Raw genomic sequence first — 576,716 nt, forward strand, 5'->3', positions numbered from 1 at the left:
TGCATACATTAATAGCTTCCAAAGAGCACAATTCTCCAGGTGTCTTGTATTCAATATTTTTTATATATGAAGTTGCCTCTCGAAGAAATTCTAGTAAATCATCCCAAGCGTACTCAGCACAGCTTAGGGTAAGGAACCATGTTGGAGTTCCTAAGTTCCATAGCATACACTTCAGTTCGCCATGACGACGGTACCAATATTCATTAGTCCCACACTGACATGCCATCAAATTAATCAGTTGAGATTCTAGATGATCATCTCTCTGGTGCACTTTATCCATAAAGTCTTTTGCAGGTACATTTTGCAGATGTATTCCAGTTTTTAGAATGTGATTGACTGCATATGAAAGTCCAGACAAGTCACTCTCAAACAACGATAAAGTATATAAGGGATACATTGTTGAAATCTTGGATCTTCTGCATATAATCTTGTTGTCCGATATTCAGAAGCAGGATCTGCACAGAACGTTCATCATATCGTCCTCCTTTTCCATTTGGGAACAACTGTAGAAAACAACAAGCTTCCAAGCTCTCTTCCAATACACTCATGGGAGTTTCTTTTGCTTTTTCATTTGGAACAAATCAATTGTGTTCCCCATCATTTCTTTTGAATGAAGTGGATGCACTCTGTAATGTTCATAGATTTCTTCACATCTTAACATATCTATTTTTTCAATTTGTCCACTTTACATTTCAATATCTTCGACTAAAACTATTTCTTCTTCTCCCATATAAACATTCTTATAGCATGTAGTTTTTTTTATCAAATACAATGTTGCCTTTTGCATGTTCCTAACGTCCACTAACTCCTGCCAGATTTTCTTATTCTTAGTCGGCACACCATTAACAAGAATAACTAGTGGTTCACTTTCTACACTCTCTACACCATTATTTTCAATATTTTTCTTTAAATCTAATGGTAAATACACAACTCTACCTTTTAATCCTCTTTGTAAATCTGAAGGAGGTAATTTACCTGTATTAGGCTCCATACGAACAATAGCCTGAAACGGGTGCACACATTGAATGAGAATAGACTCATAGGTGTTTAAATCTATCAGTTCTGGAGGAATTGCAACCAACTCCTGATTATTATGAACAGCTCTAGCGGGCATTTTATTCTCATCTAGTTTGTTATAACAATATTTACAAATACCCTGTTCAGAACCCAAATCAAAACAATTCTCTACCAACAAATAAGTTGCAAATTCTTTCCACTTCTCATTATTTTCTTTTCACTTTTTAAATACAGATCAACACTTCTAGTCTGATTTTCGTAGTGAGTTCGGCGACAACAAATACAAGAAAAATTTGGCCTTTCACCTGAAATCACCTTAAACTTTATAATTTCACTTTCAAAATTGTTTGTACAACTTTGTTCAACATTCTCTACAACATTTTCTTCTATTAATGTCTGAGTTTCTTCACTCTCTTCTTCAGGACCAAAGTAACAAAACTCAATATCATCAGAAACCTTTTTCACAACTGATACTGACCCATGCAAAAGAGCACTGTTCAACTCAATTAACTTTAGTGCTGGACTTTTTGCATAATACAATGTTCTCACTAACTTCTGCATTAGTATGATGTACTGCCAACATTCTGAAATGGTAAAAAACACTTTGACATACTTTCCTAAAAAGACAAGCCAGAGAAAGACCATGCAAACCAGAATGTTTTCTCACTCTGCAAGGGTCTGGTCCTTGCAACACCTTAATCTTTTGTTTAACACTTCTTTACAATATGCTTGTAAGAAATTGCGTAATTTATCAATAGATTCTTGTCGTACACTACAAATACTACTCCAATCCCAAGTGTACACTGGGGATTTAGGATGTCTGCCTACAACTTCATCAGCTATCACTTCTTCTACATTTCTAGGAACCATTTGCTCTTTCTCAATTGGACAACCATTTCTAACCTCATAAGCGCGACCACGGGTGTCGACTGCATGCAACAAATCATTGCTGTGTAAATACCTCTCTTCATTAAAAAAAGGCTCAGAACTTGAACTGTGTTTCCATTGCCCTAAGAAAATATCACAAAAATTACTTTTGTTAATTACTCTTTTCCACTTACTTTTGGCCTTCATTAAATGGATTGGTTTATCTAGTGATTGAATTCTCTTTAATACTAAAATTAATAGTTTCCTCTTTACTTCAAAAGCCTTTTCAACAATGGATTTGATATGTTTCTTTTTATAGAATGGAGTTCTCTTTCTACATTTCTTTATATGTTTCAATAAATTATGGACTACTCTGTTATATTGGTTTTCTCTTCTTTTACTAGAAGTTGTATCCTTTGTATGTACATTGCCTTTTTTCCTTTCTTATTCTTTACACTTTTTTTTGAGCTTGGAACATTTTTAGTCCTTTTTACATTTCCAGTTTTTTTTCTTCAAGCTAGTAATATTTTTAATGAAGTCCTTTGTGGTCTTACCAGAAATGTTTCTCTTTTTAGCCACATTATGTTGCTCTTCCAATACTTGTGGCTGAGTTTTTTCAAGTAAGTATCCTTTTTCTGATGTTTTCTTCTCCTTTCTTTCTGCAGCATGATTACTTTATTTTAATGATGATGAGCAGAATCTGCAAAAAATAAATATAAATAAATATTTATTAATAACTTTATATATTATACTTTTTTATTACTATACAAACACATTCCTTATAAATTCTGACTAAAAAATTTATTGTAGGCCTGAAGCACAACTGTGAAGGTGATAAGAGCACTACATACATAGTGCATAGCAGTTTGAAGCACTCTATAACACTAAAACCTGAAGTACTGTATGAGTACATGCAAATGTACTAAATTATCACAATATTATAAGGAAAAACACTGAGAGAATTCATAATTGGTACACTTTTACTTTAGTAAATAGATTACTATACGGTACAGAAACACTCACTATGGTTTTGCAACAGTACAGATTTAGAATTTAGAGTAGTGAGTGCAGTGTTGTTTGTCTACTGTAGGGGTTCTTGCTGGGGTAGTGTTTTAGGGTATTGCAGTAGTATTTGGGTAGTGTAGGAGGTCGTGCTGGGATAGATTTAAAGTTTAGGGAAGTGTAATACTGTTTGAGTGGTGTACGGGGTTATGCTGAGGTAGTGTTTTAGAATTTAGGGTGGTGCACTGGTAAATGATTAGTGTAGGTGGTCATACTGAGGGTAGAGTTAGGGTTACGGGTAGTGCAGTGGTCTTTGTGTAGTGTTGGTGGTCCTGCTGGAGTAGTGTTCTAGGATAGTGCAGTAGTGTTTTTGTAGTGTAGGAGGTCGTACTGAAGTACATTTAAGGTTTAGGTTAGTGCAATGGTGTTTAGGTAGTGTAGGGGGTATAGTGTTTTAGTGTTTAGGGTAGTACAGTCATGTTTATGTAGTGTAGGGGTCGTTCTAGGGGTAGATTTAAAGTTTAGAGTAGTGAAGTGTTGTTTGTGTTGTGTAGAAGGTCATGCTAGAGTAGATTTAATGTTTAGACTTCTGCAATGGTGCTTGAGTAGAGTAGGGCGTTGTGCTAGGGTAGTCTTTTAGGGTTTATGGTAGCTCAGTGGTGTTAGGGTATTGTAGGAGGTCGTGTTGGGGGTATTGTTTTAGGGTTTAAGGTACAACAGTGGTGTTTCAATAGTGTAGGGGTTAGTGCTGGGAGTCGTGTTTTAGAGTTTAGGGTAGTGCACAGGTATTTGGGTAGTGTAGGGGGTTGTGCTAGAGTAGTGTTTTAGGGTTTGGTGTAGTGCAGTGATATTTGTGTAGTGTAAACGGTCACGCTGAATGTAGTCTCACTGCAAGAGTACATGTGCTTATATGTCTGCAAACACATCAACCAACCAAATTATTCTTTCTCAATTTTCCCTAATGGACACTGACTCACAGTGTGATTCTCGACAAATAACAGTATTTCTTATAAATAGAGTATATAGATACTGACTGAGGAAATGTAGGCCTAAAACACAAGTGTGATGGTGAGTGCACTACTACTTGCATAGTGCATAACAGTTTCAAGAACTGCCTGCCATAAAACCAAGCTGATTGCAACAGTAGATGTACTTATATGTCTGCAAACACATCAAACAACCAAATCATTCTCTGTCAATTTTCCCAAATGAACATTGACTCACAGTGTGATTCTAGACAAATAACAATATTTCGTATAAATGGAGTAGTAGGGTAGTACAGTGATGTTTGGGTAGTTTAAGGGGTCGTGCTGGTGTAGGTTTAAGGTTTAGGGTAGTGCAATTATGTTTGGGTACTGTAGGAGGAGGTTGGGCTGGGATAGTGTTCTAAGGTAGTATAGTAGTGTTTGGGTAGTGTAAGAGGTCGTGCTGTGTTAGATTTAAGGTTTACGGTAGTGCAATGATGTTTGCGTAGTGTAGGAAATCGTGCTGGGTTACTGTTCTAGGGTAGTGCAGTGGTGTTTATATAGTGTACGGGGTCATGGTAGGGATAGTGTTTTAAGGTTTAAGGTAGTGCGGTAGTGTTTGTGTACTGTAGGGGGTCGTGCTGGGGTAGTGCTCTAGGAAAGTACAGTGGTGTTTCGGTAGTGTAGGAGGTCGTGCTGGGGTAGATTTAAGATTTACGGTAGTGCAATGGTGTTTGAGTAGTGTAGGTGGTCGTGCTGGAGGTACAATAAGGGTTTAGGGTAGTACAGTGGTGTTTGTGTAGTGTTGAGAATCATGTTAGGAGTAGTGTCACTGCAAGACTACATATACTTATATGTGTACAAACACATCAACCAACCAAAACATTCTCTATCTATTTTTGAAAATGGACACTGACTTACAGTGTGATTCTAGACAAATAAAGTTGGGCCCGATTCACAGAATAAACTTAATACTAAATCCTAAACTTACTACTATTTGGTATTCACAGAATGCATTTACTACTTCTGGCATTCACAGAATGAACTTACTACTTTCGGTATTCACAGAATGAACTTAATACTTTCGGTATTTACAGAATAGACTTACGACTACTAACTGTACGTCCACACCCGGGCCGTAATTTTCGCCACTAGGCAGGAATTTACAACTTTGCGGCAGGATTTACGATTCCAGCGTGCAATTTCTGGCATTGCTTCGTAATTTCCGATTTTGGCCCGCAATTTCCGGCATTGCGTCGTATTTTCCGATTCCGGACCGTAATTTCGGATTCCGGACCGGAAGATACGACTTTTGGCATTTGGTCATGTTAGCCAAGGGTAAATACCTGTCTAAGTGCCTACCATCCCCCACCATGGATCAGCTGACACACTACAGCCAATCCAAGCCAATAGCTCAATTTTGCCATGATGAATGTTGCCAGTACCTACCATCCCCACCACGCTCCAGCTGAAGTCAATCATCACTAATTGACCAGCACCACAAAACACATAAAAGCAGCACACATTGAAGGAACAGGTTTGGCCACAGAGAGTTTGTGTCCACAACGCTCACAGTGCAACAGAATATGGAAATGAGGAGAAAAAGGAACTTTACTGCAGAGGAGACCACCATGCTTGTGGAGTTCATAGTCAGGCACCACAGACGCCTATATCGACTCCCACCCTACAGCACCATTGGGACACAGAAGGCAGCACTATGGCAGCAGTTAGCCATTGCTGTCTCAGCATTGGAGAAGGAGAGGCGCACATTACAGGACATCCAAAAAAAGTGGCAGGTTGAAAGGCAAAGGGTGAAGGAGAAATACTCCAGGATCGAATTAAGCAGGATCCTCCCTGCTGCATACCCTGGACCCCGCATCCGTCTCATCCCACTGGAGGAGGATATCCTCACAACAATACACTCCAGGGGCTACCTGTCAGTGACGTCCGCTACGTGGTACCAGGTTAACGGAATGAGAAGAAAAAGTGCATGAAAAGATTGTCTGTGTTACACTGTCATTGTGATTATGAAACTTGTCCAAAGTGTATATAAAAATATAGTCAGTCAGAGACTCATGTGTCACCCTCTACGTAGCACCACAAGTCCCAGAATCCTTTGCATCAGAAAAGGCTAATCCCTCCCCCTTTTGAAAACATGGGCACATTACTGCTGCCGTACATACACAACCCTGCTAATTCAATAACTGTTCATATTGACTGAAAATGTGCAATGGTATATGGAAATGCTAAATAAAGTTTTAAAAAAAGTAGCAATTGACAAATATTAGCAGGGAAGCGCCAGTACCAATGTCCATGGACTGCCCATACCTAACGTGCTGAGCCACTCCTTACGTCTACTTCAAGCAGGCATAAGGTTGCGTCACAGCGGCCTCTGAAAAGTGACTTGTGAAATCTTGTAGATTTCACTGAATCACTTGTACGCACCATAGCCCAAAGGAATGTCCACCCTGCCTACATCAAAGCTGACGCAGGTTAAATGTTGCGCAGGGCCTTACAACGTGACGCTTCACCATAGATGCGTCACGTTGCGAATAATTCTAAATGTGTCATCTGTTGTACACCACCGCTGTGTCACAGAAGTGATGCAACAGCAGTGTAAATCTTATTCAAGGGGCTTGTAAACCTGCCACACATTCTCCAAGAAGTACATCACCCTGTGCCAGCCTAAATCACAAAGCAGAAGGTGAGAGTATCATCAGATCAAAATATGTCATACACATATTCTGATGTCCAGTTTCCACTCTGCCACACCATTACATCCCCAATACACCACTGCTCCTACCTGCCCCGTCTGCAGCAGTACTTCACAACACTGTTAGCATGCAGAAGATATGGGTAAATCCCTGAAAAGTTCCACAAGCACATTTCCCATTTGGTTACTTTTCTCTCTTCTCACCCATTGACACATCCAACCAGAGCACAGACAACTGCAGTAGCACAGGTCACCGCATCTACTGGGAGGAATCAGCAATGTACAGAGGAAGGCAACACAACCACACTAACTGGTAAGTCAAACTGGCCAGGAGATGCTCAAAATGCATACATTATCAGGAGACAACAGAGGGACAAATAGTGGCCACCTTTGTAAGTCAACCAGAGATGCAAAATTTGCTTCATTACAATTGGAGTTGTCAATGGACATTCACCTTTACCATATGACATTTGTGAACAGCGAAAGACAAATATAAAATGTCTTGGCTTATCATACCTTTGTAATTGTGGTACACAACATGTATTTCACCAACAGTCCCAGACCGGGGAAACCAATCCTGTAATCGAGTGCCATAACTATTTAAAAGGGTGTGCCCACTATATTGTAATAGTTTTCTGTAGACCTAATCAAGAAATCGTATTTGCACAGATATGGAAATGATTAACAAGCAGTAAGATACCAGTCTCAGTAGTATTGACAATGCATCCACTGTCCAACTTCAAATCTTTCTAATATACATTAAATTGCACAGTCCACACAGCTGGTCATGCGTACATTGGATGGATTATTTTCTGGGCATCAACAAAACACGATAGTGGACATTACCTCTTGATTCATAGGCATGTCATTGTGATATAGGTAGCATCAAGGTAGTGGGCCCAATCTAAGTTATATGTGGGATCACTCATTACATTATGTATGACACACTTCTGCAAACTGTGGTGCCCACAACTGCTTCTGCTCGTCGTCTGTGCCACACGTGGCAGCAGAAATGTAAAGTTGCAAAACACACTTATCATTGTAGGTACAATGTGGTCCTCCCAGAATCAAAGATGCATACTGACTTCTGCTACTAGGTTGGACGTGACATCTGTTCAGGGACCACACACTGCTACGGTGCTGGGCCAAGGTAAGCCAACCTGGCTGAATGCTCATTAATTGTGCCTTTCACCTCCACTATATGTGTTGTACAACACTGTTGTCCTGCATCACAATATGCTCACATATGGCATTTGAACACATGGCAGATCAGACCCTGGTGGCAAATGAGAGGCTGACACAAAATGTATGCCAAGTGTGTGCAGAATGGACATACAAGAGAACAATGTGTCATATGATCTGATCAAAACACAACAGTGCAATTCAATGATAGGATAACTCCCAAGCCAAATATACATGGGTAAATCAAAATGAAATTGGCTGAGGCACACACTGGTGCCAGTTGTGTACCTTTGAGATGGGTGTAGGGACTGCTAAGGTGACTATTCATGCCGTTACACCTGCAAAATGAATTGACTGAAAAGCAACACAATATTCCAGTGCAGGCGGGAAGCCTCAAAGCTTCTCACATCATCTGCAATGTGTGATCATAACCAAATGTTGTTTTCTGCTTGCCTCCCTTCTTTTGTGTTCACATGTAAACGTGAGTGTTTGACATATGAGGTTTAGATATCTGCTGCACAAGACACCATCTGTTGTCAGCTAAGTAGTACCATATTGTTGGAAATGGAGTATGGGAACAGAGGCCACTCAAAGGATGGACATTAGAAATCTGTGTCCTCTCATTCAAAAATGAGCTGTGTGACCTCATGGGTAGGGAAGCACAAATGAGCAACATCATGTCCCTGACTACTGCACATCTCATACATGAACTCCTTTCTGACTTGTTAAAAGACATCATTACACCCATGAAAAATGTTAGTCTCAATGGTAATGGTGAAATCAGTGTGATGCAGATAAGTCCGGGTCATTTAGCCCCTTCCTTGAAATATCAGTAACATTCTCATACAAGTTTGTCAGTTGATGTGTCATCTTATTGATGTCAGTGCTGCATGGATGTAACAGCTGGCAAATGCTGCTTGCGAGCAGGTAACCACATGTAAAGTCAATGAGGTAAACATGCTGCACATCGTCCTTGATTATCCACAAATGGTTAATGAGAATGACAAGTTGGCTCATAGCTACAATCTGTTGTACTAAAATATGGACATGTATGTCTCATCACAAGTGCTGACAGGATGAGACCACTGCAGTGGACACCAACCTGGGGGATGCATGACATCCTGGCTGCAGCAGTGAAACCCTTGCGCACCTGTCCTTCAGGTAATTTGGGTATGAGGTGTGTCACCAGCTTAGATTACTAAGCCATGACAGAGATCAAGATCCCCTTCTGCATGAAATCAACAGTTGTTGTTTACAAAGTGTAATACAAATGAGGAGTGTCACATTTGCCTGTCTGTCAATTGGTGATGCAGATCATTGAGAATGTTGTCTCTACCCTCTACAGCTATGTCTACAACATCTATGAGGAGACAGGTGCAGCAGGATACACCTTGGGGGAACGTGAAGGGACAGAGAGTTGTTGCTGGAGCTGGTGAGTTTGCTAGTTTTATGTACATCTCCGTGTGACACCTTAGTGCTATGATGTGAGCGGTCATTTGTGTTGGTACCCTAACCAGATCACATGATCCTCATCTGCTGATGCAAAGTACAGTTAATACAACCCCAGTGTTGCACCACATGTAATACCAGGTCAATCACTAATATGGTTGCAACCTCTGTGTTTCAGATGATGCTGAGGGAGAGGATGACAGACCGACAACCGTTGCTGGCCGGGAATCAGAGGGGAGAATCCCCTGATCCTCCAGGCAGTAATGTCGGCAGCAAGTCATGCTCAAGAGGAGGAGGAAGATCATGAGGACGTTGACTTTGAGGATGATGATGACAAAATATCCATCGACTCCGTGGATGACGATTCTGATGTCACGGCATCACATCCTCTGCCAAGCAACGTTTGTCTGCCTCCTCCCAAACAAACAATACCATGTCCTAAGCATAGATCAAACCAGCCATGGCTCCCACACATCCAATCACAGACATGTCTCCCTCACAGCCCTCAAGCCCTGGACCGACCTGGTGGTTCCCATACCCACTCTTCCCTACGCAGTAAATCCCAGCCATTCTCTCCACCATCTGTGGGAAGTACCAGCCCTGTTGTGGTGCAGGTATCCCCTGGGCACCCTTCTCCTGCCCACAGTCTTCCACCTGCCACCCCCCGTTGTTGGACTTGCTCATCTCATCCCTGGCAGACACCTGCAGAGGGGGCCTGCACCTGGCGATGGTAGCCAGTGGGAGCAGAACTTCTTCCAACAGCAGGCAGATGTGAGGCAGGACATTCGTGCCATAGGGGCTACCCTGTCAGACAGTCTGGGTCCCTGCAGGACATGGTCCAATTCCCTCAGGTGGTGGACAGGGTGAGCCAAGCTTTGGATAGGATGGATAGCACTTGGCAGGAAATGTCCAGGAATATGACAGACCTGATATCCATGCAAAGGGAAGAGAGTGCAAGACACAATGCCTTGGCCATGAAGATGATGGAGGGCATGGTGAGAGTGATCAAAGTCTCCCTTCACGGCCAATGCAGGGAGGGGAACAATCATATAGGCCTGCAGGACAGCACAACAACACACCTGTAACACCAACTGCACAGCACCACAGCAAAGGTGCACAAACACACCAGTACCCTGAACAGGCACCCCCTCCACCCCCACCACCTGCACAACCACCACCAGCCACTGTACAGTCACTCCCACCACCCCCACCACCTGCACAACCACCACCAACCCATGTACAGTCACTCCCACCACCCTCACTACCTGCACAACTACCACCAACCCCTGTACAGTCACTCCCACCACCCCCACCACCTGCACAACCACCATCAACCCCTGTACTGTCACTCCCACCACCCCCACCACTTGCACAACCACCACCAACCCCTGTACTGTCACTCCCACCACCTGCACAACCACCACCAACCTCTGTACAGTCACTCCCACCACCTGCACAACCAGCCCTTGTCCAGGCACAGACACCAAATGTGCAGACACCATCTGCACCTGCACCTGTTGACACCCGGTACAACACCCACATACACGTAGGCGACAAGCTCAACCTGACCCCGCACAGCATTCATCACCCCGAAAATTGCGGAGACGCAAACACGATCGCCAGTGACTTTCATGTGGTCAATTTGTCTTGGGGTCCTTAGGTGTATAGTGAAAATAAAGATCTACAAAAGTAATATCCTCTTGTGTATCATGTCCTGTCTAACGATGTAGGCATGTATGTGTATGAGACACAGTTACAACTGTAACCCATCATAGCAACATGCTATTATGTGCATAGCATATGACTTACAAAATATGTGTCCATATTTGGAAACAGACATTCAAAATGAAGTCAAACAAGTTAAACCAAGTAGAATTTCTCAAAGATATTTATGAAGGAACAAAAACAAACCGTCCGTTTGGAAGGGAGAAAGGAAAACAAATGATGATGCAGAAGGAGAAGGGAACTTGGATTGGGGTGGGTCAAAACAAATATAATATGTCAGGGACCGTCAGGGAAACCAGTCTGTTAACAAGAGGAAAAAGAAATCTTTGTCCAGAACAATGTATCAGTCCAAAAGTCAAGTGTCCTTCTGGTCATCCTCCAGGACCACAATGTCTAGATCCTCAGAGTCCGACGCAGGCACACGGCTGACTGGTGCAGAAACAGGCACTACATGGGTACGTGACACACGAGGAGTACGGGGGAAACAGGATGGGGCAACGGACAGGGGGACACATTGACGGTGGTATGGAAAGGGATTTGGGAGACAACAGACAACATGGCCTGTGGTCAGGGACAGGACTTTGGTGGCGACGTTGTCCAGAGATCGGAAGAGGTCCGCTCACATCGTGCGTATCTCGAGACACACTTGTAGCAAGATGCGTGCGGACATGTCTGGTTGACCCTCGACCATCCAACTCAAGTCCCCTGGCATAGCCACAGGAGGAACAACACTGGGAGGGGCCTGGGGGGGGACAGGAAGGATGTGGTGCCTCAGGTCCAGAGCTGATGTGTTCGGCTTGGCGGCTACGAGGAGGGGGACAAGTTTCAGAGGATGGAGCTGGAGCCTCTGATGGCATGGCAGGGGACACCTCTTTGGGAGCCACTGGTGAAGAGTGTGTGGGTGAGTGGCTCTCCACCACATCATGGTCCGAGGTGTCTGGTCCTCCCCACCTACAATGTCCACAGCCGCCACCCGGGAGGTAGCACCAGAGTCGTGTTCTTCCTCATCCCGGGTGGGCACAATCCCCTGGCCGGCTGATGTTGAGGTCCCCTCCTCCTCCTCTTCTTCCTCGCTGGTGAAAAGTGGGTGTAGCCACCGGCAAACTAATGTCCTCCTACTCCGGACTGGTTCCCGCAGTGCTTCTGTCTCACCAACCGTGCCTGCAGAAATGTAAGCGAAATCCTGATGTGGTGGTTGTTTCATGCAGGACGAGACACATACATAGATGAGCCAAGGTCAGATTTTGTTCTCCTCTGATCACACTCTACAGTTGTCAGGGGCTGATTTACGACTTCTGGCACATCTCTGCTAACTAGCAGAGATGTGCCAGAAGAGTTGCGATGCATCTGCCCACCCGTGCGCCACCCCTGATGCTCCGCATTTACAATGCGGCACACCGTGGCACTTGGGTGGGCAGCTGCGTGACGCATCCCCGGTGGAAAAGCGGTGCTTTGCTGGAGTGGTGTGGCAAGTACGACGCCGCTCCGGCAAGGCTCAGGGGTGCCCGATCTCTAACATGCTGCGTCAATCCTTACGCCTGCTTCAAGAAGGCGCAGGGTTTTGACGCAGCATGGCCCTAAAAGTGACTTGTGTGCCTGAGAGTGGTACTGTGACCTGAGAGGAACTTGGCAGCATGTCCAGCAACCCCAGATGATTTTTCTTTGCTCTCTAAAACTGCTGCTCTCTACTGATGATGGGTTCAACTCAGAAACACTTGTCTATAGATATACAGCAATGTCTGCACCAACTTTGGTGAAAAACTCCAGCTAATTTTGAAGTAAGGATGCAAAGGGGCGAACTGTGCTGGGACTGTGAGGCAGTGTGCTCCCAACCCCCATTCTGTTTATGAACTTGCATTACATGTATGTTCACTGTCATATACTGAATTGAGTTTAACATGTGTATTATTCTGGCTTACACAGCTGTATTGGCCAAACCTCAACCTTGGCATTCTTGTGATCTGTGTGTCCTGTCACTGATACATGTGCCAGTTCAAAAACCAGTCCACCAAAGGAGAACATGAAGAGTCCAGATTTAGTAGAATTTGGCCATTGATATGGAGTCTCGGCTATTTAACGTCTGGACAAGTGTCATCTGCTTTGTAGCATTGTAGGGGACAAGCCGAATGTGGGTCACACATCCACATAGGGTCTGGGCTACTGCTCTAGCTACTTTGTGAGACTAGCCTTTTGTCGTCCCCACACATCATAGGACAATCCAGTGCCACATATTGGCTTTGTTGACTTAAAAGGTAGTGCAGTACACTGGTGAACAGTGGTGGGTGGTTGTGACAGCTACCTGTACATGTAAAATGTCATAAAGGCCACTGCGGGTGAGATGTCTGTCAGTGGGCACATTTTGCAAATTTAGGAAAACATAAGAGTGATGCAAGAATCGCAAAGTTTGTCTTGACTCCGTGGCACATGATGATCTGTCTTAATTGGAACCCAAACTCTACAGGTGCAATGCAAATCACAGCGTCCAATACCCTATGGCCTGCCATGCGCACACTGGACAGTCTCTGTTCCATTGCTCATCCAATGCACACATCAGTTATGATTTCCTTGGTTCAATGGTAGTGGTGCTGGCAGAGCAGAATTCAATATGAATTCACAAGTGTGGCTCATTGACCCAGTTGTCCTGAAGAAACTACAACTCCCAAAATGCACTCTGGCTGTACAGTCCATATGCCACAGTGTGCCTTTTTAATCTTGGTGACTGCTGCATGGACACGGAATTATTGAATGGAGGCATGGGACACACAATGGTACAGCACTGTTTCACTCACATCATACTCCTAGACACATATTGCATATGATGTATGTACTAGGTCCCTGCTGCTCATGCACTTCCAGCTGAGCATGGAGGGTCGGCCAAGCTGCTCACAGGACCCTCCTGTACAGTGGGGAGAGGCAAGGACGATGCACATGGTGCTGGGAAGACAGGCCTGCCAGCTCCGTAGCCTTGTGACGGGCCCAGTGCTTTAGGTCCTCCCACCGCTTGTGGCATGCCCTAGCACTCCTGGTGTACACTCTCACTGTACTGCAGCGCTCGCCGATGTTGGCCCAGAGCTTGACCCGGGCTGCAGTGCTCAGCTGGTACTCAGGGTCCCCATATAGCTGAGGAAATTTCTCCAGCACCCCCTCCACCAAGATGTCCAATTCCCTGAGAAAGGTGGTGCTCTCTCCTCATACTCCTTAACCCATTTAAGGAAATAAGTTTGATGAGAGCAGCTGGATGCCTGAGGATCTGATCAGTGATAGAGGATGACTCAGAATTAACACAAAATGGCTGCCAACTACTTCCTGTGATGTATTTTCTGTCTCCCACTTCCTGTATAACATTGCCTGTATGAAATGATGTGTTCCAGTTTATTTTCGGATATTGCGGCCCGAAAATGTATTTTCCGGATCCGAAGCGTCGTTTACGCGCACGCGCATTACGCCGCAAAACCGGAACTTACGTATTAGGGCTGTAACCTCCAAAAATGACCCAGAACACATCATATCGTACAGGAGATGTTATACAGGAAGTGGGAGACGGGGAAATACATCACAGGAAGTAGTTGGCGCAGCCATTTTGTATTCATCTTGATCCATCCACAATCAGTAATCAAATCCATCACCATCCTGCTGTTCTGTTGTAGTAAAAACTGAAATGACAGTGCAGGTGAGAATCATGAATATGTAACAAAAGGGGGAACAGACCATTTCATGACATTTCTGAACAGACGGGGGGGGGGGCTGACACAACATTCAAACCCCAGTTTCATTTTCTCCTACTTTGCATTATGGGACATGTAGTCCATATTGAGTGCTCGTTTTCAGAGTTGTGTGATGTGTTACGTAACATTGGTGTGGAGCAGTGTGGATATATCACAGACACATGGGGGCAGATTTACAAGCCCCGTATGCCACATTTACGCCACAGTTTTGTGACGCAGTTGCAGCGCAAAGCCACCGCCATGCTGTGGGGTATTTTCAACATGACACATCTGGGAAATGTGTCACGTTGTAAAGCCCTGCGCCACAGTTGGGCGTTCCTGTGAAGGGGTGGGCGTTCCAGGACAGGAACGCCTCCTAAAAGTGGCTGAGTGAAATCTACAGGATTTCACTCAGTCACTTTAATGGCCATGCTGCGTCAATACTCTGTGCCTAGTTGAAGCAGGCTTAAGGATTGATTGAGCATGTTAGTCATAGGGTCACCGCAAGCCTTGCTGGAGCTGCGTGGCACTTGCGACGCAACTCCAGCAGTGCTTCACCTTTATGGCAGCAGATGCGTCACGCTTCTGTCTATTCTTGCCCCATGGCGCGCCGCATTGTAAATGCGGTGCATTCATGATGGCGCAAGGGGTGTCTGCCGTGATGCACAATAACTGGGGCATCCCTGCTGATATGCATGGATGCACCAGTTATTGTAAATCTGCCCCATGGTGCCTGATTCTCCCATGACATCATCACTCACATTCTGGGCCCATCATTTGTGGGGGAGTCAAATCTGTTGAGGTCATTGGCCTGAGTATGCAAGGGTTATGGCTTTTTGTGATTAGGTGACCCATCCTTATGAGGTCCAGGTATGTCTCTCAGGACATGTATTGTTTGTCATCAGCGTGAATAGTTGTTTTTAGGGATGTCTACTACACTGATCGCTAACATGGGCACATTACCTGAGGCACACTCCACCTTTTGACTACTGTTAGCGGCTGTGATTTACATGCAGTTAGTATGGCTTACAAAGTTGTCTCAGGGTGGAGCTGAAGCCAAGGTTGGATAATGACATTAACATTGCCAATGACCAGACAGAGACATGGATTACGGATGCGCTAGATAAGGTAGCACCATGGAGCACAAGAATCCCTAACATGCCAAGGACAACAGCACCCTGGTATAATGATGAGTTAAGGAAGGCTAGAAAAATCATGTTAGAAATCAGAACGCATCTGGAGAAAAAATGACTGCAATAAAGCCAAAGAAGACTATAAAAAAGAACTGAAAGCCTATCACTCACTGATCAAAAAAATCAGATGTGAATTCCATACAGATAAAATTAGACAAAGCTAATAACTCACATAAAGAAATGTTCGTAATTCTAAAATCTCTCAAAAACCAAGAAGTGAAGAAAGATGATATCCTAGCCACGAAAGAGATCTGCAATAAGATAGCAGAATTCTTCGCTGACAAAGTAACAAACATATATGAGACCTTCCCTACAGAGGCACGACTTGGCACCACTGCATCTGCTGTTAAAACTGTGAACTTTGCAAGAGTAATGCTGGATGTTTTTAGAATACAGAGAATATAGGAAAGTGAGGATTTAAAAGCCACAGTAAAAGGAATAAAATCCGGCTCTCCTAGAGAACCAGCACGACCTGACATAATGATGGTAGGGATGGACATAATCCTACCATACATCGCAGATCTTATTTCCCGCTCCTTCCTGACGGGTATAGTTCCTAAGAAATGGAAACAGTCCATTGTTCGACCTCTTAAGAAAAAACCTTCATTAGACTATACTAAACTAGGCAATCTGTGCCCTATCTCACTACTCCCATTCGTGGCTAAAGTCGTAGAAAAAACAACAAACAAACAGCTAGTAGACCATATCAACATGAACGACCTACATCACCCCTCGCAGTCAGACTTTAGAATGGCACAACCAACAGAATCAGCGCTACTAATGGCGTCAGAGGCACTCAGGAAACATGCTGACGTGGGACAAACAGCCGCACTGATCTTGCTGGATCTCAGTGCGGCATTTGACACCGTTTTGCACCCTCTGCTACTTCAGAGACTTGAGGCCTGTGGCATCAGGAACAATGCTCTGAAGTGGCTAACCTCATTCCTAGAAGAAAGAAGCTTCCAAGTTGCCCAACAGCGCATCTGTCTGACAGCTACCCTCTGCCTCAAGGGGTCCCACAGGGATTAATTCTGAGTCCCACCTTATTCAATCTTTATGAGGGACCACTAGCTGAATGCGTAGAGAAACATGAGGTGTCGATAGTGTCTTACGCAGACAACACGCAATTAATTGTAATGTTATCCCAAGACAAAGCTCAGGCAGCGACCCGCTTTCCCAAATGTTTAGAGGAAATTGCTGACTGGATGTCAAACCACTGCATCAAGCTAAACGGGAATAAGACGGAAGTACTGGTGGTGGGTAAGACAACTACCATCTGGTCATCTACTTGGTGGCCAGAAGTATTGGGCCAAGTCCCGCACCCTAAATCAGAGGTGAAAAATCTCGGAATCTGGTTAGATTCCAAAATGTCATTTGACAATCAGATCAGGAAGGTAGCCAGGAAATGCTATGGTGCTATGAAAACCCTTGATCTACTTCCATCTAAAGCCATAAAAACTATAGTACACGCAGTAATCACCTCACAATTAGACTATGGCAATGTACTGTACTGAGGCGCTTCAAAAAAAGGCCTTGCGAAACTGCAAAGTGTACAAAATGCTGCGGCACGCCTGGTCCTCAGCCTTCCAAGGAGAGCTAAGACTAAAAAAGCCCTGACTACCTTGCCCTGGCTGCCAGTAGAGAAGAGAGCCATGTTCAAGGCACTGTGCTATTGCCACCGCATCCTCTCAAACAAAAGCCCTTGATACCTGCAACCCCTGCTGACTATATATACCCGAGGACGAAATCTGAGATCCATGGACATGGCTTTAGTAAGCATTCCAAGAATTTTCAAAGCCCGCATGGGGGCTTGCTCTTTTAGTTATATAGCAGCGAAAATGTGGAACACCCTGCCAATCACCATAAGACCAGAACCCAGTGAAGGTTCATTCCGCAGACAGCTGAAGACATGGCTGTCATCAAAAACTGAGTATGGTACAACGTAAAATCCACGGAAAATTACAGTCACTCTCACCTAAATATGTCTCATGTGTAACCATTCACTCTACAAATGAATAAAATAAATAAATAAGTACATTTATTGACACAGTCGTGTCTCTCCCAATTTCATCATTGACAACAGACAGCAAACCACATGTTGTCCATGACACTACAGGTTGCTCATGTGAAAAACGTAGCAACGAGCTGAAAACCGTGGCAACGTGGAGACTTGCATGCCCTGACATCGGTCATGCGCAATGGCCCGGTTTCCCAGATTCAGAGCTTGCCGAGGTTCCAGAGGCATGTGTAAGCCATGTGTTAAAGCAATGTTGTGCAAAACACAACAGGCTAATATGATCTTGCACACTACTTCTGGGGAGTACAGCAGCACATCCCCTGTACGGTCGAGACATCTGAATCGCGACTTCAACAGACCAATAGTGCGCTCTATGATGGCTCGAGTACGTATGTGTGCCCTATTGTACCTACTCTGAGGTACAGTGAATAATAATAAGTAAATTTATTTGTTGATTAATTAAAATCATTACAAAAAAACGCATATCTAGCACAAGGTCTGAGTGAACATATACAGATACAATGCCTTAACATAAGTTGATCAACATTAGTTTAACAATGTTCCAGTACAGGACTAAAGTGAATTATGTTAGCAGCAAATATTAACTATTTATCAATAACAGTTAACAACAACTGAATAAAGTGCAATGTGCTCACGGCACCGAGACTAATGTGCATTGTGTTAGCAGCAAATATTAACAGTTTTTCGATGACAATTAGCAGCAAAAGGAAAGTGTAATTAATGACATTTTTTTAACCGATTGTCTGTAACAATTAGCAGCAAAATATAAAGTGCATTCGTTTTTCAGCGACAAAGTTAAAGTGCCTTATACTAGCAGCAAAACATTACAAATAACTGTATTAATTGAAAAATGAATTATAATATGCAATGCTCCTACCGGGAATAAAGTGCACATGTGCTGACCTCTAAGATCATAGAAGTTAATTGTACATAAAGTGCCATTCACAGTTATGAAATTACCTTTAAATTACAACATTACAAAGGGTAAACTACAACATAAGTTAAAATAGTTTTTGCAAACTAAAAAAATATTACATAGATTCAGAATGAATTAGAAATACAATAAAATAGCCCACCTACTCCCTAAAAACAATAAAAATCATTATATCATTACCGTAACGGATATATCATTTACTTGAAATGTCTACTCTACGTAATTTCTTTTCCACTATAAAAATGAACTGAACAAATTGGTCTATAATATGAATATTGACACCTCTTAAACAAAATATAATTGCCGTCCTACAATTTCTACCTCCCAATTCTTTGAAAATAGGCTTTAAAACAGTCTTCCGCTCCTGTAACATTTTTGGACATAGCGTTACAATGTGCTGTTAGGTTTCATCACACAGCCCACAAAGCCTACAAATATTCGATGACCATTTATTCTCCCATTTTGGGATTCCGTCTTTAGTTGGATATATGCCAAACCTTAGTAGCATGAATTTATTTTTGATCTGAGGTTTTAAATGAAAAAGCTACTAAGGTTGGACTAACAATTTATCAAAGGAGTTAGCTATGGACCAGAAGTGGTTTTTTTTTCCTCAGTTCATCTTTATCTGTTATTTCTGACAGCAGAGCAACAGTTTGGTTAATTGATTTTTTATAAACCGTTTTACTTCTCACTTCTGCTAAATTTGGGCATTCGAAATTGCATAGACACTCAGATAAATAATCCTGCCAACTACTCGAATATTCGCCCTTCAAAATCTCAAGCCAGCACACATTTGCTAACGTGCCCTCTTCAGCGCGAGATAGTGCCAATAAAGTTTTTAAATATGTTGATTGTCGGGCGAATACCTGTTTCCTTAGACCATATTCCAGTCTTAAATTGGCATGAGTAATCTGCCTGGGAATCCTGAACACTGATTTATACGTCCTTACTTCTATGTCATCAAGCAGTTTCGCATCCTTGCCTCGAAAGATTATTGAGCCGTAGTCCAAGGATGGATTTAACTTTGCTCTCATGACCTTCAGCAAGTGATCGTAATTGGGGCATAACAACTTATCCCTCAGTTTTCTAAAGGCAAAGACAAGTGAAGTACATTTACCCTCTAAATTATTAAAATGCTGCCTAAATGACAAACCATCATCAAATGTGATTCACAAATATTTATATTATTTTACACATTCTATAGCCAAACCTTTAATATTCCTTTCCTTTACTCCCGGTTTACCTTTTCCAATTGTCATTATTTTTGGGTTTTTTGTATTAATTGTTAAACCATTTTGTATAACATATATATTAAAGGAATTTATTCATCTTTTTCACCCTATAACAGTTTGGCTTAATAAAATGGTGTCGTCTGCGTACTGTAAACATTTAATCTCTTTACCTAACACAGAAGGGGAGTGCAAATTAACATCATTAAAATGGGCTGGGAGATCGGACGTAAATAAATTAAAAAGACAAGGAGCCAAAACGCATCCTTGTTTGAAGCCGACATTAGTTTCAAGGTGATGGGTGGTATGTCTACCGTCACCAATTTTGATCTGTACCCAAGTATCGGAGTATAATAATCTGATCATTTTTAAAAGTGTTTTTTATATACCCCAATTGATTAACTTCAACCAAAGAATGTTTCTGGGGACAGAATCAAAAGCGGCTTTTAAATCTATAGAACAGATGTACAATTTTTGTTTCCTAAATTTTGCTCTTTCGCCTAATAGTGTCAATAAAATCAAATTAGTGAGAGTTGAATCTCCCTTTCTAAAACCAGTTTGAAAACGTGGAATCAGTTCTTCTCTTAGTGCCCACGACTCCAGTTTGTCTAACAAACAACTTGCAAATATTTTCGCATCTACATCTGTAAGTGTTATTAAGCGATAATTTGCAGGATTGTCCTGGGGGCCGCTTTTATAAATTGGCTGAATAATGCTTCCCTGCCATGATTCCGGGATACAGCTGGATTTAAGAACATCATTAAAAAGGACCGTTAATAAGTCTGGCCAATTCGTTATTTTAGCTTTAAAAATGGCGTTGGGGATTCCATTGAGGCCAAGGCGCTCCGTTAGATCTGATCTTGATTAAGACTTTTTTAACTTTATCAACCAACCATGGCTCAATGTCAAGGGAGCAAGTGAATCACCGACACTACCCCCTTCTACTGACTCTGGTTGGCAATGATGTCGATGGCATTTACCATCATCGCACTGTGGGCACTGAGAAACTGTTTTCAAATTATTAAAAAAGTTTACCAAACTTAATTCATTAATGTTAGTACTATTACTTCTAAAATTGCAATTTTCAAGATTATTAATAATACCCCAGAACAGTTGCGAGTCCTTAGACTTGCATGCGTAATGTAGTTTAGACCAGGTCTCTTCATAATACGCTTGTTTCGCCCTCCAGATTTCGTTCTTATAGCCCTTTTTTAGTTCTCTAATTTTAAGAGACATCTGAAAATAAGATGTCCCTTTTGCTTTTCTATGCAATGATCTTATTGTTTTATTAAGAGTTCTTTTCAAGTACAGTAAGCGGTGGGAAAACCACCCTGGGTTCTTAGGGTTTAAGGTAATACCCCCAGAGGGTTCCTGATTAAAACATTTATCCAAAAGAGAATCACATAGGCAGGGCCAGAGAGCAACCATCGAATTCCCTTTGGTATTAGCTATTTGAGCATCAAGATTAGACGAGAAAGGAATTCCAAGATATCTTTCTCAGTTTTATCATTCCATATCAGCCTTTTAAGGTTAAAAGCGGTGGGGGCAATTCTAAGTATTCTGGATTCAGGCAAATGATCAAAAGGAGAATTATAAGCGACAACTTGGGGATTGTGATCACTCTTGATCCTTGGAAGTACCTCGTAACTTTGGACTAAATCAGAAAGTTTCTCTGAAAGTATTGTATAGTCAATTATAGAGGAGCTACCAGTTTTGTTAAATATTGGTATGTGATCTCCATCATACATAATCGTTAGATTATATTTTATAAACTCACAATTGAACCATTGAGATAGGAGTTCTGAATGAATTGCCCGCTTTTTGTACGAAACAAGATTTGTATTCAAATTCCCAGAAAAGATAATCCATGAATCCATATGATCAAAATATAGCACTTTCACCATTTCCCATAACTGAATAAGTTGCATTGATCTAACCTTTATTTCGAACTTAAATAAACGTTTATAAAAATTAGCGATTGTCTAGCAATTAATTTAACGCACTGTATCCATTTGTCCTGAAAGTCAATCTCGAAATGTTCAACATCAAGACTTAAAGAAACATATATAGAGAGACCACCACTTGGCCGACCAAAAGCGGCCTCCCGAGATGCCACATTCAAATATTCAAAATAGCCAATCAGTGGCTTGCTACACATATTCCAAGTTTCTTGCAAAATTAACATATCAAACGTTTTTTAAAAACCTACAACATTTACGTCCTCAATGAGTGATTTAAAATCATTTGTATTCCAAGAACACAGTTTAAAAGAATTTGGTGCTTTATCTAGAATGGGCAGGCATCAATCTATCTTAACTGGATTTACACTTGTTAATATTGACGGGAGCCAACTCCAATCCTCAACAGGATTGAAGGGTATCTTTAACTCCTCACAAGTTCGTGAACCTGGCTGACAGCTCCTGATTTTAATGCCACATAACACATTTAGCTCTGATGATGGGCCTGAGGCACCTTTCAACACTCTTACGTGCGCTGCATTAATTATTTTTAGGTCATCCTTATTTACAACCGGACTGCTCGATGACTTAGCGGGATTAACGGAGTTGGATATTGCAAACCTTGAAATCTCCATACCTTAATACCCCAATTTTCAAATTTGTTAGAGTTGGCCATTATTTTACTAACAATATCAACACTTAGCCAAGTCGTAATCGTTATCTCCCTACAAGTGTTACCACTATCATTCTTGAACTCCACAAAGTCCAGATCTTCCGATACTACATCCTTAAGATCTGGAATTGCATTTACTAGTTTCAAAATATTTCCACAAATCAAAATATCATAAGTGCCTCTCGTAGAATATTGGGGACAAAAAACTACTTTTCTCTTTTCAGCAAACACCTCGTAGGCTTCTATATCGTCCCTTGCTCTCGAATCAACTAATACCCTCTTCCCAGTGTTTGGGGACAAGACAGAAACCGTCAAAATATTTCGTTCAATCCGCTCAGGCGGCTTTTGGACCTGAATACAAGAACGTTCAGTCTGTTCATTCATATTACATTGGAGGTGAATGGGATTTACGCTTTTCTCGTTAAAAGGCTATTGGTCCCGCATACAGGGTCGAGCAGCCTGATCATTCCTATTACATTGGAGGGGAATGGGATTTACACTTTTCTTGTTAAAAGTATTTTGGTTTCCATGTTGGACTACCAATTCATCTCTAGACTGTGCTGGCCCTGCCGCCCCTAGGTTTACTTCAGGCTGGACATTAGGCCCTACTTTTAGTTGAATCGAGTTAACACTTTTCTGAATAGAGATATTTTGATTCCCATACTGAGAAACCGATTCATTACTGTACTGGACTTGCCCTGCCGTCCCCAAGTTTATTTGGGCCTGAATTGTAAGCCCCGCATTTAGTTTAGGCTCCTCCTTCATTACACTAGTAACATCTTGACTAGTTTGTTTATGCTTTAAGTCAACTTCAAAATCTTTCATTGATCTAAAGATAGGGAAGAGGGCCTTAGATTCAAGATTAGTGGTTATTTTGAGATTATTACTTACTATCTCACTACGGAGGTTTTTTCCTGTGATGTTTTATTATGGGTTTTCCTTAACTTTTTTCTCACCCGTTTTGATAAAACCTCACGGTCTGGGATAACTTATAATACCTTACTTGCTTGGGGGCAGATCTTATTTGTCTCAGATTTTTTCATAGCACTTGAGGTTTGAATAGGCTCAGAAAAGACACTGATGTTTTCATCAACTATCAATTGGGCCTTATTTTTTACACTTTTAATCGAAGCGTGGGAATGTTTTGGAAATTGAGAGTTATTAGCTTCATTTACCGGATGGTTTATCCTATCCAAAACTATACTATTTCTACGATCCACTGCATTTCCACAGACAGTAAAACTATCTTTATTTACCGATCCAACTATAACAGGACGGATTTTATTGATTTTTTACCCAATAATTTACAAGGAGCTTCACGGCCTTGATCATTCCCGCTTGACAATGGATTGCTTGGTTCTTCACAACCTTGGACTTTTCTGCCTGACAACAATTTTACTTTGTGTACCATAGAGCTGACAATTAAAGATAAATCAGAAATGTTGTCTATCAGTTGAGCACAAGTGCAAGTTATTAACTGACTCTCTTTGTCTGCTTGTACCTCAGAGATCAGTTTGGTTAATTGCAGAAGCTTTGCATCAATTCCTACTACATGTGTTGCTAGTGTGTTTAAAATGTCCACCTGGATGTCTAGCTTATCCGAATGGAAATTAAGGGCATTAGTGATTGAGTCCTGAGTACGTACTAGGCAATCCCATATACTACACTCAGGACTGATAACATTATTTTCCAAATCACCCGATCTGGCCTGAAAATTCCCATCAAATTTAGTTAGTAAAGATAAATCAACTATATTAGTGGATTTACATTGCTCATTTGAATTGGCATTGGGAGTTGTGCGCCTACTAGCCGCACCTGGAACCAATAATGATTTGTTAATAGTAAAACTGTTCTCCAGAATTATACTCGACTGGTCCAAGTTAAAAGAACGTGCTTCACCAGTTTTCATCGATTGTTCAATTGGGCTACTAATTCATCCAAAACAAGATTTGTTCTACCAAAACCCTTCTTATAATTTACCTCGTCAACAATAGGCTCTGACACAGTAGCCACATCACTCACATTATGGATCGAGCGGGAGGAGATATCAATTACTGATCAGGAGGCTTTTACGCTTTCAGCTGTTCTTTTACAGGGCTCTTCCTGTCTGGTAATCAGTGAATCATTCACCAGAATTAACTCTGTAGGATGTACCACAGTATTGTGTGAATGAATTTGTACTTGTGTCTGCAGCTGACCAGAAGGCACCAATAGACATTTAGACGGTAGTAGCCCTACTTCCTTTGCAGCCTTGTCTGACTTTAAACTCCTCTCCTGAGACCCAGCAACTTCGTACGAATTAACTATTTCTGGAGAGGTTTTAGACTCTATTATTGCACAGGGATGAGCACTTGTTATACCCCTCTCCGGAGAGCCAGCCACTTTGTATGAATCTACTATTTCTGAAGAGATTTTAGACTCTATTAATTCACATGGCTGAACACCTTTTACACCGGGTGGTGTTAATAATAAAGGGGGTATTCCACAATCACTGTCAGACTCAATATTTTTTGTTGTATTTCTTTTTTGTTTTTGGGTCTGATCATGATGATACTTAAAAAAGAAACTCTTAATAGATGGCTGAGCGTCGAGCTTTAAGCTCTTGTGGACCTGGCGGGGGGGTTATGGAGTTTATAGATGGAGCGTCCAATTCGGCTGACTCATTCAAGTGCTCCTTTGTTGAAACACTAACTCTACTTGCTCCACTGCCCCCTCATTTTTTTGATACTGCTTAGTTTGGGACCCCACATTGACCGACTCTTCAGACTTCTGACATTGTTTTAATTTTGCCAGAGCCCCACGCTGACGGCCCGATCTCATCATCTACCGTCTCCCTGCTGGAGATGCCGAAAATAGCAATAACAATTAACAGTTAACAACTACTAGGTAATAACAAAGCAAACCGAGTAAGGCTGACTTCCAATACTAAAGCCCGCACCTCACTCCTTTGGCTAAACTCAAGACTCAAAACTCAAACTTGCAGGGACCCCCTTTTGATTGACCCCCCTTTGTGAGTTGACAATCACCAACGACTGTTCAAATCCTTTCTTTTCTGCTGTAACCCCAGCTTGACACTGCTATCATCACTCAGGGGCAGGCACCGCACGACTCAACTTGCTCAGCTTACTTGAAGCTCAGGGTGCAGTCACACGGCCGTGTCTCCTCAGCAGCTTGTGGCTCGCCGCACCGATCTGCCACTCTATCTCTCCGGGGACTCCTCTGCGACTTGCTCCTAATATTACAACAAACCAAAAATGCCAACGCTCCTACTCAGTGGTGCAGCACAATGGCACAATGACTCCACAACCCAGCCGTGGCTCTCGCTTCTCTTACTCACTGTGAGACAGCGCAAACAGGTTGGGTTAGACCAAAGCGCCAAGTTGCCAATTCTTTACAGCCTTTACCGTGTCCTTTCCCTTTTGCGGCTTTTCCAAAACGCCAAGTCTAAGCCGCCTTTACCGCGTCCTTTTCCTTCTGTGGCTTTTCCTCGGCTTTCCACAGCTCTGTCCAGCTTTCTCTGCTCAGCTCAGCGGCCCACCAGCGTCGTGTAACTCACTCACGCTGCCTGCTCGGACTTACTCATGCTGCTGCCTTCCCAGGCCCTCAATGCGTCCTTTCAGTGGTCTCAGCGGTCTTCAGGAGTTTCCCGCGGCTGTCCGGTCCTCGACTAAACCGGCTACCGGCTTTCAACTTTTCCGCTTTTCCGCTATACCGCAACTCTCTCCCCTGATTTGGGGGCCTCGGTGCCCGGTGTTTTGACGTCTTTTTCGGAGATCCGCGTCTCTCGCGTCTCTTGCTGCACCACTTGCCCCGGAACCGGAACCGGAAACAAGATGTAGGAAGAGTAGCACAAGGTAGCTGAAGTACAGTGTTGGCACACCTGTAAGGGGTGAAGAGATGTGGGGAGAGTGCATACCCAGCGTCGCCTGAGGAAGGAAGAAAGGGCAGTTGTTAACATTTCCCTCTTTGACTTGCACAGAACATGATCTATACGTTCGTACATGCAGTGTCTGCTGGTCCATGATTCTTATTGTACATGGGTTAATATTGGGGAGCATTCAGACATTTCAATGACACATATCACTCATTTTTAGTGCTTGGTACTAACCCAGTAGCCACATGTTGCCAAATTCTCCAGCAGCCATACGCCGGACAAGAGGTGACATGCGGAATATGGAGCTGTCATGGATACTGCCTGGGAACACTGCATGCACATTGATGAACCTCCCACTGGCATCACAGACAGCTTGCACATTGATGGAATACCATCTGTGTCTGTTGCAGAAGATGTGTGCAATGTGGCGGGGTGGCTGAAGGGCCACATGGGTGCAATCAATTGCACCCAGCACATGTGGGAATTGAGCAAGGAGATAAAAATCTCTTGCTGCCCTTTGTCTCATGGCCAGTGTATGTGGCATTTGTATGTGGTTGGGGGCTCTAGCAGTGATGGATCTCAGTACCTGATGCAGGCACTGCGACTGGCTCGCCTGGGAAATGCCCATGTGGTCACTGGAGACCCTTTGGAAAGACCCAGTGGCAAAGAAGTGGAGAGCAGAAAGGATCTTAAGATATGCTGGTATTGCATGTGAGCAGCAGGTCACAGAGTCAAGTTCCTGCTCCCACTCACATACCATATCCAAGATGATTTCTGGAGGGAAACGGTACCTGGCCCTTACATCCTGGCTGGACATTCCAAATAGGTTGATCCTCTGTCTGAAGATCCTCTCTGTTCTCCTCCACCTCCTCAAGTAGTTTTGCCACATGGCAAGGGGCAGTGCTACAAACACATTCAGTGACATCCTGAAAGGGTTTGTTTGTGTCTGCTCTGCATTTATACATGCTGCAGGGGTGGGATTGGCTGCAGTGTGTCAGCTGATCCATGGTGGGGGATGGTAGGCACTTGGACAGGTGTTTACTCTTGGCTAACATGACCAACTGCGAAAATTCGTATCTGTCGGCCCGGAATCGGAAATTACAGCACAATGCCGTAAATTGCGGACCGGAATCGTAAATTCCACCGCAGAGCCGTAAATTCCGGCCCGGTGGCAGAAATTACAGCCTGGGTGCGGACGTAAAGTTAGTAGTCGTAAGTCTATTCTGTGAATACCGAAAGTAGTAAGTTCATTCTGTGAATACCGAAAGTAGTAAGTTCATTCTGTGAATGCCAGAAGTAGTAAGTGCATTCTGTGAATACCAAATAGTAGTAAGTTTAGGATATAGTCTTAAGTTCATTCTGTGAATCGGGCCCAATATTTGTTATAAATGGAGCAATAGGATAGTACAGTGGTGTTTGGGTAGTGTAGGAGGTCGTGCTGGGATACTGTTCTAAAGTAGTATAGTAGTGTTTGGGTAGTGTAAGAGGCTGTGCTGTGTTAGATTTAAGGTTTAGGGTAGTGCAATGGTGTTTGGGTAGTGTAGGGGGTCATGCTGGGGTAGTGTTCTAGGGTAATACAGTGGTGTTTATGTAGTGTACGGAGGCATGCTAGGGATGGTGTTTTAGGGTTTAAAGTATTGCAGTGGTGTATGTGTACTGTAGGGGAAAGTTCTGGGGTAGTTTCATAGGAAAGTACAGTGGTGTCTGAATAGTGTAGGAGGTCGTGCTGAGGTACATTTAAGGTTTAGAGTAGTACAATTGTGTTTTAGTGTTGTAGGTGGTCATGCTGGGGTAGTGTTTTAGGGTTTAGAGTAGTGCTGTGGTGAATGGGTAGTGTAGGTGGTTGTGCTGGAGGTAGATTAAGGGTTTAGTGTAGTGCAGTGGTGTTTGTGTAGTGTAGGAAATCATGCTGGGAGTAGTGTCACTGAAAGAGTACGTCTACTTAGTTTGTGTGCAAACACATCAACCAACCAAAACATTCTCTATCTGTTTGTGAAAATGGACACTGACTCACAGTGTGATTCTAGACAAATAACAATATTTGTTATAAATGGAGTAGTATGATAGTACAGTGGTGTTTGGGTAGTGTATGGGGTTATGTTATGGTATGTTATTTATTTCTGTATAGCGCTCGACTTGCCCGGGGGCATCTCGGCGCTGACTAGCAATACTCCTGCAGCTGAATGGGAGCAAATGAAACTAGAATAGGAAGGCTTTGAGCTGTTTCCTGAATGTGCTGTAGATGTCCATTTTGCGGAAGAAATCTGGTAGGTCGTTCCAGTACCTTGGAGATAGGTAGGAGAAGGATTTTCCTCCAGAGTGACACAGCCTTATGCGTGGAATTTGTAGGGGATCTTGCGCCTAAGGTTTCTATGAGGTACATATTTGTTGAGTCTCTTTTGGAGGTATTTGGGCCCTCTTCCTTTAAGTGCTGTATAAGTGAGAGCAGATCTTAAAGTATGATCTTTTTCTCACTGGTAGCCAGTGGAGTTCGCGTAGTAATGGAACTGATGCGGTGCCCGCTGGGCGATTCAATACCATTCTAGCTGCAGTGTTTTGAATCACCTGCAGTTTGTTCAGCAGGGTCTCTCCAACCCCTGCCAACAGAGCATTGCCATAATCCAGTTGGCTGATGACCATAGCCTGGACCAGGGTTTTTCGATGGGTTGTCAGCATAAAGGGGAGGATTTTGCGCAGTAGACACAGGCTATAGTAGCATGAGCTGGTTGTTGCGGTTGTTGCGGCAATGTCTTTCATAGATAAAGGCTGATCTAGTTTCAGCCCTAGGTTTTAACACATTGGGTTGGGACTGGGGCTGCAACTATTTGGGCAGGCCACCAGTCATCCGACCAACTAGCTGTGGCTTTGCTCATTAGCATTATCTTGGTCTTACCAGGGTTCAGCTGGAGACAATTCTGCGTCATCCAGTTGGAGATTACAAGCATACCTTTAGCAAACCGTGCTTTCTCAGCTACTGCATCCGTGCCGATCGGGAACATGAGCTGAGTATCATCTGCATAAGAGATGATCTCGAAGCCCTGTTGTTTTGCAATCCCTGCCAGAGGAGACATATAAATGTTAAACAAGGTAGGGCTTAGGCAGGAGACCTGAGGGACACCTCTGTCCAAGCTAATTGGGTTTGAAAGATGAGAACCGACCATGTTCTGCCGGACATGAAGTTTCGTAACCATTTTAGGGCTGTTCCCTGGATTCCACAAGAAGCTAGTCTCTCCGCTAGCATTTTATGTGAGATGGTGTCAAATGCTGCGGAGAGATCTAGTAGCAACAGTATTGTCAATCCACCTTTATCTGTTTCTAATATAAGCGAGTCAGTGACTGCTAGTATGGCGGTTTCTGTGCTAAAACCCTGTCGGAATCCTGATTGTGAGGGGTCTAAAATTTCGTTTTGCTCCAGGTATTGACTCAAGATTCTTATTAATCATGCTCTCCAACACCTTAGCCAGTAAAGGTAGGAGAGAGATTGGGCGGTAATTGCCAAGTTCTCGTGGATCTGCCGTGGGTTTCTTCAGGATAGGACGCACAAAAGCTTCCTTCCAAGTGCTAGGAATAACCCCCGATGAAATGGATGAATTGTACAGTTGGAGAATTGCTGGCGCACAACTGGTGGCTAGAATATCCATGATCTTAGGTGGACAGAGATCGGTTGGTGAACCCGATTTAACTGAGGCAAGTGCTTTTAAGACATCCTCTAGGGTAATTGGGTCAAAACAGTCCAAGGTGTGTCCTATCCTTTTATCCAGATCCCCATGCCTGCTCAGGCTATCCAGTGCATGGGCAATTTTCACTGGAAAGATCTCATATATTCTAATAATTTTTTCTTGGAAGAATGCAGCAAGCTGATCACAAAAGTCTTGAGTTTCTAAAGGGGATTGCCTGCAAGCATGAGGAGACACAAAATCCTTTACAATGTTAAAAAGGGGTTTGGGGGCATTGGCAACACCTTCAATTTGGTTGAGAATGAATTGGCGTCTAGCCATTTTTAAGTTGGAGTGGTAGATGGTCAAGGCTTGTTTGTATTGCATCCTATCAGATATTTCTTTACTGGTGCGCCAGACTCTCTCCAGTCTTTTGCATTTGGATTTTTCGGTCCTAAGTTCACTGGTGTACCAGGGGGCCGATGGGCGGTTTTGTAACTAGACCATCTTTTTATTAGGGATCACTACATCCAATGCCGTTTCGAACGCCTTGTTAAAGCCCTCCAATGTTAGCTCATTTTCCCTATCCTTTTTGCCCACTTCTGATTGGAAGACCTCCTCGAAGGCTTCGACTGAGAGATTGCGCAAAGATCTGTGCATGATACGCTTCTTGCCCGTATTTAATGTGGTGATCTTGGGACAGGGCAGTTTGATGGTAAAGCCAACCAGCGCATGATCAGACCATTTAAGAGGCTCTGGGGGGTTGCAGGTCAGATGGTCAATATTGGAGAAGATAAGGTCTAGCGTATGTCCCGCAGAGTGGGTAGGCCCTGTCACTCTTTGGGACAAACCCAACAGGTCAAGAGTGGACATGAGTTCATTCACCTCCAAGCTCATTGGATTCTCACCATGGAAGTTAAAATCCCCCAATAGGAGGAATTTGTTAGCAGCAAGCACATGCATAGCCATTAATTCTGTCAGTTTATCAACAAAATCTGTCTTCAAGCCCGGAGGTCCATATAATAGAGCACGATTCCAGCTATCTGTGGGTGAGGTTGTGATCTTAAAAATTCCTAAGTACATGCTATCATTTCTTAGTGTGGTAAACCAGTTTACAGAAAGATGATTCTTAAAGGCTTTTGCTATCCCACCACCGGCCTTTCCCTCCCTATCCAGATGTAGACAAGTATAAAGCAAAAGGATGCCTGGCCAGAGACCTCACATTACATAAAATGCATTTAAGGCCACAGACATTTTGCTCTCTTACGTTGTTTTTAATCTGCGGGCTGATAGGCCTCTGGAAACTTTGGAAGTGACAATGACTACAGGCCATTGGGCCCTCCAGTATTCCAGGAAATTTCTGCTGGCAAGTCCGGTGGTTTGGGGGTTTGTCTGACTCCCTCCTTCTGAGCCTCCGTAGGGCATTACCAGAGTATGAGATTTGAGGGGCAGAAGATGAGTTTCCCTTAAAACAGGCAGGGTTTGTGGCCTCTGGGCTCGGTCTGGCGCGGACGGGCGCAGACAGGCTTGCCTTTGGCGCGCCTCTGGCGCATGCGTTCCCGACATGTGCTTTTATACCCTCTGCGCTGCTCCACAACTAGCCCGCCACCCATCTCTACTCCTAAGATGGCAGCTCGCTCCACCGGCCACCTCTGGGGTAGTCAGGTGTCTCCACTGCCCAGCACCTCGATCGGCTGAGTCAGGTAAGTGGGGGGAATGAGGAAGCAACCTAGCGTTTCGTGCACAGTATTTAAAAAACAGAGTTAAAATTTACAATAGCAAAGCACCTTCAATATACACGCAGCACTTCTCCTGGCTTTACGCCTCAGGAGATGCTAGGCGTCATGCTGCGGTAGTCTTTTAGGGTTTAGGGTAGCGCAGTGGTGAATGGTAGTGTGGGTGGTCATGCTGGAGGTAGATTAAGGTTTTTGTGGAGTGCAGTGGTGTTTGTGTAGTGTAAGGAATCTTGCTGGGGGTAGTGTCACTGCAAGAGTACATGTACTTATATGTCTGCAAACACATCCACCAATCAAATCATTGTCTCTCAATTTTCCCAAATGGACACTGACTCACAGTGTGATTCTTGACAAATAACAATATTTATTATAAATGGAGTAGTAGGGTAGTACAGTGGTGTTTGGGTAGTGTAAGGGGTCGTGCTGGGGTAGGTTTAAGGTTTAGGGTAGTGCAATGGTGTTTGGGTAGTGTAGGAGGTCATGCTCTGATAGTGTTCTAAGGTAGTACATGGCTGTTTGGGTAGAGTAAGAGGTCATGCTGTGGTAGATTTAAGGTTTAGGGTAGTGCAATGGTGTTTGGGTAGTGTAGGGGGTTGTGCTGGGGTACTGTTCTAACATAGTGAAGTGGTGTTTATGTAGTGTATGAGGCCATGCTAGGGAATACTGTTTTATGGTTTAAGTTAGTGCAGTGGTGTTTGAGTAGTGTAGGGGGTCATGCTGGGGTAGTGTTGTAGGAATGTACAGTGGTGTTTGGGTAGTGTAGGGGGTCATCCTGGGGTAGTGTTATAGGGTTTAGGGTAGTGCAGTGGTGAATGGGTAGTGTGGGTGGTCATACTAGAGGTAGATTAAGGGTTTTGGGGAGTGCAGTGGTATTTATGTAGTGTGGGAAATCGTGCTGGGGTAGTGTCTCTGCAAGAGTACTTGTGCCTATACGTCTGCAAACACATCAACCAACCAAATCATTCTCTCTCAATTTTCCCAAATGGACACTGATTTACAGTGTGATTCTAGACAAATGACAATATTTCTTATAAATAGAGTAGTACGGTAGTACAGTGGTGTTTGGGTAGTGTAAGGGAGTGTTCTAGGGTAGATTTAATATTTAGGGTACTGCAATGGTGTTTGTGTAGTGTAGGGGGTTGTGCTGGGGTAGTGTTCTAGGATAGTGCAGTGGTGTTTATGTAGTGTAGGGGGTCATGCTAGGGATAGTGTTTTAGACTTTAAGGTACTGCAGTGCTGTTGGTGTAGTGTAGGGGGTTGTGCAGGGGTAGTGTTCTAGGAAAATACAGTGGTGTTTGGGTAGTGTAGGAGGTCGTGCTGGTTTAGATTTAAGGTTTAGGGTAGTTCAATGGTGTTTAGATAGTGTAGGGGGTCATGCTTGGGTAGCGTTCTAGGATTTAGGGTAGTGCAGTGGTGAATGGGTAGTGTAGGTAGTCGTGCTGGAGGTACATTAAGGGTTTAGGGTAATGCAGTAGTGTTTGTGTAGTGTAGGGAATTGTGCTGGGGGTAGTGTCACTGCAAGAGTATATGTACTTATTTCTCTGCAAACACATCAAGTATCCATTCCATATATTTCCTAACTGCATTTTACTATTAAAGCTAAACTCTTGGAAACACATAACCAATGACTATTTTCTAATTCTACTAAAATGTGAGAACACAATACGTTTATAATCAATTACATGTCAGGAAACACATGAAGTTACAAAATGCTTCTCTCAGAGTGATTCCTAAATGCACACAGGCTCACTGTGTGATTCTACACAAGCAACTCTATCCCTTGCATTTTACCAAAACACATTTACTAGTCTACAAGACTTTAGGTGACTACACATTGCACAAAATGTTCTACTACACATTAGTATAGAGTGCTTCTATCAGAATGATTCCTAAATGCACGCAAGACTCACTGTGTGATTCTAGACAAACAACACTATCCCCTGCATTTTACCAAATACATTTCATAGTCTAGAAAGAGTACTACATTTTAATGTAGAAAGTTGACTCATTTTGCAAATACATAAAAAATGACTGGTTTCTAATTCTACCAAAGCATGAGAATGCTGGGAGTAGTGTCACTGCAAGAGTACATCTACTTATATGTGTACAAACACATCAACCAACCAAAACATTCTCTTTCTATTTTTCCAAATGGACACTGACTCACAATGTGGTTTCTTGCTCTCTCTTCCAAATAGGAAAGCAGTTTGTAATGACAGGGTGGTAGCCGCAAGGTTCCCGCCCTGTCATTGCAAACGGCAGTGTCCCGGGGCACTGCAGGAGCCTACCCTGGGGGGTGGCAGTCCCCAGGACCATCAACGGCTCCAGGAGGGATGCCACACCCCCTCCCAAAACTTTCAAGAAGCCACATGGGGTGGCAGTCCCCGGGGCTGGGGGGCCATAGTGCCCCCCTCACTTAATCTTTTCAAGCCCCGGGGGTGGCGGTCCCCGGGGCTGCTTGGGGACCCCGTGAGCCCCCCGCATTTATTAATTTAGAGCCCCGGGGGTGGCATTCCCCTGGGCAGTGTGGGGGGATTGGAACTCCCCACACAATTTTTTTAAAATGCCCCCGGGTTTTGGGCCCCCGGGGGCTAATACCTTTAAAGCGCGGGAGCCCACGCTTCATTTTTTTTTCAGCAGCAGGATGCGTGGATCCTACGCGCATCCCTAGATTTAAAAAAAAACATTAATTTGTTTGGGCCTTTGGGGTCCTTGTGGGATCCCCTAAGCAGGCCTGGGGGGTCAGGGCATCTATACCCTGCACCCTTCACGTCTTGTGGCGTTTTTTGGGGGGTTTCTTGTGTCTCGGTTCTACCGAGGCACAAGATGGCTGCCAACACTTCCTGATTTTGACTGTTGACAGCCAATTAAAATACAGCTCGTGCACGGCAGGGTGCGTGTAGGCTGCCCTTAGGGTAAGCGGATAGGTACGCAGATCCACTGCGCCCATAGATATAGAAATGACTTTAACTGTCATTTTCTCAGGAACTACTGAACGGATTTACACCAAATAAGCAAAAGGCACACGTGTGAACCAAGAACTACATCTTTGCCAAATTTGGTGTAATTCCGTTCAGCAGTTCGGGCTATAGCTGTGGCTAAATGTCCTATGGGAAATTGCATGGGGAAAACGCATTTTGGAACCCCCCTTTTTTCTCATCTCCCGCTTCATGAATCACCGTGAAACTTTCAGGATAGGAGCGGACCGGAGGTGGCCAAAAGTTTGGAAAATTTTGTGCACATTAGTCAACCAGTGCCCAAGATATTCCAAATCGAATGTTGCGGATTTCTTATGGATAATAGGTCCTAACTATAACTACTGCACCCCATGCCAGCAGCTATTTATAGTTACGACCAAAGTTTCATAGGAAATGCGTTTTTGTTTTGCCAATAACATTGACGCTACTTGACGAATAGCCTCAACATTTTAAAAAAACTTCCCCTTTTTGGTTCAGCTACTGTGTTGAAAGTTTTGGAGTGATCCATCAGGTGGGGGCATGAGAAAAAAGGGGGTTTTCAAAACGTGTTTTCCCCATGTCAAGTCTAAGGGCATTTCTCATTTTTTGAACATGACTTCAACCCAAACTGCTGAATGGAATTATACCAAATTTGGCTGAAAGCATGTTGGTCTACAAAGTGTGCTTTTTGTGATTTGGTGTAAATCTGTTCAGCAGGTTTTGCCGTATCTATCTTTAAAAAATATAGCTATCCGGGGACGCGAGTCCTTACAGTGGACTCGCAAATCCTACTAAAATTTGATTGGCTGTCAACACTTCAACCTGAAAGTGTTGGCAGCCATCTTGGGACATGACTTGAAGCTGAGTCCCAGAAAAAAAGTTTTAAAAAAGAAAATGTGGGCAGAGTAGGAATATCCTGACCCCACAGATATCATTGGGGGATCCCTTAGGGACCCGCTGGGGGCAAAAAGCATATTTTTAAACATTTTTGCTGCAGATTCAACAATCTGTAGCAAAAATGTTTTAAAATGCAAGCTCAGGCTCCACGCTTGCTTTAAAATAACCCCTGGGTAGGCCAGGTCCTGGAGACATATGGTAATCCTAGGAGGGGAGCTAACGGGGACCTCCTCCTAAGGTTTATCAAAGCCCTGGGGACTGCTAACTCTCCAGGGCACTTTTATTATGAATGCGGGCTGGCCCACTAGACCCACCAGCAGCCTCAGGGACCATACCTCCCCAGGGCTATTTCAAATTATGTGGGGAACCTTGCGGACAGTTCATGTTCCGGGGACCGCCACCTCCCAAGGGCTCATTAAAATATTATGGGGGCCGTGCAGACCACTCTGCCCTAGGGGCTGCCACCTCCCCGGGGCTAATTTCAACAATAAGGAGGTCCTTGTGGACACCCCTCCCTGTGGACTCACACCTCCCCTGGACTACTTTCAATTAATCCTGGGGGAGTTGGCGGAGTTGCGCTACGTGAAAATCCGCGAAGTGGAAAAAATCTCAGCTTCACTACGCGGAGCTCCGCAAGCAGCGGAGTGCGATAGAAAAATGCCATTTGCAGTGATTTTCAGTGCTGGATGCTTATCAGTACTTTGCAATCATCGTGAACGGCACCATGCACAGCACAAGCGGGTGCTGCTTTCCTTTCTGCCACTCAAGTAGAGTTTTACTCGAGCAGCAGCTTTCGCAACGCGAACGGGCAGTTTCTAACCGCGAGAGGTCGTGAGTATATGCGACCACTCGCAACGAGAAACCTCACCCCCCCACATTGAGAAATCTCAGCGGCAGGTTTATTTTTCATGCTTGTGCTCGCCAACTTGATGTTGAAGATGGCGAACGAGAAAAAAATCTCGCCAGGAGGTGCATTTTCCTTTTCCGCGCTTGCCAAATTGACGTTGATGAATGTGAGCGAGGAAAAACCTCTGCATAGAGGGGCAGAGTTTTTCTGAACTCTGTGAGCTCCAGGTAACGCGGAGTGTGGAAAATTCTGCAAACACCGCAAGCGGAGCGAGTTCGCCGCCCAGGCTTACTTTCAATAATACCTGGGGGGCCTTGCAGACCCCTACCCTAGGGACTGCCACCTCCCCGGAGCGCACATTTCCTTAAGTAATGGAAGGGAGGCCATAGGCCCTCCTCACTGCCCCGGGGACCACCACCACGTTGGGACACATACTTTAATTTAAAAAATGTGGCATAGCCAATATGGCCTTCCCCACACCCCCGGGGCCTGCCACTTTCCTGGGGCACAAATCCAATAACTAAGGGGGTATGTAAGTAACTATGGGGGTCCGTTGTGGCCCCCTCATTCCCAGGAACCACCACCTCCCCGCCACCCTTTAGGGCTAGCTCTAGCAATGTCCCGGCCTACCCACTACAGGGACTTTGCAGTTTGTTATAGCATCCCGCCATGCCATAACAAACAAATGCCCCACTTTGAGCAAGCAGGAGTACTTTGCTTTTTACACACAGGAAGCGGTATGTCAGCAGTTCCCTGAGTGTAAAAAGCAATGCCTGCTCCTGCAGGAGGCAGTGAGCTGGCAGGGACCACGGGGGCCTTCAGGTTACCCTGCGGTCCCCAATGAAGAGGAATGTCCCTGGGGTTGGTTCTCCCCAGGGCTAAAAATGGCCCTAGCCTCCCTTGCATGAAAATTTAAAAAAAAGAAAAAGAAAAAGCCTTGGGAGGGGGACCTGGCTGCCCTCTCCCCTAGAAATAAAAATATATATAAAGGCTGGCCCCGGGCAATGGGGTAAAATTGAAGCCCCCCTTCCTTTATAATAAAAAAAAAAAAAGATCAGGCCCCGGGGTATGTGAAACCCGGTGCCGAAATCGGCCTGGGGGGCTAGCTGTGCAGTCCCACTTCCATTTTTTATTTAATAAATGAAAAACGGACCAGGCCCCAGGGAAAAAAAGGAAGCAAAAGCCTGCAACTCGTCGGAGATCATGCCCCTTTTTCCACTAATCTGCCAACACGCCCCCTGGCACGCTCCTGGTTGGGTTATGATGGCCCCTTCACTTCTAAGAGTCCTTAGTGGCCAACAAGGCCTTCTGTTACCTCCATTAAGCATCACACAGTGGGATCTCTAAGAGGTGTTCGGAGGCCATGCCCCTTTTCTCCCCCACTCGGCAAACGCGCCTCCCAGTGCACTGCTGGTGGGGGGATGAGGTCCCCTTGCCTCTTGAGGGCATCAGGACTAAAGTGGACTTCTTCCCCCAACAAATAATGCACCAGTAGGTCCGTTTGCAGAGTGGTGGAGAAAGAGGGCATGGCCTATGATGACCTTTCAGAAATCTACCTGTGTGGGTCTTACTGAAAGGAACAGGGAGGCGAGTTATTGGCCCCCAAGGGCACTCAAGAACAAGGAGGACTGCATCCTTTAACTAGTAGTGCACCAAGGGGCAAGTTTGCGGAGTGGTGGAGAAAGGGGGCGTGGCCACCAAAAACCTCTTAGCAAACCCACTGTGTGGGACTTGCTGGGATAACAGGAGGGGCAGTTGCCTCCCAAGGACCCTCAACAGCCAAGAGGACTTCCTCCCCCTACTAGTAGTGCACCAGGAGGTATATTTGAAGAGTGGTGGAGAAATCATGCGTGGCCTCCTATCAGGTCTGAGCAATCCTTTTGTGTGAGATTTACTGGAGGTAATAGGAGGGATATTTGGTCTCCAGGGACATCTAGAGGGAAGACTAAGTGGTCTTCGGAGGCTGCACTCCCTTTCTCCACTACTCTGCAAAAGCACCTCCTGGTGTGCATCTGGTTGGGATATTAAGTCCCCTTCGCTAGTGAGGGTCCTTAGGGGCCAACACCATCTCCTGTTACTTCCAGTAAGCCCCAAAAGAAGGGGATTGCTGAGAGGTGGGTGGAGGCTACGCCCCGTTGTCCACTACTCTGCAAATGCACCTTACAGTGCACTAATGGTGGGGGAATGAGGTCCCCTTGCCTCCTGAGGGCCTAAGGACTAATGGGGACCTCATCCATCAACTAGTAGTGCACCAGGAGGTATGTTTGAAGCATGGTGGAGCAAGGGGGCATGGCCACCAAAAATCTTTTCTCAAACCCACTCCATGGGATTTTCTAGAGGTAACAGGAGGGGTAATTGGCCCTCAAGGACCCACAATGCCAAGGAGACTTCATCCCCTTACTAGTAGTGTGGCAGGAGGTGCGTTAGCAGAGTGGTGGAGAAAGGGGGCGTGGCTTCCTATCAGGTCCCAGCAATCCTGCTGTATGGGACTTACTGGAGGCAATAGGAGGGGTAATTTGCCCCAAGGACATTCTTGGGCGCCAATGACCATTCATGTTATCTCCAATAAGTCCCACACAGAGGGATTGCTAAATGGTATCTGGACGCCATGCCCCCTTTCTACACCACTCTGCAAGTGTGGCTTGTGGTGCACTGCTGGTTGGGGGATGAAGACCACTTTACTCATGAGGGACCTAGGGTGCCAAGAAGCCCTCCTGGTACCGCCTGTATTTCCTACACAGTGGAATTCCTGAGAGTTGGTTGGAGGCCCAGCCCCCTTTCTCCACCACTCTGCAAACGCGCCTGATATTTAAAGACCATAGAAATGTACTGAAAAAAAGAAAGGCTACAGGGACTTATAGATAGGAATTAGCATTTAACAAATCTTAGAAATTCACTGAAAAAAAACAAGGATTACAGGGACTTTATAATTAGGAAATGGAATAAAAAACACCTTAGACATTCACTGAAAAAACCAAAGGTTACAGAGACGTTATAGTTAGGCTCAGGTTTCACTCATACAAAACCAGAGAAATTCAGCAATTATAGGTAGCTGAGCTAACTATAACCTGTGTCCCCGCAATGCACTGCTTATGACCTCACATATTACATCACTCAAGACATGGTAGTGTCATCACTGATGACATCTCAAATGACGTCATTTCTGACATCATCCATAGAATCTCTTACGCACCCAATCGGACCCCAATATAACCTTTCATACATCCACTCCAACTTCCACACTATCATTCTCAAACCTTTGCACACCCCTACCAGTATTTACACACCCACTCACTGATTCATAGGTCTACATATACATCCACTCAGTCACCCATACAGCCACTCATACACTAACTCACTCACTGATACAGCAACTGATAAATCCACGCATACCTCCATAAAGCCACTCACACACTGTCAGTCACCCATAGAGCTATGCACACACATACTCACTCACCCATAGGGTCAATCACAGATCCACTTACTCACCTACACAGTTATAAACACACCCACTCACTAATTCAAACAGATACTAACACATACTCACTCACCTATACAGTCACTGACACAAGCACACACTCACTCTTAGAGCCACTCTCGCAATCACTCACTCACACATACAGTCACTCATATACTCCAACACTCACTTATACTGCCTACCACATATGCAGTTAATCACCCATATAGCACTGACACATCCATTCACTCACCGACACAGCCATACACATACTCAGTCACCCATACATTCACTCACAGACCCACTCACTAACCCATATAGCCACTGACTCACCCACTCACTCATCCATTCAGGCAGTCACACACACCCTCACCCACCCACACAGAGACGCATACACTCATACAGATACTCAGACAACCAATCACCCATACAGTCATTCATGTACTCATTAACCAACCCAAAGAGCCACTTAAACATCAACTGACTGACTGATATAGACATTTGCTCAACCTAGTCAGTCACCCATACACTCACTTATACAGCCAGTCACACACCCACTGAATGATCCATACAGGCACTCATAGACCCACTGATTCAACAAGACACCTTGGTATATATATTTAGCACTCATAAACGTTTGATTAACACTCACAATCACTGGATGATGTCATGAGTGATGTTGTTTGAGATGTTAATAAATGTATATATATATATGTATATATCCAAACACCTCCGGTGCAGAGAAGTGAGAGGTCACTCTGGGAATTCCTTTTGGAAGCCTTTAATTTGACAATGGGCATAATGCATTTCGACATTCATAGCTTTCATCAGATGCCGCTGCAAACAGGACGCTGCTCCACCCACACCTTTCAGAGTCCTGCCTCGCTCCCATTGGTTAGAGAACTCTACCCCCTGATCACCTGTTTGCACGCCCTCTGTAGTTGAGATCTTGACTACAGTTCCCAGAGTTCACTATTTTTGGGTAGGTGGTGCGGGGGGTAGCAAAAAAATGTCAAGTCCTGATGGGCATATATATGTGTGTGTGGCTTAGGTGTGAAATGTTACTAATAATAAGTTTACACTTGCAAATTCAGTCTTAGATGTCGCTATCCTCTGAACTGAGAGAGATGACATATATATGTCTACTCTTAGGTGCAAATCTACACTTGGAAATAGTGAACATGGACATGTAGACCTACTCTTAGGTTTTGTAGGAAATATTCATGTGAGTAAATATGCACTTGTATATTTATCTTTGTGAATAGGCCCTGCAATATCTGGCAAACCCAATATTTTTGATACTTTGTAAGAAAGCAAAGCAGATATTGTTTGATGTCCTGATCAACTCTATCTCTGACTATCAGATATATATCTGCTGAATTTGTTATCTTATGCACCCTCATGTACCATGAATTAACACTTAATTGGTGTAACTGAGCATCATGCGGAGTTTATTAATTATGTTTCTGTTACTTATTTAGCAAACCACATTTAAATAATTTCCCTAGAACCTTGCCAGTTTTTCAACCAGGAACAGTTATTCGGATTTGAAAAAGAGAGGGAAAAATAAGAACAGCAAATCAGCAAACAAATGTGTAAATCATTTAACAGTAAAACAAACATGCCACACAGATGTTTTATATCACATACAGAGCTATTCAGTTCCTGACTCATCTATTAAATAATCATGAATTCAACGTTCTTCATCTGTATATAAAAGGAGTTCACTTAATGTTAATGTTAAGTATGTAAATGCACGTTTCTGGTTGACTCCCGGTGAGCGATTTAAGGAAATTATTTCAATGTGATTTGATAAATAAGCACCAGCAACACCATGAATAAAGTCTGCATGTTGCTGAGATATATGCATTAAGTAGTATTCCATGGTGAGTGAGGGTGCCTTATGTCTTGATAAATGTACACTCTCCTGAACAGTATCCTGGCCTGTCTTTTTGAAAAGACGCTCAATTTGAAGCGTTCAACTTTTCATTTTTCCAGGAAAGATGTCCAAAAATAGGAAGTAACAAGCAAACTGTGTCTGCCACAATGGTATCTTGAACCCCAATCAAACCAACAATGTCATTGAGAAAATCAGAATCCAATGCAGAAGGTAAAGAAGGCATGGGAGGAAATAGGCTGCCTGTAAATTCCAACGGGCCCGGTAACAGTTCTCACACACAGATTTATCAGTGAAAAACGCCAGGGTAGGACAGGCAGGAATGGGCATGGAAACACAAATTGCCACTTGTTCTTTTCCAAAAAGTTGTAATCCCCATATTTCACCACCCCTGCAATCACTATGACTCCCAGTAATGTTAATTTATTGATAGGGAAATAGTGGTATTTTAACGGTCCCCTCATAAGGAGAGCTAAAAAGGGGGAATTCCACTATAAAGGACACTGACATTCTGTACCATGGATTTGAACTAGTTGACAGAGGCATTAAGTGACTAATGGTTTTTGTATGATTTTTTCCAAGATTGTACATGTGGTTTCAATTCTTGCTACCATTTAGGGCAGAAGACCCCATATGTAAGCGAGTCCCTACCACATGAGCATCATGGGTGTCTCGCCATTCAAGGGTTATGACACTGCAGTAAAATCTTTTCCTAGAAGGAAAATGGAGGATTGGAAATTTGTACAGAGTAACCATTCTTTTTGGTGTCAAACTACTGATGATTGTGTCAGTCATGTCTGTTTGTTGAATGTTTGTTGTGCTTAATCTATTTTTTTCTTGAAAAACATATCATTATTATATACTCTAAGAACACAACATGGGTTGTGTGGTTTCTCATTGGCTCCGTTCATACAAGACAAAGCATCAGCTTTTCAATGAAGGGTAATTGGACGATAATCCACTGGGAAATCAAACCTGGAAAATTATAGCCGGCATGTGTTTCATGATGATTCGTTCATTACATTTCAAAAAAAGATTTTTGTTGAATTTATTAATGGACATTTTTAAATTTGCTCCTTCCAAATAATGTATCCGGTGAGAAAATGCATGTCAATAAGCCAGAAGTTAGTTCCCTGTCCATAAATAATGTCGTTCCGTTTTGGTAACTTCTGGTAGTAAAATGTGTCAGGATGCAAATTAAAAAAGTCTAGATAAGGGATAAAATGACTGCAGAGGCAATGATAGTTAAGTCAGGATCCAAGTGATGGGGGCTTATGTGAGTAGTTTTTTCAGTGGCGTCCAAATAAAATTAGGGGTAAACAATATTAATTTGCCAGTAACTGGCAATCTATTATGAATTTGCACAAACTTTGGCGATCTTTAGAAAGATCAGTTTTTATTGACCTGTCAATTTTTTTCTAGTTCTTCAAGGGGGAGACAAAGTTAAAGGACAGAATAATATTTTACTTGCTAATAACTTACTTTGATGTTTTTTTTTAATCTACAAAAAATATGCTTGACAGTGATTTACACCCATTACAGGTACTTTAGGTTTTATGCAAATTCAATAGCGGGAGGGGCACAGTTAAGGGGAGAATGTCAAAACACGTTTGATTTACCAGTAACTTTGGCATCATTTAATAGATCTGTGCATGTTTACCTTATGCTTAGTATTTTCAATTTCAGGCAGTTCAGATGCGGGCACATTTATAGGCCATCAAAAAGTGTTCATCTGCTAGTAAATTTGGCACAGCTTGATAAATCTGAACAACATTTGACACACATTTGGCATGTTTAGCTTTCTGTTGGTGTGTCAAGTTTTGTGAAAATCTGTTAAGAGAGGAGCAACGATAAATGAGAGGCAATAACGAGTGAGTGTGGTATGCTGTGTTGGTCCTGAGGCAGAAGCCGGGACATTGTTTTTAACTCTGCCGCTTGACTCAAAAAGCCTACTATTGTTTTTAACTCGTCCCAAAGACTAATTATTTGGAGATTACAGCTTTTCAAAAAATAGAATAATCAATTGCTTCTTACGATCAGTCCCGCTGAAGTAAGAGCGGATCCTGCCCCCCTCGAGAACCTGATTGATACCTGACTGAGACTCGGATCTCCCGCCGAACTAGCTTTCACGGACCCGCCATCTTGGGTGAGGAATACCCGATCATTGAACAGGGCTAGGCCCCTCCCACCCTCACGCCCTCGCCACCATAAAAACACCTGATTTCCCCACATTCTCACTGACAACGAGTGAGTGTGGTATGCTGTGTTGGTCCTGAGGCGGAAGCCGGGACATTGTTTTTAACTCTGCCGCTTGACTCAAAAAGCCTACTATTGTTTTTAACTCGTCCCAAAGACTAATTATTTGGAGATTACAGCTTTTCAGAAAATAGAATAACCAATTGTTACTTACGATCAGTCCCGCTGAAGTAAGAGCGGATCCTGCCCCCCTCGAGAACCTGATTGATACCTGACTGAGACTCGGATCTCCCGCCGAACTAGCTTTCACGGACCCGCCATCTTGGGTGAGGAATACCAGATCATTGAACAGGGCTAGGCCCCTCCCACCCTCACGCCCTCGCCACCATAAAAACACCTGATTTCCCCACATTCTCACTGACAACGAGTGAGTGTGGTATGCTGTGTTGGTCCTGAGGCGGAAGCCGGGACATTGTTTTTAACTCTGCCGCTTGACTCAAAAAGCCTACTATTGTTTTTAACTCGTCCCAAAGACTAATTATTTGGAGATTACAGCTTTTCAAAAAATAGAATAACCAATTGCTACTTACGATCAGTCCCGCTGAAGTAAGAGCGGATCCTGCCCCCCTCGAGAACCTGATTGATACCTGACTGAGACTCGGATCTCCCGCCAAACTAGCTTTCACGGACCCGCCATCTTGGGTGAGGAATACCAGATCATTGAACAGGGCTAGACCCCTCCCACCCTCACGCCCTCGCCACCATAAAAACACCTGATTTACCCACATTCTCACTGACAACAAGTGAGTGTGGTATGCTGTGTTGGTCCTGAGGCGGAAGCCGGGACATTGTTTTTAACTCTGCCGCTTGATTCAAAAAGCCTACTATTGTTTTTAACTCGTCCCAAAGACTAATTATTTGGAGATTACAGCTTTTCAAAAAATAGAATAACCAATTGCTACTTACGATCAGTCCCGCTGAAGTAAGAGTGGATCCTGCCCCCCTCGAGAACCTGATTGATACCTGACTGAGACTCGGATCTCCCGCCGAACTAGCTTTCACGGACCCGCCATCTTGGGTGAGGAATACCAGATCATTGAACAGGGCTAGGCCCCTCCCACCCTCACGCCCTCGCCACCATAAAAACACCTGATTTCCCCACATTCTCACTGACAACGAGTGAGTGTGGTATGCTGTGTTGGTCCTGAGGCGGAAGCCGGGACATTGTTTTTAACTCTGCCGCTTGACTCAAAAAGCCTACTATTGTTTTTAACTCGTCCCAAAGACTAATTATTTGGAGATTACAGCTTTTCAAAAAATAGAATAACCAATTGCTACTTACGATCAGTCCCGCTGAAGTAAGAGCGGATCCTGCCCCCCTCGAGAACCTGATTGATACCTGACTGAGACTCGGATCTCCCGCCGAACTAGCTTTCACGGACCCGCCATCTTGGGTGAGGAATACCAGATCATTGAACTGGGCTAGGCCCCTCCCACCCTCACGCCCTCGCCACCATAAAAACACCTGATTTCCCCACATTCTCACTGACAACGAGTGAGTGTGGAATGCTGTGTTGGTCCTGAGGCGGAAGCCGGGACATTGTTTTTAACTCTGCCGCTTGACTCAAAAAGCCTACTATTGTTTTTAACTCGTGCCAAAGACTAATTATTTGGAGATTACAGCTTTTCAAAAAATAGAATAACCAATTGCTACTTACGATCAGTCCCGCTGAAGTAAGAGCGGATCCTGCCCCCCTCGAGAACCTGATTGATACCTGACTGAGACTCGGATCTCCCGCCGAACTAGCTTTCACGGACCCGCCATCTTGGGTGAGGAATACCAGATCATTGAACAGGGCTAGGCCCCTCCCACCCTCACGCGCTCGCCACCATAAAAACACCTGATTTACCCACATTCTCACTGACAACAAGTGAGTGTGGTATGCTGTGTTGGTCCTGAGGCGGAAGCCGGGACATTGTTTTTAACTCTGCTGCTTGACTCAAAAAGCCTACTATTGTTTTTAACTCGTCCCAAAGACTAATTATTTGGAGATTACAGCTTTTCAAAAAATAGAATAACCAATTTCTACTTACGATCAGTCCCGCTGAAGTAAGAGTGGATCCTGCCCCCCTCGAGAACCTGATTGATACCAGACTGAGACTCGGATCTCCCGCCGAACTAGCTTTCACGGACCCGCCATCTTGGGTGAGGAATACCAGATCATTGAACAGGGCTAGGCCCCTCCCACCCTCACGCCCTCGCCACCATAAAAACACCTGATTTCCCCACATTTTCACTGACAACGAGTGAGTGTGGTATGCTGTGTTGGTCCTGAGGCGGAAGCCGGGACATTGTTTTTAACTCTGCCGCTTGACTCAAAAAGCCTACTATTGTTTTTAACTCGTCCCAAAGACTAATTATTTGGAGATTACAGCTTTTCAAAAAATAGAATAACCAATTGCTACTTACGATCAGTCCCGCTGAAGTAAGAGCGGATCCTGCCCCCCTCGAGAACCTGATTGATACCTGACTGAGACTCGGATCTCCCGCCGAACTAGCTTTCACGGACCCGCCATCTTGGGTGAGGAATACCAGATCATTGAACAGGGCTAGGCCCCTCCCACCCTCACGCCCTCGCCACCATAAAATGATCACCCTACCTAGGAGGCGCAGCGGACGGGCGTAGCGGCGGGGCGCCGAAGGCGCGCCAAAGGCAAGCCCGTCTGCGCCCGTCCGCGACCCACCGGGACCAGGGGCCACAACCGCTTGCCAAAATAAATCCTTCCAATACTCTTCCAGCACTCTGCATCACCTACGAGGCCCTATCCACAACCGATGCCTTGCGTCCTGGAATCCCACCTCTAAACTCTTCTGCTGCTCACAGTGTACGTACCAAAGTAACCCAAACACACCCCCCCCTCATACCTCATGTTCCTGCTGAACTGCAGGTCCCTCCCTAAACATGTTGCAGAAATTTCTCTGCTAATCTCTGATAAGAAACCAGATGCCTTTTTCCTCACGGAAACTTGGCTACAACCTGAATCTGACCCTGATGTCATTCAAGCTCTCCCCGCAGGATACCAAATACTTCGAGTCGACCGTCCTTCTGGGAAAGGCGGCGTCTTAGCCATCATTTACAAGAAGGGCTATACATGCCGCTCCTCTCCAACCACCCTATCCAGCTGTGAACACCTTACTTTCTCGCTGGACTTTTCCCCTACGTGCACTTTTTCAGGGACTCTTATCTATCGGCCACCAGGCACTCCGACTAATTTCATAAACCAACTTACACCGGAGGTAGCCAATCATGTTTGCTCTTCACCTAATTACACCTTATTAGGCGACCTGAATGTGCACCTAGACGACCCCCTAGATTCGGCTGCTGCCGAACTACGTAACAATCTGGAGGCTCTAGAACTCTCTCAGCGAGTGCAGCAAGCCACTCACGATAAGGTCACCTCCTGGACCCAATTTTTACTAACTGTACCCATCTCACAGTTAGTCCATCCATTCCCCTTCCTTGGACGGATCATTTTCTGATTCCATTTATCTGGGCGCCGCCCGGGCCACGTCCTAAACCTTTTACCGCCCCCCACAGGGACCGCAAATGGTCCCAACTCAACATCAACCTGTGGACAACCACTCTGGAAGCCTCTATCCCAGTAAATAACTCTGACCCAATTGTTGATAATGACAATTTCAATAACTGGATCACCGCCTAATTGGACCTCATTATCCCATTTAAAGATATTAAAACCAAACAGAGACCCAAAAACACCCCTTGGTACTCACAGGACCTGCGCACTCTTAAAAAAGAATGCAAAAGATTGGAACGGAAATGGCGCGTTGATTACTCACAAATCAGTAAATTTGACTCTCGGGCTGCCATAAAAAGCTATAAAAACGACATAAAAAAAGCTCAAGCCACCTTCTATGAAAACAAAATTAACGAAGCAGCATCAAAACCCAAGGAAATATATCAAATTGCAAAGAGCCTGCTCAAACTCCCCGATATACCACCAGATCCACTCACCGCTCAAACTCGCTGCAATGAACAGGCAAATTACTTCTTCACGAAAATTGCCACAATCTACTCATCCTTCCCCCTACCCCTTCATCCCAAAACAGAACAAAAGGACGCCAGTCCACCTCCACTTCTCACCCTAGAAAATTTTCCTCCGCTGGAGCTCACCAGCCTGGAAACCATATTACTCCAGGTAAAATCCGGATCTCCCAGTGACCCAGTCCCAGCTCAGTTTCTAAAAACAATCACCCCCACCATTCTGCCTACCATTCTGAACCTAATCAACAACTCACTTTCCTCAGGAGTCGTTCCCCCAAAATGGAAACAGGCAACAATCAAAGCCCTTCTGAAAAAATCAAATCTAGATCAGATGAATCCAGGAAATTACCGCCCAATCTCCCTGCTACCCTGGATATCCAAAATCGTGGAAAAGCATGTCAACCAATCCCTGACAGAATTACTGGAAACAAATAAACTACTGGACCCATCTCAAACTGGGTTCCGCCCCATGCACGGAACAGAAACCGCTTTGCTGGCTGTGACAGAAGGAGCAAGAATGATCATGGATCAGGGCGGCACGGCGGCCATTATTTTATTGGACCTCAGTGCCGCCTTTGACACTGTGAATCACGACATTCTACTACACAGAATCTCAGAATTAGGGATAACATCTACAGCAGCGGCTTATCTGCAATCATTTCTGTCAGAACGCTCCTTTCGAGTCTGCGAAGGCGATACCACCTCGCCCAATAAACCACTCAGTTGCGGGGTGCCTCAGGGTTCGTCCCTGAGCCCCACACTGTTTAATATTTACATGCACCCCCTCGCAGAAATAATCCGCCCTTTCGGCGTCCAAGTCGTGTCCTACGCGGATGACAGGCAACTAGTGGTCACCCTAAATCATCCCTCCTCATGTCCTAATGATCTCAGAGGCTGTATGGAAGCAGTAAGCACCTGGATGAGCCAGTCGTACTTAAAACTGAACGGCGACAAAACAGAGCTAATGGTATAGGGTAATTCCCCTCAAAAACCAATCGAGTCTCTGTGGCCACCAGATCTAGGCCCAGTACCACCAACCAGGAACACCATCAAGAGCCTAGGAATTTAGCTTGATAGCACTTTATCCTTCGGTCACCAGGCAAGCAAATTATCTGCCACCTGTATGGGCATTATAAGACTCATCCGAAAAATCCTACCGCTCCTCCCCTATAAGGCTAGACAGATCATGGTCCAGGGCCTAATCCTCTCCCGGTTGGATTTCGGAAACGCCCTTTACCTGGGCGCCCCTGAGTATACCTTGAAAAGACTCCAGGTAATTCAAAACTGCGCCGCCTGTACACTTCTGCACATTCCCCGGCGCCAATCAGTGAAAACTGAACTAAAAGTTCTCCATTGGCTGCCAGTAAAAGACAGGATCAACTTCAAAAGCATGTGCATTGCCCACCGCGCCTACTGGAGGAAAGGAGCAACCCTGAACCATACCCTGATTACCCCCTACTGCCCCAATAGACAGCTTAGGTCGACTCATACTTTTCAAGTAATCAGACCCAGGTTCAAAAGAGAAAGAAGTGGAGGAAGAATGTTCTCAACAAACGCGGCTAAGCTCTTGAACTCCCTCCCAATCTCTAGTCGCTCAGAACCCAACCTTCTGCACTTTCGGAAAAAACTAAAAACCTTTTTCTTCAACAGATAACATTGACCCGCCCACACACTTGTACTCGGCTAAGCGCTAGGATGCCTCCGGGTAGCTATCGCGCTATACAAAAACCATATCCAATCCAATCCAATCCAATAGAATTAGAATGTGTTTATTCGGGAAATTCTTTCCATAAAAACATACAATATAAAACTTTTCCTTCCTCATACAATTATCTTAGAAGCTAATCACTTGACATAAATTTTTAAAACAGTAACAAGAGACAGTACATCATTTTGTCATCTTAGATTGAAGGTAAATGGACTATTAAAAGGGTTCTATGACAAGCAATTATATATCATTACAATTATTTGGTCAAATTCAAATCTATAAAACTTCACAGACATTTAGTTAGCAGCTTTACACAACATGCCTCTTGGTCATTGCAAAGTGCCTGAAGCTAGATACACCATTTTCCATTTAAGGTACATTAATACACAGAGGCAATAATAGTTTAATTCCCCCAAAAATTATTTAGTTAGAAAAATCTGTATGACATGGCGCCATGTATATACATCCTCCCCAAAATACACAAAACAGGTTAATTTCCTCCAGGGGGACCGGTTGTCTCCGGTATTCGGTCACCAACGTAAAATTTGTCTGAGTATGTTGACTCTGTTTTACAACCTTTTGTACTCAATCTTCAGTCATATCTCAGAGATACGGGTGACCATTTACACAAACTTGAAGACATTGAATGGACATGGGAGCTTTCATTTGCAACTTTGGATGTCTGTTCCTTATATATGAGTATACCACTTGATCAGGGGTACAGGCTTTACGGGACACACTATCCCAGAGGGACGCCACCTCATTTGAACACACGGAAATGGTGTTAGACTTGACGCATATGGTGTCAGAAAACAATGTCTTCCTACATTGAGCAGCATGGTTCAGACAGGCTATGGGCGTAGCGATGGGTTGGAAATTTTCACCATCCTACGCCAACCTGTACATGGGCAGACATGCACTCAAACACCTGGGGTCCTATGGTCCTCCAGAACTAACGGGACACATAGTGTATTGGGGTCATTTTATAGACGATATTTTTATCATTTGGGCAGGTAATGATGTGGAATTTGCTGCTTTAATGGACTATCTTAACAACAATAGTTACAATCTCAAATTCACTGCTAATTGCAGCAAATTGGAGATTGAGTTCTTGGATGTGGAGTTATATTCTAAGGAAAATAAAATCATGTCTACATTATATTGAAAACCCACAGCATGCAATGCCATCTTACATGCCTCTAGTGCCCATCCCATCTAACAGATAAATGCAATCGCTCTAGGAGAATAAGAAGGAATTGTAGTGAGGATCCGATTTTTCTCCAGGAACTAGATATTTACAGGAAAGTTTCAAATGCAGGGGATATTCTCCTAGGGTTCTCAACCAATCTAAGAAAAGAATCATTAAAACATCATGGCAGGGGGGGCGTTCCTATCGCCTGAAGGAGATGGCGGCTGGTCCGTAGCTTGCCCAAGCTGATGGGGTCGGAGGCGGACTGAATGTGACACCTGCTGCGAATTTCGATGCGGAAACGGAAGAATATGTATTGGAACTAATGAGGTGCCGAGGGAATCCCTTCTCGTCCTGATAGAAGACTTGCAGGCACTTTTCTTTCAGTTTACTTGCAGGCTGTGACGCGGCTCCATTGCGGTAGCGGCCGCCATTTTACACGCTCCCGCTGAGGGAACCAATTCAATCTGTCGGCTGGGATGTTTAGCGCCTACGCAGGATGAAAACTACGAAATACTGTGAGGGCGGACTATCATTGTTAAATAAGACTTGCAGGTTCATTATTTGATTTCTTATTGCACTGTGGAGCGACTTTCTGACCAAATAGTCGTCATTTTGAGAGGCTCTGCCAGTACCTTCACTTCAGTGCGCTGGGTGCATTGTTTCATATACCCTGCTTCTCTCACACAACAATGTTTCCCTGTATTGCTTTTCTATCCTGCAGTATTTATGCCATGCCTGCTAACATATGAGGTAACTTTCCCTCTCTTTTTCCTGCATGTGGCATCCTACAACAACTGATGGCTACTCTACTGCTATGTTTTTGTTTACCTCTCTTCATGGAAAACAGCTGGTCTTATATAATTCATGTCAGCCATATTTAATCATCTTACTGTGAACTGTGACTCACCTTTATTGAAGGAGGTGTGTTTATAAAGATGTAGCTACTGATCCTTGGTACACCTGATCTTCTGCATTTCTTCGCTTATATATTTATTTAAATGTTATCAAATAGCCTAATATTGTGATATTGCAGATTGACAATGTATTACTACTGCCCTTCCAAATACAACTCAGATTTAATTTATGGGCCGATTAATTAAGGACCTTTCTCAACCTAAGTCTTCATCGTGTAGATTCTTCATTCGCACCAGTTCTCGTTACAGCTGTCTCTCCATGGAGTACTCAACAAACACTACCGCGTTATCCTCGGGAGTTACGAAAACGCTGAGTAAGCGGTTGAAGAAGGATCCTCCTTCTCCTCCCAAACAACCTACTTCAGTTACAATGGATTTGCTGCTAGAAGAAATTCGAGCCTTGTGTCCGTTTATTGAGAAAACCAATTCCAAGCTGCAACTCCTCTCTGATAGATGGTCAAATGAAGAAGAACGTGTTACTGAACTGGAACAAAATTTTGACTCTTTAAATTCTTCTACTTCCAAGGTGGATTCCTTATGCTCCCAGGTCTCAGCGCAGCATAAACAAATTGAAAATTTGGAAAACAGGAATAGAAGGGATAATCTTCACATCTATGGTTTGCCTGAAGGAACGGAGGGGACAGACCCAATTGTCTTCTTTAAATCCTTCATTCCGAAGATCCTCAAATTGCCGGAAGATTCTCTTCTCAATCTTCAGAGAGCTCATCGGTTAGGTCCAGTACCGCCCTTGATGTCTTCTTCTACAGTAAAAAACCGAGAGGAGTAATCTTATATGTTCTGGAGTACACTGACTTATTCAAAATTGCATCTGCGACTAGGGCAATGAATCGTATCACCTGGTCAGGAAACTCCTTATTTCTCTCTCAAGACTACGCCATATCAACTGCAGATCGACGCAAGGACTTCCTAGCACTGAGAACGCAGCTACGTTCAATAGGTGCACGATATGGTCTCTTCAATCCCTGCCTATTTAAAGTGACCATCGACAACAATACTAATACTTATGAAGATCCAGTAAAATTTAAAAGTTTCCTATACTCTTGTCACGCTGATTCTATAGATACTTCTTCACCACGCACAAAATAGACATTTTGGATTCTGAAGTACCTTTGCTCCTGTTGCATGTTTTCGATTTATGAATGGTTTGCTTATGTGCTGACAATTAGCAACAATGAAAGTTTTCATTATTATTTTTCAATTATATAATTAATCTCCTTTTTCTTCTTACAGGTTATGTCTCTGTGTCAAACTTTTCCTCATGTTCCATCGTCCGTCGGTTCTGTCTTCCTTCCCGCCTTCTCGCTTGGGTTCTGGACACGTCATTGTTCCTTGTGTCCCTGCACCCTCCCACCTTTCATATGTCTTGGATTACATGTAATTCCTTAGTCGTATTCAGTGTTTTATTTACTGTATTCTTTCTCTTTTCTCTCTGCTTTATTCTGAGAGCTTTCACCTCTTGTATATCCTGGATTATATGTAAGTCTTTTGTTTCAACTAATCTCTTTTTCTCTTGTACTATTTCTTTCTTTTTACATCTTTCTCTTATTCTAAATATCTTGCCTTCGTTTCTACTTACCCCTAAATTTTTCTCTACCTTTCACTACCCTTTTGCTCTTCCAATATTACCTAACCGCTGCACTTTCTTTTACTCCTTCTTCTCTTTTCCATCTCAGTTACCTCCCTTTACATACAGTTAGTTTGTTGTTGGATATGGTTCTGCTTATTTAAAGTCTTGCTTCATTTTGTATGTATCATATTGTTACAGTTTTATTCTATGCCTTCAAAAATTGTATCGTGGAACGTCAGAGGTTTACACTCACCTATTAAGCGACATAGAGTTTTGACTCATTTAGCTAAATTGGGAGCAGATATTGCATGTATACAGGATTCTCATTTGTCCGATGTAGAATTTGTAAAATTGAAAAGAGGTTGGGTAGGTGAAGTCCTCTTCTCCCCAGACAATGGTAAACGCAATGGTGTCTTTTTCGCAAATCCCTCTCGACTAAGGTGATATCACATTGTGCAGATCAAGTAGGTAGATGGATATTTGTTAGATTTAGAGTGGATAATGTTCCACTCTCTTTATGGAATATCTACGCACCCAGAGTAGGTGATCCCTCTTTTTGGAAATCCCTGGCCCTACAAATCACACAGTGCTACGACTATAACTTTATCCTTGCAGGAGACTGCAACGAAGTTTTCGATCCCTTCATTGATCGAAATTCATCAACCCCCTTCTTCCCTCATAAGTCCCACAAATTATTTACACAAACAATTAAACAACATAAGCTTACAGACGCCTGGAGACTTTGCCATCCCACATTGAGAGAGTACTCCTTTTACTCACCGGTACATCATACCCAATCATGATTAGATTATTTTTATATCTCACAATCTCTCCCAGTCACTAGTGACGGCAGATATTGGCTCCATTTTAATATTGGACCATGCTCCCATCACTAGCCACCTTGATGTTTTGCGCAAACTCAAACTATCCCATAAACGGCGCTTTAATAACACTTTGCTTTTAGATCCAATATTCACATCATCCTTTATCTCTTTCTTTAATGAATATTTTCGTTTTAATCAAGTACGTACCACACCTTTTCATGTGGTTTGGGACGCCTTTAAGGCCTCAGCCAGAGATTTTATTATTAGATTTGTCTAAAAAAACGTCAAAAGGCACAACAAGTCACTAACCCCTTGTTAACCAAAATTAAGACATTGGAACACTCCTATTACTCCTCCAAATTAAAAGATTGCTCATCTGACCTTATAATGGCCAAATGTAATCAGGTCATAACTAACAATGCCTCAAATTACTTGCTAAAGTCTATTGCAAAGTATTATGGTGATCAGAACAAAGCCAGGAAATTATTAGCTAATTATTTAAAGGTTAAAGAAAACAAACTCAATATAGAATCTATTTTTGGTCAAGATCATCAACTAAAATTCAAAGACGAAGACATCCTCAATGAATTTCTCCAATTCTATAAATCACTTTATACATCTGAAACTTTGTCCTCTGATCAATCCATCTCCCAATTTCTCTCCAAAATCCAGTGTAACTCCAATACACACTCAGACCTTTCGGCCTTAGAATCTGATTTATCGCAGAAAGAACTCCTTGCCGCCTTAAAAATTCTAAAAAAAGTTAAAGCCCCAGGCCCAGACGGATTCACTGTGGAATGTTTTACTCACTTTGCACGTTTACATATTCCTAAACTACATACCCTTATACTAGCCTTTTTGCAATCTAGTGAATTGTCTGGCTCTTTCTCAGATGCTCTTATCTGCCTTATACCTAAAGAGGGCAAAGACCCACAACACTGTAAAAACTATCGACCTATTTCTTTGGTCATTTTGGACTATAAAATATTTTCAAAAGCTTTTGTTTTACGTTTGGAATCTCAGATGCCTGATCTGCTAGGAACAGAACAATCCGGTTTTGTTAAGGGATGACTCATCACAGACAATACTCGCTTATTTTTTTTATTCTTTCTAAATCCTCATATATCTCCCACCCCTTGGCAGCCATAGCCTTGGATACAGAAAAAGCATTTGGCAGAGTTGAATGGCCTTATCTTTTTTGCACACTTCAATGGTTTGGCTTTGGCCCAAAGATTACTGCTTTATTATCTATTCTGTATTCCAAAACAAGAGCAGCTGTATCAGAAAATTGTGACATTTCTTCCTACTTTCATCTCGGTAAAGGCGCCAGACAGGGCTGTCCACTCTCCCCTTTTCTTTTTAATCTTGCCCTAGAGCCTTTTTTGTTAAGGATTCGTCAAAATAACAACATTCATGGTTTTACTTTTAAGGAGACCACTGTTAAAATGGCAGCTTATGCTGACGATGTCCTTTTATTTCTAAAACAACCTCAAGTCTCTCTTCACGCTTTTTTAGAAGAAGTTGATTCCTTTGCATTTGTCTCTGGATACAAATAAAATAAGGATAAGTGTGAGATTTTACCCCTCACCAAATATAATTTCAGTGCTGACTTTGCTATTTCAGGTTTCACATGAAGTCCCTAATACATTAAGTACTTAGGTTTGCATTTTACTCCATCTATATCAGGGGCGATATCTCGTTGTTTGGAAAATTGCATACAAAGACTATCATCTTTAACAATGAAATGGCATCCCCTTTATTTGTCTTGGTGGGGTCATTTAGACACCATAAAAATGATGCTCTCACCCGTAGTCTTATATACAATTTCTAATATTCCATTCTCCATTCCCTCAAAATATTTTGAGAAGCTTAATTGCATTTTATCTTCTTTTTTATGGGGAAACAAGAAATCACGTATGTCCATCTCAAAACTGATTCGTTCAAAGTCAGAGGGTGGGACAAACTTTCCTGACTTCCCCACTTATCACAAATCCTTCTTACTACACCAAGCGTCAAAGTGGCTTTCTAAACTCTCCAGTAGCTGTCCTCTTTGGACTACGCTTGAACAATCCTTTCTCTCGCCATTCTCATTTCAGGAGTATCTCTCCTTCACACGCAAACCGCAGTCTGTTTCTACCCCTATAATCAAACATTCTTCTAAGATAATCCCGCCTGCTTTTCTGACTTCCTTCCTTAACTTTCCTATATGGCATAACAAATATATTTTGATAAATAATAAACCTTTATTTTGGAAATCCTGCAGACAATGGGGCCTGATTTGGGTGCATCAACTATATGATCAAGACCAAATTATGTCTTTTGCACAGGCCAGCACTTTGTTTGCCCTACCTTCAGCCCTCAATTCTAAATACTCTCTTTTATTGAAAGCTATTCAAACTGCTCACACACAATATATACCGTCGCCAGCCAAGTTCTTCCATTGAACTTGTTCATGCGGATAAATTAAGGACCCTTATCATTAACGAATCTAAGGCATCCACTATATATACATTTTTACATACTTCATCTAGTCCGAGAGGCAAAACCAAGGTAGAAATATTGTGGGAAAGAGATTTAGTAAATTCCTGGACTGTAGAATTTTGTGATAGAATCGGGCTTAAACTTAGGAAATCCTCTAGGGCTGCAATTACCACACAGGCACTCTTCTTCATATACAATAGGCTCCTACTTTCTCCACTCACTCTCAGTGCGAGACACTCTCACCTTCCGGATACTTGTTGGTCTTGCTCGTCATCACGCGCTCACTTGTATCATATGCTTTTCACATGCAAACTTGTCCAGAACTTTTGGGAAAAGATGTGGTCTCAAATTCATTCTTTAACTCCATTCACTTTTCTTCAACTTTACACATCTTTTTAGGTAGTTTGTCCCCTATTTGGGAAAATTGCGATTCCAATGTCAAGATAAAAGACTTGCTTAGCAGTGGCCTTTCAACAAGTAACCAAGAACTGGAAAGACTTCGCCAAATTATCTTATCAAGCATGGTGGTATGCTGTCTGCTATAATCACAAACTGGACACGACATGTGTATATCGATTGCACATGGCATCAAAACACTTAGGGCCATATGTATCATCATACCGTTTAGTGATTCCTAAATAGAGAATTTTAAGGAATCGCTATTTAGTAATCGCAAAACGGTATGTATGTAGGAAATTGCTTCTTTTTAGCGATTCCTTATCATTCCTAAATTGCGATTAGCAAATAGCTAATCACAATTTTCCCATTCTATGGTCCAGGAGGCCCATAGGAATGAAGGGGATAATTGCGATTAGCTATTTGCTAATCGCAAATTGCGAATATTTTCAAGGGTGCAGGGGTGTCACAAGAACACCCTGCTGCACCCCTGAAAAAGACATGTGTGTGCATATGGCGCACATACATGCCCTAAGGGCATGTATGAGCGTCATATGGCACCCTTGGAATTTAAATAAATTGCTTTTTTAAAAGAATTCGTAACTTGTGGTAATCTGCGAATCCTTATTGGCATTTTTGCATAAATATTTCTTTGATACATTGCATTTAAGGAATCGCAAATTTTGCGATTCCTTAAGTGCAATCGCAAAATAAGGAATAGCAAAATGTGTGATTCCTTATTTTGCTGCGAAAATGTTTCATACATACCATATAGCTAGTTAGCATTCGCAATGCTAAGTCAGGGCAAGGGAGTTACACGCCAAGATAACCGCTGCTCACCCCCTTGGTAGCTTGGCACGAGCAGTAAGGCTTATCCCGTAGGCAATGTGTAAAGCGTTTGTGCAACACACACACACAGCAGCAACACACTAGGCACACCACAAAAAGGAACTCCACACAAGGTTGTATATTAAAATAGCCGTTGTATCACCATAAAACACATTAGAACATAATCACACGTATACACTGTGCCAACTGGCACTGGGCAGTATTTACAGGGGATTATTTACACAGGACAGGGCCACGTGGGCCACTGTCAGAAACAGTACTTAGTAGAAATCGATGTAGAACATAGGATAATTGTAGCACAAAATAACAATTGTAGAACACCACCAGTAACCACTGGTAAAAGGTAGGAACACACTACGCAAGACTAATCACCATAGGCATAGATCACGCAGTGAAACATAAACTGACTAGTATAAACCATACTAGGTAAAACAACCTCCTAATCATAAAACACTTTCAGAGGTATAGAACAGGCATAAAGGCATTGCACATTATGCATGAATCACATTAGGCAGTTATTAACATAAACACAAATCACCAATCACCTTGCACAAGAACCACAGAAGTTATTGCCCCCAGGCCAACTGGCCTTCCATGGGGCCCAAAGGCCCTTTGTCCCAAAAGTCAGGGCTGACTGCACACGTAGCCAAAAGAAGAGTGCACAAAAGTTTGGACCTAAACGTGGCAGCTGCCCACTAATTACTGGGCAGCAGTAGAATCCAAATGATGGGCACGGGCTCTCAATGCGCCCTCTAGAAGAACTGCGTAACGTTGCAGCTGCCCTCTATCACATGGGGCAGCTGGGGGAGTTAGGGTAACAAACAAGAACTGACACTACAGGGCTTCTGGGCCCCGCTCTGGGGCTCTCTACCAGTACACTTGCCCCCTTGGTGCAGCTGCCCTCTGCGAGTGGGGCAGCTGGAAGAAATGGGGCATGGGCACCTCGATGCCCTCACGTCAGATCCCACAGGCTCTAAAACAAATATGCCCCACTAGCACGAGAAGAACGGGCACAGGTAGGCGGGGGCCCCACTCTGGGGCCTCTTGAACATAAATGGCGCCCCAACAGTGTAGCAGCTTGCCCTTAAAGCAGTAAGTATTGGCAGGAGGGGGGCGAGCACTGGCAACGTGACTCAACACCCCCCCCCAACTCCTTTGCAACCGAGCCCCACTCACCGGGCTGTCTGGGGACGTCTCCGGTATGGGTGAGGGGCTCTCCCTCACGGCACGAGAGCCCCGCCAGCCACTGAGGCACTCCTCCGCTCCTTCGGGAACCGTCCAGTGCGGGGTGAGCTCCCGCCTGGACTCTCCTTCTTGGTCCCCTCTTGCAGAGTGAACCGGAGCGTGGGGAGGGCTCCCGTCAGCTTCCGGCTTCCTCTTGGCATGTAGACGGCGACCCAGCCACGATCAGGCCGCCATCGCCGACGCCCTCGAGGACGCTCCTCCGGTTGCTGGGCAACTCTCGGCGCGAGCACCAATCTCATCGCGGATCCTCTCTGATGTCAGCGGGGAACCAGTGCAGTGCCCCTGGGACTCCAAGGCCAGCAGCAGTGCTTCTTGCAAGGTTGGGGGAAATACGGTGTAGGCTCCCGTTTCAATACAAAATCCCTGGCGGGTTGGGCACCTGCCAGCGGTCTAAGACTGGCACAAAGTCCCTAGCGGGTTGGGCACCTACTAGGGATATTTAAAAGCGGCAAATATGCGGGGTGAGCACCCGCGCCGAAATCTGTTTTAAATATCCATAAAGCGGGGTGAGCACCCACTTGCAACAGTGAGCATGCAGCGGGGTGGGCACCCGCTGTGTGGATTCTCAGGCAGGAACCCAGCTCTACAAAGCACCACAGGAGCGCTCTTCCCAATGAAAATATAGTACTTTCCAGAAAGTAAAAATGAAGCGCTCCTCAGGGAAGAAAGACCAAGCATTTTCCAGAATGAGAAGCAAAAGTGCTCACCAGGCCACAACGATATAGCACTTCCTAGGCCCTGGAGTCACAAAGTCCATAGAAAGTCTTGTGGGATGAAGGGGGGGCAAAGGCTGGGCCCAGGGGACAGCTCACAGGGCCCTACAGCAGGGAGGCAGTCCCCAGTGGCGCTTCCTCGTGGCACCCAGCAGCAGGCCCCCCTCAAGTCAGGAACAAGAGTGAACCTTTTACATGGGGTCACAGCCCCTACTTATACACAAATGTCCTTTGCCTCAAGGGTGCAGGGCAGGGAGAAAACCAGATGCAACTGGTTCTGGAGCACTTTGTTGTGCTCAGCCCCTCTCCCTCTTCACAGGGCAGGCTAGGGACATCAGACACACCACAGGGGGTGGAGCCAGTATTGTGGAGGGAAGGCACAGCCCTATTCAGGTCCCAGGTGCAACTCCTCCCTCCCATCTACATGCAGATCTCCCTATTCACCACCGGGCAGACCCATCCTGACGCCTGGAGCCAGGCACGCCAGCCAGCCCTTGTCACTCACAAGCCAGACAGTCAATTCACATTCACTGCACACAGACATGCCAACTTCTAGAAGTGGCACTTCTCCACTAGACACATTCAATCTGTGCACACCGTTGCGCAGCATTTAATCTCACGAGTTCGCACATACCAAGCTCGCTCCTGCACTCCTCTCACATCAGGAACTACCATGGACACTCATCTCCCCCATGCATTCCTATGGGAGGGCAGGCCAATCTCACCACACGCACTCAGGCTGCGCATGCACTTTACACTGGAACACAGTGTTAAAGTGTGCCGAAGCCTAAAACAACTAACACCAGCTCACATTTAAATGCAAAAAGTTTAGGAGTGAACCTGCCAAAAGGGCCAGGTCCAACATATATCCATTGCACATTGCAACAAAACGCTTAGACTTGTGGTCACCTGCTATGCTTCTCATTGACACAAGTGCTAGACGCAATCTGTCTCCTATTCCTCAAAAACAAGAAGTAACTAAACCACCATGACTTCCTTTATTTTGACATTTTGTGGCTTAACTTGTACTCTACTTTGTAAAGTAAATTTTTGGATATCATATACGATATAGATTTTCCATATACTGTTGTTCTCCTACTTATGCATGATATGTTGGACTGTATTTAACTCAACCATTTTTGTTTATTAATTCCAAAATTGATATATTGTATGTAATTCTTGTATTTTCATTGTCATCATAACTTATGCATTAATGTATTCCTTTACCTCAATAAACTTACTTTTGAACTTAAAAAAAAACATCAAGGCAGACTTTACTAAGAAAGAAACACAGAACCATCTCAAAACAAGATGACAAATTAAGCTTTGACACAGGATACAACACCCAAAGTCATTCTATTTATAAGATCTTGTCTAAACACCGGCATCTTCTTAATTTAGACAAGTTATTAGATAAGTACATATCAAGAAGGCCTATGATAGTACATAGGAGAGGTAAAACACTTAGTGATATTCTCTGCTCAAGTTACTTACCTCCTAAATCTCCAATTGCTACATGTTTACCAGACAAACCAAAGGGTTTTTATAAGTGTGCTCATTGCAATATGTGTCTGTATGCTTGTAACAAAATGCAGGAATTTAGCTAGAACACCACTACTACTTATCAGATCCTAGATTTCATCAACTGTAACACTAAATTTGTTGAGTTCTACATAAGATGTCAATGTGGACTAATTTATGTTGGAAGCACTGTACGGCCCTTCAAAGAAAGGATACAGGAACATATGAGGGCTGTTCACAATAATGATGCGAGTTGCCCTTTGGCTGTACACTTTAACACCAATCATTTTAGGATGACTATGACAAGTATTAGTTTCCATGAAATCGCACAGGCACAATATGATCCAGGGGGAGGTGATAGGATTCTGGCACTTTGGAGAGCTGAGTTCCAATGGATTTTACGCTTCAGAGCTGTGGAAAGGGTGTTGAACATTGATAAAGAATTACATGTATTCCTCACTGACTGAATGATTTAGAAGTGTTTTCTTTCCCTTTTTCCTGATCATTTATGCTCCAGACTTTTGTCAAATAATTCTTTACTACTATGTCTTTAAGAGTAAGATAACATATTTTGCTATATGATGATTAGTGCAGCAATTACTGTATTTTAGCCCCCCTCCAATTGATATGCTCACATTCAATGTTGTGATTACTGCTGAACCTAAAAAACAAAAATATATGTTTAGCTTATTAGATGCTATATTTAAATGATACCAACATATTTATGTTTAATGACTTCCTGTAAACCCACATATGATGTCAGCAGTGGTACTTCTTGCAAGGTTGGGGGCAATATGGGGTAGGCTCCCATTTCAATACCAAATCCCTGGCGTGGTGGGCACCCGCTAGGGGTATAAGTGGCACAAAGTCCATGGCGGGGTGGGCACCCGCTAGGGATATTTAACAGCAGCAAATATGCGGGGTGGGCACCCGCACCAAAATCTGTTTTAAATATCCATAAAGTGGGGTGAGCACCCGCTCGCAACAGTGAGCATGCAGCAGAGTGGGGACCCGCTGTGTGGATTCTCAGGCAGGAATCCATCGCTACAAAGCACCACAGGGGTGCTCTTCCCAATGAAAATATAGTGCTCTCCAGAAAGTAAAAATGAAGCGCTCCTCAGGGAAGAAAGACCAAGCGTTTCCCAGAAGGAGAAGGAAAAGCACTCACCAGGCCACAGAGATATAGCGCTTCCCAGACGCTGGATTCACAAAGTACATAGAAAGTTTTGTGGGATGAATGGGGGCAAAGGCTGGGCCCAGGGGACAGCTCACAGGGCCCTCCAGCAGGGAGGCAGTCCCCAGTGGCGCTTCCTCATGGTGCCCAGCAGCAGGCCCCCTCAAGTCAGGAACAAGAGTGAACCTTTTACATGGGGTCACAGCCCCTTCTTATACACAAATTCCCTTTGTCTCAAGGGTGCAGGGCAGGGAGAAAACCAGATGCAACTGGTTCTGGAGCACTTTGTTGTGCTCAGCCCCTCTCCCTCTTCCCAGGGCAGGCTAGGGACATCAGACGCACCACAGGGGGTGGAGCCAGTATTGTGGAGGGAAGGCACAGCCCTATTCAGGTCCGAGGTGCAACTCCTCCCTCCCATCTACATGCAGATCTCCCTATTCACCACCGGGCAGACCCTTCCTGACTCCTGGAGCCAGGCACACCAGCCAGCCCTTGTCACTCACAAGCCAGACAGTCAATTCACATTCACTTCACACAGACATGCCAACTTCTAGAAGTGGGTCTTCTCCACTAGACACATTCAATCTGTGCACACCATCACGCAGCATTTAATCTCTCGAGTTCGCACATACCAAACTCGCCCCTGCACTCCTTCCACATCAGGAACTACCATGGGCACTCATCTCCCCCATGCATTCCTATGGGAGGGCAGGCCAATCTCACCACACGCACTCAGGCTGCGCACGCACTTTACACTGGAACACAGTGTTAAAGTGTGCAGAAGCCTAAAACAACTAACACCAGCTCACATTTAAATGCAAAAAGTTTAGGAGTGAACCTGCCAAAAGGGCCAAGTCCAACATATATCCATTGCACATTGCAACAAAACGCTTAGACTTGTGGTCACCTGCTATGCTTCTCATTGACACAAGTGCTAGACGCTCTCTGTCTCCTATTCCTCAACAACAAGAAGTAACTAAACCTCCATGACTTCCTTTATTTTGACATCATGTGGCTTAACTTATACTCTACTTTGTAATGTAAATTTTTGTATGTCATATACGATATAGATTTTCCATATACTGTTGTTCTCCTACTTATGCATGATATGTTGGACTGTATTTAACTCAACCTTTTTGTTTATTAATTCCAAAATTGATATATTGTATGTAATTCTTGTATTTTCATTGTCATCATATATTATGCATTAATGTATTCCTTTACCTCAATAAATTTACTTTTGAACTTAAAAAAAAACATCAAGGCAGACTTTACTAAGAAAGAAACACAGAACCAACTCAAAACAAGATAACAAATTAAGCCTTGACACAGGATACAACACCCAAAGTTATTCTATTTATAAGATCTTGTCTAAACACTAGCATCTTCTTAATTTAGACAAGTTATTAGATAAGTACATATCAAGAAGGCCTATGATAGTACATAGGAGAGGAAAAACGCTTAGAGATAGTCTCCGCTCAAGTTACTTACCTCCTAAATCTCCAATTGCTACATGGTTACCAGACAAACCAAAGGGTTTTTATAAGTGTGCCCATTGCAATATGTGTCTGTATGCTTGTAACAAAATGCAGGAATTTAGCTAGAACACCACTACTACTTATCAGATCCTAGATTTCATCAACTGTAACACTACATTTGTTGTGTACTGCATAAGATGTCAATGTGGACTAATTTATGTTGGAAGCACTGTACGGCCCTTGAAAGAAAGGATGCAGGAACATATGGGGGCTGTTCACAATATTGATGCGAGTTGCCCTTTGGCTGTACACTTTAACACCAATCATTTTAGGATGACTATGACAAGTATTAGTTTCCATGAAATCGCACAGGCACAATATGATCCAAGGGGAGGTGATAGGATTCTGGCACTTAGGAGTGCTGAGTTCCAATGGATTTTACGCCTCAGGGCTGTGGAAAGGGTGTTGAACATTGATAAAGAATTACATGTATTCCTCACTGACTGAATGATTTAGAAGTGTTTTCTTTCCCTTTTTCCTGATCATTTATGCTTCAGACTTTTGTCAAATAATTCTTTACTACTATGTCTTTAAGAGTAAAATAACATATTTTGCTCTATGATGATTAGTGCAGCAATTACTGTATTTTAGCCCCCCTCCAATTGATATGCTCACATTCATTGTTGTGATTATTGCTGAACCTAAAAAACAAAAATATATGTTTAGCTTATTAGATGCTATATTTAAATGGTACCAACATATTTATGTTTAATGACTTCCTGTAAACCCACATATGATGTCAAAGTTAGTGAATGTGAGTTACATGCTCATAAATTGGCTGGAATTGTGAACATTGTAATATACTTAGGGTCACAATAATTCATTTTTGTAAGAGACAAGTTGCCATGTGTTTACACTATGACATTATGCTTGTGAATATCAAGTCACGCTTGATCTTTCTTTCAAAACGCTAATCTTCTTAATATATGGTGACTAAACAGAAAATACCAGTGCACATCCTTTTTTAGTCACTATTATCCAATAGGCATCTAGCCACGTCAATCCAGTATATCAAGTGTTCATTTAGTCCACAATTGAAGCACACAATGTTCATTAATATTCAGTGTTCTTTTATTTATTCTTCTCTTGTCACAGCTGTGACAAGAGAAGAATAAATAAAAGAACACTGAATATTAATGAACATTGTGTGCTTCAATTGTGGACTAAATGAACACTTGATATATTGGATTGACGTGGCTAGATGCCTATTGGATAATAGTGACTAAAAAAGGATGTGCACTGGTAATTTCTGTTAAGTATATACGACACTCTGCCTTACCTTGAGTGGGTAGGGTATCGTAGATTGGTGCTAAAGGTGGATGAGCACTACATCAGGCTTGCACTCCAATAGAGTAATACAATTGATACTCATCAGATTGATAATAAGGGGGATATTTTATTCCATGATGTGCTGATCGTGTTAAGCAAATCCGCCATTTGTTTTTTGGAATATATGGTGACTAGTTTTTTGGCTTTTCTTACTCTTAAACTCTAATACCCATAAAGGGAGAATAGATTTGAAGTCGAAGCTTTTAGAATTGGATGATTCTTAACAATCTTTACATGAGAATACCGTAAAAACTCAAATTTAGACAATTTCATTTCTGTGCACCTTTACAAATATGGCCAACGTACAAGCGAGTGGGCAACTAGTGTAGTTCTCGTTATCATCTTTCAGCTATGGAGAGTACCCATAATGTTACATTAGGACATGGAGTTGGTATCCACATTGATGGAGCCTCTTTATAATAAGGAAAAAACAAGGGAGGTACCCTTAAAATCCAATTAGGCACATGGAAAGTACATGCAAAAAACAAAGCAAGTCCCTATTCAAAAACAGTTTTATAACTAAAATGCTATATAGTACTAGTTGTCAAAGAGAGGAAAAACCATATAGTTGTACAGTATCAGTGTGTCAATGCAACATAGAGTATACATTTAAAATACCATAGAAATATTCAAATTAATATTTTATTAGCAAGTATATATACAATCAAGATTAAAAAACATTTCATTAAAATACATAATCACAAGAAAACAGAGTTGTCGATGCTGCGTTTTGGTGAGTAGACAAATATACACCTTCTTCAGAACAGTTTTCTAAACAATAAAAACAATATGTTATTACCAAAAAAAATATATGTTGCTGACATTCATATACACTATTACCTAAAAACAATTTTTTGTTTTATAATTTGTTGACAATCAGTAGTCACTCAGTTACCACCGGAGTAACATACGCGGGATCACCGAGGGCTAGGTCTGTAATCTGTGGTCTAGCTGTTGTATCTACTGAGCGTATGTCGTTTTAGGATAGACTTATCTCTCGATTATTTTAAACATTGCTAGCTGTGTTTCTTTTCTCCTTAGGGGAATATCACAGCCTTTGTGCACTCAGCGCGCTTAGTGCCTAACTTCGTATTTCTGCGAATAATAAGAACTATTCTGGTACTTTTACTGAATTTAAGCTCATGTGAGTCTTTTTAATCAGGTCATGAGGAGCATTGATAACATATATAAATATTCGGAGTTGATGTGTTTTTGTGCCCCAATGGACTGCTGTGCTTCGATAGAATCTCATAACATATATTGTGTTTTGGGGATTATTTTGTCCAAGACTATTTAGTGGACACATGAAAAAAGAGTTTAGTGGCTTAATAACTACTTTTGCAATCTAACTTAGAAAGATTTCTGATGAGGCTACTATTAACATGCATATATAACCCACGCTGTGATTGTTTGAACCTATGTTGGGTTCAGAAGTATAATCATTAATTTGACTTTTTCAGCTTCTTTCATGATATTGCTACAAAAATAATATTATTTTTTTCTTGTTTTGAGGATTAAAGGTGTTTTCCAACTAAGTTTGTTGCCTAAACACAGACACGCCTTTCCCGCGTAAGGTTTGACAACTACTTTTATAACAGGTAACTCTTAAAGATACACGGCAATGAGGAACATATAATCTATGATTTCCTCTTTTCACAACGTAATTATTAATTTAAAACTTTCTTGCTTCCCTTATTACCATGTAAGCGGTTTAGTTATACAGATTGAATTTTGGGATCTGGACATCCTTTTCCCGGAACCCTCCAGGGACCAATCTTGTACTCATGTGGATCTTTTAAACGACCTCTTGAAATCCCGGTGCTTTTTAACATAAGGTGGTTACAACTGTTTGAATGAGGATTTGAAAAACTTTAGCTAAAAAGTCGTAGTGTGGATATTCATTATTTTTGGTTTTATATCTGTTTTTGTATCTCTTGAATTTTCTCATTATAATCTGATATGCTGTTCTTTACGTAGAATAGCGGGAGTGCTTAAGGACTCAAGGTAGACATTTCTATTTACTTTTGAAACGTTTTAATTATGGAATCTCTCGCAGAATGGGTTCATAAATTTCCCTGAACTTGCTATGCCAAATGGTGCTCCTTTTTTCACATTCACTTATTAGGTTTGTCACTATGAGGGATATTAAAGCATGTTGTTGGTCATATTGATTCTACTTGTTTCTTTTATATCTCATTTTTTTGGCTTTCCTTTCCTTGTGTACATAGGTGTTTTTCAGTCTCTTAATGCTTCACCTTTTTCTTCGTCTTTTTTCCTAAAGACTCTATTTTGCACAATGAAATTTTCTTATCCTTGGGGCAACCAAGGAGGCTTAATCTGTATTGGCTGTGACACTTATGCATATTTTGAAATGTTTAGCAGCCTTGAAGAAGTTACAATAAGTAACAACACACTTGTCGCCTGCCATCATCCTTTGACACCAAGGAAACATCAGGAACACGACCTCCAATTGTTCAATATTGTTTATGTTACCATGCTGGAATGACTTATATAAAACATTGAGACTGGATTTCTTATTGCTAAGTGGAGCGTTGACGTTGGATAATTAAAACTTTCTTGGAATTAACTACTAAGATTGATATTTTTTGTGAGCGGCTTTATGGATAATTTGAGGATTATTGCTTACTGGCTAAGACTAGAATAAGGACATTAAGAGTGCCACTGCACAGTGTTTTTCTGCATCATTTAATAGATCTGGGCATGTTTACCTTACATTTGGTATTTTCAATTTCAGGCAGTTTAGATGCGGGCACATTTATAGGCCATCAAAAAAGTAATCATTTGCTAGTAAATTTGGCACAGCTTGATAAATCTGAACAGAATTTGACACATATTTGGCATGTTTAGCTTTCTGTTGGTGTATCAAGTTTTGAGCAAATCTGTTAAGAGAGAAGCAAAGATAAATGGGAGGCAATAATAGAATTAGAATGTGTTTATTCAGGAAATTCTTTCCATAAAAACATATACAATATAAAACATTTCCTTCCTCATACAATTATCTTAGAAGCTAATCACTTAACATAGATTTTTAAAACAATAACAGGAGAAAGTAAATCATTTTGTCATCTTAGATTGAAGGTAAACAGACTATTTAAAGGGTTCTATGACAAACAATTATATATCATCCCAATTACTTGGTCAAATACAAATCTATAAAACTCCACAGACATTTTTGGCTCAAAAATCACAACACTGAGTTAGCCGCTTTACACAACATGCCTTTTGGTCATAGCAAAGTTCCTGAAGATAGATACACCATTTTCCATTTAAAGTACATTAATACACAGAGGTAATAATAGTTTCATTCCCCAAAAAATGATTTACAGTTAGAAAAATCTGCATAACATTTAGCAAACAGTAAGTACAGTACAAAAACATCAGGATTCATGTAGATCAACAACATATATTTTCCAATAATGCTGGATTATTACAGGACTGTACCTAAAATCAACATAATTCACTTGCTCTTGGTATGTTGAGTTACTTGCAGGTGCATATAGGGACCCTCCCTCCCTTAAAAGGGTGGTCATATAGAGATTGGTTTCCTAATAATTTGGGGTTAATTTTTGCATCTGCACAAATGTGTGGCAGGTATGTCTTTGGGACAAAGTTCAAACTGTGGTAATAAACTTACTTTACCGATAGTTCTGACAATATTTTGAATATACATGCAATTTGGCGGGTCGCTAGGAAGTAAAACCTGGTGCAGGGATGTCAAAGTTTATCCAAATCCGACAATGAGTCACACTCTGTTGTATACAACCACATACCTACCTTATTGGTTTAACACACAAACTATCCTGTATCAATACAGCCACCATAAATCTCCACATAATTACCATCACACAAATATGTCCTCCCACTTCACTCACCCACTATCAGAAGCCAACCTTTAAAAAAAGTTCTGAAGTTCACTCAACATAACACAGTCAAAAGCAGGAAGCAAATTATGGTGCATGAAATGCAATCACTTTTCCCTTTATTTCTGTGACAAAAACCTAAGAAATTAACTGAAAAAAACTATAACTCATCCCCTCGCCATGCATTGCTCACAATCTTACAGATGACATTATTGTTGACATTTCAAATGGCATCACTGATGACAACACATATGACATTACTGGAGGACCTTAAAAAAGAGTTTTGGGAGCCAGCTGGGCTTGCATCACTCATGAGCAGGTAGGGCTGTGGGTTCATCAGCTTCCCCATGCAGCCCCTAAATTTAACCTTAGCGCCAAGTTACGATGTCATTGGGACCGACACCGATGGCACCTTGGTGTCAGTCCCACTACATCTGCCCCTGCTGTCCACCTGCCAAGTTACGATGCAGCAGGTGGAGGCATTGGATGGAGGGACCATCTGCTGCTGTTCCGACAGGCTCCTTGAGCCCGCCAGATCATCAGAAATGCTCATGATCCCAATGATGGTGGAGTCAGCCTCGGCTCTGTCATCAGGATTTTGAAGTCATTTTCCAACAGCTTTCCATGTTGGCCTTTCTGACGTGGATAGGCTGTTGGAAAATTACTTTGGGGGTCCCTATCAGGGCCCCTTTCACCCCTGGCTCTCTATTATGGGGCCCCCCTAAGCATCCCTGCACTTGCGGTGCCTGTTACACGGTACAGCTTGTGCTGTGGGCCTTTTTTGCCCTCCGTGCAAGTTGCCATAGTAAAATGGATGTTTATGACCGCCATATGGGTGGTTGCATACAAATTCTGAGGTCAGAACCGCCAGACCTCTATGGTGTCAGTCGGACGCATAATGAGGCCAATAGTTGTTGGGTGCACCGGTGGAACTGGGGCACCCAAACAAAAAAATAGGTAAATACATAAAAAAAAATGAAACCAGGACGAAGTGAAATGAGAATATTAGCGGCTCATTTTCTATTTACTGCTCCTGCTAAGCAGTGTCCCAAAATGCTATATGAAGGTTTTTTATTTGGATTTGTTTTACCCATTGTGCTCCAACAATGTTCAGACAGAAGCACTTAGCTGGATCGATCCCCACACATCTTTTTTCTTATTGCTTCTGTATGCTTTTGCCCAGATGTGTTGGGGGAATTAGGGCAAACCCCTGGGTTTTGTAGAACAACAATGATGAGAGGCACCACCAACCATTTCTTTTTAATATTGTGGGCAGCTGCAGAGAGTGCAGCAGCCCCCTTAGGAAATAGTTTTGAAAAACTCACTGTAAGTCTCAGCTTACTATCTATTTGACAGTACTGCAAACTGGAGCTGAATGATCTTTATCAGGCTTGCAGGGATGCCTTGGGGTTGGTCCTTATGCTGCAATTTGTGGCATAAAGAGTGTTAAAGAAAGACTCTAACACATTTATGGTTGTGGAACATAAAAATGCTTTATTTAAATAGTTTTGTAACAATTATCATTCATTTCTATATGTGCGTTAATAATGAATGCTTTTGCTTATCGTTACTGACAAATTATTTTGGTGACTTTTTTACAAAGTCATTAGGTCTGCTTTCTATAGGCTGATGTGTCTACCCACGTATAAAGCCAGGCCTGTCTTTTGTATGTTGTTGATCAAGCACTTTGACAAAGCTAGTAGGTCTGCCTTTCTTAAAATGGCATCCTTGTGAATAACTCTGAAATTCACAGAAAAAAAAAGGTTAAGAGTATGGTAATATTATCTTAAATTACGAAACCTCAGAACTACACTAAAAAAACAAAGGTTAAAGTGATGTTATTGTAAAGTGAATATGTCAGTTAAACCATAATATCTCAAACTAAACAAAACACCGAAATTCACCAGTTATAGTTAACTGAAGTAGCTGTGGCCTTGGAGTTCCCACACTGCCCCTAACTTTATAAAATTTTAAAAATAGACGCAGCGGTGTGTGGAAAGATCTGGATGAATATCTGGCAAATGTATGTATTCACTCTTTGCAATGACTGTTTCACCCCTCTTTTCTTTGTGCCCAAGAAGGGTCATGAGAAATGTTCCTGCACAGATTACTGAACCTTGAATTGAATTACAGTGACGAATCACTAAGATTTTCAGAAAACTAATCTGAAAGGTGGGTACCAAAGGATTTGTGTAAGAGAAGGAGGTGGCTGCAAGCCATGTTTGAGTAATATGTTTGGACTATTTGAACATCAAGGTATGCCATTCGGTTTGTGCAATACACCAAAGCATTTTAATATTTCAGTAAAGGAATTCTTTGTGAGTACACTGATATTTTTGTAATTTTCTATATTGATGTCATCCTTATCTTTCCTGACAATGAACAAATTCACATCCATCATTTTCAATTGGTATTACAAAGATTGCGAGAGAACCAGTTGTATACCAAAGCAGGGAAGTGCTCTCTCGTTTGCATCACTGTGAAAACTTTGGGCACTATCAATTCACCAAACAGGATCCAAATAGACAACAATAAAGTTAAGTTTATTCTGGATTGGCCAGCTACTCAAAATGTGAGATGTATTCAGTGCTTTATAGGATTTGCTCATTTCTACCATTGATTTAGTCCTGCAGTCTCTGATGCAATCACTTGCACGCTGCTTAAGAAGGGGTTTCTGTTCCAGTGGTCTGATGAAGCAAATGGAGCGGTTCAAACCTTTAAGAAGTGTTTCATCACAGTACCCAAACTGTGCCATCCAGATATCCAATAACATGCTTTGTGAAAGATGCTTCAGATGTCACCCTTGGAACATTTTTGTCCAAATGTTGTCGAGAGACAGTTCAGCCACACCCTTCCACCTGAAGGCTAACACAAGCAGAAGTAAACTATACAATTTCACTGATCTTAGCTTTTAAATAAACCTTTGACAAATGCAGGCATTATCTTCTAGGAGCAACATCTCCAGTCCTGGTGTATATCGATGCTGGAAATCTGATCTTACTCAAATCTGCTAAAGTGTTAATGGCATTACAATTGAGCTGGTCTGTATTTTTCACCAAATATGATTTTGTCGTCAACTTTAAAAAGGGTTTCATATTGGAAATGTAGATGCATTATTCAGAAATCGAACTCCTGATTCAGCCATAAAGGGGAACGCTTTAGTGCCAATAATTCCAAGTACAAAAGTAATTGGAGCAGATTTTAAAGATCAAGATCCAAGCATCATAGAATTAATAAAGGAGAAATTGACTTTTGAATTAATAGTTCAATCGGTGGCAAAATATTAAAACAGAAGATTTGAGGATGGCTTATTGTGATACAAAGGGAGCATTTAAGTGCCTACTGTTCAGTTATTTAAAAAAATACTTTGTGAAACCCATGATTCCCCTTGCACTGGACAGATTAGTTTTTCACAGATAAGGGACACTCGAAATATAAATAGAGAAAAAAAATGAGGTGGAAACACTACCACCTCATTGCCTTGATTGTCAAATCCATTTTGTAGTCAGGAGCAACTATACCTTGCAGTGCATTGACAAAGCTAGAGACTGAGACTGAGTATCAATGCAGGAGCCGCTCATTTATTATCCACTGCTCCAGAGAAGGAGCACCCCATAATGCCCTGTAAGAGCATTTTCTTTCAATATGTTGGGGCCTCGTGGGGCCTCTAGAAGAGGCAGGTGCACCACCAACCATTTTCTTATTTTGTGGGGCGGGGAGAGCAGCATTAAAAAAAATTAAGTCCTGCGTCATTTAATCCATGACCCCATGACAGCTTACCATATTTTTTAAAGCACTCTTAGCTGGAGCTCTATGCTCTTCAGCTGGAGTACAGGGACCCTGCGTGGTAGGTTCTCTGGCTGCACTTTGTTGCCTGAAAAATGTTATAGTATACTCAAGGACATTTGATATTTTAAATAAACTTTTATTTAAACATGATTAAAACAAACACTTTTGTTAAACATTTAAATGTGGGATTTTATAAAAAAATACATTTGATTCCAATTTTTGATGACTTTTTAACAAAAGCAATAGGTCTGTTTTATATATGTTCATGTGCTGACCCCTTGATAAGGCCAATAGGCGGCAGACTATTTGACAAAGCCAATAGGTCTATCTTACTTACTTATAATGCAAACCTTCATATTGTTACATCACACGGTCATACAGTCAGCTTTGGAGGTCTTGTTGCATTGCAGCAAAGAAGGCCAGGCCCTGCATCCATCACCTGGCAGTGCGCAGCCAAAGCCCTTGTGTATCAGGAGTTTGTCGACTAGTGGAAGGTTGAGCAAAGGGCTTGGCTCAGGCCAGACCCTGAGCCCACTCCAGCCCACGCACGACCAAAACGGACAAAATATAACTTGCTCCCTCATTATGCATTGCTTTTGACCTCACATATTATATCACTCATGACATAATAAATAATATCATTGATGACATCACTTATGATATTTTGGTCATATCCCCTGGCCAGGTCCTGCATTCAATCCACATCAGGACTTTGCACTCAGTGCCTAGCCTTTGACAAGGCCCCACCCCCAACCAACTGCAATCATCAACCCTCCATTGCACATAATTTCCAGCCACACCTGGGGCAAGTTTGACAAAGGGCTTCGCTTGTGGTCTGAGTCTGCACCTATTTCTCTGCAAGTGGCCAACGCATCCTGTGCCTAGACTTTGGATATACACATTGGAGGGTGTCTGCAAGGGCTGGTATCATCCCAACCCTGCATCTAACATACAATATGTATTGAGGTGTACAATTGTCCTAAGCCCAGCCAATATGCCCAACCCTTTGCATGTGGCCAAAAACTGCTGCAAAGCCCTGAGCCCATCCCTCCATGGCCATCTAACACTCTGTTTCTTTAGCCTACAGTCCTTCACAGCAAAGGCTGAACAAAGATTCTATTGCTCAAAGATGTTCAGCGGCCAGCTCCGCAAAAGTGGCCTATCCAAATGCACTCATACTTTGGGTGAATACAATTAAAAAGACAATTATATTTATCAAAACTGCTTCACTGCTGGAATATCCACTTTCTTTTGCATCTTCCTAAAAGCTTTCTGATAAACTTAGAGTATAAATATTTGCCAGGTATAGTTATCTCAATTAACTATAATTTGTGCCCTAAAGTAACTCATGCCCTCACCCTGCAAATTGTTGACATCAATGTTGCCATTTCAGATTTCATTATGGATGTTATTAATGCAGTCATTGAACATATCCTGAGGGAGGTAATATGTGAGGGTACAAGTAGTGCATAACGAGTGAGCGAGATATGGTTACTTTAGGGCACTAGTAATAGTTACTTGAGATAAATATAACTGGTGAATTTTCAGTGGGGTTGTTAGTTCAAAACATTATACTTTAGCTGACAGTTTCACCTAAGTATAATGTCCCTTTAACTTTTAGTTTATTCTATGAATTTCTACATTTTTGTAATGTATAATAGGGTATTAATGCAAATTCTCACCACAATGTCAATTTAACCATTGCTTTTTTGTCAGTGAATTTTTATGTTTTTTTAACATAAAGTAAGATGTCCATTGCCGTGCATGGCGTGGAGTTAGACACCCAACCTCCCCACTGCCACAGCTGACCATGTCATGTAACAATATAAAGTGAGTCATTTTGAAAAAGGCAGACCTACTGGCTTCATCATAAGAACAGAACATCAAAATATGAAACACAAGTCTATTGCCTTTATCAAGAGGTCAACACATCAACATATATAAAGCTGACTTATTGCCGATGTAAATAAATGAACACAGAAGTTTAGCATTAACCATAATCCAATGTAAATGCACTGAAATGAATAATAACGTGTCACATAAATACATTTTGAATGAAGCATTTTCCTACAAAACAAGCATAAACATTGTGTTGAGTCTTTCTTTAACATTCTTCAAGCTACAAAATGCAGTCATATTACTAACCAAAAGGTCTAACCAAAGAGCACTCAGCTCCAGCTTGAAGTGCTTCACAAAATATGCCAAACACTCCTGGGGTTATGAGTTTAATGACCCAGGAGACTTACTGCAACTGAAAGAAAATATTAATGTGGGGGCTGCTGCACTTCCTGCAACCCCCACAACATTTTGTCTTTAAACTTGGTGATATCCTTGTCTCCTCCTGCAGCACCATAAGGATAAAAACATCTTTTAAAATATCCCTTGCAGGGCATTAAGGGGTACACCCCAGTCAGAACAATGAATGTGAAATGAATGGCAACTCCACTCATGTCACATTCCTGCTTTATAATATTATTTATTTGGGAAGGGACATTTAAAAGCCCTGGGTATCCCATCCCATGAGAATGATCCATTGTTTAGATGGGACGGGGGCTTTTAAAACATTGTGTGTCCCTGCTCTTCAAGTTTGTTGAAGACCATGTGACTCCATCCCCCATGGCAGATGTATTTTTGTTTTGGGTAGGGAGCATATGACTCCCTACCCCAAGCCTTTGGAATGCCCCAGAGGCCCCTTTCCCAGGGGCTAGTGTATTTTTTATTTGGGGAGGAGGACCTACGATCCTCTCCCTTAACCATAATATGGCCCTGGGGACCCCATCACCCATGCTCTGATGGCAGGAAAGTCCCAGGGATGCCTATCCCCAGTTTACTGAGTTGTTCCCTGCCCAGGAGTGCACAGAGAGGTAATGAAATCCAACTCCCTGCCCGCACTCTCTAAAGCAGGGAGCATATGTTTGTCCACCCAGCAGGAACAGACAGAGAAGCTGCGCCCACCAGATGGGAGCAAACAAATGTAGCTGGACCCAGTTGCACCTGGAATGGGTGCAGGCCGGGGAGTCAAGTACACCGGTGGGGCATAGGCGTTCTCCCCATGCCTCACACCCCCTAATTGCTGTGGGTGTCCCTGGTGGGACAGGGGCACCAATGGCAAATTTTGAATATTTTTAAGTCCTTGGTCAAGGGTCCCTGAGGCCATGTAATGGTTGGAGAGGGGGTAATCTCCCTCCCCCTAAAAACAATTATGCAGGAGATTGGGTCACTGGGGCCTTGTAATGGCTTGTGGAAGGGGACCACACACTCCCATTAAAATAGTAAAGAGGCAAAACTCTGACCCTAGTCCACCCAGGAGGAATGAAAATTGAACAGGATGAGTCTGTCCTTTCTTGTTTGACAGACTACAGATACATGGATCATTCTCAGATCCATGGTAGTGTAAAAAATAATGTTGGCCCTATCTTGCTGAGCCCTCTACCAAAAGGCCAAGTGGGTCAGGGAATCTCTATTCTAGCCCTCTATATTTTTTTAGTCATTTTTTCACAACAGAGGACTGTCTTTGTTCATATTGTGAAAGCTAATCAGATCCTATTTCTGAACAGTCGGTCAACAGATCCTCCACAGCTTGAATATACATAAATGTTTGACTTTGATTCAAAATAGGAGTAGAGAGGATGGACGCAGGGTCTGGTGGCCGGCCGGTCAAAGGCTGTTGTTGGCAGGAGTTGCGCATCTGCGGGGGGTTTGGCAACAGGGCCTGGCCTGGCTGTTGCCACTGGGTAGTTTATTTATTTATTTTCTTTTCTTATATAGCGCAGGATTCGACCCCCAAAGGGGTATCTCCGCGCTTGTGCTTTCCCAGAGGACCTAATATTGACCATGAGCTGTGGAAGAGTAAATATTACAGTTTATTATGGGGCCGAAAAGAGAAATGTTTTTAATGTCTTCCTGAAGGACTGGAGATTAGTGATTTGTTTCAGAGTATGGGGGAGTGAGTTTCATAAAATGGGGCCTTTATAGGAAAGAGCTCGGCCTCCCTGTCTGGCTTTTCTGATCCTTGGAACCTGTATCAATTGCTGGCTGCTAGAGCGCAAAGTGCGCCCGGGACTGTAGGGGTTGAATATTTCTTTCAGGTACTTGGGTCCTGTGCCAAACAGGCATTTATGTATTGTGCAACAGATTTTATATTTTACACGTTGCCTGACCGGCAACCAATGAAGTTTGTCCAGGAGAGGACGTGAGGCAGTCCTTGGTTGGGCATTGAGTACAAGTCTCGCTGCGGTATTCTGGATTACTTGCAGTCTCTGTAGTTGTTCCTCATTGGCCGAGATAAACAGGCTGTTACAGTAGTCCAGTCTACTAATTACCAGTGCCTGGACAAGTGTTTTTCTGTGGTTGTCAGGTAGGAATGGAAAGACACGTCGTAGCAGTCCGACGACATGAAAACAGGATCCTGCTACTTGGTTTGTATGTTCTTTAAGCAAAAGTGTCTTATCAAGCCGCACACCAAGATTTTTTACAGTCTGTTTGGGAGTTGGTACTGGTCCCAAGTCCGGGGGCCACCATTCTGGGGACCACAGAAGCGTGGCCTCCCCGAACAGCATGACATCCGTCTTGCCTACGTTGCACTGGAGGCAGTTTAAAGCCATCCAGTCTGATATAGCCCTCATTCCTTCCGCAAAGGATCTCTGTATTGCGGGCGTGAGAGTCTGAAAAGGGAATATGAGCTGAGTGTCATCAGCAAACGACATCGGGGTGAACCCATATGCTCTAGCAATGTCTGCCAAGGGGGCCACATACACATTGAAGAGTGTGGGGCTTAGGCATGAGCCCTGTGGCACTCCCTTGGTGAGCTCCCTTAGGATGGAATGATGAGAGCCCAATCTGACTCCTTGCGAGCGGCCCGAAAGAAAGCTCTCCAACCAGGACAGAGCTGCACCTCCTATACCCACCTCCTTCAAGTGACCGAGAAGTATTTCATGTGACACCGTGTCGAAGGCAGCGGATAAGTCCAACAGCACCAGAATCATAGAGCCTCCTCCATCTAGTGTCATCCTGATGTTATCGGTCACTGAGAGGAGGGCAGATTCGGTGCTGTGGTTAGGCCTGAAACCAGATTGAGAAAAGTCCAGGCCCTCCGCTGCCTCGATGTATTTAGACAGATGGGTGTTCACATGTCTCTCGGTCATTTTACTGAGGTAAGGTAGGAGGGAGATGGGTCGAAGGTTTGAGAGGTCCGTCCAGGGAAGTGCCGTATTCTTTCGGATTGGGTTCAACACCGCTTTTTTCCAGTCTGTGGGCACACGTCCTTCCGTGAGGGAATGGTTTATTATTCCTTGGATAGAGGGTCCAAGTAAGATACTCAGGGGGGCAACTATTTTGGCAGGCAGAAGATCATCTGGGGATCCTGATTTAATATGACTAAAAAGGGAGGATAAATCTGAATCACTGACTGCTGAAATAGTCATTAACGAGATGTCTCTCTGTGTTGGCGGAATAGAAGGAGTGAAGATAGTATCTATTTGCTTCTTTTGACCGGAAGCCTTCTTTATTTTTTCATAAATCAAATTGATTTTATTTTCAAAAAACAAAGAAATATCATCACACAAAATTTGTGAAAAATCATCTGGGCTTTCGCAAGCTACTGGTTTTACAAATGCCTGTAGTATTTTATATAATTCCTTAGAGGAATTACCCGCTTCTGGGAGTTGCTGAGTAAGGCTGTTCTTCCGTGCAAGTTTAATATTCTTGTAATAGTTAGATTGAGCCTCATGATATGATTTCTTGCTTTCTTCCGTTCGCATTTTTCTCCATTTCTTTTCTATCCTCCTACATCTCTGCTTCTCTATTCTAAGAGCTACAGTATACCAAGCTTCCTGCTTGGAGGCGGGGTATTGTTTGTGCAGCCTCAGAGGGGCTATTTTATCAATTGCTTCTATGAGCGAATTGTTAAAGTTGGATAAAACAAGTTCTACATCATCCTTTCCTATAGGAGTAGGCTGTATCCATACCCTCTGCAATTCCTCTATAGGCACTTTGTGCCACTGTTGGCGCCAAATGGGTGGGAGAGTGTTCTTTTGGGAGGGCTTGTCAATTCCTAATAAGGAAAATTCCACTATAAAGTGGTCAGACCAATTTATTTGGACTACAGGAAGGCACCGTACTCTAGAGCAGTTAGAGAAAACTAGATCTAAGGAATGTCCTCCTATATGTGTAGGCCCACTATTCTGTAGTTCTAGACCAAGAGTAGATAAATCAGTGATCAGGGATATAGTTTCTGGATGTGCTAAAATATCAGCATGAATGTTAAAATCACCAAGAAGAAGAAAATCTTCTTTCGCTTTAAAATATGGGGCTAAGAGCTCTAGGAGAGAAAGAGAGAAGTCCACACATGATCCTAGTGGACTAAATACGAGAGCTCCTTTCCAGAAAATTTGTGAGGCAGTATTAATTTTAAAAATCATTATTTCAAGTTTTGGGCGGCATTTTTGTTCCAGTATAGTAACCTTCAGGTGTGCTTTATACATAATGGTTATGATTAGATCTTCATTTATATAGGAAGAGTATTTTTTGGGGTTTGCTAATAACTTTGATGCTCTATGGTGAATCTTCACGAAACTTTCCCAAAACGTTTGTCAACTTCAGTTCCATCCTGGAAATCTTTGAGGTGATCCATCAGGGTGAGATAAATGGGGGGGGGGGAGTCCTAGACCAAATTTCCCCTTGCATTTTGCAAAGACATTTTTGAACTGCACTACCACAAAAACTGCAGAGCGGAATTACAGCAAATTTTGCACAAATCTAGACTTTGACCCAGAAAGCATGCTTTTTGTGATTTGGTGTAAATCACTGTTTTTTTGAGCTATTAAAGATAGAAAATATTTGTATATCTGGCGACTGATTTTGAGGGAGTCTCGTAAGAGTCCCTCAAACCCAAATTTAAAAAATAGCGTGTTCCGATTGGCCTAGGGAGCTTTTTTCTCCCTGGGCCTCCGCATTTTTCCAGGAGTAAGGCTCCCAGGGAGCAAGTGCTCTGATTGGCTGACTGCAACATGAGAAAACATGTTGAAGGTAGCCATTACAGAACTTGGGGACTTAGTCCCCCTGTACCGAGACTAATATATAAAAAGGATATAAGCGGACAGGGTAAAAGTGGCAATCTGTAGGTGCCCTGCGGGACTCACGCAAGAGTGCAGCATAAAATAAAGGGAAAATGCTGCCCAGTGTTATTTTTATGGCAAATGGACACCTAGAGGGGCGCAGGACACAGGGTCTTTATTTAAAAATATTTGGGGAGGGTAACGTGAGTGGGGCCCCTCATCTATGAGCCACTTTGGGGCACTATCCTATGGGGCCAAATAGACATCAAAGGGGATTGGGAATACAGACCCCGAGCCTCTATTGAGCCCTGGGAACCCCATCCCCCAGTCCGAATGTTAAATATAGGGGAGGGGCATGCCGCCCTCCTTCCTGAGACACTAATGGGCCCTATACCCAGGGCCTGAATATTAATAACAGAGGAGGGGGCTTGTGGCCCCCATCTCTGAGTCCAAAAATATTACATCCCCTGTGGCTGGCTCACTAACAGTGTACCGGGGAGCTCACCCTGGGGCAAAGTAGTTTCTCTGCCCACAGGATTGAGGAAAGCCAAGGCATGTCTGCTTTAACCTGGTAGGGGTATTAAAAATGCAGTTGGGAGCAGATATATGTTTGCATACCCGTTCTCTTGCAGGAAGGGAAATCCAGATTGCTCCACCTGACGAGAGCAATAACAAACAGCATCTCCTGTCAGGTCGGAGCAATGCTGGCTCCCATCCACCCAGGATGGGTCCATGCAGGGAGCCAGCAGGGCCCTGGGGCTGTGGGGCTGCCCCCAATGGAGTGTTTTATAGGTGTCCGGTGAGCACCAGGTCACACACCTGAGAACACAGTGAATGGGGTCACTGGGGCTGCAAAGGTTCAGGGAGGGAGTGGCGCTACTTCCAACCGAAAAAAAGAAGAAAAGACCCAAAGGATATAGTCCACAGGACCCAAAAATGGCTTGAGAAGGGGGTCATACCCCCTCCTCTTATTAAAAAATAGAGGCCCAGGGAATGGGACCATGGTGCCAGAGAGGCTGGTGGAGTGGGGGCACATGTCCCCCTCCCCTTAATTAAAACGAAAGGCCCTGGGGTTGGGGACCGTAAAGGCTCGGGGAGGAGGGCTGCGCACCCCAGTCTGCAAAAATGTTTTTTTTAACAGGGTGTCCTGGTGGTACCACATAGAATGTTTTTAATGTTGGGGGCTGCAGGAAGTGATGCAGACCCCAAGCAACATTAAAAGAACAGTAAGTTCTTTGATCATCAAAACCATTACCCCAGGAGAGCTTACCATGTTTTTTAAAGCACTTCTAGGTGAAGGACTTGTGTGGCAAGGAATTGGGTCCCCATTGGGTGTTCGCTGGACTTGGCTCTGTGCCAACTTCCCACCTTTGGCTATGCACGGCGCGGGATCGGCTTGATTTAGCTTTAGCTTTTAACATCCCAGGCATTTAATGCTAAAGCACGGGTGTTACCATTGTAACTAAAGTAAATAAATAGCAAAAAAGCACTTTTCCTATTTGTTTACTTTTGTTACGATAGCGGCACCCGAGTTTTAGCTTTAAACATCTTAAACTAAAGCCCAGGTGCCGCTACAAAATTCTGGGGCATATTATCAAGTAAGGGTGTTACATTATCGCCGCTTTTATCGGCAGGAAACTGCCGATAAAGCGGCGACAATGGGCTTGATAATATGCTCTATGAATTCCAATCGTAGCCCATGTTAGATGTCTTCACATGTGAAGACTGCTTTCCTGCAGTAGGAGCAGGAGAAATGCATTTATTTCTGTTTTGCATTTTGCCAAAGTGATAAAAGACCAACACCAGCCCAGAGAGACCACACACATAGTGGTGTGCCTGTGCAACAAGCACAAAATAAAGTAAAAGGAAAAAATGTGCAGTAACGTGGTTCAGCGTATAGCCATGTACACATTGCGGCCAGCCTGCCCCACTATTGTTTTAGACCAGCGTTGGAGTAAGACAGCTTGTGATTGAAGTGTAATGTTTATAAGCAGGAGCGGGTGGGTGTCATCAGCACCAACCACATACTGGACAGAAACATTTGCAAAGCGAGAGTTATCGCATTGCAAATGGATCGCGGCACTCACGCTTTTGTTTTACACATCATAAGTTAAAGCGTGGGTGCCCCCATTGGTTCAAAAGTGAAGAAATAGAGGGGCATATTATCAAGTAAGGGTGTTACATTATCGCCGCTTTTATCGGCAGGAAACTGCCGATAAAGCGGCGATAATGGGCTTCATAATATGCTCTATGAATTCCAATCGTAGCCCATGTTAGATGTCTTCACATGTACTGCACATTTTTTCTTTTCACTTTATTTTGTGCTTGCACAGGCACACCACTATGTGTGTGGTCTCTCCGGGCTGGTGTTGGTCTTTTATCACTTTGGCAAAATGCGAAACAGAAATAAATGCATTTCTCCTGCTCCTACTGCAGGAAAGCGCGGCGCATCAGCAACAGCTGTAAAGCATGCAGTCTATCTTCACAGTGCTTTACAATTTACACAAAGGTCCACCTAGTAGCACCGCAAATTCCCAGTCCAGGCTTTGGTTTTGAGCAGTAATCCTTGCAGGTTCCGTTGCCCAAGTGGATAATTTCAAGAACTGTCCATCTCCAAATCACAGAAGGCACTGATTTGTGCAGTGAAAGCAAAGGATTGAAATCATATCAAGTTACAGAATACGAACTAAAATTCAGTTACGTTATCATTAGTTATTAGAACTTGCAAGTATGAAACAACAAACGTGAATGCATTATTATTTTTTATTTTACCAAAGTTCATTTTTTGATTCATAATGCTTGATCTGTTGGAATGCTTTATGCAGACTAATCGCGCTTTACTTTGTGATTGAATTCATTACCAAATGTTTCATTGTTGTGGCCTTTAGCAGATGCCATACATAATTACACTGTAATTCCTTTACTTGTCCTAACGGTGGAGGGGACTACTACTTTTAATTTTTTGCATAGAAGTGGTAATTCCACTTTTAATAAATCCAGCACCACCTTAACTCAGTTCCTGCCACTTTTCTCGTTTTCTGGCAAAGGTTTGTGGCAAATTTCCTGTTGAGTCTATCTTTCTTTCGTTCTCTGCCCTTCCAGTGTCTTCCTTGTGTGTCTTCCTTGTATGTTTATCCCCTTTTATTTGCTTATTACCTCAGTTTTGTGCAAGACTGTAGATAACACGTACTCTTACAGACCCCTTTTTCTCAAAATTTGCCTGAAAGAAACATACACTTTTATTTCTATGTTTGCAAAATTGGGGATGTGTTAAATAGTTGTACCATGAGCTCCGGTATTTACGGTACGATGGTGCGTTGCACACATGGGAAGCTATCACAATAATCTTGAGTCTTCCCCAGTTTGGAGATGCAGGAACTCAGGATTTACCTGCACGATTTGCACCAAGTATTACAGGCAAAAATCATGGGTTGCAAAACAAAAACTTGTGGAGCACAATAGATGTAATCTGATTCAGACAAAATTTGGAGATTGCGTCCCAATAAGGATTTTAGCCGTGGTATGTAGGACCCCCAGTGATTGTTAGTCTATCCACACGAGTAGAATGAAACTCCTGACTGACACAAGATTCCAATCACTGTCCTGTAGGCTGCCATCAGTTTACCACAGAAGGAACCATTTTATTACCACCAATTAAAATTAAATGGGATACAGCTTGTGGAAATGATATATGCATGTGGATTTCAGATTTTAAAAAATCGGTGCAGGGGCTGGGAAGCATTTTTTTCTGTGCTGTAACTGATGGGTAAAGTAATTCCAAGCAGTAAAGAGAGGTTTCCACATTTTTTTAATTTTTTGTATTTTTTGTATTTTTAAATTGTATTGCAGTTCAGAGTGCACACTGCCTTTTGCCTACAACCCTGGGGCTGGCAGCGAACTTGTCAGATATCAATACACAGCTTGAAAGCCAATATTCAGTGGGGCATGCAACAATAAATTCACAGCATGTAGTCTACAGAACAGAAAAAAAAGTTAAACATCCCAACACAGTCCTTTATATCTCCAGGTCTCTCTCCTCCACTTGTCTTCCAATCTAAGAATCAGTTTGATAGGCACTAAGTGCTACTCCACCCGTCTCTACTTTTACTATTACTTGGCACATGAACATCACCACCCCATCCACCGGAACAGCTGGACATGTCTCACTTATACTCCACTCTGTTCGCGACTACCCACAGTGCCCCCCGCATGTTCTCCGTCTATCTTACAGCTGGTCATTCCCTCTGATAATCCGTCCCCCCAGATCTCAGCCAGGTCGACAATGGTTCCCAAATGTCCGATGGTCTAGATTTGCTCGTCATCAGTTCCCAATAAACTGATAGTTGGTCCCTACAATAGGTCACTGCCCCCAGCCATCCAGCCACCGTGGGTGGGCCCGGCTTCTTCCAATTAACAGCTATCTGCCTCTTCACCATCAGTAGCAGCATAGCCGTGAGTTTGCGGTGTTTGCTATGCACGTCCTGTACGTATCCTAATAATGCTACTAGAGGTGTGAGCTGCATTGTAATGTTGGTTATGTCCTCTATGTGTATAAAAACTGTCGCCCAATATCGTGCTATGGGTCCACAATCCCAGGCCAAATGAGTGAATGTTGCATTATGGTGCCCGCACTTCCAGCATCTTGAATCTGAAAGCACGCCCATGCGTGCCAGTTGTGGCGGTGTGCGATATAGCCTATGCAGGAAATTGAAATGTATCAGCCTAAGCCTATAGTTCGGCGATAGATGTTCGAGTTGTGTGCAACAGAAGTGCCACTGCTTTTCAGTGATGACCGTTCCCGTTTCTTCTTCCCATTCTATTTTGGACGTGGTGCACGTGACCGGGTATTCGCATTGTGTTATGCTATATATGTGCGTAATAAGCTTTCGTGGTGATGGATTTGATGAAATGTTTTCCAGAGCGGGTAGCGTGGGAGGTTCGTTCGGAAACTCTTTATATGTGGATCTGCATGCTGCTCTAATCTGATAATACAGCAGTGTGTCAGACGCTGTTGGTGTCTGTGTACCACACATGTGTGATAGTGATAGGAACTTGCCCTCAGGAAATAAGTCACTGCCTTTCACCAGGTTGTGCGAGTTTGCCCGCTGTCCAATTGCCTTGTCTAACAAGGTCCGTAGTAAGGGGATGGCTGTTAATGGCATAGACTGTGCATATAGCACGTCCTGCTTTGCTCTTTTCGCTATACCTCTCCAGGCCCAACACACTGCCTCCTCTGTGTCAATGTCCTGCTGCGGACGCTTGTAAGGTTGAAACACCGCTGTGCTCAGGGGAAGTGGTGCTATCTTGTCTATTTCTATCGCCACATGTGGCTGATATGGTGTAGGGTAATGCCAGAAGTGTACAAATTGCACCTGCACGCTATAGGCGTACAATTCAAAATCCGGGGCCCCCAACCCTCCTTGTGAGAAGGGCAGAGTGAGAGCGTTCCATGAGATGCGGGGCTGCTTTCCTGCCCGTACTAGCTCCAGCGCGCTAAAGCGCAGTCTCCTAAAAAAATGGGCATTTAGTGGCATATGAATATTTACGAAGAGGTACAGAAATGTGGGCAAAACCACCATCTTAGCAATGGCTATGCGTCCCGTCAGGGACAGTGGCAATGTTTTCCATCTCGGCAGCTTGCTTTCTAGCCAGTCTATTGCCCTACCATAGTTTGCAGTCCATATCTCCTGTTTCGTTCTACTGATATAGATACCCAAGTATTTCGTCTCCTCCGCCGCCCACTGAATTGGAAACTCCGACGTGAAGGGAGCCGTAGAGTCGGTTAAGGGCAATATTACCGATTTGGTCCAATTTATCTGTATTCCCGCCAACCCACCGTATCGTATGAGCTCTCTCATTAAGACATCCAGGGTGTCAGCAGGGTTTGTGAGGTATACAGTCATGTCATCTGCGTACATTGAGATTAGTATGCCCTGTGTTTTGAAGCCAATGCTCTTCTGCGTGTGGAACTGCCGAAGCTTTGCCGCCAGGGGTTCTATTGCTATGGCAAACAATAATGGCGACAGTGGGCACCCCTGTCGAGTGCCTCTAGAGATGTGAAATGGTTCAGATATCTGTCCATTTACCTTCACCCTGGCCTTCGGGTCTGCGTACAGTACCTGAATCTGCTGTATAAGCAAAGGACCAAGTCCCAATCTCACTAATACTGCGAAGAGGCATTTCCATTCGAGGGAATCAAAGGCTTTTGTGGCATCCAACAGAGCAGCCGCTGCCTTCATCTGGGGGTCCAGGTAATGGAGTACCCCAAAAAGTGTCCTCAGGTTGTGCGCAGTGGATCGTCCCGGTAGGAAACCAGATTGATCCGGCAAGGCTATCTGCGGCAACATGGGCTGCAACCTGTTAGCCAGGAGTTTGGCGTATATTTTAGCGTCTAGGTTGATAAGGGACAGCAGACGGTATGAGTCCGGCGAGGCCGGGTCTTTGTGCGGTTTTAGAATAGTTATGATAATGGACTCACGCATCTTCGGGGGAAGTATGCCGGTCTCCCACGCCTCCCGATACACCTGCAACAGCCGAGGGGCCAAGGTATCTGCATATTCTTTATAAAATGCGGCTGTGAGACCATCTGCCCCTGGTGCCTTGTCAGCTGGCATACTACTTGTGATGTCCTCAGCAGTAATTGGAAGCTCCATATATTTCCGAGCCCCGTCGTTGAACCAGGCCAGGCCTATATCATCGAAGTATGCAGCTATGTCTGTTCGTGACGGATTCGTTTGGGAACAGTACAGTTTTCATACCTAGACATCTCGCCCATTACTTCAGGTGACGTACGGGCCATCTGTCTGGTGCCAGTTCGTAGTTCCATTACGTAAGCTGAGCCTCTAGGTATACGCAACATGCCAGCTAGCGTTTTGCCTGGTCTGTCGCTTTCCCCATACCGGCGTGCCTGAGCGTGTCTATATAGATAAGACGTCTCTCTTTCAGCATCCTCCTGGAATTCCATCAGTTTAGATCTTATGGACGCCAGAGTACTTGACGACGGATCCTGCATTTGCGATCTTTCTAGTTCCCCTAGATCCCTCTCCAGTCTTGTAAGTGTATTGCAAATGTCTCTCAGGACACCCAAGTGTAGCGCTATGCAGTTGCCCCTCGTTACCACCTTAAAAGCTTCCAATAGTATTCCCGGGGAATCGACTGTGCCATCATTTAATTTGAAATATTAGGTGATTTTGCCGCGTAATTCCTCTCTGAACACCCAGTCTAGCAATGCCTTAGACGGGAATATCCAGGCAAATGGCTGGACATATGAAGGGGGCAGGTGCAAGCTAATCTGCGCTGGGGCGTGGTCAGAAAATGTGCGGGGATGGTGTGTGACGTCTGTTAGCCAAATGTGTAGGTCTTTTGAAACTAGCCAATAGTCTCAGCGCGACCATGCACTACGGTGGTGTGTGACGCATGTGCCTTCTCTTGTCGCTGGGTGTAGTGCTCTCCAAGAGTCTATCAGGTGGAGGTCCTCAAGAATGTTGTGTATCGCATCTGCTGCTTTTGTGTGAAGCGCTCGAGGGGGCCCCTGCGATCCATCATTAGTGACAGTACCACATTAAAATCGCTCCCCCATAGTATCGCCGTGTTCTAGTGTTCTCACCCTGTGCCATATGTCCCGTAAGAATTCCAGGCTGTCTGTGTTGGGGGCCATAAACGTTGATCAATGCTATCAGCGAGTGACAGAATTCTCCTATCAATATTAAGTATTGTCTCTCCCGATCTAAGATAGTGTCATGAGTGCGCCACTTCAGGCCCTTACACAGAAGGATTGCCACTCCCCTAGAGTAATTAGAATACCCAGCTTCCGCCACCACCTCCCAGCGATTGTTCCGTAAGATCCCTGCCGTAGCCTTTGTCAGGTGTGTTTCCTGTAAAAAACAGATATCTATGCCGTGCCTCGTAAGGTAGGAATGGATTAGCATCATTTTTCGGCTGTCCTTTGATGTTCCATGTGAGATACTTGATTGTGTTATTATTACTGGAGTGTGTCATTGCCAATCTTTCAACATCAGCATTTTCCATGCCAGCATTCAAACAGAGGTGTATCATAGCCATGCACCTGTGTGTTTGCAAAATACAGTACCTGCCCCACAGCTTGATAGATGATCGTGGATATAGGAGACCCATCATGCTAGTATAGTATTCTGCTCTACAAGCCAAAATATAAGGACTAAACCCCAAAACAGCTCTCCCCCTCCCACACCAACCCCCCAATCAGGTTGTGCAAATCCCTCCCCTCCCCCCTCCCCAACAACATCCAAATCAAACATAGTGTCCATCCTAAGGGAATCATCCCATCCTGCAAGTTCTAGAGCAATGGGCCCTGCTCAAAAGAAGCAAAGCACTCATCTTACCAATCTTCGGCCAGTCTAGCGATTTTCTGCATACACTGTAATCAGTCAATAGCCAAAACTTGCATCTCTATCCTCTGGAGGTCACTCAATGTCGCTCAGCCTATTTTCTGATTGCCCCTCCTCAGAAGTCTGCTGTTGTGTATACTCTTTCACCATTTGTTTTGCATGAGCAAGTGCGGCCTTAGCATCTGTCAAGAAAGTGGGCTTGCCAGGACCCTGCACACGCAGCTTGGCCGGGTTGATCAGTGCATATTTTGTCCCTATTTGTGGAAATATTTTCTTTGCGGGCAGGAATTCTCTCCGGGCCACCTGTACTTACAGGGTAAAGTCCGGAAACATTGCTATATCATTCCCACGGTACTGGATAGCTCCTTTCTCTCTGGCGAGATGCAATATCGAGTCACGGTCTCGGTAGTTTAACACTCGTGCCAAAACTGGCCTAGCCGGTGCGCCGGGTTTTGGCCTAGGTCCCAGGGATCTGTGCGCTCTTTCAATAAGGAATATCGGGGAGAGGCTCGGTCCGAATAAGTCCTTAATCATTGTTTCGATGTATTGCTCCATATTCTGTATGTCCGTCGATTCGGCAATATCCGTGATGCGTATGTTATTCCTTCTCGATCTCACCTCCAAATCCTCATTCTTCTGTTGGATTAGAGCCAGTACTTTGTCCATTCCTCTTAGTTTCTTTTCTATATCTGTTTGGCCTTCCTCTGTCTCCGCCACTCTGGTCTCCAATACACTGACGCGTCTCTCCTGTTTGTCCATTCGCTGCGCAATCCTGTCCATTCGTTCAGCCAGAGTGTCCATCTTGGCATCAATGCCCTGAAGACTGTTTTCAGCTCCCGCAACATTGAACGGATATCTTCTGCCGGCAGCTTGCATGAGCAACGTCCTCAGTGGGTTCCCGGTCTGCAGCATCCGTATCCGTGGTTTTATTGGATTTCTTCTCAAAGTTTATCCGTTGTTGCCTCGTGTCTGGCTTCCCCATGATTCCTGGGATCTGTCCTCTACACGAAAGACTTGCCTGCAGGTCACGCTATCCGCGCCGGTCGCCGCTCTCGGGGTGATTCCGCTTAAACTATGCGCAGTGGGAGCGTCTGCAGTTGACAAGCACACCTCCGCTGTCCAGCCGGATTCACAGCAGGCGTGGGGCACCAGCATCAGCTACCATTTGCCCTTCTGCGCCATTATCTGCAAGGCTGATAGGGCCTGGCACCCGCCGTGGCATGGCAGTTCTTACTGTAGCTTAGCTGTCGCCAGTCTGGGGGGCCTATGTTAAGCTGCGCGTCCTATATCCTCCACACGCCAGTGTGTCCACCTCCTCTGTACCTCGGCTCGCACATAGTGAGCTCCAGGCAGTCCCACAGTCCTGTACTTCACCACCCCTGCTTGTTGCAGCCACCGCTGGGCCCACGGCCTGGGGACAGGTTATGCCCACATTTATCAGCTCTGGGCATGGGTCACTGCCCAGCAGCGTGGTGAGGATGTGTCCCGGCCTTAGTGAATGTGGCACGATGTTCTCACTTCGTGATTGCCCCTATTTCTCCTGTGTCTCCCAGAAGCACGTTGGGCGCTATTGAGTGTGGTGGAAAAGCTTCAGTCGATATCCCTTTGTGTCCTGCTATTTGTATGTGCGGACGCGATCGCAGTGTCCCGCCGCGATCGCCTGCAGCTCCCAAAATGGTGGCCTATGTCATCAACGGGCTCCAGCCGACCGACGGCGCAGGAAGCGGCCCGACCGCCCCTCGTGCACAGAAAATGCAGCCGCTGTCCCGCAAGGTCCACAGAGGCCTCTGCTCCCTTTAGCTGGCTCCTCAGAGTCGTCCCGCGCCTTCGCCGCTAGTCCGCCACCACGGGCCTCTACAAGCAACCTGGGCCTCGGTTTCCCCTCCTCTGTTCTTAGCCTCCCTCGGGATCCGGTCAGCGGCCTCGATCGCCCCGTACCTCACCGCAAAGGGCAGCGTGCTGACTCCTCGGCACGATCAGTTTTCACCGCCCTCCAGCTGCTTTCGCCATCTCACTCCTCGGGCCTCCCGCTACGAAAGCCCCCGGCGTCAGCTTGTCGCACAGGCCGCAACTTCGGGCTGCTCTTCCTTCAGACAGGGCGCCTCACTGCCGAGCGATACAGGCGTCAAATGTCCGCTGATGCGGGCAGGGTCAGTTCCGGTCCTCTCCACCGTAGGTTTGCTCAACGTTGAGCGTGTGGGCTGCAGGTATTTTGCGGATTAATGGGCTCGGCCGGCAGAGCCACGTTAGTGAGCGCCCATTCTGCTGCCTGGTCAAGCCACGCCCCCAGGTTTCCACATTTTTGGATGTGGTATTTTCCCTTTTCTCTAAATAGAGAGATCGTTCTTAATGAAAGACAAGCACTTTCTGGTTTGGCACATTTTTCTACCCCATACCATGCTAAATGCAGGCCTCGTTGTACAAGTCTGGCAGTATAGCTCAGTTCTTTAATCATATACCTGTGTGCAATCTGTCGGTCACAGGATTGTATAGTCATAAAATATCAGAGAGTGTTAAATGTCCTGCTGCAGGACACAGCGTGTGAACTGCCTTTTGAATGTTTGTCTCCTAGTAAAATAGCACAGGCAGTTCCAGCATGTTTGCAGATGAACTAGTGTAGTTTGCTGATCGCAAGTTCTTTTCCTTTTGAGAGGTTCAGTAGGTTGTGTGCCTGCTGTAAACATATTCATGTAGCCAGAAAGGCATACGTTTGAATTCATGCAGGGCTAACACAAAACCTTGTTTTCTCCTGTCATCTTTTCCCCTCTAGCTCTTTCTCATCACCTACCTCTAAAAACCTTCTCTCTATAACTCTACCTTGCTGTAACTCTCTGTCACTCTTTTTCATTCTTTCTCTCTTCCCTCTACCTCTCACTTATGTATGGAAAAACTGTTTATCTATATACCATCTCTCTTTCGCTTTCGATATCTTTCACACCCATGCACTCTATCTCACATAAGTAAAACACATTTCCATTACAGCACCAATAGCTCTAACTCTCTAAGAAATGCGAGATCTTTTGCATTGCAAATTCTTGCTTTAACTTGTAGTCACATTTGCACAGTGGTGGAGAAAGGCGGTGGTTCGTAAGATCAGCTCTCAGGAATCCTGCTATGTTGGACTTACTGGAGGTAATTTGAGTGCTACTGGGCCCCTCAAAACCAATCAACATCTAAAAGGACTACATCCCCAACCAGCAGTGCGCCAGGAGGAGCAGTTGCAGAGTGGTGGAGAAAGGGGCCATCGCCTCCGAAGTCCTCTCCGCAAACATGCTCTGTGGCACTTACTGCAGGTAACAGGAGGACTTGTTGGCTCCCACAGACCCTTTGGAGCCAAGGGGACTTCATACTCCAACCGGCAGTGGGCCAGGAGACACGTTTGCAGAGTGGTGGAGAAATGGCACATGTCCCACGAACACCCCTCAGCAATCCCGCTTTCTGGGACTTACTGGAGGTAACAGAAGGGCTTGTTGGCCCCCAAGGACTCTCTGCAGTCAAGGAGACATCATCCCCTAATCAGCAGCGTGGCAAGAGGTGTGTTTGCAGAGTGGTGAAGAAAGAGGGCATGGCCTCTGAAGTCCTCTTAGCGATCCCACTGTTTGGAACTTACTGGATGTAACAGGAGGGCTTGTTGGCCCCAAGGACCCTCTACAGCCAAGATGACTTCATCCTCCATCCAACGGTGCACCAGGAGGCACGTTTGGAGAGTGGTGAAGAAAGGGGGTGGGTCTGCTGCGATCTGCTGGTCTCTTTAAAAATGTTAGTTATTTCAGGTCGGTTGACCCCATTCCTCGGGCCAGGTCTATTTTGAGTAGGTGAGGGGGGCCGATTGGCTCCCCTCTGGGCCCCATTCCCCGGTCACAGACTTTTTAATTTTGGGGGTTTGTTTAACTAAAAGGTAGGGGGGTCAACTGCTCCCCCTAAAGGGCTGATTTTGGCTCCGGGGACCCCATTCCTCGGGGGCCAGTTTATTATTTTATTCTTTAAAAAAATATTGGGTGGGCCCCTCTCCCAGGCCGATTTTGGAAACCTGGTACCCCATCCCCCTGGCTCAGCCTGTAGTGTGGGTACCCTGGTCCCACCCAGGGCACCCAATTTCTAGTGTTGTGGAAGACCGGGGGTAGCTTCAAGGCCCCAACAGACCCTGCTGGCTCCCCATCTCCTGCAGAAGCCATCATTGCTATGACACAGAAGGAGCTGCTGGCATGCTGCTCCCTCTCTGTCAAAGCAATTGTGTTCCACTTTGAGCAAGCGAGAGCATAGAGCTCTCGCTGGCTCAAATCGGAGCACAGTTGTGGCTGGCAGAACAGTAAAGCTCCCGCAAAGTCATAACAAACAGCTATGTCCTGGTGGTGGGCACCCCTGGGACATAGTAGCAGCTGACTATGGGGCGGTTGTCCCCAGGCCCATCCATGGCTCCAGGAGGAGGGCCATGTGGTCCTCCTCCAGTGCAGGACACAGCCCCAGGGAGGTGGTTGTCACCGGGACTCTGGAGGGGCCACACAGCTGCCCACTGTAAGTTTTTACATTTGCCCTGGGTAGGTGGTGGTCTCCAGGGCTGCAATGGTGCCCCACTGGTCCACCACATTCTTTTCTCTTGAGCCCCAGGGAGGTGGCGGTCTGCTGGGCTGAAGGGGAGCTTGTTCCCTTCACATTAATTTCATAATTAGCCCCGGGGAGGTGGGGGTCCCATTGGCTCTGGGCGGATAGTGCCCCCTCACTCCATTATTCTTACTTTGATGTCCGCAGTAGTTGCAGTCCTCAGTGCTGGGGGGGCATGTGGCCACCCCTCATTCATGTCATGTCTCGTCCCAGGGAAGAGGCATTCCCCAGGCCTGCAAGGGGTCCTAGAGGGCCCCCTCTAATTAATACAACATTTAACCTGGGACGGTGGCGTTCCCCAGGGCATGGGGGTTGCCATGGGCAACCTCCACATATATTGTAAAGAATTCCCCAGGAAGGTGGCAGTATCCCAGGGCTGCAGGGGAGGCCATACAGTTTTCCCCCACACTAATTCTACACATAGACCCTAGGAGATAGCGGTCTGCAGTGCTGCAGGAGGGCCTTATGGGCACCCGCATCATTTTATTGCTTGCCGTGAGGAGGTGGGCAGCCCCCTGCATAATCAATAAACACTGCCCCCGGGGGCTTCATAAAATAGATGCAGGAGACCTGTGTGGGATGCTTCTACCAGATCTGAGGGGGCAGGGTATACCTACCATGCCCCTTTTTCTTTATTTTCCTCTTTTTTGTGAGACTCACCTTCAAGCTGAGTCCCAAGATGGCTGCTAACACTTCCTGGTTGAACTGTTGGCAGACAATCAAATTTTAGTAGGATCCGCGAGTCCACTGCAAGGGCTCATGTCCCCAGAGATCTATATTTTTTAAACTAAATATCTCTGAAACTACTGAAACGATTTACACCAAATGAAAAAAAAACACACTTTGTGGACCAACATCTAGCTTTCTGCCAAATTTGGTGTAATTCCATTCAGTGTTTTGGGCTGTTTATTGGTGATTTTACAGCATCAAAACCAAAGCAATACAGCAATATAAAGCATTAGCACAGTCAGACACACATCCTCTATATGCAATAGGTCTACAGCCATACCTCTCAGTGACACATTGCAAAAAGATAAGACTAACATTGACTGACATCACAGGCACCTAAGTACTTTCCTATGTGGAGTGCAGCCGTGCACCGAGGCTATATTGTCGCCCCTTGATATGGAGGTCATGGTAGAGAAGTGGCAGTCCCGGCCAGGAAAGGAAAAAAGGGCGGTCCAGCTACGTACCAGGGTCACAGTCGCTAGGGGTAGTCGTCGATGGGGAATCAAGGTTAGTACGGTCAGATGTTGCTGGTACGAGCCTCTTTGTCATGTATAGGGACCAAATGTTTTTAGGTCTGTTGCACGGGGTAGCAGCTTGCTGTAATTTTCCATTTGAGTACAGCAGAACAGCATGTCTCTGGACCACTGTGTCAATGTGGGTGTTGGGCCACGCAGCCAACAGAGGGCAACACATCTCTTCGTTAGGAGAAAAGCCATGTCCACCAGGCACCTATGTGCCTTAGGGAGCAGTTTGGTGTAGCCCAGGATGGCTAAAAGTTGATCGGGGGATAACGCCATATCTGTTACGCGGTTAACTTCAGTGAAGACCTCTCTCCATAAGTTAGCAATCCCAGGGCAGGGCCACGCCACATGAAAGAAATTGGCGACTAGTGTTCCGCATCTTTGGCATTGTGGATTTTTGCGGAGGCCATATCGGTGTAGGCGTTCCGGCGTGTAGTACACCCTGTTTAGGAATTTGAAGTGGACTAGTCTATGGCGTCCATTAAATGATATTCGTTTAGTTCTCAAGCAGCAGTACCACCACTTATCATCCAACAGTTCTATCTGCAGGTCTTGCTGCCATGCCAAACGGGGTTTGGTGTAGTCGCCGTCCCTAGTGGCCAGTGCCGTGTGATAGAGACTAGACACCAGTTTGGCTGGTGACTGTGCCTTTATAACAATGGTCAGGGCCACGACCTCCGGGGGTTCCGCCAATTCGTCGCCAAGGAGTTCCCTGAGATCATGTCTCATTCTATGGAATTGGAATTGTGCTAGAGCCGAGTGTGTCTCCTCCCCTTCCGCGACGTCTCTCCAGGTGCGGGCAATGCCATCTGCAAAGAGGTCCCCCATAGTATGTATATTCAGTGTCCGCAGTGCCACAATAACTCCCCTGTCTCTGCATGGCGCCAACCAGTAGCACCAATCAATGGGAGCCGACGGGGAATATAGCAAATTCCCGGCTTAGGCGTCTAACATATAGTGCAACGCGTGAGTGACCGAGTTTAGAAAGTCTAATATGCCAGTGCGTCTGTCGCGTGCTGAGAACAGTAAGGCAGGAAGGGGTGTGGGGTCAGCAACAATGGTTTCGATCCTTATGTGTGGCACGTCAGAAGGACCATGTATCCAGTAGTATGCGTGGGAGCATTGGGCTGCCCTATAGTATAGATTTAGGTCGGGGCACCCAGGCCCCCATCGCGGACAGCACAGTCAGTATTTTCCAGGCCACACATGGCTGTTTGCCCGCCCATGCCAGGCAGACCAATAGCAATTGCAGACGTTGGAAAAATATTTAGGACAGTACCATAGGAATGTTTGTGAAAAGGAAGAGAAAGCGGGGTAAGACAATCATTTTCATAAGGGATACCCTGTCCATTAATGACAGCGGGAGGCAGATCCATCTGTCAAGATCATCTTTCAGTTTGGAGATGGCGACTCCATAATTGTCCCTCAGGACAACCTCCAAGTCGGTATGTAGTCAGATGCCCAGGTAGCGCACTGCGTTTGTAGTCCATTGCAGCGGGTATTCCGGTTCAAAGCGTACCGTGGTTGGCGTAAGGGGGAACATAGTGGACTTCCTCCAGTTAACATTTATCCCTGAGAGGGAGCCAAATAGGTCCACCTCGCGTAAACCGGTGAGAGCTTGGTTTCGGGGTCTCTATCATATAGAAGGGTGTCATCAGCATATGTAGACACGATTTGTCAATTGTTCGGAAACCGTATGTCCCTCTGCCCGTGATATCCACGTAGGATGCAGGCTAGCGGTTCTGTCGTCAGGGCATAAAGTATAGGGGTTAGGGGGCATCCCTGCCTCGTACCTCTGCGAATATATATGGGGACGGTGACCAAGGAACCGACCCGGATGCGGGCCGTAGGGTCGGAATAAAGTGTTGCAAGTAGTTGGAGGAAGACTGCCCCAACTCCCATCCGGCTCAGGACCTGTCTCATGAAAGGCCATTCGACAGAGTTAAAGGCCTTTTCCATGTCCAAAAAGATCGGGATAGCCGGGACCTCCGGGCGAGTGTGTTGCATAGCGGCAAATACAGTCCGCAGGTTGTAGGTCAGGTACTGGCTAGGTAAGAAGCCAGCCTGCTCTGGAGCCACCAGGGTGGTGACCAGTGGGCTGAGACGATTAGCTAGCAAGTTTGCGAAGATTTTCGTGTCAACATTCATAAGTAATAAAGGTCTGTACGAGGCGCAGTCATTTGGAGATTTCCCTGGTTTAAGTATGGTAACCAGGATCCCCTCTCGCATGGTCTGGGGCATCATTCCGGAGGTGCATATGTCCTTGAATAATGTGAGTAGGTGCGGGAACAAGAGGTCCTGGAACGCCTTATAAAAGGCAAAAGTGATGCCGTCACTCCCAGGTGCACTCCCCACCCTCATCTCAGAGAGTGCTAGTATAATCTGTCTGTGCTTGATCCGACGCATCAGAAATTGGCGGTGGAGGTTGGACAGCCATGGTAGTTCAATATGGGTCAGGTAGTCAAGGATGCGCTCTTCTGGACTGGATCCGCGTGAGAAATTGAGGTCTGCATAATATTCCCGGAACATCTCCGCCACCTGGGACTCCGAGAGCGGGGATCCCCCGGCGGAGGTTCGATGTCTGGTATCGTAGTTCTGTCCCTGAGTTGCTTAAGGATTTGCGCAAAAACCTTCCCGGATCGCTCTCCTTCGTCATATTATCTGGCGGTGGCATATTTCCTGAGGTGTTTTATTTCGGCATCTGCTTCCTCATGATACTCACGAAGTGTCTGCGCTAACTCACTAGTAAGGGCTGCATTCTGGTCCGTCTACCGAGGAGACTCTAGGTCCTTTAATTTGGGCTCCAAGAGCGGCAGTCTGCCACGTGTCGACTTAAGGACCCCAGCGTGTTTAGAGATAGTGATCCTCCTAACATATGCCTTAAAGGCTTCCCAGACAGTCTGGATGGAGTCTTCCAATCCCATGTTTGCTACGAAAAATGTCTCAATGGACATGGCTAATTCCTCTTTAACCCGTTCGCTGCTGCTGTCGGCCGTTGGACGTTGCGCCAGCTACCTCCCTGGTGCTGCGCACGTCCAACGGCCGCCGCAGCCGCACCCGTTTCTTCGAACGTTCAGCAGCAAACGGGTTAAAAACAGTGTCAAGGAGGGATTATGGTGGGAAACGCCATAAAAATGGGGGTATTTGCTTCTTAGGGGAAGAAAGTATTATTAACAATGGAGAATGGTCAGAGTAGGGAGGAAGATCATTTGCTTACCTAGGCCCATCCATCTGGAACACCCTCCCTATCCATATTCGAAAGGAGCAAAGTCTCACCAGGTTCCGGAAAGAGATAAAGACCTGGTTGTTTGACCAGTGTCTTTAAAATATCCACTGCTGTTTTATCATCATTGTGTCTGTGTGCTTAGGCGCCGGGAAACCCTTTTTGGGTAGCTGTTTGCGCCATATAAGTTCAAAAAATAAATAAATAAATAAAAGTAGGTGCGGGGAAGGATCTTATATGTGCAAACCTGTTGAAGTAGGTAACGGGAGGCAAACCAGTAATCTATTCTCGTGTCGATATTATGCTGTGCGGAGTAGTGCATGTAGCCGCCCTGGCGTGGGTATCTATGCCGCCAAACATCACCCATGTCTTACCTAAAAAGCGATGATTCCACTACCCTGGCTGAGGCCGAAGGTCGTCTGTCCAGTCCATCTGACCTATCTATGGTAGGTTGTCTGGTAAAGTTAAAATCCCCACCCCACAATGTATGATCTTGATGATCGTGGATATAGGAGACCCATCGTGCTAGTATAGTATTCTGCTCTACAAGCCAAAATATAAGGACTAAACCCCAAAACAGCTCTCCCCCTCCCACACCAACCCCCCAATCAGGTTGTGCAAATCCCTCCCCTCCCCCCTCCCCAACAACATCCAAATCAAACATAGTGTCCATCCTAAGGGAATCATCCCATCCTGCAAGTTCTAGAGCAATGGGCCCTGCTCAAAGGAAGCAAAGCACTCATCTTACCAATCTTCGGCCAGTCTAGCGATTTTCTGCATACACTGTAATCAGTCAATAGCCAAAACTTGCATCTCTATCCTCTGGAGGTCACTCAATGTCGCTCAGCCTATTTTCTGATTGCCCCTCCTCAGAAGTCTGCTGTTGTGTATACTCTTTCACCATTTGTTTTGCATGAGCAAGTGCGGCCTTAGCATCTGTCAAGAAAGTGGGCTTGCCAGGACCCTGCACGCGCAGCTTGGCCGGGTTGATCAGTGCATATTTTGTCCCTATTTGTGGAAATATTTTCTTTGTGGGCAGGAATTCTCTCCGGGCCACCTGTACTTACAGGGTAAAGTCCGGAAACATTGCTATATCATTCCCACGGTACTGGATAGCTCCTTTCTCTCTGGCGAGATGCAATATCGAGTCACGGTCTCGGTAGTTTAACACTCGTGCCAAAACTGGCCTAGCCGGTGCGCCGGGTTTTGGCCTAGGTCCCAGGGATCTGTGCGCTCTTTCAATAAGGAATATCGGGGAGAGGCTCGGTCCGAATAAGTCCTTAATCATTGTTTCGATGTATTGCTCCATATTCTGTATGTCCGTCGATTCGGCAATATCCGTGATGCGTATGTTATTCCTTCTCGATCTCACCTCCAAATCCTCATTCTTCTGTTGGATTAGAGCCAGTACTTTGTCCATTCCTCTTAGTTTCTTTTCTATATCTGTTTGGCCTTCCTCTGTCTCCGCCACTCTGGTCTCCAATACACTGACGCGTCTCTCCTGTTTGTCCATTCGCTGCGTAATCCTGTCCATTCGTTCAGCCAGAGTGTCCATCTTGGCATCAATGCCCTGAAGACTGTTTTCAGCTCCCGCAACATTGAACGGATATCTTCTGCCGGCAGCTCGCATGAGCAACGTCCTCAGTGGGTTCCCGGTCTGCAGCATCCGTATCCGTGGTTTTATTGGATTTCTTCTCAAAGTTTATCCGTGGTTGCCTCGTGTCTGGCTTCCCCATGATTCCTGGGATCTGTCCTCTACACGAAAGACTTGCCTGCAGGTCACGCTATCCGCGCCGGTCGCCGCTCTCGGGGTGATTCCGCTTAAACTATGCGCAGTGGGAGCGTCTGCAGTTGACAAGCACACCTCCGCTGTCCAGCCGGATTCACAGCAGGCGTGGGGCACCAGCATCAGCTACCATTTGCCCTTCTGCGCCATTATCTGCAAGGCTGATAGGGCCTGGCACCCGCCGTGGCATGGCAGTTCTTACTGTAGCTTAGCTGTCGCCAGTCTGGGGGGCCTATGTTAAGCCGCGCGTCCTATATCCTCCACACGCCAGTGTGTCCACCTCCTCTGTACCTCGGCTCGCACATAGTGAGCTCCAGGCAGTCCCACAGTCCTGTACTTCACTACCCCTGCTTGTTGCAGCCACCGCTGGGCCCACGGCCTGGGGACAGGTTATGCCCACATTTATCAGCTCTGGGCATGGGTCACTGCCCAGCAGCGTGGTGAGGATGTGTCCCGGCCTTAGTGAATGTGGCACGATGTTCTCACTTCGTGATTGCCCCTATTTCTCCTGTGTCTCCCAGAAACACGTTGGGCGCTATTGAGTGTGGTGGAAAAGCTTCAGTCAATATCCCTTTGTGTCCTGCTATTTGTATGTGCGGACGCGATCGCAGTGTCCCGCCGCGATCGCCTGCAGCTCCCAAAATGGTGGCCTATGTCATCAACGGGCTCCAGCCGACCGACGGCGCAGGAAGCGGCCCGACCGCCCCTCATGCACAGAAAATGCAGCCGCTGTCCCGCAAGGTCCACAGAGGCCTCTGCTCCCTTTAGCTGGCTCCTCAGAGTCGTCCCGCGCCTTTGCCGCTAGTCCGCCACCACGGGCCTCTACAAGCGACCTGGGCCTCGGTTTCCCCTCCTCTGTTCTTAGCCTCCCTCGGGATCCGGTCAGCGGCCTCGATCGCCCCGTACCTCACCGCAAAGGGCAGCGTGCTGACTCCTCGGCACGATCAGTTTTCACCGCCCTCCAGCTGCTTTCGCCATCTCACTCCTCGGGCCTCCCGCTACAAAAGCCCCCGGCGTCAGCTTGTCGCACAGGCCGCAACTTCGGGCTGCTCTTCCTTCAGACAGGGCGCCTCACTGCCGAGCGATACAGGCGTCAAATGTCCGCTGATGCGGGCAGGGTCAGTTCCGGTCCTCTCCACCGTAGGTTTGCTCAACGTTGAGCGTGTGGGCTGCAGGTATTTTGCGGATTAATGGGCTCGGCCGGCAGAGCCACGTTAGTGAGCGCCCATTCTGCTGCCTGGTCAAGCCACGCCCCCAGGTTTCCACATTTTTGGATGTGGTATTTTCCCGTTTCTCTAAATAGAGAGATCGTTCTTAATGAAAGACAAGCACTTTCTGGTTTGGCACATTTTTCTACCCCATACCATGCTAAATGCAGGCCTCGTTGTACAAGCCTGGCAGTATAGCTCAGTTCTTTAATCATATACCTGTGTGCAATCTGTCGGTCACAGGATTGTATAGTCATAAAATATCAGAGAGTGTTAAATGTCCTGCTGCAGGACACAGCGTGTGAACTGCCTTTTGAATGTTTGTCTCCTAGTAAAATAGCACAGGCAGTTCCAGCATGTTTGCAGATGAACTAGTGTAGTTTGCTGATCGCAAGTTCTTTTCCTTTTGAGAGGTTCAGTAGGTTGTGTGCCTGCTGTAAACATATTCATGTAGCCAGAAAGGCATACGTTTGAATTCATGCAGGGCTAACACAAAACCTTGTTTTCTCCTGTCATCTTTTCCCCTCTAGCTCTTTCTCATCACCTACCTCTAAAAACCTTCTCTCTATAACTCTACCTTGCTGTAACTCTCTGTCACTCTTTTTCATTCTTTCTCTCTTCCCTCTACCTCTCACTTATGTATGGAAAAACTGTTTATCTATATACCATCTCTCTTTCGCTTTCGATATCTTTCACACCCATGCACTCTATCTCACATAAGTAAAACACATTTCCATTACAGCACCAATAGCTCTAACTCTCTAAGAAATGCGAGATCTTTTGCATTGCAAATTCTTGCTTTAACTTGTAGTCACATTTGCACAGTGGTGGAGAAAGGCGGTGGTTCGTAAGATCAGCTCTCAGGAATCCTGCTATGTTGGACTTACTGGAGGTAATTTGAGTGCTACTGGGCCCCTCAAAACCAATCAACATCTAAAAGGACTACATCCCCAACCAGCAGTGCGCCAGGAGGAGCAGTTGCAGAGTGGTGGAGAAAGGGGCCATCGCCTCCGAAGTCCTCTCCGCAAACATGCTCTGTGGCACTTACTGCAGGTAACAGGAGGACTTGTTGGCTCCCACAGACCCTTTGGAGCCAAGGGGACTTCATACTCCAACCGGCAGTGGGCCAGGAGACACGTTTGCAGAGTGGTGGAGAAATGGCACATGTCCCACGAACACCCCTCAGCAATCCCGCTTTCTGGGACTTACTGGAGGTAACAGAAGGGCTTGTTGGCCCCCAAGGACTCTCTGCAGTCAAGGAGACATCATCCCCTAATCAGCAGCGTGGCAAGAGGTGTGTTTGCAGAGTGGTGAAGAAAGAGGGCATGGCCTCTGAAGTCCTCTTAGCGATCCCACTGTTTGGAACTTACTGGATGTAACAGGAGGGCTTGTTGGCCCCAAGGACCCTCTACAGCCAAGATGACTTCATCCTCCATCCAACGGTGCACCAGGAGGCACGTTTGGAGAGTGGTGAAGAAAGGGGGTGGGTCTGCTGCGATCTGCTGGTCTCTTTAAAAATGTTAGTTATTTCAGGTCGGTTGACCCCATTCCTCGGGCCAGGTCTATTTTGAGTAGGTGAGGGGGGCCGATTGGCTCCCCTCTGGGCCCCATTCCCCGGTCACAGACTTTTTAATTTTGGGGGTTTGTTTAACTAAAAGGTAGGGGGGTCAACTGCTCCCCCTAAAGGGCTGATTTTGGCTCCGGGGACCCCATTCCTCGGGGGCCAGTTTATTATTTTATTCTTTAAAAAAATATTGGGTGGGCCCCTCTCCCAGGCCGATTTTGGAAACCTGGTACCCCATCCCCCTGGCTCAGCCTGTAGTGTGGGTACCCTGGTCCCACCCAGGGCACCCAATTTCTAGTGTTGTGGAAGACCGGGGGTAGCTTCAAGGCCCCAACAGACCCTGCTGGCTCCCCATCTCCTGCAGAAGCCATCATTGCTATGACACAGAAGGAGCTGCTGGCATGCTGCTCCCTCTCTGTCAAAGCAATTGTGTTCCACTTTGAGCAAGCGAGAGCATAGAGCTCTCGCTGGCTCAAATCGGAGCACAGTTGTGGCTGGCAGAACAGTAAAGCTCCCGCAAAGTCATAACAAACAGCTATGTCCTGGTGGTGGGCACCCCTGGGACATAGTAGCAGCTGACTATGGGGCGGTTGTCCCCAGGCCCATCTATGGCTCCAGGAGGAGGGCCATGTGGTCCTCCTCCAGTGCAGGACACAGCCCCAGGGAGGTGGTTGTCACCGGGACTCTGGAGGGGCCACACAGCTGCCCACTGTAAGTTTTTACATTTGCCCTGGGTAGGTGGTGGTCTCCAGGGCTGCAATGGTGCCCCACTGGTCCACCACATTCTTTTCTCTTGAGCCCCAGGGAGGTGGCGGTCTGCTGGGCTGAAGGGGAGCTTGTTCCCTTCACATTAATTTCATAATTAGCCCCGGGGAGGTGGGGGTCCCATTGGCTCTGGGCGGATAGTGCCCCCTCACTCCATTATTCTTACTTTGATGTCCGCAGTAGTTGCAGTCCTCAGTGCTGGGGGGGCATGTGGCCACCCCTCATTCATGTCATGTCTCGTCCCAGGGAAGAGGCATTCCCCAGGCCTGCAAGGGGTCCTAGAGGGCCCCCTCTCATTAATACAACATTTAACCTGGGACGGTGGCGTTCCCCAGGGCATGGGGGTTGCCATGGGCAACCTCCACATATATTGTAAAGAATTCCCCAGGAAGGTGGCAGTATCCCAGGGCTGCAGGGGAGGCCATACAGTTTTCCCCCACACTAATTCTACACATAGACCCTAGGAGATAGCGGTCTGCAGTGCTGCAGGAGGGCCTTATGGGCACCCGCATCATTTTATTGCTTGCCGTGAGGAGGTGGGCAGCCCCCTGCATAATCAATAAACACTGCCCCCGGGGGCTTCATAAAATAGATGCAGGAGACCTGTGTGGGATGCTTCTACCAGATCTGAGGGGGCAGGGTATACCTACCATGCCCCTTTTTCTTTATTTTCCTCTTTTTTGTGAGACTCACCTTCAAGCTGAGTCCCAAGATGGCTGCTAACACTTCCTGGTTGAACTGTTGGCAGACAATCAAATTTTAGTAGGATCCGCGAGTCCACTGCAAGGGCTCATGTCCCCAGAGATCTATATTTTTTAAACTAAATATCTCTGAAACTACTGAAACGATTTACACCAAATGAAAAAAAAACACACTTTGTGGACCAACATCTAGCTTTCTGCCAAATTTGGTGTAATTCCATTCAGTGTTTTGGGCTGTTTATTGGTGATTTTACAGCATCAAAACCAAAGCAATACAGCAATATAAAGCATTAGCACAGTCAGACACACATCCTCTATATGCAATAGGTCTACAGCCATACCTCTCAGTGACACATTGCAAAAAGATAAGACTAACATTGACTGACATCACAGGCACCTAAGTACTTTCCTATGTGGAGTGCAGCCGTGCACCGAGGCTATATTGTCGCCCCTTGATATGGAGGTCATGGTAGAGAAGTGGCAGTCCCGGCCAGGAAAGGAAAAAAGGGCGGTCCAGCTACGTACCAGGGTCACAGTCGCTAGGGGTAGTCGTCGATGGGGAATCAAGGTTAGTACGGTCAGATGTTGCTGGTACGAGCCTCTTTGTCATGTATAGGGACCAAATGTTTTTAGGTCTGTTGCACGGGGTAGCAGCTTGCTGTAATTTTCCATTTGAGTACAGCAGAACAGCATGTCTCTGGACCACTGTGTCAATGTGGGTGTTGGGCCACGCAGCCAACAGAGGGCAACACATCTCTTCGTTAGGAGAAAAGCCATGTCCACCAGGCACCTATGTGCCTTAGGGAGCAGTTTGGTGTAGCCCAGGATGGCTAAAAGTTGATCGGGGGATAACGCCATATCTGTTACGCGGTTAACTTCAGTGAAGACCTCTCTCCATAAGTTAGCAATCCCAGGGCAGGGCCACGCCACATGAAAGAAATTGGCGACTAGTGTTCCGCATCTTTGGCATTGTGGATTTTTGCGGAGGCCATATCGGTGTAGGCGTTCCGGCGTGTAGTACACCCTGTTTAGGAATTTGAAGTGGACTAGTCTATGGCGTCCATTAAATGATATTCGTTTAGTTCTCAAGCAGCAGTACCACCACTTATCATCCAACAGTTCTATCTGCAGGTCTTGCTGCCATGCCAAACGGGGTTTGGTGTAGTCGCCGTCCCTAGTGGCCAGTGCCGTGTGATAGAGACTAGACACCAGTTTGGCTGGTGACTGTGCCTTTATAACAATGGTCAGGGCCACGACCTCCGGGGGTTCCGCCAATTCGTCGCCAAGGAGTTCCCTGAGATCATGTCTCATTCTATGGAATTGGAATTGTGCTAGAGCCGAGTGTGTCTCCTCCCCTTCCGCGACGTCTCTCCAGGTGCGGGCAATGCCATCTGCAAAGAGGTCCCCCATAGTATGTATATTCAGTGTCCGCAGTGCCACAATAACTCCCCTGTCTCTGCATGGCGCCAACCAGTAGCACCAATCAATGGGAGCCGACGGGGAATATAGCAAATTCCCGGCTTAGGCGTCTAACATATAGTGCAACGCGTGAGTGACCGAGTTTAGAAAGTCTAATATGCCAGTGCGTCTGTCGCGTGCTGAGAACAGTAAGGCAGGAAGGGGTGTGGGGTCAGCAACAATGGTTTCGATCCTTATGTGTGGCACGTCAGAAGGACCATGTATCCAGTAGTATGCGTGGGAGCATTGGGCTGCCCTATAGTATAGATTTAGGTCGGGGCACCCAGGCCCCCATCGCGGACAGCACAGTCAGTATTTTCCAGGCCACACATGGCTGTTTGCCCGCCCATGCCAGGCAGACCAATAGCAATTGCAGACGTTGGAAAAATATTTAGGACAGTACCATAGGAATGTTTGTGAAAAGGAAGAGAAAGCGGGGTAAGACAATCATTTTCATAAGGGATACCCTGTCCATTAATGACAGCGGGAGGCAGATCCATCTGTCAAGATCATCTTTCAGTTTGGAGATGGCGACTCCATAATTGTCCCTCAGGACAACCTCCAAGTCGGTATGTAGTCAGATGCCCAGGTAGCGCACTGCGTTTGTAGTCCATTGCAGCGGGTATTCCGGTTCAAAGCGTACCGTGGTTGGCGTAAGGGGGAACATAGTGGACTTCCTCCAGTTAACATTTATCCCTGAGAGGGAGCCAAATAGGTCCACCTCGCGTAAACCGGTGAGAGCTTGGTTTCGGGGTCTCTATCATATAGAAGGGTGTCATCAGCATATGTAGACACGATTTGTCAATTGTTCGGAAACCGTATGTCCCTCTGCCCGTGATATCCACGTAGGATGCAGGCTAGCGGTTCTGTCGTCAGGGCATAAAGTATAGGGGTTAGGGGGCATCCCTGCCTCGTACCTCTGCGAATATATATGGGGACGGTGACCAAGGAACCGACCCGGATGCGGGCCGTAGGGTCGGAATAAAGTGTTGCAAGTAGTTGGAGGAAGACTGCCCCAACTCCCATCCGGCTCAGGACCTGTCTCATGAAAGGCCATTCGACAGAGTTAAAGGCCTTTTCCATGTCCAAAAAGATCGGGATAGCCGGGACCTCCGGGCGAGTGTGTTGCATAGCGGCAAATACAGTCCGCAGGTTGTAGGTCAGGTACTGGCTAGGTAAGAAGCCAGCCTGCTCTGGAGCCACCAGGGTGGTGACCAGTGGGCTGAGACGATTAGCTAGCAAGTTTGCGAAGATTTTCGTGTCAACATTCATAAGTAATAAAGGTCTGTACGAGGCGCAGTCATTTGGAGATTTCCCTGGTTTAAGTATGGTAACCAGGATCCCCTCTCGCATGGTCTGGGGCATCATTCCGGAGGTGCATATGTCCTTGAATAATGTGAGTAGGTGCGGGAACAAGAGGTCCTGGAACGCCTTATAAAAGGCAAAAGTGATGCCGTCACTCCCAGGTGCACTCCCCACCCTCATCTCAGAGAGTGCTAGTATAATCTGTCTGTGCTTGATCCGACGCATCAGAAATTGGCGGTGGAGGTTGGACAGCCATGGTAGTTCAATATGGGTCAGGTAGTCAAGGATGCGCTCTTCTGGACTGGATCCGCGTGAGAAATTGAGGTCTGCATAATATTCCCGGAACATCTCCGCCACCTGGGACTCCGAGAGCGGGGATCCCCCGGCGGAGGTTCGATGTCTGGTATCGTAGTTCTGTCCCTGAGTTGCTTAAGGATTTGCGCAAAAACCTTCCCGGATCGCTCTCCTTCGTCATATTATCTGGCGGTGGCATATTTCCTGAGGTGTTTTATTTCGGCATCTGCTTCCTCATGATACTCACGAAGTGTCTGCGCTAACTCACTAGTAAGGGCTGCATTCTGGTCCGTCTACCGAGGAGACTCTAGGTCCTTTAATTTGCGCTCCAAGAGCGGCAGTCTGCCACGTGTCGACTTAAGGACCCCAGCGTGTTTAGAGATAGTGATCCTCCTAACATATGCCTTAAAGGCTTCCCAGACAGTCTGGATGGAGTCTTCCAATCCCATGTTTGCTACGAAAAATGTCTCAATGGACATGGCTAATTCCTCTTTAACCCGTTCGCTGCTGCTGTCGGCCGTTGGACGTTGCGCCAGCTACCTCCCTGGTGCTGCGCACGTCCAACGGCCGCCGCAGCCGCACCCGTTTCTTCGAACGTTCAGCAGCAAACGGGTTAAAAACAGTGTCAAGGAGGGATTATGGTGGGAAACGCCATAAAAATGGGGGTATTTGCTTCTTAGGGGAAGAAAGTATTATTAACAATGGAGAATGGTCAGAGTAGGGAGGAAGATCATTTGCTTACCTAGGCCCATCCATCTGGAACACCCTCCCTATCCATATTCGAAAGGAGCAAAGTCTCACCAGGTTCCGGAAAGAGATAAAGACCTGGTTGTTTGACCAGTGTCTTTAAAATATCCACTGCTGTTTTATCATCATTGTGTCTGTGTGCTTAGGCGCCGGGAAACCCTTTTTGGGTAGCTGTTTGCGCCATATAAGTTCAAAAAATAAATAAATAAATAAAAGTAGGTGCGGGGAAGGATCTTATATGTGCAAACCTGTTGAAGTAGGTAACGGGAGGCAAACCAGTAATCTATTCTCGTGTCGATATTATGCTGTGCGGAGTAGTGCATGTAGCCGCCCTGGCGTGGGTATCTATGCCGCCAAACATCACCCATGTCTTACCTAAAAAGCGATGATTCCACTACCCTGGCTGAGGCCGAAGGTCGTCTGTCCAGTCCATCTGACCTATCTATGGTAGGTTGTCTGGTAAAGTTAAAATCCCCACCCCACAATGTATGATCTTGATGATCGTGGATATAGGAGACCCATCGTGCTAGTATAGTATTCTGCTCTACAAGCCAAAATATAAGGACTAAACCCCAAAACAGCTCTCCCCCTCCCACACCAACCCCCCAATCAGGTTGTGCAAATCCCTCCCCTCCCCCCTCCCCAACAACATCCAAATCAAACATAGTGTCCATCCTAAGGGAATCATCCCATCCTGCAAGTTCTAGAGCAATGGGCCCTGCTCAAAGGAAGCAAAGCACTCATCTTACCAATCTTCGGCCAGTCTAGCGATTTTCTGCATACACTGTAATCAGTCAATAGCCAAAACTTGCATCTCTATCCTCTGGAGGTCACTCAATGTCGCTCAGCCTATTTTCTGATTGCCCCTCCTCAGAAGTCTGCTGTTGTGTATACTCTTTCACCATTTGTTTTGCATGAGCAAGTGCGGCCTTAGCATCTGTCAAGAAAGTGGGCTTGCCAGGACCCTGCACGCGCAGCTTGGCCGGGTTGATCAGTGCATATTTTGTCCCTATTTGTGGAAATATTTTCTTTGTGGGCAGGAATTCTCTCCGGGCCACCTGTACTTACAGGGTAAAGTCCGGAAACATTGCTATATCATTCCCACGGTACTGGATAGCTCCTTTCTCTCTGGCGAGATGCAATATCGAGTCACGGTCTCGGTAGTTTAACACTCGTGCCAAAACTGGCCTAGCCGGTGCGCCGGGTTTTGGCCTAGGTCCCAGGGATCTGTGCGCTCTTTCAATAAGGAATATCGGGGAGAGGCTCGGTCCGAATAAGTCCTTAATCATTGTTTCGATGTATTGCTCCATATTCTGTATGTCCGTCGATTCGGCAATATCCGTGATGCGTATGTTATTCCTTCTCGATCTCACCTCCAAATCCTCATTCTTCTGTTGGATTAGAGCCAGTACTTTGTCCATTCCTCTTAGTTTCTTTTCTATATCTGTTTGGCCTTCCTCTGTCTCCGCCACTCTGGTCTCCAATACACTGACGCGTCTCTCCTGTTTGTCCATTCGCTGCGTAATCCTGTCCATTCGTTCAGCCAGAGTGTCCATCTTGGCATCAATGCCCTGAAGACTGTTTTCAGCTCCCGCAACATTGAACGGATATCTTCTGCCGGCAGCTCGCATGAGCAACGTCCTCAGTGGGTTCCCGGTCTGCAGCATCCGTATCCGTGGTTTTATTGGATTTCTTCTCAAAGTTTATCCGTGGTTGCCTCGTGTCTGGCTTCCCCATGATTCCTGGGATCTGTCCTCTACACGAAAGACTTGCCTGCAGGTCACGCTATCCGCGCCGGTCGCCGCTCTCGGGGTGATTCCGCTTAAACTATGCGCAGTGGGAGCGTCTGCAGTTGACAAGCACACCTCCGCTGTCCAGCCGGATTCACAGCAGGCGTGGGGCACCAGCATCAGCTACCATTTGCCCTTCTGCGCCATTATCTGCAAGGCTGATAGGGCCTGGCACCCGCCGTGGCATGGCAGTTCTTACTGTAGCTTAGCTGTCGCCAGTCTGGGGGGCCTATGTTAAGCCGCGCGTCCTATATCCTCCACACGCCAGTGTGTCCACCTCCTCTGTACCTCGGCTCGCACATAGTGAGCTCCAGGCAGTCCCACAGTCCTGTACTTCACTACCCCTGCTTGTTGCAGCCACCGCTGGGCCCACGGCCTGGGGACAGGTTATGCCCACATTTATCAGCTCTGGGCATGGGTCACTGCCCAGCAGCGTGGTGAGGATGTGTCCCGGCCTTAGTGAATGTGGCACGATGTTCTCACTTCGTGATTGCCCCTATTTCTCCTGTGTCTCCCAGAAACACGTTGGGCGCTATTGAGTGTGGTGGAAAAGCTTCAGTCAATATCCCTTTGTGTCCTGCTATTTGTATGTGCGGACGCGATCGCAGTGTCCCGCCGCGATCGCCTGCAGCTCCCAAAATGGTGGCCTATGTCATCAACGGGCTCCAGCCGACCGACGGCGCAGGAAGCGGCCCGACCGCCCCTCATGCACAGAAAATGCAGCCGCTGTCCCGCAAGGTCCACAGAGTCCTCTGCTCCCTTTAGCTGGCTCCTCAGAGTCGTCCCGCGCCTTTGCCGCTAGTCCGCCACCACGGGCCTCTACAAGCGACCTGGGCCTCGGTTTCCCCTCCTCTGTTCTTAGCCTCCCTCGGGATCCGGTCAGCGGCCTCGATCGCCCCGTACCTCACCGCAAAGGGCAGCGTGCTGACTCCTCGGCACGATCAGTTTTCACCGCCCTCCAGCTGCTTTCGCCATCTCACTCCTCGGGCCTCCCGCTACAAAAGCCCCCGGCGTCAGCTTGTCGCACAGGCCGCAACTTCGGGCTGCTCTTCCTTCAGACAGGGCGCCTCACTGCCGAGCGATACAGGCGTCAAATGTCCGCTGATGCGGGCAGGGTCAGTTCCGGTCCTCTCCACCGTAGGTTTGCTCAACGTTGAGCGTGTGGGCTGCAGGTATTTTGCGGATTAATGGGCTCGGCCGGCAGAGCCACGTTAGTGAGCGCCCATTCTGCTGCCTGGTCAAGCCACGCCCCCAGGTTTCCACATTTTTGGATGTGGTATTTTCCCGTTTCTCTAAATAGAGAGATCGTTCTTAATGAAAGACAAGCACTTTCTGGTTTGGCACATTTTTCTACCCCATACCATGCTAAATGCAGGCCTCGTTGTACAAGCCTGGCAGTATAGCTCAGTTCTTTAATCATATACCTGTGTGCAATCTGTCGGTCACAGGATTGTATAGTCATAAAATATCAGAGAGTGTTAAATGTCCTGCTGCAGGACACAGCGTGTGAACTGCCTTTTGAATGTTTGTCTCCTAGTAAAATAGCACAGGCAGTTCCAGCATGTTTGCAGATGAACTAGTGTAGTTTGCTGATCGCAAGTTCTTTTCCTTTTGAGAGGTTCAGTAGGTTGTGTGCCTGCTGTAAAAATATTCATGTAGCCAGAAAGGCATACGTTTGAATTCATGCAGGGCTAACACAAAACCTTGTTTTCTCCTGTCATCTTTTCCTCTCTAGCTCTTTCTCATCACCTACCTCTAAAAACCTTCTCTCTATAACTCTACCTTGCTGTAACTCTCTGTCACTCTTTTTCATTCTTTCTCTCTTCCCTCTACCTCTCACTTATGTATGGAAAAACTGTTTATCTATATACCATCTCTCTTTCGCTTTCGATATCTTTCACACCCATGCACTCTATCTCACATAAGTAAAACACATTTCCATTACAGCACCAATAGCTCTAACTCTCTAAGAAATGCGAGATCTTTTGCATTGCAAATTCTTGCTTTAACTTGTAGTCACATTTGCACAGTGGTGGAGAAAGGCGGTGGTTCGTAAGATCAGCTCTCAGGAATCCTGCTATGTTGGACTTACTGGAGGTAATTTGAGTGCTACTGGGCCCCTCAAAACCAATCAATATCTAAAAGGACTACATCCCCAACCAGCAGTGCGCCAGGAGGAGCAGTTGCAGAGTGGTGGAGAAAGGGGCCATCGCCTCCGAAGTCCTCTCCGCAAACATGCTCTGTGGTACTTACTGCAGGTAACAGGAGGACTTGTTGGCTCCCACAGACCCTTTGGAGCCAAGGGGACTTCATACTCCAACCGGCAGTGGGCCAGGAGACACGTTTGCAGAGTGGTGGAGAAATGGCACATGTCCCACGAACACCCCTCAGCAATCCCGCTTTCTGGGACTTACTGGAGGTAACAGAAGGGCTTGTTGGCCCCCAAGGACTCTCTGCAGTCAAGGAGACATCATCCCCTAATCAGCAGCGTGGCAAGAGGTGTGTTTGCAGAGTGGTGAAGAAAGAGGGCATGGCCTCTGAAGTCCTCTTAGCGATCCCACTGTTTGGAACTTACTGGATGTAACAGGAGGGCTTGTTGGCCCCAAGGACCCTCTACAGCCAAGATGACTTCATCCTCCATCCAACGGTGCACCAGGAGGCACGTTTGGAGAGTGGTGAAGAAAGGGGGTGGGTCTGCTGCGATCTGCTGGTCTCTTTAAAAATGTTAGTTATTTCAGGTCGGTTGACCCCATTCCTCGGGCCAGGTCTATTTTGAGTAGGTGAGGGGGGCCGATTGGCTCCCCTCTGGGCCCCATTCCCCGGTCACAGACTTTCTAATTTTGGGGGTTTGTTTAACTAAAAGGTAGGGGGGTCAACTGCTCCCCCTGAAGGGCTGATTTTGGCTCCGGGGACCCCATTCCTCGGGGGCCAGTTTATTATTTTATTCTTAAAAAAAATATTGGGTGGGCCCCTCTCCCAGGCCGATTTTGGAAACCTGGTACCCCATCCCCCTGTTTCAGCCTGTAGTGTGGGTACCCTGGTCCCACCCAGGGCACCCAATTTCTAGTGTTGTGGAAGACCGGGGGTAGCTTCAAGGCCCCAACAGACCCTGCTGGCTCCCCATCTCCTGCAGAAGCCATCATTGCTATGACACAGAAGGAGCTGCTGGCATGCTGCTCCCTCTCTGTCAAAGCAATTGTGTTCCACTTTGAGGCTCAAATCGGAGCACAGTTGTGGCTGGCAGAACAGTAAAGCTCCCGCAAAGTCATAACAAACAGCTATGTCCTGGTGGTGGGCACCCCTGGGACATAGTAGCAGCTGACTATGGGGCGGTTGTCCCCAGGCTCATCTATGGCTCCAGGAGGAGGGCCATGTGGTCCTCCTCCAGTGCAGGACACAGCCCCAGGGAGGTGGTTGTCACCGGGACTCTGGAGGGGCCACACAGCTGCCCACTGTAAGTTTTTACATTTGCCCTGGGTAGGTGGTGGTCTCCAGGGCTGCAATGGTGCCCCACTGGTCCACCACATTCTTTTCTCTTGAGCCCCAGGGAGGTGGCGGTCTGCTGGGCTGAAGGGGAGCTTGTTCCCCTCACATTAATTTCATAATTAGCCCCGGGGAGGTGGGGGTCCCATTGGCTCTGGGCGGATAGTGCCCCCTCACTCCATTATTCTTACTTTGATGTCCGCAGTAGTTGCAGTCCTCAGTGCTGGGGGGGCATGTGGCCACCCCTCATTCATGTCATGTCTCGTCCCAGGGAAGAGGCATTCCCCAGGCCTGCAAGGGGTCCTAGAGGGCCCCCTCGCATTAATACAACATTTAACCTGGGACGGTGGCGTTCCCCAGGGCATGGGGGTTACCATGGGCAACCTCCACATATATTGTAAAGAATTCCCCAGGAAGGTGGCAGTATCCCAGGGCTGCAGGGGAGGCCATACAGTTTTCCCCCACACTAATTCTACACATAGACCCTAGGAGATAGCGGTCTGCAGTGCTGCAGGAGGGCCTTATGGGCACCCGCATCATTTTATTGCTTGCCGTGAGGAGGTGGGCAGCCCCCTGCATAATCAATAAACACTGCCCCCGGGGGCTTCATAAAATAGATGCAGGAGACCTGTGTGGGATGCTTCTACCAGATCTGAGGGGGCAGGGTATACCTACCATGCCCCTTTTTCTTTATTTTCCTCTTTTTTGTGAGACTCACCTTCAAGCTGAGTCCCAAGATGGCTGCTAACACTTCCTGGTTGAACTGTTGGCAGACAATCAAATTTTAGTAGGATCCGCGAGTCCACTGCAAGGGCTCATGTCCCCAGAGATCTATATTTTTTAAACTAAATATCTCTGAAACTACTGAAACGATTTACATCAAATGAAAAAAAACCACACTTTGTGGACCAACATCTAGCTTTCTGCCAAATTTGGTGTAATTCCATTCAGTGTTTTGGGCTGTTTATTGGTGATTTTACAGCATCAAAACCAAAGCAATACAGCAATATAAAGCATTAGCACGGTCAGACACACATCCTCTATATGCAATAGGTCTACAGCCATACCTCTCAGTGACACATTGCAAAAAGATAAGACTAACATTGACTGACATCACAGGCACCTAAGTACTTTCCTATGTGGAGTGCAGCCGTGCACCGAGGCTATATTGTCGCCCCTTGATATGGAGGTCATGGTAGAGAAGTGGCAGTCCCGGCCAGGAAAGGAAAAAAGGGCGGTCCAGCTACGTACCAGGGTCACAGTCGCTAGGGGTAGTCGTCGATGGGGAATCAAGGTTAGTACGGTCAGATGTTGCTGGTACGAGCCTCTTTGTCATGTATAGGGACCAAATGTTTTTAGGTCTGTTGCACGGGGTAGCAGCTTGCTGTAATTTTCCATTTGAGTACAGCAGAACAGCATGTCTCTGGACCACTGTGTCAATGTGGGTGTTGGGCCACGCAGCCAACAGAGGGCAACACATCTCTTCGTTAGGAGAAAAGCCATGTCCACCAGGCACCTATGTGCCTTAGGGAGCAGTTTGGTGTAGCCCAGGATGGCTAAAAGTTGATCGGGGGATAACGCCATATCTGTTACGCGGTTAACTTCAGTGAAGACCTCTCTCCATAAGTTAGCAATCCCAGGGCAGGGCCACGCCACATGAAAGAAATTGGCGACTAGTGTTCCGCATCTTTGGCATTGTGGATTTTTGCGGAGGCCATATCGGTGTAGGCGCTCCGGCGTGTAGTACACCCTGTTTAGGAATTTGAAGTGGACTAGTCTATGGCGTCCATTAAATGATATTCGTTTAGTTCTCAAGCAGCAGTACCACCACTTATCATCCAACAGTTCTATCTGCAGGTCTTGCTGCCATGCCAAACGGGGTTTGGTGTAGTCGCCGTCCCTAGTGGCCAGTGCCGTGTGATAGAGACTAGACACCAGTTTGGCTGGTGACTGTGCCTTTATAACAATGGTCAGGGCCACGACCTCCGGGGGATCCGCCAATTCGTCGCCAAGGAGTTCCCTGAGATCATGTCTCATTCTATGGAATTGGAATTGTGCTAGAGCCGAGTGTGTCTCCTCCCCTTCCGCGACGTCTCTCCAGGTGCGGGCAATGCCATCTGCAAAGAGGTCCCCCATAGTATGTATATTCAGTGTCCGCAGTGCCACAATAACTCCCCTGTCTCTGCATGGCGCCAACCAGTAGCACCAATCAAGGGGAGCCGACGGGGAATATAGCAAATTCCCGGCTTAGGCGTCTAACATATAGTGCAACGCGTGAGTGACCGAGTTTAGAAAGTCTAATATGCCAGTGCGTCTGTCGCGTGCTGAGAACAGTAAGGCAGGAAGGGGTGTGGGGTCAGCAACAATGGTTTCGATCCTTATGTGTGGCATGTCAGAAGGACCATGTATCCAGTAGTATGCGTGGGAGCATTGGGCTGCCCTATAGTATAGATTTAGGTCGGGGCACCCAGGCCCCCATCGCGGACAGCACAGTCAGTATTTTCCAGGCCACACATGGCTGTTTGCCCGCCCATGCCAGGCAGACCAATAGCAATTGCAGGCGTTGGAAAAATATTTAGGACAGTACCATAGGAATGTTTGTGAAAAGGAAGAGAAAGCGGGGTAAGACAATCATTTTCATAAGGGATACCCTGTCCATTAATGACAGCGGGAGGCAGATCCATCTGTCAAGATCATCTTTCAGTTTGGAGATGGCGACTCCATAATTGTCCCTCAGGACAACCTCCAAGTCGGTATGTAGTCAGATGCCCAGGTAGCGCACTGCGTTTGTAGTCCATTGCAGCGGGTATTCCGGTTCAAAGCGTACCGTGGTTGGCGTAAGGGGGAACATAGTGGACTTCCTCCAGTTAACATTTATCCCTGAGAGGGAGCCAAATAGGTCCACCTCGCGTAAACCGGTGAGAGCTTGGTTTCGGGGTCTCTATCATATAGAAGGGTGTCATCAGCATATATAGACACGATTTGTCAATTGTTCGGAAACCGTATGTCCCTCTGCCCGTGATATCCACGTAGGATGCAGGCTAGCGGTTCTGTCGTCAGGGCATAAAGTATAGGGGTTAGGGGGCATCCCTGCCACGTACCTCTGCGAATATATATGGGGACGGTGACCAAGGAACCGACCCGGATGCGGGCCGTAGGGTCGGAATAAAGTGTTGCAAGTAGTTGGAGGAAGACTGCCCCAACTCCCATCCGGCTCAGGACCTGTCTCATGAAAGGCCATTCGACAGAGTTAAAGGCCTTTTCCATGTCCAAAAAGATCGGGATAGCCGGGACCTCCGGGCGAGTGTGTTGCATAGCGGCAAATACAGTCCGCAGGTTGTAGGTCAGGTACTGGCTAGGTAAGAAGCCAGCCTGCTCTGGAGCCACCAGGGTGGTGACCAGTGGGCTGAGACGATTAGCTAGCAAGTTTGCGCAGATTTTCGTGTCAACATTCATAAGTAATAAAGGTCTGTACGAGGCGCAGTCATTTGGAGATTTCCCTGGTTTAAGTATGGTAACCAGGATCCCCTCTCGCATGGTCTGGGGCATCATTCCGGAGGTGCATATGTCCTTGAATAATGTGAGTAGGTGCGGGAACAAGAGGTCCTGGAACGCCTTATAAAAGGCAAAAGTGATGCCGTCACTCCCAGGTGCACTCCCCACCCTCATCTCAGAGAGTGCTAGTATAATCTGTCTGTGCTTGATCCGACGCATCAGAAATTGGCGGTGGAGGTTGGACAGCCATGGTAGTTCAATATGGGTCAGGTAGTCAAGGATGCGCTCTTCTGGACTGGATCCGCGTGAGAAATTGAGGTCTGCATAATATTCCCGGAACATCTCCGCCACCTGGGACTCCGAGAGCGGGGATCCCCCGGCGGAGGTTCGATGTCTGGTATCGTAGTTCTGTCCCTGAGTTGCTTAAGGATTTGCGCAAAAACCTTCCCGGATCGCTCTCCTTCGTCATATTATCTGGCGGTGGCATATTTCCTGAGGTGTTTTATTTCGGCATCTGCTTCCTCATGATACTCACGAAGTGTCTGCGCTAACTCACTAGTAAGGGCTGCATTCTGGTCCGTCTACCGAGGAGACTCTAGGTCCTTTAATTTGCGCTCCAAGAGCGGCAGTCTGCCACGTGTCGACTTAAGGACCCCAGCGTGTTTAGAGATAGTGATCCTCCTAACATATGCCTTAAAGGCTTCCCAGACAGTCTGGATGGAGTCTTCCAATCCCATGTTTGCTACGAAAAATGTCTCAATGGACATGGCTAATTCCTCTTTAACCCGTTCGCTGCTGCTGTCGGCCGTTGGACGTTGCGCCAGCTACCTCCCTGGTGCTGCGCACGTCCAACGGCCGCCGCAGCCGCACCCGTTTCTTCGAACGTTCAGCAGCAAACGGGTTAAAAACAGTGTCAAGGAGGGATTATGGTGGGAAACGCCATAAAAATGGGGGTATTCGCTTCTTAGGGGAAGAAAGTATTATTAACAATGGAGAATGGTCAGAGTAGGTGCGGGGAAGGATCTTATATGCGCAAACCTGTTGAAGTAGGTAACGGGAGGCAAACCAGTAATCTATTCTCGTGTCGATATTATGCTGTGCGGAGTAGTGCATGTAGCCGCCCTGGCGTGGGTATCTATGCCGCCAAACATCACCCATGTCTTACCTAAAAAGCGATGATTCCACTACCCTGGCTGAGGCCGAAGGTCGTCTGTCCAGTCCATCTGACCTATCTATGGTAGGTTGTCTGGTAAAGTTAAAATCCCCACCCCACAATGTATGATCTTGAGCATATGGTTGGGTGATCGTCATCAGGTTTGTATAAAAATCTGGATGGTCATAGTGAGGGCCATAGACATTTAGGAGGACAATTTCTAGTCCCTTACCGCAGCATTTGGAGAGAACATATCTACCCTCCCCGTCCGTTACTAAGGGTGTCAATGTTACCAATGTCTTCGGGTTCACCCATGTCATGACCCCCTAGCGTGTGAAGTAAAGCCGCAGTGTGAATATTACTCAATAGTCCTTTGGAATGCTAAATGGGAATGTCCGGGTGAAGGTGGGTCTCCTGTAGGAGGGCAATATCTACGTTATGTCTGTAGAGGTAGTTTAAGATTTTGCGGACTTTACGATGGTCATTGAGACGGCGCATGTTCAAGGTGAGTAATACCAGTGAGTCAAGAGTGCCCTCAGAGTCAGTCACTGGCGTGTCAGTCGCCAGAGTATATGATGATGAGGGATAACCAGAAGCAGCGTATCCGAACCATGCCATACCTAAGCTGTATAACAGAACATAATACAACAAAAAATAAATTCGAAAACATTTGGTTAGAGCAGTCGACCTCAAAGCTGGAGAACCGGGTTTGAGTCTCGGGAATGACGCTAAAACATCCTGTGATTCTGGGCAAATCACTTAATCTCCCCGTGCCTAACAAAAATGAATGTGTCCTTCTGTAACGAAACTGGTGCTCATGTGAAGCGCTCTGATACCTGATTTCTCGGGTCTAGTTTGCGCTATATAAAACTCTAAAAAACAAATGTGCCAGCCCCCCCACTCGTGGAAGAACAGATGCAGGATGAGGTAAGCTATGCGATCGTAATCTCACAGTATAGCAACATACAAATGCAAACAGCAATAGTGTGAACTGTGTGAACGAAGCAATTCCATAAGTCAAACCCCCCATCCCCACCCACCCATGCCTGCCCAACCCCCAACATGGCTGCGATCCCATCCCTCCCCCAAATAGAAACCCCCTTACCCGACCCCCAACAACAAAACACATGCCAGGTGTGGTTCACTCCGGGGTGGATGTAGCTCACAAAGTAAAGTTAGGTAGTGACCTAGAAAGGTCATACTCCCCAATCCGCTAATCGTTGACACATTCAGCTGCAAAGGAGTGTAGGCGAGCATAGTTCAGCAGGGCTCCCCATGACATGGGCGTGAAGGAAGCCTTACTATCAAGATCAGCTCAGAGATAACCCCTATCTAGAATAATATACCAAATCTAGCGATCACCATCCACATTCGCAACCCAGGTGGAGGCCAAGGTAACATGCACTATGAAAGGAGCCACTGGGTGATACCGTACAAATAAGGCGATAAACTCTCTCCCCCCGTAGCGCAAGTAGGACAATCAGTCAACAGTCGAAGAAGCATGAGGGACCAGGCATGATTGCACAACCGATCACTCCACGAACCCAGACCAACAGAAACAACCCCTCCTGACCCCCAACAACAATTAGGTAGACTCAGCAGCTAGAGTCTTCATGTAGCATTCAGTCCTGCTTGTCCATTGCACCTCCTGATGCTCCATCCAGAAGTTGTCACTCCGGGGGGGCCGATGGTCCTTCATCCAGTCTTTCAACACTTTTTGTAAGGCCTTATGGTCGGTGAAAATTAGCGAACACCCCTGTCGGTTGACCCTCAGCCTAGCAGGGTACAGCATAGCGTAATCAGCTCCAAGGTCGCGCAGTTGCCTTTTCATGGGAGCAAACAAGCATCTCGCCTCCTGCACCCTGGCTGTAAAGTCCGAGAACAGTGAGATTGTTGACCCTTCGAATCGTAGAGGCTGCTTCTCACGGGCTAGGCGGAGGGCCACATCTCGGTCTCTGTAGTTTAGTAATTTTGCTATTATCGGTCTGGGGGGTGCTCCCGGTTTTGGTCTCGGGCAAGAGAGCGGTGAGCTCTCTCCACAACAAACATTCCTGAAAAGGAGGTGTCGACCAGTAGGGTTTTTAAAAGCTTCTTGATGAAGAGCTCCATATTTCTAGTCAGAATTGACTCCGGCAGGCCCGTAATGCGTAGGTTACAGTGCATGGAGCGAGCCTCCAGGTCCTCCGTTTTGTCCTGCAAGATCTGGAGCATCTTACCCAACTGTTTGTGCTCAGTATCAAGGGCAGTTTGCGCCTCCTCTGTCTCCGTCAGCCTGAGCTCCGACATGTTTAACCGTTCCGCATGTTTGTCCAACCTTTCGGCCATGCGGTCCGTTCTGTATGTGAGCTCATCCATCTTGGTGTCCAGGGAAGTTATCCCACCCTGCAGATTCTTCTCCATGGCCAACAGTGGTTCACGCATGTCTTGGCGCGGGTCTTCCGTGACTTGTTCCTGTTCGCTAATTCCGTCCTCCGCGGCGGATTTGCCAGTCTTGGACCTCTTTGGGTCAAATGAGAGTTTTGATTGAGTTCTGTCTACTCGCCCCATCGCAACGTCGTGCATAGACCTCCTCACAGCTAGATGTCAGCTCACGCAGTGGGGTGGTGGCAAGGTGAACAGTCCAGAGCTATCTCCTAAAATGGTCGACCTCCACAGCCCTCACGTTGCCCACTCCATGGGTCAGGCCGGTACTGGCAGGTCTAGCAACAAATTCCTCCCTCCTGTACATATACTGCCTTGCGCTCCACAGGCGATCTCCCGGTCAGAAGCACAGCAAGGATATCAGCTGGGGGCACCAACCCCGCCACCCACAGCGTAGTGCTGCTGTCTCGCCGCACACTGCTAGGGTACACAGGGGGGGATCCTATTTGTCTATGGCCCCCAATCTCTCATACAGTTCTCAGCAGTCCGCCCTCGTGTGTCTCCTGGGGGGAGGGGGCAGAAAGTCGCTGTAGTATTCTGTATTGTGCCTTATTGGCACTGGTAGTTAGAACACTGTAACTTGGACATTCTGGGGTTGGCTGTGGAATGCTGACGGTTGGGCAGTTGGTTGCTGTTAATCGCCCATGTTTCTGTGTCGCTCTTGAGCGGAATAAACCTACTTCAAGCATCAAACATTTCTGCGCCTCTGATGACAATTACTACAGAATTATTGGCGACGATGCTCAAGAGCATACGAAGAACCCACCGACTCACCTCCAATTCCTCGGACCAGTGTTCATAGAGTCGCGCTGGTGAAGAAGGAAGTAATTCGGCCGGTGTGAGAAACTGCTGATGACGGACACTCTCAGATAAGTGCTCCGTTTCCTTAATTCAATTGCCGAATACGCTGCGTGTCTGCTTTCAAGCGGAAAAGGAACTTCAATCAAATCGTGATTGGCAAGTAAGATGACGCGCATGGTTGGCAGCGCAAGTAAGATGACGCGCATGGTTGGCAGTGCAGCGTCACGCAAATGACGTTGTAGCGGCCATTTTAAAGATTCATCTGCTTCGTTTCGAGTCGTGATTGGCAAAACAGCCTCACGCTACTACAAGTGCGCAACGTATATGATTAGCAAAGTATCCTTATGTCATTAACACAGCTGGAGACTTACAATGCAAGTAATTAACAAAACAACTACTCATCATTAATGAAATAAATGACAATTTGAAGGAATTCTTTTCAATTAACTGCTCAGTTGTTTGACACTCTATTTACAACACTATTAATAATTATCCTTACCTTTCTGCCGATGATTTACACGAGTTTATGAACATTCATAATACACTTTTGGCACTGTATTGATTTAGAAATTCATTTGTTGAATTATTATTATTCCAAATTGACACAGCGACAAAACAAGGCGAATTTAGACTCAATCCTTATTTAGGATCATCAATTTTATCATCTTTCACTTGAGTTGTACATCATGCAATCAGTTTCTCCTCCACCTCCTTTTCTGGAGACACCTGGGAATCCACCAATAGTCTGGAGGAAGTGGTTTGACGCCTTTGAAACATATTTGGGTGCAATTGGCGCATCAAGATTTCACGCAGAGAGGAAGAAGTGTCTTTTATTGCATTCATTGGGTTTCAACCTATGGTCAATCTGTTAGGGGAGTTGCTATACTTAAGGATAAACGGTTCAAAGCTGAGACAATACAATCATTCTGTGATAAAAATGGCAGATGGGCTATTGCTCAGGTACGTTTTGAGAATGCTATCTATGTCTTATGCGTGGTATATGGATGCAACATAGATGATCCTACTATATTTGATGAATTGAATATTAAGCTATTAGGCTGGACTGGAGAACTCATTATCATGGGTGATTTTAACTGCATTATGGATTATAGAATAGATACTACTAGATCTGGGGTATATCAAAGAATGCATAAGACAAGGGCTTCTATTAATGACATCTGTCGTATACATAATCTGAAAGATGCTTGGCGAAGCTTATATGCTAGTAAGCCAGGATATACTTATTACTCCGCGCCCCACAAATTATGCTCAAGGCTCGACATGGCATTTATAGGCGACAATCTACTGAATACAAGCTCTATGCTCTTATGCCCACGTATTTCCTCAGACCATAACGCTATAATTCTATCATTTAAAACAGCACATATTAGAACTACCCCCAGGCCCTACTCTTTCCCAAGACATTTAATATCGGATACAGAATATATAACAGAGCTAAAACTACACCTTACAGAATTCATAAGTATAAATCTGAACTCAGCATCACCAGCAATAGTATGGGATGCTTGTAAATCTAGCATCAGAGGCTACACCCAAGCTTACGTGATTAGACAAAACATAGCACTAAAAAAAAAGAATGACATTTTGATATCAAATATAAGCACACAGGAGGAACTACTGTCATCATCTCTTCAATCTAACTCGCCATTGAGTACAGAAATAGGACTTAAACTCACGTCACTGAAAAACGAAGTAAAATCTAAATTTATTAAAAAAAGTATAAATAGTCTACATAAATTTAAAATAAATCAATATGAAGGTGGGGATAAAATTGGGAAAATCCTGGCTTATAAAACTGCCGAAGATAGAGCAAATGCCACAATTACAAATATACGGGGGAGAGGGAATAAACTTTATAATAAACCCCAAGACATCTTAGATCAATTTGCTGACTACTATAAGAATTTATACACCCCGGAAACGATCCCCAGTATAGATGACATACAGAAATATATTGAAAAATACATCACAGACACTCAAAATATTATAGAGATAGACTCGCTATCTGACGAGATAACAATGGTGGAATTACATCAAGCTATTGCTTCATTGCCCTCAGGAAAAGCAGCAGGGGAAGACACTATACCACTAGAAATATATAAAGTATGTCTAAAAGAACTTGAGCAACTCTTGCTAAAAGTAATTCAATCTGTAGGCCCTGAAGGGAAAGCACCACAATCTTGGAATAGGGCTAAAATAATATTTTTTGCAAAGAAGGACAAACCGAAGGAAGAAAGAGGGTCCTGTCGCCCCATTTCTCTGATAAATACAGATGCGAAAATCTTTGCCAAAATCCTAGCTCTAAGACTGGCTCCTATCATGCCTATGATTATCCATCCGCAGCAACATGGCTTCATTACTGGGAGAGACACCACCATACATGTCAACACGGCCATTACAGCATTACAGATGTTGCAGAGACGGATGCCACCCCACTTGGCATGATCTTGCTAGATGCTGAAAAAGCTTTTGACCGAGTGGGGTGGGATTTTTTATGGTGCATACTGTCTAGATTAGGATTTGGTGGGGAATTTCTGAAATGTATTAAGGCACTGTATGACAAACCAACTGCTTTTACTAGCTATGGGGGGCTGGTATCTTCAGATTTCAGGATCTTACGAGGAACTCGACAGGGCTGTCCTCTTTCACCTTTATTATTTGCACTCTCTTTGGAACCTTTTTTGTTAGCCCTCCAATTTCAAACTCAGATAATACCCTTTAAATCAGGACATCAGGAATTAAAAATAACAGCATACGCTGACGACATAGCGGTCTACACGGAAGATGTTGTAGAGGCTCAAAAAGGAATCATTTTAGAAGCTGAAAAATACGGTAAGGTAGCTGGCTATAAACTAAACCTACAAAAAACGCAAATAATAGTCAATTATGCCCCACCTGTGATAGTGCCCGAGATATGCAAAGTAGCTACCTATCTGGGAATAAGAATAACAGCTAAAGTACAAGACATCAATAAAATAAACTATGATGAACTATTTAAATCCACTAGTGCTTTATTAAAAAAGTGGCATAGGCTACCTTTGAATATAATTGGCAGAATTAACTTGATAAAAATGAAGGTATTACCTAAATATGTATATCTATTTCGCTCTATACCTCTAGCACTAAACAACCAATTTTTTAAGAAACTGGATGGTATACTTAGCAGTTTTATATGGGGGTATAAAAAGGCAAGAAGATCACTAAATCTCATGAAGAACGATATACATGAGGGCGGGCTTAATTTCCCGGACTTTAAATTATACTTTTGGTCTGCCTTCATCGTATACGCTCTCTACTCAATGAAGGAAGGGCTTTATTTTTTCACTATTTTATGTTAAAATCTGACTCAAACTTATTTTTATATAGAACCAACGATCCTAACTACTTTAAAAGAGTTAAATTTAAGACAGCTAGAGATATAACAAAGATATGGGGCAATATTCTTTCTTTTTGTGATACTAATTTTTTTCACTCTGAGCTACCACTTTGGGGAAACCCGGGTCTTCCAAATATCTTTAATGATAACACAGTTCATGGATGGTCCAGATTAGGTATTATTACTCTAGGAGATTTATACAATACTCAGGGTTTCATGGATTTTAATACTCTTAAGCAACTATATAATCTATCTGAAAATATGAGATACAAATTTTTACAGATACATGACTATCTGATTAACAAAAAACAAATTCTAGAAGCTCCTGAGCGGGATATCTGGACCTGTTTACACTCATTCAAAAATAAATCTGTCATAAGTGAGACATATAGAACACTCACTGCTATTAAATCCAATGACTGCAGTAAGCTTGCTGATAAATGGAGTAGAATATTGGGAATAAATATAACCCCTAAACAGATAACAAGCTCCTTTATGAATATCAACAAACAGGTACGATCATCTAGCTTAAGACTTCAACAATTTAGAACAACATGCATGTTATATTATACCCCTGAAAGAATATCTAAGTGGTCTTCCAACAATACCTTTAGCGACCGCACTAAATGTCCCAAATGTTCTACTGAAGCAGCAGATCTGGTACATATGCTGTTCTCATGCCCAAATCTGAAAACTTTTTGGGGCGAAATTGAAAAAGTTTTGAACATGAAGCAGATTCAGATACCTGCGCTAACAGCTGCGTCTGTCTTATTAGATACTTACTCAGCCCCACTCCCACAAGCTGCTTTGATCACGATATTAATATCCTGTGCTAAACTAACTCTGGCTAGAGCTTGGGTCAGCCCAGAAACACCTAAGATCTGGGATTGGTGGGCATTAGTAACCGAAATACACTCAATGGAGCTCGCTTTAGCAAACATTAGGGGCATAAAGGCAATGAAAAAATATGAAAAAAACTGGGGAACTTTTATTGAACGCTGATGTTATCCTCATGAAAAGACTATGTTATCTGATAATCATTATGGTGCTCTGAGATTGTCAACACGATATTGCTCCTTTATATATATATTTGCCCTTATCTCTTCTTCTCTCGCTTGTCTATTCTTCTTCTTTTTTTTTTTTTTCTTCTTCTCCGACTACTGCACTGAGTTGATTTTGTATTCGCTCTATTTGATACCCACCATATATATGTACTGTGTTTTATGTACAACTATTACTTTTTTTGGATTTGCTGTTTACTGTTTGTTGTTCTCTCCGTCAGCCTGCTAACAATAAAAAAATTAAAAAAAAAAAAGATTTCACGCAGAGAGGAAGAAGTGTCTTTTATTGCATTCATTGGGTTTCGAAGGAAGAGAAATCTATAAACACCTGCCTCCACTAGTAAGAAACAACGAAGAAGATGTTGATGAGTATGTTGAAACAAGGATGAAACTGGAGTTGAGATTTGATGTAAAACCAAGTCTTGTTGTAATTAGACATAAATTTTTCAAGAGAGAACAACTGCCTGGTGAAGATGTTGAAACCTACGTATCCAATCTGAGACAGCTAAGTGCAGAATGCGAGTTTGAAGGTTTCAGAGAACAATTAATTAGAGATCAATACATTTGTAAATGCACTGACAAGTCAATCCAACAAAAACCACTTACGTTGGGAAACCCTACTCTTGAAGAGACGATCCGTACTGCCAAAAGCATTGAATTGTCAAAAAAAGAAGTTAAAGAGCTTGAGAAGAAAAGTGATGAGACAGTCTCCATAGTAAGGGCAAAGGAGAACAAAGAGAGCAGAACAGTTCCTGGTCAACAACGTTTCGAGAAGAACAATTTTCCTAATTCACAACGTTTCGAAAGGAACTCGTTTTCTAGAAGTGACATTTGTTATAGATGCGGGAATCTTTCACATAATAAGAATAATAAGTTCTGTCCTGCAAGAAGTTCTATTTGTCGCAATTGTGGGAAATATGGACATTTTGCTAAAATTTGTCAAAATCCCAGACAGGGAAATTTGAATTTTGTTAACAAGTCTCAGGGTCAGGGCAACGTTACTGGGGTAGGAAATGTTTCAGAGTTCTATGATAACACAAGTAAAGGTCCAGATCCTATTAACACCATCCAAGATGACCTTAGGGACATGGTTGTTGTAGTTCATGAGAGTCAAGATTTTATTAATGAATTTCCCAAAGTCGTCAAGGAAATGGTCGTAGTTGTACGTGAAGATGGGGTCATCACTGGGGACCCTTCCGATTGTGTGGACCCTTATGAAAATTTTGGTGTGGGTGACAAAGTAATTTCCTTATTAGTAGATTCATGTGCAAGGGTGACTATGATCACACAAGAGTTATTTGATGAGAGTTGGCCTGGAAGGAAACTTGAACCTCCTGATAGAGCCCCTGTGTCATATGAGGGACGCAGAATAACTTTACTTGGTTATTTTGAGGATATCATTCAATTCAGAAGTAGGAAATTTTTTGGAAAAGTCTATGTGGCAATTAAGGGACTGAATATTCTGGGTTGGTTTCATGGGTGTTTGTTTCGGTTAATTCTAAGACCAGGTGCAAAAGAACAGGTTGGAATAGCTGAAGATGACGACTGTTTAGAAAGCTTAGCAGTGGTTGAATCTGATGACTATATTGTGAGTTTAGCGAACAAGTTTCCCATTGTCTTTGGGAAAGGGCTTGGAATGATTAAGGACTTCAAACACGAAATTAGAGTGAAAGAGGGAGCCATTCCTATCAAGCATAAGGTCAGGGGTGTCCCTTTTAGTGTCAGGGATAGTCTAGAAGCAGAGTTGATTGATTTGTGTAAAAAGGGGATTATTGAACCAATCGAGTCATCCTTGTGGTTATCTCCTCTCGTTGTCGCCAGGAAAAGGAATGGTGATTTGCGCATCTGTGTCGACTTTCGCAGCCTTAACAAAAACATCTGGATTGACTCTCACCCTTTACCCAAAATCACTGACTTGTTGTCTCTTACCAGGGGTGCAAGGTGGTTCACCAAATTGGACTTAGCGTCCGCATACCATCAGGTGGTGTTGAGTGAATCCTCTAGACATTTGACTGCATTTGTTTCGCCTTTTGGCAGTTTTCAATACTGCAGAATGCCTTTCGGCCTTGCGTCGGCGGTGGCAGTTTTCCAAAGGCTAATGAGTCAAATATTTAAGGATACTCCTGGAGTAATTGTTTTCCAGGATGATGTTTTAATTTTTGGCCCAAACAAAGAGGATCATGATAATTCTTTGAGTCAAGTTTTAGATATTATGCAAAGTAAAGGTGTTGTTCTTAAGAGGGAAAAATGTGTTTTCCTAAAAGAAAAAATGGAATTTCTCGGACATGTAGTCTCGCACAATGGGGTAGAGCCACGTCCTGGGTTGGTAAAGGCTATTGTTGATGCTTCTCCTCCTGTGGAAAATCTGGTTTGAAATCCTTCATTGGATTATGCATCTAAAGTTCAACCACTTACTAACATGCTTAAGAAGAATGTGCCATTTGTGTGGAATGAGAACTGTGATGAGATCTTTCTATGGATTAAGTCTCAGTTAGTGAGTGACAGTATTCTTAAAGCTTTTGACCCTAATAAGGAATGTGTTGTAACTGTGGACGCAAGTGGTTTTGGGCTTGGGGCTGTGCTCACTCAAAAGAGTGGTCAAGTTGACAACACCATTGCATACGCTTCAAGAGTTTTGCGAGGTGCTGAGAAGAATTTCTCAGTCATTGAGAAAGAGCTTTTAGCTTGCTGGTGGGCAGTGAGGAAATTCAACTCTTTTCTCTGGGGTAGTCATTTTATAATACGTACAGATCATAGTCCTTTAGTCTCAATCTTATCTGGAGAAAAGATCAAGGAGCACACTCCTAGGATCGCTAGGTTGTCAACAAAGTTGCTTCAGTATGATTTCGATATTGTCTACTTGCCGGGAATGAAAAATGTCAGAGCTGACTACTTTTCACGTTTTCCTATTTCTAGTAATGATTCTGATTTTGAGAAGGAAGATGATCAAGAGGATTGCTTTGTTGCTGCTTTAGATCTAGAGGGAATGTGTGCTGTCAATGAGACTGAATGGAGAAGGGAGTTGTCAAAGGATGTAGTTCTTGCTCAAGTCATCGATTATTTGAAATCAGGTTGACCCAGGGAGAAGAATGTCTCAGGACAATTTCAGACGTTTGTTAAAGTTGCCGATGAGCTCACAGTGGAAGATGGTATTCTTCTGCGGTGTGGTAGACTGATTCCTCCTGAGAGTTTGAGGAAACGTCTTATAGATGGTGCGCATGAAGGTCATCTGGGGAAAACATTTACCAAACGTAGGTTGCGTGATGTGTTTTGGTGGCCTCAAATGGATGTGTGTGTTAACTCATTAATTGATGGTTGTGTCATTTGCAATTCTTCCGACAAGAGTCATAAAGTGAGAACACCTCCTTTGGAGACAATTCAATTCCCTGAAAGAGCGTGGGAAAGGATTGGTGTTGATTTGGTTGGTCCTTTTAACCTCTTACCTCCTTCCTCACGTTTTGCCATCGTTGCCATTGATTACTACTCCAAATGGCCGGAGGTCCGGTTTATCAGTGAACCTTCTTCGGCCAACATCATTCTTTTCCTGAAGGATATTTTCCTTAGGGAAGGGTTCCCTTCGTGTGTCATGACTGACAATGGTGTACAGTTTGTTAGCTCTGAATTCGAGTGTTTTCTCAGACAAGGTGGTGTCTCTCACAAGAAGAGCTCTTTCTATCATCCTCAAGCTAATGGCCTTGTCGAGAGAATGAACCGTGTGTTGAACAATTGTGTGCAATGGGCCATTGCTAGTAAATGTGTACTTGAGAATGCTGTTCGTTCTATGTTATGGTTCTATCGCACCACAGCACATTCATCCACTGGCGTTTCTCAGTTTGAACTTCTAAGAGGGAGAAAACCATCGACCAAGATTTGTCCAGGTTGGATGTCCAAATGGGTCAAGATGAATGTCATGGATGGCATTGATGGTTTTGTAAGGAACAATGTTACCAAAGCACTGTGGTAAATAAATAAATAATACCCTATTTTTGGATGAATGAATGAATAACAGATAGCTCAATAAATAAGAGTCAAGATTCGAGGTAGTAGGAGTTTCTGCAGGTTTATTACAGCATAAGGACAGGATCAGGACAACCTGCATAGGAACAGGATGACAGGGGAAAAGAGGCCCGGCAGCTGCCGGGGCTGGGTCTGGGATGAGCGCGCTAACATTCAATAACAAGACATTCATTTATATACATAACGCAAACACATAGCATTACATTGCAGTAGGCGTAGCAGTGGGTGGAGCAGAAGGCATGACGTGTAGCAGTCGCGAGAGATAACAGTAAAAAGAGGTGTAACTGGGAGTTTACTTAGACATGTGAAGTAAAACGTAACAGAATATGTCATGAATGGGCGGACACATAGGAGGGGGCTACCTAAGGAGCCGGGACCTCTAACCTAATGGTGCGCGAAAACTGGCAATGACGTGTTACTAGGAGAAGCTGGGGGCTACGAACTCTGTGCTAGGAACAGAGACTAGAGTCTGGAGGGTCGGAGCGACATGTACCTAAACCCTATCTGGTATCTAATGTTTAGGGAACATGTTGATATAAACTAGAAGTCATGAGGGGAGAGGCTAACTTGATTCTAAGACTGGACCATGCATTATTCTACATGAAATGCGTGATGAAGAATACTAAATGACCATTAAATACAGTATTTCTCTAACAGGGAGACGAGAAGGCTAGACAACGACGGAAACTATTGATGCAGTTCAGTAGCTTAGGAATGCAAAGGAGGAGGACTGAACTGATAGCTGGAACTATAACATACTTTTGGCAGACTTAGAGGCAGGGCCGGGCTGCACCGGGCAGTGTGAGGCAGGAAGTAAGTGAAAGGTCGAGGATACAGGTGGGGGCTGTATCGCTCCTCAGCGAGGCTTTCAGGAGACAGGAGCTGAATCCAGGGTCCGGGCCCTTTTGAGGCCTAGAAACGGGGACTTTATAATGGAATAACGTGCACACTGAGAAACGTGGCAACATTATTTTACATATGCCTGATATTCATAGTATTCACGAGGACTGGAAACTAACATATTAGAGGTGGACACAACTGTAATTGCGTCATTAATCAGAAATGGGGAATAACATATGCATATTGGTCATGCATTCATAACATATGATGGATGGGGCGTAGGGACACAGAACATGGCAAAATTTACTTTTCCACATTCCCTCCTTGTCACTACGTTTCCATCAGGAAACATCAATATTCATGATACCGTCTATCATTTCATACAGTACCATTTGCTCGTCTCGAATTGTCTTGGAACGGGATTTAGAACGGGGCTTGGGACTAGGAATACAAGAGGTAGCACACATGCTGCAAATCGCAGGGCCACATTGTATACAGAGGCAGCAGCTAAATATGATCGCTACTGCAATACCTAGAAAGGACAGAACTTTCCATCCCCATGCGGAAATTACTTTCCAGAACCAACCGGACCATGTCCAGGTGCCTGGATCTTGATGTAACAGATGGGCAATTTTATGGAGTCTGGTTATAGCTGAATAAACAGACGGCGCGTTATTTGGAATGAAAATGCAACAACTGGATCCGAGAATTCTACAGGCCCCGCCCCTATCGGCCAGTATGACGTCAAGGACGAGACGATTCTGTAAAACGACAATTCTCATAAATGATTGCTCTTCAGTTAAGTTACCTAGAGCGGAGGCAGTCTCATCTACTACTGCTTCAAGGGTTCTTGTTAACCTACGAATTAACTTACTATTTACAACTGTACCTAAATAAGGGAAAACACCTTTATCTATATCAATGAATTGCTCTGCGGCGGTTTCAGTATAATCGACAATCGGGAGATTTCTCTTGTGTCTAGTGTGTACTAAGAAAGAATTCCTATGATAATCAGGTGGGGCTAGAAAAACAGGTGGCAGTAGGAAAGCAATGTAACAGGTTCCCTCCCAATCGAGGGGCAGACGGACATATGCAGTTTGACCACAAACAAAATAAGAATGACGTGAAGCTTTAAAAATAGATTTCCTACTGTCACTATACTGGATAACAGTAGTACATTCACTATGACCTATATGTACAGAACCATAACTACGGACACATAATTCGCCTTTGACTGGTAGTACTGAAATAGCGGGTGAGTCTGGAGTAGTATCAGACTGAACATTCAGAACCATGAAATTCGACGAATAATTTCCTAAATTATATACTTCATTTTCTAGATCTAAACCTGTTCTATGGGGGAAACCTTGCTTATCTGGGAAACATGTACTGTTAAGAAAAGACATATCTGTTGAGGATGACGTTAGCGTGGACCATGCTCCACACGAACCATTGTGTGAAAAAGGATAAGGAAACAGTGGCAGAACTCCCTTCGATGTCTGGAAAGGGGGGAGTCGACCACACACCCAACAATTAGTGGCATTGCTGGTCTGGTGTGAATAATGTAACATACGGATGAATGTGTTATTACGCATGGCGAGGCGGTATGAATATTCGTGAGGAGGCAGATCACTAAACGTGTGCTCTACTGTAGCATGAGCAGACATATTTACATGAGGAACTGGAAAACACAGATAGAAAGCATAACTGGTGCAGGAAATCATTATGCTGATGAATAGTATGAAACTCAGAAAAACGATGCATTTGAGTGAACCTTGACTGACTCTCTCACTATGGGGGTCTATTTTATACATGTCAGAAACAGTCTAACCGTTTCACCTAGGGGAGGACTTATACAATCAAACTGGCTGACTTATTAGACCTGAGCTTTAACTTATACTCCTGTTGCGGAGTTTTCTCTACCAAGGGAGGGGTTGTAATAAAGTCTGGTGCGGGACAGTCCTTTAAAACAATGTTCTGGCAATCCTTCGAATCCGGGGAAATGTTCTTGGCAATGTCTTTGAAGTCTGGCTTTGGTCCTTTGAAAAGTTTTACATGAGAGAGGTGGACCCACCCCTTCCTGCCTTCTAACTTGACGGCAGTTCGGGTGGTCAAGAGGACCTGACGTGGCTCCTTCCAACGTGGTTCCAGCGGACTTGATCTGTCAAAATTGCGGACCATCACCAAGGATCCTGGAACGATCTCGTGCGGTGCCACCTCTGTATTGTCTGGAAATGCGGCGGCAACCTGTGAACGACATGAGTTGAGGGCAGACATCAAGGAAGCTAGGTAATCTGTCAGCATATTACATGAAACATCGGTAATACTTCGGGGTCTAGGAGTACCCCACATGTTAGGGGGGCGGCCGAATACGACCTCATACGGGGACAGACCTGATCTGGAATGTGCGACCATACGCATGTAAAATAGAGCGACTGGCAAAGCTACTAACCAGTCCACACCCTTGTCTTTACAGATTTTTGCTATACGGATTTTCAGAGTCTGATTATGTCTCTCGACTAGTCCAGCTGCTTCTGGATGGCGTACACAATGGAACTTCCACTGGTACCCTAACAACAGGGAAACGTGTTTCATGAGTTCGGATGAGAATGGCTGACCGTTATCAGAATATACGACTCTAGGGAGTCCGTATCTAGGGAAGAATTCACGAACCAGCTGCTTGGCAGTGGTCGCGGCTGTGTAATCTGGGACTGGATATGCTTCTGTCCACCTGGACAAAGCGCATACAACTACAAGGACATACTTGAAACCTCGACATCGCTCCATCTGAATATAATCCATCTGGAGGACCTCAAAAGGGTGGTCAGGGGGCTGGAAACCACCTTGTTCCACCGGGACACTTCTACCTGGATTAAACTGGCAACATATCATACAGGTACGGACTTTCTGCTTGGCTGCAGCTCGTAAATGCTTGTTGAACCAAATGTTCTGGATACTGTCTAACATAGCTTTTTCTCCTAAATGTGCTGGACTATGTGCGGTATTGATAATAACTTGAACCATGGAATCGGGGAGAAACCATGTGGCTCTACCCTTCGTTAACCATCCTTGATCTGTCTGGACCCCTCCTTGTACAGACCATTTCTTGATTTCATCGGGAGTAGCATGTAACTGAATATCTATGACATCTTGTGTAGGGTCCTTAACTGTCATGCATGTAATCAGATCTGGAGTATGTGTCATGTTTACTGGAATGTCTGGTGTCTGTGCTGTAAGCTTGGCTGTGCGGTCTGCTAGATCATTACCTTGGGAAATAATGTCAGTAACTTTCGTATGTGCTTTGCACTTCATGATAGCAATAGATGTCGGTAAATGTATGGCATCTAACAGAGCTTGAATAAGGAGACCATGCTGAATCTTGGTTCCATGAGAAGTCATAAAACCTCTCTCCTGCCAGAGCACTCCGAAGTCGTGTACAACTCCGAATGCGTAACGTGAATCTGTGTAAACATTAACCTTCAGGTTCTTGGCGTGTATACAGGCTTGTGTCAGAGCAACTAGCTCTGCTGCTTGAGCGGACAGGGTATCAATACGGTGTGTTTCAATAACTTCAGTGTCAGTAGTCACTGCATATGCGGCGACTAGTTCTCCTGTACTAGTTCTCATACATGAACCATCCACATAAAGTGTCAGGTCAGGATCTGGTAACGGAATGTCTGTCAGGTCTTGTCTTGGCTTTGTCGTAACGTTAACTACTTCCACACAGTCATGTGTGTCTGGATTTGAATTAACTGATGGTAACAGTGTAGCAGGATTCAGGACATTGCAGCGTCTAATTTCTATGTGTGGCTGGAACAGTGTCAATTCATAACCTGTTAAACGTGCAATTGTCAAGTGCTGAGTTTGTGTTCGGTTTAAAAGAACTTCTACTGAATGTGGAACTTGTACTGTCAGGGAATGTCCTAAAACTATGGAATCACTTTGTCTGATAGCTAGTGCTGTGGCTGCAACTGACTTGAGGCACGCAGGCAACGCCTGGGCGACTGGATCTAATGTGCTTGAAAAATAAGCACAGGGCTTGTATTGACCTGCTTGATCTTGTGTGAGAACAGATAATGCTGTACCTTCGCGTTCTGTAACGAAAAGTGTAAAAGGCTTACTGTAGTTCGGTGTAGCTAGAACTGGAGCTTGGCATAGGGCTTTCTTTAACTCGTTGAAACTAAGTGTATGTTCAGATGTCCAAGGGAGGACAGTCGATACGGCTGCCTCCTGTGTCGTTAACTGTATCAGTGGCTTGGCTAGAAATGCATACTGGGGAATCCATTGTCTACAATAAGAAGTAAGGCCGATAAAAGCACGTACCTCCTTCTGGGTTCTGGGCTGGAGAAGATTCGCTATTAACTGGATACGGTCGGGTGTCAACTGCCTACCCCTCTTGGACAGCAAGTGTCCTAAGTATACCACTTGCTGGACACAGAATTGAAGCTTTGAAGGTGACACCTTGTGCCCCATCTCGGCTAGAAAATACAGAACTGTAAGTGATGCTCGCTCGCAAGCACGTTCAGAACGGGCTGTGATCAATAGATCATCGACATACTGGAGCAGGGCAGTGTCAGTTGGCATGTGAATATTGTCTAGTTGTCTCTTGAGTGCTTGACTGTAAATACTAGGGCTTTCTGTGAAACCTTGAGGAGCGCGTGTAAACATATAGCTCCTTCCATTTAAACAAAATCCGAAAAGAAACTGGCTGTCTGGATGAATTGGGACACTAAAAAATGCATTCTTGAGGTCAATAACAGTGAAAAACATGGCTTCGGAATCAATGGCAGTTAACAGGGAAGAAATGTCTGGAACAACTGGATACTGAGGAATAATACATTTATTAAGCTCTCGTAAATCAATCACTAATCGATATACTGGGGTGCATTTGGATCAGTACGTTTCATGACTGGAATGATCGGAGAATTGCATACATTGGAGTCAGTTTCTACAACTACTCCTTGAGCCATGAGCTCGTCAATAATTTTGGATAAGGCTGCTACAGCCTCAGGTGGCAATCTGTACTGTCGGATTCGGGGTAACACTACACCTGGTTTGAGAGTCACACGATAGGGTGTGATTTGCATGTAACCTACATCAGTTGGACCTTGCGCCCATAAATGCTGCGGAACATTAGACAATCTGGAATCAAAATCTCGTAATACATAGTGACCCTTAAAGTCACGTAGGAACAGACGTATTCCCTCTGGGGAACAGCAAATAACTGCACCTAACTCTTTCAGTGTCTTAATACCTAACAGATTTTCTGGACATGCCTTAGTAAGTAACAGATCAGTAGTACGGGACAATGGACCTACTTCTAGAGTAACTGGCTGAGATATTTCATTAACTATGGGTTTTCCTGAAAATCCAAGGGAAACATTTCTTGAGCCTGAGAGCGGAGCCCCTGGAACTTCGGCGTGACTAATTGTGGTCCTACTTGCCCCTGTATCGATCAAAAACTTTCTGTCTTTCCCTAATACTTGACTGTGTACATAGGGACCTTCTTGGTCTACAGGTATCTCGATAAGAGGCAAGCCTACCTCCCTCTCTAGGCTGTTTCATGAATATGACTGGTACTCTGGATACTCAGACTGTGCATACTGGTACATCTGCGATGTAACGTGCTGTGTTGCAGCAATAGGCTGCGGTACTGTAACTGTCTGTTGTGCATTCTGTGACTGAGGAATCTGTGAAACTTGTTCTTGTCTCGGCGGACGTGGTCTTTCTTTAGTCTTACCAGTAGCTATGTTGTGTTTCAGAACTGCACACTCGTTTATAAAATGACCTGGCTGTTTACAATAATTGCAGTTCCCTTTAACGGGAGCTGCAGGATGACTGGCTTGAATCGGACCCCTCTTCTGACTGTCTTGAGGAATAGATTGTGCAACTAGCACTTTCATTTTCGTGTCTTTCATACGTTTTCTTTCGTGTTCTTGCTCTTCTCTAATTCTATTCTGGTGATACTGGAGCATCTGGAGCATCTGGGACGGAGTATTTGCTTGCCAGGTGCTTTCGACTTTCAAAACTCGGTTTTTAATTTGTGGACTTGAATTCTCGACTAATTTGGTAACGAAAAGATGAGGGTATGACTCACTACTTGTCTTGAGACCACTATTAATACTGAAACATTTCTCAAATCTAGAATAAAAATCACTAATGTCTTCATCTTGTTTCTGTTTACAGGCTGAGATGGCATCCCAGTCTTCTTTTCTAGTTGTCAATAATCTGGGTAAAACTTGAATCAATAATTCTGGTAATTCTTTACATTTATCTCCAAGACCGGTACCTGGTACTCGTGCCTTGTCTTCAGCTTCTAGAGCTGTCCAATCGATCTTTTTCTCTCCCACCTCCCATTCTTTTTCCTTTAACTTTTCATACACCCCTGCGGGTAGCAGAACCTTTAACATTTTAATGACATCTGGGTACGTGTATTCTCCCATACGGAGCATGTCTTTTAATTCTCTATGGAACCCTGCTGGATCTTTGTCATGACAGGGAATTAGCTTTTTCATTTCGAGGAGTTCCATCTTTGAAATCGGAGTGTATACAAACACTCGTTGCATTACGCCACCCGCCCCTTGGACTGGGTGGACTTCTCGTAGCGGATTCTGTCTGTCTATGTAGAATGGTTTACTTTCTGGGGGTGAGACGTGAACAAAATGCGGGTTCAGGAACGTTCTATACTTGTGACGCTGTTCTAGAATAACACTAATTAAATCGGTACCTAGACCTCTCCATCTGTACTGGAGTAACTCGTTCAGGATATCGTGTAACGGGCCTGGATCAGAGTGTTGACCCTCATACTGAGTAATGAGGTGCTGGATCATATACATACCCACCAGTCGTTGCTCGGCTGGGGGCAGTTTCAGAAACATTTGTGCCACTATTTCGTCTGGAAAAGTGGTAGAATCAGTAATCCATCGGACTGCTGATCGGGCTAATTCTTGTTCATGCATGGTGCTTAACTCGCTATAACCGACTCGTGATTTCAGAATGTGATCGGTAGCTTGAAATACTTGTTCTAGAGAACAAGGCTCCCGTTCTGGTGCTGGATGATGAAAAATAGACTTGGGTTCTAGACGTAAATGGCGATCTGGAAATCTGGATTTCCCTACATACGCTATTCTGGCGGGATTCTCGTCTTCCTCTTCAGGATCAGAGATACTTTCTTTCTCACTTACTTGTGCTGCTTTACGCTGTTCGTGTAACCTTACTATTTCTTTACGAATTTTCTTGTACATACTTTCCATGGCACTAATGGTCTTGTGCTTACCCTCGGCTATATTATCACTCCACCTTGTCAGGATTCTCATTTCGGCGGGATCTTTAGACGGGTAATCTTGTTCTCTTATTAGACAATTGATCAGGAACTTTAATATCATGAGCTGAATCTCGGCTTTCCTTTGAGACATGATCTCGCCAATACTTTCTGGATCATCCCCTGTACGGATGAAACGATATATTCTGTCTAGATCTTCTTTCATATTTGGTAAGGTGACTAGATACTCGGTCACCCTTCTTACGCGTACGGAATATAAAACCATATTATATTCGCCTGGAACTGGATCATAAACACATTCGGCAAGGGCTTGTCTGATTTCTGTAACAGACTTATTACTTTTAGGAGTACGCTGTGATGCTTGAGCATGTAATTCGAGTGCTGATAAACGTTTGTGTGGCGGCGGGGTTTGAGGAGGACCTCCTCCTGCGGCCCCTAGACTAGAATCGTCGACTGACATTCTTCGTGCTTGCAGGGTCGGTAATTGTAACGTGGGCTGAACTTGTATGGCAGGCTGACCCGGGGGTACCGTAACAGGTACTCCGGTGTCTGGAGGAACGGGAAGTGCCTGATTTACAGGGACTAGCGGAGCGCGAACAGGATTTGCATATTCTGGAACTGTGTCGTCCAAATAGGACGAAATAAAAATATCAGCTGCGGTCGGTTTGTGACGTAGCTTGGTCGGAACTAATGGTGGCGGGAAATTACTGGGTGCCTCTGGGGTCGCTTTTGGCGAGCCTTCGGCAAGGAGAGGATACATACCCTTAATAAGGGCATGCCTCTGTCTGTCTGACTGTTCGGCTTTAACTTGTTCACCTATCTCGATCAATTCTCTTTCTTGGGTTCGTTCTTGGGATTCTCTACTTAACTCTGACTTTCTGACTTCCTTTTCCGTTCTTCTATGCGCTTCCTTACGCCATAACTCGATGGCATCTTTCTGTGACTGTCTGGCTTTCTTTTTCCATAATGCTTCTTCTACTCGCATGATACATTCGGCATCCCATGTACCCGATACGGGCCATCTATACTTTTCTTCTAACTGTTTGGTATACTCTACCCATAAATCTAGATACAATATGGCGCTTATGCCATGTTTCTGATACATAAAGTGACCTGGACTGTCCCTAGGCGGAACAGGAACTGCTGCTTCCAGCAGACCTTTTCTAGTTTTTAACTGACGTAACTTGGAAAAGAGCGGCATTCTAAACTTGAATCGGAACACAATACAATACACGAAAAACAATAACAATTGGGGAAACAATTCAGGCATACCACGACATTGGAAATACGTTAAACAATATCATAAATAACAGTTCGAACAGAATACTACCTGGAAATACTGAAAACAGAACAGAATTCTCGAGAACGGAACAGACTAGAGTTACTGGATGCACTGCTATAACAGTACGGAACATACCGGTCCCATAAAGGAACACATCAAGACCCGTATCCACCTAGGTGAACACTTCGTTTGTGAGCTTGGGTACCACCAACCCACGGACCAGAGTCAATTTAGACTGACCCTGTCTAGACACTACCCCAGCAATGGTACTCACCGGGCAGCACGGAACGGAAAGCCTCGGACGGGACTGGACTACGACGACGAACTTCGGACTTCGGACTTCAGTTACGGGTGGACCTCCGGATACCTCGGACCTTGGACTCTCGGCTTGGGCTCTGGTCGGGACTCGCCGCGTTCCTCCACCGTCTCGTTCGGATGCTGGACCGCCTCCTCCGTCTCCTCCGTGGGCCTGAGGGATACTTGAAGCAGAAATATCTGCCAGGTGCACGGTATGGTTCCGTCACGACTGCAGAGGGTCAGGGGGTCGGCGTGGCTTCACCGACGCGTGGGGAAAGGGCAAGTCCCTGTTCGGGCGCCATTATGTGGTAAATAAATAAATAATACCCTATTTTTGGATGAATGAATGAATAACAGATAGCTCAATAAATAAGAGTCAAGATTCGAGGTAGTAGGAGTTTCTGCAGGTTTATTACAGCATAAGGACAGGATCAGGACAACCTGCATAGGAACAGGATGACAGGGGAAAAGAGGCCCGGCAGCTGCCGGGGCTGGGTCTGGGATGAGCGCGCTAACATTCAATAACAAGACATTCATTTATATACATAACGCAAACACATAGCATTACATTGCAGTAGGCGTAGCAGTGGGTGGAGCAGAAGGCATGACGTGTAGCAGTCGCGAGAGATAACAGTAAAAAGAGGTGTAACTGGGAGTTTACTTAGACATGTGAAGTAAAACGTAACAGAATATGTCATGAATGGGCGGACACATAGGAGGGGGCTACCTAAGGAGCCGGGACCTCTAACCTAATGGTGCGCGAAAACTGGCAATGACGTGTTACTAGGAGAAGCTGGGGGCTACGAACTCTGTGCTAGGAACAGAGACTAGAGTCTGGAGGGTCGGAGCGACATGTACCTAAACCCTATCTGGTATCTAATGTTTAGGGAACATGTTGATATAAACTAGAAGTCATGAGGGGAGAGGCTAACTTGATTCTAAGACTGGACCATGCATTATTCTACATGAAATGCGTGATGAAGAATACTAAATGACCATTAAATACAGTATTTCTCTAACAGGGAGACGAGAAGGCTAGACAACGACGGAAACTATTGATGCAGTTCAGTAGCTTAGGAATGCAAAGGAGGAGGACTGAACTGATAGCTGGAACTATAACATACTTTTGGCAGACTTAGAGGCAGGGCCGGGCTGCACCGGGCAGTGTGAGGCAGGAAGTAAGTGAAAGGTCGAGGATACAGGTGGGGGCTGTATCGCTCCTCAGCGAGGCTTTCAGGAGACAGGAGCTGAATCCAGGGTCCGGGCCCTTTTGAGGCCTAGAAACGGGGACTTTATAATGGAATAACGTGCACACTGAGAAACGTGGCAACATTATTTTACATATGCCTGATATTCATAGTATTCACGAGGACTGGAAACTAACATATTAGAGGTGGACACAACTGTAATTGCGTCATTAATCAGAAATGGGGAATAACATATGCATATTGGTCATGCATTCATAACATATGATGGATGGGGCGTAGGGACACAGAACATGGCAAAATTTACTTTTCCACAGCACAGTCAAGGCAAAAAGTTTACTTTGATGACAGGAAAAGGGTGATATCACATAGTATCTGTGCTGGTGATGTTGTTCGGATTAAGAATCCTGTCCATGTCACCAAGGGAAGGAGTAAATTCACTGAACCTTTAATTGTTGATAAGGTTTGCGGCAATGCTGTGCGGGTCAACAACAATCATTGGTGGAATGTTTGTAAAGTTGTTAAAGTCAAGGATGTTGTTTCTGAAAACCATGACTATCTGTCTAGTTCCTCTTCTGAAACCATTAACACTGATACCAATGGTTGTAATGATAAATTGTTGCCTGTACTTCGCAGGAGTTTGAGAGTGTCTAGGATTCCTGCCAGGTTCAGGTAGTTCATCTGTTTAAGTTCATTTTGCTATGACTGTGTCTATTGTTCTTTCCTTGCATTTTCTTTATCTTTCTTTCTCCTCTTCTTCTGTATTTCTTTTCTTTTCTCTCTCTTTATTTTCTTTTGTTTTGTAGAAATGAGGATAATGTAGTATTCTGTATTGTGCCTTATTGGCACTGGTAGTTAGAACACTGTAACTTGGACATTCTGGGGTTGGCTGTGGAATGCTGACGGTTGGGCAGTTGGTTGCTGTTAATCGCCCATGTTGCTGTGTCGCTCTTGAGCGGAATAAACCTACTTCAAGCATCAAACATTTCTGCGCCTCTGATGACAATTACTACAGTCGCACTACGCATTTTGCCGCATGACCCGATGCCGGCCGCTGCAGGGCGAGCCACGTTCTGCAGTCTACACCACGATGAGGTATGTCACAGGGCTTCCCCAGGAAGTCTCTGCACCCTCCGTGGTGTTTATCGCTCTGCAAGCAAAGCAGTGCTCCCACCGCTGGCAGTGCTGTAGTTGTTGTAGCTGGCAGCGTCAGCAGGGCTCCCCTTACGCAGCCGTGAGACAGGGCAGAGCTCAATCTTCAGCCATTGTAGACCGGGTCAGGCAATGACCCCTGAGACAGGGGAGACTCTGCCCACAAGCTCAGAGCAAGGTAAATACACAAGGTCCCACAAACAGTATCGGTGATTCCTCCCGGGGCTCACTCACCGACTCCACCGCTGACCACCTCTGTCGCCCCAGCATGTTCAGTCTCCACGCGGTTCACTGCATCAGGATCCCGGGTCTTCCCCCGCCGATCCGTCCCACGTTGTAGGTAACCAGTTGTGTATCAGCCAAAGCAGGAATGCTTGGTGACGCCAGGGCCGCTCTGACCCAATAATATTTCTCCAGGGAAAGGGAGCAATAGGTGCGCCCTCCGTCAGGGCTCCCCAATCCGGCAATGCCTCCGGAGCCCGGAGGGCACTCGGCCGCACACAGCTCCCATCAATGCCTAGGCGCCGGCCCACGTACTCCAGCAGGGCGGGTGGACTCTTCCAACAGCAATCAGCCACCCCCATCCAAGCCACCAGAGCGCAGGCAACAGGGAGCGTGCTCTACTCAGCGGCCTACGCCGAGGCACTCGCGGCAGCCCGTCACTGCCCCCTCAGCCAGATGGGGGAAAGGAGGCCTCCGGATAGAAGCAGGCTCTGCGTCGCACCCTCGAGTACAGTCGGCCCCAGATCGCTAGCAGGCCGTACCGTCGTCCCAGGAGCAGCTAGGGAGCCCGTTCTTCCTGTGGGGTGTTTCCCATAGTGACCTTGCACTCATCAACCCCTGCACAGCAGGGTAAAATTGTTTCAGCTGCAGGATATTATACGGATAGTGCTGTGGATGGTCGGAGCTCTCGGCTCAGGCAGCTATCTTGGTCATGAGCTAGCTCTCCCTGTTGTGGGCTATAGTTGTGTTCAGAAAATGAAAAATTCCCGTAGAGATGGGGAAAATATATTTTGGGGCCCCCCTTTTTTCTTGGCCCCCGCTTGACGGCTCAACACAGCTGCTGAACCAAAAACCGGTAATTTTCAGAACATTTTGTGAAGCTTCATCAAGCGGCACCAAAGTTCTTGGCAAAATAAAAAACTATTTTCCTATGGAAACTTTTGTCCTAAATATAACAACCTACTGGCAAATGCCATATATATATATGACCTACTGGCGGTCGCCAGTAGGTAGTTATAGTTAGGACCTAATTTCCACTGGAAAAGCGTTTTTTGATTTGCCAATATCTGTGGCGCTGTTTGACAAATTTTTGCAAAATTTTGAAAACTAATAGTTCACTCAGGTCAGCTCCTGTCTTCAAAGTTTGGGGGCGATTCATCAAGTGGGGGCTGAGAAAAAAGGGGGGTCCCAAAACATGCTTTCTCCATGTTCATTTCCATAGGAATTTTGAAACAGGCTACAGCTCAAACTGCTGAATGGAATTACACAAAATTTGGCAAAAAGGTAGGTCTTGGTTCAGAAAGCATGCTTTTCTTTTTTAAATGGTGTAAATCTATTCAGCAGTTGCTGTGAAATTAAAAAAATAAAAAATATCGATATCTGAGCACCGAGGAGGAGTTGTGAACGCTCCCGGCACGAGCTTCACTCTGACTGGCTGTCAACACTCCAAATCAGGAAGTGTTGGCAGCCATCTTGTGACTAGGTAAAACCAAGTCACTAGAAAAAAGGGTAAAAGGGTGAATAAAGGATAAAAAACAAGAAAATGGGGCATGGTAGAAACACCCTGACCCCCTAGGCCTGCTCAGTGGGTCCCACAGGGACCCCCAGACCCAGAAAAGCATTTTTATAAAAAAGAAATTGGCAGATTTTGCACTGGGGGCACAAATTATGTTAATGTGGGGGTCTGTCACAGCCCCCCGGCCCGAGGACCACCACCTCCCAGGAGCTATGCAAATGAAGGGCGCAGGGTAGCGCGCCCTCCTCCTGGAGCACCCCCCAGGGCCGGCTCCTGCAATGACCCGGGGCACCCAACCCAGGATATTGCTGTTTGCTATGGCAGGGCGGAGCCCTGTCTTAGCAAACTCTGGTCTCGCTTCAACGAAGCAAATCAGGATTGCTTTTGTGCAAGGTAAGCTGCATGTTAGCATTTAAAGCAATGCTGGCTCCCACAGGAGGTGGGGAGCCGGCCAGGACCGTGGGGACATTGGGGCTTCCCCACAGTCCACAACGCTAAGGGCCGACCATGCGGCCCCCCTCCCTTTACTAAAAAAACATAAAATGGCTGGACCCTGGGAGATGGGGTCCCTAGGGTGAAAATCGGCCTGGGGAGGGGGCTGCACGGCCCCTCCTCAAATAAAAATATTTTAAATAATGGCCAAGCCCCGGGGATGGGGTCCCCAGGGCCAATTGTGGCGCAGGGAAGAGGTGGCCACACGGCCCCCCTTCCCCGTAAATATTTAAAAAAGAAGAGGCCATGCCCTGGGAGATGGGGTCCCCAGGGACAAAAGTGGCCCCGGGAAGTGCGGCCATGCAGCTTCCCTTCCCTATAAATATATTTTTAAAAAGGAGGCCACGCCCTGGTGATGGGGCTCCTGGGGCCGAAATAGGCCTCGTGAGGGGGGATCACCTTCCCATTTAAAAAAAAACATTTTAAAAAAGGTCAGGCCCTGGGGCATGGAGTCCCCAAAAATACTAAAAGAAGGGGGCCACACAGCCCCCTTCTAATAATATATATTTTTTTAAGCTGGCATCTTGCCGGAGTCCATGGCCTCTCCCTGCACTCCTTTGCAAATGCGTCCCCTGGCAAATTCTAAGTTGGAGAATTAAGTCCCTTTGAATACTGAGGGTCCCTGGGGGTCAACTAACCCACCAGATACCTCCAGTTAGTGCCATAAAGCTGGATTGCAGAGAGGTGGTCCGAGGCCACGTCCCTTTTTACACTACTCTGCAAACACACCCCTTGGTGCACTGCTGGTGGGCGATGAGGTCCTCTTGTGTCCTGAGGGCCTCAGAACACAAGTGGACTTCATCACCGAGCAGCAGTAAGTCAGGAGCCGTGTTTGCTGAGTGGTGTAAAAAGGGAGCATGGCCTCGGACCACTCTTAGCAATTTAATTGTGTGGTCTTTACTGGAGGTACCTGGTGGGCTAGTTGGCCCCCGGGGAGCTTCAGGAGTGAAGGGGTCCGAATACCCCATCTTAGTATGTGCCAGGAGGTGCGTTTGCAGACTGGTGGCGAAAGCGGGCGAGGCCTGTATCACCTCTCAGCAATCCCACTGTGTGGGGCTTACTAGAGGTAAGAGGTAGTCTAGTTGGCCCCTAAGGACCCTCAGAAGCAAAGGGGACTTCTATCCTCATCCAAGAACGTGCCAGAGAGCACGGTTGCAGAGTGGTGGGCAAAGGGGGTGTGGCCTGCTATGAGAACTTATCAATCCTGCTGTGTGGGACTTACTGGTGATAATAGGAGGGGTAGTTGGCCCCAAGGTTGTCCTTGGGGGCCAACTATCCCTCCTGTTACCTCCAGTAAGTCCCAGACAGTAGGACTTCTAAGATGTCTTTGGAGGCCACGCCCCCAATCTCCACCACTCTGCAAATTCGCCTCCTAGCAGACTACGGGATGGGGATGAAGTCCATTTTACTCCTGAGGGACTCTGGGGGCCTAGAAGCCCTCCTGATACCTCCTGTAATTCCTATGCAGGGGAATTCCTGAGCGCTGGTCTGAGAACCAGCACCTTTTCTCCACCATTCTGCAAACGTATCTACTAATTAAAGTAGCAATGCAATAGGTTTCACATTTGCAAGAGTTAGAGCTATTGGCGTTGTAAATGTAAACGTTTTTTACTAATGTTTTTTGAGTGGAGTGGATGTACGTTGTTTGTAGTGGAATTATGAGGTAAGTTGTGCAGGGAAATTTTGTGGATAGAAAGTATTTGGTATTTAGTGTGTAGGAATTATGTAGAGTGGGATTATGTGTTATGGAGAGAAATTATGTGGTATGGTAGTCTTTGTTGTGGAGTGGCAGCATCAGGTTTAGTCTTCCCCGTTTCAGTAGAACCTCAACTATGAACTCAGTGAGACAAAAAAGAAAGCATCTTCATAATCATCTGCTCCTAATCTGTAGATTTGAACAAAAAAAAGCCTTGTTTCTAGCTCAAATTTATCCAAAAATGCTGCGACAACTGTTACAGGGTGGTGGAAGGCAGTTTACGAAGCTAGAACTTATTGCTGAATGTGGGTGTTGAATGTTATAATGGTGTGCAAGCCACTTTTGCTTCCTTCAGCACCTCTCTTGCGTCTTTCTGCTGCTTCTTTCTGCACATGTTTTTCTTTTTCTGTACTTCTCTTGCCTCTTTCTCCAAATCTCTTCTACTTTATGCACCGCTCTTGACTCTTTCTGTACCGCTGTTACCTCTTTTTGCACCTCACTTGCTTATTTCTTTATCCCTCTTGCCTCTTTCTGTATCCTTATTCCCTCTTTCTGCACCCATCTTATCTCTTTCAGCACCTCTGTTGCTTCTTTCTGCACTTCTCTTCCTTCTTTCTGCATCCCTCTTACCTCTTTCTGTCCCCCTCTTGCCTCTTTGTACACCTCTCCTACCTCTTCCCAAACCCCTCTTGCCACTTTCTGCATTCCTCATCCCTCTTTCTGTACTTCTCTTGCTACTTTCTGTGCCTCTTTCTGCACCCCTCTCGCCTATTTCTGCACCTCTGTTTCTTTCTTCAGTGCTCTTGCTTCTTTCTGCACCTCTTTTGCAAATTTCTTTATCACTCTTGCTTCTTTCTGTACCCCTTTTGCCTCTTTCTATACCCTTCTTCCCTCTTTCTGCACCCTTCTTGTCTCTTTCAGCACCTTTGTTGCTTCTTTCTGCACTTCTCTTCCTTCTTTCTGCATTCCTCTTGCCTCTTTCTATACCCCTCTTGCCTCTTTGCGCATCTCTTCTACCTTTTCTGCACCCCTCTTTCTCTTTCTGAATCCCTCTTCCCTTTTTCTGTGCTTCTCTTGCTACTTTTCTGCACTTTTCATTCCTCTTTCTGTATCCTCTTGCCTCTTTATGCACCTCTGTTGGATCTTTCTGCACTTCTATTGCCTTTTTCTGTACCTCTCTTGCTTCTATCTGTAACCCTCTTGCCTCTTTCAATACCTCTGTTGGTTCTTTCTGTGGTGCTCTTGCTTCTTTTTGCACCTCTGTTGCAAATTTCTGCATCCCTTTTGCCCCTTTCTGTTCCCCTCTTGTCTCTGTATGCATACTGTTTCCCTCTTTCTGTATCCCTTTGACCTGTTTCTGCAACTCTCTTGCCTATTTCTGCAGTTATCTTGCCTCCTACTGTACCTCACTCGCCTCTTTCTGCAGTGCTCTTGCTTCTTTCTGTACCTCTTTTGTAAATTTCTTTATCCCTCCTGCCTCTTTCTGCTCCCCTGTTCCCTCTTTCCGCACCTGTCCTGACTGTTTCTGTACTCCCCCCTTGCTTCTTTCTGCACCTCTGTTGCTTCTTTCAGCAATTTTCTTGCATCTTTCTCCACTTCTGCTTGTTTCTTCACCTCTCTTGCATCTTTCTGCACTTCTACTGCTTATATCTGCACCTCTCTTGTGTCTTTTTGCACCTCAAGTACCTTTTTCTGCCCTTTTCTTGTCTCTTTCTACACTTATCTTGCCTCTTTCGATACCTATCTTGCCTTTTTCTATACCCCACTTCCCACTTTCTGCACTTCTCTTGCCTCTTTCTGAACCTCACTCTCTTCTTTCTGCTCCTATTTTGCCTCTTTCTGTACCTCACTTGCTTCTTGCTGCATCTCTCTTGCTTCTTTCTGCACCTCTATTGCTTCTTTCTGCACTCTTCTTGCCTCTTTCTACACCCTTCTTGGCTCTTTCTGTACCCCTCTTGCCTCTTTGTGCACCTCTCCTACCTCTTTCTGCACCCCTCTTACCTCTTTCTGCAACTCTGTTGATTCTTTCTGCACTGCTCTTGCTTTTTTCTGCACCTCTTTTGCAAATTTCTATCCCTTTTGCCTCTTTATGTACCCCATTTCCCTCTTTCTATACCTTTCCTGCCTGCTTCTGTACGTCTCTTGTCTCATTCTGCACCTCTGTTGCTTCTTTCAGCAATTCTCTTGCCTCTTTCTGTACTTCTATTGCTTGTTTCTGTACCTCCCTTGTGTCTTTCTGTACCTCTGTTGCCTCTTTCTGCACCTCACTTGCTTGTTTCTGTATCCCCGTGCCTCTTTCTGCACCTCTCTTTTTTCTTTCTGCAGTTCTCTTGCCTCTTTCTGTACATCTATTACTTTTTTCTGCACTTCTCTTGCCCCTTTCTGTACCCTCTTGCCTCTTTCTGCACCTGTTGGTTCTTTCTGTACTGTTCTTGCTTCTTTCTGGACCTCTTTTGCAAATTTCTGTATCCCTCATGCCTCTTTCTGAACCCCTCTTCCTTCTTCCTGCACCTTTTTTGTCTGTTTCTGCACCTCTGCTGCCTCATTCTGCACCTCATTTGCTTGTTTCTACACTCCTCTTTCTGCAACCCTCTCCCCTCTTTCTGCACTCCTCGTGCCTCTTTTTATGCCCCTGTTCCTTCTTTCTGCAGCTTTCCTGCCTGTTTCTGCACCTCTCTTGCCTCCTTCTGTACCTCTGTTGCTTCTTTCTGCACTTCTCTTGACTGTTTCTGCACCCTTTGTGCCCCTTTCAGTACCTCTGCTGCTTCTTTCTGTACCTTTTGTCCTTCTTTCTGCACCCCTTCTGCCTCTTTCTGTACCCCTCTTGCCTCTTTGTATACCTCTTTTGCTTCTTTCTGCACTTCTCTCTCCTTTTCCTGCACCATTCCTGCCTCTTTCAGCACCTCTGTTGCTTCTTTCTGCACTTCTCTTCCTTCTTCCTGCATCCCTCTTACCTCTTTCTGTTCCCCTCTTGCCTCTTTGTACACCTCTCCTACCTCTTCCCAAACCCCTCTTGCCACTTTCTGCATTCCTCATCCCTCTTTCTGTACTTCTCTTGCTAATTTCTGTGCCTCTTTCTGCACCCCTCTCGCCTATTTCTGCACCTCTGTTTCTTTCTTCAGTGCTCTTGCTTCTTTGTGCACCTCTTTTGCAAATTTCTTTATCACTCTTGCTTCTTTCTGTACCCCTTTTGCCTCTTTCTATACCCTTCTTCCCTCTTTCTGCACCCTTCTTGTCTCTTTCAGCACCTTTGTTGCTTCTTTCTGCACTTCTCTTCCTTCTTTCTGCATTCCTCTTGCCTCTTTCTATACCCCTCTTGCCTCTTTGCGCATCTCTTCTACCTTTTCTGCACCCCTCTTTCTCTTTCTGAATCCCTCTTCCCTTTTTCTGTGCTTCTCTTGCTACTTTTCTGCACTTCTCATTCCTCTTTCTGTATCCTCTTGCCTCTTTATGCACCTCTGTTGGATCTTTCTGCACTTCTATTGCCTTTTTCTGTACCTCTCTTGCTTCTATCTGTAACCCTCTTGCCTCTTTCAATACCTCTGTTGGTTCTTTCTGTGGTGCTCTTGCTTCTTTTTGCACCTCTGTTGCAAATTTCTGCATCCCTTTTGCCCCTTTCTGTTCCCCTCTTGTCTCTGTATGCATACTGTTTCCCTCTTTCTGTATCCCTTTGACCTGTTTCTGCAACTCTCTTGCCTATTTCTGCAGTTATCTTGCCTCCTACTGTACCTCACTCGCCTCTTTCTGCAGTGCTCTTGCTTCTTTCTGTACCTCTTTTGTAAATTTCTTTATCCCTCCTGCCTCTTTTTGCTCCCCTGTTCCCTCTTTCCGCACCTGTCCTGACTGTTTCTGTACTCCCCCCTTGCTTCTTTCTGCACCTCTGTTGCTTCTTTCAGCAATTTTCTTGCATCTTTCTCCACTTCTGCTTGTTTCTTCACCTCTCTTGCATCTTTCTGCACTTCTCCTGCTTATTTCTGCACCTCTCTTGTGTCTTTTTGCACCTCAAGTACCTTTTTCTGCCCTTCTCTTGCCTCTTTCTACACTTATCTTGCCTCTTTCGATACCTATCTTGCCTTTTTCTATACCCCACTTCCCACTTTCTGCACTTCTCTTGCCTCTTTCTGAACCTCACTCTCTTCTTTCTGCTCCTATTTTGCCTCTTTATGTACCTCACTTGCTTCTTGCTGCATCTCTCTTGCTTCTTTCTGCACCTCTATTGCTTCTTTCTGCACTCTTCTTGCCTCTTTCTACACCCTTCTTGGCTCTTTCTGTACCCCTCTTGCCTCTTTGTGCACCTCTCCTACCTCTTTCTGCACCCCTCTTACCTCTTTCTGCAACTCTGTTGATTCTTTCTGCACTGCTCTTGCTTTTTTCTGCACCTCTTTTGCAAATTTCTATCCCTTTTGCCTCTTTATGTACCCCATTTCCCTCTTTCTATACCTTTCCTGCCTGCTTCTGTACGTCTCTTGTCTCATTCTGCACCTCTGTTGCTTCTTTCAGCAATTCTCTTGCCTCTTTCTGTACTTCTATTGCTTGTTTCTGTACCTCCCTTGTGTCTTTCTGTACCTCTGTTGCCTCTTTCTGCACCTCACTTGCTTGTTTCTGTATCCCCGTGCCTCTTTCTGCACCTCTCTTTTTTCTTTCTGCAGTTCTCTTGCCTCTTTCTGTACATCTATTACTTTTTTCTGCACTTCTCTTGCCCCTTTCTGTACCCTCTTGCCTCTTTCTGCACCTGTTGGTTCTTTCTGTACTGTTCTTGCTTCTTTCTGGACCTCTTTTGCAAATTTCTGTATCCCTCATGCCTCTTTCTGAACCCCTCTTCCTTCTTCCTGCACCTTTTTTGTCTGTTTCTGCACCTCTGCTGCCTCATTCTGCACCTCATTTGCTTGTTTCTACACTCCTCTTTCTGCAACCCTCTCCCCTCTTTCTGCACTCCTCGTGCCTCTTTTTATGCCCCTGTTCCTTCTTTCTGCAGCTTTCCTGCCTGTTTCTGCACCTCTCTTGCCTCCTTCTGTACCTCTGTTGCTTCTTTCTGCACTTCTCTTGACTCTTTCTGCACCCTTTGTGCCCCTTTCAGTACCTCTGCTGCTTCTTTCTCTACCTTTTGTCCTTCTTTCTGCACCCCTTCTGCCTCTTTCTGTACCCCTCTTGCCTCTTTGTATACCTCTTTTGCTTCTTTCTGCACTTCTCTCTCCTTTTCCTGCACCATTCCTGCCTCTTTCAGCACCTCTGTTGCTTCTTTCTGCACTTCTCTTCCTTCTTCCTGCATCCCTCTTACCTCTTTCTGTTCCCCTCTTGCCTCTTTGTACACCTCTCCTACCTCTTCCCAAACCCCTCTTGCCACTTTCTGCATTCCTCATCCCTCTTTCTGTACTTCTCTTGCTACTTTCTGTGCCTCTTTCTGCACCCCTCTCGCCTATTTCTGCACATCTGTTTCTTTCTTCAGTGCTCTTGCTTCTTTGTGCACCTCTTTTGCAAATTTCTTTATCACTCTTGCTTCTTTCTGTACCCCTTTTGCCTCTTTCTATACCCTTCTTCCCTCTTTCTGCACCCTTCTTGTCTCTTTCAGCACCTTTGTTGCTTCTTTCTGCACTTCTCTTCCTTCTTTCTGCATTCCTCTTGCCTCTTTCTATACCCCTCTTGCCTCTTTGCGCATCTCTTCTACCTTTTCTGCACCCCTCTTTCTCTTTCTGAATCCCTCTTCCCTTTTTCTGTGCTTCTCTTGCTACTTTTCTGCACTTCTCATTCCTCTTTCTGTATCCTCTTGCCTCTTTATGCACCTCTGTTGGATCTTTCTGCACTTCTATTGCCTTTTTCTGTACCTCTCTTGCTTCTATCTGTAACCCTCTTGCCTCTTTCAATACCTCTGTTGGTTCTTTCTGTGGTGCTCTTGCTTCTTTTTGCACCTCTGTTGCAAATTTCTGCATCCCTTTTGCCCCTTTCTGTTCCCCTCTTGTCTCTGTATGCATACTGTTTCCCTCTTTCTGTATCCCTTTGACCTGTTTCTGCAACTCTCTTGCCTATTTCTGCAGTTATCTTGCCTCCTACTGTACCTCACTCGCCTCTTTCTGCAGTGCTCTTGCTTCTTTCTGTACCTCTTTTGTAAATTTCTTTATCCCTCCTGCCTCTTTTTGCTCCCCTGTTCCCTCTTTCCGCACCTGTCCTGACTGTTTCTGTACTCCCCCCTTGCTTCTTTCTGCACCTCTGTTGCTTCTTTCAGCAATTTTCTTGCATCTTTCTCCACTTCTGCTTGTTTCTTCACCTCTCTTGCATCTTTCTGCACTTCTCCTGCTTATTTCTGCACCTCTCGTGTGTCTTTTTGCACCTCAAGTACCTTTTTCTGCCTTTCTCTTGCCTCTTTCTACACTTATCTTGCCTCTTTCGATACCTATCTTGCCTTTTTCTATACCCCACTTCCCACTTTCTGCACTTCTCTTGCCTCTTTCTGAACCTCACTCTCTTCTTTCTGCTCCTATTTTGCCTCTTTCTGTACCTCACTTGCTTCTTGCTGCATCTCTCTTGCTTCTTTCTGCACCTCTATTGCTTCTTTCTGCACTCTTCTTGCCTCTTTCTACACCCTTCTTGGCTCTTTCTGTACCCCTCTTGCCTCTTTGTGCACCTCTCCTACCTCTTTCTGCACCCCTCTTACCTCTTTCTGCAACTCTGTTGATTCTTTCTGCACTGCTCTTGCTTTTTTCTGCACCTCTTTTGCAAATTTCTATCCCTTTTGCCTCTTTATGTACCCCATTTCCCTCTTTCTATACCTTTCCTGCCTGCTTCTGTATGTCTCTTGTCTCATTCTGCACCTCTGTTGCTTCTTTCAGCAATTCTCTTGCCTCTTTCTGTACTTCTATTGCTTGTTTCTGTACCTCCCTTGTGTCTTTCTGTACCTCTGTTGCCTCTTTCTGCACCTCACTTGCTTGTTTCTGTATCCCCGTGCCTCTTTCTGCACCTCTCTTTTCTCTTTCTGCAGTTCTCTTGCCTCTTTCTGTACATCTATTACTTTTTTCTGCACTTCTCTTGCCCCTTTCTGTACCCTCTTGCCTCTTTCTGCACCTGTTGGTTCTTTCTGTACTGTTCTTGCTTCTTTCTGGACCTCTTTTGCAAATTTCTGTATCCCTCCTGCCTCTTTCTGAACCCCTCTTCCTTCTTCCTGCACCTTTTTTGTCTGTTTCTGCACCTCTGCTGCCTCATTCTGCACCTCATTTGCTTGTTTCTACACTCCTCTTTCTGCAACCCTCTCCCCTCTTTCTGCACTCCTCTTGCCTCTTTTTATGCCCCTGTTCCTTCTTTCTGCAGCTTTCCTGCCTGTTTCTGCACCTCTCTTGCCTCTTTCTGTACCTCTGTTGCTTCTTTCTGCACTTCTCTTGACTCTTTCTGCACCCTTTGTGCCCCTTTCAGTACCTCTGCTGCTTCTTTCTGTACCTTTTGTCCTTCTTTCTGCACCCCTTCTGCCTCTTTCTGTACCCCTCTTGCCTCTTTGTATACCTCTTTTGCTTCTTTCTGCACTTCTCTCTCCTTTTCCTGCACCATTCCTGCCTCTTTCTGCACCTCTGTTGCTTCTTTCAGCAACTCTCTTGCCTCTTTCTGCACTTCTATTGCTTGTTTCTTTACCTCTCTTGCATCTTTCTGTACCTCTGTTGCCTCTTTCTGTACCTCACTTGCTTGTTTCTGTGTTCCTGTGCCTCTTTCTGCACCCCTCTTCCCTCTTTCTGCACCCCTCTGGCCTCAGTCTGCACACCTTTTCCCTCTTTCTGAACCCCTTTGACCTGTTTCTGCAACTCTTTTGCCTATTTAAGCATTTCTCTTGCCTCCTACTGTACCTCACTTGCCTCTTTCTGTACTTCTTTCTTCTTTCTGCACCCTACTTCCTTTTTCTGCACATCTCTTGCCTTTTTCTGTACCTCTCTTGCCTCATTCTGCACATAGCTTGCCTCATTCTGCAAATCGTTTGGTTCTTTCTGCATTTCTATTGCCTCCTTCAGCACCTCTCTTTCTTCTTTCTGCTCCCCTGTTGTCTCCTTCTGCACCCCTGTTGTCTCTTTCTACACTTGTCTTCCCTCTTTCTGCACCTCTCTTGCTTCTTTCTGTACTGTTCTTGCTTCTTTCTGTATCCCTCTTGCCTCTTTCTACACCCCTGTTCCCTCTTCCTGCACCTTTGCCTTATTCTGCACCTCACTTGCTTGTTCCTGCTCCCCTCTTTCTGCAACCCTCTCCCCTCTTTCTGCGCCTCTCTTGCCTCTTTTTATACCCCTGTTCCCTCTTTCTGTAGCTTTCCTGCCTGCTTCTGCACCTCTCTTGCCTCTTTCTGTACCTCTGTTGCTTCTTTCTGCACTTCTCTTTACTCTTTTTGCACCCTTTGTGTCTCTTTTAGCACCTCTGTTGCTTCTTTCTGTACCTTTCGTCCTTCTTTATGCACCCCTCCTGCATCTTTCTGTACCCCTCTTGCCTCTTTGTGCCCTTCTCCTATCTATTTCTGCACCGCTCTTGCCTCTTTTTATACCTCTGTTAGTTCTTTCTGCACTGCTCTTGCTTCTTTCTGCACCTCTTCTGCAAATTTCTACATTCCTCGTGCAACTTTCTGCATCCCTCTTCGATATTTATCCACTTCTCCTGCGTCTTTCTGCACTTCTCGTGCTTCTTTCTGTACTGCTCTTACTTCTTTCTGAACCTCTCATTCATATTTCTGTATCCCTCTTACATCTTTCTGCACCCCTGTTCCCTCTTTCTGTACCCCTGTTCCCTCTTTCTGTACCATTCTTACCTGTTTGTGCACCTCTCTTGCCTCTTTCAGCACCTAAGTTGCTTCTTTTTCCACATTTCTCTTGCCTCTTTCTGTATTCCTCTTGCAGCACCCCTGTTGCTACTTTCTGTACCTTTCTTGCTTCTTTCTACACCCTCTTCCCTTTTTCTGTACCCCTTTTGCCTCTTTGTATACCTGTCCCGACTCTTTCTACACCTCTCTTGCCTCTTTCTGCACCTTGTTTGCTTCTTTCTGAACTTTTCTTGCCTCCTTCTGTACCCCTCTTGCCCCTTTCTGCATCTCTGTTGATTCTTTCTGCACTGCTCTAGCTTCTTTTTGCACCTCTATTGAGAATTTCTTGATCCCTTTTGCCTCTTTCTGTACCCCTCTTCCCTCTTTCTGCACCTCTCTTGCCTCTGTCTGCATACCTGTTCCCTCTTTATGCATCTGATTTGCCTGTTCCTGCAACTCTCTTGCCTACTATTGCAGTACTCTTGCCTCCTTCTGCACCTCACTTGCCTCTTTCTGCACTTTTCTTGCTTCTTTCTGCACCCTTCTTCCTTTTTCTGTACATCTCTTGCCTCATTCTGCACATCTCTTGGTTCTTTCTGCACTGCGTTGCCTCTTTCTGCACCCCTCTTGCCTTGTTGTTCACCACTTTTGCTTCTTTCTGCACTCCTCTCTCCTTTTCCTGCACCCCTCTTGCCTCTTTTTGCACCTCTGTTGCTTCTTTCAGCACTTCTATTGCCTTTTTATGTACCTCTCTTGCTTCTATCTGTAACCCTCTTGCCTCTTTCAATACCTCTGTTGGTTCTTTCTGTGCTGCTCTTGCTTCTTTTTGCACCTCTGTTGCAAATTTCTGCATCCCTTTTGCCCCTTTCTGTTCCCCTCTTGTCTCTGTATGCATACTGTTTCCCTCTTTCTGCACCCCTTTGACCTGTTTCTGCAACTCTCTTGCCTATTTCTGCAGTTATCTTGCCTCCTACTGCACCTCACTCGCCTCTTTCTGCACTTCTCTTTCTTCTTTATGCACCATACTTCCTTTTTCTGCACGTCTCTTGCCTTTTTCTCTACCTCTCTTGCCTCATTCTGCACATCGCCCACCTCATTCTGCACATCGCTTGGTTCTATCTGGATTTCTATTGCCTCTTTCTGTACCTCTCTTGCTTCTATCTGTACCCATGTTGTCTCTTTCTGCATCCCTGTTGTCTCTTTCTTGCTTCTTTCTGTACTTCTCTTGACTCTTTCTACACCTCTCTTGCTTCTTTCTGTATTTCTTTTGCCTCATTCCGTACCTCTCTTGCTTCTTTCTGCACACTACTTTCTTTTTTTGCATCCCTCTTGCCTCGTTCTGCTGTTCTCTTGACTTTTTTTGCATCTCTCTTGCATCTTTCTGTACCTCACTTGTCCATTTCTGTACTTCCCTTGCTTCTTTCCACACCTCCGTTGCTTTTTTCTGTACTTCTCTTCCTTCTTTCTGCACCCCTCCTGCCTTTCTGTACACCTCTTGCTTCCTTATGCACCTCTCCTTTTTCTGTTGCCCTTCTTGCCTTTTTTTTACCTTTGTTGGTTCTTTATGCACTGTTCTTCCTTCTTTCAGCAATTCTCTTGCCTTTTTCAGCACTTCTCTTCCTTCTTTTTGTACCCCTCATGCCTCTTTCTGTATCTCTCTTGCCTCTTTGTGTTCCTCTCCAACCTCTTTCTGCACCCCTCTTGCCTCTTTTTGCACCTCTGTTGGTTCTTTCTGCACTGCTCTTGCGTCTTTCTGCACCTCACTTGTATCTTCCCGCACTTCTCTTGCTTCTTTCTACACCTACGTTGTTTCTTTTATAAATTCTCTTGCCTCTTTCTACACTTCTTTTCCTTCTTTCTGCACCCCTTCTGACTCTTTCTGTAACTCTCTTGAATCTTTGTGCACCTCTCCTACCTCTTTCTGTATACCTCTTGCCTCTTTTTATACCTCTGTTGTTTCTTTCTGCACTGCTCTTGCTTCTTTCTACTAGCCCTGAGGGTAGTGGGGCTATGTGGATCACTTCGGGCACACCTTCCTTTCCTCCAATTATTTCATTTATTTCATGTTAATCCCTTTATTCTCCTCCGACGCGTGCAAACCCCGGAGAACGCGGACAGCCCGCCACGTTACTGGGTAAGAATGCACTGAAAAGGGAGTGAGTTCCACTCCTGACCGGGTGCACAGCTTAAATGTTCATGGCATTACAAAATATGCCGACACATCAATCCTTTTGTTATAATCTTCTTTTATTCATTAATCCTCATTATCATCAAAATATTTCATTCTTCTTGTTTTTGGTTTTTCGTTTTTACACATGTCACAAGGGGGACCACTTACGTATTCGCTCAACTCTAAATGGGGCAGAAATGCTCATCCAAGCCTTATTCTGCGCCACGAAAGCTTGTGTAAGTTTTGTCCATTAATAACGGACCGTTAGGAGAGAGGTTAACACATGCTGTGCATTGTGGATGGTGTAGGCGGTGATGTAATGGGAGGGCTGTAACGACGGCGTGTGAAGGCTAAGACTGACTAATTGTGCACAGGTGTATCGGAAGGGCGGAGACAACGGGTGGTTTGAATAAGTTGGGCTCGTAGTATGAAAAACAGGAGTTTAACTCTGGTTCATTGTGGAAGCAGATGAAGGAATGAGTACACAGACATTTTTAGAACAGGTATGCACAAGTTAGTACGGTAAAGGAATGGGGGGATTGTATATTTGAAAGCACATCGTCGCATGGAAGGTGATGCATAGAGGAGGGATTTTTTAGACGGATGTGGTTAGCACAAATGTTTAAATGTTTGAAAGGAAGGTCTCAGGGTAGTTGGGGGGAGACTGTATCGATAGGAGACATGAAGAGGGAAAGGTAGGGAGGAGAACAGAGGTATTCATTGTAAAATGTAGCGTTACGCTACGTTTTTTAGTGGGAAAACGTTGATTTAGGATACAGCTATGGGTTGTTATTTGTATTTGATGTTAAGCGGGATTTAGTAAAACACAGTCTAAACAATGTATTTTGCATTTTAGATAACCCCTGACGAAGGGCCAAACATAAGGCCCGAAATGCATTGGGAAAATGAGTTTTATGGATATGGACAAAACTTACACAAGCTTTCGTGGCGCAGAATAAGGCTTGGATGAGCATTTCTGCCCCATTTAGAGTTGAGCGAATACGTAAGCGGTCCCCCTTGTGACATGTGTAAAAACGAAAAACCAAAAACAAGAAGAATGAAATATTTTGATGATAATGAGGATTAATGAATAAAAGAAGATTATAACAAAAGGATTGATGTGTCGGCATATTTAGTAATGCCATGAACATTTAAGCTGTGCACCCGGTCAGGAGTGGAACTCACTCCCTTTTCAGTGCATTCTTACCCAGTAACGTGGCGGGCTGTCCGCGTTCTCCGGGGTTTGCACGCGTCGGAGGAGAATAAAGGGATTAACATGAAATAAATGAAATAATTGGAGGAAAGGAAGGTGTGCCCGAAGTCATCCTTACAGTACAGTTTGAACATTTTTTTCAGCCCACCGACAAGGAGCACCCATCATGAAAACAGTGACAAAATGTGATAAAGGACAAATAACGTCACAAGAGGGACAATGGTTAAATCATTTGTTCATAACAGTTTTTATAAGATTCATTTATGATGTATGATACATAGAGGACGATACATGTTTTAATGTTGGTAACATATCGAGAATACGTAAACATCTAGAACATACAACAATGCTTCGTATATCGAGGCAAATGATCAACGTGGATCTAACATCTGCGGGAGGGCGGGGTAGTAATAATGAGTACGCAATGTAATGTTGAAGATCAGAGTGGGAGTTCATTAATAACGGACCGTTAGGAGAGAGGTTAACACATGCTGTGCATTGTGGATGGTGTAGGCGGTGATGTAATGGGAGGGCTGTAACGACGGCGTGTGAAGGCTAAGACTGACTAATTGCGCACAGGTGTATCGGAAGGGCGGAGACAACGGGTGGTTTGAATGAGTTGGGCTCGTAGTATGAAAAACAGGAGTTTAACTCTGGTTCGTTGTGGAAGCAGATGAAGGAATGAGTACACAGACATTTTTAGAACAGGTATGCACAAGTTAGTACGGTAAAGGAATGGGGGGATTGTATATTTGAAAGCACATCGTCGCATGGAAGGTGATGCATAGAGGAGGGATTTTTTAGATGGATGTGGTTAGCACAAATGTTTAAATGTTTGAAAGGAAGGTCTCAGGGTAGTTGGGGGAGACTGTATCGATAGGAGACATGAAGAGGGAAAGGTAGGGAGGAGAACAGAGGTATTCATTGTAAAATGTAGCGTTACGCTACGTTTTTTAGCGGGAAAACGTTGATTTAGGATACAGCTATGGGTTGTTATTTGTATTTGATGTTAAGCGGGATTTAGTAAAACACAGTCTAAACAATGTATTTTGCATTTTAGATAACCCCTGACGAAGGGCCAAACATAAGGCCCGAAATGCATTGGGAAAATGAGTTTTATGGATATGGACAAAACTTACACAAGCTTTCGTGGCGCAGAATAAGGCTTGGATGAGCATTTCTGCCCCATTTAGAGTTGAGCGAATACGTAAGCGGTCCCCCTTGTGACATGTGTAAAAACGAAAAACCAAAAACAAGAAGAATGAAATATTTTGATGATAATGAGGATTAATGAATAAAAGAAGATTATAACAAAAGGATTGATGTGTCGGCATATTTTGTAATGCCATGAACATTTAAGCTGTGCACCCGGTCAGGAGTGGAACTCACTCCCTTTTCAGTGCTATGTGGATCACCACAGAGTTTAAAACAAACTCCTCACACTCCGTATAGCTCCGCTACGCACCACCCAACTCAAACCCGCCCTATTAACAAATATTATACAATCTTAAAAAAATATATAAAAGTATTAAAAACACGTTAGCTGAGCTGCGGCATCCCCAGGCTGCCTTCTTTCTCCATTACAACTCTTTTATGACAACTGCCCATGTGTGGCCGCTCACACATGCACATTTCTCACGAGATATGCGCATGCACGGGTGCCCACGCGTGTACAGTTGTCATTACGAAGTCCCAATGGAGGAAGAAAGCAGCCTTGGGACGCTGCAGCTCAGGTAATTCATTTTTATTTACTTGATATCCTTTTTTTAAGCTTGTTTAATAATTTTTAATAGGACGGGTGGGCAGCGGGGGCTGGTCTACTCCGCCCTGCTGTGGAGTGTGTGGAGGTTTGCTTACTTCGCCTAATTCGTGGAGCGTGGAGTAGGCAAAACTCCGCACACTCTGCAGGCGTAGACAGGTACGCAGACAGCAGAAATGGGGCAGAGTCAGGCTTCTTCTTTACAAATGCTTTTAATGGTGCATAAAGTGGTACATATATATAAATAAAATGCTTCCAAAAGAATGCTATACAGCACCTCCAGGGAGAAATGGACACTTCAGTCAGGATTTCGCGTTTGCAGAGTTTTTTTTATTTCACTAAGAAGTGAATCGAAAGGGCCTCAATCTGACGCGTTTCGGCGAACCCAGTCGCCTTGCTCACCAGATGAAAGTGATTAATTTCAAACAGTTTTTTAAACAAGTAACCACCAATAGAATGAAAACGGCTGTCATGTGACCTTTTATCAACATGGTTAAAAGATTTATAACCTTGGGTTAAATATCGGAAGACAGACTAGCATATAGGGCTCAAATCCAAACATTAGTTTTGAACATTTAAATACATTTGAAAATTGTTAAAACTCATAATTTAAAATTTTCTTTTGCAAAGTGAGTATGGATTTCATATAACTGTATCAATAGAGATAAAACATAACCGCAATTAATTAAACATCCAAAAAATGCTCCATATGATGTGAAATTCAATCTTGGGCATATCTTAATTTCAATTTTAATCTAACTGCATAATACACGCTAATCAAATTCTTCTCATGTTTTAATTATCGGCCATGGTATATATAAATTAACATCTTTGCGATTGTTTGGTCAATCTATGTTCTTATATGTCTCCTCTGCACCCCAGTCATATTCATGACAGACAAAAGTGCTAAGTGTAAAGTGCTCACAGATAAAGTGCTATTGTATTCCCGGCCGGGAAATTACAGTTCTCTACTGGAACTGTTTTGGAATAATGGGTGATGGGCAGCAGGGAAAAGTTTTTATTTACTCCTATATCAATCCGACAGAATTCTTGTGATCATAGCAGTTTAAAGTTCAGACAGCCGTCTGCACCTTATAATCATCTCAATTTGACCATTTGTCAAGGGTAAAAAAGGTTACTGTATTTTAAGGATAACAGCACACTGGCCTGCTATATCAAGAGACTAGAAAAGGGTCAAAACATACCTGTGCAAATGGCGCCAATAAATAGTATAAAACTATAAATTCATAAAATACAAATTCATGATAAAACACATAAATACAGGACACCAAATGTAGATAAAAAACTGAACCCTATAAATATCTTAAAATTCCAATACAAAAATTATCTAAAATTGTTATTAAATGACAACGTCGATATTACTCTAACTCCTGTTGTAACGTACCCAAGTGTGCACAGTTTGAAAGGCCAGTTCTACTACTTGAGAGGATCATAACATGTTTAGAGGTAGTGATGTAAATCTTCACAAATATTGAGTCCTCTAGGAGCCTTAGTATCGAGCTCTAAGATATATTTGGTTTCCATTTGCCTGAGCAACTTCTCCCTGTTGCCTCCTCTTTTGTTAGGAGGAATACTATGGATTACAAACTACTGTAAGACATTGAGGTTATTGTCATGTTCTGTCTTGAAGTGCCTAGCAACTGGATAAGAGGGATCTGAGTTCACAGTTGCTCTCAAGTGCTGTAGTATTCGAGCGTGCACCCGGAGTTTCGTGCTCCCTACATATCGGAGACCACATATGCAGGAGAGAACGTACACGGCATGATCTATTTTACATGTAAAATGCTCTTGTATCTTAATCAATTTGTCAGAGAATGCATTGATATAAGATATGGTACTAATCCCAAATCTGCAAGCTCTGCACGAACTGCACTTAAAAAACCTTTCTTAGGTGAAAGCCAAATATCTTTATTATATAGCTCAGGACTCGTCTTGACCAGATCACTTCTCATAGAATGTGCCTTTCGGTACGTAAAATTGGGTTTAGAAGGTAAAACCGCATTCAGCACTCCATCAGTTAAAACTATTGGCCATTGAGAATTGATAATCTTCCTTATGGTATTGGACTGCCTACTGTAAGTAGAAATAAACCTGCATGGTGTTTTGGGCATGTTAGTCCCTGGAACTGTGATGTCAGTTGTAAGGATTACATTGCTTCCTACACCCGAAACGGGGTTTTCCTTTTTTAGCAATGAGGATCTATCCTTTTCATTTGCTTTTTTCATTGCTAAATCTAACTTGTGTGCATTGTAGCCCCGTTCCAATAATCTACATTTGGCTTTCTCTTGGGATTCTTTTAATGCCTTCTCAGTACTGCATGCCCTGCGTATTCTCAAAAATTCCCCATAAGGAAGACTGGCTATAGTATGGTGTGGATGAAAACTGGATGCATGAAGTAATGTATTGCCCGCCGTAGGCTTTTGATACAGGCTAGTTTCTATGTGGCAATTCTGGACAACGATTTGAATATCCAGAAAATTGATGGAAAAAGGATTAATGTTAGAAGTGAAAGTGAGGTTGAGCTCATTAACATTAATGAGCTCAACAAATCTCCTCACCTCCCCTCCACACAATAAATACATCATCTATGTAACGCCACATGTGCACCACATACAAATCATAAAGTGCCCTGTGCTTGTGCCGGAGGACATGCTCCTCCCACCAGCCTACATGTAAACATGCATAACTGGGGGAGAAGCAAGCCCCCATGGCCACGCCCTGTTTCTGCTTGTATATTTTGCCATCAAACATGAAGACATTGTTAAATAGGCATTTCTTGATCATCTCCATGAGCATCTTATTATGTTGGTACATTCCCACTTCTCTCCTTTGGAGAAAGTATTCTATTGCACGGAGACCATCATCATGTTTGATGCTGGTATACAGCGAGGCTATATCAAGTGTTAAAAACATCAAGTCCTTGGTCCATTGCGCAGTGCTTAATTTAGATAAAATGTCTCTGGAGTCATGGAAAAAGGTTGGTAAGGTGCTGACAAATTCCTGTAGGTAGAAATCTACATATTTAGATGTATTCTCAAAAGTGCTGTTAATAGCAGATATAATAGGTCTTCCTTGAAGTGGATTAAGGCCTTTGTGGACCTTCGGGATAAGATAAAATGTGGATAAGACTGGATGTTCTTTATATAAAAACTTGTATTCATCTTTATTCATCAAACCCTACCTTTGCCATCTTACAAGGTCACCTTTGTAATCATTATTAATTTTAAGCACTTTAACACCATTACTCAGTTCATAACAGTCCGAATCATCTAACTGTCTAAATACTTCTGATCTATATAGTTCCTTGTCCCACAGGACTATATTTCCACCTTTGTCAGCATTATTAATAACCAGTGTATCATTTTCCTTAAGTTTCTTTATTAATTGAAAATATTTGCACGTGTTCTTATACAATGATTTGAGTTCATATGTGACTCGCTCATGGAAAATGTCTAGGGCATCTCTCGGCATAACAGGTACAAACAAAGAAGGTGCTCTGAAGGGACTATTGCCCAGAGAAGAAACATTGATATTTTCATATTGGGCTACCATTTGCGATGCATTAGTTCCAGTTTCTGTAGTATCATTCAACAATGAATGTAGAGTTGTCAAAACCGGAATGTCGACCGCAATCAATGTCCCCTTTGATGTCTGTGCTGTTGTTACAAACGTTGGCCTAGATGAACCCTGATTTTTGATCATAAAATACTTCTTCAATTTTAGCTTGCGGATAAATTTGTATACATCTACTCGAGTTTGAACGAATCCGAAATTACTTTCCGGGCAAAAACTCAAACCCAAGGCCAACAGTTGTTTCTCAGCCTCATTTAATTCTGTGTCCGTCAAATTAATAATGGTGTTGTTATCCACAGTTGTTATTTGCGCCAATTCTTTCTCTTTGGCTTGCCCTTGCCGATTACGCCTTGCGCATTTCTTCCGTTCTCTCCTCCGTCGGTTCCTTTCTTTGTTTGAAATCCCTGACGGTTTCTCAGTCGTAAGGAGTGCATTCTCTGTTGCCTTATAAAATCCAACTCATCAGCATACGAGATTGGACCCAAGACTGCAAGTGAGGTCGAGGAATTGCTACTGCCACTGCCATTGTCTAGGTCCAAATCACTCAAAACTGTGCTTGATTCAGAACTCGAATTTACATTTCTTAATGCTGTGGCTTGGCTTGTTGAGTCCAAACTGGCAGGCAGTGTGTTAGATCTTATTAACGCCTTCTGTTTCTTTACTGTGTCATACTTATGAGCGAAAGTAAAAACCTGCCCTCACTCGTAATCATTTTTATATCGCGCAAATTTCCATATTTTACGAGTTTTAATGACTTCTTCTTGTTTGTTCTTTCTTTCCAGCATTTCTTTAATAGATTTTTCGACAGAGTCTTTGTTGGTATCATTAGTTAATGCATCAATTTCTTGTTGTATGCGTGTTATTTCCTTAAGGTCATTTTCACGATCTATTCTTGCATACCAGGCGCATCGAGGCATCCAAGTTATTCTCCGCCCATTCTTTTAGAAGCTGTGGGTTTGGACTGTCAAAGCTTGGCGCCAACATGATTCTTAAGCCCCTCGGCACTCGTCCCGCTTCATGATATTTCTCCAGCGACTTCACCTCCCACCATTTGGTGAGTTCGCTTTTGTGATGCTTTTCTAACTGTTTAAGCAAACTTCTCAAATCTGCACTTTGTGCCTTTGGTTCCTCATTCCGACTCACACGTGCATCAATCACTGGTATATTAAGGAAAAGTTCCTCTGCTGCCCTTTCCCGATTTCCAAAGGTTTCATCCATATTGAGGCTAATTGATTCTTTCACTTGAAGTATTTATCTGAATTTGCGAGGCTATCTGGCCATGCAAATTTTGTACAAACTGCAGGCGAAAACCACCTTCCCTCCTGGTCTCTATACAATGTTTCGCAGGGTCCCGACTTACTTCACACAATATGCCGCCCTCTCCAAGCCTTTCGACTCTTCCGGGACGGCTCAGCGCCAACTGTGGGAGCTCCTACTTTGACAGTCGAGAAGGGGGCTGGAATTAGTAAAGCTCTCCACGAGCTCGTGCTCCCGATCCCTGATCCCAAAGCGCCAAGGTTCCCACCTGTTGGAGACACTCTCTGACATCCACTGCAGCAACCTTCACGAGGTAAAAGCCGGATCGGCGGGCGGATCCAGTTTACAGCATGCCTGTCAATTCACGCCAGATGCATTTCGTGCTCATTGCACTCTTCAGCGGCGCAAGAGTCATTTTGGCATAGAGGCCACAACTCCCACTTAAAAATATGAGCCCTCCAATGGGTGACTCAAATGAGTCTGCATTGGTTTGTGGGTCTTGTAGTGAGTGCTTCAGTTATGTGCCGCTGTCTGAGATGTTTCAAGCCCACCAATGGGCCTCCACTCGCACATCCGGCTTGTCAATCCTCCATGGATGCCTCCACATTGAGACTCCATGATTCGGAGCTCCGTGGCCCCCAATTTCCGGGTGGTGCATCTCCCGCGGCTAGGAGGCCGAGTATAAATCAAAGCTCCAAGGATCCCACCTGTTGGAGAAGCACTCTGACATCCACTGCAGCAGCCTTCATGAGGTAAAAGCCGGATCGGCAGGCGGATCCAGTTTACAGCTTGCCTGTTGATTCACGCCAGACGCGTTTCGTGCTCATAGCACTCTTCAGCGGTGCAACAGTCATTTTGGCATAGAGGCCACACCTCCCACTTAAAAATATGAGCCCTCCAATGGGCGACTCGAATGAATCCGCGTTGGTTTGTGGGTCTTGTAGTGTGTGCTTCAGTTATGTGCCGCTGTCTGAGATGTTTCAAGCCCACCAATGGGTTTCCACTCGCACATCTGGCTTGTCAATCCACCATAGATGCCTCCACATTGAGACTCTGTGATTCGGAGCTCCGTGGCCCCAAATTTCCGGGTGGTGCATCTCCCGCGGCTAGGAGGCCGTGTATAAATCAAAGCTCTAAGGTTCCCACCTGTTGGAGAAGCACTCTGACATCCACTGCAGCAACCTTCATGAGGTAAAAGCCGGATCAGTAGGCTTATCCAGTTTACAGCTTGCCTGTCGATTCACGCCGGACTCGTTTCGTGCTCATAGCACTCTTCAGCGGCGCAACAGTCATTTTGGCATAGAGGCCACACCTCCCACTTAAAAATATGAGCCCTCCAATGGGCGACTCGAATGAGTCTGCGTTGGTTTGTGGGTCTTGTAGTGTGTGCTTCAGTTATGTGCCGCTGTCTGAGATGTTTCAAGCCCACCAATGGGCCTCCACTCGCACATCCGGCTTGTCAATCCTCCATGGATGCCTCCACATTGAGACTCCATGATTCGGAGCTCCGTGGCCCCCAATTTCCGGGTGGTGCATCTCCCGCGGCTAGGAGGCCGAGTATAAATCAAAGATCCAAGGTTCCCACCTGTTGGAGAAGCACTCTGACATCCACTGCAGCAGCCTTCATGAGGTAAAAGCCGGATCGACAGGTGGATCCAGTTTACAGCTTGCCTGTCGACTCACGTCAGACGCGTTTCGTGCTCATAGCACTCTTCAGCAGCGCAACAGTCATTTTGGAATAGAGGCCACACCTCCCACTTAAAAATATGAGCCCTCCAATTGGCGACTCGAATGAGTCTGCATTGGTTTGTGGGTCTTGTAGTGTGTGCTTCAGTTATGTGCCGCTGTCTGAGATGTTTCAAGCCCACCAATGGGCTTCCACTCGCACATCTGGCTTGTCAAACCCCCATAGATGCCTCCACATTGAGACTCTGTCATTCGGAGCTCCGTGGCCCCCAATTTCCGGGTGGTGCATCTCCTGCGGCTGGAATGCCGCGTATAAATCAAAGCTCCAAGATTCCAACCTGTTGGAGACGCACTCTGACATCCACTGTAGCAACCTTCATGAGGTAAAAGCCGGATCGGCAGGTGGATCCAGTTTACAGCATGCCTGTCGATTCACGCCAGACGCGTTTCGTGCTCCTTGCACTCTTCAGCGGCACGTCAGTCATTTTGGCATAGAGGCCACACCTCCAACTTAAAAATATGAGCCCTCCAATGGGCGACTCGAATGAGTCCGCGTTGGTTTGTGGGTCTTGTAGTGTGTGTGTGATATTTTGCTCATTATCTGTTCTCCTCATTGTCTCTATGATCCTTCTTGTAAACATTCTAGCTTTCTTATGTTTCTATGCTTAGAATGTGTGTAGATCATAGCATCCTTTGAAATGTTAAGAGGACCTGAGAACAGCTGATGTACTAGTGGATGTCTTAATGAACTGCTGGCTGAGAGCTTCTCTAAAGAATAAACTACCAACTTATTCTTCCAACTCCTGTTCCTATCTTTTGTGGATTATTCCACTTGCATAGTCGGCAGTCTTTTGGAAGATCTCAACACATAAAGAGAAGGAGGATTAAAGGCCACAAGGACCACATCTTAAAGAATCTTCTTGATGATTGAAGATCATGAGGATTGTAATTTAAGTGATCTACTTGGGTGAGCTCTCTCCTTCGTCTTTCTTCATATCAGGAAGCAACTTTCTGTATGCTTATACATGGATTAAGACTTACTTTTAAAAGAAATCTTTATGGGTGTTGTATTTCTAACATTATCAGTGACTCTAAGATATGCTCCTGTGTCGATCTTAAAGGAGTAGTTTTAATTTGTATTGCCCATTATCCGTTTGCTCTTAACTGATCTTGGACTTTTGGTGCATGACATTTGACGTTAAAGAGGTTGAATTGTGTGCTGAAGTGCTTGTTTTCACCAAGCATACTTATACGTGTGCCTAAATACCTTGATTGGTTTTAATCGCGGCATGTACAGAAATTAGTACGGGCATAAGTTATTGGAAATACCTCGTACTTTCAACGTATACTGAGACTAGCACGAGCACAGGTTGTTGTTTAAAATACCTCTAACGTTCCAAGACTCCATTACAGTCCTCCGGTGGCGTTATCGTTGTGAACAGAAGCTGAAGGAATTCCAAACTCTTTGCGGTGGCATTCTCGGAAGGAAGCTGCTGGTGTCAGAGTGGTGTCAATGCGCTAGTGTGCGCGGTGACTTATGTCGTAGCGGCCATATTGGATTTCTCATGCGATGCATTTAACATTCTAGATGTTGTTTTCTTTAATGTCTGTGTCACGCATCTGCATATAAAGTAGTGATCAGTTTGGATCATAGCCGCTATTTACATCTAGTCACAAGTCATTCATCTCAGACTTTACGGCGGATTCTTTCAAATATACGTTGCTGAGTGAATCGTTTTGGGTTTATTTTGTATGCTTTCTCAGCGATCCACAGGCTTTGTACGTTAATGTTTTTCAGGTAACTTACAGTGTGAACCAAACTCTGTGTTCGCACGCATAATAACTTTTGAACATTTGATAAGGTTATTTTCAAGTACAGCTGCACACAGATACATGAGTGGATTTCAAAACTTATTTTTTGAAAATTTGGCTGTGACATTTAATTGTTTTCTTTTTCTAATACAATTCTGTTATTTATTGTGTTATTTTACATACCTTAATACTTAGCTTAATACCACTCTGGTGTTTGATGTAATACCACTCTGGTGTATGTAAAGTTAGCCATTGATTCCTGTATTGTTACTGTTTTCAATTAGCATATGTTTGGTGCCATGCAAAATGTAACAGCAGCTCCCTTCTTTTTAGCTAGTCCTGATGATCCCCCAATACGATGGAAGAAGTGGAAAAAGGTTTTCAAACGTTATGCTATGGTGTGCTGTGCGTCTCTAAGTGCTGGGCGTAAGACTTCTCTTCTTCTTCATTGCTTAGAAGCTGAAGGGCAAGATGTGTTCGATCATCTTCCTGAGCTAACAGATGCGGAATCAAATGGGTTAAATGACTATGAAATATGTATCCTAAAATTAGATAAGCATTATCTTCCTAGGGTGAGTACTATATTGGAAAGGTATCATTTTGGAAAGAAAGTGCAGAAGGAAGATGAAAGTGTGGAAACATATGTCACTGATTTAAGGAGACTTGCGTCTTCTTGCAAATTTGAAGGGTTAAGTGATGAACACATCAGGGACCAGTTCATGCTAGGTTGCAACATGGAAAAGGTCAGGGATGAGCTTTGGTTGAGGGATGAACCTACGCTGGATGAGGTCCTAGCTATTGCCAAAAGAATAGAACATTCTGTAAAATGTGTTGATGTCATCAAGAAAGACAGTGTAAAAGATATCAAGATTCAAACAGTCAATGATGCTAATGTTAGAAGCAAGGTCATTTGGGATGGCAAAAGTAAAAGTGATGAAAGGAAAATTAATGATAACAGTTCTCGTTTAAAGTGTTTTAGATGGACAAGTCAGGTCATCTGGCAAATGACAAAAAATGCTCAGCATTAGATCATGCTTGCTCCAAATTTAAGAAGAAGCGTCATGTCTCCTTTGTGTGCAAGACAAAGCTAAAAACGAAGGTGAAAAAGGTAGAGGTGTATGAAGAAAATAATTCAGAAGTAGGGTCTGAAGATTTTGAATGTGGTCAAGTTATTGTGTAAGTTCAATCTTCTTCTTCAAAGAAAAATTCTCCCTCTGATGGTATTATGGTTGACGGGCAGTTGACCAACGTTTTATTTGATTCAGGAGCAAAAATTACTATTGTTTCTAGTGCATTTTATGAAAGTAAGCTCAAAGGCAAGATTAAGTTACTCAAACCTGACATAATTCCACTAGCCTATGGTGGTGAGCCAATAAAGTTACACGGTTATTTCATAGGTTTATTTGAGTATAAGGGCAGAATGATTTCTGGGAAAATGTATATATATAAAAAAGGGGATAGCATTATAAGTTGGCTGCACCAAGGTGACTTAGGTGTGTATTTAGATCCAAATTCAAACCCACCCATTTTATTGAGAGATTGACACTGTTGACAATCCTGGTGAAGATAAATATGTGCATGATCTTACTAAAGATTTTCCTGATGTGTTTAAAAAAGGCTTGCGATGCTTGAAGGGTTCCAAACAGAGGATAAAGTTAAAGGTTGGTTCTGTGCCAGTTTGCTGAAAGGTCAGAAATGTACCAATATCGGTTAGGGCAGAAATGCAAATGGAGATTGAGAAACTGAAGAGTGGGGGTATAATAGAGGATGTGGAATGTGAAGAGGAGTTTTCCAAGAGTAAGATTCATTTGAAAGATGCTCCTTTTCTTAAAAAATTTGATCCAAAATGTAAATGCATACTTACCACTGATGCAATCGAGAAAGGTTTAGGAGCGGTCCTTCAACAAGTTTCTCCTTCAGGGATGAATACTATCATGTTCTTGTCCAAAAGTTTAGAGGATCCAGAATCCGGGCATTCTGTTGTGGAACGAGAATCATTAGCTGTGTTTTGGGCCATTAAAAAGCTTACAAAATTCTTGTGGGGAATTCAGTTTGACCACAAGCCCTTGATTGAAATTTTTGAGAGAAAGGGTATTGATCTTGTTTCCAGTCGAATTGCCAAGTGGATAATTGGGCTTCAAGAATATTCTTTTTCTGTAAAATACATTCCTGGGTTGGAGAATTGTGTTGCAGATGCGCTCTCTCGTCTCGTTTCCTTTGAACCAAACCTTTCTGGAGTATAAGGCATGAGTTGTCTGTTGAGAATGAATTGTTGTTTAGAGGTACCGAATTGGTTCCTCCCAGTAGCTTGAGGAATGAATTGATAAAATTGGCTCATGTATCTCATCCTGGCATCACTAAAACCAAAGAGAGATTGCGCATGTCTTACTGGTGGCCAGGTATGGACAAATTGATGGAGAGAGAGATTCGTGAATGCATGTCATGTGTCACATGTGACAAATCTAGGTCTCCAAGAGTACAACCTATGATTATCAGGAAGAGACCTTCACGTCCGTGGGAGAATATTGCCTTGGATATAGTTGGACCCATTAGTGAGAAAGGTTCTCAATGGTATGTTCTGATTGTTATTGATATGTTTTCTCGTTGGCCAGAAGTTTTCTTTCTATCTAGTATTGATTCTAAGCATGTGATTGATTGCTTGAGAAGTTTATTTTTGAGTAAAGGTATTCCTTGCTCAATTCTTACAGACAATGGTGTACAACTGGTATCGAAGGAGATGAACGAATTTCTTGCTTCTAATGGTGTTGTGTACAAATGATGTGTACTTTACCACCCAGAGGCTAATGGTATGATTGAGAGGCTGAATAGGAGCTTAAAGGAAACCATTTCCTTGGCAAAATCTAAGTTCATGGACTGGAAAAAGGAGGTAGTGGAGAAAGTAAATGAATATGGGTTGACACCTCATTTGCCACTGGGAAAACTCCTTTTTTACTCTTTAGAGGAAGAATACCGAATACTAATCTAGAACCTTCATGGGTCAATAAATATTGTTTATCCAAGGGAAAAGAGCATTCTGTAAATCAAGATGCTGTGGAAGCTAGAGAAGAAAGATTAGCTTTGCAGAGGAAAATGTATTTTGACAAAAAGAAATCCACAAAGATGTTGCATGTAAAGGTTGGTGACTGGGTTGCGGTTAAACGTCCTGGGTTTGATAGTAATCCAAAATATCTTAAACCAATGAAAGTCTAGAGTATCTGGTCCACCCAAATATCTTGTTGATTATGCTTGATTTTGTTATACTTATAACATGTGTTTTTACAATGTTCATTGGTTTTATTGTGGGAATTATTTATTCTTTTTTTTCTTTATTTTTCTTTATTTATTTTGGGATGGGAGAATGTGTGTATGTACTTGTTGTTTGGTGTTTTCCTATAGGGTCTAGTTTTGTTTTTTCATTTAAGGAGGGAGATGTGTGATATCTTGTTCATTATCTGTTCTCCTCATTGTCTCTATGATCCTTCTTGTAAACATTTTAGCTTTCTTATGTTTCCATGCATAGAATGTGTGTAGGTCATAGCATCCTTTGAAATGTTAAGAGGACCTGAGAACAGTTGATGTACTAGTGGATGTCTTAATGAACTGGTGGCTGAGATCTTCTCTAAAGAATAAACTACCAACTTATTCTTCCAACTCCTGTGCCTATCTTTTGTGGATTATTACAGTGTGCTTCAGTTATGTGCCGCTGTCTGAGATGTTTCAAGCCCACCAATGGGCCTCCACTTGCACATCCGGCTTGTCAATCCTCCATGTATGCCTCTACATTGAGACTCTGATTCGGAGCTCCGTGGCCCCCAATTTCCGGGTGGTGCATCTCCTGCGGCTGGAATGCCGCGTATAAATCAAAGCTCCAAGATTCCAACCTGTTGGAGACGCACTCTGACATCCACTGTAGCAACCTTCATGAGGTAAAAGCCGGATCGGCGGGCGGATTCAGTTTACAGCATGCCTGTCAATTCACGCTGGGTGCGTTTCATGCTCATTGCACTCTTCAGCGGCACGACAGTCATTTTGGCATAGAGGCCACACCTCCCACTTAAAAATATGAGCCCGCCAAAGGGCAACTCGAATGAGTCCACGTTGGTTTGTGGGTCCTGTAGTGTGTGCTTCAGTTATGTGCCGCTGTCTGAGATGTTTCAAGCCCACCAATGGGCCTCCATTCGCACATCCGGCTTGTCAATCCTCCATGGATGCCTCCACTACAAGACCGACAAATCCACAAAAAATAAATAAAAAATAAATACATAAATATATATATATATATATATATATATATATATATATATATATATATATATATATATATATATATATATATATATATATATATATATATTTGCCACAGGGACGATTCCAGCTTGCCAGTGAGTACTCGTTGTAATGCAGCAGGCGCTGTTTTCCAGCTGACATCAGCCCACTGGGGTGACATTTGGTGATTTATATTTCTACAACAGCAGCACCCACATGGGTAATACTCAAGGTCTGAAACTGCAAATACCATGATGCAAAGCGGCACACACCTGTGCAAACTGAAGATCGTGCTCGAAGGGGCGGGATCTGTTTTGAATAAAGAGCAATTGAATCATACCTTTGCTGTTGCTGGAGTGTTATTCAGGCTCGTGAACAAGAATTTGATTTTGAAACGCGTTGAGCCAAGGAAACTGTGTTTTGCCAGTCTGGGGACAGAAGCAGGCTGCGAGCTCACTGCATAAGGTTAAGGAATCGAGTGGGCTCCTCAAGTTGGGCAAACTTTGTGGCAAATATTGAAAGCGGCTTGGTCCAAGTCGCGAGGACGCTCCGCCGTATTGCACGGTCCTGTGGCGTTGGTAATCAGCGCTACGTTAAGGGACGATTCCAGCTTGCCAGTGAGTACTCGTTGTAATGCAGCAGGCGCTGTTTTCCAGCTGACATCAGCCCACTGGGGTGACATTTGGTGATTTATATTTCTACAACAGCAGCACCCACATGGGTAATACTCAAGGTCTGAAACTGCAAATACCATGATGCAAAGCGGCACACACCTGTGCAAACTGAAGATTGTGCTCGAAGGGGCGGGATCTGTTTTGAATAAAGAGCAATTGAATCATACCTTTGCTGTTGCTGGAGTGTTATTCAGGCTTGTGAACAAGAATTTGATTTCGAACGCGTTGAGCCAAGGAAACTGTGTTTTGCCAGTCTGGGGACAGAAGCATGCTGCGAGCTCACTGCATAAGGTTAAGGAATCGAGTGGGCTCCTCAAGTTGGGCAAACTTTGTGGCAAATATTGAAAGCGGCTTGGTCCAAGTCGCGAGGACGCTCCGCCGTATTGCACGGTCCTGTGGCGTTGGTAATCAGCGCTACGTTAAGGGACGATTCCAGCTTGCCAGTGAGTACTCGTTGTAATGCAGCAGGCGCTGTTTTCCAGCTGACATCAGCCCACTGGGGTGACATTTGGTGATTTATATTTCTACAACAGCAGCACCCACATGGGTAATACTCAAGGTCTGAAACTGCAAATACCATGATGCAAAGCGGCACACACCTGTGCAAACTGAAGATCGTGCTCGAAGGGGCGGTATCTGTTTTGAATAAAGAGCAATTGAATCATACCTTTGCTGTTGCTGGAGTGTTATTCAGGCTCGTGAACAAGAATTTGATTTCGAAACGCGTTGAGCCAAGGAAACTGTGTTTTGCCAGTCTGGGGACAGAAGCAGGCTGCGAGCTCACTGCATAAGGTTAAGGAATCGAGTGGGCTCCTCAAGTTGGGCAAACTTTGTGGCAAATATATATATATATATATATATATTTATAGGAAGGAGAGATCTCTGGGTAGTTCCTAAGTTTAGGTGGAAGGCAGCTCCTGTATAGAGCACCCTCAACCCCAGTGACACTCTAAAGTTGCTCACCTCAAATGTCTGCTTTTCTATCAAAGTTTTTAAGCATTGGATTAGCACAGTGCTATCCACGCCGAGCTGTAAAATGACAAAAGCCATTTATCACTCCAGTTTTGTATGTTGAGGTATTTTTGCCAAACTGGAATGCTTTACATTTCTGCACCTTATAAAACCTGGTTTCCTACTTTGCCAAGTTGTTCCTTCCTCATTTCAATCACTCAGGTTGCTACTTACGCCTGCCGCATTGATATTGCTCTTCTAAACATAATCCCAGGTCTGCATGGTGTTACTTTTCCTATTACTGGATCATTTCTGATAAGGTGCAAGTATTTATTCAGAATAGCACGTGTACTTGCTTGTTGTCTGTTATACGTAATGATTAATCTGAAGTGTGAGACAGCTACAATGTGTTGGCCTTAGATACTGCTTCTTCTATGCGGCTAGCTGGGTAACCCTTGTCCTAAATCTAGCTTTCAGGGCTTTGATTGCACTATCTTCTTCCTCCACTTCACTACATTTACTCAGTGTTCTCAAACTTTCTACATAGGCAATGCTTCTAATCAGATGTTTGGGATGGAAGCTAGTTGTGTGCAGCAATGTATTATCAGTTGTCAGTTTTCTAAACAGCTTGGTTTCCAATTTTTGTCCTTAATATAAACTGTAATGTCCAGGAATCTCAGGAGCTTTTGAATTGAATAGAAGTCACTGACTACGAGTGAGTGTGGTGTGTATTGCGTGGTCCTGAGGCGGAAGCCGGGACAGCTTGACTGAATAAGCCTTAATCTGCTTTTTTTAAACGCGCACTTCGAAAATCGAACGTAGCATTATTTGCACATTTTTAAAATCACATTGTGTATTCTGGCACTTACTAATTAGGACAACGCTGAGTGATAGCACATCCTACCCCCCCCCCCTCGTGAAACCGACAGAGCCTTCGGCTTCCATGCCGCATTTCCAACTTCCTGGCTCACCATCTTAGGTGAGGAACCCGATCACCTTGCCAGGCCCCTCCCACCCGAGGCCCTAGCCCTACAAAAGATCCAACTGTTACACCACTTGCCCACTGACTACGAGTGAGTGTGGTGTGTATTGCGTGGTCCTGAGGCGGAAGCCGGGACAGCTTGACTGAATAAGCCTTAATCACGCGCACTTCGAAAATCGAACGTAGCATTATTTGCACATTTTTAAAATCACATCGTGTATTCTGGCACTTACTAATTAGGACGACGCTGAGTGATAGCTCACCATTGCCACTGACCGGGGGAGGTCACCACCTCGGCCCTGGGACTGCTGCAGCACGAGCGCTGCTTTCTTGCCGCCACCGGACTCTCTGCCTCCCTTCTGCCTGCCGCTTCACGACCATCGCGGCGAGGCAGGAGATCGGGAACTACAGTTCCCAGCACCGCTTGCGCCTAGGAAGGCGCGCATCCTGTCCCGCCCCCGGAGGTGCGCTTAAGGCCAGCGCGAGCCCCCGCGTCGCGGGATCGCGCGCGGGTCGGCGCCCGGGCAAAGGGCGGGCCCTCTACGGCCCTCAGCGGCACGAGAAGGACGGGGACGGGCCAGACCCCTTGGCATTTCTGCTAAAGAAGGTATAGTGCCCTTTCTCTTTTGTAGAAGATTCAAGGACATCTTGTTTTATCAACTTAGCCACACTACATAAAGTATGACTTCCAAGGGGGCCTATCCAATCTTCCTCCAAAAAGGTCGCCCGGGCCAGGAATTGGACACGTTCACTCAGAGCCATCTGACCCTCATCACTATTAGTGATACAGATTCTGATGACTGTCGTCAACTCTTAGATCCAATTCAAACCCTCCCACAACCCTCTGTCAGGACAGAAAAAGTGTCTTATTGGGAGGAATTAAATGCTTTGTGCGGGACAAATTTTACTCCAGTTATAGCCCGTTCCCCCGTAAAAGGCTCTACTATCGACCCTCGTCCAGATAAACATTGTGAGTCACCCCCATCACCCAAGGAGGATAGCAGCCAAATTATTGGACTTACACAGGGCCATTGTGCAAAAAGGAAGCATGACGAAACAGACTGTACTGATTCTTTATCGCTCGCCATTAATCCTATCCCATCCAAGGCGCACACTGGAACGTTGGAGGACGAAGCAGCATCCTCCCACCTACAACTATTGCCCCACTTCGAACTGATGTTAAGATCTGTACTATCACCCCTGCTTGACCAAATCAACATCTTAGGGGATAGGTTGACAAGCCTAGAGGCTATTATTAAAGCCAATTCTTTTCCACCTGCTATACCTAACTGCTCCACTTCTCCTACTGTCCCCAAAGTGCCTCTCATTATAAAAACTGTCCCAACTGTAAGTACTAAAACCGCCCATGCATCTGTACGACCTCCTAAGAGAAAATCTCCAATTGCCACCAAAATTCCTCGTAAACCAGTGTTATCTAATTCTTCTGCTATTAGAGCAGAACTTAACAGAGCAGCTTGTATAAATTTGCCTCCAGAAGCAGCACCTTTTGTGCTTGTTCTTGCAGGAGTACCTCCACCTACCCACGGGAAACCTGAAAGCCATCAGGACCTATATCCTAAAGTCCGTTTTTGGCTATCAAAAAATAGACCCCTCCCACCTAATAAAAACGGTGGCATCCTGAGCGTCAGAACGGTGGGCTGGCTGGGGTCATCAGCTAAAGAAATTCCCGGGGACCTAATTCTAGTTAAATTTAGGGACAGGCACACAGTCCCCTATTTACGATCCTGCAAGCCCCATGAAAAAGATGGCTCCATTTCCGTTTGGGATCTTCATGATTTTTATCCGAGTACCCCACCCATCCCCTCACCAAGATCAACAGCCCCACGCAATTATCTGTTAGGAAGGGATTCTATCAATTACCAACTCTCCTACCCCTATTAGATCAGCTCTATATATAAGAAACCGGTAGTAAATGTTTTTGGAAATCAGTATCATGTAAATATGTACCGTGGTTTTTATTGCACCTTGTATTTTTTATATTGATGTGTACTTTTATGATTTCTTCGTGGAATCGAATAAAGTTATATTTGATTTGATTTGAGTGATAGCGCATCCTACCCCCCCTCATGAAACCGACAGAGCCTTCGGCTTCCCTGCCGCATTTCCAACTTCCGGGCCCACCATCTTAGGTGAGGAACCCGATCACCTTGCCAGGCCCCTCCCACCCGAGGCCCTAGCCCTACAAAAATGACTTCCCCACAAAGGAGGCGCAGCGGACGGGCGCAGCGGACGGGCGCAGCGGCGGCACCGGCGGGGCGCCAAAGGCAAGCCCGTCTGCGCCCGTCCGCGACCGACCGGGACCAGGGGCCATGATTGCTGGCAAAATTTGTCCCATCCAGTACTCCTCTAACAAACTACATCACCTACGTGGACACTCTAATAATCTCTGCCTCGCATCATGGGACCCCACTACAAAACACTTCACCTGTTCACACTGTAAGTTTCAAAGCCACCCTACCACACCCCCCCCTCGTTCCACATGATCCTACTCTACTGCAGATCCCTTCCTAAACATGCCACAGAATTATCCCTGCTGATCTCGGACAAAGACCCCGACGCCATTTTCCTCACGGAAACTTGGCTTCAAACTGACTCCGACCCTGATGTCATTCAATCACTCCCTGCAGAATACCAAATTCTTCGAGCAGATCGCTCTACTGGGAAAGGCGGCGGCATAGTTATCATTTATAAAAACTGCTATACCTGCCGCTCCTCTCCAACTAATCTATCCAATTGCGAACACCTCACTTTCTCGCTGGACTTCTCCCAAACCAGTACCTTTTCAGGGACTCTCATCTACCGACCACCCGGCACTCCGACTAACTTTATAAACCAACTTGCCCCAGAGATAGCCAGTGGTATCTGCTCATCTCCTAACTACACTCTATTAGGCGATCTAAATGTGCACCTGGACGACCCCTTGGATCCGGCAGCTGCCGAATTACGAAATAATCTACTAGCACTAGACCTCCCCCAGCTAGTACTACAACCCACCCACGAAAAAGGGCACCTCCTAGACCCTATCTTTAGTAACTGTACTCATTTTACAGTTAATTCACCCATCACCCTCCCATGGACGGACCATTTCATGATCCCATTCTCCTGGGCACCAGCAGAATCTCACCCCACACCTCCCCCCGCCCCAAGCAGAAACCGCAAATGGTCACAACTCAATACCAATCTGTGGACTTCCGCACTGGAAGCTTCTATCCCGGAAAACAACCCCGATCCGATCGTCAGCAACGACAATTTTAATACATGGATTACCACCTCTCTAGACTCCACTATTCCACTTAAAGACATCAAATCCAAACAGAGACCAAAAAATGCCCCTTGGTACTCTCAGGACCTGCGCACTCTTAAGAGAGAATGTAAAAGACTGGAACGGAAATGGCACCTTGACTATTCACACATCAACAAAACCGAATACCGGGCATCTTTAAAAATCTATAAAATAAACATAAAAAAAGCCCAAACCAGTTTCTTCGAAAATAAGATTAACGAAGCAGCATCCAAACCCAAGGAAATTTACCAGATCGCAAAAAGCTTACTAAAACTTCCAGACAAGCTACCAGATCCTTTGACTGCACAAACTCGTTGAAATGAACAGGCCGACTATTTCTACAATAAAATAGACATGATCTACTCCTCCTTCCTCCCACCCCCTCACCCCCTATCAGCACAGCAGTGTACCAGACCTACATCCCCCACTTCCCTGGAAACCTTTCCTCCTCTGGAGCCTACCAATTTAGAAACCATAATATCACAAATCAAGTCTGGATCCCCCAGTGACCCAGCCCCAGCCCCAGCGCGTTTCCTAAAAACTGTCACCCCCACCATCCTCCCCAGCATTCTGAATCTGATCAATAATTCTCTCTCAGTAGGGCTTGTTCCCCCAAAGTGGAAACAAGCTATAGTGAAGGCTCTCCTGAAGAAACCCAACCTGGACCCGATGAATCCGGGGAACTACCGCCTGATCTCTCTGTTACCTTGGTTGACTAAAATAGCGGAAAAACATGTAAACCACTGCCTGACAGAATTCTTGGAAACTAACAACTCTCTGGACACCTCTCAGACGGGGTACAGCCCCATGCACGGAACGGAAACTGCTTTATTAGCAGTAACAGAAGGAGCTAGAAAAATCGTGGATCAGGTCGGCACTGCGGCCATCATTTTACTGGACCTCAGTGCCGCCTTCGACACTGTAAATCACGACATCTTATGCCACAGAATGTCAGAGCTAGGGATAACCTCCACTGCGGCGACCTGGCTGCACTCCTTTCTCTCTAACCGCTCCTTCCGTGTCTGTGAGGGTAATACCACCTCGCCCAGCAAACCTCTCAGTTGTGGGGTTCCTCAGGGCTCGTCCTTGAGCCCCACACTATTTAACATTTACATGCTTCCCCTTGCAGAAATAATACGCCCTTTTGGCGTTCAAGTCGTGTCTTACGCCGATGACACGCAACTGGTGGTTACCCTGACTCATCCCTCCTCTTACTCCAGCGATCTTAGAGGCTGCATGGAAGCTGTATGCACCTGGATGAACCAGTCCTACCTGAAGCTGAACGGCGACAAAACAGAGCTAATGGTGCTGGGTAACTCCCCCCAAAAATCCATTGACTCTCTGTGGCCGCCAGCACTAGGCCTCGCACCCCCAGCCGTGGATTCCATCAAGAGCCTGGGCATCTGGCTGGATAACGCACTAACCTTTGGCCACCAGGCAGCCAAACTAGCGGCCACCTGTATAGGTATCATTAGACTCATACGAAAGATCCTACCACTCCTCCCTTTCAAGGCCAGACAGATCTTGGTCCAGGGTCTAATTCTCTCCCGGCTGGACTTCGGAAATGCCCTTTACCTAGGAGCCCCCGAATCCACCCTAAAAAAACTGCAGGTTATCCAAAACTGCGCGGCTCGTACTCTCCTACGCATCCCCAGATGGCAATCAGTGAAATCAGAACTAAGAGTCCTTCACTGGCTGCCAGTAAAGGATAGAATATACTTTAAAAGCATGTGCATCGCCCACCGTGCTTACTGGAGAAAAGGAGCAACCCTAAATCACACTTTAATCACCCCCTATCACCCCAATAGGCAGTTGAGGTCGACTCTCGCCTTCCAAGTCATCATTCCTAGGTTCAAAAGAGAAAGGAGTGGAGGAAGAATGTTCTCAACAAACGCAGCCAGGCTCTGGAACTCACTCCCACTTTCTATCCGATCTGAACCCAACATCCTGCTTTTCCGTAGAAAACTAAAAACCTTCTTCTTCAGCAGATAATTTCGACCCGCTCCACCCACCTGTATTCTGTTAAGCGCTAGGACGCCTGCGGGTAGCTATCGCGCTATATAAAAACGTATTCCATTCCATTCCATTCCAAGTCAATGACTTGAATCTGCACTTACCATTACCATCAGTGCAGAAATGAGGCACTGGGTCAGACTGATTTGCATATGGCCATGTCTGAACTGGGGTGGCAGAGTGTGCTAAAGAACGGTGATGGATTAAACCCAGATCTGTTGACTGGGTGTGAGTGTTTGATTGGTTCAGATGCTCCGTCCATCACCACCCCTTTTGTACCGCTTTGTTCGCCATAAGTTGGCAGGGTATGCTCAGACATGAGTCCCTTGCTCACTTTGCCACTGGATTCAAACAAGCCTGGCTGAAGATGGCTGTAATGCCAAAAACCGGTCCTAGGAAGCTTGAATCCGGTCCAGGAAAAGCATGGCTTGGCAGTTCGGGCTGGACTGTTCCCATGAGGCACAGGGTGAGACTGATTTGCATATGGCCGTGTCTGAACTGGGGTGGCAGAGTGGGCTAAAGAACGGTGAAGGATTAAACCCAGATCTGTTGACTGGGAGTGAGTGTTTGATTGGTTCAGATGCTCCGTCCATCACCACCCCCTTTTGTACCACTTTGTTCACCATAAGTTGTCAGGGTATGATCAGACGTGAGTCCCTTGCTCACTTTGCCACTGGATTCAAGCAAGCCTGGCTGAAGACGGCTGTAATGCCAGAAACCGGTCCTAGGAAGCTTGAATCCGGTCCAGGGAAGGCATCGCTTGGCAGTTCGGGCTGGACTGTTCCCATGAGGCACAGGGTCAGACTGATTTGAATATATGGCCATGTCTGAACTGGGGTGGCAGAGTGGGATAAAGAACGGTGATGGATTAAACCCAGATCTATTGACTGGGTGTGAGTGTTTGATTGGTTCAGATGCTGCGTCCATCACCACCCCCTTTTGTACCGCATAACCTAACTGCAACTCGCAATCTCATTATTGTTTTGCATTTCCTAGTCGCAGCCGCCCTACATCATGTAATATTGAACATGTGATTCCACCCAAGTGGTTGTGCTCAATTTTCAACTCCTGTTACTTCTGTTTTTGATAATTGCATTAAAACCAGTCTGCATAAGTGTACCTTACTAGTGCTAATTGTGAATTAAATCCTTGTTAACCTTACAACTGCTTCTTATTTATTTAAAACCTTTTATCCTTCCTGGTTTGAGGGATTCCTGTAATCTATCTGCAAACTGACTTCCATCAAATTATAGGTTTGTTTACAAATCTTCTTCCACATTGAGGCCACCTGGGGCTTTAGTGTCTAATTCAATTATATAGCACAACTCAAGTCTCCTCAGCCCTTTTCCTTTATTTCCTCCTCAAATATTAGGGGCCACTTCATCAGCTACACAGTTTGTCAGTTCCATTTCTTCTCAAGCATGTATGTCTTCAAACTGAAATGCCAATGGACAGGTTTTGACTCAATTTTTTATGTCACATAAGTGTTGTATGCGCTTATGGACTGCCAGAATGGTACTGCCAACATAGCACAACCCACAGGGACATTCCATTAGATACTCTGCAAATTCCGTGTTACATGAGTATTTTCCTTTGATTTTTTTTGGGTGTGGTGATAATCATGTTTTGTATGTTGAGGTATTTTTGCCAAACTGGAATGCTTTGCATTTCTGCACCTTATAAAACCTGGTTACCTACTTTGCCAAGTTGTTCCTTCCTCATTACACTCTCTCAGGTTGCTACTTATGCCTGCCGCATTGATATTGCTCTTCTAAACATGATCTCAGGTCTGCATGGTGTTACTTTTCCTATTACTGGATCGTTTCTGATAAGGTGCAAGTATTTATTCAGAATAGCATGTGTACTTACTTGTTGTCTGTTATACGTCATGATTAATCTGAAGTGTGAGACACCTACAATGTGTTTTTGTATCTTGTTTTCCTTAAATAATTTCTGTTCTCCTCATCCTTTTCTGGCCTTAGATACTGCTTCTTCTATGCTGCTAGCTGGGTAACCCTTGTCCTAAATCTAGCTTTCAGGGCTTTGATTGCACTATCTTCTTCCTCCACTTCACTACAGTTACGGAGTGTTCTCAAACTTTCTACATAGGCAATGCTTCTAATCAGATGTTTGGGATGGAAGCTAGTTGGGTGCAGCAATGTATTATCAGTTGTCAGTTTTCTAAACAGCTTGGTTTCCAAATTTTTGTCCTTAGTATAAACTGTAATGTCCAGGAAGCTCAGGAGCTTTTGAATTGAATAGAAGTCAATGACTTGAATCTGCACTTTACAAGTACCATCAGTGCAGAAAATGTCAATTTCCTGGACATTACAAGGAAGATAGTGTTAGGGTAACATTAGCCTAATGGCTAAGGCGGTCGACCTCGAATCTGGGGAACCAGGTTCGAAAATCGGCAATGATGCTGAACATCCTGTCATTCTGGGCAAATCACTTAATCTCCCTGTGCCTAACAAAAATGAATGTGTGTCCTCATGTAACACAGCTGATGCTGTGTAAAGCGCTCTGATACCCGATACCGGGTCAAGTTTGCACTATATAAAACTCCGTTAAAAAAAATATATGGCATGTAATCTCATTTGTAAACATTTATAATTGCATCTGTCATCAAGGGTGAGGTCATGAGTGCTGCATTTGGTGTGCGGGCGTTGTATGTCTATTGTGTAAGTTATGAATTGCGGTCCTAACCATATCTCTCTAGATAGATAGATAGATATATAGATAGATAGATAGATAGATAGATAGATAGATAGGTAGGTAGATAGATAGATAGATAGATAGATAGATAGATAGATAGATAGATAGATAGATAGATAGATAGATAGATAGATAGATAGATAGATAGATAGATAGATAGATAGATAGATAGATAGATAGATAGATAGATAGATAGATAGATAGATAGATAGATAGATAGATAGATAGATAGATAGATAGATAGATAGATAGATAGATAGATAGATAGATAGATAGATAGGTAAAACCACAAGAAAACAAAGTCAATCCTAAGCAAAAATCTTGAGGCAACAGGATATGAGTCACAGAGAAATGTAATATCCAAGAATGAAGTGACTCAAACAGGTGCATTCACTAAAGAACAACAACATTTCAGGAACTACTTTTCCCTGGTAGCACTATCTACTGCTTCCTGAGGATGGTGGACACCAAAACGTTGTAGCGGAAATATAGTCAGCCTTTTATTTGTTCGTATGCCTTTGACAAAAGGATGTTCTGAGCGGTAAACAGTCATAATATCGATTCCAAAATATAGAATGGACATAATATCAAAGTAAAAATATAGAATAGACAAAATATCGAATGGACACAATATAGTGGTTAAAAATATCGAACTTAAGGTAAGTAATATCGATTTTCTAAATATAGAAGTCAAAATATCGAAGTATACAATATAGCCATTAAATATATCGATTTATTAATAATATCAATTTTTTTAAGTGTTTTGTATGTTAGTATATGTGTGAAAAGTGTATATTAATTTTTGTAATGTATGTTTAATGTATTTTAAGTAATGAATTTTATGTTATTTAATTTTTGCGTAATTTAATTCTGTAGCGGGTTGTGGGTTTATAGGAGAATAGGGTGGGAAGTAATTTAATTATATTAAATTAAATATTAATTTTTAGCAATTATTATTCATTTTTAATTACATTTTGCTTTCTAGTTCTGTAGCGGGTTGTGGGTTTATAGGGGAATAGGGTGGGAAGTAATTTAATTGTAATTAATTAAATATTTTTATTTATTTATTGGTATTCATTTTGAATTTATTGTTATTTTTTAATTGGTAATTAATTTTTATTAATTGCCAATTAATTTGTATTAATTGATTAATTGTTAATTATGTTAATTTTCTAAATGTATTTTCTGTAGCGGGTTGTGGGTTTATAGGGGAATAGGGTGGGAAGTAATTTAATTGTAATTAAGTAAAAAAAAAAAATCATTTATTGGTATTGATTTTAAAGTTATTGTTAATTAATTTTTAATTGGCAATTAATTTCTATTAATTGGCAATTAATTTTTAATAATTGGTAATTATTTTGTATTAATTAAATATTTGATAATTATGATAATTGTATTAATGTATTTTCTGTATTGGGATGTGGGTTTATAGGTGAATATGGTGGGAAATAATGTAATTGTAATTAATTACATATTAAAAATACTTTTTGTGTATTGATAATTAATTTACTGTTAATTTTTAATTAGTATTAATTTTTATTATTAATTAGTTTTTGTTATTGAAAATTAATTAGTTGTTAAATAATTATGAATAGGTTATTAATTTGTAATAACTAATATGTAGTTGTATTTCTAATTAATTATTACACAATATTAAATTGGTTATTAATTTAAATTAATGTTTTATTGGTATTGATATTTAATTTATTTTTAATAATATATTAAATCATTACTTTCCCTACTGTTAAACTCACTGGAGTGGGAATAGTAATTTTCACCCTCCCGCTATCCAACGCTTTCCCTACTGTTGCACTCTCTGGAGTGGGAATAGTATTTTTTACCCCTACGCTATCCACGCTATCCAACGCTTTCCCTACTGTTGCACTCTCTGGAGTGGGAATAGTAATTTTTACCCCTACGCTATCCAAAGCTTTCCCCAATGTTGCACTATCCGGAGTGGGAATAGTAATTTTCACACTCCCGCTATCCAACGCTTTCCCTACTGTTGCACTCTCTGGAGTGGGAATAGTATTTTTTATCCCTACGCTATCCAACGCTTTCCCTACTGTTGCACTCTCTGGAGTGGGAATAGTAATTTTTACCCTTCCAATATCCAATGCTTACATTGCTGTTGCACTCTCTGGAGTGGGAATAGTAATTTTTACCCCTACGCTATCCAACGCTTTCCCTACTGTTGCACGCTCTGGAGTTGGAATAGTAATTTTTACCCTCCCGCTATCCAACGCTTTCCCTACTGTTGCACTCTCTGGAGTGGGAATAGTAATTTTTACCCTTCCAATATCCAATGCTTACATTGCTGTTGCACTCTCTGGAGTGGGAATAGTAATTTTTACCCTTACGCTATCCAACGCTTTCCCTACTGTTGCACTCACTGGAGTGGGAATAGTATTTTTTACCCCTACGCTATCCAACGCTTTCCCTACTGTTGCAGTCTCTGGAGTGGGAATAGTGATTTTTACCCCTACGCTATCCAAAGCTTTCCCTATTGTTGCACTCTGTGGAGTGGGAATAGTAGTTTTTTACCCCTACGCTATCCAACGCTTTCCCTACTGTTGCACTCACTGGACTGGGAATAGTATTTTTTACCCCTACGCTATCCAACGCTTTCCCTACTGTTGCACTCACTGGACTGGTAATATTAAATGTTACCCTCCTGCTATCCTACGGTAAAATATTGTACATTTTTTATTAATAACTTAAATTAATTATATCTTAATTTTAAGGTTATTTGAGTATTTTTAAGTATGCTTTAGTTAATTATATTTATTATTTCATTCATTTTAAATTACTTTTGAGACATTTAAAAAAATCGATATTTTTACTGACTATATTTTTTACAGACTATATTTTAGATTCGATATTTTTGTACTTGCCTGTTTGTAGATAGGAATTCGATATTTTGGCATTCTATATTTTGGTGACTATATTTTGGTAAGTCTATATTTTGTCATTCTATATTATGTCAGTGATCCGTTCTGAGCATGACGAAGAAATTAGTTGTAGGGTGCATTATGCATTAAATACCATAAGTGACGAATTTCATGGCTTTTTCGGTGTTATGTGTGGTGAACCTTATCTATCTTTAAAATGTGAGTTTTTCATTGTATTTAATATTTGTTTTGCAATGTACTACATTGACCTCTTAAGTACCCATTCTGTGCAAGACCTTTCGTAAAAAGCCCATCCCCACAGGTAGAGATACTCCACTGAGAATGGCTTTGGGTTGTGTGCAGGGAAGGGTTTGGCTGCAAGGCCAGGCCTCTGGCGAGGTCCTCTCCCGTTCTCCCCTACCCCCGCAGGTGTGCATAGACAAAGGCTGTGCAAAATTCAGGATAGCCACAGGACCAGTCCTTCCGACCAAGTCCCATGGATCACACTGATCAGGCATCAATGCAGATGGCAAATGACCGTTGGTCTTGTATAGTGGGTGCTTGGCTGCTGGGTCCACCAGCAAGCTAAACCTGTTTGACATCTGTCAGCATCTGCCAAATATCACAGACATTCATTTAAGGGTGCAAAATATGTTGGCAAATGAATACTTCTTCAACTCCCCTTTAAAATTCCACCTCAAGCCTTCTGAAGGGCATGCATGAAATAGCGGATCCCAATAGCAAACTAAACAAGCTAATCCTCTGCCAAATGACAAGCACATTCATCAAAAGGGGCCAAAGTTATTAGGAAATCAAACGTTTTTGATCTCCTTTTAAATGTACCTACCCCCATTGGATCTGCATGATCCCTGAAATAACTGATCTCTGTGTAAATTTCTAATTCCCACCAGATTTCATTCATTGTCCCTGCTTTAGCACCGCCCTACTTGAAGGATTGGCTCAAAACTTGACATATTAATAAAACATTAATCCTTCATACTTCTGCCAAATTGTGTGCCAATTTTGCCACAGTTTAAATGTAATGAGGAAATGAACACGTTTGTGCCTGGGATGGTTCTACATGAATTTAAACATACAAAGAGTTAACTCAACATGTACAACATGCAAAATGAATGCCGTTTGAACTGTCGAGATATACAAAAGTGCTAACCCTTTCAAGGTACTTGGCACCTTTCAAACACCAATATCTTTCAAATGCCAATATCTCAAAAACTACTAACGGAGTTACACCCGCCTCTAAAAAGAACAGTTTTTAAAATAAAGTTCTCATTTCAAACAATGTTCGCCGAAAATCTTTTAAGTGATTTTTGCTGTAGCAGCTGGCAAAATTTCCTTTGATGCATAAATAGTAAAAGCATCTTTTATTAACCCAATCCTTTACCTTTGTTCATGCTGCATAGAACTCAGGCCAGATACTACGGGCAAACCCCGCAGCACACTGTCAAAGGCTTTGTACACCAGGAGTTGGAATTTAAAAATGTATCATTAAAAACCTCTAGAAATACACTGAAAAATACAGTTAGAAAACGAGTTATGATTCTGGCTCAAGCAGATTAAACTACTAAAATCACCAGTTATAGTCTTTGGTGTACATAGTATATTCAATAACTCATTGTACCTCCAATGCTCAAAGCAACCATTTACCAACAACACCCTTAAATACAGCAGTTCAGCAAGAGTAAAACAATTCAGGTGACATGAGCTGTGAGTTGTCTGTGCCATAAACCATAACTGGCGATTTCTGTGGTTTTATGCGTTTTAGTCGGAATCATAACTCCATTTCTAGCTGTGTTTTTCCATGAAATGTATGAATTTATTCATGAACTGTAATTACTGGCCATTTTACAAAGACATGGCATATGCAAAATCTGCTCTCATTTTTCTTCTAAAAGCTATCCTTATACTTGTGAATCAAGCAATAGTCAGTTCCTTCATCGAAACAAGGAACAGCCTGGACCTAGTGTCTGAATGAGAGAGAAAGAATAAGTGAGTAAATTCAACTTCAATAAACTTTTTTCATCTCAATAGAACCATAACATCGCACCGTGAAGTTGCAAACAATACATGTTAAAACAAACATTGAGCAATAACGACATTTGCAATTGTCACAAGGCAATCTAAAGACAAAGTAAACTCCTGGTAAGAACAAATAAAACCATGAAAAATCAAAAACCTCTAAAAAGTCCGAAAAGAGATAGGGCTGAAAAGGGTTTGTCATGCCATCCAATGAATCAAAATCTGGCAGCGTTTTTTATAGGCCGCATCCGGGGTGGCCCCTGTAGGGTTCGTATTGTAGGGTTCGTGGTGGAGGGCCCTAGGCCCGCATGTTAGGCGCAGCAATGACCTGACACAGACACCAGATGAGGGTAGTAGGAATGCTCCAAGCACGTGCGCTCGGCCCCTTTTATTGCCAGCGTCATGTGACACCATGACGTCTGTGGTGGGTGGGTGTAAAGTGTAATACAGACACTTGAACACTAGAACGTGTCCATGCTAGGACACTACATCCCTCCCATTTTTTAATTGCAAAGACCCACATTCAGAAATCAACCTGTGGGGAAAATAACATGTATCAGGATGCAGTAAAGTGTTCAGCTTCCGCAGTGTCTTTCAATCCGCCGCTGCTTGGAATCACAGATGGTGTTCAACCTGTTGCGGGTAACATCAGTTCACAGTGGCACCAGTTTGTGGTGCTCGATGGAAACAGTCTGTTGATGACTCTGCGACCAAATTGTCCTCACAGTCCTTCTTTTGCTCACTTCCACGGCGATGGGTGCAGTTAGAGTTCTGGTGGTTCGCCGGGGAATGATGCACGATTTCCGGCCTTGGCCTTAGCTTTATTTGTAGTCTGTGTCCTACTTGGCAAAAGGCAGATCCGTTGCAAGGCATCCCTCTCACTAGGATGACCCCTCTCGTCGGTGTTCCCCTGCCACGGGATATCCTTGAGGTCCTCTTCTCGGATTCGCGCTGGGCTGGATGTGTCCACATCAGTTGTTCCTGCGCCGCCGTCAGTGGGGGTATGGAAGAGACGATGTGTCTCACCTCAGATTCCGCAGCCTCGTCCCAAGGTAGCTGTTGGTTTCTGTCTTTGCTTGCGATGTCTTCGCCCTCCCCGGACCTTTCGGATGGGCGTCGGAGGACCGTCTCTCGTCGCGGGGACTGCGTCCCGGAGGCCTCTGCCCCTGGGTCACCACGGCTGGCATGTGTCCAGTGTCCGTGTGACCCCAAAGGTGGATGTCACTAACGGTCTCGCTTGCTCCTCTCCGCAGATCCTGGGTGTGCGGAAACATCGTCTGTCAGCTGGTCTTCTTTGCCACTGGTGTTCTTCCAGCCTCGTGTTCCTCTCACCGTTGTCCTGGCACTTGTCACCTTACTTCTCTTCGGGAGTGAGCGGTCTTCGTCTTCCTGCACTCCTCTCTGTCTTTCCTTAGTTGTTTCCCTGTGAGGACGTTGCTTCGCACTGACTTCTCCTTCTACTCTTAATTGTGGCAACAGGCCACATGGATATGCTTCCTTCCTTTTCACGGTGGCAAACGTGCCACTCAGATCTCTCCTTTTCTTCCTTCCTTTTCACGGTGGCAAACGTGCCACTCAGATCTCTCCTTTTCTTCCTTCCTTTTCGCAGTGGCAAACGTGCCACTCAGATCTCTCCTTTTCTTCCTTCCTTTTCGCAGTGGCAAACGTGCCACTCAGATCTCTCCTTTTCTTCCTTCCTTTTCACGGTGGCAAACGTGCCACTCAGATCTCTCCTTTTCTTCCTTCCTTTTCGCAGTGGCAAACGTGCCACTCAGATCTCTCCTTTTCTTCCTTCTGCATCGCGACATCACTTGGACCAATCTTGTGTCTTCTCTTCTGACCTGGGTCCTCCATGCAGTGCGCGCACTCTGCATGTGCACCCCTGGTCTTGTCCTCGTCGGGGACACTTTCTCCTTCTTCCTCAGCAGCCAGAGTTGGTGTCGCGAACCTTCTTTTCTTGATGATTTCTTTTCTTGATGGTTGTTGGTGACGTTCGGGGGTCCATGTTTGTAGACCTGTTCATGGTTGAACGTCCTGGACCGGTTGGTGGTCCACTTCTGCCGATGCCTGGCAGGTTGCTTTCGGTCGTCCTGTCGGACTTTGCGCTACAACAGTTCCTGAGGGACCCGTTGTGGGTCAGCACTTGATGGGCGATCATTCTGGGGATCGGCTCCTGGGAGGCGCCATGGATCTGTCGCGGGTCGGCACTTGAGGGGCGATCGCTCGCGAAGATTGTTCTGCGCGATGGCGCTGCATGCATTCTTCTTTCTGCTTGCGGTGGCTGTGCGTCGCCACGTGGCGCGTTGTTTGCGCACTTACTGTTCAGGGCTCTGGGACGCCTGTTGCAGGACGTTGGGTACTTGCTGCTTTGGCTGTCGTCAGGTACTTGATGCTTTGGACCGTTGGCGGGAGTAGTTGATGCTGCGGTGAGCGCCTGTGGCCACAAGGCGTCGCTGCTCTCTCCGTCCTTTGATCGCGGCAGTCGTTTCCCTGGACGTTCTTTTAGTGCTTGGCAGTCGTTTCCTCCAAACGTCAGTGCTTGGATGCTTTCTGAGGCATTGGTGCCTTTTCCCACGTCGCGTTGGAAGTGGCAGTCGCCGACTCCTTGCTGGTGTGTGTGGGTGTCGCTGGCGCTGTTGCGCCGTTACTTGCTGCGTGAGGTTGGATGCTTTCTTGCTGCGGGAGTTTGGACGCTTTCGCTGTCACTTGCGCTGTGGAGAACTTACTTGCTGCGTGAGATTTCTTGCGTTGTGCAATGCTTGTTTCAGTTCATGTGGATGTAGGTGCACTTTTGCATTTGGCCACTGGGTGGCAGTGTTGCTGGATTTGTTAGCAGCCTGTCTTGTCTTCCCCTGATGTGCACTCTATTGTCACAGTGCACAGGGGGCTGGAGCTGCTGCTGCTGGGAGCTGGTGAGTCATCTTTTGTTTTTCACTTTTGGGGGCAGAAAGGCACAGGCGCCTCACAGTTGGTTGATTGCACCGGCACTTTCACTTTTAGAGATATGGCACATAGGAGTGTCTGTGCGTGGCAGCCAGTGTCCCTAGGCACAGTTAGGGTTTCATTCAGCAGTGCTGGCCGCTTCTAAGCGTTTTCATTATTCTGGCAGGTGGGGGCATATTGGTGTCAGTGCCCGCGGCGTTCCGCTCCACTTTTCGCTTGCAGCCCACCCCCGCAGCTCCTCATTGCACACGCTGCGCGGGGCGGGGAAAGTCGACACTGTCCTCGGAGCTTACTGGCTCTGTTCCTAAGCCGTCCTGCTGCACTCCGGGGCTTGGGAGAGGGGCTGAAGATTGCGCCGGCAGTGTGGTGTGTCACTATGCGGGGTGAGCGCCCGCTTGTGGGGATGTTGGGGTGTAGATGCTTCCCTCAGGTGAGGGGGGGGGAAAGCGCGTCGCTGCTCTCACTGTGCCTTCGGGCGGGGATGCTTGAGGCAGGCCGCGGGTAGGCTCCGCCGGCTCTGCTTATTTACCGGCTGCTGCAGGCTCCACTTTCCGGTCTCCCGCCGCAGCAGCTTTTCCTCCCACACGCTGCGCGGCGGAGACTTGCCATTTCCCTCGCAGGCCGCGGGTAGGCTCCGCTGGCTCTGCAGTGTTCTTCGTCACTGGGGGTGCCGCCGGCAGGCCGCGGGTGGGCTCCGCTGGCGCTGCAGAGTCCTCCTTTGGGGTGTCGCTACCGGCGGGCCACGGGTGGGCTCCGCTGGCCCGGATCACATTGCGAGGGGGGTCGGGAGGCGGTTAGCTACTCCGCTCCCTCCCCCTCGTTGTTTCTGGTGATTGCGGGTCCGGCCGCACTGTCTCACACCGCCATTAGTCTCTGTGCCCCTGCCGCTTCCAAGCACACACGCGGCGGGGGACGACTCGGGCAGGCCGCGGGTAGGCTCCGCTGGCGCTGCTTATTGCTGGGCACAGTTCATGGCGGGCACTTCGCCCGTGGGGCTCACCTTCGGCCGGCGGGCCAGATGCTCCGTCGCGGCGGGTGGGCTCCGCCCGGCCCGTGCACCTCTCCGGTGGGGGTCCTCAGCCTCGCGGCCGTCGCAGGTGGGCTCTGGGCGGTCCGCTGTTGCTTGGTGGCACTCGGGGGTGGCGGTCGACGCGGGTGGGCTCCGGTCGGCTTGCTGTGGGGCTCCCGGTCACTGCGGGGCTCCGACGTGCCCACCGGCTTCTCGGCGCGCTGCGCCCAGCTGCAGGGGATGCCCTCTAGGCGGGCAGCTCTCTTCCCCTTTTCCCTGTCGATTTAGCAGTGGGTAGTGGCACGCATGGGCTGCACTACCGGCCTCGTCGCCATTGTAGGGTTCGTGGTGGAGGGCCCTAGGCCCGCATGTTAGGCGCAGCAATGACCTGACACAGACACCAGATGAAGGTAGTAGGAATGCTCCAAGCACGTGCGCTCGGCCCCTTTTATTGCCAGCGTCATGTGACACCATGACGTCTGTGGTGGGTGGGTGTAAAGTGTAATACAGACACTTGAACACTAGAACGTGTCCATGCTAGGACACTACAGCCCCTAAGTTTGCTGTCCGGTGCAGGGTAAAAGTGGGGGAATTGGTGGACAACTTGTTGGGGAGGGAGTGGTGGCCGACGCGCAACTTGTTCACGCGGGTGGTGGTAGGTGACAGACACGACATGCTCAATTTCGCCGCCCCCAAATAGAGTGTCGCCAGGGGCGCACCCCCTCCCCATCCCACAGCTACGCCACTGTTACAGGCCTTGAGACACATGGACATATGGTAAAATAACGTATGCTAAAAAGCATACAAACAGTGCGGATCTGTAAAGTCACATTACAGACAGAAGCATCGAGCCAGCTGCGGAGAGAACGTACTCAGTCAAGGTGGGTGAGTGATGCACTTCGAACAAACCGCAGCACGCAGGGATGAGCTGACATAGAGATGTGCGGACATGTGAAAAAATAAACTAGTTAAAAACATACAAAATCTGTGGGTATTCTAAATCAGGATTGAGCATTTGTGAAAACGTTTAATCGAACAACGACTAACCAACTGATCATTATTTTCTTGAGAAAACCAAAAAGGACTGTACATCTTCCTTATTTCCTTTTAGAAGTTTCTCTGCCCTTGACCTTTCCCACCCTCACCACTATCTATTTCTATGAAATTAGTGGCAGGGGATATTCAAAACCAGAAACCATTTCGGTCTTGAAATTGGAGGACTCAGTTTCTGCTTGCTGCAAAGTTTGAGACAATGACTGACAGACTGACATCGTTCAGAATCTCGCTCATCTTGTCTATCTTATGGTATTTCCCCTTTCTTCTCTACTAACTTTCCAGACCTGCCCTTTCTTTCTATAATTTGCATGAAACTGTTATTAACAAAGTAATCTCTACATAATATAATATTTAACTTTGTTCTTGCCAGCCACTGGACAGAGCTACAAATGTGGCAGTACAAACATGTTCAGCCGAGTATCTGTAAGGCCTCTTTACCAGCAATCAAAATCATTAACTCTGCAAACCACTGCAGAAAAGTTCTGAGAAACTGAAAAGCTGCAGGAAATTCAGTCCATTTGTGAGTCATCAAAATGTTACTCCTTAAGACGCATCATAGTGCAAAAGCGACATGGTTGCCATGCAGTATGTTCCAATGAAAATGCACTTGTTGAATTGAGGCTTTTTATTGAACTACAAAAGATTAAAGATGATTATAGTATATTAACTTTTATAGTCATAGCTCAGTAAAATCTTCATTGCTTATCATAAAAAGAGGCACGGCTCCCAATGAACCTACTGCTTGTTCCAGAACAACACACGTTCTAAGACTATTCCGTTTGGAGCTACTTTTTAACGATATTGTCAAACAGGAACGTGCTGAGATGACTGTATCATTGGCTAAACAATCCTTTCCATCCCTGAGAAGGCAACAACCAACTTCGAAATGTACCTCTATTATAGGATACGCCCTTTGCGTCTTAGTATCTAACCCAGAGACCTGGCTCCTGTAAATGTTTTGGTCTCTCACCAAATATTTTTTTCCCAAACAAGGGGATTCTTTCACATAAGGAACGATTCAAATCTTCAAGGTGGGACTCGTATCTGTTATTTTCCCATAATATTGAAGATACATCAATTCTCCTGCACAGGAAATAATCACTATTTTGCAGAATCAAATTTGCTACCACCCTAGATTGGAATGAAACCCTCAATTTTTTCACAATATTAGATTGAACGATGTTTACAAAAGAGACATCGCTGCTTTAAACAATCTTAAGACCCTAATTGCTAGCAAAACATAACAGAAAAGAAGGAATCGAAAATATATTACGATTAAACATTGCCACAAATTGTAGAGTAGATATGGCTGTAGGAAAGTGGGTTTCTGTTGCAGTAACCCCAGACTTTTTGACAGACTACTGATGCACTTTTTCTTGGTGTGCCCTGGGTCCCAGCCAATTAGGTTCCAAGGGCCTGTGTTCTTTCCCAAAACCTAACCCAATTGACATCTCTGGCCACATATCAGCCCCTGGTAAATGGTACCACAGGTACCCAGGGCACTGTGACCAGAAAAGGCATTTAAGGGCTGCAGCACTTATTGTGCCACCCTTAGAGACCCTGTACCCAGACACTCACACACTGCCTTTGCAGGCTGCATGTCTTGGTGCGGAACAAAGTGTAGAGTCAACATGGCACACATCCCTGTTTGAACGTTTGACACTTTACCTGAATGAGAACAGTGTCTCCACCACTGTAACACTACTAAGAGGACTTGTATACACATTGATACAATGGTATAGTCTAACCGCTTCATAGCCAGCAATCCGACCTAGATAAGCACTTGTAGGTTAACGTCCCCCCTTCTCTTTTGCAACTTTCTTCCCACACCCAGCCAAACTTTGTATGTCTTAACCCAATGTACAGCTCACCGGGTACTGTTGTTGCATGCATACATGGCCCATTAGGTGAGTCAGGTGTTCTTAACATCTACCATATTGCTGTTGCTGTTTTTATCGTGTGTTTCCACAGGGGCATGCTCACTACCTTGCTCACTGAGGAATAACTTCAACACTGTTTTTATTGGTACGTAGGATTTTAAACCCACATGCTAGCTGCACCGTAACTAGCATGACGCATTGAATGTACAAGGTCACCTCGGATTGTTTGTAATTTTGTACCTGTTGTGATATGCTCCTTTTTTCTCCCAAAACAGGCAGATGCAGCGCAACACAGGTACACCACACTGAGCACCTTTCTGATTGTTTGAATAAAACAGTGGATACTTAGGTAGATCTCATAAACGTAGACAGTTGTCCTTAAAAAATAAATTCTTTATTAAGGTCCTGAAGAATCGCTAGTCATTGCACACATGCGAGAAACATGTCGACCGTTTACTGCACACACTAGTCGAGTCTCGGATAAGGAGACATGGAATTCCAGCGAGCACCGGCTAGTTTCCCTTTTTAATTAAAGCAGGGGATCCCCAGAATAAACTTGATTCTGGTACTGATAGCTTTCTTTTAACTCACGTACACGTCTACACTATTCTGGCCCCACACCCACACTTCACCTGACGGCAGTTGGATAGAAGATCTCCACCAAAGGGCCCCTCTTTGAGGTGTCGCCCATTGGGTATTGCACCGCCGACCCAATGAGGAGCAGCCCAGATGATGAAGCATGACACCTGAAAGGGTGTGTGAGGGCATTACATCCAACAAAATGGATGCCCAACTGTAGGACTCCACGAGAACTTACAGCATCCAAACACCGGCGTGACACGTACATTCACTAGTTTGAGAAACAGCCCAGCAATCTTTGTAATACACATCCCTGTGTGTCATGCTCACAAACCACTGCCCTGGCATGCATCAGTCACCCCACTAGCTGGGTGCCCTATGTCAGTGGTGAGGGTACAGGTGCATGAGCCATGTACCCCTACAGTGCCGAAGTCCATTCCTCAGCACTGTAAGCGCAGTGCTGCCATTAAGAGTATATGGTGCTGGGAGTTTGTCATTACAAACTCCACAGCACCATATTGGCTACACTGAAGACTGGAAAGTTTGGTATCAAACTTCTCAGCACATTAAACCCACACTGATGCCAGTGTGGGGTTTAATGTAAAATGCACAACAGAGGGCATCTTAGAGATGCCCCCTGAAATCGACCAACTCCTAGTGACCTGACTGAGTGGCTGCTTAGGCTGCCACCACCAGACATGTTTCTGGACCCCATGGTCGAGAGCTGCTGCTCTTGGGGCCTGAAACAATGCACATCCTGGGACGAGGTGCCAAGCCTCCTACCCCAGGATGGGTAGGGTTTAGGAAGGAAAAGCTTCAAAGGCATGCTGTCTTTGTGAGCCTCTCCAGACAATTTGCTGCTTTCAGCAACTGGTCCCCACTGGTCCTACCCCCACTTTGGGTGGGAGAACTGGCGGGAAAAACAAGTGAAGAAGAGAGGTGTGCCCACCTCTGCCAACTCCACCCCTAAGGTGGGGGAGGCGAGGTGAAGCACAACCTCGAGTCCCTGCCATCTTGAGGATGGGGAGACCCAGCCAACTAGGGACAGGCTCCTGCCCCCCTTCCACCGGAGAGAGTCAAAGAGGGGGTGTACCCACCCCAGGGAAGAGATCCATTGGTCCCTGCCCATTACCTACCTGTAATGCCCCAACATTTAATATTATGGGGCACCCTAAACCTTCCTTCCTCAGATCCAGAAATCACAAGAAAAGATGATAAGAAGAAGGACGAAAAGCCGTGCAGAGCTAACAAGATGATGATGCCCACTGACTTGCCCCCAGCCCTACAGGCCTGTCTCCCCCTGAACCAGCTCCTGTGAAATCCTGGTGTGGCCTGCAGCCAGCAACCTCAAAAACCCCAGAGGACCTGCCTGCTTTCACTTCAAAAACTGAATCTCCTGTGAACACCGGACTTGTTCAAACTGGAGCTTCTGGTGCCAGCCAGAAACCGCAAATCCAGTCCACTCTGCACCCGCCGAACCCGGCCCAAGCTCGAGTGGAAAAAAAACACGAGGAGGTCCCCCCGGCGATCCTGACCCGAGATCCGGCGACCCCTGACCTGCCTCAAGCCTCCAGATGACACCTGCAGCCTCAATCCAGAGGATTCCCCTACTGCGACCAGAGCAGGTAAGAAAATCTGACGTCCCAAGGCACCCCTGCACCCAATGCCCCACGGCCTTGTGTGCCCAAACCAGCGGTGCCTAACCAACCCTTAACATCCCAACTTATCCTGGATGTGGTGGATGCACCTGGAAGATCCTCGTCCCCGAGCCTGCAGTGTTTCTTTGTCCCTGAGGTTCTCCCTTGGAAACAACAGGGCACCCGACCTCAAAAGAGCACCCTACACCCAGCCACCACAGTGCCGCTTGAGGGTGCCCCTTTGGAGTTACTTTGGTCCCCAACTTGCCCTGAGCTAAACCCTAGGAGCTTTGCTCCCACAGCCTTGTGGCCTGCTTGCCAGCAGCCAAGAAACAAAGACCCCCTATCCTCCATAGAATAACATTGTGCCTCAGCACTCTCAAAGGTTTGAGAGCAAGGTAGAAGCTACACATAGCATTTTCATAAAGACTCAAGTGGTTCGCTGTACTGTGATTGTGATATGCGCACACAAGCATCAGGCGGTATTTCTTGGTTCTCCGCCATTCATTGCCGCAACAGCATTTTTATTAGGTCTTTTCCTTAGTATGTTATGCTGACCTCCACATGGAGGAAGACCAACTGGAGTGACAGTAGTGGCCAGGAAGAAAAAGGGGGCATGTTAGTGCTCAAGTGAGTGTAGTAAAAAATTCCTTATATCCAGTCTCAAGTGTTTTTATTCTGTAGAACACTGGTATTTGAAGCTAAAAACAGAAACGTGCGTTTTCAGACCTAGTTACTAGCCTTTCACACAAGTGAGAGCGGTCAACATGTTTCAGCCTCCTGGCATCTCTAGAGGCTTTCGTCAGGAGCAGGTGATTAAGAGTATATGTTGACTCTTAAGTGAAAAAAGTGGTGTACTCACCACCTTTATGTTTTAGGAGGTAGATAAAGGGTATCTGTACCTGAAAGGAAAGGAAAAGTATCACAGTAGTCACATATTATGGTAACATCGCTGTTGCGGTAAATTATACTAATGGTGCCCAATTCTATGTTTGAAATGTAACTGCAGCAACCTAAGTGACTACAAACAGCAAGCCAGAGGCTTGGAAGACAGACTCATGAAGAGAGACTACCCGATCAAAACTATAAAAAAGTGTCAGAAGAGGGCTCGCAACCAACCAAGAGAGAACCTGCTACAAACAACTATTCGGGAGGACCCAGAGGACCTGCTAACCTGCGTTACCACATACAACACAGTATCCAACTCAGTGAAAAAGATCATCAACAAGAACTGGAAGATCCTCACCTCACACTCCCTCAATTGGCCGAAACCAAGGTTCGCTAACAAGAGAACTAAAGACCTAAAAGATATGTTGGTACACACAAGACCCAACACTGTGAACAAGATCAACACCGTAACATCAGCATGGAACCTGACCCCCATTGTGGGACACTACCCATGCGGGGGCTGCTCCGTATGTAAACTTACGAAAGTGACTACGAATTTCTAACTTCTCCCCAATTTAAATTGGGAGTTACACAGCCATACAAACTGCAATACCTCACATGTAGTGTACATGAGCCTTTGCCCTGCAGCCTAAAATATATAGGAATGACCTGCCGCAAGGTGAAACAACGAATAATTGAACACAGGAGCAATATCTCATGCAAAAAAGCAACCACGAAGATGAGCAGGCATTTCATAGAGACCAACCATTCTACAGAAGACATTGATTGGGTGATTTTGGAAACCCTCACTGTCAAAAACTACAACGCAGAACGATTTCTGTACGATAAAGAACAATGCTGGGTCCACCGTTTGAAAACTAACACGGAAGGAATGAATGATAACATCCCTTGGCATTCTCTTGCATAAGACCAATTCACAAGACATTATATAGAGTATTACAATGTGCTCCCTCATATCAATCACTCAAATGTAAAAGAGCCAATACGACCTGACTTTCAAGACACTGTGCAATGAGCATACACAATTTAATGTCTAACATCTACACATCATCTTGTCAAATGGATAACATAGTAATTCCCTTGCCAATCATATAGTCTCTCTTTACTTTCAGCTCCCAAAGTATCACAATCACCCATTTTATCCAAATGTAAAAGAGTCAATACGACCTATGTATCAACAGATTCTACAATGAGCATAAATAATTTACTGACTATCACCTACACATCTTAGTGTCAAAAGGAATACATAGTACCTCCCTTGCCAACCACTGTGCCAACCAAACAGTCTCTCTTTACTTTCAACTCCAGAAGTATCACAAAACCAGTCCAAAGCGGTTGCGCGTCACCCGAGGAACTAGAGTCAGAACAAGTCCTCTTGACAGCAGCACCGGTAAGACCGAAAATGGTCGTCCGCTAGTAAACGGGAACAAACTTTAAGTAACATTGAAATGATTTAATGGCTATTCATTTTAACTACCAGCAACAGGTCTGCTGAGCTGGCTGAATCCCTTGATGCAGCCATATTCACTATGAACTAAGGTAATGACAGCCGATAATGATTTTTCACTTTAGCGCCAATGCAGGTACATTTCAAAGATAGCACGCATTGTTTAACACATTTGTGATGTGATACGCACGCTGATTGTCTTGTGATGCAACCGGCGCACACAAATACAAGTTTTTGAATACATGCCGTTGCCCACCGAGTATCACAGACGGCGATGACTACCAAAAAAACAGCTAAATCTGCCATTCACATTGGGGGTACCACTATCCTAACATCTCTTGTCTAAACACGATGACCGCTCTAAAAACAATCAACGCATTTTGAGCCTTAGTGTGAGGGAAGATAACGGCAATCTCCATTTTTAAACTTTTGCTTCTTAATACACGCAAATTTCCGTTACAGTGGTGGTGATAGTTTAACCAGAACCACAATGGAAATGAGTGCACCCAACCATCTTTGTGTAAACACTCGATGTAGACGATCTACTTAGTTATGTGTCACTCTTAACATCACAATCACAGTACAGCGAACCACTTGAGTATTTTTGAAAATGCTATGTGTAGCTTCTACCTTGCTCTCAAACCTTTTACCCTGTTCTCAAACTCCCACTTTTTAGCTTGCCAATAACTAACGTTAATACACGTCCATTGCCCACTGAATAAGTTTACAATTGGGCACCAATAGTATAATTTACCACAACAGCGATGTTACCATAATATGTGACTACTGTGATACTTTTCCGTTCCTTTCAGGTACAGATACAATTTATCTTCCTCCTAAAACATAAAGGTGGTGAGTACACCACTTTTTTCACTTAAGAGCTAATATATACTCTTAATCATCTGGTCCGTACGAAAGCCTCTAGAGATGCCAGGAGGCTGAAACATGTTGACCACTCTCACTTGTGCGAAAGGCTAGTAACAAGGCCTGAAAACGCACTCTGTTTTTAGCTTCCTATACCAGTGTTCTACAGAATAAAAACACTTGAGACTGGATATAAGGAATTTTATACTACACTCACTTGAGCATAACACACCCTTTTTTTCTTCCTGGCCACTACTGTCACTCCAGTTGGTCTTCCTCCATGTGGAGGTCAGCATAACATACTAAGCAAAAGACCCAAGGATAATGCTGTTGCGGCACTGAATGGCGGAGAACCAAGATATTCCGCCTGACGCTTGTGTGCACATATGAGGGTTTTTTCTATCATGACCCCCCGTACGTTACCATAGACCCTGAGAACACAGGACAAGTGGTTCATTCCCCCCTACTTGATTTTTTTGCTCTAACCTAAGGAAACGGAATGAACTACAACTTCTTCTTTTTCCCCCTCCAATGATTTTTGAGGAGGTGGTTTGGGTCAGGATTTTTCCAACCACTCCACTCTGCAACTTCTCACCTTATTCCTGGGGCACACAACTCCAACCCAGCTGAAACTTGAAACAAGAATTAATCACAGTGATGGTGTCAAAGTAGGGCCACGTGTGGCACGAGGTGGCGGCAGCGATGAACTGGTAGTCTGAGGCCTGCAGCAACCTGACTCGGACCTCGGGCTGAAAACAGTGGAGACCACTGGGCAGCAAGGTAGTGGGAAGCAGGGGGTCTTGTAGCCTTTTATTGCCTTGAGAACTGCTTCAGAGTACTGCGGCATCCTCTGTGCGCGTTCGAGCTCCTGACACTCGACGCGTAGTTCGCTACTCACTCAGGGCTCAACTGCCTGGTCTGCACTTGTAATCTCAGCAAATCAATGACTTTTCTAACTCCAATTGAAACAACACCGGATAAAGTTTACCCATTCTATGTCAGGACTGGAGGCTTCTGATTATGCTTTACTCTCTCTTCACTGTTTATTAATACAATTTTACAGCAGCTAATTTAAATGTATGAAGCAAAATACTACATTACCCAACATTATCTTCATGCAACGTCATCGGTATTGCACCAATCAGGCTCTGAATATGGCGATAAGACCTTGATGGGACATTTTCATTCCTCTTTCTTTGCTACTCCATCAGAAAGATATTAACCTTTTACATCCATATGTTACTTTACATTGTGCTTTTCTACCGTGCATGCTTTAAAAACGCCCTAGGGGTTTAACGCTGCTTGTCAGCAGCTGATGGCAGTGCTCTGGAGGCGAGAAGTGGATCGCTTGTCTCCTGGACCCTTGGGGCTTAACGCTGCTTGTCAGCAGCCGATGGCAGTGCTCTGGAGGCAAGAAGTGGATCACCTATCTCCTGGACCCTAGGTCCTCTTTCTAGCTCACTGCCCGCACGCTCTCTGAGCGGCGGGATACCCTTGTGAGACCGGACTGCCTCACAAGAATAGATTCTGCCCCTCTGTGCTGAAGAAACATATTTCCAGAGGGCCTGTCTTACACTTCCCTAAGCTTGAGTGGGAAAGATACACGCTTTTACTACAGGCTTTGCCTGATTGGCTTCTTGTCACCAGCGATACCTCCTGCAGCCCACCTGTAGTGTTCTTGTTGTCATTGACCTGGGCTGCCCTCCTCCAGCTGCTTCCATCAGCCTTTGTGGTCAGCTGTTGTATTTACACTACCCTTGGTATGAAAGGACAACAATATTTCGCTGATGAGCAAGAATTTGAGGCACCTGAAAAGCAGGGCCTCTTTGAAGAGAATTTGGTGGAGGCCTTGGAAGCCTCTGTGACACAATAAGTTAACAGGGCCTTAGCGGCCACCCTTCAACCCTTCAAAAGCCACCTGCAATGCTACGCCCTCACTTCTATCCCTCCATCTGGTCCCCCTCAGTCAAGTAACACCACTCCTTCCTTTTTGTCATAATTCTTCATTTTAGACATCCAACACTTACATTATATTTTCAATAAATATCATTAAATATACATTACCATACATGTGTACAAGATGTCAGGTATATATTTTCGCACCCTCCCCTCCTTCTAAACCACCCCCCACCCCCTGTCCGACCTCCCTCCCTTCAGAACCAAAGGAAACTCAATTTTAAATTAAACCTTTATATGCCCTAAACCTGGGTGTTTGGTGCGTAATAACATCTCGTTTTAGTCTCTCTTTATTATCTTATTGCAAATAAATTAATTCAAATCAAACCTGATTGATCCAATTAGTTATTGGTAGCCAAATTTCACACCCTCTTCTTTTGGCTTTTTAACCTCTGCGTTTATAAACCGATATTTCCCAACGATAGGTAGCTAACAATTTCCCCAGCATCAGTGTACTGACTGAGGTTCTCTGTCAAGCCAGGCACTAGCCAGGCATAGCCTAAACAATGTCATAGCTGCAAACAGCAGAGCGCGGTTTTGTTCAGTCATTGCTTGGTTGCTTACCCCAACACAATTACTTGCGGCGTGAGTTCCACCTCAAACCTCAGCATAAGCTTAATATAATTGCCCACCTCAGTGACCAAAGATGTTAATCGGGGGCAAGTTGTGAACATATGTATGCTGTCGGCGGCAAGACATCCGCAGCGAGAACAGTGAATACCAGTAGAGCCTTCCCATTTAAAGATCTGTGCTGGGGTAATGTACAAGTTAAGCCAGGTTTTAAAGCATTGTACTTGCAGATTTGCAGAGAAGAATGCAGTCTGACTTAGCAATAAAGCATCCTCTCATTCCCCTACCCCTGCTTGCAACAAATCCTTCCAGCGATTAGTGTGTTTCATTAGATCATCCCCCATTATATTATTAAGTAATTTACAAAATTTGGATATTGGTAATGGAGCCCCTAATGCCACATCCAGTAGGGGAACTCTAAGATAGCTAATTGCATTCTTAGAAAAATAATCCCTCACTTGTAAATATTTAAAGAAATGGTTATTTCCTATCCCAAAATTCCTCTTAATTGCATCAAAGGAGAGATTTGTATCGATCTCCATAAGATCACCAATAAACCTTACGGCCTTATATTTATCCATATTTTCATATATCCATCTTGAAACATTTCTTGCAGTAGATCATTATCAGCCGAGGGAGAATATCTGTGTATCCTGCTTATTTCAAATTTCTTTCTAACTGCCGTCCAGACCTTAAAGGCTCCCAGCAACATTTTAAATTTCACTCTTTTGAAGTAAGTGAAATCTATGTGATGCATAAGACAGCCATTTGCCTCCGCCCCTAATACTAGCCTATAGATAGACGTGATGAGTGTTTCCTCTGTTGCTATCATCTCTTTGCCCAATAAATCCACCATCTGTAGTAGACCCGGAGATTCGGAACAGACCAGCCCCCCAATCTCTGGGTAGACTCATATATCTAAGTGCTCTACAGGGTCGCTTCCCGGCCCACAAAAAATTCGACATTATTTGATTGAAAGCAGAGAACCAGACTTTATTTATCTTGACTGGAATGACTCTAAAAAAGTATAACATTTTGGGCAGGAATAGCATCTTAACAACATTACATCTCCCTGGCAATGTAAGGTACAGACCATTCATTCTGTTAAAATCTGTTTTAGTCTTTTGTAACAGAGGTTCCAGATTGATTTGCACAATTTTGTCAATATTAGCACAAATCTCAACCCCCAAATATCTGACATTTTCCACTACCCGTATATCATCCAAGTCTATTCTAGAGTTTTTGACAATCATTGTCTTATTCTCATTAAGATTATATCCTGAAATGTCAACAACATCTTTTGCTTCACTTTCCACCTCGATAATAGCCTCTAATGGGTTAGTTGTAATTATAGCTAGATCATCCCCTTATGCTAAAATGTATCTCCCCCAATAGAATGGATGGCATGTATCCTATCATTCTCCGTGATTTTTCTGAGTAAATGATCTATATAGAGTGCAAATAATAGCGGTGACCAAGGACACCCTTGCTGCGTGCCTCGGGTAATTTTAATTAGGTCAGATGTGTAGGCCATCATAGTTATTCTAGCCACGGGTTCCTGATACATACATCTGATAGCTCCAATGAAATTCTTGCCCAAACCTTTCCTTTCCATGGTTGCCCATAAAAAGGGTCAGGAGACCCTATCAAATGCTTTTTCGGCATCCTCTAGTAGTGCAGCCATAGGGTCTCCTGAAACCTTTGTATAATCAAATAACATGATTATACGCCGGATGTGTTCCGTTGTGCCCCTTCCCGGGACAAACCCATGTTGGAAAGGGGATACTAGCTTCTTAATAAGTAGGGCTAGCCTATTTGCCAGGATTTTAGAGAAAATCTTTACATCACATATAAGTAGTGTAATTGGCCGGTACGAAATCAATTCCTTTGTGGATTTGCCTTTCTTAAATAAGACGATAATATTAGCGCTTTTCCAGTAATTGGGGGCCAACAAATCTAATTTTGCTCTGCAAAATACCTCCAGCATAAGTTCCAAAATCTGTGTCTTAAACTTTTTATAAAATTCCCCTGGTATTAAATTGGTTCCCAGGGCTTTACCTAGTGATACAGAATCTATTGCTGATTTTAATTCATCCATTGTAAATGGCGCACCTAAGCTGTCATTCTCTTCAGGAGATACCTGATCAAAAATTTGCCCCTTTAAGTTATCCTCAATTTCTTGATCCCTATCTTGAATATCCTCAGCATATAATCTTTGATAAAAAGGTTGAAATGCAGTGAGGATGGCATCAGGCTCACTTACCATACCTATGCTAGGGTCTCTAATTTCACTGATCCGAGTTTGTACTATTTTCTCCCTAGTACGTACAGCAAGTAGGTGACCCACCCTCTCACTATTCTCATAAAACTTGTTCCGCCATGCCATATACTTCCCAGTCGATATCTTAACAGATATATCAGTGATGGCAGATCTAGCAATAGTAATCTTCGATTGGGCTGACCCTGATTCTCCCCCTTCAGACAATACCTTAATTAATTCGGCTTCTGCCTTACCAAGATCCTCATACAGATTTTGTGACAAGATTTTGTCCTTCCTTTGTGCCTCCCAGCCATACTCAGATGTTTCTCCTCTAAACCGTGCATTTAATGTATCCCAAACTATACTTATGTTGGTGCTACCTAAATTCTCTCCAATAAACCTAGGAATCCATTCCTCAAAGTACTGTAAATACTCTTCTTCACTTAATAAAGCGCTATTAAATGTCCATCATGTCTGTAAGGATTCTAGAGCTTGATATTTAATTCTATCACCAAAGGATTGTGATCAGACATAACTTTGGGATATTTACTTATCTTGCAACCTTGTAAAAGCTCCTGTGACACAAAAAAGTTATCTAATCTTGGATGCACTTGATGTGGTGCAGAAAACTACGTGAAGCCAGTATCATCCACCTTTTGTTCTGCCCGTACATCTGACAACCCATGCAAATATCTATGTTGCGAAAGTGATTGAAAAACCTTGGGTTTCCAACCTTGATACATCACTCCTTTATGAGTGGAAACCTGACAGCTCATATTAATATTCACATCTCTGCAGAAAATCAGAGGGAGAGGCCATCAAACGAGCTCAATATTTAACCATTCAAATAGTCCAGGATCATCCAACACTGAACCATATACTGAGCAAAGAGTAAACATTTTGCTATCAAAGCGCATTGCATAATTACCCATCTACCCATTTTATCTACAGATGAGCGCGGAAAACTACCCATTCCCTTCCTTGCCAAAACCGCCACCCCTCTTGTCCTAGTTTCTTGTGTAGTATTAGCAATAACTTGGTAGCCAGCCATCTCCAGAACCCCCCTCCTGCCTGCTTCAAAATGTGTCTCTTTTAGACATATAATATCTGCTTTCAGAAATTGAACATCAAGACTAATTCTCCTTCTCTTTAGGGGGTCAGTCAACCAACAAGTATTAATGGAGGCAATTCTAAGTTTCCTCATTGGAGAAAATGCAATAATTCCATGACAAGTATCAGTGCAGTCTAAAAGATACCCACCTCATATAACAAATGCTAATCCCGGTGTAAAAAACCCTCCCTTTCTCCCATTGGTTCCTACCCTCCCTCCTTAGTGTATGTTTGTATTAATCTAAAATAAACAGTAGAATAGGAGTTTTTCTTGTTGCTGGCAAACGTTTTAGTAAAAATGCTGTCCCTAAAATACTGTGTATGTGTATTAGTGACATTGGTACTATGGGGTGCAGTATCAGGAGTTAGGTAAAATCCTACGAGTACTATTGTGATCATTATAACTGTTAATACAAAAATCCCTCCCATCATACATTTACATTTGTTTCTAATGTAACATATTGTTCTTAGTCAGTAATAGAATAGTTTGTTGAAAAGGATGAGTAGACATTCTTCTTTAAAGCAGTTTTTTTCCTTAGTTCTTCCGTTTGGCACAAATGCCTTATAGATAATCCTTAACTCTACTCCGTGTTCTTCTAAAGTGCTTTCCATAGTCTTCTGTAACTTCCTTCTCAGATCCAGGTTATTCTTCTGTAAAACAAATAACTAAAACAATAAAGATATAATTGTTCTTCTTTTGCAATAGGTTTGTATTTCGCTTTTTCAATTGTGCTCTTCAGATTGAAATGTCTTTGTAGTTCAAGGAGGTTCTAACAGTTCAGAGTTTAAGTTACACAAATACACAAATCATCCAATGTGACATTCAGTGCAGCATTCACGTAGTAATTGTAAGACCACTGGGATGTAGAATATCTTCGGCAAGGATTTGTTATGTTATGATGTTATTTCATGAGGATTTGTAGAGCGCATGGCTACCCGAAGGCCTCCCAGAGATAGGCATGAGACACAGAGAAGCAAGAGAAGAAAAAGTTATTCTTACTCATTGAACAACCAGGTTTTCAGTTTTTTTCTGAAGGGTTGATTCTGATGCTATTAATCTTAACTCTCGCAGGAGTGAGTTCCATAGCTTTGGCGCCCTCTAGCCCATTTTATTCTGGCACCTTTTAACAGGCGCTCAGAGCCTGATCTCAGGCTTCTATTGGGGTGGTATAGGCCTATCAGATTTCTGATCTTACTAGGTCATCTGTTGTTTATGGCTCTATGGGTCAGGCAGAGTGCTTTAAACTTGATTCTCGCCTCAATCGGGAGCCAATGTAGCTAGCTTCGATTCTTGTTCACTGATTCCTGCAATGGGATCTGACACATGAGTCTGGCAGCTGCATTCTGGACTAGCTGTAACTTGTTGACGACATATTTAGGAGCACCCAGAAGGAGCGAGTTACCATAGTCCAGGCTTGGCGTAACCAGGGAATGTATAACTGTGTTCCTTAGCAGTATAGGGATAAGGTCAAGGATCTTGCGGAGCATTCTTAACAACCCGAAGCAAGTGCCCGCCACCTTCCTTGCTTGGGTTTCCATGGTGAGCTCCTTATCCATCCAGAAGCCGAGATTCTTAATGGCAGTGCTGGGGACTGAAGTGATCCCTAGGCAGCTTTGCCAGCTGGCTAGAGGCCTGGGTACCCCAGCATTATAGAGGACCATCAATTCGGTTTTGTCACCGTTTAATTTCAGACAGCTCCCTGTCATCCATTTAACCACTTGTTGAAGACAAGGCACCAGCTGGCTTGACTCATTATTGGGCCTGGAGTCAAGTGACACCACCAGCTGGGTGTAGTCAGTGTATGAAATCACGGAGATGCCATATCCTTGAACTAAGTTCGGCAATGGGCGCATGTAAATATTAAACAACGTGGGACTTAGCGATGAACACTGTTGAAGACCGCAAATCAGAGGCTTAATATCAGAGAAGAGGTTGACTTCCATAACCTGGAAGGACCTCTCCTCCAGGAATTACCCCAACCAATCCAGGGGGATACCGATTTCATGGAGTCGGTTAGCCAGCAAGCCATAGTCGACAGTGTTGAATGCTGCACTTAGGTCTAGGAGTAATATCGCAGATGCTCCTCCTTGATCAAGGGTTATTTTAAGTTCTTCGGACACCGCTAACAAGGCGGATTCCGTACTGTGCTTAGGGCGTAACCGAAGGTGGTCTTCCAAGAATTGTGACAATATTCTGTTAACATGTTTCTCCAAAATGTTACTATTAAATGGGAGAAGTGATATTGGTCGAAAGTTCTCTGGAAGAGCAGAATCTATGCTTGTTTAATTTTTATTATTGGCTGTTTCCATATGATAGGGACTCTACCTGTCTGTAGGGAGAGGTTTAGCATGTCAACAATTGATGGCAGAAGGGCCTTGATGGCTTTTAGAAGAATCTGTGCAGGGGCGGGATCTAGGGGGGAGCCTGATCTGATTTACCTCATGAGTGATTGTACCGTCTGCTTGTCCAGATCGGGAAAAAGGGTTAGTACAGGGGTTACCCCCACAAATTGATCTGTTTCATGGCCTCTAGAGGTGTTCAGTTCTGCATGAAGGGAACTATAAATATCTATAACCTTTTTGGGAAAATAGGTGGCCACTGCGTTGCATTTCTCCTTTGAGACCTGATGATGGGGGCTGTTTTGTGTGATCGTGGTTAAGGATTTTACCACTTTGAAGAGCTCTTTGGAAGAGTTCTGAGCCTGTGCGATCTTATCCTCAATGAACCCTGCCTGCACCTCTTTAATTTTGGTATGATAAGTACTGATCTCTAATTTATATTTAGTTTTGAGTTGTGGATCATAGATCTTTCGCCATTCCGTTTCCAGCTTTTTACACCCTTTCTTCGATAATGTTAGCTGAGCATTAAACCAGGGTGCCTTTCTGATGATATTAGTTAGTTTAGGTTTCATTTTTGGTCCCGCTTTCTCCAGACACAGAACAATCCACCTTTCCCAATTGGCATACACTTCATCAATGCTTCTGTATGTATTAAAGCCAGAGGACAACAGGGATTCGGCCCAGACTTCTAAATTCAACTTAACCCAGTTTCTCACTTGGGGAGATGAGACACACTTGATGGATTGGAGGTTGGTCTTTATGACCTCCCCCTTGTCTAGTGCAAAATAAATTAGATGGTGGTCAGACCATGGCACTGGGACCTGAAGGTTTATTGAAATTTAAGGGTCATTGGTGATAACAGAGTCAATTATATGTCCTTTGATTTGAGTGGCCCATGTTATTAATTGGGATAGTGCTAAGCTCTAACCTCATGACGTTAGGGCTACTCTGATACCCAAAGTGCAGGTTGAGATCCCCTAGGATGGTGATGTGAGTTTTCTTCATCAATAGACTAGAGGCTATGTCTACAAATCCGTCTAAAAACTCCACCTCTGGCCCGGGGGGCCTGTACATTAGCAGCCCTGAGAAGGTATGTGTTGGTGAGAAGCTAATGGTAAACTGACCACATTCGCAGTCCCGGACGAGGAGGTGTTGGAGAGTACACTTGAACTCCTCTTTGACCACTATGGCAAGTCCTCCTCTTATCTTTCCAAAGCGGTCAAGTCTATGAATATGGAACCCTGGGTCCAGGGCCAACAGAATGCTTGGGGCCGAGTTATCATTAAGCCAGGTTTCAGTAGCATCGAAACTGCCCTCCTCCAAAAGCAGATGTATTTGAATTTTATGTTTGGGTAGCGAGCTACAGTTGATGAGGCCCAGGGTCAGGGAGGCTTTGTCTGATTGGCACTTTGCCTCATCTAAATTACTTTTCCCCCAGCTATTTATTGTATGATTGCAATACTTGCATACCAGTGGTCCCTCAACCTGCCATTCCAGTAACCCCCCCTGTACCTGCATGGAGTCAGATTGTGTCCAAGCAAGAGAAGCTGCTCCTTGTAATAATATATTTTCTGTGATTGGGCAAGGTCCCTGGGCCCGATCGGACGCGGACGTCTGCTGCCATTTAAGGTGTCAAAGGTCCGAGCACTAGACCGCTGACCTCTGGCACCACGTACAGAGCAATGGTGCAGTGCTTTCTGCAGGAGCTGGTCTCCTCTCAGGTAACTGCAAAAACAATAGGTAAGATCCCCCCAAAACACACAATAATGCACGAGAATTAAAATCAATAAAAGGTTACATTTACAATGAGTATGCGAAGACACCTCTTACGATCCTACTCGCTGTAATCTATTTCATGAGTGCGCCTGCTTGGCAGCTGCCATTTAAGGTGTCAGAGGTCTGAACACTAGAACGCTGCCCTCTGGTGCCACATACAAACTCTATGGTAGAGAGGGATAACACTACCTCTCTACCAAGCTTCTTGTCACTGCTCTATGATTACCAGGCAATTCAGCTATGGCGCGGTGCTTTCTGCGGGAGTGGGTCCCCTCCTAGGTAACTGGCACAACAATAGGTAAGATCCCCCCCAAAACAGTCACTATAATGCATGAGAATTAAATTAATAAAAGGTTAAATTCACAATAAGTATGCGAGGGCACCTCTTACGGTCCTACTCGCTGTCGTCTATTTCATGAGTGCGCCCGCTTTGCAGCTGCCATTTAAGGCGTCAGAGATCTGAACACTAGACAGCTGACCTTTGGCGCCACCTACAAACTCTTTGGTAAAGAGGGTTAATACTACCTCTCCTCCACGCTTCCTGACACTGCTCCATGGTTACTAGGCAATTCAGCTATGGCAAAGTGCTTCCTGTGGGAGCTGGTCTCCTCCCAGGTAACTGGCACAATAGGTAAGATCCCCCTCAAAACACACAATAATGCACGAGAATTAAAATTAATAAAAGGTTAAATTTACAATGAATATGCGAGGGCACCTCTTACAATCCTACTCGCTGTCATCTATTTCATGAGTGCGCCCGCTTTGCAGCTGCCATTTAAGGCCTCAGAGGTCTGAACAATAGACCTCTAACCTCTGGCACCACGTACAAACTCTATGGTAGAAAGGGTTAACATTACCTCTCTACCACGCTTCCTGTCACTGCTTATGATGTCGTCTATTTCAAGGTGCTCAAGTTCTTCTGGATCTCCTTAGAACTTGATGATTTGGATCAGGTTCACCTTCGTCTTTGGTCTCACTCTCCTCATGCACCGGTTCTAGAATCTGTGCTATTCTCTTCAGTCTCTCCTTTTCAAGATTTCTTAGCCACTCTGCTTGGCGCAGATTCTTGTTGTCCCAGAGGTCGTTCCTTCTCCTTGTTCCGTTTCACAGATGCTTTCAGCACGCGGTTCAGTCTCTGCTCCATATTTGTTTGAGACCTCAGTACCACTCTGAGCCAACTCAGGTACTTGTATTGGTCTTCCAGCATGTTGATCTTCACCCATTGCTTCTCCTTGCACTTCTCTCAGTATTTCAACAGGTGCTGGTGCTACAGGCCTAGGTGGTCTCCCAACTGGCATAGCACCCACCAATGCTCTTCTTTATGACGCGTAGAACAAGGATGCTTCTTCTGGATTTCTCACTCTCCTGGTGTGTGAGGCATGTATCCATTTGGAACTCCAGCACATATGACAGCAGAGTTTGAAGTCCGTGTGAATTGGTAGGGGCTTTTCCATCTGGGATCAGGGCAAGTCTTCCAAACACCCTTATTGATCACTAACCAATCACCAGGATTGAGGTCATGACAATGTTCCTGGTGGGGGTCTTATGTAGCCACTGGTACCCGGTGAGAGACAGAATGAACCACATCAGCGAGTGTCTTGCAGTAGTCCAAAATAATATCATCTGTGATATTCACAAGGGCATTCATGGGGACAGCTGGTAGTCTCATAGCCCTCTCCATCAGTACTTCATGTGGGGATAATCTTGTCTTCCTGTCAGGGATACGTCGAAGGGTCACCAATACAAGTGGTAGTGCATCTGACCATTTCAGTGAAGTTGAAGCACAAACGTTTGCCAATTGGGATTTTATCGTGCCATTCATTTGCTCAACTATGCCTGATGCTTCCAGTCGGTAACTGCAATGTAGCTTCTGTTCAATCTGTAGTGCAGCACATTCTTGTTCATCTCTTTGTTATTGAAGTGTGTTCCTCTATCTAACTCAAAAAGTACCGGCATCCCAAATCTTGTAATAATTTCACGTAGTTACAATTTAGCTACTGTAAGACTGTCGCTTTTCCTTGTTGCGTACGCTTACACCCATCCTGAGAAAACAAACATGATCACTAGGACACATCTCAACCCATTATGCACAGGCATCTGTATAAAGTCCATCTGAAGTCTGTTAAAAGGGCCAATAGATCTCCTTAAATGTGTGCTTATAACATATGTTTTCCTTCCTACAGTTAGTTGCTGAAATGTTACACACCTTTTGCAATTCTCATCTGAAATTATTCGGAATCTGGGATTAAACCAACTTTGTCGAATAAGTCTCCCCAAGAAATCTCTCCTTAAATGTGTGAACCCAGGATATTAATGGGTCATTGGAAACCACAAGCTATCAGGTAACACCAGCCTTCCCTCTGCTGATATCCAAATGTCATTGGCATTTTCTCCACAAACTGACCTGATCGACCCATTCTGCTCTGCTTCGGACACATTTTACTGCACTCTTTTCAATTCTTCGCAAGTGTCAGTTATTTCGAACATCATTGCAAAAGCACTTTCTTCCTCAGATTTGCATGTGAAACTTCCATTAAATGTGCATGCTAGCAGTGCACAATACCTGGCTATGGAGTCAGCGTATCTGTTGCCCATGGCAACATACCTACAACCTTATTGATGTCCCGGACATTTTCCAACAGCAATTTCACTAGTCAATTGTAGGGCCTCAAGCAAATTCTTGATGTGCTGTCCATTTTTAATGGGCGTTGCTGCGGAGGTAAGAAATCCCCTTTGCAACCATAATTGCCCAAAATCTTGAACTACGCCATATCCATACTGGCTGCCCGCAAAGATGGTGACTCTTAATTGTGCAGTCACACTGCAAGCTCAGGTAAAGTCAATTTACTCAGCAACTTGTACGGAGAAACAGACTGAATCCAGTAAGCTTTGATCACATCATTTACGGAGCACACGGTATAAGCTGCTCTTAGTGTGCCTTCATTTCCTCTTAGGCATGAACAGTCAACAAATAGGACATGGTTGGGCTCATTTAGTGGTTCATCCTTAATGTTGGGTCTTGGCGTTGTACATACTCAGTGACACTTAGGCAACCATGATCAAACTGTTCACATTTTTCACTTTGTTCAGTCACAGGCCTAAGAGTAGAAACATTTAAAACATTACAACGTTTGATTATTACATTATCAGATGCAAGCAAATTTTACTCATATTTGGTTAACCTAGTACATACTGAGTTTTTATTTTAGTCAACAATTATTCCACAGATTGTGGGACCATGACAATTCAAGGGTGTCCCATCACTATATTCCTGCTCTTTTCCAAACTAGCACTCATCGTGGCAACTGCCTTCAAGCAGCTGGGAAGACCTGCTTCTACAGGATTAAGTGTAGTAGAAACATAGACCACAGGTCTTTGGGCCCCTTCATGTGTTTGTGTTAAAATTGATAGTGCGCACCCATCCCTTTTAACGCAAAAAAAAGTTAACTCTTTTGTATAATCAGGCATTCACAGAGCTGGGATGCAACACAATTTCTTTTTCAGATCTAGGAACGCTTTTGTACATTTTTTGTCCCAAGGGAGTGAATCAGACATATCTCGATGTATCAGCCTCAGTAAAGACTTCGCCATAAAGGAAACATTTCGTATCCGCTGTCTACAGTACCCAACCATTCTCAAAAACATCCTGATTTGTTTCTGTGTTCTAGGGGGATTAATCTGCAAGATGGCTTCCACCTTGTCTGGTGACACCTTTCTGACTCCTTTCATGATAAGGTGTCCCAGATATTGAACTTATTTTTGACAGTACTGCAGTTTACCTGTAGACACTTTGTGTCAGTTTCATGCCAGGTGATTCAAAAGTGCAGTGGTGTTGTACTTACAAGCATCACATGTTTTCTGATGCTACTAAGAAATCATCTATGCCTTGTACAAGGGTAGACTCACAAGGCATTTGTAAGGGTTTAAGATTTCTGTTTAGGATCTGGGTGAAGATAGACAGACTCTCTGTATACCCTTGAAGGACACGAGCCCACATCATTGTCTTCTACTGGAAGACAAATGAGAATAAGTATTGGCTATCTTCATGCAAGGGCACTGAGAAGAAAGCCTGCCACAAATCTATGACTTTTCTGCAGTACAAGGAATTTGGAACAGTACTTCTGTACTTACAGTTTCTCTGAGGTCTTCTGGTAATTCTGAAATTGTCAATAAAGGAAACATTCCTACTTCAGCATTCTGTCAAATAATTTTAAAGTCAACATCCTCATCATCAGTTTGAACGGCAGCACTGTCTGGTGTGCAGTATATTGTGCTATTTAACTTACACAATAGATCTCTTCTTAGCAGGTTTACTGGGCTTGTGTCACAGGCCACAAATAGCTGCTTCTCTTCTCAGGTTCCAATTTTACTGGAACTTCTTTTGAAATCAGATTTTGCATTTGTTTATTTGTAACCCCAACGACTTGGATAATTTTCCCAAGTTTGGTACTTTCGCTATTTGTTCTAACAGCAGAACCGGTAGCTCCGGTGTCAATCAGAAATGACACATCGTGAACCTAGACATTTCAGTCTAAATATGGGCCAATTTGATCTACCTCTAAAACTACACTAAGCACGCAATCTTTTCCCTCTCTCAGGCACCGTCATTGGGCATTGTCAGAGGCAAACTATCCGTCTCAAATAAGGGATATTGGCCTACAACATTTTGATTCTGGTTTTAAAATTTTTCCTTTAAATAAAGTTATAACTGCGTCATATTTTTCAATCACCAATAGTGATGGTGCACCGGTTCCTCTCTTTCTAGGTGGCTCTCCTTTCGGCATTTGTACAGCTACTTCACATCCTGACCATAAGTCAGCTGTTACCACAATGCCAAGAAATATATCCAAATCTCTCCACAACACCTTCAAAATCGTGATAAACCATTCTACTTGTACATACCCTTTTCATGTTTCTTTGCCCATCTAAGTTCCAACTTCTCCACATCTTTCCATCTGGGTATGCATTGAACAAATTCAATAATGTGCAGGCGCATTCCTATTATCATAGTAGAAGAAGCTCTCCCGCCTAGGGAGAGAACAACCCAACGCACTACTTTCAAAGGACCAAAGGTCTGATTCATTACTTCAACTGTGAGGATATTCGTACTCAAGATGAAAGAATGTTCAAATGTGTGATTTATTCATATCCATATCAGGATTTCAATATAGATGGTACATGTCAATAATCTGTATTCCACACGTATGTTCGGGTGTGTTATCACATCACACAACCCAATGCATTTCGGGCATGGCCCGTCGTCAGGGGAATTACTCTACAAACAAAAACATACAAGAACCAAATGTAATACGCATGTAACAATATCAGCAAAAACCAAACTAGAATCCAATCCCAGTAAACGTGTGTTTGAAAAATGAGAAGTGCTCGACTACGTGAACGTGACAGAGAAGCGAGAGTATGTGACCCTGTAAATGAAATTATAGCCTTAGAACCAAAAGTCACAACCGAACCATAAACCATAGTGAAACGCTATATATAGTGACTACTTCAATCAAACGGGTGCACAAGATAGAATATATCTTCAGTAATCCAGTAACCACCACCAATCATGCAATAAGAAAACGAGTCCCCGATCGTGGGTACTTACTCGTGTGAATGTAACAGCGGGACTCCGAAGAGTTCCACGAGGTGAACGCGCAGTGAGAAAGCAGGAAGTCAGAATATACACGACAGTGAACATAGAGATAGGACTAAACGTAATGAATAGAGTGTGGGCGCCATCTTGAAAGGTGCAAACCAGTAAGGCAAAAGTAAAGTAGACAGATCAGAGATAATTCAACAAAACGGGATGACAAAAAGAATCACAAATAACATAAAAATTCAATGCGATCATTGAGACCCAACGGGGCCATCGTGGAAAGGTACCGGATCCAAAAGTTCTCTCTCTTTAGTAGGTGGTTCTTATTGTTGCATGTGATAGGAACTTGTTCCAATATTTGGAATTTAAGCTGAGCCACTGTATGTCTGTGCTCAAGGAAGTGGGTGGCAACACTAGATTTTTGATTTTCAGTTCGAATGTTGCTCTTATGTTCCAAGATTCTCGTGCGAATCATTCTCTCAGTGTGGCCCACATAGCATTTGCCACATGGGCATTTAAGAACGTAGATCACATTCTTGCTGCTACACGTTGCGTTGACCTTCAACTTGATAGGGAAACCTTTCATCGGGTGGTTCATGGTATTGCCTTGGATGCTGTTATGACAGTTGCTGCAATTGTGGCATGGTTTAAAGCCACTGTATATCACTGCGGATTTGGGACTGCTGGTGTTGTTCAGAATCTCTTTCAGGTTTCTGCCCCTGGTGAAGGCAAAGATGGGGGGTTCTGAAAATAAACCATTAAAATCAGACTCATGTGTCAAGATAGACCAATGTTTACGAATGATCCTTTGAAATTGTGAAGAGGCTTTAGAAAACTTAGAGACTACCACCATACGTTCGGTGGGGGTCTTGCGTTTCGGTTGTAGCAAAGATGCTCTACTGAGTTTCTCACTTCGCTGGATAGCCAAATCCAAGATGGGATTAGGGTATCCCCTTGCGCGTAAACGATCAAGGACAGTTTTGATCTGAGTCTTGCTCTCATCAGGCCTGGAAACGATTCTTTTCACCCTGAGTATCTGAGCATATGGCAAGTTGTTTTTGAGTCCCATCCGGTGGAAGCTATGATAATGTAGGGTAGAGTTTCTGTCTGTGGGCTTGCGGAAGACTGTAGTGGACCAGTCTCCCACCTCTCTTAGTATTTTCACGTCCAAAAAATGGACGCAAGATGTACTATGTTCCCAAGTGAATTGAATACGCTGTGTGACTTGATTCCAAGTGTTGAGAAAAGTAATGAGGGTCTCATTAGAGCCTGCCCAAAGTAAAAAAATGTCGTCGATATACCGCAGATATAATCGACCATTTTCTTGCCAAAGGTCTTGGGAGAGAATGTGATTCTCTTCGAAGATTCGCATGAAAATATTGGCGTAGCAAGGAGCAGCCGAATTTCCCATGGCCGTACCGTTAAGCTGTAAAAACCATTTGTCAGAGACGGTGAAATAGCTATGATATAGCGTAAACAAAGTCAGTTCCATCAGAAATATTTTCAGATCTTGGTCAATGTCAGAATGGGCCAAAGTGCTCTCAATCGCATCAATACCCCCGTCATGGGGGATTGACGTATAAAGGGAACTAACGTCCACGGTGCACATGATGAGATGATCATTTTTTAGGGTATTCATGACTGGTTCTAATTTCAAGATGAAATCTGTTGTATCTTTTACAAAAGAATCCGCTGAGATGACAAATGGTTGGAGGTATTTATCCAAGAATTTTCCTACGTTTTCGTGAATGCTGTTTCTAGTAGACACAATGGGTCTACATGGCGGATTTGACGGGCGTTTGTGTAGTTTTGGTAGTAAGTACAAGACAGGAGGTCTAGGATTGGTGGGTGTGAGATATCTTTTGGTTTTGTCGTTAATAGTGCCATTGTCAAACGCCTTGTTGATGATGATCATCAAATCATTAGTATATTCCTTGGTGGGATCTCCAGGGAGAATGTCATATGTGTCGGTATCTCCGACATGAGCTGTGATTTTGTCCATGTAGAAGTTGGTATCCATGACTACCAGAGCCCCTCCTTTGTCTGCATTTTGACAGATGATGTTGGGATTGTCAGCAATTTTCTGGAGTGTGTTTCTCTCTTTACGGGTGAGGTTTCCCCGTTTCGCTGTCTGTATGAATGGAAGTTTTAAAATGTCTTGTCTGACTAAGTTCTCAAACGTGTCGATGATTTTGTGGCTTGATGGTGCCAAGAACGTGCTGTGAGGTCGTAGGCCTCTGAGCATGTCTTCCTCCTGTGTGGTGATCGGACAGATATTGCGAAAGTAGTGTTTCAAACGCATATTGCGTATCAATTTGAACGCGCTCACTTCAAGTTCCAATGTATTCGTACCAGAGGTAGGAACGAATGATTGTCCTTTCTGAAGGATGCGTGTTTCTTCGTCGGACAGGACCGTTGAGGAAATATTGATCACTAGGTTCTCTTCCATGTTCAGCGTCTTCCTTTTACTTTTTTGTTTTTCACAGGCGGTGTTTTTTCCGGTTCCTCGGCGGGTTTTTCCCCCCCGGGTTCTTTTTGTTGAGTGGTACCCGGCTCTAAAAAAGGAACCGCAGTGTTGTTAGAGGTACTGGGAGTTTGGGCATCAGTGTCTGGTCGGCTCTGTGCAGGTCTTGTTCTTTGATCATCCTCTGAGGATGAAGTTTCATTGGCGGAGAATGGATTATATGGCTTGTTAGGACGCCGGCGGGCGTATGCCTCGGCCCAGGAATAGACCTCGCCCAATTTGTAGTCTATAGTATCCCTTTTAAATTTCCTGAGTTTTCGCTCCTGTGTCTCCCGTATATGTTTATCCAATTGGATGTTGATATCCTCCAAGGATTTTTGTAATTCTTCGGCGGTCATGGTGTCGTCTAGTTCCTTTCTCACGTTTGTGATTTCTAGTGTAAGTTCCTCCAAAGTCTTAGATAGCTCCTCCACAATCAATAAAATAAGATCGAGGGAACATTTATTTAAGATCGAATACCAACGTTCCACAAACTTGGTATTATTTTTACAGAGAAGAGGTTTTAGTGGGACCCGTAGGCCACGGGGGATCCGTTGCACACGATGGTACCGGATGAGGGTACTTGCATGAAGTTTTTGATTAGAATGTTTTTTTAAAAGGTAGAGTAATTGACGAAGATTACTTTCTGCACTTCGGGTGTTGCCAGTGACGATGACATCCTCCTGTATCATCCCGTAGATTTTATCTGCATCATCTGTGGTGTATGCGAAAGTGCTTGCTTTCTGGTCGGTCATTCCAGAAACCGAATCAAAATTCATGGTGTAGGCGTGCTGAGTTCCAGTAGCAGAAAAATAGAAATGTTGAAGAAAGTGGTACTCGCACAGCAGGGTATTCCTTGAAAATGAAGACTTGTAAAGAGTTTTCGTGTGCAGGAGGGTGGAAAACACTGTCTAGCCTTGCAGTGTGTCAATGGACATAGTAGAAGAAGCTCTCCCGCCTAGGGAGAGAACAACCCAACGCACTACTTTCAAAGGACCAAAGGTCTGATTCATTACTTCAACTGTGAGGATATTCGTACTCAAGATGAAAGAATGTTCAAATGTGTGATTTATTCATATCCATATCAGGATTTCAATATAGATGGTACATGTCAATAATCTGTATTCCACACGTATGTTCGGGTGTGTTATCACATCACACAACCCAATGCATTTCGGGCATGGCCCGTCGTCAGGGGAATTACTCTACAAACAAAAACATACAAGAACCAAATGTAATACGCATGTAACAATATCAGCAAAAACCAAACTAGAATCCAATCCCAGTAAACGTGTGTTTGAAAAATGAGAAGTGCTCGACTACGTGAACGTGACAGAGAAGCGAGAGTATGTGACCCTGTAAATGAAATTATAGCCTTAGAACCAAAAGTCACAACCGAACCATAAACCATAGTGAAACGCTATATATAGTGACTACTTCAATCAAACGGGTGCACAAGATAGAATATATCTTCAGTAATCCAGTAACCACCACCAATCATGCAATAAGAAAACGAGTCCCCGATCGTGGGTACTTACTCGTGTGAATGTAACAGCGGGACTCCGAAGAGTTCCACGAGGTGAACGCGCAGTGAGAAAGCAGGAAGTCAGAATATACACGACAGTGAACATAGAGATAGGACTAAACGTAATGAATAGAGTGTGGGCGCCATCTTGAAAGGTGCAAACCAGTAAGGCAAAAGTAAAGTAGACAGATCAGAGATAATTCAACAAAACGGGATGACAAAAAGAATCACAAATAACATAAAAATTCAATGCGATCATTGAGACCCAACGGGGCCATCGTGGAAAGGTACCGGATCCAAAAGTTCTCTCTCTTTAGTAGGTGGTTCTTATTGTTGCATGTGATAGGAACTTGTTCCAATATTTGGAATTTAAGCTGAGCCACTGTATGTCTGTGCTCAAGGAAGTGGGTGGCAACACTAGATTTTTGATTTTCAGTTCGAATGTTGCTCTTATGTTCCAAGATTCTCGTGCGAATCATTCTCTCAGTGTGGCCCACATAGCATTTGCCACATGGGCATTTAAGAACGTAGATCACATTCTTGCTGCTACACGTTGCGTTGACCTTCAACTTGATAGGGAAACCTTTCATCGGGTGGTTCATGGTATTGCCTTGGATGCTGTTATGACAGTTGCTGCAATTGTGGCATGGTTTAAAGCCACTGTATATCACTGCGGATTTGGGACTGCTGGTGTTGTTCAGAATCTCTTTCAGGTTTCTGCCCCTGGTGAAGGCAAAGATGGGGGGTTCTGAAAATAAACCATTAAAATCAGACTCATGTGTCAAGATAGACCAATGTTTACGAATGATCCTTTGAAATTGTGAAGAGGCTTTAGAAAACTTAGAGACTACCACCATACGTTCGGTGGGGGTCTTGCGTTTCGGTTGTAGCAAAGATGCTCTACTGAGTTTCTCACTTCGCTGGATAGCCAAATCCAAGATGGGATTAGGGTATCCCCTTGCGCGTAAACGATCAAGGACAGTTTTGATCTGAGTCTTGCTCTCATCAGGCCTGGAAACGATTCTTTTCACCCTGAGTATCTGAGCATATGGCAAGTTGTTTTTGAGTCCCATCCGGTGGAAGCTATGATAATGTAGGGTAGAGTTTCTGTCTGTGGGCTTGCGGAAGACTGTAGTGGACCAGTCTCCCACCTCTCTTAGTATTTTCACGTCCAAAAAATGGACGCAAGATGTACTATGTTCCCAAGTGAATTGAATACGCTGTGTGACTTGATTCCAAGTGTTGAGAAAAGTAATGAGGGTCTCATTAGAGCCTGCCCAAAGTAAAAAAATGTCGTCGATATACCGCAGATATAATCGACCATTTTCTTGCCAAAGGTCTTGGGAGAGAATGTGATTCTCTTCGAAGATTCGCATGAAAATATTGGCGTAGCAAGGAGCAGCCGAATTTCCCATGGCCGTACCGTTAAGCTGTAAAAACCATTTGTCAGAGACGGTGAAATAGCTATGATATAGCGTAAACAAAGTCAGTTCCATCAGAAATATTTTCAGATCTTGGTCAATGTCAGAATGGGCCAAAGTGCTCTCAATCGCATCAATACCCCCGTCATGGGGGATTGACGTATAAAGGGAACTAACGTCCACGGTGCACATGATGAGATGATCATTTTTTAGGGTATTCATGACTGGTTCTAATTTCAAGATGAAATCTGTTGTATCTTTTACAAAAGAATCCGCTGAGATGACAAATGGTTGGAGGTATTTATCCAAGAATTTTCCTACGTTTTCGTGAATGCTGTTTCTAGTAGACACAATGGGTCTACATGGCGGATTTGACGGGTGTTTGTGTAGTTTTGGTAGTAAGTACAAGACAGGAGGTCTAGGATTGGTGGGTGTGAGATATCTTTTGGTTTTGTCGTTAATAGTGCCATTGTCAAACGCCTTGTTGATGATGATCATCAAATCATTAGTATATTCCTTGGTGGGATCTCCAGGGAGAATGTCATATGTGTCGGTATCTCCGACATGAGCTGTGATTTTGTCCATGTAGAAGTTGGTATCCATGACTACCAGAGCCCCTCCTTTGTCTGCATTTTGACAGATGATGTTGGGATTGTCAGCAATTTTCTGGAGTGTGTTTCTCTCTTTACGGGTGAGGTTTCCCCGTTTCGCTGTCTGTATGAATGGAAGTTTTAAAATGTCTTGTCTGACTAAGTTCTCAAACGTGTCGATGATTTTGTGGCTTGATGGTGCCAAGAACGTGCTGTGAGGTCGTAGGCCTCTGAGCATGTCTTCCTCCTGTGTGGTGATCGGACAGATATTGCGAAAGTAGTGTTTCAAACGCATATTGCGTATCAATTTGAACGCGCTCACTTCAAGTTCCAATGTATTCGTACCAGAGGTAGGAACGAATGATTGTCCTTTCTGAAGGATGCGTGTTTCTTCGTCGGACAGGACCGTTGAGGAAATATTGATCACTAGGTTCTCTTCCATGTTCAGCGTCTTCCTTTTACTTTTTTGTTTTTCACAGGCGGTGTTTTTTCCGGTTCCTCGGCGGGTTTTTCCCCCCCGGGTTCTTTTTGTTGAGTGGTACCCGGCTCTAAAAAAGGAACCGCAGTGTTGTTAGAGGTACTGGGAGTTTGGGCATCAGTGTCTGGTCGGCTCTGTGCAGGTCTTGTTCTTTGATCATCCTCTGAGGATGAAGTTTCATTGGCGGAGAATGGATTATATGGCTTGTTAGGACGCCGGCGGGCGTATGCCTCGGCCCAGGAATAGACCTCGCCCAATTTGTAGTCTATAGTATCCCTTTTAAATTTCCTGAGTTTTCGCTCCTGTGTCTCCCGTATATGTTTATCCAATTGGATGTTGATATCCTCCAAGGATTTTTGTAATTCTTCGGCGGTCATGGTGTCGTCTAGTTCCTTTCTCACGTTTGTGATTTCTAGTGTAAGTTCCTCCAAAGTCTTAGATAGCTCCTCCACAATCAATAAAATAAGATCGAGGGAACATTTATTTAAGATCGAATACCAACGTTCCACAAACTTGGTATTATTTTTACAGAGAAGAGGTTTTAGTGGGACACACAGGAGGAAGACATGCTCAGAGGCCTACGACCTCACAGCACGTTCTTGGCACCATCAAGCCACAAAATCATCGACACGTTTGAGAACTTAGTCAGACAAGACATTTTAAAACTTCCATTCATACAGACAGCGAAACGGGGAAACCTCACCCGTAAAGAGAGAAACACACTCCAGAAAATTGCTGACAATCCCAACATCATCTGTCAAAATGCAGACAAAGGAGGGGCTCTGGTAGTCATGGATACCAACTTCTACATGGACAAAATCACAGCTCATGTCGGAGATACCGACACATATGACATTCTCCCTGGAGATCCCACCAAGGAATATACTAATGATTTGATGATCATCATCAACAAGGCGTTTGACAATGGCACTATTAACGACAAAACCAAAAGATATCTCACACCCACCAATCCTAGACCTCCTGTCTTGTACTTACTACCAAAACTACACAAACACCCGTCAAATCCGCCATGTAGACCCATTGTGTCTACTAGAAACAGCATTCACGAAAACGTAGGAAAATTCTTGGATAAATACCTCCAACCATTTGTCATCTCAGCGGATTCTTTTGTAAAAGATACAACAGATTTCATCTTGAAATTAGAACCAGTCATGAATACCCTAAAAAATGATCATCTCATCATGTGCACCGTGGACGTTAGTTCCCTTTATACGTCAATCCCCCATGACGGGGGTATTGATGCGATTGAGAGCACTTTGGCCCATTCTGACATTGACCAAGATCTGAAAATATTTCTGATGGAACTGACTTTGTTTACGCTATATCATAGCTATTTCACCGTCTCTGACAAATGGTTTTTACAGCTTAACGGTACGGCCATGGGAAATTCGGCTGCTCCTTGCTACGCCAATATTTTCATGCGAATCTTCGAAGAGAATCACATTCTCTCCCAAGACCTTTGGCAAGAAAATGGTCGATTATATCTGCGGTATATCGACGACATTTTTTTACTTTGGGCAGGCTCTAATGAGACCCTCATTACTTTTCTCAACACTTGGAATCAAGTCACACAGCGTATTCAATTCACTTGGGAACATAGTACATCTTGCGTCCATTTTTTGGACGTGAAAATACTAAGAGAGGTGGGAGACTGGTCCACTACAGTCTTCCGCAAGCCCACAGACAGAAACTCTACCCTACATTATCATAGCTTCCACCGGATGGGACTCAAAAACAACTTGCCATATGCTCAGATACTCAGGGTGAAAAGAATCGTTTCCAGGCCTGATGAGAGCAAGACTCAGATCAAAACTGTCCTTGATCGTTTACGCGCAAGGGGATACCCTAATCCCATCTTGGATTTGGCTATCCAGCGAAGTGAGAAACTCAGTAGAGCATCTTTGCTACAACCGAAACGCAAGACCCCCACCGAACGTATGGTGGTAGTCTCTAAGTTTTCTAAAGCCTCTTCACAATTTCAAAGGATCATTCGTAAACATTGGTCTATCTTGACACATGAGTCTGATTTTAATGGTTTATTTTCAGAACCCCCCATCTTTGCCTTCACCAGGGGCAGAAACCTGAAAGAGATTCTGAACAACACCAGCAGTCCCAAATCCGCAGTGATATACAGTGGCTTTAAACCATGCCACAATTGCAGCAACTGTCATAACAGCATCCAAGGCAATACCATGAACCACCCGATGAAAGGTTTCCCTATCAAGTTGAAGGTCAACGCAACGTGTAGCAGCAAGAATGTGATCTACGTTCTTAAATGCCCATGTGGCAAATGCTATGTGGGCCACACTGAGAGAATGATTCGCACGAGAATCTTGGAACATAAGAGCAACATTCGAACTGAAAATCAAAAATCTAGTGTTGCCACCCACTTCCTTGAGCACAGACATACAGTGGCTCAGCTTAAATTCCAAATATTGGAACAAGTTCCTATCACATGCAACAATAAGAACCACCTACTAAAGAGAGAGAACTTTTGGATCCGGTACCTTTCCACGATGGCCCCGTTGGGTCTCAATGATCGCATTGAATTTTTATGTTATTTGTGATTCTTTTTGTCATCCCGTTTTGTTGAATTATCTCTGATCTGTCTACTTTACTTTTGCCTTACTGGTTTGCACCTTTCAAGATGGCGCCCACACTCTATTCATTACGTTTAGTCCTATCTCTATGTTCACTGTCGTGTATATTCTGACTTCCTGCTTTCTCACTGCGCGTTCACCTCGTGGAACTCTTCGGAGTCCCGCTGTTACATTCACACGAGTAAGTACCCACGATCGGGGACTCGTTTTCTTATTGCATGATTGGTGGTGGTTACTGGATTACTGAAGATATATTCTATCTTGTGCACCCGTTTGATTGAAGTAGTCACTATATATAGCGTTTCACTATGGTTTATGGTTCGGTTGTGACTTTTGGTTCTAAGGCTATAATTTCATTTACAGGGTCACATACTCTCGCTTCTCTGTCACGTTCACGTAGTCGAGCACTTCTCATTTTTCAAACACACGTTTACTGGGATTGGATTCTAGTTTGGTTTTTGCTGATATTGTTACATGCGTATTACATTTGGTTCTTGTATGTTTTTGTTTGTAGAGTAATTCCCCTGACGACGGGCCATGCCCGAAATGCATTGGGTTGTGTGATGTGATAACACACCCGAACATACGTGTGGAATACAGATTATTGACATGTACCATCTATATTGAAATCCTGATATGGATATGAATAAATCACACATTTGAACATTCTTTCATCTTGAGTACGAATATCCTCACAGTTGAAGTAATGAATCAGACCTTTGGTCCTTTGAAAGTAGTGCGTTGGGTTGTTCTCTCCCTAGGCGGGAGAGCTTCTTCTACTATGTCCATTGACACACTGCAAGGCTAGACAGTGTTTTCCACCCTCCTGCACACGAAAACTCTTTACAAGTCTTCATTTTCAAGGAATACCCTGCTGTGCGAGTACCACTTTCTTCAACATTTCTATTTTTCTGCTACTGGAACTCAGCACGCCTACACCATGAATTTTGATTCGGTTTCTGGAATGACCGACCAGAAAGCAAGCACTTTCGCATACACCACAGATGATGCAGATAAAATCTACGGGATGATACAGGAGGATGTCATCGTCACTGGCAACACCCGAAGTGCAGAAAGTAATCTTCGTCAATTACTCTACCTTTTAAAAAAACATTCTAATCAAAAACTTCATGCAAGTACCCTCATCCGGTACCATCGTGTGCAACGGATCCCCCGTGGCCTACGGGTCCCACTAAAACCTCTTCTCTGTAAAAATAATACCAAGTTTGTGGAACGTTGGTATTCGATCTTAAATAAATGTTCCCTCGATCTTATTTTATTGATTGTGGAGGAGCTATCTAAGACTTTGGAGGAACTTACACTAGAAATCACAAACGTGAGAAAGGAACTAGACGACACCATGACCGCCGAAGAATTACAAAAATCCTTGGAGGATATCAACATCCAATTGGATAAACATATACGGGAGACACAGGAGCGAAAACTCAGGAAATTTAAAAGGGATACTATAGACTACAAATTGGGCGAGGTCTATTCCTGGGCCGAGGCATACGCCCGCCGGCGTCCTAACAAGCCATATAATCCATTCTCCGCCAATGAAACTTCATCCTCAGAGGATGATCAAAGAACAAGACCTGCACAGAGCCGACCAGACACTGATGCCCAAACTCCCAGTACCTCTAACAACACTGCGGTTCCTTTTTTAGAGCCGGGTACCACTCAACAAAAAGAACCCGGGGGGGAAAAACCCGCCGAGGAACCGGAAAAAACACCGCCTGTGAAAAACAAAAAAGTAAAAGGAAGACGCTGAACATGGAAGAGAACCTAGTGATCAATATTTCCTCAACGGTCCTGTCCGACGAAGAAACACGCATCCTTCAGAAAGGACAATCATTCGTTCCTACCTCTGGTACGAATACATTGGAACTTGAAGTGAGCGCGTTCAAATTGATACGCAATATGCGTTTGAAACACTACTTTCGCAATATCTGTCCGATCACCACACAGGAGGAAGACATGCTCAGAGGCCTACGACCTCACAGCACGTTCTTGGCACCATCAAGCCACAAAATCATCGACACGTTTGAGAACTTAGTCAGACAAGACATTTTAAAACTTCCATTCATACAGACAGCGAAACGGGGAAACCTCACCCGTAAAGAGAGAAACACACTCCAGAAAATTGCTGACAATCCCAACATCATCTGTCAAAATGCAGACAAAGGAGGGGCTCTGGTAGTCATGGATACCAACTTCTACATGGACAAAATCACAGCTCATGTCGGAGATACCGACACATATGACATTCTCCCTGGAGATCCCACCAAGGAATATACTAATGATTTGATGATCATCATCAACAAGGCGTTTGACAATGGCACTATTAACGACAAAACCAAAAGATATCTCACACCCACCAATCCTAGACCTCCTGTCTTGTACTTACTACCAAAACTACACAAACACCCGTCAAATCCGCCATGTAGACCCATTGTGTCTACTAGAAACAGCATTCACGAAAACGTAGGAAAATTCTTGGATAAATACCTCCAACCATTTGTCATCTCAGCGGATTCTTTTGTAAAAGATACAACAGATTTCATCTTGAAATTAGAACCAGTCATGAATACCCTAAAAAATGATCATCTCATCATGTGCACCGTGGACGTTAGTTCCCTTTATACGTCAATCCCCCATGACGGGGGTATTGATGCGATTGAGAGCACTTTGGCCCATTCTGACATTGACCAAGATCTGAAAATATTTCTGATGGAACTGACTTTGTTTACGCTATATCATAGCTATTTCACCGTCTCTGACAAATGGTTTTTACAGCTTAACGGTACGGCCATGGGAAATTCGGCTGCTCCTTGCTACGCCAATATTTTCATGCGAATCTTCGAAGAGAATCACATTCTCTCCCAAGACCTTTGGCAAGAAAATGGTCGATTATATCTGCGGTATATCGACGACATTTTTTTACTTTGGGCAGGCTCTAATGAGACCCTCATTACTTTTCTCAACACTTGGAATCAAGTCACACAGCGTATTCAATTCACTTGGGAACATAGTACATCTTGCGTCCATTTTTTGGACGTGAAAATACTAAGAGAGGTGGGAGACTGGTCCACTACAGTCTTCCGCAAGCCCACAGACAGAAACTCTACCCTACATTATCATAGCTTCCACCGGATGGGACTCAAAAACAACTTGCCATATGCTCAGATACTCAGGGTGAAAAGAATCGTTTCCAGGCCTGATGAGAGCAAGACTCAGATCAAAACTGTCCTTGATCGTTTACGCGCAAGGGGATACCCTAATCCCATCTTGGATTTGGCTATCCAGCGAAGTGAGAAACTCAGTAGAGCATCTTTGCTACAACCGAAACGCAAGACCCCCACCGAACGTATGGTGGTAGTCTCTAAGTTTTCTAAAGCCTCTTCACAATTTCAAAGGATCATTCGTAAACATTGGTCTATCTTGACACATGAGTCTGATTTTAATGGTTTATTTTCAGAACCCCCCATCTTTGCCTTCACCAGGGGCAGAAACCTGAAAGAGATTCTGAACAACACCAGCAGTCCCAAATCCGCAGTGATATACAGTGGCTTTAAACCATGCCACAATTGCAGCAACTGTCATAACAGCATCCAAGGCAATACCATGAACCACCCGATGAAAGGTTTCCCTATCAAGTTGAAGGTCAACGCAACGTGTAGCAGCAAGAATGTGATCTACGTTCTTAAATGCCCATGTGGCAAATGCTATGTGGGCCACACTGAGAGAATGATTCGCACGAGAATCTTGGAACATAAGAGCAACATTCGAACTGAAAATCAAAAATCTAGTGTTGCCACCCACTTCCTTGAGCACAGACATACAGTGGCTCAGCTTAAATTCCAAATATTGGAACAAGTTCCTATCACATGCAACAATAAGAACCACCTACTAAAGAGAGAGAACTTTTGGATCCGGTACCTTTCCACGATGGCCCCGTTGGGTCTCAATGATCGCATTGAATTTTTATGTTATTTGTGATTCTTTTTGTCATCCCGTTTTGTTGAATTATCTCTGATCTGTCTACTTTACTTTTGCCTTACTGGTTTGCACCTTTCAAGATGGCGCCCACACTCTATTCATTACGTTTAGTCCTATCTCTATGTTCACTGTCGTGTATATTCTGACTTCCTGCTTTCTCACTGCGCGTTCACCTCGTGGAACTCTTCGGAGTCCCGCTGTTACATTCACACGAGTAAGTACCCACGATCGGGGACTCGTTTTCTTATTGCATGATTGGTGGTGGTTACTGGATTACTGAAGATATATTCTATCTTGTGCACCCGTTTGATTGAAGTAGTCACTATATATAGCGTTTCACTATGGTTTATGGTTCGGTTGTGACTTTTGGTTCTAAGGCTATAATTTCATTTACAGGGTCACATACTCTCGCTTCTCTGTCACGTTCACGTAGTCGAGCACTTCTCATTTTTCAAACACACGTTTACTGGGATTGGATTCTAGTTTGGTTTTTGCTGATATTGTTACATGCGTATTACATTTGGTTCTTGTATGTTTTTGTTTGTAGAGTAATTCCCCTGACGACGGGCCATGCCCGAAATGCATTGGGTTGTGTGATGTGATAACACACCCGAACATACGTGTGGAATACAGATTATTGACATGTACCATCTATATTGAAATCCTGATATGGATATGAATAAATCACACATTTGAACATTCTTTCATCTTGAGTACGAATATCCTCACAGTTGAAGTAATGAATCAGACCTTTGGTCCTTTGAAAGTAGTGCGTTGGGTTGTTCTCTCCCTAGGCGGGAGAGCTTCTTCTACTATGTCCATTGACACACTGCAAGGCTAGACAGTGTTTTCCACCCTCCTGCACACGAAAACTCTTTACAAGTCTTCATTTTCAAGGAATACCCTGCTGTGCGAGTACCACTTTCTTCAGCATTCCTATTATCCTCATGTTTTCTATTGCCTGAGTGTCCAATTCAATTATGTACCTACAATGCAGATTTACATAAATTGTAGATTTTTGCTATCCCTGCCAACTTTTTTATGTATCATAGTAGATCTTCAAGTAGGTTTGTTAGCTACTTTCTTTGGTATTGATCCAAGTGATCCAACTCCGGGCAACCCTTGATCAGTTCTAAGTCTATTATTAATTTAGGAATATCCAATGATCTGTCTTTCTTTGTTTCTAAATTTTGTGCGGCTCTGTAACCGAGATCTATTTACCTCCAGTACTTTCTTTAATCAATGCTAGTAAAAATACATCTCTGTTGTCAATTAAATGATTTGTAGTTAAGGGAGTTGTAAAGAGTAGGGTCTCCATCTACTAAAGCCTGCAAATTTTTTGGGGGTCTCCACAGAACTAACTGTGAATTCTGAGTTGTCGGTACATTCCCAACAACTGGTGTCATTAGGACTTCTGGCCTACTTTCAATTTGGGGTGGTGCTGTAGCAACCACTGGAGGTGCTACAGGAACATTAACAGTGGGGATAGCATCTGGTAGTTGTCTCACAAATGGTGGAGCAATTTGCAAAACCTGTATGGGTCCCTCAATAGGTAATGTATCTGAATCCATAGGAGCTGTAGACATGGTCTGACTGACGCTAGCACTTATCTCTCCTGGATTAGTTTAGTTTACAGGTGGTGGTGGTTGGGAGGACAACATCTGTTCTAATATCTCATCTCCCTAATCAGCAACTGACTCATCTCCCTCTGGTTTCTCGGTATCCTTATTTTTATTTGTACAATCTTAATGTGAGAACCACATTTAATCTGGCTCCTTCAATTATACCTTTCCTCCATCTACACTGTTCCTCCTCCCAAAGAGCATTTGCATAATTCTGCATTGCTCTTTCTGTCTTTCTTTGATATTTCTTCTTTTCTGCTTTTGCCTTTCAACCTTTCCCCTTGCATTTAAAGCCTGGTATTGCATGGGTTGAGGTAGTGGTAGTGGCTTAATTTCATACAATTTCCCCTTCAAATAATCTAGGATTCTGGTATTAAATTTCCCATATCAATGAAAACTTAAAATGCCCTCATTTTCTGTATTCCTACCCAGTTGTCAAAGCCACAAACATGAATTTAATCCATGCCCAGTAGTCATAATGTATGGCGGAGTACCCTCTGGAGGTGTCTCCTCGCCTTTTAGTATAGGAATAGTGGCATCTCCCCTTTAGTATAGGAATCGTGGCATCTCCCCTGACAAATTTCTTTAAATCCTTTAAACATTTATTCAATTTCTCCTGTAAGACCAAATGCTTTGATTTAGTTTTACATTTTTTCAAAATGTTATTCACCAATTAAATGACAGCTTTTAGTTTCATGATATTCATTACCAAATGAAACAACAGCACTCAAACCAACAATGTCCAATCACAGCATGACACAGAAAATCCACTAGCTAATTGCAGCGAGAAAGTACAATCGTCCAATCCCAGTGCAAAACACTTTGACGTATGACTCACTCCTTGCAGCTGCTCACCTTCCTTTACAATGTTCTTTACATTCACACAGAACTTTCACATTTTTCATGAAACAACTTCCTTCTTGCTTCTTTGAAAATAAATTAAGTGTTACAACCACTCAAGAATATTCTACACTCGCAAATGACTTCTTGACCAGGGAAAATTCACACAAATGAATGCAGCTTCACCCGTTTGCTCAATAAGGATCCACCGACATTAACAGAAGTTAATCAGTCACAACAGCTTGTCCCTATTGTTACTGATGGGAGTGGTGGTACCTCATACTCCACATCCAATTCACCTGCAAACAAGTTTAAATATTTGTTATTATTCTGGGATCCTTCAACTTTAACATGCCTAAAACTCAATTGCTCCTTTTCAACAACTCAATGTCTTTCTCTTCCACTCATACACTTTAAAAATACAACACTCACAACCACAATATTCTCTATCATGACATTTTCACCCTATTAATACTCAAGCCTTCAATCCTGCAATTGCCAATCCCGCAATGCCTTCAAATTCTGCTTTTACACGCCGTTTTGATGTGGAAACTGGAAACTGGAATCGGGAATTACTTTAATATATCTTAGGTACTATTTTTCATGCTAGATTTGAGGAGTGAACCATAATTCTGCTACCAGAGACTGCAGGAAATCTCAGGATGGTTTCCAAGGGGTCAAAAAGACCTAACACTCCAACTTACAAATGTCATCCTATGGAAATCTTGATGACTCCCTTCTAGTTCAATGGACCTTGGCCAATATATTTTAATGAAGCAGGAACAGAAATACAAGGGGGCGCTAGGTGATGCATGAGCAGCATGGCCGCACATTTGTGAGGCTCCTGCAGCCAGGCTAATTAATCCGTTATTTATCCTGCTCGATAAACCATTTGGGGTGTTTATTGCTGCCCAATTGTTGCTGGCAACTCACTGAAGCTCCGGTGCAAGTTTCTGCATCCTGGACTGTGCCCTGCTTCCACCACAGCTCGGAGCGAGTTTGCCGACCAGACCCGCCGAGTGACTGGGCTGGCGCAGCAACCTACGCGAGCCCGGGGCTTGCCACATGGAAGCTAGGCCTAGAGAACTGGCCTCCCCGCCTGCCAGGAAGAGCGGGCCCTGCCTGTGTTGTGTCTGACCCCCCCAGAGGAAGTAAGTGAGGGGACTGGCCTACCGGACGTGGACTAGAAACTACGGAGCTCTCTTAGAGCAACCTCGGGGGATGGAGAGGAGCGCCTGGCGAGACGGCGGCGCAATCCCCGTGGCCGCCCCCATTACCCATGCAATAGAGACTAGCGCTGCAGAGGGAGACTCCCGCTGGGAGTACTACGTATCCGCCACTGTCGTTGACTTGTGGAGGCGCCCGTAGTGATATTCCTCCCCCGTTGCCTCCTTGCGGTGGAGAACTGGGACGGTGCCGCGTTGGAGCAAAATTGTGTAATTGCAGGCCTGCTGCGGAGCTGGAGGGAGCTGCGCTTCCATGGCAGGGCGCCTTGGCACAGTCGTAGTGCTGCGGGGGACAACCACTCGCCATGCACTGAGAGAGTGACTGCCCCGGGTGCCGGCTGCGGGAATCTGGGTGGCTGCGTACCTGGAGGAGCGGGAAAGACATCGAAGGAACCGCCTGTCTCAGCGCGACTGGGACATTGAGGCTCCATTGAGGGGCCAGGGAGAGCTGCTACGGCACAGGGCACAGAAGTTTCTAGGGCGTACACCCCCCTGACAGCCTGGTTTGGGACCCATCAGCAGGAGAACCTCTCTGCATTGGGTGGACTCGGAGGTAGTGTCCTCTGTGAGGGAGCTGGTGAACCCAGTGTAACTGGGCTGAATGTACTTGGCTGAACTGCCGGGGAGTGTCAAAGTGAGACAATGAACGGATATTGCATGGCGCACACACTCTTCTGAGACGCTGACTAAAGATCCCCCCACTGACTGTGCCTTCCTGCAATGGGTAACATTGGTGGTGGCAATGAGATACTGGGGCCTGCAGTTTGGAAGCTCAAGTAGTTGGAGCCTACAGACACCGCCCTCCAACCTTAGCGGATGACTGGGATTCACTGTAGTGCCTTTAGTTGCCTTTCCTGGGAAGACAGCGGGTGTACCTGTGCATAACGCTTAATGAACTGCGGTGCTCCTTCATTTTTATATATTTCCACCTGCGTAGTTCTTGGGGATGGGTGCATTACAGTGCAGTAATGGGCAAACCAGACACCAGGCAGCCTAAATTGAACTTTGAAACAGCGAGAAAAGGCCCACCTGGTCAACAGGAGACGCGAGAAAGCGACAAAGGAAATGAGGCACAGGAAGGGCAGGCAGACCAGGCGACAGATGTTCAAAGTATCCTGCAGGAAGTTCTTCATGAGTTTGTTACTATTGTAGATAAAGTTGACACGATGTCTTCAAGAATGGATGCTATAGCACACAAACTGGAAGGGCACGACGACTGTCTGAAAGAAGCTGAACAACGCATATCGGACAACGAGGATACGACAGCCAGGGCTACAGAACAAATTGCCCCCATGGACAAGCTCCTGAGATTGATTGCCGCTAAAAATGAGGACTGGCAAGCGCGCAATAGGCGCAATAACATACACATTATTGGCATTCCGGAGTCGACCAACAGTGGCAGGATGGAGGAGTTCGTAGAGCAACTGTTACTGACCTCGATAGGGGCGGAGTCTCTGTCTAAACAATTTATAGTGGAACGGGCCCATCACTCCTTGGGGCTGAGGCCCCCCCCTGGCGCTGCAACGGGACCAATAATAGCCCGGCTGTTGAATTACAGGGACCGAGATGTGACATTACGTATAGCTCGGAGCAGGCAACAACTAACCTATGACGGTAATAAGTTCTCCATATACCCGGATTTCACCCCGGTGGTACAAGAAGAGAGGCGATAATTTATGGACGTCAAGAATAAGCTGAGGGCGGCCCAAATTGATTATGCACTGTTGTATCCGGCACACCTCCGAGTCACCCATCAGGGGAAACAACAGTTTTTCACCAAACCACAGCAGGTGGAAGAGTTTCTTAAGCACATCAAAAGTGCCCAGCGTAGGGATGGGGGACAGGCGCCCCCGCAGCAGGCCCATTGGAAGAAGCGGAAGAGGACTCAAGATGACTCATAATGGCGTGACTGTTGATGGACAGATAAGTCTACATATTGTAATGTGCTGTAATAATGATGGGACAGTACGAATTGTGTTGTTGTATATGCCAATTGCCCAATGGTTTAAATATAAGAGAAGAGCGAGTTCATTGTTAAGCCAGGCACCTTTGACCCTCTAGTGCTCCGGCTCACAAGCTGCGTTGGTCTCTGGGGGAAAGGGGGTACCCATGCTGACACCTAGTAGTAAGTCCCCCACTGGGTGTTCCCCAACTGTTCAATATGTTGGTTTTCTTTTTTTTCTTTGTTGTTATTGCAGGTTAATCAGCATGAGGACTGGATGCTGGTTACTGGCCACTGCGTGGCAAACGCATTATGGCCCTCCTTTTTCCCTTTGGTTGTTTTTGTTATTTGTTGGGAGTGGGGCGGCTGACAAATTCTGGCAGGTTGGGGCTGCTTCAGTGGGTGGTGGGGGGAAGGGAGGGCCAGTTGGAAGGTGCACATGGTCATTAACACACAGGTTTGTCTTTTGCGGGGCGTAGTCAGAGTGTTGAGTGATCTCGCTGTTTTCCAGTCAGTACCAGATCTGATGGTCCATCTGGTGTTAGACCGGGCCTGACCTGTGATTTTGAGTTTATATATGCATGGATGATACCTTTCTGGGCTCATGACGTCTACTGATGTTGATAGGCTAAATGTTCTCACGTGGAATGTGAGAGGGCTGGGAGATCCACGCAAAAAGCGCCAGATATTAGCGGATCTCGATAGATATCAGGTACATGTAGCAATGTTGCAGGAGACGCACTTAACCCCACAACACTCCAGTACGTTTGCATGCAAGTGGGCAGAGCATAGAATCTTCTCCTCTTATTCCTCATATGCGAGAGGGGCAGCTATCCTTATGAAAAAGCGTACACCATTCACGCTGGCTGGAGCCGCTTGGGATACACAAGGGAGTTACTGCTTGGCCTGGGGTAGGTTGGGACCTGATTCAGTTACTCTAGCTTGCTGTTATGGGCCGAATATAGATGATCCGCAGTTTTATGTGGAACTGTCGGCAAGGATTATGGACATTGGTTCCAATCACATTATATGGGGTGGAGATTTTAATGTTTCATGCGCGCTGAACATTGACAGATCTCACCCTGCCCCCCCATCACTACACCAAGGCATGTGCGGTGCTACAGGCCACACTCACTGAGTACCGCTTGATAGATGCCTGGAGACATATGCATCCCAATCAACTGGAAGGTACCCACTTCACCATGCAGGCGGCATCCTGGGCGCGCCTGGACTACATATTCCTTTCCGAGGGGCTTGGCCTGGTAATCTCACAGGTGCATATTTAGCTCGTACCTATTCCGATCATGCGCCTGTTAGGCTCTCCCTGTCTTGGACGGACAATGGCTCACTGAGAGGTAGATGGAGGTTGTAACCTAACATCCTCTTAGACACGGTATTCCAAGAAGAGCTCCGAGAGGAGGTGCAGGATTTTTTTGTGCGTAACAGAGACTCTGTTGATAGTGTGGAAACAGTTTGGGAAGCATTCAAGGTCACACTGAGCCGTTTTTGTATAGCGAAAGGAGCTGGCGTACTCAAAGACATTATGCATACGCTGCGTAAACTTGAAACCAAACTTAAAGCATTAAAGGCGACTGTTTCCACAACGCAGGATGGTGCCACACAATCGAAAATTAGGGAAAAGCTTACAGAATATATGGACACAGCGCGTAGGGAATCGCATTTTAGGGGGAAGTATTGGGTGGCCCGCCGCTACGGAGAGGGGGAGAGACCGGGCAAGGCATTGGCAGAATCCATACGGCGGACACGTGGTTCTAATGTCGTTCTGGAACTGGAATAGTTGGATGGCACTGTGTACAGGGATACTGCAAGCATATTGAATGCTTTTGTTGCACACTATTCAACACTCTACACCACTACACGGATGAATACGCTTGACTTAGATGCCTATTTAGGGATGTAACCCTGGGGTGGCTGACTGATGTGCAGAGGCAGTTTCTCTGTGCCCCGTTTGAACTTGATGAGGTAAGGGAGGCAATCATGCATATGCAATCTGGGAAAGCCACGGGAACAGATGGCATCCCCATAGAGTTTTACAAAACCTACATAGATCTAATGGCCCCCATATTACGGGAAGTCTAGGAAGATGCGCTGGAAGTGGGGCATCTACCTCCCTATATGAGAGAGGCCCTAATCACATCTCTTTTAAATCCTGGGAAACCACCACAGAAGTGTGATTCTTACAGACCCCTGTCACTACTCAATTGTGACGTGAAGACACTCGCTAAGGTCATCGCCATGCGTCTTGGTCTGCTCATGGAAAATGTCATTCTCCCGGATCAGTCGGGTTTTGTCCCTGAGAGGGCGACTTCCCATAACTTGCGGACGCTTTTCACAGTCTTGAACAATGTATTATCGGAATTACCTTTGGCGGCTGTTTTTTTAGACGCCACGAAGGCTTTTGATACCATATAGTGGGACTATGTCTTTGGGGTGGTGACGCGCATGGGGCTTCCCCCTCTTTTTCTCTCATGGATACGATTGCTCTACTGCTCACCAGTGGCCAAGGTGATCGTTAATGGTAGAGTCTCCCAGAGTTTCTCGGTCACGAGGGGCACTCGACAGGGCAGCCCCTTATCGCCCTTTCTTTTTGCGATAGCAGTTGAGCCGCTGGCGGCAAAACTTAGACAGCATCATCGTGATAGGGTGTTACGATGTAATATTAGGCAGATATTGGTCTCACTGTACGCCGATGATATCACGCTCTATATACGTGACCCACAGCAAAACTTAAACCCCATCCTTAGGGAATTCATTGTGCTCGCTTCCCATTGGATTATCCAATGGAATGGTGCGAGGACGAATTAAAATATCTTGGCATCCACATAACAAGAGATAGGGACGAACTGATGCGTCTTAATTATGAGACCCCAATGGTGCGTATAACAGAGAATATATCGCGTTGGATAACGCTCCCCCTGTCTATGGCGGGGAGAGTCTCACTGATGAAAATGGTGATACTGCCCCAACTGCTTTATTTGTTTTTGAATATCCCGTTCCACCCGGGAACATATTTTTTTAAGCAGCTGCAGTCCCAACTGACGCGGTTAGTGTGGGGTGCTAAGCACCCAAGACTGCAATGAAAAGTGCTTATTAGGCCGTATTCCCAGGGGGAGTTCGGTATCCCCAATTTCGAATTGTATTATCATAGTGCACAGGCGCATTATGACTACTTTTGGGTAAATCAGCCACGTTATATGCCTCAGGTGGCTGCGGAGCACTGGCTCACCCAGCCGGTTCCCATTGATGGAACGTTGTATGGTCCACTTCCCGGCAGGGATGAGACACCAATGACTGTCACGTGCACTATCACAGCGTGGACTCACATAAGTAAGATGCTGGATGCGCCTATGCTGTATTCGCCATTACTGCCGCTTGTGTACCATCCCGATCTGCCTCTTCTACAGGAAGTGCTCTTCCATAAATTTAAGGAGCACACGCACATACATACCTGGGGGGACTTATACCATGAAGGGAAATTCCGCTTGAGTGATCATGTATTCCAGGGTTTACAGCGTACACCTTTAGATACCTTTCTATATATCTGTCTTAGGCACGGAATCCGATCTATTACTCCAGATTTCCCTGAGGAACCACCGATTCTTGCACAATTGCAACTGGCACTTCAAGGCGAGACGGCTAAGCGCCTGGTGTCGGTGATATACAGAACAGTACACACACAGAGGGAGGAACCAGCCGCATTGGCAAGAACAAAATGGGCTCAGGAACTGGGTATGGACATAACAGATGAACAATGGGCATTTTGTTCACTACAAACTGAGCAAGTCTCGGCCAGTAGTAGGCTGAGAATAATTCATTATAGGTTTCTGCACAGACTGTATTATACCCCAGCTTGGATGCACAGATACAAACTAAGGAACACTGATACATGTGACAGGTGCCGAACCCCTGGTGCTGACTTTCTGCATCTGGCATGGGAGTGTACAGAGGTATATGCGTATTGGCTGCTGATCTTTGAAGCTCTGTCCTCAATGGTGAATGAGCGGATTGAGGCGACACCCCTGATGACATTGTTGGGGTATGTTGTACTAATAAGAGCGTAGCACCGTAAGTTGGTAGCCTTGGCACTGTTACTAGCTAAAAGGAGAGTAGCATGTCGTTGGGGCAGAGGCAGGGGACAAAAAATTCAAAGTGTGGCTTAAGGATCTAATATATTGTCAGGAGCAACTTGCGACGTATGCAGAATTGTTGCCTGTTGCGTCCAGGCCACGGGATATTTGGGCCCCACTGCAATGTTACTTATTATCGGCTCTCAGACAGATCCATGACAGAGTGATGGACTTACTCACACACCATAGGGCACATCGCGTGCTGGTGTTTACTATAGCCAATGACCCTGGCGGAGGTGAACTGTCGGGATGTTGAATTGGATGGGTGGTGATAGCAATTGCTCTGTTTGTATTCACATGTGACCAAAATGGGATATGGTGAAGTATTGTGGCAAAGTGCATATTACTGTTGTATGATGTACATAACCCCTCTCCCGTCTCTTTTTTCTGTACCCTAATGATCCATAGCTTTTTTTCTTTGATAATGTATCTGATTGGGGTAGAATGATGTTGGCACTATTAAAGGTGGGCTGATTATGGCCTTTGGGAAGGTTGCTGGAGACAGCTGACTATGGCTCTGAAAAAACTGTAGCATCACGATATTACGAGTATGTGTGACCACATGTGTACTATGTTTGAGAAAATCAGTAAAAAGAGTTTTTAAAAAAAGGAACAGAAATACAAGTCATGCATTTATTATCAACTGCTATTAATGGCACAAAATTATTCTTAAATAAATCAAATGTAGGGAAAATGTATTTGTTTATAAATATGTGAAATAATGTATACAAACTTTGAAGTAGTCTATCATTCTTAAATGTGCCCCTTTAGTTAAGCCCAAAAAGCCTTTTCTTTCGACTCTTGCTCATAGTTAATAGGTGTTTATTTAGAACATTTTGTCTAGCACCAGCATGTTGCATAAAAATGTGCTGACTCCAAGCTTATGTTTCTTCAGCCTCATCATGCCATAATAGCTCATCTGCATTAAACAATGGACTAGGTTGTGAATGTTAGAATTAAAATGATTTAGAAATATTTTTTGTGTGCCTCATCAGAACATTATTTTGTATTTATTTTTTGTCTTCATTTACCTTGGAATCAGACTCTGGATCCCCACACTGCAGCACCTTCCAGAGTTATATCTTTATACCAAGGATCTTAATGTCTCTTATGGTTCTCCCGTGTTTCTCTGCCGTAACCGGTAACCAGCCGATGTGCAGATCTTGCAGGAGAATTTGGAGACCATAAAAAAAGAAGGCATAATCATTGTACCAAACCCTTCCCCTGACTCCTCTTATCATTAAGCTCAAACCACTTTCGAGCAGGAGTCCAAAATGTGCTCCTTTTTTCTCCACAAATCTATCCAGACTTATAACACTTTTAACCGCTTTTATCCACTCCACGCCATTACAGACTTTCACCGCGCTACCAGAAGGAGGGAACGGCTGCTGCTGCTTAAGGCAAGGATTGTCAACCAACACCTCGCGGAACCCGCTTCGCGGGTTCCGCTTCGCTGTCCTTTGCCCATTCAAAGCTTGGCCCCTGCAGGGTGAGTGCGCGAGCGACAGGGCTGCGAGCGTGGGACCGGGACTCACTCTCCCAGGAGTCCCGGCAACCCAGAGGCCAAGTCACCTGGCCCGCTCTCCCTGACCGCCCCGCCCTGCAATACCATCATCTCCATTGACGCCTATAAAAAGCGACGAACACCGCTGCGCGGGAGCGCGCGGGAGCGCCCGGGGCTAAGCCCGGGCAAAGGGAGGGCCCGCTCCGAGGCACGGAAAGGCCAGGCAAGGCTATCCCCCTGACAACATTCGTGTGGATACTAAGGTACTGTTTCCGGCCTGACACTTGGCTTTAAACATCTAATATTTGACATTTATTTATTATTACTCTTCAGTTGTTCAAACCCTATACTATATCGTGTCATGGTCAGTCTTTAACTCGGGATAAGTTTAGCTTTGATTGTTTGACCCTTCAGAGTAATAGTCCAAAGCATGGGGAAAAAAATTGTACCTGCCCCTATCGAGCCCGTGAATACTCTGGACTCTTATCTTGTTCAAGTGGTCAGTAGTATCAACAATAAACGAAGGCAATCCTTGGGCCTAAGCCAATCACCTGTGTTGCCTGCAGACAGTCCAACTACTAGTGCTGTAAGCACAGCCTTGTCTGATTCTCTAACAGGAGACCCTCAGCTGAATCTAGCTGATTCTGACTCTAATACTTTAGTCAATTGCACTGTGGTCACCGATGACTCTGATCCTGTTACGGATAAAATTGATCTCATCGATTTATCTGACAACGCCATTTTTGATTCAAATAGTCAGTTAGCAGCTATGGACGAAGACCCGCAACCCCACCCGCCAACTACTCGTGCTGCTAGAGCATGTAGAAAATCAACAGTAAAACGAGGGGGGAAACAATTGGGCAGGAAGAAGCCCGCCACCCCTCCTCCTAGACGGATGGGTAAACACGTAGATTCCGAGGGTGACTTTGAGTCCAAACGTATTATTGATGATGATCTTTTCAACAGGATCCAAGACATGATAGATATAAAAATTAAGACCATCATTAAACCTCTGATCGGGAAAGTGGACAAATTAACTGCTGAAGTTAGGAAGTTGGGTGGGGTTCATAGTAATTTGACTAAAGAGGTAGAGAATCTATCCGCCCTCGTCACTGATTTAATATCTACGGATGAGGAGGCCCCCCCTACTGATAATAATTTACAGCCCACTCGACAGGGGTTGTTACCCCTATCTTCACCATTATCACCAACTGCCCCGGTCCAGAACGTTGTAACTGGGGACCCTCACATCATTCCCACTGATGCAACAGTGGTAAGTCATCAAGAGGTTGGATCAGTTCAATTTATCGTGGAAGCCTCACCGGTAGTCTTGGTGCTGGCTAATGTCCCAGTTCTTTCAAAAGATAAAACAGAGTCTAATCAGGGTCTGAAAGATAAAGCCCTACATTGGCTTTCAAATAATATGCACATGGCCCAAGAAGGGTTTGACAAATTGGCAGGAGATATAGTTTCGACTAGGAGGGTACCCTGGATTGGCAATAAGCCGAAAAAGTTTATAGGCGACTGTGTCATTTTAAATTTCACTAACGCCGAGGTCCTTCCTGATATTTTGAGTAACGTCTTCCCACCCCAACGCCGCAGCGGCTCTATAGTCCCACTGACTCTCAGATTTTTCTACGACGAGCCTCAGTCCGCTACCTTACCTAACACTAATAGGCATAGTAAGCATAGTGTTGTAGTGGTTAACTCCCTTCTTCTTTGGACTATTTATTTACAACACATAGTAACATCAGTAGTTGGGGAGGGGCCATGGGATCGCGATACGCAAACGACCGGTTTCAGCCTATCGCACAGCGAGAGTTGGGAAGGCCCATTTACTCGTATGATCAAAATATCCAGCCGGCTCTCCCGTATTAGACAAGAACAAACGGGTGGGGGCACGGCGCACCGGGGTTTGATCACAGTGCGCGGGGCATTAGGCCAATACGTTGGCAGGTAGCGGACCCTTTTTTGATCCGCCCAAACACCCCACATTTCTCGTGGAATTCAGTCCACAACGGACAGGCTCAGTGAGCTACCCCATCTGCTTGGGGCTTTACTACACGTAACAGGTTTGGTCCTTTATCTGACCTTAATACGTGTGACTGACTCGAACCAGGAGCTGATCATAAAAATGTGGGTTTGCACAGTCCAAATTGTAGTAGTGATGGCTTTAGTATTGATGATCGCCCTAGCCTTTTTCCGCTTAACGTAGCTAGTGAGTTCCAACCATCAAATTTTTTTGACCAGCAATTAATCCCATCTGGGACTGAGGCTGGGGCCATCCATGGACCCATAGAAGAGGTCACACAGCGCCGCTGTGATGCGAAAACCAGCGAGGCTCTATTATTGCAAGCAATAGTGGAAGTAGATTTAGAGGGGGGTAAAGAGCCAAGGACTACCACGGAGTCATGTAAGATCATAAGCTGGAATGTGGCAGGTTTAAACACTAAATGCCAGGATCTTGTTTGGCGGAGCTTTATTTCTAAGCATCACATCATTGCCCTGCAAGAAACTTGGGATACATCCAGTAACATCTGGTGGGATGGGTATACCAGTTTTACTAGACCTGCTGTCCCTAGCAGAATGGGTAGGGCTAAAGGCGGTCTGGCGCTTTTCTTCGCTTTGGACCTAAAAGGAAGTTTCAGGCAGATTAGGTCCGAATCTGATAACATCTTAATTGTCGAAAGGGTCATCAATAAATCTAGTAGGACCTTATATGTTAACTTCTATAACTCTGGGAACAGTGTCTATGACGGTTGTAACATTGCCAGTTTGGATAGTATTTTAAATACAGTCTTACAGAATATCGCATTCGCTTCTGAGTCTATTCTATTAGGTGATTTTAACATTCATTTATGCAAATTAGCCTGTAAGGGAAGAGGAGTTAGTGAAGATGATGACGCTGCCCCAGTAGTGCCTCATTTCGAACACTCAGTGGAGGGCCAGGAGCTCGAAGATTTACTTGCAAATTATAATCTATATGAACCCAATTTCGGTCTGAGAACGCCAACCTTCACTGGCGGCCACCATGGGACTGTGATAGATTATATCTTTGTTTCTCTTGGCATTTTAACTCGGACTGCCGCCTATCATACGGTAGTAACCCACTTCAGCGACCATAACCCAGTATTACTTGAAGTGGCATGGGGCGGCCAGATGGGTGCTTCACCATCAATCGTAATACCAGCCCATCCTTTGAGGACTACTGATCAAGACAGAAGAGTTAAATGGGCGAATGTGATCCCGGAAAATTTCTACATAAAATGCTTCCCTAAAATCAAGGACCAGGTTGAGCTTTGTTTGAAGCCTGACACTCAAGGGAAATACCTGGTTTCTTCCTACGAGGAAATATGTGTCCAGGTCTCTAACGAACTTTTAGCTAAACCCTTTCTGGGAGTCCAGGGACACAAGCGATGGTTTGACTCTGCATGCTCGAAGGCCCACAGAGATTTGTTGGTGGCTTTAAAAATTGTTCCGAGAGCGAAAGAGGAAATCGTGAAGCTAAGGAAAATTTACAAGTCAGCCGTAAAGAGCCGCAAAGAATCCATTAAACGTGAAACATGGGATAATCTCCTTTCGGCGGCGGTGCTAAAAGACAGCAGGAGATTCTGGGAGATTATTAAGCAGCCCCTTTTTTCAGAGGACAGCAATGTACCCATGGATTGTGTGATTACTGAGGAAAAATGGTTGTCTTTCTTTAAAAACGTATATGGGGGTGACGTAGCTGAGGAGGGCAATAACAGGGGTTTACTGCCTAGTGGGGTTGCACTTCCTATTGTCTTTAATCCCCAAGAAGTTGAAAAGGCACTTGCAGAAACCACTAAACATAAGGCACCTGGCCCAGATGGTGTCCCGGCCGACTTCTTCATGTATTCGCCTAAAATGTGGTCGAGGGTGTTGTGCAATGTGTTCAATGCAGTTAATGGCAATCCAGCTCCCGCATCATGGGCTATATCTACTATCGTCCCCATTTATAAAAACAAAGGTCAGCGGGACGATCCAGCGTTTTATAGGCCCATATCCCTGCTGGACTCAACCATAAAAATTCTGGGGAGAGTCCTTTTATCTAGATTGAGGGAGAACGTTGAGGGATGTGGTGGGCTCTGTGAACTGCAATTTGGCTTCAGAGAGAGAAAAGGTACAATCGAGCAATGTATCAATTTGTATCTACTCATATCTAAGTACACGGTGGCTAAGGAGGGTTCAGTGTATCTCGCATTTATGGATCTCTCCTCGGCCTTCGACCTCGTTAATAGGTCCAAACTATGGTCGACCCTGTTGGATTTGGGGATTGATGAATCCCTGGTCATGTTTATGGCCACTTTGCACCAGGAGCTTTTTGCAGCCGTTCGAGTGTCTAACAACGGCAGGTGTACCCCTTTATTTAAATCCTTGAAAGGGGTACGGCAAGGTTGCATACTGGCCCCCACGCTTTTTACCATCTATATTAATGGCCTGGGGGCGCACCTGCGAGGCCAGGGTACGGACGTTCCACGCGCAGGAGATGCCCAAATCCCGGCACTCCTGTACGCGGACGATGCCGTGTTGATCGCACGCACGGGTGTTGGACTCCAGGTTCTTCTTAATTCTTTTGGTTCCTTTATGGAAAATCTGGACCTTAAGGTTAATGTGTCCAAATCCCACACGATGGTTATGGGGCGCGAGTGTACGAAGAGAAGACACAAATCATTCTTCTGTAGTGGGGTCCCGGTTTCTGAGGTAACTACATTCCCCTATTTGGGAGTTTTGTTCGATCAAAAAGGTACTTGGGGTCCACAAATAAATGCAAAGAGGTTGGCGGTCGCTAGATCTGCTTCTGCACTCTTGGGCTTTGCTGGCAAGCTGGGTGCCAGGCCCATGGAAGCATTGCTGAAGATCTATAAGTGTAAACCTGTTGCCATTGCTTCTTATGGATCCCCTTTGTGGGGGTATGTTAATCTCGACCCCATTCAGAGAGCAGAAAACAGATTTATAAGATCTCTCCTCTCTGTGCCCCAGTCAACCCCAACCTATTCCATACATAAGGAGGTGGGTTTGCCATATCTGTCGGATACACTAAGTGTAGCACCCTTGATCCTGTGGTTGAAAATGTGGCTAAATGATGACCTTCCATTGAATCATACAATCATGAGGGACGTCCAATCATTGGATAATTATAGTAAAGTCCCATGGTTGGCCTACCTAAATAAATCATTCATAGAATTGGGTCGCCCGGAACTCTTCCTCTGCCCAGAAAAAATTAGGGCTCAGGATATAGTCTACACAAAAAAGGTTTTTAAAGAAAGGAAGGAAGTATGTCGTGAGGCAGCCGAGCTGCAGAAACCAGCAGTTAGGGCTCACTACTTATTGGTCAGCGTACCCTATTTGGCACCCTATCTCCGCTTTGTAACAATCCCTTATCACAGGGTTTTATTAACCAAATTTAGGTTTAATCTTATTCATTTTCACCTAGGTTCTTTTAAGGGTTGGCAGAAGCCAGAATTAGCCTCCCCATGCAGTTGCGACCATTTCTCTGTGCAGGACACCATGCACTTTGTCATGTTTTGTAGTCTGTACCATGAGTAGAGGAAAAAATATTTGCTCCCCATACTTAAAGAAGCAGGGTTCACACAGGTGCGCCCTGCGCTGCTCTACCTACAGCTCCTGACAAATCCACGAACAGCTTTTAGTCTTGCAAACTTTTTAGTCGCGGCTGTAAGGGCAAAAGCTGTTGGCCAATCTCTGTCTTAAAAAATTGATTTCCTGTAATGAGATCATATGTATCTTTTAACATATAAATTTATTATTTTATCTTGTAAATAGTACTTATTATGAACATCAAGTATGATGCTTTTTAGGTATTAGGAAATTCAATGTATGCTTTTTATGTCATGTTTTATTGTTATTGTTTCTTTGTATGACTTTGAATAAGTCGAATAAAGATATTCTGACTGACACTCTATTTTAGTTGGCAACACATTACTAATCCATTTCTTACATATTTCTCTTCTCACCAAGAGGACCAAATAGAAAATCAGTTTTTCCCTTATTAGTGAGATCAGCATGCTTAGATGACATCCCAAAAAATACAAGAGATAAGCTTACCTAGAGTTCTGTGACCAGTATGTCTGAGATATCTCTACTCACTTCTTCCCAAATGTCTTAATCACAGGGCACTCTAGGAACATATGGATGTCGTCTGCTTTCTCATAGCAACATTTTATGCATCTTGATGATATTCCTTTCCCCAACTTCGATAATCTATATGGTGTCCAATACACTCTATGGAGACAGAAGATGTGGTTCCTTCCAAAATTGGCGGGAAGTACTGTAGCGTACAGAAAGTTAAAAGATACTTGCCATAAGTCTTCCAACTTGATCCCCAGCAAGCTCCTCCCCCACAGTTTGGTCAGCAGTTTGAAGACACCCTCTGATAGCTCTACCAACAGCCAATACCATCTTGCCACTTCCTTCTTCTTCAGAGCCTCTTTCATTAAGTCATCCTCTAAGTCATTTGACGCACCTATCCCCTGCAATGACTGAAACAAGCCCCTCATTTGAAAGAATTTTAATTTAGAGACTTTATTTGTAGGCACGGCTGCCAACTTATCCCAGGATACCAGTTCTCCATCTTCTACCACCTCCCCCCATCTTACCATCCCTGCCTCCTTAAGTGGATTTGCCAACACATCCCTTGTCCATTCAGTGGAGAAGTGTGGCTCAATGGTTAGAGCAGGCAGACCTTGATGCAGAGCTCTGGCCAGGGACCAGGGTTCGATTCCCGCCTCGGCGGGTCTCTGGCTCATTAATTCCCCTGACTGGATATTCTCGCCTCAGTGCCTGTTCTGATCATGGGTCCCACGCTGCAACTCTGGGCAATAGCTTGCTTAGTCTCCACAACGGCCCCAAAAGCGCTGGGATGCCTGGCTCCACCTGGGGGGTGCCCAGGAGTGGACATTTCCCAGGAAAGCCAGGAAGGGTTCCTAAGCGGTATACGGACAGCGCCGGGACACCTCCGGTGGAGGTAGCTGTGCGCTTTATAAATTCCGACATTTTTTTATTTATTCAGGGGATCCTGGGGCATTTCATATTGGCGCCCACCTACTTAAATATGTGAGTTTTACTTCCTTTCTAATATCAAACCAAAGTTCAGCCATGCCCTGTAAGGTTTTAAGGCGCACTCTCTTGAAGTTTGGGGTTGCCAAATTTTTACATAAAACCTTGCATCCCTCCATCAATGTCTGATAACATGCACTTAAACATTGTACCAATGTCAGAGTTGTCTGGTTGTGTTAGTAGCATTTTCCCATTCCTTAAGAGAAAGGCCCAGGAATAGTAGGTTAGATCTGGCAAACATGAGCCCCCTTTTCCTTCTTTCTATGTCGTTTTTTCTATTCAATTCGGGGCCTTTTGGGTCCCATATGAAGCTATTAATTTTACCCTATAGTTTCTTCAACCAATTTGCCTTAAATAAAAAATTAATCAACTGGAAAACAAATGTGACCTTCGGAAGATTAGTCATCTTTACCAGATTAATTCTCCCTATGATTGTCAAAGGAAGATGCGCCCCAGCTTACATCAGCTTCCTGGCTTCTTTCATCACATTGAGAAGATTTGTTTTTGGGAGGTCTTTGATGTTTTGAGTGACATTATACCAAGGTATCTCATATCATTCTTGCAAATATTTGGAGTTGACTCCAGTTTCCAAGCCATAACCTCTGTTGTTGCCCTATTTACTGTGTGCCCAGCAATGCAACTACATTGTGACATTGATCCATTTAGTAGGGTGATCGTGGTCTCCAAATCTGATGTAAATACTAACAAATCATCGGCATACAGTGCCACCTTATTTTCCCATTCTTTGTATCTAAAAGGGACTATGCGACTCTCCTTCCTAATCTTGATTGCCAATGGTTCAATACATAAATTGGAAACGAGAGGAGAGAATGGGCATCCCTGTCTTGTCCCTCTTAAAATATTAAGGGGCATGGAAAGATTACGGTTTATCAGAACTCTCGTCGGCGGTTTCCTGTATATTCTAGCCAGAGTCCTAGAGAAATATTCACCCAGATTGTAAAGTTTTAACATCACCTGCAGGTATGCCCAATTTACCCGGTCAAAAGCTTTTGTAGCATCCAAAGTGATAGCTGCTAAGTGAAGTTGGTAGGTGGAAGCTATATCAATTGCCTGAAGGTTAGTTCCTGAATCCCCCTACCTCTAAAAAACCCTTTCTGATTTGAGTGGAGGAGGAAAGATCTCATAATCACAATTTATTAAAGAAATTGGCCTATAGAAGTCACACAGATTTAAAGCTTTCTCTGGCTTTGGTATTTGCGTAACAGTGGACTCATCCCAGGATGCTGGTAACTCTGCTCCTTTTTAAAAAAAAAAAATCTGCAACCAGCTCTGTCAAGTGTGGCACAAGGACCTCCTCTAACATGTTATAAAATTCCAAGGGCAACCCGTCCAGTCCTGCTGCTTTCCCCAACTTCCCTGCCCTTATTGCTTTTTTTATCTCCATAGCCGATAGTTTGCTATTTATCACTGCGCTACTGGTTCCAGAAATACTTTTCGGGACATCCTGCCCCGACCATGTCTTAACTTCTCCCTCAGTGACTACCAAGTCCTTTTGATGTAACTCTCCAAAATAATTTTGGAAGGTTTCCTCAATTTCTTTGCTTTTTGTAAGAGTTCTACCCATCATCTCACACTTAACTTCTTTGATAAAAAATCTTGGTTGGTATGCCTTTGTTTTCCATTCTTCTTCATAGCCTCAGCCTATTGGGCCGCTGCATCGAGACTACCTATACTGAAAAAATTGAAGGACATATGACCGGGTCTTACTGCCTACCCCCTGAGAGTGAGTTAGTGTAGCTAGAGAAGCAAAAGATTGTCCTATATATTTAATTCCTGATATCTTTTTTGCTGTTGTTGTCTGGGGGGTGGGTGCTATGGGGGATACCCTAAATGTGATAGATACACCTAGTATACCCCATGACCCCCTTATGTGGCATCTGCTTCAGAGATGGATTTCATATAGTCTTCTACTTCCTCAACCTTCCTAAAGTTCTGCATTTTATTTTTGTACATTACTCGTAGTGAGGCTGGGAACTTTTATTGTGCCGTAGTTCCTAGCTGTGTCAGTGGCTCCAACATTTTCTCTAATTCCCATTGCCTATAAGCAGTAATCTGAGAGACGTCTGACCTTATCTCGGAATGTATTCCTTCAACCTTGAGCGATTTCAATTTTAATGCTTTCACAAGTATTTCCCCGTACAACTTATATGTTAGGAAGTTCACCAAACTCTTCCGGTGCTTCACACGATTGGGATTTAACCTAAAGGGATCCCTGTGTATCCTCTGGATATCATCTATAACTTCTTGCTCAATGTAGTCCACTTGTGTCTCCACTTTAATCAATTTTGCTACAAAGCTTTTGAGGTTGTCCCTTTCAACCCCCTCTGGAAACTTAAAGTCCGCAGCTTGTTTCTTCTTTAGTTGTTTTCAAGCGACTCCAACTTGTCATGCATACCTGCACCGCGTTCTTTAAGCAGTCTAATGCTTTCCTTATTTGCTCCAACTTGAAGGGTCAGGTCCTTAACTGTGGTTTCCAGTATTTGCGTCCTAAAAGTAAGATCGTCAAATGTTTTCTCCAAATTGTCACAAGCCTTTCTTATATTTTTTTGATTTGCTTCTGACGTTTCGAATCTGTTTCTTATCTCCGCTGTTAGTAACTGGATCTTTCCTAAGACTGGTTGTTGTGGTGCAGACCTCTAACGTGACTCTGCCGACTCAGTATCTCCTACTCCATCAGTTTGAGCGGCTGGCCCTCCACCTACTAATCCACCAGCTGGTCCTCCACCCTGTGCAACAAGGTCTAACACAATGTTTGGAGCCCTCAAAACCGTTTCATCCAAGCTTTGTACCCCCTCCTCTGCAGTGGAACACACTTCTACTGAGAGGACTTGGAATCGGTTTGGGCTAGTCAGATCAGAGCCTCCCATATCATGACATGAGTCCCTTGCTCACTGCACCATCAGGATTCAAGCAAGCCGGGCCGAAGACGGAAGCAATGCCAGAAACCGGTCCCCGGAAGCTTGTTTCCTTTCCAGTAAAGAATTGGCTTGGTAGTTTGGTCTGCCCTGTTCCCATGATGCACTGGGCCAGGGACAGACTAATTTGCATGTAGCCAGGTTCGGAACTGGGATGGTGCAGTGAGCTAAAAAACGGTGATGGATCAAGCCCTGATCTTTTGATTGGGTAGGAGTGTTCTGCTTAATTCAGATGCTCTGTCCATCACCACCCCCTTTTATGAACCGTTTTGGCCACTACAAGTGTGGAAGGGTATGCTCAGACATGAGTCCCTTGCTCACTGCACCATCAGGATTCAAGCAAGCCGGGCCGAAGACGGCTGCAATGCCAGAAACCGGTCCCCGGAAGCTTGTTTCCTTTCCAGTAAAGAATTGGCTTGGTAGTTTGGTCTGCCCTGTTCCCATGATGCACTGGGCCAGGGACAGACTAATTTGCATGTAGCCAGGTTCTGAACTGGGATGGTGCAGTGAGCTAAAAAACGGTGATGGATCAAGCCCTGATCTTTTGACTGGGTAGGAGTGTTCTGCTTAATTCAGATGCTCTGTCCATCACCACCCCCTTTTATGAATCCCATATCTATCATGTCACATAAAGACTTAGGATTGCCCTCCTCTTGCACCTCCTTGAGTTGATTCTTAGCTTCCCAAAGTTTTCCTTCTTCTCCCATCTTCAAAACTAACGTTTTGGGCATTATCTTAAACAAAGTCCGGAGTGAGGGGGTAATTTTTAACTTCTGACCCTGAATTGCTACCTCTTTTTTTACCTTTTTACCTCTTCCACCTCCTCCTTCCTCCTTTAATCCATGCTCTCCTGGGGTCACCTTTAAACACTTTGCTGTGTTCATTTTTGCAATGTCTGGGGTAAATGGTACCTTAATAGGCCCTCAAACAGCTTATGCAGTTTCCCTATTTTTTTACCCACCCACTGGACTGTCTCAGTCCCTGTCCCTATCTTCTCCTCTCCCGGGCTGACAAAATCGGTCTCTCTCCACCTGGGGCTCCACTGCCTCTTTGAAGCCCGTGCGCTGCCTCAACCCAGCGTGACTCGGCACCTGGGGATTCCATGCACGCCGTCCTGCAAGCTTCTAGGGGGCCCACCCTCCCCCACCAAAGCCTGAGCCAAAAGCTCCACCTCCCACAATAGGTAGGCTACAATTTGAATATACTTTGTGTCTACTTAGTCCCCCTGGGCATAACGTCTACTCCCCGAACCCAGCAGCTCCCGCGCCCTGCTCTAGCTGGCCGCCATGTTCTCTGCCAAGGGTGGTCCTCATCAGAAAATGATTGCTATTTTTGACTCAGTATATTTGACTTGTTTTGTACTCACAATGGACTCAGACTGCATCTTTTAGCTTAGGTAAGAAGGTTCTCATGAGCACTTTCTTCTATGTTGCTAATGTACGAGACATTGTTTTACCATACGTCGGTGTGAATGTTTGCCAGTAATCGAGAGGAGAAGAGTTACATGCTGACAACACCATCAGATGAGCAGATTTTATTAGAGGAGAACTTCTAACAATTTCTAAGTTCAATACATTATTGTGTGATTTTATATTAATGAGCGTTCCTTGCTGGTGAGACACACAGATGCAGAAGAACTCTCTCGCGCAGAGATACAGACTCTCTCACACCTTTTTTTTAATCCTGACTTGGGACTCATTTTGAGACTAGAGACTTGACCTACTCTTTCTCCTTGTTATCGACATCTAATGCTAAAGGTGACTTTATACTCTACATACCTAAACTCTTTCCCTGATCAATGCTACTACAACAGTCATTCCTTCTTAACTGATATTTTACCAGTTGCTTCTGCAACCGTAGGGAACTTGGCTGAGTTTCCAGAATGACTCTTTATGGGAAGTTGTAGACTTTATGGGTCCTACTGTAGGGTAAATCAGGCTCTTAGCTAGTTTAGTAATAATGTACCTTTATGGAACACTCTGCATTGATTTATGCCTGTCACTAATCAATCTTTAATTTGTAATTTTTGTAAACAGAACTAATCTGAATAAAGATGAAAAAAAGCAGAAATAGGGCAAGGTGCATGAAAGTAGGAGAAGAATATTTGATCAAGGCCACAGGCCAGAATGTTTTACATGGAAGTTTATGGCCACACCACTGAGAACTTCTTATTCGATTAAAACGTTAGCTAAATTGCCTCCATACAAGCACTGATGATTTCGGGAGACTGGAATCCGGAAAAAGTAACAGCTTAGTGGCTGACTCACTCACATTATTTTAAAACATAAAACTATATGATGAGAGGGACCTGGGAAATAAGGTCAATGTACACAACAAAGTGATAGGGCTGCACCTTTGTGTCACCACAAACTAGTAGTGGGTTGATAGAGAAGCCTTAAACCAGCATGGCAAAAGTTTTCACCTCAAAATGTGACAACAATTTCATAATGAAGTTAAAATGGATTTATAGAAGGCCGTCTAGAGCTTTAATACACTAAAAGGAGCCATCGTGTGTTTACCTACTGTAAAGCAAAACTCATCCAGAACAGAGACAAAAGCCATCATTGATGTCATGCCTCTAGAGTGCTGAAAACCATTATGTGGCTGGTCAAATTAAGTGCGATTATTTGACACTTAAATACTGTAGTTATTTCATGACACAGTCAGGACAGGTTCCTGGATACCTCACAAAATGATGGTGGCCTAACATTTGACCGGAGCATAAAGCCAGTTCCTCTTTGCCTGGTAGGATGTGTTGGTGTTGAAGGAAGATCCAGGCACACACAATGTGCAGACTTATTAATCTCTTTGCCATGGCCCCACCTCAAAGCAGATTTTGTGAAATAAGGGAAGGGTATGACAATTTACCTTTTCCAACAGATACAGGGAAAGAACTCTCATTAATTGCCTCTTTGTCTGAAGCTGGTTAACTCTCTTCTGTATTCTACATTCGCTAGCTCCTTTAAAAAGTGTTTGCAATTGGCTATGAGGCGCCGGAAGCGAAAAACAAAAACATCAGCTGAATAAATAATTTCCACAGTTGTGATTGGATTATGGCAGTTGTACATTTGACTGACTGCATTCCGGTTGGATTAAAGAGGTCCAGCTTTCCCTTCCTTGCTAGAGGTGTGAATAAGACCTGGAAAGAGACTGGGGTTTGTACTGTGACGAAAAAAGTATTAGAGTCTAACTACAGATATAGTAACTAGAGCACGGAAAGTCTGGCCTAGCAAGGAGAACAAATGCAGAGAGGTGACTCAAAATGTTTGCTGGCTGCTCTTCTTGACAAGTGCATCTGAGTGGCACTTAGCATGGTAGAAACAGAGACAAGTGATGAATGCAGAAGCCTGGCTGGGCTCTCTTCGCTTATATTGCTAATTGTTACTTTGCTGTGGGTGGTATGTTTATTGCAAATTTCTTGAGAAACCCAGTTTCTGGAAAAAGGGGGAGTTTGAAGTTTGTCATGCTCTTTCAAACAAGACTGCTGATGCAGTCTTATTGAAAAGCACAGAAATTCTGAAGCAAATAGACATGTTAATCTAAAGGAGACATTCGTGGAGGAATTAAGCTCTATTGAAATAAAATAATGAGGTGATGATATTGCTTTTTAAACACGTAATATACTTTCGGTGTTTTTTGGTAAGTTGCAACTAGTCTACTTTTCTTTTCTAGCTACCTAGAATATTCTTACTTCGTTGCACCTCCCCTGTGTTAGCAGCTGTACCAAATTTAAAAGTACATTTGCCCTGACTTAAGACACAGGGAGACTCATGGGTCACAGATTTGTTACAAGCATGTATGACTTCAATAGAAAAACATTAGGAGAAATATAATTGTTGAAAAAAAATTCTACAATGTTCTTTGTTAGTATTGTATTATTTGTAATAAAGTGGTGAGTTTGTCAGAAAAGCAGACATTAAATGAAATGCAGAGGACAGTATCAGGGGATCATGTGCAGTTTGTGCTGGACTGATAGATTTCAAAGAAAGGTAGGACGCACAATGTATTGACAAAACAGCAAAATAAAAAACAGGAGGCACAGTAGAGTAAGAATTTGATGGAAAAGGAGTTCGGCGCTATCTCTTGACAAATCTATATTATAATCAACGTGCCTATGCGTGGTCTGGGACTGCCTTCTCCTCAAGAATAGAGGAGGACATGTCTCCGCAAGGATATGATTCCAAATGCAATCAGAAATTCAGACTGACTCAAAAGGAAGTGAGATTAGTAATTAAGAAAATCCATGAGGGTTTAGTTAAAATAATAAAGTACAAGATAGAACGGAAAAATATAGTTAGTCTCAATAAATCAGTCATAAAACTCAGAAATCAATTGCCATGAAGGCTCTTAGCTGTTGAAATGGATGCAGCAATGACCAATGTCTGAAATAAGACTTCAATCCAGAGTGTATGGCAAATCAAAAGAAGATCGGGGCGCATACCTAGTAGCTCTGGAAGTGATCTTTGGTTCAGACTTAAAATTGAGGCCTTTTATAACGCATTTTACAATGGAAAGCAATGGAAATCACACAGTCAGCATGGGGTAAGCAAATGTAACAAAGAACACAACAACAAATCTTAACAGCATTATAAAATGTCATATAATACTGTCACCAGAGCACTATTCCCCAAAATGAAAAATCATTAGTCCCATATGACCTAATATCATTGAAGGTGTTAGAACAAATCTGATTAAATGAACAATGAAAAGTCCCACAGGTGGATAGGCTACAGTGAGCAAACAGGAAGGGCAGTAAGAAGCAACTAAGGGCTTCTTCTGGTGTCCTTCGAGAACAGCATGCCCTTACAGAACATCAGTGCACATTTTGCTAATTAGAAATAAACAATAAGAAAAACACTTTAACAAATGTTAATGTTCCCCGCCTATTCACTGTGCCCAAAACACATTGCATTAGATTTTTCATCTTCATATAAAAAATGTGGGAAAAAAAACATAACTTTTCAGACAACACATGTAAATGAAAACTCCAGAGCACTATTGCGAATGCAGCTAGGCAAAATTAGGAATTCTATGCCAACTTCCTCTATAAAACGGTGGAGGTTTGCCTAGTTCGCCTTTAATGTATTTATGTGTGTTGTGTTTTGCTCACGTATAAACATTTTAGAGAAACTATTATAGACAGTCTAACGTTAGATTCTATAAGCCACTATTAGGTGTAAGGTTTAAGATAATGTTTTTTTTTTATTTCAATGTTTGTCCTCATTTGCAACAGGCAGCAGATTTCCAAAGAAGGGATGACTAGAACCGCAAATCCACTACCTAAGTACCTCAGCCTGAGCACGACCTTATCCAATATTAAATGCTCGAACTGGCCCTGTTTATTTCATCTGTTGGTGTATTGGTCTTAATCATCGGATGCATTTCTGCATATAGTCATCGGCCCCCCAAGGATACCTTTCCAGTCTTCCCACCAGTTCTCTAGTAGTTTCCACATCTCATTTCTTGTTGTAGGACAATTACCGTTACTCTTATTGACCTGCCAAGTTGAGAGTGCCCACTCAGTAAAACAGGGAGACTAGAAGATGCCCATTTCATACAAATCTCCCTTCTTGCCAACAAAACCAGCACAAATATAAGCAAACTTAGGGGCATATTTACAAGCCCCTCTTGCCACCACGTGACTTTAAGTGATGTTGTGATGCCGTTAGGGGCCTCGCCTTAGTTACAAAGCAGTGGTAAGCCACTTAACGTGCCTCAACGGTGCCTTGTAAATAAGGCACCCTTTCATGCTGTATTTAGCGTGAAAGGGGAGGGCAATGGGTATTGTGGTGGACGTTCCACCAGCCGCGGTCGGTAGGGGAGTACCTGCCGGGGCGGTGACGTGGGGAGGGGCAGGGTGGGGGTTAGTAATGTATGGATAATGGAGGTTTGCAGGTAAGTAAACATATAAATAAATCAAACGAATTTCGTTGCGTGCACTGCATCCCCAAATGCAATGCAATGCGCTCAATGAAATTCGTTTAATTTATTTAAATGTTTTACTTACCTGCAAACCTCCATTATCCATACATTACTAACCCCCACCCTGCCCCTTCCCCTCGCCACGTCACCACCCCGGCAAGTACTCCCCTACCGACCGAGGGTGCATACCACGCAACACCCATTGATTTTGAGGCTGCCCCCTATTTACAAGGGAGGCGTAAATAGGAGGCAGCGCCAAAATTACGACCAGTGAAAACATGGTCTCCAACAGCAAAACGAGGAGAAATGCTTTATTTCTTCTTGTTTTTGCCGTTTCCATGTGTGCTTCCTTGTGCAGCACACATAGAAACAGCAAATTGACTGCAATTGTTTGCGTGCAGGAAGGTCCCCCTTCCTACACATAAACATTCATTAAAAATAAAGCAGTTTTGCAACTTCTTTGAGTGCTGCACAGTGCAGCCCGCATGCAAAGTCGGAAAAGGAAGGACCTTGTGCCTGGTTGAAAAGGGCAGTTTTATCACGCTAAACCCAATTTACTGGTTTTAGAAAATTGAGTTTAGCGTGAGAAACTTTGGGTGGTTGCATGAGAACGTCCATGCACCACCCTTGGTACACCCCCATGGCACAATGTAATGTGAAGCAGCCTAATGCGCTGCTTACCATTACATTTACGTTGTTTCCAGCGCTAGACAAGTTTAGCACTGGAAAGTTCATTAGGAAAAAGGATTTTGTGTCGTTTTGCGTCATTTTTGTGACGCGAACATGGCACAAAATCTTAGTAATTCTCCTCCTAGGTCTCTGATCACCTTATGTAATCTGCTTTCTCGAATGTGTGTACAGATCTTATAATCACAATTGTGAAATTGGTAAATAGGATTCACAGAATTTCTGATCTTTATTAGTTTTTAAAATCAAGATAATGTTGGTCTCGTCCCACGAGCGAGGCAAAGTGTTTCCTCTCGAAAAGACATCTACCAGCAATCTACTCAAGACAGGGGTTAACTCATCCATCAGGGTTAAACACAACTAATTGGGAGGCCATCGGGGTCATGACACTTTGCCTTTTTTAATTCCCTGGTTGCCTCTGTCACCCTCTACGGACTTATCTCCTGATTCAAAGTCTTTCTTGAATTTAACCCAAACTTCAGGAGTGAGACCTTTCTAAGCCAATTCTATTTTTTGCTCTTTGACACCACCAAATTATCCGTGCATAACTCCTGAAAACAATTGAAGAAAGACTGTTTTACATCTGTCTTGCCAATACACAATTTCCCTGATTTTCTGGCTTCAATCCCCCTGATAATACACCCTGCATTTTCCACCTTTGTTTTCCAAGCTAATAACTTCCCACCTCCCCTCACCATACTCATAATGCTTACTAGCCTCCCATGTTCTATGTACAAAGCTCTCCACCTACTCAGTATGTTCATCCCTTGCCTCTCTGATGTTATTATTGAGAATAATCAAATCCTGCCCCCACCCCAATTAGTAGCCTGTTCTCCCTGTGCTTTTTCAATTTTCTCCTACAAATCACTAAGTTTTCTCCTGAACTCCTTATGCTTGCCCACTGCTATACTTATGATCCTCCCCCTAATGAAAGCTTTAAAGGCATCATAGACTATGTGCAGAGGAGCTGATTCAAAATTCACTTCGAAAACCTGCTGTATCTTGCCTTAGCTGACTAATCACCATGTGATTTAGCAATAAAGTCCTGTCTTGAGTCCATCTAGGAGGAACGAGTCTCTTTCCCAAGATTGGATGAATTGTGACTGCGGAGTGATCAGACAGATGTTCAGGAAGAGGTATCACCTCTTTCACTCTACTCGTCATGCTAAAATCTGCGAGGAAAAAATCCCTTCTGGAGACTTGACCATATTTCTTATTGTGAAGTCCACTTGTCTCCACCCCTCACATAAACCCAGATCCTTCATCATACCTGAATTTTTGCAATTAACCATTTCTCGCCAGGGTCCATCTTATTGTCTCCAAGGGTAGCATGAGTGCAAGCCTTAACCAAAATAGCCACCCCCTTCATGTAACATCACTGATCAGTACATACAAATTCCTTGATCCATTTTTACCGTCTTACCATTTCCTTGCACTTCTTCAATAAATGCTTCTCCTGAAGTATCACTGCCCTGGCATCTGATTGTCTCAAGTAATCCAAGATCTTCCTCCTTCCCTACCCTATGCCCATTCACATTCAGTGACAACATTCTCAGATAGTGAGCCCTTTTAACACCTGTCATCTTTCTGGATTTCCTTATTACTCCAGTATTCAAGAAAGGTTCCTAGTTGAAATGCCCACCACCCTGCAACCCTATATTTTGTGTCAAAACTTGCTGCATACAAGGACCTTTTTTTTGTTTTTTCCCAAAAGGCTCCCCACCCAGGTCCTCCACAACCTCATACCATTCACCTGTGACAATCGCCCACCTATCTCATCCAATCCACCCTGGGGAACCCTCCCTAATGTCTTTTTGGGTATTGTTATTTTACCCATTTGAGCCCCTTCTCAAGTGCCAGCATCACATCTTATGTGCTTTGATCTGTTTAATTAAGCTCTCCACCTCCCCATAATCTCTCAAGTTGTGCATGTTGTTATTCCACATAACTTTAAGGGTTGTGGGAGACATTAACTGGGCAGTAGCCCCCTGCTCCCTTAGTTCATGTATATGCTTTCCCAACTCCCATTGCTGATCCAGTGTAGCATTTGAAATGCCTGATCTTATGCAAAGAGACCAGTCTTCTATCTTAAAGCTGTCTGCTTTTAAAGCGACTGAGAGGATCTGCTCTTTCAGGGTGTAGGACTTAAAATTAATCAATATCTTCCTTGCATTTTTCCTATTTAAATTTTCTTGAAAGGGTCTTAGCAACTCAGTGGAGTCTACGGATGGAATTAATATTTTTTATTAAATTAACTACAAAGCCTTTCAGGCCAACCACTTCCACCCCTTCAACATTTTCACATTATTGAGTCTCGCATTATTTTCTAAGACTTTTAGCTTGTCTCCTAATTTCTTCTCCCCTGCACTCAATACATGAATCTCCCCACGATTGACCTTGACTATTCCCTTCAACTCTTCCAACGAGGCCTCCAAAGAGTTCACCCTTAACATTAGCATATCCATTTTTCCATGCAATGGCTCACAGGCGATCTGCATGCTTACCTGATTCCTTTCTAAAATTGTAAACTTACTTTTAATTTCTCCCATTAGATTTCTTAAGAGTGTCTCCACCCCTCCCTGCCCCATCGAGTGAGGTGTGCCTTCCTTTTCGCGGTGAGGTTACAATTGTGGTTCTTTACCCTGACCAGAGGTGTGCCCCCTATCTGCCAAAGCCTGGTATCTATTCACTTTAGGCACTCTTACGATGGTCTCCTGCATGCTCATCACTTCTTTCGAACCCTCCCTTCCTGCCGCCATAATGGGTCTGCTCTTATTCTTAATGTCTAGATGTCTTTGCGAGGGAGGAGCAAACCTTACCTCCTTTCAGGGCCGGACTGGGAACCAAAACCGTCCCTGGCAAAGTGCTCGGCCATTCCCCCCCCCCCCCATGGGGGGTTGGGGGTGCTGCGGAGCTCTTTTCCAGGGCCGGTTTTCTGCCGATTTTATTACAGGGCCGATTTTGCAGCTATGCTGCAAACACGGCCCTGTGACAAAAACGACTCCCACCCGTGCGGCGCATTGGGGGATTGCCCGGTGCCTGCTATGGCCAGTCCAGCCCTGCCTCCTTTGTGGCTTGAATCTTAAAAAAGGACCTTTGGGAGGGAGTAACCTTTTTGCTCTGCGAGATTCTTGCTCACCCCCCCATACCTCGGTTATTCTGTTTGCCCTGTTTCTGCTGTCAGGAGGGAGTAGTGCTGCTACATCCAATGAATAATGAATACATCTCATCTAGTTCAGCTGTCAGATTCCTAGAACCTTTCCTTTTAGACATAGTATGTCACTAATCCGTATTTTTACTGAATTGAACTCTAACTGTAATGCAAATCCTAAGGTGGTCTTGATACTGTTGTTGCATATTGTACCGAATACACCCCGCTTAAAGAAATTAGCAATGACCAGAATATGTTAACAATCCTTTGAGATTAACTATAGAATTCTGTACTAAAATGCAGTGCCCTTTGGACCACTTTTGCGGTACCCTTTGAATCACTTTTAAAATTCTTTAAGATGTAATTTATGCTTGCATTGTTCAACTGAAATTAATGATTATGACGAATACATACTGTCTTGTATTTCTTTATTTTACAAAAAAAATTACGTTGTTTGAAGATTACCTGTGAAATAAAATATTTAGATTCTAATAGTCTCAAATAAGAATGGCCTAATATATCAATGGAATTTAGCAATTCTACATTGTCAATGGATTTTCACATCATTGGGCTAATAGCGTGGATAACAAAAATATCCAATTCGGTAATTAATAACCTCTTATCAAAATTGTTTACTTTGTTTGAAGGAGTATTGATTCCCAATAATCTGAATTAGGCCCTGAGGGCGCTCCTCGAAGGAGGGGTAAAACAGGATTATGGCTTGTTTTCAAGGATGCATTAATTCCTGTGCGTTAGTCCAAGGTACATACATGCACAAGGATTCTAAGACAGAAGTTGGCGGAGTCCCCTGAGATTCATTTTAATGATAGTAAAATATTCAAACTTCATGGTGTTTTCATATATTGTAATGGAAGAAATGAAAGACACAGGTATATATTTCATATAAAAACATAGTTCAACCAACACACGCTTTGAGAGAATCCACCGCCTACAGGCAATAATTAATTAATTGGACTTTTTCCAGTATTGCATTGCTGCTTTTGGTCAAGGGAGTCTTCTGATTTCCCTTCAAATACTTTTTTGAAGACTATTTGGAAATAGGAATTAATGGCCTGATTTAAAGTTTGGCAAACAGGTACTCTGTCATAAACATGACCGATATCATGCCCGTCAAACACTAAATCAGGCTCAAAGTATTAATGCTTAAAAAAGTAAGACACTGGTGTATAATATAGATTCCTGAAGGCCTTCTGAAAGTTATTTTTAGGAGCAATACAAAAAAAAAAGTACAGTGGTGGCTGCTACATACAAAAAGTGGTAGGTGAGGGGATTGGGCATGGCAGGAGTGTGGATGGGGTAGCGGGGGAGTGGGATGCGAGGCACTGTCTAAAAAAAGATTGAAAAATAAAAAGTTAAACTTCCCTGCTTCCGGACACCTTCCACATCATGCCTCAGTGCTGGGACTTCCTTGTCCCAGCAGACACTTTGACTACGTCACAGACTCTCTGTCCAATCCGAGTGCTGCAGAGCCTGGCCTGAGCAGGCTGGAAAGATGCTCTGCACAGGTCAGAGAGTCTGTGGAGTTTCTCTAGTCTAGCTGGTCAATACAGTCGGGTTAGAGAAACCTAAGTGCGCATGTGTGTTTTGGTTAGCCTGAGACGGCCGGCCAAACCCACATGAGCACTTAGGGAGTGCACATAGCACTCCACCTCCTCCTCCAATGCGTCTGCCCGACCCCTCCCTGCACACGCTGCCTGAGCCAGCGGCTTAAAAATAAAACGATTAAGAAATATTGTTTTATTTTTTTGCTGCTGGCTCTGAGCCAGTGGGGTGACGCTCCTCCAACTTTGTGGGGAGCCACCTCTGTAAAAGTATAAGACATTAATTTCCTTTATCTTTTCTTGGATGACTTTTAAAAAAAGTATAATGATGCTTAGAAGCAAAATGAAATTTGGACTTTTTACTTTGATTAAAAGCAAATAAATTCTAATATGGACTGAGATCTTCCATTTTGTGCCTTCTGCTTCTCTTTTGTAATCCACTAAGGCACATTTACATCTAACTGGTTTTCCTACTGAGTTTCGTGCTGGGTTAATGGGTCACTCCATACCGTTATTCTTTCCCAGGTCACCCCTGGACACAAGGACCATAATGAGGTTCACCAACTGATGTGTTATGATGTAAATAAGTCCATGAAATGCCGAGGTGTAGAAAACATGAGGATGATTTATTGATGGAGATATAAATGGTAATAATCAAGTAAATCAATCAGTGAGCCCCACCAGGAGCAGCTCCCTTGCTGCTCAGCCCATACTTCCAACTGGCACTCATCTCACCAGGCATCTCAAACATTCCATTACATCACACGCACCAGCATTCCAAAACACATCCACGCACAACACATGCATTCTAGCTTGAGTAGCAAGGCAGGGAAATGGGAAGGATGTATGGCACTGAATACAAGATACCACACATCTTCCCTCTTTACCAATGAAAACAAGGAAAAAACATGCTGCTCAACAATATCATAAGCAGAACAGAAATGAGCATGTAAAGTGAAGCAATCAATAAAGCGATGTAATTAAATAATGTAGAACCTCACAATAATGAAGGAGAAGACAATGAAAAGATAAATCAAGGATGAATCAATAACGACACACATCTTCCCCTTTTCGGAAAACAAAAGAAAAACAGGATGCAAACCTGGTTTCAACGAAAGAAGCATAAAATTGCAGTTGAACGATGGAGCAAAACACTGAAAAATAAAAGGATAGTGAAAAGAAGCAAAACTCGCGCCAACACGGTACACTAAACACAAGTGAAGAAAAACACAGGGCAAAATGTCCAGAAAACACCAGAACGAACCAGTTGGTCAGACCAGCAAGTAAAGGGAGATAATCAGCAAACGCCAAAAATAAATACACAATGCAACATCATGAAAGGTATGAAAAAAAAAGAAAGATAAGCAGTAAACACAAAAGGTGACAATTGTTATGTTATGTTAAAATGGCTCTTCTATAGCGCGCGGCTACTCCAAGGAGTGTCCCGGCGCTTTGGCGAAGAGAGAAACAAGGAAAAGTATACAGCATAGCAGTGCTCCAAAAAAGGGCAGAATTTACAAAGAAAAAAGCCAGGTCTTTAGCTCCTTTCTAAAGGCTAGCAAATTAGTAGCCATTCTTAAAGATCGAGGGAGATTGTTCCAACAACGTGGTGCAAGGTACCGAAAGGAGCGACCTCCGATTCGAATGCGCCTGATGGAAGGAACCACCGCTTTGGCCTCAAAGGCAGACCTAAGAGTTCTTCTGGGGACATAAAAGGCGATCCAATTGCGCAGATAAATTGGGCCAATTCGATGCAGCGCCTTGAAAGCCAGAGTCAGAGTATTAAAAGTTACTCTCTTGGCGATCGGAAGCCAATGGAGTTGCTCTAGAAGCTCTGAGGCCCGCGCCCTGCGAGGGAGTCCAAAAATGGCCCTGGCGGCCGAATTCTGCACAACCTGCAGACGGGCCATCAGATATTTAGGAAGGCCCAAATAAAGAGCATTCACGTAATCAAGCCGAGACCCTATAAGGGCCTGCACAGTGATTTTCTTGTGCTGGAGGGACAGTAAAGGGAGGAACTTCCGTAACATTTTAAGGATGCCGAAGCATTTCCCCGTCAGCCCGATGATCTGGGGTCTAAGGGAAAGGTCGACATCACACAGGAAGCCCAGATTTTTCGCCTTTACTGATACAGTGTTAGGTGGGGACATGTCACCAGGCCACCATGACTTCCAGCCTGGATCGGGCGGGCAGCCAAAGAACAGCAGCTCGGACTTGTCCGAGTTGCACTTCAAACTGTGTCCCTGAAACCACTTAAAAACCGCTTCAAGGCATTCCTGAATCCGCCCGCTGTCAAAATGTTCCCCCTTGCCACATGAAAAAAGAAGCTGGGTGTCATCCGCGTAGGATATGATCTGGGCACCAAAAGACTCCGCCACCGCCGCAAGAGGGGCCATATAGATATTAAAGAGGGTGGGGCTCAGGATAGACCCCTGAGGAACCCCCACCTCAAGCGGCGGCATTTCGGCGGAGAACGGAGGTGCCCAGACCATTTGCCGGCGGTTGGTCAGGAAAGACTTGAACCAATTCCACACCGTCCCAAGGAAGCCTATCTCCCAGAGTCTTAACAGGAGACCGGCGTGGGGCACGGTGTCGAAAGCCACCGACAAGTCCAGCATGACCAGGATGGCTTTTCCCCCTCCATCCAGTATCTCTCGAATGGCATCCGTGATTTCGAGAAGAGCCGTCTCCGTGCTAAAGTTAGCACGGAAGCCCGACTGAGAATCGTGCAGAATGTTATTACTCTCTAAGAAGGTGGAAATAGAGAGGTGCACGTGCTTTTCAATCACTTTAGCCAACGAGGGGAGGAGGGAGATAGGTCTGTAATTCGCATGTGCAAGGGGGTCTAAAGATGGTTTCTTCAACAGCAGGAGAATAAGGGCGTGCTTCCATGCATTTGGTACCTCTCCTGAAGTCAGGGAGGCATTGAGCAAGGGATTGAGCAGAGTATTCACTGCCGGTGCAATTTTCCCCAAACACTTGGCAGGGCAGGGGTCAAGCGGCGAGCCCGATTTAAGCCGAGAGAGCAGATTCAGCGAGGAAGCAGGAGAGATAGAAGGGAAGTCCCAAAGCAAAGGGCCAGCATCCTTACCAGATGAAAACATGGAAGCTGGATGGTCAGCCGCAGGGGAAAGCCCGGATGCTGGAAAAGAGCCTTGGATGAGTTTGATTTTATTAGTGAAAAATTCACCAAGTTGCCTGATCCAGGCTGCGGTGTGAACATGAGTGGGTGTGCAGGATACAGGTGACACAAATTCCCGCACAACTTTAAAAATGTCCTTGCTCACACATTCAGCAGCATCAATCCTGCGCTCTAGGTACACCTTCTTTGCCTCCAAGATATGCTTATGGTAGAGACAAATAAGCTCCTTATATTTGCTCCTGTCTTCCAGGTCATATCTCCGTCTCTATGTTCTTTCTGCCCTCTTACAGTCCTGGCGCATCCTGGCCAGGAGTGGAGTAAACCAGGGGGCCGATACCTGTCTATCCGCATCATTACTAGGCTTCCCAGGGGCTAACTCCTCCAGTCTAGTAGAAAGCCATTTCTGAAATATATCCAGGTCCTGTTCCAATTGACCTGTGAGCTGACAGGGGTACCGACCAAGAGCGTCTGCTAACATGTCAGCCGTTACTCTATAAAAAGGTCGAGACACTCTTGTTGCGTCTCTCACCCCTCTTGAGCCAGACGTGACTGCAGCTAAGATGCAAAATTTGATCAAATAGTGGTCGGTCCATAAGACTGGTATAGGAGAAGATGCCTCTATAATCCTAGTGGAAGAAATCTGATCCAACACATGGCCTTTGTCATGAGTAGGACTGACAACATAAGGAGTCATCCCAAATGGACAATTAAACGCACAAAGAAAGTGCACCAAAAGTCACATGGCTAAAGAGACATAGCATTACATACCTGAAAAAAAAAGGTCAATTCCCAACCATGGAAACTAAGAAATAAGTGACTAATGCACCAGCAAATAATTAGAAAGATGCAAAGTCACATAGCTAATGCTATATTCTTACAAACTAAACACCACGAAAAAGGTACACTGAAGAAAATCTGCTAGCAAAACCAAATTTAAAAATTGAAGCACAAACATCAAATAGGTAACCAAAGAGAAAATTCCACGCAAAATAAATTGCGAAAGGTGGAAGTTATTACATACGTCAATGAACAACCTTAATGTAACTAGGCTTGAAACATGAAGAAAAATCATATATCATGTAAAGTAGGTGACACAGAAAAATCACATAGTCCAAAAGGACTATATTCAGCATAGTAATAACATAAAGAAGGTGACAGAGAAAGTCACATAGTCATAAAGACTATAATCATCATAGTAATAACGTAAAGAAGGTGACAGTGAAAGTCACATACTCTAAAAGACTATAACCATCAAACAAATAACACATAAATAAAGTAGGTGACAACGGAGAGACACATAGTCTAGCAGACTATAACAAAATCGTAATTCAAGCAGTACACATCCCTTACTAAAACTTGAAGACAGTACAAGGACATACAGCAGAAGTAGGTGACATGAAAAGTCACATAGCTAAAGACTATCATAGAATAAACTTAAATCATAGTGAAAGTCGCAAAACATTAAGAAAGCAATGAGTTTGAAAAAATATAAAAGAAGATAAGCAACAGTAGTAAATCATTGTACAGCATAGCAAGCATCACACATTCGAAGAATAATTTTAAAAAGGTGATGATTCACTCCGGTGAGCGACTCCTCACCCAAAATCCCTCTGAACTGCAGGAATCAATGAAAATATGCTGAAATTCGATGTAGATACGAAGACGTAAAAAAGTCAGGTGCAGGACGCAGTTCCAGATTGAAAACAAAGATGTTAGTAAAGCAAAGTACATACTGTTGCATTTGATGGCAAAGAATACTTGCTGTTGCTGTGAAAAGTCCAAGGTTCTCCCGTGAAAAAAACGTGACATCTGTAGAGTTTCAACATGACAGGGTTTGTTTGAGAAGAACCGTGGTTGTCAGGACACGCGTAATAAAACGTGAAGAGGCATATAGAATAGAAGTAAAAAAAATGCCAAACATAAAATGGCGGCACGTTTTTTGACGTGGTGCTGAGTGGCTCTCGATGCGCCTATGCACCAAAAACGTCCCAGATGAGCAGCAGGCAGGGAATGGCAGAGAATGTCATAGAAAGCATCACGGAGCTCCGAGACTGACAGGTAAGGGTGGGCGCTAAAGGCTGTGTCCAAGTCCCGAGCCACAGCCAAGTCCCGTCAAACCAATGAACACAAAAATGCCCCAAAACCCTTCACAACATGAAACGAAAATGTCACCACTTTTAAAACATCACCGCTTTTAAGACAGCGAAAGTCTTACGGTGCTCCTCCCTAAAATGCGATTGAAATGCAGCGCCCCTTGAAATGAATAAAATAGTTTGATGATGCTCCCCTTTACCAGATAATTGAACTGCACACAGCTCAGACCTCATAACCACAAAAGGTAAATCCTTGGAACAGGAAATTTTCATATTAACACGTGGCAGACTTTACAGGAAGAGAACATCCATTCAGGACAGCAGGAGAGGCAGGCAGGTAGCAGAATTTAAGAGGCAGCAGCAGAACAGCAGGAAAGAGGAGGGAGAAACAAGCAGGGACTGGCACTGGGGAAGTGAAGTGGTCGACCGATGAAATGGTCACTGGCGGGGCTCTCAGGGATGCCAGTATGCTGTAGAAGCGTAATTGTAGATGAACATTAATTAGTTCATTACCTTAGGGTTACTTCAGTTTCAAGATTTCAGGAATCCTTCAGGTGCATTTGTAGATTCAAGACCAGATCGTCGCCAAATGTTATGATGTAAATAAGTCCATGAAATGCCGAGGTGTAGAAAACATGAGGATGATTTATTGATGGAAATATAGATCGTAATTATCAAGAAAATCAATCAGTGAGTCCCACCAGAAGCAGCTCCCTTGCTGCTCAGTCCATACTTCCAACTGACACTCATCTAACCAGGCATCCCAAACATTCCATTACATCACACGTACCAGCATTCCAAAACACATCCACTCACAACACATGCATTCTGGCTGAGCAGCAAGGCAGGGAACTGGGAAGGATGTATGGCACTGAATACAAGATACCACACGATGTCAGCACAGTAGAAACCTTCAGGAAGCCAAGCAGAAGCAAGCAAAAAAGTGCTCATAGCACAAGTCTGAGTCAGGCAACAGAATAGCAAAATAGCAAAACTTGTTGCAGGCTTACACAGACACATGACACAGAAACTGATCATCGAATGTTCATTAGGCTTGTGAGGACAGTAAAAGTGCCTGTGGTAAAAATCTACATTAGATGTTCCCTTTCTGCCCCAACTCTACGGGGAGAGAACAGGAGTTTAGAGTAAAAACCTTACTCCCTTTTATGGTGAGGAGGGGATAAGCGTAGGGATATCGAGAAGGACCGGTGTTTGTATCAGTGCTGACTTAACAAGTTCTTTTTTTTTTTTTTTTTTGGTTAAAAACTTTTATTGAGCAATCAAAGAAAAATTACAGAGATGGGCCTACAACCACACGGGCTGGCCGCTAATAGCAACGCACAACATAAGAAGCACACGATCACTTCCGTGGCCAGGCACAAATCAGATACCAAGTACTGCTCAAAACATAGGACAGGACATAACAATTTTCTGTATTAAACATAAAAACAACAACATACTCTAAACAAGGCGAATGCACATTAATCAAGGTCAGCCCAGAAGGCGGAGGGGAAAGCCACTAATCAGGAAGACGAAAGCACATCAATGGGACTCGGCAAGGCTGGGGGGGGGGACAGCGGGGAGGACAGGAAAATCCTAGAACAGCATGAAAAATTTCGGGAACGCCAGCCTAGGGAGATAGGGTAACATCGGGAGTGTCAACCAAGGGAGGGGTACAAATGTCTCCACGATATTCGTTCCACTGACCCCAAATCTTCGTCCACGCCCTGGGTCTGCCCCTAGCTACATAGACGGTCTTCTCTCGGAACATGGACCAGTCCATGTTATCCTCCCACACCGAGACGTCGGGAGGTCTGGACGCGCCCCAGAGCTGCGCAATGTCCCGCTTCACGACCATGTATCCCAAGGTCGCCCATCTGGTCTGGGCCACAGAATAGTCGGTGGGTTCCCACACATTCAACAGGCATCGTCGGGCCTCAGGCCGTAGGGTAATACCAGTCACAACAGTCATCACCGCAAGCACATCAATCCAGTAGGCTGCTACCACCGGGCACTCCCAAAGAATATGCAGAAATGTAGCACTCATCCCACAACCACGTTTGCATAAGCCATCCGGGGAAAAACCCATTACTACCAGACGCGGACCAGTTACATACACCCGGTGGATGATCTTAAGTTGAACCAAACGAAGACGGGCGGGGATGGCGACCTCTTTCGGAGAAGAGAGTGCCGACTGCCAATCCTCGTCATCCAAGTCCAGCCCGTCACCGACCCAAACCTCCCTAAGTCGGAGCAATAAGTCAGCGCGATTATTAATCAGTTTCTTATAAATCAGGGAGATAGTGCTATCGGGCAGGTGTCCATCCAGTATGCGATCCTCAAGGGGGGAGGACTCGGGTAGGGTCACATCAGGAGTCAGAACTGAGGCCAGAGCATGCCGGACCTGCAGATATCGAAAAAACTCTCTATCACTCAAGTCATATTCGGCCTTAAGGGCCTGGAAAGACTTCACTCTACCCTTCACACAGACATCACCCACTTTACATATCCCAATCATATCCCAGCGGTCAAAGCCCTTAGTCGACCAGAGACATCCCAAACGTTCTGAAGCATAAAGCGGAGTCGCCATTGTCAGTCGGTTCTCCCATCCCAAACTCACATTCGCGGCGCGCCACACATTGACTGCGGTCCTGGACGGGCCCGTAAGATGGCGCCCAGCCGATCTGGAATAAAGCGCTCTATTAAAATCCCCTCCCGGCAGCTGGAGTCTATCCATCTCAAAGGCCGGATCTCGACCCGGGGAATACATTGCGTGGTTAATGGCAGACAGCTGGGTGGCCCAATAATATCTCTTGATATCGGGGAGCGCCATGCCCCCGTCGAACCAAGGGATAGTAAGTTTCGCAAGGGCGATACGTGGACGCCCGTCCCAGATCAGTTGCCTTTGAAGACTCTCGATCTCTCGGAAATAGGTAGCGGGAACGTCGTCAAAAGAATTTTGAAGTGCGTATAGGAATCGTGGCAAAGACATCATTTTAAAAAGGGCAGCCCTGCCCAGAGGAGACAGGGGTAGTTTACGCCAGCGGGCCACATCCAGTCGCAGTCTAAGAAGCGGGGGGAGGAGATTACGCTCGAACCGGAGTGAAGAGTCCAGCGTAATAAAGATCCCCAAATACTTGAAGCCAGACTGGACAACCTGGATAGGAAATCTGTCCGGTAATGGGGGCAAAACACCCGAGAGAACATACACACAGGACTTAGCCCAATTAATAACCAGACCTGAATTAGCACCAAACGAAGTAAGAACGTCAAATAAGACATTTAAAGATTTACGCGGGGAAGTAAGATACAGAAGAATGTATATCCGCGTAAAGCGAGACGCGGTCTTCAAAATCCGGTGACCAACGGATCCCTTTGAGTGAAGGTTCCCATCGAAGCCACGCAGCCAACGGTTCCAGGGCAAGCGCGAAAAGCAACGGAGACAGGGGGCATCCCTGACGGGTCCCTCTACCAAGGCAGAAGGGGACAGAAACCCGACCGTTCTGTGGAAAAGTAAATTTTGCCATGTTGTATGTGCCTACGTGTTCCCCATATTATGCTATATGTGCATGATCGATATGCATGTATACCCCTCTGATCGATTAAAGACGCAATTACAGTTGTATCCATCTCTAGTATGCCAGTTTCCAGTCCTCGTGAAAGCAACGAATATTAGGCTTATGTAAACTTACGTTGCCACATTTTACGGTGTGCACGTTAACTCATTGAATTGTCCCCGTTTCTAGGCCTCAAAAGGGCCCGGACACCAGATTCAGCTCCTGTCTCCTGAACCCTCTCCGAGGAGCGATACAGCCCCCACCTGCATCCCTGACCCTTCGCTTACTTTCTGCCTCGCAGTGCCCGGCCCGGCCTGGCTCTGCCTCCCAGTCTGCCAAGAGTATGTTATGATTCTAGTTATCAGTCCAGCCCTCCTTCTCTGCATTCCTAAGCTACTGAATCACATCAATAGTTTCCGTCATGGTCTAGCCTTACTGTCTCCATGTAAGAGAAATACTGTATTAATATTCATAGAATATTCCTAGCACACGCAATACATGTAGAATTATGCATGCACCAGTCTTAGTGTCTAGTAGCCTCTGCCCTGATAACTTTTGGATTCTAGCAATATGTATTCCAAACACCAGATACCAGATATGCCTTAGGTACATGTCGCTCTGACACTCCAGACTTTAGTCTCCTCTTCTAGCGCAGAAGTCATAGCCCCCAGTTCCCTGGTAACACGTCATTGCCCGTTTGCGCGCACCACTAGGTTAGAGGTCCCAGCTGCTCAGGTAGCCCCCTCCATGTTTCCGCCCCATTTATGACACTTCTGTTACGTTTACATCACATGTCTATGTATACGCCCTGTACACGCCTTCTTGTTACATCATTTTGCCCTTATCTTTCGCGACTGCTACGAGTCACGCCTACTGCTACGCCTACTGTATTGAATGTAATGCAATTGTTTTAATATATATACTGTGTACTGTTACTGAAAGTCCCCAATCCCCGATTCCCATTTCCCCGGCAGCTGCCTTCATCCTATTCCCGTACAGGCTGTCCTGTTCCTGTCCTTTATGCCTGATTAAAGCCTGTAGACTCAAGATACCTCGAATCCTGACTCTTATTTATTGAGCTACCTGTTTCATTCACTGTAATTAAAAAAAAATAGTACCGGTAATTAATTATTTATTTACCACATAATGGCGCCCGAATAGGGACTTGCCCTTTCCCCACGCGCCGGTGAAGCCACGCAGGCCCCCTGATCCTCTGCAGCCGTGACAGAACCATACCGTGCACGTGCAGATAGTTCTGCTTCAAGTATCCCTCAGGCCCACGGAGGAGACGGAGGTTGCGGTCCAGCATCCAGACGAGGCGGTGAGGAACGCGGCGAGTCCCGACCAGAGCCCAAGCCGAGAGTCCAAGGTCCGAGGTATCCGGAGGCCCACCTGTAACTGAAGTCCGAAGTTCGTAGTCCGTCGTCGTAGCAGTCCAGTCCAGTCCGAGGCCTTCCGTTCTTGCTGCCCGGTGAGTACCGTTGCTGGGGTAGTATCTAGACAGGGTCAATTAATTTGTCTCTGGTCCGTGGGTTTTGTGGTATATAAATAAATAATACCGGATCTAGGTTTTACTGGACATAGTAATAACAGATAGCTCAATAAATAAGAGTCAAGATTCGAGGTAGTAGGAGTTTGCAGGTTTTAATACAGCATAAAGGACAGGAACAGGACAACCTGCATAGGAATAGGGTGGCAGGGCCCGGCAGCTGCCGGGGCTGGATATGGGATGAGCGCGCTAACATTTAATAACAGTACACAAGCATATATACTAAAACAGTTGCATTACAATGAATACAGTAGGCGGAGCAGTGGGTGTGGTCAATAGCAGTCGCGAAAGATAAGGGTGAAAGTGGGTGTAACAAGAGGCGTGTACATAGACATGTGATGTAAACGTAACAGAATATGTCATAAATGGGGCGGAAACATGGAGGGGGCTACCTGAGGAGCCGGGACCTCTAACCTAATGGTGAGCGCAAACTGACAATGACGTGTTACTAGGAGAAGCTGGGGGCTATGAACTAGGTGCTAGGAGCAGAGACTGAAGTCTGGAGAATCAGGGCAACATGTACCTACCACTATCTAGTATCTGATGTTTAGAGAACATGTTGATAGAATCCAAAAGTTATCGGGGTAAAGGCTAACAGACTCTAAGACTGGTGCATGCACTATTCTACATGTAGTGCGTGATGAAGAATATTAAATGACCATAAATACAGTATTTCTCTTACATGGAGACGTAAAGGCTAGACAATGACGGAAACTATTGATGCGATTCAGTAGCTTAGGAATGCAGAGAAGGAGGGCTGGACTGATAACTAGAATCATAACATACTCTTGGCAGACTCGTAGGCAGAGCCAGGCTGAACCGGGCACTGTGAGGCAGGAAGTAAGTGAAGGGTCGAGGATACAGGTGGGGGCTGTATCGCTCCTCAGCGAGGGCTCAGGAGACAGGAGCTGAATCTGGTGTCCGGGCCCTTTTGAGGCCTAGAAACGGGGACTTTACAATGGAATAACGTGCACACTGGGAAACGTGGCAACGTAGCTTTACATAGGCCCAACATTCGTAGTATTCACGAGAACTGGAAACTGGCATACTAGAGATGGACACAACTGTAATTGCGTCTTTAATCGAATCATGGGGAATACATATGCATATTAATCATGCACACATAACATAAGATGGGGAACACGTAGGGATACAGAACATGGCAAAATTTACTTTTCCACATTCCCTCCTTGTCACTACGTTTCCCTCAGGAAACATCAATATTCATGATACCATCTATCATTTCATACAGTATCATTTGCTCGTCTCGAATTTTCTTGGAACGGGATTTAGAACGGGACTTGGGACTAGGAATACAAGAGGTAGCACAAATGCCGCAAATCGCGGGGCCACAGTGTATACAGAGGCAGCAACTGAATATGATCGCTACTGCAATACCCAGAAATGACAATACTTTCCATCCCCAGGCGGAAATTATATTCCAGAACCAACCGGACCATGTCCAGGTGCCTGGATCTTGGTGTAACATATGGGCAATTTTATGGAGTCTGGTTATGGCTGAATAAACAGACGGCGCGTTATTAGGAATGAAAATGCAGCAACTAGATCCGATGACTCTACATGCCCCGCCCCTATCGGCCAGTATGACGTCAAGGACGAGACGATTCTGGAGCACGACAATTCTCATAAAGGATTGTTCTTCGGTTAAGTTACTTAGAGCAGAAGTAGTCTCAATCACTACTGCTTCGAGGGTTCTGGTTAATCTACGTATCAGTTTACTATTCACAACAGTACCTAAGTAGGGGAAGACACCTTTATTGATATCTATGTATTGCTCTAGAGCAGTTTCAGTATAATCGACAATCGGGAGGTCTCTCTTGTGTCTAGTATGTACTAGGTGGGGATTCCTATGATAGTCAGGTGGGGCTAAGAAAACTGGTGGCAGTAGGAAGGCAATGTAACAGGTTCCCTCCCAATCGAGGGGTAGACGAACATATGCGGTCTGACCACAAACAAAATAAGAATGACGTGAAGCTTTGAAAATAGATTTCCTACTGTCACTATACTTGATAATAGTAGTACAATCACTATGTCCTACATGTACGGAACCATTATTTCGGACACATAATTCACCTTTAACTGGTAGTACTGACATAGCAGGTAAGTCTGGAGTAGTGTCAGACTGAACATTCAGGACCATGAAATTCGAAGAATAATTACCTAAATTATAAACTTCATTTTCTAGATCTAACCCTATTCTGTGGGGAAGACCTTGCTTGTCTGGAAAACATGTACTGTTAAGAAAAGACATATCTGTTGAGGATGACGTTAACGTGGACCATGCTCCACACGAACCATTATGTGAAAATGGATAAGGAAAGAGTGGCAGAACTCCCTTCGGGGTCTGGAAAGGGGGGAGTCGACCACACACCCAACAATTAGTGGCATTGCTGGTCTGGTGTGAATAATGTAACATGCGGATGAAGGAATTATTACGCATAGCAAGACGATAAGATAGTTCATGAGGAGGCAGATCACTAAACGTGTGCTCTACTGTAACATTAGCAGACTTATTTACATGAGGAACTGGAGAATACAAATAAAAGGCATAACTTGTGCAGGAAATCATAATGCTAAAATATAGCAGAAAACATAAAATAATAGTGCAACTTTTAGAGTTCTCACTAACTCTCTCTCTGTGGGGGTCTATTATATACATGTCAGAAACCGGTCTAACCGTTTCACCTAGGGGAGGACTTAGACAATCAAACTGGCTGACTTATTTTACTAGACCTTAATTTCTTCTTATACTCCTGCTGCGGAGTTTTCTCTAACCGGGAGGGATTCGTATCATAGTCTTTTGCGGGACAGTCCTTAAGAATAGTACTTTGGCAGTCTTTCAAATCCTCGGAAATGTTCTTGGTAACAGACTTCAATCCAAAAAACTTCTTCACATGTGACAAATGGACCCAGCCCTTCCTGCCTTCCAGCTTGACGGCAGTACGGGTGGCCAGGAGGACCTGTCTGGGTTCCTTCCAACGGGGCTCCAGCGGACTTGAACGATCAAAGTTCCTCACAAGAACCATGCATCCGGGAACGATTTCATGCGGTGCCACCTCGGTATTGTCTGGAAATGCGGCAACAACCTGTGAACGACAAGAGTTGAGGGCAGACATCAAGGAAGCTAGGTAATCTGTCAGCATATTACTTGAAACATCGGTAATACTTCGAGGTCTAGGTGTACCCCACATGTTAGGGGGGCGGCCGAATACGACCTCGTACGGGGACAGACCTGATCTGGAATGTGCGACCATGCGCATATAAAACAGAGCAACTGGCAGAGCTACTAGCCAGTCCACACCTTTCTCTTTACATACTTTGGCGATGCGGATTTTCAGGGTCTGATTATGTCTCTCTACGAGACCGGCTGCTTCAGGATGGCGTACACAATGGAACTTCCACTGGTACCCTAACAGAAGGGAAATGTGTTTCATAAGCTCAGATGAGAATGGCTGGCCGTTATCAGAATATACGACTCTAGGGAGTCCATAACGGGGGAAGAATTCACGAACCAACTGTTTGGCAGTGGTCGTGGCTGTGTAATCTGGGACCAGATATGCTTCTGTCCACCTGGACAAAGCGCATACAACTACAAGGACATACTTGAAACCTCGACATCGCTCCATCTGAATGTAATCCATTTGGAGGACTTCAAAAGGGTGGTCAGGGGGCTGGAATCCACCTTGTTCCACCGGGACACTTTTACCTGGATTAAACTGGCAACATATCATACAGGTACGGACTTTCTGCTTGGCTGCAGCTCGTAAATGCTTGTTAAACCAAATGTTCTGGATACTATCTAACATAGCTTTTTCTCCTAAATGTGCTGGACTATGTGCGGTATTGATAATGACTTGAACCATAGAGTCGGGGAGAAACCATGTGGCTCTACCCTTCGTTACCCATCCCTGATCTGTCTGGACCCCTCCTTGTTCGGACCATTTCTTGATTTCATCGGGAGTAGCATGTAACTGGATATCTATGACATCTTGAGTAGGGTCCTTAACTGTCATACATGTAGTCGGATCTGGAGTGTGTGTCTGTGTCGGATTAACTGGAGTGTCTGGAGTCTGTGCTGTAAGCTTGGCTGTGCGATCTGCTAGATCATTACCTTGGGAAATAATGTCAGTAACTTTCGTATGTGCTTTGCACTTCATGATAGCAATAGATGTCGGTAAATGTATGGCATCTAACAGAGCTTGAATAAGGAGACCATGCTGAATCTTGGTTCCATGAGAAGTCATGAAACCTCTCTCCTGCCAGAGCACTCCAAAGTCGTGTACAACTCCGAATGCATAACGTGAATCTGTGTAAACATTAACTTTCAGGTTCTTAGCGTGTATGCAGGCTTGTGTCAGAGCAACTAGCTCTGCTGCTTGAGCAGACAGGGTGTCAATACGGTGTGTTTCAATAACTTCAGTGTCAGTAGTCACTGCATACGCGGCTACTAGTTCTCCTGTACTCGTTCTCATACATGAACCATCCACATAAAGTGTCAGGTCGGGATCTGGTAATGGAATATCTGTCAGATCTTGTCTTGGCTTAGTCATAATGTTAACTACTTCCACACAGGCGTGTGTGGCAGGATTTGAATTAACTGATGGTAACAGGGTAGCAGGATTTAGAACGTTGCAGCGTCTGATTTCTATGTGTGGCTGGAACAATGTCAATTCATAACCTGTTAAACGTGCAATTGTCAAGTGCTGAGTTTGTGTTCGGTTTAAAAGAACTTCCACGGAGTGTGGAACGTGTACTGTCAAGGAATGTCCTAATACTATGGAATCACTTTGTCTGATAGCTAGTGCTGTGGCTGCAACTGACTTGAGGCACGCAGGCAGAGCCTGGGCTACAGGATCTAGTGTGCTCAAAAAATAAGCACAAGGCTTGTACTGTCCTGCTTGATCTTGTGTGAGAACAGATAATGCTGTACCTTCACGTTCAGTGACGAAAAGTGTAAAAGGCTTACTGTAGTTCGGTGTAGCTAGAACTGGAGCTTGGCATAAAGCTTTCTTTAACTCATTGAAACTAAGTGTATGTTCAGATGTCCAAGGGAGGACAGTCGACACGGCTGCCTCCTGTGTCGTTAACTGTATCAGTGGTTTGGCTAGGAATGCATACTGAGGAATCCATTGTCTGCAGTAAGAAGTGAGGCCGATAAAAGCACGTACCTCCTTCTGGGTCTTGGGCTGAGGAAGACTCGCTATTAACTGGATACGGTCTGGTGTCAACTGCCTACCCCTCTTGGACAGTAAGTGGCCTAAATAGATCACTTGCTGGACACAGAATTGAAGCTTCGAAGGGGACACCTTGTGCCCCATCTCGGCAAGGAAATACAAGACTGTAAGTGATGCTCGCTCGCAAGCACGCTCAGAACGGGCTGTGATCAGTAGATCATCGACATACTGGAGCAGGGCAGTGTCAGTTGGCATGTGAATGTTATCTAGTTGTCTCTTAAGTGCTTGACTATAAATACTAGGGCTTTCTGTGAAACCTTGAGGAGCTCGTGTGAACATATAGCTCCTTCCATTTAAACAAAAACCGAAAAGAAACTGGCTGTCTGGATGAATGGGGACACTGAAAAACGCGTTCTTGAGGTCTATGACTGTAAAAAATGAGGCTTCGGAATCAATGGCTGTCAATAGGGAAGAGATATCTGGGACAACTGGGTACTGGGGAATAATACATTTATTAAGTTCTCGAAGATCAATCACTAATCGATATACTGGGGGTGCATTTGGATCAGTACGTTTCATGACTGGAATGATCGGAGAATTACATACATTGGAGTCAGTTTCTACAACTACTCCTTGAGCCATGAGCTCGTCAATAATTTTGGATAAGGCTGCTACAGCCTCAGGTGGCAACCTGTACTGTCTGATTCGTGGTAACACTACACCTGGTTTGAGAGTCACACGATGGGGTGTGATTTGCATATAACCAACATCAGTTGGACCTTGTGCCCATAGATGCTGCGGAACATTGGACAATCTTAGATCAAAATCTCGTAATACATAGTGACCCTTGAAGTCACGTAGGAACAAGCGTATTCCTTCTGGGGAGCAGCAAATAACTGCACCTAATTCTTTCAGTGTCTTAATACCTAACACATTTTCTGGACATGACTTCGTAAGTAACAGATCAGTAGTGCGGGACAATGGACCTACTTCTAGAGTAACTGGCTTAGATATCTCGTTTACAATAGGCTTTCCTGAAAATCCAAGGAAAACATTTCTAGAGCCTGAGAGCGGAGCCCCTGGAACTTCGGCGTGACTGATGGTCGTCCTACTTGCCCCTGTATCAATCAGAAACTTTCTGTCTTTCCCTAGTACTTGACTATGAACATAGGGACCTTCTTGATCTACAGGAATCTCGATGAGAGGCAAGCCTACCTCCCTCTCTAGGCTGTTTCATGAATATGGCTGATACTCTGGATACTCTGTCTGAGCATACTGGTACATCTGCTGTGTAACATGCTGTGTTGCAGCAATAGGCTGCGGTGCTGGAACTGTCTGTTGTGCATTCTGTGGCTGAGAAGTCTGTGAAACTTGTTCTTGTCTAGGCGGACGTGGTCTTTCTTTAGTCTTACCGGTAACTATATTGTGTTTCAGAACTGCACACTCGTTTATAAAATGACCTGGCTGTTTACAATAATTGCAGGTCCCTTTAACGGGAACTGCAGGATGACTGGCTTGATTCGTACCCCTCTTCTGACTGTCTTGAGGAACAGATTGTGCAACTAGTACTTTCATTTTCGTGTATTTCATACGTTTTCTCTCATGATCTTGCTCTTCTCTGATTCTATTCTGGTGGTATTGAAGCATCTGTAACATTTGGGACGGGGTATTAGCTTGCCAGGTACTTTCGACTTTCAAAACTCGATTCTTAACTTGTGGACTTGAATTCTCGACTAGTTTAGTAACAAAAAGATGAGGGTATGACTCGCTACTTGTCTTGAGGCCACTGTTAATACTAAAGCATTTCTCAAATCTAGAATAAAAATCACTAGTGTCTTCATCTTGTTTCTGTTTACAGGCTGAGATTGCATCCCAGTCTTCCTTTTTAGTGGCTAATAACCTTGGCAAAACTTGTATTAGCAGTTCTGGTAATTCTTTACATTTCTCTCCAAGACCGGTACCTGGTACTCGTATCTTATCTTCAGCTTCTAGAACTGCCCAATCGATCTTTTTCTCTCCCACCTCCCATTCTTTTTCCTTGAGTTTTTCATATACCCCTGCGGGCAACAGGACTTTTAACATTTTAATAATATCTGGATACGTATATTCTCCCATACGGAGCATGTCTTTTAATTCTCGGTGGGACCCTGCTGGATCTTTGTCATGACAAGGAATTAATTTCTTCATCTCTAAGAGTTCCATCTTTGTAATCGGGGTGTAAACAAACACTCGTTGCATTTCACCACCTGCTGTCCTAACTGGGTGTACTTCTCGTAACGGGTTCTGTCTATCTATGTAAAACGGTTTACTTTCTGGAGGTGAGACATGAACAAAATGAGGGTTCAAAAACATACTATATTTGTGGCGCTGTTCGAGAATGACACTAATTAAATCGGTACCTAGACCTTTCCATCTATACTGGAGTAACTCGTTCAGGACATCATGTAACGGACCTGGATCAGAATGTTGACCTTCATACAATGTAATGAGGTGCTGGATCATATACATACCCACCAGTCGTTGCTCGGCTGGGGGCAGTTTCAGAAACATTTGTGCCACTATTTCATCTGGAAAAGTGGTAGAATCAGTAATCCATCGGACTGCTGATCGGGCTAGTTCTTGTTCATGCATAGTACTTAACTCACTGTAACCGATTCGTGATTTCAGAATGTGATCGGTAGCTTGAAATACTTGTTCTAGAGAACCTTGTTCTGGTGCTGGATGAGGAAAAACTGACTTGTGTTCTAGACGTAAGTGGCGGTCTGAAAATCTAGATTTTCCTACATACGCTATTCTGGCGGGATTCTCGTCCTCTACCTCTTCCGTAGGAGAGTCATTCTCTTTCTCGCTCACTTGTGCTGCTTTACGTTGTTCGTGTAACCTTATTATTTCCTTACGAATTTTCTTGTACATACTCTCTATACTACTGATAGTTCTGTGCTTACCCTCGGCTATATTATCACTCCACCTTGTCAGGATTCTCATTTCGCTCGGATCTTTGGACGGGTAATCTTGTTCCCTTATTAAACAATTAATCAGAAACTTTAATATCATGAGCTGGATTTCTGCTTTCCTTTGAGACATGGCTTCGCCAATACTTTCTGGATCATTCCCTGTACGGATGAAACGATATATTCTGTCTAGATCTTCTTTCATATCTGGTAGGGTGTCCAAATACCCGGTCACCCGTCTTACACGGATGGAATATATAACTGTACTATCATCACCTGCGACTGGATCATAGCGGCATTCAGTAAGAGCTCGTCGGATATCTGCAACGGACTTATATTTGGGCGTACGCTGTAACGCACATTCATGTAACTCGGCCAACGTTCTACGTTGGTGTGGTGGCGGGGTACCAGGAGGACCTCCTCCTGCGGCCCCTAAACTGGAATCGTCGACGGACACTCTTCGTATTGGTGCGGCGGGAAATTGTAATGTGGGCTGGACCGGGGGTACCGTAGCAGGTACTCCGGTGACTGGAGGAGCAGGATTTACATTATTTACAGGAGCTGGCGGAACAGGATTTGCATATTCTGGGACTGTGTCGTCCAAGTAGGACGAAATGAAAATATCAGCTGCGGTCGGTTTGTGACGTAGCTTGGTCGGAACTAATGGTGGCGGAAAATTACTGGATGCCTCCGGGGTCGCTTTTGGCAAGCCCTCGGCAAGAAGAGGGTACATACCCTTAATAAGGGCATTTCTCTGTCTATCTGACTGTTCGGTTTTGACTCGTTCACCTATCTCGATTAATTCCCTTTCTTGGGCTCGTTCTAAGGATTCTTTACTTAATTCTGACTTTCTGATTTCTTTTTCGGTTCGTTTATGAGATTCTTTGCGCCATAACTCGATGGCGTCTTTCTGTGACTGTCTGGCTTTCTTTTTCCATAATGCTTCTTCTACTCGCATGATGCACTCGGCATCCCATGTGCCTGATACAGGCCATCTATACTTTTCTTCTAACTGTTTGGTATACTCTACCCATAAATCTAGATATAATATGGCACTTATGCCATGCTTCTGATACATAAAATGACCTGGACTGTCCCTAGGCGGGACAGGAACTGCTGCTTCTAGCAGACCTTTTCTGGTTTTTAACTGACGTAATTTAGAAAATAAGGGCATAACTGAACTGTAATCTAGACACAATACAATACACAATGAACACGATAACTACTCCACTCTCATACCACGACATTAAAAATACATGAAGAACATTTAAAAATAACAGTTCGAACAGAATACTACCTTGAATACGGAAAACAGAATACATGAATTTTCTCGAGAACAGAACTGACTAGAACAGAAACTAGATGCACTGCTGAAACAGTACGAAACTTACCGGTCTCATAAAGAGACACGTCAGGACCCGCATCCACCGAAGTGGACACTTCGTTTTGGGATCTGTGTACCACCAAACCCCACGGACCAGAGACAATTAGATTGACCCTGTCTAGATACTACCCCAGCAACGGTACTCACCGGGCAGCAAGAACGGAAGGTCTCGGACTGGACTGGACTGCTTCGACGCCGGACGGACGAACTTCGGACTTCAGTTACGGGTGGGCCTCCGGATACCTCGGACCTTGGACTCTCGGCTTGGGCTCTGGTCGGGACTCGCCGCGTTCCTCCACCGCCTCGTCTGGATGCTGGACCGCAACCTCCGTCTCCTCCGTGGGCCTGAGGGATACTTGAAGCAGAAATATCTGCCGGTGCGCAGAAGAGTTCCGTCACGGCTGCAGAGGGTCAGGGGGCATACGTGGCTTCACCGGCGCGTGGGGAAAGGGCAAGTCCCTATTCGGGCGCCATTATGTGGTATATAAATAAATAATACCGGATCTAGGTTTTACTGGACATAGTAATAACAGATAGCTCAATAAATAAGAGTCAAGATTCGAGGTAGTAGGAGTTTGCAGGTTTTAATACAGCATAAAGGACAGGAACAGGACAACCTGCATAGGAATAGGATGGCAGGGCCCGGCAGCTGCCGGGCTGGATATGGGATGAGCGCGCTAACATTTAATAACAGTACACAAGCATATATACTAAAACAGTTGCATTACAATGAATACAGTAGGCGGAGCAGTGGGTGTGGTCAATAGCAGTCGCGAAAGATAAGGGTGAAAGTGGGTGTAACAAGAGGCGTGTACATAGACATGTGATGTAAACGTAACAGAATATGTCATAAATGGGGCGGAAACATGGAGGGGGCTACCTGAGGAGCCAGGACCTCTAACCTAATGGTGCGCGCAAACTGACAATGACGTGTTACTAGGAGAAGCTGGGGGCTATGAACTAGGTGCTAGGAGCAGAGACTGAAGTCTGGAGAATCAGGGCAACATGTACCTACCACTATCTAGTATCTGATGTTTAGAGAACATGTTGATAGAATCCAAAAGTTATCGGGGTAAAGGCTAACAGACTCTAAGACTGGTGCATGCACTATTCTACATGTAGTGCGTGATGAAGAATATTAAATGACCATAAATACAGTATTTCTCTTACATGGAGACGTAAAGGCTAGACAATGACGGAAACTATTGATGCGATTCAGTAGCTTAGGAATGCAGAGAAGGAGGGCTGGACTGATAACTAGAATCATAACATACTCTTGGCAGACTCGTAGGCAGAGCCAGGCTGAACCGGGCACTGTGAGGCAGGAAGTAAGTGAAGGGTCGAGGATACAGGTGGGGGCTGTATCGCTCCTCAGCGAGGGCTCAGGAGACAGGAGCTGAATCTGGTGTCCGGGCCCTTTTGAGGCCTAGAAACGGGGACTTTACAATGGAATAACGTGCACACTGGGAAACGTGGCAACGTAGCTTTACATAGGCCCAACATTCGTAGTATTCACGAGAACTGGAAACTGGCATACTAGAGATGGACACAACTGTAATTGCGTCTTTAATCGAATCATGGGGAATACATATGCATATTAATCATGCACACATAACATAAGATGGGGAACACGTAGGGATACAGAACATGGCAAAATTTACTTTTCCACAGTTTGGGTACGCAGATCCAGTCCGAAGTGTTCACCTAGGTGGATGCGGGTCCTGACGTGTCTCTTTATGGGACCGGTATGTTTCGTACTGTTTTAGCAGTGCATCTAGTAATTCTAGTAAGTTCCGTTCTCGATAAATTCATGTGTTCTGTTTCCAGTATACCAGGTAATATTTCTGTCCGAACTGTTATTCTAAATGTTATTCAATGTGTTTTCAATGTCGTGGTATGAGTGATTTGTTTTTCCAGTCATTATTGTGTTTATCGTGTATTGTATTGTGTCCAGATTCCAGCCTAGACAATGCCTCTATTCTCGAAACTACGTCAGTTAAAAACCAGAAAAGGGTTATTAGAGGAAGCAGTTCCTGTCCCGCCTAGGGACAGTCCAGGTTATTTTATGTATCATAAGCATGGCTTAAGTGCCATATTATATCTAGACTTATGGGTGGATTACACCAAGGAATTAGAAGAGAAATATAGATGGCCCGTATCAGGTACGTGGGATGCCGAGTGCATCATGCGAGTAGAGGAAGCATTATGGAAAAAGAAAGCCAGACAGTCCCAGAAAGATGCCATCGAGTTATGGCGCAAAGAATCTCATAAAAGAACCGAAAAAGAAATCAGAAAAACAGAATTAAGTAGGGAATCCTCAGAAAGAGCCCAAGAAAGGGAATTAATCGAAGTAGGTGAACGAGTTAAAACCGAACAGTCAGACAGACAGAGAAATGCCCTTATTAAGGGTATGTATCCTCTTCTTGCCGAGGGCTTGCCAAAAGCAACCCCGGAAGCACCATGTAATTCTCCGCCGCCCTTGGTTCCGATTAAGCTACGTCACAAACCGACCGCAGCTGATATTTTTCTCTCGTCCTATTTGGACGACACAGTCCCAGAATATGCAAATCCTGTCCCGCCTGCTCCTGTAAATAATGTAATTCCTGTTCCTCCTGCCACCGGGGCACCCGTTGCAGCACCTGTTACGGCACCCCCGGTCCAGCCTACAGTACATGTACCCGCTACATCAGTCACTCTACCAGCACGTACAATACCCGTAGACGATTCTAGTCTAGGGGCCACGGGGGGAAGTCCTCCTGGAACCCCGCCTCAACTCAGACGTATAACGTTACTCGAGCTACATGCACGAGCGTTACAGCGTTCGCCGAAAATTCAGTCAGTTGCAGATATCAAGCGAGCCCTTACCGAATGCCGTTATGATCCAGTTTCAGGCGATGATGATATGGTCATATATTCATTGCGTGTAAGACGGGTGACCGAATATTTGGACACCCTGCCGAATATGAAAGGATATCTAGACAGAATATATCGTTTCATCCGTACAGGAGTAGATCCAGAAAGTATTCGCGACGCCATGGTTCAAAGAAAAGTCGAGATTCAGCTCATGCTTTTAAAGTTTCTAATTAATTGTTTAATAAGGGAACAAGATTATCCGGATAAAGATCCAGAAGAAATGAAAGTCCTGACCAGGTGGAGTGACCATATAGCCGAGGGAAGACACAAGACACAGAACTGTATAGAGAGTATGTACAAGAAAATCCGTAGGGAAATAATAAAGTTACACGAGAAACGAGAAGCAGAACAAGTAACCGAGAAAGAAGACAACTCTGATAATGAAGAGGTAGACAACGAGAATCCCTCCAGAATAGCGTATGTGGGTAGAACTAGACTTCCCGACCGACATTCACGCCTAGAACACAAGAAAGTTTTCCCTCCTCCAGCACCAGAACAAGGTTCTCTTGAGCAAGTATTTCAAGTTACCGATCACATTCTGAAATCACGAATCGGTTATAGTGAACTTAGTACAATGCATGAACAAGAACTAGCCCGATCAGCAGTCCGATGGACTACTGATTCTACCACTTTTCCAGACGAAATAGTGGCACAAATGTTTCTGAAACTGCCCCCAGCCGAGCAGCGACTGGTGGGTATGTATATGATCCAGCACCTCATCACACTATATGAGGGACAGCATTCTGATCCAGGTCCACTACATGATGTTTTGAACGAGTTACTCCAGTATAGATGGAGAGGTCTAGGTACCGATTTAATTAGTATCATTCTAGAACAGCGCCACAAATATCGAACGTTTCTGAATCCGCATTTTGTTCGTGTCTCACCCCCAGAAAGTAAATCATTTTACATAGATAGACAGCATCCATTACGAGAAGTACACCCAGTTAGGACAGCGGGTGGTGACCTAGAACGAGTATTTGTTTACACCCCCATTACAAAGATGGAACTCTTAGAGATGAAAAAGTTAATTCCCTGTCACGACAAAGATCCAGCAGGGTTCCATCGAGAATTAAAAGACATGCTCCGTATGGGAGAATACACGTATCCTGATATCATTAAAATGTTAAAGGTCCTGTTGCCCGCAGGGGTATATGAAAAACTCAAGGAAAAAGAATGGGAGGTGGGAGAGAAAAAGATAGATTGGGCAGCTCTAGAAGCTGAAGATAATTCACGAGTACCAGGTACCGGTCTTGGGGGTAAAGTTAAAGAATTGCCCGAGTTATTGATACAGGTTTTGCCAAGATTACTAGCCACGAAAAAGGATGACTGGGATGCAATCTCAGCCTGTAAACAGAAACAGGATGAAGACACTAGTGATTTTTATTCTAGATTCGAATTTTTTTTATTATTAACAGTGGTCTGAAAACAAGTAGTGAATCGTACCCTCATCTTTTTGTTACCAAACTGGTCGAGAATTCAAGTCCACAAGTTAAAAATCGAGTATTGAAAGTCGAAAGTAGTTGGCAAGCTAATACTCCGTCACAAATGTTACAAATGCTCCAGTATCACCAGAATAGAATCAGGGAAGAGCAAGAACACGAAAGGAGACGTATGAAAGACACAAAAATGAAAGTATTAGTTGCACAATCTGTTCCACAAGACAGTCAGAAGAGGGGTCCGAATCAAGCCAGTCATCCTGCAGCTCCCGTTAAAGGGACTTGCAATTATTGTAAACAGCCAGGTCATTTTATAAACGAGTGTGCAGTTCTGAAACACAACATAGCTACTGGTAAGACTAAAGAGAGACCACGTCCGCCTAGACAAGAACAAGTTTCACAGACTTCTCAACCACCACAGAATGCACAACAGACAGTTCCAGCGCCGCAGCCTATCGCTGCAACACAGCATGTTACACAGCAGATGTACCAGTATGCCCAGACAGTGTATCCAGAGTATCAACAGTATTCATGAAACAGCCTAGAGAGGGAGGTAGGCTTGCCTCTCATCGAGATACCTGTAGATCAAGAGGGTCCCTATGTACACAGTCAAGTATTAGGGAAAGACAGAAAGTTGTTGATTGATACAGGGGCAAGTAGGACTACTATCAGTCATGACGAGGTTCCAGGGGCTCCGCTCTCAGGCTCTAAAAATGTTTCCCTTGGATTTTCAGGAAAGCCGATTGTTAATGAAATTTCGAAACCAGTTACTCTAGAAGTTGGTCCCTTGTCCCGAACCACTGATTTGTTACTCACGAAATCATGTCCAGAAAATTTGTTAGGCATTAAGACATTAAAAGAATTAGGTGCAGTAATTTGCTGCTCCCCAGAAGGGGTCCGATTGTTCCTGAGAGACTTTAAAGGTCATTATGTATTACGTGATTTTGATCCAAGATTATTGAATGTACCACAGCATTTATGGGCACAAGGTCCAACTGATGTAGGTTGTATGCATATCACACCCCATCGTGTGACTCTCAAGCAAGGTATAGTTTTGCCACGAATCAGACAGTACAGATTGCCACCTGAGGCTGTAGCAGCCTTATCCAAAATTATTGACGAGCTTATTGCTCAAGGAGTGGTTGTAGAAACTGACTCCAATATATGTAATTCTCCTATCATTCCAGTCCTGAAACGTACTGATCCAAATGCACCTCCAGTATATCGATTAGTGATTGACCTTCGGGAGCTTAATAAATGTATCATATCCCAGTATCCAGTAGTCCCAGATATTTCATCCCTTTTGACAACCATTGATTCTGAAGCTACATTTTTCACTGTTATTGATCTCAAGAATGCATTTTTCAGTGTCCCTATTCATCCAGACAGCCAGTACCTTTTCGGTTTCTGTTTAAATGGAAGAAGCTATAAATTCACACGAGCTCCTCAAGGTTTCACAGAAAGTCCTAGTATTTACAGTCAAGCACTTAAGAGACAACTAGACAATATTCACATGCCAACTGATACTGCCCTGCTCCAGTATGTCGATGATCTACTGATCACAGCCCGTTCTGAACGTGACTGCGAGCGAGCGTCACTCACAGTTCTGTATTTCCTGGCCGAGCAGGGGCACAAGGTGTCCCCTTCCAAATTACAATTCTGTGTCCAGCAAGTGGTCTACTTGGGACACTTACTGTCCAAGTGGGGTAGGCAGTTGACACCAGACCGTATCCAGTTAATAGCGAGTCTTCCACAGCCCAAGACACAGAAGGAGGTACGAGCTTTTATTGGCCTCACTTCTTACTGCAGACAATGGATTCCTCAGTATGCATTTCTAGCCAAGCCACTGATACAGTTAACGACGCAGGAGGCAGCCGTATCGACTGTCCTCCCTTGGACCCAGGAACATACACTTGTATTCAATGAATTAAAGAAAGCCTTATGTCAAGCACCTGTTCTAGCGACACCAAACTACAGTAAGCCTTTTACACTTTTTGTTACAGAACGTGATGGTACTGCATTATCTGTTCTCACACAAGATCAAGCAGGACAATACAAGCCCTGTGCTTATTTTTCTAGCACTTTAGATCCAGTAGCCCAGGCTCTGCCTGCGTGCCTCAAGTCAGTTGCAGCCACAGCTCTAGCTATCAGACAAAGTGATTCCATAGTGTTAGGACACTCCCTGACAGTACAAGTTCCACACTCCGTGGAAGTTCTTTTAAACCGAACACAGACTCAGCACTTGACAATTGCACGTTTAACAGGTTATGAACTGACACTGTTTCAGCCACACATAGAAATCAGACGCTGCAACATTCTAAATCCAGCTACACTGTTACCGTCAGTTACTTCAAATCCTGCCACACATGACTGTGTGGAAGTTGTTAACACTATGACAAAGCCAAGACAAGACCTGACAGACATTGCATTACCTAATCCCGACCTGACACTTTATGTGGATGGTTCATGTATGAGAACAAGTACAGGAGAACTAGTAGCCGCGTATGCAGTGACTACTGAAACAGAAGTTATAGAAACACATCGTATTGACACCCTGTCTGCTCAAGCAGCAGAGCTGGTAGCTCTGACCCAGGCCTGCATACGTGCCAAGAACCTGAAAGTAAACATATATACAGATTCACGTTACGCATTCGGAGTTGTACACGACTTTGGAGTGCTCTGGCAGGAGAGAGGTTTCATGACTTCTCATGGAACCAAGATTCAGCATGGTCTCCTCATTCAAGCTCTGTTAGATGCAATACATTTACCGACAGCTATCGCTATCATGAAGTGCAAGGCACATACAAAAGTCACTGACATCATTTCCCAAGGTAACGATCTAGCAGATCGAACAGCCAAGCTTACAGCTCAGACCCCAGACATTCCAGTTAACACAACACAGACACTCACTCCAGATCAGACTACTTGTATGACAGTCAAGGACCCTACACAAGATGTCATAGACATACAGTTACATGCTACTCCCGAAGAAATCAAGAAATGGTCCGAACAAGGAGGGGTCCAGACAGATCAAGGATGGTTGACGAAGGGAAAAGCCACATGGTTTCTCCCCGACTCTATGGTTCAAGTGGTGTACAGTCATAATATCGAGTCAATTATTTCGACTGGACAGAATATCGAGTAAAAAATATAGAATGGACATAATATCGACTAGACATAATATAGACAACAAAAATATCGACTAGAGAAAATTAATATCGAATAGAATGGACATAATATCGAATCAAAAATATAGAATGGACATAATATCGACTAGACATAATATAGACAACAAAAATATCGAATTTAAGGTAAGTTAATAATAATTTTTATTTTTTGTGTAATATAAGTCTGTAGCGGGTTGTGGGTTTATAGGGGAATAGGGTGGGAAGTAATTTAATTATAATTAATTAAATATGTTAATTTATTTATTGATATATATTTAGAATTAATTGATAATTAATTATTAATTGGTAATTAATTAAAATATAATTGGTAATTAATTATAATTGATTAATTGATAAATATTTTAATTTTAGTAATTTATTTTCTGTAGCGGGTTGTGGGTTTATAGGGGAATAGGGTGGGAAGTAATTTAAATATAATTAATTAAATATGTTAATTTATTTATTGATAATAATTTAGAATTAATTGTTAATTAATTAATAATTGGTAATTAATTAAAATATAATTGGTAATTAATTATAATTGATTAATTGATAAATATTTTAATTTTAGTAATTTATTTTCTGTAGCGGGTTGTGGGTTTATAGGGGAATAGGGTGGGAAGTAATTTAATGATAACTAATTAAATATGTTAATTTATTTATTGATATTTTTTTAAATTAATTGTTAATTAATTATTAATTGGTAATTAATTAAAATATAATTGGTAATTAATTATAATTGATTAATTGATAAATATTTTAATTTTAGGGTTCAGGGTCAGTTTTCAGTTTTTGGGTAAAGGGGTATTTTTAGGGTTCAGGGTCAGTTTTCAGTTTTTGGGTAAAGGGGTATTTTTAGGATTCAGGGTCAGTTTTCAGTTTTTGGGGTAAAGGGGTATTTTTAGGGTTCAGGGTCAGTTTTCAGTTTGTAGGTAAAGGGGTATTTTTAGGGTTCAGGGTCAGTTTTCAGTTTTTGGGTAAAGGGGTATTTTTAGGGTTCAGGGTCAGTTTTCAGTTTTTGGGTAAAGGGGTATTTTTAGGGTTCAGGGTCAGTTTTCAGTTTTTGGGTAAAGGGGTATTTTTAGGGTTCAGGGTCAGTTTTCAGTTTTTGGGGTAAAGGGGTAGTTTTAGGGTTCAGGGTCAGTTTTCAGTTTGTAGGTAAAGGGGTATTTTTAGGGTTCAGGGTCAGTTTTCAGTTTTTGGGTAAAGGGGTATTTTTAGGGTTCAGGGTCAGTTTTCAGTTTTTGGGGTAAAGGGGTATTTTTAGGGTTCAGGGTCAGTTTTCAGTTTGTAGGTAAAGGGGTATTTTTAGGGTTCAGGGTCAGTTTTCAGTTTTCGGGTAAAGGGGTATTTTTAGGGTTCAGGGTCAGTTTTCAGTTTATGGGTAAAGGGGTATTTTTAGGGTTCAGGGTCAGTTTTGGGTTTTTGGGGTACAGGGGTACATTTACATTTAAATTACATTTATTTAATAAAATTAAATTATATTAAATTATATTATAATATTTTTTATTAATTTATATTCAAAAAATTATTATATACTTACCAATACTTATGTTGTAATGGTATGCGTTGTAAAGGTATATGCGTTGTAAAATCTTGCGTTGTAAATGTATGCGTTGTAAAAGTTTTTGCGTTGTAAAAGTTTTGTTGTAATGGTAGGCGTTGTAAAAGTATGCGTTGTAACGTCATACATCCCTGGAGTGGGAATAGTAATTTTAACCTCTACGCTACCCAGCGCTTTCCCTACTGTTGCACCCACTGGAGTGGGAGTAGTAAATTTTACCTCTACGCTATCCAACACTTTTGCTAATGTTGAACTCACTATAGTTGTAACAATAAATTTTAAACATTTTCTAAAATGTTATATATGTTTATTTAATAATATGTTTAAATATATATATATATATATATATATATATATATATATATATATATATATATATATATATATATATATATATATATATATATATGTGTGTGTGTAATTTTTGGTGATATAATTTTTTTAATTATATAAATTATTTATTAAAATTATATTTTTTTAAATATTATTTCTAAGTTTATATTAAATATATTTATTACTATATTAGTTTTAACTTAATTTTAAGACATTTTAAAAAATCGATATTTTGACAGTCTATATTTTTGTAAGTCGATATTTTGGAGTCGATATTTTGGTACTTACCTGTTTGAAGATAGGGAGTCGATATTTTGTCAATCGATATTTTTGACTCGATATTTGTGTATCTCGATATTTGTGTCGTCGATATTATGTCAGTGATCCGGTTCAAGTCATTATTAATACCGCACATAGTCCAGCACATCTAGGAGAAAGAGCTATGTTAGACAGTATTCAGAACCTTTGGTTCAACAAGCACTTACGAGCTGCAGCCAAGCAGAAAGTCCGTACCTGTATGATATGTTGTCAGTTCAATCCAGGTAAAAGTGTCCCGGTGGAACAAGGCGGATTCCAACCTCCTGACCACCCTTTTGAAGTCCTCCAGATGGATTATATTCAGATGGAGCGATGTCGAGGTTTCAAGTATGTCCTCGTAGTTGTATGCGCTTTGTCCAGGTGGACAGAAGCATATCCAGTTCCAGATTACACAGCCACGACCACTGCCAGGCAGTTGGTTCGTGAGTTCTTTCCCCGCTATGGACTCCCTAGGGTCGTGTATTCAGATAACGGCCAGCCATTCTCATCTGAGCTCATGAAACATGTTTCCCTTCTGTTAGGGTACCAGTGGAAGTTCCATTGTGTGCGCCATCCTGAAGCAGCCGGTCTCGTAGAGAGACATAATCAGACTTTGAAAATCCGCATTGCAAAAGTATGTAGAGAAAAAGGTGTAGACTGGCTAGTTGCCCTGCCAGTTGCTTTATTTTATATGAGGATGGTTGCACATTCCAGATCAGGTCTGTCCCCGTATGAGGTCGTATTCGGCCGCCCCCCAAACATGTGGGGTACACCTAGACCCCGCAGTATTACAGATGTTTCCAGTAATATGCTGACAGATTACCTAGCTTCCTTGATGTCTGCCCTACACTCTTGTCGTTCACAGGTTGCCGCCGCATTTCCAGACAACACCGAGGTGAAACTGCATGAAGTCGTTCCCGGTGATCACGTATTTGTCCGAAATTTTGATCGTTCAAGTCCGCCGGAGCCCCGTTGGAAGGAGCCTCGCATGGTATTGCTAACAACAAGGACCGCCGTCAAACTTGAAGGCAGGAAGGGGTGGGTCCACCTGAGCCACATCAAAAAAGTCCATGGATTACGAGAAAAGACTTTTGCTAAGGACTGCCTTATTCCTAAAGACTGCCTAAAAACAGACTCTGAACTCAAAATTCCCCTGTTAGAGAAAACTCCGCAACAGGAGTATAAAGAGAAACTCCGGTCTAGTAAAATAAGTCAGCCAGTTTAATTGTCTAAGTCCCTCTCGGGTGAAACGGTTAGACAGGTTCCTGACATGTATGAGATAGACCACCACAGTGAGAGAGTTAGTCAAAACTCTAAAAGATGTATTATTGTTCTATGTTTTCTATTATTTTTGAGTCTTATGGTTACCTGCACAAGTTATGCATTACATTTATGTTTTCCAGTTTCACATGTACATATGTTTTCTAATGCTACAGTAGAGCACACATTTAGTGATCTGCCTCCTCACGAGCTATCCTATCGTCTTGCTATGCGAAATAACACATTCATTCGAATGTTGCATTATTCACACCAGACCAGCAATGCCACCAATTGTTGGGTGTGTGGTCGACTCCCCCCTTTTCAGACACCGAAGGGAGTTCTGCCACTCTTTCCTTATCCGTTTTCACATAATGGTTCATGTGGAGCATGGTCCACTTTAACGTCATCCTCCAATGATATGTCCCTTCTGAATAGAACATGTTTCCCAGACAAGCAAGGTCTCTCCCATAGAACAGGGTTAGATCTAGAAAATGAAGTATATGATTTAGGTAATTATTCCTCGAATTTCATGGTCCTGAATGTTCAGTCTGATACTACTCCAGATTTGCCTGCTATTTCAGTACTACCAGTCAAAGGCGATTTATGTGTCAGAAAGAATAGTTCCGCACATGTAGGACATAGTGATTGTACTACTACTGTCGAGTATAGTGACAGTGGGAAATCTATTTTCAAAGCCTCACGTCATTCTTATTTTGTTTGTGGTCAGACCGCATATGTTCGTCTGCCCCTTGATTGGGATGGAACATGTTATATTGCTTTCCTACTGCCACCAGTTTTTCTAGCCCCATCTGATTATCACAGAAACACACATCTAGTACACGTCAGACATAGAAGGGAGATCGAGTCCCCAATTGTCGATCAAACTGAAACTACTCTAGAACAGTATCAAGACTTCAACAAAGGTTTCTTTTTCTTTATAGGACCTATCCAGAATAGTAAGTTAATACGTAGATTAACCAGAACCCTTGAAGCAGTAGTGAATGAGACTACTTCTGCTCTAGGTAACTTAACTGAAGAGCAATCTGCTATGAGATTTGTCGTGCTCCAAAATCGTCTCGTTCTTGACGTCATACTGGCCGATAGAGGAGGAGCATGTAGAGTCATCGGATCTAGTTGCTGCATTTTCATTCCTAATAACGCGCCGTCTGTTTATTCAGCTATAACCAGACTTCATAAAATTGCCCATCAGTTGCACCAGAATCCAGGCACCTGGACATGGTCCGGTTGGTTCTGGAGTATTATATCTGCCTGGGGATGGAAAGTATTGTCATTCCTAGGTATTGTAGTAATGATCATATTCAGTTGCTGCCTCTGTATACAATGTGGCCCTGCGATTTGCGGCATGTGTGCTACCTCTTGTATTCCTAGTCCTAAGTCCCGTTCCAAGACTATTCGAGACGAGCAAATGATGCTATATGAAATGATAGATGGTATCATGAATATTGATGTTTCCTGATGGAAACGTAGGGCACAAGGAGGGAATGTGGAAAAGTAAATTTTGCCATGTTGTATGTGCCTACGTGTTCCCCATATTATGCTATATGTGCATGATCGATATGCATGTATACCCCTCTGATCGATTAAAGACGCAATTACAGTTGTGTCCATCTCTAGTATGCCAGTTTCCAGTCCTCGTGAAAGCAACGAATATTAGGCTTATGTAAACTTACGTTGCCACATTTTACGGTGTGCACGTTAACTCATTGAATTGTCCCCGTTTCTAGGCCTCAAAAGGGCCCGGACACCAGATTCAGCTCCTGTCTCCTGAACCCTCTCCGAGGAGCGATACAGCCCCCACCTGCATCCCTGACCCTTCGCTTACTTTCTGCCTCGCAGTGACCGGCCCGGCCTGGCTCTGCCTCCCAGTCTGCCAAGAGTATGTTATGATTCTAGTTATCAGTCCATCCCTCCTTCTCTGCATTCCTAAGCTACTGAATCGCATCAATAGTTTCCGTCATGGTCTAGCCTTACTGTCTCCATGTAAGAGAAATACTGTATTAATATTCATAGAATATTCCTAGCACACGCAATACATGTAGAATTATGCATGCACCAGTCTTAGTGTCTAGTAGCCTCTGCCCTGATAACTTTTGGATTCTAGCAATATGTATTCCAAACACCAGATACCAGATATGCCTTAGGTACATGTCGCTCTGACACTCCAGACTTTAGTCTCCTCTTCTAGCGCAGAAGTCATAGCCCCCAGTTCCCTGGTAACACGTCATTGCCCGTTTGCGCGCACCACTAGGTTAGAGGTCCCAGCTGCTCAGGTAGCCCCCTCCATGTTTCCGCCCCATTTATGACACTTCTGTTACGTTTACATCACATGTCTATGTATACGCCCTGTACACGCCTTCTTGTTACATCATTTTGCCCTTATCTTTCGCGACTGCTACGAGTCACGCCTACTGCTACGCCTACTGTATTGAATGTAATGCAATTGTTTTAATATATATACTGTGTACTGTTACTGAAAGTCCCCAATCCCCGATTCCCATTTCCCCGGCAGCTGCCTTCATCCTATTCCCGTACAGGCTGTCCTGTTCCTGTCCTTTATGCCTGATTAAAGCCTGTAGACTCAAGATAAATCGAATCCTGACTCTTATTTATTGAGCTACCTGTTTCATTCACTGTAATTAAAAAAAAATAGTACCGGTAATTAATTATTTATTTACCACAGTTCACCACTACCTGTGCCAAGGGTTCGGCGTATAACAATTTCACCCAACCAATAAACTCAGGTCCGAAACCAAATTTCTCAAGAGCTGCCCAAAGATAGGGCCACTCTACCGTATCAAAGGCCATCAAGGCATCTAGCGAAGCCAAAATGGCCGGCTCCGTCAGAAGCCCCGCCCTCGCAACAGCTCCGTGGAGACGACGCAGGTTAAGAGCAGTGTTGCGATGCGGGATAAATCCGGATTGATCCGGATGAACCAAGCCACCGATGACCGTCAAGAGGCGGGTAGCCAGAAGCTTAGCCAGAACCTTGGGTTCAACATTCAACAGGGAAATGGGCCTATAAGACGAACAAAGGTCCAGAGGTTTACCTTCTTTGGGAATAACAACAATCGTAGCCAGACGCTGATCATATGGGAGAATACCCCGCTCCCGGGATTCCAAAAACATGGTGCGAAGATAGGGCGCCACCCTATCAGGACGTAGCTTGTACAATTCAATTGGCAATCCATTCGGGCCCAAAGCTTTGCCCGAACGGAGTGAGCAAATGGCCGTCGCTATCTCGTCCGTAGTGAAAGGGGACTCCAAAGAGACTCGGTCTAAATCGGAAACACTGGGCAGAGCTATATCACGCAACAAAAGGCGAGAGTCAGCAACATCCCGTTCAGACACAGGGGAATAAACCACACGAAAATAGTCCGCAAAACATTCAACTATTCCAACCGGGTCGGTCACTCTCACACCATTCAAAGTCTGAATCACAGGCACCACACGTTTCGCCCTCTCCTTCTTATCCAACCATGCCAGCAACTTACCCGCTTTGTCCGCCACATCATACAAGCGACCCTGTTGCTCCCGAAACATCAGTTTAGCCGCATCTGTAACCAAAGACCTATAAGCAAATTGTTTCAGACCCAGGGCGTGGAGTTTACCAGGCGTAACATCCGACTCCAGGTCAGCCTCTATCTCAGCAATCTCCCTCTCAAGGTCCACCACCTCCCGATTCCTCGCCTTTTTAGATTCAGCAATAAGGGAAAGGGCCTGCCCGCGAATCACTGTCTTAAAGGCCTCCCACAGGGATATCGCAGAGGAGACGGACCCCTCGTTGTCTAGAAAATAGTTGTCCAAAGACTTAATCAAGAGACTGCGGGTCTCGGGGGAGGTGAGGTACCATGGGTTGATAGGAGCCACCCGGCCCGCCGCCTCCACCCCCACCTCAAAACAAAGCCAGAGCGGTGAATGATCAGAGATGCCCCGGGGGAGGTGTCTAATCTCGCGAACCGCCGGCGACTGCGCCGCAGGCATCAGGAAATAATCCAGTCTAGACAAACTCCCATGGGCCCCAGAATGGAAAGTGTATTGAAGCTGAGTAGGATGCATAAGCCTCCAGCAATCCACCAAGCCAAACGTATCCAGAAACCCGCCCAGCCACTGTTGGGCCGAAGGAGTGTCCCGAGGGGGGTGACGATCGCGTAGACCGGAGAACACAGAATTAAAGTCCCCTGCTATGAAGAGAGTACTATCAGGGAGGTTCAACAACACCCGGCCCAAATCGGAAAAGGTAGAGGTCTGTAGACCGGGGGGCACATAAACTGCAAACAAGGAAAGGGTCCGACCCTCATAGCGTCCCACGAGGACGGCGTAACGCCCCCGATCATCAAGGATCACATCATCAATAGCCAGGGGGAGGGAAGCCCGAACAAGGATACCCACCCCCCTGGAACCCGTGGTAAACCCCGAGTGTGCGGCGAGGCGATAGCCCCACCTATTCATTGCACGACATGTATTGCCCACCAAATGAGTCTCCTGTAGAAAAACAATATCCGGAGACAAACGTCGTAGACATCGCAACACCACACCCCGCTTAATACGGTCCCCCAGACCATTGACATTCCACGAAATAAACCTCAACCCGCTACCCCCCACCCCACACAGCAACGCCGAAACCCCCCCCCCCCAATGAGCATGACATCAAAAACATCATTAGCAAGATAGAATCGCCTTGATAAAACAAAACACAAACATCAAACTTCCCATCCACCCACCCCCCAACAATCAAGGAAACACCCCCCACCCTGCACCCCTGCAAGAAGCTAAAAAGCCACCCCAACATGCAGTGTGCCTGTCGCCCAAGAACCCCCATTCTACAAAAAGACCCCGGAGGAGGAAAGGCCCTGGCCCACCCGCCACCCCGATCAAGACAAATAACGAGGAGAATACACAGACAGTAGAGGTACTTAGGCATAAAATCCCAGAAGAAGTTACTCTACACGAAGACCCGGGCATAGACAAGTAGTTCAGCTCTCTACACCACCCTCAGCACCACCCGGGTGGTCGGTGGGCTCAGTCGCAGGAGGTCGGTCCGGCAGAGAGTCCAGCCAGTCATTCACTGAATCAGGCCGATCAAAGAAAAAGGTTCGGTCATTGTACTCAACTCGCAGCCTGGTTGGAAAAAGCATAGCATAGCGCAATCCCATGTCCCGGAGGCGCTTCTTGACTCCACGGAAGCCCATACGCTGTTTCTGCACCTGTTGAGAAAAGTCCGGGTAAAAGTTCACCGTGGCATTCTCAAAGGCCACCGGGCCCTTCACGCGCGATGCCTGCAGGATAGCGTCCCGATCCCTATAGTGGAAGAGTTTCGCAACAATAGGCCTCGGCGGGGCGCCCGGCTTACCCTGGCCTCCCGGAACACGATGGGCACGTTCCACTGCGAAGAATTTACTCAACCCAGACGGAGAGAGGTAGTTCATGATCAGGTCCTCGACCAGGAGATCAACAGAGTGCGGGTCTGGATTCTCCGGAACGCCAACCACACACACATTACAGCGACGTGCCCTGTTCTCAAAGTCCTCCAGGCGCCGGGTCATGAAATCGTTCACCCTACGGAGATTGCCAATCTCCGTCTGTATCTCCGAGACGACTGCCGTGAGGCTAGATGACTTGAGATCCAATGACTTCACCTTCTCATTGGTTTTAGATAGGTCGGCCCGAATAAAGTTCACATCAATGGCCACGGTGTCGATTTTGTGGGCCAAAGCTTCATACTGTTGGCCTATTGTTTCCTTCATGCCGGAAATGGCGCCCATGATGTCCTGCAAGGACGGCTCCGTTGACGCGTCCACAATGTGGTCAACCGCACTTGGGCCAGGCAGGGTGGCTCCAGGGGACCCCTTCGAATGGGTGTAACGGTCCATAACATTAGACTGGACCGGGCCCCCACGCAGGGGCGTCTTGGTCCTCCGTGTCTCTCGGTCCCCTCTGCCCGCCATGTCGGAGACTGCGTCACCAGGAGACTCACTCGACCCGATGGAAATGGCCGCAGGAAAGTAGGGCGTCGGGACCAAAAAGCAGCGGCTAGGGTACCACTAGGAGTGAACTAGCCTGGAAGGAGAATAAGCTAGTCAAAGGCCCGACAGCCGTCTCGTGCGCCGGACCCAGCAAAGGCCAGACTCCCCTGCCAGATGTCTCAGTCTGAGGCAGAATCGAAACCGAAACTTAAGAGGGGGACCCACAAGTCCAATCCCCCTGCCGCTGTTGTTCAACTCCAAGACGGCCACAGTGCCGCACCCAGTCCCGGGCGCACCTCGAGGGCGGACCCCGAAAGTTCGAATCGTCGTATCTTCGGCGCCCCGGGTCCAAATCAAATTCCAAAAATCCCAGGGAGATCAGCCCAGCGTCCTCTACACAAATCCTCGTGAAGAATCAGGATATGTTCAGGATATCATGCCGGGGGTGGCGGGGGTCCGGAGAGCGCTGTGCTCACGCGGCCATCACGGATGCCCGCCAAGCTCCTCCTCACTTAACAAGTTCTTAATTTATTGACCGAGTCTCATCATTGTTAAACACCCCAACTCTTTTTTTTTAGTTAATAAGTTCTTGATTGTCTAGTGACTCATTGATGACTCAACTTTTCACTTGTCCTCCTCCTCAGTCTCCCTCTCAACCCACCTGTGATCACCAGTCCCTCCTTCGCTTTAGTTTTCTCCACAGCTGGCCTCACCCTCCAACACTAAGAGGGCAGAAATGAACTCAGGGGTTCCCTAAGTGGGACCACCGACCCTCCTCTGCATTTCTTTTTCTTACAGATGGAAAAGACCTGTGCTATCCGTCTGCTATACGTCTCCTCTTCTTTCTGTCCTTTCACCCCCTCACTTTTCCTCCACTGCCAAACTCTTTCTCCATCAGCAAACGGTGCAGCTTCAAGCTCACAAAGCTCACTTCGGTGACCCCACCTACCTTCTTCAATCTCTTTTTTTTATGGGGGAGATATGCGACTCCTCTTCTCTGCGTCCCCTGCCCTTTCCTTCTCACCTTCTGTAGTGTCCTGGACCCTAGGCCCACATGCCTGGATAAGGACCACACAGACACTATAGTATGTTACTGGAACTGACCACGAGCACATGCACATGGGCCCTTTTATTCATGGATGAGTGTGGGGTGCATGTGTGTCTAGCCCTCGAGGGAGTGGCTGGAAATACAAGTGCCTGCTGAGACACTAGAACGTGTCCAGCAGGACACTACACCTTCCTACATATCCTGGCTCTCCTATGAGTGCTGACGGGGCAGCTCAGAGCTCACAAAGCTGACATCAGTGAACCCACCGTACCCCTCTGCCAGAGCTACCTGCTTGTGCCCTGTCTCTGTTTTTTCCTGGCTCTATTTTCTCTCCATCTACATGGAAACAGGCAAGTTTATGCCTTTCTTTTTCTTGATTTTGTTGGCTTTTCCACTGACCCCTTTTAACTTGGACTTTAAATACAGTTGCAAGCTGAAGTTAATTTCCTTAAGGACACTTTTTTGTGTGCATATAGACCATGCACGTATTTTTTTCTTCCCTCTGACCTCTCAATTCTTGATCCTTTCTGAAAGTTTGTCCCATGTGGGCTAAACGTGATGACATTCATGATTGATGTGTCAGAACTCGTAGAAAATACACAGTATGGCAAGAGGGATCATAAGGATGTTTGGGGCCTAAGGCAAGACCTATTTTTGGGCCCCTGTTAAAAACTATTTTGTACTTATTATTTTTTCGATACATATAAACTATCATGACAAATAATACTGACTTCTTTTTACCTCCAGAAACTACAGCAGAATGAAGGGAACTGGAATGCAAGTACTTTACTTTAAACGTGTAGTGATTTTTTTGGTTAATCCAAATACAGTGGAAGACAAATGCCTGACTGTCCCGCTATTGATTGTTTGAGCTTGGGAGCCTCCTCCAGTTGGATATATCAGTCACTGAAGCTCTTCTTTACACTAATTGAATCGTTTTTCAAGCTTACTGCCCTGTCCATTCAGGAATAGATCCTGGTCAGGAGGGCAACTGTGGTGGAAAAGGTATAGGAAAACTGGAACAGAAAGGAAAAAAGGGCACATACGTGCATAATAGGAGAGAAAAGTGGAGGAGCTTTCACTCGCCCATAGAGAGGGAAAGAGGCACCTAGAGGCAAAATGGGATCACAAGGGACAGGGATACAGGGCTACACAAGGTTATCTGCAATGACAGGTGTAGTGGCAAAAAACGAACCCTGTAAAGCCAAGTGTGAGCATAACAAAGTGAGAATCAGGGGAACATGGCAGGGGCAGTGAGGAGCACATGGTTGGCAGAGTGAACATATAGGTGTTTGGGAGTGGAGACGCATGGAGAAGGGCATTTTGGAGCTCAGGAAAGGGGTAGCAGGGAGCATGGCAATAGCAGTGGAGAACACGAGAAATGTTCTGCAGGTGGTATAACTTACTGAGTAGAACCTGTGCTTTGACAGGAATTCCCTTTGCATAGTGTATACAGTCAGGTTTCTCCTACCCTCATTGAATGATTGTTTGTATCTGGTATCCTGATGTTTTATTTTGATTGTGGTCTCACACTTATCTAGTGTGTGTGCAGAGGTCCTAGACATGTCCTGTGACCAGACAGCTGTCCTTGTTATTGCTTTAGCACTTAGAGTGGTGATGGCAGATAATAGTGGTTTATGGCCAGACTTCATTTTACCTGTGTGACATCAGAGACCTACTAGCCCACTTGTGTAAAGTTCTGCTTTTATACACTTAACCATACCCTAGCACTAGTATCTCAATTGTATGTGTGTGTTTTGTGGATGTGGCCTCTCTGGTACATGCATCATGTATGGTTAAGTGAGCCCGAGTAAAGGAGGCCAGTGGAATCCATTTTACATTACCCAAGACTGACTCACTGCACAAGACGGATGTGAGGTTGTTTTTCCAGACAGTGGAGTGCACTGCTGACATTCCTGATGATGGAGGTGGGAGACCTAGACAATAAAGTGAGGTAAGAGGAGTCAGGGCTCGTTTACAAATTCAGTTAGTTATTTTGCTGAGCAAGGAGCTGCTGATTCGTCTTTCTTAAGCACTTCCATTTGGTAGCTGGTTGGGGTTTAGGGAGGAGCTGCAGATACCGTTGTGCAAGATGAAAAGGCCACTTTGGTGAGGCCCATACTTTTGTCTTTTTCTGATCACATTCCTCAGTTTATCTGATTACAGGCAGGTGCAGAAACCACCTCTCCGTGTCTTTGTTGAAACTGTTTCAGGCTCGAGACAACACGGCTGTGAAAGCATCACTCTACAAAAAAGCTATATCTGCAGAGCAGCTTGGAAAGAACATTTGAATTGAAAACCATAAACATTTTCTTAAAGTGTAGACAGTGGAACAACATTGCCTGTTTGTTTTTACCGTATAATCATGGGACTCACTGACCCACTTGTTATTCCATTTCCAAGTTTTCTATGACCAAGGAAGAGAGTGTTCCATATAGTACTCAGAGCACTGCTGTGGAACCAGAGCTGATGTATGCCTGATAGTCAGCTTCCCAGAGATAAATGGGACATCACCTGAGTCTACCCCTTGCTGTAAGAGCTGTTCAACTATCCCAAAGCACCTGAAAGTCAGCATGCCTGCTGAGAGAGGGATGGAGCTGCCAATACTGCACATGGATCAACTGTTGGAGGAGGGAGGTGCCGCTTTACCCAGACATGGTGGAGGTATACCAGAAATTGTAGACTCTGTGGGGGATCTGCATGCAGTCTCTCCCCATTGCAGTTCCTTGCAAAAACTGTGCTCTGACTGAAAATCACCAAACTCCAATCAGGGATGTGATCCTCTGCAGTGTGACCTGAGCTGCTGTGCCAGAACAGATACAGCAGTGTGGCCTTAACCCCTGTGCCAACAGGAAGTGTCGACATGACCTAAGTCACAGCACTCAATGACTAAACCGCAGAGTGGCCTGACCAACATATGCCAGAGTATGGCCTCTGCTAAGTATTGCTATCTGACCTCGACAGCCTGTGCTGAGACCGCCCTGTATGTGGCCACACCATTCTACACCCAATCAGCTCAAGCAAGGCTGCACTGATCAGTGGGAACCTGCTTATCCAGCTTCTGTGTGATCCAGAGTTTCCTGGAACATCTGTACAAGCTTGAGAGGAGCCTTTCTATTCGCGGAAGGACACAGGGCAGATGCTTAATGGAGACAAGACCACCTGAAAATGCCCTGAAAAAAACCTCCAGCTCGTACTTTCTACACAGCTACAGAGTGGCTGCCCGAGTAAGCCCTCCTGAACCTTGCCTAAGAAACCTCGCTAAATTATATATAGTGAACTGTGGCATAGACTCTGCATATTGAGGGAGAACAGGGCCAAAAGAATTTTGGGGTCCCCTGTTCAGAACAGCTTTGAATTTATGAGATCCAGTTTCAACACTTTAATGCTCTCTTTGGCCAACTCATTGACAGGGCACAGCCACACTCATCACAATTCTAAATGTGTTTACATCTAATATTCAGATATAATGACTTGTGTTTTCAATATTGTAACAGAGCAGCAGCTCACTAATATTACTGCAAAAAATCTCTGTAGCAAGGTCCCATTACCAATATATGAGGTCCTGTTTTGATCTAAAAGAAACTTTTTTATATGGACGTTGCATGAAACATTAACACAACATTTCTCTGCAAAATGTAGAAATGCTCTCACATATCACCCACATTAAATATAAATGAATAGAAAACGGTATTTAAAACAATCTGTTTAAGAATTATTAAAGGTCATCAGGGTAAGACTCTTAGCAGAACAGAGCTGGCTCTATCATGGCCCCACCTGAAAGGCTGAAGCCCTGGGCCAGAGCCCACTTTGCCCATGCCTTAAAACGCCTTTGCAGTTATTATGCTAATATAAGTTTGTTTAATGCTAATCTAGAACACCTCCACACTACTTGTGACTGCTCACCCCCACTACCACTGACAATTGAGGACAGGAGGGGTTGTAGTGGGGCCAGATTGCAAATCCATAGAATCCATAGCAGGATGGGCATTGGAACATCAAAAGTAAATGAACTTACCGTCACTGTTGAGGCGCAATAGCTCCTGTTTGCCCTATAGTATCTCAAACTGGGTATGATATCCTGCCTTTCCAGTACCACTCACCATTGTGGTGTATATGGGCTGACTCACTAGGTTACATTGGTTTTCTCTCTGCAAGTTCCTGATTGATATAAAGCCCCTTTGCTCAGGCATACATTGCTCCTCCTGGGAAACATGCAACTCTTTGGATTATGTCATTGTCCCTTTGGTCTGTGTTGGCTTTTTCTCTGTGGTGTCATAGTATATCTATGGTTTGTGCCAACTTTCTATTTTGAATGGCTGCTTGACTCATTGGAATAACCTGCTGGTGCCAATGGGTATTCTATGTTTGTTAAATATCTGTCTCGAGGATCTCCCCGTCAGCTTTGCGTGCCCAGGGCTGTATTAGAAAACAAAATCATCACTTCCAAAAAATTTCAAACCAGCCACACACTGCAGGTAGCTGCAACTAGAATTGACAGTCTACCCTTCCATGTAACTAGTCCCAACCCACTTGAACATGGTAGAGAAGAAAAATGGCCAGTTCGGCCTTTGTGTGCCTGTCTCTTTGGGACCTTTACATAGTCTTTCTATAAATTGAATGGTGTCTCTTTAAGTTATGCAAGATGCGCCCTCTGAGTATATTTTGTGATATGTGGATTTGGGATACAGAGGCTGTTACTGGGGTGGTGTGCCATATACTTGGAGGAGCATTGAATGACCCTCTATGAGACTGAGATGTCTTGTTGCTGTTCAAGCACTTGACTGTCACTTTAGTGGGCATTGTGTTTTGAAATGAGTTCATAAGTATTCTAAGTTGCATTGAACAAGGCACCCTTATTTTAATATTGTGTGATGGATCCTTTTCAATACACAGGAGAATCCCTTTGTTAATCTCAGCTGCAGGCCTTCCTAGATGATGATAGAGAGTGAAATCCAATTTGGAACTTGGCTTCACTCTCCTTTGCCACTCAAGTTCTCCCCACTTTTTTTTACCCTGCCCTTTCTTCCAGTACAATTATCTGCCCAGAATGCAGGCAAGTACATCACAATGGGCATGTTGGGAATGACATGCAGATCAGGGAGGAAGATGCTACAGACATCATAACTTTTCAAACTATTGCATGTTGTCGATTTCATGGCCCCCTTATAGAGTCATGCCTTCCCTTCAGGTTATCTCTTTGGAGTTGTGCAATTGACATACTGTCACGACTATCTTTAGTGTGTGTGAGACGACGTATATCTTTAATATTTTATTTGGCTTCTTACCAGCAGTGGAATCTGTCGCCTTCTCCGCTTCCTATCATATTTCTCTCCTCTCGTCATCTAGAATTCTGAATTTCTGTTTCTACATCTTCCTTCTCTTTCTCTTTCTCCAGTCCTTTCCATCCTCATGTCTCATTACTCCATCTATCGTCCTTCGTCTCCCCTCCACCCTCCTCCTCTCCGTCACCTTTTTTCACAGCCACTGGCCCATCCAGCAGGATCCTGAACTAAAATTGTATTTGCTGAGCAGTTCAGCTGCCATAATAGTGAGAGTGAGGAGGAGCTGTCTCTTAATTTTCCACAGAACATGACTGGCAGCCAGTTCTTCACACTCTTTGGGTGAAGATGCCTTGATGCAAGAAACAACTCTAAGTTACACTCCAGTGCTTTTGGTTCTGTAAGGGCACCTAGGGTAGGCCTTCAGCTGCCTGTGTGCTTCAAAGAAGCTTAGTGAACATGCCCGACTAGCTCATTGCCCACATTAATCCTCAAGCTTTCAGTCAGAAGGAAGACAGATTTTTAGTGCGTTGTCAATGAAATTAAATAAGTGAAAAGCATAAGTTTTGTTGGGCAACAGGTGTTATGACAGAACTACATACTTTCCTGATCACTTAATTTTGGAATCCTTCAAAAGTCCATACTAAGAATTGAATAGCCAAACAATGACTACCAGACACCTAACGTATAGAAAACACTGTAAGAACTTGTCAAGCCCATATCCTTCAGTCGACTGATAAGAATGTTATTGGGAATGGTATTGAAAGCCCACCAGATTCAGTAAAATCTGGACAGTTTGGAAGTTTTCCATCATCAAGTCCAGTACAGACTCACTCTTCCGGTTTAGCTTAAACCACTGCAATAGAAAAACACAACACTTGAGATAGCCTATAAAGTCTAACAAACTTTTAATGCAAAATAGCCAACAAGCAATCAAAATAATGCAAGGCAATTGCTGGTTCAATTGGACAAGCTTCTTCCTTGATCAGTTGGAACAGGTAATGCTCAACTGTACAGAATGTTTACACTTTTCATACATTTTCTCTCTCAGTGCAAGAGACTGCTGAGTTAGACCACATGATAAAGTAGAAACTCGAAGATAACTACTTATGGGCAGGTACCAGGATATTCTTTAATGACGGAATGTGAAAAGTCCTTGACAAGGAGGTACAAGTAGCACTAACAGGAGCTGACGTCATTACTTTCTAAGATCCGCACGTCCTTGTGCCAGCCTCACAATGAGGCAATGCTTTGCTCTTCTTATTTATATATTTTTATTGAGCAGTGCAAAATAATTAGCATTTTCAAATTCATTATTTAAAAACTATGGAGAAAGCAAATTAGGGTCATCACTAACACGACAATCAAATTGCTATAATGCTAAGCAGTACTAAATAATACACAGTTAAACTATGAAGTGCAAATAAAGTGCATCATAACAAGTTATCACAGAGAGTTACTATATCTCTGATGCTAGTGAATGAATTACAAAAGTACTAAGCAGTGCAAATGCAAGCAAGGTTAATTAATGCACAACATGCTAGATAAAGTGAATTAAGGTACCAAAGCATAAACGCAAACGGGCAGATAAACAGAATTGCCTATTCAAATAGATACACACTTGCTTTCTAAAATCATCTAATCACTTACAATACATCTGATCAAACGGCTTCCAAATTGCATAGCATTTTGTTACATTCTTGTTTCTCAGAGCATATAAATATTTAAACTGTCTAATTTGAGTCATTTTGGTACACCAGTGTTCAATGGTGGGTAAACCTTTTGGCTTTCAATGCTGTAGAATCAAGGAATGAGCAATGGACATACCATTAGAAATAAAAAATTGAACACTTTTCAGGACCATATTTGTATTTCTTGAATATATAAACAGTACCAATGATGCTTCAGGTTGGATAATAGCTGCATGTATTTTACTCAAACATTTTGAAATTGTATTTAAAAAAATCATGCAATGAGGGACAAGTAAAGAATATGTAACCAGTCCCCCAAAGCATTCAATTGACACCTACAACATTGACCTGACACGGTGGGCTATATCTTGTGGAGGGTTCTGGGTGTATATTAGGCTAACCTTCTTGAAAGGAATGTCATTCTTTTGAAATGAGCTGCCTGCATGGCTTGATAGCCCACATATGAAATGATCTACCATTATCTTAGCGTTTTTCTGCAATTAATGCTTTTTAGAATTTTAGCTAAACAATTAGGACTCAATAATGGGTTCACATTTTGACATATAAACCTATCCCAGTTCGCCACCCCCAGTAGTTTGTTCTTAACTAGTAAACTTATTACTTTATGAGAACATCCATTAATAATTTTGATTTTTTTTCAAGAAGGTACTTATCTGTTTGTGGCTGCAGAAGAAAGAAGGGTTTTCTTGACCAATCTGCGGGCCTAGCTCAGGCCAAGTTTTCCACATTTGATTAGCAAGAAAGTCTCCAACTATGGAGAACCCTTTTGGTTCCAGCTCTTGAGAATATTTTTTGAAAAATCAAGACCAAAGTACTTACACTGTTTTAAAGGCATAAATGAATGACATGTTGGACTGCTAGATTCCTTAAAAAAACTGCTAAACACAGACTGAAATAATGTGAGTTATTTGATATCTTGTTTTTGGAAGCCTTGTTAATTTTAGAAACGTCTGCAATTCTATTCCTCATTCTTTTTTCATATTGATCAGAAGAAAAGTTATCATAAAATTATCCTTCATGAGTAATTTGTGGAATACTAGCTTAGAAAGATGCTTGATAGTAATCCCTAAGCTGGGGTAACGCCAACCTCTTCCATTTCTTTATTTAGTTGAAGGACTGGCAATTCAAACATAGAATGGTTCTTGAAAGTACACCCCACTACCTTAACTTGAACATTAGTGAATAAAAATAATTGCAAGATCGACACTTTGGTATAAGGGAAACGGGGCCTATTAGATAAAGCAGTAAAGACGATGATCTATTCAATCGATCTTGAACCTTTTTAAGCATAGTCGTATGATTCAGGTGGTGGAGATCCAAAAAGTATGAAGAGTCAAAAAACCCTAAGTTAGTTAATTGGATGTTGGGGAAACAAACTTTTGTCTCAAAACTTGAGGGCGCTAGAGGGCGCGCAAGCGGAATGGCTGCCTAGGTTGGTAGCTCCCGTGCCTCGACGAGTGATCCTACACATATCCTGCGCCACAAGGTGTTGTTCCAAACTCAGAAGCCAGCAAAAGGTGCAGGACGGCGACCTTCACACTCGACCCGAGTTTGACGCTGCTGAGACCCGTGGAACTGGAGATATCGCCGCATCTATCTGCACCGGAGATAGCCTGGTCCTTGAGGGCGCCTGGACCCGGCTGCTGTGCACTACGACACACCGCGGCTGACCACGAGGGGCTGGGCCGCGTCCTCCGTCGTCCGCCCGGAGCTGCGACTGTGCCTGGAGGAAGAGCCGACGGTTGGGGACAAGGTGCGGAGGCCTCTTCACCCCACACCCTTCTGCCGTCAAGGACTGCTGACCTCCGGCGCCTGGACCGCGGGTAAGCCGGCTCTCCCGCCGAGAGCGGGTTGAGCGTTGCAGCGCTTCTCGCGTGTCTGGGGGACGGGCGGAGTTCTGGGCCTCACAACGGGGGAGCGGAGGCCGCACAGAGCCTTGACGCGGCGGTGGGACTCCTCACCCTTGCTCCCCGGGCAGAAGGAACCGCGAAGCCCAGATTGACCGGGAGACGCCCGGACTTCACCGGCTGCACCCGCTGTACTACACGACCACTGGCCCACCTCCTAGCTGCATGGAGGTTCGAACCAGCTCCCTCGTGGCTGCAGTTTACTGGGCACTCTGACCCCCACTGATCGCTGCACCCCACCATTGCAGAGAGGACACTGGGGGACCGGAGAAGGGCTGGAACACTGCGCCCTTCCCCCGACAGTGGCTGCAGTCTCTCCTTGACGTCCTTATCAGGATCCTTCATAACTCTCAGTGTCTGGCAGGACTACCGGCTGACTATCTACTTACCGGCCTGTACATACTGCTCTTATACCCTACTGAAGGCGATAACATCAACTGGACACCACGACCATCATGGGGCGCCCGGATAACCGCCAAGCAAAATTGAGTTTTGACGGCGCCAAAAAAGGCGCCAAATCAGTGCCCGCCGGTCCCGGTCCTAGCGGAGCCCCTTCGAGGGCTGTTACACCCCCGTCAACTGACTTGGACCTTCACAGCCTATTTCAGGAGATGCGGCAAGGATTCGCTACTGTGGTTGAAAAGGTGGACGGTGTCACTGCACGACTGGACGCGCTGGTCCACAAGGTGGATCGCCATGAGGAGCGACTGACGACCGTGGAACAACGTGTCTCTGATGGTGCGGATGTTTCCGCGACACACACGACGCAACTAGCCCGGATGGACAATCTGCTTCGCATTATAGCGGCTAAAAATGAGGACTTAGAAGCCCGCAGCCGCCGGAGCAACATACGCATCACGAATGTGCCGGAATCCACGGATACAGGCAGAATGGAGCTATACGTCGAGAAGATGCTTAAGGGATCAATCGGTGACGAAGCTTTTTCACCCCACTTCATTGTTGAACGAGCGCACCGGTCTTTAGCGCCTATGCCAAAACCTGGCCTGCCACCCCGGCCCATCATAGCTAAACTGCTGAACTATCGAGACCGGGACACTGCATTGAGAGCGGCCCGCACTCAGCGCTCGCTGAATTACAATGGCATTGCGTTTTCCATATATCCGGACTTTACCCCGATGGTGCAGGAGGAACGACGCAAATTTCTCCCAGTGAAAAAGAAGTTGCGTGAGGCACAGGTAGATTATGCCCTCCTGTATCCTGCAAAGCTACGGATCACGCATCAGGGCACACAGCGCTTCTTCACGAATCCGCAGAAGGCTGAGGACTTCTTAAAATCGCTCAGGAGAGCACGCAGAGAAGAACGAGAAGCTGAGGCGGAGGTATCTGACGAGGACTTGCCGCCGGCACAGAATGCTCCTTGAATACCCGTGCGGACTATGTTGGTTCTTTTCTCTCTACGTACTGCGTGACGCCCATCATCCTACCTGCGGACGCTGCGTTGAATACCTGCTTCGAACCTGCGAGGATGTAACACACCTGTGGTAATGTACATCGAGGCCCACTCTCTAGGCCCTATGCTCCGCCGAGGGTGGTACAGATGGGAGCTATGGGCCGAGAGGGTGCTGTGCACACTCTATGCCTAACCCCTACAGGGTGTTCCCCCTGAGACTGCTACTGTTTTTATTGTTGTTGTTGCAGAGACTAGGAGGGGATGGATGGGGGGGGGAGGGTGGGGGGGGTTCATCGGCTACCGGCATGATTGGGATGCTGGGGTGGGAGGGGGGTTGGCAGTTTTAAGACGAGGCAACTATCACTGGGACTGGGTATGCAGATTGTGCGCCAAATTGTACTTCTAACTTGGTGGAATGCTTTTGAACTGCACCTATTGCATTGGTTGGTACTGTCGTTTTTGCTATTGAACTACTTATGGCTACTCTAAATGTTAACTCTCAATTGACGGCTATGTCTTGGAATGTTCGTGGTCTAAATAATGCCAAGAAGTGTCGTAGTGTACTAGCCTATCTGGATAGACATCATGTGCAGGTTGCCATGATACAGGAAACCCACTTGCCGCCACGTACTAACCCTACTTTTGCGAGTAGATGGGCTGGAGACCGAGTTTTCTCCTCGTACTCCACATATGCGAGAGGGGTAGCTATTATTGTAGCCCGCAATGTTCCGTTTTATAAATGTGGGGAACTGATGGATGGTGAGGGGCGGTATGCATTAATGTGGGGCAGGCTGGGGCGAGATACTGTCACGTTTGCTGTTGCATATGCACCGAATACGGATGATCCTACCTTCTTCTCTGCACTCTGGGGCAAGATCATGGCTGTGGGATCACGTCACGTCATCTGGGGAGGTGATTTCAACCTGGCGATAGTGCCTCACCTAGATAGGGCGGATGGGCTATGCACTTACAAACCTAGAGCACGCGAGGCGCTGGAGGGGGTGCTTACAGAGGGCGAGCTGCTTGATGCTTGGAGACACTTGCACCCATTCAGGAGGGAAGGCACACACTTCACGTCTCACACGGGAACGTGGGCACGCCTGGATTATATTCTTGTCACCAAAGAGATAGCATCAACATTAACAGGGGGGAGGCACTTACCCAGGACATACTCTGACCACAGTCCTGTCATGCTTCAACTCCACATGCCGGGATGGGATAACCCTAGACCACACTGGAGACTCCGCCCTAACATATTGCTTGACACTGTCTTCCGAACTGAACTAGCTGAAGAGATAGCCGCTTTTTTCCCTAGAAATAGGGGCTCTGTGGATTCGGTGGAACATATATGGGAGGCCTTTAAGGTCACCATTAGGGGATACTGTATCTCTAAGAGTTGCGGAGTCTTGCGCGACATACTCCGCACCATTGGCACATTGGAGGGAGAGCTGAAGGACCTGGAATGCCGGATGGTGGAGGACACTAACCCTACACTGCATGCACTTTTCAGGGAGACACTTTCTAGGTATGAGGAGGAGGTCTCCAGGGAAACCAATTTTCGTGGTAAACACTGGCAGGCCAGGAAATACTGCGAAGGGGATCGTCCTGGGAGGGTACTTGCAATGCTCACTCAGGCTCCTAAGGGTCGCAATGTTATTGTCGAACTCGAGGATGCATCCGGCACCACCATTAGGGACTCGGATGAAATCCTCAACACGTTCACTGCACACTATCACGCATTATACACCTCTATCTCGAGCTCCGAAGCGTCCTATACCAGTTATTTAAAAGATGTTGCGCTCTGCTGGCTAAGCGATGGAGATAGAGCATTCCTGGCGGCACCTTTCGAAATTGACGAGATCCGTGATGCCATTATGTCCCTTCAGAATGGTAAAGCCCCTGGGCTGGATGGCATCCCTGCCGAGTTTTACAAAGCCTATATTGATATAATGGCTCCAGTGTTACGTGAGGTATACTCGGAGTCCCTTAGTGATGGCATTCTTCCTGGCTCCATGCGTGAAGTGGTTATCACTTCTCTTCTGAAACCCGGTAAGGACCCCTGCTCCTGCGACTCTTATCGCCCCCTTTCTCTCCTGAACTGTGATGTAAAAATTCTTGCTACGGTTCTAGCTACCCGGTTGTCCTTACTGATGACTCGAATCGTCCTACCGGATCAATCTGGCTTCGTGGCTGGCCGGTCTACTTCACACAATCTTCGTACCCTGTTCTCTCTCCTGCGCACGGTTCATCCTGACATACCTATCGCAGCCGTCTTCCTGGATGCGACTAAAGCTTTCGACTCTGTCGAATGGTCCTACTTATTTTCGGTGTTGGCTAGTATGGGATTTCCGCCTTTGTTTCTATCTTGGGTTCGTCTGCTTTATACTCATCCCACGGCGAGAATATTGATCAACGGTCGCCTGTCGCAACCTATTGACATCACCAGAGGCACGCGCCAGGGCTGTCCACTTTCTCCCTTACTATTTGCCATAGCGGTTGAGCCTCTCGCCTGTCGCTTGCGTCAACTACATCGAGACGGGGCGATACAGTGCCTACAGCGACAAATCGACGTATCCCTTTATGCTGACGACATTACCATATATGTTAAACACCCCGAGATACACCTGAATCCCTTACTCAGGGAATTCATCATGTTTGGCGGGATGTCAGGGGTGCACATTAACTGGTCTAAATCCCAACTCTTCCCCTTGACGGCTGCGGTGGAGGACTTTCCTCTTGACTACCCATTGGAGTGGTGCCGGACGGATCTCAGATACCTGGGAATCCGTATATCCCGGGATAGGGAAGAGACATTGCGATCTAATTATGGAGTAGCTATCACCAAGCTGACCTCCACTGTGGATCGTTGGATCACCCTGCCGCTTTCCATGGCTGGCAGAGCATCCCTTATCAAAATGGTTATTCTCCCCCGTTTTCTCTACCTCTTCCTTAACATTCCCTACTACCCGGGCGCCTTTTTCTTTAAGACACTGAAAATGGAGGTGTGTAGGCTTTTCTGGGGAGGCAAGCACCCCCGGCTTAAATGGTCCACGCTTACTCTACCCTATGATAAAGGGGGCTTTGACATCCCTGATTTTCTGGAGTATTATCTATGTGCGCAGGCGCACTACGCTTACCACTGGATGGCTCCCACGCCATTTATGCCACATATAGCGGTAGAAGACTGGATAGTACACCCCCTTCCACTAAGTGGACTACTCCATTGTCCGGAATCGTCCATCACCACGCCGAACACCTCGGTATCATGCACAATGGATGCATGGCGCCGGATAGCGAAACGCTTGTCCTGCCCCCTACCCTACTCGCCGAAACTGCCGCTTACCTACCACCCTAATCTCACCCTACTGTGGGAACGGGGTTTTCGTAACCTCTGTGCAAAGATCAATGTCTCCTGCTGGGGCGACTTATTTGCTGACGGGAGCTTCAAGACGGCAGACCTTTTCTTCGCGGCACATGCCCGCACTCCCTTAGACTTGTTTTATTATGTGCGACTACGTGCGGGGTTGAGGGACATCTTACCTTCTTTCCCTAATGAACCAGAGGCTCTACCTCCCCTTCATTTCTTGCTATGTTCCCAAAACGGGACTCATTTGGTCTCTGGCCTCTATCGCCAACTTAGGAGCGCGGCCATGATGCCGGACTCTAGTGCACGGACGCGCTGGTCCGCTGAGCTGGCCACTGACATCACGGACGAACAATGGTTATACTGTTGTGCGCTCACCTCCCGCATATCTGCCAGCAGCAGATTGAAAATCATACATTACAAATTCCTACAGCGGATGTACTATACGCCAGTAAAAAAGCATAGATTTGGTCTGGCAGAGGATGATCACTGCACGCGTTGTCATGCAGCTCATGCGGATATGTTGCATCTTGCCTGGGAGTGCCCTCAGGTGTCACTATACTGGCAGCAAGTGTCGGGTGCCCTCGAGGACATGACTGGTACCAAGGTGCCCATGGACCCCTTGGTGACAATTCTCGGATATACGCCACAGGTCCCTAGTACATGCCGAAAATTCATTGACACTGCACTGCTACTGGCCAAACGGCGTGTGGCCTGTCGGTGGGGCCGGGGCAGGGCGCCCAAGTTCAAGGAATGGCTGGCGGATCTGACCCATTGTCAAGACCAATACACCACGTTTACTGAGCTGTTACCTATATCCAGCCGACCTAAAGATATATGGGGTCCACTGGTGACATATCTTCTAACACGATCCACTGAGAATGGCGCCTCTGACGATGCCCCTGGTGTCGACCGATGATGTGTCCTCCGGCCCTCACATCGACCACTGATCCTGACCCCCTAAATACTACTCATGTTGGGCAATGTTAACCGGGACCTACTATCTTTGTGTTGGGATACACTGTTCGACATCTGGTACACCACTTGGCCCTGGGTGCTGGAACCCCTCTTCCTACAGGTGGCTGTCCCCCTTTTTCCCTTTCACCGCCGGCCAGGCCGCCCTCCCTCTGACATCTTAACAGACACACCCACACAACTTTACCCTTCTGTACCACATTTACATTCCACGTCACTGCGCTTATCACTGTTGGAGGCTTCATTGGCTCGAGAATTGACTGTACCACAATGCTGCTGTTCTGTCATAAGAGTTTCTGCCTTTTGCTGATGCTTTATTGATTTCATACCCACAGACTTCCGTAGATGACTGAATTGCCTCTGAGTTTCTTTATGGTTGGGGAGTTCTATTTGTTTTTAATGTTACAATACTGACTGTTGCTTCTGAAACCACTGTTCTACTGCGGCCCATCCTTCAAGTGCCGAACAACACTGACTGTGCTGTACTCCTTGTTCATACATACGCTACGCCTCCGGGCCTCAGGGATGCCGGCTACAAGGCTGTGTATTATCACGTAGTCTACGCTGCCGGCCTCCGGGTTGTAGGCACGAACAGCTGTGTACTCTTTACCATCATACCCAATAAAGCAGTGTTGAACTCAAAAAAAAAAAAAAAAAAAAAAAAAAAAACTTTTGTCTCAAAACTTCAGGGAGATAATTAACTTCAGCATTAAACAGTAAAAAGGCTGGGTTTGAATGTGAATCTTGTAGCCACCACCGCAGTGAACTCTTGTATTTTATCTAAGGTCCCTTGAATATTATTTTTTCCACTATCAAATTTAAAAACATATTTTCTGCAAACAGCTTTAATTTGGAAATGCCTTCCAATGGTGGAACAAACAAGATATCATTATGTAATTTTACTGCAAGTAGCTTGATAAAAATGTAAACTCTGTAGGTGACATTGGGCGTCCCTGACGGGTGCCCCTACTAATTTCCACAGAGCTTATCTCCTTTGAGTTAATAACAATTCTCACCACTGCATCCTGATAAAGATTTTTGAACCATTGTTAGATGCTGCCTAGGGAAGTGAAATTTTTCAAGGATCAAAAATAGGAACACACATTTAACTAAATCTATTGTCTTTTCAGGAACTATCATTACTTTTACCACCTCTGCTTCAACAGTTAAGAAGAAGTCAATATCCTGGATCAAACAAATTGTATTAGCAACAATGGATCTGGATTGTAAGAACTCATCCCGATCCTTGTGGATAACTTTTTAGGCAATGGGTGTCATTTGTACTGATAATACTTTCGTGAAAAGTTTATAAACCAATTTAGCAAACTAAGTGATTGATAGGAGTTCACATTTTGAGGTGACATATCCTTTCTAAGAAAGCTAACTAATATAGCTACTGTAATGGAAGAGGGTATTGGAGTTTCCTACATTATTTGATTGAATAGCTCTGTTTGAAAAGTTACTAATTAAAAGAGAATTCCTTGTATGCCTCTATCTGAATACTAATGCTCCTGCGTGCATTTGCTTGAGCCATTGATTCGAGTGGAATCTCTACCTCAAGGGTGGTCACTTTTGCTATGAGACTTCTTTTCTGGGTCTTAGAAGGTTTGGGTAAGACAACACTGCTAAGAAATTGCTCATATTGTTCTGCTGACTTGACTGGCATCTGACATAATTCTTTATAATGTTGAATAAAATGTATTGATATATTCACTATGTGTGGCCTCTTTATTTGATTTGAGGTTGAAGATTTCATGTATGGAGCTCTTATTTTTTCTTCTATTAAGGATCAATCAAGGAGATGACTGATCGGCTGACTCGCCTCATATGCTTTCGGCTGGTAAGTCTTTTCATTCCAATTTTTTTGCCATAGAAAAGTCAAAGTCTCTATTGTTCTGTTGAGCTTTTATCATCTTTTTTTTAACTTGCTTCCTACATTGTTTTGCTGCTGCATCCACGGCCTTTTGTAACTCATGTATTATTCTTATACACTCTTTAGATATGTTCAACTTATAAGCAATCACCAATTCCCTAAATGTTGCATTAAAGGTTTCCCAAACTGAAAAAATGAAATGTTTGTGACTCCAAAGGCTGGGCCCAAGGGTATTATTGCAATCACCCATACCCCAGCCTTGCTTTCAAATAAAAGCTTCTTTAGAAATGAGCAAGTTACCAAATTAACAGGGAGAGACAGTGCATGAGCTGAGCCATGCAACTAGCAAGTATTTCATGCAACAAGATATACAAAGTAGCCCCACATTTCAAAAAAATGTATTTTGTCAAAATGCAGATTAATTTCACTTTAGTATTTCGTTGACAGCCATTTTCTAAGTGATAACTCAAATTTAGTGTGAACTTAGACACATTCATGTCACCCTGCCCTGATAACAATAGTATTAATAAACTAAGGGGCAAGTCAATCATCATGAGCACTCTATATGCGGCATAGATTCTTATTTTTCATGGAGCAACATTATAGTTTACTGAGCCAGACACAAGAGAAATGTTTGCCTAGGATAACAAAATTTGGTAAACTGCTGGGGAAACAGGGACTGATACAAGGTTGTCTGCTTTCATGTTGTGTAATTCCCCACTAGATAGGCATTGTTTTATTTCTCTGTTTTACTTCAAAGTTAATGCTTTGTATTTAACTCATGGTGCATGAGGTTAGAGTGTGAGTGGTAGGCAAAAGCTACATGCAAGTCATTTACCATGTGCACTTTTTATGTGTCCTAGATTCTTTACAAAGAACATTATACTCCACTAAATTAAACACAAGAGAGATATTTGCCTAGGTTCACGCAATTTCATTAAGTGGGGATGTCAGGATTAAACCCAGAATTTCTGCATTCACAATGTTCAATTCAGCCATTTGAAGGACATTTCTTTATTTTTCCTGTTTTACATTAAAGGCAAATGATTTGGATTTAATTCTTGTCATGCGATGTGGGAGCATGGGTGGCAGGCAGAATCCCCCCAATGCTTTCTATTTTTTTTTTTTACTGATTTTAATCATTTAATTCTTGGATGCAGAAATGTTCCTCCTGTATATTTTACACTTTTCCTTAGGACTTGTACGTTATAGGGTTAAAGCTGAAGATGTCGCACCCACAGAGTATGCACAGGCAACTCATATATGCTCAGCATTACTGGCTCTCCCTATCCTTAAAGACCTTCATGTATGCCCATCATTTAGCAATTACACTGTTGGCTACAGAAATGCCCTCCTAGAAGGCGCCTCAACCAAATCCACAAGACAGTAATTTTGAGTGTGTGTAGTTTGGGATAGGGTACAGGCCTGTGTCATAGATTCTTAATTATAAACTGATATCAGAAGGTTTCAGAGACTATATTGACAGTGGTATGAATGAGGTTGCAGAACAATTGCATATTGATTTAAGGGCATTATAGACACTACCATTGATTTCAGGTGACTGCGAAAGGAGTTTCAGCACCATAAACTTGATAATGTCACCCATATGAAACTGTCCTGGTATTGTATGTCTTTCTTCACTTTCACTAATGTTCATAGATTTTAGGGGCCCTCCTCTGCCTCTCAGGAATCCATTACCATACGCTGATGGATGGCTGACTGCTCACTGCTTTGTGGATGATAGTCTAGGAAGGTAAATCCTACTGCCCATCACAAAAAAGATGCCAGATGCATTCGCATGTTAGGGAGTCTAGGATGTTAAAGGCCTCACTGATTACTCATTTATTATGCTTTAACATCCTGTGGTAATATAGCATGGTCCATAATATCTGAATTCATATATGTATAGAATATCCAGTTATAGCTGTACCTTTCATAGGGAATATTGCTTGCCATGCTCCGAATACCAAATGTAATGAACAACTGTTATTTTTTTATAATGACCAATGTGTGTAAAAAGAAATTATGCATATAACGGGGGCATGTTTTGTCGGTTAATACATTTTATAGTTTTGATATTCACAATTGAAGATTCTACCATTGTTAATACAATGCATACAATGTGCCTTGTTATTGCTGCTAAGTTTAGAATGCCTAGCCTGTAGGACCTGATGGCTTGTTTACTGCAGTTAGTCAAACACCAAACTTCATCCACATTTGGGCTGTTAATTTCTTCAGACAGGAAATTTAAGTCACAAGTTTAAGTTCTGATCAGCTTTCATTTGTTAAATCTCATAATGAGCTCAAATGAGAGACCTGCTAAACATGTGTGAGATCTTAAGATCTGATGTCACTTCTATTAATGTCACTTCCTGTGAGGTCATGGTTCGTGATGCCACTTCCGGTGATGTCATTTCCCATGATGTCACGTGCCTTGATGTCCCTTGCATACTGCCTTCCTTAATTTGTACACTCTTATTGTTTTAGGACTTGTTCCCTTGCCACAGTCCAGTACTGTGATCTGCTTAAAAGTTAGAACTATGCTATAAAAAGACACCTACGTACAGTATAGAGGCAAGAAAAGAAACGTGGTGCTGAAAGGTAATGAGAACACATGAACAGAGGAAATATGCAGTTTACTGAAGAAACAGGGAGGGAAAGAGGACAAAAACAGACACTTGAGATGGACTGGGACCCGATTCTGTAGTCATAAATGTCTCGAGCACGTATCTACACAAGTAAACCAGAAAAGAATTTAAAAAGGCCATTGTTGTAGTGTAGAGAAAGGTAAAGTGGATGCTTGAAGGTAGGTATGATGGACATTGGGCGTGTGGAAAAAAACAGACTTCTGATGGGGAACAGTATTGGCGAGGGTGAGAGACACAGATTCCAACAGGGAGCAACCATGGAAGGGGAATAGGAATTTAGATGGGGAACGGAAAAGAAAGTGTGAATCAGGGCAAGGTAGCGATAAAGGTAAAATAAGCTTATTTACAAGGGGAAGGTATCCTTGTGACCTCCTTTCTAGGCATGTATTACCCCAATATTTCCATGTACCTAGAACCTACCACATCTGATATGGGACAACTTGAAATCTCTGCTGATGCTTGGTGTATATTTTACTTCATTTCCTGATTTAAAATGGTTGAGAATATTAGTTTCTACAGTAGCGGCTCTCTGCGCATACGTTTTTGATCTAGCATAACACGAGTAAACAAACATGTTATAAAGAAGGGTCTAAATCACGTTTATATGTGGGTCAATTTCTCCCATCCCTCTGTTGTTAGCGCTTTTATACACTCGGTTTAAGTAAAAGGGTCTCTTATTTATTGACACCCAAGTCCTACCTCTCACAGACATTATGTGTGAGCGTGAACAAACTCAGCTTCGTTGCCTGTGCCTCAAATTACTACTCTTGATAAACAAATGGAAGAAATAACTGTCTATGGTGCTGATCATTATAATTAACAAACAGCTGGTTAAGAACTGTGCTACCGAGACTTTATCTCGCATTCAAGTAGGGGGATAAATATTTCACCAGGCTCACTAATGGTTCCTTTGACAAGACCCTCTAGGAAAAACATAACTCTAGGCAACTTGTTCTTTATCTGCTTGTGCCCTTTTTCTTCTGCGAGCATTCTCCTTGAACTCTCGAATTCCCCACTGCCCCATTTAAGAATCCCAGGGCCTCGCTTTAAGGGGAGGCATCAAAGTTAAACAGCCTAATTGAATTATAATTTCAACCCTAAACAATAAAATGAAATCCTGTAATAATCTGCCCGCGGTGCGTGACAGCTGGCTCGTCTGATCCCAGCAGCCTGCTAACAAATTGGTATTAGTAGCACTAATAAAGCTGATTAATGTTGCGACCAGGGACCCACTAACCTGTCACTGCCAGCTGGACTCACAAAGGCTGCCAATCTACCGAGCAGCTGTTCTACTGCCAGGGCCCGGCGCTCGCACTTCACTTCTCAGTAACCTCGCAGCGCACCGCATTTGAAAGCGCCGCCATTAAACGGTCAGGCCTGCCAGGCGTCAGCGACGTCGCACTCACAGTGAGGCTGAGGTAACCAAGAAGTGCCAGGGACAGCGCGAGCACACGAGGGCCGGATTATTGTGATTAGCAGCATGATTTATTCATGGATAATGGCCAGAAGTGGATAGATAATACTTGATTGCTTTCAGTGAATAAGATATATTTTTTTTAAAGCCACTGATGAGATTAACTCATTGGTTGAAGAGACTTCTGCCAGTTGCAAACGTTATCCCGGTCACTGTATCTGCTTATTAGTTGAGATGTATTTGTTGCGAGATTAACTTTATCGAGGACGCCGAAGGGCTGCGTCATCGGGATGCTTTCTCACTTTCTGTGTGTCTGGCAAAAAGCGTTTGAAAATATTAGAAAAAAACCGCCCGGTGAATGTAATTGTCTAGGGGCATAACTCGTTTTCCTTAACGGTGGACTCTGCGCTACGCCGATAACCTCCATGTCACTCATGAGGAGCGGAGACAGTGTTCATGAACTAGAGTGCAATCTGTCCTAATGTAAGGCAGAAAAGGAGCCCCGTTGGGTGGTAAAACATCGCAATAATTTGGGTGCACTGGGCCTTCACTGTCTTGGGCCTCGGTGCCATGACACATTTTACGCTAATGATAACCACGCCATTTAGTCTAATTTCCGTTAGGACCCACTGCTGTATTTTGGGTTTCATTTTTGTAGGAGAATGTCGGCCCCTGGGGGAAGTGAAGGTCGCAGACCAGTCTTCCACCGGGGTGCTTCGTGCTAGGCAATCAGGACAGGGTGGGGGTAGCAAAGCTAGGGGGAAGGGGCGGGTTTAGGTAGGGCTATAAAGGTGTCAGGAGAGGAGTATCCAGCCTCTTCCTGCCACCAAACGCCACCGGGAGGGTAGGTGGTTTTTAGGGATAGTTATTATAGGGTAGGGAAACACGGCTTAAGTTACGGTCCTGTCCTGAAGACAGCCGCAGAAGCAGATGGCGGTATCGGACAGTGAGGTAGACCGGGCCGCTTTTCTCACGCTAGATGCAGCAAGTAGGGCTGACCTTCTTGGGCCTGGTGTGCTTAACAAGCCTGGGTTAGGATGAAGCGCCCGACGCATTCCGCCACGGACAGGGTCACTGCGGCGGAGGCGGCAAGCCGGGCTGAAGACGGCTGAAATGCCAAAAACCGGTCCTCGGAAGCTTGTTTCCAGTCCAGGGAAGGCATGGCTTGGCAGTTCGGGCTGGACTGTTCCCATGAGGCACAGGGTCAGACTGATTTGCATATAGCCATGTCTGAACTGGGGTGGCAGAGTGGGCTAAAGAACGGTGATGGATTAAACCCAGATCTGTTGACTGGGTGTGAGTGTTTGATTAGTTCAGATGCTCCGTCCATCACCACCCCCTTTTGTACCACTTTGTTGCCATAGGTTGGCAGGGTATGCTCAGACGTGAGTCCCTTGCTCACTTTGCCACTGGATTAAAGCAAGCCGGGCTGAAGATGGCTGAAATGCCAGAAACCGGTCCTCGGAAGCTTGTTTCTGGTCCAGGGAAGGCATGGCTTGGCAGGTCGGGCTGGACTGTTCCCATGAGGCACAGGGTCAGACTGATTTGCAGATGGCCATGTCTGAACTGGGGTGGCAGAGTGGGCTAAAGAACGGTGATGGATTAATCCCAGATCTGTTGACTGGGTGTGAGTTTTTGATTGGTTGAGATGCTCCGTCCATCACCACCCCCTTTTGTACCACTTTGTTGCCATAGGTTGGCAGGGTATGCTCAGACGTGAGTCCCTTGCTCACTTTGCCACTGGATTAAAGCAAGCCGGGCTGAAGATGGCTGAAATGCCAGAAACCGGTCCTCGGAAGCTTGTTTCCGGTCCAGGGAAGGCATGGCTTGGCAGGTCGGGCTGGACTGTTCCCATGAGGCACAGGGTAAGACTGATTTGCATATGGCCATGTCTGAACTGGGGTGGCAGAGTGGGCTAAAGAACGATGATGGATTAAACCCAGATCTGTTGACTGGGTGTGAGTGTTTGATTGGTTCAGATGCTCCATCCATCACCACCCCCTTTTGTACCACTTGCCTTTCTGAGCCGCTATCGTCCCATAAGGCTGCAGAAGGGTGTGGTCCTAGCGCAAAACACGCTGTGGGGAAATGTGTGCGCAGGGGCAGGAGGAAGAACATCCCGTTGGTAATTAAGCCTGAGAGCGTGATGGCGGGGCCATGAGGTTGCGCTACCGGCAGGAAGGCAGGCAGAAGGCTCTAGAACTCCCAGGGGGAGAAGGGCCGATGAACCTCTCAGAAAGGCCTCCCCCTGGGAAACAGATAGGCCAGACAGCTAGGCTCTTAGGCCCTGTGATACAAAAGAGCAAGTGGGCCACACATAGCCCCGGCTGGTGGGGCCTGATGGAGAGGTGGCACACATACAGGTACTTAAGCAGGGGGGACTGGCCCAATGGGGAGCAGGGGCTTGTGGCCCCCAGGGACCCCAAGACAAACAGGTGGCAAGAAGTGGATTTGGAGGCGTGTATTCGGGAACAGCGCCTCCTTATCCAAGAGACTGAAGAAAGCTGGACCTGGATGTGTGAGACCAGGGAGAGGGTGGCTGCCCTTGACCCTGGGACTTGGGATCCACAGATTGCATGCAGTGCATGAAACACAATTTGTTTTATTTATTTATATGTTTACTTACCTGTAAACCTCCATAATCCCTAGTTTACTACCCCCACCCCGCCCCTCCCCCTCCCCACATCACCGCCCGGCAGGTACTCCCACTACCGACCGCGGCTGAGATTAATAATGCAAACAACTATGCTAGGGAACTGTTTAATACAGTTACCAGCCTCGCCAATCCAGTGGCGATTACATCTATGCCTAGTCAGGATTTCTGTGAAAAATTGGCCAGTTTCTTCTACGAGAAAGTGGATGCCATTTTCTCCACTTTCTCTAATGCTACCTCTAAGAACATGGCGGTCCAAACTGTAGACCGCCAGATAGAAAAGAAAGTGCTACTGGACAAATTTGCCCAGATTTCAGTTACAGAAGCTAGTAATCTTCTTATTCAGGTGAAATCCGGGTCCCCTTCATACCCTTATCCAATAGGGATATTAAAGTTAGCGGCAGAGCCAATCTCTCAAGTTTTGACACCCATTTTTAATCTAATGTATTCAGAGGTATATTTTCCGTTAGACTGGAAAAAAAACTTCTATTTTGCCCTTTTTGAAGAAACCGAATCTTGATACAAGAGACCCTAACAATTTTAGACCAATATCTAGACTTCCGGTATCTGCTAAAATCATTGAGAGAAATTTAAATATGCAACTTAGCCAATTTCTGGAGACCACTCAGGCCTTGGACCAAACGCAGTATGGCTTTTGAGGGGGCCACAGTACCGAAGCTGCTCTTTTGAAATCTACAGAAGAGATATGGACTATCCTAGATCAAGGTGACAAGGCTGCTCTGATCTTGTTAGATCTCTCTGCAGCATTCAATACGGTCCACCACGATTTGTTGATGGACCGGCTGCAGGAGATTGGTGTACAGGGTTCGGCTTGGGGACTCCTAAGATCATTTTTGTCAAACCGGAGTCAGTTGGTGGCTCCGGGGGAATTGGTATCCACACCTTTTTCACTATCATGTGGGGTCCCTCAGGGGTCTCACTGAGTCCGACACTATTTAATATATGTGTCCTCTCTGGCACCCCTTATTCAGTCATTTGGGTTCAGTCTGACTACATATGCGGATGATACCCAAATTGTGGTGTCTCTTCTGCCAGCTGAGTCAAAGAGCACGGCTCTCCGTTTTAAAGATTGTATGAATGCAGTAGGGATCTGAAAGGCCCATAACTGCCTTAAGTTGAACTCCAGTAAGACGGAGGTGGTATGCTTTGGGAATTATCCTAATTTCTGGACTCCAGAATGGTGGGCAGACACCCTGGGTCCTCTTCCCGCACCAAATAGGAAGGTTAAAAACTTTGGAGTGTGGGTGAATCAGAAGCTCAATTTCAAAGACCAAGTCAACTCGGTGGCCTCTGCTACATATTTCGCTCTTAGGTCTTGTAAGAAAATGTTGCCTATATTACCTATGGAATGTCGTAAAACAGTGATCACAGCCCTCACTATGTTGAGGCTGGACTACTGTAATAGTCTGTACTTCAATATCCAGGAAGGTTTAATGCAGAAGTTGCAACTCTTGCAGAATGGGGCAGCTAGACTGGTGTACGGCATCCCAAAATATGCTTCAATAGTGAAAGAGATTCGTAAACTGCCTTGGCTGCCAGTTACGAAGCGTACCATGTTCAAGGCTATGTGTCTGGTTCACAATGCACTTTATGGAGCAGGGTCGGCCTATTTAAAAGAATGACTGTACTGGTACACGCCAAACAGATTACTAAGTTCATCTGATGCCAAATTGGTTTGTGTGCCATTTGCTAAAAAGGCCACCTGGGGTGGAAAAAGCTTTGTAGCCAATGCAGCCAAAGCGTGGAATCCGCTTCCCCTAAATCTTAGAGGGATATCGAGCCTTATGGCCTTTCGAAAAGCTTTATAAACCTGGCTGTTTACTGATTAGCATGTCACCGATTTGATCCTCAAGCAAGATTTCACATAGCGCCAGGACACCTACGGGTAACAGTAGCGCTCAACAAGTGTTATAATAATAATAATAATACTAATAATAATAGGCCAAGGGGGGGTGGATTCGGAGCTGTGGATGCAGTGACTGTCGTCCACTCAATCCTCTGCTTCGACACATACAGCCAGTGGACTGTCGGTAAAGTATCAGTCCTGGTTCATAGGGAGCTGGATTCGCACAGAAGCCACCAGGACCCACAACTGGGGCATGTTGGAACTTTAACAAGGTGTTCTGTTCACAACACCCAATGTAAGTTCAAACATGAGTGTTCCAAGTAAAGTGGACACCATCCCATCACCCAGTATTTTACTCTGGCCAGCCCTGCGGAGCAGTGGAAAGCCTCTAGAGGCCAGGGTCATTCTGAAGCTAAGGGCACCTACCCCAGTTAAAGTGGAGGCCGTCATACTTTGACTCTCTGTTTATCCTGACAGGGAGGCAGCCTTACGTTTGAAGTAGGGTCTCACTGAAGATTTACGGGTGGGGTACCTGGGTCCGAGGGGGCGCAGGTGGGCAGACAATTTAAGGTCAGCAAGGGAACTTCCGCAAGTGGTATCAGCGATACTGGACACATAGGTGGCGGAGGGTACGATCACGGGTCCATTCTGCGAGTGGACCTTGGAGGATTTGATTGTTTCCCCTTTGGGAGTGGTGCCCAAGAAAGAGCCTGGGGAGTTCAGGATGATTCACCACCTCTCTTGGTCGGAGGGTGGGTCTGTCAATGACTTCATTGCTGAGGAGGATACAAGGGTGTTTTACGCCTCGTGGATGATACCATACGGCTGGTTCAGAGGTATGGACGCGGGACCGAAATGGCGTAGTGTGATGTTCACTCCACTTTTCGTTTGCTGCCCATTCATCTTGTGAATTTCCCATTGCTTGGTATGCAATTTTCGGGTGCCATTTATGTGGATAAAGTGCTACCAATGGGTTGTTCCATTTCTTGTGCTTTGTTCAAGATTTTCAGTATGTTTTTTGCAGTGGGTTTTCAGCAGAAGCAGTGGACATCGGGAGGTGTCTCACTACCATGATGATTTCTTGTTTGTTGGGACACGAGCTTCTGGAGACTGTGTCTGGGCGTTGAGCCAATTTAAAGCCATATCATAGGATTTCTGTGTGGCTTTGGCTCCCGAGAAGATGGAAGGGTCAGGTGTTGTGCTGACTTTCATGAGCATTCAGCTGGATTTGATGCAATGGGTGGCTTGCCTGCCGAAGGAGAAAGTGGATGAGAACCAGGTTTTTCTGTTGCATGTGATCAGAGAGCGAAAGATTAAGTTGAGGGTAGTACAGAAATTGTTGGGTTTCCTAAACTTGGCTTGCAGGGTGGTGGGAGCAGGGAGGACGTTTTGCAGGCATCTCGGCATGGCCATGTCGGGGGAAGTGTTGCCGCACCACAGGGTGTGAATCTCCTAGGGTGTACAAACCTATGCAATTGGCAGACTTTCCTGGAGGATTTCAATGGTGTGTCTTTGGATTTTCTGGAGGAGAATACAGTGTGGCAGATCCAGATATTCTTTGATGCCGCCAGGGCTTCGCGTTTCAGACTGTTCTGGGATGGGAGATGGTGTGGGTAGAAGTGGCCAGCACATTTGTTGAGTCAAGGACACAGCATTTTTATGTGTCAATACGCAAGAAATACATATTACCATTTTTAAAGGGCTGTAACTTTGAACAGGTTAGGCCAGCCCTGATATACTTGCAATGCCTGAGGTCCCCGTTGGCATGTTTTGGAGAAGCTAGTTATATCACGGGGGCATTTAGACGAAGAAATAAGATGCAGTTATCGTGATATGAATTTTCTACCTCTGTATATGTTGTGACTTTATGAATAAGAACATTTTTTATTGATATGAAATCTTATTATTAGGGATTTTTATAAAGCATACTCATTGGGTGACAATCTTTTTAACTATTTATTTGAATTCCAAGCAACATTTTTATATGGGCTAAGCTAATTTAAATGGTCTTTTGTACTGATTATAAAACATGTACATTTGTATATTGTTAATCAAATTCATCCTTTGTATGTAGTGAATCTTAATCCCATGAATTCTGTGTTGCACTGTGCTTTGATGGTTTTAAATTTTTTTAACCGAATAAAGCTTGTTCTGACTGACTGACTGACTGACACAGCATTGCCTTTTTGGAGTTCTTTCCACTTTAGGTAGCCCTGGCAGTTTGGGGTAATGAACTGAGGAACAGGACGGTTCTTATCCATGTTGACAATATGATTGTGTTGGATCTAGGGAACAGGCAATGAGGAAGAGACTTAAGGGTGTTACGTTGGTTGAGAAGTTTCATGTTGATGTGCTTGCAGCTCTATGTGGTGTTCAGGGCGAAGCATGTGCCAGGGGCCTGCAATGATATCATTGATTCATTATCTCATTTGCAGTGGCATCGCTGTGGCTGTTTGGTGTCAGGAGCAGAGGAGAACAAGACAGACCTGCCGGTGGACACCTGGGCCTGGGATTGAGAGCTATTGGATTGGTCGAGAAGCAGTTGGTAGAATCCACCAGGAAAAGTTACAGACTGGCATGGAGTGAATTTTGGGACTTTTTGGGCTGTTCTTTGGAGTTGATGTACCTTAAGCGACAGGACACCGAACAGGGAGTTCTGAATTTTGTTCTATTTTACATTTATAAAGGTGTGTCGTCTGCCACTATTGTGGCCATGGTGGCCGGGATTTCATTCTATGGTAAGCTGTATTTAGGTTTTGACCCTGCCAAGGATGAGATTCTGGGAAAGGTCTTGAAGGGATGGGGCAGGGAGCGAGGAGGGGGAGGATGTTGTTGTGTGAAGCGATCACATTCAAATTGTTGCAGGATGTGTGGGAAATTCTGCCTCTGTGTTGTTATGACTCGTTTAAAGTTTCACTTTTTCTACTTTGAATGAGCTGGACGTTTTTTGGGGTATTTTGGGTTACTGGACTTTTGGGTTCTACTTACCAGGGAAGGGTTTGTATGAAGAAATGCATTTGGACCAAGTGAAGGTATCTGACTGAGACAACCCATGATGGATCAGGCAGGAAGGGGAGAGCAATCTGGCTGTGTGAGGGTGGGCACAGGGCAGTCTGCCCAGTTTGGGAATGGTGTGGTTTGCTGCTATTGACTGGGAGATGTTTATCAGGCTTGTTTTGTCATGTGGAGGGTAGCAGGGTCACAGCTTTTCAGTTGTTGGTGGTGTTCCGCATTACTTGGCACAGTCTTGGTAGATACCCTGCTAGTCTTGGCACACATTCAATCCGGATTGCGGCTGCACACTTTGATTGGTCTTGGGTAAGGATTCAGCAGATTGGCAGGTGGTCAAGGTGCTGCATGTGATATGTGCAAAAGTAGGTTAGTCCTTGTCCTGGGAGGGACTGGGGGAGCGATATTTTGTCTGAGCTTATTGTCTCTTTTTTCTACTACAGGGTGTGTGAGCGGGTCAGGAACCAAGACGGTTACCTGGATCTTGGGACATTCCTTTGTACACTGGGCAGCAAAATATGGAGGCCAGCAGGTATATGGACAGAGCAGGGGCTTAAAGAGCACCCACCATGAGGTGCTTTGGTGGGTAAAGGGGGAATGTGATGGGGGCGTTATTATCTTGGCTAACGAAGTTGGTTCCACAGCGGGGCTGCCCGGATATGCTTTTTATTCATCTAGGGGAAAATGACTTGGTTCAATTGTTTGGATTGACTTTGCTTCACCATATGCAGAGGGACTTGGAGGCAATCAAACAGAATTTTTCTGGAGCATGTGTGGTTTGGACTGAGCTTGTGCCGTGCAGGGTCTGGCGGGGGGCTATGAAGCAAGCTGCAAGTGATAAGGCACGGAGGAAGCTGAATTGGGTAATGAGGGTTTTCTGCCAAGCTCATGACATCAAGGTGATTGCAAATTTGGGGCTTAAAGAGGTAGCACCAGGTCAGCTTAGGGACAATGGCGTGCACCATTCAGTTTTGGGGAGTACTTATTACATGATGAAAATGGAGAATATAGTGAGGCATTTTGGAGCGAGTCGATTTAGTACCACATATCCTATTGCTGAGAGGCAAAAAGTTCACTGGTGTGCTGGAGGGGCAGGTAACCATCCTAAGGGGGTTCCCTGGTTGGCATAATTTGGGGGTTGGCGAGTCACATATGGGCAAATCCACCACTCGGGGGGAGGAAGGGCACACAAGTGACTGATGGCGGTGCACGGGATGCGACGAGCAAGAGAAGTCTATTCAAGGATGAAGTTTGGAGGGCAAGTGAAAGAAAAATTGGGTATATGGTATGAGGTCAGCGAGTGAGAGAGTGAGTGAAGCAAATTATATGGTCTTATGGGGAAGTGGAAGCGAATGAGTTGTGAATATGTGGGAAGAATGGAACTGTCTGGGATATGTCAAGATACATTTTTTAGAATTTCTTGTTAATCTTAATAAAGTGTATTAGTATGTGAGCAACCTTGTCCTAATAAATGGCTTTTTAAGCTATCACACCAGCGTGGAGTGTGGTTATTGCACAATGTCGGCCCCAGGGGCAAGTAAAGGTCACAGACCAATCTTTCCCCGGGGTGTTTTGTAATGGGTCATTAGATGAGGTTGGGGATAGGCTAAGCTAGGAAGAAGGGACAGGTTTAAGTAGGGCTATAAATGTGTCAGGACTGGAGAGGAGTATCTGGCCTCTTTCTGACATCAAATACCACCGGGAGGGGAGTTAGTTTTTTAGGCATCCCACCCACCCAACATGTTGTAGGATAACGGGTGGTACATAACTTGTTACATGTTACCAGTTTAGGGCAGATTGCAGGGTGTAGGTGGTATTTTGGGGGGTGGTGGGTCACATGCAGGCATATCCACACCTTGGGGGGAAGGGTGCACAAGTGTCTTATGGTGGTGCACAGGACGTGACGAGCAAGGGAATTATCTTCAAGGGAGGATGTTTGGAGGGCAAATGAAAGACAAATTGGGTACATGGAATGAGGTCAGTGAGTGAGAGTGGGAACAGTGAAGCAAATAAGATGGTCTTACTGGGGAAGTGGAAGCTGCTGAGTTGTGAATGGTGCAGGGAGAATGAAACTGTCTGGGTTATGACAAGATTCATATTTCGGAATTTATTGCTAATGTTAAAAATATGGATTAGTATATGAGCAACCTTGTCCTAATGAATGGCCTTTTACGATATCACAACAGCATGGAGTGTGGTAATTGCACAACATTGGAGGCTCTGTCCTACCGGAAGAGTAGAGCAATCAGATCTGATGGTGTCCCAAGTGAGGTGGGAGCTGTGCATATATATGTGACCATGGGCCATATGTATCAACATACCCGTTTGCGATTCCTAAATAGGGATTTTTAAGGAATCGCTATTTAGAAATCGCAAAATGGTATGTATGAAGAAATTCACTATTTTTTAGCGATTCCTTAAAATTCCTTAATTGCGATTAGCAAATTGCTAATCGCAATTAAGGAATAATTCCCCATTCATTTCTATGGGCCAGGAGGCCCATAGGAATGAATGTGAAATTATTCTCAATTTGCGATTTGCAATTTGCTATTCGCAAATTGAGAATAATTCCAAGGGTGCAGGGGTGTCTCAAGAACACCCTGCTGCACCCCTGAAAATGACATGTGTGGGCATATGGCGCACATACATGCCCTAAGGGCATGTATGAGCGTCACATGGCACCTTTGTATTTTTAAAAAAATGCTTTTTTAAAAGAATTCGCAACTTACCACCAACTAGAAGTTGGTGGTAATTTGCGATTCCTTATGAGCATTTTGGAATTTATTTTTCCTTGATACATTGCAATTAAGGAATCGCAAAATTTGCTATTCCTTAAATGCAATCGCAAAATAAGGAATAGCAAATTTTGCGATTCCTTATTTTGCACCCAAATTGTTTCATACATACCATTTAGCGAAAATGGGTTCGCAAACGCCGAAATTCTGCAAATTTCGGCGTTTGCGAACCCATTTGGCCTTGATACATATGGCCCCATATCACAAAGTTTGCATCAGAGCCAATAATAGGGACATCCATTAATTGCATCTTTGTACTGATTACACAGTAGGAGACTGAGCAAATAGGTTTTATTCCAAACAATAGATCCAGTAAGGTAGAAATCCAGATCTGTGAATAATATACCTCCCTCTAGACCTCAATTTCTTTACCATGTAGAATGAATCTTAATGGGTTATACATACATTTTGTGAAACACTATAGATACAACACCATCTTTTTATTCAAAAGTTATATTTATTCCTTTTGCTTGATATTTGTGTTTACTTACATTGATAGTATAAAAACGAAAATAATGTATTTATTTATTATGACATACATATTCATAAAAAAAATATTTCACAAGTTTTTCTTTTTTATACATTTTCTACATGAACCAACAATTTCATGTCTTTGTGTACAAGTTCAATTTAATGTTCTTCGCTGGACCCCTATAATAATACCATGCACTCAAATAACATTAACAGATTCACATTCACACTCAATCAAACCAATCAAACGGGCAAACAACCCACAAGCCCATACACATCCTGGTCAAAAGTGAGCATAGATGTCATGGATCTCCATGACGTGTCGTGTGCTGAGCGCATACAACAAGGTCGATGCGCTTTTCGATTGAATGTGTCTGATGTAAACCACCTTCTTCAGGACCTTCCTAAATCATGTCTTTCACCTAGTGGTGGGGCCTAAAATATTTGAACAATATGTTTAAATGACCCAAACAACACCAATTAATTTATAATTGATTGGACCAAAACCTCATCTCAGGAAGGAAAAAAGAGGACAAATAGTGACCAATGTACTTAAGGGGAAGTAGCAGAAAAAAGAAAAATTAGAAAACATTATTAGAAAGAATCGTAGAAAAAATATATGTGGGGTGCCAGACTCTTCCTTTCCTAGTTGCTGGAAGATTTGTCATGATTTTCAGGCCAACCATGCCATCAAGTTATGAAGAAAAAGGAAATTAGTTGCAAAAGAGCATCGAAGTGCAAGAAGATTTAATCACTAGTATACCGTGCCATGCTTTATCGGTGCAGTGTCATGCTTTCCAACCATTGGCTACAGGTGTGCATCAAAGAGACTCTTAAGTCACTTACCGCTAATGATGATGAGAGAATTATTCTCAAATGTTTGCCTCCTTAAAGTTACCCAACTAATGGTAAATCTTCTGGGTCAATTATAGATGACTCCCTTCAGGATCGGATTCTGTTCAACCTATGTAGAGTGTTTCACAACAAGAGAAAACAAAAAGTAGTGACTTTCTATAGCAGAATTAATCACATGTTCTGATTAAAATTGTGTGTATTTCTCCGGCTTTGCCTTACTGAATCCTCTCTACTTATTCTTCAAGGATACTTTCTATTTTTCATTATAAGTGAGTGACATCACTTGTAAGTTGGTGTTATTACCTGCAAAAGGATTATATTATATTATATACTGGTAGTTGTTATAGCGTTCCCTGTACGTGCTATTTATCCTTTAATCTAAACTAGAGTACTTAGGGATCTATGTACACACCTGTTATTTGTTTTGGTACCACCACACTAGGCCTCCATGTAAAAAAGGCAAAATTATAGTTTAATATATCCCTAAATCATGCCCAGTTAGAATGAGCTCAGGCTCCCATAATTGAGTTCATCTCTATTGGGAAAAGAGAAAGAAGTCAAAGACTGTATCTTAGTACGAGTATTGGTCACAGTATTTGTAAAGATGTGCAGCTCCAATGAGTACTATACTACTACGACCGTTGGCAGAACGCATAACATAAGAGGGGTCTGTATTACAAAAGTTTGAATGTTATAGGGTAGACAAAGCCTGTGCAGACTATCTGTTTGAATGCATGCTGGGCGCCTACCCATACTACTCCCAAGCCTCTATTACCGCCTTGTTGTTCTATTGTGAACAAAGCCAAATTATCTTCGTGAGATGCAGGAAAGCGAACGCATAATATGACTGTAGTTTCCCACTATAGCATTGGCACACTGATTTAGTAAGTACCGGTATCTCATTGAGATCTCTTAGACTACCACGTAAACAATGTGTGCAATGCTTCACTCACCAAAATAGTACTGACATAGAACACAGATGATCTTGGCAGGCACGGCAACATGCAGAACCTGCCGCTGTTGTCTCCACGCTTTTTTGGGCCTGACTTCCGGCGGATATTAAAAGACGTGATACACGCTGCACGACGACAGACAAGCTAATACTGGCATGTCGACCTACGATTGTGGTCTGCCAAAGGCAATAAGAAACAGGTAATTAGGACCAGGGGGAATTTTAAAGACCAAGCTCCAATAAGTTCCCTACAGACTTATAACAACGAATATATCAGAGGGTCTAGCAAACTAAAGTGTACGCACAGTGTGATCTAAAAAGGAAACCAGAGTAACCTAAACGTGTATGTATCTAAAACGGGGTCCTCCCAAAGTGGTCAGGAGAGGATACCCATCAGTCACCACACGGAACCGCCCTTCATCATTTGGGGTTCTACCAAGACCACCACTGGGAGAGCCATTCAACTTTCACGGTAGAGGGTCCAGATGTAGATATGGGACTCCTCTGCTGATCAGATAGGTCTTACTGTGGTCTTGCTACACAATCTTGAGAATCTTCGCACATATGGTACAAAGAAGGGGGGACTGACGCTGCAGTGCACAAAAAGTGTAAAACAATTCTAATAATAAACAAATGTGATGATAAAATTGGATGTGGGGGTACTAATAATTTTATTAAGGTGCTACCCACTCGTCCAATATTAAAAAGTAGTCAATGACAGTCACTATAATTTGAACTGCCTGGATGTTTCATGAGGTCGACATGTTTCAGCAATTGATGACCAATTTGTCATTGCTTTCTTCAGGACCAAATATATTGATAGCTACTGCAAATTTCTGATGATGAAAAAAAGTGCTCAAAAACAAAAGTAGATAAAGAAATCACCTGACATTACTAGGTGTTCATATCGTTTCCATCACTCTTTTCAAGTAGTACAGCGTGCACTAAAAGAGGGAATGGACAAGATAACGGTCAAACAGATATGTCCTCTAGAATAACACAGCATACAACATTATGAAATTTACTATTATTAAGTACCACTAATGTGTACCAATAGCGCTCAACATTAGGTGCACACATCTCAATATTGGGTCTACTGTTGCATAAATACCAATTCAGTAAAGCAAAAAACCACCTTACCGCTCTATAATGGAAGGGAAACAATGCATAAGATTTCGTTAACCCAGTTCCCTCCATTGGAAAGTCTGAAAAGCCAAATTAGCGCAATAATCACTCACATTCCAAAGGCGCCATATTGGTGTGTGTATTAATATGCAATGGACTACATGATATATGCTCTACCTATATTACTATACCGTGCATTGCCAAAGTGCAGGACAATTTACAGGTGCATGATACTATATGCAAAGTAATTCTAACTTCTAATATGGTATAGGGATACTCCACTGGCAACAACACAGGCACAGAATATATTGAGGTCTAGTTTATTACAAATGGCAATGCTTTACCGATTTTTACGAGATTTTCTTGTCTAACCTTAGGCACCATGTTGGTAGTTGGGTGATAAGAACGCAGTCTGTATATTCTGAGGAGTCATCCTGATTATCCCAATATTCGTTACACACATATGTGATTGTTAGTAAGAGAGGCCACCCACTGCCCATCATATGATTCTCAATGTTGTAAAGTCAGATCTCCATAGCAGATAAGTTCCTCAGTCACCTATCCTATTGCTGAGAGGCAAAAAGTTCACTGGTGTGCTGGAGGGGCAGGTAACCATCCTAAGGGGGTTCCCTGGTTGGCATAATTTGGGGGTTGGCGAGTCACATATGGGCAAATCCACCACTCGGGGGGAGGAAGGGCACACAAGTGACTGATGGCGGTGCACGGGATGCGACGAGCAAGAGAAGTCTATTCAAGGATGAAGTTTGGAGGGCAAGTGAAAGAAAAATTGGGTATATGGTATGAGGTCAGCGAGTGAGAGAGTGAGTGAAGCAAATTATATGGTCTTATGGGGAAGTGGAAGCGAATGAGTTGTGAATATGTGGGAAGAATGGAACTGTCTGGGATATGTCAAGATACATTTTTTAGAATTTCTTGTTAATCTTAATAAAGTGTATTAGTATGTGAGCAACCTTGTCCTAATAAATGGCTTTTAAGCTATCACACCAGCGTGGAGTGTGGTTATTGCACAATGTCGGCCCCAGGGGCAAGTAAAGGTCACAGACCAATCTTTCCCCGGGGTGTTTTGTAATGGGTCATTAGATGAGGTTGGGGATAGGCTAAGCTAGGAAGAAGGGACAGGTTTAAGTAGGGCTATAAATGTGTCAGGACTGGAGAGGAGTACCTGGCCTCTTTCTGACATCAAATACCACCGGGAGGGGAGTTAGTTTTTTAGGCATCCCACCCACCCAACATGTTGTAGGATAACGGGTGGTACATAACTTGTTACATGTTACCAGTTTAGGGCAGATTGCAGGGTGTAGGTGGTATTTTGGGGGGTGGTGGGTCACATGCAGGCATATCCACACCTTGGGGGGAAGGGTGCACAAGTGTCTTATGGTGGTGCACAGGACGTGACGAGCAAGGGAATTATCTTCAAGGGAGGATGTTTGGAGGGCAAATGAAAGACAAATTGGGTACATGGAATGAGGTCAGTGAGTGAGAGTGGGAACAGTGAAGCAAATAAGATGGTCTTACTGGGGAAGTGGAAGCTGCTGAGTTGTGAATGGTGCAGGGAGAATGAAACTGTCTGGGTTATGACAAGATTCATATTTCGGAATTTATTGCTAATGTTAAAAATATGGATTAGTATATGAGCAACCTTGTCCTAATAAATGGCCTTTTACGATATCACAACAGCATGGAGTGTGGTAATTGCACAACATTGGAGGCTCTGTCCTACCGGAAGAGTAGAGCAATCAGATCTGATGGTGTCCCAAGTGAGGTGGGAGCTGTGCATATATATGTGACCATGGGCCATATGTATCAACATACCCGTTTGCGATTCCTAAATAGGGATTTTTAAGGAATCGCTATTTAGAAATCGCAAAATGGTATGTATGAAGAAATTCACTATTTTTTAGCGATTCCTTAAAATTCCTTAATTGCGATTAGCAAATTGCTAATCGCAATTAAGGAATAATTCCCCATTCATTTCTATGGGCCAGGAGGCCCATAGGAATGAATGTGAAATTATTCTCAATTTGCGATTTGCAATTTGCTATTCGCAAATTGAGAATAATTCCAAGGGTGCAGGGGTGTCTCAAGAACACCCTGCTGCACCCCTGAAAATGACATGTGTGGGCATATGGCGCACATACATGCCCTAAGGGCATGTATGAGCGTCACATGGCACCTTTGTATTTTAAAAAAAATGCTTTTTTAAAAGAATTCGCAACTTACCACCAACTAGAAGTTGGTGGTAATTTGCGATTCCTTATGAGCATTTTGGAATTTATTTTTCCTTGATACATTGCAATTAAGGAATCGCAAAATTTGCTATTCCTTAAATGCAATCGCAAAATAAGGAATAGCAAATTTTGCGATTCCTTATTTTGCACCCAAATTGTTTCATACATACCATTTAGCGAAAATGGGTTCGCAAACGCCGAAATTCTGCAAATTTCGGCGTTTGCGAACCCATTTGGCCTTGATACATATGGCCCCATATCACAAAGTTTGCATCAGAGCCAATAATAGGGACATCCATTAATTGCATCTTTGTACTGATTACACAGTAGGAGACTGAGCAAATAGGTTTTATTCCAAACAATAGATCCAGTAAGGTAGAAATCCAGATCTGTGAATAATATACCTCCCTCTAGACCTCAATTTCTTTACCATGTAGAATGAATCTTAATGGGTTATACATACATTTTGTGAAACACTATAGATACAACACCATCTTTTTATTCAAAAGTTATATTTATTCCTTTTGCTTGATATTTGTGTTTACTTACATTGATAGTATAAAAACGAAAATAATGTATTTATTTATTATGACATACATATTCATAAAAAAAATATTTCACAAGTTTTTCTTTTTTATACATTTTCTACATGAACCAACAATTTCATGTCTTTGTGTACAAGTTCAATTTAATGTTCTTCGCTGGACCCCTATAATAATACCATGCACTCAAATAACATTAACAGATTCACATTCACACTCAATCAAACCAATCAAACGGGCAAACAACCCACAAGCCCATACACATCCTGGTCAAAAGTGAGCATAGATGTCATGGATCTCCATGACGTGTCGTGTGCTGAGCGCATACAACAAGGTCGATGCGCTTTTCGATTGAATGTGTCTGATGTAAACCACCTTCTTCAGGACCTTCCTAAATCATGTCTTTCACCTAGTGGTGGGGCCTAAAATATTTGAACAATATGTTTAAATGACCCAAACAACACCAATTAATTTATAATTGATTGGACCAAAACCTCATCTCAGGAAGGAAAAAAGAGGACAAATAGTGACCAATGTACTTAAGGGGAAGTAGCAGAAAAAAGAAAAATTAGAAAACATTATTAGAAAGAATCGTAGAAAAAATATATGTGGGGTGCCAGACTCTTCCTTTCCTAGTTGCTGGAAGATTTGTCATGATTTTCAGGCCAACCATGCCATCAAGTTATGAAGAAAAAGGAAATTAGTTGCAAAAGAGCATCGAAGTGCAAGAAGATTTAATCACTAGTATACCGTGCCATGCTTTATCGGTGCAGTGTCATGCTTTCCAACCATTGGCTACAGGTGTGCATCAAAGAGACTCTTAAGTCACTTACCGCTAATGATGATGAGAGAATTATTCTCAAATGTTTGCCTCCTTAAAGTTACCCAACTAATGGTAAATCTTCTGGGTCAATTATAGATGACTCCCTTCAGGATCGGATTCTGTTCAACCTATGTAGAGTGTTTCACAACAAGAGAAAACAAAAAGTAGTGACTTTCTATAGCAGAATTAATCACATGTTCTGATTAAAATTGTGTGTATTTCTCCGGCTTTGCCTTACTGAATCCTCTCTACTTATTCTTCAAGGATACTTTCTATTTTTCATTATAAGTGAGTGACATCACTTGTAAGTTGGTGTTATTACCTGCAAAAGGATTATATTATATTATATACTGGTAGTTGTTATAGCGTTCCCTGTACGTGCTATTTATCCTTTAATCTAAACTAGAGTACTTAGGGATCTATGTACACACCTGTTATTTGTTTTGGTACCACCACACTAGGCCTCCATGTAAAAAAGGCAAAATTATAGTTTAATATATCCCTAAATCATGCCCAGTTAGAATGAGCTCAGGCTCCCATAATTGAGTTCATCTCTATTGGGAAAAGAGAAAGAAGTCAAAGACTGTATCTTAGTACGAGTATTGGTCACAGTATTTGTAAAGATGTGCAGCTCCAATGAGTACTATACTACTACGACCGTTGGCAGAACGCATAACATAAGAGGGGTCTGTATTACAAAAGTTTGAATGTTATAGGGTAGACAAAGCCTGTGCAGACTATCTGTTTGAATGCATGCTGGGCGCCTACCCATACTACTCCCAAGCCTCTATTACCGCCTTGTTGTTCTATTGTGAACAAAGCCAAATTATCTTCGTGAGATGCAGGAAAGCGAACGCATAATATGACTGTAGTTTCCCACTATAGCATTGGCACACTGATTTAGTAAGTACCGGTATCTCATTGAGATCTCTTAGACTACCACGTAAACAATGTGTGCAATGCTTCACTCACCAAAATAGTACTGACATAGAACACAGATGATCTTGGCAGGCACGGCAACATGCAGAACCTGCCGCTGTTGTCTCCACGCTTTTTTGGGCCTGACTTCCGGCGGATATTAAAAGACGTGATACACGCTGCACGACGACAGACAAGCTAATACTGGCATGTCGACCTACGATTGTGGTCTGCCAAAGGCAATAAGAAACAGGTAATTAGGACCAGGGGGAATTTTAAAGACCAAGCTCCAATAAGTTCCCTACAGACTTATAACAACGAATATATCAGAGGGTCTAGCAAACTAAAGTGTACGCACAGTGTGATCTAAAAAGGAAACCAGAGTAACCTAAACGTGTATGTATCTAAAACGGGGTCCTCCCAAAGTGGTCAGGAGAGGATACCCATCAGTCACCACACGGAACCGCCCTTCATCATTTGGGGTTCTACCAAGACCACCACTGGGAGAGCCATTCAACTTTCACGGTAGAGGGTCCAGATGTAGATATGGGACTCCTCTGCTGATCAGATAGGTCTTACTGTGGTCTTGCTACACAATCTTGAGAATCTTCGCACATATGGTACAAAGAAGGGGGGACTGACGCTGCAGTGCACAAAAAGTGTAAAACAATTCTAATAATAAACAAATGTGATGATAAAATTGGATGTGGGGGTACTAATAATTTTATTAAGGTGCTACCCACTCGTCCAATATTAAAAAAGTAGTCAATGACAGTCACTATAATTTGAACTGCCTGGATGTTTCATGAGGTCGACATGTTTCAGCAATTGATGACCAATTTGTCATTGCTTTCTTCAGGACCAAATATATTGATAGCTACTGCAAATTTCTGATGATGAAAAAAAGTGCTCAAAAACAAAAGTAGATAAAGAAATCACCTGACATTACTAGGTGTTCATATCGTTTCCATCACTCTTTTCAAGTAGTACAGCGTGCACTAAAAGAGGGAATGGACAAGATAACGGTCAAACAGATATGTCCTCTAGAATAACACAGCATACAACATTATGAAATTTACTATTATTAAGTACCACTAATGTGTACCAATAGCGCTCAACATTAGGTGCACACATCTCAATATTGGGTCTACTGTTGCATAAATACCAATTCAGTAAAGCAAAAAACCACCTTACCGCTCTATAATGGAAGGGAAACAATGCATAAGATTTCGTTAACCCAGTTCCCTCCATTGGAAAGTCTGAAAAGCCAAATTAGCGCAATAATCACTCACATTCCAAAGGCGCCATATTGGTGTGTGTATTAATATGCAATGGACTACATGATATATGCTCTACCTATATTACTATACCGTGCATTGCCAAAGTGCAGGACAATTTACAGGTGCATGATACTATATGCAAAGTAATTCTAACTTCTAATATGGTATAGGGATACTCCACTGGCAACAACACAGGCACAGAATATATTGAGGTCTAGTTTATTACAAATGGCAATGCTTTACCGATTTTTACGAGATTTTCTTGTCTAACCTTAGGCACCATGTTGGTAGTTGGGTGATAAGAACGCAGTCTGTATATTCTGAGGAGTCATCCTGATTATCCCAATATTCGTTACACACATATGTGATTGTTAGTAAGAGAGGCCACCCACTGCCCATCATATGATTCTCAATGTTGTAAAGTCAGATCTCCATAGCAGATAAGTTCCTCAGTCACCTTATGTTATATTCACTGAATGCTAGATGAGGTATGGGCCCTATCAAGAATAATACCTTAAACCCATCTTTTCCAGACTCTCGTAATGATGTTATTTACGGTAATATTCCACACGATTTCTTCATTGCACCCTTCCTTCACACTATTCAGAGTAAAGATCCAAAAGCTTTCCCTTTTCTTTCGGGTCAGTTCTATTGGTAACCCTGCCTGTGATTTGACCTTCTGTATAATACACCGTCTTAGTTCAGTTCCAAATGGTTCTTATCTAGGCAGTGTTGTATAATAGGGGCTGTTGTCTTGCCTGTGTGGATAGCAGATTTATGCTCGCTATATCTGACAAGAAATTCCCGTCCTGTCTCTCCAAAATAGGCCAATTTGGATGGACACAGTAACATGTAAATGATATTCTGACTTCTGCAATTAAAAAAATCCTTGAGTTTAACACTTTTTCTATTGTACATAAAGGAATCTGTCACCATGGCTGTCTCACAAGCATGGCACGAGCCTCTTTTGTGATTGCCCAGCACAGGTGGTAACCCTGTGATGGTTCTCTGATCATGATTATTCTGAGTTTCATTTCTGGTATGCACTAGCATATCCTTCGGATTCCTATTTCTCCTGTAGGCTACTAATGGGGGTCTCAAATGTTCCTCATCATCGTGTACATTTAATATCTTCCAGTTTTTATTTCATATATTCTTGATCTTGTAATTCAATTGTGAATGGTTAATCATGCACACAACTTGGTCTTCGTGTTGACTAGTGGTGCCCTGTAGTAATGCATCCTGATTATAGTATTTGGCCTTTTAAGGGCAGTCTTCACTAATCGATGTGGGCACCCTTAATGTAAAAGGCGTTTTTTCAACAAATCCATGTTTGTTAAAGTCTTTTATGTTGGTACAGTTTCTGCGCTCCCGCAGAATCTCCCCAAACAGGATTGAATCTTTTTGACTAATGGTGTGAAAACTTTGGTGTTGGAGAATGGTATTTTTGGCTGTGGGTTTTCTGAAAAAAACTGACCTGTAACATTCCACTGAGGCCGGAAATAAGTATGTCCAAAAAGTCTAACCCTGAGGTGCTATATTTCGCAGTAATCTTGAGGTTGACATTACTGGCATTGAGCCATGTGATGCACTTCTGTAGCATGATATTGTCGCCACCCCAAATGAAAAATATATTGTCAATAAAATGTTTCATAAAATGGCGATGCCTCTTTAAAAATGTTCTTAAGTTCATACTCGCACATATAAATATTCGCTATGCTCGGCGCACAGGAAGCCCCCATGCTTGTGCCTTTGATCTGCTGATATGTGAAAAAGTTATTCATCAAGAGGGGCCAATAGTGGGGGAGGAACAGATGCTGGGCACAAGACAGAGGCAAGCAACAACAGCTGGCCCAACATCCCCACCTCCCCCATCCAGTTTCCCCTAGTTTCCACAGGCAGCTTTCCCTCCCCAACTAACCTACCCAGAGATCTAAAATAACTACACCTAACTACCCGTACCAATCTGACTCCATCCACCCAATGGATCTTCTATCAGCCTAGGCTTAATTGAGAAATAAAACCGGCCTCACCTCCTTAATCCCCTTACTGGGACCCCTCCCTCGCCAGGACACACTATCCAAAAGGAGATAAGCCCACACCCCACAGGATCTAAGGCCTTCATTATTAATTACCCACCTAACCTCTCTAAAAATGCTGCCAAAAAATACAAACATCACATACTCAAGGCTAGACCCAAAACTTTAATCTCAGACGTCTACTTCTGTGCAAACAAGGGTAGTAGAGTTAATTATCTCATCTTCTACACCAGAAAAAGAGCCTGCTGGCGGAATTTTTTTTACTTCATGCTTCGAATATCAGGTTCCGGGAAAACACCTCATGGTCTCAATTTAACAATAGCACCCTTGTTCACTCTTAAGGCCAATGCCACTATCACCCTCGTTAACAATGGTATCATCCTTATCCAAGCCACCAATGTCAATCTAGTTAAGATGAACATTATCTTCCCTACAGTCAAAAACACAGTCTCTGCAAAACCCAATGACCCCGACCCACACACTACCATTACCCAGGAATTAACCACCCCCTTCACAGCCAAAAAGTACTCACTCTCTCTAATACATTCTTCCCCTTTAGATGATCGCAGAGCTTCCCTGTTCCCTGTAGAATTGGCTAAACCCTCTAGACCCTGATGCAGAAGACGAGCGATAGTACAGGTCTGGTCTGCTCACTGCTCTCCAGTACGACACTGAATGACTCTGGAGCGGAGAGATTCTCTAGCGACCGACTCCTACGGCTCTCAAGGAAAGATCCCCTTGCCTCATCCCTCTTTCCACGCCACCCGCTAGGACGAATACCTGGCATTGGCCCACCAGGCACCATAATCGGCCAAACCCATTCAATCCTGAATGGATCATCCCTCACTCATAGGTCAAAGACCATCCCACCCTCTGTCCGCCAGTTCTCCCTACACATTCTTTACCCTGTCCCATATGGACCCCCCTGTGTCTATTGGATCTGTCCTGGGCGAGCTTTGACCCGGTCCTGTGCTGAGCGTGAAGGTGCGTAGTGCAGTTTGGGACTACGCAGGACGACCCACTGTATCCGGAAGCCTTGCTGTGGTGATCAGGCCTCAGAGGAGTGGGGGCGCGACTGGTTGACCCCCCTTCCTGTGCCCCCTGACTGCTCGACTGCTGCCGACTGTCGCTGGTGGCCTTTAGATCCTGGCCATGGAGACCGGTGCACTCAGCGTGGAGTGGGCGGACTGCCTGGGACTGCAGTTACTTTGCCTGGGACTGAGATGGGAGATGGACCATTTCACATACCTTGGGGTGCAGGTGACTTATGGAGATGCTAAGCTGCTCCAGCTAAATATGAACAGGGTCTTTGAGTTGCCGCAGCGCTCTGTGGAATTATGGAATATGCTGCCACTGTCCTTAATGGGTAGAATAGCGGTGGCAAAGATGGTGATTTTGCTGAGATGTCGATATGGTTTGCCGAACCCATTGTGCCCAATTCCTACGAAAGTATTTGGGGAATTGAATTCTCTCCTGGTGACCCTGTTTTGGGCAAGAAAGCATTACAAGGTTGCACTGCACGTACTCCAGAAACGGTATGACGAGGGTGACTAGGGGTACCCGGATTCGATCTGTATTATTATGCAGCGCACAATCAGCCTGCTGTGCAGTGTTTGGTTGAGGGTGATCATTGGGAAAAGCATTTACTTGGCGGACAATTGTAGCCAGAGGATCTCCCTATGATTTTGATGGAGGGTGCTAGGGTGAGTGCGGAGCTGCTATATGTGGTTAGGCAAACATCCTGCTTGTGGCAGAAAGTCGCGGAACGAGTGCTGGGGCGGGCTCCCTTTCACCCGGAATTGTTCATCTGGCAGATGGTCCCTGTGCGCAGGATGGTGGAAAACATGTCTTTCCAGGCATGGAGCGTGGGTGGCTGCATGGTATTGGTAGATTTATACATAAATAACACATACCTTATGCTTCAGCAGGCGTGTGAGGGGTTTGGTCTGGCACAGGCACAATCTCTTCAATATACTGGCCTGATGGAAGTGGCTAAGGTGACATGGCCCGTATATCCCGATATGCCCCGGACCACTGAGACTTTGGACAAATTGCTAACATGTGGAGGTGGGCACAGATTGGTGTCTTTGCTGTACAAGACCATGAGGGCAGACTCAGCATCTTTGGCTCTTAGAGCGTGGGGTGCTTGGAATGAGGATTTGCAAGTGCCGTTGTTGGAGAGGGACTGGGTGAGAGTATGTACGCTAACGCGTAAGCAGTCTTGCAATGCCTGATTGAAGCTGCTACACTATAACTTCTTGCAATGGGTGTATATGACCCCGGCGAGGCTACATGAATGTCCTAGATGTCATGGAGCCCATACTGGGTTCATGCATTTGGCATCTGGGTTCATCGGTTTTGGCTTGATGTAGTAGCACAGCTCTGTGGAAGGGTGGGAATCCTGCTGGAAGCTACGCCTGAGCAATGTCTCCTAGGGTTGGTACCGCAACGCAAGAAGAGGAAATGGCCAACAAGCTACTACAGTTAGTGCTGGTGTTGGCTAAATGGAGGGTTGCCATTTGCTGAATGGGTGAGCAAGCCCCCTCTTTTGTGAATTGGATGAGAGACGTGGGTGAATGGTTTTTGGCGTAGGAACCGCATATGAAAGTCTGCTGCAGGGACGAAAAATTGGGAGAGGACATGGTGAGTTGGAAAGAGTTATGCAGAGAATTGCTGAATCCAATGGGGCCAGGCAGTGAGCAGATTGGTGAATCTGATGGTGACAATAGTATGTAAATGTTGGTGCTTGTGTCAACCCTAAATGTATATGGTGCTGAATCTGCTATTAAGTCATGAAAAGTGTAAAGTGTATTTAACTGTGCTATGTGCTCGGAACTCTAATGCATGATATGAAAATAAGTCAATGGCTATTGTCTCGAAGGATTCTGTATGTGACCGCTCAGTTTGATGGGAAAACTGTCCATTCATAGTTTAGCATAAGGGGAAACCTAAATAAAGTGAAGCCTTTCGGCTTTAGACCCAGTGTAGCCAATTGGGCACCTGTCCAGTGGGAGGAGGAGTTGGTTCCTGAACCAGTTTAGTGTAGCTCAGAAGGAGGGACTGCTCATTTCCCTAAACACACCCTGCCTGGGACACAAACTCTGTCCGAGGCAGAAGTCCTGTGCCATCTTATATTTCTCTTAGACTATTTCACTTTGGGATAGTTTACAGTAAGGTAAAGATGATGTGCTGTAAAAATGGATAAAGTTGCCCACAAGAACTTTTTCCCAATTGGTTAGCGGTTGTTCAGAAGTCACCCTACCCAAAAGCTAGTGAAACCTGAAAAGCAAGCACCTCACCCCCACCCCAGCTCTTCAGAACACTTTCTGGACCTGTGGAAGAACTGCAGATGGGATGCACCTACTGTTTGAGATCTGTGAGAAGACCTGAAGGGCTGGACCATGTCCCTCTTGTAGGCAGGAAAAGGAATTGGACTCCAAGGGTCAATTGGTTGGCCTCCTGTGTGGCTACAGAGACACAACAAGCAGCAAGGGGCCGTTTACCTGGAGTGACCAGTTGCAATCAGAAGAGGACTGAATAATCCTGACCCTAAGGCTGTCCTTAAGGTCTTGGAACCCTTAATGGTGGCCAAAGGGACATATTCTGAAGTCTCAGAAAAATTTGGACTTAGGAATATTTTGGACTTCCAGACTTACAGAGGACGAGGACTAACAACCCAAGTCAATCCGCCTAAGGTCTAGTACAGCAAGCCCTCAAGGCAAACCTATCGAAGTCCCATGTCACTTTCATGGATACAGCTTGCTGTGTTGCTCTGTTGGTGGAATCCAAGATTCAAGAAAGAGACAAAGTCCGAAGGTAGAAACCTTTATCTAGCAAAGGCATCTAAAGTATCTGATCAGCGAGAGGACCTTTCTGGCCATGAAATGTTAACTTGTCCCGCTCTGAGTTTTTAAAGCCAAAGCCAATGACTTCAGGAGGACCTTGTCCAAGAGCTATGTGGTTTCACGAGGGTTTCCTCGGACGTTGTATGCAACCTTGCAGCACTGGTGGATTTGACTTCTGTTTCAGAGAATAAGGTCCTTGTTACAAGTTTGGCAGTCTGAGGACGAAAGACTTGTGGGAGCACGGCAGGGGTTCCTTCAAGCTTATTACAAGTTTCCTCTTCGCTATGTTTTTTTAGCAGTTCCTTGTCCATGAAAACTGTGCGGAGAGAAAACAAAGGGGCCTCAGGGTCATGGGGTGCATGCAGGGGGGCAAATGTTGTGCATGCACCTCAGTCCCTGCATGGATTGGACTGCATAAGTCTCTGCCGTGCAGGTACTGTTTTTGACATTTCCATTGCAGTGTCTATTTCATAGGCAGCACCGGGGGACTGCCAAATATCTGCCTGTGAGTGACAATAAAAGTTGTGATCTTGCAGGTGGGCACACCGGTTTTGTGGTAAGGGAGTGGGCTACCGATGTGGCGGTACCACTCCTGCACTGCCGAACTCGTAATCAGGCCCTCAGTCAGAAGGTAAAATCTTGACTGGGACAAACCTACTTGGTGTATTCGACCTGTCCTCCTTCGCAGTCACTCTAATTGTATGCCTAAGTCCTAGTCACATGCTAACAGCACCTTCTAATTGCACCATACTTTTTCTTTGCACCTTTTATTTTAACTTTTAAAAAATCATAACTTCTGTTCACCTTAATTGTATTTTTTTGTTTTGGTGCCATTTTGAATATTATGTTTTATTGTGTTTTTATAAATTGTAGTGGGATTTCTATTATTTTGTGTTTTTTACTTTTTAACTGTTTGGTACTTCTAAATGCTTTACACATATTATTTAAGTTAAGCCTGTCTGCTCTATGCCATAGCTACTGGTTTTGAGCTCAGGTTTAAATTATGGAAACATTTTGTTGGACCTAACATGTTGGTGACTTTATTACTTGTGGTGGACTTCCATCCACCCAAATTATTAATTCACTTTCATACAATCCCAAACTGCTGCAATGCAAGAGGATGCATTCAGATGAGAGGAGTATGTCAGCAATATGGACCTCCACTAGAGCTAGGATCAAGAATCATGGCAGCGAAACAGATACCTTTCCTAGGCATGTTGTGCATAGGACCCTGTCAGTAATTTGCATAATTTTGGAAATTGTGTGTTCCTCTTGGTATGAGAATTTCCCAAAATTATGTCAGTACACCACATCATGTACTTTGCCGCTGTTTGCGGCAAAGTTATAATATGGGAGCCAGGGATTTTTTTTTAACTATGGGAACGCTAATGGCTTTTGTTCGCAGCAATTGTATTTTTCAATTATTTTGAAGCACATAATGCGTTCTTCCATGAACAGGGCATGCAAGAATGCGTTTCACACTAAAACATAGCGCTAAATGACGAATTTGAATTTGTGTAATTATGAGTAATTTTCCCAAATTTTATGTAATTATGGGAAAGCAAATTCCGTGAATTTTGTGCGCACCTACTTCTTGTCTTTGGGCAGAGTGTGTTGCACAGCTACAGTGCAATGTGTTGCTGGTCTTGTTTCTGGTTGAGGAGAAAGTGTTCCATATTTCTTCATATTAAGATCTGGGGTCCTTCCCTTCTTTGATTCCACAAAAATACAAATAATTACTCAATGGTACGGAATTCTCTCTGTGTGCGGTGACAAGGGACATTGTGCTCCTGGAGTTACTAATTATTGTTAGCCTTGAAAGGCAAAGTTGGAATATGGCAAACACTGAGAAAGCTGAAACCACGAGGTGATCTTGCAATGCACCTACTATACCCACAAATCACAATACACTTACTTTGCTACATGTTTCTACCTGGTTGGGATAGGATCTACAGCTCTCTCTGTGGTCCAGGAATGATCATTTACAGGAATTAGGACTTTCAAGGACAAGAGGTTGAAAGGCAGCAAAGGAGGAGGACCAATGAAGCTAGGCAACACAACTGGAGAACTAACAATGCCCCTAAAATCAACCCGTAGTTACTAATAAGTTTATATTATCCAGTCACCTTCATGCAGTCAATACTATTGTGTGAATCTGGTGACTCATTCCTTGTGAGTGCAGAGGGCTAGCATTTATTAACTTGTTGATCGTGGTCAAATTTTCCATTGCTAGACAAATAACGAATAACTATTAGCAAGAACCTCGTTAAAATGATCGCTGTTTTAGCGGCATGAAACAGCCGCTAAAACGGCAATAATGGGCTTGCTAATAATCGTTATAGAATTCCAATAGAAGCACAGGTTAGATGTCCTGCACATCTAACCTGGGCTTCTATTGGAATTCTATAACGAAAATTAGCAAGCCCATTATCGCCATTTTCAAACGGCGATCATTCTAACAAGGTTCTTGCTAATATGCCCCTATATGCCTCAATTACCTGTAGCGTGGACCTGATGAATTCACTATGGAAAACGGCTACTTAGGGACTACCCTGTTTGTTAGTCACACATTATCAAGGAAGGCAAATTAGTGCTCCTCCCCCGTGGTTATGCAGGCAGAAAGATGTATGGAAGTGGATTCACGATAAGTGGTTTCTTTACATGGGCAACTTATGGGTGTTTGAAAGTTGGAGCGAGTTCTCATGAAAAGGCCGAACCTTCACCAGTTACCAACTCCAGGTTTACAAGATGTAAATGTAGGGCACTTACTTTGGATGAAGTTTCAATTGATGGTTCCTGTGTAACTGAGTTATTGATTTACCTCATTGCCACTTCTTAATTCGAGCCTGTGGTTGCTAGTGGGGCCCAACTGCACTCATCTTTAGGGACTGGGACTTTTTTTTTTTGCAATCAACTTCTGATCCGGAATAAGGTAGAGAAAAGGCAGTAGTAAAGGAGGAAAGCAGTCAGATAAAGGTGCAGGGAGTGTACAGTGGTGGGTGAAAGCAGCATGATGTGCAATCAATACATGAAAGCATTGGTTTTTCCCATCCTCGACCTTTGGCAGCACTGGTGGCAAGCTTTTGAGTAAAACTTTGGGTCCCAAAAGGTATCTATATATATAAAAACTAATGTATGTCTGTCTGTCTGTCTGTCTGTCCTTTATGCATTACTACACCATTCATCCGATCACCATGAAACTTTGGGAAGTTGTTGAGTACACTCCCACGAAGGTTTTTGGCATACATTTTTTTTAAATATCGACCCCCCCGGGCACTCATAATCTTTCGAATATCGCGTGGAATTACAAAAATCATCAGTGGCTCAGTGCACGTGCTATATTAGCAGCTACGAACAACGATGTAAATGCCATCAATTTCAGCATTCAAAACGGAATACCAGGCAAAACGACAACGTATAAGTCCATCAATACTGTGATGAATCAAGACGAAGTTGTCAATTACCCAACGGAATTCTTAAATTCACTGGATTTGCCCGGTATACCACCGTACATTTTGACATTGAGAATTGGCGTGCCTATCATTCTTCTCCGAAACATCAATCCACCACGACTTTGCAACGGTACAAGTCTTTCCGTGAAAAAGATGATTAACATGAAAAAGATGATTAACAATATCATCGAAGATACAATTTTTTATGGGAAATTCAAGGGGAAAGATGTACTGTTGCCATGTATTCCAATGATCCCAACAGATATGCCATTTGAATTCAAACGTTTACAGTTTCCGGTGCGACTCGCTTTTGCAATGACCATCAACAAAGCACAAGGACAATCGCTGCAAGTGTGTGGACTCCTTTTGGAGAATCCGTGCTTCTCACATGGACAACTGTATGTGGCCAGCTCACACTTCGGGAAACCTTCTGATTTATTTGTGTACGCACGAGACGGAAAAACAAAAAATATTGTGTATCCACAAGCACTCGAATAAATAAATAGAATTAAAACGACACTTTGAAATGTTTTCCATATTAAAATGAATAAGTTTCAATAAAAATGACACAATGTAAATTGAATGTTATCATAACAAGTTTCCTTGAATTTCCTTTCTTCTGAGATCGCAGCAACGCGCAACAGGTGAGCTAGTTCTTTTATAAATTTGGCACTATTAATTTGAAAGTCCTCGTTTTTCTTGACCTCCCGAAAATTAAGAGGTTGCACATACATTTTTGTTATTTTTCTCCTTCTTAAGCTTCTTCCTCATTTTCTCAGATATTTGTGATCACTGAAATGCATTCGGAAATGGATTTGGAGTCCTCACCAAATGCTAGAACCAACAACGAGGGATTGCTATTTTCTATAACAATGGCACTGTGTGCCACTTCTGTCAAAGTTAAATAGGCTACAGAGATTATTCTGATTCCCTCACTCAAATTTAAATGTGTATGACCCATATTATATGTGCTTGAGGGTTGCCTATCTGTCCAACACTTACATTTGATGTCTTTTATCAGAACCTTTTTTTGAGTGCCATGGGGCAAATGGGAGCTTCTGGGCCCAACCGGGTGATTGTGGCCTTTTATTACTGTCCTGTGACCCGACCTACTATGGGTCTTGAGTAACTAGGTGTAGTACTACCCCTTTAGTATTTCACTCTGAGTGGTAGGGGTTGTATGATAGTACAACACGGGCTATTACCACACGTGCCATTACAACGCTGTTTTTACAACCTAAGTTGTTACAACAACTTGCGCTGTAAGTGCTGGATAGTGGAATAGTTTAATTTTCTATTCCAACTCCAGCCCACGTTACAGTAGGGAAGGTGCTGGAATAGAAAATTAAACTATTCCTTGTCCAACAGCGCCCTCCAGTGCAAGTCGTTGAAACGACTTGCGTTGTAAAAGCAGCGTAGTAATGGCAGCGCGTGGTAATGCCCGCGTTGTAAAGGCTGTTTACCGTGGTAGGTGGGTCAAACAGTCCAAGACTTGTCAGGGGGAGGTAGATACAAGGTTTGCGCAGACGTACACTCATAACACACTCCACAAACCCAATAAATGAATATCCAGCCAGATACTTGCTTTTCTGAAAAAAAGTAGTATTTATATACGAATGCACAGTGATAAGGCACACAACAAATAATACACACAGTTTTCGCAAGACTGGCACTCAGGCATTGTTCAGGTATGTCCTTGAGTTTCAGTCCCTTATCTATGGACATCGTTTATTTCCCATTCATGTGAGGCTTTGATTCAGGTTAAGCCCCGCTAGAAAGTACAAGTCTTAGAAGTTCCAAGATTGCTTTTTAAAAATTAAAGCGTTTCAGTGCAGTATCTCATTTAGTCAGAGCAAGCTCCCCCAAGGGCTCAATGGCCCAGTAAATAGTCTTACCCACTCCCTCTTGGTTTGGCAGGCCTGGGTACATGTCAGCTCCCAGCAGTAAGCTGAAGGCTAGATGCTGCGGTGAGGCGGCATGTATCCACAGCGCTCCTCCAATTGAGCAATAAGTCTTTCTGACTTGGCTCAAAGACGACCATCAGAGGAACCCTTGTCTACAGACCCCCGGTTCCCCGTCCAAGTTTCTGTAATGCCATCACCGACTTCATCGCCCCCCTAGCTATCAACACCGATCTTCCTGGGATACCTGGATTTCCACCTCAAAGGCCCCATCAACACCAGCTCCACCACCCTTCTGGAAAGCATTAGCAACCTCGGACTCTCACAGCTGGTCTCCACCCCCACACATATTGCAGGACACACACTGGACCCTATCTTCTCCTCCAGCAACAGAATCAAGTTCTCCCAGACAAATGAACTGACCTGGCCTGACAATAGCATTGTCCACTTCACCCAACCAGACCACCCACCTGTCCCTGCCTGAAATGGAACAAAGTCACAGAACCCCACTGGCCGTCTTGAAGTGGATCTTTTCTGTCGCAGATACCAACGCCCCTATGAAAGACACCGCAGGCATCAGGACTGCAAAACATGCCAGCTGGTTCACCTCCAAGCTACATACCATAAAACATGACTGTAAGAAAAAGTGAGACATTGGCACTCCAGCAAGAACCCCTCCAGTCTCAGATCGTTTAGATCAGCCCTCAGCGATTACTATCGCCACCTCTGGGAAGCCAAGAAGGCTCTCTCCAACTGCATTTAGGCACGCCCCAACCAGGCCAAAGAGCTCTTCTCTGTCTTCAGAGAGTTCTCCTACCGATCTGCCCCCAAAGCCACAATTCATCTCTCCCAAGGTCTCTGCAAGCACTGTAGCGTACTACTTTCATCAAAAGATCACTGACATCTACAGCAACCTTGACACCCAGCCCACCAACCACATCCATTCACACACCGATGCCACAATACTCACCAACAATCAATCTGGAAACAGCCATTTCTGAATGCAGTTCAGTGATCACAAATAGAAAATCTGAGAAAATGAGAAGAAGCTTAAGAAGGAGAAAAAATCAGCTTCAGCCTCACAGAGACCCTCAACACATTTATCAAGACAGCCACATCATGGAAGCACATGGAGGTCAAGCCTCTCCTGAAAAAAAACCCTCTACTGATCCCAAGAAAATCATGAATTACTGACCCATCTCATTACTCCCCTTCCCAGCCAAAGTCTTGGAGAAAGCCATCAACCACCAGCTCACAGAATACCTCGAACAGAACAACCTTCTTGACACCTCCCAATCAGGCTTCTGGACCAACTACTGCACAGAGACCGTCCTGATTGTAGCTTCGGATGCCATCAGACGCCGCTTCGACCAGGGGGAAATGGTGGCCTCTCTGCAGCCTTCAACACCATCTTCCACCACACCCTCATCACCAGACTCCACCACCTAGGCATCCAACACAAAGCTCTCAACTGAATCGCCACTCTTTCCTCTCCGGCCGAACACAGAGAATCCATCTACCACCATTCTCCTCTGAACCCAAGAACATCCTCTGCAGCATCCCCCAGGGCTCCTCCCTCAGTCCCATTCTCTTCAACACCTACATGACACCCCTGGCAGACATTGCCCGTTGTCACAGACTCAACATCATCTTGTACTCCGATGACACACTGCTCATTCAATCCCTTGCAGATGACACGGACACCACCACAGCCAACTTCCAGAACACATTGCCCGACATTGCCAACTTGATGAGGACCATCTGCCCAAAACTCAACTCAGAGAAGATGGCGGTACTCATCTTCAGAAACAATCCCTCCCCCTGGAATGACTCCTGGTGGCCCTTCACACTCGGCCCTGCACCTGCTTCCTCCAACCATGCATGCAACCGCTGAATCTTCCTGGACTGCTAACTAACCATGAAAAACCAAGTCAGTGCTTCTTCTCCTCCTGCTTCCACACCCTCCACATGCTCCGCAAGATCTTCTGATGGATCCCCTTCTCCACCCGAAAAACAGTCACCCAAGCCCTCATCACCGGCGGCCTCGACTACGGCAAATCACTCAATATCGGAACCACCAAACAACTAATCAGTCACCTCCAGACCATCCAAAACACTGCAAAAGACTCATACTCAACCTCCACAGGACAACCAGCACCACCATCCAACTTAGAGTCCTAAACTGGCTCACCGTCCCTGGAAAGATGCATCTTCAAACTCATTTACTAAAGCAGACAAAGCCCTGCATAACCTCGGGCCCTCGTACTTCAACCACCACTTGACGTTCCATTGTCCACCAGGGAGCACCGCTCCTCCTCCTTCGCCCTGGCCCACACCCACTGCACCTGCCAGAACCACTGCTGCGAGGGTCGTTCCTTCTCCTTCCTCTCTGCCAAGTCCTGGAACGACCACCCCCTCCTCCAACTGCTCATCTGCCTTTCGCTCCCGGAATTCAGGACATGAGGACACAGCGACTGGAAACTGCCCCAGGGTGACAAGTCACTCTTTATAAGAACCCACTGATTGACTGATCTGAGTCTAGTGGTGGTCAGCCTCGTGTGGTCCTGGGTTCGGGGGATGGAATCAGTGCTTTTCTCCTACAGGTCACAACCCTCTATGCAGTACTAGCACATGCTGATCTAGAGCGATGGCTTTCATTTTCACTGTGGCATCCTCTTGGCAACAGGGGTCAGAGAAAGCTCACTTTGTTTGACAGCCCCTTAGGGGCTCAACACTGTAACAGGATTCAGTTCCTTGTCACAGCACTGCAGCAAAACAAGGACCCTCATAGTTACCTTGTCCCTCATCTGGCAATAGGGTTGTCACAGGTCACATAAGGTGGCAGCCAGTTCAGGTCACAACCCAGCACAGGCTATGGCTTGTTTTTTGCCACAGCTGCACCAGGGCAATGCCCCTTATCTTCATCGCAGCCACCACCTGGCAAAAGGGGTCGCAAACAACAGCACTCAAGTGGATGACCCAATTGGTGCAAAGGTCCTCAACATGGACCCAGAATCTCACACTCTACTTTAGGGATCCATTTGACAGAAACCCCACTTGATGTCTTTACCTCCAGGTGCTCTTCTCCTCACAAGGTCCTCTGCTCTTGGCAGGCATGCCGTCTGTCAGATGCTGGTGCTCCAGGCTCCAAGGCAAGTGATTTTCATTCTCCTGGGAGATGTCCCCTCACCCAGCTCAGAAACCGGCAGACCTTAGTCCCCAATCCCTGTCTCAACAGGCAGAGGTTGTGCTGAGCTTGTCCACACTCATATGCAGCTCCAATTTGACAATTTTGGAAGGCTCAAACCCCCTTTTTTATAATCCATTCCCGACACATATGTGATTTAGTGTCTGAGTCGTTGAAGTGTGTGATGGGGTGTACCCTTTGAACAACCCACTACTTGTCTTGTCCTTTGTTGAAGAAGCAGTCTGTTACAGCAAGAGTAACTCCAAACTTGATAACCCCACATCCACACCATGGGAGTGACTAAAGGATCACACTTCACAGTTAAATGCCTATCAAAAGGCTACCAAGGCTCCAGCGATATTCTTTAGGATTTCCTTATCAACTCCATCTCTTTCCTGAGATGTGCCCAGGCCTCACTGACCTTTACAGAATCAGGTAATCATTTTTAAGTGAGCAAGAGTGTTTGGCCGTCCCTTACTCCAGATATGTGTTTCACACAGCTCTCAGGAATGCAGGCAATCTACAAATATGTCTGGGATGGCTGCTCTACTGCCACATGCCTCTCTGAAGCTCTGTGCTTCCAATATGAAACCCACAGTCCTCCAAGAACTGTACCATACAAAAGCACACACATTTCACATCACACACACGCAATCACATACATGCTACACACTAACATGATGTAGGCCAAGGGAGAATTGGGTACACAGCAGCAGAACTTTATATCAGTGGGCCAGTAGAACTCACTCCGGTGACACAGGTAAAAAGGCGCGTTCACTCTTCTGAACACTAGTTTAAAAACAGTGCATGGTGCCACCACAGTGCTCGTGTTATTTAACTGTCTAATTAAAGAAGTGGCCCTTCACCACTTATGGGGGTATGGCTTTAGTCGCTTCTCTGACTTCAATAAGACCGTAATCCTTCAGACAGGCCTAAGTCATGGCACGCATGCATGATCTGTATTTGCCCATTACTAAAAGCAACACCAAAGATACATTATTGCTGCAGCTGGGGCCCTCGCAGAAGGGATGCACTTCCATTACCAGGCAGGGACTTTTCTTTCAACAGCTTTATAGCTTTTTTTTTATTTTTATTATGTTGTTTCCACTTGTGAGTGGCAGATATTAACATAGCTCACTGAGCAATCTACAGGAGTGGGCCACGGCTCTTTTATAAAGAACATCATATCTATGGGCAAGTCAGACCATTGCTCTCCATGTTTGCCGCATTACTGACTTTACCTGCATTCAAAAAGTCATGAACTGGTTGTACCTCCTTCTCGATCCAATCTGGCAAACTGAGGAAGTTAATGCCTGCTTTCATAGAAAGAATTGACACCCCTCTCCTATTCTTGAAAAACATAAAAAGATGCTGTTTTCCAACATTCTAACGCTAATAATCTAAGGTGTGATCTATACAAATAAAATTGGTAATTAAGTACACGTAGCTGTGTCTTGCTGAACATTCTCTGCAGCATTACATGCGTAATCGCTGCAATACATGCTGCACCATGTTTGGACCATGTCTCTGAACCTCATGCACCTCAACCTACATTCCCCACAAAGAACCTTCTACTAGGCCCAACTGCCATCATTATTGGCCTTAGGACATCGCAGTGCACTGGGCCCTGCTTACACAACCTCTCACAGGAATAAAAAAAAGTGTAACAGAACATTTGTGTTCAATTCTGGTCTGCATGGGGACCCTATGCTTGTGGGGCCCCTCGGGCAACTGCTCAGCATGCCCATGCGTAAAGACGGAACCGCATACTTCACCACACGCCCTTCCACACACAGACTCCGGAAGCGCCCCCAGGTATCAATGTAATTAGGAACACTAGCTGGCTCTGCAGGAGTAAGCATCGCTATGCAAATATTACAATACAAACCAATACATTAGGGGATTATTACAACTAGTTAGGTTCTCTCTCAGGCAATTTAGTGAGTTACTGCTTTTAGACAACACTTATATATATACATAGTTCATTTTCACCTGTTTCTCCATACCAAGGGTATCCGTCATGGGTCCAGGAATCCTGGATCCAGGTCATATTGTCAAAATATCAACTACGTCAACGAGTCCTTTTAGATCCTTTGTAATGAAATTATGTAATGTGTATATCCTGAAATTCAGTCCTGGATCTGTTCCCTTTTGGACCTATACAATAGATCCCCCTCTTTACACTCTGGTACCTGTGAATTAATTGAACACCGTTGTTATAATAATCTGCGTGACTGTAAGCACGGTTACTGGACAATGTATAGTACTGTATAGGTTGTGATGTACACTTCCTGTATGATTCCTATGAATCATAAATAACTTCACAACGCCCTTTAGTCGTTGTATTCTGCGTTTATTGTTGCGATAGAGTATTCAGTTTCCGGCCACAGGCACAGGTCGGCCCCGCCCTTGGTTGAATGCGCGGTCTGGTTACCTCATGCTTCAGAGAATATTCCAGGGTAGCCGGGAACACGTGCCATTAGAGCTCTTTAGTGGTAAAGAGAAAAGCCAGCAAACAGGTTGCAGGCGATTCCTTTTTGTTGGACCGACTTGAAAGGGCTGCTGACATGCTTTTTAGAGTTTGAGCCGTGGCTCTTTGAAAGGCTGTCAGGAAAGCGTTTTAAGTGCGTCCAACAAAAAGTTTTCACCTTAAAACTCCCCCGCTGTCTTTTTCCTCCTCCGGCTTAACTTTCTGTTGGACTGGGAATGTCCCCTTTCCGCCGTTTCCTCATACAGAGCACTACCCTGAGCCGAAATGTTGTCGAAATGACACGGTTATCAGCTAACTGGTTCGGCGTACCTTTACCGTCCTGAGTGCACCTGATTTGAGTTACAAAAAGAACACCCTTGTTATCACTTTGGCCCACCTCACAGGTTAATCGGGTTGTATCTTTCTGATCCGTAACGGCCAAGACCGAGGGCCTGACCATGAGCTGGCCGGAATTTAGTGGAGGGGCACCTTCGGAAATGGGGAATAACTATATGGTGCAGGAAATACTTATTTATATGAGGCTTGTGCCACTTTTGCACCACATAAAGTGGTACAAGCCTCTCAGTCAGATTTATGAAGCCACACAAAGCCACATTGCTTGGCGTTGAATGGTTTTATAAATCTGTAGGGAGGCAACACAGCACAAATTGCTGCTTTGTCTTACTTTGCGTGAAGGAGGCGTTCCATCGGATTTGCAGTGGGTGTTCCCAGGCAGGTCCCACAGTTTTTGATACATACCTAGATTTACCAAATCTGGTAAACAAAAAAGATATGCATTCTGCAGCACACATAGAAAGAGGAAAAAGCCTCTCCGGATTCTTTTTTGTGTAGAAAGGTGCCCCTTCCTGCACAAAAAGAATTGTGCCTACAACACAGACACCCTTGCATCATGGTGCAAGTTGCCTGTGCTGGCGCTAGGCTGCCAAAACAGTGCTAGTGCAGAGGGAAAAAACAGGAATGTGTATATTGATTAAATACAGTGTTCCCTTGCCCTTTTCTATGGCGCAACAAAGTGACTTGCTGCACAGCTCTGCATCAGAATCTTGTAAATATGCCCATAGGTGTTTTACTGTGCATTCTTCCCCATTCCAGAGAGAAAACAGCAATCTGCCTGCTCCGAGCAGGCAGACTGTCTGAGGTGCAGAGGGGGTGGAATGAGAGCACAGGGGCCAGAGTACACAGATGCAGGGCTTGAGCAGGGCCAGGCTTTGATAATGCCCACAGCCCATGCAGCAGTAAAATGAAATCTGGTGTTTCCAAGCCAGGACTTATGGACTCCAAATTTTGTAGACCTGACAATTTTGGGCCTGGAAGCACTTATAATTGTGGGTGGCAGAATGCCACCAAGGGCCGTATTACAGAAAGTGCCCCGGGGGGCACAACAGGAGTTTGTGCCCATTTTCTGCACCCCCGGGGCACTTTGATATTACAGAAGGAGCCGCAGACGCTTGTGCACCCCCTTCCGTAATACCAATAGGGCTGGCTCACCAAAAACCACCAGCGCTATCTTCAGGGGGCTTTCCTTCATTTGCATGGGGGTGTGCCCAATGCAAATGACGGAATCCATTTGCCTCTGCGCCAGCACCATATTACAGGTGCAAGCCAAGAGGCAAAGAAGTTCTCAGGAGGCACGCTGTCAGTGCGCCACTTGAGAGCAGCCCTCTGGAGAGGGAATGGGGGTCTAATGGACCCCCCCAGAGATCCCCTTGCAGGCGGGTGCTGTCACTGACTGCACCTGCCTCTAAGGGGATCTCTAATTCCCTTTAAAAGTGCAGACGGATTGCCGCCTGCACAGTGAAAACACAGAGCGGATGTAAAGCATCTGCTCTGTTTTTCATCAAATGTGATTTTGTGGCTGTCCTGGGGGCAGTCCATTCATCATAATAGGGCACATTTTCATTGTTTGGGTTGGGTGCACCTTTTAAAAGGTGCGCCCGGCACAAACAACGAAAATGCACCTTTTCTGTAATACAGCCCCAGGAGTTATCCCTCTAGTTGAAATTCTTCCACTTTTAATCAGGGCCTACATGCGTTCAAAATCTGTTAGCTAGGCTTTCAATCTTGTGCAGCAACAGTGTTATCTAAGCCAGATCTCCATTATGACATTGGCCTACTTACTTCCCTTCCCAAAACCTTCACCAGGTATCAAAGGCTCGGGTAGGGTTGTCACTTCCAGGTGACCAATACGACCAAGGCAAGCCAGATTGCAGTTGACAAGTATAGAAAGTTGACATGTTCTTGGCCAGAGCTGACCTGACAGATAACAGTTCATTCACATTATTCTGTACTTAGTTTCCTTTTTGCAGCAAAGCCTTTTGCTGAGAAGCTAATCAAGGTCATTGAATCCTGGTGCAGTGCTTCTTTTGTAAAAAAAAAAGAAAAGTGCCTGCCACTGGAGCTTTTGAATTCAGGAGTTGACTAATACCAATGCTGCCTAGTTTCAATTCAACCGAGCATTCTAACAAAAGTGATTTGCTTTTAGGTGCAGCTGAACTGTGCAACAGACTGAATACATATGGTGAGCAATTCTTTAACATAGTGGACTCTGCCTGCACACAGAGCAGTATGCCCTCTCACCTCATGCTATTGGCTATTTGGTCTCTCGTTCCACACTCAAATAAGCACTGTTGGAATACTTTCAGGGATGATTAAATATTTAAAGAGTACACTCAATCAAAACACTGCTTGTCATATTAACCCCTTCGGTGCTGATGACGGCTCCCGGCCGTCATGAGTTATGGTGGGCGTGTGCTGATGATGACCGGGAGCCGTCATGACCACGCCCGCAATCGGAATGTGCCGCACAGGCACGGAATTCCGGCCGCGGCCAGGGGGTTAAAGTAATTCTCTCCAATGTGGGTTCTATATGGAGAGCATTCCTTTTTGTAGTTATTTGCCTCAAATTGGCAAAGCTAATAGGTTTGGTATTAACGTGTTAAACGGCATTGTTGTATGCAATACATCCAAACAGCAATTCGTCTTGCCTGTGTTTGCCTGCTTGAGCACATCAAATCAAGTCATATTGGATTCACCATTGCTTGTTCAATTTCCCACTGTGTTCCTATATTTCTCTTCCTCCTTTTTTACCCTGTTCTGCCTCCTCTCTGTTGTAGTGGGCTAAAGTCTAATAATAAAAAAGAAGCCCAGCTCCCTATAATGAGTTCCAGTACCCCATACTAGTAAACACTGTCTGAAATTACAGCCAGCTAAATGATGGCCTGTATTCCACCCACCCGCTACTCCTTCAGCTTACTACTCACAGCTTCTCTGCTGTAATCTACCTTCCTTCGATGGTATCTCATTCTGTTGTTCTGTAGACAGACTTTAGCTATAGAAATCCAGCTACATCTCCCTCTGTTTACATCACCGTTGGGCCTCTTAAACTTTAGATACCCCGCTGATTATAAACAGGCTTTGAGGAAAAGCAAAGTAGAAGTGCAGTTAGGCATTTGAAATATAGTCAATGGCAATACCCTGTAGGTACGGATCTAAGAGTGAAGCACTTTTGTAAGATTTATAACCTGCCAAACTGTTTGACTGAGTACGCCAAACACCCTCGTACAACTTCCCTTTTGATAATACATTTTCTTTGGAGAAGGTGATAGAGGTCGTTAATAACAACCCCGATTATGAATGAGATTCCACGGCCTTCCATTAAGTTAACTTAGAAACGTGGGTGCTGTTACCTTCTAATTATATACACATTGCTTGCAAGTCTAGCCTCCCTCGATCCTGGCACTTTATTGTCCCGTATTTATTGAAGAGAACTGTGCGCTCCCCAGTTGTAACCCCCCCAATTACACTTTTAGACTCCAAATTGTGGGCAAGATGCTTCTGGATAGGTCAACAACATGGATGGATGTCTGACAACCATGTTAATTAAAGGGTTCACTACAGCTTTAGGGCTGGCTTAGGTGCAATGGAACACCGCCTAAACTTAAATCTCCTAGTTAGCAAGTATAGTTGCAGGTGAGGGTGGAGCACTGATGCTAAACATAATTCCATGTACCTAGCCTTTATGGATCTTTCCTGCACTTTTGATAGTGTTGCCAGATCCATCTTGTGGGCAATATTAGAACACCTAGGGTGGATAAGAGCGTTGTTGCTTTTTTATGTGCCCTGCATTATGACCTTAAAGTCTCAGTTAGATATGAGGCTAGTGGTGAATCCCAGTGGGGAAACAAAGGCCCCCGCCGTGCAGGGGGGCTACAAGCTCTAGGGGGCCCTCAGCACTGTACCATGACCTGAGAGCACCTGGGTGAACCCGGGGGCGGGGGGGGCTCTCCGTGTACTCTGCAGGGGGCCCCCTCAACTTTTATCACGCCACTGGCTAATTTATATAATGCACACCACAACTTGCAATGTATCTATGCTTTTATTAATAGGCTACTTTCGAATTCGAAATCCTGGTTTGTGCTCGCCTTGTGGCACACTGTTGAGGAAGGATGAGGCCCATAAGAAGGCCAACGATGGTGGAGATTTTATCAAAACGTAGATTGTTGTAAAGATGGAGCCCATCCTATGGTCTCTGAGGTTAGCAGAAACAGTTTTATTGACATACTTACTAGCTTTCTCAAACTGTGGACAGAATTGATTTGACCACTTCCATATCTGTCTTTGGCATATATAACAGTATACAAAGACATTTTGAGGGGGTAAAGCAACATCTATTGTGCAAAGGTATCCTTCATTAGTATTTCCAGACCTACCCCAGTCAATGTTTCTAGGTCATTGTCACCACAGTGCACAATCATGAGATCAGGGGTTGGAGATGCAAAAAGGTTTTAACCAAAGGCAACAATTGGTGCCACTTTAATCCTCTCTGTGCAATCCATTTAATACCTACATTTTGCAAACTTAGGTCTTTGTCAATACCTCTGTGTTCAGCATACTTTTTGCACCAGAAAACATAGCTGTGCCCAACAATCCACACTGTAAGCATCTTGAAGGGATGTTTTGAAGGAATGAAAAGATGTCTGTAGCTGAGTTAGTCAGTTTGTAGAATGACAGGTATCTAAAATGGTGGAGAAGATGCTGTTTTTGAAAAAGCCAATACATTCTTCATTGCATGATTAATAAAAATATTTGCAATTGAGCTAAGAATACAGAAGAAAGCACCTTTGCAAAGCACAAAAAAGCAACTTATTTTATTACAATGTAGTTAGTTTAAAAACCTTTTAAAAATTACGTGTTTTTACTTTTATGTTAGTACTATTTACTGCAAATGAAAATTGTAAAATCTCTTTAAGCGAACCTAGATTAAAAATTGAAACCCAGGAGTTTCCATTTAACCAACGTCAATTTGTAATTTTTCTGCTTACAATACCCTAAAAGTTCACAATGAATCTGACAAGAAGACTGCTTAACAGATAAAGATTACGATTCCGGGGTTTAAATTTTGGATTTTGGCGTTTTTAGTCAATTCATGTACTGGCAGGAGGATTTAGAGTGGTGTTTGCTATTTTCATGAAACGTACCAGTCTGCAAGCTAATTGAATATCTCCTCCTGCAAAGCAGGCTATTAATGCTTGTTGGTGAGTTCGCAGGCATCTTTGGTTCCAGAGTTGTTTTAATAATAGCCTTCGCTCTTTCTCTAGACCTTTGCAGCTACATAGTAAATGCAAAACATCCTCTTTTTGGTCACTGCAAAGTCTACAATTTGTCGTAGTTTCTGAGCGTGTTCATGGGGGTAGATGTTATTTTGCTGGTATAACTCCCATCCTCAACTGCAAGAAGGATTCCTTCACATCCCATGAAAACCCTGTTCCCAGGTATGCTTGTGGTAGGGACCTGGTATAGCTCTGGATGACAAACCACCCATGGGCCCTCCTGGTAAGTGTGGATTTATCTTCTTTCAGGGATAGAGTCTTCACTGTTTTGTTTACGAGCTTCTTGAAACATTTGTGAGTCCCATTCGCTTCCCAGAGTTCTTGTAGTGCGAGAGAGTTTATTGCTGCCTGGAGATAGACCATTGCTTGCCAGTCTTCATTCCTTTTCAGCTCTTTCCATAGATGTGAGTTCAGAGTACCTGTCTTAGCTCCCTTTATTTTGTGCCAACATTTGGCGTAGGCACCCTTGCGTGCTATTTGTTGTTTGTGGAGGCCGAACTCAAGTCTTAGTTGCGCTGGCGAAGTGTACTGTTGGAGGTTGAATAGTATTCGCATTGCTTTGGACACCACCTTATCTAAGGTGGACTTGTCTCTCCCTCTCATGCATTCACTGCCATAAGTTATGGATGGTAGTAATCTTGCTTGTAATACTTCTAGCAAAGGGATTAAGTTTAGGACCATTATTTTCTGCTTGATACTATTTAATGCGACAGCCAGAGATATCCCTCTATTTCTGATCACCCTTTTTTGTTGCCCAAACGTTCCTTTTCTGTCAAAGATTATACCCAAGTATTTATATTCTTTGACAACCTCCATCTTCTGGTCCTGTAGAGACCACTGAGGTTGTTGTGTTTTGCATTTTTGATTTAATATCATCACTTTTGATTTTTCTAGGTTTATGCTTAGCACGTTCCTTTCGGAAAAGTTGCTTGTCATGTTTATAAGGTGTTGAGGGCCTACTGAGGTTCGGCTGATTAGTATTAAGTCGTCCGCGTACAGAAGATTAGACAGTGTAAGGCCCCATAGATTTGGGGAAGGATGTTTACAATTATCAAGCTCTGCTGAGAGGTCTGACATGAAGAGGTTGAACTGGGTCGGGGCAAGGACACAACCCTGCTTCAGCCCCTTTGTAGTTTGTATTTCCTTTGATAAACAGTTACCTGTCCCCAGCTTTATTTGAATCCATGTCTCTGAATGGAGTAAAATTAGTAGCTTGAAAAGTTTTGGGTCTATATCCCAGCCTGATAATTTAGCCCAGAGTTTCCCTCTGTGTATACTGGCAAATGCGGGCGAATAATCAATAAAACAGAAAAATAGTGGGGGTTTATGGTGGCATCTATTAAAAGAGAGAGAGCAAGAATGTTTGTCGTTGTCCCTGTACATTTTTAAAAGCCTGTCTGGTTAATGGGGATTAAGCTTTTCCTTGATGCCCATTCGGTGAGTTCTTCCAATAAAAGGCCCGCAAAATATTTGGCGTCTATATCTATTAGAGCGATGAGCCTGTAGTTCTATGCGTGGCTCCTGTTGCCTTTTTTGTAAATCGGGGCGATGATTGATCCCTTCCAAGAGTTGGGGATTTGTTCTGCCACCCAGATATTCTTGAAGAGGGGGTGCAGTTGCTCTGCCCAATAGTTTGGGTCCTGCTTATAAAGAATTGGGGGAATTCGGTTTGGCCCAGGAGCCACCTCTTTCCTGCCTTTCGCCATTCTTATCTTAATCTGTTACATTGTGCCTGGGAAGTTGGTCTCCTCGACTGGATGCTTTGGGACCTCCGGGCGTAGCTGCCGGCCCACAGTTTCTTGTTTTTTTCCGTCAGCTTCTTTATTGAAGTGGTACACAAAGGGGTTGATTCCGATTCGGGAAAAAAACGTCCGTACGATTTGTATCCGGAGCCCTCTCCGTACGAATCGTACCCGTCCGTCTGAGTCACGAAGTACGATCCGTAGTCCGTGAATCCGTCCGAATCATCGCGATCCGTACGTATTGCAAGGCTGAAACCGTGAACCGTACGACTCGTACACATACCGTACGACCCGGACCTGGGTATGAGGACGTGATTCGTACGGTCCACATCAGGTAAGGGCGAGTCGTACGGAAAAGCACACAAACACATACACACCGTACGGTCCGTACCCCCATGATCGCAGGGGTACGCACCGTACCCCTGCGATCATGGGGTGTACGAGCTGTACCCCCATTGTACGATCATTGTAAGAGCCGTACCCCCATTGTACGATCGGTGTACGAGCCGTACCCCAATGGGTGTACGAGCCGTACCCCCATCGTACAATGGGGGTACGGCTCGTACACCGATCATATAATGGGGGTATGGCTCGTACACCGATCGTACAATGGGGGTACGGCTCGTACACCGATCGTGCAATGGGGGTACGGCTCGTACACCCATCGTACAATGGGGGTATGCCTCGTACACCCCATGATCGCAGGGGCACGGTGCGTACCCCAGCGATCATGGGGTGTACGCACCGTACCTGGGGGGGCCGTTCGGTACTTGTTTCGGCGCGAACTCTGCTTTTACGGCTGTTTTCAGCCCCCGTAGAAAAAGGGTCGTACGGTGCTTACCCGACACGTATCGTACTTGCTGGGTCGTAAAAACCAGCCGCGAACCATACAGATGTCGCGTACAGTGGGTTCTGAGGGAGAATCGTACGGAGATTAGAGTCGTACGGTGTCTTGTACGACTCGTACGGAGTACGGCTCCTGGTACGAATCGTACTTTGTCGTACGTACGGGGGACGTTGCAGGGTACGATTCGTATGGGAAAAACGCTCCGAACGGCTATTCGGAATGGTTTTTCCCAAATCGGAATCGACCCCAAAGTGTTTTACCCAGTACTCCTCGGTTATGTGGGAATTGATTCCAAGGGCCTTAGCGTTCTCTATGTTATTTACTGTGAGCCAGAATCTTGTGCTGTTGTTAGTTTTTGCGTCGTAAAGCAATTTAGCCCAGGTTTTTTCTGCGTTTTCCTGTTTTATTCGCCACAAGGTCTTGCTCTTGCTGCTTTTTAACATTCTCAGCTTCATCTGTAAGATGCTGTCAGGACCCTTTTTACAGCGTCTGCAGAGTGTTCTGTTAATGTTGCTTTTTATTTGCCTTAATTAATTCCTTTTGGTTGTTTGTTCCATTAATTGCTTTTGATGATTTTAATTTGGAATTAACTGGCCCGACGTTTTTCAAAAAGAAATTAATTATACTATTGTCATTCTGTGATATAAATTCTTCCCAACAGATTTTGGCCTCTTTCACAAGTTTTTCCGGGTCACTCGTTTTACATTTGATCCTTTTGCAATTTGAAGTGACCATTAAGTTTTGTGCTTCGATTGGGAAAGTTAGTGCTGTTCCCTGTGCCGTCAGGGTCAGCTCTTGTGGTAGATGGTTATAAGAAGAAGCAACACATTGAAAGTGTAGTAGATACTGCTTTTGAATTAAAATGAAAATTATTTATATTAGTATTAAAGCAAATGAGAACATTGGATAAAACAATTCTGTTTATGAATCAAGTTTTGTCAAAGTTTCACTGGTGAATGGAAGCACACTTCTAGTATTGAACCTTTCTTTAATGAAGAAAGCTATTTTCAACAGAATACATTAGTTCATGCAGTTGATACTAGTGGTTGATGCTATGAGATGAAATATGGTTGTCCCATTCCAAAAGAAAAGATGGTTCCTAGGAATGTAAAAGAAGTAATAGCTGAAGAAGTTCAAGGGAGGCGTACACAAGCTCTGGTATGTAAGTGGGATTGTAGTAGTATTTGCAGTATTCAACAGGAATCTATTGACATATTATGATTTTTTATACAGGGATATGCCCAAAAGAGTCTTAAACAGAAGATTAAGATGTTACAAGGACTAGATCCGTGTAAAGTAAGAAAATATACTAGCTTGCAGGGTCATTCTCTGGCTTGTCTTTCCAGAAAAGTGTGTCAAAGTACATTCCATCATCTAAGATTGTTAGCAGTACACCACTCAGAAATGCAGAAGTTAGATTGGAGACTCTACTATGTAAAAAGTCCTGCATTATGGTTAAGTGAAATGAACACAGCTCTTTTGCACGGTTCAGTATCAGATGTACAAAATGTATATGATGATATACAGTTTTGTTTTTTTGGTTCACAAGAGCAGTGTATAGAAAGTGAGATCTTGATGAGTGTAGGTGTTGAAGAACAGGTGGAAGGTATTAGCATTGATGAGTTTGCATAGGAAATCACAAAGTTTAAGACAGTTTCATCTGAAAAAACAAACTATGTTTGTATTTGTTGTCGACGTACTCACAATGGAAGTCAAACTAGGAATGTTGATTTATATTTAAAAAGTGAAAAGTAAAGCAATAAGTGGCAGCAATTTGGAGCGTATTTGTTGGTAGCAGGTCAGTTTGAGTTGGCTACTGATCAACTTATTTATAAAATTGTTACAAAAAATGACAAGAGAACAAAATGCCAGCTACAACACTACATAGCAAGTTAGAGTTGGTAGTTATTCCTCAGGAACTGGCTGATTTAAATGCATAAGAGTCCATTCTTATTCAATCTGTGCACCCATTTTAGGCTATAGTTCGTATGGAGTCTAAAACAGGTAAGCTGCCACCAACAGATTTACAAAGAGGTCTCAAAGGAAGAGTTGTGTACTTACCTTTAGATTTTAAGAAAAATATTGAAACTGTTGGTGTAGACATGGAAGAAAATGAGGCAGTAGTTATTCTAGTTAATGGTGTACTTACAAAGAGTCAATAAAAAATGGCAAGAGTTTGGATATGTTAATAAACTTGAAATGGCTACATTATCTCTGGTACAGAATGATATTTATTGTTAGAATGTAAATGTTGATGAATAGGTAATATGCATAGAAGATGAAACAGAAATTTCAAGTGGCCAAATAGAAAACGTGGACAAGTTCAAGAGTGAAGAGATATATGCACATTACACTATAGATACTCTACATTCAAAAGAAGTGATAGGAAACAGTATTGAATCATTTCAAGTGAAGAAAGTAAAGGTAACCCATGGGTGTATGGGAAAAAAGTTTAGAAGCTCCTTGTTTTCCACAGCTATTGCCCACTGGAGAAAGTGGACGATTTGATGAGCGAGCTGTACAGATTCCAGCTTCAGAATACCGCTCGACAAGATTGTACTCTGAAGATCCAAGATTTTGACAGTGCATTCCATATATATTTCATCTTCTGTTTGAAAGTGACTTGTCTACACTTTCACATGCAGTGAACCACATATTAAAGACAGGAGTTCATCTTCCACATGTCTCTGCTAAGGAATTCACGGCCAAAGGTCAACAAAGAGATGAACATTTAGAATCTGAGGTAACTAATTTGTTGGTGTGTCAACGTGGTACAAATGAGTATTGGTATCGACGTCACGGAGAACTTATATGTATGTCAAGAAATGTAGGTACTCTTACATGGTTTGTAATACTTAGCTGTGCTGAGTATGCATGGGATGATTTACTTGAATTTCTACGAGAAGCAAATTCAAATGTTAAAAACATTGAATTGAAGACAGCTAGAGAATTCTGTACCTTGGATCCTGTAAATGTCTGCAGGTATTTTAACCATAGCTTTCAAGATAGGGTGAAATTTTTCTGCAATAAAAAATATTCCTCCTCTTGGAGAGGTAATAGATTTCTTTTGGAGAAAGGAGTACCAAGCCGGAGGTGCTCCTCATATACACATCCTATCATGGATTAAGAATAGTCCAAAATTTGGAACTGATACTGATGAAAGTGTTTTTTCTTTTTGTCTTTTATCAAACAGTATGTTACCTGTGCCATTCCAAGAGAAGGAGGAGAAAAAAGTTTGAGATCACACGTTTTATGGTTTTAAAGTCATCAATGTGGAAAATACTGTCAATTAAAATAGAAGTCTAAAGGAAGTTTTATACAAAATGTCGTTTTGAATTCCCACGTCCAATCATTTCTAAAGGCAGAGTAAATAGTTTTATGTCGGCAATAAGGCATACAATAACTAGGAAATCTCTGAAAAATGCATACAACTTAAAGAGAACCGTAGATTCAAAGTATATTAATTAATGACTACAATCCAGTGATTTTGAAAATGTGGAATGCAACATGGATATTTAATATGTTGCAGATAATTAAATTGCTGTGGCTCGCTATGTTACACCATATATAACCAAATCTAAAAAGATAGAGTTGAAAGAAATATGGGAAGAAATTTCACAAGAAAAGAGTTTTAGCAAAAAATGGTACAGCTTAAGCTTGAAAATGCTTTCTCATCGAGAGATTGGATCCTATGAATATTCAGATTGCTTGAGCTCTGCCAGTTTATATTCAAAGTCAAGGTCTTGCTGCCACACGAAATAGAGTATTGAAAACTGAAGTAATCAAAGGAAGCTGGAACTGTAGGTTCTTTATGTTACTTTATTATGGTATTAAGTTATGATGATAACCCCATCAGGAGCAGCTGTCCTGCTGCTCAGCCCTCACTCAACTGACATTCACTGCACACCAACATTCCATTCATCTAACATTCCACACATCATACTTACAAGCTGAGCAGCAGGGAAACACAAGTTACAACAAAAACATTACACGAAATCAAATAGTTAGCAGGGAATGAACCAGAAAGTACGGATATTGTTAAAACTAATATGTTGGATACATACTATCCCAAAAGAAGTCCACATCTTGAAAATCTATGTCTGTATGAAATACTTCAACATTACAGGTTTAAAAGAAAAGTTACAGAAAATATAAAAGAAGAAAAATATGCAGTAATTGGATGTGACGGATGTTTGGTTAAATTTACTAAAGGAAATGTTATTAACCAAAGAAAACTGAGTAGTGAATGTCCAGATAAGAGGGGATGTTTCTATTTAGCACTTCTGCAACTGTGCAAGCCTTGGCGTAGTGAAACCATATTACTTGGAGATTTTGACTCAGATAAAGATTCTTTTAAAGCAAGTAAATATAGTATTCAGTTGTTGCAAAATCATCATGTGCCCTGGGCACCCTCCAACTTTTTGCTGACTGATACTGGTGGTAACTGATTTTGACTGACTCTGGGCTCTGCCCTGTTGAAATAGACACATTAGAATATAGTTAAGACACCTACATACACTAGGGAACACAATGGTATGGTGGGGTACCCCTGTGATTGGCATGACCACTATATAGGCCCCTAGCATATATTAGGGCAGGGGGATTAAAAATACCTAGAAGTCCCCAGTACCCTGTGGCATGGCAGTTTAGAGGCCAGTAGCCTTTTTTTGCACTTACATGTGTGCACTGCTGAAGCCTAAGGTCAGTTTAAAAACAGCCTTGGATGCCAGGACTGCTTTTAACAAGTAAATTGTGCCCAAACTCGACTTTGGTGTTTGGGGCACTTAAAATGGATAACCTACAATGCTTTGGCATATTAGAGACCCCCGGGGTGTCCCTTAGGTATCCCAGGGGTGGGGGTTAGGTATTTATAAGGTATATCCTTATAAAATGAGTTTTTATATGCCTGGTTAAAGTGATATTTCACATTCCACTCCCCACATTGTGGTAAAGTGCTGCTTAAATTCGACTTTGATGCTAGGAGTACTATAAAGAGAGAATGTGCAACATTTCTACAGATTCAGAACCCCTAAAGTCTCCCCTAGTTGACTATGGGGTTGAGGATCCTGTAGATATAAGGCAAGTACTCATAAAATATGTTTTTTAAGTCCTGGTGCGTGAAAAATGGCCCAAGTCATTTTTCCCATTGCAAATCACCTGTTACATAGGGTAACATGGTAGAAAGTTATCGATTCATAACAATTGATAGTAAAGAGATACAAATGCCATTCAAAGACTACCCAGAATGGTATTATTAAATCCAACAATATCATATAGTTGAATTTCTCCTAAAGTGTACGTACAAGTAGTTATATGATTTTCTTGTTTGTAGGTTCAAATTCAGCCTTCCAGTGGTCTGCACTGATTGGTCAAAGTTAAGTGGATTAGCCAGGCTGACTTGAAGAGATGATAAAGAGCTCCTGGGGTTAACCAGCTCTGCTGGCAGGATAGTGTGCTGTTCCATAGGAATGCCAGGCCAGGGGCAGGAGTCGTAAACTATGCTCTTCAAAGGGGAGAGCAGAGACCATTGTCAGTTACAGCTCTGAACTTCCCACCTTAGGCAGATGGTAGGATTAAGGAAGGTATGAGCAGATGCAGGGGGTAGAGTCTAAGTAAATTAGCCATCCTAGGGGTGTGTTTAGCCAGCTCTTACCTCCTTGCTGGAAAATCAGCCATTATGGATTTGGAAGATTTGATGCACTCTGGGACAAAATAGTGCCAAACTCTACAGGATCATAACTTTGAGGAGTTACCCTGCTCCCATTGGTCAGAAGTGACCTCCTGCATGACCCAGTGAACTTGGAATAAATATCTGAGAGGGGCAGAGCCCTCCAGATCTGCTGCTTGAAACTTACTGAAGTGCCCTGTTGAGAAGTTTTGCTGTGCAAAGATTTCTAAGGCCTGTCCTTTGAAGAATGCACCATCTGAAACTACAGCCCTGTGGATTATCTTACTGGAAAACAACTAAACAGTGGACTCCCTGAAAGCTACTGGTTAAAAGATCGCATCTGGAACATCATCAACTAAATCTACACCTTGGAGAACCATCAGTGGATTTGTAAGGGTTTTGTACCAGTGGATTGTAGGAACTGACGTCCTCAACTTTCAGGGACCATATTGGAGCTTCCAGACCCTTGGAGTCTGTTTGAGACACTTTGGGACCCCTTGATAAACTTTAGGAAGAAGTTCAAGAAGTTTGGAGAACTTTGGACCGACTCAACCTGGCCAGCCTGCCGTCAACTGAGGGCCGGCTAAGCCAACCAAGTTCATCCCGCTAAAAGCTTCATAGCTCCAACTTCCAGAGATTGACCGGGACTAGTGAAAAATTGAAGCCGGCGAACCCTCACCGGATCCGGCTACATGAGGAGCATCGAGAAACCCCGCAAGAAAAAGTTTCAGCAAAGTTTCTAAATCCGCTCGTAGAAAAGGTAAACGGGAACAACGGCGAGAGCCAAGCTGCCTGCCTTCCATCACGTGTCGGCCTGGATTCCTGGTTTGTCCCACTGAAGCAATCTTGAAATATTTTCCAAGTCTGCTCCAGGAAGTTGACTGGGACCTTGTCACAAGTCAAGCCGGCAAACCCTCACCAAATCTGGACTGGCTGGGAGCTTCGAGGGGCCTGGAGGAGAAAAGCTCCAGGAAGGTTTATAAGTATGAAGGTAGAAACTGAGACCGGGACCTGCCGCGAACTGTAGCCGCTCAGGGCTCCATTGCGCCCGGCCATAAACTTTGACTTTGGTCCGGTCTATCGCGAGCAGGTATCACAATATGGTGCTATAATCTTCTAAATGCCTTTTTTTATTAAATCTTTGAAAATTCATATCTTCGGTTTCCTACATTGGATTTTTGTCATTTTGGTGTCATTTTAAAGATAAAAATAGTCCCTATCTTTATAAATTGGTGTTGGTGGTGGACTTCTATTATGTGTTGTATCTTAATTATTTACTGAAATTGTGTTTTTAAATGCTTTACATACCTGTCTTTGAAGTTACCAGTACGTTCATACGGTGGTCGTGGTAGTGTGTGTACGTTTCTTTAAAAAAAAACATATAAAGACGAACAATTCAGCACAAAGCAGTTTCGATAATGTTCGACAAAAAGGAAAAAGATTTTAATTTCATACACAATAAAATCCTTAAATTCTCTTATGATTCAAAGCATCAGTATTATTCCAAATATCAACTTTAGTATAAGTGCATGTAATATTTACAGTGCTCACAGTGTGATCGAGAAAAAGGGAAAGGTATTTTGGGTCATGGGAGTGAGTAGATGAGTGAGGGACAGGATAAAGGTTTAGTGACAATGGCACAATTGCAATCAAATATAATAAAACCTTTACAGCCTAGTATTGATCCATAGTTCCCCTGTATCCATAACACATAGGTACATGTTAAATCACTGGTTTAATTCCTATTGGTTTGGGGCTGTATGGTAGTCAACGTTTCGACCCCTGTTGGAGGGTAGTTTGATCCTCAGTGTGGGGTATTCATCAGGATGTGGTGTGGGGTGCCCCTGGTGATGAAAAGAGATGATTCAGTACATATAGTACAATGTGGTGAAAACGGGAAAGTAGGCAGCCAAGTTGTAACCTACTTGGTGTAGGATGAGGCAATCAATGGATGATCCTGGTGGCCAAGCAATGGCTCCTAAAGATCTGGGGTGGGGTAAAAGGACACAGTATTATATACAATGAGATAGAAATCTTAGACCCTCATGTATGGTATATGTGGTGCATAGACTCACTTGACTTTAGCAGCAGTAGTACGGGGTAGTAAATCTACAGATGGGCGTTGCAAATAGTCAACGTGATAATGTCTGTAGAAAAGAGACAGAGGGTATATACATCAGGGACGAAGAAAGCTTGGTTGTTTTGGCACAGTAGCGTAGTGTACATTGGTTGGCTAGTCATAAATTTGGATGGATAAAGCGGGGATAGTGTGGATACACGGGACGCCACAAAATCCCATTTCATATGCATGCGGTGGGATGGGTGATACTACTATTTGCAAAATATGAGAGTAAAAAGACTCCAAGGATTGGACTATCGTTAGAATCTGAATAAATATGTTAAGGGGGGGTCAACCAAGCAGCAAGCACTTACCTGCAGTCACGCCGAGAGCTGCTCCTGGGTGGGGAACGCTGTGTGTCTCGCCGCCGCTGTTCCATCCTCGCGGCTGGAGACTACAGCTCCCAGTGAGCTTTGCGGGCACTTCCTGCCTCCCGCCCTCTTCGCGCCCGGAGGCGCTACAAAGAACGGACGCTCCCTCGGTGGAGCGGGGGGTCAACCAAGCAGCAAGCACTTACCTGCAGTCACGCCGAGAGCTGCTCCTGGGTGGGGAACGCTGTGTGTCTCGCCGCCGCTGTTCCATCCTCGCGGCTGGAGACTACAGCTCCCAGTGAGCTTTGCGGGCACTTCCTGCCTCCCGCCCTCTTCGCGCCCAGAGGCGCTACAAAGAACGGACGCTCCCTCGGTGGAGCGGGGGGTCAACCAAGCAGCAAGCACTTACCTGCAGTCACGCCGAGAGCTGCTCCTGGGTGGGGAACGCTGTGTGTCTCGCCGCCGCTGTTCCATCCTCGCGGCTGGAGACTACAGCTCCCAGTGAGCTTTGCGGGCACTTCCTGCCTCCCGCCCTCTTCGCGCCCGGAGGCGCTACAAAGAACGGACGCTCCCTCCGCATCGTGGGACGCGCGCGGGCGTCGCCGGGCGGAGCCCGGGCAGAGGGCGGGCCGTCTAAGGCCGTCCAAGGACGACCAGGGACGGGACAGGCCATGTCCTTTTCATCATGGGTAAGCGAAAATTAGTTACATCTGCGGCGGGGGAAGTGAAAGCCAAAGTCCCTAAGTACACCAATAGCATTATCACTTACCTGACTACTAAAGTGGACGAACTCTCTACCCAGATTGCGGCCACTGAGCGCGAGCTGGGCCTTGAAAGTACTCTAGTGGGCTCTGGCACACCTAATACTTCTACCATCAACTGTATACCGCTGGAACCAAGGGTTATTATTGAGACATGCAGACCAAATATGCCCCAGGCTCCCACTGTACTTCCTATCCCAGAATTGCCAGAAACAGTGATACCTCCCATATCTGGGGTCTCTGGTGACAAAGAGAATATAACAAGCAGCCAGATTGGTGGACAACGTGCGATTTACATTACAGAGGAGGGAATTTCTAGAAAAACTGTTTTCTGACAGACTGGAATCTGCTCTAATCCAGATTGCCACTGATATAAAAAAGTCCACATTTGTAAAGCGCACAATCACCCGTAAGGGTCTCTAGGCGCTGGGGGCCGTCGGGAAGATTAAGCGAGCTATTGCCCAGAGTCACATGGTGCTGGGCTAATCTGCCGCCGGAGCCGGGGATCGAACCGTGATCCCCAGATTCCAGCGTCAGTCGCCCTGGCCGCGGCGCCACACCTCTCCCACCATATAACGGAGACTTTGAAGGATTGTGTTAAGGACCTTTTGGCGAAATGTGATCGCATCAATGATTTTTTAAACAAAGAGGTTCCTACACCCTCCACACAAACAGTGATACATCCACCAGCTTTACAGGTTTCTGCACCCAAGGTTGGCGGTCCCTTGATCAACATGGTCACTGATAACTCCGTGCCCAATAAAGGAAACATTGAAAAGGGGAGATCCACGCCTACTTTGGAAATTGTGCCTAGTTCCAGTCCATTGGAAAGGGTTTGAGGCTTACAGGGGGGGCGGTCGGTTAGGGTACCCCCAGTAAATTTACCACCAGATGCAACACCTTTTGTAGCAATATTGGTAAATGTGCCCAAACTTGCTGATGGGGAGGTAGAATCACATGAAACCCTTCTTAATCACATCAAAAAATGGTGCAATGCGAATTGTTCGGGCGAAAGCAACATTGCAGACAATATACTGACAGGCAGAAGGGTCAATTGGGTGGGCAAAACAAAGAAATGTGTGGCAGGTGACTGTGTAATAGTAAATTTTAAATCTCGCAATATAACTAGCCGCCTCTTTTGGGATGCTTCTCCCCTGGACCCAGTAGGTAAGGGCGTTCGTGCTATGCCCCTGGGTTTTTTCTATCCCCCAGCACACATGTTAGTTGACAGGGAAAAAACTAGGCCGCAGCAAAATAATAACCCTTGGGAAGTAGATAAAGCAACTATGCCTTTACAAGCCAATCAATGGGTTACAAAGCAATCCAGGGGTGGTATTACAGCTAATATTTCAAGGTACATGCCCAGAGACGATTTAATCTTGTCAAATAGATTTACGGGTCGTGCCAATCAGGCAGAAATTGACTGACTAGAGCATAATCAAACAAGAAAGAAAGTCTATGGTCATGATAATGTTATTACTATTTCACCTTGTAATATATTATCTAAAGCTGGTGATGGCCCAACAGACCCTGGCCGGGGAAATGTCAGGCTACTGTCCTGGAATATTGCGGGCTTACGCTCAAAGCAGGAAGACCCGATTTGGCTACAAAAGCTAAAAGAGTATGATATAGCGGCCTTACAGGAAACTTGGTCAAGGGATAATGTTTTTTGGTTAGATGGTTATACATCATTCTTTGTTAGAGCCCAGAGTTCCCCGGTAGGTAGGGACAGAGGGGGCCTGATGTTTCTAGTGTCCGTTAATGTAGCTGGTAGTATTAAGGAGATTTCCAGCTCCTCACACTATTTTCAGCTGTTGGAAATCCTTCTTCCAGATAAAAATAAGTTAGTTCTGATAAACTGCTACAATTCAATGCTGGGGGGTCCCCCAAATTTTGTTTTAGAAGGCTTATCTTCTTTTTTAACTGATTATGTCTCAAAGCAAACCACTTTTGTGCAACTCATATTAATGGGAGATTTTAATGTTCACGTGCGTGGGTTACATTGCCAGATTGAGGTTGTTGATGGCCCTGATCACACGACTTTGCCACATTTTGAGCATAGCTCAAAGGGTTCAGCTATGGAAGATTTGTTATCATCAAATGATTTATATGAACCAGGCTTTTTTGATTCAAATGATCGTGTGGTCACATATAACGCAAGGGGAAGTGAGACGATTATTGATTATATTTTTATGTTACCAGGTCTTCTCCATTATGTATTCTTTTATAACGCCATAGTAAGCGGGTTCAGTGATCATAATCCGGTGTCACTAGTCATGGATGGGTCTCTTGGTTTACTCAAAGGTGCCTTGTTGGCCACATCTGTGAAGGATGTTAAGAGCAAAGATCAAGGGAGGCGACTAAAATGGTGTAGAGTGTGTCCTGAGGACTTTTTAGGTCTGATTGAACAAGAACTAGCAGGGGAACTTGACACATGCAGGGATCCAGACATGGGGGGGAAAGAGGTAGTCGCCGCCTTTGAGGCTATCTGTTCTAGAGTGGAAGACGAGCTCACAGTTAGCCCAAGGAGGGGACCGGCCCCACTTCATGGATGGTTTGATCATGCATGTTCTAAAGCTCACTCTGCACTGTTGAGAGCGCTTAAACATACTCCTAGAGATAAGTCACTGGTAGCCAAACTGAGGAAGAATTACGCTGAGGTGGTGAAGGCAAGGAAAAAGACTATAAAAGAAGATGCCTGGGACTCTTTAATGGATTCTACTACCCTTAAACAAAGCTCTAAATTCTGGTCAATAATTAATAACCCTCTATTTGCCCAATCACGAAATACAGATCTTGAAGTAAATATCCCTGAAGCATACTGGTTTAAACATTTCTCTGCAATTTATGGGAGTTATGAAGTCATTGAGACATTTCATATGCCTTGCCACTCCAATTTGCGGCCTAAACTAGAATTTAGCGTAACTGAAGTTGAGGTAGTGATAAAAGGTTCTGCTGGGAACAAAGCTCCTGGTCCGGATGGGGTTCCTTTGGATCTTTATAAATTAAACCCAGAGATGTGGGCAATGATATTAGCGAATGTTTTTATTTGTGTACATATTGGGGGTTTTCCCAAAACCTGGTCATGCTCAATCATAGTCCCTATTTTTAAAAAAGGGCAAAGAAGTGACCCCAAATGTTACCGCCCTATATCCTTGTTGGATTCTTCTATGAAGATCCTGGGCAAAGTTTTGAATTAACAAGTGGACAATGGAAAATGATATCCTGTCCAATGCCCAGTATGGTTTCCGTTCAGGAAGAGGCACAGAGGACCAATGTTTAAATTTACATTTGATAATTTCAAAATACACAAAGGCAGCAAAGGGGTCAATTTTTGTGGCCTACATGGATCTGTCAACAGCATTTGACCTAGTTAATAGAGCTAAGCTGTGGTCCATGTTGTTAAAATTGGGCCTTGACCCACCTCTTGTCTACTTTCTGGCTGAACTTCATAAAGACTTAAAGGCATCCATTAGAATGAACCAAGAAGGAAATCGCACAGCCTGGTTTAAATCGAGCAGGGGTGTGCGCCAGGGCTGCATCCTCGCCCCCATGCTGTTTACGTTATACATAAATTCTTTGGAGCAAAAACTTTTAACTGCTTCTGTGGACATACCGCGTGCAGGAGATACCCGTATCCCGGTTCTCCTGTACGCGGATGACGCTGCATTAATAGCCCGGACAACTTTAGGTCTTCAAAGACTATTAAATACTTTTAGTGATTTTTATGTCCTCACTTGACCTAGTGGTGAATAATTCTAAATCGCATGTTATGGCATTTGGGGCTGTTAAAAATAACACCAAATCCTTTTTTTGTAACGGCGAAGCGATCACTAGTGTCAAAGTTTTTACATACCTTGGAATAACTTTTGATACTAAGGGAATCTGGCTTCCACAAATAATAGCCAAAACTAAAGCGGTGAGGAGCTCGGCAAATGCAATTTTAAGCTTTTCAAGAAGACTTGGTGGAAAACCAAGCGGTGCATTATTAGCCTTGTACAAGGCAAAAACACTAGCAATAGCAAGGTATGGAGCAGGTCTGTGGGGTTATGCGAAAAGTGAAGTTATCCAAAGGGAGGAAAACAAGTTCCTTCGGTCTATGTTAGGGCTCCCCCAGTCGACAGCCACTTTTTCAGTTCATCAGGAACTTGGATTAGGGTACATTACTGATATCCTTTCCATGGCACCTATTCTCTTATGGATTAGGGTTTGGACTAATAACAACTTAGGTCTGAATCATACAATATTGATGGATTGTTTAAAACTTGATAAATTTAAAGATATTGACTGGCTGTCATATATTCAAAAGTGCTCAATAGTACTTGGACGCCCTGAGATTTTTTCCTCCCCTTTGGGTTTAAAAAAAGCAGACCTAGAGTGGGTCAAGCTTAACTTTACTAAACTGAAGAGCTTGGATCGGGAGGAAAATCAATTAATTAAACCCACGGTCAGAGCCCATTTTTTGACGATTACCTGTTTAGCTATTCAGCCGTACCTTGCTGTAGTAAATATTCCTTTTCACAGGTGGCTTCTGGTTAAATTTCGATTTAACCAGATTTACATGGTTCTCTGTGACAGCCATGGTTGGTACAAGCCTGAGGATGCACCTGTGTGCAAATGTGATAATTTTTCGGTACAAGACAATATGCACCTAATGTTGTTCTGCCCATTTTATAATACCCCAAGACAGAAGTACTTGGTCCCCATATTGAAAGGTAAAGCTTTCTTACAGGCAAAATCAGCTCTCTTGTATTTACAAATGTTAGAATCACCCTTGGTTATGTTTAGTGTGGCTAATTACCTTTTTGCTGCTGATAAAAATAATGAAATTGTATTGTATGAAATTTTTATGTATTTTGCACCGTCCTTTTCTTGATTGATTGTAGCATGCTTTTATGATTTTTAACTAAATCGAATAAAGTGGTTTTTGACTTGACTTGACTTGACTTGACTTGTTAAGATTCCAATGGCAACATACACCGCATTAATCAGTATTAGAGATAAATTGAACAACTGGCGGCGCCAGAGAGACTAAGGGGTTGCTTAATGGATAGATGATCGCAGTTAGTCAAGGTATCAGGCCCCAATGTCTGAGACCGCTAGAGTGTTGCCCAAATTAAACATGTAATCGGAAACAATTTTGAAAAAAGCCTCACGAGGCGCTTAAAGGAGAAAATAAATAAACCACGGCAAGGACGGAAAAATAATTATCGTGTTGATAGGATTGCTTAGGGAGCCTCAAATGTGAAGCGACCGTCAGGTCTCTTACCTCACTCGTGTCAATGCTGCAACTGCCAAGCAGTGCGCTCGGGAAGTTCAAGTTAAAGTAAGAAAACGTGACAGCATCACGCGGTGCCACCGCTGAATGCTGCCTAGGGGCTCGTCATCATTCTAGCCAATGGATGCTGGGTTGGGCTTGAAAGGCGCGTTGCCCTGGTAACCCGGTTAAACGTGGGATACGGCAGTGTTGAACAAAGCGATGCTAGTCCCCAGTGGGTAATGGCATCATGCCAAAGAATGTCTGTCAATTATATCAAAACTGACAAAGTCGATTGGGTAATTAATCGGATTAGCTGAGTTTGTCAACATATTGAGACCTGAGTGTATATAATCCATATGCTTTCCGATATTATGTGTTACAGTCAGAAAGATCTGGTACATAGAAGTGATCGTAGATAAACAATTCAACATGATTCTGCACATATCTCTGACGATAACTGGCATATATTGATTTTAATGAATAAACAGATACAGAATTTCAACCCGATTGGCATGGTACAAGTAATGATTAATTAATTAGATTAGCGCAATGTATCAGCATATTACAACATGAGTGTATTATATCCATATGTTCTTAGATGTTTTGTAAGCAGGAAACATCTTGCGTAGTACAGTCAGAAAGCTCAGGTGCATAGAAATTCCCACAGATCAACAATTGCAACATTATTATACACATATCTCTGAAGAATAGCCGGTCTACTTTTATGTTAATGATTGAACAGATGTCTAATAACAACATGATTATATAAAGAATGCTGTGCTCGGAGCTCTATTTTAGTCTCCCAGAGTCAATGCATTTGTTTCTACAAGTAGATTGTTGCAAATGTATGTGGTTAAAGAGAAAGGGCATGGAAAATACCCAAATTGGCTATGGTAGTACATACATCACTGTAATGGAAGGTACATATCAAAGAATGATTGTCATCTTCATATTTCAACAGCATCAAAATGGTGCTGGAACTATATGGGTACATATGTGCATGTGGCAATAATGTGGCATACGGTGGTCAAAGACCTCCAACATCTAATTCATGGCAACACATTTGCTCCTACAACATAGTTACACTAGTCTAACAGATGTGAAAATGTTAGAACATATGTGTGTTGGATCTGAGTATTGTGGTGTCATTGCTATTGTAGACGTGGTGTAGAAGTCTAGTAGTTCACTTATTCGGATTTTAGACCTGCCATTTGGGCATACGTTGCGTCCAGTTCATTTAGACCATTCGTAACAGTATCCAGTAAGTGCATCCACTTGCATTCCCTGACGTTCAGGATAGGACTGAGATCTCCATCTCTTTGGCCTAGGGATACTTTCTCCAAAACCAGACATTTGAGTACTTCCGGGGTATGTTTTTGAGCACAAAAATGTTCAACCAGGGGGGGCTCCCACTGTTTGGCATCTGATTCGACTGCAGTGCTGTAGAATCTGTGTTTTTACCTTCTGCTTGGTCTGGCCCACATACATGAGATCACAAGGGCGTAGAATAGCGTATATCACATCACTAGTGTTGCAGTTAGTGTATCAGCATAAAAGTCAAGGACGACATGCTGTATACCACCTTGTACAGGAAACTTGCAGAGAGAAACACGCTGCTCAGAAACAGTAGCCATCATAAGAGAGGACATAATTATTCAGATTCTAATGATAGTCCAATCCTTGGAGTCTTTTTACTCTTATATTTTGCAAATAGTAGTATCACCCATCCCACTTCATGCATATGAAATAGAATTTTGTGGCGATCCGTGTATCCACACCCTCCCCATTTTATCCATCCAAATTTATGACGAGCCACCCAATGTAAACTACGCTGCTGTGCCAAAACAACCAAGCTTTCTTTGTCCCTGATGTATATACCCCCTGTCTCTTTTCTACAGACATTATCACATTGACTATTTGCAATGCCCATCGGGAGTTTCACTACCCGTACTACTGCTGCTAAAGTCAAGTGAGTCTATGCACCACATATACCATACATGAGGGTCTCATATTTCTACCTTATTGTAACACTGTGTCCTTATACCCCACCCCAGATCTTTAGGAGCCATTGCTTGGCCACCAGGATCATACATTGATTGCCTCATCCTACACCAAGTAGGTTACAACTTGGCTGCCTACTTTCCGTTTTCACCACATCGTACTATATGTACTGAATCATCTCTTTTCATCACTAGGTGCTCACCACACCACTTTCTGATAAAGACCCCACACTGAGGAACAAACTACCCTCCAACAGGGATTGAAATGTTGACTACCATACAGCCCCAAAGCCATAGGAAATAAACAAGTGATTTAACATGTACCTATGTGTTATGGATACAGGGGAACTATGGATCAATACTAGGCTGTAAATGTTTTATTATATTTGATTGCAATTGTGCCATTGTCACTAAACCTTTACCCTGTCCCTCACTCATCTACTCACTCCCATGACCCCAAATACCTTTCCCTTTTTTTCGATCACACTCTGAGCACTGTAAATATTACATGCACTTATACTAAAGTTGATATATGGAATAATACTGATGCTTTGAATCATAAGAGCATTCAAGGATTTTATTGTGTATGAAATTAAAATCCTTTTCCTTTTTTTCGAACATTATCAAAACTGCTTTGTGGTGAATTGTTCGTCTTTATATGTTTTTTTTTTTTAAAAACGTACACACACTACCACGATCACCATATGAACATACTTATACTCTGATCCAAGTCGGTAGTTTTACGGGCTAACCCCGTTAAATCTCAACACTGTCTTTGAAATTAAGCCTGTCTGCTCGCAGCCACGTTCCCAATGGTTGAGCCTAGGAACAATTTTCTAAGACCTATGCTGAGTCCTATCATGTGTTAGTGGCCTTATTTCCAGTGGCAGACCTACATTTGCCCCTACCAATAACCCACTTTCCAACATCAGTGCATAATTTTTCCTATCTATCTACAAATTTGAAATGAGGAGATTGAACAAGAAAGTTCTATTGCAGCGGAAATAGCTAGAGAAAGTTCTCAAGACAGTCAAAGTTCTGGTCCACTAAGTCAAGATCCACTAGGACAACCAATAATCAAAAATAGAGCAGCAATGGCCATTAATGAGGCAGAAACTGCAATGCAACAAGCACAACAGAATATTATTCAGTTGGAAAAGTTATAAGAACAACTAAATATTGAACAGATAGAAAGATATCTACAAGTGAAAGAACAGATACAACATGGTTTGCTACATGAAAAAGAAGAATGCCAATGTTCATCAATTAAACCTTTTGTAATGTACATAAGTGGTCAAGCTAGAAAAGGAAAAAAGATTCTTATTTAAAGTTTTGACCAGGTATCTACACAAAACTACAGAATCACATTAATCTTGTGTTGTAACAGCTCCAACTGGATTAGCAGCCCGAAAAATTCAAGGAATAACTTTACATCGATTACTTATGCTACCAGCTGAACATTATAATAAATTGGAATATCAGAGGCTATCTGGAGAAGCTTGTTATGAAGTCTCAAAAGTACTGAAGAAAATGTAACTTTTAATAATTGATGAAGTGGGCATAGTCTCAAACTTAATATTTGCCTTTGTACGTTTAAGAATACAACAGATTTTAAAAACAAATTAGGAAGTTCTTTTTGGAGGAAAACCTGTAATTTTGTTTGGAGATCTACTGCAACCTACTCCTGTAAAGGGACAACCTGTTTTTAAAACACTTGTCTATGCAGACACTAGGAAAGCTTTAGAAGTATTGAAAATGTCAACATTTGGTTACATTTTGAATAGAAGGAACTTGTTAAAAATATGCGACAAGCAAGTGATGAAGATTATGGAAATATTCTTCAAGACATAGGAATTGGTGTTTTGAGAAAACATGGTAAACAAGCTTTAGAATGTCTGCTACTAAGGAACTTGTTTACAACTGGAAACAGCGGTGAAGTAATGTACAATAAGCTTACATAAAAGAAGTCTATAGTTTGCCTAATGCCTACACTGGAAGAGTGTTCTACATTTAATCAGAAACGTTTGAAACTGGAAAAACAAGAAATAGTGGACATTGAATCTATTGATAACATTGAACACCAGGGAGTGACTATAATTCTTACAGAGAAACTGCAGGCTTCAATTACATTCTTTGCCAAAGTCTGTATCTAAAACTGCAGGCTTAGAAATGACGTTACATGAATGTATAAACGGTAAGGTAATTTTACGCGTAAGTTGAATATAGAAGAAATTTTAATAATTGGAGCAATGGGAAAAGTTGTTGATTTTGTAAAATTTTAGAACAGAGATGGAATAGAATTTTTTATTATAAAATGTGATCAGATTAAAGAGGTAAGATAGATTGGGCATTGTGTTTTACAATTTTTGCTTGTAAAAGATGTGTTCGCAGAAAACAGTTTCCTTTAGCATATGCAGTAACTATTCATAAATCTCACGGTTTGAGTATAGACACTGCTTTTGTAAATATCAGCAGTACAGTGTTCAAAGCGGGAATGGCATACGTTGGATTATCTCGAGTAAGAACATTGTCTGGATTGTATTTGATAGATTTTGATGAGAAAAGGGTTAGTGCTGATACAAATTAGACTTAATGCTCCAGATTTAGGTGAATATCCCATATATGAGAATGGTGTAGTGTGTTCAAAATGGAAATATGTCAAAAATACAATTAAGGTTAAAAAAAAGAAAACAAATAAAGAGAAATTTAAACGCATACATAAAAAGTAAATAGAAAGTTATGATGATATTGTAGGATACCAGTTAGAAAATAGTTCAGCCATCAACTGTTATGCTAATGTGAATCTGAATGTTATGTTTTATCTACAAGATCTTCATCATGAAATCATGGAAAATTCTGTTCTTTACTACATAATGTATTTCAACAGTTGGTAACTGACAGAAGTAAAATTCATACTGCTTCTGGCATTCACCATTTTTTGGATATTGGTACTGGTTCTTTGACATTTACTCTTACTATATAACAAGATGCACAATAACTTCTAATCCTTTAGCTTGGAGTATTAGAACATGAAGGAATACAGATTGAAAACCTTTTGGGACTAGGCTATCAATGGGATCATAAGTGTGAAGAGAGTTCATATACTTCTACCACTGAAATACAAACAGAACGATTCATATACTTGACGATACCAGACTGCAAATCAGTACCTTTTAACAAATTTATAAAAACAGCTAATCAGGACATGAGATGTTCACATTGTAGATCAGAGATGATGTCTACATTACATATAGAAAGATTTGGAAAAGATCCCATTTTAATGCTACAACGTTGTAGAGCAAATGGAAGAAAATTGGAAACGAAAGTAAAAATTTTTAATGCAAGTCAAATATCTATTTCAGGAAGAACTTTTATATCAGTGGCTAATATTTCCCATGACAGACCGACTACAACATCTGGATGCTATACTGTTTATTTAAAGTGTAATAAAGGATGGACACATTGCAATGATGCCCACTTGGAATTCAAGCCTAGATTGCCTTACGAATTACCAAATATATATTTGTTATTTTTGAAGCCAAAGTTTTGAGTACATCATTCGGCCTATTGGGAAGATGTGAACATAAAGTAGCCAGGACTGGAAACTATCAGTATTTAAGAATTTGTTTTTGGAATATTATTTGCGCTAATTTATATTGCATTTGGAAAATTGTGATTAGAAGAAAATACTTTATATATTTGTTGTCTATATTGTACCAGATGTAAATGAGAGTCTACATTTTGGGAAAAATATTTGAAAAAAATAATAGAGTTAATGTAGATAAAGGAAGTAATTAACAAAAGTGTAGATAGGAAAAACATAGCTACACATATTGATGATGATGCTTCAAGCTGATCTTTTTTTCTACAATCCATTTAATTGTTTTTTCCCCCGCTGTTCAATAATTATACTACATTAAAATCACTGTGTATGGTGAAGTTAAGTGGAATCTGAGAACAGCAAAAAAGGGAATCTGAAAATGTTATGTAATTCTAAATTCATGTTGAATTCTGAAAAATATTATATTATAATTTCTGTAATAGATTAGCATTAAATAACAGTTTTCCTTTTTCTTCTTTATAGTAGGTACTGTTGAAGTTTCAAAAGAGTTTTACTGCTGTTTAGGAGAATACTATTCTAAAATAGTTCTACTGAATAATTTATCTAAATTACTTAAAAGGTAAGAACACATAATATAATATGCATGACAAAATGAAAAATAAAATGTACGTTTTTTAATTTGTTCTTTGTTTTCTAATATAAATAATGTTGAACCTTTACACTATTTGCAAACTATCATCATGTTGGTGAAGTAATCAGCCAGACAGTCATCCTTACACGCAAATACTACCTGTGCTCTCATCTATTCTCTCTAGCACAAACTCTTGCACTGATAGGATAACCAAGGTATTATCTTTGCATTCTTTCTTTCACACAGGCACAACCTATGCACTTATCCAATCACCCAGGCAGTGCCCCTGTGCTCATACATTCACTCAGGCACTACTCTTGCACTTAACATTTCACTCAGATATGTTATGTTATGTTATTAACACTTATAGAGCGCGCGATTACCCTTGGGCATCCTGGCGCTAAGCATTGGCCTCCTGAAGCTAGCTGAGGTATCACTGTGAGAAAAGCCACATCTTCAAGCTCTTCCGAAACATAAGGAGATTTGGGGCATTTTTAATAGCCACTGGAAGCTCGTTCCAGGCTCTTGAGGGGCAGTAAATAAAGCTCCTACCTCCCCAATTGAGTTTTTTTTATCCTGGGAATTTGTGTTAATTTGGCACTGGCAGATCTCAGTGTCCTCCTGGGCACATACCATTGGAACCTATGCCTGAGGAATTCTGGACCAATACCTTTGGTAGCCTTAAAGACTATACAAAGAGCTTTAAAGCGACATCTTTGTTTTATGGGAAGCTAATGTAGCTTCCTGAGCTCGCCTTTGACAGAGGTAAATTTGGGGATACCAGACAGCAGCCTGGCTGCTGCGTTCTGGACTTACTGAAGTCTATACATCTGACATTTTTGCAGATTCAGGTATAAGCTATTACAGTATTCCAGCCGCGATGTTATCAGAGCCATGACCACTGTGATACAGCCCATGCACTCATCCATTCTCTCAGGTAGTAAACATGTACTCATGTAATCATCCAGGAATTACTCTTGCTGTCATCCTTTTATAAAGGGACTGCCATGCACTGATCTAAGCACCCACACATTAGTCTTGCAGTTATGCAATCACCCAGGCAGTATGTCTGCACTTATAGAATCACCCATGCGCTGCCCATGTACTCATGCAATCACTCAGGAACTATTCCTGCACTCAAGCATTCAGTGAGACACCCCCATGCACTTGTGCAATCAAGGAGGCACTGCCTACACACATATCTAATCACCCAGGCATTAACCATATATTCATGCAATCATCCAGGCACTACTCTTCCACTCAAGCATTCACTCAGGCACTACCCATGCACTCATCTTTCACTCAGGCACTACCTTTTGTCGTGTAGTTCCTATATACCCTATATTGGATCTGCTTGTTTGGATAACATAAACTGTGGGATTGGTGGCAGACTGATTCCGTGCACCCCCCCTAGATATGTTAGCCTGTTTTATCAGCTAGCTCACAGTGCCACTATAATCTCCTCTTACCAAGCAGAGAATAGATTCTAGCAACCTCAGAACATGACAACCTTGATCCCTTGTAATCGTGGAAACATTATACTACCTTTCACTCAGTCACTCATGCTCACTTAGTTTGTCTCAGAGATACACAGAATAAACATACTGGGTGTTAGTCAATAAGAATTTACTAAACAGTTGTTATTCTAGTGTATAATAGATGAGATGTAACAACCATTAGACAGTAGCAGAGATATATGATTAGCAGTATTATGAAAGTAAAGGGAGGGTACAGTTCTACCATTTTGCAGTAATCATGAATATATACAAGTACATGAAATGCATGTTAGAAAGTGCATGCTCCTATGATGCCTCCCTAACTAGATGTAGCTAATGTACCTAGCATCTATGTTAGTGTTATGCCAAGAATTTCTCTAGGATCTAGTCAACCCCATTACCTGAAAATGAGAGAATATGGGACACCATCCTGGTCTCGATTTGGACACCCGGCCAGGGATGCTAGACCACTGCGCGCTGGAGTGTCTGCATGCAGGAACCTCAGTGTCTCTTATCAGTGTGTCAGCTGGGAAGTCTTGGCCTCCTCTTCCTTTCTAAGCAAGATGTGATGTATATATACCCATAGGTCTCCCCAAGGGTCCTATCTTGCTGTGTTACTGTGCTTCCAAGAAACCTCGTGCATAATGTATGAGATTTGAAATAGGGAAACACCCGTGTTCTGAATGCAGTGTTGTTTCTAGGTAATAGGTCAGTCCCTAAGAACAATTATGTATGTAATATAGGGAAGAATATACGAGAAAGTTTGCAATGTAACCTGCATCTCTATAGGGTACCTACATGGAATATAACACTATGCACTCATGCAATCACCCAGGCATTAGCCTTACACTCATATGTTCACTTAGTACTTTTCATACACTCATCCAATCACTCAGAAAGCACCCCTGCACTCATTTAATCACCCACACACTACCCTTGCACTCAGTCATTCACTCTGGCACTACCCATCCACTCATGCAATCTCCCAGGCAGTACCCATCCACTCATGCAATCACCCAGGCACTGCCCATGCACTCATGCAATTAAAGACACACTACCTATACACATCCAGTTAATCAGGCATTACCTCCGGAGTCATGCACTCACCCAGGCACTACTATTACACTCAACCATTGAATCAAGGACTATGTATGCACTTATCCATTCACTCAGGCACTACATATGCACTCATCCAATCAGGCAGGTTTTAGAGTTGGCCTAATACATTCAGTCAAGTACTACCCATGAACTCATCTATTCCAACAAGCACTACCCATGCACTCATGCAATGAACCAAGAATTTGCCTTGCACTCATACTTTCACTCAGGTATTTCCCATGCATTCATACAATCACCCAGGCACTACCACTGCACTCATGCAATGACCCAGGCACTACCACTGCACTCATGCAATCACCCAGGCACTACTCGTTCACTCATGCAATTGTGGTAAATAAATAAATAATACCTCTATTTTTGAATAAATAAATGAATAACAGATAGCTCAATAAATAAGAGTCAAGATTCGAGGTAGTAGGAGTTTTGCAGGTGTAATACAGCATAAGAATTATTTCTGCAACAGACTGATATCTGAGCGTACGCTGTGACGCTTGTGCATGTAATTCGGCTAACGTTAAGCGCTTGTGTGGCGGCGGGGTTTGAGGAGGACCTCCCCCTGCGGCCCCTAAACTAGAGTCGTCTACTGATGCTCTTCGTCCTGGCAGAGTGGGAAATGGAAATGCAGACTGGACTTGTATGGCGGGCTGGACCGGGGGTACCGTAACAGGTACTCCGGTGTCTGGAGGAGCGGGAAGTGCCTGATTTACAGGGACTGGCGGAGTAGTAACAGGATTTGCATATTCTGGGACTGTGTCGTCCAAATAGGACGAGATGAAAATATCAGCTGCGGTCGGTTTGTGACGTAGCTTGGTCGGAACTAATGGTGGCGGAAAGTTACTGGATGCCTCCGGGGTCGCTTTTGGCAAGCCCTCGGCAAGAAGAGGATACATACCCTTCATAAGAGCATGCCTCTGTCTGTCTGACTGTTCGGTTTTAACTCGTTCACCAATCTCGATTAATTCCCTTTCTTGGGCTCGTTCCAAGGATTCTCTACTTAATTCTGACTTTCTGATTTCTTTTTCGGTTCTTTTATGAGATTCTTTGCGCCATAACTCGATGGCATCTTTCTGTGACTGTCTGGCTTTCTTTTTCCATAATGCTTCTTCTACTCTCATGATGCACTCGGCATCCCATGTGCCTGACACAGGCCATCTATACTTTTCCTCTAACTGTTTGGTATACTCGACCCATAAATCTAGATACAATATGGCGCTTATGCCATGCTTCTGATACATAAAATGACCTGGACTGTCCCTAGGCGGGACAGGAACTGCTGCTTCTAGCAGACCTTTTCTAGTTCTCAACTGACGCAGTTTTGAAAAGAGCGGCATGACTGAACTATAATCTGGACACAATACAATACATAATAAACACGATAACTACTTCACACTCATACCACGACATCAAAGTACGTGAAGAACATTTAAAATAACAGTTCGAACAGAATACCACCTGGAATACGGAAAACAGAATACATGAATTTTCTCGAGAACAGAACTGACTAGAACAGAAACTAGATGCACTGTTGAAACAGTACGAAACTTACCGGTCTCATAAAGAGACACGTCAGGACCCGCATCCACCGAAGTGGACACTTCGTTTTGTGGGTCTGTGTACCACCAACCCACGGACCAGAGTCAATTAGATCGACCCTGTCTAGATACTACCCCAGTAATGGTACTCACCGGGCAGCAAGAACGGAAGGCCTCAGACTGGACGGGACTGCTTGGACGCCGGACGGACGAACTTCGGACTTCTGTTACGGGTGGGCCTCCGGATACCTCGGACCTTGGACTCTCGGCTTGGGCTCTGGTCGGGACTCGCCGCGTTCCTCCACCGTCTCGTCTGGATGCTGGACCGCCTCCTCCGTCTCCTCCGTGGGCCTGAGGGATACTTGAAGCAGAAATATCTGCCGGTGCGCAGAAGAGTTCCGTCACGACTGCAGAGGGTCAGGGGGTCGGCGTGGCTTCACGGACGCGTGGGGAAAGGGCAAGTCCCTGTTCGGGCGCCATTATGTGGTAAATAAATAAATAATACCTCTATTTTTGAATAAATAAATGAATAACAGATAGCTCAATAAATAAGAGTCAAGATTCGAGGTAGTAGGAGTTTTGCAGGTTTAATACAGCATAAGGACAGGAACAGGACAACCTGCACAGGAATAGGATGGCAGCGCTGCCGGGGGCAGGATCGGAATCGGCGTAATCGGCGTAACATTTAATAACAGTGCACGATCATATATACTAAAACAGTTGCATTACAATACATACGATAGGCGGAGCAGTGGGTGTGGTCAATAGCAGTCGCGAAAGATAAGGGTGAAAGTAGGTGTAACAGGGCGTATACATAGACATGTGATGCAAACGTAACAGAATATGTCATAAATGGGGCGGAAACATGGAGGGGGCTACCTAAGGAGCCGGGACCTCTGACCTGATGGTGCGCGCAAACTGGCAATGACGTGTTACTAGGAGAAGCTGGGGGCTACGAACTCTGTGCTAGGAGCAGAGACTGAAGTCTGGAGAGTCAGGGCGACATGTACCTAAACAGTATCTAGTATCTGATGTTTAGAGAACATGTTGATAGAATCCAAAAGTTATCGGGGTAAAGGCGAACAGACTCTAAGACTAGAGCATGCATTATTCTACATGTAGTGCGTGATGAAGAATATTAAATGACCATTAAATGCAGTATTTCTCTTACATGGAGACGTAAAGGCTAGACAATGACGGAAACTATTGATGCAGTTCAGTAGCTTAGGAATGCAGAGAAGGAGGGCTGAACTGATAACTGGAATCATAACATACTCTTGGCAGACTCAGAGGCAGAGCTAGGCTGAGCCGGGCACTGCGAGGCAGGAAGTAAGTGAAGGGTCGAGGATACAGGTGGGGGCTGTATCGCTCCTCAGCGAGGCTTCAGGAGACAGGAGCTGAATCTGGTGTCCGGGCCCTTTTGAGGTTTAGAAACGGGGACTTTACAATGGAATAACGTGCACACTGAGAAACGTGGCAACGTAGCTTTACATAGGCCTGATATTCGTAGTATTCACGAGAACTGGAAACTGACATACTAGAGGTGGACACAACTGTAATTGCGTCTTTAATCAAACATGGGGAATACATATGCATATTAATCATGCACAGATAACATATGATGGAGGACGCGTAGGGACACAGAACATGGCAAAATTTACTTTTCCACACAATGACTCGAGGACTTTTCTTGCACTCAACTATTGACTCGGGAACTATCCATGCACTCATTCAGTGACCCAGGCATTACCCTTATACTCTTCCTTTCACTCAGGCAGTCCCCAGGCACTCACCCAGGCACTACACATGCACTCGTTCAATAACCCAGGCACTACCCTTGCGCTCATCCATTCACTCAGGCACTTCCCATGCACTAATCCAATCGCCCAGGCAGTACCGCTGTACTCATGCAATTACCCAGGCGCTACACTTGTACTCATGTAATCACTCAGGCATTACTATTGCAGTGATCCTTTTACTCAGGCACTACCCATACACTTATTTAAGCACCCAGACATTATCCTTGCACTTATGAACTCACTCAGGTACTACCCATGAACTTATCCAATCACCCAGACAGTACCCATGTACTCATCCATTGTAAATGTCATGGTACTTATAGAGCGCACTGTCACCAGACGGTCACCTTGCGGTGTCGCCTATGCGGCTTCCTGGCGCTGATACTCATACCGCTGTGGAATCCCTGTGAAGTGTCCACTCCTGGGCATCCCCAGGGTGAAGCCAGGCATCCTTAGCGCTGTTGGGGCCGGTGTGGAGGCTAAGCAAGCTATTGCCCTGAGTTGCAGCGTGGGGCCCGTGATTAGAATAGGCACCGAGGTGAGAATTAACAGGTCCGAGGAAATTGAGCCTGAGACCCCGCCGAGGCGGGAATCGAACCCTGGTCCCTGTCCAGAACTCTGCATCAGGGTCTGCCGCTCTAACCATTGAGCCACACTCCAATCCATTCTCTCAGGCACTACCCATGCACTCATAAAGTGACCCAGGCATTACCCCTGTACTCATTATTTTACTCAGGCAGTACCCATGCACTCATCCCACCACCCAGACACTACACTTGCACTCATCCATTCACTCATGCACTACCCATGATGCACTCATACAACGAACCAGACAGTACCCCCTACACTCATGCAATTATCCAGGCAGTATTTTTGCACTCATGCAATTCCGCAGGCACTACCCATGCGCTCATGCAAACACTCAGGCACTACTCTTGCACTACATTATTCACTCAGGCACTGCCCATGCACTCATCCGCTCTGTCAGGCACTACCCATGCACTCATACAGTGACCCAGGCATTACCCTTATACTCATCCTTTCACTCAGGCAGTACTCATGCACTCACCCAAACACTTAGGCACTACCCATGCACTCATTCAATAGTGAAGGTACTACCCTTACACTCCTCCATTCACTCAGGCATTACACATGCACTCATGTAATCTGCCAGGCAGTACCCCTCCACTCATGTGATCACTCAGGGAGTATTTCTGCACTCATGCAATTATCCAGGAACTACCCATGTACTCATTCAAAAACTCAGGCACTACTCCTGCACTCAAATATTTACTAAGCATGGGCTGAAAATCCATTCCGCTCGTGGAATTTGTGAATTTTTGGCAATTTCGCGGTCCGCGAATCGCGTGAAATTGTCAAAGAATTCGCAATTCGTGAGTTGGCGGATTTTTTTTGCTTGGTCGCGCTTCAAAAATACAATCTTGCGCGCGCGATGTTGACTTACCGTGATTCTGAGTTCGCTGAGTTGTTTTCCTCCTGGTTTGCGTGCGCTGCGCCATTTTCGATCTTGCTGCGTGATCGCGCGAGACTTTTCGACCGCAAGTACGTCATGGCGTGATAGCACAAGACTTTTCGACCGCGAGTACGTCATAGCGTCCCGCCATCTTGCACTGCAAGACTTTCAGAACGCGAATACGTCATAAGGGCCCGCGATCACGCATCGCGAGAGTAAACAATTGCGAACACGTAGATGCGCGGCGCAGCTGACATCCGGCATGAGATTTGAACATCTCGCTTTCCCGAAATAGCAAAAATTGCAATTCTGCACAAGAAATCTATCGCTGGCAGCATAAACCTTCTGAAATTGATGATTTGGATCAGAATAACTCCTCAGATTGACATTTGGCTGCACTTTTTTGTGCAAGGAGTGCATTTTTGGGGGGTTGGGAGGAAAGAAGTGCCCCAGAGTCTCCAACTACCTGTTCCTGTCCAGCAGGCTCCTCCCACTGCTTTGTCCATGTCCTGATCCCTTTTCATTTGGATCTGGAGCTGGAAGGAATACTCTTTGTGGCTGCTGCTGGATATTTGTATTTGATGACTTTTTGGTTGGATCACTTTTGGAGTTGAGATTTTACGAGTAAGTTGGTGTTGTTTGTTTGGGGCATTGCAGTTGCTGCAACTACAATTTATAAACTTTTTCACAACTTTTAAAAAAATAATTAAAATATATTATGGGTAGAAACAGTATCTAGTAGGCCCAGGATTAGTCATGGGTGGATGATACAACTATTTCTGTGAGTTTTGTTGAACTTAAATATCATTTACGGCATGGATGGCATGGAATTGAATAGCTCACTGTTATTATATCTATGTGGATGTTTTTAGTAATTTTGGGGTGCGAGTTAAAGCCACACTAGCCCGTAGGCCCAGGGGTAGTCAGTGGTGCATGGGCCAAGTCTTTCTGAGTGTTTTCTTGTTTTTAAACATCATTTAGGGAATGGATGCCATTGGATTGGGGTGATTTTTGTATGTATTTCGATTTTTTGGGTGTTGTTGGGGCCTGGTCCAGGGCCTGGCCATGTGGGTGGGGGCCATTTTGAGGCATGGCCTCCAGGGCCTGGCCATGTGGGTGGGGTCTAGGGGCCATTTTGAAGCCCGGCAGTGTGCTTTGTGCCATAGGCCTGCACAGAGTCTACCTGGCTTTCATCCATTATGCCCAGGTGTAGTCAGTGGTGCATGGGCCAAGTCTTTCTGTGTGTTCTCTTGATTTTAAACATCATTTAGGGCATGGATGCCATTGGATTGGGGTGATTTTTGTGTGTATTTCGATTTTTTGGGTGTTGTTGGGGCCTGTTTCAGGGCCTGGCCATGTGGGTGGGGGCCATTTTGAGGCGCGGTCCAGGGCCTGGCCATGTGGGTGGGGGTCTAGGGGCCATTTTGAAGCTAGGCAGTGTGCTTTGTGTCATAGGCCTGCACCCAGTCTGCCTTGATATCATCCATTATGCCCAGGAGTAGTCAGTGGTGCATGGGCCAAGTCTTTCTGTGTGTTCTCTTGATTTTAAACATCATTTAGGGCATGGATGCCATTGGATTGGGGTAATTTTTGTGTGTATTTCGATTTTTTGGGTGTTGTTGGTGCCTGGTCCAGGGCCTGGCCATGTGGGTGGGGGCCATTTTGAGACCTGGTCCAGGGCCTGGCCATGTGGGTGGGGATCTAGGGGCCATTTTGAAGCCCGGCAGTGTGCTTTGTGCCATAGGCCTGCACAGAGTCTACCTGGCTTTCATCCATTATGCCCAGGTGTAGTCAGTGGTGCATGGGCCAAGTCTTTCTGTGTGTTCTCTTGATTTTAAACATCATTTAGGGCATGGATGCCATTGGATTGGGGTAATTTTTGTGTGTATTTCGATTTTTTGGGTGTTGTTGGGGCCTGTTTCAGGGCCTGGCCATGTGGGTGGGGGCCATTTTGAGGCGCGGTCCAGGGCCTGGCCATGTGGGTGGGGGTCTAGGGGCCATTTTGAACCCAGGCAGTGTGCTTGGGGCCATAGGCCTGCACCCAGTCTGCCTTGATATCATCCATTATGCCCAGGAGTAGTCAGTGGTGCATGGGCCAAGTCTTTCTGTGTGTTCTCTTGATTTTAAACATCATTTAGGGCATGGATGCCATTGGATTGGGGTAATTTTTGTGTGTATTTCGATTTTTTGGGTGTTGTTGGGGCCTGGTCCAGGGCCTGGCCATGTGGGTGGGGGCCATTTTGAGACCTGGTCCAGGGCCTGGCCATGTGGGTGGGGATCTAGGGGCCATTTTGAAGCCAGGAAGTGTGCTTTGTGCCATAGGCCTGCACCCAGTTTGCCTTGCTTTCATCCATTATGCCCAGGGGCAGTCAGTGGTGCATGGGCCAAGTCTTTCTGTGTGTTCTCTTGATTTTAAACATCATTTAGGGCATGGATGCCATTGGATTGGGGTGATTTTTGTGTGTATTTAGATTTTTTGGGTGTTGTTGGGGCCTGGTCCAGGGCCTGGCCATGTGGGTGGGGGCCATTTTGAGGCCTGATCCAGGGCCTGGCCATGTGGGTGGGGGTCTAGGGGCTATTTTGACGGCAGGCAGTGTGCTTTGTGCCATAGGCCTGCACCCAGTCTGCCTTGCTTTCATCCATTATGCCCAGGGGTAGTCAGTGGTGCATGGGCCAAGTCTTTCTGTGTGTTCTCTTGAATTTAAACATCATTTAGGGCATGGATGCCATTGGATTGGGGTGATTTGTGTGTGTATTTTGATTTTTTGGGTGTTGTTGGGGCCTGGTCCAGGGCCTGGCCATGTGGGTGGTGGCCATTTTGAGGCCTGGTCCAGGGCCTGGCCATGTGGGTGGGGTCTAGGGACCATTTTGAAGCCAGGCAGTGTGCTTTGGGCCATAGGCCTGCACTCAGTCTGCCTTGCTTTCATCCATTATGCCCAGGGGTAGTCAGTGGTGCATGGGCCAAGTCTTTCTGTGTGTTCTCTTGATTTTAAACATCATTTAGGGCATGGATGCCATTGGATTGGGGTGATTTTTGTGTGTATTTTGATTTTTTGGGTGTTGTTTGGGCCTGGTCCAGGGCCTGGCCATGTGGGTGGGGGCCATTTTGAGGCCTGGTCCAGGGCCTGGCCATGTGGGTGGGGGTCTAGGGGCCATTTTGAACCCAGGCAGTGTGCTTGGGGCCATAGGCCTGCACCCAGTCTGCCTTGATATCATCCATTATGCCCAGGAGTAGTCAGTGGTGCATGGGCCAAGTCTTTCTGTGTGTTCTCTTGATTTTAAACATCATTTAGGGCAATGGTGCAATTGGATTGGGATAATGTTTGTGTGTATTTCGATTTTTTGGGTGTTGTTGGGGCCTGGTCCAGGGCCTGGCCATGTGGGTGGGGGCCATTTTGAGACCTGGTCCAGGGCCTGGCCATGTGGGTGGGGATCTAGGGGCCATTTTGAAGCCAGGAAGTATGCTTTGTGCCATAGGCCTGCACCCAGTTTGCCTTGCTTTCATCCCTTATGCCCAGGGGCAGTCAGTGGTGCATGGGCCAAGTCTTTCTGTGTGTTCTCTTGATTTTAAACATCATTTAGGGCATGGATGCCATTGGATTGGGGTGATTTTTGTGTGTATTTAGATTTTTTGGGTGTTGTTGGGGCCTGGTCCAGGGCCTGGCCATGTGGGTGGGGGCCATTTTGAGGCCTGATCCAGGGCCTGGCCATGTGGGTGGGGGTCTAGGGGCCATTTTGTCGGCAGGCAGTGTGCTTTGTGCCATAGGCCTGCACCCAGTCTGCCTTGCTTTCATCCATTATGCCCAGGGGTAGTCAGTGGTGCATGGGCCAAGTCTTTCTGTGTGTTCTCTTAAATTTAAACATCATTTAGGGCATGGATGCTGTTGGATTGGGGTGATTTTTGTGTGTATTTTGATTTTTTGGGTGTTGTTTGGGCCTGGTCCAGGGCATGGCCATGTGGGTGGGGGCCATTTTGAGGCCTGGTCCAGGGCCTGGCCATGTGGGTGGGGGTCTAGGGGCCATTTTGAACCCAGGCAGTGTGCTTGGTGCCATAGGCCTGCACCCAGTCTGCCTTGCTTTCATCCATTATGCCCAGGGGTACTCAGTGGTGCATGAAACAACTCTCTCTATGTGGTCTCTCTTCTATTAATTTAAACATCCATTTTGGATTAGAATTGCAATTTTTATGTTGGACTTTCCATTTTTGGGTGTGTTGTGTTAATAATAATAAATGCCTAGTTGCAAATATTAATTGAAGCACGACATATGCAACATTTATTTAACTGATGTTCCTCTGGCTTCCTTTGCTTTAGGTACACAAAGACTGACAACCAGGAATCATCCTCATCATCATCACTTGTTGTAGTGCCAGGAAGAAATCCTGCCGCGGTGTGTGCACAACATCACGTGACGTCACGTGTGGTGGCCACATACAACTCTGCAACTCGTGCAACTGCGTCCTGCTGTTCTGACATCTGAAGAAGATGGGCCCAAAGAAAGGTGGCCTTAGCTCCTTTACCAAGAGAGTTGCCAGTGCCACTGCCAGTAAGAAGGAGCAGAAGAAGCAAGTGGCGCCACTTACCAAGGAGACTGGTGTGCCGACAGACACTTTTTTGGGGAAAAAAAACTACGACTGCAGCAGCGGTGTCCGCCGGGGACCAAGTGGGGAGCAGCACCTCCGCTTCATTGTTCTCAGTGCCACCACGCCACGTTAGGTCCAAGTCCATGAGTGCCGCAGAGGCAGCCTCTTTATTTGCTCTTTCACCCTCGACCAGTGATGTTGGCGTTGACTCATCGCAAAGTAGCATCCAATCAACGCAGGGTGTAACTCATCTGAAGAGTGTTCAACCACAGAAGCAACGACAACCACAGGTGCAACAAGGAGAGGCACAAGGAATGGCGCAAGGAGTGGCGCAAGTAGAGGCGCAAGTAGAGGCGCATGGAGAGTCGCATGGAGAGGCACAACTGCCCATAATGCTTGTTCCTCCAGAAGTAGGGGCACATCAGGAAATCGAGATTCAAGCCGAGATATCATCCGAGCAAGCCACTCCTCCTGATGATCCATTGTCTTCCAGATCCCCAGCAAGAAAAAGGTCAAGGAGGGCTAGTACAAGTTCTTCTTCAACCCCCCTGCCTTCTGATGATCTAGGTCTTGATTGGCATCCACCAATGCAGTCTGAGAGGGAGGCATGCCATGAGCCGACAAAGCTAGCTAAAAGGAAGGTTCCCACAAGGCGTTCACTTATGGGTGATGACGAACAAGAAGTAGAAGTGGTGTATTCTGCTGCTGATGAACAGTCTGACGATGACGACCCAGTCATCACAGTCGTCACTCCAGCCCCAGCGGGCATGCATGAGACAGATATTTTTACCATTTCCAAAAATGCTGCTGTGCAGGATGTGTGTGGCGTGGCACCACTGGTGGTACCACCACCAATACAGGTAACTACTACACCAACACGACCTACAGCTTCCATATTTTCTCGTCAGAAGGGCTGGCAGGGACCTCCACCCAGCTCGACCTCCATTACCTCAAGTAGTGGTTCTGTAAGTGCACAACAGAGTCAAATTCAGCCACGCCCATCCTCCACTTCATCTGGCATTGAAAGTAGCACCTCCACCACCACCAGAAATCTCAACTCCCCAGTTTGGGACTTCTTTAGTATTAGCAAAAAGGCGGAAAACCTAGTCATTTGTTCGATTTGTAAACAAGTAGTTAGTCAGGGTAAGCTTGGTAACACCTATGGTACAGGAGGCCAGAGAGGTCATCTAAAAAAACACCACATTATCCAGTGGGAGGCGCACCTAAGTAACATCCGGAAAGCCAAAAGTACAAATCCAAATGTAGACATTGATATTGCATCTGATGACGAGAAGGAGCTGATCGTGCAGGGGGGAGGTGAACAACCGAGAGACATTTTCTCTGGTACACACAGTATCTCTGGCAGCAGCACTGCAGTGGTAGCGCCCACACCCTCCTCTACCCCAGCAACAACAAGGAGGAACAGTAGTCTGGTAGAGACACCAATGCGAAAAAGTACATCAATGAGCTTAACTGGGTTGAAGAGGTCTGGATCCTCATCACATATGAAAACGGTCCTGTCCACCATTAAAAGCATGTTTTGGTCGGAGGCGCCATTGGAACGCAACCACCCAATGGCACGTCTTTATAATGCAATGCTGGCTAAAATGTTAGCGCTGGACCTTCTCCCTTTTGCTTTCGTGGAAGGGGTGGGTTTTCTAGAATTTGTGACAACAGTCTGCCCTAAATGGAAGGTTCCTAGACGGTCCTATTTTGCCAGAGTTGCGGTTCCATTACTACATCAAGATATGCTGGAGGTGATTGGGGCAGCTTTGCAGAAGAGTGCTGTTCACACTATCCACCTGACAACAGACATATGGACCAGTTGCCAAGCCGTTGATTACATGTGCATCACGGCACACTGGGTCTCTTTTACGGGTGTTAGAGACAAGATAGCTGCAGGTGGTCACAGTGCCACAATTTTTCAAGCTACTCGGAAACATGCAACAGTAGCCACGTTTGCCATGGAGAAATCTCATACTGCAGTAAACATTTTGGAGGAGTTTAACAGTAAGGTCTTTTAATGGCTGCATCCAAGAAAGCGCATGATTGGTTATGTTTCCATGGATAATGGCAGTAATATAGTTTGGGCCATGTCTGATGGTGGCTATTTCAGAGTGCCGTGTTTGGCGCACAGTATTAACATTGTTGTTCAAGATTTCTTGAAAAAAGAAAACAAAGTCAGCAAGTTACTGACCACCTGCCAAAGAATCTGCACACATTTCAGCCATTCTTTTAAGGCCCGGAAGCAGCTGAGGATCATTCAGCTTGTCCGTAGAGTGCCAGTCAGAGGACTCATCCAGGAGGTGGCAACACGTTGGAACTCAACCTTCTACATGCTTGAGCGTCTGTTTGAGCAGTACTTGGTAATCAATGAGTATGTCTTTAACGCACGGGGTGCTTCTATGAAAGACATGAGGCTAGAGGTGGAGGAATGGGACCTAGTTAAAAGCCTGACAGACATGGCGGAGCGGGCGATAGGAGTGCAGGTAAGGAGGCGGGGGCTTGTGGTTCTTGTGGTTATGTGGGAGCGCGGGCATACTGTGGCCTTTTGTTTAAGTATTGCTGTTAATCAGAGCCCCTTCACGGGCTCAAATTAACAGCAATACTTAAACAAAAGGCCACAGTCTGCCCCGCGCTTTACTAACAAAAGCGCACTCAGTTTCCAAACACAGCGCGTACTTTAGCACACGCTGTGTTTGGAAACTGACTACACTTTTGTTAGTAAAGCACGGGGCAGACTGTGGCCTTTTGTTTAAGTATTGCTGTTAATCAGAGCCCGTGAAGTGGCTCTGATTAACAGCAATACTTAAACAAAAGGCCACAGCGGCTGGGGAAACGAGCGGAACAGAAGGCAAAAGGGGCACAAAAACAGGGAAAAACGAAGTGGGACAGAGGGCAGAAAGGCACCAAAAACAAGGGAAAAACTAGTGGAACACAGGACAGAAAGACATAAAATGAGTGAGACAGAGGGCAGAAGGGCACCAAAAACAAGGGGAAAATCAGTGGAACACAGGACAGAAAGGCTCAAAATGGGTGGGACAGAGGGCAGAAGGGCACCAAAAACAAGGGAAAAACTAGGGGAACACAGGACAGAAAGGCACAAAACAAGTGGGACAGAGGGCAGAAAGGCACAAAAAACGATTGGGACAGAGGGCAGAATGGCACAAAAAATGAGTAGGACAGAGGGCAGAGAGGCACAAAAAACGAGTGGGACAGAGGGCAGAAAGGCACAATAATCGAGTGGAACAGAGGGCAGAAAGGCACAAAAAACAAGTGGAACACAAGACAGAAAGGCACAAAAAACGAGTGGAACAGAGGGCAGAAAGGCACAAAAAACGAGTGGGACAGAGGGCAGAAAGACACAAAAAACGAGTGGAACAAAGGGCAGAAAGGCACAAAAAACAAGTGGAAGAGAGAGCTGAAGGGCACAAAAAACAAGGGGAAAATGAAGTGGAACAGAGCGCAGAAAGGCACAAAAAATGAGTGGGACAGAGGGCAGAAAGCCACAAAAAACAAGTGGAACAGAGGGAAGAAGGACACAAAAAACAAGGGAAAAACCAGTGGAACACAGGACAGAAAGGCACAAAAATCGAGTGGAACAGAGGGCAGAAGGGCACAGAAAACGAGGGAAAAACGAGTGGAACAGAGGGCGGAAAGGCACAACAAACGAAGTGGAACAGAGGGCAGAAAGGCACAAAAAACGAGTAGGATAGAGGGCAGAAAGGCACAAAAAACGAGTGGAACAGAGGGCAGAAAGGCACAAAAAACAAGGGAAATACGAGTGGAACAGAAGGCAAAAGGGGCACAAAAACGAGTGGCTCAGAGGGCAGACGGGCACAAAAAACTAATGGCACAGAGGCAAAATACAGAATACAGACATATAGGGGCAGCTAAGAACAGAAGGCAGAACGGGCAGAGAGGGAAACAGAAGGGAAAACTGGGCAGAGACACGGGCAGCGAGGGGTACAGAAGGAAAGACCGGGCAGAGAGAACACAGGGACAGCGAGGTGAACAGAGAGAAGAAAAAGGGGCATGGACCACATACAGGCAGCGGGGAAGACAGACAACAGCAGTCAGAGACACAACAATGAAAATACAGGCAATACAATACATTTGCAAACTGCCCTTAAGACCCTTATTGTGGCTCTGTATGTGTGAAAATGCACCATCTTTTCACTTTTTAAAGTAAACATTTTGAGTGCCATTTGGTGCCGCAGACACGCGCGTTTTGGTTCCCGGCGCACATTGCCATGGTTGCAGCGCACAGAGACCCTCCACTGCCGCACACAGAGGTAAAAAATTAGAGGGAACATTGGCCACAAATACTACTGAATCGGCAGGCCATCCGGCGTCAAGGTCTACTTCTGTGGCCGAAGGCAGTCACTTTCCCTCAGAGCTGTTACCGACACCAGCAACCGTACCATCATCCTCACCTGCACCAGGCCCAGCCATAATATTGTCGGAAGCGGATTGGATATCTCATCAAGGGTTTGCTCTTTCCAGTGTTGATGCAAAGGCCACATATGGTACGCAAATTGGAGCACCCCTGGATGACCTGGAGTGGATGGTGCAGGCCTATTTGGATGACCCAACAGAGGTCTTCATTGATCACAACCCATTGCTGTATTGGTATTGGAAGAGGAGTCAATGACCACTGATCACCAACCTGGCTCTAAATTATTTGTCTTGCCCACTCGCAAGCGTGTCTTCTGAACGTGTTTTCAGTGCTGCTGGTGCCATTATAACTTCAAAAAGGACCTGCCTCTCGCCCAAAAATGTGGAGAGGTTAACAATGATCAAGATGAATCAGCACTTTATACCACCAGATTACAAAATACGTGGATCCACGTAGGAAGAAGAGGACACCGACTTAGGTGATGGAAGTTCTTCTCTGTTAGCTAACCTACTCCCTTTTCAATTCACAGAGTTTGAGGACGAGCTCTACTTCCCTGACACCTAGGCCTGAAATACTGACTTTATTTCTTTTCATCCTTATTCACTTTTATTCCTGTGTGTCTTTCTTTGTTTTGCAACTATTACCACAACAAAACTCTAATCACAACAAATCCATCAGCAGTCCTGTCTTCATCTTATTTCCTTATTGAAGGTGCCGCTGTCTGCATTCCTGAAGTTCACAAGTTCACAACTCAGTCATGCTCCTCTATCCTCCTCCTCCAGAATCCCCCTATCCATTTCCCTCAAGGCAGATGATTGGATTACGCAGAATCAAGAAACTGTCGCTTCGTAGATGAGTCCTCTCAAAAGAAGTGGGACTGGAATTAATGACTATATGCTAACTGTTACTTCTGCAATTGACATGAGAGGCTGCCCTGTGGGCCTTCACTTTAAGAATAAGATGCGGACAAAAAGTGGAACAGGTAATGAATGATGAGATGGCATGCAGTGGGCAACACTGGCTGTCTGGCTCTGATGAAAGCAATTGCTGTTTGTTTGTTGTGCATGAAATGAATCATATGTGTTCTGTTATTATTTAATCTTTTACACACTAAATGTAACTCAAGTCTACTTTGTTTTTACCTTGTTTAATGCAAATTGTACTTCTACTGCAGGGGCCACTACGTTACATTTTTTAATATGTAATATGGAAAATGTTCTTGAACTCACTGTGTGTAGACTGTGACTGCATGAACAACATTGAGTTTGCCAATACCATGATGATGATGAGTCTTGATGATCAAAGTTACATAATATCTTTACAGTAACTCACTGGGATGGATGGATCATCATCGTCGGTTTACGGAAGAACTATGGCCATTTCGTGAGTGGCAAACAGGTAAACAAGTCAAAAACAACCACAGCAGAACTACATGTCTGTCTAGTCATGGTATGGAGTGGTCGAGCCAGTGTAGTGTTGTTACGCCAGAGTCCAGAAAGCAGTTCATGTAAAATTGCGGCTATGTGGCTTGCTGCATAAAATTAGATCTGCTTTGTCTGTCTGTGTCAAAGAGGTATCCTACATGGAGGTTGGTTCACTCAGTGGTGCCTGCCTTGACTGTCTACATGACCCTGGCCTGCTGTGTGCTAATTACTATCCTTGAAAAGGAGACCCAGAGTACGCACTTTAGAAATAATGCTTGTATGTAATACTGTCGCCTCTGAAAGTTAAAGAGTTATTTTTGCACTCCACACAGTACCTTATATTTTTTCTCCCTGGTGTTTTAATATCCCTTCTTGTTTTTCCATCGACAAGTACCATCCGGCTTTTACCCTGTGCGATGGGAAAAACATTAACTCAGGCTTACCATAGCATCCGCAATTCTGCATCAGCCAGGCAGGCAGTGGACAGTGTGTCTGGTCACCAAGATTGATCGACGGAGCGTCAGATGGAATGGAGGAGTACCAAGAATAAGAGGAATGGCTGGATGCATGCAACTTCCCAAATTGAACAGGACAAATACAACACAGTTACAGTATTCTCTTCACTTCTCCTTATCTTTTAAATAATGTTATTGTTGTGAACTTCTATGATTGCGACTCTGTACGTTTGCTCTCTGCTTCAAACTCCTCCTTACAGCTATTTGATAAGTTTCTTTGCTATTTTTAAAACTAATTTAATGTACTAATAAGTGTTTATTTTCTCTGAGGGCAGATAGGCAAGTAAAATTGCGTAATTACTGCAGCCCTGTACTGTCAAATTGTTTATTCATAAAAAGTAAGTTGTAGTAAGTACTACTTTTCAGTAACCTAACCATCCATTTAGCAAACAACTTCATGCATGCAGTGCACTTCCTTTATGTCCCTTAAAAGATTTATGGATATGTTCGTATCCAAATATTTGTTTTTCTTTATTTGTTGTTTGTCCATGCTGTGTTTTTTTTTCATCTCTCCACAAAACTTTCCCAAAAAACCCCATTCCCATCCAAATTTTCAAAACCCTAACCCTCTTCCCTTGGGCTGTGTGGTTTTCATTGAGGTGTGACTAAATTACAACAATGATTTCACACACTTGCTGGGGAGGATAAGGTCAAAGCAACAGAAAATCAATTTCAAGGCTGGTTTAAGCAATCCTAGAATGTATTCTTATTCTTATTCTGCTTGACACACACCCATCACTATTTGCAAATCAAATCAGAATTTCATGTGCGCCATCGAGTGGATTCATCATCAACAACATCCTCCTCCTACATGTGACAAATGCTTACGCTGCTGTGTCCTTCAGTACTATTTCTTGTAGTAGCCATACTCCACGCAACTAGTAGTTAAATTTTTAATACTTTAGCATTGCTTAGGCTACAATTTATGGCACTGTTCCTGTGTACTGTACTATCTATCTTACTGTTCTAATGCTCTGCTCAGGCCACTCAATGTTTCGTTTCCTTTTTTTTCATATGCTCCTACTGCCAGTGAGTACCACTACTACTACCACCACAACGATGACATTTCATCTGTCCAGGATTCCATAGCCAACCTTAATCGCCATTTGCCATGCAGCCAGCCCTGTGCCTAGCCCTATTCTCAAACATGAATCACAGGTAAGATAAGCATTTTTGGGGGAGGAAGAATAATGGAGTAGGAGGAAAGGAGAGACTGACGGTAGTACTAGTAAAGTAGTAGGACAATTGAATTCACTAACTCTGCCAGTGGCTCTTTTGTACAAATGTGGGTGATTAGACAATTTGAATCAACCAGCCAGTTAAGTTTCAGGAAAACAAACGTACAGTTAACCCCCCTGCCTCCCCCACAAAACAGTAAAAAAACACGTATGCTATGTTTAAGTTGAAATAAATAATTATTTGACCCTAACAAAAATAAACTATCCCACAAGAAGACCCGACCCACCCCCCTCCCTAACCCCAACCAATGACCATGAAATCAAATGTCCCCAAAAATCAAAAAAAAACCCAACGCCCATGTCCCACCCCCCAAAAGTCTTTAAAAAAGGGGCAAGGGACAGTCTCTCTACTTTCGCCGGCGGTGTCCTCCTGTGGCCAGGTGGTCACGCAGCTCTCTCCGGAGGTCCTTGAGCAGGGCTTTCTGCCTCGCCACCTCCTGCTCAAGGTAGGCCACTCGCAGGGTCATTCGGTGCACACGAGCCTTGCACTTGCTGGTACTGTGGGGGGCAGCTGTTGTTTTTCACTGCTTGGCAGTGGCGGGTGGCTGCCGGACCACGGCTCCGTACCGCTGGAGTTTTGCGCTAACTGTATGACCCAGGGGCAGCATAGGAGGATGCAGCTGTCGTAGATGTTGTCAACTGCGACTGCGAGTCATCCTCCTCCTCCTCCTGGGCCACCAGCCGCAGATATTTGGTGACAATTGCCTCCAGCTTCCGTTGTCGGGCCCGTATAGCCAACTCCTTCCTTGTTAGTTTAGAAGGAGTATGTATATGAAGAAAGAAAAACATACTGTAACCAATGCTCTTTAAAATTAACACAAAATAATTCAGCAGAAAATTGTGTCACAATAGCACTAGCAACTTGCAAGCACAGTACATAGCATTTGTGGCATGTATCTATCTAACCTCCCCCTTCGCTGGCCTCTGCTCTAACATTAGTGGGAGTTTCAGAAATTCTACTAGCACTATATGGACTCACTACATTAGACTCAGACAGTACACCAGTCTTCTTCTTCTCTCTTGTTTAGCGAAATTGGTACGTAAACTTGTGGAAGTCGGCATAATACCAGCGCAGTCAACTTGCACCCGAGAAAAACAGACGCAAGCCATGATGACACAGACTTGCGTTACTGTTACCAGTCCAGTACATGCAGGTGGTGAAGCTCTTACTTTTCTATTACGGATGGCACTGGCCATACTCTGTTACAAGGGCTACTGCTTAATTAATTTAACGTTCACCCCGCCCTGCCCCTGACTACTACAAAAGGAAAATAAAGAAGATAAATTATATGATCATCTATCCCTTCACAGGATATATTTTTACATTTGGGATGACTTTAGGTGCTTTGTTTTTCATTGAGTGAACACCGATAGGCCACACATGAATGACAGAGTTGTAAAAAAATTATTAACAGAGGTAGTGAGTGGTCCCTGTAATCGACGGAGGAAGGCACTTATGAGTTGTGACTTACTTGACTTGATAATGTGAACTATACAATATAGATACGCAATATATGCTGTGCTTGCAAACTACTGTTAGTCATTGTAGTATTTTAAAAAATTAAATTACAACTTCTACTTTCCTCGGCTTTGCTACTCTGGCACAGATGTGCGGTGTTACATGCTCTTCAAAGGAACACTCTTCATCCAGTGACCGTCTACTCTGTCTACATACACCTATGCTATCTATGAGGAAGATACCATCCAGGCATCCATCCATTCAAAGTAAATGCCAATCATTCTTCTTAATGTCTCAACTGGGCAAACCTTACTTTTTCTCACCGAAAAAACAACCTTTTTATTTTATTTTGTAAACCGCCAGCCATGCATCCGTGCTTGACTTGCATTTGAATTTGAACCAAAGGATATATTGCGCACACATACAGTTTCTGTTTCACCCACCCAGGCAGTCCTCTTTTCTTTCTCCTTTCACCCATCCTTGCTTCAGCCTTCAACCGGCCATACATCAGATTCCCAGCCACCTCGGGCAGCATTCAAAAACACGTATCATTCTTTGCCAGTCATTAATTTGAACTCGCTCGTCCTTCCTTACACCCTTCTTTCCCTTTTCGCTCATCCCATCTATCAAGTTCATCTCTGATCTGACTTGGCTTCTTGATAAAACTTTCACAGCTGAGTTGAAGTCAAATTTATAGGAGGCCATTGGTTACTCGTCAATTACCACCGCTAATGCTATTGCTAATGCGAAGTTAAGGGTGACTGTCTTCTACCTGGTTGACAAAAACGTAGTTCTAAATTTGTAAGTCTTCTTAACAGTAAAGTGTACTTGTACTGTACAACATATACACCCTTGCAGAGAGCCTACTCTGCAATCTCAATAAGTAAGGAATATAATAGCGTACCACTGCCCACCACTACCGTGGCATCCCCCACAGCAGTTCCTGCTGGCTGTGGCACCACATCTGCCCCTGGAGTGACCATCTCCGCGCTGGCCCCGGCACTGGTGGTGGGCTGTGCTTACGCCTAGAAAATACATATAATATTTTTAGATGCCATATACTCCACTCACTATTTTGTCTAGGAATGAAAAAATATGTTACTAGTACTACATAAACAAATTTAATAATTTGTGACTCTCTAGTCTAAACTAAAAATGTCCCTTTCTTAAGGAAAGTTTTTTTTAAATTTATGCTTAGCCATAACATGTGATGCTACACTTTTTGGCACAACTGATGAATGCTTGCTTTTTAACACTCACCATTTTTCTCATAACAGACAGAAGCTTCCCTTCTACGAACAAGACCAATATCATATGTTAGTCGGAGTCGTCATCATCACCACCAAGACTTTAAGTTCCAACCAGGTGAGGGCTCTCCCACAATTAATGTGTGAAATCAGCCACTTTTCAATTTTCAAGCATTCACCGTTCATGAAGTTGATTTTAATAAATGTTTTTATATAATGCACGATTGAAATGTAATAAACAGAGTACACACAGAGCTAGTTGTTTTACTTTTAATAAAGTTTTAAAACTTACATAGACTCTGGTTTTTGGTCATGAGTGAGTGAGCGAAAGGGTTTGCAATTTGCAAGCAAGAGTACGTGACTCTGAGAGGTCGGGACTCTGACTCCATAGTCTTATGTTCTGTGTTGTATAATCATTGGGGATCATTGCTGCATTCAGGAGCTAAATAATGACTCTGACACATTAGCTAGTCAGTAAGAAGATTGGGGGTTCAACTTCTGTTATGACTGAGGTATGTGGAAATTCTAACTGCGCCTATTATCACCAGTGCCCTATTTCTTGTCCATAGTTCTGTATGTGCAGAATAGTCCCTGCAACAGTAGTAGTATGTCCTCCTATCCAATCAAAAAGTAAACTAGTATCTTATTCTTGGTGGCCATTGACATTTTATTGTTGGGAATTGTCAAAGCATAAACATTAAGAAGACTTCAATAGACATTATGGACAACCCAGAGGACTGCACTCAGTGCCTTGAGCTATTGCTGAATAGGAGTTTTGTTTAACACCTTTTGCCAACTGTGCAAGCTTAGCTGGCTACACAGGCAGACTAATAAAATAGTAGTAGCACAGAGATTCATAGTAGAGGCAGGATAAGAATTTAGAAACAGTCTACAAGAAGATCGAAGACGATTTAGGAAAAATAGAATTATGATGAACGTTTGGAATAAATAGGTGCTGTAAAAGTTAGGGAAGTATAATTAATAATACTAACAGGAAAACTTACTGGGGCCAGCAGAGGAGCCCTCGGCGGACCGATCCTGGCCTTCCTGCTCCGCCGGCACCGCCACTGCCACCTCTGTCCTCTTGCCCCTGGGGGGAGCTGATGTACATGAAAGAAAGACACAAACATGGATGATTGTTGTCAACCAAATCAAACATTTCAAAACAACAATAACAAATTATTTCGGGGAAATAGACAACAATTGCACTAAATTTTCTACTAGGACTGGCAGGCAGCACTCTGCAGCACGCGAAGTGACAGACACAGTCCGCCATGATTGCAGACCAATAAAAAGTTTCCTACTAAATAACCAGTCATAATATACTCAAACTATCAATCCACCACCACTATCTCTTCTTAGTGGCAGTACAAGGAAGGACTAGACTTGAGTCTCTAGTGTCTAGCATTACGCAGTGCTGTAAAGTACACTCATACGTAATCACTCAGGCCAAATGAGCACAAAATTGAAAACAGGTAAGCATAGTTGCACCGCCAGTGAGCAGACGAGCACCTGCAATCACAGAATATTTTGAAACATAATTTACCTGCAATGTAATCTCTAGTGTCTAACATTACGCAGTTCTGTAAAAGTACACTCATACATAATCACTCAGGACAAATGAGCACACAATTGAATACAAGTAAGCATACCAGCACCGCCAGTGAGCAGGCGAGCACCTGCAATCACAGAAGCTTTTGAAACATAATTTACCTGCAATGTAGAGCAGAAGACAACAAAGTAGTAATTAAATAGCTACTAGTACTTACCAAGCCCAGGGATCTCCACATCAAGCAGGTCGAGCAGGTCGTGTTCCGGGTCCAGTATGTCTGACCACTAGGGCGTCACCTGGTTGTAGGTGCGCCGGACCCCAGACTCCCGATACTTGGCCCGGCACACCTTACCCCATAGCTGGCGACGCTCTCGGAGGCCGTACCTGGTACCGGGCCTGCCGCCTGCCGGGACGGTCTTGGGTAGGTGGCACTGCACGAAGAAGACCAGTGCGGCCACCTCCACTGCGCTGAAGATCTCCTGGGCATTTACTGCCTCCCCCCTTAAGCGCCCGCAAGGGAGCCAGCTACGGGGTGCGGGACCCTTCCCTTCAGGTTTTTGCCGGCTCCCTTGTCCATGGTCCTGGACAGTTAAAGGAAAATAAAATAGGAAAGAATAGGGAAAAAGTAAATAAAAGAAAAGGGAGTTAAAAAAAGTAGTTTTAAAGTAACAAAAAGTAGAAAAAACACAAAATATAGATGTACAAAAATATAGTGATAATGAGTAAAAAAGATTTTTAAAAAGTTCAAAGAAACAAAGGATTACAAAGATTGAAGGAGGATTCAAAAAGCATACCCAGAACCATAGCAATGAATGAAAAACAAGATTGCCGCGCCCATTGCGACCACGTGGGTAAGTTTGCGCGATATTTTCCCCGCAAGCATGCAAAAACAGACGTGAACACGCAATTGCGCCCCGCACGTAGGAAATGCACAACGCGAGCATGCAACTAGCGCCCGGTAACGGAAATACGCAAAGCAAACACTGAAAAAAAGATGGCCCTGCCCATGTACGACCGCATGGGTAAGTTCGTGGTAGCCGCGCTGAAAACAATCGCAAAAATGTAAAAAAACGCAAGTTTGCAAAAGTTCACGGATTTTGCGGACCGCAAGTACTCTTTCGCACAAATTTGTGTACCACGAATTCGCAAAATTCACCAATAGCACTACCCATGTACTCATCTATTCTCCAAAGCACTACCCATGCACTCATCCAATGACCCAGACATTACCCTTGCACTAATTCATACAACACATGCAAGTTTGTCTATCTTAAACCAGATAGGCGGTTCTAAAAAGAACCATTTCTTTTCTTCTTGTCTTGTTTTTAATTTTTTTGTGTTTTTCTGACTCTATTTTTTTTTGGGAGGTGTTTTTAAAAAAAGATTGAAAAAAACAAGGCAATGAATTGCATTAAACTTCTCAAAACATTTTGCAATTAAAATGGCATTGCAAAAACAACAACAGCATTAACATTTATGATTTTTTACAGCTACAACAACTGCTGCGATAGATTGTTCTCAATCACAAAGAAGTTTGTGGCACTTTATGCAGTGCTGTTCTAAACCTGCAAACTCAGGTACGATCAAAGATGTTTGTCTTGTTGGAGTAGATCCCACAGATGTACTTGTTCCTGGGAATTCATCATCCTGTTGTATTTGTTACAGTTCTTGTCGGTGATGTTCACGAGCGAGACTGATAGGATGCATCATTTGTAGATGCTTCATCATGGATGAAGTTCCACAGAAGTATTTTTTCTCGGAGCCCTGAGATAACACACACTGCAAGTGAACTTGCGGACATTCACTTTTTTCTCCTCAGGGGAATGAAGAAAAAGCCGAGACAACACTTTCCTTTAGATTTTTTTGTTGGTTCTTCCGGCTCCTCTATATCTTCAAGAATATCTTGCAGTGGATTTGCAGATGCCATTTGTAGTGTTAAAAAAAACACCCAAAAAAATAAATGAAGAAGGAGAGAAAGCATGAAAAAATTGGGTGGGGTCTGTCAACTAGTAGAACAGACACTTTGTTAACCAATGAAATCCTTTCTTTTGAAGTCACATGGGATTTGTGTACCGGACGCGTATTTACTGTTCACCGGATGCGAATCCAAACAATATGTTTAAACAATAATATATATTTATTCCAGTTACAAATATAGTCAATTTAAAAATTTGAAAGTAAATCTGTTGGTATAAAATATATTATAAAGTTATATATAAATATGTTTTTGAGAACTAAATAATTTGTGCTGGATTTATGTACCGATTATGTACCCGAAGAAACGTATGTGAGGGTACGCGGGACAGTTGTGGCTTCCCTAACTTCACCATAGGAACTCAAATATTCAAAATATTTCTGTTAATATCACTTTTATAACTCTTTCAATAAAACACATATGAATGATTTAAAAAATATATAGTATATAACATGTATTTACATTTTTCAAAAAATGACAAATTTGGGAACTGTGTACCCATCGCACACCGTGCGAGCATCCAATGCGAGCAAACAAATATGGTGTCAAGAGGCTTGGATTCGTGCACCCACTGTGACCAGTACGTGATCGGTACACAATTCTCACTGTTTTTAAGAAATATATATATAAATGTGTAAATATATATATATAAAAATGACATTACCTTTATGAATGCAAACATATTTTGAAGAAGCCTTCTTAACACATACTGTAACTTGTACACACTGCAATTCCTCAGAAATGGTTGAACATGTAGCTGCATATCTGTTCCACTCTAAAAATGTCAGTACTAGTTAAAAAACCCTCAATTTTCACTTACAAAACCACAGGTTTCAGGGATGTTACAGTTAGTAATTTGCATTTAAATAACCTTAGAAATTCACTGAGAAAAAAAAAGGTTTCAGGGACGTTATAGTTAGAAATTAGCATTAAAAAAACTTTACATATTCACTGAAAAAAACACAGATTTCAGGGACGTTATAGTTAGATTGACATTTCACTTGTACAAAAGCAGAGAAATTCAGCTGTTATAGTTAGCTGAGCTAACTATAACTCGCACCCATGCAATGCACTGCTGACGTCACATATTACATCACTCATGACATGGTCAGTGACACCATTGATGACATCACTGATGACATCTCAAATGAAATCACTCATGACATCATCCACTTATTATCTGATACACCTCCTCACACCCTAAAATAACCTTTCATACACCTACTCTAAAATAGACTACCATTCTCAAAACCATAGACACATGGATTCCAGTTCATACATACCCACTGCCTGATTCTCATGTCTACACACACATCCACTCACTCACCCATACAATCACTCATTCATGCAGTCACTCATCAATATACCCACTGATATATGCACTCATACCCATACAGACACTCACACACCACCACTCACCCATAGAGTTACTCACACACCTAGTCAGTCACCCAAAGTATCAATCACACTGCCATTTACTCAGCTATACAATTATACACACACCACCTCACTTATTCATACAGATCCTAACACATACTTACTCTCTTATACAATCATGGACTCAAGCACACACTCTTCCATACAGCAACTCTCAGAATCATTCACTCTCACATATAGTAATGTATATACTCCAACACTCACATGTACTTCCTTTTACATATGTAGTTACTCAGACATATACCACTGAGACATATATTCACTCACCAACATAGCCATATGCACACTCACTCACCCACACAGCCCCTCACAGATGCACTCATAAACCCATCCACCCAGTGAATCACCTACTCACACATCCATGCAGGGAGTCACACTGCTCCCAACCTACCCACATAGAAACTCATACAGTTAGTCAGACAACCAACCATTAACCCATATAGACACTCATGTAGCTACTCACCAACTGTGAGGAAGTGCCCCATACCCTCCCACTGAAGCCCAACTCACCCTCCATCTTTTTGCCATGGCCCCCAGATACCGCCGACATCATCGGGGGCCGAAAAAGCAGTTCAACAGTGACGAGGGACTCTGCTTCCCTTTCCCAGGATGAGCTTTCTTTATCATGATGGAAGAGCCAATCTCCAAGCGAGGGTGTGTGGGAAGAGACCCAATCCACTGCCATGAAGCAAAAGAACAAAATACAAAAGACAAACTCTGAAGAACAGGAGGAGGAGGCAACCATGGAGGCGCTGGCGCCAGAGAGAGACACCGACCGGGAAGATACCTACCGGGAAGATGCCGACCAGGGAGACAGAATCGGAGAAAAGCCAAGAACCGAAGATGCTGGCACGGGAGAGGCAGCAGACGAGTGGAGAGTTGCTGGTACAGGCAGTATGTAACCATTAAGAGGGTGACTTAACAGTGACATGTTGTCATAGATGTGGAAAAAAGAATAATTCTTGTAGTCTCAACTGTATGTCACATCGATATTGAAACACTTTATGGTAACAAATTTGTTATTTTCAATAGCGACAATATAAATATTCATATATAAATAAATAAAAAACTTATATAAATAGGCATTGCAAAATGTATATTTTAAAAAAATGCAAATGAGAATTAAAATCACAGTACTGAGTAAAATACATATCAAAAGTCAAACTAGTGCAAACTTTTCATATATAAAAACAATCCCAGTGCTGTTTCTATTGGTAGAATTCTCATGCCTATATCACACACTAAGAATATTACTTAAACTATGGGGCTTTGCTAGTGCAAACTTATACAGGAGTCAGACAGAATTGTGCCCAAGTGGGCCTAGACTGTTTTCCATGCTACCCATACAAAACAAGTGCTAGTGCTAATTTAAATGTGCTGCCACTTTCAGAACCACCAATTGGTTCTTAAAGTGAAAAAAAAGTGCAAACAATACATATAGAGACGACTTCAAAACAATGCAGAGGCAGTGGTAAAAAGCGAATACATAGATGTTAAGAAGCTGTGTTTTCAAAGGAGAAATAGTTTTTACAACAACTGACAAAGTGATACAGATGTTCACACAGTTTAGTCACTATCCAATATATTTAGAGAGACACTTTAAATCAGTCAAGTAAACAGTCAATCACATTGCTACTAAATCCTCCATCCAGATATTTATATTTATTATATCCACTCATTCTTCAATGCAAATTGCTATATATATAATACATATTTAAATATCGAAGCAAACCACATTCACTCGATGATGTCATCAGTGATGTCATCAGTGATGTAATTTGAGATATCATCAGGGATGTCACTGACCATGTCATGAATGATGTAATATGTGACATCATCATCAGTGGATTGCGGGCGCGCGAGATATAGGGGCCGATTAGGATGGCGGACGGACTTGCGTCCGTCCGCCATCCCAGAGGTGGAGGGACCGTCCGCATGGGCTGCGTCGGTCCCTCCGTGCAAATTAGGATGTGACCACCACCCTGGCGGTCACATCCTGGATATTTAACATTGCGGCGGGTGCTGCTTCAAGCAGCACCCGCCGCAATGTTAAAAGTGCATGTTTTACATTTACATGCACAAAGCGGCAGGCACCGCGCGGTGCCTGCCGCTTTGTGCATGTAAATACTGGGGGGTACCATAGGTACCCCCCATGTGCACCCCCCACCCGCCTACACCCTGTGGGCCCGCAACGGGCCCCCAAAATCAAAAGTACACATGCTTTTCCACGGCGGAAAAACCGCCGCGGAAAAGCATGTTTACTAATGCATCCTAATTTGGCTGGCGGTGTCTGATAGACACTGCCAGCCAAATGAGAGCTTTTCCGCCGCGGTTGTAATCCGACCGTGGCGGAAAAGCAGCGGACAGAAACCAAGACCCACCAGCCATCGTAATGCGGCGGTGGGTCTTTGGTGACTCCGCAGAGGATTTTCCGCCTCCTCCGGGCCGGCGGTGGCTTCCGCCGGCCCGGAGGAGGCGGAAAATCCTCCATCCTAATCGGCCCCATAGTTAGTACAACTAACTATATCGGAGGAATTTCAATTGTTTTGGTTGAGTGACTTGTCCAGCTAACTATAACACCTCTAAAACCTATGGTTTTTTCAGTGAATTTTGAAGGTTTTTTAAATGCTAATTCCTAACTATATCAGGCCTGAAACCTATGGTTTTTTTCAGTGAATTTCAAAGGTTTTTCAAAGGCTAATTCCTAACTATATCAGGCTGAAACCTTTGGTTTTTTCAGTGAATTTTGAAGGTTTTGTAAATGACAATTTTTAAATGTATTAATTGTTATATTTTTTTTATACTGATTTACTACATTTTTTAAACTATTTATTTTTAGATATTTTATTTTTTTAATTACATTGTAATTACATTATACATTATAAAATATACATTCTCTAATGAATTACTTTAGTTTAAATACTCAGCAAATAGGCAATAGACAGTACAGTAGTTACAGTTGTTGCAATGAACAACACAATTTCAAACACAATGCAACATAGACTCAATGTGTTTTTCTAGTTAAATGCAATTAGTTACTTTATGGATTACTTTTCTAACCACAGGACTGGATCCTAGATTCAGTCCTTGGACATCTCCTGTAAACTGTTAAGTAAAAGTGTTTTAGTTACAGTAGTGATTTTTAAGGAATATTATTGTATTTTAAAAGTTGACACTTTGAAATTTTTTCACATAGAATCACCAATGTTATCCTATGGGAGGAAATTCACTTAGCAGATAAGTAGTGATATCATTACTTTTTCTTACTCAGTGGTGGATCCTTGTTCCAGCACTGGTGCATCTCCTGTAAACAGTTGAAAGAATGCCTTTAAGCCATACAGGCAATTTTTAAGGAATATTTTAGTTTGTGAAAATAGACACTTAAGTATGGTTAGAATTACTTTTCAGGATCAGTACTGGGCTCAAAGATGCAGCACTGAGGTCTCTCTTGATAACAGGTGAGTACATCGGAATTTGTAGTTCGGCTAATTTTAGAGGAGTTTTTTTAAGTTCCAAAACTCCACACTTCAAAGAATTTCCAAATGAAACCAGTCAATGTTAGCCTATGGAAATGAATGAAAAAGGAACTTGCTAAAGCGCCCTGTGGCCAAGCGGCTTCCTGGCGCTGAGAACTAGTACCTGACTCTACAGAGCATCCGAGAGGGCTAACAAGGGAAGGCCTGGGCAAAAAGAAAAGTTTTCAGGGCTTTGCAAAAAGAGGGATAGGTAGGAATGGAACGAATAGAGAGGGGAAGACTATTCCAGAACTGGGGGGCACGAACCGAGAAACGGGTACCCCCTGTTCGGGATTTGCGGAAGCGGGGGACTTGGAGAAGAGAGAGAGATGAAGAACGGAGAGTGCGAGCCGGGGTGTAGGGAGTGATTAAGGAAGCAATAAAAAGGGGGGCAGAATGGGTATAAGCCCGGAAGACTAAACAGGCCAATTTGAAAAAAGATCTAAAGTGCACAGGGAGCCAATGGAGGTACTTGAGTACAGGCGTGATGTGGGAGGATTTGGGAAGGTGGAAAATGAGACGGGCTCCCTGGTTCTGAATGGCCTGGAGCAGTCGAGTTTCGAAAGCCGGTATGCCCAAGTAGAGGCCGTTCCCATAGTCAAGGCGGGAGGTGATAAGGGCCATGACTATGGATTTAAGGGCATCCGTGGAGAAGTACCGGGATATTTTGCGAATGAGACGGAGGGATAGGAAACAGGAGGAAACGATGGAGCTAACTTGGGCATGCATGGTAAGGTCGTTACTGACCTTGATGCCCAAGGTGCGAACAGAAGAAACCGGTAAAGGGGGGGAGCCAAAAGAAGGGGGCCAATAAGTCGGGGACCAAGGGTTAGAAGGACCACCCGTGAGGACAAGCTCCGTCTTATCCGGATTGAGCTTAAGATGGTTAATGCTCATCCATTCCGAGATAAAGACTAAAGTGGGCTGAGAAAGAGAGGGGAATCTGGAGAGGTGGAGAGATCAAAGACGAGCTGGAGGTCATATGGAAGGAAATTCAAGTTACTGTAAGTATGGTTAGAATTACTTTTCAGGATCAGTAGTGGGCTGAAAGATGCAGCACTGAGGTCTCTCCTGATAACAGGTGAGTAAATCAGAATTCGTAGTTCGGCTGATTTTGGAGGAATTTTTTAAAGTTCCAAAACTCCACACTTAAAAGAATTTCCAAGTGAAACCAGTCAATGTTAGCCTATGGAAGGAAATTCAAGTTACTGGTAAGTATGGTTAGAATTACTTTTCAGGATCAGTACTGAGCTCAAAGATGCAGCACTGAGGTCTCTCTTGATAACAGGTGAGTAAATCGGAATTTGTAGTTCGGCTAATTTTAGAGGAATTTTTTAGTTCCAAAACTCCACACTTAGAAGAATTTCCAAGTGAAACCAGTCAATCTTAGCCTATGGAAGGAAATTCAAGTTACTGTAAATATGGATAGAATTACTTTTCAGGATCAGTAGTGGGTTGAAAGATGCAGCACTGAGGTCTCTCCTGATAACAGGTGAGTAAATCGGAATTCGTAGTTCGGCTGATTTTAGAGGAATCTTTTAAAGTTCCAAAACTCCACACTTAGAAGTATTTCCAAGTGAAACCAGTCAATGTTAGCCTATGGAAGAAAATTCAAGTTACTGTAAATATGGATAGAATTACTTTTCAGGATCAGTAGTGGGCTGAAAGATGCAGCACTGAGGTCTCTCTTGATAACAGGTGAGTAAATTGGAATTCGTAGTTCGCCTGATTTTAGAGGAATATTTTGCTCAATAGTGAAGGAAGGGGGCGGGGCCTGAGGTGACATGTGTGCTAACATGCCCTGTGGCACGTTTTAAGTTGGGGAATTCATTCCTCTTCAATCCTGAAGTCCCCTGTGGGTCAACTAGCTCACCAGGACCTCCAGTATGCGCCAGGGAGCTGCGTTTCAGAGAGGTGTTCAGAGGCAACGCCCCTTTTTACAACACTCTGCAACGCAGCTCCGTGGCGCTTACTGGAGGTACCTGGTTGGCTAGTTGGCCCTTAGGGGACCGCTGGATTGAAGAGGAATTAATTCCCCAACTTAAAACGCGCCACAAGGCATGTTTGCACATATATCACCTCAAGCCCCGCCCCCTACCTTCACCACTGTGCAAACACGCCCTGTAGCGCGTTCTTAGTTGGGGGATTAATTCCCCTTGCATACTGGGGGTCCCTGGGGGCCAACTATCCCACCAGGAACCTCCAGTATGCGCCAGGGGGCTGCGTTGCAGAGAGGTGTAAAAAGGGGCGTGGTCTCATTACACCTTTCTGTAACGCAGCCCCCTGGCATGTTTGCAGAGGGGGAACTAATTTCCCTTGAATACTGGGGTTCCCTGGGGGCCAACTAGCCCACCAGGAACCTCCTTTATGCGCCAGGGGGATGCCTTGCCGAGAGGCGTAAAAAGGGGCGTGGCATCATTACACCTCTCTGCAACGCAGCCCCCCTGGCGTGTTTGAAGAGGGGGAACTAATTACCCTTGAATACTGGGGGTCCCTGGGGGCCAACTAGCCCACCAGTAACCTCCAGTATGTGCCAGGGGGCTGCGTTGCAGAGAGGTGTTGATGCAGCGCTACTCTGGAAATAATTTCTAAAGCCATGTCACCTTTCCCTGAAGTACAAAATCATACATCTACTCGTCACTGGGGCCCATAACACTGCGAGTCACTCACAAAATATTTCCATCCTACTTCATGGATCGGTGAGATTCAAAGGAGAGCTGGTGTATCATAGTGGGACGTCTAGACTAAAACTAGATATTTATACTATTTACACCTGCAGTTTAAATGAGTTTACCATGGTTTCATTACCAAAACATTTATTTAGACACGCCACCATATGGTCGACAAATCTGCTAGTAAAAAATTAGGGGTAGGAAAATACAAGACCAGCTTAATTCTCCATTTATCTAATTTTTATTAAAAGCAAGGTTTAGCATGTCTAAAAGTTTATTCACTTTATTTATTTCTTTATTCAAAACAGCATTAAAGGAATAAGAATTTTATTTCCAACAGTTATTTTCATTTATTTCAGAAAATCTGAAATAGACATTTTATTTTAATTTCAGAAATGCAAGTATTAGCAAAAGACAGATAGTTCCAAAAATTAATTTTTTCCTAAGTTCCCTGACTAAGAACCTCACCTAAAGTTCAGAACTCATTCAAAAGAAATAGAAAATTATTCAAAGTCTTACATCTCAGGAAAAATCAGCATTCCGTCAGCATCTCTGGAGGAAATTGAAGAGGAGTTTTTTCTCAAGTAAAATCAGCACTTTTTATACCTTTTTCACTAACTTAATCTATCTAGAAAAGTAACTAACAAAGTAATCTCGAATCCTGATTGGACAATTAAGGGTAGATGAGCATCACCTCATCTTTTTAATATTCGCCTTCCGTTGTGTCAGCTAATTTTTAAAGGGTCCTTTGTTTAAGAAAATGTCCGGCCTAGTCACGTTCTCAAATGGATAGATTCAAACATATTCCCACGTTATACAATAGTGACATCCACAATTGTTGGCAGTCATCTGTATTCTCGGGGCATGGTGGCCTTGAACCTCGCTGTTCAGGCACAGTCAGCTCGCATTCATTCTCAGCTTTATTTGCGCATGCGTATTTCTCTTATGGCCACAGTAATCGAGTGACTCAATTTTTCTCGTAGGCCTCAAAGTCAAAATGGGAACTATCATAGAAACAAACACCAATAAATGTTAAATGTGATACTATAGCCCTTCTGTTTACCTCCCCCATACTAAGGTTTCCCGATTGAGTATTACCTAGCAAATAAGCGACATTTATGCAATTTATACTCACTTATCCTTCGGTTTCTGCCACAAATAAATGTACAAAAAGCACATTTATGCTACTTTCGATTATATAATAGCTGCTCATTAGTTCAGGACACGACAGAATCACATAATTAGTTCATTATGATCGCAACATAAGAAAAATTAGTTTCCCACGTGTACTTGTGTAGGTGCATTTCTTATTCTAAGTTGGTTAATTTCACACATCACTCAATTAGTTCAAATGATGGTTATGGAAGTACGATTTCACATGGGGTATACAAAATTTTGTATCTCCACCTTGCTCCATCAACTCCCTCCTTTGGTGATTTTATCACCAAATATCTCCCACAAATTTGCTAATTTTATCTAAACATGTTTCATGTTCTTCAGATTAGTACTGTTTATACTCTAGTATCTTCTTCTCTAGTTTCTTTAAAGACTTTTTCTAGAAATTCTTCCATTTCTATATCACAGTTTTCTCTTTCCCTTTCTCGTTTTTCTTGAATTGCTTTCTTTATTAACTTTCTTGCAGTCCTTCTTTTTCTATATATGCAACATAATCTTAACATCAGAAATACTAATACTATGACTGATACTGGAATTAGTATCTTACCTATAATAGAGCTACCTATTTCTTGAAACCAATGTTTAACTGCTGAAAAACATTTACCAAGTCGTACAAGAACACCATCAACCTCCAGTGGTTCAATTTCTCTATGCAACTCTGTAATGTTTGTAATATACTTTTCTATATTTTTACTTTTGTCTGGTATATAGGTACAACAGTCCTGTACCTTCAAAATTCCACAAACTCTCCTTCTTTTGCCAATATTATATCAAGAGCAAGACGATTTTGCATTACCATAGTTCTCATAGCAATCATTTCAGTGTTTACCATTAAAAATCCACCGGCTGTGTCTGTTGACAAACGATCTACTATCATTGACAATCTTCGAATTAGATTTGCATTAAAAGATATTCCCACTGCTGGTATCTGTGCTCCAAAAACATCACCTATTATTTCTATAACACTCTCTCTCTCTTTCTACGACTTAAAGGTTTACCTATCTCATGTATGCCATTAGTACCCCTATCTACATGAAAGATTTTAGGAAAGACCAAACCCATGTAGCAAGTCCCATATCAACGGTCTGGTACTCTATAAGAAGCTTTGTTTCCGCATATAAAGTATATGCCAGGAAAAACTGGATATTTTCCCCCTTTAAATCCCCAGCCCCCTATGATTCTATAAGAGTCTTTACATTGACTTGCTCCCCAAAATAATTGTCATACACTGTGTTGTCTCTCCTAATACAGAATTTCGCTAACAATGGAGTGTCTATATTTATGGCTACATTCACATTTCTTTCATCAAGATTTTCATCTTCAAATGTCCAATATTTGGATTTTTCATGCTTTACTTTTTCTTTACGTTTATAAGCAATTCTTCTCTCTTCAACCATATCTAAAAATGCTTTCTCTTCAACTCTCATTTTGCATGTCAAATTATTTTTAAAGGCGTACTAATGGCTCAATTTTACTGTTTCTAGAAAGAATCCACCAAATATTCTAGCAGGCTTTATCTTATTCATAGCATCCACTATTTTTAGTTTAGCAAACACATCATCTGAATTTGAATAACAGTATTCCAACTTCCCTGTTTTATAAAACAGGCGTGCAATCACACTACATGTGACATCATATTAAATGTATTCTTAGTAAAATCACTAATGGAGCTATCCTGATGTATTTCTGGTCTATATACATGCTGCTTGTTAGACTTTGATTCCACATTTTGTTCACCTGAACTCACATTATGTTTCAACTTCACTAAGTTATCCTGAAAAGGAATGACAATAGCTAAAATTATCCATATCAATATTAGTAATCCTGTACATATCAAACATGATCTACACCATTTTCTAAAACATTTTTTTTTCACACAGCGAGTTTTTCCAACAAATTTTCTTCGACCTTATGTCACCTCCAAGCTTTTACTTTTCACTTACAATGCCCTTTCTTTTATCAGAATTTCAGGTTTTACCTTTACCTTATCTCTTTGATCGATTATCACTTCTCTCTGTGACTCAGTTCTTTGGGCAGTTCAAATGTTCTTGACTACTGTTTACCGCTTCAATTGGAGGTAGAACAATATATGTTCATTCAGGTGATTTGTACTTCTGATTTGGTCTTCTCACTCTTTTTGGCCTTTGGGCAACTTCTATTCTTTTCCCCAACGACTCCCTTTGACTGGGTATTTCATTTACTTGATCATCTGGTTTTCTTTCTTTGTTCACCAGTTTAAATCTCAGTCCATCATTTCCTTTAGGCCAATTATCTCCTTTACAAACTCTTTTTATCTTAGGCTCCGTGGTGTTATGTTCAACTCTCCAAGCTCTCTTTCTTGAACTCTTTCGCAATGGAGTTTCATCTTCACTGTCGTCAGTTTCACTTACAGTCTCTTCGACAGTTTTATTTATGACAAACTTTATTTATTTATTTTTTTAAAAATGTTTTTATTGATTTTAACATATTTATTCCCCCCCCCTGGACAGGTATACATTCTGTACATTAACATCATGAATTTGACGTTGTGTTTGTCATATTTCAGTATACATTATAGAGAATTTACAAAATATATTCCAAGCATCACGAAAAACCAATTAAAGCCATAACTTAAATACATTACAATATTGATGATAAATCAGTTTTGTAGATCTCGCCAGTGTGTGAGAGGAGTCCAGATTTGCATGCCCCTTTCGCGTCGCCGTCTACCTTTCCGCTTATATATAGCTATCTCGATATTATGCACAGCTAAAAGCCTGGCTAGCCACTGTTGAAAGGTGGGTGGTAGCGGGTCTAGCCAAGCCGAGGCTAGACATAGCCTCCAAACAGCCATAGCAACAAATATAAACTCGTGACCGCTCTCCAGATTATCTGAATATTCCACCCCAAGTACCATTACCTTTGGTGACAAGGCGACCTTTCTATGAAGAGCCAAAGTTAAGAACCTCTCTATATTTTGTATCAAAGGTATTAACACCGGGCAAGAGGCAAAGATATGGATGCAGTCTGCTTTAGATAGATTGCATCTCGGGCAGCAGGTCCCCTTACCGGTTCCCCATTTTGCAATCTTATCGGGTGTATGGTAAAGAAAAAAACCGGTTTTGTAAAATTGTGCCTGGAGTTTGGTAGAAATAAGGATGGTTTGAGCTAGCTGATAAGAATATAGGAATCCTTCTTTAGAGATCTTGAGTTTATTTTGCCATCTCGTTGCCGTTTTATCTAGATCGTCAGGTAACCTATCCAGCAATGACACATAAACTCCACCGATTGTATGTTTCTTAGAATGTATAATTGTCTCTACTACAGTAGATTCTTCCTCGAGTGTCCTTGCTCCAGCTTTGTGAATTAAGAAGTCCCTAATTTGGAGATATTTAAAAAAATCCCGCCAATCTAAACCAAATTCTCCCTTTAGAGCATCAAAAGATTTAATCCCCTGGTTAGTATAAAAATCTCCTAATTGTGTTATTCCCAAATTATACCATTTATTAACGCAGTTATCTTTAAAGATTGTTGGTGGAAGAATTGGGTTATTTAGTACCGGAGTGTAATATGAGAATCGTCCTATTCCTAATACTTTTTTTACAGCCTTCCAAACCTTAAAACTACTATAAAGAGTCTTGAATTTGACCTTTTTGTGGTAGCTGTCGTGTATGTGTCTCCAAAAATAGCCATAACAGGAATTCCCCACCAATAGCTGAAAGATTGAAGCGGTATGTACCTCTGTTTTGTTCCCGTCTTGCAATAATTCCTTACTGTAAAGTAATACGCATGACCAGTAATATCTCTTTAAATTGGGAAGTGCCAACCCACCTCTGTCCTTAGGAAGGGTAAGATATCTATATGCCCGTCGGGGTTGCGCGTATGACCATATAAATCCTGAAAAAGTATGTTCCATTACTGTAAACCACTGATTAGAGAACTGTAGACAAACTGCTCTAAATAAATATAATATTTTGGGAAAGTACACCATTTTAATTGCATTTGCTCTTCCAAAAATGGACAGGTGGAGGTTGTCTAACCGTCGTAGATCCTTTTGTATCGTATTCAGCATTGGCTTAAGATTTATGTCTACAACTTCCTCTAGCTTTGAAGAAATTGTGACACCCAGGTATGTCGCTCCCTTCACCACCCTAGGATCATCCATTACAATTTTTTGATTTAGGACAATTTGTGTCTTTTCCTGATTTAACGCGTAACCAGAAACCAGCCCAAATTTCCTGGCCGCAGCCTCAATGATCAGCATTGCTACTGTGGGATCTGCGGTAACTATAGCAATATCATCAGCATATGCCAATGTTTTTGTCGGGTACCCCTGTGATATAATGGGGGTTATATGATTGTTTTTCTCCAAATAGCGAATAAAGGAATTTATATATATTGCAAAGAGCAATGGCGAGCAAAGGCACCCCTGGCGAGTTCCCCTAGAGACGGCAATTTCCTTAGTTAGGCTTCCATTGACAGATACAACAGCCCTAGGATTATTATACATCTTTTGTATCGCCTGAATAAATTTCGTTTGAAATCCCATCATTGCCATTGCTTTCCAAAGAAACTGCCAGGAGACCCTATCAAAGGCCTTCTCTGCATCCAAAAGGATCAGTGCCATAGGGTCTCCTGTAGTTTCTGTTCCGTCAAAAAGTGTAATAACCCTCTGGATTTTATTTATCGTTGACCTTCCAGGGTCAAAACCATGCTGACTGTTGACTATCACTTTGTGTATTATAGGTGCAATTCGGTTTGCCAAGATTTTAGAGTATATTTTAGAATCCGCATTTATAAGGGTTATAGGGCGATATGATCCTAAATGTTCTGGGGGTTTCCCCTTTTTAGCAAAAATCACAATTTTGGCCCTAGACCAGGAGCTGGGAGGTTCCCCCCGGAAAAGATATGAATAATCAAATCCCTAAATATGTGTTTAATTTCGTCTATAAATGTGCCATAAAACTCTGAAGGTATGCTATCCAGACCTGTTGCCTTTCCTTTAGGGAGGCTCTTGACCACGGTCAATACCTCTCCCATGTTCGGAGTTTCCTCTAGAGCCAGCTGCGTATTTACCTCAAGCTTTGTGACTTCACAATTCTCTAAATACCTTTCTATTGCTATAACGTCTTCCTTGCCATTATCCATGTATAATTCATTATAAAACCTCCAAAATGCTTGCTTAATCAACTCTGGGTCTTTTAACTGGCCTTCCACTGGGTCAATAATCTCCCTTATTAGATTAGCATTGACTTGTTGTCGCAATCGCACCGCCAATTGATGCCCCACTTGCTCATTGAATTCATATATTAATTATTTTCGTGCCGTGGCTTTCCGAATTGCCTTATCTGAAAACATATTAGTGATTGCTGCCTTGGCAACCACTACTTGGGCTAAGATGTTAGAGATGTCCCCAGTTGTATCTCTATTGCTAGTAACACTAATGAGTCCTACTTCTGCTGAAATAAGCTCATCCTGCAACCTCTGCATCTCCTCTTTCTCTCGCCTGTTTGCTCTGAGGGAATATGACATAGTCTCACCCCTGACCCCTGCTTTCAACGTGTCCCAAACAACCTCTATTGATGTACTATTGATGTTTTCTACTAGGAACTTGGGTATCCAGTCTTTCATGTGGATACAATACTGAGGGTCGTTCAGTAAAGCTTTTTCAAATGACCACAGGCTAGGCTCTGATTTAATTAGTCTAATAGTCAGTGTACATAAAAGGGGATTGTGATCCGATAGTACCCGAGGCAATTTAACAGTTTGGGAATTCCTGACTAGTGAATTTGAAAGTAAAATATAGTCAATTCTGGCATGCGTGCGGTGTGGATTGGAATAAAAGGTATAGCCAAAGTCACCGGTGTTGGTGTTTGAAGTCTGCCAGCTATCCACAAGTCCATGTATAAGACACAGATCTTTAAGAGAGCGGAATACTTTGGGTTTACGTCCTTTATAGACCCAGTCATCGTTTAAGGACCAGTTGACCGGTAGGTTTACATTGAAGTCCCCGCAGACCAACACCGGAAGAGGCCAGTGTGATAGTTCGTTTGAGACCTCTTCGAAAACCCCGGGGCCATCTGTATTACTCCCATAAATTGCACAAATTGTCATTTTTTGCCCTGTTTGATAACTGCATTCGGTGATAGCCCAACGGCCAAACTTATCAGTTTTAGATTTGTAAAACACCAATCCACTCCCTTTAGCCAGAATAGCAACCCCTCGAATTTTAACACCTTGTGAGGTAGCACACACCAGTTTATATCCTAGTGACAAACTTTATAATGTATTTTTCTTTTTCAGAATCAGTTTTCTCCTTTGACAGTTCTTTCACTCTGTTAGGAACATCTCCATAGCTGGTACTTGGAATCTCATCCTTATCGTGAGTTATTTCCTCTTTTCCAGTGTCAGGATTTTCGTTCCTGCTTTCAGAGCTTTCAGACTGTTCTTCAGGATTTTCCTGATTACCAGTTTTATTTCCACATTGCTCAGTGTCCTTACTGGTGTCAGTCTCTACCAATTCTCGATATTCAGATTGATCTTCAGAATTTGGTATTTCAACAATTTCTCCTTCTCCTTCAGACGCAGAACTTGCATCTGATACTTCCAGATGTCGACGTTCTTGTCGAGCTTCAGTATCTGGACTTCTCTCTGGTTCACCTTCAGAGTCAGAATCAGTTGTGCTTTCACCTTCCTCGTTTGCATTCTCAGGCTCAGGCACACACATGGTATGGCTTGCATGCACCCATCTTTGTACTCCAGCACATTTAACTGCAGTGGTGCTGACCAATATGACTTGTCTTGGTCTCTGCTAATGAGGCACCAAACAATTTCTTCTAAGGTGAACTTTTATTCAACCCAGTACCAGGAAGTAGATCATGAGCTGGACTTTTCTCTTTCATGTTTGATTAAGTTCCCACATGATGGAACACAGAAGTCACCACGTCAGACAGGTTTTTGCAGTAATCCAGGATTATGTCATCATTAATTGTTAACAACTTATCAGCTGGTACAAATGCCTGACTCATCACCCTGCCCATTAAAATCTCATGAGGACTCAATCCAGTTTTTATGCCAGGGATGCTCCTTAAAGTCATCAAAACAAGTGGCAAGGCATCTGACCACTTCAGTCGTGTTGCCAAGCAAATTTTTGGAATCCCGTTTTTAATGGTTCCATTTACCTGTTCAACTACTCTTGAAGCCTCAGGTCTGTAAGCACAATGCAGTTTCTGATGAATGTCCAGTGCTTCACATACCATTTGCATGAGTTCATTTTGGAAATGGGGGCCACGATCAGTTTCGATCGTCACTGGGAAACCGAACCTAGGGATTATCTCACGTAGAAGTAACTTTGCAACAGTTAGCCCATCGTTTCTCCTCGTGGGGAAAGTCTCTACCCATCGGGAGAACAAACAGATGATCACTAAAACATATCTGAGTCGGTTACAAGGTGGAAGCTCAATGAAATCCAACTGCATTCGTGTAAATGGACCTCCCTCCCGTCCTATGGTTCCCAGACTCACAATTATTTTTCTGTTTGGATTAAACTGCTGACATACTAGACATCTTTGGCATAAGCTTTCAGCAATCATCCTAAACTTAGGATAATACCACGTTTGTCTGAATAGGCCAAGCATGGCATCTCTTCCAACATGAGCTTGACCATGGTACTTTCGGGCCGTATTTGAGATCATGCTATCGGGCATTACTGGTCTTTTATCTTTGTAAACCCAAATTTTATCTTCCTCTCTTTGTCTGCATCCTGCTTTTAACCAGACATTTTCTCTTCCTCATCAGCTTCTTCCTGCAGCCTCACTTCCTGCCAAGTTTCAACTACAGTTGTTAGCATTAAAGGGCTTGAAACATTCTCCTTTTCCCTGTCCCGATTGCTGGATGCAAGATTTTTAGCGGAGTATTTTGCAATTGAGTCTACATACCTGTTACCTCGGGTGATGTAATCATCCCCCTTCTTGAGAGCCGCACATTTTACAACAGCAATTTTGTCAGGAAACTGAATTGCATCTATCAACATTCTCACAAATTCTGCATTCTGTATTGGTGATCCTGCAGAGGTCAAATAACCTCTTTGGGACCACAGTTGTCCGTAATCATGGACAATTCCGAAACCATACTGACTTTCGGTCACTATGGTAACCTTCATTTCCTTTCCCAGTTCACATGTTCGAATCAAAGCAATCAATTCTGCTATTTGAGCAGAACGAATTCTTTTCAGACAAGATGCTTCTAGTACATCCGCTACTGTACAAATAGCATATGCTGCACTCAAAACACCCTCATCGGTTCTCAGACACGATCCATCTACAAACATCACATCGTCGGATTCAGGCAATGGCTCATCTCTGATGCCTGGTCTTGGTTTTGTACAGTATTCAAGAACATCTAGGCATTTGTGATCAACCTTATTTCTCACTTCAGTTTCCATGGTATCAGGCAATAATGTAGAAGGGTTTACATTTACGCATCTAGAGATTGTCACATTTTCTGCTCCGAGAATTGTCTTCTCATACTTTGTCATCCTATTGTTGGTCAGGTACTGCGTTTTTGTCCTAGTGAGGAGAATCTACACAGAATGAGGTACATACACCCTCACAGGAAATCCCATCACTATTCCTTCACTTTGCTCTAGACTGACGCTTGTAGCTGCTACTGCTTTTAGACAACCTGGCAATGCTTTTGCAACTGGGTCTAGAACAGCTGAGAAATACGCAATAGGTTTTCTCAGTTTTCCATGTCTCTGAATCAGTACTGACAATGCATATCCTTCTCCCTCACTGCAGTACAGTTCAAACTCTTTTTCATAGTCAGGCATCCCTAAAGCTGGAGCCTCACATAAGCTCGTTTTCAGCTGTTCAAATGCTTCCATCTCAGTTTGGGTCAATACTATAGGGTCTCTGATATCTGCTTTGGTTAGTCTCTGTAATCGTTTTGCTATCAGTGAAAATCCACTAATCCACTGTCTACAGTAACCTACAATTCCCAGGAACATTCTCACTTGTCTTTGCATTTTTGGTGGCTGTATTCCTTGTATCATTTTAATTCTTTCTGCAGTGGCGTGTCTGATTCCTTTGGCAAACTTCTGACCCAAGTATTGCACTTCCTTTTGACAAACTGTAATTTAGATGGAGACATGTTATGTCCCTCTTCTGCTAAATGATTCAGCAATGCAACGGTATCTGTTACACATGCATCTTTTGTCTTTGATACCACTAGGAGATCATCAATGTATTGAACCAATACAGACTCTCCAGGCATGTTCAGACTTTCTAGCGATTTCTTTAACAACTGATTAAAGATTGATGGACTTTCAGTATACCCTTGAGGAATTCGGCACCATGCCAAAATACGATTTTCGAAGCGGAACGCAAATATTGGCTGGATTTCTAGGTGTAATGGAACTGTAAAGAACGCATTACATAGATCGATCACAGTGTACCATTCTGCATCATGGGGAATTTGATATAAAATCACTGCTGGATTTGGTACAATTGGACAACAATGGACAACTAGTTTATTTACCTTTCTACGGTCCTGTATAATCCTAAATGGTCCGTTTGGCTTTTTCAATCCCATTATCGGTGAGTTACAAGGACTACTTTCTATCTCTCTCAAAATGCCTTTCACTGGAGTTAATCCTTCAAATATTTCTGCTGTCATTTTGTACTGGGGAATGTTTGGGTAACTCACACCTTCTTTTATAGGACTTTTACAGGATCTACATCTTTCCTTAATCCAATATCTTCTCCTTTGAAATCCCATACCTTCTCTTTTACTACCTTTTTCAATTAATCAGGCATCTTTTCTCGATCAAACACAGGAAACAACTTGTTTTGTTCTGCCTCAATCATGAGCATGGTCATTTTATACAGGCTATCTTCATCTGGGGTTTGCAGTTCTATGCCATCTGGTGAACAGTATATGCACAGTTCATTTTACACAAAATGTCACGTCCTAATAGATTTACAGGGCTACTATCACACACCACAAATCGATGCATGTCTTTAAAATGTCCAAATTCTACTTCAACTGGTTGTGTTAAGGAGGTTTAAATCTGTCTATTGGCTATGCCTACAACGTGAATGTGGTCTCCCGAGAGAGGAAGATTTTGGACTTCCACTGACCTAACAGTAGAACGGGTTGCACCAGTGTCCACTAGGAAAGTTATTTCTACATCATTCACCTTTCCGTTCACAAATGGACCAGACTGATCTACCTCAAGAGTGGCTCCAAGCACACACTCTACTTCCTCTCTCAGGCACCGTCAGAAACTTTCATCCAACTCACTCCCACCTTCCTCTTGTAACCAATACTGGGGACTCACATTCACTCTGAGCGATCTGTTTACCTGTTTGCCTCCGCTGAGTCCTGTCTCTGCACTGTATCTCTGATGGTTTACACTGTGTGAAAGTGGCAGTTATGGCACCTGACTTTGCTAAGTAACTATCTGCTGCTGTTGCGGTTGCTGTTGAATTACCTCATGCTGCACCTGTGGATTCAATTATGTATTTTCTTGTTTAACTCTTGGTGGATATTTACAATCTTTCTTCCAAATATCTGCAAATACACAATACACAAATCAATATTTAAAATGACTCATGTCCTTTTCACTCAATTCTTCATATCCACTATACTGTTTGAATATTAATAACAATCTCTCATAGAATGCGTGTACAGATTATTTTGGTTTCTGTGTAGTTCTGTCTATTTTGACCCAATCTGTTTCTTTTGGTGGGATTTTATTCTTCAAGAACACTATCACTTGTTCATACTTCCTCATCACCTCAGGTGACGGGGCACCTGTTACTTTATCACGAGGATATTCCTCCTTTGGCCAGTTCACAGTTATCTTACACTCAGTCCACAAATCTGCTGGCACAACTATATCAAATAATCCATCCAGATCTACCCATAGTTCTTTTGAAACTTTCACAAATCAATCTACCTGTCTATACCATTCTACAGGCTTTTCTCTCAATCTGGGGAAATCATTTGTAAATGATAACATATCCTGTCTAATCCATGGAACATGCACATATCCTCCTCCTGGCATTTCTCTCAGAGGAAATTCATTTGCAACTGTCTCTTTTTCTCTCACAGGGAACGCTAATGTAGATTTATCACTAGCGTCTTCTTTCTTCTTTGCCCATTTCACTCTCCACTTATTCCCATCTCCCCATCTCCGTAACAGCACAATCAATTCTTTTATTTGGGTTAACCTTCCTGCAGTATTCATATTTTCAATGTCTTTTTCTGAAAAGTCTACTCTGTAGGATTTCTGCAAAGTTTTATACTTTGTAAATTCTACTTCAATTTCATTTGCTAATCCTTCTAATTGATCATGTATACACTTTGCTTTCCATGTTTTACTTTTGCACATGAACATGAGTTCATCATCTTGATACGTTTTTAATCTATCTGTTCCAATTGTTCCAATAATTAGTTCTTCCATAGCGATTTTTAATGTTGCTACATCTAAAACTTTGGGTTTATGTTCTTTTAACTTCAGAGTTTTAATCCAATCACTTAATTCTTGTTCTGATGGTCCTACAGGAGTCTGTGTTAAATCTATTTTCTCAATACTCTTTTCAGGTGTAGCAGAGTCAGATTCTGCTCCGGTCGCATACTTATAAGGTAAACTCTGATTAAAAGTTAAGACAGGCGGATTTACATTATTTGCTCGTCTGATTTCTGACAAATCTGGATAAATATTTTCTTTTAGTTTTTGCAAACTCTGTTGTAAAGGGATTGTCAGACTTGGCTCTTTTATTCTTTGGTTTTCAAATACTGGGATTGCAGATCCTACTGTTACTGGGACTGTTACTGCTTCTATGTTCTTCATAAGTTCTTGTATCTTCTCTGTCAATTCATTTGTAGACCGAATATATTCAGCAGTACTTGTTTGTTCTTCAACTCGCTTCTCTACTCTATTTACACTTTCCCATTCACTATTTTGCTTGGGAGTACCGGTAAGTCTATATCTCACTTCTACTCTTTCTGGTACATCTCTAAAATTTGAAAATTGCCTTGGAGTTTCATTAATTCTTTCGTCGACGGGTGGAGCATTAGGGGTAGTCCATAAAGAGCCTGGTTCATACGGTGGCAGTGTCCTATTTAATATTTCTTCTAATACAGCATCCTCTGATTCACTATCACCATAACCTTCTTTCCCTGTTTCCACATTTTTTCTCTTCTCTGTACATTTCCGCCCTTCGTATTCATCCACTAATCTGACTGGATACATTCCATCACACATGTCAGCATTTCTCCATCTGCGCATTCTACTCTCATGTGTCTCTACCCATACCCACGCAATCAACCTCTTGGTCTGATATGTCTTTCCGACCTTTCTCGTTCCATTTTGTGCATCTCATCTTCCCATTCAACTAAAGCTTCAAATTGAGTTGGTCTGGGTCTTGGCTCAAGCTTCATCATCCTTTCTCTCAAGTTTCGCAAAACTGCCACATTAAAAGATCCTACTTCTGGAAAAGCTAACACACCATCATTCCTGGTATACCTTGCCCAATTCTCTAACCAAACACATGTATGGTAACCATATTTTGACAATAAATAGGAAGCAGCCGTTTTGGGCGGAGGAAGTAATTTTCCCTCCCTTGTTACTACTGCCTTGTCCTTCACAAACACATTCTTCAATTTCTTAAACCATGAAGGTTTCTTCTTTTCCTCTTCGTAAAAGTAATCAATTTTTCTGTAAATTCCCTGTCTTTCAAAAGATCGCCTACTTCCCTGTTGCTGTTCCGTAACACCAACCTATCACAGCACGGTTTACACTAGCATACCAATTAGAACAAGATACGTCTCTTTAGTGCTTAACCAATAGTTTCGCTGCTTTTCGTGATGCACCAATAAGCCCTTACTCTGTCTTGGTCACGAGAACCAATCCCTGCACGACACTTTTTACGTCACCAGTGCTCCGGCTTCTGCAGCGCCGACTGACCCCTCCTTTACAAGGTTTATCGAGAAGCCGTATTTACAAGATATTCAACTAAATCAGTTAGTAACTTACACAAAACAACTCCATTTGTCTGTTTCGCTAAACAAAGTGATAGAATTTTCTCAATTATACAAGTATTCTGTATTTTCGGTAGACAGCGCTTTCCTCTTCTTTACCACAGAATTTTACACTTGCCGATAAAGTAGCACTTACCTCTACCTTTACCCTTCTCTCAAGCTCGGGTTAAGCTCTATTACTTTCCCAGCAGTAAGTTTTAAATCAGGATGCGCAATGATCCCTGTACTTGAAGGCTAAGATTTCATAGACTGTTCTCGCTATGCATTTATCCGTTCACACCTAAGGTCCCTAAACTTGTGATGTACGACAACACCACTTGTGATATACGATGATACCACTGCTGTATACGACAATACTACTTTTTGAAACAGACTATGGGATGTACGACTTCACTTGCCACACTTCCTCTGCCTGCAGACAGAGGCACCAGCTTCACGCAATACTCGGAAGCCTTTTCAGGACTACATATAACGGAATACGAACTTAACAGATGTAAGTCATAATTCTGTAAATCAAAAACCCTTATATGTCACTTTATACATAATCCTAGCTAATTCTAAAGCAACCAATGCTCTGCTACCAAGCTAATTACTGATGCCGCGCTACTCCAGAAATAATTTCTAAAGCCATGTCACCATTCCCTGAAGTACAAAATCATACAACTACTCATCAGTGGGGCCCATAACACTGCGAGTCACTCACAAAACATTTCCATCCTACTTCATGGATTGGTGATATTCAAAGGAGAGCTGCTGTATCATAGTGGGGTGTCTAAACTAAAACTGGATATTTATACTATTTACACCTACAGTTTAAATGAGTTTACCATGGTTTCATTAACAAAACATTTATTTAGACACGCCACCATATGGTCGACGAATCTGCTAGTAAAAAATTAGGCGTAGGAAAATACAAGACCAGCTTAATTCTCCATTTATCTAATATTTATTAAAAGCAAAGTTTAGCATGTCTAAATGTTTATTCACTTTATTTATTTCTTTATTCAAAATGACATTAAAGGAATAAGAATTTTATTTCAAACAGTTATTTTCATTTATTTCAGAAAATCAGAAATAGACATTTTATTTTAATTTCTGAAATGCAAGTATTAGCAAAAGACACATAGTTCCCAAAATTCATTTTCTCCTAACTTCCCTGACTAAGAACCTCACCAAGTTCAGAACTCATTCAAAAGAAATAGAAAATTATTCAAAGTCTTACATCTCAGGAAAAATCAGCATTCCGACAGCATCTCTGGAGGAAAATGAAGAGGAGTTTTTTCTCAAGTAAAATCAGCACTTTTTACACCTTTTTCACTAACTCAATCTATCTAGAAAAGTAACTAACAGCGTAAACTCGAATCCTGATTGGAAAATTTGGGGTAGATGAGCATCACCTCATCTTTTTAATATTCGCCTACCGTTTTGTCAGCTAATTTTTAAAGGGTCCTTTGTTTAAGAAAATGTCCGGCCTAGTCACGTTCTCAAATGGATAGATTCAAACATATTCCCACGTTATACAATAGTGACATCCACAATTGTTGGCAGTCATCTGTATTCTCGGGGCATGGTGGCCTTGAACCTCGCTGTTCAGGCACAGTCAGCTCGCATTCATTCTCAGCTTTATTTGCGTATGCGTATTTCTCTTATGGCCACGGTAATCGAGTGACTCAATTCTTCTGGTAGGCCTCACGAGTCAAAATGGGAACTATCATAGAAACAAACACAAATAAATGATAAATATGATACTATAGCCCTTCTGTTTACCTCCCCCATTCTAAGGTTTCCCGGTTAAATATTACCTAGCAAATAAGCGACATTTATGCAATTTATACTCACTTATCCTTCGGTTTCTGCCACAAATAAATGTACAAAAAGCACATTTATGCTACTTTTGATTATATAATAGCTGCTCATTAGTTCAGGACACGGCAGAATCACATAATTTGTTAATTATGATCGCAACATAAGCAAAATTAGTGTCCCACGTGTACTTGTGTAGGTGCATTTCTTATTCTAAGTTGGTTAATTTCACACATCACTCAATTAGTTGAAATTATGGTTATGGAAGCACGATTTCACAAGGGGTATACCTTGATCCATCAGTGTAAAAGGGGCGTGGCCTCATTACACCTCTCCGCAACGCAGACCCCTGGCGCGTTTGCAGAGGCGGAACTAATTCCCCTTGAATACTGGGGTCCCTGGGGACCAACTAGCCCACCAGGAACCTCCAGGGGGATGGGTTGCAGAGAGGTGTAAAAAGGGGCATGGCCTCATTACACCTCTCTGCAATGCAGACCCCTGGTGCGTTTGCAGAGGGGGAACTAATTCACCTTGAATACTGGGGGTCCCTGGGGCCAACTAGCCCACCAGGAACCTCCAGTATGCCCCAGGGGGCTGCGTTGCAGAGAGGTGTAAAAAGGGGCGTGGACTCATTACACCTCTCTGCAACGCAGCCCCCTGGTGCATTTGCAGAGGGGGCACTAATTCCCCTTGAACACTGGGGGTCCCTGGGGGCCAACTAGCCCACCAGGAACCTCCAATATGCGCCAGGGGGCTTTGTTGCAGAGAGTTGTAAAAAGGGGCGTGGCCTCTTTATACATCTCTGCAATGCAGCCCCCTGGTGCATACTGGAGGTTCCTGGTGGGCTACTTGGCCCCCAGGGACCCTCAGTACTCGAGGTGAATTATTTCCCCCTCTGCAAACGCGCCAGGGGGCGCGATTTTTCCCCCTCAAAAATTGTTTCGGGGACCCCCTGAGCTGGCCTAGGGGGTCAGGGTCTTTCTACCCTGCCCCCTTTGCGTCTTTTGTGCACTTGTTTATCACTTTTCTTGTGCCTCGGTTCTACTGAAAAACAAGATGGCTGCCAATACTTCCTGGTTTGGAGTGTTGACAGACAGTTTTCAGCCAATTAGCGTGCAGCTAATGCTCGTAATGGTACGTGTACTGTCCTCGGACGGTACTCGTACGGTACTTCGTCCATAGATATATCTATGATTTTACTTTTGATTTTCTAAGGAACTACTGAACGAATTTACACCATTTAACAAAAAGCGTAATCTGCGAACCGACCTTTACCTTTTTGCCAAATTTGGTGTCATTCCATTCTGCAGTTCGGGCTGTAGCCTCACTTAAATTTCCCTATGGAAAATTGCATAGGGAAAACACGTTTTGGGAGCCCCCTTTTTTCTCAGCCCCCACTTGACGAATCACCCCCAAACTTTCAAGGAAGGAGCCATTTTCTTGGAGAATTTCGCGTGTATTCGTCGAACAGCGCTAAAGTTATTACAAATAGAATGTTGCGGATTTCCTATGGAAACTAGGTCCTAACTTTATCTACCTACTGGCGACCACCAGTAGGTAATATATACATACATACATATGTGTGTATATATATATATATATATATATATATATATATATTCACTGAAAAAAACATAGGTTTCAGTCCTGATATAGTTAGGAATTAGCATTTAAAAAATCTTAGAAATTCACTGAAATAACATGTAGATTTTAGGGGTGTTATAGTTAGCTGGACATTTCACTCATACAAAACCATTGAAATTCCTCCGATATAGTTAATTGTACTAACTATATCTCGCGCGCCCACAATCCACTGCTGATGATGTCACATATTACATCATTCATGACATGGTCAGTGACATCACTGATGACATCTCAAATGACATCACTGATGACATCATCCAGGGAATGTGGTTTGCTTTGTTATTTAAATATGTATTATATATATAGTAATTTGCATTGAAGAATGAGTGGATATATAAATATAAATAGCTGGATGGAGGATTTAGTAGCAGTGTGATTGACTGTTTACTTGACTAATTTAAAGTGTCTCTCTAAATATATTGGATAGTGACTAAACTGTGTGAACATCTGTATCACTTTGTCATTTGTTGTGTAAACTGGTTCTCCAGTTGGTTACTAGCTATGTGAAAGTCTGTATTAGTTATTGATTAGTTAACTGAGTATTTGTATGGGAGAGTGAATGTGTGTGTGGTTCGGTGGGAGGTGTGTGACTGCCCAAAGATGTGTGAATAGTTGATTTAGTAGATATATGACTTTAAGACTATATGTTATAACAGTTGTTTGGGTGAGTGAATATCTTTATGGGTGTGGTGATGAGCAAATATCTCGCTTAATGTACATGTCCAACAAAGTAGAAAAATAAAAGGCAATTTATGTGTCAGTTGTTGTTTATAAATAAGTATACATAAGACTTAGTGATTGTATGCGTAACTGTATAGATAATTGTATACTTGTAATAGTGATTTTATAACACACTAAGTATAATTTACTATCTATATGAATAGAAAAAGTGGTGTTTGTATAAGTGTATATCTAAGTAAATGTAAGTATGATCCATTGTTTGCATAAGTGAATAGGATGACTTTATAAGTGAATAGGATGTGTGCTGGTGTGTAATGTCGATATAGGTGTATAAGTATATTTGATAGCGTTCTATTGATCATTGACTGCATGTATGAGTGAATCTGTAGGTAAGTGATTAGATGTGTGTATAGGTCTAGAAATCACTGAGTGGATTTTTAGAAACTTGTACGGTGTGTCAATGGATTTAAATATGGTACTCTGTATTTTACAGTGAGTGACGAAAGGTTATACTAGTGTATGATGAGGTGTATCGTCACGTGGATGATGTCATCAGTGATGTCATTTGAGATGTCATCAGTGATGTCACTGACCATGTCATGAATGATGTAATATGTGACATCATCAGCAGTGGATTGCGGGCGCGCGAGATATAGTTAGTACAACTAACTATATCGGAGGAATTTCAATGGTTTTGTATGAGTGAAATGTCCAGCTAACTATAACACCCCTAAAATCTACAGTTTTTCAGTGAATTTCTTAGGTTTTTTAAATGCTAATTCCTAACTATATTAGGCCTGAAACCTATGCTTTTTTCAGTGAATTTCAAAGGTTTTTTAAATGCTAATTCCTAACTATATCAGGCCTGAATCCTATGGTTTTTTCAGTGAATTTGCAAGGTTTTTTAAATGCTAATTCCTAATTATGATGTGTGTGAAACCTATTGTTTTTCTGTGAATTTCTAAGTTTTTTACAATGTTAATTCCTAACTATAACGTGTGTGAAATCTGTTGTTTTTCAGTGATTTTACAAAGTTTTTTAAGTGCTAATTCCTAAATATAACGTGTGTGAAACCTATGGTTTTTTCAGTGACTTTCCAAGGTTTTTAAAATGCTAATTTCTGTTTCAATTTTTATATTTTTTATATATTTATTTTCCAACAAACTGCCTTTGTATATTGTAATACATTGACTGTATCCTGTAATATGCAACTGCACAGCTAGTTTTTATGATTTTGATAAAGTTAAACTGTATAGCCTACATCTTCAATCAAAATATAAACAGTCAAATTTGTTAATTAATTAGTTTTTTTAAAATTTTCAACGTGGGCGCAACGTACGCGCACCTCGTGATTTTTTTTTAAAAGGGTTTTATTGCCCTTCGGGGTCCTTCAGAGACCCCCTGAGAAGGCCTAGGGGGTCAGGGAGTCTCTACCCTGCCCCCTTTTCACGTTCTCCACTATTGTTTTTGACTCAGTTCTGCCTCGAGGGTGCGAGCAAGGTGCGCGCACCTCATGATTTTTTTAAAAATGTGTTTGTTTTTTTGGGCCTTCGGGGTCTTTCAGGGACCCCCTGAGAAGGCCTAGGGGGGCTGGGAGTGTCTACCCTGCCCCCTTTTCATGTTCTTCACTTTTGTTTTTGACTCAGTTCTGCCTCGAGGGTGCGAGCAACGTGCGACCACCTCGTGATTTAAAAAAAAAAAATGTTTTCTTTGCCCTTCGGGATCCTTCAGGGATCCCATGAGAAGGTCTAGGGGGTCAATGAGTCTGTCCCCTGCCTGCTTTTCACGTTTTTAAAAACTTTTACGAAAATCGGGTAAAAAGTCACTTATATGCGACGGTCGCGCAACGTGCGCGCATGCATGCAGGCACGATGCGTGCACGCAAAATCATGTGACATGAAAACAACACTTTTGATTTGTTTATAGAAGTTTCTTTTCTAGAATCTTGAAAAACCCCACCCACTTCCCTCACTATCTCTTTTGGTTTCCTGAGAGAAGGATCTCTACTTTGTTGGAGCTTTTTTATATCAAAATGGCAGAACAGCAGCCACAGGATTCCTCTGATTCGGATGACTTGGTGGAAGTCAAGTCAAGTCAAGTCAATAAATTTATATAGCGCGCTACATACCCAGAGGGTCTCAAGGCGCTTGAAGGGGGGTGGGGAATTACTTCTCGAATATCCAGGTTTTAAGTTGCTTTCTGAATGCTAGGTGGTTTTGAGTGGGGCGAAGGTGCATGGGAAGTGAGTTCCAGGTTTTGGCCGCTAGGTAGGAGAATGATCTTCCTACCATGGTGGTTTTGTTGACGCGGGGAACAGCAGCGAGGGCTTGGTTGGAAGAGCGCAGCTGGCGGGGGGGGTGTAGAAGGAAAGACGTGTATTGAGGCATTCGGGTCCAAGTTCGTAAAGAGCTTTGTGTGCGTGGGTGAGGAGGCGGAAAGTTATCCTCTTATTGATGGGGAGCCAGTGGAGGTTTTTCAGGTGACCAGAAATGTGTTCTTTACGCGGGATGTCTAAAATGAGTCTGGCTGATGCGTTCTGGATGCGTTGGAGTTTTTTCTGGAGTTTTGCGGTGGTGCCGGCGTAGAGGGTGTTTCCGTAGTCCAGGCGGCTTGTAACCAGTGCGTGGGTGACCGTTTTTCTAGTTTCGGTGGGGATCCAGCGAAATGTTTTTTTGAGCATGCGAAGAGTGTTGAAGCAAGATGAAGAGACGGCGTTGACTTGTCTGGTCATCGAGAGTGAGGAATCCAGGATGACGCCTAGATTCCGTGCGTGATCCGTCGGGATGGGTGCTTTCCCAAGGGCCTCTGGCCACCAAGTGTTGTCCCAGGCGGAGGGGGAGGTACCTAAGATAAGGACTTCTGTTTTGTCTGAATTCAGTTTCAGACGGCTATGCTTCATCCATTCGGCTACCTCTTTCATTCCTTCATGTAGGTTGGTTTTAGCGGTGTTAGGGTCTTTGGTGAGAGAGAGGATCAGTTGAGTGTCATCAGCGTAGGAGATGATGTTGAGGTTGTGTTGGCGTGCGATTGCCACGAGGGGGCTCATGTATACGTTGAAGAGGCTGGGGCTGAGTGAAGATCCTTGTGGCACGCCGCAGATGACTTCAGTGGCCTCTGACTTGAATGGTGGGAGGCGTACTCTCTGAGTTCTTCCGGTAAGGAATGAGGTGATCCATTCCAGTGCTTTTCCTTGGATTCCGATGTTTCTGAGTCGTTGTATCAGGGTGTTATGACAGACTGTGTCGAAGGCTGCGGAGAGGTCGAGGAGGATGAGGGCGACTGTGTCTCCATTGTCCAGTAGAGTTCGGATGTCGTCTGTTGCTGCGATGAGTGCGGTCTCAGTACTGTGTTTGGCTCGGAAGCCGGACTGTGAGGAATCGAGGGATTTGTTGGCTTCGAGGAAGGCGGCGAGTTGGTTGTTGACCGCTTTCTCGATGACTTTGGCCGGGAATGGAAGGAGCGAGATGGGGCGGTAGTTTTTGAGTTCGGTGGGGTCAGCTGTGGGCTTTTTCAGAAGGGCGCTGAGTTCGGCGTGTTTCCAGCTTTCTGGGAAGGAGCCGGAGTTGAGGGAGCAGTTGATGATGTCCCGGAGGTGTGGTGCTATGATGGAGTCTGCTTTGTTGAAGATATGGTGAGGGCATGGGTCTGTAGGGGAACCAGAGTGAATGGAGTTCATCAGGCGGATGGTGTCTTCGGTGGAGATAGGGTTCCAGTCGTTGAGGATGTTCGAGGGGGGTGAGGGAACGGCAGAAGGTTGGGAGGGTTGGTCTCCGGGATGGTTGTCGAAGCCGTTGTGGATGTCTGCTATTTTGTCATGAAAGAACGAGGCTAGGGAGTCGCAGAGGGTTTGAGAGGGAGTGATGTCGTTGGAGTTGGCAGTGGGGTTAGTAAACTCTTTGACGATGTTGAATAATTCTTTGCTGTTGTGGGCGTTGTTGTCTAGTCGGTCTTTAAGTGCAGCTTTCTTGGCAGTCCGGATCAGTTGGTGGTGTGTGCGGGTGGCGTTTTTGAAGGCGTCCTTGGTGCTGGTGTTTGGGTCTTTTTTCCAGGCCTTCTGGAGGGAGCGACAGAGTTTCTTGGATTTCTTAAGATCATCGTTGAACCAGGGAGCGTTTTTGCAGCCTAGTTTGTTTTGACGTTTTTTCAAAGGTGCTAGGTTGTCGGCACTGTTGGTTAGTCATTGAGTGAAGTTAATGGCTGCTTGGTTGGGGTTCGAAGAGTGGGCGGGGGGGTTTTGAAGAAGCGATGAGGAGATCTGGTCGATGGTGATTTTGTTCCAGTTTCTTCGCAGAGTAGGTTGAGGATGGTTGTGGGTTGTGGTCTTTTTGTAGGCAAAGTGAACGCAGCTGTGGTCCGTCCAATGGGGAGTTGTGGTGTGACTGAAGGAAATATGTTTGCTGGAGGTGAAGATAGGGTCGAGTGTTTGACCTGCATTGTGGGTGGGGGTATTAACAAGTTGTTTGAGTCCGAGGTTGGAGAGATTGTCCAGAAGGGTGGTGGTGTTGCAGTCGTTGCTCTTTTCCAGATGAAAATTGAGGTCTCCCAGTAGAATGTAGTCCTCGGAAGGGAGGGCGTGTGGGGTGATAAAGTCAGTGATGTCTTCACTGAATTGTGCACGGGGTCCGGGTGGCCTGTAGAGGAGGGTGCCTCTGAGTGTGGTTTTGGGGTCGGTGTGGATCTGGAAATGAAGGTGTTCGGCGCTAGCGAGGTTGACGTCTGAGCTGGTTGAGATGCGGATGGAATTCTTATGGACGATGGCGATGCCTCCTCCTGTATGCTTGGTGCGGTCCTTACGGATGATCTTGTAGCCGTCCGGGATGGCAATGGTGATGTCTGGGGCTGAGGAGGCATTCATCCAGGTTTCTGTTAGGAAGGCGATGTCCGGAGAGATGGTGTCTAGTAGATTCCAAAGGTCGATGGCGTGTCTGTGGACCGAGCGGGTGTTGAGCAGGATGCATTTTAGGTGGTTGGTATCAGAACTCTGTTTGGTGTACGTGGATGTGGAGTTGGTCTTGGTGCCGTCATACTTGCAGGAGTTGCATGTGAAGGGTCCATGGGTGTGTCCAGGAGCGGCTTGGGCGCAGTTGGGGAGACGGCCGGGATTAAGGGCTAAGAGGGTGGAGGCGTCGTATGTAATGCGGGTGGGGTGGGTGGGACGGGGGCCAGGGGGTATGGCGCTGGGCGCGGTCCAGGCGCGGACGGGCGTAGACGGGCTTACCTTTGGCGCACCTTCGGCGCGACAGGGGCGCGATCGCTGCGCGTGAACGCTGCGCGCAAATGCATCTGTCATATATGCATGGAGGAGGGGGAGGGGCGAGGGAGGGTCAGCAGGGAGGCGGGGCGGGCTGTGGGGGTCGGGCTCTGAGGCACCAACAACAACAACAACACGCGTAAGATGGCGGCAGCGTAGGGAGAAACGCAACTGGAGGTAGGCTGGGGCTCAGTTGGCTGACTGTGCTAGCAGTAGGGTCGCGCTATGTCAAGATGGAAGAGCAGCCGCGTGCCAAGAAGGTAAAGGAGTCCTTCACATGGCAATTTTTTACATTTCCCGAGGGGCAAAAGAAAGTCCATGCTCCAAAGGTGAAGTGCACTATCTGTGGAAGTGTACTGTCGAGGGGAGACCCTACAAAGAAATATTCATTTAGCATCCACACCATGATGCGGTATGGCAGGAACGTGCATCCAAACAACTTTGCACGCGCTTCCACAAGAGCCCTGGCAAGTGAAGTTCCAGATGCTGTCCCCAGCACCTCATCTGGAGTAGCATCGCCATCCACAAGAGTGCTTGACATCCGGCCAAATTTTGCAAAAGTGCACATTACATGCAATTTGTGCAATGAGATATTGTGCTATAGAGAGGAGAGTGTGGACTTAATAGATATAAGCATTACACAGCACACATGCCGCAGCACTTAATTGTTTTCATTTATTATTTTTGTTCCAGTTGAACAGTTTTTCGTTACTTGTTTACTTTTTTGTTTTAAAAAAATCCCAAAAATATATAAAATTGTTAAAAAAGTACAAAAAAAAATTCAAAACAAAAAAGACAAAAAAACTGTTCTTTTCAGAACTAACTTCACTTCTCCAAGAAGAGCTATATCTCTTATATACTGTGTCATACTTTTTTTGAATGAATGTGTAGTGTATAAATGAATGACTGAAATGACTGAGTGAAAAGGGGGAAAGGATTGATGGAATAAGTGAGGAAAGGGTAGTGTGGTGAGTGAGTAAAGGGGGGTCAAAGAGTGACTGAAACAAGGGGACTAAGGGTAGGGGAGTGAGGTAAGGGGAGAGAAAGAGTAAGGAAAGGGCAGTAAGGAAAGGAAAGGGAGGGAGGAGGAGTGAGAAAAGGGGAGCATGGAACAGAGACAGGGAGGGGTAGTAAGAGATGGAAATGGAGAAATAGAGCAGAGTAAAGGGAGTGAAGGTAAGAGAAGTGGAGTGACGGTGAGGGAAGGGGTATGAGGATGAGAAAAGGGGGGTAAGGGAAAGTGAGAAATGGGGAGCGAGGGAGAGAGAAGTGGAGTGAGGGGATGGAGGGAGTTAGAAAAGGGGAGCGAGAGAAGGGGAGTAAGGAATGGAGTGAGCGAAGGAGAGCGAGGGGGAGTGGGGAAAAGGGAACGGGAAAGTGAAAGGGTGAGAAATACAGACAGTAGAAAGTGGAGTGGGGGAAGGGGAGTGACGGTGAGTGGAGGGCAGTAACAGTTAGAGAAGGGGTATGAGGGTGAGGGAAGGGGAATGAGGGAGAAGGAAGAAAATTAAGAGAGAGGGAAAGTGAGTGAGGGAAACAGGAGGAGTGATAAAAAGAGAGAAGAAAGAAGATTAAGGGTAAAGGAGAGAGAGGGTGAGAGAGGGAGACCAAGGAACTGAGAAGGAGTGAGGCAGAAGGAGTGAGTGAGACAGAGGGTGACAGGGATCAAATCATGGATGAAAAAAATGAGTGAGGGAGTGAATGAAGGGGAGTAAGTGAGATGGAGTGAGGGAGTGAGGAAAGAGGAGTAAAGGAAGGAGAGTGAGGGAAGGGGAGTGAGAGAAGCAGAGTGAGGGGGAGTAAAGAAAAGGGAGTGGGAAAGTGAAGGGGTGAAAAATACAGATAGGATGAAGTGCAGAGGGGGAAAGGGAGTGACGGTGAGTGAAGGGCAGTGACAGTTAGGGAAGGAGTATGAGGAAGAGGGAAGATGAACGAGGGAGAAGGAAGAAAATTAAGAGAGATGGTAAGTCAGTGAGGAAGAGAGGAGGAGTGATAGAAAGAAAGAGGGAAGGAGTTTAAGGGTAAGGGAGAGGCAGGGACAGAGTGAGAGAGAGGGAGAGCAAGGAACTTAGAAGGAATGATCCAGTGAGAGGGAGTGACACAGAGGTAGACAGGGAGAGAAAAATGGATGAAATAAAGTGAGGGAAGGAATAAGCGAAGGGGAGTAAGTGAGATGAAGTGAGGCAGTGAGGAAAGAGAAGTGAAGGAAGGGCAGTGAGGGAAGGTGAATGAGGGAAAAGTACTGAGGGTGAGTAAAAGGCACTAACAGTGAGAGAAGGGGTAGGAGGGTGACGAAAGGGGAATGAGAGAAGGAAGGAGATTAAGAGAGAGGAAAGGGGACTGAGGGATAAAGTAGGAGTGAAGGGAACAAAAATAGAAAGATAGTAAAGGTGAGGGAGAGAGAGAGAGAGTGAGAGAGTAAGAGAGGTAGAGCAAGTGAGTGAGAGGGAGTGAGGCGGTTAGACTGAGTAAGACAGAGGAAGAGAGAGAGAGAAAAATGGAGTGCTGGGGAGTGGGGGACTAAACGAATGGGAGTTAGCAAAACTGAATGAGGAAAGTGAAGTAAGGGAAGAGGATTCACGGATGGAGTGAGGGAAAGAGAGTAAGGGGGAGTGAGGGAATGGAAGCAGGTGAAAGAGAATAGGAGTGATGCACAGAGAGGAGAATATGAAGTAGGAGAAGAGGAGTGAGATTGAGTGAAGGGCAGTGACAGGAAGGGGAAAAGAAGCATATTAAGAGAGAGGAAAAAGCAGTGAGTGAGAGAGAAGGATTTTTGGAAAGAGAGAAGAAAGAAAAAGAAGATTGGTGGAGAGAGAGAGAGAGACAGTGAGAGAGACAAACAGAGGGAGAGTGAGAAAGTGTGAAGGAGTAAATCAGTTATACTGACTGAGACATAGGAAGAGACTTAGAGACGGATGGAGGAAAAGGGGAGTGAGGTAGAGAATAAAGGAAGGGGAGTGAGTGAAAGGGAGTGAGGGAGTGAGTGAAGGTGAGTGAGAGATGATGTGAAGGAAAGAGAGCAAGGGGGAGTAAGAAGAGACTGAGGGATAGAGCAAGACAAAGGTAGTAATGGAGGAAGATAGGAAAGAGAAGGGGAAAGAGGTAGTTGGAAAACATGAGTGAGGGTGAAGAAAGAGTACTGATAGTGAGAGAAGGACTGTAAAGGTGAATAAAGTGTAGTAATGAGAATGAGGAAAGGAGAGTAAGATGAGTAAAGGAAGGGTAGTAAGAGAGAGATTAAAGAATGGGAAAGAGAGAAAGAGAAGTAAGAGAATGATGAAAAAGTATTTTTTGTTTGTTATACTTACCTTATAAATAATGACAAGTTAATAGTAATTTATTTTAATAAATATAGTATCTGTGGAAGACAAGAAAAAATAGAGTTATAATATATATTTCATAATACAAAAGGAAGTAGGAGTGAAGGAAACAGAAAGGTAAAGAAAGGAAGGGTGAGGGAGAGAGAGAGAGGGAGAGAGTGAGAGAGAAAGAGAGGGAGAGCTAGTAACTGACAGGGAGTGAAGTGGTTAGACTGAGTGAGACAGAGGGAGAGAGGGAGAGAGAAATGGAGTGATGGGGAGTGAGAGACTAAAGGAATGAGAGTTACCAAAAGGGAATGAGAAAAGGGGAATAAGGGAAGGGTATTGATGGATGGAGTGAGCGAAAGAGAGTGAGGGGGAGTGAGGGAATAGGAGCAGGAGAAAGGGAATGGGAGTGATGCAGAGAGAGGAGAACATGAAATGGGGGAAGAGGACTAAGATTGAGTGAAGGGCAGTGACAGTGTGGGAAGGGATATAAGGATGAGGGAAGGGGAGTGTTTGAAAAATAATCATATTAAGAGAAAGGAAAAAGGAGTAAGTGAGAGAGAAGGATTTATAGAAAGAGAGAGGAAACAGAAGGAAGACTGGTGGAGAGAGAGGGAGACAGTGAGAGAGACAAACAGAGGGAGAGTGAGGAACTGTGAGGGAGTAAGTCAGTTATAGTGACTGAGACAGAAAGAGCCTTAGAGACGGACGGAAGAGAAGAAAACATTGAGTTATAATATATATTTCACAATACAAAATAATTTGTACAATATGTTATGTACTTTATTTTGCTGTTCTCAGAATATATTGATTTTCACTGAAAACAGTGAGTTCAATAGTACTCATCATATAACAGTGGGCAAAAAAAAGACAATCAATAAGATTGTCTTTAAAAAACCCATTCAACATTTTCATTAAGAATGTAACAATTAGAAAAAAACATATCTTAAATGTCTTTTTCGAACAGCAATTTTGTAAGTAAGTAAGGAAAATTACCAACAATCACAAAGTAACAAAACATTATTACTTCTTTCTTATACACTCTAAATAAAGTTATGTACAAACATATGCTAACAACATTTACCCAAAAATAGTAATTTTTTGTTTCAGATACTATTCCTCATGGCCAAATAGTATGTGTGAAATCCTTGGTTTGGAAGTTACTTAATAGTACTCTTAACCGTCCGTTTCCCAACCTTCTGAATCAAAAGCATCAACATCTTTTGGACCATCTAACAATAGTTATACCTCCAGCTGATGCTATTTATCATGTACATAGAACCTTAAACAACTAGCATTCTATCAGAACCTCAACATCATCTGGTATGCCGATCACATTATGCGCATCCTTTATCTTACCAAGGAGCTGTATACCATTAAAGGAAACCTCTACAAGGAAATGAAAAATGTCAGTAACATCTCCAACAACTGCAACAAATCTAAAACACCTCTGCCTCACTGATGATCAACATCTCCTGTGATAGCCACATCACCCACTATCTGATACACTTACACTACCTCTAGGTCAACTACAAGAATTTTTTGAACCTCATCACCCTCACTCTCAAAGTACTTTTCAACACCAGACTACCCTTTCTTAACAGCAGTAATTTTCCCAGGCCAATTATTTTCCCTAAAATTTGGGTTGTAAAAACACTTGGTAAGAATTTGGTAAGTCATAAGGCAAACGTTGTTTAAAAATCAATTGAGTATCATTACAATGAGTCCAGCCTTTCGTACATTTTAAATAAGCTGTGTAATGTCCTGATGTTGTAGAAGGACCATCATGGAAAATAATTGCTACAGTTATAAACGTTTTTCCTGATATTGATAGTTGAGAAGCCACAACATTTTTTATTAAAGTTGTCTGTTTTCTTCCATCAGGTCTACATCGTTGCAGCATTAAAATTACATACTGTCCATATCTTCGTATAAATAATGTTGATAACATTTGAGAGTTACATTGGGTACAGACCATGTTTTGATTTGCTTCTCTAACTAGATTATTAAAAGACACTGATTTGCAGTCTGGTAGAGTCAAATATATAAATCTTTCAGTGTCTATTTCAGTACTACTTGAAAACGAACAATTGTCACAGTCATGTTGCCATTTATAAGAAAGGCCAAAAAGATTTTCAATTTCTATACCTTCATCTTGCAATACAACAAGCAATAGAATCCTTTTTCTTTTTGCTTACTATCACTGGTTCATCTAGTTTTTTGATTTTCTCTGCAACCTCGCTACAATTTTTCTCATATCTTCTTTTTCACCTTACCACACGCTTTTCAAATACTGGATATTGAGGTAAATTGGGAGCATGTTCTCTTCTTAACCTATTATACTCTTACACAATTTACATCGGCACTAATCTTTGTGTCATTAAAATCAATCAGGTATAATCCAGATGAAGTTCTGACTCGAGATAAAGCAACATATGCCATACCCTCTTTAAACACAGTACTTCCAATATTCACCAAAGCACTATCTACACTTAAACCTTGAGATTTATGAATAGTCACTGCATATGCCAAACAAACAGGAAACTGTTTTCGGTGGACATATACATCTTTTACAAGCAAAAATCGAGCTGAACAACGACTCAATTGTTGTTCTTCTTCAATTTCAACAAATTTGATTTTCAAAAATTCAATGTCATCTCTATTTGGGTCATTCACACAATCAACAACATTACCCATTGCTCCATTTACTAAACCTCTTTCCACATGTAAATTACATCGTAAAATTATCCGACAATTTATACATGCATATAGATTCTTTTCTAAACCAGCAGTTTTAGATATTGATTTTTCTAAAGAATGCAATTTTGACTTCAACTTTTCAGACAAAATAATAGTAGCTCCTTCATGCTCTATTCTATCAATAGCTTCCAATTTTATAATTTCTTGATTTTCTAACTTTAGCATTTTTTCATTGAATATTGAACATTCTTGCAGAGTTGGGATCAAGCATATCACTGATTTCTTTTCTGCAATTTTTCTATATATATTCTCTGGGAGAATATTTTCGTCTGGAAACAAATTTGTAAGTAATCGTGCCTGTAAAGCTTCTTTGCCGTTTTCACTCACTTTTCCAATTCTTATATCTTCAAGAATACTTTTATAATCAGCGTCCTTTGCCTGTCGCATATTTGTAATGAGTTCTGAATATTCGAAATATGATCAAATATTTACATTTCCAATGCTTCCCAGGCACTTTCTGGTGTATTCATGTGCAACTGTTTTAAATACTGGCTGTCCTTTCACAGGAGTTAGTTGTAGTAGATCTCCAAAAACGATGACGTGTTTGCCTCAAAATAACACATCATACTCTGTTTTAAGGATTTGTTGCATTCTTAAATGCACAAAGGTAAGCATTAAATTTGATACCATGCTTACCTCATCAATAATGAGAAGTTTCATTTTTTTCAAGACTATAGAAACTCTACAACAAGCTTCTCCAGATAGCTTGTGGTATTCTAATTTATTTTCATGCTCTACTGGCAGCATCAATAAACGATGTAAAGTAATCCCTTTAATGTTATGTGCTTCCAACCCAGTTGGGGCAGTAACAACACAAGAGAGTGACGACTCATTAATTTTCTGTAGATAAGTTGCAATTGCTTTAATTAGAAAACTTTTTCCAGTTCCTGCTTCTCCACTCACGTACAGTCGGACAGGTTTAAATTACGTACATGAGCACTCTTTTTTCTCGTGATATAAACCATGCTCAATCTGTTCAGTCACTTGATCGTGTATTTGTTTTTGCTCAACATTTAGTTGTTTTTCCAATTATTCTAAGTTTATTACATCCTCTTGAGCTTGTTGCATTGCTGTTTTCACCTCATCCATGGCAGTCGCTGCTACATTTTGAATGGTTGTATGACATAATATCGACAGACAGAATATCTACATACAAAAATATCGACACAAAAATATCAAAATCAAAAATATCGGAGTCATATCTTCATAAAGGTAAATACAAAAATATCGAAAAATTAATATCGTAGTACAAAAATATCGAAATAAAAAATATTGTTTTTTAAATGTATTAATAATAATGTAAAAATAATGTTAAAATACATATAATTTAACAAATATTAAATAAAAACATTAAAACATAATTAAAAAATTAAAAGTAATACATATACATTTGAAATAAATTAAAAACTTAATAATTTAATGTAATTTTTTTTTTTTTATTTCATTTAATTGATTTAAATTAAATTTAAATTTATTTTATTTTTACCCTGTACGCCTGTACCCCAAAAACCCAAAACTGACCCTGAACCCTAAAAATACCCCTGTACCCCAAAAACCCAAAACTGACCCTGAACCCTAAAAATACCCCTTTACCCAAAAACTGAAAACTGAGCCTGAACCCTAAAAATACCCCTTTACCCAAGAACTGAAAACTGACCTTGAACCCTAAAAATACCCCTTTACCCAAAAACTGAAAACTGACCCTGAACCCTAAAAATACCCCTTTACCCAAAAACTGAAAACTGACCCTGAACCCTAAAAATACCCCTTTACCCAAAAACTGAAAACTGACCCTGAACCCTAAAAATACCCCTTTACCCAAAAACTGAAAACTGACCCTGAACCCCATAAATACCCCTTTACCCAAGAACTGAAAACTGACCCTGAACCCTAAAAATACTCCTTTACCCAAAATTAATTAACATTATTTAATTACCAATTAATTATTAATTAAAAATATGTACAACATTATATTAATTAATTAACTAATTAATATTAATTAATTACCAATTAATTATTAATTAAAAATATGTACAAAATTATATTAATTAATTAACTAATTAATATTAATTAATTACCAATTAACTTATTTTATTTTTACCCTGTACGCCTGTACCCCAAAAACCCAAAACTGACCCTGAACCCTAAAAATACCCCTGTACCCCAAAAACCCAAAACTGACCCTGAACCCTAAAAATACCCCTTTACCCAAAAACTGAAAACTGACCCTGAACCCTAAAAATACCCATTTACCCAAGAACTGAAAACTGACCCTGAACCCTAAAAATACCCCTTTACCCAAAAACTGAAAACTGACCCTGAACCCTAAAAATACCCCTTTACCCAAAAACTGAAAACTGACCCTGAACCCTAAAAATACCCCTTTACCCAAAAACTGAAAACTGACCCTGAACCCTAAAAATACCCCTTTACCCAAAAACTGAAAAATGACCCTGAACCCCATAAATACCCCTTTACCCAAGAACTGAAAACTGACCCTGAACCCTAAAAATACTCCTTTACCCAAAATGAATTAACATTATTTATATACCAATTAATTATTAATTAAAAATATGTACAAAATTATATTAATTAATTAACTAATTAATATTAATTAATTAATTACCAATTAATTATTAATTAAACATATGTACAAAATTATATTAATTAATTAACTAATTAATATTAATTAATTACCAATTAACTATTAATTAAAAATATTTACAAACATATATTAATTAATTAACTAATTAATATTAATTAATTACCAATTAATTATTAATAAAAAATATGTACAAAATTATATTAATTAATTAACTAATTAATATTAATTAATTACCAATTAATTATTAATTAAAAATATTTACAAACATATATTAATTAATTCATTATTATTAAATTACTTCCCACCCTATTCCCCTATAAACCCACAACCCGCTCTAATACTAAAACGCAAAATGTTAACAAAATTACTAATTTTCAAACATACATTTCTAAACATATTTAGCAAACATATAAACAACAAAATAAAATACATAACACTAAACAACAAAATTTCAATATTACTAACATACATACCTTAATCTCGATATTCTGTCTGTCGATATTATGGCACATCGATATACTATACCATCGATATTAAAACATCGATATTATTGTATATCGATATTTTAATTTCGATATTTTGTCTGACTACCATTTTGAATAATTGGTTCAGCTAGTGGATCCTGACTGAACGAAGGAGAACTTTGACTGTCTTGAGAACTGTCTCTAGCAATCTCTGCTGCAATTGTAGCTTCTTGCTGTATTTCGTCGTTCAACATTTTCAGATAATTAGTAAAAGCAGGACATTCAATAGTATTTTTAGTTGCGTTGAATGAATCTTCATAACTGTCAAAATCTCCAAGTAGTTCCAGTTCTGTTAGCCATGGCTTAAAGAGTTGCAAAAGAGCTAAATAGTCAAATTCCCTTTTGTCAGCAGTTTCGCAACTCAGTTTGTGATGATTAATCAAATGTCCTTTTCTTTGTTTCACTAAACATCCTTCAGATCCAATCACAGCATATACTCCTTTATTGATATCTTCTGTAATAGTCTTCTTAAAAGTATAGCTTTGCAGTACTTCATAGAGACAAACGTTCTCAAGATGATTACTTCTATTTGGATAGTATTTATCCAACATATTTGGCTTCAAAATATCTGTACAGTCTGGTTCTCTCTCTGCTAAATACTCAATTTCGTGTACAGATTTCAAAACTCGCTTTCGTGTTCTTGCAAAACCTAAACTCACCCAAATGATTGTTCTAGATTTGGAGTATAGACTTGCAGATGATAAATGATCTGAACATTCATATGCTCCGATTTCTCGATGAGACATCTTCAAACTGTAGCTGTACAATTTCTTACTTAGTCTCTTTTCATGAGAAATTTCTTCCCACATTTCCTTTAGTTCCGTCTCTTCAGATTTAGTAATGTAAGACGTTACATATCGAGCCACAGCAATCGAGTTGTCTGCAACATATTGAATATCCATGTTAGCATTCCACATGGACAAAATGACTGGGTTATAGTCATTTATGTATTTTGACTCTTCATTTCTTTTTAAGTTGTAGGTATTTTTCGGAGATTTTCTTGTGACAGTATGTCGCAAAGATGACATAAAATTGTTCACTCTTCCTTTTTATAATACTGGACGTGGAAATGCAAATCGACATTTTGTGTAGAACTTATCCTTAGATTTGTACTTTCAACAACAGTATTTTCCACAACGATGGGTTTGAAACCGTAAGACTTGATGTCTTAAATTCTTTTCTACTGTACTTTTGGGTACAGCACATGTAGAATATTGTTCAATAAAACTCATGACTGTGTCATCTGAATCTGTTCCAAATTTGGGGGCATCTTTGATCCATAGCAGCATATGTATGTGAGGAGCACCTCTTGCTTGATACTCCTGTCTCCAAAAGAAATCCAAAATCTCTCCAAGAGGGGGATTTTTTTGTTTGTGATAAAAGACATCATAGCTTCAAATCTATGATTGAAATATCTGCATACATTAACTGGATCCAAAGAGCACAGTTCTCCAGGTGTCTTGTATTCTATATTTTCTATGTTAGCATTTGCCTCCCGAAGAAATTGAAGTAAATCTTCCCAAGCATACTCTGCACAGCTTAGAGTAAGGAACCATGTGGGAGTTCCTAAGTTTCTTATTTCAATTCCCCATGACGACGGTACCAATACTCATTATTACCACGCTGACATGCCATAAGATTAATTAGGTGAGATTCCAAAACAGTATCTTTCTGTTGGACTTTATCCATGAAGTCCTTTGCCGAAACATTTTGTAAATGTACTCCACTTTTTAGTATATGGTTCACTGCATAAGAAAGTCCAGACAAGTCACTCTCAAACAGAAGATGAAACAAATATGGAATACATTGGCGAAACCTTGGAACTTCTGCATATAATCTTGAAGTCTGGTATTCAGATGCAGAAATCTGCACAGGTCGTTCATCATATCGTCCACCTTTGCCTGTTGGAAATAACTGAGGGAAGCAACGAGCTTCCAAGCTTTCTTCCCATACACTAATGGGACTTCCTTTTGCTTCTTTCATTTGAAATAACTCAATAGTATTTCCCATCACTTCTTTAGAGTGAAGTGGATGCACACTATAATGTTCATAAATTTCTTCAGTTCTGGACACATCCACTTTTTCAATTTCTGCAGTTGGCAAACCACTCTCCTCTTTTACAGTTGTTTCCTCTTCTCCTACATACACATTTTTATAGTATTGATTATTTTTTACCAATACAACGTTGCCTTTTTCACTTTCCTAACATCCACTAATTCTTGCCAGATTTTCTTACTCTTCGTAGGAACGCCATTAACTAGAATAACTAGAGTTTCCTCTTCCACATTTTCTACACCAATTGTTTCAGTATTTTTCTTTACATTTAGAGGCAAATATACAACTCTTCCTTTTAATCCTCTATGTAAATCTGAAGGAGACAATTTCCCTGTCTTAGGCTCCATGCGAACAATAGCCTGAAATGGATGCACACATTAAATGAGAATAGACTTTAAAGTATTTAAATCCATCAGTTCAGAAGGAATATTTACCAACTCAAGATTATTATAAACAGCTCTAGCAGGTATCTTATTCTCATCTAATTTATTATAACAATATTTACAAATACGTTGATCAGAACCCAAATCAAAACAATTCTCTACCAACAAATAAGTTGCAAATTCCTTCCACTCATTATTATTCTCCTTTTCACTTTTTAAATATAGATCAACTAACCTGGTCTGATTTTTATAATGAATTCGTCTACAACAAATACAAGAGAAGTTTGGCCTTTCACCTGAAATGACCTTAAACCTTGTAATTTCTTGCTGAAAATTTTCTGTACTAAAATTCTGTACATTTTCTTCCACATTTCTTTATATTATTGTATCTGTTTCTGCACTTTCTTCTTCAGGACCAAAGTAACTAACCTCAATTTCTTCACAAATGTTGATCATATCTAACACAGATCCATGCAAAAGAGCACTGTTTAACTGTTTTAGCTTAAGTGTTGGACTTTTTGCATAATACAACATTCTCACTAATTTCCTCACTTCAGTATGATGCACTGCTAATATCCTAAAATGGTGAAAAACACTCTGACATACTTTTTTAGAAAGACAAGCCAAAGAATGACCTTGCAATCCCATTTTTTCTCTCACTCTGCAGGGGTCTAATTCTTGCAACATCTTAATCTTCTGTTTAACACTTTTCTTAGTATACTTACGTAAAAAATTGCGAAAAAAATCAATTGAATCCTGTCGTACAATACAAATACTACTACAATTCCAAGTGTACACTGGAGCCTTAGGACGTCTCCCTAAAACTTCATCAGCTAACACCTCTTCTGCATTTCTAGGGACAATTTTCTCTTTTTCAATCGGGCTACCATTCTTAACCTCGTAAGCTCGACCACTGGTGTCAACTGCATGCAACAAATCATTACTCTGACAGTAACTCTCTTCATTAAAAAACGGCTCACAACTTGAACTATGTTTCCATTCTCCAGAAAAAACATTACAAAAATTAGTTCTATTAATTAGTCTTTTCCACTTACTTTTGACCTTCATAACATTGATTGGCTTATCTAGTGTTCGAATACAACTCATTACTAAAACAAACAGTTTTTTTTTTATTCAAAAGCTTTCTCCACAATTGACTGGATATGTTTTTTCTTCTTATAAAAAGCTGTTTTTCTTTTACAATTCTTTACATTTTTTAATAAATTTCCAACAACTCTGTTATAAAACATTCACTTCCGAATCTCAACAAACTGATTTTTCCGTCTATCTTTCCCACTTATTTATCCATAATTTTTTGTTTTTTTCTGGCTTTTCTTTGTAGTTACAGATATATATATATATATTTTTCCTGATTGTCCACAGTTTTTTTAAATTGTGTTATTTTCCTTATAAAATCCTTTGTTGACTTACCAGGAGCTTTCTTTGTTTTTTCCAGACATTGCTCTTTAGATAAATCTTGTACTTCTTTTTTCTTGGAAATGTAAGCCTGTTTATATTTCTTTCTTCTCTCAGTTTTAGACAGCATTTCTTTTTTCTTTCTGTAGATAATTAAAATCTGTTGTGAAGAAAAAAAACATATTTAATTATTTTATTTACAATTGTAGACCACTACTAGCATACTACATAGCAATTAGAAGCACTATATGTTGTTAAGTCTGGTTCACTTCATAAATAATTTTAAGGCACAGCAGCAGAGTTCGGGCAGTGTAGAAGATCATGCAGGGAGTGTTGTTTCAGGGTTTAGGACAGTGCAGTAGTGTTTGAACATTATAGGGGCATTTGCTGAAAATTATGTTTCAGGGTTTACAACAGTGCCGTGTTGAAAGAGTTTAGCAGGTTTTGCTAGGGATGGTATTTCAGCATTTAGGACAGTGCAGTGGTGTTCAGACACTGTAGAGGTTCAAGGTGGGACTGATAATTCTGAGTTTAGAACAATGCCTGAACACCACTGCACTGCCCTAAACCCTGAAACAGCACTACCTACAAGAACCCCTTTCACTGTAGTAATCATTTTACTAAACTGCAAGGCATACTGTCATGTGTCTAAGATCACAGTGTGAGTGAGAATTTATTTCAGAAACATGTGGTAGAATAATTTTCTTAGTTGATGAGTTTTAAAATATGGCAAGAGATGTAGTCATGGAGTAAGTCATTCCTTAGGACAGTGAGTGCTATAAAGTCCAAAGCAGCATTTGTGTCAGGCCTCTGAATTCCCAAATAGTCTCCATGCTGTGTAATAAAGAGCATGGAAAATATTTGGGAATTAAGACACCTGACACACATACTACATAGGACTTTGTAGCACTACATGTATTAAACATCCTGAGTGTACTGTAGAAATGCCATAGCAGCTTTCTCTGTAGCATGTACTAATCATTTCAGTAAATTTTCATTTCTACATTCTTAGTCCCACCTTGACCCCCTACACTGCCTGAACTGTACTGCACTGTCTTAAACCCTGATACACCATCCCTAGCAAAACTTACTAAACTCTTTCAACACTACTGCACTGCTTTAAATCCAGAATCACCATCCTCAGCAAATGCCCCTATAATGTTCAAACACCACTGCACTGCCCTAAACCCTGAAACTGCACTACCTCCAAGAACCCCTTTCACTGTAGTAATAATTTTACTGAATTTCAAGGGATAAAGTCATGTGTCTAAGGTCACACTGGGAGTTAGTATTCATTTCAGATAATTGTGGCAGAATAATTTTCTTACTTGATGTGTTTAAAAATAAGGGAATACATGTACTTATGCAGTGAGTCAGACTTTAGTACATATAGTACTATACAAATCTATGCAGCATGTGTATCAGACCTCTTAATTCCCAAATAGTCTCCATGTTGTGTAATAGAGATCCTGTGTGTGCTGTTGAAATGCCATGTTGAAATGCCATAGCAACTCTCTCTGTAGCATGTAGTAATCATTTCAGTGTATTTTCATTTCTATATTCTCAGTCCCACCTTGACCCCTTATACTACCAGAACAGCACTGCACTGTCCTAAATCCTGAAACACCATCCCTATCAAAAGCTGGTAAACTCTTTCAACACTACTGCACTGTCCTAAAATCTGAAACAGCACTCCCAGCAAAACTTCTTTTCACTGTAGTAATCATTCTACTGAATTGCAAGGGATACTATCATGTGTCTAAGCTCACAGTATGAGTCAAAAATCATTTTAAAAAAATGCGACAGAATAATTTACTTAGTTGATGTGTTTAAACATATGGGAATACATGTACTCATGGAATGAGTCAGGCCTTAGGACAATTAGTGCTACAAAGTCAAAAGCAGTGTGTGTGCCAGGCCTCTGAATACCGAAATAGTCTCCAAGCTGTGTAATAAAAATCCTGGGTGTGATGTTGAAATTGCATAGCAACTGTCTCTGTTGCATGTAGTAATCATTTCAGTGAATTCTCATTTCTACATTCTCAGTCTCATCTTGACCCTCTACACTGCCTGAACACCACTGCACTGTCCTAAACTCTGAAACAGCATTCCCAGCAAGACTCTCTTTCACTGTAGTAATCATTTTACTAAATTGCAAGGCATACTGTCATATGTCTAAGATAACAAATAGTCTAATTTCTTATCACAGTGCATACAAACAGACATTCTCTTGAATACCTTTGTATAATAGGAAATCAACAATCGCAGAGACTTTGCTAAAAGTCAAACAATATACACCTGGAAATAAAAACTATGCTGTAGGACTCAGTTTATACCACAATAACTTGGCTACTAGTTCAAAGATTACAATTGTACATGAAAACTCTCTGAAATCATTTTTATTTTTAATCATACATTTATTTTTTGTCTTTTCATATTGTAATAGAACATCTAGCATGATGTCATCAGAAATGTCAGTAATATGTGCATCTACTTCTGAACTTAACACATTAAACTCAATATCATCTAATGCATCTATAAATTCATTGTCCAAACACAGGTTATATCTCCTGCACCAATAGGTTCTTCTTCATTGCTGCTGTCCACAAAAGGTACATTTAAGTCCTCTATCAGAGTGTTAGAAAATTCAAAAGTGACTTCAAAGTTCTTCTGATTTTGATCCATAATAAATTTTATAATCTTGCTGTACCTAGCAGCAAAATATAAACACTTCAGTTTATTATTTTTACTAATACATAATACAAAACTAGTTTTATCAATTTCATGAGTACATGTATTCCAATATTTTTAAAGACATCAACTAAGCAAATTATTCTGCCACATATTTCAGAAATAAATACTGACTCACACTGTGATCTTAGACACATGACAGTATGCCTTGCAATTCCGTAAAGTGATTACTACAGTGAAAGAGAGTCTTGCTGGGAGTGCTATTTCACATTTTTGGACAGTGCAGTGGGATTGTATGACGTTACAATGCATACTTTTACAACGCACACCTTTACAACACAATTTTTACAACGCAACATCAATTACAACTCATTTCATTACAACGCATACCATTACAACAAATTTTTAAAAACTACCTTTACAACGCACTCCATTACAACGCATAATACCTTTACAACACATACCATTACGACGCATAACATTACATTGCATGTATGGTAAGTATTGCATAGTGTAGGGGTAAAAATTACTATTCTAACTCCAGGGGGTGCAACAGCAGGGTAAGTGTTGGATAGTGTAAGGGTAAAAATTACTATTCTAACTCAAGGGGGTGCAAGAGTAGGGTAAGTGTTGGATGGTAATGATGTGCGTTTTAATGGTATGCGTTGTAATGACTGAGTTGTAATGACATGCATTGTAATGGTTGCGTTGTAATGGCATGCTATGTAATGGATGTTGCGTTATAAAAGTTTCGTTATAATGGTAGTGCGTTGTAAAAGCTGCGTTGTAAAGATTGTTTCCCGTGCAGTGGTGATAAGGCAGTATAGGGACTCAAGGTGGGACTGAGAATGTAGAAATCAGAATTCACTGAAATAATTTGTACATGCTACTGAAAAAGTTGGTATGCAATTTCTACAGCACACCCAGGATCTTTATTACACAGAATGGAGACTATTTGGGAATTCGGAGGCCTGAGACACATACTGCTTTCAAATTTATAGCACTAACTGTCATAAGGAATGACTTACGCCATGATTACATCTTTTGCCATATGTTAAAACACATTAAGAAAGCAAATTATTCTGCCACATGTTTCTAAAATGAACTCTGACTCACACTGTGATCTTAGACACATGACAGTATGCCTTGCAATTCAGCAAAAAGATTACTACAGTATAAAAACAGTGTAGCTAGTAGTGCTGTTTCACATTTTTGGACAGTGCAGTGGTGTACAGGCAATGCAAGGGCTCCAGGTCGGTCTAAGAATGTAGAAATCAGAATTCACTGAAATAATTTGTACATGCTACTGAAAAAGTAGGTATGCAATTTCTACAGCACACCCAGGATCTTTATTACACAGCATGGAGACTATTTGGGAATTCAGAGGCCTGAAACACATGCTGCTTTCAAATTTATAGCACTAACTGTCATAAGGAATGACTTACTCCTTGATTACATCTTTTGCCATATTTTAAAACACATTAAGAAAGCAAATTATTCTGCCTCATGTTTCTGAAATGAACTCTGACTCACACTGTGATCTTATACACATGACAGTATGCCTTGCAAATCAGTAAAATGATTACTACAGTGAAAAAACAGTCTAGATAGGAGTGCTGTTTCACATTTTTGGACAGTGCAGTGGTGTACAGGCAATGCAAGGGCTCAAGGTGGGTCTGAGAATGTAGAAATCAAAATTCACTGAAATATTTTGTACCTGCTACTGACAAAGTTGGTATGCAATTTCTACAGTACGCCCAGGATCTTTATTACACAGCATGGAGACTATTTGGGAATTCAGAGGCCTGACACACATGCTGCTTTCAAATTTATAGCACTAACTGTCATAAGGAATGACTTACGTCATGACTACATCTTTTGGCATATTTTAAAACACATTAACAAAGCAAATTATTCTGCCACATGTTTCTGAAATGAAGTCTGACTCACACTGTGATCTTAGACACATGACAGTATGCCTTGCAATTCAGCAAAATGATTACTACAGTGAAAAAACAGTCTAGCTAGGAGGGCTGTTTCACATTTTTGGACAGTGCAGTGGTGTACAGGCAATGCAAGGGCTCAAGGTGGGGCTAAGAATGTAGAAATCAGAATTCACTGAAATAATTTGTACATGCTACTGAAAAAGTTGGTATGCAATTTCTACAGCACACCTAGGATATTTATTACACAGCATGGAGACTATTTGGGAATTCAGAAGCCTGACACACATGCTGCTTTCAGCTTTATAGCACTAACTGTCATAAGGAATGACTCACACCAAAACGACATATTTTGCTATATTTAAAAACACATCAACTAAGTAAATTATTCTGCCACATTTTTCTGAAATGAATTCTCACTCACGTTTTGATCTTAGACACATGACAGTATGCCTTGCAATTCAGCAAAATGATTACTACAGTGAAAAAAAGTCTACCTAGGAGTGCTGTTTCACATTTTTGGACACTGCAGTGGTGTACAGGCAATGCAAAGGCTCAAGGTGGGACTAAGAATGTAGATATGCCATATTTTAAAACACATCAACTAAGCAAATTATTATATAATTTTTAACAACAGCACTGTACTGCAAAAAAATATCTCCTCAAACACATCAACATACCAAATGCTCCTTTCACAATATTTTTCCCAAAGCAGACAAATTCAAAATTAGACTCTGTTCAAATACACTCCTGCTTCCACATTATAATACATTTTTCAATTTAACTTAAACTGCACAACATAGATCCCCTTACAAATGAAAAACTGACCTTTAGAAATGCTTTTGTAGTTTTAGAACAGTGTCAATCACACAGCAGATTTTCTTAAGCAGAATCTCTGAACAGTGCACCAGTGACAGCAAGCACAAAATGGCATAGCTTCCCTCTCATTTTACACTCTTGAAGATAACCAATCAAATATCTTCCCCCACAAATTCAAAACCAAACTAACATTTTAATTGGTTCAACATTGAAACACTTTCAATCTCTCATAAAATTCAACACTCCCCCACTCCTCTCTCTGCCTGTTACCATGGTAACACTCCATAGACACCTAACTGAACACACAGGTGTTTGACTCTTCAAAACAGCAGCGAATCCTGTGCAATGTTCCTTTCAATCACTTTCTCTCAACCATTAGCATTTCTCTTTAAAAAAAAAACAGTAGCATGCACCCTAGTTTTCAATTTTGAATGTACAGAAACCACCAATCATTTATTCTTTTTCAAGTGCACTGAATCTCATCCACATTTTTTTCCAAACTCCTACTTTTCAAACTGCCATTTCATTTCCAGAGCCCATCTGAGTACAACCAGATCTCCCTTCAATATGCTTAGAGTGTGGATTGTAGGACACAGCTATATTTTCTGGAGTGAAAGGTATGCAGCAAATAGATGCTTTCTCAACCTTGATTTACCAAATGTGGACATTATGTGGATTGGCCAGAGAGGTTTGAGATGTCACCAATTGATGCCATTGGTAAAATCATTTTTGCATCTCCCACATCCTGACCTCATAATTGTGCACTGTGGCGGCAATGACCTAGGCTCTTTGACTGGGGTAGGTCTGGAAATGCTTCTAAAGGATACCTTTGGGCAATTGATGTCACTTTTTCCACAAACTGCCTTTGTATATTCTAATATATGCCAAAGGCAAAAATGGAACTGGTCCAACCAATATTGCCCACAGATTGAGAAAGCAAGGAAACATGTGAATAAGTCTGTTTCTGCTTTCCTCAGAGACTATGGTATGGGTTCTATATACCACAACAACTTGCGTTACAACATGCAAGGCATTTATAGAGGAGATGGTGTACATTTCACAGGTGAGGGGAACAGAGTCTTCCTCTTGAATTTTAGACTCTGCATCGGTACTTACTTGTAGGTACAAAAAACAATCAATGAACACAACGGCTCTTTTTAGAGCCAACCAACATCTAAACACTCAAACTTGTTATTTAACTGTCTTTTTTTGGGGGGGTTTTCTGACGTGCGCGCAATGTGCGCACACCTTGAGAAATGTTGCCTTGAGGGTGCGTGCAATGTGCGCGCACCTCGCTATTTTCTTAAAAAAAAAAAATTGGGGGGGACCTTCGGGGTGCTTCAGGCACCCCATGAGAAGATGTAGGCGGTCAGGGAGTCTCTACCCTGCCCCCTTTTCACGTTCTCCACTTTTGTTTTTCACTCACTTTTGCCTCGGGGTGCGTGCAACGTGCGCGCACCTCGCGATTTAAAAAAAAAACAAGTTTTTTTAGGCCTTCGGGGTCCTTCAGGCACCACCTGAGAAGACCTAGGGGGCAGGGAGTCTCTACCCTGCCCCCTTCTCATGTTCTCCACTTTTTATTTTGACTCACTTCTGCCCAGGGTAAGTGCAACGTGCGCGCACCTCGCGATTTAAAAAAACAAAAGTTTTTTTAGGCCTTCGGGGTCCTTCAGGGACCACCAAAGAAGACCTAGGGCATCAGGGAGTCTCTACCCTGCCCCCTTCTCACGTTCTCCACTTTTGATTTTGACTCTCTTCTGCCTCGAGGGTGCGTGCAACGTGCGCGCACCACGTGATTTTTTTCAACAAAAGAAAAAAGGGGGGGGGGGTTTCGGGGTCCTTCAGGGACCCCCTGAGAAGACCTAGGGGGTCAGTGAGTCTCTACCCTGCCCCCTTTTCACGTTTTCCACTTTTATTTTCCGCTCTCTTCTGTCTCGGACACAAAATGGCGGCCAACACTTCCTGATTTCGACCGATTGGAATGTTGACAGACGTCTAACAGCAAATCAGAATTCCGCTCGCGCACACCCGATTCGCGCACCGTGCGTGCACGGTGCACGCTTATAGATATATATATTTGTTGTCTTAGGATTTTCTCAGGAACTACTGAAGGGATTTACACCATTTGAGCAAAAGTGTGATCTGCGAATCAGACTCTACCATTTTGCCAAATTTCTTGTAATTCCGTTCAGCCGTTCGGGCTATAGCAGTGTCTAAAGGTCCTATGGAAAATAACATGGGGAAAACACGTTTTGGGAACCCCCTTTTTCTCAGCCCCCACTTGACGAATCCCCCCAAAACTTTCGGGAAAGGTGCAGAGCAGAGCGGAGCAGAGCGGAGCAGAGCCGAGCAGAGCGGGCCATCTTCTTTGAGAATTTCGCGAGCATTCGTCCACCGGCGCCAAAGTTATTCCCAATAGAATGTTGCAGATTTCCTATGGAAACTAGGTCCTAACTATATCTACTTACTGGCGACCGCCAGTAGGTAATATATATATATATGTATATATATATATATATATATATCAGAAATGCCGCTTTCAAATTGCGCTGCAACGACTCTCGCCAGCCAACAAAAGAAACTCGGACACGGACCAAATGGGCTCCTGCTTTTCCTTTTATTGCAGAGGTACTGTCAAAGACGTTTCAGCTCAACGGAGCCTTGTTCACATGACCTATATATATATATATATATATATATATATATATATATATATATATAGATCTATATATTACCTACTGGCGGTCGCCAGTAGGTATATATAGTTAGGATTTTTTCTCTATGGGATTTTTGAAAATTCTATGTCTAATAACTTTGGCGTTTGTGGATGGAATTGGCTGAAATTTTCAGGAAAATGGAACATTTTGTTTCCGAGCAGCTCCTGAAAATTTGGGGGGGTTTCGTCAAGGGGGGGCCGAGAAAAAAGGGGGGTCCCAAAACGGGTTTTTCCCATGCAATTTTCCATAGGGCGGTTGGCCTCACTTTTAGCTCGAACGGCTGAATGGATTTTCACGAAACTTGGCAAAATTGTAGGGACTGGTAGCCCGATGTGCCTTTGCTAGGTCTCAATATATGTGCTCCAGTGGATTTTGAGAAATTAACGTTAAAAAAAAATATATATCTGTAAGCGCGCTCCGGGCAGCGCCCCGGCTCGCGTACCTGACGCGTAACGGAACTTCGCGAAGCGAAGCTGATTGGCTCTCCGGTGTCTGTCAACATTCTAAACAGTCCGGAGTGGCCGCCATCTTGTCTCTCAGTAGGATCGAGAGACAAGAGGAGGCCAAAACAAAGGGGGAAATGGCCATAAGGGGGCATAGTAGATCATCCCTGACCCCCTAGGTTTGATGTGGAGGCTTTAAAAGGGACCCGCTGGGCAAAAAAATAATAATTTTTTTTTGTTTTTTTTGCGTGGGGAGCGCCCGGTACGCGCACCGGGAAGTGGTCTGGGGAGCGTACTGTAAGGAAAAAAGATTGATAGACTATGATATTTTGAAATATTGTATGTTTATTGATTGTTCTTTTTGTTGTCTTTTTTATTTAAGTAGCAGTATTTATGATTATTAAATATAAATTTATTTTTGGGATTGTGCACAGTATACTATAAGTCTGACTTTACATTATAATCAATTTGGTACTAGTTTATGAATTACATATAAAAATGATTAAAGACTCAAACAATTTTTTAATATTAAATATAATTTTATTTTTCTGATTCTTTTTCAAAATTTAATAGAACGTCTAACATTTGACTGTCCGATATGTCTTCTTTTTGACTGAACATAACTTCCCACATTTGACCGTCCTCATATTGAAGTAAGAAATCCACAGATTCTACACATTGTAGAAGTTCATGGTCTCGTGATTCATCCATGAATTCCAAGTCAATGGGTTCAATGATTTCCTCATTGTTCATGTCTAGGACAATTTCAAAGGAAACGTTCTGTTCTCCTTGCATTTTTGTGCTGAAATTTGAATACAAAATAAATATATCAGTAGAGATAGGGCACTGTTGGGTTTAAGTTCAGACAGGTACTTTTGAGGCGTGAAGTAGTACTATTAAAAAGTGCCTGTGAAAAAGCCTAAGTAAATTCATAATTATACCACAGAAACCTAAATCAATCCATAATTATAATAATCAAGCCTTTCTCAATGTCTAACTCTTACAGAGGGATAGTATATAACTATCTGAAAATGTTTTCAAATTTATAAAATAATATCTTACCTTTTAAAAACAAGTTTAAGTTGTGAGTGAAAATGATCTTGCAATGTAGTTCAGGAAGTAGTAGTCAAAATGGCTGTGTTTCTCTCTCTTTTTTTATATATATTCAGGTACATAACCAATCAAATGTCAGGTAAAAAAAGTAGAAAATGAAAGTAACATTTTAATTGGTTGTCAATTCCAACACTTCAGATGTGTTTTGTGAAGTAATTTACCTCAGGGTATTTAGAGAGGTCTACAGGCTAAATGGCTAAATGGAATTCCAATCAAATTTGTGAAAATGGTAGGGATTGGTATGTAGTATGAGCTAATCTATATTTGGTGAAAGTGTCTCCAGTGGTTTTTCTGTGAATTACTTTCCCACCTTTTTTTGAGCGAGCGCTTCCCGGTGGGCGCCCCGGTACGCGAACCGGCAGCGTTACGGGAGTCCTCCATTTTGTGTTTCGGTAGAATTGAGATACAAGATGGAGGGCAAATAATGTTCAGAATGGGTAGAAGGGGGCACGGTAGACATATACTGACCCCCTAGGTTTTCTGAGGGTGGCTGAGGAGGTCCATATGTGCGACAAAAATAAAAAAAAATTAAAAAATTCGCGTGGTTAGCGTCCGGTGCGCGTACCGGGTAGCGCTCCGGGGAGCGTACTTTGGTGAAAATTAGTGAAAAAAGTTAGAGTAAAATGATAATTGTGAGTGATCAGATGTAGGGTAGCTCTGAAAAGAGCTTTTGGGTCCTGTGGCTGATGTAGGTACCTACAAGTAGGTACCAATGCACAGTCTTAAATTGAGGATGAAAATTCTGTTCCCCTCATCTGAGAAGTGAACTCCATCTCCTCTGTAGATATCTTGCATGTAATAACGCAAGTTATTGTTGTACATGGAGCCCATTCCATGGTCTCTCATGTAAGCTGAAACAGACTTATTTACATGCTTCCTCGATTTCTCAATTTGTGGACAAAATTGGTTCGACCACCTCCATTTCTGTCTTTGGCATATATTTGAATATACCAAGGCAGTTTGAGGAAAAAGTGCCATCAATTGGTCAAAGGTGTCTTTTAAAAACATTTCCAGACCTACACCAGTCAAAGTGCCCAAGTCACAGTGCACAATTAACAGGTCAGGTTTTGGCAAATGCATAAAGGTTTTCACCAATGGTATCAATTGGTGACATTTTAATCCTCTGTGGCCAATCCACTTAATTTCCACATTTTGTAAATTGAGGTTAGGTAAATTTCTGTTCTCAGCATACCTTTGAGCCCAGTGGATGTAACTATGTCCAACAATCCAGACAGAAAACATGGTGAGAGAAGGTTCTGCTGCAGTCAGATGAAGTGTGGCAATGAAATGGCAGTTGAAAAAATAAGAGTTTAAAATGAAAAAAACTGTGGAGTTTCTGTGTTAATGAAGCAGTAGCAGTGATTGGTGGATTTTGATTGCTGAAAACAGAAAGTTAGGGTGCATGGATGAGTTCTTTGAAAGATGTAATTTGAATGGTCAAGAAAAAATCATTTTATGAAAGATTGCACTGGATATGCAGGTGTACTAAGAGTTCAGAGTTCAATTGAAACATTGTTGTGTGAACTTGCAAACATCAGAGGTCTTTCAGGAGGTGGGTGCTATGCAAAAAAGGCAGAAAGGGCAGAGGGGGGAAGGGTGTTGATTTGAAAAAAGTGAGGGAAGAGTTTTGATTGGGTGACATGAGAGATATGTGTGATGAATTACAGCATTTCTGTGCCATTGATGGTTGCAGGCTCTGGAGTGCATACCTTTTGCTCTGCTGAAGACAAACTGGTGTGTGTCTGAGACTGTTTTGAAACTCAAAAAGTATTTGCTAAGGTGAGAAAAGATTCATTTAATTTAGATAGAGAATAGTATGCTTTAGGGAGAAAATTATGAAGAAAGTTGTGTATTTAAAATGTTGCTTTGTGTCAAGTGTTTTACAAATAGATTTTGTTTCTTTGAGTTACAAAGCCATGTTAAAAGTGACGCAAAAATAGTGGAAGGGTCGTACAAAAATGCTTTCATGTGTCTTAGGGCATTTTAACTCACTTCCCCATGAATGTATGAATATAATTGCTTTACAAGATGTGTTTAAAAACGTTTTTTGAAATCAATTAGGTTTCTTGATATGTACTGCTAGAGTTTCATAGGTTGCTTGGGGCATATTTTCAAGGCTTTTGAGTTCCTTTGATGTAATTTTTCCCATTTTATTTTAAGACATTTCCTTGTGGTGCAAGGTCCTTGTAAATACGCCCCCATGTGTGATTGGCAAATTTAGATTTTAATTCTTTGAGTTACATAGCCATGTTAAAAGTGACCCAAAAATGGTGCAAGAGCCTTAAAAAAACGCTTTCATGTGTCTTATGGCATTTTAAGTCATTTCCCCTTGAATGTAGGTATATAATTGATTTATATGATGTGTTTAAAAACGTTTTTTGAAATCAATTAGATTTCTGGATATGTACTGCTAGAGTTTCATAGGTTGCTTGGGGCATATTTATAAGGCCTTTGAGTCTCTCTGATGTTATTTTTCCCATTTTAATTTAAGACCTTTCCCTGTGGTGCAAGGTCCTTGTAAATACGCCCCCATCTGTGCTTGGCAAATTTAGATTTTGATTATTTGACTTACATAGCCATGTTAAAAGTGACCCAAAAATGGTGCAAGGGCCTTAAAAAAACGCTTTCATGTGTCTTAGGGCATTTTAAGTCATTTCCCGATGAATGTAGGTATATAATTGATTTAGATGATGTGTTTAAAAACGTTTTTTGAAATCAATTAGGTTTCTGGATATGTAGTGCTAGAGTTTCATAGGTTGCTTGGGGCATATTTATAAGGCATTTGAGTCTCTCTGATGTTATTTTTCCCATTTTAATTTAAGACCTTTCCCCGTGGTGCAAGGTCCTTGTAAATATGCCCCCATCTGTGCTTGGCAAATTTAGATTTTAATTCTTTGAGTTACATAGCCATGTTAAAAGTGACCCAAAAATGGTGGAAGGGCCTTAAAAAAACGCTTTCATGTGTCTTAGGCCATTTTAAGTCATTTCCCCTTGAATGTAGGTATATAATTGATTTAGATGATGTGTTTAAAAACTATTTTTGAAATCAATTAGGTTTCTTGATATGTAGTGCTAGAGTTTCATAGGTTGCTTGGGGTATATTTAAAAGGCATTTGAGTCCCTTTGATGTTATTTTTTAAATTTTAATTAAAGACATTTTCCCGTGGTGGAAGGTCCTTGTAAATACACCCCCATGTGTGCTTGGCAAAATTAGATTTTAATTCTTTGAGTTAGATAGCCATGTTCCATACAGTGCTCACCTTCTGTGTAGTCTTTGATATGCTAGACTCCATCTGCACAATGAGATACCTAAGCAAAGGAAACACAGGTGATGTGATTGTGAACTTAGGAAAAGAAATTCCACATTTTTCAATTACATCACCTGTGTTTCCTAACTTTACGAATGACATTGTGCAGATGAGGTTTAGGCCTGTCCACGGACACAGAAGAGGTCTGGCCTTTGTTCAAGAGTGAAGTGGACATGACTTACTTCATTGGTAGGCCTTCACATGTATTATCTCCTCTGTACTCTTCAACAAGCGTAAATTCATCTGCAACCCTGAGTAGGCCTCACCTCAAACAAACCTCTGGATAGGCCACACCTTATCGTCATCCTGAATCAATCATTTAAAATGTTAGGGACAGATTTATGATAGATGTATGCCTCTTTTGCGCCACTGTGCGTCACTTTTGTGACGCAGCGGCGGAGCAAAAGATTTGCTATGTGGCGACATATTTATAACTTGATGCATCTAGGCAGATGTGTCATGCTGTAAAGTCCCGTGCCACATGAAACCGATGCAGCAGTGATGCAAAAGATGCACCATGTTGCAAGACAGGCCTCACTTCATCTCCAACAAGATAAGAAGCTGAATCTTCTGTAAATGTCAAAATTGTTGTATACAGTGCTCAACTTCTGTGTACTCTTTGATATGCTAGACTCCATCTGCACTATGAGATACCTAAGCAAAGGAAACACAGGTGATGTGATTGTGAAATGAGGAAAAGAAACTCCACATTTTTCAATTACATCACCTGTGTTTCCTACCTTTACAAATGACATTGTGCAGACGAGGTTTAGGCCTGTCCACGGACACAGAAGAGGTCTGGCCTTTGTTCAAGAGTGCAGTGGACATGACTCACTTCATTGGTAGGCCTGCACATGTATTATCTCCTCTGTATTCTTCAACAAGCCTAAATTTCATCTGCAACCCTGAGTAGGCCTCACCTCAAACAAACATCTGGATAGGCCACACCTTATCGTCATCCTGAATCAATCATTTAAAATGTTAGGGACAGATTTATGATAGGTGTATGCCTCTTTTGCCCCACTGTGCGTCACTTTTGTGACGCAGAGGCGGTGCAAAAGATTTGCTATGTGGCGACATATTTACAACTTGATGCATCTAGGCAGATGTGTCATGCTGTAAAGTCCCGTGCCACATGAAACCGATGCAGCAGTGATGCAAAAGATGCACCATGTTGCAAGACAGGCCTCACTTCATCTCCAACAAGATAAGAAGCTGAATCTTCTGTAAATGTCAAAATTGTTGTATACAGTGCTCAACTTCTGTGTACTCTTTGATATGCTAGACTCCATCTGCACTATGAGATACCTAAGCAAAGGAAACATAGGTAATGTGATTGTGAAATGAGGAAAAGAAACTCCACATTTTTCAATTACATCACCTGTGTTTCCTAACTTTACGAATGACATTGTGCAGATGAGGTTTAGGCCTGTCCACGGACATAGAAGAGGTCTGGCCTTTGTTCAAGAGTGCAGTGGACATGACTCACTTCATTGGTAGGCCTGCACATGTATTATTTCCTCTGTATTCTTCAACAAGCCTAAATTTCATCTGCAACCCTGAGTAGGCCTCACCTCAAACAAACATCTGGATAGGCCACACCTTATCGTCATCCTGAATCAATCATTTAAAATGTTAGGGACAGATTTATGATAGCCGTGTGCCTCTTTTGCGCCGCTGTGCGTCACTTTTGTGACGTAGCGGCGGCGCAAAAGATGCGCTATGTTGCGACATATTTACAACTTGATGCATCTAGGCAGATGTGTCATGCTGTAAAGTCCTGTGCCACATGAAACCTGCATCAGGTTTCATATAGGCGTTTTGTTGCAGGGTGGGCATTCATTTGCATGAAAGCCCTGTAAAACTAACACAGTGAAATTTAGAAGATTTCACTGAGTCAGCTTTATAGCATTGCTGAATCAAATCCTTACGCCTGTTTGAAACAGGCATAAGGAGTGATGCACCATGCAATGTGTGGCTTGCTCCTGTGCATTGCAGTAGACATGTCGCGCTTACGACATGATTCCTGCAATGTGCTGCTTTTGCGGCACAGATGCGTGACGCATCTGTGCTGTTTTTACTCAATGGTGCTCCACATTGTAAATGCGGCACACCATGGGTGGCAGAACAGCGGTGCACATTAACTGGTGCATCCGTGGGGATGCGCCAGTTAACATAAATCTGCCCCTTTACATTTAAGTATGAGCAGGGGACACAGAGTCGGTGAGGCTTATCCAAGGTTAAGAAGAGATGAGTCCTGTTCACTGAAAACTTGGACATAGGCCTCACCTCCTCAGCATCGCTGGACATGGCTAAATAATAGCTGCAAAATGTTACTCTTGTTAAACAATTTTACTATTATAGTCTCTGAGATTTGTCTCTTACTCTGCAACATCTCATTGTTGTTCTCTTTCTTTAAAGATAACGACAACATCAACCATGAGTGATAATGAGCAATCAGTTGATCTCGATCTTATCATTGAACTTGTCATTGAAACGTCAGTGGAAGTAGATCCCTTGGATGATTTAAATCCTGAGGATGATGAAGAACATGATGAGGATGCCGATTTGTCAGAATTGTATGACATAGGGTGGGAAGCTGACCTGCTCGAGCCTATGGAACTATAAACATTTATTTTTAAAAGTTACTGGAAATGAAAAGTAAACATGTAAACTGTTTCATTTAAAATTAAACACAACTTCAAAAACAGCTTGTGTGTAGTGTCTTTAATAAAATAGTCAAATATGCTCATAAAATTAGTTCAGATTCACATAGAAAACAGCACAGGTAAAATGTAGAAGCATTCCATTTCTTTGCTACTATTTGTGACTACTAAATTTGCCAATGCACTAAAAATTATTCTATGTAAAAATGACAAGTAGTGTGTTAAATTTTTGACGACTGTTATTGATTTACTGTTTGGTAATAGTGGTTAATAACATTTTGTATTATATTTTACCACAGATTCAACTGCAGATCATTTCAAAATTAGAGAATGCCGTCTAAGGGTAGAATCCGAAAGGCTACAAAACGTCAAAGACAGCAGCTTAATAAATTGTTGCAGCAGTCCTCTACAATAAAAACTCGTCAAGTCACCAAGAAAGCTCCGGGTAAGACAACGAAATCATTCATAAGAAACATTTGTAGAAAAAAAAGTAGTACTACAGAAAATGTTTTAGTCCAGAAAAAGAGAACCAATTTAAACGGAAAGGAAAGGCCAATCAAAAATGTTACTGCTAGAGCAGGAGATAACTCTGTGCATGGTAGTAGAAGGAAAAATCAGTTTAGGGACATTCGTAGACGAATGTTCCGCAACAGGATAATTGGCAATTTGTTAAAAAATAATAAGAAAGGTCAACAGAAAGTGGTTTTTTATAAGAGAAAAAAAAAGTTGAGAAAGTTATTGATCAGGCATTTGAAATTAAGCGAAAGTTATTTATTTTGATAATCAATAGAATTAGGAAGCTAAACAAGGCAATTTATGATTTCAAAAGAAATAGTAGATGGAAGAGAACAGTTAATCGTAGTAATTTGTGTGAAGTTTTTTCAGGAGAATGGATGCATAGTTCAAGTTGTGAGGCATTTTTTAATGAGGAGAGTTATTTCCAGGATAATGATTTGGTGCATGCAGTTGACACCAGTGGTCGAGCTTATGAGGTGAAAGATGGTTGTCCAGTTGAAAAAGAAAAACTTGTGACAACAGAGGCAGAAGAGGTGTTAGGTAATGAGGTTTTAGGAAGACGTCCTAAGGGACCTGTGTACACCTGGAAGTGTAGTAGTATTTGCAGTGTGCGACAGGATTCCATCAATTTGCTTTGTGATTTTGTACGGACATTTAATAAGAAAAGTTTGAAGCAGAAAATGATGTTGTTGCAAGATCCTTGCAGAGTGAGAGAAGTGACAGGTTTGCATGGTCATTCACTGGCTTGTCTTTCCAGGAGAGTATGCCAGAGTGTTTTTCATCATTTCAGGATGCTAGCAGTGCATCATAATAAAGTGAGGAAATTAGTTAGAATGTTGTATTATGCTAAGAGTCCAGCAATTATGCTTAAACAATTATGCACTGCTCTTTTGCATGGTTCTGAAATAGATGTGAAGAATATTTGTGAAGAAATTGAGTTTTGTTACTTTGGAAGTAAAGAGGAGAATGTTGAAGAAGAGGGTAATGTGGAAGATAGTGTACAGGTTTCCAGTACAGATAATTTTCAGAAGGAAATTGCCACGTTTCAGGTGAAATCAAGTGAGAGGCCTAATTTCACTTGTGTGTGTTGTCGACGCACTTATTATAAGAATCAGACTAAGTTAGTGGATTTATATGCGAAAAGTGAAAGGGAAAATAATTGTGAATGGAAGGATTTCGCAACATACTTGATGGTAGAAAATTGTTTTGATTTGGGATTGGATCAACGTGTGTGTACTTATTGTTGTAACAAATTAAATCAAAACCGGATGCCTGATAGAGCGGTTCATAATAATCTGGAATTGGTTGAGATTCCTTCTGAATTGAAGGATTTAAATACTTATGAATCTATTTTGATTCAAAGTATCCATCCCTTTCAGGCTATTGTAAGAATGGAGCCAAAGACAGGGAAATTGCCTCCATCAGATTTACAGAGAGGATTAAAGGGAAGAGTTGTTTATTTGCCTCTAGATTTGAAGAAAAACATTAATACAATTGGAGTAGAAAAAGTGGAAGAGGAACCTCTGGTTATCTTAGTTAATGGGGTTCCGACAAAGAGTAAGAAAATATGGCAAGATTTAGTGGATGTTAGGAAAGTCAAAAAGGCAACATTGTATTTGAAAAAAAGCAATAAGTACTATAAGAATGTATATGTTGCAGAAGAGGAAGTAAGTGAAGAAGAGGATAGTGATTTGTGTGGTGGTCAAATTGAGAAAGTAGAACCCTCTAAAAGTGAAGAAATATATGAACATTATAGTGTTCATCCTTTGCATTCCAAGGAAGTCATGGGGAATGCTATTGAGTTGTTTCAAATGAAACAAGCCAAAGGGAGTCCAATTAGTGTTTGGGAGGAAAGTTTGGAAGCTCGGTGTTTCCCACAGCTATTTCCAACAGGTCAAGGAGGAAGATATGATGAGCGACCTCATCAAATTCCTGCTTCTGAATACCGGACTTTACGATTGTATGCAGAAGATCCTAGGTTTCGACAATGCATTCCGTATTTGTTTCATCTCCTGTTTGAAAGCGATCTGTCTGGACTGTCATATGCAGTGAACCACATCTTGAAAAGTGGTATACAGATGCAAAACATCTCGGCAAGTGACTTTATGGATAAAGTGAATGTGCAAGACAGTATTTTGGATTCTCACCTGATTAATCTCATGGCGTGTCAGCGTGGTACTAATGAGTACTGGTACCGTCGTCATGGTGATTTAAAATGTATGCTGAGGAACTTAGGAACTCCCACATGGTTCCTCACTCTCAGCTGTGCTGAGTATGGCTGGGAAGACTTACTTGAATTTCTACGAGAGGCAAATGGAAACATTGAAAAAATCGAATTCAAGACACCCGGAGAACTGTGCTCTTTGGATCCAGTGAATGTATGCAGGTACATCAATCATAGACTTGAAGCTATGATGTCTTTCATCATGAACAAGAAAAATCCACCTCTTGGAGAGGTGTTGGATTTCTTCTGGAGAAAGGAGTACCAAGCAAGAGGTGCTCCTCATATACATATGCTGCTGTGGATCAAGGATGCACCTAAATTTGGAACAGATCCAGAAGACTTAGTGATGAGTTTCATAGAACAGTATTCTACATGTGCTGTTCCAAACGCAAAGGAAGAGAAAAGCCTAAGAGAACAAGTTTTACGCTTCCAAAGCCATCGTTGTGGAAAGTACTGTCGTCGTAAATTCAGAAACAAGGACAAGTTCTACACCAAATGTCGTTTCGCCTTTCCACGACCGGTGATTTCTAAAGGAAGAGTGAACAGTTTGATGTCTTCGCTGCGACATAATGTGATGAAGAAATCACCTAAAAACACATACAATTTGAAAAGGAACGAAGAGTCCAAGTACATCAACGACTACAACCCAGTGATTTTGTCCATGTGGAATGCTAACATGGATATACAGTTTGTGGCTGATAACTGTATGGCTGTGGCTCGGTATGTGACATCTTACCTCACCAAAAAAGAAAAGACAGAATTGAAGGATATGTGGGAGGACATTTCCCATGAAAAGAGCCTCAGTAAGAAGTTGTACAGTTTCAGTCTGAAGATGTTGTCACATCCAGAAATCGGAGCTTACGAATGTTCTGACCGGTTATCTTCAGCAAGTCTCTATGCCAAATCCAGGAGTATCGTTTGGGCGAGTCTTGGTCTTGCTGCAACGCGTAATCGAGTTCTGAAACCTGTGCGGGAAATTGAGTATTTGGCGGAAAAGGAGCCAAACAGTACCGATATTTTGAAGACCAACATGTTGGATACATATTATCCAAATAGAAGCAGTCACCTCGAGAATGTTTGTCTGTATGAGGTTCTACAAAATTACATATTCAAGAGGAACATCAAAGAAGATATTGATAAAGGAGTGTATGCTGTAATTGGAAGGGAGGGATGTCTCGTCAAGCAAAGAAAATGCCACTTGGTAAACCATCGAAAATTGAGTGGTGAATCTCCTGAAAAAAAAGAGTTTTTCTATTTAGCACTTTTGCAACTTTTCAAGCCTTGGCGTGCAGAAGAGGAACTGCTTGGAGATTTCCTCTGTTACGAAGACTCTTTCAATGCCGCCAAGGAGACCATAGAATGTCCTGTTTTTCCCAAATATCTAGAAATGTTGAATGCGGAAATCGAGCAGGAAGCAACGATTGCAGCCGAGATTGCTAGAGACAGTTCTCAGGACAGTCAGAGTTCTGTTTCATTGAGTCAGGATCCACTAGGAGGACCAGTTATCGAAAATGAAGCTGCCACTGCCATGAATGAAGTGGAAAGAGCCATGGCACATGCTCAGGAGGATGCGGTTAACTTAGAAGACTTGGAAAGACAACTCAACGTTGAGCAGAGGAAAGTATATGACGAAGTTACCAACCAAATTGATCATGGATTAAGTCATGAGAAGAAAGAGTGCTCATGTACGTAGTTGAAGCCTGTCCGACTGTACGTGAGTGGAGAAGCGGGAACTGGAAAAAGTTTCCTCATTAAAGCAATTTCATGTTATTTGCAGAAAAGGACTGAGTCATCGCTGTCTTGTGTTGTCACCGCTCCAACTGGACTGGCAGCACATAACATTAAAGGTATTACTTTGCATCGTCTACTGATGCTGCCAGTGGAGCATGATAACAAATTACAATACCACAAGTTATCTGGAGATGCTTGTTGTGAAGTTTCAAGAGTCTTGAAGAAAATGAAACTTCTTATCATTGATGAAGTAAGCATGGTTTCCAATGTCATGCTTGCCTTTGTGCATTTGAGAATGCAAGAAGTTCTCAAAACACAGTATGATGTGTTATTTGGTGGCAAACACATCATTGTTTTCGGTGATCTTCTGCAGCTGACACCAGTGAAAGGACAACCTGTGTTCAAAATACTCACGCATGAAGATACCAGGAAGTGCCTAGGGAGCATTGGCAACATTAATATATGGTTAAACTTCAATTATGCTGAACTGCGTGAAAATATGCGTCAGGCGCAGGATGAAGATTACAAGAATATTCTACAAGATGTTAGAATCGGAAAAGTGACCGAGCATGGGAAAGAAGCTTTACATGCACGATTACTGTCAAATTTGTATCCAGAACAAGACGTTGTGCCTGAGAATATTTTTCAGAAAATTACTAAGAAGAAATCTGGAATCTGTTTGATGCCAACTCTTGCAGAATGTGCCATCTTCAACAACAAAATGTTGTATTTAGAAAACCAAGAGATTGTGAAACTGGAAGCTATTGACAGAGTAGAGCATATGGGATCAACAATTATTTTGTCTGAGAATTTGAAATCAAAATTGGATTAATTAGAGAAGACTATATCTAAAACTGCAGGTTTTGAAAAGACTCTGAATGTGTGCTAAAATTGCCGTATAATTTTAAGAAGGAATTTACATGTTGAAAGAGGTCTGGTAAATGGATCAATGGGTAATGTTGTTGATTTTGTGAAATACAGAAATAGAGATGGAATTGAATTTTTAAAAATTAAATTTGATGGCATTGAGGAAGTACAGCTAATTGGTCGTTGCTCTGCTAGGTTTTTGCTTGTAAAAGACTTATATGTTCGCCGTAAGCAGTTTCCTGTTTGCTTGGCATATGCGGTGACAATCCATAAATCGCAAGGTTTAAGTGTAGACAGTGCATTGGTGAATATTGGCAGTTCTGTGTTCAAGGAGGGTATGGCATATGTGGCATTGTCACGAGTTAGAACTTTATCGGGATTGTACTTGATTGAGTGTGATGTCACAAACATTTGTCCGGATCTAGATTGTGTTAAGGAATACAATAGGTTAAGAAGAGAGTATGCGCCACATTTGCCTCAATATCCTTTGTTTGAGAAATGTGTGGTAGGCCGGAAACGAAGAAATGTGACCAATAGTAGGGAGGTTGTAGCAAAAAGACGAAAAGTCGATGAACCAGAAATTATAAGCAGAAAGAAAAAGGATTTTGTTGAAGATGTTGTTGGTTTTCAATTTGAAAACAGTTCTGGTGTCAACTGCAATGCTAATGTAGTGGTTAATGTTTTGTTTTCTCTAGAAAATGTAAAACAAGAGATTGTGGTCAATTCGGATCAAAGATTTTGCAGTTTGTTGAATTCTGTGTTAGAGAAATGTAGCACTGATAGAACAAAAATAGAAAGTGTGTCTGAAATTCGAAATCTGTTAGACAGATGTTCAGGTCAAACACAATTCTCTCAAAATATTCAGCAAGATTGTCAGGAGTTTTTAATGTATATGCTTGATGTATTGCATGATGAAGGTGTAGATGTAGATCACCTGTTTGGGCTTTCTTATCAATGGCAGCATGACTGCGAGAACTGTAGGGTATCAAGTACTACTAGTGTAGACTCAGAAAAATTTATATATTTAACTTTGCCAGACAGTAAATCAGTGTCCTTTAATAAGCTAGTAAAAGCAGCTGATCACAACATGGAGTGTAGCCAATGTAAGTCTGAAATGTTGTCAACATTATTTATACGAACATATGGCCAGTATGTCATTTTAATGTTCCAACGATGTAGGCCTGATGGAACAAAATTGACAACTTTAATTAAAAATTTTGTGGCTTCGCAGTTGTCAATATCAGGAAGGACTTTTGTAACTGCAGCAATTATATATCATGACGGTCCTTCAACAACATCAGGACATTACACAGCTTATTTAAAGTCTAGAAACGGCTGGTCATTCTGCAATGATTCTGTTTTAACTTTAAAAAAAAAATTGTCTTTTGACCTTAAAAATTCTTACCTGGTGTTTTTAAAACCAAAATTTTAGGGAAGGAATCTCGGGATTTGCTCTGAGGAATTTCAGAGGCTCCTACACTATTTGGCCTTGAGGATAAGTGTAGTACAGAGTCAAAAGTTAATTTTTAAGTTTTAAATAGTTCCTGGAAAAAAAGAAGGTTTTCTTACAGAAAGTGGTGGGCACGGATTAGTTAAAGGACAACAGAGTATTTCCCAAAGCAAACGGTGTTCTTACCATAACACTTAACGTCATGGAAAAATTACTGCACTTTGAATGAGTTCAGAAAAACTGTTTATTTTTATAAGCTAATTCAAGCAGCCAATCAAAACATGGAGTAGAGGTAATGTAAGTCTGCAATGCTGTCTAGATTATTTGACCAAACTTTTGGTTATAATGTCATTTTAAAATTCCAACTATATAAACCTGATGAAAGTAAGTCTTCAACTTTAATTACAAATGTTGTGGCTACACAGTCGTTTATTTTAGGAAGAACATTTTTAACTGCAGCTATTATATGACATGATGGTCCTTTGACAAGATCCGCTTATTACACAGCTTATTGAAAATGTAAAAAAAGCTGCTGTTTCGTAAATGATTCCTATTTGACTACGATACAATGTTGCCTTTTTACTTAAAAATATTCTTACTTTCTGTTTTCAGAAAAGAGAATTTAGGGTAGGTAACTGGCCTATAATGATTCTAGGGGTTGATATAATTTTATCTACTGTTTTAAATTGCTTTGTGATTAAAAGTGATGTAGAGAATTAAATAATTGTAGTAGTCATAGAGGTAGTGTAAGTCTGCTTCATAGTAAGCAGTATAAGTGTCATAGGAAATGTGGAACATGAGTGAGCAAGAAGGGTGAGATATTACTAGTACAGGATTGTGAAAGTGATCTTGAACGTTTTCTTTCTGAAAGTTGCGGAAATACAAAATGACGGGAATTGCTAAGAAGAATTACAAGAGTTATAAATGGCTCTTACACGATTTGGCCTTGTGGAAAAGTGCGGTAGAGAGCAAGAAGTCATTTATTGTATGTAACATATTTGTCAAAACGATGGAGCTTTTCTTTCAGAAAGTGGCGGGCTGAAAATAATAACAGCACAACAGAGTGTAAGCTGTTCATAGGATATCCTTCGACATCATGGAAAGGAAGTTACTTTTCAGGAGTTCTGATTTCTGATTGGTTATGTTATATGGGTTTTTAAACACAATCATTTTGATTGTGTTTTTTTTTCCCTGCTGTTATATGATGAATACCTTCAAGTCACTGTTTTTAGTGAAATTTGATCAATTCTGAGAACAGCAAAAATAAACCATTTAACATGTATAATTAATTCTGTACTTTTTGTATTTATGATATACATTTAGAACTGTGTAGTAGGCATGGAGAAGCTGAGGCTTCTGTAAGTATCAAAGTTGTTGCATACAGTGCTCACATTCTACGTAGTCTTTCATATGATAGACTACATCTGCACAATGAGATACCTAAGCAAAGGAAACACAGGTGATGTGATTGTGGAATGAGCAAAAAAAATTGCACGTTTTTCAATTAAATTACCTGTGTTTCCTAACATTACACATCACATTGTGTAGATGAGGTTTAGGCCTGTTCCAGGAGACAGAGGAGGTCTGACATTTGTTCAAGAGTGCAGTGGGCATGACTCACTTCGTTGGTAGGCCTGCACATGTATTATCTCCTCTGTACTATTCAACAACTCTAAATTTCATCTGCAACCCTGAGTAGGCCTCACCTCAAACAAACCTCTGGATAGGACACACCTTATTGGCATCCTGAAACAATCATTTAAAATGTTAGGGACAGTTTTATGATGGCTGTGCACCTCTTTTGCGCTACCGTTGCGTCACTTTTGTGAGACAGCAGCAGGGCAAAAGATGCACCATGTTGCAAGATAGGCCTCACTTCATCTGCATCAAGATACTGTTAGTTTAAAATGTATATTTTTAGGACTGTGTAGGGGCATGGAGAAGCAGAGGCTTCTGTAAGTGTCAAAGTTGTTGAAAAACTGTTTGTCCTTCAATCTTTTCCCTTGTCTTTTCTAATTTTTAAATACATGTTTTAATATTTTTCAAATGTTTGTTCTCTCTTTCACAGATTGAAAGTATAAAAATAACAAATGACTAAGTTAACGACAATTATAAGGTAAATGTTTTGTACTCTTTTCGTTACATTTCTATCACATTTAACTTCTATTAGTTTCACTACTTCATTTCTTTAAACCTCACTTTCCTGCCTTTGCTACTTCCCTCATTCCTTTCTCTATTACTTACTTACTCTACTCCTTCCACTCTTTTTCTCAGTCCCTCTCTTCTCATACTTCCTCACTCTTGTTCACTCACTCCGTCTCTATTACTCTCACTGTCTCTGACTGATCACTCTTTCACTACTTGTTCATTATGCTTTCTCTCTGTAGTTCAAGCACACTAAGGGGCATATTATCAACACAGGCAATAAAATTATCGCTGCTTTTATCGGCAGAAAACTGCCGCAAAAGTGGCTTTAGCGGCAGTTTTCTGCCGATAAAAGCAGTCATTATCGGCAGAAAACTGCTGCAAAAGCGGCTTTAGTGGCAGATTTCTGCTGATAAAAGCAGCGATAATTTTATCACCTATGTTGATAATATGCCCCTATGTTATTTACATTTCTTTGCTGTTTCAATCATTCCTTTTCTGTTACTTCTTCTTTTCTGCTTGTTTTAATCTTATTTTGAACATTCACTCACATTCTCTAAGAAACTCTTGTTTATTATTCTTCTACTCTCCTTTTTTTCTTCCACTTCCTTATCTATTTTGTTTTTCACAATTATACCCTCTTCCATCTTTTCTTCGGTAAATAGCTCTATTAAACAGTATCTCTGTGTTACTCCCTATAGCTGTCTTTCTTTTAACATTACTCTCTCTTTCCTTCCTTTATACTTACTCTTCTTTTTTCTTTTTTTTTTTGGTTCGCTCCCGGTTCGCGTACCGGCGAGCGAACCGGGAAGCGAACCAAAAGAAATAGAGGTTGCCAGAGTGCTAAACATTCTAGCAATTTTTTAATAAAGGGGAGGTAGTTCTGAAAAGAACTTTTTTTAAAATTATTTTTGTTGTTTTAAATTTTTTTATTATTTTTCTGAACATTTTTTTACTTTTTTTGTATTTTTTGAACGGTTTTATATCTTTTGGGGGGGGAACGAAAACGATTCATTGTAAAGGGCTCAACAGGAGCAACAAAAAAGAAAGATAATTTATTTTCTGGGGCGTTTTCGACAATCATGATTGTCGATAGCTTTGTTGATTAGAGTGATGCTACTTTCTCTGTAGCAAATCAACTGATTGCAACGCACGCACACTTGTTTGACTTCCCCGAACCTCATCTGTATATGTGGGACCGTCTCCCTCGCCTCTGGTCCCGTCACTTCCTCTACAACTGATCTTCTGGCCACAGAAGGAGGATTATCTTGCTGGTCACGTAACTGCGCAGCACTGTAGTTGATAGGGTGCCACCTCTCCATATGGCGATGCATTGTATAATTGCCATAACCATATTTTTTATCTGTCCCTCTGGACAAATCTTTCTTACAGATAAGGCAAGTTACGTACCGGGCATTGACTTTTTTTTGGCCCCGGGGATATTTAAAAAATTGCCAAATAAAGTTTTCTTTGACATGAGACCTCCTGGGCTCCTCAGGCAAAAACTCCCTCTGTTGCTGCTCTTCCTCTTCTTCCTCTTCTTCCTCCTCTTGCTGAATGATAACTTCAGCAGGTGGTCCTCTCTTCCTAGGAGGTGGTGGTGGTGGTGGGGATGCACCAGCTGAAGCTACTAATGAAGCCATTGCTCAGTGATGACAAAAGGTCTTCCTCTCACAAAGATGAAAGTCAGAGTGAGGAAACAAGGAGGGGTTTTCATCATTTGGGAAAAACAAAAGTTCTAAACCAATGAAAAGTGTTACTTTTAGGTCACATGACCTAGTCTTACATCATTAGGAAACCAAAAGTGAAATGAACCAATGAAAAGTGTTATTAACAAGTCACATGACCTGTTGTGTTTACGTTACGCGCTCCGCGCCGCGCCCCGGATCGCTTCCGGGAAGCTGCGCTTCGCGCCTCGCTTCGCGCCTCGCTTCGCGTACCGGTTCACTTCCGGGTATGCTAACGCGGCGCGTCATATGACGTATCACGCGACAACGCGATACGTCACGCTGGCGCGACGCGTCACGATGTTGTTTTCTAACGCGGCAGTTGCGCTAACGGAACGTTTACCGGTTCGCGGACCGGGTCGCGGCACCAAACTGAGCTAACGGAAAGTTGCCCGGTTCGCGGACCGGGAGCGAATCAAAAAAAATACATAAAAAAATTGTATTAAAAGCATATAAAATGTATTTTTCGATTTAAAGAAGAATACATTTTAAAGCTTTTGATATTTGCTATTAAAAAACCATTGAAATTCACTAAAAAACCATAGGTTATAGACCATATATAGTTAGGAATTAGCATTTACAAAACCTTGAAAATTCACTGAAAAAACCATAGGTTATAGACCATATATAGTTAGGAATTAGCATTTAAAAAAACTTATTTTACTCACACAAAACCATTGAAATTCCATATATAGTTAGTTGCACTAACTATATATCGCGCACCCGCAATCCACTGCTGATGATGTCACATATTACATCATTCATGACACGGTCAGTGACATCACTGATGACATCACTGATGACATCTCAAATGACATCACTGATGACATCACTGATGACATCACTGATGACATCACTGATGACATCTCAAATGACATCACTGATGACATCACTGATGACATCTCAAATGGCATCACTGATAACATCTCAAATGACATCACTGATGACATCACTGATGACATCTCAAATGACATCACTGATGACATCTCATTTGACATCAATGGTCACATCACTGATGATATCATTCATGTGACAATACAATGCATCTCCTCACACTTTAATATAACCTCTGTTACACCCAGTGTTAAATACAGAATATAATTTTTTAAACCATTGACACACCAATACTAGTTACTACATATGCACTCACTGATTCCTACGTCTACACAAACATTCACTCATTCACCCATACAATCATTCATACATACAATCACTCATCTTTACAACACTATCATATGCACTCATACACCTATACAGACACTCACACTCTGCCACTCATCCATGGAGTTACTCACACACCTAGTCAGTCCTGTAAAGAATCAATCACACTTCCATTTTCTAATCTATACAGTTAAACATAGAGTACCTTACATTTTCAAACATATACTAACACATACTTACTCTCTTATACAATCATTGATACAAGAACACATTGATCTGCACAGAGTCACACATCTCCCAGCCAGCCACACACACACTCAGTCTCCCATACAAATACTTGGACAATCAACCAATAACCCATATAGTTACTCATATAGCTACTGATCAACACATGCAGCAGTTTACAGAACAAAAGACATAATGATGCACAAATTAAGACAGTTTAGTCACTAACCCATGCATTCAGTGAGACACATTTAATCACTCACTCATATAGTCAGTCACGCTCCTACTAAATCCTTCATCCAGACACTTCCACATCTACTCATTCTTCAATATGTAAAACATATTTAAACTTTACAGAAACACACAGTCACTGGATGATGTCATCAGTGATGTCATTTGAGATGTCATCAGTGATGTCATCAGTGATGTCATTTGAGATGTCATCAGTGATGTCATCAGTGATGTCACTGACCATGTCATGAATGATGTAATATGTGACATCATCAGCAGTGGATTGCGGGTGCGCGATATATAGTTAGTGCAACTAACTATATATGGAATTTCAATGGTTTTGTGTGAGTAAAATAAGGTTTTTTAAATGCTAATTCCTAACTATATATGGTCTATAACCTATGGTTTTTTCAGTGAATTTTCAAGGTTTTGTAAATGCTAATTCCTAACTATATATGGTCTATAACCTATGGTTTTTTCAGTGATATATATATATATATATATATATATATATATATATATATATATATATCACTGAAAAAACCATAGGTTATAGACCATATATAGTTAGGAATTAGCATTTAAGAAACCTTTTTTTTACTCACACAAAACCATTGAAATTCCATATATAGTTAGTTGCACTAACTATATATCGCGCACCCGCAATCCACTGCTGATGATGTCATATATTACATAATTCATGACATGGTCAGTGACATCACTGATGACATCACTGATGACATCTCAAATGACATCACTGATGACATCACTGATGACATCTCAAATGACATCACTGATGACATCACTGATGACATCTCAAATGACATCACTGATAACATCTCAAATGACATCACTGATGACATCTCAAATGACATCACTGATGACATCATTCATGTGACAATATAATGCATCTCCTCACACTTTAATATAACCTCTGTTACACCCAGTGTTAAATACAGAATATAATTTTTTAAACCATTGACACACCAATACTAGTTACTACATACACACTCACTGATTCCTACGTCTACACACACATTCACTCATTCACCCATACAATCATTCATACATACAATCACTCATCTTTACAACACTATCATATGCACTCATACACCTATACAGACACTCACACTCTGCCACTCATCCATGGAGTTACTCACACACCTAGTCAGTCCTGTAAAGAATCAATCACACTTCCATTTTCTAATCTATACAGTTAAACATAGAGTACCTTACATTTTCAAACATATACTAACACATACTTAGTCTCTTATACAATCATTGATACAAGAACACATTGATCTGCACAGAGTCACACATCTCCCAGCCAGCCACACACACACTCAGTCTCCCATACAAATACTTGGACAATCAATCAATAACCCATATAGTTACTCATATAGCTACTGATCAACACATGCAGCACTTTACAGAACAACAGACATAATGATGCACAAATTAAGACAGTTTAGTCACTAACCCATGCACTCAGTGATACACATTTAATCACTTACTCATTCATAAAGTCAGTCACGCACCTACTAAATCTTTTATTTAGGCACTTCTACATCTACTCATTTTTCAATATGTAAAACATATTTAAACTTTACAGAAACACACAGTCAATGGATGATGTCATCAGTGATGTCATCAGTGATGTCATTTGAGATGTCATCAGTGATGTCATCAGTGATGTCACTGACCATGTCATGAATGATGTAATATGTGACATCATCAGCAGTGGATTGCGGGTGCGCGATATATAGTTAGTGCAACTAACTATATATGGAATTTCAATGGTTTTGTGTGAGTAAAAAAAAGGTTTCTTAAATGCTAATTCCTAACTATATATGGTCTACAACCTATGGTTTTTTCAGTGAATTTTCGAGGTTTTGTAAATGCTAATTCCTAACTATATATGGTGTATAACCTATGGTTTTTTCAGTGAATTTCATTGGTTTTTTAAAAGCTAATATCTATACCTGTAAAATGTATTCTTCTTTAAATCAAAAAATATATTTTATATGTTTATTAATAATTTTTTTTATTATTATTTTTTTTGTTCGCTCCCGGTTCGCGAACCGGGAAGCTTCCCGTTAGCTCAATTTGGTGCCGCGACCCGGTCCGCGAACCAGTAAATGTTCCGTTTGCGCAACTGTCGCGTTAGAAATCAACATCGTGACGCGTCGCGGAAGCGCGACGTATCACGTTGTCGCGTAATGCGTCTTATGACGCGCCGCGTTAGCGCACCCGGAAGTGCTCCGGTACGCGAACTGAGACGCGAAGCGCAGCTCCCCGGAAGTGATCCGGGGCGCGTCGCGAAAGCGCGACGTATCGCGTTGCCGCGTAATGCGTCTTATGACGCGCCGCGTTAGCGCACCCGGAAGTGCTCCGGAGCGCGAACCGAGGCGCGAAGCGCAGCTCCCCGGAAGCGATCCGGGGCGAGTTCCGCAGCCCGTAACATAAGCGTAACAGGTCATGTGACTTGTTAATAAAACTTTTCATTGGTTCATTTCACTTTTGGTTTCCTAATGATGTAAGGCTAGGTCAGGTGACCTAAAAATAACACTTTTCATTGGTTTAGAACTATTTTTTTTCCCAAATGATGAAAACCCCTCCTTCTTTCCTCACTCTGACTTTCATCTTTGTGAGAGGAAGACCCTTTGTGATCACTGAGCAATGGCTTCATTAGTAGCTTCAGCTGGTGCACCCCCACCACCACCACCACCTCCTCATAGGAAGAGAGGACCACCTCCACAGTTCATTACCAACACAGAGGAGGAAGAGGATGAAGAAGAGGAAGAGGAGATACAGGGAACACAGTTTTTACAAGAGGAGCCCCGGGTATCTCATCATAAAAGTAGTTTCATTTGGAAGTTTTTTTCTTTTCCTGAAGGACAGAAAAAAGTTAATGCTCGATATGTCACGTGCCTGATATGTAAAGAGGACTTATCTAGCGGCACAAAAAAGAAGTATAGTTACGGCAACTATACTATGCACCGTCACATGGTGAGGTGGCATCCACTAAATTACAGCCAGGCAGAGATGCGTGACCTTCAGGATAACCCACCAACTCCTGTGGCCAGGACATCAACACAGATATCTCTGTCGGGGCCAGAGGCACGGGAAACAGTGCCAAACATTCAGGAAAACTTTGTCCACATAAAGATGGTCTGTTTATATTGCGGTACATTACTCTCATGTGGCAATATGAGCATTAACTTAATAAACAGAGCATTTGAAAACCACAAGTGCTCTAAACGCCCCAGAAAATAAAAAAATGTTTTGCTCCTGTTGAGCCCTTTCCAATGCCTGTTTTTTGTTGTTTCCCCTCCAAAAAAAACTAAAAAAACATAAAACTGTTCAAAAAATACAAAAAAAACAAAAAAAAATCAGAAAAATAAAAAAAAAATATAAAACAACAAAAACATTAAAAAAAAGTTCTTTTCAGAACTACCTCCCCTTTATAAAAAAATTGCTAGAATGTTTAGCACTCTGCAAGCTCTATTTCTTTTGGTTCGCTTCCCGGTTCGCTCGCCGGTACGCGAACCGGGAGCGAACCAAAAAAAAAAAAAAAAAAAAAAAAGAAGAGTAAGTATAAGGGAAGTAAACAGAGAGTAATGTTAAAAGAAAGACAGCTATAGGGACTAAACCAGAGATACTGTTTAATAGATTTATTTACCGAAGAAAAGAGGGAAGAGGATATAATTCTGAAAAACAAAATAGATAAGGAAGTGAAAGAAAAAAAGGAGAGTAGAAGAATAACAAAGAAGAGTTTGTTAGAGAATGTGAGTGAATGTTCAAAATAAGATTAAAACATGTGGAATAACAGAGAGAAAAAACATAAAGCAGAAAAGAAGAAGTAACAGAAAAAGAATAATTAAAACAGCAAAGAAATGTAAATAACATAGGGGCATATTATCAACAGAGGCGATAAAAGTTTTGCAGCTTTTATCGGCAGAAATGTGTCGCTAAAGCCGCTTTTGCGGCAGAAAACTGCCGCTAAAACCGCTTTTGCAGCAGTTTTCTGCCGATAAAAACAGCAATAATTTTATTGGCTGTGTTCATAATATGCCCCTTAGTGTGCTTCAACTACACAGAGAAAGCATAATGAACAAGTAGTGAAAGAGTGATCAGTCAAAGACACTAAGAGTAATAGAGACGGAGTGAGTGAACAAGAGTGAGGAACTATGAGAAGAGAGGGACTGAGAAAAGGAGTGGAAGGAGCAGAGTAAGTAAGTAATAGAGAAAGGAATGAGGGAAGTAGCAAAGGCAGGAAAGTGAGGGGTAAAGAAATGAAGCAGTGGAACTAATAGTAGTTAAATGTGATAGAAATGTAATGAAAAGAGTACAAAACATTTACCTTATAATTGTCGTTAACTTAGTCACTTGTTATTTTTATACTTTCAATCTGTGAAAGAGAGAACAAACATTTGAAAAATATTAAAACATGTATTTAAAAATTAGAAAAGACAAGGGAAAAGATTGAAGGACACACAGTTTTTCAACAACTTTGACACTTATAGAAGCTTCTGCTTCTCCAGGCCCCCTACACAGTCCTAAAGATATACATTTTAAACTAACAGTATCTTGATGCAGATGAAGTGAGGCCTATCTTGGAACATGGTGCATCTTTTGCACTGCTGTTGTCTCACAAAAGTGACGCAACGGCAGTGCAAAAGAGGTGCACAGCCATCATAAAGCTGTCCCTAACATTTTAAATGATTGTTTCAGGATGCCAATAAGGTGTGTCCTATCCAGAGGTTTGTTTGAGGTGAGGCCTACTCAGGGTTGCAGATGAAATTTAGAGTTGTTGAATAGTACAGAGGAGATAATACATGTGCAGGCCTACCAACGAAGTGAGTCATGCCCACTGCACTCTTGAACAAATGTCAGACCTCCTCTGTCTCCTGGAACAGGCCTAAACCTCATCTACACAATGTGATGTGTAATGTTAGGAAACACAGGTAATATAATAGAAAAACGTGCAATTTTTTTTTGGTCATTCCACAATCACATCACCTGTGTTTCCTTTGCTTAGGTATCTCATTGTGGAAATGTAGTCTATCATATGAAAGACTACGTAAAATGTGAGCACTATATGCAACAACTTTGACACTTACAGAAGCCTCACCTTCTCCATGCCTCCTACACAGTTCTAAATGTACATCATAAATACAAACAGTACAGAATTAATTATACATGTTAAATGGTTTATTTTTGCTGTTCTCAGAATGTATCAAATTTCACTAAAAACAGTGAGTTGAAGGTATTCATCATATAACAGCGGGGAAAAAAAACACAGTCAAAATGATTGTGTTTAAAAAACCCATATAACATAACCAATCAGAAATCAGAACTCCTCAAAAGTAACTTACTTTCCATGACGTCGAAGGATGTCCTATGAACAGCTTACACTCGGTTGTGCTGTTTTTATTTTCAGCCCGCCACTTTCTGAAAGAAAACCTCCATCGTTTTGAGAAATATGTTACATACAATAAATGACTTCTCGCTCTCTACCACACGTTTCCACAAGGCCAAATCATGTAAGAGCCATTTATAACTCTTGGAATTCTTGTAAGTAAATCCCGTCATTTTCTATTTCCGCAACTTTCAGAAAGAAAACGTTCAAGATCACTTTCACAATCCTAGACTAGTAATATCTTACCCTTCTTGCTCAGTCATGTTCTACATTTCCTATGACACTGATACTGCTTACTATGAAGCAGACTTACACTACCTCTATGACTACTACAATTATTTAATTCTCTACATCACTTTTAATCACAAAGCAATATAAAACAGTAGATAAAATTATATCAACCCCTAGAATCATTATACGCCAGTTACCTACCCTAAATTCTCTTTTCTGAAAACAGAAAGTAAGAATATTTTTAAGTAAAAAGGCAACATTGTATCGTAGTCAAATGGCAATAATTTCCGAAACAGCAATTTTTTTTACATTTTATATAAGCTGTGTAATAAGCGGATCTTGTCAAATGTCCATCATGCCATAAAATAGCTGCAGTTACAAATGTTCTTCTTAAAATCAACGACTGTGTAGCCACAACATTTGTAATTAAAGTTGAAGACTTACTTTCATCAGGTTTATATACTTGGATTTTTAAAATGACATTATAATCAAAAGTTTGGACCAATAATCTAGACAGCATTGCAGACTTACATTCCCTCTACTCCATGTTTTGATTCGCAGCTTGAATTAGCTTATAAAAAAGAAACAGTTTTTCTGAACTCATTCAAAGTGCAGTTATTTTTCCATGACGTCAAGTGTTATGGTAAGAAGACCGTTTGCTTTGGGAAATACTCTGTTGTCCCTCAACTAATCTGTGCCCACCACTTTCTGTAAGAAAATCTTCTTTTTTTCCATGAACTATTTAATACTCAAAAATAACTTATGTCTCTGTACTACACTTATCCTCAAGGCCAAATCGTGTAGGAGCCATTAGAACCTCTTGAAATTCCTCAGAGCACATCCCGAGATTCTTTCCCTAAAATTTTGGTTTTAAAAACACCAGGTAAGAATTTTTAAGGTCATACGGCAATTTTTTTTTGAAAGTTAAAACAGAATAGTTGCAGAATGACCAGCCGTTTCTAGACTTTAAATAAGCTGTGTAATGTCCTGATGTTATTGAAGGACCGTCATGATATATAATTGCTGCAGTTACAAAAGTCCTTCCTGATATTGACAACTGTGAAGCCACAACATTTTTAATTAAAGTTGTCAATTTTGTTCCATCAGGCCTACATCGTTGGAACATTAAACTGACATACTGGCCATATGTTCGTATAAATAATGTTGACATCATTTCAGATTTACATTGGCTACACTCCATGTTGTGATCAGCTGCTTTTACTAGCTTATTAAAGGACACTGATTTACTGTCTGGCAAAGTTAAATATATAAATCTTTCTGAGTCTACACTAGTAGTACTTGATACCCTACAGTTCTCGCAGTCATGCTGCCATTGATAAGAAAGCCCAAACAGGTGATCTACATCTACACCTTCAGCATGCAATACATCAAGCATATACATTAAAAACTCCTGACAATCTTGCTGAATATTTTGAGAGAATTGTGTTTGACCTGAACATCTGTCTAACAGATTTCGAATTTCAGACACACTTTCTATTTTTGTTCTATCAGTGCTACATTTCTCTAACACAGAATTTAACAAACTGCAAAATCTGTGATCCGAATTGACCACAATCTCTTCTTTTACATTTTCTAGAGAAAACAAAACATTAACCACTACATTAGCATAGCAGTTGACACCAGAACTGTTTTCAATTTGAGAACCAACAACATCTTCAACAGAATCCTTTTTCTTTCTGCTTATAATTTCAGGTTCATCAACTTTTCGTCTTTTTGCTACAACCTCCCTAGTATTGGTCACATTTCTTCGTTTCCGGCCTACCACACGTTTCTCAAACAAAGGATATTGAGGCAAATGTGGCGCATACTCTCTTCTTAACCTATTGTATTCCTTAACACAATCTAGATCCGCACAAATGTTTGTGACATCACACTCAATCAAGTACAATCCCGATAAAGTTCTAACTCGTGACAATGCCACATATGCCATACCCTCCTTGAACACAGAACTGCCAATATTCACCAATGCACTGTCTACACTTAAACCTTGTGATTTATGGATTGTCACCGCATATGCCAAGCAAACAGGAAACTGCTTACGGCGAACATATAAGTCTTTTACAAGCAAAAATCTAGCAGAGCAACGACCAATTAGCTGTACTTCCTCAATGCCATCAAATTTAATTTTTAAAAATTCAATTCCATCTCTATTTCTGTATTTCACAAAATCAACAACATTACCCATTGATCCATTTACCAGACCTCTTTCAACATGTAAATTCCTTCTTAAAATTATACGGCAATTTAAGCACACATTCAGAGTCTTTTCAAAACCTGCAGTTTTAGATATAGTCTTCTCTAATGAATCCAATTTTGTTTTCAAATTCTCAGACAAAATAATTGTTGATCCCATATGCTCTACTCTGTCAATAGCTTCCAGTTTCACAATCTCTTGGTTTTCTAAATGCAACATTTTGTTGTTGAAGATGGCACATTCTGCAAGAGTTGGCATCAAACATATTCCAGATTTCTTCTCAGTAATTTTCTGAAAAATATTCTCAGGCACAACGTCTTGTTCTGGATATAAATTTGACAGTAATCGTGCATGTAAAGCTTCTTTCCCATGCTCGGTCACTTTTCCAATTCTAACATCTTGTAGAATATTCTTGTAAACTTCATCCTTCGCCTGCCGCATATTTTCATGCAGTTCAGCATAATTGAAGTTTAACCATATATTGACGTTGCCAATGCTCCCTAGGCACTTCCTGGTATCTTCATGCGTGAGCATTTTGAACACAGGTTGTCCTTTCACTGGTGTCAGCTGCAGAAGATCTCCGAAAACAATGATGTGTTTGCCACCAAATAACACATCATACTCTGTTTTAAGAACTTCTTGCATTCTCAAATGCACAAAGGCAAGCATGACATTGGAAACCATGCTTACTTCGTCAATGATAAGAAGTTTCATTTTCCTCAAGACTCTTGAAACTTCACAACAAGCATCTCCAGATAACTTGTGGTATTGTAATTTGTTATCATGCTCCACTGGCAGCATCAGTAGACGATGCAAAGTAATACCTTTAATGTTATGTGCTGCCAGTCCAGTTGGAGCGGTGACAACACAAGACAGCGATGACTCAGTCCTTTCCTTCAAATAACATGAAATTGCTTTAATGAGGAAACTCTTTCCAGTTCCCGCTTCTCCACTCACGTACAGTCGGACAGGCTTCAACGACGTACATGAGCACTCTTTCTTCTCATGACTTAATCCATGATCAATTTGCTTGGTAACTTCGTCATATATTTTCCTCTGCTCAACGTTGAGTTGTCTTTCCAAGTCTTCTAAGTTAACCGCATCCTCCTGAGCATGTGCCATGGCTCTTTCCACTTCATTCATGGCAGTGGCAGCTTCATTTTCGATAACAGGTCCTCCTAGTGGATCCTGACTCAATGAAACAGAACTCTGACTGTCCTGAGAACTGTCTCTGGCAATCTCGGCTGCAATCGTTGCTTCCTGCTCGATTTCCGCATTCAACATTTCTACATATTTGGGAAAAGCAGGACATTCTATGGTCTCCTTGGCGGCAGTGAAAGAGTCTTCGTAACAGAGGAAATCTCCAAGCAGTTCCTCTTCTGCACGCCAAGGCTTGAAAAGTTGCAAAAGTGCTAAATAGAAAAACTCCTTTTTTTCAGGAGATTCGCCACTCAATTTTCGATGGTTTACCAAGTGCCATTTTCTTTGCTTGACCAGACATCCCTCACTTCCAATTACAGCATACACTCCTTTATCAATATCTTCTTTGATGTTCCTCTTGAATATGTAATTTTGTAGAACCTCATACAGACAAACATTCTCAAGGTGACTGCTTCGATTTGGATAATATGTATCCAACATGTTGGTCTTCAAAATGTCAGTACTGTTTGGCTCCTTTTCCGCCAAATACTCAATTTCCCACACAGGTTTCAGAACTCGATTACGCGTTGCAGCAAGACCAAGACTCGCCCAAACGATACTCCTAGATTTGGCATAGAGACTTGCTGAAGACAACCGGTCAGAACATTCGTAAGCTCCGATTTCTCGATGCGACAACATTTTCAGACTGAAACTGTACAACTTCTTACTGAGGCTCTTTTCATGGGAAATGTCCTCCCACATATCCTTAAATTCTGTCTTTTCTTTTTTGGTGATGTAAGATGTCACATACCGAGCCACAGCCATACAGTTATCAGCCACAAACTGTATATCCATGTTAGCATTCCACATGGACAAAATCACTGGGTTGTAGTCGTTGATGTACTTGGACTCTTCATTCCTCTTCAAATTGTATGTGTTTTTAGGTGATTTCTTCATCACATTATGTCGCAGCGAAGACATCAAACTGTTCACTCTTCCTTTAGAAATCACCGGTCGTGGAAAGGCGAAACGACATTTGGTGTAGAACTTGTCCTTGTTTCTGAATTTACGACGACAGTACTTTCCGCAACGATGGCTTTGGAAGCGTAGAACTTGTTCTCTTAGGCTTTTGTCCTCCTTTGCGTTTGGAACAGCACATGTAGAATACTGTTCTATGAAACTCATCACTAAGTCTTCTGGATCTGTTCCAAATTTAGGTGCATCCTTGATCCACAGCAGCATATGTATATGAGGAGCACCTCTTGCTTGGTACTCCTTTCTCCAGAAGAAATCCAACACCTCTCCAAGAGGTGGATTCTTCTTATTCATGATGAAAGACATCATAGCTTCAAATCTATGATTAAAGTACCTGCATACATTCACTGGATCCAAAGAGCACAGTTCTCGGGGTGTCTTGAATTCGATGTTTTCGATGTTTCCATTTGCCTCTCGTAGAAATTCAAGTAAGTCTTCCCAGCCATACTCGGCACAGCTCAGAGTGAGGAACCATGTGGGAGTTCCTAAGTTCCTCAGCATACATTTTAAATCACCATGATGACGGTACCAGTACTCATTAGTACCACGCTGACACGCCATGAGATTAATCAGGTGACAATCCAAAATACTGTCTTGGACATTGACTTTATCCATAAAGTCACTTGCCGAGATGTTTTGCATCTGTATACCACTTTTCAAGATGTGGTTCACTGCATATGACAGTCCAGACAGATCGCTTTCAAACAGGAGATGAAACAAATAGGGAATGCATTGTCGAAACCTAGCATCTTCTGCATACAATCGTAAAGTCCGGTATTCAGAAGCAGGAATTTGATGAGGTCGCTCATCATATCTTCCTCCTTGACCTGTTGGAAATAGCTGTGGGAAACACCGAGCTTCCAAACTTTCCTCCCAGACACTAATGGGACTCCCTTTGGCTTGTTTCATTTGAAACAACTCAATAGCATTCCCCATGACTTCCTTGGAATGCAAAGGATGAACACTATAATGTTCATATATTTCTTCACTTTTAGAGGGTTCTACTTTCTCAATTTGACCAGCACACAAATCGCTATCCTCTTCCTCACTTACTTCCTCTTCTGCAACATATACATTCTTATAGTACTTATTATTTTTTTTCAAATACAATGTTGCCTTTTTCACTTTCCTAACATCTACTAAATCTTGCCATATTTTCTTATTCTTTGTCGGAACCCCATTAACTAAGATAACCAGAGGTTCCTCTTCCACTTTTTCTACTCCAATTGTGTTAATGTTTTTCTTCAAATCTAGATGCAAATAAACAACTCTTCCCTTTAATCCTCTCTGTAAATCTGATGGAGGCAATTTCCCTGCCTTTGGCTCCATTCTTACAATAGCCTGAAAGGGATGGATACTTTGAATCAAAATAGATTCATAAGTATTTAAATCCTTCAATTCAGAAGGAATCTCAACCAATTCCAGATTATTATGAACCGCTCTAGCAGGCATCTGGTTTTGATTTAATTTATTACAACAATAAGTACACACACGTTGATCCGATCCCAAATCAAAACAATTTTCTACCATCAAGTATGTTGCGAAATCCTTCCATTCACTATTATTTTCCCTTTCACTTTTTGCATATAAATCCACTAACTTAGTCTGATTCTTATAATAAGTGCGTCGACAACACACACAAGTGAAATTAGGCCTCTCACTTGATTTCACCTGAAACATGGCAATTTCCTTCTGAAAATTATCTGTACTGGAAACCTGTACACTATCTTCCACATTACCCTCTTCTTCTGGGTCAATTTCAACATTCTCCTCTTTACTTCCAAAGTAACAAAACTCAATTTCTTCACACATATTCTTCACATCTATTTCAGAACCATGCAAAAGAGCAGCGCATAATTGTTTAAGCATAACTGCTGGACTCTTAGCATAATACAACATTCTAACTAATTTCCTCACTTTATTATGATGCACTGCTAGCATCCTGAAATGATGAAAAACACTCTGGCATACTCTCCTGGAAAGACAAGCCAGTGAATGACCATGCAAACCTGTCACTTCTCTCACTCTGCAAGGATCTAATTCTTGCAACAACTTCATTTTCTGCTTCAAACTTTTCTTATTAAATGTCCGTACAAAATCACAAAGCAAATTGATGGAATCCTGTCGCACACTGCAAATACTACTACACTTCCAGGTGTACACAGGTCCCTTAGGACGTCTTCCTAAAACCTCATTACCTAACATCTCTTCTGCCTCTGTTGTCACAAGTTTTTCTTTTTCAACTGGACAACCATCTTTCACCTCATAAGCTCGACCGCTGGTGTCAACTGCATGCACCAAATCATTATCCTGGAAATAACTCTCCTCATTGAAAAATGCCTCACAACTTGAACTATGCATCCATTCTCCGGAAAAAACTTCACAAAAATTACTACGATTAACTGTTCTCTTCCATCTACTATTTCTTTTGAAATCATAAATTGCCTTGTTTAGCTTTCTAATTCTATTGATTATCAAAATAAATAACTTTTGTTTAATTTCAAATGCCTGATCAATAACTTTCTCAACTTTTTTTTTCTCTTATAAAAAACAACTTTCTGTTGACCTTTCTTACCTTTCTTAATATTTTTTAACAAATGGCCAATTATCCTGTTGCGGAACATTCGTTTACGAATGTCCCTAAACTGTTGTTTCCTTCTAATATCATGCACAGAGTTATCTCTTGCTCTAGCAGTAACATTTTTGACTGGCCTTTCCTTTCCGTTTAAATTGCTTCTCTTTTTCAGGACAAAAACATTTTCTGTAGTACTACTTTTTTTTCTAGAAATGTTTCTTATGAATGTTTTTGTGGTCTTACCCGGTGCTTTCTTGGTGACTTGACGATTTTTTATTGTAGAGGACTGCTGCAGTAAATGATGGACCTGCTGTCTTTGACGTTTTGTAGCCTTTCTCATTCTATCCTTAGTTGGCATTCTCAAAATTTGAAATGATCTGCAGTTGAATCTGTGGTAAAATATAATAAAAAATGTTATTAACCACTATTACCAAACAGTAAATCAATAACAGTCATCAAAAACTTAACACACTACTTGACATTTTTACATAGAATATTTTTTAGTGCTTTGGCAAATTTAGAATACACAAATATCAGAAAAGAAATGGAATTCTTATTCATTTTACCTGTCCTGTTTTATATGTGAATCTGATCTAATTTTATGAGCATATTTTAATATTTTATTGAAGACACTACACATAACCTGTTTTTGAAGGTGTGTTTAATTTTAAATGAAACGGTTTACATTTTTTTTTTCATTTATTGTAAATTTTTAAAATAAATGTTTATAGTTCCATAGGCTCAAGCAAGTCAGCTTCCCACCCTATGTCATACAATTCTGACAAATCGGCATCCTCATCATGTTCTTCATCATCCTCAGGATTTAAATCATCCAAGGGATCTACTTCCACTGACGTTTCAATTACAAGTTCAATGATGAGGTCGAGATCAACTGATTGCTGATTGTCACTCATGGTTGATGCTGTCGTTATCTTTAAAGAAAGAGAACAACAATGAGATGTTGCAGAGTAATAGACAAATCTCAGAGATTATAATAGTAAAATTGTTTAACAAGAGTAACATTTTGCAGCTATTATTTAGCCATGTCCAGCGATGCTGAGGAGGTGAGGCCTATGTCCAACTTTTCAGTGAACAGGACTCATCTCTTCTTAACCTTGGATAAGCCTCACCGACTCTGTGTCCCCTGCTCATACTTAAATGTACAGGGGCAGATTTATGCTAAGTGGCGCATCCCCACGGATGCACCAGTTAATGTGCACCGCTGCACTGCCACCCATAGTGTGCCGCATTTACAATGTGGAGCACCATTGAGCAAAAACAGCACAGATGCGTCACACATCTGTGCCGCAAAAGCAGCACATTGCAGGAATCTTGCATAAGTGCGACATGTCTACTGCAATGCACAGGAGGAAGCCTCACATTGCATGGTGCATCACTTCTTATGCCTGTTTCAAACAGGCGTAAGGATTTGATTCAGCAATGCTATAAAGCTGAGTCAGTGAAATCTTCTAAATTTCACTGTGTTAGTTTTACAGGGCTTTCATGCAAATTAATGCATACCTTGCAACAAAACACCTATATGAAAACTGACGCAGGTTTCATGTGGCACAGGACTTTACAGCATGACACATCTGCCTAGATGCATCACGTTATAAATATGTCGCCACATAGCAAATCTTTTGCACCGCCGCTGCGTCACAAAAGTGACGCAAAAGAGACATACACCTATCATAAATCTGTCCCTAACATTTTGAATGATTGATTCAAGATTACGATAAAGTGTGGCCTATCCAGAGATTTGTTTGAGGTGAGGCCTACTCAGGGTTGCAGATGAAATTTACGCTTGTTGAAGAGTACAGAGGAGATAATACATGTGAAGGCCTACCAATGAAGTAAGTCATATCCACTTCACTCTTGAACAAAGGCGAGATCTCTTCTGTGTCCGTGGACAGGCCTAAACCTCATCTGCACAATTTCATTCGTAAACTTAGGAAACACAGGTGATGTAATTGAAAAATGTGGAGTTTCTTTTCCTCATTTCACAATCACATCACCTGTGTTTCCTTTGCTTAGGTATCTCATAGTGCAGATGGAGTCTAGCATATCAAAGAGTACACAGAAGTTCAGCAGTGTATACAACAATTTTGACATTTACAGAAGATTCAGCTTCTTATCTTGTTGGAGATGAAGTGAGACCTGTCTTGCAACATGATGCATCTTTTGCATCACTGCTGCATCGGTTTCATGTGGCACGGGACTTTACAGCATGACACATCTGCCTAGATGCATCAAGTTGTAAATATGTCGCCACATAGCAAATCTTTTGCATCGCCGCTGCGTCACAAAAGTGACGCACAGTGACGCAAAAGAGGCATACGCCTATCATAAATCTGTCCCTAACATTTTAAATGATTGATTCAGGATGACGATAAGGTGTGGCCTATCCAGAGGTTTGTTTAAGGTGAGGCCTACTCAGGGTTGCAGATGAAATTTACGCTTGTTGAAGAGTACAGAGGAGATAATACATGTGAAGGCCTACCAATGAAGTAAGTCATGTCCACTTCACTCTTGAACAAAGGCCAGACCTCTTCTGTGTCCGTGGACAGACCTAAACCTCATCTGCACAATGTCATTCGTAAACTTAGGAAACACAGGTGATGTAATTGAAAAATGTGGAGTTTCTTTTCCTCATTTCACAATCACATCACCTGTGTTTCCTTTGCTTAGGTATCTCATAGTGCAGATGGACTCTAGCATATCAAAGAGTACACATAAGTTGAGCAGTCTATACAACAATTTTGACATTTACAGAGGATTCAGCTTCTTATCTTGTTGGAGATGAAATGAGGCCTGTCTTGCAACATGGTGCATGTTTTGCATCACTGCTGCATCGGTTTCATGTGGCACGAGACTTTACAGCATGACACATCTGCCCAGATGCATCAAGTTGTAAATATGTCGCCACATAGCAAATATTTTGCACCGCCGCTGCGTCATAAAAGTCACACACAGTGACGCAAAATAAGCTTACACCTATCATAAATCTGTCCCTAACATTTTAAATGATTGATTCAGGATGACGATAAAGTGTGGCCTATCCAGAGGTTTGTTTGAGGTGAGGCCTACTCAGGGTTTCAGATGAAATTTACGCTTGTTGAAGACTACAGAGGAGATAATACATGTGAAGGCCTACCAATGAAGTAAGTCATGTCCACTTCACTCTTGAACAAAGGCCAGACCTCTTCTGTGTCCGTGGACAGACCTAAACCTCATCTGCACAATGTCATTCGTAAACTTAGGAAACATAGGTGATGTAATTGAAAAATGTGGAGTTTCTTTTCCTCATTTCACAATCACATCACCTGTGTTTCCTTTGCTTAGGTATCTCATAGTGCAGATGGACTCTAGCATATCAAAGAGTACACATAAGTTGAGCAGTCTATACAACAATTTTGACATTTACAGAGGATTCAGCTTCTTATCTTGTTGGAGATGAAATGAGGCCTGTCTTGCAACATGGTGCATGTTTTGCATCACTGCTGCATCGGTTTCATGTGGCACGGGACTTTACAGCATGACACATCTGCCTAGATGCATCAAGTTGTAAATATGTCGCCACATAGCAAATATTTTGCACCGCCGCTGCGTCATAAAAGTCACACACAGTGACGCAAAATAAGCTTACACCTATCATAAATCTGGCCCTAACATTGTAAATGATTGATTCAGGATGACGATAAAGTGTGGCCTATCCAGAGGTTTGTTTGAGGTGAGGCCTACTCAGGGTTTCAGATGAAATTTATGCTTGTTGAAGACTACAGAGGAGATAATACATGTGAAGGCCTACCAATGAAGTAAGTCATGTCCACTTCACTCTTGAACAAAGGCCAGACCTCTTCTGTGTCCGTGGACAGACCTAAACCTCATCTGCACAATGTCATTCGTAAACTTAGGAAACACAGGTGATGTAATTGAAAAATGTGGAGTTTCTTTTCCTCATTTCACAATCACATCACCTGTGTTTCCTTTGCTTAGGTATCTCATAGTGCAGATGGACTCTAGCATATCAAAGAGTATAAGTTGAGCAGTGTATACAACAATTTTGACATTTACAGAAGATTCAGCTTCATATCTTGTTGGAGATGAAATGAGGCCTGTCTTGCAACATGGTGCATGTTTTGCATCACTGCTGCATCGGTTTCATGTGGCACGGGACTTTACAGCATGACACATCTGCCTAGATGCCTCAAGTTGTAAATATGTCGCCACATAGCAAATATTTTGCACCGTCGCTGCGTCATAAAAGTCACACACAGTGACGCAAAATAAGCTTACACCTATCATAAATCTGTCCCTAACATTTTAAATGATTGATTCAGGATGACGATAAAGTGTGGCCTATCCAGAGGTTTGTTTGAGGTGAGGCCTACTCAGGGTTTCAGATGAAATTTACGCTTGTTGAAGACTACAGAGGAGATAATACATGTGAAGGCCTACCAAAGAAGTAAGTCATGTCCACTTCACTCTTGAACAAAGGCCAGACCTCTTCTGTGTCCGTGGACAGACCTAAACCTCATCTACACAATGTCATTCGTAAACTTAGGAAACACAGGTGATGTAATTGAAAAATGTGGAGTTTCTTTTCCTCATTTCACAATCACATCACCTGTGTTTCCTTTGCTTAGGTATCTCATAGTGCAGATGGACTCTAGCATATCAAAGAGTACACATAAGTTGAGCAGTGTATACAACAATTTTGACATTTACAGAAGATTCAGCTTCTTATCTTGTTGGAGATGAAATGAGGCCTGTCTTGCAACATGGTGCATCTTTTGCATCACTGCTGCATCGGTTTCATGTGGCACAGGACTTTACAGCATGACACATCTGCCTAGATGCATCAAGTTGTAAATATGTCGCCACATAGCAAATATTTTGCACCGCCGCTGCGTCATAAAAGTCACACACAGTGACGCAAAATAAGCTTACACCTATCATAAATCTGGCCCTAACATTTTAAATGATTGATTCAGGATGACGATAAGGTGTGGCCTATCCAGAGGTTTGTTTGAGGTGAGGCCTACTCAGGGTTTCAGATGAAATTTACGCTTGTTGAAGAGTACAGAGGAGATAATACATGTGAAGGCCTACCAATGAAGTAAGTCATGTCCACTTCACTCTTGAACAAAGGCCAGACCTTTTCTGTGTCCGTGGACAGACCTAAACCTCATCTGCACAATGTCATTCGTAAACTTAGGAAACACAGGTGATGTAATTGAAAAATGTGGAGTTTCTTTTCCTCATTTCACAATCACATCACCTGTGTTTCCTTTGCTTAGGTATCTCATAGTGCAGATGGACTCTAGCATATCAAAGAGTACACATAAGTTGAGCAGTGTATACAACAATTTTGACATTTACAGAAGATTCAGCTTCTTATCTTGTTGGAGATTAAATGAGGCCTGTCTTGCAACATGGTGCATGTTTTGCATCACTGCTGCATCGGTTTCATGTGGCACGGGACTTTACAGCATGACACATCTGCCTAGATGCATCAAGTTGTAAATATGTCGCCACATAGCAAATATTTTGCACCGCCGCTGCGTCATAAAAATCACACACAGTGACGCAAAATAAGCTTACACCTATCATAAATCTGTCCCTAACATTTTAAATGATTGATTCAGGATGACGATAAAGTGTGGCCTATCCAGAGGTTTGTTTGAGGTGAGGCCTACTCAGGGTTTCAGATGAAATTTATGCCTGTTGAAGACTACAGAGGAGATAATACATGTGAAGGCCTACCAATGAAGTAAGTCATGTCCACTTCACTCTTGAACAAAGGCCAGACCTCTTCTGTGTCCGTGGACAGACCTAAACCTCATCTGCACAATGTCATTCGTAAACTTAGGAAACACAGGTGATGTAATTGAAAAATGTGGAGTTTCTTTTCCTCATTTCACAATCACATCACCTGTGTTTCCTTTGCTTAGGTATCTCATAGTGCAGATGGACTCTAGCATATCAAAGAGTATAAGTTGAGCAGTGTATACAACAATTTTGACATTTACAGAAGATTCAGCTTCTTATCTTGTTGGAGATGAAATGAGGCCTGTCTTGCAACATGGTGCATGTTTTGCATCACTGCTGCATCGGTTTCATGTGGCACAGGACTTTACAGCATGACACATCTGCCTAGATGCATCAAGTTGTAAATATGTCGCCACATAGCAAATATTTTGCACCGTCGCTGCGTCATAAAAGTCACACACAGTGACGCAAAATAAGCTTACACCTATCATAAATCTGTCCCTAACATTTTAAATGATTGATTCAGGATGACGATAAAGTGTGGCCTATCCAGAGGTTTGTTTGAGGTGAGGCCTACTCAGGGTTTCAGATGAAATTTACGCTTGTTGAAGACTACAGAGGAGATAATACATGTGAAGGCCTACCAATGAAGTAAGTCATGTCCACTTCACTCTTGAACAAAGGCCAGACCTCTTCTGTGTCCGTGGACAGACCTAAACCTCATCTACACAATGTCATTCGTAAACTTAGGAAACACAGGTGATGTAATTGAAAAATGTGGAGTTTCTTTTCCTCATTTCACAATCACATCACCTGTGTTTCCTTTGCTTAGGTATCTCATAGTGCAGATGGACTCTAGCATATCAAAGAGTACACATAAGTTGAGCAGTGTATACAACAATTTTGACATTTACAGAAGATTCAGCACAAAAGTGACGCACAGTGACGCAAAAGAGGCATACACCTATCATAAATCGTTTTTTTTAAGCCCTTGCTCCATTTTTAGATCACTTTTGACATGGCTATGTAAGTCAAATAATCAAGATCTAAATTTGCCAAGCACAGATGGGGGCGTATTTACAAGGACCTTGCACCACAGGGAAAGGTCTTAAATTAAAATGGGAAAAATAACATCAGAGAGACTCAAAGGCCTTATAAATATGCCCCAAGCAACCTATGAACCTCTAGCATTACATATCAACAAACCTAATTGATTTCAAAAAACGTTTTTAAACACAACTTGAAAAGCAATTATATTCATACATTCATGGGGAAGTTACTTAAAATACCCTAAGACACATGAAACCGTTTTTTTTAAGCCCTTGCTCTATTTTTAGATCACTTTTAACATGGCTATGTAAGTCAAATAATCAAGATCTAAATTTGCCAAGCACAGATGGGGGCGTATTTACAAGGACCTTGCACCACAGGGAAAGGTCTTAAATTAAAATGGGAAAAATAACATCAGAGAGACACAAAGGCCTTATAAATATGCCCCAAGCAACCTATGAAGCTCTAGCAGTACATATCAAGAAACCTAATTTTTTTCATAAATCATTTTTAAACACATCAACTAAATTAATTAGATACCTACATTCAAGGGGAAATGACTTAAAATGGCCTAAGACACATGAAAGCGTTTTTTTTAAGTCCCTTGCAACATTTTTGGGTCACTTTTAACATGGCTATGTTAGTCAAAGAATTAAAATCTAAATTTGCCAAGCACAGATGGGGGCATATTTACAAGGACCTTGCACCACGGGGAAAGGTCTTAAATTAAAATGGGAAAAATTACATCAAAGGAAGTCAAAAGCCTTGAAAATATGCCCCAAGCAACCTATGAAACTCTAGCAGTACATATCAAGAAACCTAATTGATTTCAAAAAACGTTTTTAAACACATCTTGTAAATCAATTATATTCATACATACATGGGGAAGTGAGTTAAAATACCCTAAGACACATGAAAGCATTTTTGTAAGACCCTTGCACTTTTTTTGCATCACTTTTAACATGGCTATGTAACACAAAGCAACAAAATCTATTTGTAAAACACTTGACACAAAGCAACATTTTAAATACACAACTTTCTTCATAATTTTCTCCCTAAACCATACTATTCTCTACCTAAATTAAATGAATCTTTTCTCACCTTAGCAAATACTTTATGAGTTTCAAAACAGTCTCAGAAACACACCAAATTGTCTTTAGCAGAGCAAAAGGTATGCACTCCAGAGTCTGCAGCTATGAAAAGCACAGAAATGCTGTAACTCATCACACATATCTCTCATGTCACCCAATCAAAACTCTTCCCTCACTTTTTTCAAATCAACACCCTTCCCCCCTCTGGCCTTTCTGCCTTTTTTTGCATAGCAACCACCTCCTGAAAGACCTCTCATGTTTGCAAGTTCACACAACAATGTTTCAATTGAACTCTGAACTCTCAGTGCACCTGCGTATCCAGTGCAATCTTTCATTAAATGATTTTTTTCTTGACCATTCAAATTACATCTTTCAAACAACACATCCATGCACCCTAACTTTCTGTTTTCAGCAATCAAAATCCACCAATCACTGCTACTGCTTCCTTAACACAGAAACTCCACAGTTTTTTTCATTTTAAACTCTTATTTTTCCAACTACCATTTCATTGCCACACTTCATCTGACTGCAGCAGAACCTTCTCTCACCATGTTTTCTGTCTGGATTGTTGGACATAGTTACATCTACTGGGCTCAAAGGTATGCTGAGAACAGAAATTTACCTAACCTCAATTTACAAGATGTGGAAATTAAGTGGTTTGGCCACAGAGGATTAAAATGTCACCAATTGATACCATCGGTGAAAACCTTAATGCATTTGCCAAAACCTGACCTGTTAATTGTGCACTGTGGAGGTAATGACTTGGGCACTTTGACTGGTGTAGGTCTGGAAATGCTTTTAAAGGACACCTTTGAGCAATTGATGGCACTTTTTCCTCAAACTGCCTTGGTATATTCAAATATATGCCAAAGACAGAAATGGATGTGGTCGAACCAATTTTGTCCACAAATTGAGAAGTCGAGGAAGCATGTAAACAAATCTGTTTCAGCTTACATGAGAGACCATGGAATGGGCTCCATGTACAACAATAACTTGCGTTACTACATGCAAGATATCTACAGAGGAGATGGAGTTCACTTCTCAGATGAGGGCAACAGAGTTTTCATTTTGAATTTAAGACTGTGCATTGGTACCTACTTATAAGTACCTAAATGTACCATAAACCCAAAAGCTCTTCTCAGAGCTACCCTACATCTGATCACTCACAATTATTATTTTACTCTAACTTTTTTCACAAATTTTCAACAAAGTACGCTCCCCGGAGCGCTACCCGGTACGCGAACCGGAAGCTAACCGCGCGAAATTTTTTTAAAAAATGTTTTTTTTACGCACATATGGGCCTCCTCAGCCACCCTCAGAAAACCTAGGGGGTCAAGATACGTCTACCGTGCCCCCTTCTACCCATTCTGAACATTATTTGCCCTCCATCTTGTATTTTAATTCGACCGAAACACAAAATGGTGGACTCCCCTAACGCTGCAGGTTCGCGTACCGGGGCGCTCACCGGGAAGCGCTCCATCAAAAAAGGTGGGAAAGTAATTTACAGAAGAAACCCTGGAGACACTTTCACCAAATATAGATTTGCTCATACTACATACCAATCCCTACCATTTTCAAAAATTTGGTTGGAATTCCATTTAGCCATTTAGCCTGTAGACCTCTCTAAATACCCTGAGGTAAATTACTTCACAAAACACATCTGAAGTGTTGGAATTCACAACCAATTAAAATGTTACTTTCATTTTCTATTTTTTTTTACCTGACATTTGATTGGTTATGTACCTGAATATATTAAAAGGAAGAGAAGGAAACACAGCCATTTTGACTACTACTTCCTGGTGTACATTTCAATAGGATTTTCACTAATAACTTCAACTTCTTTGTAAAGGTAAGTTGTTATTTTAAAAACTGAAGTATATTGTGCACTTTAAGTTAATATGGTAAACTTTTTCTGATAGTCTGATAGCCTTTAAACTACATTATCCATAAAGCCGAGCTGTCGGCCACGCCCATCCGGGCGGGAACATTTAAACTCACCTGGAATGCGCTGCTGCTCAGTACAATTTATGCCACTGAAGAAGAGAGCGCTAGCTCTTGAAACGCGTCTGGCTATACTTTGAAAGTCACTGTCTGCCTAAGTTTTGCTGCCTGAAGATTGCCATTAAACAGCGTGAATTGTGATGTCCGGTGGTTTTCCTTAATGAGGTTCCTGTTTTGGTTGGATTTATAGCGGCTGATCCTCGGTCGCAAAGAAAACCCATCGCTACCAAGCGGATCCTATTCAGACTCCTAATGGTGGTTGCTGAATGGAAGGACAAGAGCAGGCGACATTGCAGGGTGAAGCCTGTTCACACCACGATGGCAATAAGAATTCAAGGTGACTAGCTGGCAGCGATGTAACTTTCACCCACTTGGGATTTACTTTGAAAATTAATGCAGAGCAGCGAGCGCGCCTTTAAACTACATTATCCATAAAGCCGAGCTGTCGGCCACGCCCATCCGGGCGGGAACATTTAAACTCACCTGGAATGCGCTGCTGCTCAGTACAATTTATGCCACTGAAGAAGAGAGCGCTAGCTCTTGAAACGCGTCTGGCTATACTTTGAAAGTCACTGTCTGCCTAAGTTTTGCTGCCTGAAGATTGCCATTAAACAGCGTGAATTGTGATGTCCGGTGGTTTTCCTTAATGAGGTTCCTGTTTTGGTTGGATTTATAGCGGCTGATCCTCGGTCGCAAAGAAAACCCATCGCTACCAAGCGGATCCTATTCAGACTCCTAATGGTGGTTGCTGAATGGAAGGACAAGAGCAGGCGACATTGCAGGGTGAAGCCTGTTCACACCATGATGGCAATAAGAATTCAAGGTGACTAGCTGGCAGCGATGTAACTTTCACCCACTTGGGATTTACTTTGAAAATTAATGCAGAGCAGCGAGCGCGCCTTTAAACTACATTATCCATAAAGCCGAGCTGTCGGCCACGCCCATCCGGGCGGGAACATTTAAACTCACCTGGAATGCGCTGCTGCTCAGTACAATTTATGCCACTGAAGAAGAGAGCGCTAGCTCTTGGAACGCGTCTGGCTATACTTTGAAAGTCACTGTCTGCCTAAGTTTTGCTGCCTGAAGATTGCCATTAAACAGCGTGAATTGTGATGTCCGGTGGTTTTCCTTAATGAGGTTCCTGTTTTGGTTGGATATATATATATATATATATATATATATTACCTACTGGCGGTCGCCAGTAGGTAGTTATAGTTAGGATTGATATCCATAGGGAAATCGCAACATTCTATTGGGAATAACTTTGGCGCCGGTTGAGGAATCTGCCTGAAATTTTCCTCAACTTTGCCTCGCGGGGCTCCGGTCCTTCCCTTAAAGTTTGGGGGGATTCGTCAAGCGGGGGCCGAGATAAAAGGGGGGTCCCAAAACGTGTTTTCCCCATGTTAATTTCCATAGGGCGGTCGGTCGCACTTTTAGCTCGAACGGCTGAATGGATTTTCACCAAACTTGGCAAAATTGTAGGGACTGGTAGCCCGATGTGCCTTTGCTATGTCTCAAGATATGTGCTCCAGAGGATTTTGAGTAATTTAGGTTAAAAAAATTTATATATCTATAGCCGCGCCCCAGTACGCGCACCGGGGAGCGCTCCGGGCGCGCCACCCGACTTGCGCACGGAAAGCTGATTGGCTCTCGGGTGTCTGTAAACATTCGAAACAGTCCAGAGTGGCTGCCATCTTGTGTCTCGGTAGGATCGAGACACAAGAGGTAGTAAAAACAAAGGGGGAAATAACCAAAAGGGGGCAGGGTAGACCCCCCCTGACCCCCTAGGTTTGATGTGGGGGCCATAAAAGGGTCCCTCAGGTAAAAGAAATAAATATTTTTTTTCGGTTTTCGCGGGGGGAGCGCCCGGTAGGCGCACCGGGGAGCGTACCGGGGAGCGTACTTTGGTGAAAAATAGTTAAAATAATAGTGTAAAATAATCATTTTGAGTGATTACAGGTAGGGTAGCTCTGAAAAGAGCTTTTGGGTTCAAAAGAGCTTTTGGGTTCTGTGGCTGTTTTAGGTACCTTCAAGTATGTCCCACACACACCCACACGCACACAACCCCACACCCACACACCCACACACTCCCCACACACACCTCACACACACACACCTCCACCCACACCTAAACACCCCACACCCCCACACCGACACCTTACACATCCACACCCACACATTCCACACACCCACACTCATACACACACCTCACCACCCCCCAACACACACACACGCACACACAGATACCTCACAGACACACCCCACACATCCCACAGACACACCTCCCCCCCACACACACACACACCCACACATCACAGACACACCCACACATCCCACACATACACACATATCTTACACACATACCCCCCACACATACACACATATCTTACACACATACCCCCCACACACACCTCACACACCCACACCTCCACCTACACTCAAACACCCCACACACCCACACCCACACACACACCTTACACACCCACACCCCCACCCACACCCACATACCCCATACACCTACATACACCTATACACCTCACCCCCCCAGACACATACACACACACACACACCTCACAGACACACCCCACCATCCCCCACACACACACCTCCCCCCACCACACATGGTAGTGTACCCTGCTCCCTTATGATGTTTTCAAGTATTACATTTTACTCTCTTCTGAATCTACACAAAATTGGAAGTGATATGGTGCATTAGAGACAGAGAGTGAGAGAAAGGAGGCAGGAGATGAAAAAGAGATGTGAAAAACACATTGGAGATAATATAGTGGGAGAAAGGAAGTAACTATGAGCAAATTTACTATGTAACACAAAAAAGTTGCACTGTAAGTCTCAGTTTATATTATAATCATTTTGGTAGTATTTAATGAATTACATATAAAAATGAATAATGTCTTGAACAATTTTTAATTATTAAATAAAAATTTATTGTTGAGATTGTTCATAATTTAATAACACTTCTAACATTACATCATCCGGAATGTCCTCCAAATTTTCATTACATGATTCAAATGATTCAAGACAGTCAATTAGTTGTTGATCCCCGGACTCATCCATGAAATCCAAGTCTTCGTTAAGAATATCTTTATCCATAATTTCAAAAGAAATTGTATTGCTCTCTTCTTTACCTTCCATTTTTGCTGTAAATTGCATAAAAAATAACTATATCAGTAGAGTTAGGGCATTGTTGGGTTTAAGTTCAGACAGGTACTTCTGAGTTTTTAACAGTGAAGTTATTTTTGGGCAGTGTATGGTATCAGGCAGGAAGTAGAAATATAAAAAAGTGCATGTGATGAAGCCTAAGTAAATTCATAATTATACCAGAGAAGCCTAACTCAATCCATAAGTATAACAGAGAAGCCTATCTCAATCTATAACTATAATAGAGGGACAGTAAAAAACTATCAGAAAACGTTTTTCCAATTTAAGTTAAAGTGCAGAACATAGTTCCCCTTACAAATGAACAACTTACCTTTCAGAAAGGAGTTGATGTTTTCAGAGGAAATCTTTTATAAATGTACCTCAGGTAGTACTAGTCAAAATGGCCGTGTTTCCCTCTCATTTTTCATTTATATTCATGTACATAACCAATCAAATGTCAGGAAAAAAAAGTAGAAAATGAAAGTAACATTTTAATTGGTTGTAAATCCAAACTCTTCATATGTGTTTTTGTCAAATAATTTACCTCAGGATATTTAGACAGGGCTACAGGGCAAATGGCTCAATGGAATTCCACCAAATGTGGGAAAATGGTAGGGACTGGTATGTAGTATGGCCTATTCTATATTTGGTGAACATCTCTACAGAGGTTTTTATGTAAATTAACTTTTAAAAAATTTAGGGAGCGCTTCCCAGTGTGCACCCCGGTACGCGTACCGGCCGCGCTACGGGAGTCCTCCATCTTGTGTTTCGGAAGAATTGAGACACAAGATGGAGGACAAACAACATTGGGAATGGGTATAAGGGGGCATGGTAGGCACTCCCTGACCCTCTAGGGTTTCTGAGGGGGTCTTAGGAGGCTAAAATTTTTTTTTTTGTTGAGTCCATCCAGCACTCTAATTATTTATATTCTTCTCTTTCAATTAATCCATTCGTTGTTGTGCGACTTAGGAGGCCCATATAGGCGAAATTTTTTTTTACTTTTTCGCCGGGGGGGAGGGGGGGGAGCGCCCGGTACGCGCACCGGGAAGCGCACCAGGGAGCGTACTTTGGTGAAAAATAGTGAAAAAAGTTAGAAAAAGATAATCATTTGGAGTGATCAGAGGTAGGGTAGCTCTGAAAAGAGCTTTTGGGTTCTGTGGCTGATTTAGGTACCTACAAGTAGGTACCAATGCACAGTCTTAAATTCAGGAGGAATATTCTATTCCCCTCATCTGAGAAGTGCACACCATCTCCTCTGTAGATATCTTGCATGTTGTAACGCAAGTTGTTGTTGTATATTGAACCCATTCCATAGTCCCTCATGTAAGCAGAAACAGATTTATTCACATGTTTCCGTGCTTTCTCAAATTGTGGACAAAATTGGTTGGACCAGTTCCATTTCTGTGTTTGGCATATATTGGAAAATACCAAGGCAGTTTGAGGAAAAAGTGCCATCAATTGTTCAAAGGTGTCCTTTAAAAGCATTTCCAGACCTACCCCAGTCAAAGTGCCTAAGTCATTTCCACCACAGTGCAGAATTATGAGGTTAGGGTGTGGCAAATGCAAAAAGGTTTTCACCAATGGTATCAATTGGTGACATCTCAATCCTCTCTGGCCAATCCATTTAATGTTCACATTTGGTAAATCAAGGTTGTGAAAATTTCTGGTAGCTGCATACCTTTGAGCCCAGTGGATATAGCTATGTCCAATAATCCAGACAGAATACATGGTAGAGGAGGTTCTGGTGCAGTCAGATGAAGTGTAGGAATAAAATGGCAGTTGGCACAGTAGGAGTTTGCAAAAAAAAACTGTGGAGTTTCAGTGCTCTTGAATCACAAGCAATGATTGGTAGATTGAGATAGTTGAAAACTGTAAGTTAGGGTGCATGGTTGTGTTCTGTGTAAGAAGTAATTTGAATGGTTAAAAAAAAGTCATTTAAAGAAACATTGCACCAGATAAGCTGGTGTATTTGCAGGTCAAACATCCTTGCTGAGGTGATTTGCAACATTGTAGAATAAACTTTTAAACCTGAGAGCTCAGTGAGGAGGGAGTTGCTATGGTAACAGGTAGAAAGGGCTGAGGGGGGAAGGGTGTTGGTTTGAAAATACAGAGGGAAGAGTTTTGATTAGTTACCATGAGCAATATGTGGGTAGAATTAGAGGTTTTCTGTGCCATTAATGGTTGCAGTGCCTGGAGAATATACCTTATGCTCTGCTAAAGAAATATTGGTGTGTGTATCTGACACTGTTCGGAATCTCCTAAAGCATTTGTAAAGGTGAGTTATGATTCATTTAGATAGAGAGTTCAGATTAAGAAGCACATAGGACCTGTGTTGTGTTCCTAAAATGGTAATTGAAAAACGATTTTAGTGCAAATCAATGGGTTTTAGTAGTGAAAATGAATGCTTGTATATGAAGCACATAGGACCTGTGTTGTGTTCCTAAAATGGTAATTGAAATACGATTTTAGTGCAAATCAATGGGTTTTAGTAGTGAAAATGAATGCTTGTATATAGGATCTGTGCAGTGTTTCTAAAATGTTAATTGAAAAACGATTTTAGTGCAAAACAATGGGTTTTCGTAGTGAAAATGAATGCTTGTAAAAAGGATCTGTGCTCTGTTCATAAAATATTAAATAAAAAACGATTTTAGGGTAAATTAATGGCTTTCAGTAGTGCAAATGAATGCTTGTACATAGGACCTGTGTTCTGTTCATAAAATGGTAATTGGAAAACGATTAGGAAGCACACTGAGCTTGTTTGCTGTTGGTTTGTGTTATTTTTTTGGTAATGCTTGGTAGCATTGTTTGCAAGAGAGAGGAAATGTATTTTGTAAAATAGTGAGTTTTCAGTAATGAAATGGAATGCGTGTACTCCAGCAATGCATCCTTTCACATGGGGAAAGCTGCATGTGAAAGCGTTTGCCTCAGTCTTACGCTTGCTGTAAGGCAGGTGCAAGATTTTGATGAACAGTGTCCTAAAAGTGATGCAGTGAAATCTCATAGATTTTACTGTGTCACTATTATGAGGCTTTTTGCGGGGGAATGCCCCCTCTGTGTACATTACATATATACAATACATACATTACACCTGACAGAAGTATAATGTGGCGCAGAGATTTAAAAAGTGACGCATCTACCTACATGCGTCACTTTTTAAATATGGCACAAAAAGGTACATGTTTTATGCCGCCGATGCGTCACAAAAAGTGACGTATTAGCAGTGCAAAACTGACGCAGGGCCTCATAAATGAGGTTCATCTTTTTTTGCACACTACTCCAGTTTAGTCCTGTCCATTGCACTCTTGGACACAAGCCTCACCTTTTGTGCTCCCCTGGACAGGCTTCATCTCATCTGTACTCCTGCTTAGGTGTCAGAATCCTATCACATGGGGAATGCCCTATGTGAAAGCGTTTGCCTCAGTCTTATGCCTGCTGTGAGGCAGGTGCAAGATTTTGATGTAACAGTGTCCTAAAAGTGACGCAGTGAAATCTCATAGATTTCAATGCGTCACTATTACGAGGCTTTTTGCGGAGAAATGACCCCTCTGTGTACATTACACCTGACAGACGTATAATGTGGCGCAGAGGTTTAAAAAATGACGCATCCACCTACATGCGTCACTTTTTAAATATGGCGCAAAAAGGTACATGTTTTATGCCGCCGATGCGTCACAAAAAGTGACGCATCAGCAGTGCAAAACTGACGCAGGGCTTTATAAATGAGGCTCATCTTTTTCTTGCACTTTCCTCCAGTTTAGTCCTGTCCACTGCACTCTTGGACACAAGCCTCACGTTTTGGGCTCCCCTGGACAGTCTTCATCTCATCTGCACTCCTGCTTAGGTGTCAGAATCCTATCACATGGGGAAAGCCCTATGTGAAAGCGTTTGCCTCAGTCTTATGCCTGCTGTGAGGCAGGTGCAAGATTTTGATGTAACAGTGTCCTAAAAGTGACGCAGTGAAATCTCATGGATTTCACTGCGTCATTATTACGAGGCTTTTTGCGGAGAAATGACCCCTCTGTGTACATTACACTTGACAGAGGTATAATGTGGCGCAGAGGTTTAAAAAATGACGCATCTACCTACATGCGTCACTTTTTAAATATGGCGCAACAAGGAACATGTTTTATGCCGCCAATGCGTCTCAAAAATTGACGCATCAGTAGCGCAAAACTGACGCAGGGGTTTATAAATGAGGCTCATCTTTTTCTTACACACTACTCCAGTTTAGTCATGTCCACTGCACTCTTGGACACAAGCCTCACGTTTTGTGCTCCCCTGGACAGGCTTCATCACATGAGTATTCCTGCTTAGGCCTTATAATTTTTTTTTAGAATAACATTTGAAAAACAATGAAAAGGTCATATGTATAAGCTTTTCATTACGCTACTAAAATATTTTTGCTGCAAATTAATGAGTTTTACATTTTTGAGAAAGTTTAAATAGTAGGACCTGCACTGTGTTTCTAAAATGGTATTGAAAAATCGATTTTGGGACTAATCAATGAATTCTACATTTTTGAGAAAGAATAAATAGTGTGTGCACGATTACATAAAAAAATTTGACCTTTTCACAATTATGTCACCTGTGTTACCTGAGATTAGGAAGTAGATTGTGCAGATGAGGTGAGACATGTCCAGAGGGACAGAGGAGGTGAGGTTTATGATCAAGACTGTAGTGGGAGAGAGGCCTTTCCTGGGAAGCATAGGTGGTGAATCCTGTGTATAAGAGTGCAGTGGACTTAGACACAGGTCTCATCTTCTTTGTACCTGTGGACAGAGCTGTCTTCCACTATACTCTTCAATACAGGCCTCACCTTTTGTGCACCCCTGGAGAATCCTCACCTGATCTGTAACCCTGAATAGATCGTTTGCTTTTTGTCATTGCTTTGTTGTTTGGTAATAGTGGTCTATAAGGTGCTATTTTTTTCTTTAACACAGATTGAAATCAAGATTTCAAGAGTAAGCAAACATGCCCTCAAGGGAAAGGAGAAGAAAACAACATAACCGCCCCAAAAAAAAAACAGCAACGGAATTACAGCACTCTTCCACAACAAATACTTCAAAAAACAGGAACCAAGCTCCTGGTAAGACAACTAAGTCTTTCATACGGAACATATGCACTTCAAAAAAAATTGTTGGACAGCATGTAGAAAAAGAGAATGAGAGAGTAAATTTGAAAAGGAAGGAGAGAACCTCAAAGAATCCTACAACTGAAGCAGGAGAGAATAATATGTATAGGAATAGAAGGCAGAATCAGTTTAGAGACATTCGTAAACGAATGTTTCGCAATAGGGTGGTTTTAAATTTGTTAAAAAACATTAGGAAAGGTAAACAGAGAGCTGATTTTTTATAAGAAAAAGAAAAGTGTAGAGAAGATTGTTGATCAGGCTTTTGAAGTTAAGAAAAAATTATTTATTTTAATAATCAATAGAATTAGGACACTTAACAAGACAATTGATGTTTTCAAATCAAACAGTAGATGGAAAAGAGTAATTAATCTGACTAATTTTTGTAAAGTTTTTTCAGGAGAATGGATGCACAGTTCAAGTTGTGAGCCATTTTTTAATGAGGAGAGTTACTTCCAGGAGAATGATTTAGTGCATGCAGTTGACACCAGTGGTCGAGCGTATGAAGTGAAAGACGGTTGTCCGATTGAAAAAGAGAAACTTGTGCCTAGAGAACCAGAAGAGGTGTTAACTGATGAAGTTTTAGGGAGACGTACTAAGGGTCCAGTGTACACTTGGAAGTGTAGTCGTATTTGTAGTGTGCGACAGGAATCAATTGATTTGTTTTGTAATTTCTTACGTACATATAGTAAGAAAAGTCTAAAGCAGAAAGTGAAGTTGTTGCAAGACTTAGATCCTTGCAGAGTGAGAGAAAACACAGGTTTGCAAGGGCATTCACTGGCTTGTCTTTCTAGAAAAGTCTGTCAGAGTGTTTTTCCTCATTTTAGGATGTTAGCAGTGCATCATACCAAAATGAGGAAATTAGTGAGAATGTTGTATTATGCAAAAAGTCCAGCACTTAAGCTTAAACAATTAAACAGTGTTCTTTTGCATGGAACCGAATTAGTTGTGAAGAAGATTTGTGAAGAAATTGAGATTTGTTATTTTGGTGAAAAAGAGGATAGTGTAGAAATGACACAGCAATCCAAGGTAATGTGGAAGACAATGTACAGATTTCAAGTACAGAAAAGTTTGAGCAGGAAATTACCAGGTTTAAGTTGAAATCAAGTGAAAGGCCGAATTTTACTTGTGTGTGTTGTCAACGAAGTCATTATAAGCATCAAACTAGATTAGTTGATTTATACGTAAAAAGTGAAAAGATGAATAATTATGAGTGGAAGGATTTTGCAACTTATTTGTGGGTGGAGAATTGTTTTGATTTGAGTTCTGATCAGCGTATTTGTAAATATTGTTATGATAAATTAAATCAAAACAGAATGCCTGCTAGAGCTGTTCATAATAATCTGGAGTTGGTAGACATTCCCCGTGAATTGATGGATTTACATACATATGAGTCTATTTTGATTCAATGTATCCACCCTTTTCAGGCAATTGTTTGCATGGAGCCTAAGATAGGGAAATTGCCTCCTACAGATTTGCAGAGAGGATTAAAGGGAAGAGTTGTTTATTTGCCTCTTGATTTCAAAAAAATATTGATACAATTGGTATAGAAAAAGTAGAAGAGGAACCTTTAGTTATTCTAGTTAATGGGGTTCCGACAAAGAGTATGAAAATCTGGCAAGATTTAGTGGATGTTAGGAAAGTCAAAAAGGCAACGTTGTATTTAGTCAAAAACAATGAGTATTACAAAGATGTATGTGTTGCAGCAGAGGAAACAGCTGCAGATGAAGACAGTGATTGTTCAGGCGGCCAAATTGAAAAAGTTGATGTGTCTAGAAGTGAAGAAATATATGAACATTATACTGTTCATCCTTTGCATTCCAAAGAAGTAATGGGGAATGCAATTGAATTGTTTCAAATGAAAGCAGCAAAAGGAAGTCCCATTAGTGTATGGGAAGAAAGTTTGGAAGCTCGTTGTTTTCCACAGCTAATTCCAACAGGTCGAGGTGGACGATATGACGATCATCCACTTCAAATTCCTGCATCTGAATATCGAACTGTAAGATTATATGCTGAAGAGCCAAGGTTTCGTCAATGCATTCCCTATTTGTTTCATCTACTGTATGAAAGTGACTTGTCTGGGCTTTCTTATGTAGTAAACCATATACTGAAAAGTGGAGCACATCTGCAAAATGTTTCGGCGAGGGACTTTAAGGAGAAAGTGAATCTGCAAGATAATATTTTGGAATCTCATCTAATCAATCTCATGGCATGTCAGCGTGGTACAAATGAGTATTGGTACCGTCGTCATGGGGAATTGAAATGAATGCTAAGAAACTTAGGAACTCCTACATGGTTCCTTACTCTTAGCTGTGCCGAGTATGCATGGGACGACTTACTTCAATTTCTACGAGAGGCAAATGCAAATATACAAAATATAGAATTCAAAACACCTGGAGAACTGTGTTCTTTGGATCCAGTGAATGTATGCAGATAATTCAATCATAGATTTGAAGCTATGATGTCTTTTATTACCAACAAAAAAAATCCTCCCCTTGGAGAGGTTTTGGATTTCTTTTGGAGAAAGGAGTATCAAGCGAGAGGTGCTCCTCACATACATATGTTGTTGTGGATTAAAGATGCACCCAAATTTGGAACAGATTCGGATGAAACAGTGATGAGTTTCATTGAAGAGTATTCAACATGTGCTGTTCCGAAAACTACAGAGGAAAACAGTTTAAGGCAACAAGTTTTACGCTTTCAATCCCATCGTTGTGGAAAGTACTGTCGTCGAAAATTCAGAAACAAGGACAAGTTCTACACAAAATGTCGTTTCGGCTTTCCACGACCAGTGATTTCTAAAGGAAGAGTAAATAATTTGATGTCTTCTCTGCGACATACTGTGACGAGGAAATCACCAGAAAATACATACAATTTAAAAAGAAACGAAGAGTCAAAGTACATCAACGACTACAACCCAGTGATTTTGTCCATGTGGAATGCTAACATGGATATTCAGTTCGTTGCTGACAACTCTATTGCTGTGGCTCGATATGTGACGTCTTAGATCACAAAAAAAGAAAAGACAGAACTGAAGGAAATGTGGGAGGACATTTCACATGAAAAGAGTCTAAGCAAGAAATTATACAGTTACAGTCTGAAGATGTTGTCGCATCGAGAAATTGGAGCATACGAATGTTCTGATCGATTGTCGTCAGCAAGTCTCTATGCCAAATCTAGAACCATCATTTGGGTGAGTCTAGGTCTTGCTGCAACACGAAACCGAGTTTTGAAATCTGTACAAGAAATAGAGTGTTTGGCGGAGAAAGAACCAGAAAGTACAGATATTTTGAAGACAAACATGTTGGATACATACTATCCAAATAGAAGTAGTCATCTTGAGAACAGTTGTTTGTATGAAGTTCTGCAAAACTATATTTATAATAGAACCATCAGAGAAGATATTAACAATGGAATATATGCTATCATTGGGTGTGAAGGATGTCTAGTGAGACTGAAAAAAGGCCATTTGATTAATCATCGAAAATTGAGTTGCGAAAATCCAGAGAAAAGGGAATTTTACTATTTAGCTCTTTTGCAACTCTTTAAGCCATGGCGTACAGAAGAGGAACTACTTGGAGATTTTCTGTGTTACGAAGATTCTTTTAATGCAATCAAGGATACCATAGAATGCCCTGTTTTTCCAAATTATCTGCAAATGTTGAACGAAGAAATAGAGCAAGAAGCCTCAATTGCTGCAGAGATTGCTAGAGACAGTTCACAAGACAGTCAGAGTTCTGCTTCATTGAGTCAGAATCCACTTGGAGCACCAATTATACAACATGAAGCTGCCACTGCCATGGATGAGGTGGAAAGTGCTATGGAACAAGCTCAAGATGATGTAGTTAACTTAGAAGATTTGGTGAAACAACTAAACCTTGAGCAGAAACAGATATATGACGAAGTCACAGAACAGATTGAACATGGATTCAGTCATGAGAAAAAAGAGTGCTCATGTACATCATTTAAGCCTGTCCAACTGTACGTGAGTGGAGAAGCGGGAACTGGAAAAAGTTTTCTGATTAAAGCAATTGCAACTTATCTGCAGAAAAGGACTGAATCACCGCTGTCTTGTGTTGTTACCGCTCCAACTGGGCTGGCTGCACATAACATTAAAGAGATTACTTTACATTGTTTACTGATGCTGCCAGTGGAGCATGATAACAAATTGCAATATCACAAGCTATCTGGAGATGCGTGTTCCGAAGTTTCGAGAGTCCTGAAGAAAATGAAACTTCTTATCATTGATGAAGTAAGCATGTTGTCAAATATAATGCTTGCTTTTGTGCATTTGAGAATGCAAGAAATTCTTAGAACAGACTATGATGTCTTATTTGGAGGAAAACACATTATTGTTTTTGGAGATCTACTGCAGTTAACTCCAGTGAAAGGACAACCTGTGTTCAAAATGCTCATGCATGAAGATACCAGGAAGTGCCTAGGAAGCATTGGAAACGTTAATATATGGTTAAACTTCAAATATGCAGAACTGCTTCAAAATATGCGGCAGGCAAAGGATGAAGATTATAAAAACATTTTACAAGATGTAAGAATCGGAAAAGTAAGTCAGCAAGGGAAAGAAGCTTTACATGGACGATTAATTTCAAATTTGTACCCAAATGAAAACATTCTTCCAGAGAATATTTTTAAGAAAATTAACGAGAAGAAATCTGGCATATGTTTGATGCCAACTCTGAAAAACTGTTCCATGTTCAACAACAAAATGTTAAAGTTAGAAAATGAAGAGATAGTGAAACTGGAAGCTACAGATAAAATAGAGCAAATGGGAGCAACAATTATTTTGTCTGAAAATTTGAAATCAAAATTGGATTCATTAGAGAAGACTATATCTAAAACTGCTGGTTTTGAAAAGACTCTGAATATGTGTTTAAATTGTCATATCATTTTGAGAATGAATTTAAATGTTGAAAGAGGTCTGGTAAATGGAGAAATGGGTCATGTTGTTGGTTTTGTGAATTACAAAAATAGAGATGGAATTGAAATTTTAAAAATTAAATTTGATGGCATTGATGAAATAGAACAAATTTGTCGTTGTTCAGCTAGATTTTTGCTCGTGAAAGACTTATATGTTCGCCGAAAACAGTTTCCTATTTGTTTGGCATATGCGGTGACAATTCATAAGTCTCAAGGTTTAAGTGTAGATAGCGCTTTGGTGAACATTGGAAGTTCTGTGTTTAAAGAGGGTATTGCATATGTGGCATTATCACGAGTCAGAACTTTATCAGGATTGTACTTGATTGAGTGTGATGAAACAAAGATTTGTGCAGATCTACATTGTGTTAAAGAATACAATAGGTTAAGAAGAGAGTATGCTCCACATTTGCCTCAATGTCCTCTGATTGAAAAACGTGTGGTAGGCCGAAAAAGAAGAAATGAGAGTACTTGCGGTGAGGTAGTAGCAAAAAGACAAAAAGTAGATGAAACTGTAATTGTAAGCAGAAGGAAAAAGGATTCTGTTGAAGATGTTGTTGGATTTCAGTTTGAAAACTGGTCTGGTGTCAACTGCTGTGCTAATGTAGTGGTTAATGTTGTTTTTTTTCTTCAAAATATACAAGAACAGATTGTTGAAAATCGGGATCAAAGATTCTGTTGTTTGTTGAATTCCGTGTTTGAGAAATGTACCAGTGATAGAGCAAAAATAGAAAGTGCTTCAGAAATTCGAAATCTTCTAGACATATGTACTGGTCAAAATCAATTTTCACAGAATATTCAGCAGGATTGTCAGAAATTTTTAATGTATATGTTTGATGTATTAGAAGATGAAGGTGTAGATATAAAAAATCTTTTTAGCCTTTCTCATCAATGGCAGCATGACTGCGACAACTGTACTTTATCAAGTACTACTAGAATAGACACTGAAAGATTTATATATTTGACTTTACCAGACTGCAAATCAGTGCCTTTTAATAATCTAGTTAAAGCAGCGGATCACAATATGGTGTGTCCCCAATGTAAGTCTACAATGCTGTCCACATTATTTCTACAAAATTATGGTCAGTATGTCATTTTAATGTTCCAACGATGTAGACCTGATGGAACTAAATTGACAACTTCTATTAAAAATTTCGTGGCTTCACAGTTATCGATATCAGGAAGAACCTTTGCAACTGCAGCTATTATTTTTCATGAAGGTCCTTCTACAACATCAGGGCATTACACATGCTATTTAAAAAGTTGTAAAGGTTGGACCCAATGTAACGACACTCATTTGACTTTCAAACAACGTTTGCCTTTTGGCTTAAAAAATTCATACCTAGTGTTTTTACAATCAAAATTTAGGTAAAGGTAATTGGCCTATGAAGACGGGAGTAGTTAATAAAGGTTATTTTGCTGTTTGAAAATATATTCTGAGTAAAAGTGATCCAGGTAATATAAAAAATTTACTTGTCATATAGGTACTGTAAGTGGATCTCATAGTAAGTGATATTAGTATTATACAAAATGATGAACATGATTGAGTCAGAGATGGTTTTACAAATACTTAAATATTGTGAAAATGTTGTAGAGCCTTTCTTTCAGAACGTCGGAAGAAAGGTAATTTCAGAGTTTCTTTGAATTAATTTGAAAATATACTCATTCATCTGACACTATTTGGCCAAAAGGAAAGGTACAGGAATGAGTAAAGAGTCATGACTGAAAAAAAGGGGTATATGAAAATAATGAAAATATTTCAGATGTTCTTGGAGCTTTTCTTCTAGAAAGTCGATGAAATGGATTTTTTACTGAACAGCAAAGTACTTTGCAACGAGAAAAGGACCTCTATGATATACTATTTGGCCTCAAGGAAAAGTAAGTCAATCAAAGATTAGTGTACATTTGTCATTTGTCAGAATCCAAGTTTTTTTTTAAAACACAATCTTTTAGATTGTGTTTTATTTTTCCCGCTGTCATATGATGAGTAATTTGAACTCACTGTTTTAAGTGAAATTCAATATATTCTGAGAACAGCAAAAAAAACTATGTAACATGTTGTACAAGTTATTCTATACTTTGGATTGTGTAAATTAAATTGTATTCCCATTCTCTGACACTCAATTTCCTTTTTCCATCCTCTTTCAGCTCTTTTTACTCACTTATAATGTCTTTCTCTCACTCTCTGTAACCCCCGTTCCTTTACTCCACTTCTTTGACAAGCCCTCATTCTCATTTCAACTGTCTGCATCCCCTCTCTCCCTTGCATATGTTTTCAGCATTCAGTCTCTCTGCTTTACTTCCCTTTTCCGTATTTTCCTCCTTTGCTCTTTTAGTAATTCCTGTTTACTCACTCAGCAGTATTATCGCACTCTATCACTATAAATCACCCACTCTCCCTCGCTTATCTTTGTTTGCTCCTTACTTTTGACCTTTTCTCTCTATTTTTCGTTCACTACTTCTATGTCCTCAGTGCCTCACTCTCCTTGTGTTATGTTCACTTGTGTTTATCTTTTCCGTCTCAGCCATTATCTTTTTACTTACTACTGTTTCCTGATTTAGTTTTGCTAAGTCACATTGTTTTAGTATCTTTCTTACCTTCACCCATACACTCCTCACACATACTTCACACACCCTCACCTCCACCCACACCAAATCACCCCACACAGCCACACCCACAGACACACCTTACACACCCACACCCCGACCTACAGCCACTGACTCCCTATAAGTCACACACCCTGCATTACTTATCTTTCTTTGCTGTTTCACTCAAATCCATTCAGGTACTGTTTTCTTTACTCTCTTTGTCCTTTCTCTTTGTCACTCCCCATGTCTTATCCTAATTCAATTTTTCACCCTCTTTCACCCCTCTTTACTTACACTAACTGGTCTTTTCTTACCCTCACTCACCGTTCTTCATTTATCCCGGTTACGCCACTACCCTTCATTCTCAATTTTTTACTGTCCTTTCTTTTTCTTTCAACACCCACTCACATTCTCCCACTATCTCTACTTTAGTCTTCTTCCTCTCTCTTTTCCCTTCTTTCGCTCCTTTACTTTTCTCACTTTCACCCTATTACACCTTCTCTGTTTTTTGCTATGTAATGAACAATCCCTCTGTGTTTATCCTGTAGCTCTCTTTCTCTTAACATTACTCTCTTTGTGTTCTTCCCTCATGGTAACTCCTTCATTAAATTTTTTTTTCTATTTCTTTGGGGGGCGCGCCCCGGTACGCGTACCCTAAGAAAAAAAAATTGACAGAGATTCATTAAAAATATAGGTTTATTTTTATAAATAAAAGGTAGTTCTAAAAAGAACTGTTTTTTTTCTTCTTTTTGTTGTTTTATATTTTGTTTATGTTTTTTTGAACATTTTGTACTTTTTTTGGCTTTTCAAAACAGTTTTATATTTTTTTTGTATTTTTATGGGGAGAAACAAAAAACAGGGAATTGTAAATGGCTCAACAGGAGCAAAAAACGGAAAAAATTACTTTTTTGGGGGCAATTGTGATTGTCACCAGCAAGGACGACGAGCTTTACGCTCTTTTCACCATAGGCGATGAGCTTGCCACATTCAATGCATGTGATTCTAAAATCTGCAAATCGTGGCTGAATACAAGGCATTGTCTCCGTTGTTTCTGGTCCCGATTGAGTGGGTTGCTTTCTTTTGGAGCTGGTCCTTGAACACTGGGGGAGGTGACAGGCCAGTTCCCTGATCTCTGCACGAGAATAGTTGTTAGGATGCTTCCGGGTCATATGTCGAATCATGGTATTATTACCAAATGAATATTTTTTGTCTGGATTGCCCCTTGAGAGTTATTCGCCACAGATTAGGCAAGTTACCTTGGCCGCATTCACTTTTTTCCTGCCCTCTGGGAGTGAAGAAAACTCCCATACAATGTGTTCTTTTGGGTTGTATGGGGTATTTTGTTCAGGCAGCCATCTTCTCCCCTCCTCCTCCTCCTCTTCCTCCTCCTCCTCTTCTTCACCACCAATGTATTGTTGTGGTGGTCCTCTTGGTGATGGTTGTGGTGGTGGTGGTGGTGCAGATGCTCCAGCTGTTGCTGCTACAGTAGCCATTTCAAAGTACAAAAGAATTGTCTCTATAGATGAAACAGGTCTTCCTCAGTCAAAGGACAAAGTCAGAATAAGGAAGAAAGGTGGGGTTTTTCATCATTTGGGAAAAAAAACTGTCCTGAACCAATCAGAAGTGTTATTTTCAGGTCACAAGACCTAGGCTTTACTCATTTAGGAAAAAAAACTGTCCTGAACCAATCACCTGAACCAATCAGAAGTGTTATTTTCAGATCACAAGACCCAGGCTTTACTCATTTGGAAACCAAAACTGTTCTGCAGCAATAGAAAGTGTTATTTTCTGGTCACATGACCCGACGCGCTTACGCTACGCGCCCCGGGGCGCGCCCGTAGTCGCGTTCCGGGGCGCGCCTGCGGGTGCGTAGCGTAAGCGCGTCAGGACGTTCCGCGATCGTATGCGATCGCGTGCTTTCGGTTGCGATTACGCTGTGCGTCATATGACGCATCACGCGTCTATGCGATACGTCACGATGTTGTTTTCGTTCGCGGGAATAGCGCTCCCGGGACGCTCCCCGGTACGCGCCGCGATCGTATGCGCACGCATGCTTCCGGGTGCGCTTACACTGTGCGTCATATGACGCATCACGCGTCTACGCGATACGTCACGATGTTGTTTCCGTTCGCGAGAATAGCGCTAATGGGACGCTCCCCGGTACGCGCCCCGGAAGCGCCCCGAGTCAAAAATAAAAAAAATAAAAAAATTGACATAATTATACAATATAAAATTTGTTTTAAAATTTATTATTTTTTATACCTATAAAGATTTGCTATTAACCGCATGCGTGCGGGCGGAATTCCGCTCGTACGCTGACTTTTTCAAAAGCGCACTTTACGTGACGAGCTGGGCTCGTCATGAGCGTGCGAGGAGGCTACCTCATGACGAGCCCAGCTCGTCATCAGCGTCGAAGGGGTTAAAAAACCATTGAAATTCACTGAAAAAACCATAGGTTTCACACCAGTAATAGTTAGGAATTCGCATTTAAAAAACCTATTAAATTCACTGAAAAAACCATAGGTTTTACACCAGTTATAGTTAGCTGGAAGTTTTACTCGCATAAAACCATTGAAATTCCCACGTTATAGTTAGTTGGACTCACTATAACTTGCGCGTGCAATGCACTGCTGATGACGTCACATATTACATCACTCATGACATGGTCAGTGACATCACTCATGACATCACTGATGACACCATCCTTGTGACAGAGTGACAGACCTCCTTTCACTGTAATGTAACCCTTGAAACACATATTCAAAAATAGAAACAAAAATTTTCAAAAAAATGGAGATACCCATACCACTTACAACAACCAATTTAATAATTCCACCATCTATATACACATCCAGTGATTCACCAACAGTTCTATATAGTCACTCATACATATACTCACTCATCATATGTAGTGATACACCTATACATCCTGTTACACACTGACAGTCATCCAAAAGATACTCTCACACATACTCACACATGCAAATAAACTATTGAACATCCATTTATTTGCATATACTGCTATACACACACTACCACTTTACTTCTAAGGAAACTTACACATACTTACTCTCTTAAACAATCACTTATAGAAACACATACTAATTTAAACAGGAACTCTTACAATCCCTCACTCTCACATATACTCACTTATATACATCAATATTCACATATACTAGATTAAAACATATGTAGTTACTGATAAAGACACTAGTGAGACAGTCATTCACTCACTAACACACACATATACACACTTATTCACCCATATAGTCCTGCACATATGCTGTCTTCGAAACAGATACAAACAGAGAGTCAGTGATTCATGTATCTACCACCAAACCATACAGACACTCATACTGATACTAAAAAAACATCTAATAACCCATATACATACACATGTAGCTACTCACCAACCCATGCAGCCACTTATACACAAAGTGAAACACTAATACATATATTTAAATATTTAAACCTTACTCTCTAATATATGTATTCACTAAGATACACTTAATAAACCAGTTAACCAATCAATTTTTTTTCAAAAAACATCCATGTAAACACTTATTTAAATATTTATTCTTCCATCAACTTTTACATATACATATATAACACATATTTATTTTTTAAAAAGACACACATTCACTGGATGGTGTCATGAGTGATGTCACTGACCATGTCATGATTGATGTAATATGTGACGTCATCAGCAGTGCATTGCACGCGCAAGTTATAGTGAGTCCAACTAACTATAACGTGGGAATTTCAATGGTTTTATGCGAGTAAAACTTCCAGCTAACTATAACTGGTGTAAAACCTATGGTTTTTTCAGTGAATTTAATAGGTTATTTAAATGCTAATTCCTAACTATAACTGGTGTGAAACCTATGGTTTTTTCAGTGAATATATATATATATATATATATATATATATATATATATATATATATATATATATATATATATATATATATATTCACTGAAAAAACCATAGGTTATAGACCATATATAGTTAGGAATTAGCATTTAAAAAACCTTATTTTACTCACACAAAACCATTGAAATTCCATATATAGTTAGTTGCACTAACTATATATCGCGCACCCGCAATCCACTGCTGATGATGTCACATATTACATCATTCATGACATGGTCAGTGACATCACTGATGACATCACTGATGACATCTCAAATGACATCACTGATGACATCACTGATGACATCATCCAGTGACTGTGTGTTTCTGTAAAGTTTAAATATGTTTTACATATTGAAGAATGAGTAGATGTAGAAGTGTCTGGATGAAGGATTTAGTAGGTGCGTGACTGACTGTATGAGTGAGTGATTAAATGTGTCTCACTGAGTGCATGGGTTAGTGACTAAACTGTCTTAATTTGTGCATCATTATGTCTGTTGTTCTGTAAACTGCTGCATGTGTTGATCAGTAGCTATATGAGTAACTATATGGGTTATTGATTGATTGCCCAAATATTTGTATGGGAGACTGAGTGTGTGTGTGGCTGGCTGGGAGGTGTGTGACTCTGTGCAGATCAATGTGTACTTGTATCAATGATTGTATAAGAGAGTAATTATGTGTTAGTATATGTTTCAAAATGTAAGGTGCTCTATGTTTAACTGTATAGATTAGAAAATGGAAGTGTGATTGATTCTTTACAGGACTGACTAGGTGTGTGAGTAACTCCATGGATGAGTGACAGAGTGTGAGAGTCTGTATAGGTGTATGAGTGCATATGATAGTGTTGTAAAGATGAGTGATTGTATGTATGAATGATTGTATGGGTAAATGAGTGAATGTGTGTGTAAACATAGGAATCACTGAGTGCGTATGTAGTAACTAGTATTGGTGTGTCAATGGTTTCAAAAATTATACTCTGTATTTAACACTGGGTGTAACAGAGGTTATATTAAAGTGTGAAGAGATGCATTGTATTGTCACATGAATGATATCATCAGTGATGTGGTCATTGATGTCAAATGAGATGTCATCAGTGATGTCATCAGTGATGTCATTTGAGATGTCATCAGTGATGTCATCAGTGATGTCACTGACCATGTCATGAATGATGTAATATGTGACATCATCAGCAGTGGATTGCGGGTGCGCGATATATAGTTAGTGCAACTAACTATATATGGAATTTCAATGGTTTTGTGTGAGTAAAATAAGGTTTTTTAAATGCTAATTCCTAACTATATATGGTCTATAACCTATGGTTTTTTCAGTGAATTTTCAAGGTTTTGTAAATGCTAATTCCTAACTATATATGGTCTATAACCTATGGTTTTTTCAGTGAATTTTCAAGGTTTTGTAAATGCTAATTCCTAACTATATATGGTCTATAACCTATGGTTTTTTCAGTGAATTTCAATGGTTTTTTAATAGCAAATATCATAAGCTGTCGAATGTCAAGTACGTGGTAAGAATTTTTTTTTCCGTGTTTATGCACACTGATCTGCTTTGATTGCTGCCCCCCACCCCTCATTTCTATTAGGAGTACTCTCTCTTTGCAGATAGTGAAGGGTAGTTAACGCAGCCCTTTCCCCCTTTGTAATCCGTCGTGCCTGCTTCTCTCTCCATTTGATTGATTGTTCTCTTTGGTTCATTCTCTATTTACAAACAAGCACAGAGTCGCAATACTCTGTTTAGTCTTTGCAGATAGCGAAAAATCGTGTAAAAAAACAAAAGGAATCGAGCAAAATCAGTAGGCCACTAATGGGATCTCTTTTGACCTCGCTAAAATAGAAACATTAGGAACAACCTGTTGAAAATAGCAATGCGTATGTATATAAGCGGCGTTCATTTGTGTTCACAGTACCCCTTGTTGATTGTTTCAATCGAGCATTGAATTGTTCGAAGTTAATTCTCTTAACGATCTTCTCTACCTGCAAACGAGGAAGAATAGGAATATTCTATCTCCCTTTGCAGATAGTGAAGGGTAGGTAACGCAAGCCTTTAACACGTCGTACCTATTTCATTCCTCATTGATTGATTGATTGTCCGAACATTGACTGTTTGGGAATTAGTTCTTTTTGGAGGTATTCCCTGTTTGCAAATAAACGTAGGAAAATCTTTGCAAGTAGTGAAAGGGTACGTAATGCGGACCGTTCTCCCCCGTTGTAATCTGTCATGCCTATCTACTCCCCACTGATTGATGCACCTTTTTCACCCGGACCATTTACTAGAGATACGTCATCTGGCCCGACCAGAGAGCACCCCTAGTGAAAAGGACATATGCAATAATAACGAAGTGATCACTGTATCCTGTTAACAGAAACTTTACCATGAAACAACCTGGAAAGAAAAAAATAGGAAAACGAAAATCAGTAGGCCACTGATGAACATGAACTTTTATTAAACAACGAACAAAGAAACGATAACATAACGTAATGATAAAACCTATTAATGTCCTAGAAACAAGAAAACGTTAAAATATGCCAGTGGTGAGAGACCAGAAAAACAGTAAGAGAAACCAAATCACCCCTCGCTGTCCCACCGCCTGCCACGCCAAAAAAATCGATAGACTAGGGAAAATGCAAGTCAGTAGAACATCCACCCCCACTCTGGAAACTTCCAAGGTGGGGCAGGGTTCCGGCTACGCCCAGCCGGGAGCAGCCCATATAAGGCAGGTCCTGCTGCCACGCCTCGGCCAGGAGATCCTAACGTAGGGTGTAGCCGGAGGAGAGGCCGAGACCAGCGGGACCCGGCCAGGGGATTGCCTTTACAACGCTGAACAGTTGCAGGGGGGGGGAATGTCTCTTCGACCCTCCCCTCTCTCTCCCAGTCCGGCCGCGGTGGCCCTTGAGAGTTGCAGGTAGTCCCGCCACATGCTCTTCCGGTCCGACCACCAACGGTCGGGGGGCCGAGGCCGACGGGATCCGGCTGCAGCCGATAAACCAAGAAACCCGTTCATGGGGCCAGAGCCAGGGGCGTCCGGCCGACATCCACCGGAAGCCCGGCCCGAAGACGGACGGGACACTTCTTTCTTTTATAATGGCTGCGACAACACTGGGGGGGGATGTCTTGCACATGCCTCCGACCCCCCCCTCGTCCTCATCGCCTGGTCCGGCCATAACAAATCTCAAGCGAGACGCCGTGGGGTGCACTGGGAGGGAGAGACGGTGCGAACAGGCCTCTCCCGCCTCCCCAGGTGGAGACTTCCCAGCTGCACCCTCAGCGCTCCAGGCGGTGGCATCCTAACAACTACAGTGCTGCACAGTTTCGGAACGACCTAGATAACGGTTCTTCCACTGTGGCCATGCTGCAACGTCTCGCCCGGCAGGGTGGAGCCCGTCCGCTCATGTGACCCCGCGATCGCCGGTAGCTGCCGAACTCTCAAAATGGCGGTCGACCTGGCAAGAGCGGGCCCAACATAAAGAAATGGCCCGGTCACTGGTTGACTCCACCACCGTAGTCCTCCACGACCTTGAAGATTCTAGAGGAGCCGCGGGAGTCTCCGACCCCCGATGGGGAATGACTGCCATGATCGCCCGTGGAGTGACGAAACTGTATCCGCGGGACGTCGGCGCTCCCATGCTGGCGCCAGCCTCACTTTGAATTACTACAATCCTGCAGACCTCACTTCCGGTGAAAGCACAGTGTGACCCGGTAGGAAAAATTATTGCACCCCCTCCCCTTTTTGACTGATAGTTCAAACCACCGATCCTTTCCTTTGCCCTTTTAACGGAACTTTGGACTGCCTCCCCCTCTTTTACATTTTCTAGAGAAAACAAAACATTAACCACTACATTAGCATAGCAGTTGACACCAGAACTGTTTTCAAATTGAAAACCAACAACATCTTCAACAGAATCCTTTTTGTTTCTGCTGTGACCCTGCTACAGCACAGGCATTGTCCCCAGCAGTAATTCTGCAATGCCGGTAAGAATAGCTGTGGTGCCTACTGGACTCACTCACCCCCGCGGCACCCCACGCCGTTTTTTGCTGGGCGGCAACTTACTAGACATCACTTTCGTGCCATCTAGATTTCAGCGCGTTCTGCTGCCTTGGAACTATTCGCACAACAGACCGCTACTGACAAGAATATTTCATTATTGGTGCTGTCAATTTCAATAAATCTATTGGATAATTAAAAAGAAATTGCCACGGTCTCTTCGTTGTTTAAATGTTTTTACTGTTTTTGTTTTGTTGTATATATTTATATGTTATTAAAGTTTTATATTCCTACTACTTTGTTGGAGTGCTATATATTTTTAATGTGACACATAATTGTAAAAACTTTGATGTACAAAGAGTCATTCCTGGAATCTTCCGCTTCAGGCTCGGTCCCCTCCCCAATCACAATACAGGATGGTTTTCAGATAGTAGGAACACGTGTGGTGTGACGGATCTCATCGAGTGTGGGCCTTGATCTACTATAACTCCTTTGAAGAGGGGTGATTCTTTACAGCTGGGGCCATAAACTACATCTGCAGGGCTAGCTGATAGCCTGGACAATCGGACACAGAGAAAGAGGAGTGTCAGAGGGTGCGGTAGTGAATAGGGCGAAAGGGAGGTGTCGGGCGGGCACAGAGTGTGATTCTCAGGGAAGAGCAGCGCAGATGGGGGGAGGTTTATTGCCCATGCATAAGACAGAGAGCGGTGGTGACCAGTGCCTAGGGAAGATGCTTGCGTGGGTGAGGAGCCATGCTACGAATCGACAGCGTGCAGACAGTGGGTCTGGTCAAGACATCTAAAATGGCTGCCGTGCACGACAAAAGTGTGGCATTTCAAAAAAGGCAAGATGGCGCAGACAATGTTTTTCAACACTTCCTCATTTCCTTCGAATCGAACGTTAACAGACGTTGGGGCATATTACCAAAGTTAAGCGATATTTATCGCTAACGATGCTTACCAACCAATTTTTTACCACTAAGCATCGTCAGAAATTATCGAAGATAAACCTTACTATTATCAAGGTTTATCGCAAATGCGATAATAAACGGCCGCAATGCATGAATATCGCTAAAAACTCAGCGATATTCATGCATTACCGAGCTAATACTCTTAGCCATGTTATCCACCTCCCATTGGATAACATGGCTAAGAACTGCTCAGGGCAGGTGTTACTTTTTGGAGATATTCGCGCTTAGCGCGAATATCTCCAAAAGTTGGTAATAGGAGATAGATATCTTGCATGTTGTAATGCAAGTTATTGTGGTATATGGAACTCATACCATAATCTCTCAGGAAAGCAGAAACTGATCCTTTTGGGACCGCCTAAAAAGGCCTAGGGGGTGAGGAGTACTCTACTTTGCCCCCTTTTCACGTTCCGAACTATTTTATTTTACTCTCTTCTGTAATTACACAAAATACCAGCGATAAGATGCATCGGAGACACACAGTGAGAGAAAGGAGGCCGGAGATGAAGAAGACATGTCAAATACACATTGGAGATAATATAGTGGCAGAAGGGAAGTAAATATGAGTAAACTTACCATGTAACATAAAAATGTTGCACTCTATACTATAAGTCTCATTTTATACTACAATCACTTCGCTACAACCTCATAAATTAAAAATAAAAATGAATAATGTCTCAAACAATTTTTGATTTCTAAATATAAATTTATTCTTCAGAATTTTCTAAATTTGAAAGAACTAGTAACATGTCCTCATCAGCAATGTCCTCATTAAAAGTCTCCAATGATGATTCTTGTAACTCTATGGTCTCCAAACACTCGATAAATTCGCCATCAAGAGATTGATCAAAAAAATCATTCAAGTCATCTCCTCCTTCTGACAATATTTCATTATTGGTGCTGTCAATTTCAATCAATGTAGTGGAATCATTCAAGTCATCTCCTCGTGACAATATTTCATTATTGATGCTCTCAATTTCAATCAATGTAGTGGAATCATTCAAGTCATCTCCTCCTTGTGACAATATTTCATTATTGGTGCTGTCCATTTCAATCAATCTAATGGAATCATACAAGCCATCTCCTCCTTGTGACAATATTTCATTATTGGTGCTCTCAATTTCAATCAATGTAGTGGAATCATTCAAGTCATCTCCTTGTGACAATATTTCATTCTTGGTGCTGTCCATTTCAATCAATCTAATGGAATCATACAAGTCATGTCCTCCTTGTGACAATATTTCATTATTGGTGCTCTCAATTTCAATCAATGTGTTGGACAATTCAAAAGAAATTGCCACGGTCTCTTCATTGTGAGCCATTTTATTTTGAAATTGCTTGCTGTAAATTGCAGAAAAAAATAATCACTTTCATTTATCGTCTTTAGTAATACATAATATAAAACTAACTTTATCAAGTATTTAGTATAACAGAAGGACTGCAAATAAATAACAGAAAACATTTTTCAAATTATCTTCAAGTGTACAACATAGTTCCCCATACAAATTAACAACTCACCTTTTTAAAAGTAGCAGAAGTGTTAGTACTGTGTAAATCAAACACCAGAAATTCACCACCAAAAATTCCTCACAAATGTACCTCAGACAGTAGTATCACAAAATGGCTGTGGTTTCCTCTCATTTGACATATATACATAACCAATTAACTTTCATCACACACAAATACAAAACCAAAGTAACATTTTAATTGGTTCTAAATTTCAACACTTTCAAATGTGTTTTCCCCATGCAATTTTCCATAGGACATTTACATACGTCTACAGCCTGAATGGCTGAACGGAATTACACCAAACTTGGCAAAATGGTACATCAAACCTAAGAGGTCAGGAAGGATCTACTATGCCCCCTTATGGTCATTTCCCCCTTCGCTTTGGCCTCCTCTTGTCTCTCAATCCTACCGAGGGACAAGATGGCGGCCGCTACGGACTGTTTGGAATGTTGACAGACGCCGGAGAACCAATCAGCTTCGCAAAGCTCCGTAACGCGAAAAGTACGCGAAGCGGAGCGCTGTTACAGATATATATCTTTTTTTCAACGTTAATTTCTCAAAATCCACTGGAGCACATATATTGAGACCTAGCAAAGGCACATCGGGCTACCAGTCCCTAATATTTTGCCAAGTTTCGTGCAAATCCATTCAGCCGTTCGATTATTATTATTTTGTTTTTTTTTTGCCCCGCGGGGCCCTTTTAAAACCTCCACATCAAACCTAGGGGGTCAGCGAGGATCTACTATGCCCCCTTATAGTTATTTCCCCCTTTGTTTTGACCTCCTCTTGTCTCTCGATCCTACCGAGAGACAAGATGGCGGCCGCTACGGACTGTTTGAAATGTTGACAGACGCCGGAGAACCAATCAGCTTCGCTTCACAAAGCTCCGTTGCGCGAAAAGTCCGCGAACCAGAGCGCTGCCCGGTCCGCTGTTACAGATATATATCTTTTTTTAAACGTTAATTTCTCAAAATCCACTGGAGCACATATATTGAGACCTACAAAAGGCACATCGGGCTACCAGTCCCTACAATTTTGCCAAGTTTCGTGCAAATCCATTCAGCCGTTCGGGCTAAAAGTGAGGCCAACCGCCCTATGGAAAACTCAATGTTAAAAACACGTTTTGGGACCCCCCTTTTTTCTCGGCCCCCCCTTGACGAACCCCCCCCAAATTTTCAAGGGCTGCTCAGAAACAAAATGTGCCATTTTCCTGAAAATTTCAGCCAATTCCGTCCACAAACGCCAAAGTTATTAGACATAGAATTTTCAAAAAACCCATAGAGAAAAAATCCTAACTATATATACCTACTGGCGACCGCCAGTAGGTAATATATATATATATATACGCCACAGTGTTTTGAAGAATGAGTGGGCCTATGAGTGTCTGTATGGATGATTTAGTGGTTGCGTGACTGACTGTATAAGTGAGTGATTATACTTGTCTCAGTGAATGTATGGGTGAGTTACTAATATGTGTGACTGTCTTTATCAGTCTGTCCGATTCTGTGTAAGTGGCTGCATGGGTTGGTGAGTAACTACATGTTTGTCTATATGGGTTATTGATTAGTTGTCTGAGCACCTGTATGGGTGCCTGAGGGTCTGTGTGGGTAGGTGAGGGTGTGTATGACTCCCTGCGTGGATGTGTGAGTGTGTGAATCACTGGGTGTATGGGTTCATGAGTGCATCTGCGAGGTGTTGTATGGTTAAGTGAGTGTGTGTATGGCTATGTTGGTGAGTGAATAAATGTCTCAGTGGCCTATGGGTGAGTAACTGCATATGTGAAAGGCAGTATATGGGCGTATTGGAGTATATACGTGACCATGTGTTTGTGAGTGAGTGTGAGAGTGGCTGCATGGATGAGTGTGTGCTTGTGTCAGGGATTGTATTAGAGAAAAAGTATAGGTTAGTATGGGTTAGTTTGAAAGCAATCCAACATGCACTTGATCAGCGTCAAATGAGATTTGCTAGACACAATCTTATGATCCTGGAATTTCTTGAGTTCTGTCTGACACACAACGTATTTCTATTCGAAAATCAATTGTACTTACAGAAGTCAGGGACGGCGATGGGCACCTGTTTTGCCCCCAGCTACGCGAACTTGTTCGTGGGCTGGTGGGAGGAACAGGTGCCCAGAAGCTGTAAGGTTGGACAGGAGATGGGGAGTATCATATGTTGGCATCGTTACATCGATGATTTATTCATCGTATGGGACGGGAGTCTGCATACAGCGGAAGAGTACATTAAAGTATTGAATAGAAACGACCTTAACTTGCACTTCTCGGGTTCCATTAGTCCGGTGGCAGCGGAGTATTTGGACCTGAGAGTGTTCGTTGAGGGAGAACATCTACACACGACCCTGTATAGGAAGGAGACTGCTGGCAATTCTACACTCTTTGCCAGCAGCTGCCATCCCCCACAACTCATTAATAGCATTCCTTATGGAGAACTATTAAGACTCCGAAGGAATTGCTCCAAGGATTCAGACTTCGAGGCGGCTGCCTCGGATTGCCTATCCCGTTTTAAGATCAGGGGGTATGACGAAAGTCTATTGCAAAAGACGCTGAAGAAAGTCAGAAAGATCTCTAGAGGGACCTTACTCACGGCCAAGCCAACTATGACTGGCCGTGATAGGGACACAACTACAAATAAAGGTAAATTCAGGTTCATCACTCCATTTTCAGCAGGGGCTAATGAGTTTAGAATGATGCTTCGAAAGAACTGGCACATTCTACAAACAGACCATGTATTGAAAGAGGATTTACCATCTTACCCACTGCTAACATTTAGCAAAGCAAGATCAGTGGGCGACATGCTTGTTACTAGCCATTTAGATAAGCCCTTGTCCAAATCAAACACCCTAAGGGACCAAAAGGGGTTTTACCCCTGTGGACGCTGCAAAGCGTGTGTTGGGAGCAAGAGGGTTCTAGCGTACGTATAATCAGAAACAGGGAAGAAGATACTTATAAAGAAATTCATCACCTGCAGTACGCAATATGCAGTTTATTGCTTGCCACTGTCCCTGTGGCCTTCGCTACATCGGCAGCACAATCAAGGAACTGAAACTGAGGATATTAGAACACCTCAGGGCTATAGACAAAGCTGATCCCAGTTACCCTGTGGCTCGCCACTTTGCAGAAGTGCATGGCCGAGACCGTAACCATCTACAATACTTTGGCCTCGACACAGTACCCCCAAATATAAGAGGGGGAGACCGTCTGAGACGACTCCGTAGATTAGAGTCAAGATACATCATAGATCTCTCTACAAAGTATCCAAAGGGTCTCAACAGTGGGGAGGAAATGGCTTTTCACCTCGGAAAATGAACTCTGTATATACTTAATCAATCACAATATGTGTGTATATATATGTAAATAACATGAGATCGTATAAACTGCATCTGCTTATGGAGAGAGAAAGATATATAGAAATTGAGCTAGGCTCTTTGGATATTTACTGTGTTAGCAGAGATTGAAATTTGACCCTTCCTTTGATATACTGTATATACACTGTAAATAATTGAATTTAGAGATATGTATGTTGACAGATGCCCTGTCTGGGATGCTTTGGGATCAGAGCACTAATTGTACAGTACAGCATATATATGAGAATAATTTCTTTAGCAAGTTCATTTATCTCTATAATTTCTGGACATACGATCAAAAGTATATACATATATCTTTTTCAATAATTCTCTTATCATATTTTTCATAATTGTTTCCATATTATGTGATGATTGAAGACATTAAGATGAATTGTAAAATATAATGTAAATGAGAGAATTAATATGAAAATTAATGAATTGCTTCTTAACATGAATTCTCGGCAAGGGATATGAATTGAATTTGTATATTTGCACATAGAAGCACTGTTATGTTGAGATCAAATGATAGAGGACATTAGCCGATCCACGGCTTTATAATTTGTTGATATTTCATACAACATGGAAAACACAATATATCCCCTGTCTCTGTGCATTAGCCCATCCATGGGCCTTATTTCAGACCCTGTATTTACTACGGTCAAATGCATTTAAAACCATTCAAAGATGGCGCCTGCAGTGAGTGCAGTGGGGTCAGTCCTCTATCTCTTTCTGTGCCAAAATAATGCTTTATTAACACACTGGCAGTTGTAAATATGTAACTCACACTGACGAAGGTAGAAGACCGAAACGCGTCTGTGTAACCCTCGCCAAGAATAAAACTTGCGTGTTGAGAAGAACTCCTCGAGTGCTGTCTATTTTTTCAGGAAAGGGAGAAATTTGGAGCGTTATATATATATATATATATATATATATATATATATATATATATATGTATATTCACTGAAAAAACCATAGGTTATAGACCATATATAGTTAGGAATTAGCATTTACAAAACCTTATTTTACTCACACAAAACCATTGAAATTCCATATATAGTTAGTTGCACTAACTATATATCGCGCACCCGCAATCCACTGCTGATGATGTCACATATTACATCATTCATGACATGGTCAGTGACATCACTGATGACATCACTGATGACATCTCAAATGACATCACTGATGACATCACTGACGACATCTCAAATGACATCACTGATAACATCTCAAATGACATCACTGATGACATCACTGATGACATCTCAAATGACATCACTGATGACATCATCCAGTGACTGTGTGTTTCTGTAAAGTTAAAATGTGTCTTACATATTGAAGAATGAGTGGAAGTATAAGTGTCTGGACAAAGGATTTAGTAGGTGCATGACTGAATGTATGAGTGAGTGATTAAATGTGTCTCACTGAGTGCATGGGTTAGTGACTAAACTGTCTTAATTTGTGCATCATTATGTCTGTTGTTCTGTAAACTGCTGCATGTGTTGATCAGTAGCTATATGATTAACTATATGGGTTACTGATTGATTGTCCAAGTATTTGTATGGGAGACTGAGTGTGTGTGTGGCTGGCTGGCTGGGAGGTGTGTGACTCTGTGCAGATCAATGTGTACTTGTATCAATGATTCTATAAGAAGGTAAGTATGTGTTAGTATATGTTTGAAAATGTAAGGTGCTCTATGTTTAACTGTATAGACAAGAAAATGGAAGTGTCATTGATTCTTTAACAGGACTGACTACGTGTGTGAGTAACTCCATGGATGAGTGGCAGACTGTGAGTGTCTGTATAGGTGTATGAGTGCATATGATAGTGTTGTAAAGATGAGTGATTGTATGTATGAATGATTGTATGGGTGAATGAGTGAATGTGTGTGTAGACATAGCAATCAGTGAGTGCGTATGTAGTAACTAGTATTGGTGTGTCAATGGTTTCAAAAATTATACTCTGTATTTAACACTGGGTGAAACAGAGGTTATATTAAAATGTGAGGAGATGCATTGTATTGTCACATGAATGATATCATCAGTGATGTGGTCATTGATGTCAAATCAGATGTCATCAGTGATGTCATCAGTGATGTCATTTGAGATGTCATCAGTGATGTCATCAGTGATGTCACTGACCATGTCATGAATGATGTAATATGTGACATCATCAGCAGTGGATTGCGGGTGCGCGATATATAGTTAGTGCAACTAACTATATATGGAATTTCAATGGTTTTGTGTGAGTAAAATAAGGTTTTGTAAATGCTAAATCCTAACTATATATGGTCTATAACCTATGGTTTTTTCAGTGAATTTTCAAGGTTTTGTAAATGCTAATTCCTAACTATATATGGTCTATAACCTATGGTTTTTTCAGTGAATTTCATTGGTTTTTTAACAGCTAATATCTGTAGCTGTAAAATGTATTCTTCTTTAAATCCAAAAATATATTTTATATGTTTATGAATAATTTTTTTTAAAAATATTTTTTTTTCTTCGTTCCCGCTTCGCGAATCGGGAAGCTTCCCGTTAGCTGACCTTGATGCCGCGAAATAGACCGCGAGCCGGTAAACGTTTCTTTACCGCAACTGCCGCGTTAGAAAACAACATCGTGACGCCTCCCGTCCGCATGACGTTTCACGTTGTCGCGTGATACGTCATATGACGTGCTACGTTAGCGAACTGGTACGCGAAGCGAGTCGCAAAGCGCAGGTTTCTGGAAGCAAACCGGGAGGCCCTGCAAAGCGCTTAACGTAAACACAGCAGGTCATGTGACTTGGTAATAACACTTTTCATTGGTTCATTTCACTTTTGGTTTCCTAATGATGTAAGACTAGGTCATATAATATAAAATGAACACTTTTCATTGGTTGAGAACTCTTGTTTTTCCCAAATGATGAAAATCCCTCCTTCTTTCCTCACTCTGACTTTCATCATTGTGAGAGAAAGACCCTTTGTTACCAGTGAGCAATGGCTTCTTTAGTAGCTTCAGCTGGTGCTTCCCCACCACCTCCACCACATCCAAGGAAGAGTGGACCACCTGCTCAAGTTATAATTCAACAAGAAGAGGAAGAAGAGGAACAGGACGACGAGCACGAAGAGAGGCAGTTTTTGCCTGAGGAGCCCAGGACGTCTCACCGGAAAGAAAACTTCATTTGGCAATTTTTTAAAATTCCCAAAGGTCAGAAAAAAGTAAATGCAAGATACGTAACTTGCCTTATATGTCAAGATAGACTGTCCAGAGGGACCGAGAAAAAATACAGTTTCGGAAACTACACAATGCATCGCCATATGACTAGGTGGCATCCTAACAACTACAGTGCTGCACAGTTTCGGAACGACCTAGATAATCTCCCTATTATGGCCAGAAGATCTGTTGTACCGGAAGTAACGGGACCAGAGGGCAGGGAGATAGTGCCAAATATACAAATGAGATTTGGTGAAGTAAAACACGTCTGCGTACATTGCGATGGATTCATTTGCTACGGAGAAAGAAGCATCATTCTGATCAACAGAGCTATTGACTATCATATGCAAGTTTGTACGAAACGCCCAAAATAATAAATACTTTTTTTTTGTTTTGTTGCTCCTGTTGAGCCCTTTACAATGAATCGTTTTCATTGCCCCCTCCAAGAAAAACCCAAAAAAATATAAAACTGTTCAGAAAAATTCAAAAAAAGTAAAAAAATGTTCCGAAAAATAATAAAAAAATATAAAACAACAAAAACAATAAAAAAAAAAGTTCTTTTCAGAACTACCTCCCCGTTATTAAAAAATTGGTACAATATTTGGAACTGTGCCAACCTCTATTTCTCTTAGTTCGCTTCCCAGTTCGCTCGCCGGTACGCGAACCGGAAGCAAACCAAAAACAGTAAGTATAAGGGAAGAAAACAGACACTTATGTTAAAAGAAAGACAGCTATAGGGGAGTAAACTAGAGATACTATTACCCGTAATCCACTGCTGATGATGTCACATATTACATCATTCATGACATGCTCAGTGACATCATCAGCAGAGGATTGCGGGTTTTTTGGTAACGTGCCTCATCCACGGTTTAATAACGCTGCCTTTTGCTTTATATAAGTTTTCAAATTGTATGAAATATATACCAATAGGTCGTTATGAACCTTTAGGTAGTGCTTTTCTTCATGAGGTCTGGTCGCTTCCATACACATACAGATGTTTCAAAGATGATCAAGAAGTTTATCTGAATGGAGAGGAATGCACTGAGACACCAGATCATTCACTAATGTGTAGGCACATACAGTTACACGGTTCATGCAACAAACACCGACCAAATATGGCTTGCGTGTTGCAAGGCACGCCAGTTCCTGCTATCATCCCCACGTTCAAGTTGTTGGAAAATGGTAGTTATTTGATGCTCAATAATGAAGATTGTTCTGGGTTAATTAAAAGTATTCCTTTTATCGTAACAGTAAGTGAACGGGTTATTTGCTGCAGAAATGTTCTATTTCCTCCCACACATGAACATAGGGAGTTTTCAATCTCGCCACAAATACCAACCTTGGGAGCAGATTTCAACGGCATGGCAAGAATAAGAGCTCTTTTGTCTCAGAGAGAGGTGGCCTTGAGTTCGGCCCGTGAAACTTTCGTGCTTCACATAGCGAACACCCGTACAGAGGTGCAGACCCTTTTCAATTCAGATTTGCCTTTCCATTTCAGCAAGATGGTTCGGACTATCTTTAACGCATCCTCCACAAAGGCCCTGGCGCACTTTTTTAAAGTTGTTACCAGTGGTCTCGTGACTTCATTTGAGAAAATCTTTGGAGTCATCCCTGCTTTCTTTCATTCTATTTTTTCCACTCTGCTTCGTGGATTGCCATTTTTACTTGCATTACCAGCGGACGCTCTTGTGCTTTTTTACATTTTTAAATATGGATGTCCCTCCTATGCAACCTCCCGCCCTGCATCTGCTGACACTGTTCCGCAATCGCATGCTAGAATATTATGGCACAATGCCGTTGGCGATATTAAGCACGGCATATGGATTATCTTTTCGATTCTCCTACTTCACCTGTGTCCAGCCTGTATTTCACTGCCTGACCTGTGATTTCGATTGGGCCATTGATTTGTGTCTCTGCGGACCGGTTTCTCCTGACGTCGACTTTAATCAGCTGATGACTCCTATCATTACTCACGAGTTGGTTTGTCCTGGCGAAAGGATTATGGCTGTGGCATTGATGCATGGACTAATTGGTCCCTGGAATTTACTGGCGGCAACACAGTCTTTCTTGGAACAGAGCTTTCTTGAAAACCCACCGAGCTGTCCTCTGATGGTGATAGAGGATCCGGTGCTGGGAGAGCACGTATGTTCTTTTCCGCTTTTAAATTGGATGGCTGAACTCTTTTCGGATGAAGACGGTGACTTCCTATTGGAGGCTGTTGCAGCTTATTTTGCATACACAGTTATGTCATAGACCTTTTTCATTTTTGATATGCTGAGTACTAGCATTTCATTGACAATTCATTGACTTATTTGTCAAGTTTTTATTATTTAGCTTGCCTATTGGCTTAAGACTCGATAAAGTACTTGGCTGTTTTATTTTTCTTTAGCATTAAATTTTCCTAGTTTTTAATATTTTACCTTGCGGACCGTCCACATATAAAGTTGCAATCTGCTCTCATGAGATGGCACTTCTATTATCTTATTCAGTTCGTTTCCGGATCATGGGGAGGTGTCATCTAGATCCTGGATATCTTTACACCGTGTTAAGTTAGCATGGGCTCATTACCGGTTTAAACGCCATTTTTCCTTTTTTGCAACTTCTGCACACGACACTTAGTTGTTGCTTTAGCTTTCAACCTAATAGTTCATCGTGATTTACATGAGAATAATATGTTATTGCTCTACTATCTGCTTTACTTGTTAAACTATATCTGTACAGCGAGTGCTGAAGTTTCAAGAACAACACGATACAGAATTGTTATGAGGTCTGATCTCCACGACTTCATACTCATAACATAAGTGCAGCTTCTGCCAATTCTGGGCATGAGGCGGGTTTTATATTGCTTTGCCGAACACACATACACAACACTTGATGCGGTTCACATGAAGAGAGAGCTGGTGTATGCTGATGTGATTCCTTCAAATCTAAGACACTAAAGTATGGGCACGCCCTAAACCAACACAAAGAGACCTTCTTAGCAAATAATATAATATGTGTATTAGGGAGGGTGAGATATAAGCAGCCGCGGGCCGTGGAGGGAGTTACGATGGGGCAGGGAGGCGGGGAGGGGGAGGGGCAGGGTGGAGCCCTCTCCACCCTGCCCCTCCCCCTCCCCGCCTCCCTGCCCCACCGTAACTCCCTCCACGGCCCGTGGCTGCTTATAAGTGTTGATAACTCTTATTCATTTACAGCATGTTAACATACTGTCACCATTCGCTTTTTATGTACTAGTAACTATGCTGGTAATTTTGCTACTGATAATATGTGTACTTGTATTATCTAAGATACTACGCCTGAGAAGACGGCATTAGTAAATAAACATTTCAAATACACATGTGTTCTTCTTAACTCCATGTTCTGGTTTCTAAGAAATATATAACGACCGACTGTTCATGAGTTCCACGTATCCTGAGGTACTATAAGTTCATATTCTGGATTGTCTAAACATTGAGAGTTTGTTATATCCAATGTGACACTGTACCTAGCTTGCTAAGGGGTTTTTGAGTACTAAGGTGAGTTTTGGGGCACCCTAATTCGCCGAGGTTCCAATCCTCTGTCCACAGTTCTGTGTGAGAACAGAAACCCTGCAACAGGGGCACCCCCGACCCTTCCTGGAGCTTCATCACACTTGCGATACAACTCCAGCAATGCGCCACCTTTACGGCACAGTTACATCACGCATCTGTGCTGTTTTTGCCCCATGATGCGCCGCATTGTAAATGCAGCACACCATAGGTGACGGAACAGCGGCACAGAATGACTAACACATCCCTGGTGATGCGCCAGTCATCATAAATCTATCCCTATGCTTCTTATCTTGTTCGAGATGAACCGCCATATGTATCATCAAAGTTTTTTGCATTTCCTAAATAGCGAACTTTAAAGAATAAATAGCGATTATTTACCATTCCTAGTTTGCGATTAGCTATTTGCTAATTACAAATTACCCATTCATTTCCTTCATTTCCATAGGGCGGTTGGACTCACTTTTAGCTCGAACGGCTGAATGGATTTCCACGAAACTTGGCAAAATTGTAGGGACTGGTAGCCCGATGTGCCTTTGCTATGTCTCAAGATATATGCTCCAGTGGTTTTTACGAAAATTAACTTTGAAAAATATATATTGGGCTACATTGGCCTATATATATGTTGGAGCCCAAATGTAGCCCAATGTAGCCCAATGAAGCCCAATGAAGCCCAATGTAGCCCAATGTAGCCCAAAGATGGCCGCCAGAGACAAAAAAAACAAATGTAGCCCAAATATCAGCCAGATGTAGCCCAACTATAGCCCAGTGACAGAATGACCAATTAGCTTCGCAAACCTCCGTTACGCGAAGCGGAGCGCTGTTACAGATATATATCTTTTTTTGAACGTTAATTTCTCAAAATCCACTAGAGCACATATATTGAGACCTAGCAAAGGCACATCGGGCTACCAGTCCCTAATATTTTACCAAGTTTCGTGAAAATCCATTCAGCCGTTCGATTATTATTATTATTTTTTTTTTTTGCCCCGCGGGGCCCTTTTAAAACCTCCACATCAAACCTAGGGGGTCAGCGAGGATCTACTATTCCCCCTTATGGTCATTTGCCCCTTCGCTTTGGCCTCCTCTTGTCTCTCGATCCTACCGAGAGACAAGATGGCGGCCGCTACGGACTGTTTGGAATGTTGACAGACGCCGGAGAACCAATCAGCTTCGCTTCACAAAGCTCCGTTGCGCGAAAAGTACGCGTCCTGGAGCGCTGCCCGGTCCGCTGTTACAGATATATATCTTTTTTTAAACGTTAATTTCTCAAAATCCACTGTAGCACATATATTGAGACCTACAAAAGGCACATCGGGCTACCAGTCCCTATAATTTTGCCAAGTTTCGTGCAAATCCATTCAGCCGTTCGGGCTAAAAGTGAGGCCAACCGCCCTATGGAAAACTCAATGTTAAAAACACGTTTTGGGACCCCCCTTTTTTCTCGGCCCCCCCTTGACGAACCCCCCCCCCCAAATTTTCAAGGGCTGCTCAGAAACAAAATGTGCCATTTTCCTGAAAATTTCAGCCAATTCCGTCCACAAACTCCAAAGTTATTAGACATAGAATTTTCAAAAATCCCATAGAGAAAAAATCCTAACTATATATACCTACTGGCGACCGCCAGTAGGTAATATATATATATGTAACATTATGTTTTTGAAAAAACACGATGGACAAACTTATACATTGAATAATATATTTGAAGTGTACATTTTGAATTATTATAGGTATATGTGTAAAAATGGTGAGGACATGGCGCATTTGTGCTTTTTATTTTAGAAATGCATTCTAGAGAATATGCTTTGCCGATGGTCAACAATATTAATTAGGGAATTAGCATTGTGGTAACGGTATATATATTTACAAGTGGAATTAATCTTAATTGAATTTAGTGCTATGGAGTGTATTAAGACCATTGCAATATTTCGGATTTATTTGTATAAATTGTTTAACATCAAGTGCATTGATTTACCGTTTGCCTTTTGACTAAGTTAAGATGGCCGACATGCAAAAAGACTCTGAGCAGCATTACCTATTTTGAGTCATTTATAAGTCCTTTCACCATGTTTACTAACTTTGTTTGGGCGCGCATTTGTAATTAACCGCGCATTTTTCAAAATGAGATGTGCATTATAAAAATGTTCGTTTGTCCATTCCCCCGCTAACAGTGAGCAAGGGCGTTCACGCCCGAAACGCGTCTGTCCGATGCTCTCATGTGCACCCCTGCACTTATGATTTGAATAAAAAAACCACGAAGAAATCAAGACTGGTTTTGGAGCCTTATTTTGTGTTTGCGCGCTGGAGGAAGTGCTTGGGAGGTTTCATTGCACTGAAACCGGTTGGAAGCATATTACCTACTGGCGGTCGCCAGTAGGTATATATAGTTAGGATTTTTTCTCTATGGGTTTTTTGAAAATTCTATGTCTAATAACTTTGGCGTTTGTGGACGGAATTGGCTGAAATTTTCAGGAAAATGGCACATTTTGTTTCTGAGCAGCCCTTGAAAATTTGGGGGGGGGTTCGTCCAGTGGGGGCCGAGAAAAAAGGGGGGTCCCAAAACGTGTTTTTAACATTGAGTTTTCCATAGGGCGGTTGGCCTCACTTTTAGCCCGAACGGCTGAATGGATTTGCACGAAACTTGGCAAAATTGTAGGGACTGGTAGCCCGATGTGCCTTTTGTAGGTCTCAATATATGTGCTCCAGTGGATTTTGAGAAATTAACGTTTAAAAAAAGATATATATCTGTAAGCGCGGACCAGGCAGTGCACTGGTTCGCGGACTTTTCGCGCAACGGAGCTTTGTGAAGCGAAGCTGATTGGTTCTCCGGCGTCTGTCAACATTCCAAACAGTCCGTAGCGGCCGCCATCTTGTCTCTCGGTAGGATCGAGAGACAAGAGGAGGTCAAAACAAAGGGGGAAATAACTATAAGGGGGCATAGTAGATCCTCGCTGACCCCCTAGGTTTGATGTGGAGGTTTTAAAAGGGCCCCGCGGGGCAAAAAAAAATAATAATAATAATAATCGAACGGCTGAATGGATTTGCACGAAACTTGGCAAAATTGTAGGGACTGGTAGCCCGATGTGCCTTTGCTAGGTCTCAATATATATGTGCTTCAGTGGATTTTGAGAAATTAACGTTCAAAAAAAGATATATATCTGTAACAGCGCACCGCTTCGCGTACTTTTCGCGTTACGGAGCTTTGCGAAGCGAAGCTGATTGGCTCTCCGGTGTCTGTAAACATTCCAAACAGTACGTAGCGGCCGCCATCTTGTCTCTCGGTAGGATCGAGAGACAAGAGGAGGCCAAAGCGAAGGGGCAAATGACCATAAGGGGGCATAGTAGATCCTCGCTGACCCCCTAGGTTTGATGTGGAGGTTTTAAAAGGGCCCCGCGGGGCAAAAAAAAAAAATAATAATAATAATCGAACGGCTGAATGGATTTGCACGAAACTTGGTAAAATATTAGGGACTGGTAGCCCGATGTGCCTTTGCTATGTCTCAATATATGTGCTTCAGTGCATTTTGAGAAATTAACGTTCAAAAACAAGATATATATCTGTAACAGCGCTCCGCTTCGCGGAGATAAAATTATATCTGTATTACCTAGGTGTTGCTAACACCAGTTAGCGACGGCTAGTAGGAGATAGCGACCATCTTGGGTCCCACTTTGCATGTGAGTGATATTTATCACTAATGACATGCAAAGTGGGCATGCCAAGATGTTAGCGACTGGAAACAGTCGCTAACATCGCTATCTCCTATTATCAACTTTTGGAAATATTCGAGATAAGCGCGAATATCTCCAAAAAGTAACAGCTGCCCTGAGCAGTTCTTAGCCATGTTATCCAATGGGAGGTGGATAACATGGCTAAGAGCATTAGCTCGGTAATGCATGAATATCGCGGAGTTTTCAGCGATATTAATGCATTGCGCTCGTTTTTTATCGTATTTGCGATAAACCTTGATAATAGCAAGGTTTATCTGCGATAATTTCTGACGGTAAAAAAATCTTTGCAATGCATCGTTAGGGATAAATATCGCTTAACTTTGGTAATATGCCCCAACGTCTGTTAACGTTCGATTCGAAGGAAATCAGGAATTGTTGAAAAACATTGTGTGCGCCATCTTGTCTTTTTTCAAATGCCACACTTTTGTCGTGCACGGCAGCCATTTTAGATGCCTTGACCAGACCCACTCTGTGCACGCTGTCGATCCTTAGCATGGCTCCCCACCCTCGCAAGCATCTCACCCAGGCAGTGGTCACCCCCGCTCTCTGTCTTATGCATGGGTAATAAACCTCCCCCCATCTGCGCTGCTCTTCCCTGAGAATCACACCCTGTGCCCGCCCGACACCTCCCTTTCGCCCTATTCACTACCGCACCCTCTGACACTCCTTTTCCTCTGTGTCCGATTGTCCAGGCCGGTCCTAGGCTATCAGCTAGCCCTGCAGATGTAGTTTATGGCCACAGCTGTAAAGAATCACCCCTCTTCAAAGGAGTTATAGTAGATCAAGGCCCACACTCGATGAGATCCGTCACAGCAGAAGCGTTGCTATTATCTGAAAACCATCCTGTATTGTGATTGGGGAGGGGACCGAGCGTGAAGCGGAAGATTCCAGGGATGACTCTTTGTACATTAAAGTTTTTACAATTATGTGTCACATTAAAAATATATAGCACTCCGACAAAGTAGTAAGATTATAAAACTTTAATAATTTATAAATATATACAAGAAAACAAAAATAGTAATAACATATAAACATTTTTAGAGAAAAACAACGAAGTAGCGGTCGGCTGTGCGAATAGTCCCAACGCAGCACAACGTCCAGATTTCCGGCGTGGGGCGTCGCGGGGGGTGGGTCATCAGTAGCAAACTGTTGTGCGAATAGTTCCAAGGCAGCAGAAAGCGCCGAAATCTAGATGACACGAAAGTGATGTCTAGTAAGTTGCCACCCAGCAAATAACGGCGTGGGGCGTCGCGGGGGGTGGGTCATCAGTAGCAAACTGTTGTGCGAATAGTTCCAAGGCAGCAGAACGATGGCACCAAGGTGATGTCCAGTAAGTTGCCGCACTGGTTTTGGTATCCTACAATGCTGCTCCGAATAACGGCGTGGAGCGCCCTGGGGGAGGCGGCGTGAACGGGCCTCTCCAGGTGGAGTCTCATCTGTTTTAGTGGGGCGCCCCTTTACCGTTTCAGTTGCCATTCCGTCCGCTTTTGGTCCACTGTGTCAAAATCCGCCATTCAGCTGAGTTGCGCCCACTCTTGCGGTGCAGCGATAGGCGGCTGCCACAGGACTCTCAAAATGGCGGCAGGCTCTTTCCTTTTTGGGCGTGGTCCACTGAAATGGCCCTGGGACACCTTGGAAATCGGACGCTTGTCTGCTAGGTCTTGGACCCCATTCTCGAAAGCGTCCCCTCCGCCTTGAGAATTCATCAAAAGTTTTGGGGGCCCCGACTCCTGCAGGCTTCTGGTGGGGAGCGGCTGCCATGATTGCTCGCGGAATGACCACGACGGAGCTACGAGATGGTGGTGCTCTCATGGTGACGCCAGTTTAGTCTGAAACATCCAGAAACAAGGTGGGGCTTTCATCGTTTGGGGGAAAAAAAAAGTTTTCATCCAATGAAAAGTGTTGTTTTTAGGTCATATGATCAAGCCTTCCATCATTAGGAAACCAAAAGTAAAATGAACCAATGAAAAGTTTTATAAACAAGTCACATGACCTGTTATGCGGCATAGGGTATAAAATGCGGAGAAAATACGTTGGCACGTGAGGCGGCGTCAGTAGCGGACCGATGTGCGAATAGGCCGAAGGCAATACAACGCGCCAAGATCCGGATGGCACCGAGGTGGTGTCATAGTTGAGAGTTCTGAGCAGCGGTTGTAACACTGTCTGAAGCTTATTTGCAGCTGCTGCAGCTTCACTACGCGCCAAGATCCGGATGGCACCGAGGTGGTGTGTAGCAAGTTGCCGCACTGGTGTGGCCATCCTAAAATGCTGAAAGTCGGCGTGGGGCGCCCCGTTGGCCTGTGAGTTTGCGTCAGTAGCGGACCGATGTGCGAATAGGCCGAAGGCAGCACAACGCGCCAAGATCCGGATGGCACCGAGGTGGTGTCTAGTAAGTTGTCGCACTTCTGTGGCCATCCTACAATGTTGAAAGTCGGCGTGGGGCGCCCCGTTGGCCTGTGAGATGGTGTCAGTAGCGGACTGATGTGTGAATGGGGCCAAAGGCAGCGCAACAATATTTTCTACTATATTTCCGGAGTAGAAGACACCACAAGGCGCTGAGATGCCAAGATCCGGATGGCACTGAGGTGGTGTGTAGCAAGTTGCCGCACTGGTGTGGCCATCCTACAATGCTGAAAGTCGGCGTGGGGCGCCCCGTTGGCCTGTGAGATGGCGTCAGTAGCGGACCGATGTGCGAATAGGCCGAAGGCAGCACAACAATATTTTCTGACTGACACCACAAGGCGCTGAGATGCCAAGATCCGGATGGCACCGAGGTGATGTCTAAGTTGCGGACTGATGTGCGAATGGGGCCAAAGGCAGCGTAACAATATTTTTTGTATGGAAGATACCACTAGGCGTTGAGATGCCAAGATTCGGATGGCACTGAGGTGATGTCTAGCAAGTTGGTGTGGTCATCCTACAATGCTGAAACTCGGCGTGGGTCGCCCCATTAGCCTGTGAGATGGCGTCAGTAGCGGACCGATGTGCGAATAGGCCGAAGGCAGCACAACGCGCCAAGATCCGGATGTCACCGTGGTGGTTTCATAGTTGAGAGGCACTTCATCTGCAGTGGGGCGCCGAGATCCGGATGGCACCGAGGTGATGTCTAGCAAGTTGCTGTACTTGTGTGGTCATCCTACAATGCTGAAACTCGGCGTGGGTCGCCCCATTAGCCTGTGAGATGGCTGTTCTTTGGATTTGGGCCTGGTCCACCAAAATGGCCCTGGGACACCTTAGAACTCGGACGCTCGATTTTTTTTTCCTTTCCTGTACATGCAAAAAAAGGTAAATGCCCGGTACGTTACACGCTTCATCTGCCACGATGAACTCTCCAGAGGAACCGAAAAAAAATATAGTTGTGGTAACTATACCATGCATCGTCATATGGAGAGGTGGCACCAATTAATTATAGTGCTGCATAAAAGAGAGATTTGGAGGAGAACCCCTGACCTGCTAGTACATTCATCAAAGAAGTGGCACTGAGAGCTTCAGAGGCAAGGGAAACGGTCCCAAATATTTAGAAGAACTTTGGAAAGATTAAAATGACATGTTTAGATTGTGGCAAATTAATTTCATGTGGACAGATGAGTGTTACTCTAATAAATACAGCATATGAAGATCATCATAGTCGATGGTTGGTAGAGACATTTTGACTATATCCTGGACCTGCCCGTCCTCGCCCAAAATGGCGCCAGAATAAATGGGACTCGTAACTCCTTGTTGTGTACTGGTTGCAGAACCTTGAAATCACGAGATACGTATGCAGTTTTGAAGCACATGGCGGGCGGGGACGAGAATTGATTGAATATTTCGACATCCCTATTGATATTAAGTTCTGATGTGTTATTGATTACTGTACTGTTGAAAGTTCGAATTAACGTCACCCATGGTACTTGCCCGCAAATGTATATCTAGATAATTTTATTGTAACTGGCCCTGTCGTATTTTAATTATAAAATGTACGTCCACCGATTCCGTAACTGTTAGACACCTTAGTTCTTGCAACCTAATGGCCCGCCCGTTACGTTCCTCTACAGTGTAAATGTCTATTCATCATATACGATTACAGTTTGCTCTGTGGCAGGCCCACGTGGTTATAGGCTCGTATTTGTATAATGAAATTTTCTCAATAAAGGTTTTTAAAAGAAAACATGGTAGTAGTATATACATTGGTAAAGTTTTTAATAATAGTGACTGTTTTAGAATCATTAAAAGGCAAGTGAAATAAAGCAGACCAATTACATGAAGGGTAAAAGGTATAATACGAAGGAACGCAGTAAAGATAAATGGTCAAGGGCTGTTGTGTTTTCTATTCCTGCAACATAAAGTGATCGATAAGAATCTCATATTCAGGCGTATCGGCGACTAAGACAGCAGGTCGACCCTCTTTTGCTCAACGGCTCCGTCATGGGACGAAGAAACGCTCTTTTTCTCGAAAAAAGAATATATTTTACTTGCAGGACAGGTGTAAAATTTCCGGGAAAGTACATTAGCCTGGAACATTATAACATATATTTAAGAAAAAATAATGTTCGGAAGTAATGAAAAGCGTAATTTTTAGGTCATATGACCAAGCCTTTCATCATTACAATAAGAAAAGTAAAATGAACCAATGAAAAGTTTTATTAACAAGTCACATGACTTGTTATGCTTACGTTACGCGCTGCGCGCCCCGGATGACTTCCGGATGCGCTAACGCGGCGCGTCATATGACGCATTACGCGACAACGCAGGTACAGAATATAGTCAAAATGTCTCCACCAACCAGCGGTCGGAACACAACCCCTTTCAGCAGGCTAAATAGTTCTGTTAAATGACAACAGAAGGGACAGGCAACAAGAACCATCAGTCAAAGAGGGGAGAGCTAGTTCTTCTCTACCGGGTTACATTGGGGCGCTACCGGAACTGATCGAATTGGTAGTCTACAGTGTTTCTGGATGTTTCAGACTAAAGCTGGGGTTAGCATGAGAGCAGCACCATTTCGTAGCTCCGTCGTGGTCATTCCGCAACCAATCATGGCAGCCGTTCTTTATCGTTATTTTGGGCGGGGTGGGTGGCGGAGCCGAGTTGTTTTGCAGCCATCATTGTGTGGAGTTCAGTTCATCTCACTAGTTTTGTATTTGTCATGAGGGGTTGTTCCTAATGTTTCTATTTTAGCGAGGTCAAAAAGAGATCCCATTAGTGGCCTACTGATTTTGCTCGATTCCTTTTCTTTTTTTTTTACACGATTTTTCGTTATCTGCAAAGACTGAACAGAGTATTGCGACTCTGTGTTTGTTTGTAAATAGAGAATGAACCAAAGAGAACTAATTCTAAAACAGTAAATACTTGGATAACAATCAATCAAATAGAGAGAGAAGCAGGCACGACGGATTACAATGGGGGCAAAGACCTGCGTTAACTACCTTTCACTATCTGCAAAGAGAGAGTACTCCTAATAGAAATGAGGGGGGGGGGCACCATTCAAAGCAGATCAGTGTGCATAAACACGAAAATGTTTTCACTTACCACGTACTTGACATTCGACAGCTTATGATATTTGCTATTAAAAAACCATTGAAATTCACTGAAAAAACCATAGGTTATAGACCATATATAGTTAGGAATTAGCATTTACAAAACCTTGAAAATTCACTGAAAAAACCATAGGTTATAGACCATATATAGTTAGGAATTAGCATTTAAAAAACCTTATTTTACTCACACAAAACCATTGAAATTCCATATATAGTTAGTTGCACTAACTATATATCGCGCACCTGCAATCCACTGCTGATCATGTCACATATTACATCATTCATGACATGGTCAGTGACATCACTGATGACATCACTGATGACATCTCAAATGACATCACTGATGACATCACTGATGACAACATCCAGTGACTGTATGTTTCTGTAAAGTTAAAATATATCTTACATATTGAAGAATGAGTGGATGTATAAGTGTCTGGATGAAGGATTTAGTAGGTGCGTGACTGACTGTATGAGTGAGTGATTAAATGTGTCTCACTGAATGCATGGGTTAGTGACTAAACTGTCTTAATTTGTGCATCATTATGTCTGTTGTTCTGTAAACTGCTGCATGTGTTGATCATTAGCTATACGAGAGGCTATATGTGTTATTAATTGCTTGCCCAAGTATTTCTATGGGAGATTGAGTTTGTGTGGGGGTGGCTGGAAGGTGTGTGACTCTATGCATAGATGTGTGAACAGTTTATTCACTAGGTGTATGAGTTCAAGAGTGCATGTGGAAACAGCTACATGGGCAGTTGACTGTGTGCATGAGTGTATTGATGAGTGAATGGATATCTCAATGCTACATGTCATAGTAAGTACATATGTAAAACACAGTACATGTGAGAGTTGGCATATATAAATAACTGTGCATGAGAGCCACCGAATGAGTGAGTGGTTGTATCGATCATTGTGAACTTGTATCAGGGATTGTATAAGAGAGTAAATATGTGTTAGTATATGTTTCAATAAGTAAGGTGTGTTTAACTGTATAGTTGAAGAAATGGAGATGAGATTGTTTCTTTGCATGACTGACTGGGTGTGTGAGTAACTCCATGGATGAGTGGAAGTGTGTGAGTGTCTGTATACACTGAGTGTATCTAAGGTTATATTAGAGTCTGAAGAGGTTTATCGTATTAGCACAAGAATGATGTCAAATGAGATGTCATCAGTGATGTCATCAGTGATGTCATTTGAGATGTCATCAGTGATGTCATCAGTGATGTCACTGACCATGTCATGAATGATGTAATATGTGACATGATCAGCAGTGGATTGCAGGTGCGCGATATATAGTTAGTGCAACTAACTATATATGGAATTTCAATGGTTTTGTGTGAGTAAAATAAGGTTTTTTAAATGCTAATTCCTAACTATATATGGTCTATAACCTATGGTTTTTTCAGTGAATTTTCAAGGTTTTGTAAATGCTAATTCCTAACTATATATGGTCTATAACCTATGGTTTTTTCAGTGATATATATATATATATATATATATATATATATATATATATATATATATATATATATATATATATATATATACGCCACAGTGTTTTGAAGAATGAGTGGGCCTATGAGTGTCTGTATGGATGATTTAGTGGGTGCGTGACTGACTGTATAAGTGAGTGATTATACTTGTCTCAGTGAATGTATGGGTGAGTCACTAATATGTGTGACTGTCTTTATCAGTCTGTCAGATTCTGTGTAAGTGGCTGCATGGGTTGGTGAGTAACTACATGTTTGTCTATATGGGTTATTGATTAGTTGTCTGAGCACCTGTATGGGTGCCAGAGGGTCTGTGTGGGTAGGTGAGGGTGTGTATGACTCCCTGCGTGGATGTGTGAGTGTGTGAATCACTGGGTGTATGGGTTCATGAGTGCATCTGCGAGGTGTTGTATGGTTAAGTGAGTGTGTGTATGGCTATGTTGGTGAGTGAATAAATGTCTCAGTGGCCTATGGGTGTGTAACTGCATATGTGAAAGGCAGTATATGGGCGTGTTGGAGTATATACGTGACCATGTGTTTGTGAGTGAGTGTGAGAGTGGCTGCATGGATGAGTGTGTGCTTGTGTCAGGGATTGTATTAGAGAAAAAGTATGGGTTAGTATCTGTATGAATAAGTGAGGTGGTGTGTGTATAACTGTATAGTTGAGTAATTGGCAGTGTGATTGACTCTTTAGGAAAGGGGGGCCGCTCGGACCCCTCGCACGTATGGCGGGGCACAGGCTTTCCCTTCCCCAGTATCCTCGGTGGTGGGGTGTGTCCCCCCTTTCGCCACGTCTTGATGACGCGGCGGGGGGCGCCCTACCACTTATTGGTGCCGGCTCACCGTTGACCCGGAAGCGATAGGATGGCTTCCGGGTCAAGGCGAGGGGCTAGGGGGAGGCGGGTTTAGCTAGAACTGGTCAGCCCCCATTCTTTCAAGAAGATAAAAGGCCGGGAGAGCGCGGGAGGCGCCCTCTTGCCCCCACGCTCTCCAGGTCCGCTCCGTGCCCCCAGCTAGGTGCTGAATAATTTTTCTTGTGTTTTACAGGTTTTTCGGTGGCGGATCGTGGAGTTTCTCTATCCCGGCGGACCAGTCAGCAGCAGCGGATTTCGCTGGCATTTTCGGCGTTCCCGAGGTGGCGTCTTCCTCGTGGGCACACATGGGCAGGAGGGTCCTCCATAGCTCTGCCGAGGCCGGTGCGGGGATTTTGTAGCAAGTCTAGGCGGCATTTGAAGGTTTTTTCAGCAAGGAGCGGTAACTCGGTGGGGGCGAGGGAGCAATTACGGGCTCGGGCTGTGGAGGTTTAATAAGTGGACTGGCAGAGCCATTCCTTTACACACAACCCTCAAGGCCACTGGTCTGGTCCTGCTCTCAAGTGATGGCTGTATAATTGAGCTAGGTTATTGAAGGGGGCAGCATTTGCGCGAGTACCGGAAAAAAGATTACCGGTAGCGGGGAAAAGCAAGCACGGTAACAGGAGCATATGGCTCCCGGTTGTGTTCAGTCCACTTAATTTTGTGTTTGTCATGTTTTAATAAGGTGAACGAGCGCCAGTTTTAGCGAGGAGCCACCATTTTGAACGGAGTAAGAAGAGCAGAAGAGCGGGTTGCCACGCATTGGGATCACGCGGGCTGCAAAGGGGGGGCTGTAAAGCTGGGTTGTGGCGATTGCAAAGCAGGATCAGGTCTGGTTAGTACATGGATGGGAGACCACTGTGGTGCTCTTTTAGGAACTGCATGAAGGCTTAAGCATTCCTCACCATAGGGGCGTGTGTTTAATGTGAGGGGGTCATTAAAGGTTTTTTTCAGCTAGGAACAGCGCAGTTAAGTGGATAATTTTGACTTACACTGACATTGTATTTTGTATGAAGTAAGGAGGCTTGGGCTTTCAGCTAAAAGGTGGCAAGTTTCTCTTAACAGTGGCAATACTGTGTGCTAACTTTCCTTTCAACACAGACCGTCAAAAAGGAGCACTGCGGATTTTGGAACGGACGCAGAGTGACGCGGTCGACAACGCGATCTGGGGACACAGGCGGGCCTGCATTTCACTGCTTCTGTCAGGCCACCGGGCTAGAGTGCGCTCGTCGAAGCACTCAGGCTAGCTGGTGTGTTGCGGTCACAGTCGCGTGGTGCTTACCGCCAGCCTGTGAGCCTCCAAAAGTGATACAGGTACAGGGCACATCGTGCCCATTGATGACGTTGAGTGTAGGTTGTTCACCACTTACAAAGGTACAGGAATGTTGAGAGGGCGCGGCGCCAAGCGTACCCGCATGGAGCTTATGCTGCAGGGCAGGATGTGCAGGATGTCAGCCATGGACAGGAGAATGGGGACAGAGGACCAGTTGGGGAGGAGTGTGGCTGAGCTGAGTCAGAGGTTAGATGATCAGGCAGGGCCATCGGGGAGACCCAAGCGAGTTATAGTGCCACCTCAGCCCAGGGGGGAACTGGATGCTTTGCCTAAATGGGGCAGAGCCAAGAAGAGTAATGGGCAGGCTCCCAAGTCACAGGTAGTAGGGGGGTCATCTGGGAGGGTCCACGAGGGAGTCCCCACACCTCCGGTAGCAGTCATACAGACTCCTCCGATCCCAATGAGTTTACCGGTGGCAACGGCTCCAGCCACACCGCCTACACCCTCGAACATAGCACCCTTGGGGATCCCGGCAGTAATTGCTATGGTTCCAGTTGTGAACCCGGCACCTGCCCCGGTGCCCGCCATTGGATCACCCACCCCAGCCGTAGCACCTCCCGGAGTGGGTCAAGTGCCCCCTGAGCTGGCAGCACAGATAGCGGCAGTACTCCCCTGGCTGGGAATTGGGGGGGTGTTACCTTCCGCCGAGGATCCCTCCGCAGAGGCGCAAAAAATGGTAGCAATGATCATGATGGTCGGGGGGGGTGAGTGGAAGGAGTATGCCATAGCCTTCAGGAAAGCGAAGGAGTTTGACCAATCACTATCTTGGGATAGGGTTGATTCCATCTCATGGTATGGCCAGTTTACAGGTGGGCAAACAGCGAGTGCTGGCACAAGCTGGGACAAAGGCTATCCCAACAAACCTCAACAGTCCTTTCGGCCAGCACAGGGGGGGACGCGGCAGGTAAAGCCAGAAGCAGTGGGGATCGCAATGGCGTGTGTTGGGATTTTAACAGACGGAGATGCACCAGGGCAGCGGTCACTTGTAAGTTCAAACACGCATGTTACATGTGTGGCCGCTCCTCCCACCCAGAAACAGCTTGCCGCTCCAAAGGTAACACCTCAGGCAACAGGTGAAGAAAGAAACAGGATTGGGGGGGAGGCCTGCGGGTCGCTCACTCACCGATTGACGTGCTGGCTATGATCCCATAGCTGAACACGTACCCAGACCATGCCTCTGCGAGGATGCTACAGGAAGGTTTCTCGCAGGGCTTCAGGATCCCAGCGGTGGGGTATACCGGGACGCCAGAGTGTAGAAATCAACTGTCAGTTAGGCACAACCCAGGTGTAGTGGCAACAAAAATTGACAAAGAGTTGCGCGTGGGTAGGATAGCAGGTCCCTTTGATGACATCCCTGTACCTAATTTTGTTTGCTCACCTCTCGGGGTGGTCCCAACGAAAGAAAAGGGCGAGTACAGACTCATCCATAACCTCTCAGCACCTAGGGGCGCATCATTGAATGATGCTATCGACGACGGCATTTGTAGCCCTTTCATACCTGTCTACATTGCTGTAAATCTAATGTCAGAACTTTGCATATAAACGATTGTGTAAATATTGTTTTATTTCAACAATTTTATTTGTGTTCATGTTTTAATAAATACGGACGGGGGGTCGTGAGACCCCCTGCCTTCCAAAGAAAAACTCCTCACATGGCTAATTGCTTTAAGGGTTGATGTGGTGGTGCACAGGACAGGGAGGGGGTGGTCGGTAGTCCCAGACCATAGGGTGAGTGACTTGGTGTGTTTGGAGATGCAGTAAATACCCTTTATTCCCATGTTTTATGATGTCTTTAAAGTTCTTCATTTCGATGTTGGTCCGTTGATTGAGCGGACAAACTGTACACTTGAAACCGAATTTTTAAATCATGTTCAACTTCTACATGTTTTCAAATACTAATTATTATGTCCTATACTGTGTTTGCAAAGATGGTCAAAAGGAAAGCAAATCATTTTGCCACTGAAACCTGACACCTCGCAATATTAGAAGAGCACAAATAAATAGTCTTGTAATAAATGAGTTGTCGAACAGACATCTTTTGCATCTTGGTAAGATCTTCGTAATGGCATCTGCACCTTTAACGCTAGAATGTTGTTTAGCTTATGTGCTAGTATTCTTATCTGTTGTGACTTGGCGGAGTTCTCTAGGTAGTTATTTGACTGCTGGCCGCGGAGGGAGCACCATCTGGAGTCGTTGATGTCAAGAATAAATATCTACTTTAAACTTAATGACTAAGCACTGTAACGTCACAACATTGGCGACGATTCGTTCCAGCCATCAAGACATTTGACAGGACTGTGAGGACAGATTGATGTGAGAACCCACAGTGCGGGTTAAGGCTGCCACTGAAGGAGTCTTTCCATAATGGTCTAATTTTCAGTCACATTCAGGGTTGAAAGTAATAATTTTACCTGCAGCACGTTTTGGCATGAGTTCCCCACCTTCATTGCAGCAATGCACCCTTTTAGCCTTGTTTCCTAACCGTTTTCGGGTCTTGGAGCAAGTCAGGGCATCCACAGCCTTTGAAAGACGGAACATGCCCCCCCACGCACCATCCGCCCCCACCCAGCAAGTTAACAAAAGCAGCCCGACTTTCCACACACTGGAGGTTCCCATAGGAAACGTCAGCGCTGCGCAGTACGTAATTGAATGCAAAACCTGCCCCCTCCCACCTGATTTTCCATGCCTCCAGGAGCGCTGCGACGTCAGAGCCAAGTTACGATTCCATTAGTCGATGCTTAGGACGGGGTTGATTTAACAGTGACAGAGCCTCTGCCCTTTATGCATTTTTAATTTAAATATGTGTTTCTGAATGTGATGACGATATAAATATTTAAAATCACTGATAGGCTGGAAAATCAATTGAATTCATAGGAAACGGTCGTCCGGCAGCTGTTAAATTATATATTTCATTTGTAATGAATATATTTAGCGCAGTTGTGTCGGAAGATTGAAAACGATGTAATCTCATGGCCTAAAAAGCCATTGTTACGTCTTTATGGGAGATTTTTTTCTGCATTGTCTACAGCTTCTATAGATAGAATTAATTTGTAAGACTCGAGTGAAAGACAGGCACCGCAAGTTACTGGAGTGCAGTGAGGTGGCGGCAGTTGAGTGCGAGGGCGGGGCGGGGCGGTTTCCATCTTTCGGCTTCTCCATAAAGTGGCTCCCCCTTCATCAGCCGCCCACAAACCGCACAGATTCGTTAGAGTTCCCGCTGGCAACTCCTTCAATTCATAAAGTAATTAGAAATTTCCAGGTAGGGGTCATGTCAGGATGTGGCAGCGAGGGGGATGTGGGGGGGGGGGGGGAGGTTGCTGAGATAGTTGAGTGTTTGAGTGAATATTTGGAGTCAGTATATGTTAAATAAGATTATTCAGAAATACTTCCAGGGATTTAGGGAAAATGTACATATTAATATTTTGTTCCAGGTGAAAAAAAGTGTCATAGGGGTCTATGTGGAAAAGCTGTTCCCCACCACTGGTACATATAGACATATCCTGAACCGACGGTAGTAAAAATGTGGGAAGTAACAGCCTGATTCATCAAGCTTAATTGCGCTCGCAAAGGGCCAGATTCTGAGAATCTGGCCCTTTGCGAGTGCAATTTTTGCATTTGGGATTCATCATCCCAAATGCAAAATTCGCTATTAAAGAATTCGCATATTTGCGAGGAATTGCATTTAAGGAATCTCTATTTGAGATTCCTTAAATGCAATTCATGAACCATTTTAAAATACCGAAATCGCTATTTTGGGCCGCTATTTACCGCGAGGTCAAACCTCGTGGTAAATAGCGAAAACTTAGAAAAATGCATTTAAATGCATTTTTCTAAGTTGCATGTTACACACACACATGTCCTTTGGACATGTGTGTGCGCAACACCAATGTAGATTACATTTCAGGGGTGCTACAGGGTGTCCTTTGGACACCCCTGGCACCCTTGAAATCGCTATCTTATTTGCGATTAGCAATTTGCTATTCGCAAATAAGGAATAACTCCCCATTCATTCCTATGAGCCTTTAGGCCCATAGGAATGAATGGGGAGTTATTCCTTATTTGCGATTAGCAATTTGCTATTCGCAAATAAGGAATGTGTAGGAATCGCATTTATTTATGCAATTCCTACATGAATCCCGTTTTGCAAGTCCTTAATAGCGATTCCTTATGAATCGCTATTAGGGGCTCGCAAAACGGGAGAATGATGAATCAGGCTGTATGCCCCTATGACTTTGAAAGAGATTGCGATTTTCATGATGTGTGAAGGAATACAGGGTAAGGAGGGTGACAAAGGTGGAAGATCAGAACTCGTGATGGTGTCAGAGTAAAGTGTGCCAGATGTTGCTCTATTTTTTTTAAAACAAAAACATAACATTGGCCGCGAATCTACAACTTACAAAACATGCACTAGTTTACACAATAAACCGAGTATTTATTCAAGTCAAGTCAAAGAGTATGTTTATTTAGATCGTAATCTTTAAACAAATACATAACAATTAATTGTTGATTTAAAATATTCCCCAGCAATCTATCAGGCAGGGTAAGAGTTAAAATCTTCTACCATTGGTTGTAAATGATCTCCCCCTAGATACGTGACATTTAAAAATGAATGCTCATATAATCGATTCTTTAGTTGAATCCCTATCCCATTAAAATTAATAAAACCAACTAAGTTCTAGACAAGATTCAAATTCCTCGTTATTAAATTCTAAAATATTATTTCTGACTTATTATAAAACTCTGTACTACCTTTTTGAATTTCCCTAGAGCAATTGCAATGTCGATACTAGGCAATTCTGTGATCAGCTCAATTGCTTGCGCCCGAGTTCTTATACCATATTTTACAAATATAGGGCGCAGCCAAAGTTTACGCTGAGTATTTATCATTTGTAATTCACATTATTCATATGGATCATTAGTGTGGCCTTTCCTGCATTTTCCTGTTTTAGATCCCACGTTAACAATATGTTGTGAAGTTCAAAGGGGAACAAACAATTCCGACAAAAAGTAAACCTTGGTGCACCCCCCAAAACAAAGAACATGGGGCACCAGGGTTTTAAGAGCACATCATCCATCAACCACCGTCAGGTTTACAATTGAAAAACTGTATTTGGGCATCCATTGATACAATTGATATACATTTTTAAGCCATGCAGTTAGCATTTCAGCTTATGCAATACAATAGAGCTATTCATCTTCAACCAACCTTCCTGCCAAAGAGTTATGATTCTTTATCATGCATATGATCCTGTCTGAATGCACCTTATGCTGTGGGAGTTCGTACTGATTCTTATAATGCAGATATAGGTATTAATGGAATACAATTAGCTCCCTCCTTCAACTCGCATGAGACACATGTCCCAGACAGTTATACCACCACTGAAGAATTTACAGCACAGCTTGTTTCATATAAAAGGGAGGTAATACATGCTTCTATTGGCATATGTATAATATTGATCAGTTGCACAACTAGTTCATCCCATTAATATGCTATTGGAAATGTTCTCCTCCCTTGGAGTTCTCCTTTTGAGGAGAGCGCGACTCATTGCATCTGCTCAGTGGATAAGCGTATGTGCCATTTAATAACTGATGGGGTGCTAGCGCTTTCCCACACCATGGTGATATTTATTCTGGCCAATAGTAGAGCCAAATAAAGAAATTTGGATCCTGCTTTATCGGCTTTAAACTGCTACAAGGCGCCATGCAAGCAAGCCCCTACACTTAATGATCCAGACACACTAGGATTTCACAATGGGATTTCTTTAAATCCGCCCCAATATTCTGATGGTGCACAGCAATTCCACAACATGATGCGTAATCAGCCCCTCAGCAGTGTCATCTCGGGCAACATGAGGTGGTGGTCAAGTAATTGTATTTTTCGTGACTGATGTTATATAGGCTATGTGCAAAATATAGAACTATACTAACTTGAACTTTGCTTTACGTGTTGTAGGTATTGGGTAATAATGTGCCATTCTTTGTCATTCACAGCCCGGCCTATATCTGTTTCCGATTTGTCACTGACTGTGGAGAGCAGATTACCAGCTTGTGGCTGTTGAGTCCTGCATAGCCATCACACTCATTTTCATCAGTCACCCATGGCGTGAAGAGTTTGAAGTAATGCATATGTTGGGGAATCTTCAAGAAATGTCTTCGTCTCTCACTGAATGAGAAAGTCACCACCTGAACGTACACTACAAATTTCACTTCCAGCAGTCAATAGCTGGCGACTTGTATCTAGAATTCAAGGAAGTCGCCCTTTTTAAAGCTGATCACCCACCCTTGCAGAATTCGCCTCAGACCAATAAGTCAAGGCTCTGGGAGTAAGCCATTTTGTGCATACTGGAAGATACAGCAATGGGAGGCTATGTGCATAAGGGCTCTGCACATGCAACAAGAAAAGGCAGTGCAACACCAAACAAATAACCTACATACTAGACACTTCATAATAAACATTCACTCCCTGGTCCAAGAATCACCTCTCTCAATGAGTAAATGGAAAGGGCTCTTCTAAAGGTAAGATATTCCAGGTAAACCATTCCAAACATCAAGGTAAACTAAAAATAGCCACAACATGTCATAGCGTATACACTCGTTTACACAAACAGCCACAGGCCATAACACATACAGAACGACCACCTAAACAACATCGATCCCACACAAATACAAAATTGCACTATCATTTTCCCTTGTAACAACTCTCAGAAGCAGCAACACATGTTTTATGGAGTAAACCTCATAACTCCCTCTTTCCTTTTCTAAAAAGTGCTTGATCGCTCACCAAAATGTTAACCAACATCCCAATCTCACCACAAACTTAATGCACATTTTACTCATTACCCATACAAGGATTGATGAAGGCTGCATACCTACCATACATAATCCACCCCTTGCTGTACAGTACAGTCCAAAAAAGGACCAACACAACAAGCATGTGTCATTGCAATAGGAATCAACCACTAGATCATAGCTATGGTGATCATCACATTTCTCCCAATGGAGAGCAAATCCTTTCTGCACACACACATTCACTATTCTGCATGCTCACCCACTACCTCCATCAGACCAGCAGGGGCATGCTGGCTTTTACAGAGTCAATATGTGTCAGGAATAAATGTACACAACCCAAAACACCATAATTAAGGCAGGGCTTAGGCTGCCCAACAATCCTTCTGCACGAGCACTCATAGACAATCAAGAGATCTTGAATATAGAAACAATGATAAGAGATCCAATCTGCTCTAAAAGTCCCTGACACTGGTACGGACAGAATGGTATGCCATTACTTTTTGCATCCTGAATATTAGTTATCTGATATCTGAAACAAAACCGTAATGGATAGTGTACATAACAGCAGCCTATCTTTTCTCCCTTAGCTAAAGGTCATGTCTGGATAAAACTATAATAACCTAGAAGAAAGCGAGGATGCAATAAATGCTAGGCTATCTCCCATACAATCAATAAATCCCAGGCCCTCCTTTCTTCATCACATTTAACTCAGACATCAAATTTCATGATTATGCTAATGACACAAAACTCTTGGTGTATCTGGATGGTCTTCATCATCTGTTCCTTATTTTGTGGTTCTGTGTCACTAATAATATTTGTCTCCTAATGAATGTGCACAAGTCAGAGATCATTCTTCGGAAGAAGGTCCAACCCAACTTTAAGGAGACGCTCCCTCTTTCTCCTGCAGCAGAATATCATCACTGCTCGCAAATAAGTCTTTGTGTCCTCCCAGGTGAAAGCACATTTAGAACACACATTGAAAGTATTTCTTTATTTTCTCTTTAGACCATAGTAGGTAGGGTCCAGAAACTTATTGGGGCAGGTACGCACCCTTAATGCATTACAATGTTGAGATCATGTACCGTGAGTGAGTTTCACTCTGTAGGATTTCACTTAGTCTGTATATAAAAAAAGGTTCTGAAAGACAATATTTTCCACTGTAGCACTAACTGGGAATGCCAATCACCCTTGGGTCAAGGGCTCCCTGCTTAAGACAATAGCCTCACTTCCGACATCGAGCGGTAACTGCAAACACAACAATGATGGACAGAATGTGGATCAATGTCACACATTCACCCCAGTCCAAAGATCTGGGCCCAAATCCATCGTTTTTCCACTCCACACCACCCTGGGTTAGACAATGGCGATATGCAAATCAGCGCTGACCCTGTGCCCCATGGGAACAGTCCAGTCCGAACTACAAAAGCCATGTCCTTCCCAGAACGGAAACAAGCATCCGAGGACCGGCCCGGTTTCGAGGTAACACCTCTCTTCAGCCCGGCTAGCTTGATTCCAGTGGTGTGGAGTGCCTGGGACTCACGTCTGAGCATCCCCAGTACACTTAGAGCGGTAACTGCAAACACAACAATGATGGACAGAATGTGGATCAATGTCACACATTCACCCCAGTCCAAAGATCTGGGCCCAAATCCATCGTTTTTCCACTCCACACCACCCTGGGTTAGACAATGGCGATATGCAAATCAGCGCTGACCCTGTGCCCCATGGGAACAGTCCAGTCCGAACTACAAAAGCCATGTCCTTCGCAGAACGGAAACAAGCATCCGAGGACCGGCCCGGTTTCGAGGTAACACCTCTCTTCAGCCCGGCTAGCTTGATTCCAGTGGTGTGGAGTGCCTGGGACTCACGTCTGAGCATCCCCAGTACACTTAGAGCGGTAACTGCAAACACAACAATGATGGACAGAATGTGGATCAATGTCACACATTCACCCCAGTCCAAAGATCTGGGCCCAAATCCATCGTTTTTCCACTCCACACCACCCTGGGTTAGACAATGGCGATATGCAAATCAGCGCTGAGCCTGTGCCCCATGGGAACAGTCCAGTCCGAACTACAAAAGCCATGTCCTTCCCAGAACGGAAACAAGCATCCGAGGACCGGCCCGGTTTCGAGGTAACACCTCTCTTCAGCCCGGCTAGCTTGATTCCAGTGGTGTGGAGTGCCTGGGACTCACGTCTGAGCATCCCCAGTACACTTAGAGCGGTAACTGCAAACACAACAATGATGGACAGAATGTGGATCAATGTCACACATTCACCCCAGTCCAAAGATCTGGGCCCAAATCCATCGTTTTTCCACTCCACACCACCCTGGGTTAGACAATGGCGATATGCAAATCAGCGCTGACCCTGTGCCCCATGGGAACAGTCCAGTCCGAACTACAAAAGCCATGTCCTTCCCAGAACGGAAACAAGCATCCGAGGACCGGCCCGGTTTCGAGGTATCACCTCTCTTCAGCCCGGCTAGCTTGATTCCAGTGGTGTGGAGTGCCTGGGACTCACGTCTGAGCATCCCCAGTACACTTAGAGCGGTAACTGCAAACACAACAATGATGGACAGAATGTGGATCAATGTCACACATTCACCCCAGTCCAAAGATCTGGGCCCAAATCCATCGTTTTTCCACTCCACACCACCCTGGGTTAGACAATGGCGATATGCAAATCAGCGCTGACCCTGTGCCCCATGGGAACAGTCCAGTCCGAACTACAAAAGCCATGTCCTTCGCAGAACGGAAACAAGCATCCGAGGACCGGCCCGGTTTCGAGGTAACACCTCTCTTCAGCCCGGCTAGCTTGATTCCAGTGGTGTGGAGTGCCTGGGACTCACGTCTGAGCATCCCCAGTACACTTAGAGCGGTAACTGCAAACACAACAATGATGGACAGAATGTGGATCAATGTCACACATTCACCCCAGTCCAAAGATCTGGGCCCAAATCCATCGTTTTTCCACTCCACACCACCCTGGGTTAGACAATGGCGATATGCAAATCAGCGCTGAGCCTGTGCCCCATGGGAACAGTCCAGTCCGAACTACAAAAGCCATGTCCTTCCCAGAACGGAAACAAGCATCCGAGGACCGGCCCGGTTTCGAGGTAACACCTCTCTTCAGCCCGGCTAGCTTGATTCCAGTGGTGTGGAGTGCCTGGGACTCACGTCTGAGCATCCCCAGTACACTTAGAGCGGTAACTGCAAACACAACAATGATGGACAGAATGTGGATCAATGTCACACATTCACCCCAGTCCAAAGATCTGGGCCCAAATCCATCGTTTTTCCACTCCACACCACCCTGGGTTAGACAATGGCGATATGCAAATCAGCGCTGACCCTGTGCCCCATGGGAACAGTCCAGTCCGAACTACAAAAGCCATGTCCTTCCCAGAACGGAAACAAGCATCCGAGGACCGGCCCGGTTTCGAGGTATCACCTCTCTTCAGCCCGGCTAGCTTGATTCCAGTGGTGTGGAGTGCCTGGGACTCACGTCTGAGCATCCCCAGTACACTTAGAGCGGTAACTGCAAACACAACAATGATGGACAGAATGTGGATCAATGTCACACATTCACCCCAGTCCAAAGATCTGGGCCCAAATCCATCGTTTTTCCACTCCACACCACCCTGGGTTAGACAATGGCGATATGCGAATCAGCGCTGACCCTGTGCCCCATGGGAACAGTCCAGTCCGAACTTCAAAAGCCATGTCCTTCGCAGAACGGAAACAAGCATCCGAGGACCGGCCCGGTTTCGAGGTAACACCTCTCTTCAGCCCGGCTAGCTTGATTCCAGTGGTGTGGAATGCCTGGGACTCACGTCTGAGCATCCCCAGTACACTTAGAGCGGTAACTGCAAACACAACAATGATGGACAGAATGTGGATCAATGTCACACATTCACCCCAGTCCAAAGATCTGGGCCCAAATCCATCGTTTTTCCACTCCACACCACCCTGGGTTAGACAATGGCGATATGCAAATCAGCGCTGACCCTGTGCCCCATGGGAACAGTCCAGTCCGAACTACAAAAGCCATGTCTTTCCCAGAACGGAAACAAGCATCCGAGGACCGGCCCGGTTTCGAGGTAACACCTCTCTTCAGCCCGGCTAGCTTGATTCCAGTGGTGTGGAGTGCCTGGGACTCACGTCTGAGCATCCCCAGTACACTTAGAGCGGTAACTGCAAACACAACAATGATGGACAGAATGTGGATCAATGTCACACATTCACCCCAGTCCAAAGATCTGTGCCCAAATCCATCGTTTTTCCACTCCACACCACCCTGGGTTAGACAATGGCGATATGCAACTCAGCGCTGACCCTGTGCCCCATGGGAACAGTCCAGTCCGAACTACAAAAGCCATGTCCTTCCCAGAACGGAAACAAGCATCCGAGGACCGGCCCGGTTTCGAGGTAACACCTCTCTTCAGCCCGGCTAGCTTGATTCCAGTGGTGTGGAGTGCCTGGGACTCACGTCTGAGCATCCCCAGTACACTTAGAGCGGTAACTGCAAACACAACAATGATGGACAGAATGTGGATCAATGTCACACATTCACCCCAGTCCAAAGATCTGGGCCCAAATCCATCGTTTTTCCACTCCACACCACCCTGGGTTAGACAATGGCGATATGCAAATCAGCGCTGACCCTGTGCCCCATGGGAACAGTCCAGTCCGAACTACAAAAGCCATGTCCTTCCCAGAACGGAAACAAGCATCCGAGGACCGGCCCGGTTTCGAGGTAACACCTCTCTTCAGCCCGGCTAGCTTGATTCCAGTGGTGTGGAGTGCCTGGGACTCACGTCTGAGCATCCCCAGTACACTTAGAGCGGTAACTGCAAACACAACAATGATGGACAGAATGTGGATCAATGTCACACATTCACCCCAGTCCAAAGATCTGGGCCCAAATCCATCGTTTTTCCACTCCACACCACCCTGGGTTAGACAATGGCGATATGCAAATCAGCGCTGACCCTGTGCCCCATGGGAACAGTCCAGTCCGAACTACAAAAGCCATGTCCTTCCCAGAACGGAAACAAGCATCCGAGGACCGGCCCGGTTTCGAGGTAACACCTCTCTTCAGCCCGGCTAGCTTGATTCTAGTGGTGTGGAGTGCCTGGGACTCACGTCTGAGCATCCCCAGTACACTTAGAGCGGTAACTGCAAACACAACAATGATGGACAGAATGTGGATCAATGTCACACATTCACCCCAGTCCAAAGATCTGGGCCCAAATCCATCGTTTTTCCACTCCACACCACCCTGGGTTAGACAATGGCGATATGCAAATCAGCGCTGACCCTGTGCCCCATGGGAACAGTCCAGTCCGAACTACAAAAGCCATGTCCTTCCCAGAACGGAAACAAGCATCCGAGGACCGGCCCGGTTTCGAGGTATCACCTCTCTTCAGCCCGGCTAGCTTGATTCCAGTGGTGTGGAGTGCCTGGGACTCACGTCTGAGCATCCCCAGTACACTTAGAGCGGTAACTGCAAACACAACAATGATGGACAGAATGTGGATCAATGTCACACATTCACCCCAGTCCAAAGATCTGGGCCCAAATCCATCGTTTTTCCACTCCACACCACCCTGGGTTAGACAATGGCGATATGCGAATCAGCGCTGACCCTGTGCCCCATGGGAACAGTCCAGTCCGAACTACAAAAGCCATGTCCTTCGCAGAACGGAAACAAGCATCCGAGGACCGGCCCGGTTTCGAGGTAACACCTCTCTTCAGCCCGGCTAGCTTGATTCCAGTGGTGTGGAGTGCCTGGGACTCACGTCTGAGCATCCCCAGTACACTTAGAGCGGTAACTGCAAACACAACAATGATGGACAGAATGTGGATCAATGTCACACATTCACCCCAGTCCAAAGATCTGGGCCCAAATCCATCGTTTTTCCACTCCACACCACCCTGGGTTAGACAATGGCGATATGCAAATCAGCGCTGACCCTGTGCCCCATGGGAACAGTCCAGTCCGAACTACAAAAGCCATGTCCTTCCCAGAACGGAAACAAGCATCCGAGGACCGGCCCGGTTTCGAGGTAACACCTCTCTTCAGCCCGGCTAGCTTGATTCCAGTGGTGTGGAGTGCCTGGGACTCACGTCTGAGCATCCCCAGTACACTTAGAGCGGTAACTGCAAACACAACAATGATGGACAGAATGTGGATCAATGTCACACATTCACCCCAGTCCAAAGATCTGTGCCCAAATCCATCGTTTTTCCACTCCACACCACCCTGGGTTAGACAATGGCGATATGCAACTCAGCGCTGACCCTGTGCCCCATGGGAACAGTCCAGTCCGAACTACAAAAGCCATGTCCTTCCCAGAACGGAAACAAGCATCCGAGGACCGGCCCGGTTTCGAGGTAACACCTCTCTTCAGCCCGGCTAGCTTGATTCCAGTGGTGTGGAGTGCCTGGGACTCACGTCTGAGCATCCCCAGTACACTTAGAGCGGTAACTGCAAACACAACAATGATGGACAGAATGTGGATCAATGTCACACATTCACCCCAGTCCAAAGATCTGGGCCCAAATCCATCGTTTTTCCACTCCACACCACCCTGGGTTAGACAATGGCGATATGCAAATCAGCGCTGACCCTGTGCCCCATGGGAACAGTCCAGTCCGAACTACAAAAGCCATGTCCTTCCCAGAACGGAAACAAGCATCCGAGGACCGGCCCGGTTTCGAGGTAACACCTCTCTTCAGCCCGGCTAGCTTGATTCCAGTGGTGTGGAGTGCCTGGGACTCACGTCTGAGCATCCCCAGTACACTTAGAGCGGTAACTGCAAACACAACAATGATGGACAGAATGTGGATCAATGTCACACATTCACCCCAGTCCAAAGATCTGGGCCCAAATCCATCGTTTTTCCACTCCACACCACCCTGGGTTAGACAATGGCGATATGCAAATCAGCGCTGACCCTGTGCCCCATGGGAACAGTCCAGTCCGAACTACAAAAGCCATGTCCTTCCCAGAACGGAAACAAGCATCCGAGGACCGGCCCGGTTTCGAGGTAACACCTCTCTTCAGCCCGGCTAGCTTGATTCTAGTGGTGTGGAGTGCCTGGGACTCACGTCTGAGCATCCCCAGTACACTTAGAGCGGTAACTGCAAACACAACAATGATGGACAGAATGTGGATCAATGTCACACATTCACCCCAGTCCAAAGATCTGGGCCCAAATCCATCGTTTTTCCACTCCACACCACCCTGGGTTAGACAATGGCGATATGCAAATCAGCGCTGACCCTGTGCCCCATGGGAACAGTCCAGTCCGAACTACAAAAGCCATGTCCTTCCCAGAACGGAAACAAGCATCCGAGGACCGGCCCGGTTTCGAGGTAACACCTCTCTTCAGCCCGGCTAGCTTGATTCCAGTGGTGTGGAGTGCCTGGGACTCACGTCTGAGCATCCCCAGTACACTTAGAGCGGTAACTGCAAACACAACAATGATGGACAGAATGTGGATCAATGTCACACATTCACCCCAGTCCAAAGATCTGGGCCCAAATCCATCGTTTTTCCACTCCACACCACCCTGGGTTAGACAATGGCGATATGCAAATCAGCGCTGACCCTGTGCCCCATGGGAACAGTCCAGTCCGAACCACAAAAGCCATGTCCTTCCCAGAACGGAAACAAGCATCCGAGGACCGGCCCGGTTTCGAGGTAACACCTCTCTTCAGCCCGGCTAGCTTGATTCCAGTGGTGTGGAGTGCCTGGGACTCACGTCTGAGCATCCCCAGTACACTTAGAGCGGTAACTGCAAACACAACAATGATGGACAGAATGTGGATCAATGTCACACATTCACCCCAGTCCAAAGATCTGGGCCCAAATCCATCGTTTTTCCACTCCACACCACCCTGGGTTAGACAATGGCGATATGCAAATCAGCGCTGACCCTGTGCCCCATGGGAACAGTCCAGTCCGAACTACAAAAGCCATGTCCTTCCCAGAACGGAAACAAGCATCCGAGGACCGGCCCGGTTTCGAGGTAACACCTCTCTTCAGCCCGGCTAGCTTGATTCCAGTGGTGTGGAGTGCCTGGGACTCACGTCTGAGCATCCCCAGTACACTTAGAGCGGTAACTGCAAACACAACAATGATGGACAGAATGTGGATCAATGTCACACATTCACCCCAGTCCAAAGATCTGGGCCCAATTCCATCGTTTTTCCACTCCACACCACCCTGGGTTAGACAATGGCGATATGCAAATCAGCGCTGACCCTGTGCCCCATGGGAACAGTCCAGTCCGAACTACAAAAGCCATGTCCTTCCAGAACGGAAACAAGCATCCGAGGACCGGCCCGGTTTCGAGGTAACACCTCTCTTCAGCCCGGCCTGCTTGATTCCAGTGGTGTGGAGTGCCTGGGACTCACGTCTGAGCATCCCCAGTACACTTAGAGCGGTAACTGCAAACACAACAATGATGGACAGAATGTGGATCAATGTCACACATTCACCCCAGTCCAAAGATCTGGGCCCAAATCCATCGTTTTTCCACTCCACACCACCCTGGGTTAGACAATGGCGATATGCAAATCAGCGCTGACCCTGTGCCCCATGGGAACAGTCCAGTCCGAACTACAAAAGCCATGTCCTTCCCAGAACGGAAACAAGCATCCGAGGACCGGCCCGGTTTCGAGGTAACACGTCTCTTCAGCCCGGCTAGCTTGATTCCAGTGGTGTGGAGTGCCTGGGACTCACGTCTGAGCATCCCCAGTACACTTAGAGCGGTAACTGCAAACACAACAATGATGGACAGAATGTGGATCAATGTCACACATTCACCCCAGTCCAAAGATCTGGGCCCAAATCCATCGTTTTTCCACTCCACACCACCCTGGGTTAGACAATGGCGATATGCAAATCAGCGCTGACCCTGTGCCCCATGGGAACAGTCTAGTCCGAACTACAAAAGCCATGTCCTTCCCAGAACGGAAACAAGCATCCGAGGACCGGCCCGGTTTCGAGGTAACACCTCTCTTCAGCCCGGCTAGCTTGATTCCAGTGGTGTGGAGTGCCTGGGACTCACGTCTGAGCATCCCCAGTACACTTAGAGCGGTAACTGCAAACACAACAATGATGGACAGAATGTGGATCAATGTCACACATTCACCCCAGTCCAAAGATCTGGGCCCAAATCCATCGTTTTTCCACTCCACACCACCCTGGGTTAGACAATGGCGATATGCAAATCAGCGCTGACCCTGTGCCCCATGGGAACAGTCCAGTCCGAACTACAAAAGCCATGTCCTTCCCAGAACGGAAACAAGCATCCGAGGACCGGCCCGGTTTCGAGGTAACACCTCTCTTCAGCCCGGCTAGCTTGATTCCAGTGGTGTGGAGTGCCTGGGACTCACGTCTGAGCATCCCCAGTACACTTAGAGCGGTAACTGCAAACACAACAATGATGGACAGAATGTGGATCAATGTCACGTGACGTGAGTCCCAGGCTCTCCACACCACTGGAGTCAAGCTATCCAGGCTGAATGAAGGCTGATAGCCAGAAACCGGTCCTTGGATGCTTGATTCCGGTCTGGGAAAGACAGGGCTTGGAAGTTCGGACTGGACTTTTCCCATGAGGCAAAGGGTCAGAGCTGATTTGCATATAGCCAGTGTCTAACCCAGGGTGGTGTGGAGTGAAACAAACAATGGATTTAGGCCCAGATCCTTGTACTGGGGTGAATGTATGACATTGTTCTACATTCTGTCCATCAACTGTGTTTTTTGTAATTTTCACCCCGAGTGGGCTGGGTATGCTCAGACGTGAGTCCCAGGCTCTCCACACCACTGGAGTCAAGCTATCCAGGCTGAATGAAGGCTGATAGCCAGAAACCGGTCCTTGGATGCTTGATTCCGGTCTGGGAAAGACAGGGCTTGGCAGTTCGGACTGGACTTTTCCCATGAGGCAAAGGGTCAGAGCTGATTTGCATATAGCCAGTGTCTAACCCAGGGTGGTGTGGAGTGAAAAAAACGATGGATTTAGGCCAAGATCCTTGTACTCGGGTGAATGTATGACATTGTTCTACATTCTGTCCATCAACTGAGTTTTTTGTAAATTTCACCCCGAGTGGGCTGGGTATGCTCAGACGTGAGTCCCAGGCTCTCCACACCACTGGAGTCAAGCTATCCAGGCTGAATGAAGGCTGATAGCCAGAAACCGGTCCTTGGATGCTTGATTCCGGTCTGGGAAAGACAGGGCTTGGCAGTTCGGACTGGACTTTTCCCATGAGGCAAAGGGTCAGAGCTGATTTGCATATAGCCAGTGTCTAACCCAGGGTGGTGTGGAGTGAAAAAAACGATGGATTTAGGCCCAGATTCTTGTACTGGGGTGAATGTATGACATTGTTCTACATTCTGTCCATCAACTGTGTTTTTTGTAATTTTCACCCCGAGTGGGCTGGGTATGCTCAGACGTGAGTCCCAGGCTCTCCACACCACTGGAGTCAAGCTATCCAGGCTGAATGAAGGCTGATAGCCAGAAACCGGTCCTTGGATGCTTGATTCCGGTCTGGGAAAGACAGGGCTTGGCAGTTCGGACTGGACTTTTCCCATGAGGCAAAGGGTCAGAGCTGATTTGCATATAGCCAGTGTCTAACCCAGGGTGGTGTGGAGTGAAAAAAACGATGGATTTAGGCCCAGATCCTTGTACTGGAGTGAATGTATGACATTGTTCTACATTCTGTCCATCAACTGTGTTTTTTGTAATTTTCACCCCGAGTGGGCTGGGTATGCTCAGACATGAGTCCCAGGCTCTCCACACCACTGGAGTCAAGCTATCCAGGCTGAATGAAGGCTGATAGCCAGAAACCGGTCCTTGGATGCTTGATTCCGGTCTGGGAAAGACAGGGCTTGGCAGTTCGGACTGGACTTTTCCCATGAGGCAAAGGGTCAGAACTGATTTGCATATAGCCAGTGTCTAACCCAGGGTGGTATGGAGTGAAAAAAACGATGGATTTAGGCCCAGATCCTTGTACTGGGGTGAATGTATGACATTGTTCTACATTCTGTCCATCAACTGTGTTTTTTGTAATTTTCACCCCGAGTGGGCTGGGTATGCTCAGACGTGAGTCCCAGGCTCTCCACACCACTGGAGTCAAGCTATCCAGGCTGAATGAAGGCTGATAGCCAGAAACCGGTCCTTGGATGCTTGATTCCGGTCTGGGAAAGACAGGGCTTGGCAGTTCGGACTGGACTTTTCCCATGAGGCAAAGGGTCAGAGCTGATTTGCATATAGCCAGTGTCTAACCCAGGGTGGTGTGGAGTGAAAAAAACGATGGATTTAGGCCCAGATCCTTGTACTGGGGTGAATGTATGACATTGTTCTACATTCTGTCCATCAACTGTGTTTTTTGTCACTTCCAACATCAACTGATTATCACTGCCAAGTACGCTACAAGAACAACAAGTCCATTAGTTAAAACAGTGTAATTCATTTCTCCATACATTTATATGTTAACCATACTCATCGTGCAGTAATAATATTAATCTGTATACATTTTATGAATTAAAATGATATATGTAATGTGTGTATATATATATATTTAATAACTATCACTGTCTTTACCCTGAGAGCATAGTGGGTGTACCCGCTGCCTGATCTCTTAGGTTAGCCCGATACCCCATACCTGTTTGACTGGGTCTATAGTTGGATTGACAATCTCTCTCTGGAGACTCAGATGGAAGATCAGAGTTAACAGAGCTGATTGTCGTACAGAACAATTTTTCAAGGTCCGTCATGGGTAGAGTGCACCGCTGACCCATAAAGGGACAGTGCACTGCTGTTTATATAATGAACTACTATGTTAGAACTACAGATAAATTCAATAATGTGACTACATCTGCTTACACTGCAAAATGGAGAGCCTACATTTTAGCATCCTTACATGATATCGGCCTGGAAATTGAACTGTCAGCTTTAAAAATGCCTAACTATAAATTAATTTTAAAAAAGCATATCAAAGTGGAATCGTTTAAATTGGATAAAATTGCTTTAGCTGGAAAAAACTATGCATGGTACGTGATTAGTTCATATCAACCCCCGCGTGTTCAGCCATATTTAATTGTCTTCTTTTCTGTTAAGTTAAAAAAAAAATTTCTACGGCTACGTATGGGTATACACCCAAAAAAGGAGGGCACTCGTTCTAGGATTAAACAGTGGCCAGACGCTAATTGTAGATTCTGCGGTTGGCCACAGGAAACTCTTGTATATATAGTATCTGTATGCCCGAGATTGACTAATCTTAGACGTTTTTTTCTGAGACCTTATTTTCCGATGAGTGGTGTGAGATCTGCTTGACAGGAATTAATCATGTCATTGTCTGGTGAATCGGTTCCACTACTATGTTAATTGGTAACATTTTTAAAGGCAGTAGATAAATGTTTAATATAGGGTAGATCCCCTCTAATTTTATGACCATGGTGCTATTGATTTTAATGATTTATAATCTTGATGAAATTAATATTTTTTGTTACGATGGTATTAAATTGAAATGTAATATCAGCAGGGTTACCATCACAGCCAACTGATGCATTTTTTGCACATTAGATCATTCGAAAGGATGGGAAATGAATGTTTATTGGTCGATAATATTTCCTTGTGATATCTATGGAAAAGTATGTAAAGCACACCGTCACTTTAATCTGTATTATGTAATTCAAGATGTAAGGTGGCTAGATTTGGGCTTATTTACAAGGTTTTAAACTGTATATATGGGATTGTTTTTTGTATTATGTGAAGAGAAGATCTCTTGTTTTAAAATGTAATTGTGTTTTTCTTGGGGAATTATGATGCTGTGATTGCAATGATTTTAAGTAATCAAGCAATAAAGATTATATATATAACTGGTAAAGGCAAACACTAGGATATCTCGCTCTGTTTTTAACCTTGAAAGAAATGCACAGACAATGTAGCAGGAAAGGCTTTCTCAAAGCAAGCATCATGTAAGCATCTTCCTTGAATAACAGTGTGCAAATAAAATACGTCTAAAACCAAGTCTGCGAAAACATTTAAAATGTAAAACTAAAAGGAGAAAAAAGTGGGTCTAAACTAACCCTGGGCGTAGTTTGCGTAGTAGCGCTCCGCGTAGCTACGCAAAGTGCACTTTGCACTATACGAGCTACGCGTAGCTACGCGAACTGTGTAGTGCACTGTGCAAAATGCTGGTCGCACTGATTGCACAGTGCCGGATGCTTGTCGGCACTGTCCAATCAGTGCAAACGGCATCTTGCCCCCACATGATAGATCACCCCAAACCTTTCCAACAAGGAACTCAGGTTGATGAACATTCTTTTAGGATGTTTTTGTGAAGCTTCATCAAACGGGGCCAAAGTTATTAGCAAATCCCCAAAAATGCTGTGTTTATGGAAAAGCAGGCCTAACTATCGCTACGAATTGGAGACTGCAACTAGAGAACATATATTATCTATTTCCCAGTGGTGGTTGCCGCTGGGTTGTTCTAGTTTTCATTGTGTTTCCATAGGAAATGCTTTTATTGTGTTGATAATAACTTTGGTGCCATTTGATGAATCTCCACAACACCTTTCCAAAAAGTGCTACTTTATGACTAGTTTGCACATGGAAAGTCTTGAGGTGATGTGTCAAGCAGGGTCCAAGAAAATTGGGGAGCCCCAAAACATGTTGTCCCCTTTTATTTTCTCATAGAAACTTAAGACACAGATCTACCTAAATAGTCGATTGAAGTTCCACCGAATTTGGCAGAAAGCTAGTATTGGGTCCTAAAAGAGTGCATCTTGTGTTTTGATGTAAATTTGTTTGGTAGTTTTTGAGCAGTTAATGTTCCAAACTGTGTATATTCGTGGACCCTGACAGATCTCAAGCTGAGATTTGATTGACTGCCACCAAGACAACCAGGAAGTTGTAACAGCCATCTGAGGATTCAAAAATTAAAAAAATCCTTGACCCCTAGGGCTCGTGGTGGGGTCCCAGAGGGAACCCGACTGGGTACAAATATTTTTTGTAAGGTTTGCTCTGAATTTTTTGCGGATCAGCTAATCTGTGGCAAAATAGATTTTAAAAAATGCTGCCTCCCGGTGTGGGTCAGAGCTTGGGAGGGAAGAGGGGTTATTTTTTGGGGGCATGCGGTCTCCTTCCCTGGACTGCTTTCAGTGCCCTGGAAACCCTATCTCCAAAAGCCCAGCATGTTTTTGAGGGGGAGGGGATGCACAGGCCCCCTCCTTGGGCTGATATTGGCCCCAGGGACCCCATTCCTCAGGGCCTGGCCTCTTTTTCAGGGGAAAAGGGCACCACACACCCATCCCCGGGTGGTTATTGGTCCCAGGAACCACATTCCCTGGGGTCAGCATGTTTTTTGGGGCACACAGCCACCTCTCTGTGCCACTTTTGGCCCTGTGGACACCATCACCCAATCCAGCTTATTTTTTAAAGGGAGAGTACACCCCCTCCTTGAGCCTCTAAAGTCCCCAAGGACCCCATTCCCTAGGACCACAAAATTAAGGAAACAGGAGGAGGGTGACATGATCACCCTTTCGTGAGCCCTAAATAGTCACAGGGACACCATCACCCGGGGCCAGATCACTAGCTATGTCCGGGGGAGTCTACCCCGAGACATAGCGGTTTTCCTGCCTGCACACGTGTGGGCATGGAAACCTGTGTTTGCTCTCAAATGGCCAGGCATTTTCAAAACTTCTGCCACATGAGAACAAACTTAGAGCCTTCTGCCAACCAGTGGGAGCTTTGAAAATGCTTCTGCCGGCTGGGAGCAGAACTTTGATCTGCTTCCCTGCTCGCAGTAATGCAAACTTAGTAGCTGTTCCCTCTGGTGGAGGGAGCAATGCTGGCTCCAGTTGCATGTGGTGAAACAGCTGGGTCACCAGGGCCTTTGGGGCTCCCACCTTTAAGAAATGTGAGCCTTAGGGATAAGATCCCCATGGCCGATATGGTTTGTGGGCCTAACAAGGCACCTGGATGGGGGCCATGAGGGTCCCCTCCACTTTAATTAAATGAATGGCCTTGGAAATAGCGATCCCAGGGCCTAATAAGGTACAAGAGGGGGCCACATGACTGTTTTTCCTTAAAAAAAAATAAGGCCCTGGGGATGGTGTCCCTAGGGCCTAATAAGGCACAGGGAGGTGGGTCATGTGTCCTTCTACCCTTTAAAATATAAAGGGCCCCAGGGGATGGGGTCCCCAGTACCATAATAGGTTATTAGGAGGGGGTGCATGCTGCCGCCCCGACCCAAAAAATATAGGTCCTGGGGGATGAGGTCTCCAGGATCAGTCCTAGTGTCCAACCCCCCCACTGCGCACAGCCAAAGGCTGTGTTCAGTGTGGAGTTGGCTGCCTTTGAGGATGGCTGGTCACAGGGCCTGGCTGCATGCTGGGTCTTGTGGCCAACTCTCCACCAAGCAGCGCTGAAGGCCATGAGCAGCGTGGAAAATTTGCAGCAAGCTGGGGGGTTATGTGCAGGGGGTGGGCTGCAGGACCTGGTCAAAGGCTAGGCCCTGTGGCCCATACCCTGCCGCACATGACCGAAGGCCCTGTGCATTGTGCGGTTGGCTTGGGCGGTTCACAGCAGTCAGGCACTGCTGCAACACCCCACCATGCACGGCC

This window comes from Lissotriton helveticus, chromosome 3_1 (assembly GCF_964261635.1).
Source record: "Lissotriton helveticus chromosome 3_1, aLisHel1.1, whole genome shotgun sequence".
NCBI lineage: Eukaryota > Metazoa > Chordata > Amphibia > Caudata > Salamandridae > Lissotriton > Lissotriton helveticus.